The sequence below is a fragment of the Mus caroli genome, unplaced genomic scaffold (assembly GCF_978045245.1).
Source record: "Mus caroli unplaced genomic scaffold, Mus_caroli_1 scaffold_9, whole genome shotgun sequence".
In the NCBI taxonomy this organism is placed as follows: Eukaryota; Metazoa; Chordata; class Mammalia; order Rodentia; family Muridae; genus Mus; species Mus caroli.
In genome coordinates, this window is record NW_028227264.1 from 20,221,264 (window position 1) to 20,746,437 (window position 525,174).

A 525,174-nucleotide genomic window follows, 5' to 3' on the forward strand; every position below is an offset into this window, starting at 1 on the left:
TTTCTTTTCTGGTCCAGTCTATTTGGAGTTCTGTAGGCTTCTTGTATGTTCATGGGCATCTCTTTCTTTAGATTTGGGAAGTTTTCTTCTATAATTTTGTTGAAGATGTTTGCTGGTCCTTTGAGTTGAAAATCTTCATTCTCATCCACTCCTATTATCCGTAGGTTTGGTCTTCTCATTGCGTCCTGTATTTCTTGGATGTTTTGAGTTAGGATCTTTTTGCATTTTCCATTTTCCTTGATTGTTGTGCCGATGTTCTCTATGGAATCTTCTGCACCTGAGATTCTCTCTTCCATCTCTTGTATTCTGTTGCTGATGCTCGTATCTATGGTTCCAGATTTCTTTCCTAGGGTTTCTATCTCCAGTGTTGCCTCATTTTGGGTTTTCTTTATTGTGTCTACTTCCCTTTTTAGGTCTAGTAAGGTTTTGTTCATTTCCATCATCTGTTTGGATGTGTTTTCCTGTTTTTCTGTAAGGACTTCTACCTGTTTGATTATGTTATCGTGTTTTTCTTTAAGGATTTGTAACTCTTTAGCAGTGTTCTCCTGAAATTCTTTAAGGGATTTTTGTGCTTCCTCTTTATTGTCTTCTGCCTGTTTAGCAGTGTTCTCCTGCATTTCTTTAAGTGTGTTATTAACGTCCTTCTTGAAGTCCTCTATCATCATCAGGAGATATGCTTTTAAATCCGTGTCTAACTTTTCCGGTGTGTTGGGGTGCCCTGGACTGGGCGAAGTGGGGGTGCTGGGTTCTGATGATGGTGGGTGGTCTTGGTTTCTGTTAGTAAGATTATTACGTTTACCTTTCGCCATCTGGTAATCTCTGGGGTTAGTTGTTATCGTTGTCACTGTTTAAAGATTGGAGCAGAAGCTGTGTTCCACTCACCAGCAGTCTCTAAATCCTGCGGCGGGGGGTCGTGGGTAGCTGATGGTACCCCGGTGCTGGTCCAGCCGGAAGAGGCCTGTGGTCCTACTCAGGCCGTTTTTCTGCTTCCCTAACTAATGCAGTCTCTGGTCCCGCGTGCAATTGGATTGGAGCAGAAGCTGTGTTCCACTCTCCAGAAGTCTTAAGATCCTGTGGTGGGTGTTGTGGGTAGCTGGTGAGTGTCAGCCGACCCTGCGCCCCAGCTGCCCCGGTGCTTTTCTGACCGGAAGAGGGTTGTGGCCCTATGTAGGCTGGATTTCTCTCTCCCCAACCAGCTCAGTCTCAGGTCCCGGGTGATTGGACTGGAGCAGAATCTGTGTTCCACTCACCAGCAGTCCCAAAATCCTGCGGCGGGGGTCGTGGGTAGCTGGCGGGTGTCAGGCAACCCTGAGCGCTCCTGCTACCCCGGCACTGATCCGGCTGGATGAGGCCTGTGGCCCTACTCAGGCCGGTTTCTGCTTCCCTAACTAATGCAGTCTCAGGTCTCTTTTCCATTTCTTATGCCAGCAGTGTTACTGCAAAAATTGTCTGGAGAGAGGGAACACTTTTGTAATTTGGGTAAAGGCGGGAGCCTGCTGAGTTCACCTTTGTTGTTCCTATGTGAGTGGTTTCAAGGCTAAGCGCTCTGCAGTCGACAACCAGTAAAGTGCTCATGGGGGAGAGGCTAAGTCTCTGCTCTCAGCTGTCAATAGTTGTCTGCCACTCTTGGCCTGGAGTAGAATCCCTAGAAGGTTTTCTCCCTGTTTACTTGTGTATTGATACTGCGGTTGCTCCTGCCATGCTTATGCGTCCATTTCTAGGAGAGACTGTTTCACATCAGACTTCCTGGTATTCTAACAGAACGAGCTCATAGCCTCGTGTTCTAAGCTTTCGGTGACCGAGTATCACCTGACATCTCCAACTCTTCCATTACTCTTCCTTATACTTCTAAGTAAAAACAGTAATGGGAGTTTGAGAAGGAAAGCCACCAGCTCTGCCATAGTGTTTCCAGCATGACAGAATACTTAGCCACATTGAGTCCACACTAAATGGGAAGACATCGGAACCTTGGTATTCATAGGCTCTGTTTTCAGAGAGGAGGACTGTGCCTGGCTGAGAACAAAAAGAGTATGCCTTTATTGTCTGCCTCACTTTGTCAATGTTTACTTAAATTTTTTATTCTTATTCATTGTGTGTGTGTGCTGTGTGTGTCTGTGTCTGTGTGTGCCAAAGTGTGGATGTGTACGTGCAAGTCAGAAGATAAGTTTGAGGAGTTAGTTCTCTCCCTTTACGTGGGATCCAGGATCTGATCTCAGGTCATTAGGTTAGTACCATTGCCTGCAGAGCCATCTCATTGATATAATTGCTTTAGTAACCCATGAGACATTTCTCTGAGCTAGGTGCTGTTCTGCCTTTATACATGGGAAGATGCATCAGGGAAATGAGAAGACGTTTATCCAGGAGTTGACAGCTTTTGTAAGTTAGGTGTGTGTGTGGGGGGTGCTCCAGATGGACAGACGAGAGTCCGAGTGGTACTGAGTCATGAGTTACTTGCTAGTGTGTTTTATTTCACCTTGATTTCCCTCAATTTGTTTATTCTACTTGAAATACTTCCCTGTCCATTTTCCATGGAGGAAAAATAGAATGTATAGAATAAGGAACAACTACAGACACAGTTACTGAGAAATATTAGCAGTGATTAAAACATTAAGTATTTAACATTTAAAAATCAGTGCTTTGTGTGTGTGTGTGTGTTGCCAAGTGATTTGACTGGAAATACAGACTGGAATGGGCTGGTTTCCACTGAATGGATTCGTGGCCATGCACTGGACTGGCTTCCATTGAATTGGTTTACTTTGAACCTTCATACCATCCATATTCACTCCGAGCCCAAGAAGGCACCGACCTACCCAGCAGGCTTTCCTTCATATTATCTAGTAAGCCCCTGCATTAACTGGCCTCACTAGTTCAGGCAAGGGTGGAAAAATGAGACAGCCCCTTGGCTTTGTTTGGGAGACAGGGTCTCACTCTGCAGCTCTGGCTGGCCTAGAACTTGATATGTGGACCAGGGTGATATAGAACTCATGGAGAGCCACTTATCTGTCTCTGTTTCCATGTGCTGGGATTAAAGGTGTGATTCACCATGCTGGACATGAAAGTATCCTTATTTCTGATCCTTGTTTACAGGAACTCACCGAGCCTTAAAAATACATTCCTACAACTCTGAAAAATTGTGATACCAATTACACCAGTTACTCAACTGTATTTTCTTCCAGTCATCCATCTACCCATTTCCCATCCTTCTTTTGCATGCTTCTATTTATACATTCATCCATGTACTTATCTATCCATTCATCTCTTAATTATAGAGATCTGCAGCTATGAGTAAGAAGTCATCTTTCCAGACAGAAGGGGACATGGGGAGAATTTCAGAGGAGTTGGGGGAGGGGAAACTGTAATCAGGATATATTGGATAAAAACATGATTTCAATAAAAGAGAAATAGAAAAGAATTCTCTCTCTCTCTCTCTCTCTCTCTCTCTCTCTCTCTCTCTCTCTCAGAACACTGTCTTAGTTAGGGTTTTACTGTTGTGAACAGACACCATGATCAAGGCAAGTCTTATAAAGGACAACACTTAATTGGGGCTGGCTGACAGATTCAGAGGTTCAGTCTGTTATCATCAAGGGGGGGTCATGGCAGCATCCAGGCAGGCCTGGTGCAGGAGGAGCTGAGAGTTCTACGTCTTCATCTGAAGGCTGCTAGTGGAAGACTGACTCCCAGAAACCTAGGATGAGGGTCTTATAACCCACACCCACAGAGACACACCTCCTCCAAAAAGGCCACACCCACTCCAACAAGGCCACACCTACTCCAACAGGGCCACACCTTCTAACAGTGCCACTCCCTGGGCCAAGCATATGCAAACCATCACAAACACTGTAATAATGGAAGACAGAAATGTAATAAAATGAACACAGTCATCAAGCCAATGACAGACACATGTATGACATTCAAAGTCATCTTTGGTCGTTCAGCCTTTGATTCAACTGAGGACTCTTTGTAGTGTTTAAGGGAATTATTAGAAAGAATATTGCTTTGCTAAATATTGAGGAGTGAGTGATTAAAATTAGTTAAGTGGATTATAGCTGTGCAATCTTGGATTTAGTTGAAAATAATAAAAGCTCAGTGGTTCTGGCTTAAACAGCAGCAGGAATCATTGTGAGGATAAGGGGTATTTCATGACATCAGTACCCTCAAATTGTTATTTCTCCTCATCTCTGTTTTTTTTTTTTCTATTTCATAACTTGCTCACTTTTTCATTCAGGATATATTTGATTTAAGTTCCTTGGAGGAAACACTGGCTATCTCTCTTCTGACCTTTTTTCTCTCAGGAGGAACCTGATGGGTTCAGATTGGAGGAACATTTAACTCCAGGCCAATCAGCTATGGCAAGTAGGAGCAGGAGGGAGAAACACACCAGAGAGCTGGGAAAACACACAGAAGTGATCCCACTAGATGCTGACCACAGCAACCTATGTCTTCCACCAGGCAGATGACTCCGGAGTGTCATGTAGAGACAAGACTCATGTGCAGCTCAAATGCAGGACAGATGACACTATGGACAAACTGTTTTTCTGTTTTTCACTATTTTTATAATATTATTCTACTTTTCTATTTGGGCACACACTTACAGTATTATGTTATGCTAGGCAATGTATTAGTATAACTAAGACATGGCATTTAAATACAGAACCACAACCAAGGCCAGTAATATGACTAATTTAACTATTTCTTTCTATCTTTTGTCACCTTATTAATAAAACAGAAGAATTTCCCACTCATGAGATTATAGTGACTAGCACACGAGATTACGCAGGGAAAGCATTTCCCAGAAAGCCGAGCACATGCCAATGGACTGTTAGCATAATTTTTTAGCTTAATTTAAAGATTTCATATTTTGTGCAAGTGAGTAAATATGTATGAAATGAGTTTAACACTTTCAGTGTTGAATTGTTCACGGAACCAAGCTTCTCTTGGGAGCTTATACAAGTTTTCAACAATGTCCCCATCAAGAGAGATGGTTTACTGTTGTTACTAAAGAGTGCAGTTGGAGATAATGCAACGTATTTTCATGTTTTTTTCCAGAATTCTTCAATTAAGTTTTCAAGAGCTCACAATGTAAAGCATTGTATTTTTTTACCCTTAGGAAGAAGAAAACAGATATAATACCGTGATAGAGCAATTTGTGCTAATACATTAAAGGTTTTGCTCTATTTTTTTTTAGTGTGTGTGTGTGTGTGTTTGTGCACATATTTCCTGTAGTGCGTGCATGTGTCTATGCATGGACCTGCAGCTGGAGGAGGACGGTGGGACTTCGGGTGTTTTTCTCTATCACTTGCCACCTTATATGTTGAAGTTCACTGTTGTGGCAGCAAGGTTGACTAGGCATCAAGCTCTGGGGACCATTTGACTCTTTCAGTGAATTCCGAGATTACAGGCATGCACATCTATGGTGGACTTTCACATGGAGGCTGGGTATTTAGATTCAGATCCTTTTGCTTGCACTGCAAATCCTCTTTCCCACAGATCCGCTCCTCAGCCCCTGGCCTACTATTTTTCGATATAGTGGAGAAGTTATTTATAGAGTTATAGAACTTATTTCCTAAGGTTCTACAGCAAGGGAATTAAATTTTCTGCATTTTAAAGGTTTTAAATATAAAGAGCATATTTTACTTCACCTTCTTGTCTAGAGCCCTTTAACTCAGTGGCTGTGAGCATTGCCTCTCCTATAAGAGAGTGTTCTGTCTTCCCCAAGCATCTTCTGCTGATAGCTCCTAGATCGCCTGTGAGCTTTCTGCACAGTTCACCAGTGCTGTCCTACTCATTGCAGCCCCAGGGAGAGACAGGACAGACAGTCCTGATGTTTTGGACTTTCTATTTGTTATCTTCAATGGCCACTGAAGAAACCGCTCTCATGATGGAGGAGCACAGCTGCTAACATCAGCAGATACAGGCTTGTTCTTCACATAATGGTGAGGCTGGAAGTCTGTCTCTCTAGCTGCTCTCATCTGCCCTTGTAGCAGCTCAGAGAGCTGGGTATAGAAGAATTTCCAGCCTCAGTGACTTGCTCCAGATCTTGCTCACACCACACCAGGGTGCATGATATTCCATAGAGAAAGTTCCATTTGTTACCAAGAGATGTAAAACACATACTCTGTTTCTCAAAGATGTTAAACCAACATATCCACAATGGTTTATGGATATTTTGTTTTAAAGCTAGAATAACTGCTTTATTTAGTTTGCAATGAAGTAAGTGAAATCGTGCTTTGTTATCAGTAACATCCTTTGCTTGTGTGACTATTCAATGCTTGGGACAGCTTGGCCCCATCATGAAGATAATAGATTCAGTGAGAAACTCAACTGGAAAACTGACAAATGAAATACACAAGTTTATCACGGTTCCAAAGGGAGAACACGAGACTTTGCTGATGGGATGGTAGGATCTGTTGACTTCCGTCTGCGTCAATGCATAAAACAGGTTCCAGAACTTTCTGGCGCTTTCCCACTTCATGATGCTAAGTTACAGAAGGGGCAGGCAAGTAAGAAAAATATTCACAGACAATGCAGAGCACATTTTGGGACCTTCAGTATCTCACCCTGTCTTTATAATTGCTCTTTTTGGGCCTTTGCTCTCTTCCCCCAACTCCATCACTAGGTCACTGTGTACTTCCCCCAGCCCTCTTCTGGACCTCAGCCCTCCCTCTTCTCATAGTTCTCATAGCACAGCATCAAATATCAGTGCTGACGGTAGGCAGGCTAAGCACCGAACCACATTGCCTTTATCTCCTGATAGAAGAATATCTCATTTGTTTATTATTTAGAGCAGGAAGATTTTCCCTGAAAACTATGTTCTCACATAAATAATGAAATAATGGACATCAGTTTAGTTCAAAGCTGCCAAATAAAAGAATGTAAATGACATTAATAATAATAGTATTATTTTTAGATTTATTAATTTATTTAACTTATGTATATGAGTGCTCTATCTGCATGTACACCTGCATGCCAAAAGATGCCAGCAGAACTCAGTAGAGATGGTTGTAAGCTATCAAATAGTTGCTGGAAATTGAACTCAGGACCACTGGAAGAGCAGCCAGTGCTCTTAATCTCTGAGCCATCTTGTCAGCCTCTAGACATTAGTCTCTCTCTGCTTTTTTAGATTTGTTTAGGTGACTGGCTTTAGGTATAAGATCTAATTGTGAATCTAAGTAAATATGATGTGCTAAGTTCTGCAAGAACCCTTTGGGTGATCCCTTTAAGGGATCCCAAAGCTTTCAAGAATATGTATGATGGGGCTGAGTTCCTTAAATGGCTTCAAATATACCTTTTCCTTTTGGAGAGTCAAGCCAACATTGGACATTAAGACATGCCTAATCAAGAGACTCCTATAGCTGAAAAGAGATACCTGAAAGTTGAGTATTCAATACATGGTGCTACCACAATGGACATTTCATACCCTTCATATTTGTGGTCAGTTCCACACAGAAAGAGAATTCTCCTTGACCTGGATGCTTTTATGTGTCAATGTGACACAAGTAACAGTCTTCAAAGAGAAAAGAGCCTCAGCTGAGGAAATGCCTTCATGAAATCCAGTTGTAGGGCATTTTCTCAATTAGTGATCAATGGGGGGAGGGGCCAGTCAATGGTCAGAGGTGCCATCCCTGGGCTGGTAGTCCTGGATTCGGTAAGAAAGCAGGTTGAGTAAGCCCTGGGAAGCAAGCCAGTAAGCAGCACCCCTCCATGGCTTCTGCATCAGCTCCTGCCTCTAAGATCCTTCCCTGTTGGAATTCTGATCCTGACTTCCTTCAGTGATGAACAGTGGTATAGAAGTGTAAGATGAATAAACCTACATATTGCTTTTTACTCATGCTGTTTTGTTGCAGCACTAGAAACCTAACTAAGCCACTCCTGGGAAGGAAGGATGTTGGCTAATCACATTTCACCACAGAAATAGAGAATCTGATTCTCTTTTCCTCGGATTTTGTATTTGCTACTCAGAATACCAGTCAACATCCTCCAAGCTAGGAAAAAAAGAAGTGTTCATTGCATGTGATGCAAGGCGCATCTCAATTCTGAACATCCGTGGGTGCTCTAAGAACTCCATGTTCTTAAGGACCTGGATACTCTGTTGCCAGGATGGGCTATGAGCCATTGAATGAGAGAAGGAAGGAAGGAATGGTAATTAGACTGCCTGCACTGCCCTGGACCAAGATTTTCTTTCCTCATCTCTGGGAAGGCGAGCCTTTATCATCCCCTCTGTCACCAAACATCTAGCTCCACCTTCTATTCGTCAGTATCAGCTGCTGACCTCACTTGTTATTCTCTTGAGGAAGTAGCAGCTTTCAGAAAAGATGACTTCATCTCGGCGCCAGCAGATTTGTCAGCCTCCCTTGGGATGATGCTGGCCTCTGCTAAGGCCATGGGTCTCATCCTTTCATTTGCAACTGTCCTCTTTCCCCGAGTCATTATTTCACCTATTGCCAATAGAATTCTCAAGCATTGAAGCTGGTGTCTTAAATAAAATAAGCTTACACCCATCTCTAATCTATTCCTTATGCTTAGTAAAACTAGTGGTGTGATTTGTATATGTTCAATATATCTTAATCCTCTACTTACATCCTTTTTCTAAGAATCTTTGATTTTAAAAAAAGGTACCTTTGGCATTCTTTCACACTAACTTTCAAATGTCAAATGAATGCTTTATACTTTCTATTTCATAATAAAGCTTTGAGAATGCAGTATTTTTCATAATAGCAATCCATACACTATTTAACACAAAGGATAATATGCTTGTGGATCAGGACTCCCCTCCCCGCCATGTTCTCATTCTATATAGAGTATACAGAGGCATCTATGGAATTGTAGCCACAATGGCAATCGTTTGCAAATCCCAGTCCCAGATGATTGTCTTTTCATTTTTTAAAAATCATTATCCAGCATCTCATGAACTATAAAATCCATGTTTAGTTGGTTTCCATTGGTCAGATGGTCTTCCAAGACAGTAATGAGGGATAGGTATGAAATCTCTTCATGTTTTGCACTTTAGTTGATACAACTCGCAATAACTATTTCTTTGTAAAAATTGTGACTGCCATTTAAGGTTTGTATGGAATCGTTTGAACTTATTTAAGAAGCTTTCTGCTTTTGGAAGTTCAAGTGTTGCTCAAAGAAGGTTCACACCCAAAATATAAATAAATATAATCTGCTTGGCCATGACTCATTTTCTTCTTTGTGACTACTTCTCTGTCATTATTAAAGATTTGTCGCAAGAAGAGTTAGAAAGCATTGGATATGAGGAGGTAGCTATAGAAAATTAGGATCTTCTCTGGTCATTCACTTAACCCAAAGGTGGTGGTGGATTTACAAGGATATGATCTCTCTACCCAAGCTTCATGAAGACTTTGCTGAGGTAATCTGTCGCATAGACATATATCTTTTAAGACAAACACATCTTGCACAACTCCTACTTCAGAGTTTTCAATACCTTTTTATGTTTTATTCAGTTAAGGACAGTGTAGGTCTTGTAATATAATAAATGCTAAGCTGTAAAATTATCCAGAAATGGAAAGCTCTGCATCTGCATTCTGATTCTTTGATGAGAGGAAGTCATACGCCTCTTGTAAGGTCCATGAACTAGTCATGATCACTACAAATTTGCAAATTGCTACTGTTTTGTAGATTGCTCACACTGGACAGAAAGTGGCTGCTGGGTGCCCTGCTGAAGGACATACCAGTAGGTGCGTACACATATGGCAGAAGGTTAGAGTCAATATTTCCAGCTGGAGTTCAGCAACTGGAATCAAAGGCAAGATAAAGAAATACGTGACTGGATGAAAGTTCTGTGAAAAGGGAGGCCACTTGGTTAGGTTACTGTTCCTCTCTTCAGAGATAAGCAATCCCTTTTGAGAAGCTTGAAGCTAAATAGCATAGCTGGTAGACAGGGAAAAGGGTCCTAAATGCCCATGAATTGCTTTGGAATCAAAACATTTCTTCCTGAAGGAATGTTCAGGAAGAAACCTACAAGATTCATAAGTCCCCCTCCTTAAGCTTTTATAAGTAGTAACAATTACTGTAGGAAAAAACCGTCTCTTCCATGCTGAGCTGTCTGCAAGTCCTACATGGAGCTACAAGGATACGCCCATGCTCTAGTGGGCTTTTTGGTGATATAGCTTGTTTTGAACCACCTGTGACTTTCTAAGTAATTCTTCACTCTTGATCAATAAATAATCCAACAATCTCTCTGGTAAACTCTCTCTTGTTTTCTATCTATTGACAGACTTTCTTTGACCATTGAAAACTGAAAATGTGAATATTCATTGCTAGGGGACACTTGGGCAAACACACTGAAGACTTCATTGTTAGAGAGGGCCCTCTGTCCTTCCTACATCTAGGCACAAGTCTTGCCAAGGATGAGGGCAGCAGTAATTGCTGGACAGAATCACGAATACAAACAACTGGTAATTTGCTATGGGATAATGGCATGTTTGGAGATTAAGAGGTGTCAACTGCTGGCTCATCCTACATTGTCTCCTCAGATAAGACCTAGAAAGCACACATCCAAAGGTAACATTATGAATACCATCAAAGTGGTGACTGAAGCACTGGGATAATGGGCACATCCTGAGTTGGTCCCAATCACATCTTCAGGAAGCTGCTCCTGTGTCCGTCCACATCAACAATCCCAAGAGTTTCCCCTTACTGGGAAATCTCTTTGTAGTAATCTAGTAAGTTCTTCAAAATCTCACATAGAGTTGCTTATAAATAAAGATTTCTGCATCCACTGTGGACATTTCTGTCAGCTACTTTACCCAGTCCTTTTTCCTTCCATATCTGCTGAACACACACTAGACTCTAAGCTTCGTGGAAAGTTTTATGAATACATAAAGTGGGTGGCATTCATCATCTCTGTGCTCAGGAGCTGTGCAGGACCCATTGACTGGAGGAGTGTTAAGGTTTGGGTATGAGATATCCTTTGCCGGCTCATGCTGTTGAAAACTTGGTCTCTAGCTGTTGGCACTGTTTAGGATGAGAGTAATCCTTTGGGAGGTGGAGACTGGCTGGAAGAAGGAGCTGCTGTGTGGGTGTATGGATAGGAGCAACTATGACAATTTCTGAGGGTTGTGCCTTATTTGTGGCATGAACGCTCTGCTTCATGGTGGTGGGGGCATCATACCCAAAGCTGTTCCAGGATCCCACCTTCATGAACTAAGCCCTCTGTCGTGCCTTCCCTGCTATGATAGACTGAACACTTGCAACCGTGAGCCAGAATAAGTTGTCCCCACTTAAGTTGCTTCTATTAGGTATTTTGTAATAGCTGAGACACTGGCCTAAAAGAAATATCAAACCAAAAGTTCCAACATAGCGAGAGGAAAGGGTGGTGAAGGAGAAACAAGGGTGGGGGTGGTCAGCCTGCAGTGAATGGTGGGTAATATTGAAAGCCTGGAGTGAGATTCATTTCTGATTATTTACACAAACCTTTTCAAGAAATTCTGATGATTAACAGGTGTGGGATCGGGTAAACTTTGTACCCTCAAAGCCAAAGGGACTTGATGAATGTTCCTCCTTTAGATGTATCACAAAAGCAAAACGCAATTAAAAACGTTATAATAGTGAGTGTACTTTTTTTTATGTGATCCGTGCCCTTTGGATACTCTCCTATCCCACTGCTTGTGTGAGATTCTGCAATTCCGTTGATCTTCCATATAAGGATGACACATTTCATAGGCACCAAAGACTCGATACCAGTTCAAGCAAAGTTGTAGTGTGACAGAAACATGACCTAAAAACCATGTCTTCTAATTCTCAGCTGTGAAAGACCATGTCTGTCATCACATGTTCCTCACACTTAAACTCAAACACGAACTATGCCTGTGCCTTTCGTAGAGTCACTTAAATATGCTATGGTGTAATTGATAGTGGCTATGGAAAATGAGTCTGTTTCAGGCAAGTGACATTTTTCTTTTTCTAATAAAGAAAGCTGTGGGAGTCAGTGCAGGTTCCTGATATGCCCAACAAGCTCTATTGATACCAAGACAGAGAAAGACTCCAAGAACCATCAGATCTGTAAGCCCATGTTAAAGACCTAGGGATGGAAGCCTGGCTTTTCCACATAAAAATCCTGGACGTTTTAGTATCACAACCATCTTTTCACCCATTAATGTGATTATTTTGGGGGTGGTATCATTTCATGGGCCAAGGCCTTTGGCTGAATTAAAGACCGTGAGTAGACCACCAGCATTCATCGCTCACTGCTTCTTGATGGTGATGCCATGTGACTAGTTGCTTAAGCTCCGCCCCCATGGCTTCCTTGCCAACGTGGAACATATTCTCTGTATGTGAACAAAACCAAACTCTGCCTCCAGTAAGCTTGCTCGCTGTCACCCATTCTGTCACAGCCCCAAGACAAGTAAGTAGTGCAGACGTGTCACAAAAAGTTCAATGTATATGCACATCTTGACGGAGCAACTGAGTAAAAAGACAAATTAAAAATTACACTTGTTGTTTGTCCATTTATTTGTGTGTAAACATGTGTGGGACATGCATGAATCATGGTGCACGTATGGATATGAGAGGACAGCTCTTGAGAGCAGTTCCTCACCATGTGGGACCTGAGTATTGAATTCAGGCTATCAGGCTTGGTAGAAAGCTCCTTTAGCCACTGACTGAATCATCATGTCAACTCCAAGAAATAATTTTTTAATAAAAATTTTGAATTTGTGTTTTTGTGCATGTTTGTGTATGTGTTGTGCATGTGTATGCCACATGTGTTCAGTTACCTGTGGAAGTTAGGAGAGGGTGCCGGATCTTCTGAAGCTGGAGTTAAGGGTAGGATATAAACTCCCTGACATGGGGGCTAGGATATAAACTCAGGTCCTCTGGAAGAGCAGCAAATGCTCTTTACCACTGAGAAATTTCTGCAGCCAATCAAAAGACCATTCGCAATCGTATCAGAAGAAAAAAAGAAAGAGAGAAAGAAGGAAAGAAAGAGAGAAAAAGTAAAAGAAAGAAAGAAATGAAGAAAGAAAGAAAGGAAGGAAGGAAGGAAGGAAGGAAGGAAGGAAGGAAGGAAGGAAGGGGAGGAAGATGAGGAATAGTATCAGCAGTAATTGCAAAATCAGTTGTAGTACAGAATAAAATATAGCCATAATTTCATATGTGCCAGCAATAATAGTTATTAGAAATTCAATAAATTTGGTATTTAAAAGCCATTTATTGTTTACTGAGAGGAAGAGAAATAGCTAAAATATATATACACAGAGAAGTCAAAAGGAAAAAAAAGGTATAATAACCCAAATCTACAAAAAAAAAAAAAGACACATGTGCCAGTCAAGATGGTGTCTGGGGGAAAAAATCATTAAGCATTGGGAGAATCTATGGTCATTAAAACTTAATTCTTCAGATACCCTGTGTATGGATTTCATAGCAGAGCCTCAAAACATTTAAGGCCCACGGTGGGCAAATTTATGATAAGAAGGTAAGAATTTAGAAATTTCCTCCAAGTTATTGGGGAATCAAGCAACAAATCTTTGACTAAACATTTGGTCACGGTCATTAACAGCACACTATGCAAGGTAGGTAACTCCTAATAAAGTCATCTTTTTTTTTTTTTTTTTTTTTTTTTGGTTTTTTCGAGACAGGGTTTCTCTGTATAGCCCTGGCTGTCCTGGAACTCACTCTGTAGACCAGGCTGGCCTCGAACTCAGAAATCCGCCTGCCTCTGCCTCCCGAGTGCTGGGATTAAAGGCGTGCGCCACCACGCCCGGCTAATAAAGTCATCTTATTCTCAACCAGCAAGGAGGAGCTATTGACGACAGCTCATTCTTAGGCATGATTACATAGGTTTTAGCTCTGAGAACATTTGTAATCAGATACATGTAAGTATCTGAATATTCGGAGAAATGTGTACCTTTAAATATCTATTTAAACACTTTTCCATGAACTCAGTTAATGCCAAATAATGTACGCGCGCGTGCACACACACACACACATTTTGACATTTATATTTAAATAGCCTATGAATTTATGTGAAACCAGTTTATTCAAGTGTTTATTTCTGATTTTTAATTAAATTTAATAAGTAGAAAATATCATTTTTTTTGCTTTTATTTTTGTTTTCCTAGTAAACTCCCACTTTACCCCAGTTTTACCCAAGAAGTTGAAGCTCCTTCCTCCTGAGGCCTCTGCATTATCTACTTATCTGACTTGTCATTTTTAAGATTGTTTATTTGTGTCGTTTCATATTTTCAAAGATCCTCAACATGTCTATTTTATTAGCTTTCTTCTTCACAAATGAACTTTTGCCTTAGGCGATTCCCTCCTCTGTATATTTGCTTTTCATTTGATTGATTCCCACTCTTATCTTTATAGTTTCCTTCCTTCTCCTCTTTGTGTTTATTTTGTTGTTCTCTTCCTTAAGTTGCTTAGCTCATTTATTTTCGGCCCTCTTTTCTTCTATAAGCATTCGGAGCTGTAAATTTGGCCTGCGGTGTGCTTCAGTTCTAGCTCACTATTCGGGTGTGCAGCGGAAAGTGACTGCATTGTGTTTTATCCTGCAACTGACCTGGAGGCAACTAAGCAGCCTTTGCAAGAGTGTCGCACAAGTGCAGCAAGCGTGGGCAGATGTGCGTAATCAATGCTGGCATCCTGGGCCCCATTTGCTGCACAGTTTTGTTTTGTTAAGAAGAAGCAAATAGAGGGCAGAGCTGAATTTGTTGATTTGGGCTGTGGCATAAGGGCGTTCACATGATTATTGCTTATGTTTCCCCGAGCATGCCTTAAAGGGGAAACCAACAGAAGAGCATATACCAGTGCAGCTAAGCATCAAGGAATTATCTAGAGAAGAAAGCCAATGGCAGTCAACAATGAACAGGGCTTGCTAATGGATCGCTCAAGCAAAGGAGAAGACTACAGGACGAAGTTAGCAAATGCAGACTAAATAGCCACAAACCAAATCAACATGAAAAGACAATAAAAGAATTTATGAGGACTTCATGCAAACCTGAAAATTGTAGGAATAAAAAAAATATCAAAATGACACTGGAATAAAATTAAAAAATACGGAACATATGAATAATAATTAAGTCTATCTAGAAGAAAAGGTACCACAAAGAGCCTCAGTTATAATCTTTATGCTGAGGAAGTTCTAGATGAAACTCACCACACTCTTGATGTATAGGAGCAGCAAGTGGCTTTTAGGATGAAGAAACTGCAGGAGGACTCTCAGCCTGGGACAAAGGCTCTAAAGATCCAGCTCTAGAGAATCACAAAATTTGTCGGAAAACGGATGCACATAGAATGTATGATAGAATTATGTGAGGTTATACAGTCTCAGAAAGAGTTAGACATTCTCCCTCATGTACAGGGTCCAGCCAACAATGCATGTGTATATGTCAGTGAAGGCACATGTGAACACAGTATTATAGCACACAGAAGAGAGAACAAGAATATTAGTCTAAATATTACAGAATGAGGGAGGTCTGAGTGCAGGAGATGGGCATAAGTTATGAGGGAGGTTATAAAGCAAATTGTGTTTCTAGTTCTAACCCTGTGGTGGATCTTTTGTTTGAGGTAGTAGGTAAGTGCATAAAGTATGTTTGAGAGTAAAAGTGTGTAATCAAGTATAGGGCTGCAGGCACGGCTCTGTTCCAAATGGCCATTAAAGTGAATAGAGGTTTATTAATATGCAAACACTCTGTGTCTGGCTAATTCCTGTGTGCATCCTTTTATTTGTAAGTTTCTTTTTTGTTTTTTGAGACAGGGTTTCTCTGTGTAGCCCTGACTGTCTTGAGACTTACTCTGTAGACCAGGTTGGTCTTCAATTCAAGATCTGTCTGCCTCTATGTATGCCACCACCTGCCGGCTATTTGTAAGTTTTTAAAAATATAATTTATAAAATTTACCTTAAAGAAGATAAAAACCCTAGACTAAAATGGTACAGGAATCAAAAATTATGAACAATAAATATTAGGTAATAAAATAAATGCAATTAACATCTCCAGAACGTTCCACACAACAGCGACAGAGAGCACATCTGTTTCTCCAGGGAGGTCACAGAACAAGCAGGTTTATTAAGCCTGAAATCCTATCAGTCCACTTTTCTGACCAGAGTAGAATGAAACCAGGAATCAAGCACAGAAAGAATTGTAAAATATTCACGAACACACGGAGATTAAACAATGACGGTCCTCATCAACAAAGGGATCCAAGGAAAATCTAAGGAAATAAAAGATTATCTGAAGACACCAGCACACAGAAACATCACACTTATGGGGCGAGGGAAAAGGGGTTTTATAGCACAAACGCCTCAGTCGTCAAAGTCAACTTTAGCTAAATATATATATATATATATATATATATATATATATTCCACAGAAAAGGAAGAAATTAACCTTGAACACAACTGAACGAAGGAAATGGAGAATACCAAAGCAAAATAAGTGAAATTTGGACTGAAATTACAGTAAAAAAAAAATCAATGGAAAAGACAGACACAATTGAAGAAGCATTAGCCAGGAAAAAAAGGGGGGAAAAAGATTTAAATAAAGCCAGAAAGGAGGATCACCGGCGCTACCTACAGAAGTGGAGGAGCACAGGGGAGCACTGAGTCTACGAATTGGACAACCTTATATAGAAATGGGCCTTTCCTCCGTGGACTGTCCTGTGCAGACTTCGACTCTCTGCCCACTCTCTGCACATAACAGAGAGATGACCAGTGCATCCACTGTATCCTGACAGAAGTGACAGGGGCGTCACGGCCAAGGAACTCCTTCATTTTAATTAGAATTCTTCAATATTATCTTTTTGCCCTCTGACTCCTTTCCATCCCACCTCTTTTACTCTTTTGCTCCACTTCCTTCCTTTCTGTGTTTTCATCCTGTCCCCTAGACAACTTCCTTCTCCTCCTCCTCCTCTCTGTCTCTTTCTGTGTCTCTCTGTGTCTCCCTATCTCTCTGTCTGTCTGTCTCTCTCTCTCTCTTTCACTTTTTTCTTCTGATCTAAACTAAAAAGATTCCCCCACTGCAGATAGTGTTTTAGATGTTCATGCTGAAGACCAGCCTTTCCCAGTAAGTGCAACTAAAAGTGAATAGCTTTAATTTGGAGCATTGGGACTGTGGGTGTTTATTATATTATTCTTTGTACTTGGCTACCTTTTGAATGTTATTTTTCAAAACTAAGCAAACATTTCATGGAAGCCCAGCTTCGGCCCAGAGCGGATGCTCTCCGTGAAGGTCTTTGCACCGATTTTTAGAATTAGTCTAAACCTAGGCACCAAGGCTTATTAAGAAAGCATTTTACTGTGGCTACCTCTAGTTTTTATTCATAAGCTCTGAATTGCTCAACATTGTATTTAGTTATTATTTTTAAAAAGTCAAAACCAGACAAGAAAATATGCATTCATGTGAAAACTTCTCTGAATACCAGAAATAAACTCATAGTCTCAGGGCCAAAAAGAAGGCATTCAGAATCCTTAAAAGGAAGCTTTATCTTGCCTTGTAATAAATGCGTACATGTCAGTTTTCTCATAAAATCCATCCCTCCCGACTGACACCTTTTCCCACAGTCTCTTTCAGACACTGGTGACGCTTGATGCCTGGAAGATACCCTGTGCCTCAGAAGAGAGTGGGGCACAGTCCCACGGGGATAGCATCATGAGGTGACAGTGACAACATCTTCCTTTAGGGCAGTCACTCTCAGGCACAGGAAGGCATCCAGTGGGAAGCTGTATTCATGATGTACTTGCCAGAGAACCAACAATAACTGTGATTTTATCTTTCCTAGGAAACAAACACATTATCATGATTCTGATTTTTAAACTCTGGGAACAGTGATTACAGGAGCAAAACTTGAGTTTACTGGAACCCTTGTTTTTTGTGGGTAGCACCTATGTCTGCACCATGAGAAAAATACTAAGGTCTTCTTGAGTGTTTTAAGGCCGGGAAAGTCAAAGGTGGGCGTAAAATAGAACTTGCCACTTGCAACTTGATTGATGTCCAGAGTGCAGACTCCAGACTCAGATGATGACCTGGGCGTTTTCTGTGTGTCGATCTTCTGTAGTCTTTTTAACTTCATTTGTAGATGACGATGATTTATAACCTCTCAAGGTCATGCTGATGACATCATTAATGAAACAATGAATACAAAACTCTGACGATTACCATGGGCTGCTATTTGGATCAGCAGCTCACCCGAGTTGTTGCTTGGGTTCTTACTTGTCTCCCCTTATCCTATCCATTCAATACTCATTCGCAGCTTACGGCATTTTCCTTGCACAATTTCTTATTTAAAACATCCTTCTAGAGTTGACTTTTCCCTTCTCCACTCTTTCGTTGAGTTTGGGAGGTGAACAATATTTTATATTTATCAAAAGCTTTTGTTTTTCTCATCTTTAGATGTCTGTTGATCAAGACTGAATGTGGGTGAATTAAACTAAATAATTCAGTGTGTCGTGAACTAAATATATATGCCAGTTTTCCAAACAAATGTAGAGTTTGGGGAGGAAATCATAAATTTTTTTAGTATTTACCATAAGATATATACTAGTGAACAGGAGCATGGGAAATTTCTGGCATTACAAAACCACAAAAAATTCTATTTCATTCGTTTTTAGTAACAAAAATGTATTGGTCTTCAATTAATATCTTGCATGTCATACTTGTTTGTAAAATAATACATATTATAGTTAGAAGTATTTTCTTACCAAGTGTCTTAGTCAGGGTTTCTATTCCTGCACAAACATCATGACCAAGAAGCAAGTTGGGGAGGAAAGGGTTTATTCAGCTTACACTTCCATGCTGCTGTTCATCACCAAAGGAAGTCAGGACTGGAACTCAAGCAGGTCAGAAAGCAGGAGCTGATGCAGAGGCCATGGAGGGATGTTCTTTACTGGCTTGCCTCCCCTGGCTTGCTCAGCCTACTCTCTTATAGAACCCAAGACTACCAGCCCAGGGATGGTCCCACCCACAAGGGGCCTTTCCCCCTTGATCACTAATTGAGAAAATGCCTTACAGTTGGATCTCATGGAGGCATTTCCTCAACTGAAGCTCCTTTCTCTGTGATAACTCCAGCTGTGTCAAGTTGACACACAAAACCAGCCAGTACAATTGACCCCTTGTCAACTTGACACACAAACACATCACTAGTAAGCCTCAACCCTTACATTCTTATTCATCCCCAAGATCTAAATAACTTTAAAAGTCCCACAGTATTTACATATTCTTAAATTTTCAATCTCTTTAAAATATCCATCTCTTTTAAAATCCAAAGTCTTTTTACAATTAAAAGTCTCTTAACTGTGGGCTCCACTAAAACAGTTTCTTCCTTCAAGAGGGAAAATATCAGGGCACAGTCACAATCAAAGCAAAAATCAATCTCCAACCGTCCAACGTCTGGGATCCAACTCACGATCTTCTGGGCTCCTCCAAGGGCTTGGGTCACTTCTCCAGCCATGCCCTTTGTAGCACACGCATCGTCCTCTAGGCTCCAGATGCCTGTACTCCACTGCTGCTGCTGCTCTTGGTGGTCATCTCGTGGTACTGGCATCTCCAAAACACTGCATGACCCCTTCAGTCCTGGGCCTTCAATTACAATTGAGGCTGCACCTTCACCAATGGCCTTCCATGGCCTCTCACAGTGCCAAGCCTGAGCTGCTGTGTGACCCCTTCATGCCTTCAAAACCAGTACCACCTGGGTGACCCTTACACATTACCAAGTCCCACTGCAGAAGAAGTACAACCTTGCCTATCTCTGGAACACAGCCTCTTTGTGCTTTCAGAAAACACTTCCCAGAAGATGTCACCTCAACGATGCTGGTCTCTTCTTAATCACCGCTAATTTCTTAGCTCCAGCTAACCAGCATCAATAGTCCCAGTAATGCAAAGTTTTTGCTTTAGTAGTTCTGGTATCTTGTTAATCACAGCTGATTCTTCAGCCCCAGCTAACCAGAACTACAAAATCTTCACAATAAAAACAGCAATGGCCCTGAAGAGTCTCTTTAATTTTCCCCCTGAAATTTCACAAACCAGGCCTCCATCTTCTGCACTGTTCTCAGCATTATCTTCCAAGCTCCTACACAACATCTGACAGAGCTCTTAACAATGAATGGATCTTCAAGCCCAAAGTTCCAAAGTCCTTCCACAGTCCTCCCCAAAACATGGTCAGGTTGTCACAGGAATACCCCACTCCTGGTACCAATTTGTCTTAGTCAGGGTTTCTATTCCTGCACAAACATCATGACCAAGAAGCAAGTTGGGGAGGAAAGGGTTTATTCAGCTTACACTTCCATGCTGCTGTTCATCACCAAAGGAAGTCAGGACTGGAACTCAAGCAGGTCAGAAAGCAGGAGCTGATGCAGAGGCCATGGAGGGATGTTCTTTACTGGCTTGCCTCCCCTGGCTTGCTCAGCCTACTCTCTTATAGAACCCAAGACTACCAGCCCAGGGATGGTCCCACCCACAAGGGGCCTTTCCCCCTTGATCACTAATTGAGAAAATGCCTTACAGTTGGATCTCATGGAGGCATTTCCTCAACTGAAGCTCCTTTCTCTGTGATAACTCCAGCTGTGTCAAGTTGACACACAAAACCAGCCAGTACACCAAGCATTACAATTTCTTCAGGGTTTAACCTTGTACTTTTATCTCCATAAATGAGTCTTTTGCCATTCTGGAAACAGGCTTTAAAACGATACAGCTAAAAATATAGTAAAATTCCACAGTTACAGCCATTTTATACCCTAGCCTTTTAAAAACTACAGACGAAGTGATATTGAAATAGTTAACTACATAAATATGTGATCGATATTACTTCAAACAGCAGCCAGTTCTAATACTGATGCTGCTACTTTAAGACCATTGAATAATGTTCTATGGTTGGCTATATTTCATTACAGACTGGTGGAAGGCGAATTCTGAAGATCTTCTGGATTAAAGGAATAAGTGTTTTAGTTTAGAACAAACATGTGTCTTGTATATTAACTAACTTTAATAGCTGGGAAAGATTTTCCTATTGAGTATTGTCTTAAAATCTTTTATGTTAATCTATTGTTGTAGTAAGCTACACCAGTAGAGTTTGACAAGATTGAAAAGTTAGGCCTTAAACAGTTGAACATTTTTTTTTCTGCCCATGTGAGTTACCATATAGGTCACTTGTCTGAGTCTAAGGTCTTTGATTTACTGAGTTTTCCCCCAGCTTAGCCCTTGTTGCTGAAATACTAAAATACCAGGCTTAAAAAATCAACCCTGCAAGACTAAAATGATATTTTCCACTTTGAATATATTTTTAAGAGCATCTGGGATTTCAATTCTGCAGTGTGCCTTCCTTTTAAAGTGAAATTTGGGCTTTCAGCCTCATGCTTCAATAAGTTCTGTATTTGTTCTTGTTTTCTATAATTTAAAAGCCATAATAGATATTAAGGACATACTTTCACTTGAAGGAATTTACTTAAAATTTTCATCATAAAAGGATAATAAGACTGCTATGAACATAGTGGAGCATGTGCCCTTGTTATATGTTGGAGAATCTTTTGGGTATATAGGTCCTCAGGTAATACTATGTTCAATTTTCTGAGGAACCAATTGTCTGATTTCCAGAGGGGTTGTATCAGCTTGCAATCCCACCAACAATGGAGGAGTGTTCCTCTTTCTCCACATCCTCACCAGCATCTGCTGTCACCTGAGTTTTCATCTTAGCCATTCTGACTGGTTTGAGGTGAAATCTCAGGGTTGTTTTGATTTGCATTTCCCTGATGACTAAGGATGTTGAAAATTCCTTTAGGAGAATTCTTTGTTTAGCTCTGTACCCCAGATTTGATTCTCTGGAGTTCCCGAGTATATATTGGATTTTAGCCCAATTGGTAAAGATCTTTTCCCAAACTGTTGGTTGCTGTTTTGTCCATAGCAGCCTTATTTATAATAGCCAGAAGATGGAAAGAACCCAGATGTCCTTCAGCAGAGGAATGGATACAGAAAATGTGGTACATTTACACAATGAAGTACTACTCAGCTATTAAAAATAATGACTTCAGGAAATTCTTAGACAAATGGATGGAACTAGAAAATATCATCCAGAGTGAGGTAACCCTGTCACAAAAGGACACACACGGTAGACACTCACTGATAAGTGGATATTAGCCCACATGCTTGGAATACCCAAGATACAATTCACAGACCACATGAAGCTCAGGAAGAAGGAAGACCAAAGTGTGGGTGCTTTGGTACTTCTTAGAAAGGGGAACAAAATACTCATAGGAACAAATATGGAGACAAAGTGTAAAGCAGAGACTGAAGGAAAGGCCATCCAAAGACTGCCCCACCTGGGAATCCATCACATACACAGTCACCAAACCCAGACACTATTGTAGATGCCAAGAAATGCATGCTGAAAGGAACCTGATATAGCTGTATCCTGAGAGACTCTGCCAGAGCCTGACAAATACAGAGGTGGATGCTTGCAGCAACCATTGGACTGAGCACAGGATCCCCAGTAGTGTCCCCAATGGAGGAGTTAGAGAAAGGACTGAAGGAGCCGAAAGGATTTGCAACCCCATAGGAAGAACAATAAGATTAACCAACCAGACCCCCCAGATCTCCCAGGGACTAAACCACCAACCAAAGAATATGCATGGAGGGATCCATGGCCCCAGCTACATATGTAGCAGAGAATGGAAAAAGATGAAAATAAGATAGCTTGAGGGTAAAGAGGATATTACTCTTCAATCATGAAAGCTTTGAAATAGGTGATTGCAATGTATACTCAAGGTGGTTACGAAGAACCACTGCCCCAACAGACAGTAGATCTTGGGTACTTCTGGCAATGCAAATGCCCTGAACCCCACCTGACAAAGGCCATTGACACCAACTAAAGTAACTTCCCCCAAAACCACTTTCATTTTGTTGTTGCTGTTTAGAGAAAGTGAATGCTTTGGTAAAACCATTGGAAACGTTCTTCCAGTTATAAATTTTTATTATCAAGATTATTTTAAAGGGCTTCTAAAACTAAATTAAAATAACAGAACGTCTCTATATTGAATGATTTATAAAGAGATTCCTGCCGCCTCATGATGTTATGACGTCTTCTGGAAGAGGTTTTAGTAACTTTAAAGTGTGTGCACAGCATCTAACATGAAAATTTGGTATTTTCTCCATGAACCAACAGAAAATGCTGAGATCAGATTGACTTGTCTTTTGCTCCTGGATAAGGGTAGTTGGACTGCTGTGTTGTTCTGACTTAATTTTCCTCGCTGTGATACAATACCCCAACAAAAACCAATTTAGGGGAAAAGGAGTTTATGTCATCTTAATTTGAGGTTTCAATAAATCAATGTGGGGGAATCAAGGCCGAAACTTTAAACAGCTAGCTCCATCTAACCCACAGGTAAGAGCAGATTGAAATGAATGCACACATGCGCACTTGCTTCTTGGTACTTGGCTGGAGTCTCTTCTCTTACACTGTTCAGAATCCCCTGCCTAGGGAATGGTACCATCCACAATGGGCAGAGTTTGTCCACATTAATTAAGTAATTAAGACAGTTCCACAGAGACATGCACACAGGCCAGCTCAGTGACAACACTGCATTACTCTTCCAAGGTTGTGTCACATTGGCAATTAAAGTTAACTATTATATTTGTTGAAATTAGGTTGTAGAAATAATGGTTTCTGAACAGTTCCAAGAATTGCTTTGTTCCACCAAATTTTACTATATTCTTTAGATTACAGAGCCAATTCTGAAACTTTTGGGGGGCATGATGTATATTATAGACATTATTTAGGAAGATAATCTTTCCCCCTTTTTTTTCTTTGAAAATATACTCTTCTCAATGGATATATCTCAGTGGATATATATAGCATGTTTGAAGAATTTCTGAAGGGTTTCCGCCTTCTGGAAGATGATCCTTCCAGTTTATGATAAACTGCTTCGCTCTGCCGCCTTTTGAGTCTCTAGCTCTCAGAGTGGTCACTCACGAGGGACCACAGTCCAAGGAATGTTGCCTGTTCCTTGCAAGTAGTACTATTCTAGAGCTCTCTGGCAAGGTAAGATACCAAAGTCCATACGTGCCTGGTGGATCTCTGTACTGGCTGGTTTTGTGTCAACTTGACACAGCTGGAGTTATCACAGGGAAAGGAGCTTCAGTTGAGGAAATGCCTCCATGAGATCCAGCTGTAAGGCATTTTCTCAATTAGTGATCAAGGGGGAAAGGCCCCTTGTGGGTGGGACCATCTCTGGGCTGGTAGTCTTGAGTTCTATAAGAGAGCAGGCTGAGCAAGCCAGGGGATGCAAGCTAGCAATGAACATCCCTCCATGGCCTCTGCATCAGCTCCTGCTTCCTGACCTGCTTGAGTTCCAGTCCTGACTTCCTTGGTGATGAACAGCAGTATGGAAGTGTAAGCCCAATAAACCCTTTCCTCCCCAACTTGCTTCTTGGTCATGATGTTTGTGCAGGAATAGAAACCCTGACTAAGACAGTCTTGCCCAGTGGTTTCTTCTCGGGTTCACTCTGTGAATCTTCTCCTTGTCTTAGAGCCTGAGACCTATGAATGATACACTTATGTTTTCACAGGGAGAAAACTAGGGAGATTCTCTGCCTTACTTTTGTCTTGTTCTCTGGTGGCCACTCTCACGGTTCCAATTTCCTCTGCTGTTCTCTATGACCTACTCTTACCACAGGTTCTTCAATTTATCATAGCTCTGTTAGCATTCATTTACTGGAATGTGGTTTACCCTGGGATGAGCTGGCATCACACCTATGCCTTTGTGTCCTTTTCGTTTGACTATAGGTATATTTAGTGTCTAGTGTTTCTGATCGTCATCTAAGGAAGTGACTCCTATGACTCAAAATGTAAAGCATCTAAGTATATATAGGCACTTGAATTGTACATATGTACATACGTTTTGTATGAGTCTGTAAACGCATGATCATATATTTTTCCAGTGTTGGGGATGGAGCTGAGGATCTCATGTACTAGGTTGTTGTTGTACAGTGCAGTTCTATCTCCACTCTTCATTCTATATTCCTATGCTCTCATTCTTTCTCATTATTTTCACAATATGTTGAGAATTAGGAATTCAGGAAGGGACCTTTTTGGCTGGGTGGCCCTCATTTGAAGTCACTCATGAAGCTGTGGTCAGATGGTGACTAGAGCTGCAGTTTTCTGTAGACTTGGCTTAGCATGACGTTCAAGACGGTTCACTCCCAGTACTAGTGTTTGCCGCCTGTGCTGCAGACTGGAGTGCCAATGGGGAGCTCTTCCACGTGGTTGTCAGGGTAATTTGTATGTTTTTTGTGATGGTTGGCTTTCTGTTTTATACAACATTCAAGAATTCTAGGCAGAAGTTGTACAAGATTTTTCTGATCTGGAGAGTCCATCTGAATGCTTCTCAACTTCCAATGGAAGGAATATCATTCAAATTGTTGGCAAAGTCATGAACTGTGATTGTTTGTCTATGTTTTAGACACAAACAGTCATTCCTTTTGCATTCAAAATACACTCATCTCTCTAAATTCCCCATAAGGTGCCCCTGTCTGAATCTCATTTGATGTGAACAGGAGTTCAGAGGTCCAGAATCTCACATCATATGGCAAATTATAAGGAGGAATCTGTGGGTGGAGCTCCTAGCTCAGTCTAACCCTATGAGTACTATCCTAGATCTGGAGACTATAACACAAACACAAAAGTAGTAATCCAGAGTTTATTATTAATTATATATTATTTATCATGTTCTACATGACTAATAAGAAAGGGTTAATAGGCATCATGTGACATCATGTGACATGATAGCACAAAAGGAAAACTACCAAAGGCATTGAAATATTGTACTCCTACATCTCAGGTGTGCTTATTGTACATTTTAAAATAAGAATCAACATTATTCTTTGGCACTAATTGTCTGTGGATTTTGGGTTATTTTTGGATTCTTACTTCAATCTAAACATATCTTTTCTTTCCGTGAGAAATGAGGCTTATCACAAGTGAGTTTCTTTTCTAGTTCACACCTTGCTGTAAGGCATCCCTGAATTTTGCATCATGTCTATTTCAACGCAAGATGATGGGATTTCTTTAAAACCTGAAACTATTCCAAAGTCACTGTTTCTACATTGGGATGCCTGGGACGCTGCCACAGAGCAGACCCACAGTCTTCACATACATTTAGAAGTGAGACCCAAGGGAGTGTGCTTGAAGATACCAGGGAGGCCTTTTGCTGTTTGAAAATGACTTGAATTCAAACAATCTTAAAATTTAGTTTCATGTAGTTTTATATTATTATATGACCACAGTTTAAGAGATTTCGTAACAATCATAAAAGATTTTTTTGAAAGAGACTGGGAATCATTTACATTTGGGAATGAAATCTTGAAATGAAACTCTCTTTGGCCTATCTTTCTCTGGTCATCTATTATGCATGGTCATGAAAACCAAGCTGAATGTCTTATCTCGCATGCTCCCAGGACAACCCCTTACTTGCCTATATTGTCCATATAATTTTTCATTTTGAATTTTGTATAATGTTTATTTTTAAACTCTACAATGTAAACTTATTTTATCTTATTTTTGTCTTTAATGACCTTAGTAACTTTACTTAATTTTGAGTTTTTAATACAACATATTTGGATTGTGGTTCTTGTCCCAACTCTTCTGAGATTTTCCCTCCCTCCCCTCCCATTCAAATATCCACCCTTTTTGTTGCTTTTAGACAACAAACAGGCATCTAAAGAATAATAATGGAATAAAATAAGGTAAAAGAAAAATGAACAAACTATAATAGGAAAAAACAAAATTAAGAAAAAGATCCAAAGGAAAAAAGCACAAGAAACCGGAAGACACACAGATCCTATCGATACACAGACACACTCAGAAATGCTATAAAACCACAAAAGCAGCAGCTGTAGTATATACAACAAAGACCTGTAATAGTAAAAACATTATAAGACAAAGACCCTCCAAAGATGCCATTTTTCTGTGGTGAGCACCTACTGCTGGGCATGGGGCGTGATCTTAAGAGCAGTTTGTCCCCAGTGTGACTCCTCTGGAAAAAACTAATTTTTCATTTGTGAAATGATTGCCAGTTTGAGATAGCTTCTGGGGTAGGGATGGGGATTGTGTTAGGACCCCATCTGGCACAGATCTGTTTCCTGACCTGTCAGGGTAAGGGCTGTATTGTAGATATCACATAGGGTGAGCACTCCATGGTCAGTTATTCTCTGTGATTGACCCGGTTATTTCCTTCATTGGATCCATTGTCATTTCTACAGTCATCTTTTTAATTTTCTTTTTTTTTTTTTTTTTTTTTTGCTACAAAGAGAAGTTTCTTCGAAGAAGGTTGAGAGCTTATCTGTGAGTATAAGGATAAAAAATTTAGGATGCAGTTAGGAATTACACTGGTTTAGTGTCAATAGTAGGAACAGCCATGGGTTTTGGGTGAGGGTCACAGTACAAGGCACAAATTCCCTCCTATTGACTAGAAATTAAGTCCAATTAGATGGCTATTGGTTGTTCCTAAGATATAAGTGCCACCAGTATATTCTTGGGGCTCCTTTGACATGGTGGTCAATGTTGTGGTTTGTAGGCTTTAGAGATGGATAGGCAGTTGATTGCTTTTCTTTGTTGGCAGCTTGCACAGTACCTTTGGGCTTTGTGCTGGGATCTGTCAGGGCACTCGATTGTAGTAAGTTGTAAGATATTTCATGGGTTATTATGAAATGCAGCCAGAGTCAGCTCGCTGCATAGGTTGATTTTGGTTCCATCTTCCAGTGTGTTTGTTTCAATGATAAAAAAAAATGAACAAATAAATTAATAATAAATAAATTTAAAACAAATGGAGTAGATAAAAAACAGTGGAAAATACATGAGTAATTGGTGTAAATAATACCTTGTTGAATAAGATCCAAAGGTACAAAAACAGAGGCAAAAAGTAAGCAAATGAGATTGGGTAAACAGGATTAGATGCCTCTGGTTACACTTCATAATATATTTAAAAGACAGGTGGTACATGCCCAGTACACATTTTTTATTTAAATTGTTTCTACTTCAGATAGCAGTTTAGCTAGCTGGACACTCTTACTACAGAGAAGGGGCTTATCTCCTACAACATTTAGTTTTATGTTTTTCTTAGTTCTTTTTAAGCTCTGATCGACAAACTCTTCAGTGGCAATTTAATTTCCACCAGTAGACTCCTTAAGGCCTTTCCATTGTTCACTTACTGCCCAGTGCTCAGTCTCAGAGTCAAAGCCAACTCTTTAGGTTGTGGTTCTGCTTGTTTTTACTACCCACAGCATTCCACCTCCAGAATACTCTTCAGGCTTGTTTACTACTGTCGTGTAACCCATGATCCCAACGCTCAGCTTCTTGGAATTCATCTTTTATTTTTTCTCACAGTTTTGAAGAGTAGGAGTTGGGAAGGCCCTTGAAGACCCACTGTTTCTTGGCATCTTTTATAGAGTCAGAGACTGTGTTAGTTGGGATATGCGGACTGAAAGTTCAGTTGCCCTGGATATTTATGATGCCTCCCTTCCTTCTGACAGGTAACTGACATTGACTGTCCACACAGGTCTCAGCTGGGCTCACTCTCCAGTGTGCTGCTTCCAGGAGCGAGACTGGCCTGCTGCTTGAATTCTTTCACAAAGTGTCTCAGAAGGATCAGGCTCTAGCTATGTGGCCCTTTCTGACTTATTTGTGTGTGTGTATTTATATTGGTGTGTGTATTCGGGTTCTTTTGTGTGTATTTATCTTGTGTGTGTTCATGTTGTTCTTGTGTGTGTATTCATATAGGTGTGTTGTATTGATGTTGGAGTGCGTATGTGAGTGTGTGTGTTTGTGTTGGTGTGTGTGTGTGTGTGCGTGCGTGTTTGTATATATGTTTTTGTATGCTTGTGTGGCACAGGGAGCAAGAAGACAACCGCGAGCCTCATTCCTCAGAAGGACCTCTGCCTTTTTTTCTTGAACCCTTCTGTCATTGACGTGGACTGCACTGAGTAGGCTAGGCTCGCTGGTGAGTGAGCCCAAAGGATGTGCCTGACTCTGCCTTCCAGTGTTTGGATTACAAGCCTATGCTGAGCCTGTGAGTGGGGATTCTGGAAATCAAACTTCATGCTTGTAAGGCAAGCACTTACCAATGGAATCACTTCCCAAGCTGTTCCCTGAATAAGCTTAATATTCTGTTTGTTCATTAACTTGACAGCACAGCACCCTGGTCACTTGAGCAATGTCCTTCATATTCTTCTTATTATTTTTATATTAGGTATTTTCCTCATTTACATTTCCAATGTTATCCCCAAAGTTCCCCATACCCTTCCCCCCAACCCCCTATCCACCCACTCCCACTTTTTGGCCCTGGCGTTCCCCTGTACTGGGGCATATAAAGTTTGCAAGTCCAATGGGCCTCTCTTTCCAGTGATGGCCGACTAGGCCATCTTTTGATACATATGCAGCTAGAGTCAAGAGTTCCGGGGTACTGGTTAGTTCATAATGTTGTTCCACCTATAGGGTTGCAGATCCCTTTAGCTCCTTGGTTCATATTCTTCTTGAAGGTGGTCTAACTGTGGCAATTATGCCAATGCATCTTTTACTGTAACAATTGATGGTTGAAAAATGTGGCTGTAAAATACTAGATAAAGCATACTGGCAAAAGAAAACCACTAAGGCATATATAGTAGTAAGGGCAATTTTCTGAAGTTTATCTTTCAATGTAGACATATGGTTTAGCCAATCTTTTTCTGTTAGTTTAATGAATAACTATAAGGGCACTCATAGACTATATATACTGTATACACACACACTCAGCTAGAGATAGAGAGAGAAAGAGACGGTGGGTGGGTGGGTGGGGGTGTCCCAGGATAATGCTTGGCTCAGCCAGTAAGTAACAGTTCTATATGTGTTTTGTACAGATAAGAAGTCAAATCAGAAGACTACAGATTTGGCTTTCCATGCTGGGAAAATGACCGGGGTCCACTGTGAACAGATATCTACATCATATATATCAAGACTGTCATTAAATGCAGAGGTGATACTTGAGGCACTCACATAAAGAAGGTGACTTTTGACATGATCAGCAGAATTCTTGTGAGTTCAGACCGACCTGACCTTGCTTTTGCATTATGCTGGTTGGGGCCCGCTGTTGCATAGATTGCCATATTGCCTTCCCACACCCTGTAGACCTGAAGGACTGCTAGAGCACAGCCATTGAGTTAATGTGGTGTCAAGAAGGAATTAAAGCGCTGAAAATTATTTCACTTAAGACAAAGATAAAAAGAATCGGAGTTCCTTCATCATTAATCCTCATGTATCCTTATCTTTATCCAGCCCAGTCTTGTTCTTTCCTGGTGGTCTGAGGCCTCCTTCTCTCTGCTGGCTCTTCTTCAAATCCTTTCCATAGCAAACCAAGGTCTTTTTGCTAAGCTTTCCACGGAGTGCTTGCTTTGTCTCAGATTAATTGAAACATGTACTTGCTCTGATACTCTGAGACTCTGTCCTTCAAACCCAACCAGAGAGGGGTTAGCACACACTCTCTCTCCTCTAATCCTGGGGCTGGGAAATTGAGCCAACATTCCCTAAGCAATCTGATTTGCCTGTCTGTATAGTATCATGAGTCTTCAATTCCCCCCTTGAAACTCTCTGTTCTTTTAATTGCCAGTCTATTGCTCTGTGACTTTTACCTCTTCATCTAGTCAATAAAGCAGAATGGCTTTCAGATTGCTGTGTTTTCTCCTTTCCTGTGTCCTGCTTTCCCAAGACCGGTATTTTCTTAGGGTCTTCCCTGTTTAAACTATGCCCCAAATCATCAGCTTTATCTCCTCACTCCTTACCTCACAATGTGCTTCCAGTTCTCATTTGAAGTAATATATTGATCTGGCACCAAGATTCCATCTCCAATACCTTCATGATGAACATTCTCTAAAACAGTCCCAATCTTTGAATAAATGGATCAGATGTGATTCTGATCTGACGTTGTGAACCTCCTATCTGAGTCTATGCCCTTTGAAGCTGTGGAATCACAAAACCATTTTCTGAGTGAGATTATTGTGATCTTATAAATATACAAGTAGAGTAATACTATGTTCTCATTTAGAATTACCTACTGGTTCTCTGTCTTCTTCATGATGAGGGCCATAGACACAGCCTACATCTTTATTTCAAACACTGTCTGACTTGCTGATTTTCTTTTTCTATAGCATCTAGGGAAGAAAAGAGAACTAACAATAGCTTTTGAGAAGTAGGTATTTACCAAAACATCCAATCAAATGTAAAAAATTAACACTTCACTTAATCTTTACCAGTAATTATTGCCAGTCTGTTTTAAGATGAAGACCTTACTTCAGGGTGGGTGGATAACTTCTTGAGTATGTTAATTTAGGTGTGACAGAGACTATATCTACCTAGCTCCATGTCCATAGCACAGAATTCACTGGCTAATCATATAAGCACTCAGTGAATCTTCACCAGATAAAGAAAAGTAGAAGGCTACTGCATTAAAGCACTGACTATGGGGAAGCAAACATCTACAACAGAAACTATCAGGATAATTGGGACTGTTGTAACACAGAGTAAGAAGTAGCAGTACAAAACTACAACAATCACAAAATAAGATGAATATTTAAAAAATAGAAATGCAAAATAAATAGGAAACTTGAGGATGAGTAGGTGGTGTTTGTCAACTCAGAAAAAAAAAATGCAGTATTGTTTAAAAGACCACCTCTTTGAATTTAGTGTAGGGTTTTGAGAACACTCTAGTCCAGACTCTTGGTTGTTAAGTAACTGAAGCAAGGCAAAGCAGGTAAATGATTGATTGCAAGACAAGGCAAGAACAACGGTTACCAACAAACACTTCCAGGTTAGAGTTTGATTTATGGTCACTACTAATTTTAACAATATTTTGTATTATATTTTCAGAAGTTCATAAGTGCATGCAATGAACTTCAATCATCCGTCACACACAGCTCCCTCTGACTTCTAGTGACTCCATTTCCCCTTCCAAATCCACATTCTTAAAAAAAAAAAAAAACAACAACAATAAACCATTGAGTCCAATTTGTGTTGCATGTATCCTCATGGGTATAGTGACCTATCAATTGTCTGTATACTGACAGAAAATTGGCTCTCCCTCCACAAGAAGCCACAGCTTTTCAGTGGTGGTGGTGATGGAGGTGGTGGAAGTGGTGGAGGAGGTGGTGATGGTGATGGTGATGGTGGTGGTGATGGAGGTGGTGGTGATGGTGGTGGTGATAGTGGTGATGGAGGTGGAAGTGGTGGAGGAGTTGGTGATGGTGGTGATGGTGGTGGTGGAGGAGGTGGTGATGGTGGTGGTGGAGGTAGTGGTGGTGATGATGGTGGTGGTGGTGGTGGTGGAGGTGGTGGTGGTGGTGAACCTCCATTCTCCATGCTGGAATGCTGACAACCTTGATCTTGTCCAGTTCTTGTGCAGAGACCTATAGCTGCTGTGACCTCATACACACAACCCTGTCATGTGAAGAAAACACATTTCCTTCTTGTCTGTCTGTTTCATCTCTGACTCTTACAATCCTTCTTTTCTAGAGCCTTGGGGAGAAGCACCTGGTGGTTGAAACCATAGCTTTACTCTGCCTAAGTCCACACTCCACCATTGGGATGCCACTCAAAGCCCAGCCTACTGTCTTTATGGTTATAAAGTGAACCGAGAGCATCATTTTCAGAGGATGAACATAGGTGTCCGATGGCATCAGGACACTGGCACTCATGTGTTGGCCAAGGGAGGAGGGGTTCAGTTAAGTTTCCATCACCTTCCAGTGAGATCGAGATGTAAAATGTGGTAAACAAGCCCCCAAATATGCTTCAAGCCTTCAAGATGAGTTATAAATAACACAACCTAGAGAGGCAATTAGGAGGCCATGCTTACTTCAGGGTTTCCAGATTACATACAACCCTACATTTCAGAAGAACACTGTTGAAACCAGGAATACTTTGGTTGATTTGGGGGATAGGGGTGAAGAAAGAAGGCAATCAGAAAGTCAATTAAAAGAAGAAATTCTTGCTTCAAAAATTATCTTTATGGACGGTAATTGTAAACTCTTCTATACTCTTTACTTGTGAAATAAAAATTATTATTCACAGTCTTTCCTCTCCTCTCATGCTCGAATCTTAAGTTTTCCTCTGAAGGGCCGAAGGGTCTGCTTTTACTCAGGGCTTTGAAGAGTTCCAGAACCCGGGTCCTTGCTTTTCTCCCACTAGTACTTATCCAAAGCCGAGGTATCCGGCTCAGGGCTGTTTGAGAGAAAGCCCTTTGATTTGTCCTGTGTCTGGCCAGCTTCCAGCTCTGCTGCAGGATGATTAAGTGTGCTTTTACCCCCAAAAGTTCAGAAAAGCCTCAATTATTCTCAAAGACCAGCACGTCTTATCATCAGACTTTATACACAATTTGAATGCCAGATAATGCTCACTTTTTTCCTTCTTGAGATAGACTCTGCTGTGAGACCAATCAATATTTATAGGGCAGAAACACAGGTTTAAAACACGAGATGGCAACTCACATGCCTGAAATCACCACCAGGTGCCCCTGTGCCCTGTCCCTCTATGGCTTTCCTTTCCAGCCCTCTTTTCTGGTCTCTCTCAACATCCACATATTATGTGAACTCTCATTATGACAAATGCACAGCTTTATGCTTGTGAGTTTATAGAATTCATTTGGCTTTACTGGCCACACTGTTGCAATCAGTTCAAGGACTCTAAGAAATTCAGGGGAGATGCTACAGTGAAAAGACCTGTGCTGAGAATAGAAGAGCCGAGAGAAGCCTTGGAATTTAGGAGACACTAAAACTTGCAGATCTTTGAAATGCTTGGGGCAGAATATTTATGGGGTAGATTGTTACACTGCTTATCACTGGAATTTCCATACTTTAGGTATTATCTTTTCATACAGAGTAAAACAAAAAACAAACAACTACCACCACCCCGTTCTGCCCCACGCAGAAAACCAAAGACAACTCCCCCCAACATGTCCTGTTTGCGTCTTACTGAGGCAGGTCGAGTTCTAAGCCCCACCTTGGCCCTGCATTTGAGTTTCAGCTTTTCTATTTTCATGACACTCTGCTTTCTACGCCAGCTAGGAAGAACTCCCCCCCCCCCCGCCCCCCTTCCAATGCTGGTCACTTTGGTTTTTGGCTTCTGTTAGAGCACACAGTTGTATGTAGGTGGAACAGCACAGCTGTTCTGAGCTTTCTGTTGCTTGGATTTGTTCTGTCAGTGCATTTAAACCTGAGTGGTTTTGCCACTACTTTATCCCATTCAGTGTTTATTAATTTATTGGTTTAAAATGGAGCAGCTATTGAGAGACTGAGCACGATGGTTATGGTCTTAGAACTCGAGGTGTACTTTGGAATGCAGCTAAATAAACAAGCAGTTGCACATCTTTAAATGTTGGGAAGAAGAAAGGATAATGTGTTCTATAATCACTCCAAAAAGAATGCTTTATCCAACCAGGAACATCAGGGAAGGCTTCCTAGGAAAAGGTGGCAGGGAAATTGAGACTCCCAAGATAAGCAGGACTTAACAAATGAAACCGAGAAAAAAAGAACACTTTGGATAAAAAAAAAAAAATAATGGCATGGTGAGTCTGGAATATGGAAGATGCATTCACAAGAGGAAAATGTGATGGTCAGTTCTTAACTCGTCAACTCAACACAACCTCAGATTCCCTGCTGTGATGGTGAACTTTAACTATTAACTTGACACAACCTACAGTTGTGTCATACAGTGTGGTAAACAAGCCCCCAAATATGTTTCAAGCCTTCAAGATGAGGAGTTATAAATAACACAACGTAGAGAAGCGATTAGGAGGGACATTCTTACTTGGGAAGAGAGCCTCAGCGAGAGATTGTCTTGATCAGCTCGGCCTGTAACAAGTCTGTGGAGGATTATCTTAATTAATTTAATTAATGTGGGAAGACCCAGCACACTGTGGGCAGCACCATTCCCTAGGCCTCTCTAGGCCTGGCTGTATGAGAGTGGAGAATGCAAGCTGAGCACAGGCAAGCAAGTGAGCATGCATACATTCATTTTTTTTTCTGCTTTTGACTGTGTGTGTGTGTTGATCAGCTGTTAGAATTTCCTGTCTTTACCTCCTTTCAAATGAAGGGTTGTAACCTAAAATTGTACATTGAATCCTTTCTCTCCTAGATTCTTTTTTTTGGGGGGTGGGGGTGTGTGGCAGGATATTTTGTTACAGGTCCAGAAATGAAACCATACATAAAGAAGTCAACATTAAAGGATACTACAGGACTTGGGATGCAAGCTGAAGGAATGGAATGGTGGGAGCTTGAATAAGAGAGTAAGTGAAGGGAGAGGTCTTTGCCCATCACAGCAAAGGAAAGTTGGGACTTTACCTTAACTGTAACATGGTTAGAGTCTTCCTGTGTTACGATCACACTGGCAAGGCAATGCAGGGTATGCAGTGGGCTGTACATTTGTCTGGGTGGGAAGTAGAAGGTTTGACTAGTTCTGTAGCATCAAGGCAGGCAGAGGAACAACGAGGAGACAAAGGTTTCAGAAGGTGGATGATAGATGTTCTGGCTGAGGAGATGCAGGGGGTGAAGGAGAGTAAGCCATGTGCCTGCATCTTGGCTTCCAGATGTATCAGATGACATTTTCTTATTTAGTACAGGATAATCACTAGGTCCTTCTGTAAGGAGCACTGTTAATATATTTTCTCTTTTCTCCCCATCATTACTGTTACTAGTTTGTCTCATTCTCTTAACAAAGAATTACTTAAACTGTCATTTTCTCTCTCTCTTTCTCTCTGTGTAGGTGTGTGTGCATGTGTGTGAGCATGGCTATGCATGAGCCATAGTACACCTGTGATGGTCAGTGTCTTAGTCAGGGTTTCTATTCCTGCACAAACATCATGACCAAGAAGCAAGTTGGGGAGGAAAGGGTTTATTTGGCTTACACTTCCATGCTGCTGTTCATCACCAAAGAAATCAGGACTGGAACTCAAGCAGGTCAGAAAGCAGGAGCTGATGCAGAGGCCATGGAGGGATGTTCTTTATTGGCTTGCCTCCTCTGGCTTGCTCAGCCTACTCTCTTATAGAACCCAAGACTACCAGCCCAGGGATGGTCCCACCCACAAGGGGCCTTTCCCCCTTGATCACTAATTGAGAAAATGCCTTACAGCTGGATCTCATGGAGGCATTTCCTCAACTGAAGCTCCTTTCTCTGTGATAACTCCAGCTGTGTCAAGTTGACACAAAAATATCCAGTACAGTCAGAGGACAACTTTCAGGAGTCAATTCTCTGCTTCTGCCTGGTTGAGACAGCTCACTCTTGTGTCCATCCCAGAGTGTACTCCAGGCTAGCCGGGTCCATACACTTCCGAGCATGTCTAGTCTCCTGTCTTTGCCTCCTGTCTTTCTGTAGGAGCTGGGGTTGGGGATGCACCCTACCCCACACAGCTTCTTGTGCATTTAGGCGATCAGCTTGGTTGTTAGACAGTTACTCTATTTGCCCAGCCACCTCACTAGCACTACTTTCTTGGAGTTGTTGGTTTCTCAGTCTGTGGCCACACTTAATTGAAGTTAGACGTAGGGCTTTCCCATTTTAGAAGTATTGACTTCTTATACTGAAACCTTGCCTCATAAGCTTTGCCCTTCCACACTGGCTTTCATTTTTTGGTGAGAAATACGATCTCTGTGTATTGTTTTCCAGGTAAAGTTTTGCTACTCTGTATAAAGCCAGAGCAGCTCTGACCTCATCCATGAAGCTGTGTGGGAATCCCACAAGCATGGGTAAACTCCCTGTGACAGTTACTTTTCCTGCTGGTGTGATTCAATACCCAGACAAAAGTGACTCAAGGAAGAAAGGGTTTACTGTGGCTTACAGAGGGGTACAGCCCTTCATGGCAGAGAGGACATGATAACAGGCTGGGAAGACATGCAGTAGCTCAAGGGTGGCTGGATGCATTGCATCCATAATTGAGAAGAGGAGAGTGAAGAAGAAGTGAGGCCAGATTATAAGGTCTTAAGCCTGATCCAGTGACATTCTTGCTCCCAGGAGGTTCTACCTCCTGAAGGTCCCCCAAGCTTTTCAAAGAGCACCCATGAGCTAGAGATAAAGTATTTGAACACAGGAGCCTGTGAGGGCATTTCAGGGTTACCCCCACCAATCCCCACCTCATCTTCCATGTCACCTGTGCTGTGCCTGGCTCCATAACAGAACTTCCCATTGTTTATATCTCCTTCCCCAGATTTACAGTCTTGCTGCCTAGTCCAGGCTTTTTGCATCTCTCTGAAGTCAGAGATCCATATTCGTATTGTCACCAAGAAAAAGGCTTGCTCCTGTTAAATAGTCACTAAGAGTTTAGTGCAAAATAATGAGTTGATATGTTTTCCTTACAATGCACTTCCATGTACAGCTCCTCAAGACCATCTTTCAATCACGTTTGCTAGCCAGCCTTACTTGGGCATCCTGAGAAATGTTATATTCAATAAGAACAAGCTGTGTGTACTATTGAGCATACTAATTCCCCAGTACCATGTACTGTGCTGCAGATGTGGCATTAGTGTGACATCTAAAATGAATTACTTAAGTTTTTTTTACATCGAATTATTGAAAGCTTTTTTTTTTTTTTGGTTTTTCGAGACAGGGTTTTTCTATATAGCTCTGGCTGTCCTGGAACTCACTCTGTAGACCAGGCTGGCCTCGAACTCAGAAATCCGCCTGCCTCTGCCTCCCGAGTGCTGGGATTAAAGGCGTGCGCCACCACCGCCCGGCCTATTGAAAGCTTTTTAAGCCTAACACATTTAAAATAGCGATTATTCCCAGAGTATTAACTTATTTAAAGAATTGAGAAAAATGCCTTCAAAGTACTTAGCAAAATACCTATAGCAGTAAAAATGCCCAATAAATAGAACCTATTAATCACCAACATCTCTATAATTAAAATGAGTACATTTTATAATTTGTGTTCTTCAACTTTAGTAGACCGTGTTTGTGTGTGTGTGCGTGCACATGCACACACGCGCATATACACATATGTGTGCATTTTGCATATGGCAAATATCTTTCTAAATAAACTAGTGAACATTAAATACATTCCAGTCAGTCAGGAAAGTTCATGGTTTATGTGTCTGTCTCTGGCAACTACTTCGTGAAATCTCTTGTTTTGCTGTTAACTTTCATAAATGTTCTTGTTTCTTTTTTGCTGCAGCAGGAGCCATATCTGCTGTCTGGATCCCCCCAGTGCCAAGCACTATGTTTTGTGCTTATTAGGCACTCAGTAAACATCTGAACAACTCCAGCCTTGCTCTCTTGACCTGGAAACATGGGAGAAACTGTCTAATCTCCCTAGTTATGTCTGCAAAGAGCCGTGGGCCTCTGGAGGAGAGAGGAGGAGGTCAAGAATGGTCATTTCCCATTAGTTCAGAATGTTTTGTGTCCTCTCATTCATTTCCTGACGTTGTAGGGAGTTCTTTTTGCTCTTACCAGTGTTCATTCCAAAGTGAGTTTAAAAAAGAAGAAGGTGGAGGAGGAGGAGGAGGAGGAGGAGGGGAGAAGAGGAGAAGAAGAAGAAGAAGAAGAAGAAGAAGAAGAAGAAGAAGAAGAAGAAGAAGAAGAAGAAGAAGAAGAAGAAGAAGGTGAAAAGAAGAAGTAAGGGAAGGCAAATGTTGACCCATGGTCCTTCTAATGCTGATGGTTTCAGTATTCAGAGACTCAACACTGTTTAAAGGTGATGAAGAGCTTCCGTGAAACGCAGGGTTGAAGCCACTAGGTTGTGTACTGATGTACCACACATCCTTTCATCCCGCCTCTTTTATTGTTTTCTTTCCTCCCTTTCTTCCTGTTTCTTTATCTTCTCTTCCTTTCTATTCCTCTGCTGTCCTTTTTTTTCCTGGTTAGAAATATCTTTGTAAAAATTCTGGGTACTTACTACAAAAAATTCAAGTGGTATAGTGAAATAATTTTTTTTTTCTCATTTAGAGTGATCCCAGGCTTTCACTAGATCACCTCTTTGGAACAGGATGAAAGTCTTGTTTTTGTGGTCCACTCATGTGACAATGACAGCACTGCTACAAGGCAATGTGTCCAAACTGGCTCCGGAGTCTTCTTTATGCTATATCATGGTCTGTATTGGATTCCCAGGATGCTCTGTTGGGGTGTAAGTTCTGTAGTGATCCTACAATTTATCCATTCATTGGAACAGATTCATTTAATGTGTAAAGTTATGGAGCCATGATATTTACTGACAATGTAGAATGTGCTAGTATGTGTGCTTCTCATTACTCTCAAGTTGGTGTTTGATCAGACCTTTCTGGAGTTCTTATTGCCATTCCAATGTATACGTGCGAATGTCCTCTCTGCAAATGAAGTTTTAAGCTGACTTAAATAATGCTTTCATGCTTTATTAAAGGAGTGAAAGAGCTGTATGCTTCTCACAAACTGGTCTTCCTTTTCTTTTAGAATGTGTGTTCATGTTTCAATTCAGAGAAACAGCCCTCAAGTTTAAATACACTTAGACCCTAGGTCTCAAAGCTCTGCTCTCTATGGTTTCTTTGTGGTAGGGCTGTGTCCTACCAAGTGTTGCCAGACAGATGCTGTGGCTTTCTCATTTCATTCAGTTATGTATGTGATATCTAACTGCAAGAGAGAGAAATGTGCTCCCATCTTGCAGAAAGGGCACAAACTGAACATTTTTGCTTGATGTAGGAGCCAGCACTCTACCTAGAAAGCTCTTACCAAGCACAGATTTAAAGGTAGGGATAAGCATATAGAGACAGGAAGACCAAGACTATCTTGTTCAACCCAGAGTGTCGATAAATGTCAAAGCAACATCACCTCACACCTAAGTAAGTTTTTTTTTTTCAATAAATGAGAATCTTTCACATCTTTGATAATTTACTTTGCAGTGAAGACCCTATCAGGGGACATTAGAAGTGCTCTGGGCTCCCTGAAAAACATTTCTTCATGACTTGGCTGCTCCACTTGGATCTCCCTTTTCTATTTGAACTTTCCCCCTTTGTCCATTTTTTTTCTTGGTGACACCCAAAGAATTGCCTGTTTGTGCACCAGTCATCTACCTTCCTTGTGAGGCAAGGCTTGAGAGTCACACATTCACGAGACATTGGATGTCCATTGACCTCTGTGGCATACACAGTCATGCATCCTAAAGCTGCCTCTAATCGTGTGGAGCACTGTACAAGACGGGGACGAAATGGGACACTGTTGAGGAAACTTTGCTTCAGTTTCTTTCCCACATTGCATATATGCACCAGGTCAGGTGCTCTGATATATACTGGGAAACGGGCAAACGAGGTTGACATGATCCTTATCCCTATTGCTCTGATAGTCTGGGTGGAAGGGTAGAGAGGAAAATTAATTACAGAAGTAGAGACTTCCCTTCTCTCTCTTTCTGTCATCCTTCATCATTTCTTCCTCTCTCTCCATTATTTCCTCCCTCCCTCCCTCCATCCTTTCTCCACCCTTCTTTCTCATCCCCTTACTTTCTTCCTTCCTTCTTTTTCTTTGGGCTGAAGTTTGAACCCAGCACCTTACAGCATGATAGGCTAGCGATCTGCCTCTGAGATATGCCCCTGACTCCTCCTTAGTAACCAGGTTTGAAAACAAGATGAGAATATGTGCACTCTGGAGAAAGAAATGGGAACCCCTGTGATGATGATGATGATGATTTTATTATTGCATAGTGTCTAATGAACACCAGTATTAAGCCTTTGTAGCCAAATCCATGCAGGCACGTTCTGAAAACCATTCATCACAAAGCACTAGCATTTTCAGGAACTTTTTCTTTTATCTACAAATGACATGTGAAAGAGATATTTTTAGAAATGATTCACCCATTTTACAGATTGAAATATGATATTTGGAAATGTTCCCAGCTTTTACAAAGAAAGACTGCAGATAAAAGCTAGAAACTTGGGAATTTATTTCTTCATCTTGCACTGAACCAATTGGAGACATGCTGTCTCCAGACTATATTTTCTTTTTAATAGCTCTGAAGTGAATGAACTCAGTGGAAAGTCTAGTGTCTTGCTGCGAGTGATATGAACAAGGAGAAGGCATGAAAAGATTCCTCATTAATGGATGTGTATTTTAGTGATAGGGCTGGGGGTGGAAAGGGCAATGTGAAAAGAAAATGAAATATGGACAATGTGCAGAAATTATCTCCTTATCTGACTCAGAGGCACGGGGCTGCACGTTATCCTCTGTTCGTTTATTTTTCTGCTTGATTTCCCTTTTATTTTTAGATAAATGTGAGCCAGACAGTTGAGACTGAGAACAATTTTTAGAAGCCATCTCTCTCTTTTTTTCTCCCCAGGGTTTGTGGGAGCACAGTTTTGCTCTTCTTACACATTCTGATTAGAAGTGCCGTTTGAAAGTTGAGGAAGAGAATCTAGGCGCATGAAATTGATTCAAAAAATCTTGGGGAAGATTGGCTGGCCAAGCTACCTGTAAAGGGCGAGATTTCAGGCTTTTAAAGTGAGTTCGATAACAATCAGGCAAAATCTAAAACAGTCGAAGTGAAATCGAACTTCTCTCTGCTTTTTGTTGGTTTTTTTTGTTGTTGTTGTTTAGAGAGAGAGGGAGAAAGTGAAGAAAGGCAGGAGGGGGAAGAAGAGAAGAGATAAAAGGGGAAGAGTGGGGGAGGAAGGGAAGGAGGGAGGGAAGGAGCAGAAATAACTAATGGAGGGAAGTATGGGTTTAGAAGGTAACAATTTAGGTAATCCTGTGCAACATTTTTTTTTGTATTATAATCAACTTCATTTAACTTTCAAGTTCTTGACCAGGAATATTTTCTTTTCTTCTACCTCTTTCTCTTCCTCTTCCTTCTCATCCTCCTCCTTTTCCTTCTCCTCTTCCTTCCTTCTCTTCTTTTCCTCTCTCCTTCTCCTCCTCCTCCTTCGTCTTCTTCTTATGTCAGTGAGGACTTTAGGTGCTGTCAGCAGTGTCTGAGAGGTTCAAGTCCAGCTTTGTGAATGCTCATCTGGCTGCTCTTCAGCATGCCCCAACATCCTCCAGGTTTCTCCTAGTTTCTAGTGTCAGGGTATAGGTGAGTTAAGCTCATCTCAACCTCCTGTCTTCACATCCAAATATCTCCATGAATGAGACACAGCTTGTGACTTAAGTCATAACACAAAGGTGGAAAAGATCAGTTGTGTTACATTGGGGGTGAAACTAGGTAGCCAGACTATCATGAAGAGGGGAAGAAAGCCAATCTGGATGAATCTTCCTGTCAGAGGATATAGTAGGTTATCTGAGATGGCTGGGAAAGCCTGGACAAAAAGGCTTGGAGTAGCATGCAGGGTCTTCTTGGGACTGCGCAGAGTTGAACTTCAGATAAATGACACCTAATGGATTAGTGTAAGAGCTTATGCAAGATTTGAAACATGCTTCTAGTAACTCATTGCGTGCTGCTCATTGACCATTCATACTGAACGGATATCCAGTAAGCTATGCTGTGCCCTTGGGTATATTGGCCTGTAGCATTTAGAGCCTGGGATCCAATAGATATGAAGAGAGCCTGAGGTTGAAGCTTACTCTTCGAAGGCCCTGTTTTGTCCATGTGCAGGTAAGCAGGATTAAAACATCATCCCTCCACATCATATATACCACCCATCAATTAAAAACAGCAAGCGATTAGAATATAGTGTCATTTCTACTAAAAAAGGACTTTTGGGTTTAAGGAGTCCCGCAGCAGAATAACTTACAACAAACTTTAGTCTTGTTATTTTTTCTGACATAAAATAAATGTGTGAGAAGAGAAAGAAATGCTTGGGTTAGAGAGGGAGGAAAGTTAAATAAAACCAGCAGGATACAAAGCAGACACTTTTGTATCATCTATACCATGCATGTGTGTTTCCTGTTTAATTTGTAAGTGGGGAAAAGAGACAGATGGAAGTGCCTCCCTCCATCTAAATCCTGTCTAAATCAAATCCAAGCCATGTGGCTCTGACTCAGTAGCCATGGAAACAGGCACTGCATGAGGACAGCTGGGGGCCACTCTGAGTATGGTAGGTAATGCCTTCACATTTATTTAAGAGCTCAAGTTTATGAGAATGCTCCAGAAGATATTCTGATTGCATTCGAACTTTAGGCTGTCTACCATGTCAGTGACATGTTTTTGTGCTGCATCTCTGCTTGTGGTATTGGTTCCACTGAGGCTCCTCAACACCTCCACAGTACATTTGCACAGCACAGAGGTTGGGGGAGCAATGACTGCAGTCCAGTGTGACATTTCTCTCCCTCCTCGTTAAATAAGTGGCTGTGTCTTTTCTTTGCTGTTCATTCTCTAGAAAGTATTTAAAGACACTCATAAACATGAGTGTGAGTGGCCGCTCCCACACATGCGGTTCCTCAAGCATTTTAATAACTGTTCCTTTTAAACCTCAAGACTCATGATTCCTGTGTACACTTCAGGGAAAAATATGATAATCATTATATTTTATCTGCACTACTTTTTAATTGTTAGTTTGTTTTATCTAGTAAACACATGCCATTCAATCCTATATGAGTTGTGGTATAGCAAACATACTTTGAAAACTATGAGATGCAAAAGACTCTATTTGACTTGGGACAACTTGTTTTGGTTTCCTTTTAATTTAATGGGACACGTCCCTGTAATTTGTTGAAATGTGTCTTCACTCTACACAAGGTCATTAAGGTCAGACAAGATCCAACTGTGGTAAACACAGTCTGAGATTCATCATTAACACATTTATAGATGGAACAGACCAGTAATCATAATGGCATAATGAATGGTTTTGATTCATTAAGCTGTCCTGGAATAGTTTTCCATTAGTAGTAAATTCTAAAAGGTACAAGTAGTAATGGGTTTGCATTGGATGTGGCAAAGCTCAGGGCTTTGGGATTTTAATTAGTGATGAGTTTAGTGGAAGTGAAGACAGGGTAGGGCTGCTATCAATCAGGAGATGGTTAGAGATGACCTTTAGAGCAAACTTGTTGGCTACAGAAAATATGAAAACCTGAATCTAATTTCCAAAGTGCTGTGGTCCAAACTGATTTTTTTTTTTAAAGCCAAGTTTGTAGCTGGCCACTGTATTTTAAGCACATGCTCTCTGCTTGTTAAGAGGATATAAAAACCATGTCTAAAGAAGAAAAATCACTGGAATAAAAAGTATTTTACACAGAGGAAAGAACCTTGTTGTTAAACGTAAAAGGCTTATGCTTTCTGCTGTTAAAGGTATACAAGGACCAGAGGTTGGTGTCTCACTGTGAGGAAGGAGGGTGTGAGAGGCAGTTCTTATGCAGGTGCAGTGGAAGGCTGTGTGACTTCAGGATATCTCACCTGCTGGTGGGGCTAGAGAGCTTAGACCTTTCAGCTTGGATCTAGTTCTAGACGTCTGTGTTCCTAAAGATGCTTAGGGTTTTTAGGTGGTACACATATCTTCTAAAAGAATTTCAGTAAATTTACTGATATTAAAAAAAGAGAGAAAACTTCAGTGAATGGGGTCTTTGCTATCCTACAAAGAAACTGGTTGATTTGACTGCAAGTTGTGCTCTGAGTCTTAGAAACCTGTGTGGTTGTGAAGTTCTCAGGCCTGTGTGTGCAGCCTTTTCAGCACGGTTAGTATATAGAAGGGCAAAATGTAAAGACCCAGAGTCAAAGCAGTTTCTGGGACTGGAGACACAGCTCAGTGGTAGTGTGCTTGGGTTCAATTGCTGGCACTGAAAACAATAAAAACATCCCTTGCAGTTTGTCCCATGCAGTGCCCACTATAATCAGAAGTTCTGCACTTCGTGCTCTTATGTGCACTACTGTTCTTTTCCCGATTTTTAATCAGTAGCAAAATGTGTTCAGACAGCACGTTCATGTCAAGCCACAGCCAATGGTTCCCTTATCCATAGGGATAGTTGATATTATAAGATATTTACATGGAAAAATAAGTCAGCTCTTTGGCGTTTGCTTGGGTAGGGTTCATGAAATCACTTTGATTCATTGCTTTCTTCCTCTTAACACCATGTCTGTCTCAGTTCTGCTTGCCACCAGCTGGCTTCTTTTGGTTGTTCCCATCACAAAATGACTTTAAGCTGAAAGATAATTATACAACAAGAAATTTGCTCCAAAAGTTGCACGAAGCCAACTATGTTAGCAATGCAAAGAACTAGTACATTTTGTTTTGAAAATTAAAAAAAAAAATAGACCTGAAAATTTGTCTACTTAACCCCTTAGTAGTCTTTTCAGCAGAATTTCTAGTGAAATAAGTCACTCCTCTCCCCCCCCTTTATCTCTGAAACGTTAAGATCAAATTCTGGAGGTGTTATTGAATAACATCTTTTGTAAAGTAACTATAAGAATATTAACTATACAAGAATATGTGTGTATGTGTGTGAGAGGGGGGAGAGGGAGGGAGACAGAGAGCTGCACACACCACACACACACACACACACACACACACACACACACACACACACACACAGAGAGAGAGAGAGAGAGAGAGAGAGAGAGAGAGAGAGAGAGGGAGGGAGAGACAGAGAGAGACAGAGAGAGATACAGAGAGAGAGACAGAGAGAGAGACAGAGAGACACAGAGAGAGACAGAGAGAGAAAGAGGTGGGGTCAGGACACAATTCACAAATTGAACTGTATATAATTAAGAATCAGAATCATGACAATAGTTCAATCCTTTTCTCATCTATATATGGCAGGTATTCATGTCCTCTCATATCTTATTTTTGTTTCTTTCCTAATCTCTTAGTGCTATTACAATGTACACTTAGTTCCAGAGTTCAGAGAGCAGTTCCAAAAGCTCAAACCAGAATTTTCCAGTCAGCATTATCTCAAAATAATGTTCAGAGAGATGAATTTTAGGGCAGAAAAGCAGATGCTATGTTCCCTCCTTATCGATGAACAGATCAATGGAGTGTGGGGCTTCCTAGGTGAAACACCTACGAGAACCCTGTGGTCTGTGTGGCAGTGGCAGGGATAGGCAGAATACTGGAGCCAGAGAGGTCTGTGGAATGACATCAGACCTTTAGACTGAAAAGCAATGTTCCTGCTCTTGTTTTTAAACAAACTTCTACCATGAAAAGACTTTGTTTTACACCACTGTAGTATGTGTTATGCTGTCTAATTGAAGTGCAACATGGTCCGTTCCAAGTGTGCATCTTGGAAAACCAAAGCTTCGCTGGAATATGAGGTCTTGTGGGTTACATATCATTTTAATAGCACCACATGCAGAGCAGCATAGCTTCAGGTCATGAAAGTGCTTACAGCCTTCAGGTTGTAAGAGATTAAGTTCTAGCCCAATTACTTTCTCAGCAAAAGCCAGTGGAAGATTAGATACATCCCACTAGGCAATAAATATATCACACTAAACAAAATTTAAAGGAGAGAACAATCGACCTCTTTCTTTGTTCTTTCAAAGAAGAAGTGGATTAGACCTTTTAAGAAAAAGATCAAGAGTATTTTATGGGAAATTCATGGGGAAAACTATTTGGACTGAAATCAAAATGTTATGAATAGTACTTTCTAAGTAATGACACAGATCAGCCGTATTTGTAGCTGTAAGGACAGTGTGATAAATTTTAATCACTTGGGACTCCAGCTCTGTGGGAAGGGCTTGCTATACAGGCATCATTTATAGGTTTCCAGTTATGACCTACGTCTAGAAGACATTTTAATGATAACTGGAGAAAGTAGATGGATTGTGTTCCTCGAGTGTTGAAATCCCTGCTTGCTGTCATCCTCAGTTAAAGGCTTTCAAAGGTACGCTTCATCCTAGCAGTCAGGGTGCAAGACCAAAGGGATGGAGCTATCGGAGATAAAATATGCCAGCAACTGACACTCCTCAGGATTTCCTGTGGGAGTCTGACCAAAATAAAGCAATATTAATAAATATAAATTCTGGAACACTGTTATCAACAGAAACAGCGTCTTGAAATGTACCCTTGAAATTCTTCTAGTTTCCTCGGGCAGGTCAAACTATTTCAGTGTAACTGTGGAAAATGTCTGACCTTCCTTCAGGACAATCGCTTTAAATTATATTAAAGACTCAAAGACTCTAATATGTCTGTGAGAGGAAGGAGCTTAATTTGCAGGATGCTTTAAATCTTTGTGCTCACTCGGGGTCCTTTAGTCTCCTGACCCTGAAAATATTTTGACGGGAAAAAAGTGCTTTCAAAGCATCTTAACATTAAAGGACATGCAACTGGCCAAATTACCTTTTTTAATGGTTTCATCTGTCTTTTTGTTATTATTGTTGTTTCTTTTTTTCTTTTTCCTTTTCCTTCCCTTTTCTTTCTTCCTTCCTTCCTTCCTTTCTTTTTCTTTCTTTCTTTCTTTCTTTCTTTCTTTCTTTCTTTCTTTCTTTCTTTCTTTCTTTCTTCCTTCCTTCCTTCCTTCCTTCCTTCCTTCCTTCCTTCCTTCCTTCCTTCCTTCCTTTCTTCCTTCCTTTCTTTCTTTCTTTCTTTCTCCCACTGAGCTACACTTTCAGTCTCCTTTGCCTGGGTTTCCTGGCATTGCTTGGAGAGATAACAAGTTCACGTGGTTCCGAAGGAGTAAAGGCAAGATGAAAACATTCCCCAAGCACTTTTGTGCTGTAAAACTCCGAAGAATTGTCACACTCCTTAAGGTTTTATCCCAGCAGTTTGAAAAGCTTTCATTTTCTTGCAGTGCAAAGTCAAACAAAATGCTCTGTCCCAGACTTGGTCACGTTGGTCAGGAATTCTTAGGGTTTGAGCCTTCAGTTTCTCATGAGCAAATCTTCCCCCAGTCAGCAGGATGCCTGCTTGCAACCCTTCTTTTCTTCCTACTGTTTGTCCACCAGTAACAGGGAAATTTTTTTCTCTTATTTTACCGAACACATTGCTTATGTCTTTGGTAAGTTGTTATCTTTATATCCATAGATTAGTACATCTCTCAATCTTCATGCAAGATGTTTTTGTAGTAGGTGGCAATTAATAGAGACTCTCAAGCCACCAACAAGTAGTGCAGAGAATACGAGGCTGGGGAGTTGCCATCTCTTCATGGGACTTCTATATCACACCCTTAGACCAAGGCTTAGGGACAAGTGCACAAGAGATTGTAGGAGTCAGAGAGAGCAGATGGCTGCAGTGACATCGTATTTGTCAAACTTGACAGTGTCATTGTACATATGAACTCCCATTGCTGTGGTTCCATGTGTAAGACCAAGCCAGCTCAAGGCCCAGAATGGATTAGGGAACGTCTTAAGTGTCACCCCTAACAGGCAGTTGGTTACTTCTGAGGCAGAGAGTGATTTTCTTTAATGCTACAGAGCCTTGGAAACTGCCTGTGTACATAGTACTCACAGGCAGCAGGCAGCACTAAATGAATTCAGAGGGTACTAAACACACACACACAAACACACACACACACACACACACACACACACATGAAATGTAGAGAAGAAGTAGAGAGATAGGGAGGGATTGGAAGTAGATGTGAATTTGACCCAAACATATTATATGTATAAAATAAAATAAAATCTGATAAATAGATAGAACATGAGACAGAGAAAGACAGAGACAGACACGGAGACAAAGTGAATGAAAAACATTTGGCTCTTTCTTATTACAATCTAGTTTCCAAATATGTTTTTATCCCACAATATAGTTTTTCTTAATATAGTTAATGAAAACATTGGGTGAAATGCACTGTAGTGTTAAAATTTTTTCTGGCTAATTTTGGCCCAAATCTTTTGCTTTACTCTTAATTTCTCCGTAGGACTACTCATAAAAAAAAGCTTAATTTCTCCAGAGCTCTGTGCAGTCCATAAGAATTAGCATTAGAAAGTATTGTATATAACAAGAAGAACAATAGCCACTGCTCTTCCTTTACAAGGTAAAGGGGATTGAGAGAAGACTCAGGAGTTAAGAGCGCTCGTTGCAGCAGATGACTTGGGTTCAGCTCATCGTGGTTCACAACCATGTGTGAGCACAGTTCAGAGGATATGATACTCTCTGCACGCAGAAGATAAATACATCTCAGAACCTTTACACACACTCAGAGCTGAAGAAACTTCTGTTTTCCGGGTGGCAAACTCTAAAGTTTATTCCTTTGAAAGCTACCTTCCTTAAAAGAATGGGTGAAGTGGTAGAATGTCAAAGATAAACTGAGAAAATAAAACATGTTACAAAAGAGCCAGATTTCAGGCTTTTAACAACTCTCAGAACTATTGTCTTTTATTGTTTCTATATGAATACTTCGTCTAAAGCCAACAAGATAAAGCACTCTGCGTAGAGGCTTGTTGGGCACACGGATGCAACAGAGTTCACACTATCATCAGGTTACTCAATAATTATAAAGTTGGGCCTCTGTCCAGCTAATTTGACCATCAAACGAGAGACCATGGTTCAGTTCATTGAACACACACTCTTGAAAGCATAGACCTATCCAACACCACTGATTGCTTTAAATAAAGGGGCTCAATTTCAGTTATAGAATTTTCTTCTTAAATGGCCAAAGGTCTGGACCCTTTTCTTTTCCTTGCATGTCCCTGCTCACCCCTACCTTGAGAGAATCGTGAGTTCCTTGTCTTCCAATGGCAGTGTGCAGAATCAGTGGCTTATTTTAATTAATCATTATTATCATTATTATCTTTGTTGCTAGAAACCCACAACTGTAATCAGGGTTTTTTGTTATAATTTTTACCTTGAAAATATTTTTATTGTTTTTAATATTTTAGGGAGGAGTTGTTTAAAAAGTCTTTCAAATTTTATTAGTTTATGTGTATAAGTCTTCTCCTGCATGTATGTCTGAGTGTCATGTGTGTGTTTGGTGTACACAAGGGTCAGAAGAAGGCATTAGATTTCTTGGAACTGGAGTTCCAGACAGTTTTGAGGCACTATGTGGGTGCTGGGAATCAAGCCCAGGTCTACTGGATCAGCAGTCAGTGCTCTTAACCACTGAGGCATTTCTCCAACTCCTAGGGAAGAGTTCTTTAACATATTGGAAACTCATTCAGTGGGAATATTTTCTTTAAAGCTTTTTATTTTCTATCAAACTATTCTTTCCAGAATGATTATCAGAGGAAGAAAGGAAACAAAGGACCTTATCAGGAAATGAACATCTGTAAATGTGTTGAACTTAGAAAACAGTAGACTGATTCTCAGTTTCCTGGTTAGGTTAACTTATTTTACATTCTGTGTCTGATAAATTACTTTAGGTTTGGGGAACATGGCTCAATCAGTAAAATGTTTCCCATGCAAGCATGTCGACCTGGATTTGGATACTCAATACCCATGTAGACAGCTGGACATGGCAGCATGCTCTCTCTGAAGCTCGATCTTCTCTCTCTCTCTCTCTCTCTCTCTCTCTCTCTCTCTCTCTGTGTGTGTGTGTGTGGGGGGGGGCTTGCTGGTCCACTGGTTTAGTAGATCACTGATCTCCAGGATTAAGTGAGAAACTTTTCTCAAAAATAAGGCTAAATGAATGAAGAAGATAATCTAGATAAACCTCTGACCTCTGCATACATGACTGTGTACCCATATTTACATGTTTATGTCCATGTGCCATGAACACACACATACAGCATGCCTGCACACATTATTTTACAAATGAGACATAACATCTAGTTATTTAATGATAACTTTGGGCCTAGCACAGATGCAATAGCTTACTCGACAACTTTTCTGAACTCATAAAATACTATGAGTTTCTAAAATTTCAATTGAAATCCCATGATTCTAGCTCTTTCTCTGCTGTCTATTCCTTGGCTGCGGACAAAGGGTAGACAAAAGACCAGTTCAATTAGTCATTTAATTCAAAGTCTCTGTGATAAAGCAAACTTCTACTGCTTGGTAGACTATGTTCCTAGTTCACTTTCCATGATGTTTACTGCAAGTTCTAGCATCCAGGCTACCAAAACTGTAAAGATAGCAAGAAAGCATCACACAGAGAGGAAGTGGGTAGAAGTTTTATGAAAAATTCCATAACATAGAAGGTTCCTGGCAGCTAATAGATAAATGGTAGCTCACAAAGATGGCAAGTTATTTAAACACTTTAGGACTAGAATGGTTAGCAAGAACATCCAATTCAGACTGCACTGGACTTTAGAGCTTCTCATCTTAGTGGGAAGGTCTTGTCAGAGAGAAGTCTGAATGTGTACAGAATAGAGAAGGGACACTATACTGTGTTTCACAGTCTTTAAAGTACAGGCTCTCCGTGAGTACAACACATATCATTCCAACACACATAAAGTTCAGCTGTGATGCACAGTCTCACTGAGATTGAAATTTTTCAACCAATTCCTTGCCTCATCAGAAGCCCTTTGAAGGTCTCTGTGTCTAGGGGAGAGAGGTAATCTCACCAAGGATCAGGAATCAATCAAATTGATTGCCTGCTATTGTCACCTGGAAACTGACCTCACAAATCTTAACTCTGCAAAGGCAAGTGGTCAGGTCTCACGATGTTTGCCCTTAACTGAGGGGCATCACAGATTCACTTTTATTAAAACACCACCGGACCTTCTAAAGGTTCGTTAGTCAGAGATGCCAATGTGAAATGCATTTTTAAATATCGAAAACAAAAAACTTCCAAAAGATTTTTGTTTCCAAAGTTCTCTTTCCTTTTGTTAGTCTGTTTAAAATAAAGCCCAGCTTAACCTTCATCAGTAAGCCTGATTTTAGAAATGATGTCCTGGGCCAGAGAGATGGCTCAGTGGTTAAGAGCACTGACTGATCTTCCAGAGGTCCTGAGTCCAATTCCCAGCAACCACATGGTGGCTCACAACCATCTGCAATGAGATCTGATTCCCTCTTCTGGTGTGTCTTTAGAGAGCAACAGTGTATTCACATACATTAAATAAATAAATAAATAAATAAATAAATAAATCTTTTTTTTTTTAAAGAAAAGCAGAAAAAAAGAAAGAAATGATGTCCTTGCTGCTTATGTAAGCACATCTTACTCTTTCGTAATTATCTTCAAATTTCATGAAACGATCACCCACTGACTGTCAACTTTGCTTTTAAAACATAGTAGGATGTGCAAGGTCTTTCTTATCGTCCAGGGGGAGAGATCACTGTAGTCAAAGCGCACAGTTTCATTTTCAAGTAAAAGTTTCAGATCTCCATCATGAATGCTTGGAATTTTAAAACGACAGCAACGAGCCACTGAGATATTTTTCCAAGGCCTGAAATCTGAAGCCTTCTCATTTACCCAAACCTCCCACCAGACAAGTAGGAAAGATAAACAAAACTGCAGCCCTCGGGCTGTCCATATCCACAGGGCTGTGGGACTTCAGATTAGAAGGCTCATCCCTGTATCCAGTGTCTCCCAGAAGGACCTCTTGTAGGAGGAGGGAGGAAGCACAAGGTTAGGAATTTCAGAAGATTAGACAGATAGTCAAGTCCTGGATGGATGGAGCAGCCTGTAACTCATTAGCAGAGCATCTCCCAGGGGTCCTGTAAACTTCCTACTGCCGGCAAGGAAAGGTGGGGTCTCTGGTAGCCTGGATAGACAAAGTCTCTGTGCCCACGGGCATCAGTGCTGTTTACAGTAAGGGAGACTCCAGGACATGTGGCCAGTGTAAAGCTTTAACAACTGCAGAGCTGAAGATATGGTGGGAAGTTCCACAGCCATGGTGCTTTTCAGGCAAGAGGCAGAGGGTAGATGATGAATAATGTGACTTTTTAAATGTCTATTTATTTGGCTATGTTTAGTCCTTGTTTGGCAGTGCTGGGAATGGAACCCCGGGCCTCATGTGCGTTGGCACATGCCTTCACAATGAATGGTCCTTTCCACTCTCTTTTTCAGGCAGTTTTTACCTAGTGGTCCAGAGCAGACTAGAATCCACTCTATAGCCCAGGCGAGCTTGGATCTTGCAGTCCTCACATCTCAATATGATGAGTACCTGTACCTGGGCTTATGAGATGGGGCTGGCAATGCTACCTTAAGTAGATGGTTATGAGATGTTCCAGAAATCATAGGATGCCAAGTACATGCTTCAAGAAGGGAGGAGAACATCTTTTTTTTTTTTTTTTAGCTTAGTTCTTGGAAAGATGCTTAGGGTGGTTTTTGTTTATTTCTAGTGACAGAGAGTATTGTAAGGACAGGCACAATCTGGTACTGAAGGATGAATTCTTGTTGACTTTTGCTCTTTCAGTCTGTCTAGAGTCATTAAATCTCCTATGTCTGTGTTTGTCTGGGCATACCAAGCGACCGAGTGTGTTAGAGCAAGGCCCTCCTTTCCTCAGCAGGGTGAGGAGGGCTCGAACCACAAGAGCTTACAACTCACCCACTCATGGTTTTCCGTGGCTGAGTGTCTTCTTATTCATAAAAATATTATCTTCGCTCTCTGAAATAAAATTCATAGTTTTCCCATCTCTGTGCATCATTCTGAAAACTTAAAAAATCCTTGGCCTAATGAAGTGGTCTCTATTTTTTGATGTTGTAGTCAATAAGTAGGTATTTAAGACTGACAAATCTACATAGGTAGGTATTTATATGTAAAGCCAACTACTTTTAGCAAATGTACTTTTGAACTCATGTGTCTCTCTGTGTATGTCACACGTATTCATGGCCGTCACATATACTGCGGAGCCAGTGGGATAGTTGCATCCCGTGAAGCTATGGTTACAGTTGGTTGTGAGATGGATGGGAAGTCAGGGAGCTGAACTCAGATCCTCTGGGAGAGCAGCTAATGTCTGCTTAACATTGGCCCCAGTCAAAGGCAGCTTCTGCATCTATCTGTCTTCATGTTGGGCATCCATAGTCTTGACCCTCATGGAAGATCAAGAAACATCTTGGTAGGAACAAAACCTCACCTAACTCTGTGTTCTGTAGTCAGCTTTTGCCAGCATTCAACATTTAATACTCCCTGAGACTTGCTTCTCAGTGGTATCATTGTATCACTACAGTGTATGTAATCCCAACCACAGGGATACTAATAATTTAAGATAGTTGATGTTGCTGTCCAAGACTGAGGCAAACCGTAAGTGTCATGCAACATGGCTGGGCTGAGGGAACATCTGGGAAGGAACAACAGAGACCCTGGGCTGACTTTCTTTCAATGGTCAGGAAATGAAGAGGTGCATTCCTAGCAACGGCCGGCCCACTTTGTATTTTGGAGGCAGAGATATAAACAATGGCAGGCTCTATGAGAAGCAGCTGCAGTTAGAAATCTCTCAACAAGCTTCGTATGTGCAAATGACAAGAAGGATTCCCGGTGCCATATTGGGCTTCTCAGTCTCACAAGCAGCCCAGGGTAATCACTGTCAGCAGTGTTACTATGAGGACCATGTAGAACAGTGTGTCCGCATCCTACTGGCCTCATGGCTGAAGGTGAGAGATGGATGGGGTGGGTGGGGCCACTGACATTCACTGGTTATTTTTTAACTTGTTTGTTAACCTTGTGAATTCTGAACAAATTCCATATTGAGAAAGTCATTTTTGGAAAAAATCATCTTCATCTTCATATTAGATAGGCACCAATTTTTATAGATCATTTCTACTTCCTCTCTTCTTCTTCTGAGTGTCTGCTGATTGGCTGTCAGGTTGCTTGGTTATCACCTTCTCATCTGATCACTTTATTGTAAGAGGACAACACATGAGACCTAACTTGATGTATTGAACGTGTAAGTAACGAAGCAAAAATGTAGTTCAGCTTATGGGTTCTTTGGAAACGTGCACAAATATTTACAAGTATAGAAATAAATCCAACTTTTTTAAAAAATGAATTGTATTCCTCTTTATTTACTTACTTATTTACTTATTTATTTATTTTTGTGAAAGAAATAGCCAACTTCTGGAGAGTAGAACAGCAAAAAGATTCTGGAAAAAAGTGATTCATTTTACAGCCTGGATGCTTGGTAACCGTGGTAACCATACACCTTCAGAACATTTTCTCTCAAAATCTTTACAGATTTGCAAGTTTTAAAATGCACGTCTCTCTCTCTCTCTCTCCCTCTCTCTCTCTCTCTCTCTCTCTCTCTGTGTGTGTGTGTGTGTGTACACGTATGTGCTCATGTGCATGTTTGTAGTGTAGGTGGGATGAGGATACATGTTGATGATTAAATTCAGCACAGGGCCCGTTGAAGTCACTAGGTCCTTCACTGTTAATGCTATTGATCATGTCTCCAGCTTCTCAAGATGGCAAGTTTGCGAGTCACAGCTTTCAATGCTAGATTTGCCAATAGTGGGAGTGTTTCAAACCTACTTCCTTTTAAGATTCATTTTATTTTTAAGTTATGTGTATTTGTGTGTCTCTGTGTGTGTGTGAGTGTGTGTGTCTGTGTCGGGGGCATCTGTGCATTGAGTATAGGTGCCTGCAGAAGGCAGAGGACCTGCATCCCCCTGGAGCAGGAGTTACATGTGCTTGTGATCTTCCAGACATAGGTGCTGGGAACTGCATTCTGGTCCTCTGCAAAAGCAGTATGTGCTCTTAACTGCTGAGCCCTTGCCTGTTTATTTCTTGCCCTAGAATATGCCTCCACTCACAGACATGAAAGCAATTAATTTACATATCATTAGTGTTGGTAGAGATAAAATCCAAGGAATGACCCATCAAGCACAGGTGTGACCATTCTGTTCACTGCTTGTCTGCAACCCGATCTTATGAAGGCATTTTCTCAGCTGAGGCTCCTTTCTCTCAGATAACTCTAGATGGTGTCAGGATGACATAAAACTCACCAGCTAGCACTGTGTGTGTGTGTGTGTGTGTGTGTGTGTGTGTGTGTTGCACCTGAGGGTTAGTGTTCTCACCTATGGGCTAGAAAAGAATGCTGAGTATCTCCCTCTACCACTGTTTCCTTAGTGAACTACAGATTTTATTAAGCTGTGGATTGTGAGCTCCTGGGTTCTGCTTGCCTTTTTACCTACCACACTGGGGTTATAGGCATTCACAGTCAATGCTGATATCTTATGTGGGTATTTTTGTATCATGAAGAAGATCACTTGGGGCAACTTTTGTGACTGCCTGGTACCAAGAATTCTCAGCTCAGAGCACCTGCTGCAAGGCCCTATGGCGCATGATCAGTAGGTGAAAGATACATTCCCCAGGCCTCATTACAGATTAAATATCAACTCAGAGGAAAGCTGCATCCTTACGGAGAAACTCAACCTCCTCTTCAGAATGATGAAACCACATTTTTAGATGCTATCCTATCTTTCAGCTTCATGTCTAACGTGGAGCCTGCACTTGCTACACCTCAAACTGAGCTCGCCTCTCCCATACCTCAGGGTCTCCTGCACTCCCAACCAAAAGTCTACCATCTTTTAAGACATAAAAGGTGCTTCTCGAGGAGTGGTTTCGCTATCATCCCATCTGAACTAAGCCCTCTCTCTTCCCTATTTTTATATATTTCATGTTAAATAGTTGAACAGATTTGGGGGAGATAAATAGGGAATGTTGTCATCTACACAAGATTTTTTAAAAATTATTTTATTAGATGTTTTCTTTATATACATTTCAAATTTCACAAAGTTCCCTATACCCTCCCCCTGCCTTGCTCCCCTACCCACCGACTCCCACTTCTTGGCCCTGGCATTCCACTGTACTGGTGCATATAAAGTTTGCAATACCAAGGGGCCTCTCCACCCAGTGATAGCCGATTAGGCCATCTTCTGCTATATATGCAGCTAGAGACATGAGCTCTGGGGGTACTGATTAGTTCATATTGTTGTTCCACCTATAGGGTTGCAGACCCCTTCAGCTCCTTGGGTGCTTTCTCTAGCTTCTCCCTTGGGAGCCCTGTGTTCCATCTTATAGATGACTGTGAGCATCCACTTCTGTATTTGCCAGGCACTGACATAGCCTTATACAAGACAGCTATACCAGGGTCCCATCATCAAAATCTTGCTGGCATATGCAATAGTGTCTGGGTTTGATGGCTGATTATAGGATAGATCCCCAGGTGGGGTAGTCTCTGGATAGTCCATCTTTTTGTCTTAGCTACAAACGTTGTCCCTGTAACTCCTTTCATGCATATTTTGTTCCCTATTCTAAAAAGGAATGAAGTATTCACCCATTGATCTTTCCTCTTCTTGATTTTCTTGCGTTTTACAAATTGTATCTTGGGTGTTCTAAGTTTCTGGGCTAAGATCCACTTATCAGTGAGTGCATATTTAATGACTTCTTTTGTGATTGGGTTACCTCACTAAGGATGATTTCATCCAGATACATCCATTTGTCCAAGAATTTCATAAATTCATTGTTTTTAATAGCTGAGTAGTACTCCCTTTGTGTATCCATTCTTCTGTTGAGGGACATCTGGGTTCTCTCCAGCTTCTGGCTATTTTAAATAAGGCTGCTATGAACATAGTGGAGCATGTGTTCTTATTACCAGTTAGAATTTCTTTTGGGCATATATGCCCAGGAGAGGTATTGCTGGATCTTCCAGGAGTATTGTGTCCAATTTTCTGAGGAACCTCCAGACTGACTTCCAGAGTCATTGTACAAGCTTGCAATCCCACCAGTAGTGGAAGAGTGTTCCTCTTTCTCCACATCCTCGCCAGCATCTGCTGTCACCTGAATTTTTGATCTTAGCCATTCTGACTGGTGTGAGCTGGAATCTCAGGGTTGTTTTGATTTGCATTTCCCTGACGATTAAGGATGTGGAACATTTTTTCAGGTGCTTCTCAGCCATTTGGTATTTCTCAGTTGAGAATTCTTTGTTTAGATCTGTACCCCATTTTTTAATGGGGTTATTTGAATTTCTGGAGTCCAGCTTCTTGAGCTCTTTGTAAATATTGGATATTAGTCCCCTATCAGATTTAGGATTGGTAATAATCCTTTCCCAATCTGTTAGTGGCCTTTTTGTCTTATTGACGGTGTCTTTTGCCTTACAGAAGCTTTGCAATTTTATGAGGTCCCATTTGTCAATTCTTGATCTTACAGCACAAGCCACTGCTGTTCTGTTTAGGAATTTTTCCTCTGTGCCCATATCTTCGAGCCTTCCCCCACTTTCTCCTCTATTGATTTCAGTGTCTCTGGTTTTATATGGAGGTCTTTGATCCACTTAAACTTGAGCTTTATACAAGGAAATAAGATTGGCTCAATTCTCATTCTTCTACATGATAACAGCCAGTTGTGCCAGCACCATTTTTGAAAATGCTGTCTTTTTTTCCACTGGATGGTTTTAGCTTCCTTGTCAAAGATCAAGTGACCATAGGTGTGTGGATTAATTTCAGGATCTTCAATTCTATTCCATTGATCTACCTGTCTATAAATCTACCAGTACCATGCAGTTTTAATCACAATTGCTCTGTAGTACAGCTTAATGTCAGGCAAGGTGATTCCACCAGAATTTCTTTTATTGTTGAGAATAGTTCTTGCTATCCTAGGTTTTATTATTCCAGATGAATTTGCAAATTGCCCTTTCTATCTCAGTGAAGAATTAAGTTGGAATTTTGGTGGGGATTGCATTGAATCTGTAGATTGTTTTTGGCAAGATAATCATTTTTACTACAATAATCCTGCCAATCCATGAGCATGGGAGATCTTTCCATCTTCTGAGATCTTCTTTAATTTCTTTGTTCAGAGACTTGATGTTCTTATCATACAGATCCTTCACTTCCTTAGTTAGAGTCACACAAAGGTATTTTATATTATTTGTGACTATTGTGAAGGGTGTTGTTTCCCTAATTTCTTTCTCAGTCAGTTTATCCTTTGTGTAGAGAAAGGCCATTGATTTGTTTGAGTTAATTTTATATCCAGCTACTTCACTGAAGCTGTTCATCAGGTTTAGGAGTTCTCTGGTGGAATTTTGGGGTCACTTATATATGCTATCATATCATCTGCAAATAGTGATATTTTGACTTCTTCCTTTCCAATTTGTATCCCCTTGATGTCCTTTTGTTGTCAAATTGCTCTGGCTAGAACTTCAAGTACTATATTGAATGGTTAGGAAGAAAGTGGGCAACCTTGTCTAGTCCTTGATTTTAGTGGAATTGCTTGGAGTTTCTCTCCATTTAGTTTGATATTGGCTACTGCTTTGCTGTATATTGCTTTTATTGTGTTTAGGTATGGGCCTTGAATTCCTGATCTTTTCAAGACTTTTATCATGAAGGGGTGTTGGATTTTGTCAAATGCTTTCTCAGCATCTAACGAGATGATCATGTGTTTTTTGTCTTTGAGTTTGTTTATATAGTGGATTACGTTGATGGATTTCTGTATATTAAACCATCCCTGCATCCCTGGGATGAAGCCTACTTGGTCATGATGAATGATCGTTTTGATATGTTCTTGGATTTGGTTTACGAGGATTTTATCGAGTATTTTTGCATTGATATTCATAAGGGAAAGTGGTCTGAAGTTCTCTTTCTTTGTTGGATCTTTGTGTGGTTTAGGTATCAGAGTAATTGTAGCTTCATAGAATGAATTGGGTAGAGTACCATCTGTTTCTATTTTGTGGAATAGTTTGAGAAGAGTTGGAATTAGGTCTTCTTTGAAGGTCTGATAGAACTCTGCACTAAACCCATCTGGTCCTGGGCTTTATTTTTGGTTAGGAGACTATTGATGACTGCTTGTATTTCTTTAGGGGAAATGGGACTGTTTAGATTGTTAATCTGATCCTGATTCAACTTTCTTACCTGGTATCTGTCTAGGAAGTTGTCCATTTCATCCAGGTTTAGTTTTGTTGAGTATAGCCTTTTGTAGTAGGATCTGATGATGTTTTGGATTTCCTCAGGTTCTGTTGTTATGTCTCCTTTTTTATTTTTTATTTTGTTAATTAGGATACTGTCCCTGTGCCCTCTAGTTAGTCTGGCTAAGGGTTTTTCTATCTTATTGATTTTCTCAAAGAACCAGCTCCTGGTTTGGTTAATTCTTTGAATAGTTCTTCTTGTTTCCACTTAGTTAATTTCAGCCCAGAGTTTGATTATTTCCTGCTGTCTGCTCCTCTTGGGTGAATTTGCTTCCTTTAGTTCTAGAGCTTCTAGGTGTGCTGTCAGGCTGCTAGTGTATGCTCTCTCTAGTTTCTTTTTGGAGGCACTCAGGGCTATGGGTTTTCCTCTTAAGACTGCCCTCATTGTGTCCCATAAGTTTGGGTATGTTGTGGCTTCATTTCCATTAAACTCTAAAAAGTCTTTAATTTCTTTCTTTATTTCATCCTTGACCAAGGAATCATTGAGTAGAGTGTTGTTCAGTTTCCACGTGAATGCTGGCTTTCTATTATTTATGTTGTTATTGAAGATCAACCTTAGTCCGTGGTGATCAGATAGGATGCATGGGATAATTTCAATTTTTTTGTTTCTGTGGAGGCCTGTTGTGTGACCAATATGGTCAATTTTGGAGGAGGTAACATGTGGCGCTGAGATGAAGGTATATCCTTTTGTTTTAGGATAAAATGTTTTGTAGATATCTGTTAAGTCCATTTGTTTCATAACTTCTGTTAGTGTCTATGTGTCTCTGTTTAGTTTCTTGTTTCCAGGATCTGTCCATTGGTGACAGTGGGGTGTTGAAATCTCCCACTATTATTGTGTGAGGTGCAATGTGTGCTTTGAGCTTTACTAAAGTTTCTTTAGTGAATGTGGCTGCCCTTGTATTTGGAGCATAGATATTCAGAATTGAGTTCATCTTGGTAGATTTTACCTTTGATGAGTATGAAGTGCCCCTCCTTGTCTTTTTTGATAACTTTGGGTTGGAAATCAATTTTATTCAATATTAGAATGGCTACTCCAGCTTGTTTCTTCGAACCATTTGCTTGGAAAATTGTTTTCCAGCCTTTCACTCTGAGGTAGTCTCTGTTCTTTTCCCTGAGGTGGGTTTCCTGTAAGCAGCAAAATGTTGGGTCCTGTTTGTGTAGCCAGTCTATTAGTCTTTTTATTGGGGAATTGAATCCATTGATGTTAAGAGAAATTAAAGAAAAGTAATTGTTGCTTCTTGTTATTTTTGTTGTTAACATTGGGATTCTGTTCTTGAGGCTGTCTTCTTTTAGATTTGTTGAAGGATTACTTTCTTGCTTTTTCTAGGGTGTAGTTTCCGTCCTTGTGTTGGTGTTTTCCCTTTATTATCCTTTGAAGGGCTGGATTCGTGGAAAGATATTGTGTGAATTTGGTTTTATCATGGAATACTTTGGTTTCTCCATCTAATGGTACTTGAGAGTTTTGCTGGGTATAGTAGCCTGGGCTGGCATTTATGTTCTCTTAGTGTCTGTATAACATCTGTCTAGAATCTTCTGGCTTTCATAGTCTCTAGTGAGAAGTCTGGTGTAATTCTAATAGGCCTGCCTTTATATGTTACTTGACCTTTTTCCCTTACTGCTTTTAATATTCTATCTTTATTTAGTGCATTTGTTCTGAGTATTATGTGTCGGGAGAAATTTCTTTTCTGGTGCATGTGGAGTGTATTTGGAGTTTTGTAGGCTTCTTCTATGTTCATGGGCATCTCTTTCGTTATGTTTGGTAAGATTTCTTCTATAATTTTGTTGAAGATATTTGCTGGCCCTTTAAGTTGAAAATCTTCATTCTCATCTACTCCTATTATCCGTAGGTTTGGTCTTCTCATTGTGTCCTAGATTTCCTGGATGTTTTGAGTTAGGATCTTTTTGCATTTTGCATTTTCTCTGATTGTTGTGGCAATGTTCTCTATGGAATCTTCTGCACCTGAGATTCTCTCTTCCATCTCTTGTATTCTGTTGCTGATGTTCACATCTATGGTTCCAGATTTCTTTCCTAGGGTTTCTATCTCCAGTGTTGTCTCATTTTGGCTCTCTCACCTGCTTTGGTGGTCAGAGCCGTTCCAGCAGACACCTCTCCTCTGGTGGGGTAGGTGCCCGGTTGTCTGGAGCCCGAAAAGGGGTCTGTACCAGAAGCTGTGTTGCTTCTGCAGTCTGCTCCCTCACCCTTCACAGTTCGTCTCTGGTGGGGAAGGTGCCTGGATGTCTGGAGCCCGAAATGGGGTCTGTCCCAGAAGCTGTGTTGCTTCTGCCTGTTTCAGAAGCTGTGTCGCTTCTGTAGTCCACACTCTCACCTGCGCAGACTAGTCTCTGAGAGATCCCAGACCCAAGATGGCTCCCTTACCTGCTCCAGCTGAGCCCTCCTGGGTGGACACCTCTCCTCTGGTGGTGAAGGGTCCCAGATGTCTGGAGCCTGAAACGGGGTCTATCCCAGAAGCTGTGTAGCTTCTGCGTGTCCCAGAAGCTGTCCCAAAAGCTCAAGATTTTTAACAGTATTGGAACATTTGAAATTTATTGATTTGTTTGTATTAAATTAGTAATATATATTCAATGAAAATAAGCACAATAGAATTTTAGATGTATGTTTAGTGTAGAGCTTTTCATTTATTTTAAGCTATGCGTGTGAATATATATGTATAGATTAAAAATTACTTTTTGAATATTGACCTTATATGATAAAAGTTTATTGATGTAGGATATGCACTGTTTGATGATTTAACTCAAACATTTTCAAGGCTTCACAGTCCAAAATTTTATTGTATAGAGATAGCAAAGTTTATTGAACTAACCCCTTATCGGAAGACATTCCTAATTATCCCATTTTGTATTTTAAATACCTTTATCCATTCAAAAATATTAGTTTTGGCCACTCAGCACAGCCTGGGTGGGGGTGGGTGAAGACACCTAGAGGCCCATCAGCCTTCATGCCACTTGAGTGTGGGTTGAGAAGCACCAGGGCTGCAAGCCACATGGTCTACCCTCACAGAGAGCCATTAAGATGTGAAAGGGTGTGGTAGACCAATAAGAAAGAGAAACGGAATAGCATGAGGATCATGAAGAGTTGTGGAACTGGAGATATGAGGATGAAAAGGAATAGCCTACTGTAAGCAGCCAGCCATGCTACCTGAGGCCATGGTGAATGAAGTCTTGGCATGTGCTATAGCTGAGGGCCATGTCTATGTTCGTGACCATGCAGCAGCGGGGGTCTGTGTCAATACCCATGCTTTACATTACCTCTAAAGACATGAGGATGTCCCTGGTCTGAGCCACTGACTGGAACCATGTTGATGTCTCAGGGCTGTGCAGAGCTGCCCCCTTCCCTCTAGACTGGTGGCATTCTGGAGAGCTGGCCCTACCTCTTGCTGGCTGCTGTACTCTTGAAAGCAGACCCTGAACCTCCCCTGGGCAGCATAGTAGAGTTTGGTTTGGTTGGTGTGGGTGTGAGCAAGCTAGCCCTGAGGGCATGAGAATAGGAGAGCTGGCCCTGCCTGCCCCTGGCTGGCTGCAGCATTGGGTGAGCTAGCACCAGCAGTGCCGGGGAGCTTTCCCTGGAGGTGTGGGTGTGGGAGAGTGGGTTGGCTGACCAACTCACCTGCCACCCAAGCACAGATCCAGGGCTTTGAGTTGGCCACCCCCATCTATGACCTGGTAGAGCACATGAAAGGGTCAGTCCTGCAAATCCAAAGCAGCAGGACCTTATGACACAGGGCAAAAACAGGATGTCTAAGAGGAATACAGGTGAGGATCCAGTATTGATAGTGTAGCAGAAGCCAGAGGCCTCGATCCAGACCAATGACTCATTGCAATGAACATTTGCAAGTAAAGACATGTGGATAAAAGGGTATACTGTGCAACACACTGCAATACACTACACCTTGGACAACAAGGTTTTTCTATTTTTCTTCTTAAATTCTATCTTATTTTCTTTGGGGGAAGGGAGGTTGCAAGGACAGAGGGCAGATGTGAAAGGATGGGGAGATGAATGAGATTGGGTTCATGATGTGAAACTCATAAAGTCGATAAAAACTTAAAATCTTTTTCCCCCTAGAATATTTAATAGATATTATATTATTGGGTATGTTTTTGATAAATTAATAAGCTTTTAGTCATCTAGATGACAGACTACAAAAACATTGACATTTTCTCGTGTTTTTTTTTTCAATGTCATCGTCAAGCTAAGATGTTTATCTATTTTTACATTTCTGCCCAAAGGCTGAGAAAGCATTTTACATTTGCATTTTGGTTTTTAGTGGGAGTTAACATCAAATGTGTGTTTAAGTTCTTTATGCAGGTTTTCTTTTGTGAATAAGTGGTTCTTATTTTATTTTAGACATTTAAAATATTAGGCAGATATGTATTAAATCAATGTTCCTTAGACCAAAAGAACCAACAGAAGGGGAGTTTATTAGATCCGTTTATATAGTGGTGCAGAAGGCCTGGAGGGTCCCTAGAGAGCTTTTGGTCTTCAGTCTATGTTGGAAGGCTGAAGAAACTGGGCTCGGATGTTCCTGATGTCCTGACATAGGTGTCAGTTGCAACAGGGTGGATGGCTTGGCAGCACACTGGGAAGGAACTGCTAGGGTGAGCCAGGGGAAGCACAGTTGTTTCCATTGGGAATCCTTCTACAGGCACTGTCCACCTTCACAAAGGATCTTTCCACTTCATAGGACCTTCAAAGGCTTCCCTAAAGGCCCCAACATTTACCATTTTGCTGAGATATTAGCCACATCTTTGCCTCCCAGAATCGTAATTGTGCTGTCTCAAGAGCTTGGACCTAAGCAGGGAGTAGAACTGTGGGAAACCTGCTTGCAGTGCATATACACCACAGTCAGAGTTTCCAAGCCCCACCCAGGGAGCCCATCCTCTGTGCTTAGTGGAGGCCCACAGAGCTCTCAACCCCTTTGCATTGTTAAAAGAAAATGTGTGCTTGCTTCTCCTAAGAATCAAAGAGCTGGGGTCAAGGAAAGCTGCTGATTCATAGGATAATCAAAAGGGAACCTGGAGTAAATGACTGGATTGATACGGAAAATAAAAAGACTGGGCTTTTGATTTGCAAGAGATGAGCTAACCAGAGAAGTTTTTAGAATAGCAAGAAAAAGCTGTCTCATGCAGAGAGCTGTCTGGAGATCTTCAGAGTGCAAGAAGAGCAGTCTGGAAGGCTGTCCTGGGCAGACCACAGGCCGCCAGCTGGACCCATGATTCCACTTCCAGTCCTTTGTTTTCGCTGCTCTCAGACACCCCTTTCTCCCAGAACCCTTCTCCAAGCTGAGTCTGGCCTTTGGCAGTGGCTCAAGTTAACTTTGAAGCCCTGATCTCGTGTCTCTACATCCCATATAATGGGAATATTTCATTTTAAAATAAAGTTCTTTCATATTTATTAATACAATATATATTTATAGTTGTTATTATAAATAGAAGTTTTAATTTTCTTGCCTTATAGATATTTTAAAAAGTGCTTCTAGAATATTTTTCATGATTTTTTTTCTTGGTGTATTCAGCTCAGGCTTATCAGTTGTAAGTTTTAAAAACATTTTTGGCTTTCTGGTGGGACTGTCCAAATAATGGTGCTTTGTGCTTTCTTCTTAGCATATTTGTAGAATTTAATTTATGGTTTCTGTAGTGATGAACTAAATCATGAAAAAACTTCAATGTTTTTATATTTTGTGACTTAGATGTCTAAAAGCATATTAATTTCTCTAAAACATACACAACAACATAATACCTATCAAATATTCTAGGGAAGAAAGACTAATTTTTAAAAATTTTTATTGACTATGAGTTTCACATCATGCACCCAATCTCACTCATCTCTTTATCCCTTCATATCTGCCTTATTATACCCTTGCCACCCCCACCTCCAAAAGAAAAGAAAATAAGATAGAATAACAACAACAACAACAACAAAAAAAACCTTGTCATGGAAGCTGTAGTGTGCCACAGTGTGTTTTCTGTGTACCCTTTTGTCTAAGCATCTTTACTTGCCTATGTTTATTGTAATGAGCAATTGGTCTGGTTCGAGGTCTCTGGATTTTGCTACACCATCAATACTGGATCCTCAATTCAATTCCTTTCATATATCCTGTTGGTGATCCATGTCATGGAGATCCTACAGCTTTGGATCTGTAGGACTGGCCTTTTCACATGTTCCAACAGCTCAGAGATGGGATAGATATTGTGGTATTAGCCTTGTGTGATGGTTTGAATAAGTTTGGACTTCATCGACTCTGTGTTTGAATGCTTGGCTCATAGGGAGTGACACTGTTAGTACGTATGTCCTCGATGGAATAGGTGTAGTCTTGTTGGAGGAAGTGTGTCACTATGGGCATGGGTTTGAGGTCCTATTCTCAACCTCTGCCTGGTGTGGAAGAGACCCTATTGTCTGCAGAAGATTGTCCTTCTGCCTGCCTTAGGATCAAGATATAGAATTCTTGATATTGTAAATAGAATGTTTTTTTAAAATTTCATTTAAAAGATGTTCATTGCTAGCATCAAGAAATATGATTTTTGTATGTATTGATTTTGTGTCTGAAAATTTTGCTGATTTTCTTTTTCTTTTTTTCCATTTGGTGGCTAATCTTAACTATCAACTCAATGAGATCGAGAAATGCCTGGGAGATCAGTGGAGCCTCCGAGGGGGTCTAATGGCCTATTTACTGATAGAGATCATGAGGATCCTGAACTAATGAACAGGTGGATCTCTTGTTGGATGCAGTACATCATGGCATTGAGATGTGGCTAATGGTAGGAGGTGGGTTTGGCTAGAGGATGTGGGTCGTTTGGAGATGTGCCCTTCCAGGATTTCTCTGTATCAGTTCCTTCCTCTTTCCCCTTCTTCTGCTTGCTAGCCACCATGCTACAAACTGCTCTGCTCTGCCTTGCTGGGCATGCCATGCTGGACTGAACTGTCTAAAATCTTAAGCCAAAATAAATAATTACTTCTTTTAAACTGTGTCTCTGAGGTATTTAATCACAGTTCAAAGTCTGAGGTGTGTGTGTGTGTGTGTAAATCATTGTGGGGTTTGTACATATGAAATTATGCTATCTGAAAATGGATGATCTTTTCTAATTTTCTTGATTTGTATTTTTACATTTTTACTTATGTATTTTTGCTTATGAGCTTCATTAGGACTTTTGGTGTGTGTGTGTGTGTGTGTGTGTTTTGAGGCAGGGTTTCTCTGTGTAGCTCTGGCTGTCCTAACTCACTCTGTAGACCAGGCTGGCCTCGAACTCAGAAATCCACCTGCCTCTACCTCCCAAGTGCTGGGATTAAAGGCATGCGCCACAACTGCCCGGCTTGTTAGTACTTTTAAGACTATGCTGAATAGCAGTGGTAGCAGTAGCCATCTTCTGTGTTTCAGACATCATTTGAGTACATAGCTAGGAGGTTCTTTTGTGAAAACCTGGTCTCCAGTGTGGTATTGAAGGGTCAGGACCTCTAAGACATGGGTCTTGTTCAGAGGTTCTCAACTTGTGCATCTCAACTCCTTTGGCAAACCTCTATCTCCAAAGATATTTACATTACTGCTCACAACAGTAGCAAAAATGACAGTAATGAAGTAGCGATGAAAATAATTGTATGGTTGGGGGGGGAGTCACCTCTACACGTGGAACTGTATTACCGGGCTGCAGCATTAGGAAGGTTGAGAATCACTGGTCTAGTAGAAGGTGGTTGGGCCATGAGCATATTTGACTGCAGAAAGGATCACGTTCTCCTGCAGTGGTGTCACCCTTGAGGCTCCCCTCTTGCTTCCCGTCTCAGCACTGGCTGTGCTTTCTGCACGCACTCCATCCTGGCGATGACATCCAACACAAGCCCTCATGAAGTCTGAGTCGGTGCCCATACCACAGTCTTAGGAGCTGTAACCCACAAGCTAAATTTCTTCCCTTTCTCTAGTACTCTGCATTAATTATTTTGTTTTTACAGCAGAAAGTAGACTATGGCAACATTTCACTCTTGTTCATGATCTTAGAGAAAGTTCTTTCAACATTTACCATTGAGCGTATTAGGTAGGGACTTGGCATGTATTTACTGTGAGTGCATTAGGTAGGGACTTTGCATGCGTAGCTTTAACTTTAGTTGTCTTTCTCTACTATGAGTTGTAGAATGTTCTTATGAAGAGGAATGTTGAGTCTTATAAAGCATTTTCAGCATCTGATACATTCGTCTTGGTATACTTCATTTTATTCATACAATTCAGATTCAAAATAGTATTATTTTGTTAATACGAATTGAATCAAAATACTCTTATCCCATCAAAAATGTCTCCTTTTTTTACGGCTACTCACCAAACATCAATTAATAGAATACTCTAATGTTGAAAACTACAGGTTGACTTAGGCCTTTAAATCTGGCCCATGATGGAAGGAGTTTATCTTTCAAAGTGAAAGTTTATAACACTTTCCAACCTCTACAGAGAGCTGTGACCTGAAGGAAGACAGGTAAGCAATTAATCTATTCAAACAACTTAAATTCGGTAAATATTTGTGAAGAATTCACTGCACAAGGGTGGACAGGCAGGAAAGAGCCAAGTGCAAGAGGCTTCCTGTGTTTCTAAGGAAGGTTAAAAGTAAATGGAAAACAAGCACTCAGTGTTAACGACAACACAAAGTCACTGAATGGGGAAACATCACGGAAGAGAGGGGGTGGGTGATGGGGTGGGAGTGGACAGGCTCACTGTGTATGTGTTTAAAGAGGTGAGGACTGGTGTTCACGACATCTCTTTCAAGGGTTCCATAATTAATGAGCTGCTAATAATGGTTGAATCTTTCTCATTGATAACGAGGCCCGGGGAGGTAATTCTGCTGCAATGTTATAAAAGTGAGGGGTGCAGAGTGTGGTCAGAGCAGTGCAAAAGCAAGCCACAATAGAAAATAGAGTCTAGCTGAAGGGTCTGAGCAGGGCGAATGGCTTCCGAGAGCCAGCAGGTCACAGAGAAGCACCAAAAATAGCTTCCTTCCTTCCTGTGAAGGAGGGACCCACTGTTCTGCAACACAGGCTCACTATTATTTATGTAAATGTTATTAAATTTAATGAGTGTTTTATAGTCTCCATTTTATATTTCCCCTGTAGTCCTCAGTGCTGTTGAACACATCCTTGTTCTCACAAGACTCCCTTCCTTGGGCTCCTATGAACTTCCGGTTTTCTTTAGTTCTATTTTTTGGTTTTATTTGGAACTTTTGAAGGACATATCATCTCCTGATATTTTATATTCTCTTGCACTCGCTCTCGCTCTCTTCTCTTCTCTCTTCTCTCTTCTCTCTTCTCTCTTCTCTCTTCTCTCTTCTCTCTTCTCTCTTCTCTCATTCGTTTCACTAGGCTGCCCCACGGATGCCTCAAACACGTCATCATAGTGCAGACTGGTGATGTGGATGCTTCGTCTTCTCTACTCCAAACCCGTCTCTCACTGGTTCCTTCTTCAGTAAGTGGTAAGCAGCAGCCCTCACAACCCCACACAGAGTTGTTCCAGTACACACGCGTCTTCAAAGCTCAATGGTCAATCACCAGGCCTGGTGTTTCTGGGTCCTTGAGCTGCTCAAGGCTGCTAACTTGCCGACATCTCGTGGCTTCTTCTCAGGAAAAGTGGTCATCATCCTCTCCTGCATGATACGGCGAGATCTCTGTGTCCAGCTTGGCCCCGCGTCAAGTACTCTGTACTGACATGACATTTTAATCATGTTTCTTCTGCTCTCTGCTGGTCTCAAGGATAAAATTGCAGGCCGAGCGCACAGTGTACACGGCTGTCCGGTAACTGCGCCTCGCTACCCTCTCAACCTTCCTTCTCTCCTGCCCCTTTAGTCTTGTGCCTGCTCTTCACACCGTAGCACCCCTGCTCTCCTCCCCGTGTTTCTACGACATAAGTTCTTCAACCACGGTGCAGGCCAAGTGATCTTTCTAGAAGCGTCGCTAGCAGAACATTCCTCTCTCTGTATCCTATTGCTCTGAATTGTGTCATCTCTCTGATTCTCCCAACTCAAGCTAAACCTCAAAAAGAAGAGACTCTATCTTATCGAATGCTGTGGCTTAGGAATTATCATATAGCAAAGGCTCAGTGAATGTATTTACTTGTTGAATGAACTGCAAGGCGCTGTAAGGATGTGCTCCATTTACAGAGCCAGTGGCTGCCAGGCGCTGGGCACCTCTGTCTAGCCCACTGCTTTTTAACCACATGCCCTCTGGAACATGCCTTTGGTGCGGCTCTCCTTCATTCTGTAAAAGCAAGCAAGCTTCACTTCCTGTTCCTACTGTCCGTTCATGTTTCCCATTGCTCCAGCCAGAACCAGTTTCCTGAGGCATGGCAATCCAGCTCTGTTAATAACTTCAAATAACGATAGGATGGGTACCTAAACCTCTGTTTGCTATTTAACTGGGCTTTCACTCTGAACCTTTTCTGTTCTCCATTTACTTTGAAAAACAGAGATAGCCTGGGGATTTCTGCTTTTTTGTACTAGGGAAACTTCACATGCTGTCCTTCTTTTCAAAGTACTTCTCATAAACGCAGACAATTGCACACGTTGCTCCGTGCCTGTCAGTTTATGGTCCAGGGTTGCCATTTGACTGTAACTCTGGTTGTGGAGACATCGTCCTTTATCTAAGATTTGTGAGGTTTTTAGGTACTTGCACTGCCTATTACATCTTTGTGCCGCTTTATAAAAATAAACCTCCCGTCCCTTAGCAGGGTCTAGTCCTGTGTTTAGATTGGTAAGGTAATAAGTTCAAGGAGCTCTGCTGAGGTCTTTATATGCTAACCACCCCGTCTCGGTGTTTACACTTTGTACTAAACACGCCTAGGATATTCTATGTTTTATATGCTCACATTTTACAAGGTCTTGATGATAAGGAATACCACATCTGTACATTGGGAAATGGCTCATGCTTCCTCTTTGAAGGATAAGTCAACTTTTTATGACATTTCCATCTGTTGAATTATTTCTATCTCTTGAAGATTCAGCTTCCTTAATTGGATATATAAACATTTGAGTTGAGCAGTGACTCTAATTTTAATATTTTTTTTTAATGACAAAGCCCTTCCATCCGGAAGAAAAGGATGTCATATTCAGTTTATAAGCCAGGCAAATGTTAAATGATAGATGCCTGTGGTGTTTTAAAAGATCATGGCTGCATTGGAAAGAGTCCTCTCTTCTGACATTGCCTTTTATCCTCTTAACCTCATTCTCGTGCAATTTAAGCAGATTTCTTTAGTAATTCTTATTTTCTAAATATACTGTCAGCTCATCTTCAAGGATGGTTCCTTTCTTGCAAGTATGACTTGGAGTAATGTGGAGTAAGTCCTGTCTACTTGTCATTGGACTTATGACATTGTCACATTGGACTGAGAAGCAGACATTCTCAGAGAAGACAGCCTATGTCTCTTGATGATTTGTCTCCGGAGTTTTATTTGGCTTCTTTCTTTCTCTTGGCCAAATGTTTAGGACATTTTGCAGGCTCCTTCTTGTTTTCCTTATGTGTTGTTTCTCTGGAGTAATGTATCCCTGTCTGTGTGCAGGGCATGGGGAAGAACAACATGATGAATCTTGGGTGCCTTGGATCTGGGCTTCTCACCTTCTTTGTTAAGGGCTTTCTGACAACCTGTCTGTGGACGTCGTCTTCTTTGGAGACCTTTAAAAGTTTTGCATTCTTCTAGCTCATTTGCACCCACCTGCTGATGCACAGTAGTACTGGTCAGTCCAGGAATATCCTTCTCTCATTTTTTTTTTAAATAATAACCAAGTTGTGAACACTCAGATTGACACCCAACCATCTCACAAGCAGATTTACTCTTTCTTCTCTCCAGTTCTCCTTGATCTGTAACAAGATGCCTCTTACTCAGCAGCAGGCACACTCTTCATCTTGACCTTTGCCTTATGGGAAAACCTTGTTTGTGATTCCCCACCACCTATTCAGGCCACACAACCCGTCCTCTCTTTACAGCAGCTACTTCTGTGGCCAGGTGCTTCTCATTGGAAGGATGAAGCATGTGTTCATCATCCACTTCAATGTGTTTCTGAGAGCTGCTGCCTGGGAAGGGGCTCTTCAGCTTCACCTTGACCGAGCCAACCACTTAGCAGGGGCCACAAAAGTGAGCTGTGCCGAAATCTTGGTGGAGGCTTCTGACTTCAATCATGTTATAGTAGTTTCATTTTTAACATGAGTGGGGTTATAGCACATGTTAACAGTATGCAGATCTTTGTCTTCCTCTGTCATGGAAATTAATCCACGTTGTTGGGTATGTGTGAACTCTTCGTCTCCCTTTTGGCATTTAATTATATCCACACATCATGGCTTGTGTATCCATAATCTCATTGATGGACACTTGTTTCTAGTTCTTGACACTTATGTGTAAAGGTGGCACAAACATTTATCTGCAAGTCTTTAAGAGTGAAAATATTCCCGTTTTTTTTTTCCCTTGGGTGAAAGTTTAGGAGCAAAATCACAGTTGAAAGGATGTGTGTAATTTCCAAAAACATTGGCAAACTATTTTCCAAAGTATCTGCCCTGCAACGTGTAAACAGTCCTTAGCTTCACATCCATTGCCAAATGCTCAGCCTGTCTGATCATAGTAAGAATCACGTGAGAATTCTTCACAAATTCAGAATGCGTACTGCTTGGGAACTGCGTCATTGGGCAAACTACAAACAGCCAGTTAACACTAATTTTTCAGGTAAACATTGACAACGTTTCAACACAGACTCATGGTTTAGAAGCTGCATGGCATGAATGGATTCAGATACCCATTGCTTCCAGCTGACACCGACTCAAGCCCCATGCCATGGCATGAACTGATTCAGACACTCATTGCTTCCAGCTCACACTGACTCACACCTATGCCCTTTATCTTTGCTTTGTAAGCTATGATAAAATCGTGATGCATAAATGTTATTTTCCAGTTCTGTGGTTTGTTTTCAGTTATTATTAAGAGTGTTTTTTTTTTTTTTTAAAAACCAGAGTTTTAAAATATTTATATCACTCCCATTGATATAAAAGCATTCAAAAAGTTTTCGGATTTGTACTTCTTATATCTTTTTTAAAAAGAGATCTTTGCCTACTCCATGATCATAAAGACTTTATATTTTTAAAAAACCAATACTACTTTTACTTATATTAAGTCTTTTTGAATTAATTTTGTGTAGTTTCAAGAAGTGTGGTGTAAGTAGTAAGTATAAAAAGGACTTTACCTTCCATGGTAAAATGTCTTGGATCCCTGTCAAACTGTTAAAACTGTACACCATCTTTGCTGCTTATATTTCAGTCCGTCCTTTGCCCTAGGCCACCAGCATCTATGTCTTTCATTTTTATATGCCATTACATCACAAGTAGATATTACTGATTACCATCATGTTTAAAGTCAGTTTGAGACTTCCAATTGGAGTTATATAATAGTTGGTATTTCTTTCCTACTGCTTTGAGTTTAGTTTCTTCCATTTTGTTCTCTTTGTAAGATAAGAGTATAGCTTACTGTTCCCACATATTACTTTTTATGAGATACAAATGTTCTACTTACCACTACTTCAGCGATGACCTTTAATGTTGCTTCGTTGTGTTTTCATTTACCCAAAGTATTTTCTAATATCTCTTGTGATTTCTTTTAAGATTTCAGAATGAATTAGGATTGTATAAATTTTAGTTATTTGAAGATTTCTTTCTAGATATTTTCTTCATTCCAAATTGTAACTTAATTCCCTTGGGGTCAGGGAGGACGTTTTGTATAATTCTAATTTTTTATAAATTTATTGAGATTGACTTTATGGGCCAGAAGGTAGTCTATAGAGATGAATGTTCTATGCACACTTAAAAGGAATGTTTATTCTACGTGTAGGAGGCTGAATGATGGCTCTGAAGATATCAGGGCTTAATCCACAGGGCTTGTAATTATTGCCTTATTAGGCAGAATGACTGGGTGAATGTGGGGAAGTTAAGCATCTTGAGACAGTTGGGGATCCTGGATGTCCAGGTGCATCTAATGTAATCAAAGGACCTTGTCATCCTTATAAGGGTTACGAGGAGGAGACAGGAGAGTCAGTGAGGTACATGTGGCTGGAAAGCAGAGGTTAGAGTCCTGTGTCTGCTGACTCTAAAGATGGAAAACAGCCATGAGCTGTGGAATGTGGCAGCCTTCGTAAGCTGAGGAGGCCAAGAACTGACCCCAACCCCTAGTCTCCACATTTCAGAAAACCATACAGGTTTAGCAGCAGCACAGTATGGGCACAGGGAGAATTCTGTCCACTGGTACTATAAGCTATATATAAATGTGTAATTATATTTTTGATTAGTAGGATTTGCTATCTTAGTATTTCTGAAACTTGTCCTAAGAAGAAAAAACAAATGTCTATGTATGGGCCAGGTGGCCGTTTTTGATAACATTATGATCCTCACTGTCGATGAATTATTAAAGAAAAGGTAGTGATTATTTAGCTCATAGGTCAGTTTTGAGAATTAATGAAAATACCATGTGGAAAATTCCTGCTACAAAGTGAGCGGTGTGCAGAATTGATGACTTCAGTGCTTTCTAAGTCAGCATCACTATGGGCGCTAACCTGGGTGGATGACAGCTGAAGCAAGGCTTTACATGGTAAACCTTCCAGCAGTCATGGTGGGTGAGCACCAAGGGGTTGAGTCAATCATGCAGGGATGAGCTGATGAGCTGCTGGGCTCATCAAAGGGGACAAGAAAGAAAAGAAATATTCCACAGGAGTGGATGAAACAGTAGATCTAAAGAATGGGAGTAGCAAGAGCCAAGCCTGCCTATTGGCAAAATGTCCTGACTGTGGTTAAGCCCAAAGTCTTCATAAGTGATTGGGCAGATGGCTCATCCTGTAAGAGCACTTGTTCAATCATAAGGCAACTTACCCACATACAAAGCTGGACACAGTCCCACATGCTGCTAACTTCAGAGGTTGGCCTGGGGGATACAGGAGGAAACACGGGGCTGTTGGCTGTCAGCCTAGCCCCATGTTTAATGATCATACCTTAGGGAATGTGGAGAGGGACAGAGCAGGCAGTGGGTCTCCTGTGTGAGAGCTTGTATTCCTGCTCCTCCCCCTCACATATGTGAGTAAACACCACATACACACAAACTATCACATACACACACATACATACACACACATACATGCACAAACACACACATATGCACCCAGAAATTGGAAAGACAAACACACACATATGCACACACATGCTTAGACAGACACACACTCACATGCATAGACAGACACACATATGCATGCATACACTGACACATGCACAGACAGACAGACAGATACACACAGATACATAGACAGACAGATACATAAAGACAGTCAAGCAGATAGACAGGCAGACACACACACATGCACAGACACATAGTATGTACAGACAGACATATACACATGCATCCACACAGAGAGACAGACAGACAACCAGATAGACAGACAGACACACGCACGCACACATGCATACAGCTCTCATCAACCCGTCAGGATCTAGGGAGTAGGTTAGCACTTGGAAGGCCACTATCATCTTTGAGTCTGAGCTACTGTGAGAGGCCTCTGTAGCTGCTATCCAGGATCATCAATGTGAATGCGGTCTTCTTAAGAACTTGACATAGCAGACATGACCTAAGACATACCTGTCAAAGTATAACTGTTCTGAAATTGGTGCTATGGAAACAGAATTTAAAAATGTAACAGAGGGCCTGGAAAAGTGGTTCAGTAGGTAGAGGGGCCTGCAGCCAAGTCTGATGCCCTGAGTTCAATCCCTGGTTCCTATGTGACAGAAAGAGAGATCTGACTCTCACAGATTGTCCTCTGATTTACACATGTGTACCATGGTGTGTGTGTGTCTCAACCCCATACACGTGCACACAAAATAAATAAATAAATAAAAAATTCCCAAACTGTAATATAACAGGGTAAAATAATGAAAAAAATATGAAACTGTAGCAATTTTGGAATTATTTTACTTTTATGGGTATGCAGACAGTTTACATTGCAAAGTTTGCTTCTTATAGGTCACTTACAATGACCTTAGCATAAGAGGCATCAACCCACCCCTGCCCTTCTTACAGCACAGTGGAGGGCGGACTCCAGGGCTGTTCAGTGACTCCAGGTACCTTTCATTCTCCATGTCTGAGATTGATCTCAGGTTAGCAAATTAGTAATAACCATTTAGAGTCTTTATTAATTAATGCTTACAAGGTAAGTAAGTCCATTAATACTACATATTTATGGGGTGTGCTCTTAGATAATCTATTGTTCACTTCATAAATAACACTCATTATTTATTAGCCATCTAAGAGATATATATTCCTATGAATAATTGGGTTGACTCATTTTTCATGGTGAACCCCAAGGCTTTTCACATTTATCTTTACAGTATGATGTTCCAGATTCTGACATCATCCAACATCCACTTTTCAAGCATGGTATAGTATTTGCATTTAGATTTAAAGTTATAATAAAGACTTCATTAGCCAAAAATCACATGAATTTTGGCATGCTTGATCTAAAGAGTAATCTATCTGTCTATCATCTATCTATCTATCTATCTATCTATCTATCTATCTATCTATCTATCTAGGCATTAGTATTGAAACTCTCAACTAGGAATACAAATGTATGTATATTTGCAACTAAACCAAGTTTCAGAATATTTAATATTTTTCATTCATTTATGCTCTTTGTTTTATGAAAAATACCATATTTTCAAAAATCAACAACTCAGAATATTAATCACAATCACTTATGGTTACATGGGTAACAGAGGTTTCTTTTAGAGAAGAAAATAGAAGTTGAAATGAGATCAGAATCAAGTACTATTTGACCCAGGACCGGTATGATTTGGGGACTTGGAGCAGAGTGACACTCAGATTTTAAAGCAGAGAGGGAAATCTTAAAGGGGCATCAGCAGATCTAGATTTCAGAATGTCACTGTCTATTCAACAGCCCAGGTAAAAGTCTCGACAGAACAGCAGGAGTAGGTTATTCGTTCTCTGATCCACTCTTATTGCTTTGTCTTACAAAGCACACATCTTGCTTACACCTAGGGAGGACGGTTCTTGGAGAAGTCACAGTGGCTCTGATTCTTCTTCATACATTTTGGGGAGTTTTGTTTTCATTTTATTGGGATTAGTGTCACCAGCCTCTAACATTTCAGTTTTGAACAGAGTTTTAAAACAAATCTACAGGCACATTGGGACACTGGTTACTTTAGCCTCATTTCAGAAAAATGCACACTTGAGGATATTTTGACACTGGGCCAGAAGCCTCTAAGTCTAGGGCTGAATTATGGTTTCTTCTTATGAATCTTTGACATCTGCCAAGAGGGACACTTTTCCCTATTATTACGCATTGCTACATTCATAGATTTGTCTACAGAGAGGTGGGTAGAGGCCAGTTCAGTCTTGGGTGCTGAATAAATTATATCATACGGTGTTTGAGTACGGATTGACTTGTTCTCAACGTCTTAAAAACTAAACACAGAGAGCCAAATCCTGTGACAAATGACAGGTCTGCACAAAGATCAGAAATGGTGTATAGTAAATGGAAAGTCTAAAAGCCGCACTCTCCTCTGATATACACCTGATAAATGATCATGCAAAACTGTAATTTGGGGAGGAGGGAGAACTCAGTGTTGCTGATTTGGGACTCTAGTGTTACTCAAAAAGTAAAAACGCAGCAGCAGGCAGGGTGAAGTGTTCAGTCCTCATTCAGCATAATGGAACCCAGAGAAGAGAAGAAGAGATTAGGATCAAGTTAATGGATGAGGCTGTCCCTCCTCATGTCACTGCTAAAAAATGTGGGAAGAGTCGGTTAACAATGGGAATAGATGCCAGGCAGTGGTGGCGCATGCCTTTAATCCCAGCACTTGGGAGGCAGAGGCAGATTTCTGAGTTTGAGGCCAGCCTGGTCTACATGGTGAGTTCCAGGACAGCTAGCGTTACACCAAGAATCCCTGTCTCGAAAAACCAAACCAAAAAAAAAAAAAAAAAAAAAAACAAAACAAAGGGAGTAGATGTTTCAAAGCATATATCTTATTAAGAATTAGTTAAAATATGTAATGCATCCAACTGCAAGGCAACCAGTGAGCAGCCAATGAGAGCTAATCAGGGCTCTCTCTGAAGATAGATACAAAAATGTAACTGTGCTTTGAAAATGTTCTCCATGTTGCTATTCACCACAAGGTGCAAATTTTAACCACAACAGACACCACTTCACACAAATGAGGATATTTTATATGTTTATTTTTAATGAGAGAGAGGATCAAATTGATAAGGATGCGGCAGAAGGCAAGCCATGCATCCACACTCGGCACTAAAACTGTAGATGTTGCAGACACCTTGGAGAGCAGCACAGAGGCACTTAAGGACATTACAAATAGAACCACGGTGCTTTTCAGGAGCTCTTCTTCCAGGACTGTGCTCAAAGGAATGGGCTGTACCACTCTCCAAGGACAGCTGCACCCCCCTGTCCATGACCACACTACTCTCAATGGCTGCACGAACCACCACACGCCCTTACAAGATTCTAAGCTTAAAAACCATAATCTTCAGACTATACATTTCTTCAGTTCTATGGTTTTAACACTAGAAGAATGATCAAGCCGTTACATCTATACTTTAAACCAAATCTTGAGTGAGCAATAACGGTAACAAAAAGATATATACAATCATTTTCCAGTGCAAATAATATTTATTTCCAGTGTGGCACTTTGGCCATGATGTCTGTTTACAAGACCCCTTCCAGGACAGTGTCTTAATTGGCTTTTATGTCACCCTGACAAAATACCCGAGATGATCAGGCCAAGGAGGAAAGATTTACTTAGTTCCAGGGTTTCAGTCCACAGGCACTTGGATGTGGTGACTTGGCTCTCCGTGGCAGAAGAAAATTGCTTATCACAGGTCAGCCAGGAAACGAAGGCTGCTTCACAACAGAGAAGAATCATCTGGGTGGAGACGAAACCTCCAAAGCCACGCCCCCAGAGACGTACTTCTCCGGATAGGCCCCGCCTCTTAGAGGTCGGTTGGGCTGTGAACTCAGCCATGGATTAAATCCATGGATCAAACCAATGCCACGTAAGCCAGTCACCTCTCTCTCTAGGCATGAGATGTGTCTTTTTGTCGGACATTTCATATCCAAACCAAAACAGAAGTACTGCGAACCCCTTTACAGGTGAAGAACCCAAGCCAAAGCTTAAGAAGTTACCCCAAACGTCACATACTCAAAGGTTAGCCTGAGTAGCTTCAAAGGTCACATGTTCTCCTTACTATATATGTGAATTGAAATTATGGGAGCATAACTAAACATATCATGATAATGCGCCAATCCTGTTTCTACCGTTGTTTCATAGTAGCAAATCCCCTTGTGTCCCCTTTAACAGTTTAACCATGGATTAACCAAGGATTTAAGACATCCCCTTGTGTCCCCTTTAACAGTTTAACCATGCCCAGGAAAGCGATAGGATTTAAGTTTGCATTTGATGGGAAAACACTTGGTAAACCTTTAACAAGAGACATAGTGTCACTAACACTACAACAGCTCTCAAATAATTTTCCAGATAAAACAAATCCACGAAGGATCTTTCTTGATCCCCCTTTGCGCGTTGTCCTGTTGACGGCCTCCTCAGCTGCACAGACTCCGTCTTGTATATAGTCTCTATTTTGTACTAGGCTAAATTCCAAGAAACAACTGAATATCCAGAAACGGCTTCAGGCCTCAGGTATCCTGTATGAATTTAGGGCACACTATCCCACTCTATGCTTTGTTGGCTAGCACCCAGCTGGGATTGAAACCCAGCAGCTGCTAAAGAGCTCTGATTGGCTGGTTTGCATCCAGGCCATGTTATCAGGAATGCCATCTGAGGTACTTGATAGACAATAACCCACAAGGTGCCAGGTTGTGAAAACGGGTGGAAAACATACAACAAACGCATTACCTGATTAGTCTCTATCCTTACCCCGTTCCTACCTTAGCGAATTTGTAGCTTTTTGCTTTAAAAGGTTGCTCTGTTCCCACCCACCCACGCCCACTGGCACCGTTTGGATCCCAAACCCAGCCATCTCCCCACTGCATCGGCTTTTTGAATAAAGAAACTTACTTTGGATTGAAGTTAGTTTTCATAGTGGGTTATTTCCCATGTTCTTGGACCCTAACAGTCTCAAGCTGTGAGAGGCAACAACCCACTGGTCTTACACAGCTGATGTCTATCTTTTCTCCTGCCATTCTGCCTTTCCATTTTCCCTCTTATTTTATGTTTTTCTGGATCCCGATAGCCAGGGTGATCCAGAAAGCCAGATGCAACCATCACTTCCGCTTCTGTCTCTTGGGCTTTTCCGAGCATTCAACTGCATTAGATTCTCTGGCTAAATTTTATCATCCGTGTTCCCACTATTTTGAGAAAACCTGGACAAGCACAGCTTAATTTTCACACTTCAAATTATTAATTGAGAAATTAAACACGGGGTAGATCAGAAAAATTAACACTGTTGCTTCCTAGATGGTCTGAGTAATTGTAGTGAGGTCATTTCCCTAGAGATTTGAAAACAAAATACTTTACTTAAAGCTAAATTACCCACATCACTTATCACCTAGCAGGCCAACCAGCCAAGTGAGACACTTCTTCCAGAAAAAGCAGTTGCATAAAGATGATTCTAATAACTCAGATTAAAAACACGTATTATGAGCCCCAAATCCGTTCCCCTGTGGCTATTGTGAGTGACATACTGTCTCTGAAATGTTTACTGAGTCCATATAGTTTCCCTTTCAGAAATCTATCTTCTCAACTGGAGCGCTACTTGGGAGGGCTTTCTGAGGGTCCTCTCTGCTGCTCCACTTTTACTCTGAATGTAATCTTCATAAAGTGACGTGGCCTCAGGTCTCCTTGTTAGCTGCCTCACCAATGATTTCCCACAGCTACAAAGCATTGGTTCTCAACCATCTTAGTCATTGTGCCGCTCAGGCTGGGGAGATGCCGTAGTCAGTAAAGAGCTTGCTGTGGAAGCATGAGGGACCAACTTTAGACCCCCACTACTTACCCCGAAGTCCAGGCACAATGGTGTAGGTCGACACTGGACAGACAGACAGTTTAGCCAAATAGGCAGACAATAAAGACAGGCTCATTGGACAAACAGTTTAGCCAAATAGGCAGACTTTTGGGAACGTGTCTCAAAAGATGATGTAGAGAGCTATTGTGGAGGATACATCAATTTATCTTCACACGTATACATATACACGAACATCCAAACACATGAGGTTAACACAAAAGATGTTAAAAACTGTTCTTTACGGGACTTTTAGGTTTTATATCCCCCAAATGGCCACAGCAATATCCTTCATTCTACATATTCTTATTCTTTTAAGCTCAAGGAGAGTTTGGTTGGAGTTGAAAAGAAAAATCTCAAAGCCGGCAAGCTATAAATATGGCAGCTCCCTAGAGGAGGGGCACAGAGAGAGAAAGAGAAAAACCACGCCTTTGGAGTTAAGCCGAACGGAGAACAGTTTATCAGCCCTCCTTAGCAGACAAGCAGTCTGTCAGGAGAAAAGAGAACTGTGGAGACAGAACAAGAGGTCCCAAAGTACCAAAAACACTGTACCCTTTCTTCAGAAGAGAAGAAAAAGAGAATATCGCAGCAAAGGCATTGCATGGACTTTGTTTTATTTTTAACAGTGTAGACAGAGGTCATTAGATGGACAATCCAATATAATTTTCAAGTAGCTTTCCTGAAAGATGATTGACAGGTAGCATATATGCTGAATGTCTGCACCTTGATGAGCTGCTGTCTGGGAGTCCACCCCCACAGGGAAGGTTATGGTCATACCCTCTCCAAATATCTCATGTTGTTATTTTACCTCCAGCTGTTATATGTAAAACCACGTACCATCTACTCCACCCTTCCCCTCTGCTTTCTTATGCTGAGGATAAAACCCACAGCCTTGTATCCTCAGCAAGTTCTCTACCACTGAGATCTATAGCTGTCCAGAGCAAGAGAAGGAGGAAAGATTGTAGGAGGGAGAGGCATCTAGGACACCATGAGAACGTGGCCCACAGAATCAACTAATCAACTCACAGAGACTGAAGCTGCAATTACGGAGCCTGCATGGGTGTATGCTAAATCCTTTGCCTACAAGCTGTGGTTGTTTACTTTCAGGTTCTTGTGGAACCCTAACAATATGAGTGGAGGGTATTTCTGACTCTTTTGCCTGATTCTGAGACCCTTTTCCTCCTCCCGGGTTGCCCCATCTAGCCTTAGTGTGAGGGTTTGTGTCTAGCCTTATTGTATCTTATGCTGTGTTCAGTAAATATCACTTCTGGAGGCTTGCTCTTTTCTGAAGGGAAGTGGAGGAGTAGGCCTCCAGGGGAGGTGTGTGTATGTAGGGGGATGATTGCGAGGGGTGCGGAGAGGGGAAATTGTGGTTGGAATGTACTGTATGAGAGAAGAATAAATAAATTAAGAGGGAGGAGGAGGACGAGGAAGAAGAGGAGGAAGAGGAAAAGAAAGAAAGAGAGAGAGAGAAAGAGAGAGAGAAAGAAAGAGAAAGAGAGAGAGAGAGAAAGAAAGAGAGAAAGAAAGAGAGAGAAAGAGAGGGAGGGAGAGAGAGAGAGAGAGAGAGAGAGAGAAAGAAAGAAAGAAAGAAAGAAAGAAAGAAAGAAAGAAAGAAAGAAAGAAAGAAAGAAAGAAAGAAAGGAAAAATTTATAACTGGAAAAACATTAAGTGTATGATGTGATGTGATATGCCTAATTGTGTGCACAATGTTATCCAGCCAATCTTTTGACCTTACTCATATTTGTAACTAAAACTTTATACCCATTGATTAACTCCCTCTCCCCATTTCAGCCTCAGCCAACTGGTAATCTACTATTTGTGTCTGTGAACTGCCTTTGACAGTTTGACATGGTCTCTAAAACATGTTGAAGTGGATACCTAAAACAGTCAAATATAGAGTGGAATGGCATTGACTTTAAAATGTATATATTGAGGGAATGGGGAGATATCTCAGTGAATAAAAGAACTTGTGTGGACATAAGGGCCTGAGGTCAACTGCCTGGCACTCCCATAAACTCCAGCCATAGCTGTCCTTTCCTGCAGCCCAGAAATGGCCATCCAGTCTCATCTGAGAAATGTTTACATGACTTCTAGTATTTAGGTATATAAACTACATATATAAGTAAAACTTTTATTTATTTTAAAGTCATATGTATGAGTTTTTACCTACTGTATGTAAGTACAATTCTGTGCATGTCTGTGCTGTCAGAAGCCAGAAAAGGGTGCAGGATCCCCGTAAACTGGAGTTACCATCAGTGTAAGCCACCATGAAAACTGGGAATTAAGTTTGGGTCCTCTGCAAGAACTACAAGTGCTCTTAACCTCTGAGCCATCTCTCCAGTTCCAATAATTTTAATTTTACACGTTATGTATAATATGTAGTTTAAAATGACAGAAGTATTTATGTTCATTTCAAAAACTACTAGAAATTCTGTCTTTATCCAATGCCCAAATTCATTTAACTTGTGGCTGGATGTCATGTGTAGTTCACTGTGCATGTCATGGATTTAGAATCAAGACCACCGTGAAGTAGGTGCAACCCAGATGAGAACTGGCAGAAACACCTTGGATCTACTTGGTATTTGATTTTAAATTAACTTTGGCTTGTTGCATGCCCAGGATCAGTATGTATCTGTCAGATATTTTTTTCTTCTTTTCTTTTTCTTTTTTTGTCGTCAGTCTTCTCATTTTGTCACGTGTTCCACAGTTTGAGAGGCTGAGGTCTGGCCTGGAGGAGGGCTCCACATGGTAAGAACATGTATTTACTCTCGCAGAAACCCAGAGTTCAGTTTCCAGCAAACACATCAGGTAGTTCGCAATCACCTCTGCCTCCATCTCCAGAGGAACCCGTGACCTCTTCTGGCCTCTGCAGATGACTAAACTCATACCCACATTCCTCCACACAGTTGCAAGCACATGCACATATTTTTGAAATAAAATAAAAACGAATCTTAACTAAGAGACGTGGAGAGTAGCAGAGACCCATGGACTAAGTGGTCAACTTGGCCTTTGGGCTGGAGATTTGATTTATTCTACAGTCAATTGAAGTCTAGAGGCCTGCTTTGCTGGTGACAAATTTTAATTAACTTTCCGGGGATACAATTTTGTCACCGTACAAATAAATACGTTTCTCTAGGATCATGTCTGGCTCAGTGATAAAACTAAACTTTTGGTTGATTAATCTATGGCACTAAAGGAAGGAAGACATTGGAGTCATTCCATGTGTTGGTTTGCGTGAGAAATGTCCTCCATAGTCCTCCATATTTGAATACTTGGTCCCTAGGTGATTAGCTCTGAGTAGAGGTGTAGGAGGTGTGACCTTGGTGAAGAAGGTATGTCGCTGATGGTAGGCTTTGAGGTTTTAAAACACAGTTACCACTTCTGGTTCCCTCTCTGTTCCGTATTGGTAGTTTCAGATGTACATGCTCAGCTATCCCTGCTGCTGTGCCTCTGCCACTGCCATGCTTCTCTGTCATGATGGTGATGGGCTCTTACCCTCTGGACCCATAAGCTCAAAATAAGCCCCTCCACCCCCCATAAGTTACTGTGGTCACTGTGTTTTACCATAGCGATAGAAACGTAAACATGACAAAAATTGGTAACAGGGAGTGGACTATCTCAGTGACAGACCTGACTATGTGGGGTTTTGTAGAGATGTGGAAGTCTTTGGAACTTTTGACTAGAAAAGCCATTGCATATTGTAAGCAGAGTTTAATGGGCCTCTTAGTAGAGGCTTGGAAGACAGCAATGCTGAATGCTTATGCATGCTGCAGAGGCTCAGGTCAGAAGTTTCAGAAGGGAATAATATTAACCAGGCTAGAGACTTTTCCTGTGATATTTTGGCAAAAATAAAAAGTAAAAAGGTGGCTGTATTCTGCCATTATCCTAAGAGCTTGCCTGAGGCTAAATTTAAAACTAATGGCTAATTTATTTGGTAAAGAAGATTTTAAGACAGCCTGATCTTGACTCTTTTGCATGGTTATACAATAAAAAAGATCTAATGAGGCAAAACCAAACAACAAGCAAGTGAAAGAGAGAAGAACACCAGGGAACTTAAAGTTGCAGCCAGGGACTGTGAAATTGCTAAGGGGCCTGATTTGCATTGGAATGGGAAGGACCCCGCCCCAGATAAGCTTCCAACCTGTGAAAGAAAAAGGCCTAAGGGTTTTCCTTTCCTACAAAGGAGCAACAGAGAAAATCTGTTGCAAATGTCATTCAAGAGGGCCAGTTTCCAACTATGCTGGCAGTTGAATTTGTCAGTGTCGCCCATGTGACTAAAGCTGTTGTAGAATCATCTATCCTCTGCAGTTACAGAGAACTGCCATGGCTAGACAACTTGTGGCCAGGTAATCCCTACCAAAGGCTCTGAGAGGTCCTTGTGTGGATGTGTGAGGGTGAAGCCTGAAAATCCCAAATTAGAGGTGCCAGAGCCATGGGACCTTCCAAGGTGAGCTACATGCAAAGACAAAGACGAGGCCACCAGAGAGAGTTCAGAAGTGTGTTGCAGGCAGCAAAGTCAGAAAGGAGAGGCCCTCTGACATCAGACACTGAGCTACAGAATTTGGAGTTTATGCTAATGAATTCTGGGCTTGCTTTGGACCCTCACTATGCCCTCATTTCTTCCTTTGGAATGGTAATGTAATTTTTGGGCCATCACTTATTGGAAGTATATAATTTGTCTTTTGATTTTACAGGGAGTTATAGCTATGAGATTGCCTTGGATTTTTAAACTGTTGAGACTGAAAGTGTTGTGTTTATAAAAAAGACAAGGAGAGAGGGAATATGTTTTGGTGGAGGTTTAGTCAGGTATGTTGGAAAGGGGTGCCTCTGCTGGCCCATGCTGAGGCATCCCTTCCCCCTGGGGGGACCAGCCACAGGATGGTATAGTATAGAATAGAATTTATTCAGGGCAAGGGGAGGGAAGTTGAGAGGGTAGTAGAGTCAGGGAAAGGGAGAGAGAGAGAGAGAGAGAGAGAGAGAGAGAGAGAGAGAGAGAGAGAGAGAGAGAGAGAAAGAAGAAGAAGAAGAAGAAGAAGAAGAAGAAGAAGAAGAAGAAGAAGAAGAAGAAGAAGAAGAAGAAGAAGAAGAAGAAGAAGAAGAAGAAGAAGAGTAGAGACAGGCCATGAGCACATGGAGAGAGAGGGAGGAGGGAATGGAGGGGGGGGGTAAGGGACAAGAGGACAGAACAGGAGCAAGAAGGCAAGAGCAAGAGAGAGGAGGGGGTAAGCAACCCCTTTTGCCAGGTAACTCTGGGGCGGAGCTTAGACAAAATGCTAACAGAAAGACCATGGGGACTTTTGAAGTTGGGCCAAATGCACTTTGTTTTATGATATGGCCACAAACCAGTGGGGGTCAGAGTGTGGAATGTGGTGGTCTGGATTAGAATGTTTTGTCCTCATTTGGTGGCCTTTTAGTGAAGGCTCACGAGTCGTGGTGGACTTGCTGGTAGAAAAATGTCACTGGGACTGGGTTTTGGTGGCTTGAACACTTATGCCATTTTGAGATGGCCTCTTTCTACTTCATCTTGCAGTTTAAGGTTCTGTGTGCTCTCAGTAGCTCTTCCAGAGGCTCTACTTTCTATCCTGGTGGTGATGGTCTCTTATACCTCAGAACTGTTAAGGTCAAGTAAACCCTCTGTCTTAGGAATTTACTGTGCACAGACACCATGACCAAGGCAACTTTTATAGAGGTCGACATTTAGTTAGGGTTAACTTATAGGTTCAAAGGTTCAGTTCATTATCATTAAGGTGGGAGCATAGCAGTATCCAGGCAGGCATGGTGCAGGAAGAGGTTAGAGTTCTATATCTTTGTCTGGAGGATGCTAGAAGACTGGATTCCACGGGACTAGGAAGAAAGTCTCATTGCCCACCCCACAGTGACACCATTCCTCTCACAAGGCAACACCTCCAAATAGTGCCATTCCCTGGACCACACATATTCAAACTACCACACCTTCCTTAGATAAGTTTTCGTGGTCACCATGGTTTTTGTTTGTTTGTTTTTATAGCAATAGTACACTAACAAATATAGTCAAACTTAGAAATATTATGATTATTTGTTCTAGGCTCAAAAAGTAAAAATACTAGCATTCATTTTGTAGAAAACTACAAGTGGGTAAGTCCTCAATGGTGTTCTAAAGTCATTAATCCCTGCAGCTTCTTTCATGATGTTTCCAAACTCACAATAGATGCAAATGAGCTTCTCTCAGGTTCTGTTGGTCAATAGTTACCATTCAGGACAGGGCACAAATGTACACAAAACCCATGCACCTTTGCTTTTCGTGTTATAGGGTCCCTCAGCTCCACAGAACACAAATGGATAAATCTCCATGGAATTGGAGATTAGAATAAAGGTTCATGGAAAAGATGATTTTGTTGGAGTACTTTGGATTGCGTATAGCAAATGAACTACTCAGATTTTTATGCTGCTAAGCCAAAGAATTCTTCATTGTAAATTATATGGTGGAGCTAGATGACCTTTAAAATCCTTCCAGATCTAGGATTATATTCTGCCGTGATTCATCCTGACTGGCCAGTTACACTGTCCTGATTTCACGGCTGTGTCACACCATCTTGACTTTGTTCAAGTTCTGTCCAGTTGGCCCCACACTTACACCCCAGGAACTACAGTCATAAATTTATCTTCCAATTTCCTTTGCTTAGTTCGTGAAGCATCTAGTTAACTGAAAACTCTATTCCGGAGGAATAAAAAGTAATGACGAATAGTTTATTATACACATACATACTTCTAACGTCAAAGAACAAGAGACAAAATATCTTTTGGCCAGAGTGCTTCATTTTTACAATTCAGGATTTTTCTAGCCAGTAAATTTTGATGTTTACTTCTTTTCTACAATGCTTTCCCAAAGGGGAACAGATTCCTACTTAAAAATAAATGACATTTCCATCCATGTGTGCATACCAGATGAACGGCAGCCACTCTGTTTGGAAGGACTCTATCCCCTGATATAAGTCAGCATAAAGCATGTAGAATGCACAGAAATTTCCAGAAATGCTAAGAGCAAACTGTGACTTTGAATATACCCCAAGGTTTTTCAGGGACCTCGGAGGAAAAATGGGAGTTAGATTATTCAGTAAAAGCTACATTTGAGTTCATGGAAAACAAGACGGGAGTGAATCCCAAGGATTGCAGCTTCGGATAACGGCTTTCTAAAGACAGAAATGCTCCGCAGTGGGAGAAAACATGCTGGGGCTTTGTTTTCAAAGCTTGAGGTTTATTACAAAGATGAACTCCAAAGCTCTGAAGAGGGCATGAAGGGGAAACAAACCTTCAGCTTTGCTGGAAAGTGAAATCACATGTGTGAGTCACCAAATCCAATTCTCTGTTTCAATTTTCTAAAAATGAGATTTGGTTTGGCCTCAAGTTTAAGTCAACTGACACCACAAGTTTTATTACCACCATCCCCCCTACCCCAGTCCCAGTTGCTTTTATGCCTTCTTATCTTTCTTGCTTGTTGCAGAATTTATTCTATGTGCAACTGCTGTGGTGCATCTGTGGTGGTTTGTAGATGATTGGTCCATGAGAAGTGGCACTATTAAGAGGTCACCTTGTTGGAGGAAGTGTGCCACTATGGAGGCTGGTTTTAAGAGCTCCTGATGTTTAAGTTCCACCTTCACATCAAGATGTAGAACTCTTAGATCCTTCTCCAACACCATGTTTGCCTGGATGCTGGCATGCTTCCTGCCATGATGATAATGGAATAAACCTCGGAAGCTGTAAGCCAGCCCCAGTGAAATGCTGTCTTTTCTAAGAATTGCTTTGGTCATAGTGCCTCCTCAGCAATGAAACCCTGACTAAGACAGCACCCTATGTGCTGACTCATTAATACTGAGTCTAGTAGGCATCAGGAAGGTGACACCTAGTTTCGGATGATAACACACATATTCTAATGTGAAAACAAATAGTTGAAGCCTTGATGCATATAGAACCCTCCAGTATGCCTCTGACCTCTCTGAGAAACCAAAGTATGAGTGACCACATGGCAAAGGAGAGCTAAGGTCATTGGTTTAGGAGAAGCTGGAGGCCCAGGAAGGCACTAACTACCTGTTGTTGGTTCTTTTCACGGTCACAGCAAGGCTCAAAGGTTTCATTACATCAAACTGTTATTTTTCCTCAAAAGAAATATTCTGAGTATTTAAATGAGTCAAGTGTTGAAAGAATATAGATGAATGGGACCTCAGACAATGCTGGGAATAGAATAACTGATTTGGAAAGGCAATTCTCTCTCTAAAGTAATGAAACACACACATGCTCATCCAAAGCAGTCCATTTGTTGGAGGTGCTCATGAATCTCCTGAACCAATAGCCACGTACCAACTGCCAAAGGTGTGTGCTTAAAGCACCAGAAAGAGCACACCATAGCAGGGACACAGGTAAATTTTAGTCCAGTCATACAGAAGCCTACTGAGCTCAATGGTCCAAATGAGTGACCCCTGACCTTCAGAAACATATGACTGCACCTAGAAAATGTTCAAGTGAAGACATGGTGCTGTGGTTTGAATATAGAATGCCCCTCATAGGAGGGATAAAGTTGCCAATTTGGCTCCCATCTCCTTGGGAAAGTTATGGACTCTTTAGAAGGCGAGGAAGCCTTGGTGGAGGAAGCATCACAAAGGGTGGCTCTCCTTGCTGTTTTGTCTGCCTTCAGACTGCTCTGGCAATAGAACAAGCTTGTCTTGTGCTCCTGCCACCATATCTTTCATACCATGGCTGAGTTTATCTCTCTGGAACAACAAGCAGGAGCAATGCCTTCTCTCTCCTAAGTTGCTTTCATGGGGTATTTGATTGACAGCAACAAAAACCTGGTAAATCCCAGAAAACTATAGATAGCGTGATACTGTGGTTGAAAAACTCAGAAACTGAACACTTTGTGGTTTAAACATACATACCTAAATAATGGAATCATTCTTAAAAGTATGAGAATTTTAAACATAAAACTGTGATAATAGCTTAGTGGTAGGGAGAGGCATGGTAGATTAGGATAAAGGAATCAATTATTATTGGTACTGTCAATCTTATTGGAGATACTTTCTAAGTCACAAAGAGGTCACATACATTCATATATGTGTAAAAATATAATCCCAGGATGATAAAGAATAAAGGAAGAATTTCGGTATCATCGCCTTTTGTTTCTCTCTACTCTTAATAAAGAGGAACAAGTGACTGAGAAGTGTTGATTGCTCACAAAAATGGAGCCGTGTCAATCTTGCTGTCTGCAACACATGACTTCCCTTGCAGGAAGTGTCCGTGTGGAGCCTCACTATCAGCTCCAGACATGAGACCCACATCCAACAGGACATGGGAGGCTTTTAGTTGTCACAGGCTTCCCCTAGAGAATCCACCCAGTCTCTGGACTTGTCAGCTGTGTCATAATTCCTTTCAGGGCAGAACACTTCCAGCTGTTGTGGCCAGGCAGCAGCATGTTCCTATCTGAGGACAGCAGGGCCATGTGGCACACCACAGCTGGGGCAGTGTCAGGGCAGCACGTGGTCTCCACACACAGTAGCAGAGCCCAAGAGACAGCAATTAGCACCAGGAGAATGAAGATGAACGGGACATACACATAACCTTCATAAAAGTGTCACGGGGAACAAAACTCACAAACCATATGGATTTGTGCTGGGCAGGCAATGTCCTTCCACAGCAGTCTTCCTGGCCAGTTCTATCAAAAGGAGTTTAAAGAAAGACGCTTCCCCGGTGACAGAAGAGAAGAGCAGTTATATCTCGAAGTTTTGAGGTGTTCTGTATTCTGAGATTCCGAATCAGCTACGACATCTGCACGAGTCAGCGAGAGCTCTTTAGGTGGTACTCCACTTTTGTAATTTCTCCTCGTTGATGTTTGGCAATGTTGTTTAAACCATCTTGGCAATGCCCTCTAACATACTTGAAAGATCAATTCTACATGCTCTTAGTGTATGGCAAACGATCCCTAGAAGCTCAGGGTGACTGCTTGAAGCAGAAAATAAGCCAAAGTGATTTGTGTTAATTTGTGATTACTGGGAGGACTGAAGAACAGACTCCTGCACTCAGACCTGGGAGGACCGGAGAACAGACTCCTGCATGCTGACACGCACTAAAGAAAACACCAAGTGATAGCTTGGCATAACCCACAGGCAACACTGCCACTGCTGGTGACCACAAGGTAATGGGAATGTCTGGTAAAACAGAGGAAGTGGCCACCAACACCATGAGAGGAAGAATTGTTTTCGCTTTCTTTGGTGGTACTGAAGGTCAACTCTAGGGTTTCATGCATGTTGCTCTCGTACTGTACCACTGGACCTCATTCCAACCTTTACCAACTTTTATTGAGATGTTAGCTTCTGATTTAGAGTCAAACAGTCTTTATTTCTGTATTTATGATGTACCTGATGCCATTGTAGGTGCTTGGGATGTATCACCGAGAGAACTAAATAGATATCTATATCCTTTTTAGAAGGAATGGTCTAGCACCTATCGGGAGAAGGAGCACTGAGAGACTGAAGAATCGAATCGCTATGTACAGAAGTAAGTGTGTAGATTGACATGTGAGGGGAAATGAGGGCAGCAGAAGGGCTGGATTATTTACATGTTTCTGGGAGACAGGTCTACACACCAGTTAGTCAAAACAGTGGAAAAGAAAGAAGTAGCAATTTTTAATTGAGGTGGCCAGGACGGTCTCACAAACAGGGTGGCATTTGAGTAAAAATTTCTAAGACTGTAGATCTGGGAGATCCTGTCTCAGCCAAAGAAATTAAAACCTGGCACATGGACCATGGATTTTAAAGGGCATGATTAAAAGATTTAAAAAAGAGAGAGAGGGGAGAGAGAGAGCGAGAGAGAGAAAGAGAGAGAGAGAGAGAGAGAGAGAGAGAGAGAGAGAGAGAGAGAGAGAGAGAGAGAGAGGCAGAGAAGAGGCAGAGGAACTAAACCTTTTAGTTCCAACACAAGGCAGAGGCAGGTGCATCTCTGAGGTGGCTGTGAAGTCAGTCTGGCCTACTGAGTGAGTCCAGGCAAGCCAGGCTACCTAAATGGCCTTGTCTAAAGGAGAGAGTCAAGGCACAAAATTGGGATGCACTGAGCCTCATGGGAAAGAAAACCTGCATCAAGAGTTTCATAGCCAATAGACTTTCTCTTGCTCTCTCTGCTTCCCTCCCTCCCTCCCTCCCTCCCTCCCTCCCTCCCTCCCTCCCTCCCTCCCTCCCTCCCTCCCTCCCTCCCTCCCTCCCTCCTTTCCTTCCTTCCTTCCTTCCTTCCTTCCTTCCTTCCTTCCTTCCTTCCTTCCTTCCTTCTTTCCTTCCTTCCTTCCTTCTTTCCTTCCTTCTTTGCTTCCTTCTTTCCTTCCTTCTTTTCATCATGGTGATATATATATATATATATATATATATATATATATATATATATATATATGATGACTACATATGCATATTTTCAGACTAATCCAAGGCAGAGAATGTACAAGACAAGTAAAGAAGTTTGGAGTAAGCCACATCCTACTCTGAGGTTGTACATCCTTTGCTATTGCATTGTTAGCAGTGGGAAGGATCTGGGTAAGATGTGCTAATTGCTCGGTTACTTATAGCTCAATGCACTTGGAGAAGAGGCTCAATAATGATGTTTGTGATCTACTTAGATATTTGATTTAAAAAAAACACTTCAGAATTTTGGAGAAGCTGTTGACTGTTCTCAGCAGGGAACCCTTCCTGGCACACGATGAAAAAGAAATCTATGTGAGAACCAGTGATACGGCTCAGATGGCAAGAGCACATCCCAGCAAGCCTAATGGCTTGAATTTGGTCCCTGGAACCCACATGGTACAAGGAGAAAACTGACATAAGCTGTCTTCTGACTTACAAACACACAAACGTTTAAAAAGGTCTAGGCCACATGATATCCAAAGAGACTTAAAAAGAGAACATCAGGTTTGCATGACTGAGATATCCTTATGTGCTGGGCCAATAAAGGAAGAAGGTACACAGGTGCAGAAATTGGTGTTCACTGGTATCTCAGTATATTTATAAATGAAACCAAACTATCTAAGTATCTATCTATCTAGCTAACTAACCGAGTGACCTTATGGTGTCCCTCACAATATAGGTCTACATGCCCTAACAGTGCTACTTGTGAACAATGTATTGGGTGGCGATCCTGGCTATTAGCCCTGTTGTCCCAGTCTCCTGGATTTGGGGGAATCACACAGTTATGGTGTTTTGTGACATGTTCCTCTGCCTTCAGCTATCATACCAGCTGGCAGTGGAACCCAAGAACTTGGTGTGACTTTATCACTGTCAATTTTAGAAAAACACATGTAGTGTTCTTTTGGAGCATTGTGATGTCTTCCTGACTTTCTGTGGGAGATGTTAGTTCCTGCTGATGCTAAATGCCCAGGTCGATGCATTCATTTCAGTTGCAAAATGGTAGTTTTCAAGGACATGACTTTTTTAAAAAAATATTTGTTATGTTTATTTTTTTATTTGTGTGTGCGTGTGTGTGCACGCACGTGTGTATGTGTGTGTGTGTATGTACGTGTATGTGTGTGTATGTGCGTGTGTGTGCATGCGCATGTGCGCATGTGTGTGTGCATGTGTGTGTGTGTGTGCTTACTTGAGTGCATGTACGCACCGTGTGTATGCAGAAGCCTCTTGAGCTCATAAGAAGACATCAGGTTCTCTGGAACTGCAGTTCCAGACAGTTACAAGTCATCTTGTGATGTTAGGAACTGGACCCCAATCCCCTGCAAGAGCAGTGAGTGTTCCTAACAGCTGAGCCATCTCTCAACAATCTGATTTTCTGGTAGACTTTAGAACTCATTTTAGTATTGGGTAAGTAGTATAGAGGATATGTTCCTAAACAGTCCACTTTCACTCTTACTAATGTATTCCTTAGTATGGTATATTTATTATAATTTCCAAATCAATATTGATTTGCTATTATTAGCCAAAGTTTGTATTTGTTTATACTGTTCATATTTGTTCCTCATTTTGCACCAAATTCCCCTTCCTGTCTCATGATTCCATTTGGGATACCAATGTCCTTGTCATCTTAGTCTGACAGAGTATCTATCAGTGACTGAGCGAATTACACAATACATGTTCATTTCTTGTGTTTCTGTAGACTGGGAAGTCCAAGATTAGCATGAGAAACTATCCAGTTCTTCCCAAAGACCCTGCTTCCTGGCTGCCATACTGCCACCATCTCTGTATTTTCACATAGTAGAAAAAGAGAGGGAAGGTAGTTGGGGATCTCTTCTGAGGATCTTAACCCTGCTGTATTAAGTCACATCCTTTTGACTTCTCCTAACCCTTACTGCCTCCTAAGAGCTTCATGTCCAGATAGCACCACACTGGAAGTTAGGGCTTTATTAGATAGGTTTTTGGATGTGACAAAAATCCAAAAGTTTGCCTTTCAGACAGAAACTTGTTCCTAGCTCCAACAATCTGCCAAGCTTCTCTAGTATTTTGTGGTTCCACAGGCATGTGCTTGATATGAGTAGATGTTGCATGCATCTTTGTACTCTGATCAGGATAGCAATTTGCCCTGTGACCTCAGTACTCTGTGTGATCCAAACAGTTAGCAAGACATGCCATACAATCTTTTCTTGTTACCCTAGGGTGATGGTTTCCAGTCTCATATGACAGGATGACATTAGTAGAGAAGATGACAGGGGCTTCTAGGGTCTTATAAGACTGAAACATGGCAGAGAATGGGAGAATTAAACTCCTTACAGATTTAGAAGTCTAGTACATTGATGAATTTTTGTGGATCCAGTGGCCTGTGGCATATACCTCATATAAGTTAAAGAACTATTAGCTGTTTTGTGTAGTACTTCTTAGCTACAAAGGAAATTTGTTTTGTGTGCCTCTGGAGTTTGAGGCAGTACAGATTCACTTGGGATGCCTTGCAAAATCTTGTTTTGTTACTTTGGGTTCCTCACAACTGGAAAAGGAGTAACTGAAAGTAATAATGTCCCTGAATTTAATGTCCCTTAGATTTAGTGATGAAGGCTTCATAGTCGCTTATAAGAGTGACTTATAAGGGTTTCTTGTTAGCTGCATGCTCAGTGGAGCATTTTTGTCTGGAGATTTGAGAGGTACCCATGATGGAATGGTAGCTGAGCCTATATACCTACTATGGTAGCTGAGCCAGTGCACCTACTATGGTAGAGACTGAAGTAGTCATCCTGTTCCTCATGTGTTTTTAATCCCCCTCGCTGTGATTGAATGTCTACTGGTGAGACTCCAGTGACTATAGCCTGCACCAGAGCTGGTCAAAGGGCTGGAGTGACAGTCCCTTTGATATAGCAAATACTTGTCTAGTGATAGACTGATGACTGGAGCAGCAATGATATTCCTGACCAGGATTCATACTGGAGTGATAGACACCATCCAGTAGAATCCGTCAGCCACCCCATTTGAGGAATTATGGCTCCAATCAAGCTACTCATTTGGGAGAAAAGAAACATATTCTACTCAGAAGTAACAACAAAGGCACAAGCAATGCCACAGTGTGGGGAGTTGCTGTGCTTTATCTAGTAGTCATATCCAGTTGGTGAGTCATACTGGACTCCAGATCACAGAGGAACAGAGACACATGGGACCCTCTCCACATCACAGTGCTCCCCTACAGTGCTCCCTTTCAGAACTTGTGATCACTAAACAAAAAGTCCAAATTCTCAGGAAAGAACCACTTTTGCTAGTGAACAGAATGAAGATAATTTTGAATTCTTAGTTCCAATGACCACATGGTCACTTTGGGTTCCTCACAACTGCAAAGGGAATAACCAGAAGTAGTAACGTCCCTGGTGATGCTGAAAAAGTACATGCTGGAAACCGAAAGAGGTATCCAGATCATGGGCTATCTGGGAGTTGTCACTTGGTGTTGATGATGTTGGAGACATGACACAGCCCCCATTTCAGACTGGAAAGGTGGTAAGGTCTGAGGCTCCTTAGGGAGGAGAAGATAGACCGCTATACTAGGTCAACTGTGGCAGAGCAAAAGTGATAGAATTCTAGAATGAATTTTAGAGGACGGAGATAACAAATGACAGTTTTGGTTCATGGACTGATTATGGTAGTGAGTGGAGCAGCTTTTTGCTATAAGCATCTTGCATCATTGTCCTGGTAGAACAGCAGGTATCTGTGGCCTAGAAGGGGACTCCTATGGCCTTGATTTCAGGAAAGTTACAAGCAGATAGGACAGACAAATGGAAGGAGACTGTACACATCTTATACTTCTCTGCATGTCCTTACTGCAGATTTCCTCATGGTGTGGTTTCCAGGCACTGTTTCACATAGCCCTTACTTCTTCTCATAGAATCCCTCTGTTGCTTCGCTTCAGGATGCTTATGTGAGCTCAGCTGGCTTCCATCCATGCACACACAAGACATCCGGGGCCTGACACACTATATGGAATTCCATGGAACACCAGCTCCCTGTAGTGAAGGCGATCCATCATTTGACCTGTGTTCCTCTTCTCCTCCTCCCCGTTTCACTCCATCCTTATCCTCCTGTGCTTTCCTGGATAACCCCTTAAAAACATCAATAAGGAGGCCTTTCTTAGTGGCTTTTAAAAAAAGAGAAATCAATGCTAAAGTAGATTAGATATGAGACGAGAGCTGGGGAATAAAATGGATAAAAATGGTAGTTTTTCTTTCTCTCACAAGAGACTAAAAGTAACAAATGTGACAGGTATAAGTCTCATGCGTTTATTCTGTGGACCCTAGGCATAAAGTAAAACAATTTTGTTGCCTGAAAAAGAGCAAAAATGTGGTCCATTATCACCCTCCTAGTTACTTTCGATTGAGCGAGGTTTCAACACCTGGCCTTGACTCAGTCCCAGTCCCAGAGGAACTTAAAGAAGTGTTCTCATTGTTGTATCACTCAAGAAGCCACCCCGAGCCAGGCTCGGAGCTATGCTCACCTTATCAACATTATAAAATGGTTTCTCCTTTATTTGACAAGCATTTATCAACAAATCAGTTTTAGTGTTTTAACTTTACAATCTTGTCTTCTTGGTTGCTGGGTCTGAAAGTGATAGTGTACCATTTATAATGCTTTCTGAACTAAGAATGCCCCCTTATAAAAGTCTGTTTGTTTTGTCTTCGTAGAACAATATCCCTATAACCTGCAGAGAACCCATTGTTAAAACCCGATGAGTTTAACTGTCCTAAGTAATAAAGTGATTTAGGTCTAGATGCAAGACAAAACTCTCTCCCTTCTTGTCTCATTAAATGAGGGTTTAAGCATTAGTCCGGTGAACCACTAACTCTAAAGGATGAAAAAGATGAGTGTTTAGGTACCAATAATTCTAAAAACATATCTTGAGTATGTCAGCATTTGATAAGAAGAAAGACTGATGAGGCAATTAATAATTTTTAATGTTATATCCCAAACATGTTTTAAACAAAGGCAGCATGTCTGTGTTTAATTTCAGCCTCACAGACAGATAGAGCCTCAGGAATAATTAGACAGCAGGCTAATCATATGGAATCTACATTGTCTCTACTTGGTGGCTCAGCCTGGCTCCTCTTTTCCTTTTGCTTCTCCATGATCACTGACAACAGATGTGACTAGAGAAGACACGAAGAGCAGTTGATTTATCAGATGAATTCAGGTTCCATAAAATTACATTATTAATAACTCCAGTCTTGCCATAATGTGATGAGGTCTGTGTTTTTTTTTCAGCACTGAAAATGTTTATTAAAATATCCATCTGATGACCCAAATGGACTATTAAATATGGAAAATCAATCAAGACGAATACGGACTGGTTCCTACATGAGAAAGCAAAGAAGCTCTGAACTATGAGAGAGGTTTACACACTTCAAGTAAGAGCCAAATGGTTTCTTTCATCACTTACATCATTGTAAAGAATGAAACATAAACTTCAACATTTTAGTCAACTAATCCTGCCATGCAATCAATGTTTTCTAGATTTGTGTAGTGATGTTGCATGTAGGAAATATTCCAACAGTGCTGGTGGGGCATTCGATAGTTTATGAAGAACAGGAAGAGTAACAATATGGAGAAACTCAAGAAAATTATTCTCTATTGTCATTGTGCTTAAAGGGGAAATTTAGATCATGTTGACAACTTGGAAAGACATACAAAAAACCATATACATTAAATTTCTACCCTCATACTAAATGTTTGTTGATGTCTTACCAGTACTGGTCAGCATTTTGTATTTATAAACTGTTGAGAGCCAGGCCAATCTTAGGCTTTCTCGGGGCCCCCATGAAAGGACAAGAGGAACCTACTTCTGTGTCTGTGTCCAGGGGCAGATGTGGCAACATCCAGTCTGGGGTTGGAGCCTGGGCTTCATAGGAGTTAAGGTTCAGGTTCCATGGGAGTTAGCTTTTCCTCCTGAGGAGAATGGAGTTATCATCCCTGAGGCTGCTGTGTGCCCAGGTGATGCACGTGAGATACCACCCTGTTTCTCTGTATGCCATTGCTTAGTTAGCCTCCTGCTGACTTAGTTCCATCATGTGACACTGCCTATTCTATCCCACTTTCCCCTGGAGACTGCATATAAAATGCTGTACTTTTGATAAACTTGCTTGTTAAGCCTTGAGCTTATATAAGACCTCCCAGACCTCAGCTTTCCATCGTCTTTATCTTATCTTCTGGTTCTTCCAATTAGACCCTGTCACTGAAGAATGGATGACCTGCTGGGCCAGATCAGTGAACATCACTATTATATGTGTGTTAAATACTTACTTTATATGTACTAAGTCACAAATAATATATATTTTTGTGTCTGTGAAATATAATAAAAATTAGTTTATCTTATGGGAAATGTTTCAGAAACTTCTTTTTTAAAAAATAAAATGTTACCTTTCTTTGAGATTTTTTTCACATTCAGTTTTAATTTTAATGGCTGTGGAATGTCCCTGATACAAGTAAATCATTTATGTTTATTCTGTACTAAAGGTGTGCAGGATTGATTTTGTTCTTGTTTTATGTTTCTTGTTTTATCAAACAATGTTGCAATGAACAGCTTTGTACTGATCTCCTTATCCAGGTGCACTGTGAGTGGCTGGGTTATAGAATATACACCTTCAGTTCACGCTTGGGTGTGCATGCGTTCATGTGTGTATGTGTTATGCAGCTTCACAGGATATCAGTGATACATGCCTATGAGTATGCTTGCCTGTTTTCTTCTACTACTGAGGAAATAGTGAGAGAAAAAACACATTTTAGTACCAGTGATGGACTCTCCATATCCAGCACGGAAGAGTTGCCCTTTTAGCCTCTCTTGTTTGCTACATGGGAAATTATCAGACATCTTTGTTATTTAAAGTTTGAGGTTGTAGCTGGGTAGATGGGTCAGTAGCCAGGACACATGCTATTAGCACAAGGATCTAACTCTGATACCCAGCACTTAGGTAAAAATACACAAAATCACATACCTGTAATCCCAGTGTTCAGGATAGACTTTTGGATGCCTAGGGCTCCTATAGAGATAAGTGGATGCTTTAGGGTTCCTATAGAAACAGGTGGATGCCTAGGGCTCTTATCCAGCCAGTATGGTTGAGTTGGCTAGTTCCAGATTCAGTGAGAGACCCTGACTCAAAATGTAAGATGAAGATGGGACTTAATGTTGACCTCTGCCCTTTACATGTCTGTGCACAAACATGCATGCACACCTACCAAATGTACATGTGCACACACAAGTGCGCATACTCCCACCACACACACACACACACACACACAGCTCCAAAGTTTCTTCTTAGCTCTTTGGTGACAAATGTCCTCGTCCTACGAATATACTGTTTACATTTCTTCATTTTTTTATTACATGTTTTATATTTCAGCAATCTGAAAAATGTGACTGTGTTTTTATTAAACACATTTATTAAAATATACTCATTTTTTTTTATCTTGTTGAATTATTTTTAAAATGCAGAGCAATAAGAACTTCTAAATGTTTAGTAATCATAGAGTCAGGTTACAGAATGCTTACAAAGTAAACATTTATGCATGGTTTTGCACCTGAACAATGGACTTCATACCTTCTCCTGTCCAGTGTGTCCAAATGTAGTCCTCTTCTCAATGAAAAGGCCCCAGTGCTATGAGCTAAATTATTCCCTAATGTGAGTATCTGAATCCTAACCCTTGTACCACAGTAGGTGACCGCATTTGAAAGTGTGACCTTTAAGGAGGTGGTGGTATAGTTAAAATGAGGTTGCTAGAGTGGGTTCTTAGTCAACTTGAAGGGAAATTAGGTCAAAGATACAGAAACAACTCTATACAAAGACACAGGCAAGAGGGATAGAAGCCAATGAGAATGGCCTCAGAAGAGTCTAGCCTGAGGACTTCTTGATCTTAAGAGTTTCAGCTGCCAGAGCTGTAGGAAAATGAGTATCTGGTGTGTACACCATACATGTAGGATGTTGCTATGGCAGTTGGAGGCAGCAAACAGAGCAGATCTGTTTTACCCAGAGCTATAGGGCTGGAGTCAGAGTGATCTCAGGCTGGAATTTTGGGGGGAAGACTGTGATCCAGTAGGCATGGCTTGCTCATTCACAATGCTCTGTGATATTGTGGAATCCATGATAACTTATTTATCCTTTTAATATAGAGTGACTTTCAGTTCTTATATGGAATGAAGACTTTTTGCATATTATCTGATTCATAGATGGGATGATTGAGCTCTAATATATGTATATAGTTGAATTTTTATAGATTTTGCTAACACTTTACTGAGATGGTAATATATACCCCGCAAAAGCTGTATACTCCAGTTGGTCCACAATCTTTTCAGTATTAGGCATTTTCTGTATTTCTCATTTTGGCCAATCTGGCATGTATTGATCTTTCTTCACTGTGACTTTTGTTTCTATGAGTCTGAACGCTCATCTGTGGGCTAGCATGGGGACAGTTTTGATAAGACTCCAAGTGTCTTAAAAGATGCACCTTTTATAATGCTGGTGTGCTGCCCTGTGCTTCCCAGCTCTGTCAGACTGGATCTCCCACTTTCCTGTCCCTTCTACATTCTTAGGTTTTGTAATAAAATGTTTAGTTATTATTAATTTATTGCTTCAGTCTTAATATGCCAGTTATTGATTTATATATTTTAAGGTTTAGTGGTTTGCTGTATATGCCTCAATAAACTGGGACTTCTTTTATTTTTGAATGTTTTTTTTTTTTTTCTTTCAGTGACTCTTCACTGAGGTCAGCTTTGTCTTGTTAGTATAATTAGATCAGTGGTTTTTGTGGTTAATATCTCTTATAGTTTTTCATTTTAAAATTGTTTCTTTTATAAAAATTGCATTTATTATTTTGTGAGTATGCATGTGTATGTGTGTGTGGGTATGTGTGCTGAGGTGTGAGTAGACTGCTAAATGTTTGGGAGTCTGTTCTCTCGGACACATGGCTTCCAGGGATCTAACTCAGGTTATCAGGCTTGGCGGCAAAACCTTGATGAGCAGTCCCACTGGCTGTACATTTAAGGTGAAGTTTGGCCATTGTTTACCGTGACTTTAAGAAGTCCAACTCAACAAGCCTTGTCTTAATCAGAGTCCCCACACTGCTTACATTTAATTAAACAGTGCCCTTACTTCATCATCTTACTAGATATTTTTTAATTATCATTTTTATTTTTGTTTCTTATCTTCTTTGTATTAATTGAACATTTTTATAGTTTCCTATTTATGTTCTATGGCTTGGTAGTTTATTACTGTTCTTTTTCACTGCTTAAATAGAGATTAAAGCATGAGTCTGTGATTTATTGCTTTTAAACTTGGAGTTGTGTCTGCACTTTCCAACAACACATAGGCTCTTTTCCCATCTTTTGATCTATCGGTTGTCATGTTCTTGGCATTTTTGAGACCACACAGTGTGTCAGACAACAATTAGCATCCGTGCACACGTATTACATTTATTCTTTTTGGTATTTTAAAGAATTTATTCTTTTGGGTATTTTAAAAACCTTTTTTTTCTGGGCATGGTGGCTCATGCTTTTAATCTCAACACTTGGAAGGTGGAGGCAGGCAGATCTCTGAGTTCAAGACCAGCCTGGTCTATATAGTGAATTCCAGGACAGCCAAGGCTATGTAGAGAGACTGTCTCAAAACAATACAAAGGAAAAGAAATAAACTCCTATTTCTTAAAGTTCACAGCACAGTTCACAGGTGATCAGCTAAATTTTTATACACCTGAAAATATTTATTTTGCTTTAAAATGTGAAGTTAGTAGAATTCTATTTTGATACCTTTTCCTCTCTCACTGATTTTTTTTTTAACTCTCTCATGTTACTTTCTTCAGTTTCTAATATTTGCATCAAGTAGTCAGCCATCAGTCTTTTTTTTTTTTTTAATTGAGCAAAAGTCTTTTTTTTTTTCTCAGGATTCATTTAATATTTTCTCTACACCTCAGAATCTCTGGTGTTTTGTAGTTTCAATTTTTGTATACCTATGCAAGCATTGTATTTTTTTTTATTTTGTGGTCCTTAAAACTATATGAGACTGTGTTTTAGTATTCTCTAGAAACCGATGAAAATTCCTCCCAGTTTCTCAAATATTGTTTGTATTCCACTGTGGGGCTCTCTCCCAGTCTACACATTATACTTCAGATGCACGTTGTATGCACACTACGTCTGGGGAGATACAAGCATGTCTGTTTACCCCAGCTAGAGAACCAAACACCATCAAAAGTCCAACTTGGTGAACGGATGTGTTTTATTGGGGTCATTTATGGGATTGTGGGCAAAGGGGTTATTTTACTGAAGCGGGAAGGACTCGAAGGCAGCTGCCTCGTCACAAAGTAACCCAGCAGAGGTGATGACTCAAGGATACTGCACAAAGTGCATGCAGCCTGTCAGGTCAGTGTCTCGTCCATGCTGTCGAGTTGGTCTGAACCTCAGTATACTACGCAGCTTGGCTGATTCAAGCCTCTTCAGGCAGCCTGGCTTGTCTGAGAGTCTCAGCAGTGCTTGTATAAGCTTCGTGGGGGCGAGGTGTCTAATGCCTCAGGCCGCTTTCAGGGACTTCCTACAGCTTTAGAGTTACTTACCTGCAGAGCCTCAGTGAGTCTCACTTTACAGCATCCCGAGTTTTAAGGTTTTCCCAAGATGCTCAGATAGGGATGCAAACACCACAATAGGGAGCTAACGGTCCATTCTGCTTCCTGAAGCCCATTCTGTACGTTTACCCTGTAGTGTGCATTCAATCTAGTTCTTACTTCTTGACCTGCTAATCCATTCAGTCTCCTTTTATCAATATTTACTACTCGATCAAACCAACGTATTGGGTTCTTAACGTATTTTATTTAATTCTAGTTTTTCGAAATCAAACTTTTTATCTCACCTTTTCCCCTAGATTTTTTTTGTTTTGTTTTGTTTTGTTTTGTTGTTTTTTGTTTGTTTGTTTGTTTTTCGAGACAGGGTTTCTCTGTGTAGCCCTGGCTGTCCTGGAACTCACTCTGTAGACCAGGCTGCCTCTGTCTCCGGAGTGCTGGGATTAAAGGCGTGCGCCACCACTCCCGGCTTCCCCTAGATTTTTATTTTATTTTATTTTCAGTTGAAAGTCCTTGTCTTTTTACGGGGACTTTCCTTGTCAGTGATCACGTACTTGCCTAACATGGGCGAGACTTTCTGTGTAATCGTAAGCCATTGTCAAAGAGTCTTGTAATTTAAAAATCTATTAACTGTAATTACTTTAAACTCTGTTTGAGTTTCCCATGGAACTATTTTATGTTTTCTCCAGTTTCTTCCTTGTTTTTTTATTTATTTTTTAAATTCTCTATGTTTTTTTGTTTTCAATGTGACTTTGTAAAGATGGAAGGATTTAAAGATAATTTGGGCATTCTGACACACTTTAGCTTTGAGCAATCAGAAAAATAAAAAAAAAAAAAAATCAAAGACTCTGCCTTCCTGCCACTGAGCATTTTTCAGTGATGGTGAGACCCGTTCTAGTCCCCCTTTCCTTTAGCCCAGAGAGAGCATGGCTTGTCCAGCATCCCATAGAGTACTTGAGGCTCTTGAGACTTTCTTCTGTGACGGGAACTGAGCACTTTCCTCCACCTGCATTTGAGACCATTGGCCACAGTTTTCTTAGGTAGCAGTTTTCACTTGGCTTTACCCTCATGACTCTTAGTTGTGGATTGGCAACTATTCCTGCTATCCAGGCAGCAGTGAATTTTGCAATTCTCATTCTCTCTTTCTCTCTCTCCCCCCCCCCCCCACTCTCTCTCATGTGTGTGTCTCTGTTCTTCCTTTCCTTTTGGAATCTTGGCTCCCAAAGTCCCATTTTGGTTTCTTGTTTTAAAACAGACTAGAAATACTTGCAGAGCTTTTCTTTTTTTACATTAGCAGACTAAATCTCATGAAAGGCTGCCCTGCTGCAGTAGGAAGTGAAGCCCACTAGTAGTATTTAGTGTCTTGCCATCCTGCAGAGGTTGGGGACATTGCAAATTTCCCGGTCAGCATGTTTTCTTCTCTGGACGATCCCATTCCACACCTTATGGGGCTGCCCTTTGCTTTGTAATAGACAGAACACCCCAGGAGTGGAGGCTTTAACATATCTGAAAATAATTGCCTGGTCTATGATTTGTTTTCATTTAAATTCTTTATTTTGTTACTCTATACACAGAAAGTTTAAATATGAATAAAGTGTCAAACATATTTTCCTATATTGTCTGTGGGATTAATGATCAATCTGAGAAAGTCTTCTGTATCCTAATGTTATAAATAACTTTCTAGGTTTTCATCTCAAAGTTTCTGCAGTTTCGGGTTTCCCAGGCCTTTGCCCTTCAGTACTTTATTAGCTAGGGACAGCCACCTGTTCTATCTAGCACCACCCATCAACATATCAAGCACTCCTCCCAAACTTGGTAATGACAATGTGTTTTACTAAAACATAATTTATCATTTAAAATGTTACCAGTATCATTTCTATACTCATATAAACTTGTTAAACAGAGTGATATCACAAATTCTACAGAATTTTTAAATCTCAAAAACATACATGCATCACAAAAATTAAAAGCAAGAAAATACTTGTTAATGAATCTATTGAAATCAAAAGCATTATATATTTACATACAACATAACTCTTTTCACCTATCACAAAGCCTACACTGATAAAGTGTTCTATAATCAGTATATTCATATAATAGATGACTGTTGTAATCACTAATAACAACTTAATCGACTGGTTTTGTGCCATCGTATGGGTCCTACAGTTAGCTATAATTTGTTCAAATCTACATAAAATCTTTGGCATATTGGACTTACACCATTCTTCCCTGGATAATGACTGTGCCCTCAAAGGGTAATGTTCTTTATGTGGTTCTCTGATGGCTAAAATGTGTCTCACATAAATTACTTAAAGATCAGTTAATGAGCTGAGCTCTGTGCATGTGAAAGCCAACAGCAATAATAGAAATGGTGTTTATTTTATAGTCCAGAAACTGCATTTTAAACACTAGTGTATGTTTATATGATAGCTCTATTAAATATAAACGCGTCGCATTACATGGGGAAGTCCTTTGCATGGCTTTTTATATGGTCTAAATAGCATGCCCAGCCCTGCAAATCCTCACACGAGACACTTTTAGAACTTTATTTATGTTAAAGACATAACAAACTAGCAACTAGAAAACCATAATGGGCACAAACGGCTAATAAAAATGAGATTGTTGAAAATTCTTCTTAAAAGAAACTTAGGAACTAGCCTTGGTAAAACCTAAGTCATGGTTTGATGTCACTGAAATCCCACCACCCCACAATCACTGATGTCTGCCCCAAGGTGCTCCCTGGTCCCAGATACTTAGTTCTCCTATTATCCCAGCAGAGGAAAAAACTGCCATAGAGAGAGGGCTGATCAAGTGTAAAATGCTGCTTGGGCCGTTCCAGATCACTGTATATATGTGTGTACCAATGGGTAAAAAGATGCATAGCAATCCTGACTTTCTAACTTAGTAGCATCTCCTAAGGAGTGTTACTCATTCATTACCAGATGATACACAAGTAATGTAAGAACAGAGGCGGTGCCCAATCATCGTTAGAGAGGCTCCCTCCTGCAGCTGATGGGAGCTGTGGGAAGCCGCAAATGCCATTACAAGAGATGTGGGAAGCCCCAAATGCCATTACAAAATGGCGCTTGGTTTCAATAAGCCGACACCCATGAATATGGGTAAACAACCAATGTGCGCATGTGCCATAGAGTTTTTTGCTGAGTCACTGCCTGACCCGAGGCATGTGAATGAGGTGCTGAGGGCACAACCAATCAGGTGTGGACACGTCACCCCTAGGCCTATATAAGCAGCACCAGTTCTGGGGCTCGGGGTCTTTCGCCTATGCAGTCAATGCTCTCCCAATAAACGTGTTGCAGAAGGATCCTGCTGTGGCGTCTTTCTTGCTGGTGAGTCAGGCGTCTCACAGGAGCAGATGCAGAGACACATAGACAAACATTAGGCAGAGCTTGGGGAATCCTGCAGAAGAGGAGGAAGGATTGTAGAAGCCAGAAGGGTTGAGGACACCAGGAGAACATGGCCCATTGAATGGAGAAAACAGGGCTCATAAGGGCTCACAGAAACTGAAGTGTCAATACGGGGAGCCTTCATGAATCTGTGCTAAGTCCTCTGCATACCCGCTGTTATTGTCTAACTTGGGGTGTTTGTGGGAGTATCCCTGACTCTTTTGCCTGCTCTTGGGACTCTTTTCCTCCTCCTGGGTTTGCCTTGTGCAGCCATGATATAAAGAGTTGTGACTAGTCTTAAGGCATCTTGTTATGCTGTGTGTGGTGGATATCCCTGGGAGGTCTGATCTTTTCAGAGGGGAAACAGAGGAGGAGTGGGTCTGGGGGAGAGGGAAGGTGACAGGGGAACTAGGAGGAGAGGCTTCAGTGGGGATGTATTGTATGAGAGGAGAATTAAAATACGGAGTGAAGCAGATTTAAAAAAAAAAAAGCTATTACTTTGTGTGCACAGGGAGGTGGGAGCCCCATTGAAAATAGCTTGAAAACAGCTCACCTGCTGTTACTGGGTAGGCAGGCTAAAACCTTTCAACAGTCAGAGTTGGACTCTGCTTTCAGAGTCAGCAACCATGCTTCTCATCCAGTGTGGAAATTCCTTTTTCAGGACCTAGAAAATGGTTGCCAACCTATTTTCTTCCTCTTGGTGTTAAGAAACTTATAACCAGCTTCATTCTCAACAGGACTGTTCCTAACCCCCACCCAGCCCCTTTTGCTTGATTTATGCAAATATGTCACTTAGGGGAAAATGGTCATCCAAGAACAGCTGGCTCCTTGTAGAAGTTTTCCATTGCTGTTCTTGGAATTTTCCTCTGTGCCAGAGAGGAATTATTAATGCACAATTACGTGTATGTGTATTTGTGTGTGTGTGTGTGTGTGTGTTTAGCAGTGCCCCTGTTCTGTTCCTAAGCCTTTGCTTACTTAGTGAAAAAGAGAACTGGAAGCTCCCCGAGGCTCTAAACACCAGAAGAGCACAGAGGCCATTGTGGGGAACCACAAAGAGGCCACCAAGCCGAGCCAGCTACAGTGGTAAGAGTTTGGGAAGGAAAGGGCCATGTTGGAGCAATTGCCAATGCTTCAGTGAACACTGTTCCATAACCAGCTTTTCTTCTTCTAGGAGAAAGCACTAAATGTAGGATTGATGGCTCAAAATGTATGTACTGTTTCTATTTTAATGATATATCTAAACGTCTTTCTTGAAATCCTTTTTCTATTTTTTGTGTGCGCTATACATGTGGTGTGTGTGTGTGGTGTGTGTGTGTGTGTGTATTGCATACACTCATGGTCCTGAGGTTGAAACTGGGATCATCCTATATTGTCTTCCTTCATATTCATTGATGTTTGGTCCCTCAGTGACACCCACAGCTCACTGATATGCCTGTCTCACTGAACCGTTTACCCTGGGCATCTCTTGTTACTCTTTCCAAGGCTGGAATTACAGGCTGGTTACCATGACCACCCAGCATTTTTTTGTGGGTTCTAGGGATCTGAACTCATTCCCCACATTTGCAGGGCAAGCACTTTAACCACTGAATGGTCTCCCCCAGCCCTGAAATCCTTCTTAATCAAATACACAGGAGCACACACCTCATGTTTTAAATGACCAGATTTTATAAATTTTCATATTTTTCCTGCCACTTTGTTAGATTTTTGATGCTGCAACACAAACCTGAAACAAGTTTTACAAGGGAGAAGGTGTTAGTCCATGCTCACTTAGTCCATTGGCCATAGTATGAATTTTCAATCCTAATAAGCCCATATAAAAGACACACAATCCAGATATTTTATTTATAAGCTAAAGCCTAGATTGGGCACATCTAGGGATAGACTAACTTATTCCTCAGCTATAATGCTCCTTGTTACTTGCTGTTTCTCTTGGCCACACAGTTCTCATCTATGGCAGCTTTCACTTATTCCATCTTCCTCCTCTTCCTCTATCTCTCCCACATGCAACCTCCTCTCGACCTCCAAGTCTACCTTTCTCCCTTCACTGCCCAATCACAGGCTCTAGCCTTTTATTGATCAGTTAATTTGAGGAGAAGGCTCACATGGCATCACTTGAGAATGTGAGGATATTCTCATTGGGGGCAAGCCCATCTAGAGGAACGAGTACTTCACATTAGAATACAGGCAGCATCAGACCAACCCACCACAATTGGCTTTGATCACGAAGCCAAGACAAACACTAAAACTGTATAACATCTAGAAGAAAACATGGGGACCTTTGTGATCTTTGGTTGGGCAACTATTTCTTACATGACAAAATCTCAATGCAGGATAGAATTAGTTAGCAACTTGACTATCATAAAATTGAAGTCAATTGGTCTTTGAGAACACTATTAATAATGTATAACCCTATAGCATTTTAGGACATGCACACTCATGTAGACCCGGGGAAGGATGGCACGGAGGTGGAGACATAAGACTTTGAGCTTGAGAATGTATTAGAAGCAGGATCTGTAAAGTGAGGCGGTTTCTGAGTGAAATGACCATGTCAAATACCGAAGGGATAATTCAAATGTTACACTTTAAGTATGTGTTTCCCTCTCTTGACTATCACCCAGTAAAGCTGTTAAAAAATTTCTGCATGCTGACTGGATTATAAAAATTATTTATTCAGTTACAAATCTAAGGTAACCTCGGTACTTTCATTCAAGTAAGCCCTCTGTTTTAATTTTGAAACTGTCTGAATAATTTATACTTATTACAGGTTTGTCTTTAAATGAGTCTTTCCTTCCTTCCTTTCTCCCTTCCTTCCTTTCTTTCTCTCTCTCTCTCTCTCTTTCTTTCTTTCTTTCTTTCTTTCTTTCTTTCTTTCTTTCTTTCTTTCTTTCTTTCTTTCTTTCTTTTTGTGTGCATGTGTGATTGCATGTGCATTAGGAGATAAGTGGAGGAATACTGCCACCTCCCTCTGCCAATCTATACCTTGAAACACAGTCTCTCCATGAAACAGAAGCTAGACAATTTGACAAGGCTGCCTGACCACTAACTCCCAGGATATTCTCTATGGCTACGCTCTCTATAGCTAGTGTTACAGGAAGACACATTCATGCCTACTCTCATATGTGTGCTGGTTGTTTGAACTCAGGTCCTCAATTTGCATGCCAAATGCTCTTACCCGTGGATCCATTTGTATTAGTCAGGGTTCTCTATCAGAACAGAACTGATAGGCTGAAATGATATGGTGAAATATATGGGATTTATCACAGTGGCTCACAGGCTGTGGTCCAGCTAGTCCAACAATGGCTGTCTACCAGTGGAAGTCCAAGAATCCAGGAGTTGTAAGTTCACTAGGTTGGATGTCTTGTCTACTTCTCAGTTTATCCCAGAATGCCAAAGAAGTAGGCTCTAAAGCCAGTGATGGAATGTACTTGCCAGCAAGATCCAGATCCAGATCCAGATCCAGATCCAGATCCAGATCCAGATCCAGAGCCAGGGCAAGGGCAAGAGCAAGAGCAAGAGCAAGAGCAATCGAAGAGCAAGTTTCCTTCTTCCATGTCTGTTCTATAGACTGCCACCCAAAGGTGTGGCCCAGATTAAAGCTGGGTCTTCCCACTTCACAAGATATAATTAAGGAGACTCCCACACAGGTGTACCAGCTTGGGTTTTGATTGATTCTGGAGGTAGTGAAGTTGACAACCAAGAAGAGCTATCATACCATCTCTCTAGCCCTAAATTCATCTTTGCAGTATGACTCGAGTATTAGGCCCAGCACTGAGCTGAGCTCAGTATAAGTGATAGTGACCACTCACATCGCTCTATTTCTAGATTCTCCCTCGGGCAGCTCACTGCTTTCTTTACTCTGTTTCCAGGTTTGTGGTTGTACAGCACTGATGTTGTTGTTATCATTATTATCATTATTGTTGTTGTTGCTGCTGCTGTTTTTATTATTGCTATTATCATTATTATTGTTTTTTGCTAGTATCTTTGTTCTATGGGCTTACATTTTTGGTGAACTTCTTTAAGAAAAGATGGATAAAGCTGTTAAATAATCTTCTTTCACCATTTCCTCTTTCAGAAGCCCAGCAGTTCTTTGACTATATAACTGTGCAGGTCCTCCACAGACTCAGGCACGTAAACACTTGCTTCCCAGTTGGATGCTCCGTTTAGGGAGGTGGGCCAGTCTTGCTGGAGGAAGTATGTCACTGAGGGTGGTTTGTGGGAGTTCATAGCCTCTCACTATTGCCTGTTTGCTATCTCTGTTTCCTTCATAAAGCTGAGGTTCTCAGCTTTATGGCATGCTTCCACTGGGCTGTGGTGAACTCTTATCCCTCAGGTATCATAAGCCAAAGTAAACTGTGCCTTCCTCAAGTTCCCTTTGGTCATGGTGTTTTGTTATAGTAACAGAAAGGTAACACAATAATGTTATTTGCTGTTTTTTTTTCTTTTAATCTAAGATTTATTTTCCATTGTATAATTTAGAGGTAAGAGACTGATCAGAGATTGAACAAAGGCTGTCTTTCTAAGGGAAATTAGTGCAAATAGTAGACTATTAATCCAGACAGACAAGCCTTAGAAGGCTGCCTGGGGAGTATCTGATTCTTGCCTTAATTTTAACCATGGTACTGCATGCAGAAAGGGGCAAGGATATTTGTATTTCTGTGGAAAAACAGGTACAAATTTTATAACTTCAAGAGACCAAAGTTGACAGAATATAGTGGAAGGCCATTTTCTGTGAAACAAGGCCACCATTCACAGTTCCTGCATCATTATTAACTATTGTGTCTCTTTCTGAGTAGGACTGTCCGTACTTCTCTGTGACCATGTGAGTTCACCTTGCTTCTTCATGTCTATTTTCTCCCCCTCTTCATTGACTTTTTAGCTATATACAACATTAAAACCTGCTTTGGTTTTTTATTTATTAAGTGGAATGTTTGAATTATCTTCCTTACAGCACATGAGCAGTATATTTTTATTCTTCTCTAAGACACACTAATAATAATAAAAGAAAATCTAGTAGCTTTGTGCTTTCTATATGCACAGCCCTTGAATAGCTTTTTATGATGCAAATGGCACTGCTGTCTCTGTCTACTCATTAAAGCTGGTATAAAGTAACAAACACTTTAAGGAACTGAAATTTTAAAATGTGTGTGTGTGTGTGTGTTGGGATTGAATCTGGGTTTTCAGGCTTGTACAGCCAGCATTCTAATGACTTGAGTCATCTCTCTAAAACCTAATTTAGTGAATTCTTGCAGCTCATAGACCAACTAATAAGTGATGTCAGGGAATGCATTACAAAAGACTTGACTATGTGTGAATATTTGGCATTTTCTCCTTAAGATTTTTGCTCAATATATTGTCTAATAAAAATATTAATGATTAAAACAAACCAGTAAGTCTATGTATTTGAAAAAGTTTCCTTGTTTAACAAAATTGCTGTAATCTTACAAAAATGCCTTGGCAAGATTCATTTATATTATGAAATCAGTAGTGGTCTATGTGAAACATGAATTCCCTAATGTTGGTTTTGGCCACTTTCTCTATTTTTGTATGAGAGAGCAATTGTAACCATTGTTTTCACTAAGAGAACACCAAAGACTCTGGTGATAGCAATCCAGTGTTGCATAATGTAAGATCAGACCCCCACACTCCTGAGAAAGTTTACCTCACAAATGATTACCAATCACCTGTGAGTTGTGTTCTATCTAACAGGACAGAAGGCAAGAAAGTGTGGCTCTAAGCAAGGGCCACAGTGTTGCATGAAATAGCGCTAGGAGAAGGCATGGAAGAGAAATCCATCCCAGCATTTTGGAAAGAAACAAAAAAACTATTCTACAATGGGGATAGAGAGATGGTGCTTGAGGACCTGAGATCAGATCCCCAGGATCCACATACAAAGACAGGTTCAATGGCATGTTATTGTAATCCCAGACCTGGAGACCCAGAGACTCCATGGTCCCTGGAGATCACTGGCCATCCAGTCCCGTGAAATTGGTGAGCTCCAGGCTCAGTGTGAGACCTTGTCTCACAAAATAAGGTGAAAGGCCAGGAAGACAGCTCAGCAGGTAAAAGCACTTGCTGCCAGGCCTATCAACATGAGTTTAATCTTGGGGACCCACATGGGGGAAGGTAAGAATAAACTTCCATAAATTGCCCTCTGAACTTCACACACACTGTTGCAGGAATGTTCTCACACATACATACATACATACATAGATACATACATACACACACACATACTCACATAATGTATAAATACAAAATAAGTAAGTACATGTAATAAAATAAAGTGGAACAGCAGCTGGTAAGGTGGCTCAATAGATAAAACATTCACTGGGCAAGTATGAGGATGGAGCTCAGATTTCCAGCATCTGGTTACTGCTCAGTTGCCATGGAAACCTACCTGTAATCCCAGCACTAGAAGATAGCACATTCCTGGGACAGGTTAGCTAGCGAGGGTGCCAGAATTATCAAGCTCTAGATTCAAATGATAGACTTTGCTTCAATATATAAGAGGAAGAGTTATCAAGGAAGGAAGGCAACACCAATCTCTGGCATCTATACATATGTCCACATATACACATGCATACATACACACAGACACCAACACACACTGACACAGGCACACATACAGAAATCTAAAATGCTAAAATGTTTTAATTGATTCTGCATGCTATTAAAAAATGGAATAAACATTTGTATTCCTTTTTGCAATTTTATAACTACTTTTCTATTACATTTTATTATTTTAGTGGAAGAAAATAAATAGTACAAGACAATTTGAAATGCAAATTGGAGAAAAGTCTTTCTAAAGCTCTCTATCATGCCTGCAGCTCTTGCCTGTGGCTATCTTATAAAGGAAAGTTACGTTATCTGCTCATTTGGAATATAAGTGGTTTTTCTTTCTTTCTTTTTTTTTTTTTTCAAAGATAAGCAGGAGGTGATGCCCAAAGGAAGCAAGCATCTTCTTTCTTCCAGTCAGGACTTATCCTTCTCTGCTTTCTGCTTTGCCAAAGAAAGAATTCTAATTCTCCCTCACACTGGCCTCTGTACCTGAGCACTTAACATGAAAGGCTTCATCTTCAACCTACTGTCATTTTCCTTTCTCCTTTTCATCAATTTCTTCTATTTTACTGCTTCCTCTGGCTGTGTGGTAAACTCAGGGGTTCTCTCCACTCACCCCCATCAATCCCTGACATTTTTCTAACTCCATATGGAATGGAAATGGGAGAATATTAATTAAAAGATGGTTATAAAAATTCTAGCATATTAAATAGTTAAATAATGGGGTACTATCCATAAAAGAACAAAATTAAATATATGGTGGTACCACTATATGAAGTAAAATTCACCATTATCAGAAGGCTAATTAATATTACTGTAATAAAACATCATTAGAAGTCACTGGAAAATTCACTGAGAAAACCAATTTAAGTAATATATATAGCTATTAAAGAAGAGAAGATTTAGTTATTCAATGATTAAAATAAATAGGAATGTGTCTAAAAAATTAACCACGTATCCAGATAAAAGGAAAAACACAACAGATTTTCTGTATTTTGGCAACCAATTATATTCAATTAAAAACTCAAATATCAATTGAGAATAGTAACCTAAATTTAAAAATATCTAAGACAACATTAAATAAGAAGACATAAAACTTAAGTAAGACTAAGCAATACCTGAAGAATTGTCAAAATATATCTTACTTCTAAATAAACTTAGCAAGAAAAGCAAGTTCTGGTGTATACCAGCAAACCTTGGAACATTCATGTCATTCACTATTCTTGATGTGTTTAGTGAAATCACTGTGGTTTTGATTTTTCTTGATCTACTGGGGAGAGATCAATACTCACTGCTAGCATTCACCACAGCTCCTCTTACACAGGTAATCTCATCCAGCTGTCAGGGCAAGGATCTTTGAGCTTAGACTGCTTTAAAAGGTTACATCACCCAATACTGAAGTACAGGAAGACACCAGTGGTAGGAACATCAGTGAGAGCAGCCCTCTCTCCACCCTGCCTCACCCCCACCACCTACCTTGACCTTAGAAAGGTAAGAATTCTGATCTGAGTCTCAATCTCTGAGTCCAGAGGGAATTCCATTAACCTATATATGCATATATGCATTGTAAAGTATGCTTACAAAATAATAGGTAATTTCCTTATGGCTTTCCCGAGCATCTTTAGTATTATCCCTCAGTCCTTCTCATCCTCTGTATCACTTTCCCTCTTCATTCCCCAGTTATTTACAATGAGGATTTTTACATTTTTAAATTAAATTTAAAATCCCTGGTCAGGGATTGATTAAAGAGAAGCCTACATACCTGCTTGTTTAGGACTTTTGTGTTGTAGGGAGAAAGTTACAATAGGTTTAGCCAAGTGAGAGATTGATATCTGAAACATCTTTACCTGGATGAAAGTAAGTGGATAAAATTCAGAACCCATTATAGGAAGTTACCTAAGGCAGCTTCACGGTGTCTTGGCTTTTGGCCCTAGGACCGGAGACTATACTGTGTTGCTTTCACTTGAACACTGTTACTTTTGTATTCTGCCTTCATTACGGGCACGTGTCTTGGCTATTAGTTTTATGAGTTGAGTGAAGACTGGAGTGTCTCTTCCCAGACTCGCTAGCAAGTTACTAAGGATGCACGTGGCCACTTGTCTTCAGAAAAATGTGTCTCACTTGGTTTGCACATATCCACAGCACCTCCATCCCATGCTCTTTAACATTTGTTTTGCCCCATTTATTTTCGTACTACAAGAGCCATTTCTTTTGTTCAAGGGATAGCTAAGCAACTTCAGGAAAAAACAAAATAAAAGTAAGCTATCTGTGCGTGAAGGAGACATTCAAATATCAGTTTCCTAATAACACTAGGGTGGCGGCTGTGATTTTTCCCTTCGGTTTCCTGAACAAACGAAATAAAAAATTCTTTCATCGTTTTTATTTGTTTTGTAACTCACACTGTCCTCAACTTTTAAAATAATAATTTCCTTGACAGCCATTTAATAATTGTGAGTGATCTATGGCTTGATTATAAAGTGTTCATCTAATGATCTATTTCCTTTACCCCAGAGGCCAACTACAAAGCTAAAGCATTATCTCAGTGGTATTTTTAATAACTTCCCATGGGATTGCAAGCTCTAACAAGAGCCTACCCTGCAAAGGAGTTAATCATGTAATTTTGCAGATTAGACACCACAGGGTTACTAATGAGAAATTTCAGTTTAGTGATAAACGTTTTTTTCTAGAAATATTTGGAGAGGCCCGTAACCTTTGGCTGACACCCAGAATGGCTGTTAGTTTACTCACGGATGCACAACTAAACCCACTAGAGTCAGGAGACCATCTTTTCTGGAAAGTTGATTGTAAGATTTTCCTTTTTAAAATAAAGACTCCAGGAACAGATGGAAGGGACAAAGGAGACTGAAAAGAGACAAGGAGAAAAAAACCAAAGAAAACCAAACCCCCCAAAACCTTGACTTCCGCTGGTTGGCATGACTTCCGTTTCCAGGGTCTTTCCAAGTGTACGCTCAAGATGGAAAGTGCACTGCACATCTCTGTGTCATTCTGCCCTCCGTTCATAAACATGTATCATCCATCACTAAATATTTAGATCAGGATTGTTGGAGCTGAGCTCTGTGCCAGGGGTGAGGGGATTAATTCTCTCAAGGCCCTCACATGATGGATTTTCCACTGAAGTAAACATCCGAGAAGCGCTCACACTGAAGCCATAAAATTTATAAATAAAGTTTAAAGTTTAATTAAGTCAACATTATTTAAAGTGGTTGTCATATTTTATGGCAAACGTTTCATGTTTATTTTGTATGGCTTCTAATAAATAGCCCCTCCTGACCAGACAAAAGGCCCAGCTAGGATAAAGGTCCAGACTTGGGGCCAAAAGTAGAAGAATTTCATGTTGGGATAATGGAACCCTTTCCCATCATGCGTTTGTTTAAAAAATAAGCATGCAAATGAGACCTTGAGGCAGCAGCATCCAGCACAGAAAGAATGCTTGCAAACTCCTTTCTGGCTTTATCAATTGAACTGTGGGAAAATGATACAGTCACATGGGAAGAAATACAGACTAGTGAATGAAGAAGAAATGGAGTGAAAAGTAGAACAATTAATTGCTTTTAAAGTTCCTCTAGTAGTAGAAAGCATAAAAGAGAAAACAGTTAAGTAGTTAATGAAAAATTAGTCTACATTGGCTTATTTACCTTTTTTTCTTTTCTTTTCTTTTCTTTTCTTTTTTTTTTTTTTTTGGTTTGGGGAACAACATTTCAAACAGTTAATGTTGAGCTCAAACTTGCTTCGTACCCAAGGATGACCTTGAACTCTGATCCTCCTCATTCTACTTCCAAAATGCTAGGAGAGAGTTCCAGGACAGCCAGAGCTACACAGAGAAACCCTGCCTCGAAAATCAAAAATCAAAACAAAACAAAACAAAACAAATAGTGATTCTCAACAGAGCAAAAAACAAGGGGGTTGAAAACTCTTTTAACAAGAATGGCCTAGGACCATCCTGCATATTCAATATCTCCATTAAAGTTCATAACAGTATCAATACTAAAGTTATGGATTATCAACAAAAATAATTCTATGGTTGGGGTCACCACGACATGAAGAATTGTACTAAATGGTCACGGCACTAGGAAGGTTGAGAATCACTGATTTAGAGTCATGCATCATTGAAGTCAACAGGAAAGCCATCACAAATACATTACCTTCCAAGACACAGTAACTTAGGGCACCTGATTTGTCTTAAGACCAACTGAGAAGTTGTTGCTCTGACACAGTCATACAATGACTTCAGTGTTTAAGGAGAAAGTAAGTGAAGGTCTTAACTCAGCCAATTTGAATTCTTCACTGGCAGGAGTCAAAGCACAGTTGTTCACATACTGAGGACTCTTGTCCACTAAAAGCTCCTCTGATCTGACTGTCAGAGCAGAGGAAAGAGGCAGAGCTGTAACAGACATTCAGCTTACCAGTCCAACCCACAGTTTTACAAGCAAAGACCGAAGATGTTGAGTGTTCAAGTTCACATAGGTAATGGGTGGCTGCTCGGGTCTAGAACTCATGCTTCCCAATATTCTCTCCTTGCTCTCCTGTCCACACTACTTACACTTTGGCTGCAGAGGAAAATTACTGCAGTCTTTTTTTTTAATTTTTAATATTTTTTATTACATATTTTCCTCAATTACATTTCCAATGCTATCCCAAAAGTCCCCCATAGCGCCCCCCACTTCCCTACCCACCCATTCCCATTCTTTTGGCCCTGGCATTCCCCTGTATTGGGGCATATAAAGTTTGCAAGTCCAATGGGCCTCTCTTTCCAGTGATGACAAACTAGGCCATCTTTTGATACATATGAAGCTAGAGACAAGAGCTCCGGGGTACTGGTTAGTTCATCATGTTGTTCCAACTATAGGGTTGCAGATCCCTTTAGCTCCTTGGGTACTTTCTCTAGCTTCTCCATTGGGAGCCCTGTGATACATCCAATAGCTGACTGTGAGCATCCACTCCTGTGTTTGCTAGGCCCCGGCATCGTCTTAACCGACGGCTTTGCGAAGACAAGCATACAGAGCCGGGAGAGCAACTGCCCCAGTGGTTCTCTCCACAGATATCTTCAAAACCAAGTAATTCGGTAGGAAGTCTTACTCACAGACTGCCATCTTCCTTGTGTGTAGTAAAGATGTATTCACAGTGCACCCTACATAGCCAGGAAATCGACAAATGATGACATCAATGATCACTGTTACAATTACCACGTTTTGGAAGTTATATTAAACACAAAATACCTTCCCAAAATTATAATTACTAAACTACAGCTGAAAATTATTTAATTTTTCTTCCAAGTCGAGCACCTGTGTTTTGAGAAGCTCCAATCATCCATATATATGGAAAATATTTCTATCATGCTGAAATTTGTCAAGTAAAACAAAATTTTATCTTCTTTTTCATTAGACAGTATCTTTTTACATGTTCACATTTAAAATATTAAATGTGAGGATTAGTTGTAAAATAAATGCATAAACATTCAATTAGGTATGTATACTTGCAGCAATATTTTGGTGTTAAAAGAAATATAACCACCTGCTTGATATAAGAATTAAGACCTAAATTATTACCTAGAAACTCCGTAATACGTTTTTATTTTCTTTAGTTTTTCTACTGTATACATTTTTCTCTGTGTAAGTTTTAATTCCAAATAATTTTCTTCCCATAAGTTCCTGTCCGTCAAAAAGAACAAAACTGTTCTACTTTTCAACAAGAATATATTATAGTCATCTAAGTTCCCTCTCAGGGGGATACATATTTTATAAACATGGTAAAAAGGAAGAGGGACAAGAATAAACACAGTTTTACACAAAAAGATAATTTCAGTTAAGTTTCTTTCTAGTACAAGACAAAGACATCATGCCAGATGTAATTAATTTCCTAAAATCTTAGGAAAATAAGAATAATCCTAGGTGAGCTACGCCTTGATTTCAACCCCAACAGTTGGCTCATGAAATGGAGCATTGAAACTTATTAACATTTACTGAGACAAAATACCACATTCCTACTCAGTTGGTCGATGCTATAGAATTCCTTACATACAGAATGCTATCACTGGACAGTTTTGGTATTATACGCCCTTGATAATTTGTAGCTTCTAAACTCAAATATCAGTTTTTTTCTGCTGACCCTCAGTACTATTCACATGTAAACTATGAGGTCTAAGTAACTGGATTGAGGAAATTACCACCCTGACTCAGTTTTTGGGTGAAGAAGAATCCCAGGTGAACACTGTAAATTTATGTATCCATTGTCAATGTATGGATTGCCTAACTGTATCAATATTTTAATGAGCATGAGAAAAATATAGACTGTAAAATTGTGCTTTCTTTTCCACTGTGTTGTTTGCTAAGAGAAATCACTTTCTCCTTGTGGTCTGACCTCAGTTAACTAGCTGTCAGGAGTGTGCTTCCAACTGCTTATAACTTGGGAACCTCGGTGGCCTGGTGAAGTGGGAGCTAATTCCATCAATACACTTTCAGTGGAAGCTTGTGTGTGCAGTGAGCATTTTTAGAACATTTACTTTTTCTAAGCATCTCCTCTCCTTGAGTTCTTATATTATATAGTGGATCTAGAGTGGAGTGCTAAGGACAGACCCAAATGAAACCTTTTCTAGAATTGATCTTAGGAGCATAAATCATTTTTGAGATCCAGAAGAAGATTCATGTAGGAAGAAGCACTTTTAAGGCACAATAAGTAGATAATGCGCATGCTCCTACGAGTAGGTTTCTAAATACCTAAGATGAATATATCAATCATTCAGCAAGTATCTGTTGACTATGTCCTGCAAAATGATGTGTTAAAGATCGTGGTTTCTCTACCTTTAATATAGGATGAAAAATTCCTCTAGAAATCTTTGTAAGTTTTATATAAAAACACATACCCACATTCAAAAATATGTCTGCACAAATGTGAGTGCAAACATGATTTTAATATATTTATATTTTGTTAAATTCAACACATATTCTGTCTATACAAATGCAGATGGTCTTATGCTTTTTCTATTTGGCATATCTGTTGATAAAAAGGAAGAGGGAATAAAATTTAATCCTCAGCCCAATTAATTCCTACATGTCATCAATTCCCCAAGTTCTAATTAAAATATGGGGTTTCTCATTTTCGATACGACTGAATAAATGAACCTGCTAGGAAACTGTCTTCCTTTTCATCCTTAACCATCTTGTAAAGTAAGCCCCCGGGGAGATCCTGAAATGCTCTAAATGTTGCTGTTTGATCTGTATCACAAGTCTATAGTCATCTCTCCTGTCCAAACTACAAATCATAGAATTACTCATTATCTCATTAAAATGTAAATATAAGTGAAAGCTGCTTTGTTCCCCTGATAGAGGAACAAAGGTTAGCCATATTTTGACAATGTTTCCAGAGCTAGTGTGTAATTTTTATTTAATTTTATTATGCATAAGCTCATCTTCCAGGATCACAAAGCCCTTCTGTGGTCTGTTGAGAGGTTGGTGCAGTCCCAGGGATAAGCACTGCTAACATAAAGCAAGCTGATGGGCTGATGGGCTGATAGACTGATGGATGGATGGCAGTAGGTATAGCCAAGAGGGCAGCAAGCGAGGGAGGCTGTCGCTGAAGGGTCTGGAAAATAAAAAGCCTTCACTAACCACGGACTGGAAATGTAAAGAGAACTGCTTCAGTTAACACATCACTAATATTGTGAAAGTCAAAAAGAATAAACTCAAAGTGAGGCATTTTACTGGGAAAAAAAAAGAATATGCATACATTCACTTCAAAAGGGAACGCTGTACCCTCATCATTAATCCAAAACCAGGAGAGACAAACCATGTAGCTAGAGATCAGAGCTACGAACAAGAAAAGTAAAATTTAACTTCTAATAGCCCAAATATGACCCCACAGCATAATGACTTCATTTAAAACACCCACTTTCATTTCGCGTCTGGCTGCAGATTAGCAATGGGTGAGTATGCACCAGGCCATTAGAACCAAGAGATCCACAGCCCATGAAAACCAGACAATATGAACACTAGAGAGACTCTGCGTGTAGTAAGTTCACCCTGATCCTTAAAAAAGGAAAAAGAAAAAAAAAAACTGTTGGGCTTTAAAATGTGTGGTTCTCTTCCTCTGGTGGTCCTGTCCTGTCTGACTTTCTGCTGTGCTGTTACATGGTAGGGTGACCATAGACACACCAATGATATATTACATCTTTCAAAAGAGTTAGAAGGTTTTTTTTTTTTGAGTGTTTTTACAAAATGACACATTTAAGGAGATAGAACTTCAGATTTGAACAATAAATTATCAATTTAAAAAATAAAACTGCAGTTTTTACACCTTCGGAAACAAACCCAGCTTTAGTTTAAAAAAACTAAGGAATATTCTAATTGAACACAAAACTCCAAAACGGAGGTTCCATAACAGAGATATTAATGTGCCCCCCCCCCCTTTTTTTTTTTAAAGAAAAGGTATAATAGATGGGGCAAAAATGGCCACAGATTTCTTTCATCAAGATATTCTCCACTGTAAAATAACTTTACAGCTATTCCCAACCAGAAGTGAACATTCTCCCATCCTTGAAAACTGATGTCAACTCCATGGCTTGCTTAACCAATGGGCATGATACATGTGACACATCCCAGCTGGGCCCGGCAGTTACAGCTGGAGGAAGCCTAGGCTAGCCTGCAGGAGAGGAGGATTCTGGGGCCATGATGTGAAGCCCTCTCACTGTGAATGAGAGGGAACGAGATATCCTGCCCCACTTAGCTGAGGCACCAAGTTCATCACAGTCACCACTGGTGAGAGCAGCCGGATGCATGGCCAAGGGCTAAATTCTTGACCACACACCTGGTAGCTTGTTAAGATAGCAAATGCTTTGATAAAACAATTAAACACGGACACGCAGATATATACACACGGACACACACACACAGACACACACACACACAGACACACACACACAGACACACACACACACAGACACACACACACCATGAATTCCTGTTTATTTCCTCACTAGTGACTTGATTACAGTAGTCCTTTTCATACCTATTTTCTCTACTAAAAGCATAAGCTTTTAGTAGATGGCTTGGCTTCAGCAGAACGCCTTTTCTCTGAGAAACACCACTGAATTATTTATTAAGGAAGCAGGAGTTTCATTAGAATCCTAGTCCTGGAAAGGAAAGTGGTCTGTCACAGATGTATTCTCCAGGGGCACACGTGACTCTCAGGATCCCTAATGGCTTAACCCCTTGGGAGCCACTTCCTCCACATACACATTTGCTAATTACAGCTTATGACTGCTTTGGGAGAAAACCAAACACATAAACATCACATATTGTTCAAATTGCTAATTCTAAAGGAAACTAAAGACTTCTGTGGATCCCTGAAAGCATTGTGTATTCTGAGCATGAGACCTCCTTAGCCAGATATTTAAAAAAGACAAAGTAGGTGGGCAATGGTGGCTCACACCTTTACTCCCAACACTATCAAGGCAGCTGGATCTCTGAGTTCTAGGCCAGCCTGTTCTCCAGAGTGAGTTTCAGGACAGCCAGGGCTACACAGAGAAACCCTGTCTCGAAAAAGTGAAGTTATTTCCTTCCTTAATTTTCCTTTCTTTTCTTCCTTTCAGACTTTTAGCATTGTCAGTTCATAAGCACACTCATGTGTGCATGTGCATGTGTGTGCATGTGCGTGTGTGTGTGTGTACGTGTGCTTCTGTGTGTGTGTGTGTGTGTGTGTGTGTGTGTGTGTGTGAAATCCACCTCTTTATAAATAAAGTAAATAAACTTCCTCTGCAGCCTGCCATCTACCTCCCATAGCTTCAGGTTGTTTTTCCGAGGGTCAACAGCAGAGAGACATCAGAGGACATAACCATTCATATCCTACAATGAATGGCAAAAAGAAAAAAAAAAGAAAGAAAAGAAAAAAGAAGAGAAGGAAAGACGCCCAACACAAGGGAATCTTCAATATAAACATTAATAGTTTCCCACATCTTTGTTTAGAGAATAGCCTGAGGATTTCTAAACTTCTACATCTTATTCATTCCAGAACTGTTTCACTTATGGCCACATAAATCTTGGCCCTTTACAAGTTCCAAGATTAAAATTCTTTGGAAACTAGAGTCACAGAGAGCTCACAGGTGACCTGTATAAAGCAAATCCAACATGTAACACTCCAGAGCTCTGACGCTGTCTAAGACCATCTGAGCCTGGCTCCCACTCGAGTTTAGAGACTCTCCATTTAGAAATAAAGTATTGAGAAGATAGCTTGGTTAAAAAAATTCTCTCTCTCTCTCTCTCTGATATAGCTAGCTCTTCTTTCTTTTTAATCACAAATAAAAGACATCTTCAATGTTGTATTAGGTACTTACTATTGCTATGATAAAATGCTCTCACTAAAAGCAGTTTGAAGAAGAGTCTATTTTGGCTTTTATTCTAGAGGACTTGGAAGTTCTTGATGGTGGGGCAGGCATGGTGTCAGGGACAGGAGGATGAACTGTACACAGAAAGCACTGGAGTGAACTGGAAGGGAGGTGAGGGTATACATTCTTGAAGCCTTACCCCAGTGACATACTTCCTTAAGCAAAACTGCTCCTGGGAAACCTTCCACAACTCTTAAACAGCTCCAACAACAGGGATCTCTGTTCAAATTCACGAGACTACAGAACGTTTCTCATTTAAATCTTTGCAAGTGTAGAGAGTTTACAGTTTGCTCTTTCTGAAATACAAGACGGCATGCTGTGGTTTGTGGGAGTGTCATTCCAAAGTCCTTGCTAAAGACTTGGCCCCAAGGTGGCATGATTTACATGTCACGTTATTGAGGGTGTAACTCTGAATAGGATTTGGGAACTGTATCCATGTAGACTTCTCTTTGTATCCCTAGCTGGTGAGATAACTGGTTAATTCTACCATGTGCTCCTACCGTACCATGCTGCCTTTAGCAGCAGCCCTAAGAGTGCAGCTGCTTGGTCTTATGCTGGAATCTCTAGCTCATCAAAACAAACAAACAAACAAACAAAAAACAAAAACAAAACAAAGCAACCCCCCCCCAACACAACCTTTCCTTTCTTCTGTATGACAAACGTGTTTAGTATTTTCTTAGACTGTCAGAAAGCTGAGCAATACTCTAGGTAAAGATTTATTTTTTCCACATTAGGAGGCAAGATGCAACAACTCTGTGTGTGTGTGTGTGTGTGTGTGTGTGTGTGTGTATATATATATATATATATATATATATATATATATATATATAAAATTAGTTAGGGTTTTACTGCTGTGAACAGACACTATGACCAAGGCAAGTCTTATAAAAAACATTTAATTGGGCTGGCTTACAGGTTCAGAGGTTCAGTCCATTACCATCAAGGTGGGAGCATGGCAGCATCCAGGCAGGCATGGTGTAGGAGGAGCTGAGAGTTCTATGTCTTCATCCAAAGGCTGCTAGTGGAAGACTGACTTCCAGGCAACTGGGGTGAGAGTCTTAAGCCCACACCCACAGTGACACACCTACTCCAACCAGGTCACACCTATTCCAACAAGGCCACACCTCCAAATGGTGCCACTCCCTGGTCCAAGAATATACAAAACACACACACACACACACACACACATATTTTGAAGGACATGGTGCAAATATGAGTGGTCAGGACCCTGGAATACACATTTAAGCCTTCACAAATATAATGTTGTAATGCCCAATGTGGAGGCAGCTTTAGTAACAGAATAAGACTTATAAATCAAGGCGTTTTAAGGATATATTGGTGAAACATCAGAGAAGCAGTTACGACAGGATGGGGAGGGAACCTCTATTGTAAGCCTCAAGTGCTGTTTGATGATGTTCTTAGCTTTGGGGTTGGGGGAGCTAAAGGCTAACAGAGTTAATGTGTATTAACACATTCCAATAGGCCTTTCTTTGTTAGGTCTGCTACAGACGTGGGCAAGGAATTGCTATTTAGGGGGCTAAAGCTAGCCCAAGATAAAAAGCATAATTAGGCAAAATATTTTTATTACCTATATTTAAACAATCTAATTTCATTTGAAATTTAATTATGTAAAAAGCTTATCTCAAAAATTTCCAACATAAAAAAGTAACTGCAGTTAATAATGTTAGTGGAATAAAAGAAATTAAAATTAAAGCTATAGGAACGATGACCTACATCCCCCCACCCCAAGTCTCAGAGCTCCACAATCTCCTGCATTTTGTATAAAAGATTCTATAGCTCCCATCCGTAAATAGTGACAGTTTTTGCAATGAAAAGTCATAAAACAAAAACCATATGTCATTTATAAAGAAAAAGGCTCCAGACGTTTCCATTACTTGTGCCCATTATTGTTATAACTTCACCACTACCTTGAATCTCTTCATTACTCTGTTCCGCCACCTTCTGTGGTCCCATCTGCTGTGCCCTTTCCCCTCCAGTCCATCCTTTTCTCAGGGGCACATTGTTTTCTCATCACAGGAATCATCTTCTCATCCTTTACTAAACACCTGTTCCTGGGGGCTGTGTAACTATGGCTCAAACAAAGGAAGCTCAAGGCAGAGATTAGAGAAGTCTCCATATAAACAAAATAGAACACCTCCACTGTGTTTATCTGATGTCACATGACTCCTGGGTGAGTCCAAAAGGTTCTTAGAAATTTACTTATACCCAAGCCATCTCTCCAAAGTCCCTCATCATATAGGAAGTATCTCAAACCATGTCTTTTTGTTTGGAAACTATTACTGAATTCTTCAGGTCATTTGCGATGCTCATATGGAACAACATCATCTCGAGGCTCCTGAGGAATAACATTATCGCGATATTCACAACAAAGGGTGTCATCTCAATGCTCATGAGGAACGGAGTCGTCATGGAGGCTCATGAGGAATGGTGTCATCACTATACTCATGTGGAATGACTTCATCAAGGTACCCATGAAGAATGATGCCATGGAGATATTCATGAGGAAGGGCGATATTGGGATGCTCACGAGGAATGAGGCTTATGAGTACCTCTTACTCATTCTGTTATTGTCACTTCTTCCAGGGTCACATGTCACCTCAAGAGCTATAAAGGCTACTCTCAGCTTTCTGAATGGATGGGGCAGATGGTTCGGTAAAGTGATTTTAGACAATCCAGTAAATACATTAGTTAAATTAAAATGAGAATCCATACATGAGATACAAATTCCTTCCTGTGATTCATAAAGTTTACTATGGGCTGCCTTGCTTGCCTTTTCAGGCTCTGTTTGTGCTTCTGTGGGCCTTGTCCAGGATCTTCACTCAGCCATAATTTTACTGGGTATCTTCTTGTCCCCTTCTTTCTGGGTTGCAACCTGAGCATCTTTCTGCCATCACCTCTGTGACATTACATGGCCTTTGTGGTTTTCTTAACTGATTCACTCATCTGTCTAAGCACATTACAAACAGGATTCACACAACTTCAAATGTTACAACAGCAATAAATTGATCTAGATTTCCATGTTCTCTTGTCTTATTATCCTACTTTTCTTTTAAAAAAGTGTTTTCAATTGAAATAGAATTACATCACTCTCCCTTCCTTTCTTCACTTTGACCCTTCCCAAATACCATCCCTCCAACCCCTCCCATGCCCCCATCTCTCAAACTGAGAGCTTCCTTTTGTTTGATAATTGAATACCAGGAAACAATTATTTCTGCAATGAAACAATCTTTCTTAGAAATTACTGTGGACTCCACTAAAATACTTCCTTCAAGAGGGAAAAACATCAGGGCACAGTCACAATGAAAAGCGAAATCAAACTCCAACTGTCCAATGTCTGGGATCCACTCACGATCTTCTGGGCTCCTCCAAGGGCTTGGGTCACTTCTCCAGCTCTGCTGTTTGTAGCACACACCTCATCCTCTAGGATCCAGATGCCTGTACTCCACTGCTGCTGCTGTTCTTGGTGTCATCTCATGGTACTGGCATCTTCAAAATACTGCATGATCCCTTCAGTCCTGGGCTGTCAATTGCAACTGAGGCTGCACCTTCACCAATGGCCTTCCATGGCCTCTCACAGTGCTGAGCCTCAGCTGCTCTGCATGACCCCTTCATGCCTTCAAAACCAGTACCACCTGGGTGACCCTTACACATTACCAAGTTCCACTGTAGCACGAGGTACAACCTTGGTTATCTCTGGAACACAGCCTCTTTGTGCTTTCAGAAAACACTTCCCAAAAGATGTCACCTCAGTGATGCTGGTCTCTTCTTAATCACCGCTAATTTCTTAGCTCCAGCTAACCAGCATCAATAGTCCCAGTAATGCAAAGTTTTTGCTTTAGTAGTTCTGGCATCTTGTTAGTCACAGCTGATTTTTCAGGCCCAGCTAACCAGAACCACAGAATCTTCCCAATCCAAAATAGCAATGGCCCTGAAAAGAGTCTTTAGCTTTCCCTCTGAAATTTCACAAGCCAGGCCTCCATTTTCTGCACTGTTCTCAACATTATCTTCCAAGCTCCTACACAACATCCCACAGAATTCTTAACACTGAATGGATCTTCTGGCCCAAAGTTCCAAAGTCCTTCCACAGTCCTCCCCAAAACATGGTCAGGTTGTCACAGATATACCCCACTCTGCTGGTACCAATTTGTCTTAGTCAGGGTTTCTATTCCTGCACAAACATCCTGACCGAGAAGCAAGTTGGAGAGGAAAGGGTTTATTCAGCTTACACTTCCATACTGCTGTTCATCACCAAGGAAGTCAGAACTGGAACTCAAGCAGGTAAGAAAGCAGGAGCTGATGCAGAGGCCATGGAGGGATGTTCTTTACTGACTTGCTTCCCCTGGCTTGCTCAGTCTGCTCTCTTATAGAACTCAAGACTACCAGTCCAGAGATGTTCCCACCCACAAGGGGCCTTTCCCCCTTGATCACTAATTGAGAAAGTGCCTTACAGTTGAATCTCATGGAGTCATTTCCTCAACTGAAGCTCCTTTCCCTGTGATAACTCCAGCTGTGTCAAGTTGACACAAAGCTAGCCAGTACAGGTCTCTTGGAACTGGAGTTACAGATGGTTGTGTGCGTGCTGGACTCTGAACCAGGGCATGTACCAGGCTGAACATGTGCAGCAGCACATGCTCTTAACCACCAAGCCATCCTTCTAGCCCCAAGTGCTAAGGCTTTATATCAGGACATCATCAGCTCGCATGCCCGTCTAATACGCATCTTTACCGTTTACCTCACAGTCCTCAGTTCTCCTTAATCTGTTCTCTCCGAGGGCTACCAGAGTCAGTTCTCTGGGGGGCAGCCAAGAAATGGCTTCTGGAAGAAACTCCTGCAGCACCTCTATCTCTGTAGAGAAAGGTAGTGACTGTCTACAAGTGTCTGTCTCTCAGCCCTGCGTGGCCTGACATTTTCACACAGTCCTGGTGTCTGTTATCCTTCAGTGTATTTCTTTCATTTCCACTGGGCCCTGCAAAGGATGTGACTGCAGAAGCTGCATCTTCAACAGCTCAGTAAATATTTACTGACTTAGATGTTTAGTGGATAAGCTCTACTTCTTTACCTTATTTGGCTACATCGTGCTGTTTTTGTTCTTACAGAGAGTCACAAAATGTAGGGTTCTTTTTGTTTATTTTATTTTTATTTGTTTATTTATTTTTTATATGTTGAGATTCTGAAGAGAGGATTCCTATGATCAAATTCTGCCACTAAGACTGGGGATTTTACAAGCTTCTCCTCCTTTGCTGACCAACAGAGGTGGGAAGGACACCACTGGACTATTATGAGTCAGTATGTAAACATTTAGTTCTAGAGTATTGCAATTGATAATAATAACACTAAGTATTTGATCAATGTTAGTTTTAGTATTGCTGTATTTTCTCCTTTCTTCCCCTTCTGTTTTCCCTCCCTCCCTATTTCCCTCTCTCTTCCTTTCTTCCTTCTGTTCCCTTCCTTCTCTAATTCCTTCATTTCTTCTTCCTTCCATTCCTCCTTTCTCTCTCTTTTCTTCTCTCATTTATTTGAATTAATTTTTTTCTGTCCTTTCCTATGGCTTCCATACTTACTAACAACTCCCCATCTCCTAGCGAGGGAGAAGGACCTGCTCCAAGGATTCATACAAACAAATTCCCCTCTTGTGAGGTCATGTGGATGTGACATTTAGAGATGGGGTAAACAGTTGCTGTGTGGTGGTTATCATGCTCAGACAGGAATGTTATGGCAGGAATGCTCAAGACAGCCTGTTATAGCATTGCATGTGTAATAATGGTCCCAGAATCCCACCAAAGGCAGGGAGCATCTCTAGGATGTCGTTTATACCAAAAATGCAGCGCAGACTGCTGTGAACCCACCCTAGGACAGTTTCTCTATACCCAGCATCACCTCACATCCCTCTCACAGCCTTGCTAGAGCTGGTCTTTTCTATTGGGAGAAGGAGGACTCCAGCCTACATGGCGAGGAGATTTCTCCAGAAGGCTGCTCGTCATATTGTTTCTTCTAGCACTGTGATAAGGATGAAACTTAAAGGCAGCATCGCTGGTCTTCTTGCAAATATTTGATTGCCTATGGCCACTCTGATAGCATAGGCATTTCAAAGTGACCTGTCTGTGTGTATAAGTTTGCTCTTAGTCATAATAAATGTCAAAGAAAAACTGGTAGTATGCTGGAGAAAGGCTTTTATTTTTATGATTTTTATAACTGGTTGTGACAAGGATAATCGGTTTGGTAATTAAGAGACTCTACCATGCTGGGAAGGGTAGCATGGAATATTGTATATCACAGACGCTTGGTGGGTATTTGAGTAAATGATATGATGATTTGAATAGGAATGGCCACATCGGCTCATAGATTTGAATACTTGGTCGTGAGGGAGTGGTGTTGCTTTACAGGATTAGGAGGTGTGGCCTTGTTGGAGGAAGTGTGTTATTAGGGTTGGGTTTGGAGTCTTTACAAGCTCAAGCCAGGCCCTTCTTGTTGCATGCAGACCGAGATGTAGGACTCTCAGTTCCTTCTCCAGCACCATTCACGCCTGCATGCTGTCAGGCTTCCCACCATGCTCATAACAGAGCAAACCTCTGAACCTGTAAGCCAGCCCCAACTAAAGCTTTCCTACAAGATACCACATCCATGGCGTCTCTTCACAGCAATAGGACAACAGCTAAGAAAAATGAGTAAACAAAGAAATAAATTAGTTTAAAAAAATGGTTGGCTGTGTAAGATAGAATTTTCTGGGTGTGCTTTCTGAAGAAGATAGTTCATCTTCTAAGAATTGGCTAGAAGCAAGAGAGTGGAAACCCAGAGGCTGGCATAAAAGGTGTGAAGGAAAGACTGAGCTGCACATGTGAATTCAGAACATGATGCTAAGGTACCGTTAGGCAAGGTGTAGTAGACACTAGCGTCAAGGTGACCGTTGGTAAGCTGTGCTGCCAGAGAGAAAAAGAAGAGAGTTTGCTATTCTAGTGTTGTGTGAGATCTTCACCCTAACCAACTGCCCCACTGCAGTTGCCATGTTCTGTCAAGCAGTATTGTTTTATTTTAATTAAATATACTGCTGGGAACCACACCAAGGGCTCTGTGTATGCAAGGGAAGTGCTTCTACCCCTGAGCCCCATTCTCAGCCTTGAAGAACAACTTCCAAATGCAAGCACGCCAGCAGCTCAATCTGTTAGAAAAGTAAAATTGTTCTCCACAGCCCTCAAGATCAGATTGTTTATGCTAACAAGACCGAGAAATTGAAGCAAATTACAGAGAAGGAATTACCATTCACACACACTATGGCCTCTTTATTTACTGTTTTAAAGAATTAAGAAAGCCAGACCTGGATTCCAAGGACTCTCTGAAGAAGAAAGAAAGCGAGTAGGCAGCTCAGCATTGGTGTTAGACAGGCGATAGGAGATCTGAGGAGTGGTCTGTGTTTGTGTTGGTTTCCTTGACATGTAGTTTTATCCATCAGAAATGTAGCCAATAAGATTTACTAAGATATTTATTGCAAGAAATTACCTTGTGAACTTCTGATGGCAGGCAAGGCCAATCCAAATCCCATAATAAGGCCATTAGGAAAAGCATCCAGAGTTCTCAGTATGACATTTCTCTTGAAATGCAGAATTTCTCCTTCCTCTAACAAGCCCCAGTTCTGGCCTAAGGTCTTTTGATTATCTTTCTGCATAAAGCCAACTGATCCTGGGACTTATGTTTATCTGAGAAAGGCCTTCAACTCAAAACCTAAATTAGCACATGGTTGAATAGGTAGACACCCAGGTCAGCTGAATAGACACATAAAGCCGACTGCCCAGCACAGCTGCCTACTGCCCAGTTGACTTCTGCTCATGCCATTTGAACCCATACTCATGTACTTAATATCTACACAAAGATGACAGAAAAATGTGCATTATACTCACATGTAACATGATCGACCTATCTTTTCTATGATCCCAAACATGCTAATGGAAGAGAGTGTGAAGTCCTTGGGTAGTATTCCTTGATCTGTAACTTAATATAGTACTATAAAGTTAATACATCTTATATTAGATGAAGACAAGCGAGTGAAAGAAGAAATTGAAAATACTTGTAAACACAAGAACAAACATTCATAAGTAAATGAAGAAGGGCGTCAATAACTATTAGAGTCCCTCTTTCTGCAACTCGTATTTGACCATAATTAATATTTATAAAATGTTCATCCTATATTCATTTTTTTTGCTATCAACAAAGTTCTTTTTTCTTTTTCTTTTTCTTTTCTTTCTTTTCTTTTTTTGCTTAAAATTCTTATTTATTTTACCTGAAGGGGAAGAGTCTTTAGTGTTCATTCTTGAATAATTGGGGCCACTATCAACTTGCTAGGATTGTATCACAGTTTGGCACGGGCTTTAATTACAGAGCATGGCAGGACTAGGAGACTCCTCCAGCCATCTCCCACTTTCCACTCTCACATACTTGTATTGCTCCTTACTGTATTAGTGGGAACCCAATTTCCCCTTTGGATGTCGGTGTCAACCACCCAACTTTTATAGTACAGTCATCTAAAGTATGACATTCCATACATATTCTCTTTTTGGTTGTAGGATAAGCCATATTCAATAGCATAACTTACTAAGGATCTCTCAACTTCTTATTTCATCGAGTTCCTAGACTGTTCACTGGTGAAGAACATCATTATGTTGTTTTGTCGAAATTATTTCTCTGTCTCTGAGTCACAAATGTCTTATCAATACACACGTGGTTGCTAGTTTTTACTCACAAGGTCTGTTCAACATAATGTCTTCAGTATAAGGGGACATCATGGAATTCATTGGAAGGGAAGATCAACAACCTCACTGAGGATGACATAAGGCTATACAATTGACACACACCTGAGGTAGATCAGTGAGCAAGTATAGTCAACCTTGCCAGCTGGAAACCTTTATTCTCTTTATTAATAGGTACTGGAGAAAAGTATTTGTCAGTTCAAAAATCAAGTAAAAAGTATAGGAGGATGCGCTAGTTCTCTGAAGCCTTGAGATCACATTTGGTAAACAACTGCAATGGAAACTGTTACTTTATAAAGGTTCTAACAGTCCACCATTGTCCAAGTTGCACATGTCCTAGGACCAAGCTGGATCAGTGACTTGAAGGAAAGATGGGTATATGGTAGGGATCATGACTCCTGGGACATTAAAGTTCTTGATGGTGAAACTAGATTTTGCAACCTCTGTAGAAACTCAGCCTTGCTTTTAATTCTCATTAGCTTTGTACATGTAAATGGTTGTCAGAGCACACTCAGTGCTAACTATTGCTTTCTATGACATTCCCATAGCTCAGAGAGAACAGTGTAGAGACCTGCTGCTTGCTCAGTACAGTCATTCCAGTTATTCTGGAATTAAGGAAACAATGACAAGATAAGTTCAGTGACCCAGAACTAAACTGACACTTACCACCTGATCTGCTCAATTCCATCCTCACTCAGAGTGTTAGGTTACAGCAATCCTTGGGGTGTCCAGGAATTAATAAAAACATAGTCAACATGAATCATCCACTCAAAGCCTTATCACCTCTGTTTCCCCAACGCAAAGCCATTCTAGCAAATAGCCATAAGTCGCCTTTAGTAAATGGCCATAGCTCCCTGTGAGAGACAGGGAGAAAAACTAACAGTTTACATTTTTGATTTGGTGGTCAGGTCTTTCCTCTATGAAATGGACCATTATCTTGATTCTAGGTGTTCTGAAACTGTACACCAGTTCAAGCCTGGAAATGTATGGGATGGTGATGATTTCCTAAATTACATTTCTGTCCATTGGATCTAGGGCTTGCCTGGCTATACAGATCAAGCAACAGTTTACTAGACTGCCCACTTATTGTTTTCTGTAGAGACACAATGATACACTAGCTATGCCATAGATGCCTGCCATGAAACTACTCTGATTACTGTTTCCATTTACCTGCCCGTTGCCATAGCTACACCTACTTAATATATGGCAGTTTAAGTATCCCCTTGGCAGCCAACATCTCAGGACCCCATTGCCCTGAGGTATGAGGGACTCTCAGTTAGCAAGTTGTAGATCCTATTATGATTTCTGGTCCATAGAAAAGCGAGACCACAGAATCCTTTAAGGATTTTGGAGGTGTCCTCATAGTGCCTTTTGGACAGGGTCTTGCATATAGTTTTGATTGTCCTGCAGTTCACCTTGTAGAGCAGTCTGGCCTCAGCCTGGAGTTGATCCTCCTGTCTCTCTGCCTCCTATTTTTGGATTATAAACATGCACAGCTATGCCCAACTGTCTTCATAAATTTACTGTTAACAGCATTAGTGAAAGGTGTATTCTTTCATGGTGTTACCCACCAAATTTTTAATAATATCCCACCCTAATATCACATGTTTTCTAGGGCATAGGACATTTTCTTCTACTCTATCAAGCAAGTTCTGAGATACCTTCTAAACCTTAGGGTCTGTATTTTAACCAGTTGAATGAGGTATTATAGCCTGTTTTAATCACTAAAACTATACCAGACCTGTGCTTAGTGATACAGTGTCAGTAAATTTGATGGTCTGATTTATTTACATCCCTCCTATCATTATTCTATACCTCGAGAGGCATACCACATATTATCTTTGAAGTTATCTGTACAGTTAATGTATGATATCACCCCTCTGACCAGAGCCTTCAGTGCCACCCACAAACTTCATGAGAATGCACTCTTTGCACAAGTCATCAGAAAGCAGAGCACGTACTCCATAAAATTGAACACCACTGTGCAATGCTATCGTGAGTTTTCCAACTTTCTAGTGGGGGCATTATTAATTGTCTCAGTTATTGTTATTGAAATAAACTAAAGTATGCCTGTCCTAGTTTTTTCTAAAATGTTAAAATGCTTTTCCAAACATTGGACTGGGTAGATTGACACAGCCAGTATTCCCTTTAATTCTTTGTGTTGGCCCAGGGCACAGTCCCATATAACACATTCACCAGGACAAGGGATATTTATTTCTTTGAGCAATCATGCATAATAATCCTATATGCCGTCATGTGATTGAGGCCATCGGGGAATCTCTGCGTGTCAAACTGGAAATGACAGCAGTTGAAATTTAACTTTTGGTAGTAAAGTACTGAGACAAAAATCAAAGCAAACAATTGACCAGAGAAAAGGAATTTTATATGAGGGTAAATACAGTGCAGGGCAAGGATCTGGAAATGAGCTGTAACGTTGAAACAAGTACCACCATAAATGCTATCTGAATCACACCAGTGTGTTTTAATGGAACACATGTTTATTTGTGCCCCGATGAGACCATCATTTTCTCCAAAGCCCATATCTAAATCTTTTTCTTTGCAATGAAGATAAAGTAGCACACATACCAGAAATCACTTGAACAATGCTATAATTTAATCTGAAAAGATAATAAAGGACTGTTTCCAGTTAGGGGTGTTTCTATTTGATTGCATAACATGGCTTACAATAGTAAGTTGGCTCTGGAATGGCGATCTATTTCATAACAGCTGATATATTTGCTCAAGTGTTTGTACTCTCATTCTAATCATGCTCCAATCTTTTGGGACTCTTTCAATAGCAATAACTAAAACAATTAATAATGTCCCACTGGAAAGATGGAAAACTCACGATAGCGTCACACAGTGGTTCTCCATTTTATGGAGTACATATTCTGCTTTCTGGTGACTCTCAAGCAGACCACATGCACACAGGGTTCTGCTCGAGCTGCTTGTGGGTGGCACGGAAGGCTCTGGTCAGAGGGATGATATCTATGTTTCAAATGCAAATATTGTGATGCAAAGGAAAGAAAATGATAAAAAAGAGAGAGAGAGAGAGAGAGAGAGAGAGAGAGAGAGAGAGAGAGAGAGAGAGAGAGAGAGAGGAGAGAGAGAGAGAAAGCTAGTAATGTTGGGACAGTCCTGCAATCCAGCACTGGGGAGGCCAAGGCAAGGGATATAAACTTGAGGCCAACATGAACTAACACACACACACATACACACACACACACACACACACACACACACACACCACTATAAACGAGCAAAAAATGAAACAATCCAAGTTAAAAACCAGAGCCCTAAAAGGGACTAAGAAAAATGACAAATAAAAGACAGTGCAAATTTACACTATTGCCACAGGATGGACCTATCTGTGGTAACCTGAGCTATCAATAGTTGAAGCACACTTTCTTGTAGTTCTTTATGTTAAGTGTGGAGAGGACTAGGGAGACAGATATTGACAGACAGCTTAACAAAATCGAAGGTGTTTGAGAAATTACATGGAAGTACATGATCTTCAAAGTCAAGACGTATTCAATTAGAGGGAACAGCAGAACACAAGGGGCATGAAAGAAGAGAAAAGGAAATCTTTGGAGTTAAAGGATGGAAACAGGGGATGGGATATTGGGAAGAGGAGAAAGAGGGCTATACCAGCCATAACTAAGGACACATAAAGACGCCATGGAGAAATCCAGTAGTTTGTAATCTAATTAAAATGTATACATTTATATATTATATTAATTATATTATATTAGCTGGTTTTATGTGTCAACTTGACACAGGCTAGAGTCATAAGAGAGAAAGGAACCTCAGTTGAGGAAATGCCTTCATGAGATCCAGCTTTTTAAAGTTTTTTTATTAGATATTTTCTTTATTTACATTTCAAATGCTATCCCAAAAGTTCCCTATTACCCCCCACCCCCGCTCCTCTACTCACCCACTCCTACTTCTTGGCCCTGGCTTTCCCCTGTACTGGGGCATATAAAGTTTGCAATACCAAGGGGCCTCCCTTCCCAGTGATGGCTGACTAGGCCATCTTCTGCTACATATGCAGCTAGAGACATGAACTCTGGGGGTACTGGTTAGTTCATATTGTTGTTCCACCTATAGGGTTGCAGACCTCTTCAGCTCCTTGGGTACTTTCTCTAGCTCCTTCATTAGGGGACCTGTGTTCCATCTTATAGATGACTGTGAGCATCCACTTCTGTATTTGCCAGGCACTGGCATAGCCTCACTCGAGACAACTCTATCAGGGTCCTTTCAGCAAAATCTTGCTGGCATATGTAATAGTGACTAGGTTTGGTGGCTGATTATGGGATGGATCCCCGGGTGGGGTAGTCTCTGGATGGTCCATTCTTTCATCTTAGCTCCAAACTTTGTCTCTGTAACTCCTTCCATGAGTGTTTTGTTCCCTATTCTAAGGAGGAATGAAGTATCCACACTTTGGTCTTCGTTCTTCTTGATTTTCTTGAGTTTTGTAAATTGTATCTTGGTTTTCTAAGTTTCTGGGCTAATATTCACTTATCAGTGAGTGCATATCAAGTGACTTCTTTTGTGATTGGGCTATCTCACTAAGGATGATATCCTCCAGATGCATCCATTTATCCAAGAATTTCATAAATTCATTGATTTTAATAGCTGAGTAGTACTCCATTATGTAAATGTACCACATTTTCTGTATCCATTCCTCTGTTGAGGGACATCTGGGTTCTTTCCAGAGATCCAACTTTATGATATTTTCTCAGTTAATGATTAATTGGGGAGGTATCAATCTTTTGTGGGTGGTGCCATCCCTGGGCTGGTGGTCCTGGATTCCATAAGAAAGCAGGCTGAGCAAGGTACAAGGAGCAAGCCAGTCAACAGCATCCCTCTACAGCCTCTGCATTAGCTCCTGTCTCCAGGTTCCTGCCCTGCTTGAGTTCCTGTTCTGATTTCCTTTGATGATGGACTATAATGTGAACCTGTAAGCTGAATTAATCCTTCCCTCCCCAAGCTGCTTTTCTGTCATGGTGTTTTGTTGTAACAATAAAATCCCTAACAAAGATATATATTACATTATATATTTTTTAATCACATCATCATACCATTATAGTACACAGAGTTTGAACAGAAGTGCTCTCGAAAGACAAGCAATGAAAATCTCAGTGCCACACACAAAACACCTCCTATGAGTTACTGGTGATGGAGAGCCTAGTAGCACACACAAAAACCTCCTATGAATTACTGGTGATGGAGAGCCTAGTAGCACCCAAAAACCACACACACACTGTTGTCATTGCTCTTGTTTTTCTACCGTTACTAGATTGTAATATTCTTTTTCTGAAGAGACCACACCTAAGGTGCAGTTTTACCTGATCTGGAAACAATTCCTGGTTGCTAGTGTACATAGGGACAGAAGGGGCCTTGGAGGCTGCCAAGGGGAGTGAGGACGTGCGTGGTTATCCAGCACTGGACCCTGCATGCAAAAAATACGGATCCACTGGCAAGATGTCTCTACTGTTGGTGGCATGGTGGTGATAGGGATAACCAACTGCTTTCTGGTAGGACACGAGGCCCACTTTACAGGGGAAATTTTATTTCTGGTATTGCAAACCTGACCAAAAGCCTGTTGTTTTGCTAAATGGCCATGCTGTCAAACCATGTTTTATATATGCTGCTTTCAACTTTTGTCCAAGAAGCTTTATTTTCAGCTGGATAGTAATCAATGTGGACTCATTTCTGGTGAAAGAGCTGAGTGTAAATAGTTGTGAGTGTTCAGCTGTGGATGGGTCATCTGTCGGACACTCCTACCATCCAAGGCTCAAGAAACTGCAGAAGAGGGAGCAGGAAGAAGGCAAGAACCAGCCAATAGTAAGGAGAGCTGTGAGATGCTGCCTTCTGGACATGAGGCAGCTAACACTTCTTTCTATCAACCTATGGCAGCTGGGGTTACCTGCACAAGACCTCCATGTAATCTAGTCAATAGAAACCCAGCATGGATAGAACAGTCCTGGAGGTCCCGCTCCTAGCAGAGTAGCTATTGGCAGCTTATGGCTTCTAAAGGTGAGAGTCCATCTCCTTTGGCCATGTGACTGTTCACAGGTTTCTCATATCCCAGGGCTTTGCCACATAGCCATGCACATATAGACAGCATGACTTAAACTCATGAAAAAAAAGGACATGATGCTAAAAGGGTAGGTTAGCGGCACTATGGGAATTTGGAGGAAGGAGGGTTGGTAGATGGATACATTTAATAAACATTGTTTAAGTAATTAGTGAAGAATAAAACACTACTTAAATAAAAAGAATATTAGAGTGTTCAAGATCTGAAGTCAATTTAAACTGACTGCTTTCTAATTATTTCTCATTTAAAACATCTTTAAATTTAAATGTATTTTCATCATATTCTTTTCTTCACTCATGTCCTTTTAGATTCTAAGTTTTTAAAAACAAAACAAAACAAAACAAAACAGAAATCCAATACAACAAAAATCCTCAAAACAAAGGAAAAAAACACGCATGCACACGTATGTGCGCGCGCGCACACACACACACACACACAAACACCAAACAATACAAACAAACTAAACAACAACAAAAGACTAAACTGTAATTGAATAAAAACATATACACAGAAAAATCTATAGATTGCATTATATGTTGGCCAGTTAATCTTGAATATAAGACCTGTCCTGGAGTGGTGGATAAACTTAGTGTCTCTCCATTGGAAAAAAGGTTTTCCTCTACTAGCAGAAAAATGATAATTTCCTCTTCCAGCAGGTATAAGTGACAGTTCAAGTTTTAACTGTTACCCTAGTGGCTACAAATTCATTCTTTCATTTATTCATTTACTCACTCATTTAAAAAAATACAACAAAATAAAATATAATAAGATAAAACAAAAACTATCAAATTGAAGTTGGACAAGACAAACCAATAGAAAGGAAAGAACCCAAGAAGATACAAGAATCAGAGATCCACTCATTTGCACACTTAGGGGTCCCATAAAAACACTAACTTGGAAGAACATGATACATGCTTGAAAAGGCCCTGCATGCTGCTTCAATCTCTGAATTCATATGAGCTTTGCTCATGTTGATTTAGAGGGCCTTGTTTTCTTGGTGTCTTCCACCCTCTTTGGCTCTTACATCCTTTGTGCCAACTCTTTCACAGGTTTCCCTGAGTTCTGCAGAGGTAGACTTGATGGAGACATCCCATCTGTGTCTGAGTGCTCCAAGATCTCTCACTCTGAGTAGCTTCTGGCTGTGGGTCTCTATATTTGTTTCCATCTGCTCTAAGAGGAAGTTTCTCTGAGGAGGGCTGAACAAGGCACTGATCTATGAATATAGCAGAATATTATTAAGAGGCACTTTAACACTATATATTTTTTTCTTTTTTAGATTTTATTACTTCATTTTATCCTAGGTCCCTGAGCTATCTCGTCTTAGGTTCTTGGTCATGCAAGCAGGATCAGGTATGGGTTCCATCTTGTGGAGTGGGCCTTAAGTCAAATCAATTATTGGTTGGTTACTCCCACAAGCTTTGTGTCACCAATGTAGATAAAGGGTTTGTGGCTCGCTCAGTGTTTAGGTTTCTCTTTGGAGAGCATGAAAAGGACTTTCCTATACCAAGGACTCTGGAACATAGGGGTGAAGGCTCTGTGTAGGCACCAGCTTGACATCTCAATGTTCAATGAGTTGTATAGATACTGTCTTCAGCAATGGAGCCTTGCTGTCAGGTTATAAAGAGCAATCTATAGTCTTGGCAACAGCTTGAGTTGTTTGAGGATTCACACAGGGCCCCTTAGCCAAGAACTCAATTATATGTAACCCAATTCTGGTATTGGATGCTTCATTTGGTGACAAGAGATTGCCAGTTGGAACTGTTTCCCCATTATTTGGCAACTTTATTTGAATCACTTTCTTATATGTATATATACTAGGAATTTGCTACTGTACTAAGTTAATTTAAACTTATTTCTAATGGAAAGTTCTCAAGCATTGTTTTAGTGATATTTGATATTAACATCTGGTATTTCAAAGATGCAGAATCAGGCATCACATAGCTACTCTCTTATAAATTGCTTAAATCTGAACAGTTAAAAATTTATAGGAAACGCTCATTTATGGTAAGCTTATTATGTCTCTGGATAATGACTGAAAGGAAAGAATATATTTTCAATAAGAATAGGGTTTCAGAAAATAAAGAATGCAATTACCATCCGCCAAACACACCTCCCTCCTACTGAAGCTCTAATAAAAATGACATTTGGGGGAGGTGTGAAGAAATGTTTGCTAGAGAGCAGGTGTTACCAGAACCAAGTATACTTCATCATGACTTTGGGCTTTGTAGCCTCTATACTTATAAGAATATATTTCTGGCTTTATAAACCAGCTGCCTTACAGAATTTTGTCATTGCTTCACGAATGAACTGAGAATGACTCTATCATATTCCTTTAAGGGTCCTAATGTCAAAGAGGAAGAACATTTGGACCACACAATGTTGGAATTATTCGTGGAACTCCGTTAAATTCCTAGAGTTCAATAATGGAATGTTAACACTCAATTTCCTCATTAGTCAACTAGAAGATTAAAGTAGACTGGAGAGGACTGATGTGGGGTTTGAGGTGCTAGAATGTTCTTTCTCTTCTTTATCAAGATCAAGATCATCATCATCATGGGCATCGTCATCATCTTCACATCTCAGGCACATCACACTCCATCAATACCATCTGCTGTGGGTTGGAGCACACTCCACTCCAGTTTCTCTCAGTAGATTTCATATGAACATGCTGTAGAATCAGTTCTCTGAATGTCTGTGGAGAAGCACATATGAATGGCCTGCTGGAGGACCATAGAGCCAAACCAAGTCCAAATGATGACTATCTGTATCAAATCCCACTTCATCATCTCCTACACTTCTGTTCCCTCTCTGTCTTTCTCTCCTTCTCTCCCTCCCTACTATGTTTGATGTTTATTGACTAGAGTTTCCGAAAATATGTCATTTTCCTCTGTCTCATAGTTAGACGCAAGGAAGAAAGTAATTCTCACTTCCATCTTATTTTCATTCTAATTAGTTTGGTTGAGTAGAGTATATTAAACACTAGAAACTTCAGGGCCTTTACTAATTCTTCAAGACATCTCTTTTACATCACAAGTTAGACAACTTGTTTGGATGTGAAATGTCCCCCAGAAGCAAATGTATTTTGTACACTTGGTTTGCAGCTGATAACAGTTTCAGGATTACGTCCACACTAGCAAAAGTGGGTCTTTAGGGGTGGGCCTTGAAGGTAAGTGTTTGCCTGTTTGTTTTTGATTCAGGCTTGAAGGTTCATGGAAGTGTGAAGAATCTCATGCTCCTTCTACTACAGATGCAGCTTCCCCAGAGGCCATGCCTTCCCACCGTGGAAACCTTGAGCAAGAATAACCTTCTCTTCCCTTAAATTCATTCTGTCTGCCTCAAACAAGCTTTGAGAGAGGAGTAGACTCACTGTAGAAGGCTTAGATTCTTTTATCTTAAAATAAAAAATTAAGAAAAAAAACTTTTATGTTTTCCCTTGGGTACAGTAAGGAATGCATGTAATGAATAGCTTCGAGTAGTGGGATGAAGTTTGATCATTAGAATAAATAGTTGCCACGTAGCTTGAGAGCAGAGGCATCAGTTTAGTTTGAAAGAAAGATGACTCTCCTGTTAGCCAAACCTTGGTCTTTCTATCTCCCACTGTTCATCATGTGAGTAACATCATAGTAGAGTATCAATAACATAATCATATGCATCTGGATATCATAGCATGTTACAACACAGTCACAGGCACTAATCACCTGGACATCATAGCATGTTACACAGCTGAATTTCCAAATTGTTCATCCTAATTTACCAGACACATCATACTTCTCTATTGTTTACAGATAGGTAATTTCCTAATTTTCAACTGGGAAAAGAGCATTGTTCAGTGGATGACTGTATTTTTTACTTAATTCCCTTGGAAGACATTTGATCATTGTCCTGGTTTTTGTTTTGTTTTGTTTTGTTTGGTTTGGTTTAGTTTGGTTGGTTTTTTTAAGACAGGGTTTCTCTGTATAGCCCTGGCTGTCCTGGAACTCACTCTGTAGACCAGGCTGGCCTCGAACTCAGAAATCCGCCTCCCCCTGCCTCCTGAGTGCTGGGATTAAAGGCGTGTGCCTCCATGCCCGGCTGTCCTGGTTTTCAACTCCTCTGTCTCTGCTTCTCCATAGCAGAAGGCAATCATTACCTTGACTGTGTCTGTGGATAAGAATATTTGCCACAATCATACCAAGCAACTAAACAAATTCCCTTTATCTGTCCCACAACTAGTAAAGAAATTGCCAAGGACAAACAAGCTTATGGCTTGAAGTTCCAAAGACTTTCCCACTTCTTAAAAAAGCAGCCATTTTCTTGACTCAGTGTCTGACCCAGAAATATTATTTTTACTTTCTAAAATATAAAAAGGATGGATGACTATAAACAGAAGAAGAGACAAACTCTACTTCCAGCACATGTTAGGGATAGAAATACAAAAGAGTTTTTACATGATTGCTTCCATCTCAAAAGAGAGAAAGGGAGGTGGAGAACCTCTAGAGAGTAGAGAGATGCTCAGGAGGATAACACACTGGATACAGGGTGAGGATAGTTGGTAAGGTCCCTATGTGTCTTCTTCTGTAGCACGGAAGTTGGATGACTTTAGGGTCTTCATAGGCACTAAAGGTATGAAGGGAATGTGAACCAAACTATCAAAGTACCCTGGAGCTTTGACTGAAGTTTTGAAATAAATAGAAATGCATGTCTGCTCCAGGATTTTCAAGCCGAGGATGAGTTACCATGTAAATGAGCTGATGTTTCCTGAACTGTTCTGCATTGAATTCTGTCATCTCCAATGCACAAGTGTGGCTGTTTGTTCTTGATTCCTCAAGGCTACATAAACTTTGCCTTTACCTTGTATATCTAGCCGCTAATGAGATCCAATTTTGATATTCCTGAAAAATTCAGTGTTTCAGTCCTTTATTTTTGTACCAAAGATGCAGATTAATCCTTGTAGGGTTCATTTGATAGCACATGTCTGTAACTATATCTGGGTCAGTATTATATTCTCTAGGTAGCAAGATGGTCACCACCACCACCATCATCATCACAATCACTTTGATGAAATGGAAACACAGAGTGGACATGAGTCAATCTAACAAAAGCAAATGGTGTTTAAGAATCACAGAAGATGTGTTTTGCTTACAGGCAAGCTCTATGCTTGGGAGCTTGACTGAGAATGTTCTTTACTGCTTCACAAAACTCAGTACAGACCAGAATCAATGAATCAGCCTACTAATGATTTATGAATGCAAAGCGACTAACTGTAGAATTCCCGAGGCCTTTGCTAAGACTGTCCCATACATACAGGTACTGTAAGGATCAATGTATTGTTAATTTTGTCACAAGTACACAGATGTGAGCATATGATGACTTTGAGAATGTATTTCTGGAACTAGAAGTTAAAGTAAACAGATAACATGAAGACTAATTTATAGTCTGTGATCATTTGACCTATGGAAGGTGGTGATGAGGTACACACTGGATAGAAATCTTACTGGAATTCAAGTTTTGGCCTTCCCTCAGGCTATCAACATGAGGTATAACCTTGTCTTGGTGTTAAGCAGTGGTCCAGCTCCTGTTCTCAGTCAGTCATGCAATCACAGGGACGAATACCTCCTGTGTGTTGTGCTATGTTGATAGGGTACTGGATAGGTCTGGTGCTCTAAATGCATTTTCAGCTCACGGAGGTAGAAACTCAAGTGCATCCTAAGCTGAGGAGCATCTGAGTGTGTTGTCTGTGTCACCCTAGTGACTGGGTTTCTGCAGAGGACAAAAGGCTTTGATTCTGCCCCTTTTCCAGATAAGTATTTTTATGTCATATTGATTGCACATACACATCATACACACACACACACACACACAGAGAGAGTGGGCTGGCTGGTTTCTGATCATAATTCTTACTCCAAGCTAAATTCCCCATGAATTTAAAGGTCAAAGTTGAACCTTTGCATGTCTCAAGTGTCATCCTATTTTCCTTCTCTCTGTCTCTCTCTGTCTGTCTGTCTCTGTCTCTCTCTCTCACTCACTCACTCACATACATATTATAATAAATTAATTATTAAATGTACTCCTCAGATACATATATTCTTCTTCCAAATTGCAAGGCCAAGTTCAAACAGGCAGTTCTTCTGTGATGTCATATGAGATTTATACCAGTCTCAAGTGGACTAAAATAAACTTTCCATTGTGAATTCACTCCGAACACTCCAGTGAATAATTCCACATTACCCAAAGCTATCACACACACAAAACACAGCTGCCATTTCCCAACTTCCTATTTTGCTTTCTTGTTGATAAAACACCATCTCAGGAGTTAGACTATTGGATGGGTATAGGAGAAAACACTTTTCTGGTTTATTGTTTTCCAAAGCTGAAGCCCGGCCGAAAGCTTGAAAGGTTTGCAGAGAAAGACATGTAGGGCAGAATGAGAGTTGCAGCACTGTTAAAGATAGGCATGAGGAAGGGACTCCATCATGGGGTTACAAGCCTCAGCAGGACTCCCTTCCTGATAAAACAGCAGACCCATCCAGTTCCCAAGAATGCAGCCAGGAGGACCATTCTGCAGCTAGGATGTTCTCAGCCATGATCTGTGGGTATATGAAACTTATTAATAGCACCCATGATGGCGCCATTATGGGAAATTTAAATTCATGAGGAATTTAGCTTGGAGTAAGAATTGTTATCAGGAACCAGCCAGCCCATTGTGGACATTGGCACAGAAGCCTAATAGTCCCTCAAAGTAAAAAAATATATATAAGAAGTTGATAAACACAAAGGCACAGAGGAAGAAGAAGCTAGACAATCTGTTGGGGGAAGGCTAATTCCAAATCATGGGAGATGCTGAGGAAGAGCCAGGATAGAGGATGCTGAGTGAGGACAGTCACACGAAGGGAGGAAATTTCCATGAAGAAGACTCATCCTAGGGATCAAGGAAGGACTGAAGTGTGATCCACAGAGCTACATCCTTGTTGAAGACTGCATCTGTTGCATTTGAAATAATACAAAGAGAAGATAACCATGAATGTTTAAATAAACATTAAGCAGTATAGGGCTTAATACAGAAATTATCAGTGAAGATGAAGTGAGACATTGGCAGAAAAAAAAATGTATTTTAAGAAGAAACCCACTCTTGTCACCATTGAGGACCCACGATTCTATAACTAGACAAGTCATAGGTGCTAAGAGAGAATCTTCTGCTATAGTGCTGTTAAATAGACCATATTAAAGCAACTCCTAATGACTTAGCACCTTACCAACATATTATTAAAAGACACTTTCAATCTTCATCACAGAAGTTTCTGTTTATAGTAGATGATGATGATGATGATGACGATGGCAACGATGACGATGATCTCAACAATTTCCCACTGTGAAGAAAATAGGAGACCAAAGAAAGTTCAACTCTAAAGGAAGCATATACGGTACATCTCTCCCTCAAAATCTCAGAAATCCTTTTAAAAGAGAGAGATTGTAAAAGTCAGAAGTGATGGATGACTATAAAGAAACAGTGTCTTCTGGCAACTGCAGGGCACTGCACATATGACCTCACAGTAGCTGTGACAGCACACACAAGATCTGTGTGAGCTCAAACCACACCAAACCCCAGGATGGAGAGAAAAGTTGGACACAAAGTTTCACCCCTACCTGAGTCCTCAGTCTCTGGGTCATTTTTCTGCTCTCTCTCTCTCTCTCTCTCTCTCTCTCTCTCTCTCTCTCTCTCTCTCTCTCTCTCTCTCTCTCTCTCCCTCTCTCTCTCTCCTATAGTGTAGCCTGTGATAAATTGACCATGCTCGAGTAGAAGGCTATACATCCAAGAATATTTGGTTATCACAAATTGACCTTAATGGGGGGGACAATAAAAGACCACAAAGTTTGAGAGGGAGGGAAGCAGGGATGGATCTGAGAGGGGCAAATATGATTGAAACTTATTGTGCAAAACTCTCAACTATTACTACTACTACTACCACCACCACCACCACCACCACCTCCACCACCACTACTACAACTGATCTCTACACTTATTAAAATTACAAAAGAAGAAAAGAAAGAAGGGGGAGACAGACAGACAAACAGGCCGACAACTAGGCCCAACCTGACATGTATGGTCTTGGTGTCATGGAGTTGACAGTACATTTGTGGAAAATGATTTGAGAGGAAGAAAAGCTTGGAACAGTTAGTGTAAAGAAGGACAACTCTGAAGAAAAATGTATAGAGTTTCTACTTCTACACATTGTTTTATGCACAAAAAATTGGGAGCCACAAGGTATTTGCAGTCAGATTATCCAATTTCTTAATTATTACATGAAATATTTCCTTTGAGAGTAGAAGATGTTGCTTATAGGAAATGTGGATCCTTTGCCCATAGCTACTCTTTTGGCCTCCAGAGAATGGATGCCTGTGCTTGCCTGCCAGGTCCTTTGTTCACTGTAGCACTAGAGCCTTAGTTTCCCACCTCCCAGCATGTGCTGTCCCCTTTATTTTTTTCATTCGTGAGGTTCCATCCTTCCCACTGTCCCACATGATGTTAGGATTCTCTAGAGCAGAGGTTCTCAGCTCCTAATGCTGCAACCCTGTATACAGTGCCTCATGCTGGGATGACCCCCGACCATAGTTGGTTTCATTGTTATTTCATAATTGTAATTTTGCTACCACTGTGAATTGTAATGTAAAGATCTGTGGTTTCTGATGGTCTTAGGCAACCCTTGTGAAAGGGGTCATTTGACAACCCATTCCCAAAAGGGTCATGACCCAGAGATTGAGAACCACTGCTCTAGAACTACAAAGGGCAAAGAAAGTTTAGCTCTAAGAACCTGCAACATTCAGAGCCTTTTCCAAATTATTCTTGACCTCACACTTAAGTGTGACAGCAACGCAGACCCAATTCTAAAGGGGTTTATAGTCATGCTAGAGGAGACAGTAAACAATAAACAAAATTAGCCAAGGAATGAGAGGCACTATAAAACAGAGCAAGTTAGGTGGGTGATCAGGGAAGGGCTTTCTAATACAAGAAACTCCTATTATTAAGGAAGGGGGGACTCCTGTGGCTCCTTGGAAAGACAGTGGGAACACAGAACACAGCAAATGCATGTGTCTTTACTTAGTATGTCTTTGAGATGCAGAAAAGGACTTGGCTTGTTGAATTACAGCTCAGGGAGTCAGGGCAGAGGGGAAAAAATGAGCTCCTGAAGTTGGCTAGACAGATTACACAAGGCTTGTGGCCCATTGCCTCTGTATTCTGTTGTGAGCAGAGAGAACAGCTATGAGTTTCATTGTAAAGAAGTGATAAATTGTGATTCCATTTGTAAGGGTATCATTCTGATGGCATTTGGAAAAGGAGTGTAGGAATAACTGAGTCAGGCAGGAAGGCCAGCAAGGAACTTCTTGAGGTAGAACAGGAGAGAAATTACTATTATCTGTTTCTTTTGTGTGTGTGTAAAGGATGTGATACATATTTGGGATGTAGTTGGACCATAGAGATAATAGCAGTTGTTAATAAGTTAGGTGGGAGACAGAGAATAACAAACTTCGGCCATGATTATGTTGTGATTTATTAATGAGTAGGTTCAGGACTAAAAGAAAACTGGGTTGTCTTTTCTGTACTTGTTCAGCTGGTCTGTACTGGTTCAGAAGGTCTTTGTTATTTGCTCCAGAAACCTAGATGCTTCTAGAATGCTTTGAAGTGAATATCAACACATCTACCAGCCAGTCTCATGTTAGATGATCCTCACACTCTTTGAAGGATAGACTTGTGGATTCTCATTGATTTTCCTTCTCTCAATGACCTCCATCGCCATAGTCTCCGAGAGAGCATATACGCATAATTGGATAGATAGATGGCTCAGAGCTAAGCATATCTGTTGCAATAGTATGAGACCTGAGTTTGAATTCCCACATTAAAAAAAGGGGGTGCATGACTACAGTGCCTGTGGTCCCAGTAGCTTTGGGAGCAGAGGCAGGAGGATTACTGGGGCTTGCTGGCTGTCAGCTTAGGTCTAGCTTTAATTCTAGACCATATGTAACAGGACGCAAGTGGAGAATGACAGAGTAGGGAGCCCGGTGTCTTCTTTTGGCCTCTTTGAGCATGTGTACACAGACATCAGTACCTCATCTCTTCACAAACCATCATCACATACACACTACACCCTGACATACAATGAAAAACAGAAAGTGAAAGGGGAGAAGGATCATGATTCATATTTAGGTCATTCTGAATAGGAGGCACCCAGGAGAAAGAATACTGGTCTCTTAAACTGGCCTCTGTTATCCAGCTGGATCTCAGAATGTGCCTCTGGTTGTCCTTGATTGGGGAGCTCTGTCACGCCCAGTCAAGTGGAAATGTTACAGAGGAGGTGCTCTAGACTGGGGAGGTGAAGTCTAAAGATCTAGATTGGGCACTCACTTGTATAGAGTACTCAAGATGATATAAGCAAGAGGAAGGAGGTGAGAGGATGGGAGTGGAGAAGAGAGGAGAAATGAGGAGAGGGGAGAAAAAGGAAAGAATAATGGACAGATCTGTGAGAAGGAGGGAAAACCCAGCAAAATAAACACAAGAGTGGCAATGGAGTAGAGAGTGAAAGTAGCAGCCAAGAAGAGCAAGTATAGCATTTCATGGTATAGGCAGCAAATATGACACACTATATGCAGCAAAACATCACACTGTAGGCAGTGTGAGTAATTAAAGGATGTGAAAGACGCCATTTGATTTGGACTGTAAAGGTCATCTGTATCCCCCAAAGCATTGTAGTATGGGTGATATGAAAGCTGGTTTCAAGTGGTTGTTTCAAAAGAGACCAAGGCCAGGGGGTGGGGTAGGTAGTGAAAATAAATAAATCCTTTGAAAAAAAAGTGGTTTCGAGTGAGGTCAGGGGGAAGAAATATGGAGAAATAGACGAAGAAGGGAGATGAGGTAAAAGGGCTCGTGTTTGTTTTACTGTGGTGAGTACAGCTTGTCCGTGGAGGAAGCACAGTGATTCAATCGGCAAGTTTAATTAATGGTAGCCAGAGAAAGAACAGTGTGAGTCAGGATGGCATGCGTGTCTCCATCCATCACGGAGCCGAGGCAGAATGCAGGTACATGGTGTCTTCTGAAAGCCTCTGTACTCCTGAGGAAACTAAGGAGCCGCTCAGCTGAGATGGCAACGGGGATGGGAGTTTGAGAAGACAGAGGGGTTCTACTGCACTGGATAGGAGTGGAAGCGTCTTCTTCTGTGACCTCCATCTGAATGTAGATGAGAAGGAAAGACGGCAATGAGCATTCTGTAAGCAGTCTCTCATAAAGAAGTGACACATATATAGTACAGTTTTGCATACTTTGGGTTATAATGGCATATATATATATATACATATACATATATATTATGATAAAGTTTAATATCATTGAATATGATATTTGTTGATTTGGAAAAATAATGAAAAATTCAGAAATAAAACTCATGTCTCAAAAGTTATAAAAACTAATTCTTGGGTATGTGTTATGTCATTTTGGGAAATTTTCATAGCTTACAGAAGTTTTTCTTTTCCAAGGGATATCTCCTAAGACTGGCCGCAGGTGCTAGAGCCAGTGAAAACTCAACTCTGTGCGACTATTTCTCTACCTGTACAAACATACATAGCAACAACTATAGTTAATTCGAAATAACCACGTGCCGTAATATGTTATTTAAAACATTAATTACTTCTGAAATTTCCTTCTATTTTCATATTGTTGCTAAGTGTAGGTAACTCAGAGTGTGGACAGGGATGTGGAGGGAGGTACAGTCTTTAAATTTTTTTCTAGAGACTTCTGGAAGTCATGTTCTCCATACAAGTGGTTCTCTGAATGGAGTGACTATGAAAGCTATTTGGAGAGTGTCTTAATTTCTTGTTTCTGTAATAAAAAACTACCCTGACAGCCAGGAGTAGAAGCACATACCTTTAATTCCAGCACTTGGGAGGCAGAGGCAGGTGAATCTCTGAGTTTGAAGACAGACTGGTCTACAAAGTGAGTTTCCAGGACAGCCTTGGGCTACACAGAGAAACCTTGTCTCAAAACAAAACAGACAAAAAATCCAAAGAAATCCTTAGGGCTGGAGAAATGGCCCAGTCAATAAAGGTTAGGCTCATAACCAAGACCATCTGGACAAAAGCACCTGATGTGAGAGAAGGGTTGTTTTCAATCACAGTGTAAGGTCTGGTTCATCATAGGAAGGAAACCAATGCATATGGAAGTAGAAGCAGCTGTTCATGGTATATCCAGGCAGTCAGGAAACAAAGGGGGAGACTGCATGATCAGCTACTCCTTCCACTCAAATCCAGTCCCGGATCCCTTGCTCAGTCCTGTCTACAATCACAATAGATTGTCTCACAATATTATATAATCAACGAAGTTCCTCAGAGTCCCATCTCCTCGGTGATTCTAGGTCCTGTCAAGAGATATTGGTAAAGCATAGACTGTGGGCCTAAGCCCCAGAAACCCTGATTTCAGCATGTGTGCAGCTGGCCCTGAGAATCTATAGTTCCAGTAAGTTCCTTGGTAACATAGACTCTGCCAGGCCAGGGGCTATGTTTGTGAACTGCTGCCCTGGAGTTTTGGGCAAGAATGTGTAACTTCAGGTAACAGGAAAGAAACCGTTCCCACCTCTGCACAGACAGGCTCTCAGACTGTGAGCAGCCCTCAGTCTTCACCCACTATACTCTCCATCACCCTTAAAAGAAGCCGCCTCTAGTTAAAGTGGATCCTAGAACCAAATAGAACTTCATGCTGCCAGAACACTCTAGTCTCTGTTACGAATACTCTCTCCATTTGCTATTTCTGACTTTGCTTCCAGAAGTAATGAGTGCCTGGCCCAGGAAATAAAACTCTTCTTTATCTATTTGTAGATAGTCTAAGCACCCTATAAGTAGCTTACACCAGTTTCACCTTGCACATGACCTTGATTCCCATTTTCTTAAGGGGACAGACTTTGGTTTTACATTCCTTTCACACCTACTTTTCTGTCCATGAGTCTGCTTGCCAACTGAGGCCTAAGGGGGCTTTTAGGAATGTCCCAGTCTACTTGTCAGGGGTTCAGGTAGTAAACATGCCACCAATCCCATCCTGTTACAAGAGTCTCTGCCAAAGTCCCAGTCACACTGGGGTTCCCCTGGGTTTCTTCCTCTGCTTCAGGTCTTTCTACATCTTTCTGTCTTTTTTTGTCATCAAGCACACAGTTCTCACATCATAAATGTTGACTTCCAACATGACCTATGTCTAAGCAAGGCTGAGGTAGGTATTTTGTGATTTTTAACACAAAAAATAGGAGTTGGTGGGAAGGTGGGCTATTTCCACATACAATATCGAGTATCAGTAATGTGTATCAAATCACAAGGTAACTGACATCAGAAATATCTTACATGACAAACATTATAAAAGGTGATAGGTGTTGACCACATTTATCAAATTTTTAAAAAAGCATCAGTTTTAGTGTTTATGGAGAAACTGTCCCTATAGAGATTCCATTGTCACTTTTGCAACTAAACATTTGGATCCAAGACCCCACATGAGCATGTACATACATGTGTGTGCATGTACACACACTGTTGATAAACTATACATGCTTCTTTAGGGCTTTTCTTATGTATATTTTGACAGTATATTATGAGTAGCTTTCCACATAACCAATGGTGCTGCCCACATATTCCATTGTCTATGTGAACCACAGTTTATACGTTATTTAATGGGGGTGGTAGTCAGTCAACTTGACTGAACTTAGAATCACTACAGACATGCCTCTGGGTGAGTCTGTGAAGGAACATCTGGGAAAATTGGGCTGAAGACTGAAGACCTACCCTGGGCGTGGGTGACACCACTAAAAGAACTGGTGCCCTGGGCTAAATAAAAAAGAGAAAATGGTATGGATATTAAAACTCCCTCCTGATTGCTGTACGATGTGACTGCTGCCTTAAGCTCTTGCTGTGGCTTTGATGGACAGTATTCCATCTAAAACTTTGGCCCCAAAGAAACCTTTCTTTCTTAAAGAAGTTGCTTTTGCCAGATATTTTATCACAGCACCAAGAAAAACAACTTTTTGGGGTCTGGGAGTCACCACACAAACCACTCAGACACCAGTCTCACTTAGACAGGGCTGGTTTATTGAATGCACACCCCAAGACTGATCAATCAGGGACACAACATAGACTCGGGAGCTGAACTGCCACCTGAGCCAGGATCCTACAAAGCTTTTGAGCCTGAAATCCACAAACATCTGTGCCAAATTGTTCTACCAGTCAGTATTTAGGGATTTCCTTAGGAACGTGTCTTTGTTGTATACTTATCCTGTTCCCATTGGTTGGGGCATTCAACTGTGGCAGGGGACTTGATTTGCCTACATTCACGCCTTAACTTGCCAACCAGGCTGTCAGTTGCCCATATACATGTCTCTCTGTCAGTCAAGTAGGATATCAATTCCCAGGGAGGTCTTAAGAACTTAAACTTTATTCACCACTACACAAAATGGAAATCTTATTCCAAATGGCTTCTTATATTGGTCTCTGTTAGGTTGGGGCTCATCCCAGGGGCAGTTTATAAAGTCAAGAAAACATAAAATCTCATACACCAATGGTGGGCAGTTGGTTCAAGTTCAGGCTTATTGTGGCTAATTATACAAAGCAGCTCTCATTGACCTCTATTTTGATTGGTTTTCAAGAATGCTGAAGCACAGGACATAACAGAATATCTAATCAACTCAGACATGAGAAAGGTTTTTTAGTAACAGTAGTTACAGCATATGAGAACGTTTCCTTGTAATATTAGTAAAAGCTCAAAACAGCTGGCTAGACAAGCATCAATTTCCCAGGCTTTAATACAACTAATACAGTAGCCATCTATAATTGAATATTTCCTTCAATATCTTTAGTTTGGACCTTCAACCTGATAACCTGAAGATGTGAAGTGAACAATCCTGGCCTCAATTTTGGGAGGCTACCTCTATATTTATGTCAGACCACTTCTTACAATAAATTCTACATGCAGTCTGTCTATCTCTCCATCCATCTGTTTGTTCTCCCATCCATTCATCCACTCATCCAGCCACCCACCCAGCCACCCACCAATCCATCCATGCATCCATCCATCCATCTATCCATCCATCTATAAAACACAAATGTTATAAGTTCAAATATAAACACTGTTCATTTATGTTTTAATCATGAATCTAATTCTAGGCCATTTATATCCTGTTATTTCTATTTTTCTGAAAAACCCTGGCTAATACAAATACAATGCCAGACCATATCTATCTTGATTTTTCTTTATTGCTGTTGTTTGTGATATCATGAAAAGAAATGTTTTACAAAATGAGGCCTTCTCGAAGTCAAACTAGAAAACTTTTTTTGAACCAGGGTTTTATATATTGCCCTGGATCTCCTGGAACTCACTGTGTAGAACAGGCTGAACTCACTGAATGCAGAGATTAAAGATGTGCAATGTCACTCTTGGCTGAACTTTTTCTTTTTTTTTATTAGATATTTTCTTTATTTACATTTCAACTGCTATCCCAGAACTTTTTCTTAAATGTCTATCTAAATTAAATACTTTTCTATTATGAGCCACCTTTCAAGGATCAGATCTTGGCCAATTCAAGGCTTACGTGAAGTTACAAAGCTGTGTTGTGTGACTGTTTTCCAAGTGATACATAAGGAAATGTCTATCAACTCCGGACAAGGCACCAATGACAGACCAAAGAAATTATTTCACCCAAGGCTCTTTTAGAGAACTACAGAGTTTATTGAGGTTCCATATAGAATCATGAGTGAGGGGCAATTTATAGGGCCATGGGGAACTTAAGAGCAACTACATCATTGAAAGACTCACCCTAGCTTGAATGAATAAAAGCTTCATCCCTTGAGCTTCTTGCACCAACTTACAGGCAGCAATCCTGAGAAGAAATTCCCAGCCCAGCAGTCTTTATTGCATATAAAAACTTTGGGAGGGAGTTTGTGAATCTTGTAACTTTATGAACTTCCTGAAACTAGTAAGTTTAGTAAGCTTTTGCAACCGTATGAGCCTCTTTTATCCCTCCTTAAGGAATATTTTAATTCACAGAAAACAGCTACAAAATTTTTTCTAGTGTCACCAAAAGTCAAAGTGTGTTAACATTTCATCATCCAAAGGAATTATGGCAGTGCCATTAAACTCGGTTAGCACTCACAGTATATTTCAAATGTTAAGCACACAGATTTGGTCTCTCTAATCTAACTGATAAAGCTGTATCAGGGGGACTCCTCTGAGGCCTCACTGCTACAGTCCAATCTTGTTTTGAAGGAGAGGAAAACATACAGGAAGCACTTTTGCTGCATAGAACGTGCTTGAAACACTGTTGAGGAAAAAAGTCTGTGACGTAACTTGTAATTTACCTTGTGCATGATTGGCCTGGAGAAATAGCTAAGTTATAAGGCTTTACATTTGATCCTGAAATGCATATTTTACAAATCTGGTGAGGAGGGGCTTCAGAAATGGCTTAGTGGCTAACAGAATGCCCTACTCTTTTTGTTTGTTTGTTTGTTTGGGTTTTTTTCTTATTTATTTATTTATTTATTTATTTATTTATTTATTTATTTTTGGTGGTGGTGGGGTTTCAAGACAGGGTTTCTCTGTGTCCTGGAACTCACTTTGTAGACCAGGCTGGCCTTGAACTCAGAAATCTGCCTGCCTCTGCCTCCTGAGTGCTGGGATTAAAGGCGCCACCACCACCCGGCTAGAATGCCCTACTCTTATAGACAACCCAAGCTTGATTCCCAGAATCCATGTCAGATTTCTAACTGCCCTTAACTCTAGCTCCAATGCTTCTGGCATCTGTACACACACACACACACACACACACACACACACACACACACACACACACACACAGAGTGTGCACACCAATGCTCAGATGTGCATAAACTAATATGTGCATACACATAAATATGCATTGTTACATAAAATTTTAGACTCAAGGTGCTAAAAGCAAGTCAGTCCATTTGGGCTGTGATAATAGAACACACCATGAGCTATGTAAGTTAATAGACACCAGAGATGTGCTTTTTCTCAGTATAGGGGGCTGAGAAGTCTAAGATAAATGTATTGTCACTGCAGTGTCTGATAAGGGGCTGGGGTCTGCTTCATGAATGATGCCGTCTTTCTGTGTCTTTATAAGGCAAAAAGAAGAATACAACTTTCTTGGGGCTTTCCTCATGATGTGACCTCCTTTGCTATGGCAGGGTCCTCATGACTTGTTTGATTATAAATACCTGTTAGTGACCTTAATTCTGAAACCCATTGTATTAAAATTTTTTGGTTTTTAATTATTTTATTACTTTCACCATTTGAACTGGGACTTGGGAAGAATACATAGTATTCAGTTTAAAACAAGAATTTATGATATGATTGAAGAAATCAGTATCATTAGAGTGACAAATTGACAGACTGAGGTAATAACCACAGAGCAGATGTCCAACCTCATCAGCTTTCGAGGGGAGCAGTGATCACAGACTGTATACAGTCTCATAAAGACAGGTAGGATATTAAATAGATAGATTCTAATTTGACAAGCTTATAAATCAAACTACCAACATACAGGAGTCATAGGTAGCATAGAGAATGTTATGATATTGGAAGCCAGGAAGGGTACTACACCTACAATCTCAGCACTCAAGAGGCTAGGCGTCATGGTTTAAATGTGCTTGGCTCAGGGAGTGGCACTATTTGAAGGTGTGGCCTTATTGGTGTAGGTGCCACTGTGGGTGTAGGCTTTAAGACCCTCATCCTAGCTGCCTGGAAGTGAGTGTTCTGCTAGCAGCCTTCACATGAAGATGTAGACCTCTCAGCCCCTCCTGTACCATGCCTAACTGGATGTTGTCATGCTCCTGCCTTGATAATACTGGACTGAACCTCTGAACCTGTAAGCCAGCCCCAATTAAATGTTGTCCTTATAAGAGGTGCTTAGGTCATGATGTCTGTTTACATCAGTAAAACACTAACTAATACACTGGGGATTGAGAAATCTAACTCATCTTAGTGAATTTTAGGTCACTGTGGACTATATAGCAATACCTTTTCTAATACACAAAACTATTTTTCTCTAAAAGAAATAATATTGTGGCTTGGACACGAACTTGGCGGACAGTCCCACGGTCCCCAGAGAAGACAACACTTCTAGATGCTATAACACACCCAGGATCTTAGGATTCCAGGATCCCAACATCCCAGGAGCTTGGTCACACCAGGATCTCAGGGTTTCAGAGGAAGCTTGACTGCCAAGAACTCTGACACACCCAGAATCTCGGGTTCACAGGATCCTGGACTCACAGGATCACAGAGAAATCGGGACTCTGAGGAATTCTGAATCAATCTGGATTACAGGAAGGACAGGCTCCAATGAGATATATTGAAGGTATCGAGCACTTGAGATAATCAGATGGCAGGAGGCAAGCATAAGAACAGAAGCAACAGAAACCAAGATTACTTGGCATCATCAGAGCCAAACTCTCCCACATAGCAAGTCCTGGATACACCATCACACCAGAAAAGCAAGATATGGATCTGAAGTCACTTCTCATAATGATGATAGAGGGCAATAGGAAGGAAATCAATGACTCCTTTAAAGAAATACAGGAGAACACATCTAATCAGGTGAAAAAAATTGAACAAAACTATCCAGGATCTAAAAATGGAAGTAGAAAGAATAAAGAAATCACAAAAGGAGACCACTCTGGAAATAGAAAACCTAGGAAAGAAGTCAGGAGCCATTGATGCAAGCAAGAATAACCAACAGAATAAAAGAAATAGAAGAGAGAATCTCAGGTGCAGAAGATACCATAGAAAACATTAATACAACAATCAAAGAAAATGTGAAATGCAGAAAGATCCTAAGCCAAATCATCCAGGAAATCCAGGATAAAATGAGAAGACCTAAGGATAATAGGTATAGACAAGAAGGAAGATTTCCAACTTAAAGGGCCAATAAATATCTTCAGCAAAATTATAGAAGAAAACTTCCCCAACCTAAAGAAAGAGATGCTCATGAACATACAAGAAGCCTACAGAACTCCAAATAGGTTGGACCAGAAAAGAAATTACTCCTCCACATAATAATCAAAACACCAAATGCACAAAACAAAGAAAAAATATTAAAAGCAGAAAGGGAAAAAGGTCAAGTAACATATAAAAGCAGACCTTAAGAATTACACCTGATTCTCCCCAGAGACTATGAAAGCCAGAAAATCCTGGGCAGATGTCATATAGGCCCTAAGAGAACACAAATATCAGCCCAGGCTACTATACCCAGCAAAACTCTCAATTACCATAGATGGAGAAACCAAGGTATTCCATAACAAAACCAAATTTACACAATATCTTTCCACAAATCCAGCCCTTCAAAGGATGATAAAGAAAAGACTTCAACACAAAGAGGGAAACTAAGCTTGAGAAAAATCAAGAAGTAATCTTTCAACAAACCTAAAGAAGATGATAGTATACTTAAGTGATCACAAAAATTCCACCAGGAACTCCTAAACCTGATAAACAGCTTCAGTGAAGTAGCAGGATATAAAATTAACTCAAAGAAATCAGTGGCCTTTCTCTAAACAAAAGATAAACAGGCTGAGAAAGAAATTAGGGAAACAACACCCTTCACAATAGTCACAAAAAATATAAAATACCTTGGTGTGATTCTATCTAAGGAAGTGAAAGATCTGTATGATAAGAACTTCAAGTCTTTGAAGAAAGAAATCAAAGAAGATCTCAGAAGAAGATGGAAGGATCACCCATGCTCATGGATTGGCAGGATCAATATAGTGAAAATGGCTATCTTGCCAAAAGCAATCTACAGATTCAATGCAATCCCCATAAAAATTCCAACTCAATTCTTTCAAGAGTTAGAAGTGCAATTTGCAAATTCATCTGGAATAACAAGAATCCTAGGATAGCAAAAACTATTCTCAACAATAAAAGAACCTCTGGTGGAATCACCATCCCAAACCTCAAACTGTTCTACAGAGCAATTGTGATAAAAAAAATAATAACTGCATGGTTTTGGTACAGTGACAGACATATAGATCAATGGAACAGAATTGAAGACCCAGAAATGAAGCCACACACCTATGGTCACTTGATCTTTGACAAAGGAGCTAAAACCATTCAGTGGAAAGAAGACAGCATCTTCAACAAATGGTGCTGGCACAACTGGCGGTTAGCATGTAGAAGAATTTGAATTGATCCATTCTTATCTCCTTGTACAAAACTCAAGTCTAAGTGGATCAAAGAACTCCAAATAAAACCAGAGACACTGAAACGTATAGAGGAGAAAGTGGGGAAGAGCCTCGAAGATATGGGCACAGGGTAAAGAATCCTGAACAGAACAACAATGGCTTGTGCTGTAAGATCAAGAATCAAAAAATGGGACTTCACAAAATTGCAAAGCTTCTATAAAGCAAAAGACACTGTCAATAAGACCTAAGGGCAACCAACAGATTGGCAAAAGATCTTTACCAATCCTAAATCTGATAGGGGGCTAATATCCAATAAAGAACTCAAGAAGTTGGACTCCAGAAAAACCAAATAACCCTATTAAAAATGGGGTACAGATCTAAACAAAGAATTCTCAACTGAGGAATACCGAATGGCTGAGAAGCACCTGAAAAAATGTTCAACATCCTTAATCATCAGGGAAATGCAAATCAAAACAACCCTGAGATGCCACCTCATACAAGCCAGAATGGCTAAGATCAAAAACTCAGGTGACAGCAGATGCTGGCGAGGATGTGGAGAAAGAGGAACACTCCTTCATTGTTGGTGGAACTACAAGCTGGTACAACCACTCTGGAAATCAGTTTGACGATTCCTCAGAAAATTGGACATAGTTTTCTGGAAGATCCAGCAATAACACTCCTGGGCATATACCCAGAAGATGCTCCAACATGTAATAAGGACACATGCTCCACTATGTTCTTAGCAGCCTTATTTATAATAGCCAGAAACTGGAAATAATCCTGATGTCCCTCAACAGAGGAATGGATACAGAAAATATGGTACATTTATACAATGGAGTAATACTCAGCTATTAAAAACAATGAATTTATGAGATTAGACAAATGGATGGATCTGGAAGATATCATCTTGAATGAGGTAACCCAATCACAAAAGAACACACATGATATGCACTCACTGATAAGTGGATATTAGCCCAGAAGCTCAGAATCCTTCTTAGAAGGGGGAACAAAATACCCATGGAAGGAGTTACAGAGACAAAGTGTGGACCAGACTGAAGGAATGACCATCCAGAGACTGCCCCACTTGGGGATCTATCCCATAAACAACCACCAAACCCAGACACTATGGCAGATGCCAACAAGAGCCTTGCTGACAGGAGCCTGATATAGCTGTCTTCTGAGGGCCTCTGCCAGTGCCTGGGAAATACAGAAGTGGATGCTTGGATGGAGTACAAGGTCCCCAGTGAAGGAACTAAGAGAAAGTACCCAAGGAGCTGAAGAGGTTTGAAGCCCCACAGAAGGAACATCAATATGAACTAACCAGTAGCCCCTGAGCTTCTTGGAACTAAATCACCAATCAAAGAAAACACATGGTGGAACTTGTAGGTCTAGCTATATATGTAGCATAGGATGGCCTAGTCTGTCATCAATCGGAGGAGAGGCCTTAGGTCCTGTGAAGGTTCTATGCCCCAGTATAGGAGAATTCCAGGGCTGGGAATGGGAGTGGGTGGGTTGGGGAGCAGGGGAGGAGGGAGGGGATAGGAGATTTTTGGAGGGGAAACTAGGAAAGAGGATAACATTTGAAATGTAACTAAAGAAAATATCTAATAATTAAAAAGAAATAATACTGTGGAGATAACAATTAGTAAACTCAGAGTACAAGAAATTATGAAGAATAAATAATGTGATTTCTTCAACATGAGATTGGGAAAAAAGATATTTAGTATAGGAATCTATATATTAAAAACTTCCAATAAATACACAAATTTAATTTTAAAACAGTGATTAACTAATCATCATGTGTAGGTTGTTTCAGGTGCTGACCTTTGAAATATCTGTGAATGTCTTAAGAAAATAAAAATATGATTGTTGGCTGATAGTTCATAATATTAAGCATTAAAATTGTTGCATTGGACAGATCTTTTAAATGTCTATATCATCTATACATACATATTGCAAATATTAAGTTGAAAAATAAATAAATTGAACTGAAGTAACATGAGGTTTAATGGTAGATAGTAGAAAATTTCTTTGAAATCAAGAAAAAAATGCACCTATGTAGAGTTGTGATTGAATCTTAAATGTTACCCCCAAGCCCATATGTTGAAATTCTTATTCCCAGCTGGGTTACTATTGGAGGTGGTAGAAACCTGAGCAGTCAGGGGTGGTGTTGGGAGGATTAGCTTACTTCACAGGGGACATGGAAACCAAGTCAGGGGTGGTGTTGGGAGGATTAGCTTACTTCACAGGGGACATGGAAACCAGGTGGCCCTGCTTCTTCTCTCTGTTGGTCACATCTGGCCTGCCATGATCTGAACCATTGCATGATCCACCACAGTACATGGCCTCACCTTCAAGATCAGCATCAGCAAAGGCCCAGAGTGATGGAGTTGGGTGATATAAGCAGAAGGATCCTGTCCAGATGTATCTTATCTAATCTAAGTTGGACTACCTTTAGTATTGTAACGGCATCAGAAAACTGATTGCAATACCCAGTACTGCAATCATTTTAAATATTGCATTGACAGTATTAGATAATTGACCGAAAAATAAAAAACTAAATGTGTATCTTATTTATAGTATAGAAAGCAACATTATCATAACTTATACAAGCCCTTCTATCCCTATGAACTGAAAAGCAAAAACATAATAGGAGATTCAGTCAGCCTACTGGTTAGAAACTGACAGTCAAGTCACTAATTCCACTTCATACAAAAAAGAAAAAAAGGAGGAAGGTCCATATTACAGGCTACACCCAATTCAAAATGGCTGTTTTTTCAATACATAGGCATTAGGTGTAACAAGAATTGTACAGTACTATGTGAATATATTTTTGAAATTTTTATGAAGCATGAGGAACATTTATAGAAGAATTTACGGGTACAAAGATGTCCATTTTCCAGATGAATCTATACATTCTATATGTTCAAACGAACAGCAAACAAGTGTGAAAAAATACATATTGGTTTATTTGCATAAATTGACATGTAAGTGTAACTAGGGAAACCATGGGATTGAGTCCTCAGAAGGCACTGGCTACCCATGCACAGTAGGCTCACTTACGGGGAACTTTGACTCGGGCACCCACCCTGGGCCACTCAGAGCACAAGAGGACAACGTTAGCAGCTGCGAGCCGTCATGCGGCATCTCACTTAAAATGTCATGTGTGCTACTTGGTTTAAATTGTCACCCCTCCAGCAACCACAAACAATGCAGACACAGCAGATGTGTTTTCTATTTAGAATTAAACAGTTTATCTCAACCACTGTCATTGTTATAGGCAAAAAATAAATAAATATCCATCTTAATGTAAACTTCAAAAGGTACTTTCTGGCAACACGAGATCCTTTCAAATCCAAAGTCCTCTGAGAAAACAAGGGTCTGACCACAGATTGCTATTTTAAATTGGGATGCTGGCAGCCCTGAGAGTTGTAAAATGCAGCCTGGTCGAAGATTTTTTGGCCAGATATTACATTCAATAACTCATGTCATTGATGCTTAATGGTCCAGAACATTGAGTAAACATCATAAATGTCTTCTGTTATTAAACGTTCCCTTCAAACATGTTGTTTAACTCTTTCACTAATGTATAGAAAATACGAAACCAGAAACAGTGATTGGTCCTCACAGCCATCTTTGACTTGCCTACCTCCCAGATATTTTGGAAAACTCATGCCACCCCGACATTACAGCACCATATAGCATCTCTACCTTGAGCTCAGGCGTTCTTTCTGGAAGCTAGGCTACTTGTAAGCTTGACTGTGTTAGGTCAAGTTCAAACTACCACCCATGTATTCAAAAGACTATGACTTTGTTCTCTCTGAAGCTGGGAGGCAGCCATCCTCTGTGATAATGGCAAGAGAAATATGGGTGTTTTCTTATATGAGGTTACAAAGACTAGGAAAATGCTACTTTTCAAAGATCATTTTACAAGAATAACAATTGCTGTAGTAAAAGAAAAGCAACAATTGGTTTGTTAGTAAAAAAGAAAGCCTATTGGGCAGCCATCATCGGGTGCAGGGGGTCCAGGTCCACAAATCTTGACATGAGTGCATTTGTGCTCCTTAATCTGGAGATTCTGTTTAGCCGTTAAACCATGACTCATTTTATCCTGGACACAACCTCCGCTTTTCCCTTCTAGTTTTCTTTTCTTTTTAATCCGTAGCTAAAACATCAGCAAGACGTCTTACAGTGACATTAAAACTATTACATGTTTCCCATGGAGCTTCTCCACCCCCCTCTTTCCCCCTCCCGATTTGAGTAACTACAGTTGCTCAGCTGTGTTCCTGGGATCATACATCCTCAGAAGTGCAGAGAATTGATGAGTTTTCATGCAGCTTTCTGGTTCTATCAGGGAAGAAAAGGTTCAAACAACACAAAACAAATTCATTACATCCTGCAGTTTTATATAAAGAAGACTTCAACTCACATCTGATAACTTTGCATCCCTCTTCCACAGCTCCCAGGGTTGGCACCCTGTGAGAGGTCCTGCACTTCCCTTACGAGGTCCAATATTTCCTGTGTACACCTGCCATTGCTCTCAGTTCTGATACTTTCTAATACGATTTCTACAAGTCGCTGCTTTTGCCTTATGTCTATGACTCTCATACAATGTCTCATCCGACAATGATCCACTAAGCATCTCCTATGAAGGAAACCTGTTCTTGTCAGATGGACTTGCTAGTTGGACCCCAGCTGCTCTGTTACAGTTTTGTGTCTCTACAAACAGTACAGTTTTCTTTCTCTAAGATATATTCAGTGTTCTTTAGATGAATAAATTCCAAGTCCAAGTGGAAGACTGAAGTCCCCAAATCTCTTTTTAACTGTACTGATGCAGCAATAGATTTACTGATACTGCAAATGAATGATGTAAAGAGTATATGAGCAATGTGTTATATAAGGACAGGGACAGGAAGGAAGCAATGGAAAGTTTGCTGCTATTTCTTTCCTGAGTTGGGAAAAGTTAACATACCTAAGCACAAACCCATAAGCATTTGGATTCCTCCTGGTCCGAGATCTAACACTGCAACAGGTGACTCTACGAGAGTCCTTGAAATGCACTCAGTAAACAAACATGAACAGAAGGAAACCCATAAATTATGACTTTTCTCCAATCAAAAGCTTTCAATGGATATTTCCTTCCACTATAGAGAGAAGTATTTATGACTGAACCACCCACATCTTGGAAATATCAGTGCACTGAATCAAAGTATAAATGTACTGACATTTGGAACTGAGTGCCATTCATTGTTAAAAGAGATAACATTGATGCTTTATGAATAATAATAATATGTAAATTGATTCTTTTTCCTTACACTTATCACAATATAGCTTTATATGGAGTTTTAGAGAGGAAATATTCTAATAAGTTGTCCATTAATACTTAAAAAATAGTTTTTCCTTTCATTGAAAAATTTAGAGCCAAGTCCTAAAGAGGTCAGTAAATACTCCATTATTTGTGCATAATATTAAAATCCTCATTCCCCATGCTGTTCTTTGCAGCATATCAAATTGACACACACTCAGAAGCATTCAAGTACCAACTTCATCAAGAAATCAGCAAACACTTGTTTTTTACTCTTGACAGCAATAGAGACATCAAAGCATAAGGGATTCCATAAAGGGATGTGCGGGGAAGTGACTGGGCTAGGGACTATGGGCACTGTGTTAGAGTAGCTCTGACTTAGTCCTATAAAGGTGGGATGTTACTTGAAATTTCAGGCTAGTGAATGGCTTCTGGTTTCATTACTTGCCTGTGGAGATGTGGTTAGAAACACACTTTGGGAACCTTCATATATTTTTTGGGTAAGTGTTTTTTAAAAGGAGGGAAGCAGCAGAGGAATGACTTATGCTGAAGTGATAACCAGGACATGTGTGTCCTCAGCTCCAGGCAGAATGGCTTTTATGGCCTATGGGCGACAGATTTGCTCCATGTGTTTTCTTTATAGAAGACTTCTTTCTTCACTTAGAAAAGACAGCGGGCTAAGTCAACTTTCCATTACTATAACAAATAATACTAGATATCAAAATTATAATAAAAAATGTTTTTTCTCCAAAGGCTGTGTCCTGTTGGGTTTTCTCTGTTGCTTTGCTGTTTTTTTTAATTTTTAATATTTTTATTACATATTTTCCTCAGTTACATTTCCAATGCTATCCCAAAAGTCCCCCATAGCGCCCCCCACTTCCCTACCCACCCATTCCCATTCTTTTGGCCCTGGCATTCCCCTATATTGGGGCATATAAAGTTTGCAAGTCCAATGGGCCTCTCTTTCCAATGATGGCCGACTAGGCCATCTTTCGATACATATGCAGCTAGAGACAAGAGCTCCGGGGTTCTGGTTAGTTCATCATGTTGTTCCGACAATAAGGTTGCAGATCCCTTTAGCTCCTTGGGTACTTTCTCTAGCTTCTCCATTGGGAGCCCTGTGATACATCCAATAGCTGACTGTGAACATCCACTCTGAAGGGGCCTAGCTTTGCTGTTTTGATAAGCAGCACATTCCACGCTAGAGCAAAGCTGCCCACATTTTGGCCAGTGTACAAAAGAGAATGACAGAGTACATGTGGTGATCCCATTATCTGTCAGAGGCTATACCTCTTTAAGCTTCTATACTCTACCACCTCACTGGGAAACAAGCCTTCAAATGGGACCTTTGGGAGAACATTTCAGCTCCAATCCATAGCAGGTGCTTCTCACTTAGAATAATGGAACCATCTGAAACCTGCATTCCAAAAGGGAAATGAAGTCATGCTAAGGAAGAAGGGATGCAGTTGCTTGTGTCCTGTTGGGGACATTGGTGGTAGTTTTGGTGAGTGCTCCTCCCCATGAGAGGACCCAGATCACCAGCTACAAAGGCAAGTTCAGAGGCAGCTCAGGCTGTTTGATTTGTTTTGTTCCTTGCTAGAGATGGAAACCTCCACCAATATTACCAGGAAGAAAACCATTCTTTAGGGTGGCTTGCGACACTTAGTACTAACACAAATGGAGGGGATGTCTAGGAATAGCCATAATTACCTATATGCTGCTCAAGGAATGTACTGAGCATAGCCTTCATAGGCAACCACAGGATCTGGATCAGTTTGTTTTTGACCTACTGATATTTTACCTGAGGAACAGCTCCAGTACAAATGTAACCTTGAAATAAGCTCCTTGTTGGGGCTTCTAAGGTTTACTTTTTAAAAAGACATATTTTTATAAGTAGTGTGCATATTCAGGATGGAATTTTTGACGAATGTGTAACAGACATTATATCTGTTAATTATGCTTTAAATTTTATTCTAAATTGTGGACTTTCATTGATTAGAAGAAAAAACTCCGAGTTTGACAATTTGTGAGACAACGAACACACAAAGTTGCAAGTCCACATCTGTAATGATCCTGACTTCAGTCCCCCAATATCAAATGTTGAAAGGACCTTATGAAAGCCAAAGGAAAATATCTTAGCCGCATTTCTCAGTCAACGCTCAAGCAGTTTCACAAAGCAGACATTGTGGTCTACAAAAGAAGCAGATTACTGCTTCTCCTTAATCATGCAGAGCAATGGTTATCAACCTATGTGTCACGGCCCCTACCGGGGTCAAAAGCTCCTTTCAAAGGGGTCCCCAAGACCATTGAAACCTCAGATAATTACATTAAAATTCATGACAGTAGCAAATTTACAGTTATGAAGCAGCAATGAAATGGTTGGAGTCACCACATAAGGAAGTGTATTAAAGGGTCTCAGCATTAGGAAGATTGCAAGCTACTGCTATAGAGGAATCCAACGGAACAGATTAAGCATTGCCATCATGGCTCTAGTTTCAAACCAAGGACAAATGACATCAAGTGAAATCATAGTTTCAACCCAGCTGAGCATGGTGAGCCAAGTCACTGCCTGTGTTTCAAACACCAAGCATGCTCTTCTATCTCAGCAGACTGGCTGGTTCAGAAACCAACTATACAGTGTTTTTTTTAGCTTTCAGTGAGCATCCTTACATATTTTTAAAATACAGTCATTGAAAAGATGGTCTCCAAAGCTGACAGTCCTGTGGTTGCAGGAGAATTTCTTCTATTTACATGTTCTAAGGATCAGAAGAAGAGGCAGCAATAGAGAAAGCTGGGTCCTAATGTCTGTGGTCCTTGTTTGTTTGTTTTTTTGTTTTTTTGTTTTTTTTTTTTGTAATATATCATTGCCAATTCAGACCTGTATAGATGATGGATTGGCCAAAACTTTTTAGGTTATAAGTGACATAACGCTAAAGGAAAGTGAGTCATGCAAGCAAACTGCAAAGTACCCCCTGTAAGTGTGCACATTTTCATTTCTCTCTTTATATATGGAGAGAGTAAGAGAGATTGAGTAGATCAAAGAAACTGTATTTCTCTGTCCCCATAAACTATTGTTGCCACATAGAGCTTTAAGTAGTGTTCTGATTTTGCCACATAGAGATGAGAAAGGCCCTCATAGCAGAGTGAACAGAACAAAGGAAAGACATTCTGTTAACAGAACATGTTCCAAGGATCACACACAGCATGAAGAAGGAACTGAGAGCTGAGAGAGAGTCAAACCCTAAAGGGTGCCACGAAAGGGAACTAACTGTGAGATCACCATTTAGAAAAGGAAGTAACAGAATTTGGAAACACACCATATGTGAGAAACATGACAGTATTAAGGCTGGGGGATTTGCATATTTACAGTGGGCAAGCCTGAGAGCCTGGCGAGTCAATGGTGCAGTTGTAGTTCAAGTCCAAGGCCTGAAAACTAACAGAGCTGGACATATAAGTGCAAGGTAAGAAAGCCACCAAGGTCCCTAAAGAATCTGTTCAAGTCTGGATAGGAAATGATGACCTGGAGTTTCTCCTGGAAGTGGAACCAGCCTTTTTGTTCTTCTTGAGGGACTGAATGGGAGTTACTTACAGAGGGACCAATGTGCATTAACTCCCACAGCACAAAATACATTCAAATATTAATTTCACTTGAAAACACCCTGACAGGTAAAGCCAGAAAGTGTTTGACTATGGGTCCTTGGCTCAGTCAAGTTGCCCGGTGAGCTCACACACATTTCCAAGCCCCGGTGGGGAGAATTTCCTCTTTTGACGTGTGTTCTTCCCCAGCATCTTCTTCCTCCTGAATCTAGCTAGCCTCCACCATCATCATTCAGAGAAGCTCCTGGTCCTCAAGGAATTGCTCGTGTGTTGTGCAGACATGGATTCCAGAAGCCCACAGTGAGCAGTGTCTGCCTCTTCGATGTGCTGTCAATGCAACATACAGCATGTTAGTTAAAATCTTCTACATCTACTAACACACACACACACACACAGACACACACACACACACACACACACACACACACACACACACACACACCTTTGGACCAACCAATCAACCAACCCCCTGAAACTTGATTCATGCTATGGCATTATAAACTTTGAAAAAAAAATGCTAAGTGAGATGAGCCACCCACATTTTACCCATCAAATGTTTGGCTTTCAGAACATAAGTGATGCATATTGTAAGATTTCAGGTCGGTAGTAGCTGGAGTCAGTTTCTGTTTTAAAATTTCTGATTTAAAACACCTTCACTGACCTGAGCAAACTGTTTAACTCTTATGCCTCCAGCTCTTTCTTATTGTAAAAAGGGGAGTGGGAGTCATTGTCCTCTTCTAATAACATAATGAATTAACTTGGAAAGAATTTTTAAAAACCCAAAACACAGTAAATATTGACAAGAGTTCATAATAATTATGGTTGCTCATCTTTTTAATAAATTGTGTCGATGAGGCACAAGTTGTGAAATGTGTTCTTAATACTGGAGACATGAATTCTAGGAAAGAGTTATCAGTACTTTAAGATGACAGAAATGCATTTAAAAGGTATTTTCTGTGCCCTAGCAGCAGGGATGCACGAGAGTGGTCCCTACCGTCACACTGAGAAAAGAAGGATGTGGCACACTAAGAAGCACTTCTGTGGCCTGCACAAGAGGCATAGCTTAGCTCCATTTCCTTGCCTTGAATAAGATTGGTGGACCTAGTTATGAGGCTTCGCTAAGACAATGCAGGTAAAGGGTTTGGTGTGGTGCCTGTCACAGGCTAAGCATTTAATAGATGCTAGCTGCTACTAAGAGTGTGAAAGAAGATGCCTTTGCTGCACTCCTAACACTTTTATAAAAGCTTTAGTCCATGAATTCCAGGATCCTAGCCACAGTTTCATGTGTAGGGCAGCTGCCTTACTGTAGGATTCATTTGTAAACTGTGTTTCAGAATGCCTACACATGCAACGGTAAGTGGGTAAGAGCGGCATTCCTTCAGAATCGCCTTCCACCAGTCACCCCTGCCTGGACACTGAGAAGCAAAAAGTTTTCAGCTTTGTGTAACATGAAGTTCAGTGCATGTCCTATTTTTATAAATAGGACAATTATGCAGGGAACAGATGGATTGTATCGGTGAGTGTTTATCATTTTTTAATATTTTGAAGCCAGATGTGCTACGTGCACATTGCTCACTGCCTCCAAATGAAGCTTCATTGGTGGGTTGCTAATCTTTAATAAGAAGTTACAATGTTTTCATCTAGCTTAAATCAACTGCTCTTAATATACAGTTGGACAACCCCTGCTGCAAGCCTTTAGAAAATAGAAAACAGATGCTTAATAGAAGGGATACTATCAGCCAAGAAATTCCTGATGATCTTTTTATAAAATGTAAACTTACATATTTTATGGGTCCTTTAATGAACTGCTATGGAACAACTTCAGCAGTCAAAACATTTCATGAAAATAGACATGAACAATTTGTCACTTGTTACCAGATTCACAGAAAACCCTTCAGTTGCACTCCTGGGAAAATGGGCATAATAGGGACTCTTACTATGTTACCAACAACATCTGGTTTCTGCCGTAGGCTTTGACTGGATACATTGGAGCAAGGAAGAGTTAGGATAAACAAACCCATACCCTGATTTCTCTAGGCGTTTCTGCTAGACCTGGCAGAGTTCCTGGCTAGGTATGAATGCTTCTGTGCTAGCAGTGTTCACCAGAAAAGTGTCCAGTGGAGTTCAGAGCAAGGCCAGGGAGACTGTGTCGGGTGTTTCAAGGATACCTTTAACACAAGAGGTCCAAGAGAGTTTTAGACCCCTGTGAGAAGGAGTGTGGGTTTAAAGGGCATCCTGGCATCAGCCCATGGGTGTCACAGCTCACTTCTGCCATCAGCTCCAGTACGCTGTGAGACTGAAGGAACAGTGATAACTTTGAGCTGTTGCTTCTGGGACTGAATGGTGTGTCTGCTGGATGTGGCTGTGTGTCTGTCTCCTGGACCTCCATAGACTGGAACAAGAGCTGAAGGAGTGGGAAGTAACCGTTCCTGTCACTCTGTTGTCTGGTGTGAATCTCATGGCAATACACAGGTTTGTAGAATGGAGAATAAGATGGAAGAAAACCAAAACAAAAGATAGAAGAATTGCTAGAGAAAAATAAAAGGAGCAGTATGACTGCTCTTAATATCATCCCAAGATGTGGGTTTTTAAATGGCTAAAAAGGAAAGCAAACAAACAAACAAAATCCCAGCAGCCTGCCCAACCCACCCATCATAGTCCTCAAGGGAAGAAGAAAGTGTGAATATTCAGTCCTTAGACTTAGAGCAAAAAGGCATTTTCTAACCTGAAAACAGCCATTTTGTTTGCTTAAAGTATCTACGCTTATGATCTTTTATTGAGATGTAAATAGGAGGAAAAAGGAGAGGGTATGCTATTCACATCAGTAATCCCTTGCCTATAAAAGAGTTTGGACAAACAGAGATTGGAGAGATGACTTAGTTATGAATGTTTGCTGTTCTTCTAGAAGACCAAAGAATTTTGGTTTCTAGAACTCATATCAGGTGACTCACAACTGTCACACACACACACACACACGCACACACACACGCACACACACAGACACACAGACACACACACACACGCACACATGCACACACGCACGTATGTGCCTGTATGTACCCTGTTTAAAGAAGAGTTAGAAAAATAGTTTGTCCCACTCTAACAAGAAAGGAAGGGAAACTCCAATCTCAAAAAAATTCACCCTTAAAAAACAAGTTTTTATTCTAATGGCAGCATTGCCATGAGATCTTATTTAGGACGCGGGTGTATCTGAGCACGTAGCAGGAAATGGGCAGGTTCTATACAACCTGCATTACTAGTTTAAGTGAGTCAATACCAATGAACCCACTCAGGAGAACTTCCTTTCCTCGTGTTCTACACACATGACGCAGGTCGCATAGGCACAATGAGTGAACATATTCCCAAGGTGCTCCATCTTCTAGCAGTGGCATGAATGAACATGTCATGACATGAAGTGAACATGAATGTGGTAGAGACTAAGTGGATGGCTCAGAATGATGGGTTGTGCACAGTAGGGCTGTGGTTGTTGAAAGGATTACCTGGAAGGTTACTTGCTTGAGGTTTCTGAGAAGGCTTCATAAGCGTCAGCAACCCAGACAGGGCAAGCACTGTTGCCCTCTTATTTTCTATCCTCCTCCTTCCTGTTTCTGAAGCATGAATAGCTTGTGCGTTATCATTCAGATTGAACAATCAGCTGACCTTCAGGATGGAAGCACTGGATTGGACAAACTGAAAGATGGAGCTAGAGAGGAACCCAGAGCCAGGAAGGAGTCAACACACCCTGGTCGAGCTATGTACATCCTGAGGTTCAGCCATGAACTTGCTGGCCACTTTACACTAAATGAGGATCAAGCTTTGTCTTATTTAGGAAATGATGCTGAGAAGTTAAAAGTATTATTGTAGGGAAATAGATTAGATGTTATTGTAGGGAAGTAAATCAAATGCCTAAGTCTAGAGAAAGGAAACACGGGGTGACCTGGGAAAGATTTCTGACACAACAGTGGAAGTTTCTACAAAGGTTAAATAATGGTTGTTGCTTAAAGAGCTAGAGGCCAGAAGTTCATGATCAAGGTGCCTCATGTGGCCTCTCCTCCAGCCAACTTCATGCTGTGCCTTATGTCATAGAGAGATCTCTAGAGTGGCTTCCTTATATTTCGAGTACAAATTCCTGTGGGATTAATCTCTCTCTCTCTCTTACATCCCTTAACCACAACTGCCTCCCCGAAGGCTTGTGGTCCCAGAGAATCAGTTGGAGGTCAGTGTCCTGACCTGTGACATGAAGAGAACACATTCAGACAGCAGCAGGTGGTACATGAACTAGGCTTGTGAGCTTGGGTTAGTCGGTACAAGAGGGTAAAGACTGGGAGGCAGGGAAGTCCATGGAAGGCACGTAAAACAAGACTGGTTCTGGCTGGTTGGAGTACAGGGGCGGGAACGGTAATGGAACTGAAGGACTTTAAAGGGGAAACTGGTATAGCAGTTGAATTGAGGCTCAAACAGGCGCTCTATTCTCTAGAAAGGGAACAGCCACTGAAGGTTTACAAGCTGAAGGGTGACATGGTCAGAGCTGCAGAAGGATATGCCAGAGGAACATACAGTCAGCAGGAATGAGCATCAGCACTGGAAGAGTTCAGGAAACGGCATTGTGATAGCTCAGGGTGAGATAGCACACTGTTTCACTTCAATGGCCGATCCTATTTTTCTTACTGACTTTTTTCCACTTGATTTTTTTTTTTTTTTGTCGGTCTCATTTTTCAGCTGTTCTTGGCCCCTTGTGTTCTGAAGACTTAATCCCCTTATTGAGAAAGTCTTGCTCATTCATAGCTGTGATTAGGGAACTCGGGGGACTTCAAAGGGATAATAAATCACCTAAGATTCACAATACCCACCACAGGATTAATCGATGCGCAGGTTACTTTTCTCTCAGGATGTTCAAAATATTTTAAAATGTCAACTAAAAATACAATGAAAAGACGCCAAAGTGGACATTTGAATTTAATTGAGACAGCTCATAGTTAAACTGCATAAACTGGCTACCCTACTAACACCGACCCCACTCCCCATACCATTCAAAATAAACACCAATGTTTATTATGTGGACAGGAATTAAAAAACAAAACAAAACTCCTCAGGAAAACCTCTTGTGTAACAAAAACAGCTAACGTTTGCTTGTGTTTTGCTATTAACTTGTTTAGATTACCCTGTTGTTTTCTTTCTTTACCCAACTCATTTCTTCTCATGCTGGAACTCAGCCTGCAGACCGTTTCACAACGACTACAAGTGAAGTCCACTTAGCACTGACCCCACTGACCCTTCTCTGAAGTCATTTACATATTGCTTCCAAAGAGCCCCGGATTTAGCTGATACTTGCTTTCCCAGACAGAGGCTTTGGGGGTTATAGAACAAACTTGCTGCATCTTACGCAGGCAAGAAGTATGGCCAATCTGTGGAACAAGAAAATAAGCCACTATTCAGTAAGCAGCAAGACACTGTTAGAAAAGCAAACTGAACCCCTCCTCAGTGAGTTCCGAGCTCCAGTTCTGGATATTTAGAATTATAAAAATATCAATCGTAGACTCATTAGCTGGAGAATTCCAAGATATTTGTTTCATGTGAAGTTCATCCTAAAGAGCCTACCTCTTTTCTAGCTAAAGGTCTCTCCCTCCAAAACAATATTTCCAACATGAGATTGGCAGTCATTTATGGTTTTATACAGTTCTGTGATAGCCACTACTTCAGGATGGCGTGAGAGCATCACCTACATCTTCTCTCTAACTCCGCTCTTCTTGTGAAACTGGAATTCTGGTCATGAAGCCAGCTCTCCTCCCCACTCCCCTGCTCCTCATACTATATTCTTCTCTTCCCTTCTTTGTGTTTTTGACTAATTGGTGGAATCACGTTTGTCCTTGGGGTCTATCCATGATGTTCATAACAGACTGCCCCTCCATTTGTGTCTGTAAGTGTCCTAGTTAGTTTGTATGTCAACTTGACACAAGTGTGGGTCATATAGGAAGAGGAAACTTTAATTGAGAAAAATGTCTCCAGCAGATTGGCCCTGTAGGCAAGCCTGTGAATCAATCACTTTTTTAAATTAGTGATTGATGTATGTGTGCATGAATGTGTATGCACATGTTTACATGATCACAAATTTTTACGTGTATATACTTGTTTTCTATGAGTACATTGTGAACTTGTGTATATATGAGTATTTTGTGTCTATACATGTATATTTGTGTATGTACATGCATATATTTTTATGTTACATGTGTACATGGACATATAAAGTATGCATTTGCGTGTATCTGTATGTTTGTGTGGTATAGATGTGTGCATGCATGTTCTTTTGTATATATATGTTTCTTATAATTTTGTGTATTTTTATGTGTGATCATGTAAGTTAAGAAATACATGTGCATGTGTACACATGTGTATGTGTGTATGCTTGTGTGTATGTGTTTATATGTATGTGCATGAATATATGTGCATATATATATATGCATGCCTGTACATTGTATTTGTATGCATTATGTGTGTATGTATGAGTATGCATTTATATGTCTGCATGTGAACATATTGTGTGTGTATAAATGTTTGCCTTTATGTGTGTTGCTATTGTTGTGTATAAATATGTATATTTGTGCTTGTGTGAATATCTGTGTCTATATGCACGAGTTCATGTGTTTTTGTGTCTATGAATATGTACATAAGTATCTCTCAGGAGTGTTTGCAGGTGTGTGAATATGCAATGGTTTGAGTGTGTGCATAAGTATGAGTATGTGTGTATTGCTTTAATGGTTTAATTATAATAACATTGTTATGATCTTGGATGTTAAAATCCCAAGACTCTGTCTTCAATTTTAGGCATACAACCAAATGTAGAATTACGGGGTCACATGCTAACACTGTGCTTAATTTTGGAAGAAATTCCCATTTTGCTTTCTACTCAGCTGTACAATTTCTAGATTCTTAATAGTGCTCAAGGGTCTAGTTTCTCTATATCCTCATTAACACTTTTTTTTCTTTTAAGAAACATTAGCTATGGCAATAATCATTGAACTTATTTCACCAGTATCTTGTGATCTTTACATTGATGTCAACTGAAATACTAGTCTAATGGTTTATATGCTATTTGGGTTTTGTGTGGCGTGGTATCAGGGTGAGATGAGCCTCACAGAATGAATCAAGAAGTCTTCTCAGATGCTTTGGAGATGCTGGGGAATAATCTTATTTTAAGTATTTAACGACGTCACTGGGCTGTTTGGTGATTGTCTGGAGAGTTTGATTATTAATTTACACAGCTTTAAGCTCTTTCTTTATGACTTAGTTTTGGTAGATTTAACTTCCATGACTCTGTCTTTTTTTTTCCTAAGGTATCCAATAAATTGGAATACAGATATCCATGGGGAATTTTTAAAAACAATCATTTCCATTTCTGTTGAACTGTAGTAATATCTTCATCTTCATTTCTGTCGTCAGTTTTTTTTAGTTGATTTTCTTTCAGCTATAAAACTGGTATTTCCCCAATTCTGTTAATCCCTATAAGAAATCAGATTTTGTTTTCATTGCTTTTCTCTTTTTGTTTCCATTTTCTTTAATTTGTCCCTTCTATTTATTAGTCTCTTTCTTTGCTTAGTTGTGGGTTTGACTTGGTTTTGTTTTCTTTTATTCTAGCTCCTTAAGTTGTAAAATGAGATTGCGGTTTTGAAATCTTTCTTACATCTAATGTATGTCTTGTAGTCATCAATTTCTCTGCTGTTACTACTTTCAACCATGTCCTGTAAGAGCTACTGTGCTGTCTTGCTTTGTTTTGTTTACCCCTGCTCTCCATTTGACTGTTCTTTGATCTGCAGTTGTTTAAGAGCACAGCATTTAATTTTCACAAGTTTGTGAACTTTCCTTTTTTTTTTTTTCAGTTATTTATTTCTTACTTTACCCTGGTGATCAAAGACGATTTTTTTGTGCATGCTATCTATATTTTTAAGTCTACTGATACATAATTTATAGGCTCCATATTTCAGATTCTAGGACATCGTTTCATGTGAGCCTTGAAGAGGATCTGTGCGCTTGTTTGGAACCGAGTGTTCAGATCTGCTTCAGTTATTGTGTCTTCGGCTTCTTTGTTTTCCTTTGTTTTTCTTCATGCTGCTGTGCACTGTAGTTCTGTTACTGAGAGTCGGCAGCTGCGGTCTCTAGTTGCTATTTTAGAACTGCGCATTTCTCCGTGCAAGTCTGTTACTTTTTCCTTCACATTTTGTGCACCCTCAGTTTTAGTATGTGGATGTGAAACTTCATCTTCTTGACATGTCAAATGCTTTATCAACCTGCAAAATGCCTTCTTTTGCCTCTAACCACTTTTTAAATTCAAAGACCCTTTCCTCCAGCCTCAGTACAGCCATCTGTTGCTTGCGACCCGACCAAGACCCTTGGGTGTTGGGTGGGGTAAGAAGGCGCAGAGCCAACCTAGACTCCAGTAGTAGAGCAAGCGGCAAATGCAGATTCACTTATTGCAGGCACTGGGCAAACCTTTATACCCCTCCTAGCATCTCACTGACTCTCAAGTAGCCAGATGTAGCGCTATCTTTCTCTCAATGGCTTGCTCCATCACCTGATCAAGTGGCAGTGATCTCTAACCATGCTGGCAGATACTAATTTGGCTCAGGGAAGAAGTATCAACTGCGCATGCACCAGCCTTGTGGCTGGGCCTGCTTAGCTCAGTTCCTCCTACAGCCACCATGTTCTCTTCTTTCCTATTTACATGCGTTGCCTCGCCCGCCCCATCTTTTCTTTTTATTCTATAGGTGTCTTTGAATCTAGGGTGGGATTTCCTACAGACACTGTAAAGTTCTATGGCTTTAGGCCTCACATTCGTTACCCTGTTCTGATGGCCAGGTTTCATCTACTTTAAGCACTTACTGCCATGGAAGGATTTCTTCTGGAATTATTTTTTATTGCCTGACAGACTTTTATTCCTTATTTCCTGCATTGTTATCTTAATCTGCTTAGTTATTTTTATTGAAATATTTGAATTCCCTCCCATTTCTTCTAGTGTTTATTTTTACAGCTATTCTCTTTGTGGTAACATGGGGACTATATATAATATCTTGATGTTTTCACCTTTAATATTTTGGCTTCATTGATTTGTTTATTTACTTACTTTACATCCAGATTGCAACCCCCTTCCTCCTCTCCTCTCAGTCCCACCCTTGTAAATCCCTCTCTCCGTTATCCCCTTCTCTTCTCCTCAGAAAAGGGGAAGCCCCCTTGGGAACTATCCCACCCTGGGATATCCTAACCTCAGAGGCAAACCAGGGAGACCAGGTAGAAGGGATCCAATGGCCCGCAACAGAGCCCTGCTCCAATTGCTAGGGGAGTCACATGAAGACCAAGCTGCACACCTGCTCCAAATGTGTCGGGTCTAGGTCCAGCCTCTGCGTGCTCCCTGGTCGGTGGCCTAGGTTAGATGAGTAGGACCTGTAACTAACTCTTTCAGTGCTTTCATAGTTGAGGAAGTCTTCATTTCTCTTTCATTTCTGAAGAACAGTTTGTCTGGTATCGTTCTTCCTTTTCATGAATTTTAGCACTTTGGTTATACAGGCCTCCTTCTTCACGGCTTCCAAAGGCGCTGATAAAAATTCTGCCCCTGAGGTGCTGTGCATGTCTCATGTTACTCTGTCTGCCTGTTTCCAGAAAGTTCCTCTGTCTTTGTGCCTTGAAAGGTTGATTAGAAGGTGCCTGGGTCATTTTCTCTTCTCGTTTCTTTCCTGAAGTTCGATAAGCTTCTTTGTTGTTAGACTTCATGTTTTTCATCAAAATTTGAAACCTCTCAACCGTAACTCATTAGCCTGTCCCACCACCCCCCCCTCTTCTTTGGGGCTCCTGTAGGCACTGGCTTCCTGCGATGGTCTTCCACTGGTCCCTCAGATTCTCTTTATTTTTCTTCAGTCTTTTGTGTTTTCTGTTTCTTGGTCACAATAATTCCCATTGTTCATTGATGCCTCTTCTATCTTTTATATTTTCCTTTGGATCACTTTTTGAGGCAAAGTCTCATGTAACTCAATCTGCCATTCGACTCGTGATTCTCCTGCCTCCGTCCACCAAGCACAGGGACTACTGGGATTACATGTGTGCCTTGCATCTCACCTGACTGAATTTTCTTTTTTGCTTTTGAAAACATTTATGAATATTGTACAAAATGATGGTTTTCATAAAGACATATGTTTTCAAATGTACTAAGCATTGAGCTAGCCTCTTTCCATTACTGTCTCCTGTACCCTCTTACACTAATTCTTTTCCTTCCTCTAAACCTGTACCCTTCTGTTTCTATGTTACTCTAGGCTACCAATAAACCCCATGTTTCGCACATGAAAGCAGACATGATATCCATCTTTCCTGTTATGAGTTATTTCAGTCAACAGGATGGTCTCCAATTCTACCCATTTTCCTGGATAACAACATAATTTTGTTCTTCTCCACAGCTGAATAAAATTCTAGTGTATAGATAAATAGTTTCTTCACTCATGCATTTGTCGATAGTCACCAAGGCTGATGTTATAACTTGGCTGTTATGAGACATGCCTCAATAATCGTGGGTAAGCAAGTGTTTGTGCTACATGCCCAGATCCCCTTGGTTATCTTCCCTAGAGTGTTATTGTTGGACCATATTGTATGTCTAGTTCTACTTATATGAGAAATCACCATAGTGATTCTCAAACGGCCTCACTGATGTGCGTTTGCAACAGCACTGCATAACTTCATCCTTTCCCCCCACAACCTCACCAACTGTTGTCATCACATAATTGTAATGATAGTTATTCTGACAGTGGTGAGACTTTCTCTTTCCGTATTGATATTTCCACTGTGTTCATCAGTTTTTCCTGACTCTCGATTCACTTCTGGGACGACTGCTAAAGACCTTGTCTAGTGTAACTGCTATCCGGTCTTTTTCCCCTTTGAAATAGCATGGTTTTCCCATTTCTTTATCTAATTTGTGACTCAGGTGGAAAGCCATGCATTTGTACAGAACATCAGGATGGGATTCTTCTGCTTGCTGGGGTGTGCATACTGTTGTCATTGTCCTGTCTGTGTGTTGGTTTAGGTAACTCTGCCGTGTCTCTTCTGAGTCTGTCCTTAGGCATGTGCAGTCTTCCTCCAATTATCCCCAAGATGAAGTCTGTTTCAAATATGCTAGCATTTAGTGTCTAGATCCTATAGGATAAAAAGAAAAATAATGGAGCCAGGTAGAAAATGAGACAATATCCCTTAAAACCACTCAGAAAGCATTTTAGTTGCAAGGAGAACTTCAATAGCAATGGCCATCAACATGCTGTTTATGCTTCTGTGAGCAGAAGTGACCACCAGCAATCAGAACACAGGTCTCCAGGATTTGGAAGATACAGACCTTTCTATGGCTCTCATAGCTGTCAGCAAACGCTCCCAGACATGGTACACAATCAGTCCCTTGGCACAAGGCTGAGGTGGGGAGATGGGTACCTGTTACCAAACTCAAAGCTAAAACTGAAGCCAGTCACAATTACTTCTCCCGAGAGCTGCAAGACTTTGATATATTCCAGAATAGTTATATTGCTATATTCTGCTGATGTCACTGTCATTCAGGAGTGGGGACACCTTCCTAGCCCTCCTTCTATGATACCTTCCCAGCATCATCCATATGCTTGTCTTTCCATGATTTCCCCCTAATTTGTTACATTTTCACCTTTATTCTGCAGGTTTGAGTGGAAAGTGATACCCAACACCCAGGCAGTAAGCTGTTGCTTTCTGTTCCTCTGCCTCTAGGGGTTGTTTGAGCTGGATGTATTTTTATGGTTGTCTGCTACATCCACTCCAGTAGTGACAAGCGCAACAGGCCCCGAAAACCTGGGCACTATCCTGAGGCAAAAAGTTCATGGAAACTTAGTCTCCTGGAATCGTGGCATCCTGTATAAAGAATGCTCCAATGTTCTTGCTTTAGTTGATAAATGGATCTGTGTGCTTTCCCTAAATATTGCTTTATTACAAGTGGTCCTAAGGATTGATATTTTGACATATAGCGAAGTTAGATTCTAGGCAGTCCTTGATCCGACCCTGGGCATGGATAGCTAAGTCACTGCCCTACACAGAAATTTACCATTACCTAGGAAGAAGGAAGTTTGTGACCTAAAGAGGAACCAGAATAGATACTTAGAACTATAGGTAGTTGAGTTACACCCATACACAAGTATTTACAATGGCCTAGGGGGAAGGAGGACTATACTATAGACTAGAGTAGGAACTATGGCAAGGGCACGAAGCCCTTGCCCCTGGCTTCTAAGATTAAGTGGATCTTAGGTGGAACTGTTTTTGATCCCAGTTGTTAACACTGAATTTTATTCCAGGTGGTTCCTGCCAGTTCTTCTGTGTTTGCATTCCTCTGTTCTGTGTAAGAATCTAGTAACCTCTTTGTACCTTGCCGGTGTGTTACCCAACTTCCCTATTTTCTTCTGTATAAAAAGTTTGATGCTCAATTTGACAAAGGACCTTCAGATCCACACTCCCTTGTGTCAAGTCTGTCTGTCAATTCCCACCGACTCCTTGCCCACCTGTGACCAGAGACCCATTCCACGCAGACAAGGGACCAAGAAGGTCTGCGGCAGTTGTATACATCTAAGCTTCACCAGGCCCCGACAAACTTTCTTCCCCAATCTTTCATTGCAGAAAGCAGAACTTTTTGGGTATGCTTGTGAAAAGAAAATGATGAAAGAGTTGTTGAAGTTCTGATATTAAGCAGCATGAAAGGGAGACCCACCAAGCACAAATATGAATGCCTTCAGTATCCAACTTCATTCTCTCCTTTTCTTAGAATGAGTTTTTTTCCCCATAAAGTAACTTTATTCTTTCACGTTCCTTAATTATCTAGATATGTCTGGATATAGTGGAACTGCAAAAAGGCAGTGGTAGGGATTTAAAATAGAAATAGTGAAGACTTAACAGTTGTCTAGGAAACAAATTTCTCCTGATGGTCACTGTATGTACTAGCTGGTTTTGTGTGTCAACTTGACACAGGCTGGAGTTATCTCGGAGAAAGGAGCTTCAGTTGAGGAAGTGCCTCCGTAAGATCCAGCTGTGGGACATTTTCTCAATTAGTGATCAAGGGGGAAAGGCCCCTTTTGGGTGGGACCATCTCTGGACTGGTAGTCTTGGGTTCTATAAGAGAGCAGGCTGAGCAAGCCAGGGGAAGCAAGCCAGTAAAGAACATCCCTCCATGGCCTCTGCATCAGCTCCTGCTTCCTGACCTGCTTGAGTTCCAGTCCTGACTAAGACACTGTATCAGTCTTTTAATTGAGAAATAGAAATTGTACTTCTAGACTCGACTTGTGTTTCTTACAACATGGCTCTAGATTACCCTATGATCGTGGGCTGTAGCATTTACAGATGGGTAGAGTACACAGCTAAATACAATAGTGGAAATACAGAAAAACTCCTTACAAGATAGTTATTGAGCTCAAAGTGCAGGAAACCATCACATGTCCAGGAAACATGAAAGTTAACAATGTGTGACATATTATACACATGAATGTTTCATTTGTTCACTTACAAAAATCAGCTTAAAAGAGTAGAAAAATTAATTGTGTTTCACAACTGCCCTGATATGTAGCTGGCTCATATTAGGTTATCTAGTGGACATTGCCCACCCCCTTTTTTTCTCAAGTCCAAACTTCTGAAAACAGTCTTGAGCTAGAAGATCAAAGTGTTTTCCAATTCTGGTCTTAAACATCCCTTTAAGTCAAAGGCTTCACCATCTGGGAATCTGTGCTTTTAGAGCATCAGAAAGCATACTCTAACAGACCGGCATCTTTAAAATAAACTCTTCTTGGTCATTATGCACATCCTCTTGGATACTTGAATGCCACTGCACTCAGATTTAGAGTATTTTGTACATTTAACTTTCTTAGTCGGATTACATACTCCTTGTTGGCCTAAGAAGCCTATGGAGGAAGGGTCTGGCTTCTGAAGACCTTCATAGAATGGTGTTGTTTCTTCCTTAAATGCTTCATGGAATTAACTGAAGAACTCACTTGGTTGTAGCATTTGAGTGAAGGGAAAATTCTGTTAGTATGAGTTCAGTTTTAAAAAAATGAATAATAAATATCAGAGAGATATTTAGAATCTTCTATATCTGCTTGTGTCAAGGACAATGAATTTTGAATTGGCAGCACTTTGTTCCTTAGAGTTAAGTTGTCAAACACAGTGCTAAAAAAATAGTACCTAACCTTTTATTGACTTAAAAGCAAATAAAATTTATAAGGTGAAATAGCTTAGTTTTAATCAAATCACTCATTTCCAGATAACTACAGTTTCAAACACAATTGTACGAAATCATACAGAGGGAATATCTGTATATTTTACTCAATTCCCCTCAACAGTAACATGTAGAAAAGCTCTGGGGCAATACCACAGCCAGGATATTGATTCAGATAGAGCTATCATGAAAGAGTCTTTCGGTCACCATGGGGATCTCTCAGGCTGTCCTTTTGTAAACACACCCAATAATTTTCCCTATTACATCCTTAACATCTGTCAATTATTAATCTGTCTTTCATTTCTAGAACACTAACCTTTCAGAATGTTATATAAATGAAATTAAACCTATGGATTCTTTTAGAACTTAGCTGTGTTAACAACTAAAAATTCAGAGGGTTTTTCCCGATATCCTCTGTTCCTGTGAGTTCTAATACTCTGGATTTCATGTTTAGAACTTTTTCCTTGGGGATATTTAAAACCCTTTGTTAAGTGAATTTAATACTTCCAACCATCTTTTACATTTACTCAGAGATCTTCCTACTTATCAAGGTAACAGTTTTATAGACATGTGACTATTGGACTTCTGCCACCTGCTTTCTGACCAGAAGGTCTAGGAGTCCTTGGCTGTGGTTCATCACATGATCCACAATGACACAGACAGGTCAGAGTCAGGCCTCATTATCACTGGTAGGAGTAAAAGCCCTAACTCTCTGCCTTGCCTCTTCTTTCCTCACACCACAGGGGATAGGGTGGGACTGGGTGATGGTTAGAGTCATTAAAAGTAAAGGTCCAACGTCCTCTTGTGACTTTCTAGCAAGGATCAAAGACCCAACCCCCTTGTCAGCTAATGATGCCACCAAAGAAGGGATGCAGGTGGCAGTAGAGAGGAAATTGGGGCATCTTGTTACAGTAGGACTGGAAAGTATACATTCATTATTAATTTTACAGACATATGGATATGTGGCTATCAGGGTGTGTGTGTGTATATATATATATATATATATATATATATATATATATATATAGTAGGGTAGTTATTAATGACCCAGTTTTATCTTGCCAGCCTCACTATTATCTGTTCCCATCTATCTTGATTTTTCTGCCAGTGCCTTTTGGAATATTTCATTTTTTGCAGCTTCCACTTGGAGAAGAAAAACAAACAAACAAGCAAGCAAACAAATAAACAGTAACCTACCACTGAGCCCATCCTCACCACCCAGGTTCTCTCAGTCACCCACCTCTTGCACAGACTTCTAGTTTTGCTTTAGCAGAATTCTCAGGGGTCTGTGTTATTCCTGTGTAGGAGGAGAAATAGGAGGGAGTGCGCTTATCTCATCCTTCTGGAGTAGAAGTCCCATCATCCTTTGGGCTTTTGTAAAAGCCTTCAGTCAGACTGTCCTCCTTCACACCAGACTACAGGTCTGTAAGCCCCTGTGAGTTAGTGCTTTACAAGTTATGAGCCTCCCACCTTGAATCTAAAAATATATGTCGAGGTAATTAAGTCTGCCATGTAGCAATAAAGTTCCTGAATGAAAGTACAAAACCAACTCATATGTAACTATAATCCAAAGAAATGACTCACATGGGAGGCATTTTTTTGTTGTTGTTGCAGCTGAATCAAAGCTAGCGTTAGTTTTCTGCTTTGCAGATAGGTGCTCCAAGGCTTATCTGCATTAGCACTGGTGAGTGTGGGCTTCTTTTACTCTCGACAGCAGAGAGTGGGTGGGAGTAGTGTATTTCTTCCCAATGTTTTCTAGAATCCATGAGTAAAATTATATAAATTGGAAGATTTCTTTTTAAAAAGTTAAAACTATGAGTTGTATGTATTTAACAGTTATGAAAACAATTTGATTTAGGCCATCTGTGTAGTGTATGAAGTTCCCAAGGGATCTGTCCCCCAAGTGTGGCATTTGTGCACACAGCATCATCCACACCCTTCCCTGGTACTTTTTTTTTTAAATCTACGTGCTCTATAGGGATAGTGTTGTGGAAATTTTTAATTTTAATCCAAGGTTTCTATCCTGCCATTGATTATGTAGGTCTTGGATAAAACACATGCAACCTGTATTATTTATAGTAAGCCTTACACAGCACAAGAGCTGGGCCGATATCTATACTCTGTGTTATTGAAATCTATTTTTTCTGTCAATAACCTCTGGTTATTACTTACAATGTTTGATCTGGGCTGCTCTGCACTCCCATTGGCCAGCCCTCAAGGCCATGTTCTCGTGAGCTCGCCTACCCCATGGCATCTCTCTCTTCCTCCTTCACCTCCTTCTCCTGCTTCTCATGGTTCTCCTTTGACCGAGCTAGTCCAGGAATCCTAAACTCCACCTGTGTCTCTTCTGCCCAGTTATTGACTGTCAGCATCTTTATTTACCAATCAAAAATAACTTGGGGGCTAGGTCACATAGGATCACTTGGGTCTCTGGGGCAACCAGGTCTTGGGATCCCACAGTTAGCATTACAATATACAGCAAAATCAAACTCAATAAGATCACATCTTTGGGTTTATTTTCACTTTTTCTTTTAAATATAACAGAAACTATTATCTCAAAGTTAGATAGGACAAGCCAATAAAAGGAAAAGAGCCAAAGATAAGGTGCAAGAATCAGAGACCCATTGTTCACAGACTCAGGAATCCCATAAAATCATCAAACTAGAAACTCCTTCTGCCGCCTTTCTGTGAGGTTCCCTGAGCCCGGATGGGAGGGATTTGATGAAGACATTCCACTTAGAGCTGTGCGTTCCCAGGTCGCTCACGCTGTGTAGTCTGACTGTGGGTCTGAGCATTTGTTCCTGTCTGCTGCAGGACAAAGCTTCCCCGATGACTGAGCAAGGCACTGAACCATGAGTATCACGAAATTTGATTCTTAATTTTGGAAATGATGTTGTCCTTTTTCTTTGCTGGCATTGGGAAGGTTTGCCAATTTTATTAATCTTTTGAAGGAACATTTTATTTTATTGATTTTTTTTTTTTACCAAAGTCACCAACTCCCACTGATTCTGAGGACTAAACTCAAGGCCTCTCTGGAGCTAAGCTCTACATGGTACATGGCCAGCCTTCTTCTTACTTAAATTAAAACAAACAAACAAACCAGGGACTCACTTAGGGGCCATGAAGCTTAAAGTTGCCCCATAATCCAGACTTTACCTCTGCTTCTGCCTTCATATGGGCTAAGATCATCAGGCCCATTCATTTTTTTCTGCTTACTGGATGAACCACACAGGTGCAAATATTCTAATCAGTGAAAGTTCATCAAAGGGTTGATAAGGACGAACCCCAGGGAAGAGAGTGATAATCACTGGGGAAAAGGATTTGATCAAGTACAGGTATATAACAGAGTCTTTAATTCAAACAGCAAAATTTTAATTTCTTAAGATGGATGGTATCCACCCATATTTGTATGCCAGAAATACTACATAATATATTACAGAAAGAAAAGAAAACAGTTTTCATGTCAGCATATTGTAAAACAATGAAATATAAATACCAGTTTCAGATGCTGGAAACCCCCTTCATATAGCATCTTTATTCACTACATTCTTCCAAATAATGTGCCTTCTATTCTATTCTGTTCTAAGAAAAGAGAATAAGACATTAGAGAAAAAGTCACTTTCAAGGACAATAAGTGTGAATTTAGATTAAGTTACAGATAATAGAGCAAACTCAAGGAACTAAACAAGAGAATAACACTTGGATTTGAAAGCTATGCCTTTTACTGACAAATCTATAACCTAACTTTGTATATTTGGATGTGTCAAAATTGTAAACGGTGGGCTGGGATACTGAGAAAAGAGATGAAGGTAGGTGTTTCCTCTCACGTGGGTGGACTTGACTGAGTTAAGCAAGGATAAGACTGGGAAGGAGAAGGTCCTGGTTCATCCCCAGCCAGTCTCAGCCTGCTCCCATCTCCAGAGCCCCATGGGCTCTTCCCCAGGCTCTGCTGCCAAATAGAGCGGACATCGCAGCCTTCATTTCCTTGGTAACCTGGACCGAGGTTTATTGCTGCCTGTTACGAAAGGGCCTTCTCCATTGCTGTTATTAAGGGGAGACGGGGGACGAACGCAAAACAAAACAGGAGGTAGAAAAGACAGAAAGCAGAGCTTGGATTGCCTTTCCACTGAAATCCATTTTCCTTTCTCAAATTCAGGAGGTCATGGCCACGGTGACGTCCACCTTGCCCACCCCCTTTCTACTAAAGGCAGATGCTCTGTCCGGCTGGAGAACCTTCGTAAAAGGGCATTTCCTGTGTGTCCAGGTCCCGGCCGCGTCTCTGTGTAGCCAGGGTTGATTTCGACACTGTTCTCACGATGTAAGGCCGCTTTATCAGCTCCTCCCTAAGTCTCTTTTAAACACAATAAACTAACCGTGTCTTCCCATTCCTCAGGGAAGCCAATCTTTCTGGTTCACAGAGAGAAGAAACGGAAGAAAGATTTTATTTTTCCCAAGTGAAAAGTCGTATTAAGCTAATCTGAGTATAAATAAGGGAGAACAAGACGATTCAAGGAAACTCTCAGAATGGTCAAAATGTCTTTTATTTACAAGCCGGTTTTTACCAGTTTTAATGCAGTTCTGCATCTGTTTTCTTAGCATTTTCAAATCCCCGAGACCCTAGAATGTTGATAAAATGATGATAAAATGAATTAGAAGTAGAACAACAACAACAACACCAACAAAGTGAAACCAAAAGAAAGGACAGAGATGGCTGGTAAGCAACAAGAGAGATTTAACGCTAAATCATTTCCCCAAAGAATTTAACTTCAAACTAAAAAGTCAGGCAGCAAGGCCATGGAACCTAGTTTGCGACCAAAAACAAACAAACAAACAAACAAACACCCCATTTAAAATTATTTAACGTGTTTTGACACTTGAGAGGTCTTTATTTGAAAACTGAAATTTCTCCAACTCTGCATATTTGAGTTAACTATATGGGAGTTTTCAAAGTTGTGTGGGAAAGACACACCAAACTTTATACTGCATTTTTAGGAAAAAGATTTGATTTTCCCACTTAAGAAGGATTTCTAATTATTATATAAACTCAGTGAAAAATAACGAGAATCATTACATACAATAGTAAGGCAGTTTTGCCCTCTCATCTCTTTCCAGGCTTTCCCTACGCATATCCTTCTGTAAGTGCATCCACTTGGTTCTTTGTCTTTTTTTTTTTTTCCCCCAGTAGGTGTATATATTGTTTTGTAGAATATTGCCAATCTAAAAGCTTGGTTGTTGCTTCTCCGTTGTTATGTTCATGGAGGGTACATATATACGTACATGCACAGATAAACATACGTATCTGAGTATCAGAGTGTATCGATAGGAGGACCAGGTGGTGCGTCGTTACTGGCTAGCCTCTGTTCTCCAGGCCCCGAGTGCTTGCCTTGGAGATGCTGAGTCAGTGGCTAGCCTTTGTTCTTCAGGCCCCGAGTGCTTGCCTTGGAGATGCTGAGTCAGTGGCTAGCCTTTGTTCTTCAGGCCCCGAGTGCTTGCCTGGGAGATGCTGAGTCAGTGGCTAGCCTTTGTTCTTCAGGCCCCGAGTGCTTGCCTGGGAGATGCTGAGTCAGTGGCTAGCCTTTGTTCTTCAGGCCCCGAGTGCTTGCCTGGGAGATGCTGAGTCAGAGAATTAAACTCTTAGGTAAAAGTAGTTTTCAAAATGGCTCCAGTGTTTATTAAAATCACCAATGTGCACTCATTCAAGTTTCATAATGTCCTCAAGTAACACTAGATAGTTCGTGGATTTCTAAATAGTTTTACTTTGCTTACATTTCATAATTGCGCTGCTTGGTGATGAGGACGGATGCATTCACATCTTTATTTCCTGATACTCTTCATCCTTTGTGAATGTGTTGGTTCCGATGAAGAAAATACAATTCAGGGGGTTGGATGATAATCACGAAATGTGCTCTTGACTAGAAACTGAGCAAATCTCCAGTCTTCTAACAAATAACCTCTACCATGTCATCCTAAACACAGCTCTCCTCTGAAGTAGAAATTTTGATTAAATTGGCTTGTAGGGCATTGTGTATTGATGTGAGATGTCTTAGCTATAATATTGTGGCATTATCTGTAGGAGTTATGACTATGCTATTCTCAAATCTTTGAACAGATTTGGTTTATTTGGCTTTCCAAATTTTGCCATGTTAATGACAAGCAGTCCTAAGTATTTCAATTCAGTGAGTTATTTTCTAAAATTTTCAAATGTCCTAAAGTTATTTTAAACGTTTTAAGACTTGAGAAGTCTTTATAGCTGAAATCTCTGTAACTATCTGAATGATTTTGAGTCAATTGTGGTTTGCAATACATAGAATAATTTCTGAATATTGTATTAGCTTTTAGACTTGTTTGGAGGAGGAGGTAGTAGTGGTTATGAATGGCTGAGAAGCGCCTGAAAAGATTTTTCAACATCCTTAATCATCAAGGAAATGCAAATCAAAACAACCCTGAGATTCCACCTCACACCAGTCAGAATGGCTAAGATCAAAAACTCAGGTGACAGCAGATGCTGACGAGGATGTGGAGAAAGAGGAACACTCCTCCATTGTTGGTGGGATTGCAAGCTGGTACAACCACTCTGGAAATCAGTTTGGCGGTTCCTCAGAAAATTGGACATAGTACTACCGGAAGACCCGGCAATACCTCTCTTGGGCATATATCCAGAAGATGTTCCAACTTGTAATAAGGACACATGCTCCACTATGTTCATAGCAGCCTTATTTATAGTAGCCAGAAGCTGGAAAGAACCCAGATGTCCCTCAACAGAGAAATGGATACAGAAAATGTGGTACATTTACACAATGGAGTACTACTCAATTATTAAAAACAATGAATTTATAAAATTATTACGTAAATGGATGGATCTTAAGGATATCATCCTGAGTGAGGCAACCCAGTCACAAAAGAACACACATGATATGCACTCACTTATAAGTGGATATTTATTAGGTATTTTCCTCATTTACATTTCCAATGTTATCCCAAAAGTCCCCCATACCCTCCACCCCCCACTCCCCTACCCACCCACTCCCACTTTTTGGCCCTGGCGTTCCCCTGTACTGGGGCCTAAGGTTATTTTTAAGCTTGATTTGGATACCGGGACTCATGCTCGCTTTAACCTTAGACAGAACGCCCTCGCCCCCTTGTGTTCTTCTGCGGTATTGCCCGTGGGAAGACAAAACCGGAGTTTCCATGAAGGGCAGGAGAAAGGTGACTGAATCAAGATTCAGTGATCCTCTTCTAGGGTAGTAGTGTGAGGTCTTCCTGTAAACCCATGTAAGGGACGTCTTTACATCACAGACCTTAGATTTGGTTGCCGCGATTTGCTTTGTTTTTCTTCAGCCCTGAGCCACCTTATATAGTCACTCCAAGGTTTGGACCTTTTGACATCTCAAAGTCAGTGGTTACTGGTGAAAAAAAATTATTCCGTTTCTGTGATATGTTTGGCATTGTTTTAAATGCCAAAAGAATCGGGGGAGGGGGCACTTATCTTTCTGTTACCTGTTCTGGAATCTTTGTTTGGCGGAGGGACCTCATCTTCCACGGGCTTACGGTAAGAAAGTGCTTCTGTTCTTAGGCGATACCAGCCATATCTGGACTCTTCTAAGTTCTGAACATCCTCAAAGTTGTCTTGAATGTATTTGATAGTCATTTTCTATGCGATTTCCACACAGCACCAGTTCCAGAAGCTGTGGTCCGAATGTGCATCAAATGTCACTTCAAGTGGCAAAAGTACATTTGACTTCCATGTGGGCTGCTTGCTGCCAAAGGGCAGGCTGAGCAACCCATTGCTTTGGGCAAGCGCATTTCCACTTGGTCAGTGACTGACAGACTGGCTAATCTTTCCCAGCATTGTTCAATCCCTTGGAACTGACGGCCCTGCTTTGTATGGGGGCCATAGCAGAAGCTTTTGGCTGGGGAAATGATTCATTGCATCAACCAAGCACCCAAGAGGCATGGTGAGGACACTGGGCATTTGCAGCAGGAAGGAGAAAATGTCAAAGATAAGGATATACATGCTGGGAAGATGCAGCATAATACCGCAGGCAAGGTCCACGAACACAGATCAGCTCAATGGCACGGCTATGGGACCAACACAGGACGCAGTCTCTAGTGTTGCCACAAGCCATGTGTGCCTGGTTTGTATTACCTGGTTCCTGTGCTTGGCACTATAATATGACTGGACTGGACAGTCCTCAAAGGAGTTAGAGGGATTCTTTTGGTTTCTTTGTTTCTTTTGTCACTTTATTGTCTGACTACAGCCCCCCTTGCAGCTCCTTCCTCTTCCCTTTCTCCTCTGTGAAGGAAGTCAGCCCACCCCCAGAATCAGCCCACCCTCGCACATCAGTTACTGCAGGACCAGGCTCATCCTCTCCCACTGAGGCCAGACAAGGCGGCTCAGCTAGGGGAACAGAATCCACAGGCAGGAAACAGAGTCAGGGACAGACCTTGCTTCATTTATTGGGGGAGCTGCATGAAGATCAAGCTGCACATCTGCTACATCTCTCTCTCTCTCTCTCTCTCTCTCTCTCTCTCTCTCTCTCTCTCTCTCTCTCTGTGAGTGTGTATGTGTGTGTGTGTGTGGGGGGGAGTAGGTTCAGCCCATGCTTGCTCTTGTGGTTCAGTCTCTGGAAACTCCAAAAGTCCAGGTTAGTTGTCTGTTGGTCTTCTTGTGGAGTTCCTATCATCTCCGGTTTCCTCAATCCTTCTCTCAACTAATCCACAAGACTCCCTGAGCTCCATATAATGCTTGGCTGTGGGGCTCAGCTTCTGTTTCATTGGCTGCTGGGTGGAGCCTCTCAGAGGCCAGTTATACTAGGCTCCCATCTGCAAGCATAACAGGGTGGTGTCAGGGTTTGATTCTCACCCATAGGATGGAGCTCAAGTTGGACCAGTCATTGTTGGCCATTCCCTCAGTTTCTGCTCCATCTTTGTCCCTGCGCATCTTCTAGGCAGGGCACTTTTTGAGTCAAAGGTTTTGGTTGTGAGTTGGTGACTTTATCCCTCCATAGGGAGTCCTGCCTGGCTAAAGGAGGTGGCCACCTCAGGCTCCATATCCCCCATTGCTAGGAGTCTTAGCTAGAGCCACCCCATAGACTCCTGGGAGCCCCCACCCCACCCCATCTCAGGTCTCTGGCATGTCCTAGAGATGGCCCCTGCCCCAGGAGTTAGAGTTAAGAGTTTTTGTTTTTTATTTTACGTATATGAGAACACCGTACCTGTCTTCAGACACACCAGAAAAGGACAGCAGAATTTATAGATGGTTGTGAGCCACCATGTGGTTGTTGGGAATTGAACTCAGGACCTCTGAGCCATCTCTCCAGACTGGAGTTAGAGTTTTTAAAGTTATCATTGATGCAGAATTCCAAATTTGTAACAAAGTAATTCAGGATTTGAAAAAAAGGTGTCTTAATGACTGCAAATCTAGAAGGAAGTCAGAGGCAGGGCTCCACAGGCCATTTTCTGTTAGTTCTTGCTGCTTCTGCTGTATGGCAAACCACAGTATGGCAACTGACATGTTGCAAATGAGAATGAGGTCTTCAAATCTAGTCAGCTAAAGCTCCACAATCCCAGAGCTCTGGGGTAAAGGAGGCAGTTGTCTCATGAATCCAAGGCTGCTCTCTTTGTGTAACTCCCTCTTCCTTTTTGTATCCTACACATAGACACACAATAGCTACACCTGTCAGGACTGTGGCACTGCTTAAACATCTGAGATGAGAAGGGTATACGATCATGTCCACCGTGCCCTCTGAAGCTCCTGTTTGTACCTTCACTGTGGAATTTCCTCGAGAGGGCTTTGTTAGCTGTGCTCATTGCACGTTCGTTCCCCTTGGCCTTCAATACAGTGAAAGCAGAGACTGTGTCTTCTCCTTTGTGTGTCCTTAGCATTTAGGGCCAGACCTGTTTCAAAAGGTGTTTCAGAAGATGAGTGGATAAATTAAGGAACAGCAGAAACAGATTTCAGCAAGTAAACGCTGGAAAAACTGAGGCCACACCCCCTTCTATATACGCTAACTAGGTGACTACAAGTTTCATTTTGACATGGACTGTCAGGGACTTCAAAACATTAAAAAATAAATATAAAAAGCCCCCCTTTCAAGTATTAGGTAACAAAGAAAATGGAATTTAGAAGAGGGATCCATGAGTCATTAAAATTAAGTCACACTTTTCAAGTTTGTCCACAGCCTGAAGTGGAATTGATTTCACAGAAAATCTGTGTTCACTACTAAGAAGGCTAGCCAGTTTCTGATGTCAGGTTATGTAGGTGAGTAAGATATGAATAGATTCTATTTCATGCTTTTTAGGAGATCTTTTCCTTTCCTCACCATTACTTGAAGAAAAAAGCTGCCCTAACATGTACAGACTTCAGTCCATATTTTCAACAGGGAACAAATGTATTCATTGCTATCTAAGAAAATCTAATAAAATAACTTATCTGTTATCTTCTAGTGTATGTATATGCTTACACATTTTCAGAAGCACCCATGTGGTATGGGTGTGTGCACATGTATGTGTGCATGAACATGTGTGTGTTGTATGCACATACATATTTGCAGGTGAATGTGTGTTTTATTATGGTGTATGTGTGTACATACATGAGTGCATGTGAATGTGTGTGCCGTGTGTATATACATATATATATATGTGTATATATATATATATATATATATATGTGTGTGTGTGTGTGTATATATATATATATATATACATATGAGTATACATGAGTGCAGGTGGATGTGTGTGTAATATATATATATACATATATATATATATTTGCAGATGCAAGTGTGTATCATGTGCTGTGTGTAAATGTATTTGTGCAAGTGAATGTGTGTGCTGTGCATATTGTATGTGTGTGTACATATATGAGTGCATGTGAATCCATGTGCCATGTGTGGAAATGTGGTGTCTGTACGCATACATGAGTGCAGGCACAGGCATGTATGTATAAAAGCAAAATGAGATTTCATAAACTTAAGACTGTACATCTGAAGAAATGAGTATGTTTGAAAGGATCTTTTCAGAATTGTAGAAAGTACTTATGAAATATATTTCTGATAAGTGATAGTCCTCTGGCTCACATGAGAAACATCTGTTAGAATTAAATAACAGCAATAATAGAGACAATCCAATCAATTATGGAGAAAAAGTTTGAAAGCGTATTTCTCAAAGAAGACAACTGGCCACAGGTGTCAGTGGAAAGATACTTAGCATCCTATTAGAGAATTACAGGTCAAAAGCATGATAAGTTCTCACCTCATTAAGACAGTCACTGTCAAAACCCAGGAACTAACAAATGTGTGCAAAGATGCAGAGGACCTGAGATCTCTGTGTCCAGCTGTATACGAATTGTGAAATGGCACAGCTGTTACGCACGGGAAGTGGCATCGTGACTCCTCCAAAATTACAGATGCATCTAGGACATGAGGATCCAGGAGCCACACAGTGGAATACACAGCTAGGCAAACACCTGAGGCGGGCCTGGAGAACATACGCTCATACTCTTGTTAATTGTGACTGTATTAGAAGTGAGTCCATGGAAACAACCCCAGTGACTATCAATAGAAAACAGTGGCTGGAGAGATGGCCTGAGTTCTAATCTCCAGGACATAAGCAAAGAATTATCAGGTACAGTTGCACCTGGGCAAAGACACTGCTGGAGAAGCAGAGACAGAGGCTCACCAGTCTTGCTGATCAGCTACCTGCGCTCTCCACGTGCGTGTGTACACGTTATGTATTTATACATAACGGGGCAGTACATAGTCAGACAGAGATGGAAATCACCTCATTGCTATGCAGATGAGTCTCAAAGACTTAGGCTAAGTGAATAGAAAGATGCTGTGTGATTTCATTCACACAGAGTAGCTGAACTATTTATGTCACAGAAACGTCACTTAAGAGTTGTGGTTGCCAAAGACCAGGGTATGGAGAGGAGAGAACTGATATTTAGTCTGTATAGAATTTCAGTTTTGCAAAGTGAGAGAGTTCTAGATCCACGTTGCGTGACAGTGTGAATATGCTTAATGCCACTAAACAACACGTTAAAAGTAGTATGGTAAGTTTAACACTGAGTGAGTTTTGCCACAATAATAGTAATAATAATAATAATAATAATAATTGAAGCACCTTGTCTCCAGAGCTTCAAAGCGCAGCTTTTGTGCTTCAAGCTGCTTAGTCAGTGATGACTTCAGTTTCACCGAAAGCACTGGTGATAATAAAGATGACGGGACGTCATACCACCAAGCGCTCACACTTCTCCTCATCTGCTTTGAAGAGTAAATGGGTCCCAAAGATGAATTAGCATGTGGCATGTGAAAGGAAAGCAGGAGAATTGGTCCTCTGCCCAGTCCTTCAAAAACAGCCCTGTCCATTCAGCTTGCAAGCCGTTCGTTCTCTGAACAGCAGGCCCTTCACGGTCCACGTCGAGCTCATGCCTACGTAAACAACCTTCTCTCAACCGATCCATCCCGTGCTCCAGTTAGAGCACTGCAGCAGCCACAGGTTTGCCCGGAGGGCTCTCTGAACCATTCGTTTTATATTTGGCTCCGTTATCTGGCTCCTTCCTATATGATCACAGCATCTGTAGAGTCCAAGTGGAGCCACGGAAACTAAAGTCTTGTCAGGCAAGCGGTAAGGGGTGCTGCACAAGTCTGATAGATCAGCGGCTGGCCAGAAATCGGCACATCCCTATAACCTGCCAGAAGTGTAAATTCCAGTGTGCCACCCAGACCATGGGAATCAGAGCCCCAGGAGATGATGCTTAATGGTTCTGAACTTTCATGCTTTCCTGTGTGATCCTGGTAAGCCCAGAATCTAAATCTGAATCTAAACCTAAAAATATTAAGAAGTGCGCCAGCAGATGGCAGCATGCGACTGTGTCTGTCTACCCATCGAACTGGTCCTTGAGCAGAGTAAATTCTTGACAGAAGAAATGTCTGTGTTAAGGGCTACTTAGTGAAAAATAAAATGTAGTATTACCTTTGTTTCTAAATATGAAAAAGAAAAAGAATTCTATGAAAGGGCATATTCAAAAGTTAGTTTAAAATAATACATTTTTGGTTGTGAGCTCATTCCTTTAATGGCGGAGCCATCTCTTCGACCATAGAATCTGTGGGAGTGGCCAACCAATGGCTGGTCCAACTTGAGACCCAAGCCTGATACTGCCTGGAAGGTCAGGAACTAGAGGCTGGATAGCCAAGAGACCTAGGATAGAACCGAATGCAGCTGAAAAAAAAAAGTCAATGAAAGAATTCCGAGTGATATTCTGCTACACTAGTAGACTAGCGCGTAGCATAATATTATCAGAGAGGCTTCTGATAGCAGCAGATGCAGAGACCCACAGTTAAACATTACATGGAGCTAGGGAATCCCTCAGAAGAGTGGAGGAAAGATTGTAGGAAACAGAGGACTCTAGGACACCACAAGAACATGAGCACAGAATCAGCTAAGCAGGGCTCATAGAGGCTCACAGAGACTGAACTGACAATCCGGGAGTGTGCGTGGGTGTGACCTAGGCCCTATGCAGATCGGTTGTGGTTGTATAGTTTGGTGTTCTTGTGGGACCCAGAGTGAGTGGGGGCCTCTGACTCTTTTGCCTTCTTTGGGATCCTTTTCTTCCTCTTGGGTTGCCTTGTCCAGCCTTGTGCCTAGTCTTATTGTAACCTGATATGCCATGGTTGGTTGATATTCCCAGGGAGCCTACCCTTTTGTGAAGGGAAGTTGAATCTGGATCTGGGGGAGAGGGGAGGGGAGGGGAAGGCACTAGGAGAAGAGGAGGGAGGAGAAACTGAAGTCAGGATGTAATAAATGAGAGAATAAATAAACTAATTAAAAATAAAACCATATATGCATTTATAAATATATACATCTCAAATATGAATATCTAGACATCATTTAATATTGTGTGGTATTCAGAGGACAAAATGTGTGTGCTTGTTCTATTAATTATTCTCTTACTGCTAGAGAGTGAAAAAGACTCATCTCACCCCATCCCTGACCACCCTGCCATACTTTGGTTTCTAGGTTGCCTATCTAATTTATACATATGTCCTTGTTTTGAATACTGATCCTGGAAAGTTTATATTCTGAAAAAAAAATAAGTTCTGTGCAGGGTAAGCCAGCTTTCCTTACAGCCTAAGATATAGACTTGGGAAAGACCTTTTATGCTGTTAAGTGATTACATGTCATCTACATGTGTATGGGTTCCCAACAGGGGAATTAGGCTTTCTATATACAGCAGATGATTTCTACCCACAGTAGAGAATCCAGAGGCTACCACTTTCTTTCGTGTTTCTTTCTTATTTTCAATCTGTGGTCTCACCAGGAAGCTTCTACTGGCCTTGACCTCATAGCCCTTCTGCAACTGCCTCCTCGATACTAGCACACCCAGCTGCTCTTAGACACTCTGTGCTCATCAGAAGCCACAAGGGTTCACTCCTGATCTGCAGGGAAGCTTTTTGTGGGCTGCCCTCCATGTGACCTCTGCTAGGTCAGCTAGGTCATGGGTCAACCCTGAGCTGCTTCAGAGGGGAAGCAGAAAGACCTTAGGAGGCTCCCTTCAACCTCCTCCATACACTTTAGGCATGGACATTGTTTCTTTCCATATGACTGTATCCTAAGGGGCTCTTCCTGATAAATGGCCTTCTGAGTGACAAGCATAGTAGACAAGGCTGGGTGCTAGTGACAGCCAGCCACCTAAGCTTTGTGCTCTGGGCTTCTTATCTCTCACATCAATTTGTTCCTGTCTGAGATCATAAACCGTCAGGGCAGTACTGCACAGCTGGAACTGGGCATTCATCTTCCCTACCCATCTGGTAAATATATTTTCCTGATGTGATGCTGGCTTCAGCACTGCACTGCTGGGGGGCCACGGGAGCCACTGTCTGCTCCTGATCCTTTCTTGTCTTGAGATCATGTTTCATGATCTCAAAGCCAAAACTACAAGGAGTTTGATCCATGGCCAAATAATACGATTCTGGGACACAGAATGGGATTACTGGAGATAAGGCAGCCCGGCCGAGGGGCGTACCGTAAGAACATGCTTATTAGATTGTGCCCTCTGCAAGGGCTTTCCCCCACCCCTGGCAAGCATGAATGCTGCTAAGCAGACACTTTCTTCTGCTCCTGTTACAATCACAGGTTTGTGTTCACTCCTAAAGTAAAATCCAAAGTGACAGTGGCCCGCTGCCACTCAAGAGCTGCAAGCTGTTGTTAGTTCACTTGGGGACAGGGCCTGCTTTCCAGCTGATGCAGCGCCCCAAGAACGCCAAGTGGCAACTCCTGTGCTCTCACAGGTGCAGGCTATTTCTTCCTGAATGAATCACCAGTTCTCCTCTTAGCTCTTTGTGGCACTCAGGGCTGCTTACCTCAGAATCACCCAGAAGCGACAGTCTCACACTTCGTCCCAAACATCCTTGATGCGCTTTACGGCACTGCTCTCTGAATATGGTCATGATCTAGCTCTGAGGCAGAGATCAGGGACTTACCTATAGAAGAAGCTTGGAAATCAAAGGCATTGTCAACAGTTGAAGACCAAGGGTGATTGTTTAAATAGAGCCAACATGCAAAGGCAAGGACTGCATATATCCAACCACTGTTAAAGACTTACTCATCCTATCTGTATCCATAGATTTTGTGAAGTCCACAGGTTCAGCTAACTGCACATGGAAAACAGCCTACTCAATATACATCCCATTCATACCCAATGTGGACAGATATTTTTCTTGTCAATATTCACTAAGTAATCTACTGACATGGCACGTGTGTTGTGTTAGGCACCAACAGTAATGTAGAAATGATTTCAAGTACAGAAGGGCATGTGCAAGCTATATGACAATACTATACCACTTATCGGAGGGACATAGCATCTTTAGGTTCTGGTATTCCAGGAGAAGAAGTGCAGTAACCAATCCTCTCAGCTTAATGACTCTTCAAGAAGACAGAACTGGTCTTGCAATTTCTTTACAGAAGTGGTCAATGCCAGTAAACACACCCCCAAATCTCCCAAAACTATACAAACAGTAAGTGTGACGATGGAGAATGTTATGCGGGTTTATTGTATTGCGTTTCAATGGCATGACACTTGTATTCAGTAGGCATGGACTCTGCCATAACTCTTGTCTGCTTACCTGATTTCACTCAAGCCCACAAGGGCGTGGCAAGGTTGAGTCTGCAGCTTTCGGTCAACTGGCAAGTTCTGCTGAAAGGAAGTTCTTACCAAGCAAGCCTGAGTGATACCAGCTGAGGCAGAACCTGACATCTGAAATACTATTGGCTGAAAATAAGAGCGGGGAGTCCAGCACTCCCTGACATGTGCTGATTCACACCCTCCCCGTGCATCTGGGTCTATTTTGGTCTTACTCCTCCATACTTGCCTTAGTTGTAAGTGTATAAAGAACAATGGTAATGCCCCATAGTATTAGGAGAAATGTCAGGGCAAATTCAGATATTCTTGAATTTCCCAGTGAAAGTGACCAACTTGCCACAGATCTCTCTGGGTGTGAGTCAACACACAATAGTAAACTTCCCTAAAATAGTTTGTGACTTTTTCTTGTAACTGAGTTGTGTGTTTCTCATGTGTGAATTCTGTAGATGGCAATACAAGCTGCAAGGTGAAAGTCTAGCATGCTGGCCTGAAGCTGTGAAGCATCAAAATGCTCAAACTTTTAAGTAGCGGTATAGGACCCTTTACCAGTTCTCCTTTTGCACACGGACATTGCTTTAGATGAGGACATTTCACATGCATCATTAAATGCACCTTGGATGCCTGGCAGTGTGCAGAATATAAGCTCCATGAAGATAGGAACTAAAAATACACTCAGTGCTCCTCTCAGGAGGAAGCGAACCACACACCATCAAGCAGCTTGCAGGCAATTAATGAATATCTAAATACCAGAATGAACAGCATCCAAGTTCCTGGCAAACAGACTAGCCAGGAAAGAGTGCTGAAGCCAAGAGAGGATTGTTGTAAGACACAGAGGCAGTCCAGGGGAGGGGCAAGTGGAAACTTCCTGCTTCAGTAAAGATGCAGAGCCTGTGCCTGATTGTTTCTAGAGAGAAGCCAGACTCTGCCCTGGGGAGAAGTAAAGAAAGAAGGGAATCAGAACCTCATACAGCAAAAGCAGAAAGGAAGAGAGAGAGAGAGAGAGAGAGAGAGAGAGAGAGAGAGAGAGAGAGAGAGAGAGAGAGAGAGAGAGAGAGAGAGGCAGAGAGGCAGAGAGAGAAGAGGGAGGGAGAGAGACAGAGAGAGAGACAGAGACAGAGACAGACAGACAGACAAGAAGGATCCTGTGCACTTCTTGAGTCTCTCTCCCAAGTGCTGCTGCAAGGGACTGAGTCCTTCGCCAGTGGGAAACAGGTGTCTCCTGCCAATTAGGATTTAAACATCAACAGGGGCTTCTTGAGAGAATGATAACAAGCCTAATTGCAAGCAGCAGCTGGAGAGCCCTTGGCTGCCCCAAGACAGGTTTTACTAATCCCCATTTTGCTGGGCGCCTGGCATCAAGCTGTGGTCAGCTCCGCTGACATGGGGCTGAGGCTGTAAAATGTAGAGCAAGTATTTAATAGCCAGAGCTCAGTAGGGCGAATCTGAGCACTCAGAAAGCTGACCATGTGGTGGTCGAGTAGACACAATGGTGCCATCAGTAAGTCCCTCAGTCTCTTTGTTACTGTTGGCCCATTTTCAGAGTCCCTTTCCTCTGTGCATACTAACAGCTGGGAGTGTCTTTGGAGTGTGGCCTCAAAATGATGACTGATTATGATTCCTCTTTATGTAGACATGCACCGTCTATTATACCCCTCCCCAAGAGAGTGAAGTCAATGAAGTGTGCTAGACAGAAGAAAAACAAACTGGAACCAAGTGGGAAGCTTTCTCCCTTGCTAGTTTCCATAGTGCCAGAGGTTGCCAGGCAGGCATCCATGGAAGAAGAGTCACCACTGGTCTTTCCCAGTTTTCAACCTTGCTTACTGCCGTATCTATTGTCAGGCAAGGTCTGCTGACTGATGTGATAATGGCACATATTATCCAGGTCTCCCTCATGCCTTCTGAATCCCTACTCATGTCTAATCACTGACATAAGAATCAATGCCCAGCGGATGATTCTTTACATTTCTACCTCCCAGAGGAGGTCAGAGACCCAACTCTCAAAGCCTCGCTGACCACTGCCAAGTCAAACAGGACAATCGTGTAGCTCCGCTGTTGTTGAAGGAGTCATTGCTTTGCGCCGCCAGCAAAAACAGCCAGATCCAAGGCACATTCCTCCGTAAACATGTGCAAACCTCTGCTGTGGAATGCTTGGGCATTCTGCTAGAATAGCACAGTGCCAGCCCAGCAGAGAGGAAAATGAAACCAGAGACCTCACATTTGCTCACAGAAATGCATAGGCTTCCAATGCTGAGGGGTCGTGGTCCAGAGGATTAACAGCAAGAAGGATTTTTAGTGAGCAATTTGCATAAATCCTACCTCTCTGCTGAAATCTACATGTAGATGTCAGACAACATACAAATGCAATCTTTTAACACTAACATCTACTCAAACCTTATTGTACATTATCCTTGTTTTTTCCTAGTAAAACTCGGAGAGAAAAACACTCCACATCTGGCCTTCTGCTATTTCCAGCAGAGTTAGAAAACCTTAAGTAGTGGACTCAAAGGACTGGATCCTGTGCTTCACTGATGGATGGATTGTAAAGAAATTGTAAAGCAATGGGCAGTTTGTGAATGGAGCAAGTGGCATGTGATGGTCAAGTAGGCATGTCTGGTGTCACAAAAACATAATACACCAGATTGCAGTTCTACTTTTTAATCTCAACAATGGGCTCCCAGAAACTTAACATAGTGGCTTATAATTGAACGTTGCTACCATTCTGACAAAGGGGGTTAGATTATACCAGACATTCCCTCCCCCGCCCCCATACAAAGAGAAGCAAGTCTATTCATGATGCCATTGAAGAGTCCTTAAGGAATTGAAGGGGTTTGCAGCCCCATAGGAGGAACAACAATATGAACTAACCAGTACCCCCAGAGCTCCCAGGGAATAAACCACCAACCAAAGTGTACACATGGAGGGGCTCATGGCTTCAGCTGCATATATAGCAGAGAATGGCCTAGTTGGTCATCAATGGGAAGAGAGGCTCTTGGTCCTGTGAAGGCTCTATGCCCTAGTGTAGGGAAATGCCAGGTCCAGGGAGTGGGAGTGGGTGGGTTGGTGAACAGTGGGAGGGGGGAGGGGATAGGGGGTTTTTGGAGGGGAAACCAGGAAAGGGGATAACATTTGAAATGTAAATAAGGTAAATATCTAATAAAAAATTGTGATAATGATGGTCAAGTGGCTCTTCACAGTTGATGGCTTCTTGCAGGAGTTGGGAGAACAACTCGGTTATTTTTTAAGAGACAGGCTATTGAGAATCCGATCCTACTCCAAGAGTATATGAGTAACACAAATTGGACTTTGTTTTGTTTTGTTTTGTTAGGGGTGGGGGTAGGGTGTAAGAACAGGAGGGTGTGGACCCAGAAGGAATGGGAAAAGAGTGTGCTTGGGATTCATTGCATGAAATTCCCAAATAATTAATAAAATTATTACGTTGGGGTAAATACAAAGAGCATGCTCTACCTAACCCCGACTTGGCAGATGCTAAGCTGCATCTGATTGGTTGATTGGTTGGCTTTCAGGTTTGTATTCACTGCAGCACATTGTCAACATATTGACTCAGGAATTTCAAGGTCAGCTGACCATTTGCTTGTTATCCTGGCTCCCGAAGGGAAATGTATTGGTCAAACAGTATTGAAACAAGCATCTCATAATTAATTGTTGGCAAAGCTATAAACCCCTCTGCTTTTCCTGGGAGTACAGAGTACATTGCTTTTCCTTATTCTCTGTGACCACAAGACCAGTGCAGTAATGGCTCACTAGTTCATCTCATCAAGTCACTGCTACGAAAAGAGAGGCGATATTCCATTTTTTAAAAGCTTCTCAATTTTCTCCTTTTCTTTTCTTTTCTTTTCTTTCCTTTCCTTTCCTTTTCTTGTGGTTTTGTTTGTTATTTTGAAATAGGGTTTCTCCACATAGCCATGGCTGTCCTGGAATTTGAGACCTGGTTGGTCTCAAACTTATAAAAATCTACTTGCCTTTGCCTCCCAGGTGCTGGGATTAAAGGTGTATACCACCACGCCCAGCAACTTCTCAATTTTCTTAATTTCAGTAGAAAAATAAGCAACGGTTCCTGAAATTGCCAAATGCTTTGAATTTGCATGATCCTACCTAATAATGTGTCACAATTTGTCAATGACCTAAAATGCCTTTCTGTTTTGATAACTTTGCTGGTGCTTTGCTACCTGTCCCTGTGGGAAGGTTTAAACTTTAGTGCCACAGGAGGCAGTTGAGGCCCATAGAACCTCTTGTTGAACAGAGGGGTCATGTCTTTGACAAATGGGAAGACACATGATCTTCTAAATTTGGGGATCGTTTACAGTTCTGTTTCTGTCAAATTAATCATCATTTTGGTGACTGCCTCATTAGCAGTGACTATAATACGATATTTTGTTGTTTTGTTCCTTTGCTTGTTATAGAATCCAGATAGTCCTAGGTCTTACTACATAGGCCTGGCAGCTCAGTAGTAATCTAGAGCTAGATTGGCCTCGTTGTTCTTAACTCACTGATCCTGGAGACTAAGGGAAATAACACATATTTGATGTTTTAAGTTGTTGCCTCTTGGGACAATTTATTATCAAGTTCTTGATAACAGAGTCAGCAGTGGATAAGTCTTTCTCCAGGAGGTTGGCCATATATATATATATATATATATATATATATATATATATATATCTGTAAAATTACACTACCCTCATCCTGCTTTGACTCTTCAGATGAGGGTGGTGATAACCTTGCCTTCAACTGGACTCCTAGTGTCCAAGTTTTGCCACTTAGTGTATCAAATATGCATCTGGAGTTACAAATGACTCTCTTTCATTATTGAACAATTGGGGACAAATTTTGTGTAAGTCCTTGACCCCCTGCAGAGCATTGATGAGTGGTTATTTATGGTTGGTCCTGAGTCATTACTACATGACATCCCCACATGGAGTTTACACAGAATTTATTGAGCAGCTTTCAATGATGAATAGGCTGAGAAACGCAGGCAAAGGGTACGGTCATAACAGTACATAAATTTTATTTTCATTTGGCATGAAAACACCTGATTTCCTTCAACACTGTAAGCATGTCACAGTATTAGGCAGCGCAAGGCTGACAGATCTAGATTTCATGAAGACATTTTTTCTTTTTAAATAGAAACATCCCTTTGTCCCACTGGACTCCGCTGTTATAGATTATTTTCTTTTGATTTGTTTTTATTAGATTTCAGTTTGTTTTAATTAAAAAGAAAACCAGAGAGAAAGAAAATGAAAAGTTTTTCCAAGATGAAGTTGGCTATGCTGAAGACATTTCATGTATTTTTCTGAAACAGAGGTGGCCTCAGGATACAGTATTTTATTGTTAAATTTGGCAAATACCTTGTTTTATAGCTCATAGACATGATCAAAGTGTTTATCAGGTAATGCTGATAAACTATATTTAAAACGAAAGCACAAACAATGTACTCATTGTGGACAATGTGGTCATCACTTAAGGAAGAGACTGTCAGGGTAGGAAGAAACCTTACTTCTAGACAAAATAAGAAATAAGTAATTTCAAATTTAAACTATTGTCTTGTACAAAGACAGAGAAATGTGCCAGCACAAGCTTCGTTACTGTCAGGTTCATAGAATATTGTTTTCTTTGCATGTGTTTCCTAGTACAAAGGTGCTGCCCGTTTCTGCAATTGAAAAGTTTGCTTTCATGGATTATGATAATAAACAAAATAATAAAAATGGATTCTACCTTATCTGAGAACTTGATAATTGATTTCTCAGCTTGAGGGACAGTAGGTGTTTATCTGAATTTTCTCAGGTAATAAATACCATGTAACTTTATCTTTGTCTGTTTTGTGTTATTATAGCAAAATACCGGAGACTGAGCCTTTTATTTGAAAGCAAGGACATTTATTTAGCTCAAAGTTCTGGCATTCTAAGAACTGTTATTGGTCTCATGTGATACAATCAATGGTGTGTATGTGTGTGGGGGTATGTGTGTGTGAGAAAGAGACAGAGAGAGAGAGAGAGAGAGAGAGAGACAGAGACAGAGACAGAGAGACAGAGAGACAGAGAACTCAAAATAAGAGAGGATGAAGAGAATGAACTGAGAGAGCAAACTTACTTTATAAAAATTCACTCTTAGAGTAACCAGTTTTGTCCCAGAGTAACCAGTTTTGTCACCCACTCCTACGAACAAACCTGAATCCTTTCCCAGTGTGCACACAGATGGCTTACAAGCAAGCTCTACTTGTTAAAGCTCCAATCATCTCTTTCTACTTCTACAGCATGGGCTTAGATGTCCAGTGCTTGAAGTTTTGAGAGGAAACCATGGTATGTTATAGAAAACCTTTAACTGGCATGTGGGTTCTCGTTGCATGGAATGTTGGAGATTTCACATTCTTTAGTGGGACCCCCCTCCCTTCCTCTAGCATGTTGATTGCCTATAAGTAGGGCTGGGATGACTTAGGGTTATAGGTAAACTGGTTTTCAATGAGATAAAAGTAAGGGAGTATGTCGAGGATGTACTTAACTAAGTAAACTCTCAACTGCATTCCATAGACAACTAGATAATGTGGTCTCTGGGTCAGAGAAGGTATAGGGATGGAGTACTCAGATTCCAATGTTTACAAGGATGTGAAAATTTCAGGGTGACATAAATTGAAGTTCCAGGACTCACCTGTAACACCATAGTTTAGAGAGGGCAAAGCAATATATTTAATCTATCCCGAGATAGTTTATACACAGTCCTTGCCTTCCTAGACTCAGATGTCTGGGATGTTCTATTGTTTGGAAAAATAGGTGGGTTCTCATTTGCTGTTGGCAAAGCTCTCAGTGAAATTTTAAAACCTATCATTCTACCCTTTCTCCACAGTATTGGTGCTGGTGTCTCTCCTATCCTACTCCTTAACTGTGGTAAAATTGATGGAGAAATAATTTAATGGCTCAGATCTGCTGATTTTACAGGTGTGTGTTTGCTAGTTCTTTTGCTTTCTGTTCACGTACCGGAGATTACTGCCCTCTCTCATAAAATAATTTATTCCATCATAACTTCTATTTTAATGGTCACCATATTTTTTAATACATTAGTCTGTCTAAGTGACTAAATCATGTGTCATTCTGTTGTGGAGACTTTTGCTAATGTTTTATTTCTTTGCCAAATAAATTACTGTCATATTTGTTTCCAGGCAGGCGTAAGCTGGCAAGGCCTTGCATGTGTAAGTCCCGGAAGGAGAAGCTCATAGAGGCATTTGAGTTCTCCCAGGCTATAAATCCAGACACAGACCTCCCTACTTTATCTTTTTGGAAACCAGGGCCCAGCAGAGGATACAAAAACAATGTTAAATAAACAGAAGACCCCAAACAACAACAACAACACACACACACACACACATGATGCATTGCTGGCATCATTCCTATTTTCACAATGATGACCCAAGATCATACAAATAGCAGATGTTTTAAAATTACTTGTGTATGCATGTGTTTGTATATGTGTGTGTGTGTGTTTTAGATGCTCATGCCATGGCAAGACTGTGAAGGTCAGAGGATACCATGTGGGTCCTGGGGTTTGAACTCAGTTTGTCAGTGTTGGCTACAGCCTTTACTCTCTGAGCCATGTTTTTCAAATAATTGATGTGATTTCATGAAATTATTTCAGATTTTACTTACTGCTTTTAGAGTGATTTAGCTGTGATCTGGCAAAGCATTTTAAAAAAGCAACCAGGAAATTGCTCCAGATTCAACAATTTGAACAACCTTGCTTTGCAACTTCTGGCTTTTCCAGATGAACACTTCTCAATACCAGAGTCATCTCCAGCCAGAGGCAAGCAGTCAGCACTAATAAAAACCTCACCAGAATCTTCAGCCTCCTTTTCTGGCTTTGTTCTCTTGGCAGCTGCATTTCAATCTATAGAATTCCCAAGCAGATACCCAGAGGTCAGGGTGGCTGTGCTTGAGGACAGGAGAAGCAGAGGTCAGATGTGAAGGTGGCTATGTCGGAGGACAGGAGGGGAAGCAGCAAAGGTTGTAAGGCTGTAATTAGTTGACCCATTAATTTCTTTGAATCTACTTCCTTCTTTCCATGTTTGTGGTAATCCAGGAATCAATAACACTTTGGGGTCCTCTGTCAGCCTCTTAAGTCCCACAATCTTCACAGTGTGGCCAGAACAATAGTGTGGAATTGGAATCTGGACACAGACACCCTCTGACACTGTGATCTGTCATCCGGTGCCTTCTCATCCAGGATAACATAAACTCTGTATCGAGAAGCTTCTCACTCTAGCTTCCATTGTCTGCAAGGCATTCAACACTCCATTAAGAGAGCTTCATTAAAGTTCTCTAACCTAATGACCTTCTCTCTCTTTTCTCTCTTCCCTCTTTCTCTTGTGTGCTTTTAACTTAGCCTAGATGCCTCCAATCCCATCCCATTCCCCATGGCCTTCATTTTGTTCTTGAAGATTCAGTGTGTAACTCATTTTCTGTAGGATGTGTCCCCTTGAAGGCTGGCTAGGCATATATGTATGAAGTGATCCACCATGTATTGTATGCTTACCATTGTACCCCATAGCTCACTCAGTACCTCATGTCTCCCAGGCTCTAGGCTGTGTGGAGTTTCTGCTTTGATTCTATGAGACATGCTTACTCCATAATCCCTCCATGTACCCAAGTGTGCACCCCTTTTCCATTTCACATGTTTATTGAAGTTTTCCTGGGGAAATCAGCTGATATCAGCAAGCATCTGCCAGGCATAAAAAATCAGAGATATATGGCAAGAATACAGAGTGCCTGACAGCCAATGAGACAGTGCATGGCTAGGGAGGACACAGGCCCTAGATGGGAGCCTATTGTTGGTTTTCCAAATTATCCTGTTGTCAGATTACCACATACATATATGTTTATACCTGTAGATCTGTGCTGCTCTCAACTGTGTTCAGAGAAGATTATTTTTGCCTTGGACAACAGCTACTGCAAAGCCTCATAACTTGTCCAAGTGTTGAGAAAGTATCACCATGACCCAAGGCTCAGGGAACATGGGATGGAAAGAGCTAGAAGAGGTGGGATAGTCCTGAGAAAGACTTCTGGATGTGATGTGACCAATATAATCATGAAATCACAGGAGCACAAGGCTTACAAGATCAATCTAGCTGAATTTCCATAACATATGGGGTGGGTCTCATGTGGTCCGACCCTTGACTGGAGAGTTATTGGCAGTTGAAGGCTGCTGGGTGAAAGAGTCAGTTTTCTTCAGGTTTGTGGACTCTGGAAGGTTGCCTATTCTTTAGTGAATGCTCCCAAGACCATGCCCTAATTGAACACACTGCAATAGATGTATGAGAAGGAGAAGTTGGGAGGAAGCAGGTATGTTGCAGGAGTTCCAGGGCAATTGGAGGATGTGAGGAGGAGGGAGACATGATTGAAAATAGATTTGGTATGCATTAAAAAGTCTTTTAAAAACTCAATTCAGAATTATGAACCACAGAACTTTCAAAGAAATGTGTTTTGTGCATGATTTTTCTGAAATACTTTAATTCAGCCAAGCACAGTGACTTTGTAAAGTTAATATATTTTTTAAGTTAATGTGGTGGTTTCTACCTATAATCCTAGCACTTATGAAGCTGAAACAGGAGGATTGCCAGAAGTTTGGGGCCAACCTGAAACAGATAGTTAGTTGTAGGCTAACCTGGTTGACAAGGGAAGACCCTGTCACACACAGGAGAACAAAAACTCCAAGCCATAAACAGAATAAAATACTAAGGAATCAATTTATGGACCATGAGAAGATCTCTTTTTAACCCAGAAGGTCATGCTCAGTTTATCTACAACCACTTTTCAAATATATCATTACTTATATCTATTTGTTATTTTCACACAGCAGTAGGTTACCAAGCATTCCAATATGTTGTAGATATATTTTGTCTCAGCCAACTTACCTGCATGCTTTCTTTGTCTCCTTCTTGTCTGGTAGTGTCATTAGAAACCATGTTAATTCTAGATGGTGAACATGTACACCTGTGGTTTAGACATACACCCCACAAGCACTGCTTGAGTGCCTACTCTGTGACAAGAATCTTCAGAGATGCAGAGTAGAGCAAATCAAGATCTGTAGACTCACAGAGCATATCTAGGAATGGCCAAGTAACACCGAATAAAAGGCGAATCAAATACATATCACATTAGATAAAGTGAAGGGTTAATGCTATTCAATACAAATATGGAGACACATCCATTGTTAGAGATTTGAACCTCGTTAGCCACATGAGAGTATTGGGGTGAAAGACCTGAAAGAATGTTAGCACAGATGCAATGGAGATAGATGTCTGGTGAAAATCTTCCAAAGGAGGAAGGGCTGGAGATGAGTCTCTGCAGAAGTTGGCTGTCACTGTGGGCCCCAAAATACAAATATCCAGCAATAAGAAACTGACTGGAGGAGAGTGGAGTGAGAAGATGAACTACTTATAATCACTGGACCATTCATGTAGGTTACATAGGTCATTGTACAATGGCACTTATGCTGAAGGAGGCTGTCAGGCAGTTGGCGAGACACTTCTGGAAGCCTAGGAGCATGCTCTGATTCAAAGGATTGTTCTGGCTGCTGTAATGACAGGTACTCAAGGGGTCTGAGGGCCTAAGCAGGATGCTCAACTAGAGGCAAATGATGATGCAGGTGGAAAATGACTGTTGCGCTGGAATGGTCATTGTGCAGAGATGCAAGGTGGCTGGGTAGCAGCATATTCTCTGCTTTGGGTGCATTCATTTGAGATCGTTCATCCATGCAGGTATACTGAACAGGCAAAGGAGACATACTTGTTTGAAGACCAGGGGATAGGAAATTTAATATATCTCAAAAACTCACCTTTCAGTGGTAATTAGATGTTCAAAACCAGAAAGAAGTTGGTCTAGTCAATTTTAAACACATCCAATGTATTCTGCATATCTCAATGAACTTTTGTATGGAGTAGGGTTTGTTGGAGAATCCTCACCTAATTCCCTCTAAATTTTGTTAATTTGGACGTTAACAGTTTTCTTTTTAAAAATGTGAGTGAGTAAAATCAGTTCTGAAACTTGTCTTTAGTCTTCATGTCAACAATATCTTTGTGAAGAAATGAACACAATAATGTGATACAAAATACTAAATTCATTTTATAAAAACATGTTTCTATTCTCTTGGAAGATTTGAATAACAATGAGCCATAGATTATAGCAGTTACAACCATGTTCATCTAAAGGGACTTTCTATAAATATTCTATTACTTTGGCAAGATGGTTCAACAGGTTACAGGACAACCTGGTAAGCTGAGTTGAAACTCATATTGTGAAATGGACTCCCACAAGTTGATGTCTGACTCCACATGTGTATGTGGGACCTGGAAAGTACACACCCTTACACATTCAGACACACAAATATAAATACATATAGTAAATGGCTACAAATTCAAATAGATACTCTGACCATGAACACATTTTGGTTGTATTATGATTGTACATGAATGAATGAATATTCCTATATGCAGCCCACATCTTCAAAGACCAGCCTTTTTTACTGCATTTATTAGGGACATTTACTGTATTATACTTTAGTTGCTCTTCAATGAAAACGCTTTTGCATAAGAAGATGAAACACTACATTCAGAGACCTAAATATGAATTCCACAGGATTTAGAATCAAGCAATACTTGCACGTTAAAATCTCTACAAAATGGATGACTGAAGACAAAGTATACAGTTGCAAAGGTATTTATTGAGAAATAGTAAAGATGTACATATTTTTACAAGCTTTTAATATTAATTTACATTTCTTTAAATTATGTAGGCCCCAATAATCTATACTTTACTAATACATAACAGAAACCCTTGACTTTGACTGTGAGATTCCCTAAAACGCCACCATAGCTGGGAGTCAAAATGCAACTTTGGCTCATGAGGCTTAGGTTTGTGTTGAAAAGAAATACTAAACACCGTATTCACAGAGAATTGTAGGCTTGTCACCAACGAGTAGGCTTTACAAAACAAACTTCACAGTAGGGCGTGCTGTTGAAGCTATTTTGATCTTAGCTCGCCAGACAGTTAGTACCTATTTTTGTACACAGACCATATAATCTTAAAATCTTATTTTTACCTCTGAATTGGATTTGCACATTTCTTCGGGGTTTTTAATCATATTAGATGTATGCTATAATGTTGTAGTTAGGCCACCTAGTTTCTTACTCAAGTGATAGGGTCTTGATATTTTTAAGGTGCAATATAAGGCAGTTATTTTTTTTTCTAATATTATACCAAGCTTGAATATGTAATAGCCCAAACCCCATCTGGTTGGAGAGCAGTTTTCAAACTCATTTATAATAAGGCACGATATTCTACATAAAAATAGAAGGTAGGAACTGCCCGCAGGGCTGGTTTTTTATTTTTATTTTATTTATTTTTTTATTGCTGTTTGTGTGATGTGTTTTTAGAAAGATAGAGCATTTTCCTGTCCTAAGGTGGGAAGAGAAGAGTTGTAGTGTGACCCTGCTCAGGTGACATGACTAGACTGGGCCATGGCTTTCTGGCTGTCACCATTGTTGTGCTGAACAATCTGTTTTCCATCAGCCTCACTTGTAGGTATATTACACTGGCTGCCTTCCCTTAACAGATATGCAGGGCGGGAAAAGGGGGAAGGGATAAACTGGAGCAAGGAGGAGGCCAACAGCCAGTCCTTAAGCATTTGGAAAGAGTATGCCTCTCTGTCCCTCAAGTGGAGCACTCTAAGAAGCCTTGTTCATCAGATTTCAAGAAGAATTTTAACGTTTGATGTAGAGACACAAAGTCTATCAATGAAAGAAATTGGCTGTGTGCCAAACTGACTTGGTTTTAGTAGTAGTACTAAATACGAATGAGTTCCAGTAATAAAAAAGAAAATCTTTGACCTTTTAACCACTTTCAAGCTGAAGACCAGAGGAGTATAAAATTTATTATTAATGGTATTAGTATTAAAATATTCCAACCATAATTTGCCACCATAGCATTGGGGAAAGGGCAACCAAAAGCCACATTTAAAAAGTAAGGACTAAGATAAGGAGTCCCTATCTTATGCAGAATTATCTTATCTTCAATCTACGCATTTGTAAACAGGGCCACAGCATTCTCTAAAGAAATACATCCCTCCAGAGTATTCTCTGTGATCTTTGAGCAAAATGCTGGCCTTATTTAAGTTGCAAAAGCCTCAGATGATGACCTCTTATGAAGCAGCCTCAGATGAGACTAAGAGCTGGACTCTTGGATCCATCTCATGTCATTCAGAATGCAGAGAGATTCAGGCACTCACACCATTAGAATATTTTCCTTCTTGAAGTCTTAAATTTCCACAAGGCAAACCATGTCATAAGAAACGACAGGAGAATCTGTATTGTGTTACCAGTATGGGCTATACACCAACAAGACAAAAAGACAGGCACACACAATGCAGCCAGGCTCTCCCAGGAATGAATGCAGGCATTGTTCAGCAACCATACAGGAAGAAACCAATGTATTCCTGTCTGTAATGGGAAGACACTGGGCTGGTGTGTTCTAAGGAGAGTGAAAACCCTTTTACTGTTGTGATCTGGTGATGTTGTCAAGATAGAGCTTGTTTGATAATTAACTTAAGATGACATTATATAAAATATTCATAGATTCTGAGTTTTTTCTTGAGAGCTATTTAGTATACCTGCCTTCTATCACTGATGATACTTGCTTTTGCAACAGCATGAAAGACAAATGCAATCTGCTGTGCCTACTCAATGTGTGTTTTAAGCTACATCCATTCCATAGCATGTTCTAAAAATGACTTTGATGATATTTGCTAAATGTGCACCATGATATTGTCCCCTTAGCAACTTGCACATATCCAGTCTTAAACTAAAATTGGGTGTGTTGATATGAACATGGCTCTTAATTTTCCCCCAGAAAACTGTAAGAGAGGACACTTGAGACTATATATATATATATATATATATATATATATATTTCACTCTCTAAATAAAGAGCCCATAGTCTCCCAAATCTGCTTATGATTGGGTGTTCAGATAATTGGCATATACTGAATACTGGAATCGTTTAGAACCCAATTAAAATGCAAGCTTTCTTGTATTATTATTGTTACTGGTTTCTCATTTTAACAAATATTCAGTTTGTTGATGTTTCCATGTTAAACTAATATCTTGAATTTTAAATTTGGTCATGTGAAGAATTATCACAAAGGTTTTTGTTTGCTTGTTTGTTTTGTTTGTTTGATTTTGTCTTTCATTAACTACAGAGAGTTTAATCAAAGTTACATTGTAACACACAAATGCTGTCTTGTCTTTAAGGCACAACACATCAGTATGAACATTCTCTTTGCCAAACTTATAAAAGAGACAATATTATATTCCCATTTCCCCAGCCCTTTTCCCACCCTGACAAATAAAAGAAAAATTGCATCCACTTTCAGAGTCAGCTGCTAATAAAGTCACAGTAAATTATTTCCATCAATAATTTACACAAATTACAGGTCTAGATAGGACTGTCGCTATCCAGTCTGAGTGCATTCCGATTCAGATTTTCTGGGCTAGGTAGGCTATAAGTCAGATTCAAACCTCAGGGTTGAGAAGAGCTCCCATTTTGAGGAATGTTTTCAACCACCTTGTCAGAGGCAGAACAGGCGCTGTGGCTCGGGAGGGTTCGAGTTCTTTACTAAAGCTGTTAATTCTTGTTAGGACTCACTCGATACATGTCAGCAACTGCCACAGATTTTTGTTATTATTATTTTTTAAACCATGAAAGTATTGTAAAGGTAATAAGACCATAGAGCTTCCTTTCTGTAGCACTAAAGTTTAATTCCATTCAGCAACCTGAATTCTTCACTCTGGAGTTTTCATTCCGAGTATGATTTCATCCATTAAGACCATTAATATATGTAGAAGAAGCCAGCGGCATTGGATCACACATAAAAATACAGTGTACTTGAAATATAAAAACAATGGATCCCCAGCTAGAGAATACAGTTACAAATACTCTAGTTCCAGTGCTTGATGTAGAGCCAAGAGGTCCGAGTGGCTTGATATCCTCCAAAAGGGCATGTTGTGCTGTGTGGTCAAGACAAGGAGAGAGGGGAGAGGTAGAGGGTAGGAATGAAGAATTGGAGACAGATCGTAACCATCATTCCATGGAGACAGGAGCACACACCCAGATGTGGTGTTCACCCGTGTTCAAGGGAGGGAGTTTAATAGAGGCCATCTACAGGTGGAAGTCTGGTAGTACCAATGTGGAATATTCCAAGGAATAGAGAAATAGATCTGAACTGGATTTTAATGGTACAACATCCAATATTGAGTTTCCTTGCTAGTTGAATCTCTACTCTGTAAATCAGTGTTACCGAGGTCAACACTGGGGAAGGCAAGTTGGCCTAGAAATCCTGCAAGGCCTGGGAACAACAGCTATCAGTTAGCACCGTACCTTTAAAAGTCAATTTCTTGGTTAAAAATAAGATAAATTTAGGCCACTAACTTCCTAAACCCATAGTGTTTGGCAGTTTGAAAGGGAAAGAGAGTGGATTTGTATCTGTGTAAAAAACAACTTGGAACCAGATTAAGGAAAATAAAAATATGAGAATTGATCATATTCTTACTTGCCTCAGATAACTGATAACTTAAGCTAGGAGATGTTTGGTTTATTTCATGTGTACAAGTTGGAGAGGGAGAGGATGCAATCTTAACAGGGATGCACATACCATTTGCAAGTGGGCAGACAGAGTATTAAATGGTATGCTGCCTTGTGGCCTTCTAGAGATGTGCTACTATAAACTACAGCTGTGCTACTCAGAGTTTACAGAAAAGATCGACTGGAAATAATACCTGAGGAAATCTCACTGGAAATAATAATAATGAAAAAATATACTTCAGTCAATTGCAGAACAATAACATTAATTATTACATTGAACTTAGAACATCTTCTAAGATGTATATAAATAGAATGTAGTCTTGTATGCAGTGGAAACTATATACATGGAAACGATATCTTGTTTTAACATGAAGCTTTATCATTATCATTATTACTATGGAATTCTTTGCTATTCAGCATGGTAGCTACTAACTACATGTGGCTATAAGTATTTAAAATATGTTTAGTCCAATTTAAAATACATTCTGAATTTCAGACTAAGACCAATACAGTAATATAGACATCATGTCAATAATTCTTATATAGACTAGATATTGATATATAATATTCTATACAGATTGAGCCAATTAATAGATATTATTAAAGTTTATTCTATTCTTTTTACTTTTGAATGTGGCTTCTAGAAACTTTAAATTTTACATATACATCTCACCTGGTATATTTTGAGAGGAGAGGGCCGTTATTCCTGTTGCTAAGATTTGATCCTTTTTTTGATTTCTCTTTAAATTTCACAAACATGGATTTTAGTTCAATTAGAGCAAAGAACTTTGAGAAGGGTAACGTTTTGCATTTCAGCTCAGATCTATTTGTAACAACAAAACAGTACTCAGAATGCCTACAACATGCGATTACGTCTATGGTCAGAGAAAAGCATGCATTCTGGGTGCTAGGGCAACCAGCCACCTGTGTTTCCAAACAGAATCATAGCCTTTACCCATCACCCAAACTCTACCTACTTAAACAACCATTTGAAAACAGCATTCTGTCTGAAATTTTGATCCATTTGGAGTCAAGCTATTTCCCCCAAGCATGGACTTTAAACCGGAGGACAGGCCCAGAGTGCTATTCTCAGTGTGGATGACTAGCGTAGACGAGATAAGTCTTAATTCTTAACAAACACGTTGTCATTGGCTTGTAAAAGTGAGCTTTATTTGTTCTGCTCTAGCGTTAAATACATTTCACATAGGCTAAGGAGATTCTAGTGTTTGTTCGAGGGTCTGGTGTCCACTATGTGTGACTATGGTGCCAATGTGGAAAACTAAATTCGCATGAATTCCAAACACCCATAAACTCCAGAAGAGATAGCAACTGTGTGTGCCTTAAACACCACAGGTGGTGGCAGTGGCAGCAGCAGGGCCAGATGGGCTGCTTGAGGCTGCATTGGCTGACCTTGTACACAGTGTCCTTGGGACCAGTGTGCAGTCTTAAGTCACAGCCACTGCTAATTAACACCCAGGGAGCTTCATGTCACCTCAGCTCTCCTAACAGGATGGAGAAGCACAGGGCTTTCAGAGGATAGCTGCTGCTGACCTTCTGAAGCAGAACACATTCCCTCCCTCCACTTGCTAGGTGTGAGCTGAGTGGGTTAGCTTTCGGTTAAGGTCACAAACTCTCCTATGGAACTGTTCGCTCTGATTATTCTAAAGAAATTGGGTCAGCGCTCTGACCCATGTGTTTAGTAGCGGCTTTATTGGAAGGTGATTTAAACCACCTGGAGATAAGAAGGATGGCGACTTCTTTAGAAGCTACGCTGTCATTGGTAGTCTCTTTTCTTTCCTGGCTCTTCAGTGAAGGAAGGAGTGGGTGCTGTGTTGTGCTGTCTGGTCTGGATCCTTTTTCTGACACTGAACCAATCACTTAGTGATTTTACAACTACCCTGGTTTCTTGTCAGAAATATGTGTCGGATAAAACTTATTTAAATAAGTAGAGCCTACCAGATCTCCTGCTCAAAGTTGCTCAAAGCCAACTGCTTGGCGCTCAGTGAGAAACTTGTAGATGTGAGAAGCATTGCCCATCAGACTTTAGGACATATGCAGCTAGAGACATGAGCTCTGGGGGTACTGGTTAGTTCATATTGTTGTTCCTCCTATAGTGCTGCAGACCCCTTCAGCTCCTTGGGTACTTTCTCTAGCTTCCTCATTGGGGACCCTGTGTTCCATTCAATAGATGACTGTGAGCAGAGGATAGCCTAGTCAGCCACCAATGGGAGGGGAGGCCCTTGGTCTTGTGAAGATTCTATGCCCTAGTATAGGGGACTGCCAGGACCAAGAAGTGAGAGTGGGTGGGTTGGGGAGCAGGGGCAGGGTATAGGGGATTTTCGAGAGGAAACTAGGAAAGGGGATAGCATTTGAAATGTAAATGAAGAAAATATCTAATAAAAAAAAAAGACTCTAGGACAACCTCTCATACCAAATACTAAGAGTGCTCCTAGTCTAAGCATGCGGACGAAAGCTTCTTACAAGTTTTCCTTCAGCTACCAACCTTATCTTCAGCATTTAGTATGGAGGAACCTGTCTGTCTCTAGGCACTCACAAGGACTGTGTGCAATCTGAGAGTCTAGGGCTCCTCATACTGACAATGCTATGAACCTGCTACATTTCCTCTGGTAAATCCTGTGAATTTCTTTATCACTGTATGCATGGTGTGAGTATATGTGTGTGTATTAAATATATGTTCTAAATGTGTGAATATATTTCTTATTTCCATATGATTGAATAAATATTAATTAATTTTCCTGTACTTCCTATCAAATTCCAGGCATAAAATGCTAGACTCCAAATGGTTTATTTGCAGGCCCACATCGACTCTCTCATGCTCTTATTGATTTGCGACTCGAAGTGTCAATCACTTGTCAAGCTGCCAATTGGCCAAACTACAGGGATGCAAACAAGAGGGCTTGCTCTAGAGGTGCCACACCAACATTGTTTGAGACAGGTTACCTTTTTTGCTGCCTGCTCTTCTTCTACACCATCCCCAATTACAACATACACTACTTTTCTGCCAAACCTTTGCATTATTCGCTCAAAGCAACTTTCTTTTCCTGGAAGATAAATGAGATACAGTTCAGAGCAGAGTTACCTGGTTAGCAGCGTGCTCCTCATCCCGGCCATCTCCAATCACAACATAAGTTATGTTAGTGCCAAATCTGGACACTATACGCTCAAAACAGCTTTCCTTGCCTGAAAAACAATGCATTGTTTATTCTTGGGGCCATGGTACTTATGAACTTTTAGGTCCACACAGTGCTCTATTATTGTCTTTTGAACAGCATTGGAGGGAGCTTATGACCACTGCATCTACAAATCAACACATGCATTTGAATATAACTGCTTTTCACTTAGAATAGTTTATTAAGTGTGTAGACAGAAGGGGATGCCACGGAACCAGCAGCCATGTTTTATCTTTACAACACTGGCATCTTTTCCTGAATTTCATTCTAAGAATGTTCTTGCAGCCATTGTTATTTTTGACATTTTTCTTCTTCTTAATCTGCTAGTTTAGAATGCTAAAGAAAAAAAGTACTAGTGACAAGGGAAAAATAATAATGATTTTCGCAGGTTAAATATTAAAAAATATTGGCCAATGGAAAGAATATCGTCCTTTAAGTAAAAGAAATGTTTGTTTGAGTAGAAAAATCATTTGTGTTGTCAAAAGGAAGTTCACATTCTGTCACTCCTAAGGATTTAATGTATATATATCTTCACAGAATGGTGTATGGGATTGGAATCTTGGTTCTGATTTGTAGAGCATGGGATAACGTGGCACACACTTTAAGAAAGTTTGACTCTCCCCAACTGTTCTTCCCAAATGCCTGCAACCTTCATGAGACCTAGGGATAGCTGTGTTGGGTGGGAGAGTTTAGGATTTTGAGCTTGTCAATGGGCAACAGGTAAGTTCGTTGCCCTTTAGGGCATTTTGTACAACCTATTTATATGCCCAAGAGATTCGTCAGAGAAAGTAGAATGAATGTGCTGTCTTTTAACTCTGACAAACAGAGTTCATGGCAGAACCTGATGAAGTTTTATTTTTGAATGGTAATTGGCAGTCAGACTCTGCACACCATACGAACTAGGAAGCAGGCTATAGTTATTTGAGTCTTACTGTGTATTGGGGACAGACATTCAGGTAATGGATAATAAAGTACATATTCTTCTCTATGAAAAATTTCACTTGTTTCTGAAATTATCTATTGATTGTCACAGAATTAATCTGAGGCCTCTCGGTGCTTCCAAAATAGTGTTCTTTTTTTTTTTTTTTAAACCTTAGATCAGTTTTATTGAGTATGTAATTCTGTGTTTCTCATTAATGCTGTAGCTGGAGCACATATTACTCAGACAACATATGCTAGAATATTGTATGATGTCATGTGTGGGCAGAACGAGTGAGGATTTCCTACGTTTAGCATTGGGCATTTCACTAGCTGAGAGTTCTTGTAAAATATACACATGTATCATGAATTACACATAATTTTGTTATTTGAAGGTTTCCCAAATTATCTGGATATGGTAATAGGAAATTATTTAAAAGAGAATCAACAATTATATATAATATATGTGTGTATATACATATGTATATATGTACGTATATATGTGTGTGTGTGTGTGTGTGTGTGTATACACACTTATATACTATAATCCTGCAGATGTGATTCCATTTCATGCAGAATTTCAGATAGTTTCCTTACCTATTTTCGTTGCGCTGTAAATGTTCTCAATGGGGAAAGCACCTCCTAGGCTGTAGAGCAGGACTTTTGCAAGAGCAGGAATCAGCTGGGTTGTCGTTACCAAGACATTTACACAGTTACTCCTAACAGGGATGAAACATACATATTTGCTTTCTCGTAGTAAATAGCTTCTGCTGGCACAGATTGAAAATAGCCACTGTTGTTTCTAAGTTCTGTAAGAAACACTCTCTTTCAGTATTTAGCAATGAGTGCTATCTGTCCACAGACACTCACTGAAATGGCAGCTTATTAAGAATTATGTGCAAACTGAGGCCGTTCTCTGACATAACGTTTTGTCCAAGTAAGATGATATCCAAAATCCTTTAGACTCTTATGTGATGAGAGCAACGTTGGGTGATGTCAGACACAGGTCTTTTAAGTTTGAAAAGGTGGCTTTGAAATGGAGTTTCACCATTTACATCATGTGGCACTAGTATTTAGGTCCTCTTTCAAAATTATCAACACTCCACGATAGAAAATTTGTAAAGGACAAATATAAAGAAGGAAATGAGATGCAGTGATGATGGTTAATTACACAGAGATAGCATCTCTCTTCATTTGTGAATTTATTTTCCCATTAGCAATTATATACTATATAAACAATTTCTTATTCTGCTTCCTTGATTTTGTGATTTTGTGAGGCTTGTATTACTTTATCTATTACCCTCATATTATCTAGAGGTGAACATTTAGCAAGAGCCAGTTGTTTTTATTTTATTTATTTATTTATTTATTTATTTATTTTTATAATATTTTTATTAGATATTTTCTTTATATAAATTTCAAATGCTATTCCAAAAGTTCTCTATACCCTCCCTCCCCCCCGGCCCTGTTCCCCTACCCACCCACTCCCACTTCTAGGCCCTGGCCCTAGGTACTGTGGCATATAAAGTTTGTAATAACAAGCTGCCAGTTGTTACCACATAATTTGTTTCGGTGGCTTGACTATGTAGAATGCAATCTCGAGGCTTTTTGTTTTTGTTTTTGTTTTGTTTTTTTTTGTTTTTTGTTTTTGTCTTTATTTTTTCCCCCAGCACCTGGAATTACTTCTTTAATGATAGAACAACTATGGTAAGAGATAACTCAACTTTGCTGAGAATTCTTACACACAATTCATCAAATTGTTTTCCGTACATTTTGAGGCTTTGTGAAAATGTCCCATGTATTAATGCTGAAATATCTGGATACCATAGCAAATTTCATAGCCCACTAGTCAGGGGGCATTGACTTGTTTTTCTAAGGACCTTTTTTTTTCTATTCATCTATTCATTTCTTAAGGTCACATATCCTTGAGAAAGCCTTAAGGTCATTCTTAGAAAAATCTAAGAATAAGGTGTTGACACAATTCTTTGAGAAATGAGCATGACTCCACATCCTCCACACAATTTCCAGGTTTTCCTGCCCCAGAGTCCCTGCCGTTTGATTGATTATGCCACAGTTACAGATATCATGACTCAGGAAGATCCGTGTCCAAGCCACTTCATCTGTCCGGTACTTCCTGCATTATAATGTCCTTCCTAAGCTTTCTACACATCTACCCCAATTGTTACCTTTATAGACACACAGTCAAATCTAACTTATTTTGAGCCAAACATTTCAAACAGTTGCAATGGACAACTTTGTCCCGGGCTTGCCTCTTCAGGTTGAGTTCTTGGCAGCCTTCCCTTTTGTGTAGACCAAATTTGAGGGACTACCAAGCTGAACCCAAAAGACTTTATGTCGGTCAGACTTTACATTATAATGTGACACTGAGAAGTGAACAGAGTGCTCGTGTCTGCCCCAGTTAGGCCAGGAAGTCAAGGGCAGCCCCCAAGGAGGACTTTCTGTTACTGGTGAAGCTTCTGATAGTGTGACCAGGAAGGGACCACACGCCAGATTTGACAGATAAATTTACTTTCATGTCCAAAATACTGGGCTCCTCTTTCACTCCAGCAACCTTTTTATGTATCTGCTCTCTGTCTGGATAACATCTCTTTTTATGCCTATGTGTAACCCACACATTAGTTAACTGTGTCTTTATTGATTAACGTAAACCAGAAATAAAACTATGAAATGATAAAAAGTAAAGGTTAATCTTACCCACCAGCCATCACTTCCCAAATTTATACGCACCCACCCACGCAGTCACGCATGCGTACCCATGCAGGCACACATAGCACACACTAATACATGCAGCACACATGCACACAGAAATCAACGGGTGTGGTGAATTACTAGCAGTTGGAATGGTTTTTCTCTGTTATGATGTTGGACCCAGATATTCCACATAATTCAAGTAGAAAGGCTGTAATCCCACTTACCTAGTACTAATAATTGATAAAGACTTAAGTGCGTTCGTTAGCCAGGAATCTGTTAGGCCTTCGATCTCTGCCCTTAACTGCAGCCATGCATCCCTCTTAGCAGGGCCAAGGAGTCCTGAAACAGCGGAGAAACAGGCAGTGAGGAGGTGAACTCTGCCTCTGGAATAGGAAGTTTGGTGTCCCTTCTGTCTACAATAAATAATTTTTATTTTGGTTTTGTCGTAAAGAGGTACAGACATATCAATATGGATTCATCCTTTCAGAAGTGATCGGTCACTATTTGTTCAGTATTGAGTTCTTTTTAGACAATATGTAGGGGTCAGATCCTTGGCTAGATACTCAGGGACTTCAGTTTTCCTCCCTGTCTGAGACTGGAATCTCACACAGCTGCTGAGAGGCTCAGCAGCTTCTGGGCCTGAGTCCCACTGATGAGGCTGGGGCATGTCAGTCAGAGGAGCGGTGGGGTTCCTCCAGAAGGAACACAAATTCACCACGTATAATAGTCTCTTCAGAATCATAGTTCTGCTTTGGAAAAGTATCCCAAGCATCGACACAGCTGTTACAGTGTTTGTCAAACCGGTGCCTGTGTTTAATGACACTTTATGTTGTTTTTAAAAGAACTAAATAGCTATGTTGAAAATCCAAAGGTGTTCTATCCAACTATAAGAAGAGGTGGGAAGAAATAGGTAGGTTAAATTTTACAGAGAGGTTGGGCTATCTGCCATTGGTAGCACACATGGCTGGTATGCAAGAGGCTCCAGACACTGACAAGAAGAAAAGAAAAGAAGAGAAGAGAAGAGAAGAGAAGAGAAGAGAAGAGAAGAGAAGAGAAGAGAAGAGAAGAGAGAAGAGAGGGGAGGGGAAGGGAGGAGAAGGGAGGGGAGGGGAGAAAAGAGAAAAGGAGAAAAAAGAAAAGGAAAGAAAGCGGGAGGGAAGAAATGAAGGGAAGATAAAAAAAAAGAAAAAAGAGAAATGCAATTTAACCTTGCTTTCATGATAAAATGAGATCACATGAATATCCATTCAAAAGGAAGGTTTCTTACTTAAATTGTATTTCAGACACCGGGAGCAAGGACAAACAATATGCAATTATAGGTATTTAAAATTAAAGCTACTTTCTAGAAAGTCTTATGTTTCCACATTTCAATAAAAAGATGCTAATAATTGACAGAATAAACTCTCATATTGATTAAATTTTCTAAGATAGAAGATTATATGTTATCAGTCTTCCCAATTTTAAAAGAATTTAAACAATACTCTGTAAAGGGGGTATGAAAATATAAATAATTCAAACAATATTCTGTAAAGGGAGTATGCAAATCAAATAGTTTTATACTTCTCAGAGGGATGTTGAGTTTAAAAAAATTTAAACATACTGTTTACAATTATTTTAAAAAGTGTCTGGGACAGAGCCTTAGAGTGAGTTAGGAGCTAAGCCAGGAACGAGAGCACACGGTGTCACTAGAGCCTGCAGGGCTCAGTTATCTATGTGGAAATGAAGCTTTCCCTGCAAAGCTTCCTGTCATTTCAAATGTTCATAAGTCTGGACGCTGCCTTGTTTTTTACAGTTGCTGAGGATTCCCTGAGCACCTGATGGGATTCAGTGTTAGCAAACACAGGAAAACAGACACATAACCCCATCCTCAAGCTGGAAACAGATGGGGGCAGTGGGTTCGCCGTGGATGGACAATATATTTATCTTAATCTAGGGTGTACGTGTGAGCATACACATAGAATGCATATGCGTATTTAGAAAATTCATTTTCTTTTGGCTTACTTTAGGTTTCTGTTCCTCAAAGATGTTTCATTTTAAAAGGAAAACAAACAGCTTGCTGGAAGAGTTGTGTGTGTGACTCGGGAACTAATCTTGAGAATGCGTTGACCTAAAACTGATTCTAACAATAAAGGCGATCCATTTTTTTCCTGTATCTAGAAACACAGCTAGACTTGCAGTCTGAGGCTAAGGGCCTCAAATTATATGAATAACTTATTATAAAATTATAAGTATAATGTGACTTAGATACTACTGACAGTGTATTGGAACTTTTAAAATCCAAAGATTACAGAGAGCACTATGTCCTATGTAGAGAGATACATTGTCAGACGATTTGTGAGTTTTAAAAAAACCAAAACATCCAATAGATCTGTTGCGCATTTTGAACTTCCACAAACTGCTGCATGAATATTCTCTCAGAGATTGGCACTAACTGAATAATTGTGGCTCTTATCTTTACAAGGGCCTCTTGACCACCTCCTTCACTTGTCTGTTTTTTGTTGATAATGTCAGAGTAATACAGATGAAACCGAGAAAACATCCTAGACCACAAGGTTTCCGCCAACGGCCAAGTCCTTTTTCAAGGTGCACTGGATTCCTCCCTAGTAATCCTGAGAGCAGAAATCCAGGCTCGTTGCTTTTCAACTCGAGCCTTCATGGTTGGCTTTCCTTCATGGTTTTCTTTCCAGTAGCTAATTTCCACTGTGAAACTACAGCTTTCGTGTCAGAGTGCTGACACTGGGTGGAATTGGCTGCACGTACCTCCAACATTGTTCTTGTAGGTGTTATATAATTCCTTTACTCTTCTGTAACGAAAAGCCAGCTTCCTCATCCAGTCCACTCCTCCTCTCACACCTGTTGGCAAACAAAGGTTCGCACTACTTGCAGCTGCATGGAAGCCATCAGTTGCAAAACTGTAGGTACTGCAACACCCAAAATACATTAAAAAGAAACAGAAGAAATAATTACATGTGCAAAACTCCACAGCTGAATTTCTGTAGGAAACGGAAGACTGAGAGCGCAGCTTACCTTAAGTCCTGACCATTGTCATCGGAGGAAACATCATCTATATGAACTTGATCACACTCCTGGGAAAAGGGAACAACAGACATTTCCTATCACCCAAACGTGGCTAACACCTTCAGGTTTCCCATCATCCCACAGCATCAGGCTCTGGCCACGAGGTGGCAGTATGGGTCCATTCTGCCTTCCCTCTGATACCTGCTTTCAGAGGTAGGGAAATGGCAGGCAGGGAAATGGTACCACCTCTTTGAGATCTAAATCCATAAGGCAGTCTGAAAACTTGGGGTGCTTTGAAAAATAAGTTTAATCTTAACGTCATTGATAAGAAGAGCTCTCTAATCTTTGAGACCCATGCCCTTGCTAATCTGAAAGTCTGTACCGTGCCTGGGGTCCGAGCATCTGAAGTGGTCACTGTTACTTATTATTCGATTGGTGGAAGTGGAGGGGTCCTGACCTCGGAACATGGTGTCTTGTGAGCTTTCCAAGACTTCCTGCTCTTTGCTAGTGTGAAGGTGTCATTTTACTTAAAGTCCTGGTTTTCTGATACAGAACAAAGGTAGTGGCCATAGAGACTGACACCTTCTTTCATCGGGCTTTAGTGTTTTAAAAATGTCAGTGAATATTAGTAAAGCCTTGAAGATTTACATACCAAAAGCAATACAACCTCCAAGGAAAATAAATTTGTTAAGTTTGCCCACATTGGATCTGATTTCAAGTTAGAATTTGCTTAAAGCAAATAGTGGCTTCCACATAGAAATTGGGCTCTTAGAGGTTCCAAAAATCTTGTTCTGAGTTTAAATATCTGCAAGGCTGCCGTGAAAGATTTCGTGATTTGAGGCAAAATTTGCTGAAGAGATTTAAAATGCCTAGCTCTCAGAAGAGTAAGTCCACAATTAGCAGTTACAAATGATCATGATTCATAATAAATCAATGAGAAAGCGAGATGGAGAGAAAGGGACAGAGGGAGAGGGAGGGACAGAGACAGACAGACAGACAGAGACAGAGACAGACAAAGACAGAGACAGGCTGATTTGCAGGGGGTGGAAGCAAGGCCTGCACATGTTATGCAAGTGTTTTACTACTGACAGTGTTAATATTTTCCAGCTTTTGGGCCACTTCAAATTTGTTTTAATGGACCTGGAAGGGTCTGTAATCAAGCACCGAATATGGAGTCTTCAGCCCTCACTCAGGATGTATTGAGCCCATTTCAATGGACTCAGACTACCTTTAATGGACAGACTTGGAGGGCAAGGAGATGGCTCAGCAGCTGGTACAGAGCAATCTGCCGAGCCCGAGGACCTGAGCTTGCGCCCAGAAGCCCACATGTTGGAAGGAGAGAAAGGACTCCCGCAGCTTGTCCTCTGACCTCCACATGTGTGTGATGTGCACTGCGTCTTTTCACGGGTAAATAAAACAAATGTGAACCAAATAAATAATAAGACACAAATTAAGTGGTGAGCACAGTCAGGAAAGTGTTCATATGTGACTTCAAAATGTATTTGGGATGGAGAGGTGGCTCAGCATTGCAAAACATTGCTACTCTTCCAGAGGACCCAGGTTTCGATCCCAGCACTCCTGATGAGGCTGATGCCTTCTCTGGGCACTGTATACACACGGAACACATAGATACATGCAGGTAAGACACCCATAAATGTAAAATGAAAAAAAAAATCTTTAAAAATCTGTGTGTACTTACTCTAGAAGTTCTAAGGTTTACATAAATTATCAGTTAGTGATTTTCAAATAAACCTTTACCTATGTTCATAGGTAAGGGCCGAGGGAACTTATTCTACCTGATGCATCTGAGGGTGCATGTGGGAGAGACAACCAGGATATATGGATTTTTAAAGGCATGTTCTAGAGGCAGGAAATAATAAACCCAGGCATTTGGGGAGTAAACAGGTTGGACAAAAAACTTAAAAACTAGAAGAAAGGCATCTATACAATGGGAGATATGCTCAAAGTATGCAACATAACTGGTTGAAATGTGCTTATATAGTTGGGCAGTGGTGGTACACACATCCCAGAGCTTGGGAAGCAGAGGCAGGTGGATTGCTGAGATTTGGAGGCCAGCCTGGTCTACAGACAAAGTTTCAGGACAGCTGGGGTGCACAGAGAAACTCTGTAAAGAGAAAGATGAAACAAAGAAAAGAAGAAAGAAAGAAAGGAAGGAAGGAAGGAAGGAAGGAAGAAAGAAAGAAAGAAAGAAAGAAAGAAAGAAAGAAAGAAAGAAAGAAAGGAAAGAAAGAAAGGAAAAAGGAAGGAAAAAATGTCCTCATGTAACTCTTTATCACGTTCAGTGAGTATAAACCAATAAAATAAAAACCTGAATTAAAAGCAACAGAATTGCTTCTTAACCACATTGCAGAAGTCTAGGCAATGATAGTACTTGGCGGAGTTTCTCAGTCATTTCAAGTTCCTAACACAACGTTATAGTGACATAAATTCATACCCTAGATGGCGAGGCTTGTGGAAAGTGTGGGTGTCATCAGTACAGAAAGAAGAAAAAGAACAGAATAGGAGATGAGGCTGCCTGAGCATCTTGGTATCCCACAGTTGAGAGGGATGCAGGCTATCCTGAAACAGAAGGAGGCATTGCACCTCCAAAAACCAGCCTCTCAGATGCAAGCGTTTCAAGCTGCCACCCCAGGGCTTTAAACTGACTAAGCAGTTAGCATGGAACCTGGAAACCCCATTTTCCTCCAGAATATGGAGGCACTTAGGAGCTCTTCACAACCTAAGTGTCTGCTCTCCAGACATGGTAATATTCTTTAAACAAGTGTTAACATGTATAGGTGTTTGGGCTTCATGTATATCTGTGTACTGTGTGTGTATCTGGTACCTGTTGAGTCCAGAAGAGGGTTGGTTCCCATGGGACAGGAGTTGCAGATAGTTGTGAGCAGCATCTGGGTATTAGGAACTGGACCTAGGTCCTCTGGAAGAGCAGCCAGTGCTTTTAGCCACTGAGCCATCTTTCCAGCTAAGACATGGTGATATTTTTGGGAGGCATTTAGAGAGAACTCAGTACCTGCAGCTTCTCACTTCACTGAACTTCTGAAAGCTTTCCTCATGTAAATAACCTCCATCTCTTAACATAATATGCTTATTCTATAAAACCCCCAAAATGGTGAGGGGAATTTTTGTGAGCGCCTCTAACCACCAGAAGCTATTTTTCTAAAACAATATTTCTCCATTCTAATTTTTAAAAAAGCTCTCCTGACATTTCAAGTATTAACCCACATGTTTAATTTATACATAACTTGCCCCCAAATTCATTTTTTACTCCAGAGGACAACAGCATATCAAACTCATTGGACCATGCACTCTGTACTTGAAGTTAGGTTTGAGGGTCTTCCAAATCTATCTTCTCTTTATATTTATGCTTAGTAACTCTGTGTGTTGACTCTGGACAGTTGCCCAGGGATTACAGTCCAGTGAAAGAAACTTGAACTTCAATTATATATATATGGAAAGATAAATAATTGTTCATCAAGTAGTTTTCATTGTGGAAACCATGCAGGAGTCATTTTAACCTAAACCTCACATGCTCCAAAAACATTCAAGGGCTTTGGTTTTGTACACAGCTTAGCAAAGACCTCAAATTCTTAAAATAATTCTGGTGTTAATCATAAATGCTTTAAATTTGTCTTACAAGGGAACCACAAAGTTGTCCCACATCTATTCCAGGTATAAGTCAGAGCACTCTCCTCTCACATTTGTGAACCCCAACTCCCTGATGCTTTCTCCTCTGGAAGTTATTCTAACTGAAATAACATTTTTTTGAACAGAGAGCATTCTCTTGCCGGGGGTGGGGGTGGGTGGAATGGAATGAAGTGTTGAGTGCTCAGATTCAGATTTGCAAGTTTTAAGGATGTTTGAGAGGAACAGCTGCCAGTGCCCGTGGTGTATCGTGGACTGAAGCTTTTAATGTTTCAAATAGACATGTGAATTCTCACAAAAGACCCTCAGAGATTAAATATACAAGGGAAACAATGCTCACAATAAGCTAATGGTATACGGACTGTTTTGAGCAATTCTGTATGTCAGCAGAAGCAGGCTTAGCTCAATTACTGTTATGGAGCCTTTGTAAGAAGCTGGCTGGCAAAAGGGGCATTGGAACAAATATGATGTTTAAAGTTAGGCACTCAGGACAGGAGGCATTGAGGTAGGTAACCAAAGGGACTTGAAAGTTACTGTGTGCATCTCATTAATCCACTGCTTGTCCATGCCACTTGGAAATATACTTTTGTATTCCTGGGCTCATCTACCTGTGCGAGCACACATGCAGACTGTGTGTGCACTCCATTGCTTGCATGCCTACTGTGTGTGCATATGACACTCACTTGATTAGATTTATCTTTTACTGATCAAATGGAATACATCTGAACAGCTGAACTATGGGGTGTAAGTCAAATAATGATCCTGTGACATCTAAGACCCCCAAGTGCCAATATTTTCTGTTTAGTGTTCCTGTCAGTGATACCAACCAGTATATATGAAGTGCTTTTAGCATAAGATGTACCATAAGATGAAAAATCTTAAAGCACTGTAGATAGCCACAGCTTTTTATATAGGCTGTGGTACTTTAAGTATGTAAAGTACATGTTAGGGGCAAGACACACTCCCCTTCTCATTTTAATGTTCTGCTAAAAGCTGATTTTATTTATTGTTAGTGTGTGTGTGTGTGTGTGTGCGCGCGAGCGCACACACACTCCCGGGGGTGGCATGTATGCAATAGCACCTATATGGAGTCAGAAGAGAAGAGAACTCTCTCAGGTCTGCTCTCTCCTTTCATAGTGGGTCTGAGGAGTTCGTGGTTCTAGTTTTCCGTGTTCCATGTTATTTATAAGATGCCACCAAAAAGCTAAACGTTCAGAACACACTCCATGTGTTTCTAGTAAAAAAAAAAAAAGTCACATGAGGTGGACATCATAAAACAGGAACAAACCCATATAAAACTTCTCGTTTCTTTTAGTAACTTTGAAAATATACATCATCTTACAATTTTTAAGCCGAGACTCATGCACATGGAGAACAAGAAAACTAACACATGGCTGTTGCTATGTTTACAATGTCATGTTCAATGTGAGGTCAGTCGTGTTTCCTATGAATAGGCACCATTACAGAACTGTATCCCTGGGAGTGAGAAGCAGTGAGGTCAGCCACACTCAGGCTTTGCAAGGTTGTCAGAATTTCTTACAAGAATAGAAACTAGGTGAAGAACGCGCAGCTTTCGTATTGCTCATTAACAAATAAAGCTTCTTCAAACAGACATTTTATTACCCAATGAAAACACGGACCAAGCTGGGAAAACAACTGATCCCTTCTAGCTCTGAAGTTTTAGAATATTTTCCATGGGCCATGTGCAACTATTTTTCATTTTGTGTCTCTGATGTAACTCAGGCATAATCTATAATCTTATCTAAGTCACCCACTATATGTGGCTTTTCTTCCTTTTGCCATAATTTCTCTGGGTATGGGGCAGAAAGCTGTGCTTACTTACCTGAAACCTGTTTTAAAATCACAATTCCATTATTGAGTAAGCTGGTAACATATATATACATATATACATACATACACACATATACATATTATTACTAACACATATACATGCATCTACGTGATGGAACCATTTTTCATTTTGTACCTCTGATGTAACTAAGTCTTGATCTATTATCTTACCTAAGTCACTCACTAAATGTGAATTTTCTTTCTTTCACCCTAAATTTACCCTAATCTATATATGATCTCTTTATCTATCTATTATCTATCTATCCATCTTGCTGTTGAACCTGTAGTCTGTCCCCTGAAAAGTAATATACTGAAAAGTGTTATACTTAAATGCATTTCAAAGCATTGACAGTTATTGAAAATTAATAAAATGTCTAGAACAACATGAGGAGTTTTAGAAATAACCATCTATATTCATAATGTGACTGCGGTTAAATATTTTACCTCATTATGAAATCACAAAATTAAAATTAAAATCTAAGCGTGTCATTCTTTTAAATGAGAAATCTCTATTTTAGCCCAGTTATATTTGTCCACAAGGTACTTTGTGTCTTTACTCAAGCTTTGTTCTTTCATATTCTATTCTCTGCTTGTCTGGAACCCTGAATCACTAGTGCAGAGGTTACATTCTGTAGTGTGGCATACGTGTAGCTACTCGGAGGCTAGATTTTCTTGTGATCTTCCATTTTGTTGAGTTTTACTTTCACTGACTTGTGTCATTCAAACAACTGTGTTGGAAGTTGACATTATGAGTAGAAGCCCTGAGAGAGGAAAGTGTTCAGTGCATTAAAAGTCATCAGGCTGGGCAGTGGTGGCACACGCCTTTAATCCCAGCATTTAGGAGGCAGAGGCAGGCATATTTCTGAGTTTGAGGCCAGCATGGTCTACAGAGTGAGTTCCAGGACAGCCAGGGCTACACAGAGAAACCCTGTCTTGAAAAACCAAACCAACCAACCAAACAACCTCATGAGCTATGCTATGGGAGCAGCTCCAGCTTTCTTGAGTCTAGCGGGGAGAGGCTGAGAAAGAGTTTTTAACGATGCCGCAACCCTCAGTAACCTGTGTTTCTCCTGTGATGCGCATTGGTGGTTATCATCCACCGAATAATGTAAATTGTCTTGATTAGTAATCTGAGAAAGGCTGATGCTAACTCCATTCCAAAGAATGGACAACAGAATGAGGTGTTCTCTGACCTCAGCCACATGGAGGCCAATGTCTTCTATGATGTTTTTGTTTTGGTATGTGTCCATAAACACACATAACTCAAGAGCACGGGTTTGCAGTCTGTTCATACTTGTCTATGCAATTGTCCTCTTGACAAGAACTTTACAGCTCTTGGGGGATGAGCCTCTTTTCCCACCCCCAAATTTCTTAAGATTTACTGCATATGTGACACCATCTGAGAGCTTTTGTATTGTCAATAATTATTCTTGACTTTTAAAATTCTTACCTCTAAGTCATTAAAAAACAAATGTGTATCTGCAAGATTAAAGATCATTTCTTCCATCCGGAGCCCAAGGGTCACAGCCATTGGGGGATCCTGGAAATCAATACATACAAAATGAGGTAAAATTTCATTAACAACAAATACTAAAGAAATATTCTAGGTAGATATTGTTGGAGAAGGCAAAAAGTTAGATGCAATTTTAGAGAAGATTAGAACATTTTCCAGAGGTAAGGGAGGAGTTAAAGAGTTGGGAAATAGCTAGAAATATGACAATATTCTAGTGGCTGATAATATAAAGTAGTATGACTATAGTTAGCAATATTTACTTAGTCTTCCAGGTGGTCAGAATAAAGGATTTTACATGTTTCCAACCCAAATAATGATAAATGTTTGAAATGTAAATATTAATTATCAATTTGATCATAATATATTACATACATGTATTGAAATGTATGGTATGTACACATTATGGCATTTATAATATGTAAAGAATTATATATTCATATACATGTTTATAAAATGACTTATGAATGATTCTCAAACATAGATCTCTAAAGAGATATCCTGTAATTTGCAAGACTTAATATGCATATAAAGATTACAAACACATTTCAATAGTAATTTATCTCCCCAAATCCATTCATAAGAGAAGCATGCAAGCCAACAAATCTAGATGGTTTAGCTTGCATATATGCCACAAATACCTTTTGGGGAATGGTATTTGGATGGGTGGTGAAGAACAGAGAAAGTTATTAAATATTTGCAAGGATATGCACTTAACATCATATGAAGTAAGTAAGTTATATTTAGAAATATATGTACATACATATACATACACATACACTTACATAGATACACATAAATTTACACATCACATACATATACATAGATATATACATAAATGTACATATAGATACATATACATACACATAGAAACACAATATACATGTACACATATACACATACATATATGTACACATACATATACATAGATAGATACATGCATATACATATAGATACAGGCACATACATGTACAAACACAATATACATGTACACATATGCACATACATATATGTATACATACATATACATATATGCATGCTGTATCAATTAGTGAAGGAAGAGGAAGTGGAATTGAAGGAGATTGGGGAGAGGCGCATGGGAAGATTTTGGAGAGATGAAAGTGAAAGGATAATGGTTATAATTATCTTATAATCTCAAGAAGAAAAGAAAAGGGAAAAAAGGAACAGCTACCATCAAACTAGAGTTGAAGAAGAATAGGCCCAGTGGATGATATGGATGATACGATGATACAGAGGATCAGAGAGGATTGCATCAAATAAGGATAGTAAAACAGATGGTACAATGCCACTTAATATGGACAGCATTTTGATTGGCAGGGTAGCAGGAGTCTCTATTTAACCATACATGTCGTTTGCTCTAATCTGAATTTCACTGAAGCTGCAGGAAATGGAGATTAAGAGGATATCCATTCACTGTACATAACTGTAGAAAATCTATGCTTTTAGCGATTTAGGGATGGGAGGGGTTGATGGGAAGTCAAAATGACTCCAGGGTTTGCTTACAGTGACTGATATCTTAAATAGCAGCAAGAGCTGAAGAAGTAAGAGCAGAAGTGTTATCTCTTTACCATGATTAAATGAAGCTGAAGTCCCAGTGTCAGGAGATTTTGAGACTTGAGAAGAGTTTGGGGACATGAAAGCAATCATTTGCATGGTTGTGTTGAAAAGATTGAAGTGGGACTACCACAGGTATGACTAGGGGAAGGCAGAAAGTAGAAAAACTGGAAGGGCTGATTCCTTTGCATCTGAGGTCAGGTGGAAGTCTCAGGGGAAGAAAAGTATTGTGCACAGCACTGAGAAGTCTAGAGGACACTATCCGGTTTGGTTGAGCAGTTACCTGGGAAGAACTCAGCCTGGGAAGAACTTGGGCTGTGTGGCTTGTCCATGAACGAGATTGCAGGCATGTGAGAACAGAGAACTGCCTTTTGGATCTCAACATTTTAATAAGTGGCATTTTAAGAAATGTACTGAGCTTGAGCAGCTGTGTAAATAGCATCACTTCAGTTTGCTGATGTAAACACACTCCCAGTGTTACTCCCGTGTTCTGTAGCCATGAGAACGTGGAGCATAGGAGAGCCCCATTAATAGGAACTGCATGTTAATGGATGTGCAGGTGTACAGAACAAACTTAAGGGTTGATGTGGATGAAGATGAGGCAGGGGTAGTAAGAATTCACTGTGCTTAATTTCATTTTCTCAGCAGGCCTTTTTTTGTGGAGCTTGGCAAAAGATTCTTGACAAAATCCTATGTAGATTGCTCATATCCTGGGGCATGGACTTTGGCTACCTGGACTTGGGCTTTACTGCCACATTGATCTGCTGTCAGTGACAAGTTACTAGGATCAATATACCCAAGTATCCCCAAATCAAAAAGATGGGGTGATGAAGGCATTGGTGGGGTTGGATGTGTACGCTGATACATACTATATATAAGGATTCTGAAACGTTCAAAATATCTACAATACAAGACAAAGATCAAATTGTTTTATCTAAAAAGCACTCATCAAATATAAAGAAATACATGTTTTGTGCCCCCAACTCATTTTTTTTTAATTAGCTCAGGCCATTTCAGAATGTAGAAGGACCCTGATTGTGTTTCCTTCCATTGTCAGGCTCTCTTTTGTTGGTGTTCATATCCTTTATTGTTTTTGAAAGAACCCTCTGAAGCTTGAATAATATTTTAACCACGCATTTTGTCTTTTTATGTTAAAAACTGCTCTTGCTAATCCTCTCTTTTCGGAGGGAACAGAGCGGGTCATAATAGGACAATGTTATAGAAAACTTTGAAATATTCTGCTAAGTCATGGACCCATGAACAAGAAGTCCACAGAACTATCAGGAAAATCAAATGTAATTACAGCATGAAAACATATAATTCCATTAGTGACGCTCTCTGAATTTCAGGAATGCCCATGATGCAAGACAGTAAAGGGGAGATTCACGGTACTCTGATGCTTTCTGCCCCGAAGATATCAATTTCAGATGCGGGTACAGAAATATCTTTTTAAAGCTTTTCTTTTGGAGGCTAGGTAGTGAATCTTTTATCCCAACTGGTCTTTGTCTTCCCTTTTAAGTTTCCAATAAAATTATTGGTTATTTTATGGTCATTTCTTACATTCTTTGCATTTATAGATTTGATTTCTTGGAAGACAGGAGAAATCCAAGAGGCCCTGTGATTCTTACTTTCATTGATAACATGTTTCTGAACTACATCCCCCTCTGTGCTATCCAAACAGTGGGAGAAAAATCCACAAAGGATGCATTTCCTGTGCATCTAATAAGCTTGAAACAAATACATTTTTTTTCTTTTTAAAAATCGCATGGCCCTTATAGTAAGCGAGCTTAGCATATGGCAAAATGAAAGTTGTATTGGAGTGTACAGTTGGAATTCAAGCCCATGACACTGGGAGGGATAATCACTTGTTTTGCAAGCTGTGGTGTTTGTACAACACTCACCCTACTACAACCAGCACTTATTAAGCATTATGGCAAAAATCCCATTTCTTAACTGGATAAGTTTGGATTTGAATTTTGTCAGAGTGTAAATTGGTTAGATTTTACTAAGGTTTCCAGAGAGCAAGCCCATTGACAGAGAGGTGTTTGGTCATCAAGGCCACAAGCCAAGGAAAACTAAGTCAAGAGGTGATATTCTTGTTCCTCAGAAACGATTTTGGGAGGGCTTCCTTACAACTATATGATTTATCCCCCCTTCCAGTGAACTAAGTCACTGGGACAGCTAATTCTAACTTAGCAGATTACAGTGTCACACTTCCAGGTGAAGGATTCACAGATCTCAAGCTCTAAACGGGAGGGATATTTGTCAGGGGGTGAGTGGTTTGGGGGGGTGGGGGAGGAGGAAGCCTTCTCAGAACCTGGTCATGGTGGATACCTCTGGCTGGGAAGGGGCCACTGGTGGCTACAGTTCCACTGCATTATCAAGCATTTGGGAGTGAGACATATTTCTGGAGAGAACCCAAGTCTTGTACTGAAATTCCTACTATTTTCGTAGATGTTTATGGGGTGTCTTATGAATCCAGATTTGCTGCATTTTTCCACTTAGGGGGAGTGAATGTTGAGTTTAGTATTGAAAATGAAGTGATAGCAAAGACTTGGGCAGAGTGATAAAGTGGGGAAATAAAGGCACAGACAGGGTCGGATGAGAGTCCTGATACACATGACACACATAAGAGTTCTGAAGGACTCAGCATGTCTCCTGCAGAGTTCAACATGGGGCAAATGGAACTTCTGCCAATTTACGCTCTGTAGTACTTTGTCAAAACACTGAAATGATTCCCAAGACGCTCTGCTGGAGAGAGTGGAAGGGAAGGAAGGAAGAAGGGAGGGAGGATGGGAGAGAGAGAGAGACAAAGAGAGACATCGAGAGACAGAGAGACACAGAAAGAGACAGTGACAGAGAGGGACAGAGAACCAGATGGGAGAGAGAGAGAGAGAGAGAGAGAGAGAGAGAGAGAGAGAGAGAGAGAGAGAGAGAGAGAGAGAGAGACAGAGAGAGAGACAGAGAGAGAGAGAGACAGAGAGACAGAGACAGAGAGACAGACAGAGAGACAGAGAAAGAGACAGAGAGACAGAGAAAGAGAGTGAGGAAGAGGAGGAAAAAGATGAAGAAAATAAATAACTCTTGACCTTGAAATGTGTGCCTCTAAGCCAGATGTTACCAGTGTATACACCCAAATCAGGATCAAGTAGAGCACTTCTCTAAATCAAAATACTAATGCCTATTAGCCATGTTAGCACAGAACATAAATCGGAGCCAGACTGTCTGTCTGTGGGTCTCTGCCCTATCCTGGGCCATCAGCTACAATTCCTCCTCTAGGGAAAAACTGTAAAAATATCTCAGGAGGAGCAGCAATTATGTATTTTTAAAGAAATGGGGGTGTATTTTTCTTTTAAGATCTGGGATCTTGCACCAGTTATTCCTCTGGGACATAAAGTACATTTGTAGATTTTTACTCAAGGGACAGAAGATGCCCAAACACACTGTAAATGAAGATACGTCAGCCCACAAACCAAGGTGGAACATGTTCATGGGTTCTCAAGATGCAAGGACTTTTCTAATTAGACGTAAGAGGTAAAATGAAATCCATTCACCATCTGGAAAGAAAGCTCCATATTTGACCTATTTGTTTGAGGAACAGGTGATAGATTTCAGAGTTCTTAAAGGGATGGTTGGGTCTTTGGGTCCTTAGTTTCAACTCCAAGTATTGCTTAAAAGAAAGGGGAAAAATAAGCAAATTCTCAGAGGGAATTGGAAAATACTGTTAGGAACATTCTGTTATTGATCATCTGTTCATATGGTTTTGAGTGCCTATGACATGCTCAAATTCTGGGAATGGAACAATAAAACAAAACAAAACAAAACAAAACAAAACCAACAAATAAAAGTAAAGCTGGAAAGATGGCTCAGTCATCAAAGTGGTTGCTGAGGAAGCACTTGGACCCTGGGCTCAGATCCCAGCCCCCATAGAAAAGGCTGGGCTTGCAATCATAATCTCATTGCTAGGGAAAGACTCCTGGAGCTCACTGGCCAGTCAGTGATGAATCAGTGCGATGCAGGTTCAAGGAGAGACTCTGTCTCAAAGGAGAAAAGAGGGATGTGTGATATAACTGGGGAGAGAAAAGGAAAGTCAGTATAGGAGAGGGAGGAAGGAGAAATAGGTCACACTAAGGATGAATCATGTTTCGAAAATCCACAGGGAGTAATAGGATATTTATCTAAAATTACATATACTTTGAAAGCATATGAGCATCAAAGTTCAGTTTATATGAACTTGTGCCACTTGAGATGATGGCACTGTCCCCAATAGGCAGAGACTCTCTAATAAAAACCCTACTACCTGGCACGAGAAGACTCCCTTGGAGTCGTTGGTCAAGTGAGTCTCAGAAGACCATAAAATACACAATGGAGTACTACTCAGCTATTAAAAAGAATGAATTTATGAAATTCCTAGCCAAATGGATGGACCTGGAGGGCATCATCTTGAGTGAGGTAACACAATTACAAAGGAACTCACACAATATGTATTCACTGATAAGTGGATATTAGCCCAAAACTTAGGATACCCAAGATATAAGATACAATTTGCTAAACGCATGAAACTCAAGAAGAATGAAGACCAAAGTGTGGACACTATGCCCCTTCTTAGAATTGGGAACAAAACACCCATGGAAGGAGTTACAGAGACAAAGTTTGGAGCTGTGATGAAAGGATGGACCATCTAGAGACTGCCATATCCAGGGATCCATCCCATAATCAGCTTCCAAACGCTGACACCATTGCATACCCTAGCAAGATTTTGCTGAAAGGACCCAGATATAGCTGTCTCTTGTGAGACTATGCCGGGGCCTAGCAAACACAGAAGTGGATGCTCACAGTCAGCTATTGGATGGATCACAGGGCTCCCAATGGAGAAGCTAGAGAAAGTACCCAAGGAGCTAAAGGGATCTGCAACCCTATAGTTGGAACAACATGATGTACTAACCAGTACCCCGGAGCTCTTGTCTCTAGCTGCATATGTATCGAAAGATGGCCTAGTCGGCCATCACTGGAAAGAGAGGCCCATTGGACTTGCAAACTTTATATTCCCCAATACAGGGGAATGCCAGGGCCAAAAGAATGGGAATGGGTGGGTAGGGAAGTGTGGGGGGGGTATGGGGGACTTTTGGGACAGCATTGTAAATGTAATTGAGGAAAATACGTAATAAAAATATTAAAAATTTTTAAAAATACGGGTATTGCTATTGCCCTTGGTTGTCTTCAGAGATTGATGGCAAGTCCCTGTTACTGAAGGCACCACATTTGTCAGACACAGGAGTCTAAGGAATGGAATTGAATCTGACCCAAAATTCCCTCAATTGAGGAATAGATTTCATAATACTAGAAGTCACTATGAAAGCTATCAATCAGGTATCATACCAGCCGTGATGCCTACGAACTATAACAATGGCCACCACAACAAGATATCCCTAATGGTACAATAGTGGCATTTAAATCTTGGCGATAACCATAGTTACTCAATAAGACAGACCCCATTCCCAGTACTGAAAACCCAGCCACCCACTACTGGTGAGGTCATGGATCTTAGAGGAGACCCCATTACAGTCACTTTCCTAAATGAACATAATTTCTAACTGCATTCTACATGTTCATCCTCACACCCACAGGTTAATATAGGTCTCACCTTTCATCTGAAGAGCTTCCTTTTGTACCAGATCATTACAGAAAGCCACAACTGGTCAAATGCAGAGAGGAACAGACTGTGTGGGTGCCTGGCTCTAATTGATTCATCCAAAACACAATTCCTACAACTGGGACTAAGGGAAGGTCACAGAAGAAGGGATAAAACGTTTCTAAAGCCAGAGGATCAGATGTCTACTGTGACATTGTGTCTTCTGCATGTGATAGGTATGGTACACTCATGTAATCTCAGCAGTGTGGTTGTCTACACAAGGCCTGAGCAATGAACACATTGGTTGACCTGGTTGACCTGTTTCTGTGGCTAGGGAAGACTCACAGGGCCCTATGTCTAGATGAAGGTCTACAGGAAACTAATGACCTCTGAGAGAAGGAGAATTACTCTTCCCTAGGAAACAGCTCCCTGTGATTATTTAATACCAAGTGGTCAGGAACACACACACACACACACACACACACACACATGCGTGTGTGTGTATGTGTGTGTATTTTTAAATAATATGCAACATTAAAGAGACTTAGCAGTTTGTGTCAACATATATATGCATTTATATATGAAATGACAGTAATTTATAAGAGAGAAGTCAAGAATATAAGAGGGAATAGGAGTTATAGGAGGGAGTAGATTAAAAAATGAACAACTTCGATAGTGGAGAGGAAGATGTCTGGTCTTCACATGTGTGTATATAATTTACATGTATACCTGTACACACATGAACACTCACACACCCCACATGAGAACAAGTCCACAGAAGACCACCAATTCACACATACTTACCAATAAAGGCAAAAAAATTAAAAGCAAAAGTCATGTGCTTCTGAGCTCTAGTTATCATTATTATGTGATATAGCTAATAAACAGCCCAGTAAACACAGCATTTCAGGTGATGATAACTCTGTAGTGCAAAGAAACTTAGGTGAGTAGACACAGAAGCTTGGGGAGGAGCTGTGGTAGTCAGTGTAAGCCAGCATGCCCCTGCCAGGACTAATGACTGGATAAAAAGCCAGGGAGTTAGCCACACGCCGATATGATATGAGAGACGGGCAGACTTGGGTGTAACAGTGGGCCTATCACATGGGGCGGCGCATCCAGCAGTGGGGCCAAGCCTGGGAAGGCAGGATGTACTTTAGGGAAGATTGATCCCGAGTCAGGAATAAAGAAGAGATCCAGTAAGAAAAACCGAGAAAGTCTTGCCACAGCTATGATTTCTCAGATCACAGGAGAGTGTCCTCCTTTGTAATTTGGGGATGAGAAGAGGAGAAAAACAACTGGGAAGAATTTAGCTCAAAAGGCCTTTCCTAGAACAGCTCATAATATTGTGGCCAGGAGTACGGGGTTGGGGATAGGGCGATGCAGGTCACAGACTGTGCTGGCTCAGAGAGAAATCACTTCAAGGGGAGATGAGGTGCTTGCAGCACAATTGTGAGAACGTGAGTCCCATCACCAGAACCCACATAAATAACTGTGCACGGGGCCAGACTGACAGCCCTGGACTAATGATGAAACTCACTAGTCAGTCAGACTAGTTAAATCCAGTGAGGACTAGATCCTAGCCAGAGAGATCCTGTCTCACACGATAAGGTAGGGTAGACAGTTGCTGATGCTCTACACACACACACACACACACACACACACACACACACACACACACAGAATCATTTCTGAAGCAGTTCCCTGACTCGGGAACTCTTCTATCACCTCACACCATTCAACATAGCAGGGAAAGAGGCTCTAACATGACTATGTATCAGGTCCAAGCTCTAAGAATAAAATAGCCACCATTGTCTCTCCACCTCCCACAGGCAGACTGACACACGTTGGTGTCCTGGATTAAGCTTTACTCTTTGTATTAGGTACATTAACATACTTTTAGAAAACATGAGAAATACTACCCATTTTATTTGGTATTGAACTTACAGTGACCCTTTTTTGCCTTAGATTCTTGAGTGCTTAGATTAAGGTATACACCACCAGTTTTTCTATGCTTTATGTACTCCAAAACCTGGCTATAGCCACCTGATTACAAAGACTGTTGAGTTGTTGTCACTGAACTAAGTATGTCAGAGTGACAGGCAAAGTGACAGATACAAATAGAAGAAGCACGTTCCCTGGAGAACATCCAGTTGCCCAAATTTCAAATTCCCTTTGAACCACATACTAAACAGACTTCTAAAGGTCACGTGATCTTGACAGGAGGAGATAGAACTTGAACTCAGGTCTATATTTCCCACAAAGCTAAACTTCAACTCTTCGTTCAGAAGGGTCATGGTGTTAGCCATCCCAGGTGTGGTTGCTTCAGACCTACAATTTTAATCATTTAGCAATACCAGTCACTTTCTACTAAAGCGCACACTGCTTTCTTTATGACTCTGTAGAAAGCCCAGCAACTGCTACTACCAATGTCCTGTTTCTATGTGAGTGTATCAATTGTCAAATCCAAAAGCAGTGGGGTGGTTTATTCTGATGAGCATCTCATTCCCCAGCTCCGGCCTTCCATATCAGCAAGTCTTCTTGCTAGCTTGAACTACAACCATGTTACAGTGCTTTTACATGTTACTTGCTTTTCTTTAATCTTTCTCCTGACTTGGGCTGTTCATCTCTTTTGTCTCCTTAAGCCGAATGTCTGGAGATGACCGTGGCTTCCAAGGACACAAGTCATTAACGTTCATTAACCCCCTACAGCAAAATTTGTTAATGTTTATTCTCTTACCCTAGAAAGGAACTACTGTTATTTAGGTTAAATAATTTGCACAGTTGCTCAGAGCATCAGAACTTCCAGATGGGGGATGATCCCTGGGCGCCATCTTGTCAAACTCATGAACTTCTATTTTAGATTTTTGCAGTGATGAAGCTGTGCATGCCAACTGGTTCTCGGCCAGAGAACCCATCACACAGCCTCCCGGCAGCAGAGTCTGCACTTGCCGCCATCAGAAAGATCCAGAAATAGTTCTGTTTGCAAGGAGGGAGTGTTGACAGTTGAGCAGAGTCACAAAGTGATAACATATTAGGAAGAACCTTGCAAATGTTTATATTATTTACAGGCGGGTGTAGAACTTTCTACAAGGGTTCTTAAGTGAATACATAAAACTAGTTACATAAGATCATGGCATTCCTAGAAGACTGAAGACTATGGATTTTATTTGCAAAGGTCTCATGTGGCAGCACAAGACTAAAGGAGGATAGAGAATTAAGATCATGTCAGAGAGTCAGGTCCTGGTTGTCTAGGCCACTTGCATAATGCCTTGTACCACACCAGTGGCATAGAGCAGAAGTGAGAGCTAAGTGGCCAGTGCACTAAGGTGGATGTACTTATGGAGTGTCAAGCATGCTGTAGTAGACCAGAGATGTGGGAGAGACAGGAGCAGGTTGGTAGATAGATGTGTTAGCTCTAGGGCTTGACTTTACAGTTCAGTTGCACATGCCCTCTACTTCTGGCTTAATGTATTTTGTGTGATTACAGCACTGCCATAAGCATTAGGAGAGCAAGCCCAGACCTTCTGCATCTCTGAGAGCACCCATTTCTACGTATTTCTCATTGGGCAGAAAAGAGTGAGTGATATTACTTTACTTCTTTGGACCTGAGAAGCAGATCCTTGTATTCATAGCTAAATGTCCTTGAGATGATCCCATTTAGCCCACCCACTAACTCCCTCATGGAAGAGAATCGCCTATTTTCTTTTTGAGTTTTGAGTTCAATGTGATGGTTTGAATATGCTTGGCCTAGGGAGTGGCACTATTAGGAAGTGTGGCCTTGTTGGAGTAGATGTGTCACTGTGGGTTGAGGGCTCTCATACTTTCATCCTAGCTGCCTGGAAGCCAGTCTTCTAGAGGCCTTCAGATGAAGATGTAGAACTCATAGTTCTTCCTGCAACATGCCTGCCTGTCTGGGCACTGCCATGCTCCTGCCTTGATGATAATGGGCTGAACCTCTGAACCTATAAGCCAGCTCCAATGAAATGTTGTCCTTATAAGAGTTGCCTGGTCCTTGTATCTGTTCACAATAGTTCAAACTGTTTACAATGTAGTAAAAACCTAATTAAGACAAAAATACCCACCTATTTATTTCAAGATAGGGTCTTGCCATGTACTGCAAGCTGGCCTGGAACCCACTATATAGCCCAGGCTGGTCTTGAAGTCATACTCTCCCCACCTCAGCCTTTCAAGTGCCAAGATTAGGTTATGCCCCTATAATCACTTTCTGATAAAGAAATTGGCTCAGAGGTCAAATGACTTGTCACACAGCCTACCAAGGTCAGCTAATATTCATTACAGGAAGTAGAAGCCTTGGCCTCTGTAAACCCATCTTGGGTGACTGAGAATAACAGGAGTGCTGCCTAGCTTTGGGGGGATCATGGGGTCTCTCGTTCTTTGCCTCTTCCCTCTAGCTGGAGAAGCCCTATTCATAGGTATTTTATATAATGATACTCTGTAGAATATGCATAAAGAATGCCCTCCTTTAAACCTTTAAATCACCATAACACCAAGGTGTCCATTTGGAATGTACATTGGTGCTGGCAAGATGGTTCAGGGTAAAGGTGCTTGCTCCAAATCTGATGGCCTGGAATTGATCGCTGGGACTCATATCATGGAAGGAGAGAACCAACTTGTAAAGTAGTCCTTTGAATATGGGACATGTACACACACACACACACACACACACACACACACACACTTGGAATGTTTTCTAATACACATTGAAGCAGTGAGTCATTTGAATCATGAAATGGACTGAGTACACATAAGCAATTTCAAATCTACACAACTCTTAATGGGATGTGGGTCTTCCACCCACCTTCCAAAACCAATGGTTTCAGTTACTATCTAAACTATGTATATGAGTCTGTGTACTTGTGAGTTTATGTGCACTATGGGTATGCAGTCAGTTGTAGAGGCCAGAAGAGGGCATCAGATCCTTTGGGCTGGAGTTATAGATGTATGAGCCTTCAAGTGTGCTGGAGACTGAGCAGTACTTTTAACAGCTGAGTCGTAGCTCCAGTTTCATCTCAGTTACTATTTTTAAGAGCAGTGAAAATTATTATTTTTTCAAGTAACAGCTAAAATGACTTCATTTCTATCAGCCTGTAAAGTCACTGGAGAGCTGATGAATATACTCTCATGACATGATTGTTTACACTATCTCAGAACTGTTTTGGTATGATAACTTGCAGTGAACCTCCATACAATGGTGTAAGCACTCTGTGACGTAAGCACTCTGTGACGTAAGCACTCTGTGACGTAAGCACTCTGTGACGTAAGCACTATGTGACGTAAGCACTCTGTGACGTAAGCACTCTGTGATGTAAGCACTCTGTGACGTAAGCACTCTGTGACGTAAGCACTCTGTGACGTAAGCACTCTGTGACGTAAGCACTCTGTGATGTAAGCACTCTGTGATGTAAGCACTCTGTGACGTAAGCACTCTGTGATGTAAGCACTCTGTGATGTAAGCACTTGCCACAAACTTTCTTTGAAGACCACTAATTGACATGTCGAAGAACCAGGTTTATTTATTTATTTTTTTTGTCAAGATAAAACATTTAGAAAATTTTCCAGTGCCTCTTGAAATTTGCCAGTGATGCACCCCTGGTGAGAGAGACCTGAGAGTTTGGCTTGGGGTTGGCTTTTAGAGTCAGCCAGCTTGTGAGGCAATTGAGCTTCCCTGTGCTTTGTGACATTTTTGTTTGAAGGAGAAAAGATTTATTTTGGCCCACAGTTTTAAAGATTTCAGTTTAGAGTCAGTTTGCCTCACCCATTGGCCCAGAACACTGGTGGGATTATGCATTGTGATAGGACTGTTCTTATCACTGAGGACAGAAGGAGAAATCAGAGGCTTGCTATAGCCCGCAAGGCTTGTCCCTACAGATCTAGTTCTGCTTGCTATGCCTTTCCTTCCAAAGGCTCTGTAGCCTCTCAGAATGGAGTTGGTGCCTGGAGGAAGAATTCCGAATATGAGGCTGTTGGGAACACTGGTGTGTACCAGGCCATAACAATGTGGTGGCAGCTTCCTGTTGCCATAGCAGAATGCCTGAGATGGGGCAACGTAGAAAGAAAGGCAGTTTTGGAGGAAGGCTATGGGGGTCTGGATGTCTGAGGCCTGGCATTGTGTTGACATTGATCTGCTCTGGTGAGGTGCTTGTGTGGTTTCGACTTGTGGCAGAAAATAGAAGTGCAAATGAGAAAGGAAGAGAAAGATGGAGGACCACAGAGCTCAGTGGGGAGACTCAGGAGGTGGTGATATCTAGACACATCATCAAGTGGGAGAAACTTGAGTTTTCTTCTACAATTCTAAATCCTGGAGTGAAACGTTTTTGAATAAGAGAGACATCCAATAGTATCCTGACTTGTATAGGAAAGTTTTTAGTGGAGTGGGTGTGACCTGTGGGGACCTTTTGCCGACTTTTGCTTTCCCTACTGAGTGGCACAATGGATTCCCACCTCCGTAGGCTCCTGGGATTCCCTCCACCTCCTGTTCTCCTTATGTCCCCCTTGATCTTCAGCCTCATCCTCTATATTTCCTGTCATTTACAGTTCAGTCCCAGAGGCTTCAGGTGTGAAGTTCTGTAGGAAGACCTCAGCCTGCATATAAAGGATTTCCTTGAGATCGACTGAGGTCACACACTATGGGCAAGAGGACTGGAGAAAGTGCTGTCCTCAGTCTAACAAAAAGAAAACAGCTGTAATGAAGTGTTTACCATTGTCTTCAGATTCCATTTGGGAAATTCTAATGATCTCATAATTTAAAAGACGCAAATTCCTAGAAAGGAACGAAGACCTGATGTCAAGGCACATGTTAAAGTGTAAGGAGACTCCACAAGGGGAGGCCCATCACTGCTGATATGATGCAGGGATCATGTGCAGCTCAGAACACTCCCTGGTAGTGAGGGCTTAGAGGGACCTTTCCATGGGGTCATACACATTCATGACTCACTGCTATTTCAGTTTTCATTTACTGTGAAATGTAGCTGTATACACCATCACAGTCATTTAAATGGGGCTCTTGGTATAGTTTTGAAAACACTCCAGGATTATGACAATAATTTAGTTATAAATTGTGGTCATACTTTGTAACAGCAGCCTGTGATCACTGGCACATTACTATAAAAATACCCAGCAAGAAACAGGAAATAAAAATAAATATGAGATACAAATTTGGGTGTGTGAGTTTGTTTTAATATTCCACAAATTCTATCATCATCCCAGCAGACATGTCAAAGCTTAAGAGACAACTCATTTGTTAATTTATAAATGAAATAGACCCTGAAAGTATAGTTTCAAGACATGTGCTAGACACTTATAAAGGAATGAAGACACTTTTGGTAAATGGTTGCTGAAAAGAAATGACTACTTTTTATATGTACTTAGAAAGTAAAAACAGATGACAGCACAGATTCATACAAAGTGCAAATTTACAAAGAGGCCTTTGGAGCTGGAACGATTGATCAGTGGTCAAGGGCATTTCTTGTTCTTCCAGAGAACCTGGGTTTGGTTCCCAAAAGCCATATATTGACTCATGAAATACCTCTAACTTAAGATTCAGGATCTGACATATTCTTCTGGAGTTCATGGTCACTTGTATGCATGTGCACATGCACATACAAACATACACACCAATGAAAAATAAAAAAGACACAGCTTAATGCAATCCACCATGTGTTGTCTAGAAGATGAGACTATAACTGTTGCTATAGAGCATGTTGATGGGACATAAGAACCCACCCACTAATTGTCATGCCGTGCTGTGAGGCACAGGGAGACATTTCCATTTGTGTGATTGCGATTTGTAAAAGACCCAAAGCTAACCACATGCTTTCCTACAGTAGTGGAAACCAGGCCAATATGTTCTCACCAAACTCTCTTTCGAGCAAATCCTACTGATAGAGTCAAAGTCCATGATGAGCTAATATGTGTGTTTACACCAGAGCAGCCTCCTGTGGTTATATCTGGCCAGGACACAGAACTCACACAATCAAGATGCTGGTCTAAGAAGGTCACTACAGAATGAGTAGCAAGAGAGAGATGCAGGGAAATGCTGAGCCTTCGTGCAAGTGAAGGGATGTTATCCCCAAGTGTGTAAGAGTAGGGTCTTTGGTCTTGTGTAAAGATAACTTTTAATTAGCTCTGCAGAGATCAGTAACTGGCCAAAGGGGAGACTATCATAAAAGTTGATGGAGAAAACAAAGCAGTTTAAAACAGACCTTGAGTTTTTAACTGGTTAAATCCTGAATACATTTGGGAATAAGCTCCTGGCTCCTTACCTTGCCATACTTCTGTGCATAAGAGCCCGTGAGGAGAGAGTGGAAGACGATGATGGTTTCATCCAAGTCCCAGACAAACACACGCTGAAGAGAAATGGCCAGGGTCAAAATGGCTTAAGGAAACAGATCTTTACAGTTAGAAGATATTCCCTTTCTTGTTTTATGTGGGCTTGACTGGTTTATAAAAAACTACCCCCTCTCATTGTTTATTCCTTTTTTAATCTTATTTTTTTATTTTTCTAGTTTTTTCTTTCTTTTATTCTTCTTTCACATATTATATCCTGACCAGTTTTCCCTTCCCCCACTCCTCCCAGTGTCCCCTTCCACATTCACTTTTTTTTTTTTCCATTTCCACTTCTTTTCTGTTTCCCTTCAAAATTAAACAAGCAAGCCTTCCAGGGACATCTACCAAATATGCCATAAAAAGTTACAATAAGACTAAGCACAAACCCTATCAAGGGCAAGGTGGCATAGTAGGAGGAAAAGGGACCCAAGAGCAGGCAAAGGAGTCAGAGACATCTCATGCCCACTGTTGGGAGTCCCACCAAACTATCAAGCAATGCAACCATAAGGTATATGCAGAGAGCCTAGCTCAGACCCATACAGGGTATGCTTGTCTCTTCAGTCTCTGTGAGCTCCATCTGAACCAAGCTTTGTTGAGTCTGTGGGTCATGTGCCTACTTTGCAAAGTCTGATTCTCATAAAACTTGGGGACATGGGTGATAAAAATTTTCACAAGTTTAATGATCAGGTGTCCTGACTTGTAATGAATAGACCCAAAATTTGATTATAGATAACATGGAAAAGATAAATACTGATTTTGTGATAGAAAGGATTCTAATGTTGACATATTTTATACTTCTAGATCTCCTGGGGTTCACTGTGTTTTGAAATTTATTTTGAATTTGCATAAAATGTTTTCAAAATGGATTTAAGGCAGTCTATGGATAGCTCCTAAACAACGATGACATGTCACATAGGTTGGTGAATATGTATTGTTTGGCTTGCAGAGACTTATGAAAGATTTCACATTACAAATTTAGGAGATTGGACCCAGACAACAGAGGTTTGTCATTGGAAGAGAATCTGGAGTTTGGGCTACACTAGATGTCACTCCACTCTAGAATGGGCCAGTGTCTCTATCCAGCTCCCTGTCAGTTGGGCTGCCTTGCTGTCCTCTTTCAGGTCATAACACTAGGCTTCAGAACACATTTCATCTCTTTGATATATTCATACATATCTCTTAGGAAGAGGCACAATGTGTGCTATTCGATTTGTATTACAGCTGGAAATTAGTCCTTTTCTTCAGTTGAACTTTGTGATTGTGTATGAACATATTATGGTTAATGATAGATTTCTATAATATAAACTCAACTTGCTTGATGTAGTTACATTTCACAGAGCTCACAAATGAAACAAGTACTTTAAAATCCACAAATATGACAGTTTTTAACACATATATTCATTGACAAGATTTTACTATTTTCCTTTCAACACAGATTTCTTTATCTTTATAGAATATTTTTCTAAGGATATTATCGCATAAGTCATAGCTTTATTTTTTAACTTTTTTCAGTTTGAATTAAAAAATGAAATTATCAGTCTTTAACTTTCAAAGTATTGTTACCTCTGACTTTATTGTTTTAAATTTTGCTAGAGATAGATAGATAGATAGATAGATAGATAGATATTTCAAAACTTACTAGGTATTTAAAGTATGACTACACCATTCAGTAACTAAATAACTTACATTCTACAGCGATAAGCAGGCATACCTCTAGGTCACTGTCCGGAGGTGGGGAGGGATTATTTTTCCGGCCTCTTCCTCGAGACTTTGACCCAGAACTTCTACATGTTCTGTCATCGAGATCTTTGATTGGTGTGGAGGGACTCTGCACTGTATCAAACTCTCCTATAAATAGCATGGTGTGCCAAGAAGAACAGTTTAGTTTTAGAACAACTACAAGTCTTCATTATCACTTAACAAATTCCTATACATTAATGACCTCTTTGTGACAAAAATTATAGTTTGAATATGTAAAGTTGTAATTTAGTAAAAATAATGTATAGGTCATTCATTGACTTCTTCACAGAACCCTGAATGCCTCTAGATGCCAAGTACCCTCAAGCTTTCTGTCTGTACTTTCACCCCCATTTTTCTGTGTTTAGGTCCAGTCTCTCCTCCATTTGGGCCACATTCCACAGAACACAATGTCTTCTGAAGCAGCCCTGCACCAGACCTGCAAACTTGACAGCCCTTCTTACTGAATGCACCTCACCACTTCCTTCCTGTCTTGTGTCCACTAATGAAACTCCTTAAGACCATAGTCCATACTCCTGGTACTCAGTGGAAGTAAGTGAAAGCCATGAGCTTGGGCAGTTTTCCAGCAGTTATATAAGAAGGTATAAAGAGACATGCAAAATTAACCCACATATGTTAACTTCACACAAACAAACACAAAATATCATTTGAGCATGTAATCATTTTTAAAAATTAGCAAGAAAAATTTTAACCTTTATTATTTTCTTAACAAATTGTTGAAATCTTGTGCCTGTTATAGTTATTTCAATGTGTGTTATCTGTGTTGTAAGTGCATGATAGCCATAATTAGGCAGTAGTTACACTACTGTATGGTACAGTTCCTTCGACTCCCTGATATCCTTACTAAAAGCTAATTTCCGCTCACCAAAGCTTGAATGCACATACTTTGCTGAGAGTCCTGAATAACCATGGGATTAATAAATTTAGAATACAAGCTCAGCCTTTATCTTTCCAGATAGGTGATATATTTGATCCTATTAAACACACCCCTTCAGAGTTATTATTTGGTGGCTGATATCTGAGGGATGTTAGTTCCAGCTATGCTCTCCAGTGTCTTCCTACCTGGTAGTCACAGACTGTTCTTTTGCCATGCTCAGGATGTTCTGGTTTTCCTACTATGGTGCCAGTGTCTCATATTCTAATGTACATGAGGACCCAGAACAAGCTCTCTCCACCCAGCCATCACTTATCTAATTGGCTTTTCTATGTTTTACAAGTTCTTGAAATCCAGACTCATGAAAAGTTACTGAACTAACCATTACCCCCAGAGCTCGTGTCTCTAGCTGCATATGTAGCAGAAGATGGCCTAGTCGGCCATCATTGGGAAGAGAGGCCCCTTGGTCTTGCAAACTTTATATGCCCCAGTACAGGGGAACACCAGGGCCAAGAAGTGGGAGTGCATGGGTAGGGGAGCAGGGTGGAGGGAGGGTATAGGGGACTTTTGGGATAGCATTTGAAGTGTAAATGAAGAAAATACCTAATAAAAAAGTGGAAAAAAAAAGAAAGAAAAGTTAGTGACCATGGATCTTAACAGGCATAAAGCACTGGCCAGTAGCAAGTTTGTGTTAAGGTAAATTGAGGCTACAAAGGTTGCAGCCTAACAAGTCAGCTTGACTTGTGACAGTACATCAAGGATTTTACTTAGTTTTCCTGAACCTTAGTTTCAGTGTATACTGAATTCTGGATAATAATCCTTTTTAAAATTTTTGAGGATGAATTATATTTGTATTTAATTTAAACCATAAGCATAAAATGAAAATCTCTAGACAAGTGTGCTATTAAGGCACGTTAGACTTAAGTAATGTAAAAGTAATATGATGATCTTCATTTATCATTGAGATACAACACAATATGATAGAGCAATAATTCACAGAGAATGAAGTAATACTGAAAAATGGCACATTGAACATAGCTTTTCTGAGAAACAGTAATTGTTATAGAGTAAACATCTTACCATATCTTTTGATAACATTTTATTTGGGAAATATCATATGGCATGGGATCAAAAATATGCTTTAGCTATCTCTCCCATAAATGGAGGGGGAGGAGGAGATAGAGGGACTATGAAAAGAGTCATTTGAAGGGTCATATGGAAACCTAATATAGTAGAAACTTCCTAAAATATATACATATGTGAAAATAATTTAAATAAAGTTTCCAAATAGTGAGGTAGACAGAGCCCCAACTGGGCATCTTTCATTACAAAATAAAGCTTCCAATGCATGGAATGGGGGTACATCTAATATAATTGTGGCCAAAGGGGTCCCATGAGAAGCTCCAACAAACCAGGCTACTGCCAAGGCTACTGGTTCCATTCTATTGGTAAGATAAAGAACTGTTGCTGAAGACAACATCTACACAACTCACTGAAGATGGAGAAGTTGCGCTGGTGTCTACTTAGAGCCTTCACCCCTACTAACCAATTTTCATTATACTGGAAGGTATTCTGCACACTACCAAAGGAGAAAGCAAAATACCAACCCAGCTACAAACCATTTGATCTGCAACAGTGTCCTGCCTGCAAGGTGTGCTGGTGCAGTGGTGGCACTAAGCCTGTGGGAGTGACCAAGGACGTAAGGCCCACGCTATGGGATGGAGCCCATCCATCCTTGACACTGCTCCTGTAATGGAGAGCCTGAAACCAGATAGGCAAGGCACCTAGGGAAAACCAAATATTACTGTTCTACTAAAGGAACCTAGCACAAAAAATGACTCCTAATGACATTCTGCTATACTCGTAGGTCAATGTTTTCCTCAGCCATTGTCAAAGAAGTTTCCTCCTGCAGTAGATGGGAACAAATAAAGAGACCAACAGCTGGATGGTATGCAGGGAATGAGAGACCTTGGAACACTCAGTCCAAAACAGGATGCCTTTATCAAACCCTTCACCTTAGGGCTCAGGGAACCTTATGGATGAGCAAGAGGAGATGGAGGACACCAAGAAAACAAGGCCTAGATACAGCAGGACTGATGTGTAACCTCACAGAGACTGTGGCGGCACGCACAGGTCTGGGCCTGAGAGTCCCGGTACTGAGAGGGGAAGTAGACGCAGGTCCTAATTCCTAAAACAGAAGCTGTCTTCAATTGAAAACCATTCACAAATGAACTCAGTGTACGGTCAGAGCTTTGTTTTGTCTTGCCGTGATTTACCTGAGCATTTCATTCTTTTTGTTACCCTACAGTTCTTTTGCTTATATATTACAGCTTTGTGTTTTTAGGTGATTTCTGCGCATGCCAATGTGTTTTTTATGTTTTGAAAAAGATGCTTGTTTTTTTCATTAATATTTGTTTCTTAGTACTTTATTATTAATGAGAGAGAGAGAGAGAGAGAGAGAGAGAGAGAGCAAGAAAGCATGTGGGTTTGGGTGAGTGGGGAGAAGGCGAGGGCCTGGGAGGAGCTGGAGGAGGAAAACTATGATCAGGATATATTTTATGAAAAAAATCTCGTTTCAATAAAAAGTAAAGTAACAATATAAAAATACATCTTACTGTAAATGTTGTTTGCTCTTAAAGTAGTGCCAGCATGGCTCCTGGTTTCCCTGCCACTGCCACCACAGACAGGGTGGACAGCACAGTGATAAAATGCTTTCACTACAAGTTTGAACACAGCCTTACCTTGCTGCAGCTTATGTTCCAGCTTATTTGAATAGGCTTTAGATATTTGAACTTCTAAGTAACACTACACACACCCTTCTCTGCTTTCCACTCTTATACAGAATACTGGATACTGGGACAAAAGTTCCCTTAGGTTAATAAGTCATGCTAATCTAATACCTTTCTTTAAATAACATGATTCAAATTAATTCATTCCTCAAAATTTTATTTCTATTTATGTGTATATGTGTGTAGGTAGGTATGTGCATGTGCACATGTAAACTATGTATGTCCGTGAATGCCAGAAGATTACACTGGATCCCCTGACCTGAGGTTATAGCTGTCTTTGAGCCTCCAGACATGGATGCTGGGAACCAATCTCAGGTCCTTTGCAAGAGCAGGGCGTGCTCTTTACCACTGAGACATCTTTCCAGCCTCAAACTAACTCTTTAAAAATAAGCCTAAACAAAACTTTTTTGGTGTGGCATTTATGAAATCTCTCTCTTTTTGCACACACACACACACACACACACCCATTTGTTGTTCTTTTTTCTTATTTATTTGGCTTTTTCTTCTTGAGACTAGATTTCATGCTCGCTTCAAACTCCTTACAGAGTCAAGGATGACACTGAACTCCTGCTTTTCAAGTGCTGGTATACCAGGTGGTTATGTGATATGTGTCTTTGTGGTTTTTGCAGATCAATTTTAAGGTGATCTTCTCTCTCTGTCTCTCTGTCTGTCTCTGTCTCTGTCTCTGTCTCTGTCTCTCTCTCATACACACACACACACACACACACACACACACGTAGCCTTTTACCTTGGGTAGCAGTGCAAGAATGGAAAGACAAGAAAATTGCAAACTTCCAATCGCTGTCTTAAGTTACAGATAGGATGGCTAGCAGCAGCCTATGTCAGCACTAAGGAATCTGGCAGGAACAAGTCAGCTATTTAAACCTGAGATTCAGCAGCTATCACAGTGTTGAAGGGAAAAAATGGGGCCACAGGAAGTGTGTGGGTTTCTAAACACAGGAGAATCTGTTCTCAGTGGTTCTTTGCCAGTTAGTTAAGGATCTTAAAGATACCCAAAGAATACAGAAAAAAATCATGGGCAAAAGTGTTCTCCATGAGAGTAAAGCAGGCATTTAGAAGAAAATTCTGAAGGATAGCCTTATTTTTATTAAACTTTTAGTTTACAGCATGCACTGCCCTTTAAAATGAAAAATCAAAACACCATCCACACTTCATTATGTTGGTGAGAACTCAGAATGTTTGTTTCTTCTTTCCTTAATTTGTCTAGGACTGTCTCAAAGACACATGTCTGACTCTTCCTTTCTGCTGATTGCCATTTAGGTGAGTCACATGGTTAGGTGACTATAAATTATAATTATAAATATTATGTGTGCCAGCGAGATCTCTCCCTGTTGAGTATCTACTCAGCACTAGTATTGCTGAGTCAGTGGAGGGGTACAGCCATCTGGTACAGATGCAGATCTTCATAGAGGAATTATTGACTTACTATTTCATGAGCATTACCATCCCCCATTGTTCTTGTTAGTCCTTGGTACTGTTAATCCTTATTTCAACCTTTGTGGATATATGGTGATAAGTTGTTATTTGAAATAAAACTTAATTGAAAAGTAATAGTGAGGAATATATTTTCATCTATTTAAAATTTGTCATTTTCTTACTGATTTGTAGGTGTTCTTTGTGAACATTATGTGTATGAGAGAGTGAGAATGAGTGAGAGAGACATAGACAGAGAATTAAACTCAATTCCCAGCTAACACAGAACTATGTATGCCCTTATTATCTTATAACTATGGAGAAACTGGCAACACAATATACTTAATTAGGCAACAACAATCAGCTGATATTTGGTGGTGTCAATGTGATTCCAGAATTTCTGCTATAACCACCAGGCTAATAGTTCCTCCTCCAAATAGAAACAGTTTCTCCTGATCAAGAAAGACCTCTAACAACTCACCAGAATGAAAGAATATGTTGGGAAGTCATGCATGTGACATATCTAAGACATATATGGAACCCAAACCACCCAGTGGAGAGAAAATGAAATAACCTGATTGAAGACAGAAGCAACGGCCAGAGCAGCTGGTTCTCAGAAGAAGACATAGAGATGGTCAGTCAGTGTATGAAAATATCAGTGGTAATTAGAGAAACGCAAGTTCAAACTATATACTGAAACTCACATTTTATAGGATGTCTGTTATCAAAGGAGAAAAGGGAAATGGCGTCGAACTTGATGTGAACAAAAAGACCCTGCGGCTGAAGCATCAAGAGGACTGCATAGAAGCCTGAGACTTAAAATCAGGTTGTGTGAATACATGACTATTCCGATAAGACAGTCCTGCCCTCAAGTTTATAAAAAATAATTTTAAACACATTTTATTAAAGTAGAATTATGTCACTTTCCTCTGTCCAGATCCCACTATCATCTCCCATCCTCACTCTCAAATTGATAGCCTCTTTTGCCTTGATTATTATTGCTACATATGCATGTACACATTCGTATGTGAAAGGATATATAAATACAATGTGCTGCGTCCCTTTTTATTGTTTGATTGTCTATGGTTTCAGGGCTCACCACTCTGTGCAATCACAAAGCAACTCGTCTCCAGGAGAAGCTAATTCTCCCGTTCCAAGATATGGGGTCAACCTCAGTATCAAGGCATAAGATAGAGATAGATGGACAAGGAAAATCTCTCTCTCTCTCCCCCTCCCCCTTCTCTCCCCTCCCTCCTTCCCCTCTCCCTCTCCCTCTCTCAAACACACACACACACAGACACAGACACACACACACACACAAATGGGATTACAGCTCAAATATGAGAGAAATCCTTTCCCTTTGTGACAGTATAGATGGCAATGAAAGTCATTATTCTAAGTGTTGTAAGACATGAACAAAAAGTTGAATATTACACAATCTTATTTATATGGAGCATGAAAAGTTTGATACCATAGAAATAGAGTATAGAATGGCAGTTACAGGAGGGATTGGGAACGGAGTGGTTAAAGGGAGATGTCAGACAATGGATATACCTTATTTGTAGCTTAAGTTCAAGACATTTACTCTACAGCATGGAGACTGCTAATTCCAATGGATAATGGTTTTGAAAGTTGCTGAGCTAAGGTATTTTAAGTATTGTCACCTCAGAAACAAAGCACACAAAGTGTTTGCTAACATTAGGCTTTGGTGTGTAGTCATTTTTCTTCACTGTGTAGGCAGATTTCAAAACAGCATGCCATACAGAATAAATACGGATAGATTTCTAAGATTTCCAATGAAAAACTTTCAAAGGAGTCATACAGGCTTTAAGTGCTGTATGTTAGAGAGAAGGCCTGTACGTTCATTGAAAGGACTTTACAGGAGTGAGAGTCCTTCCTGTGGAGGGCATTGGACGGTAGAATGATCTCTGTAACTTTATGCTGCCTGCTCTCTCTCTCCCACTGGAGAGTGAACACAGGACTCGGAGAGTAAGAGTCACTGAGCACTCACTGATGCCAGGCCAGAGCTGTTGAGTCCGGGGTCTCTGACAGTTTCACTCAGATAACTTCTCAGGGGTACAATAACCAGGCACACGTGGCCAACGAGGTGAAGAAATTCAGGCTCTCCTCTCCATGTATACCCTCCTGCGGGCATCACAGAGAAGGAGCTGGACTCTGAGCCCTGAAGACTTTCGAAGGCTGTTAATTCGTTCCCAAGAACCTTGTTTCTGAGAGGGAGGGGCTCCACCAATTCTCTCATTCGACCTGAGCGCTTGTTTATACGTTCAGTTAGCAAACACACTACATACAGTGTTTATCAGGGTCTTAGAGTCAAGGATAGTATTGTTGCATGCTACTAACCATGTTTAATTTTTAAATGTTTAAAATATTTGTAAGGATGAACTAAAAATATCTATCATCTCCATTGCTAACTTTTAGAATGCAAATCAAAACCACAATTTACCTTAGATAAACTTCATATGAAAAGCAGAAAGAGATCTTCATTAGGATAATGAACTAGAAATGTCTGCTTTTAATCATTGTGGTAGTGTGTCCTTAAATCCACTGTCAAACTACCTAATAAGGCTAAATAAATAACTGAATGCCATTTGCAATTTCTAAATAGCATCAGTCATTACCAGCAGCCTTGGGCTTTCCTAGGTGATTGAATAATTATCCTTTAATCAGGACAGTAATGAAGAACTGCCCTTTGTAAGTTTGGATATTTAGCTTCACGTTTATTTCATTAGGTTTATCTGTAAATCAAGGCAAGCAGCTGTCACTTATTGAACATAAGGATAAGGTATGTTCTATTTTAAACATGGATATCCACAGTGAACGTTCTATTAAAAAAAATCGTGGACCTAATTGTCCTCCGGTCTGGTCTGTAAGGCCCAATATGCACAATTGGTTAATGGGAAGTTCTTTGCCTGCCCTTGAACTAAATCCATCAGATTTCACCATTAATAAAGCAAAGCCTATAGTTACGAATGTGTTTGCTTTTTGGATGCATGTCCGATCTGAAACGGCTGAAATAAAACTATAGACTACTCTGAGAGAAGATGTCAGGTATAGAATCCCTCGAGAAATACATGTGTGAGAATATGAGTTAATAGAAGAAATAAGTTCTGTTGTCAGTTCAGTCTGATGGGATCTGAAAATGCCACCAAGTGTCACATTATATTCGTTGACGCCAGTAACCAATTCCAGCGGAGGAACGTTCTGCATCTGCCCGTGCTTGTAGCAGCTGAACTAAAGATGCTGTCTCTGCGGGAACACTTGCTCGCATTTTGTATTTTCTTAACACTGACGAAAGAGAGATTCTGAGTATTGGCAATGAAAACTCCCTTAGGGAAAAACATTGTTGTGATTGACAGAAATTTGAATGAAATCAAACTTGAAATAAAGCTCTACACCACACGCAGCATACTGAGTTCACTCGCTTCGGCCAGGGAACTGGAGTCTTATCAGTTCAGATACGGCCATCTTGTGCTCTCTGGCTCCTGCCTCTAAGGCTGATGATGAGCACATCTGTGGTTTTGTCTCTGTGAGGCTGAGGCAAGCATCCTTTCCCTACAGCACCTCCACTACTCCCTAAACAGGGATTCTCATAAATCCTCAGGTAAGGTCACATTTTTGAGAAAACCATGCTGGAAATAAGATACAGGTAGATTTGGGATGCAGGAGGAAGGCTGGGATGGATGAGTGAGGCTCACGGCACAGAACGGCAGGATTGAGCGTTTCCTCAGATTTGGAGCCCCAGCTGCTTCACTGGCCTTGCTTAGGACTGGCTCTGTCTTTGGTACCAGACAGACAGAGGATGGAGAAAAGCCTGAGCAGAAGATTTAAGAGAAACGAAGATCAAGAAATCAAGAGGAGCCGTGTATTCATAAAAGGGAAAATGTAAGCGGAAAACTTAACTGTAATGTAGGGTCAGCAAAGACAGACTGCATCATATAATACATTTGCTGAGCCCAAAGCTAGAAATCATATAGTGGAACCATGGAGTCAGCCCAGTGGGTAACGGGCTTGCCGCCAAGTCAGATGGTCTGAGTTTGATTTCCCAGACCCATGCTGTGGAAAGAGAGAACCGACTCCTACAGTTGTCTTCTGAGTGCAACATGCATGCTGTGCTTGTGAATATGGCTATGTGTACGCTGCACACACACACACACACACACACACACACACACAAGCACATATAGTCAAATGAATAACTGCTTTGACAAAAACGTTTCAAAGAGATAAAGAGATGGTGTAGAGAATGCATTTCCATGACACACACATCCCCGCAGGCATTCACAATGCCAAACCCCTAATACTGTGATTTGTTTCCACACATGCATGCCTATGATAAAACTTAATTTATAAATTAACCATGGTAAGAGGTATTAGCTAAAAATGAGATAGAAAACATTAAACCAGTTTGTACTAAGAGTTGTTTAAAACTATTATTTAATTTTTGTTATTCTTGATCTAATATTTCTGGACTTCACTTGGCCTATGTTTAGCTGAAATGACAGAAAATGATGGTTGGCAGCTTACCGCAGCATTGCAAACACAAAATCAAAATTAATCAACCTGCTCATTTCACAGTTCGTGCCATCAAGGTATCTTGATGAATACCTGCGGGAAAAGCTTCTATCTAAAAGGGTTTGCTTCTTACCCCCTCTCTAAGTATCTGAGGTTTTCCCTTCTCATGTCTTTCTTATTTGCTTCTATGCTTTCTTATTCAGATCTGAGCTATTGCTAGGCAGAGACCTTAGTCATTATCATTTTCTAGAACACAGTTGGGGTCAAACAGAGGTGAAATAAATAAGTGCTTGATTGATGAAATCGGATAACTTGGTCTTAATATTCTTGCTAGGAATAATTTAGAGTATTTTAATCACATTTCTCTATTTTTCCCCTTCCTCTCCCCTGTGCCTCCCATATCCAAACAAGATAAAAAAAAAGTTGCCCTTCACATTTTTCTTGTAGGAGATCTTTACACAAAGGAGGATGCTTTACTATAATTTTTGTATAAAAGTATTAATTGTGCTTGGAAAGCAAAATCAAACAAAAAACCCTGAAGGCACTACTGAACTCATTAGCGTTCATAAAATAGCATCGATTCTGGGACTAGAGAGATGGTGCAGCAGTTAGGAGCACTGGCTGCTCTTCCAGAGGAGCCACAGCACCCACAAGGCTGCTTACAGCAAACTGAAGCTCCAGTCCCAGGGGACCCACTGCCCTCTTCTGGCCTCTGCAGGTACTGCCTTCACATGATCCAAAGACAGAATTGCTTGCAAAACAGCTGTGTGTGTGTGTGTGTGTGTGTGTGTGTGTGTGTGTGTGTGTGAAATTAATGATTTTATTAAACCCAACTTATTGTTCCATTTCTTTTAAGAATTACTTATAAAATTCATAATTTTATAATTTTATAAAAGCTTTAAAGTTTGGTTATAATTCTAAGATTTGTTTTTAATACCCAAGAAAATATTTGCTTTCCCATGATCACAAAGACTTCCTCCGTATTTTTCTCCTAGGAGATTTTTACACCAAGGGTGATGATAGTTTACTCTAATTTTTGTATAAAAATATTAGTTGTGCTTCTTCTTTTGTACCTAGATCTCCAGTGCTTCAATTGCCATACTGTAACAGTCATTTCTCAGGCATGTCTGGGTCTCTGACTGGCTTCTCCACTCTCCGCCACTGCTCTGTGAATGTGTGCGCTGGACATCGCTGAAGGTGATAACTATTATCTGGACCAAGTTCTACAATCAGGCAACCCCATCCTTCAATCTTTGCTTTTATTTTCCAAAAATATAACATATATTTAAATTCCTTTAGTGTTTCTTATAATTTTAGAATTAGTTATCTTTCTAATTCTTCAGTTTATTGGATTGGAATGTTGATGGAGAAGATGTTGAAGGCTGGCTAAGCTGGCTTTGGAGCTTTACAGGCTGGGTAGCAAATACAATTCTAACAAGAGGACAGCAGGCTTCAGATAATGAAACAAAACAAAACAACTCCTCCCCCCCCAATTAAAAACAAAAGCAACAATAAAAACAAAAAAATATGACTTCACAATCGACTTTAAACATGCACAGACCAGACAAAGATATTAAACTTCCTACTACTGATCCTGCAAAGCCTAGGAATGCAGTGGTGCTGACTGGCGAGAGTTACTGATGACTGCAAAGGTAAAGGGGTTACTCGGTCTCTAATGCGAAAAGGAAACACCCCCAGCTACACTCAAGAGCGATGATATTACAGATGCTCTTTGCTGTCAAGTTTTTCATGGGATAAAGAATGGATCTGGCCAGAGAGCCCTTCACCCATGTTGATAGTCTCACACATGTAGTCATTCTGAGGTTAAAATCTCCTGTCTGTCTCACAACTAAACTGGGAATTTCTGAAATGCCCTGGAGCCCTGTCTTACGCAGCCAGCTAAAACTCATTAATCATTAAAGCTCATGATTGTCTAGTGGTTTCCAGGCACGTCTCTGCTGGGGTCATCCTCTTCTATATTATTAGATAGCACAGGACATTTAGAAGCGTTTCACCTGGATGAGGATCTGTACCTGGTTGGCTAGTCAGTCCTTGGAGAGATTCCTGCAGCTGATAAGTTGATGTTGACGATGATGTGCCATCAGTTGTGTTGTTTGATGTCATGTATGCCCCATAGGTTGATGCCGAGTAATACTGAGCATATTGGTTTTGGCCAAAGGCTGTGTAGGATGGGTAATCCTGAAACAAATAAATGATGTGAATGGATACAGAAGAACACTTAAACATCAAGTACAGTCTAAAGGAGCAAGGTAGCATCATCACCATGGCAACCAAATGACCAGTGATCAGTTTCATTTGCTCTCCAGTTCATGGCTTGGAGTTGACAGTGCTATGAGTGGAGCTTATCTTCTGGGCGCTGCACACATGCAGCAGTGTTTAATTTCTTTATAAGCTTGCAAACCAAGTCTAATGAAAGAGAGTCTGACTGAAGGGTTTTGTGCCACCCCTATTGTGCACTGAAAAGGGAGAGGAGCTGTGGTCAGTTCACAGCCATTCCAGTCCATTCTTACATACTGCCCAACACTACCAGCAAGGAGGAGCTGCGTGTTCTCTTGGCTCCTACATGGACTTCAAGGTGTATTTTCTTTTCTAAATTTTGTTCCTCTTCTAGGCCTTGCTTTTTCATTCTTTTTGGCAGTCATTTTAAAAATAAACAGGTTTTCTAGCCACCACAAGCTACCTGTGACTTGACTTGCAGTCTTCAGTAAGGTTTTTTTTTTTTACAAATATTTAGCTTTTCTTCTTTGTTGCAGATAAAATGAAACCATTGGACCAACTCCCTTGACCTATTTTCTATTAAAAAAATCTTAAAATGATAAAATGACCCTCCGATAGCCTTTTGCGTATTAGGATGATAAGTAAAGGCTTGTGATAAATGGTGTTTAATATATCTAGTGTGGCTTAGCCAAAAATGTTATCAGTGATGACGAATCCTTGGTCAGGAGGAAGATCCCCTGTTGTGGTAAGTTCTGAGGAACAAAGATCCCTATTTGATGTCATTCCCAAAAGAGAAAATTCTTTGTATAAGTAAATACATGTATTACCAGGAAGCATTAAGTAATATGCCAGGAAACTAGAATTCTATTAGCCTGTTTATCTCAGGATCTGATGGTCCACATCACATTCTGTTAACTAAATAGAAAGCTTCAATGTTTGAACGATGTTTGCAGCAACACTTCTTTCTCAGAGAGAAACAGTAATGACAAAGAGCAAGCCTGGCTTTGGGTCATGGCATTGCTCTAAGGGCTTACATGGACTAGAGCACTTGCCTCTCAGAACCTTGTCTGTTCGTAATTATTGTTATCATTTTATATCAAAAACTATGAAGTCACAGAACTTCATCCCAGTCACACAGCTTGTGAGTTTCTAGACTGGAATTGTAACAGGAGGAGTCAGATCTAGCTCCTGTGTGGTGTAGCTCTGGCAGTCTGCCTGGCCTCACCAGCAAAGGATGGTACACACTGGAAAATCTGCCAGCTGCCTCTGGGTAAAGTGATAGTTTTTGTATGCAGATATATCTCTAAGGTTCCCCCTTTTTAAATTTATACTCTTACCTTCTTCATCTAAGCACTCTTCATTTCCTGTTTTGTGTGTTTTCTAATTTGTCTTATTTCATTTTTACTTCATTTGGAGCGATTGCCTCAAAGCACAGATTATATGATATTCTCCTATTCCAAAGCATTGATATCTTTCCAGTGGTCCAAGACTACAATCAGAATTCATACTGAAGCCTACAAGACCCCATGTGACCAGATCTAGTCTACTTCTTCCATGAGAAAGCTTACAGGACCTATGTAACTGGACCTAGTCTATCTTTTTCTGTGGTTTCTCTTCCCAGTCCCCTCAAGGATGACCTGGACTCCAGACTTCCTTCAGTTTAACAGCATATTGGCCCTTGCTGTCTTATTTCCCTGTAACTTTCTGTCCTTGTTCCTGACTTCATTACTATGAATTCTGACTCATTCATGGCTCTGATAGTAAAGCCTTGCACAACACCCTCCTGTGCAGTAGATTTCTATGAACAGTTTAGCAGGGTCTTTTGTTTCCCTGCTATTCTACTCTCTACTTTCTGTGTAGACTGAAAGTTCCATGAGGTGGGAGTGAAGCCTATCCAGTCACACCACCATCCTCAGGTCCCAAGTATACAGAATTTCCTGTGTTTATATGGCATTTATGTGATAAATTGGCACTTAGCCTCCATCCCAAATACAGTTATAGTCTCTATAGATCCACTGTGCATTCTCAAGCAGAATTTGATCTATTTGTGATGGAAACTTTATAAAGTTTTCTTATTCTATATATATTGTCATTGTATCTTCCCAGGGACAATAGAGTTTCATTTATACTTTCTTCTGTCAAAAGTATTGCTCAGTGGCTATAGCCATCTGGTCTACCTTCTGTCTGTGTTGTATATTGTCTGTTTCTTCAGGAAGACTATACATTTTGAGAGAACAGAAAACAAAGACTTGACTAGTTTTGAACTTTAAAGACTAGTCAAAAATATGATGTATATCAAATGCTCAATAAATGTTTGCCATATTAATACATAAAATTAAGCTAGCAGAAATCACCTGTTTTGTTTTGTTTTGTTTTGTTTTGCAGAAAGTATAGTGCTATAAGATACCTTTAAATCAATGCCAAATTAGATCCTTTATAGCTTTCAAATATTTTAAATAATACTTTGGCCCCTTTGTTATGTTACTAACACTACAAGAAGGCAATAATACAATTCTTTTATTAAATCTAAAGAGAAAACATTTGTGAGATAACGTACACTTTCAAAATGTACACAGTAGCTGCATTAAAATAAAAGTATATTGTTTGTCTAGAAATCAACTTCCCTTCAGTCTCAGCCATTCTGAACATGACTGAGAATCAGGAATCAAGGACACAATTCTTAAGTGTCAACATAATCATGACCCATCTGTGTTACAAAACGCTCACGTAGGAACAGTTACTCTTATCCCGATAAAGTACTTCTATCATCCTAGATTTTAGAATTCATGAAAACATTAATAAAACATGACGAGGAAAAGAGTAAGTGCTACTGGAGGCTCTGTGACAAGAGAGAAAAGTAGAGCTGTCAGGGAGGTGGCAATCAAAGATTTATTAAAAGAAATATAGATCTAAATAACAAAAATTAAAATCCAATAGTAGTTCTGCAGACTTTTACTCAGTCACTGCTTCTGTTTTAGGATTCTATCTTAGAGTATGCATGGCAATCTTATTATTGATTCTAGTGTAATGTATCAAGTAATGCTATATTACATAAGCAATTTCAATCAAGGGAAATAAAACTACATGTACTATAGCTTAAGGTAAAAGGCATGCAATATATCCTATAATAACCTGATAGATGATTAAAATGAGTATAGTTTAGGTGTTTAATGGGCAAACCTTTACAGTCAACAAGAAGAACAAATACCTAAAAATTCTGAATAGGTAATTTTTTACTCTGCTGAACTGTTATTTTAGTTTTAAATAAAGAGCCTAATTTTGAGATCATGTATGCTTAAACCAAAACAGAACTATTTAAGTTCATAATATACATGTATGACATTCATAATGAATCAATAAAGTTATATTTTTAAAATTCCCCCTTTAGTCTTCTCCAGGGAAGAGCTTCCTAACTGCATCCAATATCAAGTGATCAGCCCTGAAATAATCTATATATCCAAAATTAAAGAAAAGCGGACAATGAATTTGCAAGAGAGCAAGAACATGAGCTCATGGGAAAGGCTAGCGGTAAAAAGGGAGGGGAGAAAAGATGTAATTATATTTTAATTTGAAAAATAAAAATACATTTAAAAAAATTTAAAGAATAAGTGAAAAAGATCTTCTTAATCTTCAGAAGTGTACCAAGGAAGAGAGAGGGTTTTACAAACTCTGCATAAAGTTAAATAAGGGATTATGTCAACTAAAAATTATAAGTATCTATAAATTATAAATTGAAGAAACCTAAACTCTTCAACAGAAAATTTTAAAGGTGTAAAACTATCGTACCTGCTGTGAGCTGCTGAAGTTTGTTGAATTAGAAACGGAATTATTTGCATAAATAGTAGACGATGGTGCAAAGCTGGAACCTGGGAAAAGAGAAAATGCAGTTTAACGGTTTCCTCATCCATTTGGCTGTAAGAGGGACTGAAACCTGGTCACTTGTAGCTGTGTGATGGATGAGGACACCGTGCTAAGTGAAGTAAGCTTAGCACAGAAAGAGGCATAACACAGAGAGCTCCATCATGTGAAGAATGCAGGCGAGGAGATCTCAGCGAAGTGGAAGGGACAAGGATGGGTGGCGCAGTCTGGGTGAAGAGGGTACAGGGTAGAGATGCTGGCCAGAGGCTGCCAGGCAACTCAAGAAATCAGTGCTGATACTCTTATTGCTCAATGACTTAGAATAACATACAAGATTGGGTTTCGAATGTATTCACTGCAAATAAATTATGAAAGTTTAAGGATACACAAACACTTATCCTGACTTCTTCTACGTTATATACCATATTAAAGTATATGTCAGAGCTGGGTGTGGTGGCCTTTAATCCCAGCACTTGGGAGGCAGAGTCAGGTGGATTTCTGAGTTCGAGGCCAGCCAGGTCTACAGAGTGAGTGCCAGGACAGCCAGGGCTGCACAGAGAAACCCTGTCTCGAAAAAAACAAATATATATATATATATATATATATATATATATATATATATATATATGTGTGTGTGTGTGTGTGTGTGTGTATATATATATATATATATATATATATATATACATGTATGTGTGTGTGTCAGAATAACAACCCCCACTCAGGAAATAGGTACTAAATTACATATATAATAAATTAGAGAATAAAGTTTATATTTAATCAATAATTTTTGTGATATGATGAAGAATTTTTCTCTTTACAGAATCAGCGAGAGAGATATTACTTGAGTTTGTTTTGGCTACTGAACTTTGAAATGTGAGAGATTTGAAAGAAGATGCACTCCATTCTAGCCCCCTCCTGACAGCAGACAAGGAACCCAGCCAGGCTCTAAGAGTCATTTCACAACATTTGCTTAGAAGGACCTCGGGCTTCTGACTGTCAAGCCTGCCTGGGGGCTCTCAGTTGCTTTGCTTGCTCTTCATTTCCTGCCTGAGCTTAACCTGAAATCTTTACATTTGGTATGAGTCATCTTTCCCCACCTCCATCCAGCTGTTTCCATCTGCTTCTGCCTGGTTATCTGCCTTAGGAAATCCTGTGAGCTGTGGCGAGACTGAAAACTGTCTTTGTGATTCACTTAAGTCTGAAGTCACAGAGTCACATTAAGGAATCCATTTTATGATTTTTATTCCAGGAACATGTTTTACGGCCCGCCACTTACCTGGCATTTGGTAAGAGTAAGGCGTCTGGCCTGGCTGTGGGGTAGAAAACCCAGGGCTGTAGCTCAGGCAGCCACTCTGTAACGGGGACTGAGTTTGGGAAAGCCCACTTTCCGTCTTGATGGCTGGCAACATCACACCAAGGTCTGTTTAGAAAACACACAGGCAAACCACTTGGTTAGTGAGACAACGGCCCTCGGGGCTGGGCCTTGCACTAGCGTGGAAAGCTACCAGCCAACAGAAGATTGCTGATGCGACCTACCGTAGGCAGGCAGGCTGTAGGGCTGTCCTGTCTGCGAGTAGGCTGTGTAGACGGCCGGCTGCTGCATCCCAGAGTACTGAGTCTGGCCTGCATAGGCCGACATTGTTTGAGCTGCTGGTGTAGAAAGAATGTGTGGATAGGGCCTAAATATCAGAAAAATAGCATTACTGTGGCAACAAAGACTGCATATCAATTCAGACAGCTCAGCTTCAGTGAAATCCTATAAAACCCAGGAAGTAATCCCACTCCTTATCCCCAACTTGTCAGAAATGAATAAAAGTTGAAAAAAAATGAGTAATTTTTTAAAGGAGCCCTAGGTTTTTATGTCAGCCAGTCTGTAACCCTAAACAGATAATATAAAGGTTTGGAGACTACATCTCATCTCTAAAATAAGCAATTGGATTTAGAGAGCATATTTAGTTTTCTCCAGGTCTGCATTTTTAAATTCACATCTGTACTAACTCCTTTAGTACACACTTGGGGAATAATGGTCGTGGCCAGCTAATGAATGTACTCACAGTATACCCACACTTATCACAGGTGTTCCAGTGATTATATATTAATTACAAAAGTCTACCTAGCAAACCTTCTAAGAATTCACTACTCTAAATTGGAAATATGAGCAAAGGAAGTGTCTTCTTGCAAAGAAATGGAATGCAGTTCTTTTCATTGGGCCATTCAGTACATGTTCCTTGGAATCCAGTCCTTAGCCTATACTTAAGGCATCCTGGTTGTAGAGGAACCTAACTTATTATATTTTAATATGCATGCATAGGAAAACTTGAATCATTATATATATCGCTAAACAAACAAGTTCAGATAACTCCAGTATAGCTAAACTGGAATTCGACCTATTTTTCCCTGTCCTTGAAACAGATGATTATGCTAGTTTTAAAAATAACACAGCAAATTCTCAAAAGTATGTTTGCTGTAACTTGGAATTCTAGAAAATATTTCACTAAGGGACTGGATTGGTGTTTGGTTAAAGTATGATCTCTGTATATTTTCTTCTAATCACCGTTTCATGAATTTTCCTTAAAAATAGAGGATAAAGTTATTTTAAAATCCAATTCAGTGCATATTTATTTAGATGCTCAAATGCAGATTAAGTTACATCTATTATTCTTGTAATTAGCATTACACATAGATTCTTACTTATTTCCAAGATAGCATACAAAAATCACTATATACTGTATAGTTGAATTCTAAAACAATATCCAGGTGTCCTGGTGTGAAGAATTGTGAGGCTTTGTCTGTCTACAGGCTTCTTGTTTTCCTCAGAGCAAGAGAACATCAGGGACAATAGGAATTTCCCAGATAACTGGATGTTTCTAATTCTTATAAAATATACTCTTTCACATCTAATCAAATCTATCACATCTAATCACATGCATCTGTCCAGATTTAATAGTCACATGCATACATCCTTCCGATTTAAAGTTCTCATATGTGAATATAAAATTAGCACACGTAAATTCAAGAAAAATCTCTCCAGCCAAACTGGCCGCCCTGGGCACTTACTTGGAGGGGTACAGCTGTGGAGAGTACTGATGTGCCGACCTGGGGCTGTAGCCGCTGCTTGTTATTACTGGAAGACACAAACGACAGCACACGGAGCAGCGCTCCATGAACACATCCTCATCACACAGTGCGCAGCCTGCTTAGGAAGACTGCAGATTCAACACAGTTTCTCTTAAACGTAAAGTTCATGTCTTTCTCAAACTCATTTCAGATAGAAGCAGTTGATTAGACACCATTTTCCTTTTAAAGGGCTGCTTTAAGTTTTGATGCAAGAGTTTGAAGTGTCTGTTTAACATTCCGTTTTCTCAGGTCCCTGCTATGCTCTTCTGTACTGAGAGCTTATTGGCCAATGGCTTTCATTACACAGTAAACTTCCATGGCATAAAAGTCAATGTTTTATATGTGCAAACTTATACCTTAAGCCCAAATACGATACTGGTATACTGATTCCATATTTATCCTAACTAAAATAACAATAATTGTTAAGAGATTCAGTTTTCAAACTTGCATCTCCTTATTGTAAAATGCTACTGTTTCCAATTTCGCCTGGCCTATCAATCAGGTGGGTGCTTAAAAATGTACAGTCAAAATATTTGAGTAATAGGAATGTGCACAGGCAGTCTGGGCTATAGATAAGCTGCCTCGCTTTGAGTGATGTAAAATGTTGTACCAATTATCTCTTCAAGCCTGTTTCGAACCATCAAAGATGATGTTTTGGGGAGAAGACCTTAAAAGGGAAAGTCAGGTTATTTCAATATTTCATTCAAATATGCACCCCGCTGTGGAATGTATTCAAAGGTTTGGAAGTCTTTCCCTCCTTTAGCCATCTGCCTTGACTAACACTGATGTACTCATTGCACATACATGGATTCTAATGTGTCCAGCCAGTTCCTTCCCAGCCGGTCGGTACTGGGCAAGCACACAGAGTGTCTTTATTAGGCCATCTGCTGTTCATTCACATTTCAAAAAGATTAAAGTAGTACACAACACAGCGCTGGCATGAGTTTAGTCTAATCAATCATAGTTAAACTTCAAAGCACTACACCCTTTCTGAGTTGTTCGTATGAACGGTGGAGCTAAACGTTTAGAACGGCAAAAAGTGACAAATAGGTTTAGGTTGCTGGCTGGTTCATGCAATGTGATATGTTCCTATGTCCAGCTGCTATCAAGTGCCCCTGTGGGCTTCACAGACATGTGTGCAGTGTGCTCAACATGCTGTGTGTCTGTCTTAAGTGTGTAGTGTTCTTACCCTGCTGCTTGGCTGGTAAGTGTAGAATGGAAAAATAAAACTTTAATTTTCACAGCCAACAGTGTCCAGCAAGCCCACCCTCCCCAATACTGTGAATCAGTTTTGAGAGTCATCGAACTGTGACCATAAGGGTGTTACATTCTAAAGATTTGGGGAACTGGATTTAAGTGAATTCTCTCTATATATTTGGAAATAAAACATTACCCTTCACTTACATTCTCCAAAACCAAAAAGAATTAAAACAAAACAAAACAAAACAAAACAAAACAAAAAAAAACCCCTTGAAATCAAATAAATGAGAATAGAGCCTTGTGCTATGTTCCATGGAAACTAACTTTTCATTATTCTAATTACCACAATATTGAATATTATAACAGAAACTGAGTTAAGAAAGGCTTAATTTCATATTGATTTTTCTGATTTTTGATAGGGAGTCCCTGTTGGGATAATCAAAATTTGAGCTGTCCATACTGATAGGCTATCCTCAAGATTGAAAAATTGTAGGGATTTCAAATAAGACAAAATAATGAGAAATATTAACTTATAACATCTTTTATTAAATCAGACAAAGACGAATTCTATATTCCAGAAAGCCCCACAGACCTGAAAACTATTCCGAACATATAGAACACATATTCCCTTCAATGAATGAATTTAGAGGATAATGTACCCCAAACACTAACGGCTTCATTGACCTTTGGGACTTGATATTAATATCTGTAAAACAGGTTAGAAGACAAAACCTTTGGCTTAGAAAACTGAGCTGATTATGAAAGCGATAAGAGTTCTTTACTAAATCTCATCCTTTTTATTCAGATCGATAACTGTCTAGGTATGGTAGGCAACAGCACCGCTGTTGGTTCTGTCGGTCCCTGGAGAAGCTGTCTCTCCAGGAAGATCTGCTTTGGGAAAGTCTGGAAACTGTTGAGCCATGCTTTGCCACCTCACAGTGACTCACACATTCCTCAAGGCACTGGATTCATTACTCTTATTGTGCTCGATCACTTCTCCCAACCGGGGGGAGCTGTGCTGGTACCTTTGGACTGTCTTGAGAATTGATTTTATAACTTAGAATGAATGCCCATTACCAGTTTCTCACAGGATGGGTTCAAGAAATGTTAAACCTTTACCTCCTTTACTATGATTTATTTTGTAACTTAGTGCTTCTCAGGGGGAAGAGAAGCGGCGGGGTGTACTTAGCCCTGTAGGGGATGTTTTGCGATACCACAGCCAGGGTACTACTGATGGTTGGACTACATGCAGAACTCTGTTGAGTGTCTCACACTGCAGCCTGCAGAATCACTGCTTGCAGAGAAGGTCCATTCTGGCCCTCTGCCATCCGTCCAGTAGAATCTCCATAGTTTTACATCTGAGTTTCCACTCAGGTAGCCACCAACCATGGGCAGGAACTACATAATTGGAAAGTGGTTGGTTTAACCAGAAATGTAGTTGTTTTATTTCAGTAAATTTTAATTTAATTTAAGCAGAAAAGTAAGAAAGTGTCTTTAGAGGTACTATTCAGGACAAGTAGGAAGAGGGTTTACACTCTTTCTTTCTTGGCCATCACCGTTTCCAGTCAGGGCCTGGAATCCCACAGTCAGGGCCTGATTGTCAGCACGTGGTTCTAGGCTAGTCTCTGCTTGACCATGTGGTCAAACCACTCTGCATGTCTTTGAGGACTTTCATATTCTTATTTGTAAAATGGGCTGCAAAGTTCTGAAGTTACAACCTGTGCATTGGCAGCTCATCTTTCAAAAGACGTGCAAATTCTTGAAGCACAGTAGCAGCTGCTTCATAATTTAATACACTCCTCCCCCACCCCAAACGATTTGCCTACATTTACTATGTAGAAAATTAACAATAGTTCTGGTTAGCAAGCACCACAGAGTAGTGAAATATGCTTGTGCCTATTCTTCTCCTATGAGGCAGGAGGCTTACTGAGAGTAATGCTCATTTGCTCCCATGTGTCTTAATGCCAGGCTGGCCCACTAGGATTGAGTTCTGTCCAGAGTACTAGTGTTTATGTGCACATAGGACAACTGCTCCAATTGGTGTGAACGAATAAAGCTGGATCATCTGTCTCCATAAAAAATGAAATATGTTTCATAACACGGCATTAGACTCAAGGCATCCCTCAAGTCTTTCTGCATAAAGCACACCCACATAAAATCCTTGCACATGAGAACATGAATAAACATAAAATATATTAAAGCAGAGCTACAGAACCAAGACTTAACTGCCGTAACACTTTTCTGGGCTTCATGTTTATCTTTGTGATATACACATTCTTTCTTGGGTTTCCCAAATTTTATTCATTAGATAATAAGCCATACAGAATAGTAATTTTAAAAGAGCCTTTAAGACAACTTAATTTGTACTCTTTATACCCAGCTGGGAGTTATCAGGTATTTATATTTGAAAAGGATTGATGTTTAAAGACATACTATTGTTCTCTTTGAAGCACGGGACCACTATCCCAGGCTGGGTTCTAATGTAACCAGCATGTGTTCTCCAGAAACCCATTAACCTGTAATACTTGTCTTTCAGCTGCCTACACAGGAGAACTTTCTTAAACCCAGAGAGGAAACAAGGTTATTTAGAAGGAATCAAATGGATAGTTTTACATCTAGAAGGGTAGACAGAAGGCAGTTTTTAATGTAATTTAAACGGGCAGGTTGAAGGAACAAAGTTAGCTATTATGGACCTAATTATTAAATTGATCAAGCAGTGTATAAAATAATGAAGAGAGCTGGCTCGGCTAATGAGAACATCATGGGATTTTTACCGTGCAGCTGAAGGATTGGCAAAAGGGTTCCAAACATCATTTCAAAACACATGTAATTTTAAGATAATTAGTTCTTCTGGAAGGTGGGTTTCTGGCAGACCTTATAACTGTGAAAACTCTTACAGCTTTGAGCCTGTGCTGCTCTCAAAGAGGAGGATGTGTAGGGACCCCAACGTGGACACAGAGACACGAGCTAAAGGCTTTACCTGACCCAGTAAAAGTGTCAAGCGCTCCATCTCCAGTCGTGGTAGTGGACTCACTGCTGTGCAAGGGCTCTGTTTTGACTGCAAGAAGAGACACTACGCAGAAGAACAAGTACAGGTGAGTTTTACTTCTAATCCACAGTAAAGGCCCTGGCTGCTACTTTTTTTTTTTTTTTTTTGTAGCTATCATGGGCATGCAAGAGAAAACTTGAGAAGTGAACTGAGGAAAGGCTTTGTTAATTTAGCTTCTAAGTGGGCATGCATTTATAGAGGATTGATTCTAAAATCCTCTGGCTGGTCTGGTTCTGAGAGTCTGGCTTTGAAAGGCTGCGAGCCTTCAAACGGGAACCAGTAGCCCTTGGATTTGCATTTTTAGAAAACTCTCTTAAGCACACTTGCACACACTAACAGACAGAAGAGAAGTCAGGGTTCTCACCACTCAACTCAAGGAATCGCAGAGGTATGTACAACTGTAGGTTTTAATCTTTCAAAGAAAATAAAATATGTAGAGAAAATTGCATGAGGGTTCAATGGAGGCATAAGCAAATCCATGAAACCCGAGCCTAGTCTCACCATAGGTGAAAGACAAGACACTCGGTAAATATTCTGATAAAACAAACAAAGCAAAACACCAAAAGAAGTTCTTATAGTGCTGGGTACTTTCTATTTAACAGCATAACCTCTTCTTTCGATGACGTGATGACGTTGATATCAGTACTGAATGAGAGAGGATGTCTACAGCATCACAAGTTTCTCCATAAAATGCCTACCTACGTAATTTTGACAAACTCCTCCCTTGGCACGGAAGCGGGCTGGCACACACTGTCATTATTATCACATGCAATGACACAGCCTCTACTAATTTGGTCACACCATATTTTCCCTTTGTTGACAAAAATCCTACCACATGTATATATCATAGCAGTCAGGAAATAAACTAAGTTATTTTCTACTTGACACATTCCATGTGCCCTGGCTGTTAAGTGGGCTGGTGCAGTTAAGTAACTTAGAAGCAAGCAGACCACTACAGGAGAGAATTTAATACTAGCCGACCATGAGTCAGTGTGGTACAAAAGACTAGTGGGCTCATCCAGCACCCACCAACCAAGCAAGAGAGAAACATGACCCCATTAGAGAAGCGGCTGGCTAATGGGAAGCATGCAGTGATGTTACACCCTTCTGTAGCAAACTCAGCCAACCTCTCATTGAGGTCTAGCTTTAGTATATAAAAGTGAATAATAACATAAATTGGTAGGAGATTCAGACAACTATAAAGATTGAATGCAGGAAGTTAAACACACACACACACACTCACACACAGATACACACACACACAGATACACACATACACACTTAAGAATTACTTAATTTTGGAGAAGGGAAATTTAAGGTTTCTCTCTCTCTTGTTTTTAATAGTAGCAATAATCTGTTTAGTCTAGCCATCTGCATAATAGTGAATAATGGATCTGTAGTTACTACATTCAATAATTTGCCTTCACAATATAACCGATATACCTGATCTGCATTTACCACTGCAAAAACTACTTACTATTACAAAGTTATTTATTATGCATTCAGACATGACTAAGTTTTAGAATATGTACATTCAATAAACTTTGATTGGAATTTTGTTGGATCTTTATACTTGGCATTTATGGTCTGTGTACCAGTGTGAAGTTGTCATATCCAGACAGTAGCTCTGAGTATGACAAAAATGTGATTCCCTTTAGAGTAATTGAAAATACTTCACTATAATAAACAGCTGTAAAATACTGGGATATGCTACCAGACTATGTTATGCGTGTTTCCCTCATGGACTATTGTTTTAAAACACAATGAAAACCAGCATTGTTGATGCATTACCACACACTCCAAATGTGCCTATCACAGTCTAGGCAATCCAGATGAATGGATGTAAGCCATATAAATGACGAATTCGTTTACTCCCACAGCAGTTAGGTGACGCTATTACCATCTTTTCCAAATGACAGACTGAAGCATGAAGCACAAAATTGCTTGCCCTGATCACATTGCTGCTAAGAGCTTGAGTTTGTCACCAGCTGGTGAATTACAGGATCTGCTCTTTACACTGAATTGCCTGCTAATTGGGATTACTTCCTAACTGCATAAAGATAACACAGAGGATGGTGTAGATGGGTGTTTGTGAATCTGTCTCATTCAAAGTCTGCACCTTACTTCTTCTGATACCTGTGACAAAAGCGTAGCCCAAAGACTTCTGGAACATGAGACAAGAGACATCTTAGAGCTTCCAAATTCTAATATGGCTAAGTTCTCATTCAAACAAGTCTATGTCTGTAAACAGTATTGTAACAGAGATTTATTATACCTCTACTAAGATGTTTCCTTGTGAGACAAGGGGGGCAGAGGCGAGCTGAGTTTGTCAAAGCTGGTCTAGAAGCCTGACACGTTGATGGTGATTAGTGCTGTTGCCATGGATACGAACTTCAAGAGTTGATTTAGGCATCACTCAGCATTGGTTTTGATTATAATTTCCTGAATTTGAAAGCTTCAGGCAGTCAAAAGGAGATCGGAGAAGAGAAAAAGAGGTTTGGTCCCATTCATAATTCTGGTGACATCTTTCATTAATTTAAAAAGTCTGTATTCAGGACAAAAGTGGTTTATTTTACTGAGGAAAGCCATCCCCTGGAGAGAATGTGAAGAAATGCAGAAATACTAAGAGGTTCCCAGTGTTCTAACATGAATGGATTTTAAAATGACAAGGTAACAAAACTGATGCTAACATTTGAAGGAAGAATAAGTACGTTAATGTCAAATTCCTTTTTCTTTGCAGGCAAGGGTAGTATAAAGCAGAAACGGGCAATGTCTGTGGTTATATAACACTGTAGAATCTAGCCCACAGGAGCTAAGCAGGGCTAGGCCTGGTTAATTCTTGGATAGCAGAAAAAGGAACAAAATTTACTATCTTTTTCCAACAGGTAAATTATTTTTACATTATATGGTCATTGGTAAATCACTTGCACTCCTAGGAAAGTATTAAGTTATTTTGTTATTATTACTTGAAGAATGGGCAACTTGCTAATAACAACTATTCCAATTTTTCTCAATGGTGGAAAACTCAAAAAGATAAATCAATACTTTTATATCATTAAAATTCTCATAAACATTAGGACAAGGTTATTAGACTACTTCTAATACTATAAGATATGCTAAGTAGCAGAAAATATACATTACACCAAATTACAAGTAATCCTTTGTAATAGACGTCGTCTCCACTGGGCTCCCAAACATGCTTGGTTATGCTCCCACATTTTCTGCCTTGCTTTTGTTTCTGCGTTTTTTTTTTACAGAGAGAATCCTCTTATTTATGTTGAAAAATCATGGGAGTCATGTAGGAAGATGTCACAACAGGAATAAACAGCCCACTTGTATTTCAAAAGGGCGTGTGACAATGGTATTAGCAGAACTCATGAAAATAAAAGCATGCAAAAAAATACAGAATGCTTCACAAATGTGCGTGTCATCCTTGTGCAGGGGCCATGCTAATCTTTTTTGTATCGTTCCAAGTTTAGTATATATGCTGCAGAAGCAAGCACTTGTTTCTGCATTTTTAATGACATATAATAGATATTATTCAGGTACAAAACTGTCTTTTAATGTTATGTCCATGGTGATACTAGAAAATTTTTTATTAACAAAAGAAATCTCTTTTTTCTTACTATTTTTCAAAATATAAAAATCCAAATTCAGTATATATTCACAAAAATATTTTTTAATTTTGTAATGTTAATTTTGTAAACTAGTATATGTCAAGCAAGTGTTGTTATTACCTATTTTTAGGATAGCCTCCAAAATCATTTACATATTAAAAATGGAAGAAAAACCTTGTATAGCAGATAGCTCCAAATTTTCAGCAAAAATCAAATTCCTGCATCAAATACTTTGAATTAAAATCAACAGCCAAACTCAAATGTCCTGGTTTGAAATTTTTGAGGCTTTTTTCTTCTGCATGCTTAAAATAAGAAAGCTACAATACATTTATCTAGAAGTGGGATAGAATAAATCTCATCGCGTCCAGGATCGCTTTGAGATGTAACCCTTGCTAAGCCATTCCTATAGCTGGGTGCTTCGCCTAGAGACAAACAGCAGAACTGCACTTTCCCGTACTTTAGCTTTTTAAAAAATACTTGCCATCTACAGAGCATGTCCAGACCAAGTGTGACACTGTCGGCAGTCATTTATAGCTTCTGAATTCTCAGGTCATTTCTCATGCCTGTTCCCAACTCAGTCTTCAAAGCAAAGTTTATCTTGTCTCTTTAGAGTATCTTTAGAAACTAGGCTTAGCAGCAATATGTGGTAATTTTTTTTTGTGGAGAAATTTATTTTATTTTCAGAACTTAACCTTAGTCTGTGGAAGGCAGGTCAAGTAATTTACAGTTTGTACTTCATTTTCAGAAGTCTGTGCTTAAACTGGTATGTATGTAACGCCACACACTTCCCCCTCAACCTTGGCATACAGCTAATTCTTTCACACAGCATACTTTGGTCCTGTTTTTTCCTCTCCCAACTGCTCCCAAACTCTTGCCACCTTCCTCCCCACTAGCTTCAAGTTCTTTCTCTATCTCTCTCCCTGACTGTTGACAGATTCTGCTAAGAATCTCAACAAGAAATCTATTGAGAAGATCCGGTTTACAACACTACCTGGACGCGAGCATCATTTATGTTTGTCCGGATAATACATCAACTCAAAAATCTTAGGCATGTCTGTCAGTGCCTTCTCTTCCTAGGTGGACACTAAATATTTAATTTTGTGACAGAAATTGATGAGACAGTGGATGATTGTCACCCTACAAGAATATAGCAAGAGCATAGTTATAGAATACCAAGACAGTAGAGTTTAGTAGCAGGAGACTCTCTTCCTAAATAAATAAGGAGAAACAAGTTCACTACCCGTGAGTTATTGTCTAGATGAGAAAAGTTCTAGAAGATTCCTTTATATCTATTTCAAATGTTACGAATACAGCTAATGACAGCGTCCTGTTTTTGGTTTCCCCAATCTTTTTGATCCGGACTTTTCAAGCTCCACGAGGAGTTAAATCATCTCCTGCTCTAGTCGCTCACTTGGCTTGGATACTCCCTGGCTTCCATTGCTATTTTCAAGTCTGTTTCGCTTTGTGCAGTGTTTTGGTGGCTGACTGTTTGGAGCGCTGGGGTTTCTCATTTTCTAGTACATGGAATGGGATATAATTGGGTCTCACTATGACTCAATTAAACAAGAAAATAAGATGTACTTTTTTAACATTGTCCAAAGCCCTCTCATGAGATCTAAGTATTTGTATATGATATGTATATGACTAGGCCAATGCTCATGACAGTATTTCTAAAATCCAAGTCAGAAATTACATGTATCTGGAAGAAGGTTCTCAGATCCCTACAGATTTTTTTTTTGGTCTAAAATACACCAATAGACTTGCTTCATTATGCCAAATATGTTCAATGGCCTGTATTTTTAGGGTCTGGGAATGATTATAAAGCAATGTAAGAACACTTTATGATGTGGAATCTGTATTCCAGTGTTTGAACACAGCCAGCCTCATGTATTTAGGTAGTGTTCTCTGCTGTATTTGTGTACTAACAGCAGAGCTGAAATAATTTCATGTTCATGCGACTCTCATAGCTTCACCATTGACTTATATGTTAAGCCCCGCCCCCTTTTCCCTTTCTCCCTGCCAAGTAGTCTGCGTGTTAGGATTATCTGCATACAGTGCCACACCTTCCTACATTTTACATTTCATCGAGTTTTACAAATGATAAACATTTGAGGTGAAAATGTGGCTTTCAACATAAATCTACAGATAGGTTAATATAGTCGAAACTAAGGTGATGTAACTTCTTAATTCAGTTTAGGAAACATGAGATGCTTAGGTGACATAAGGTAGCAGAGTCTTAAGGTCATGTTTCAATTTACCTAAAAAGCTTATAATTAAAGGCCATTAGATTTTGGCTTTGCTTCTGGTTTTATTGTAATAAATTTATCAAAGGATCTAAATCTAATATTAAAACCAGTATTAAGATAAAGTAAGTACAGCCAAAGAGATGACTGACCAATAAGAAGTGCAGAGAACCTGAGTTCAGCTCCCAGGACCCATATCCCGGGCTCACAAGTACCTGTAAATTCCACTTTAGGGCCACACACAGAGAGATCTAAAACTAATCATGAAAATAAACCGTTTAAAAGTATTTTGTCCTCAATAAGAGAGACCAAACAGGAAACATTTGTGTCATAAAGAACTGCTGAGACATCATTAAAATTTCTCTATCAGTGTCTGAGAACCCATTTCATCAGGGGTTATTACTATTAACACTTAACAATTAGATCAAAGTATTTCTAGCTTACCAATACTACAGGGTTGGTTTCTGTTGTCCAGTTTACACATTTGTAAATTCAGAGAATTTGTAGCGTAAGAAATATTTTCAAACAATGAATGTTTCCTTAAAAAAAAACTATTCTCTAATTATTATGGAATTATCTATTGAAAGAAAACTATAGTGGTATTTATTGCCAATCGATTTATCTACTAACAAAGATGCCTGCAAGGAAGATTAGAATCTTCCTTTCATATTAAGGAGCTAAGATGTGGAAGAACCAGGAACTTGTTTGATGTGACACAGCCAGTCAGTGTATCTGAATGCTATGGGCCAGATCCATTGTGCTTCTGCTGTACACATGCTTGCCCTTACAGACCACCTGAGCATAGGATGATGGGCCAGGAAAATGTGGTCCTGTACACTTAGAAAGATGCTCCTGGGTGAGATGACATGGGCCGAATGAAACACTCAGTGCAGGAGTTCTCCATTGTAACATTACATCACACATTGTAACCATTTTAGAATAAATATCAGTGAGCCATGGATGAATTTTCCATTGTAATTGTTTAAAAAAAACAGCAAAATTAGAATATTTTGTAACACAAGATATTTGTAACACAAAAAAGCATATAAAATTTAAATTTCAGGGTCTATCAGTACAGTTTTGTTGGAACTGGGCACTGTGCCTTTATTTACATACAGGCTAGAGCTACTTTTGCTTCTACACAGTAGAGATGAGCTGTTGGAGGAAACCAAATGACTGACCTACCATCATGGGAGAGCATTTACCATCTGGCTCTTTACCAAAGGGAATCAAGAATAGCTACATTCTGGCAACACTTTTTAAGCATGGAAATGGAAAATATCTACAATTCAAATTATGAAAATATAAATAATAAATATAATACTTTTTATTTGTCATGTATTTTAATTTAATCTGAAATAGAGCAATGTCCAGCCAAACTCTCTATTTTAATGCCTGGGTGTGATCTACGATTTCATTTAAATCCTAAGATGGAAGGCTCTGTAGGCCTGTGTTGGTCTTGTTTTAACTTTCGATTGCATATTAGCATTTATTCTGGGAGAATGTTTACATGTACGGATGAATGCAGTCAACATCAATAGATTGGAACCTTTTAAGAGACTTAATTTATAATTTTATTATTTATTCATTTATTCAGTTAGTTGAGAATGAGTTTTACTATGTGGACTGGACTTAAACTTTTGAGTTTTCTACTAAGCAGCTGGGAATTACAGGCATATTCTACTGTGTCATGCTAATAATCTTATAAGCACAGCTGTCACTACTAGTAATTTTTTAAATGGTGGACTATTGAATGCTAATTCTATTTTAGATTCTTTGGAATATTTCTCAAAGAATATAAGATAGTGAAACCTTGTAGTAGTATTAAGACTATAAACTATGGCCATACGTAGGCAATTGGATAATTGAGTTTCTGTGAATGCTTACTGGCTTAGCCTGCTCTCATTGACATGATTTTGTTGAGCTGAAAGAACAACATACGAAACTGATAATTAGCTATGAGTAAATATAATCCCCAGTGGTGTAGAAGTATGAAAATATAAGAACCTCCCCTCACTGATCTAAGCATATAAGATTAGAGTGATAAATGATAAGAAAACTGCAGCCAGATGTTAAACATGAACAGGTACAAGGCCTGTTTACTTGCCGGTTTTAGCTTATAAGTGTAGAACATAGAAAAGAGGGGCAAACATAGAGCAGACAGCAAACCAGATGTCAAATCCACACACCCAAACACATGCAGTGTACCATCGGCTCTCATACTTGTTGCAGAAGAGGGGGTGTTGCAACTCAGCAGCCAGTCTGCTGTGTTTAAAACAGTCATGTTGTCCCCTGAGAACAGGAACAGTATAAGAGTTCATCATCTGAAGGCATGCTGAGTGTCCTTGGGCAATCCTCAGTGCTGGCACCAGTTTCCGACCTTTCAGCAAGACTCTAACTGTGTGCCTTCTGCGCGTTAGTGCATCAGGTCTGCTTTGGTGCTCGTAACTGTGCGTATGAGTCATGGACTCCCCACTCTTCTTTCAGACAACTTCAATTGTCCAGTCTTATTATCTGTCCTCAGCTCTGACTTTAAAGGTAAATGCTCATGCTCTGGGGATGTTGACTAAATATCCCGAAACACTTGCAGTTCCAAATCCATCCATTCATTAGCTTGAAATTACAGATGCGTGTTTAGAGACAAGTTAACAAGGGAAGTGTTAATCTACAAAGGGTTCGGTGTAACACATTATTAAAGTGCAGGGTAGGTTGCAATGCACACAACTTGACAAGAAAACAATTCAGATTAATTGGGAAGGGGTATATCAGTCTCACAGATACAAGAAAATATGATGTGGCAAATGCTGATATCTGACCATATGAATAGTTTGTTAAGTAAAACAGAGTTTCCATAAACTTGACTTTGGTACCTAGGCTGATGGTGAATAATTTAAAATACAATTTATGTATTGCTTGTTTGTATATGCCATGGTGTCTCTAAGTGTACATATTTTTGCACACTTGGATCATATGTTCTGACAAACTGAATGCATTTCTTAAAAATAATAATGAAGAATATTTAAAATAATAACTTATTGTCATAAGTTGTGGCATTGGTTGTGACCTAATAAAATGAGAAAATGCAATTAATTCTCTTTCGTATAAATGCTATGTGTCATAGTATTTTTTTTTTAAAAATGCAGTAGATATAAATATTTTATTGCATTTTAAATCATTTGCAATAAACACCATTTTAATGAAAAATGTTGGGATAACACTTTTTATTTAAATTTGAAACTAAAACAAAAATATTGAATATGCAAATTAATGCACACACATATATGTGGTGATATCTTTTATCTATAATTTTAAAATTCTGTGGAATATTTATAGGGGAAAATATGAAACGGTAACCTTTTGAAATCTTTTGAAATATTTCTCAGGACTAATATATTCTCTATGTATGCTCATAGCTATAGATAAGGGATTCAACTTTGAAGATAAGTAGAACACTTATAAACTAGCTGGATGTTTCTTGTATGTAACTCTGATCACAGCATCAGTAAGAGGATTGCTATTTATTAACAACCCCTAGTATGAAGCTTGAGGCAAGCCCTTAGAGGTGACTGTGGGCATCTTTGGGATGGCACTTACCTCCTGTCCCATTTGTTGTGACCGAAGTGCTGCTGAGACCAGATTTATCCAGCTTGGAGCTCCCAGGCGTATCACTGCCTCCAACCAAGGCATGGGGACTTGCTAGGTCTTGCATTTCCATAGACCTGTTAGAATAGGAGCAGCAGAGATCAAACTGACATTTCAGCAAACATTTTTAATTTCTCCTTTCAGTCTTTGAGTGTTCATGTATGTCAATGGCAGCACACTGAAAATAGGGGTAGAATCCACTGTGAGACAGCATGACTTGTTCTGCTGTGCAATCCTACATGCGTGTTCATGTAATGATGCCAAGAAAAGGTCAGACTCTGATCATGACTGTCGACTTTGACATGGATGCTGTCTTGAAATAAATCATTCCTGACAGCAGCACAGAGGAACGGGAATGTTTAATTCCCGTGACTCGGCAGCTCCCGTCGCCAGTGAGGAAGTAACCCGTAGCCAGAAGTAAACACAACTCAGAAGCTGGAAAGAACCCAGATGTCCCTCAACAGAGGAATGGATACAGAAATTATGGTACATTTACACAATGGAGTACTACTCAGCTATTAAAAAGAATGAATTTATGAAATTCCTAGCCAAATGGATGGACCTGGAGGGCATCATCTTGAGTGAAGTAACACAATCACAAAAGAACTCACACAATATGTATTCATTGATAAGTGGATATTAGCCCAAAACTTAGGATACCCAAGATATAAGATACAATTTGATAAACGCATGAAACTCAAGAAGAATGAAGACCAAAGTGTGGACACTGTGCACCTTCTTAGAATTGGGAACAAAACACCCAGGGAAGGAGTTACAAAGACAAAGTTCGTAGCTGTGATGAAAGGATGGACCATTTAGAGACTGCTGTATCCAGGGATCCGTCCCATAATCAGCTTCTAAACGCTGACACCATTGCATACAGTAGCAAGATTTTGCTGAAAGGACCCAAATATAGCTGTCTCTTGTGAGACGATGCCGGGGCCTAGCAAACACAGGAGTGGATGTTCACAGTCAGCTATTGGATGTATCACAGGGCTCCCAATGGAGAAGCTAGAGAAAGTACCCAAGGAGCTAAAGGGATCTGCAACCCTATTGTTGGAACAACATGATGTACTAACCAGAACCCTGGAGCTCTTGTCTCTAGCTGCTTATGTATCGAAAGATGGCCTAGTCGGCCATCAATGGAAAGAGAGGCCCATTGGACTTGCAAACTTTATATGCCCCAATATAGGGGAATGCCAGGGCCAAAAGAATGGGAATGGGTGGGTAGGGAAGTGGGGGGCGCTATGGGGGACTTTTGGGATAGTATTGGAAATGTAATTGAGGAAAATATGTAAGAAAAATATATTTAAAAAAAAAAGGAAAAAAAAGGAAAAAAAAAAAAAAAGAAATGGAAAAAAAAAAAAAAAAAACAACCCTGAGACTGACAGTAAGACTTGTAAGTCTTCTAACAGAAAACAATGCTTTCTATCCAAAGAGAGGAGACTTTGACAGGTTTGCTTCTGAGAACAGGAAGGAGTTGATATATCTAATAAACCTGAGATCCTGAAAGGATTGACTTTTTCTGACAAAATTAAAGGAAGAAAGAGGCAACTAACTCTGTGAACATGATTGGAACCTTAGAACATTATTTCACAAAGTCATTCTTTTTGTTGTTGTTGTTGTTGTTGTTTTTTGAGACAGGGTTTCTCTGTGTAGCCCTGGCTGTCCTGGAACTCACTTTGTAGACCACGCTGGCCTTAAACTCAGAAATCCACCTGCCTCTGCCTCCCAAGTACTGGGATTAAAGGCGTGCGCCATCACTGCCTGCCCAAAAGTCATTCTTTTGAAAGACTCCAAAATAAAATAAAAAAAAATCTTAATGCATTATTATCACCAATGATTTATAGGACCTAATAATAACTCTAGGAATAAGCTATTTTTAATTAGACATGGAACATTGCCAAAAGAACTATACTGGCCTACAAGATAAATACTTATAAGATGTTAAATGTAAATCTTATAGAATATGATATCCAACTATAATGAAGTCATTCAAAAAAAACAATGATAATATGATATATAAAACCCCAATTTTTGCTAATGAAATGTTATACTTCTATTTAATCTTCTAATGTAAGTCAAAGAAAAATTTAAAAATAAATGAAAAATGGCATATAGAGCAAAATAATAGCGACAATACATCAATTCAAAGCATGGTATATAGTATATATGGTGGTGGTTAGTGAGAAACATGGAAAGGGGCCTGAAAAATCTATGATGTACATTTTCATCTGAAAAACCAGAAACAGAACAATTAGCAGACACCAGTAGAATGAAACATTAGAGAGAAGAAATAGAAAAATCCACAATCAATACAAATACTTTTTAATTCCAAACAATCACTAGAGACATTGGTGGTATCCAAAGGATGAAAAGACAATAAACAATGTCAATGAACTTAGGTTGGATAAAAGAGGCCACACCTGACTCAGTAGAAATGTAGAAAATCTCCAAATCAGTTACCAAATGAAGAAAATCCCAGGGATGGGGCTGTAAAAAGGGTTGGACAGGACAATGCCTGTGCTGCAAACGTGAGGGACTGTCTTCAAACCCCCAGCACCGTTAGGCAAGCGCTGAGCACGGTGGAGAATGGCAAGTGCTCCCCGGATGCACTGGCCAGGGAGATTGGTGCATGCACTCAAGGCTCAGGAGCAGAGCTTGTCTTAGAAATGGATGGACCATTTAGAGACTGCCGTATCCAGGGATCCATCCCATAATCAGCTTCTAAACGCTGACACCATTGCATACACTAGCAAGATTTTGCTGAAAGGACCCAAATATAGCTGTCTCTTGTGAGACGATGCCGGGGCCTAGCAAACACAGGAGTGGATGTTCACAGTCAGCTATTGGATGTATCACAGGGCTCCCAATGGAGAAGCTAGAGAAAGTACCCAAGGAGCTAAAGGGATCTGCAACCCTATTGTTGGAACAACATGATGTATTAACCAGAACCCCGGAGCTCTTGTCTCTAGCTGCATATGTATCGAAAGATGGCCTAGTCGGCCATCAATGGAAAGAGAGGCCCATTGGACTTGCAAACTTTATATGCCCCAATATAGGGGAATGCCAGGGCCAAAAGAATGGGAATGGGTGGGTAGGGAAGTGGGGGGCGCTATGGGGGACTTTTGGGATATCATTGGAAATGTAATTGAGGAAAATATGTAATAAAAATATTAAAAATTAAAAAAAAAAAGAAATGAGATAAAGAGTCATTGCAAAAGCACCCAGAGTCATCCTAAGGCCTCCACACGTGTGCTCTCTCACATACACACCACCTGCACTGGCATGCACATGAACACACCTCCATGTAAACATGTAAAACACCACATGGGCACATGTCACAAAAATAAAGTATCTTTTTAAAATTGAAGCAAATATGTGAGGGAAAGTAATATAGTGTAAATTCTGTCATCTGGGAGAAGGAAGGATTCTCCTGTCGATGACGAGTCCACTATCCTGATCCAGAACCAGACAAAGGCAGTTTCAAGAAGAACAACATGGACCCACACCTATTACAGACAGTCAAGACACAAGGCTACTATCAAATGGAGAGCAGTGAGCAAAGGAAGCTGGTTTAGAACCAGTGTGGTTTATCCTGGAAGTGCAAGGTAGGCTTAGCAGATGCTTTGATCCAGAGATCAATGGAATGAAAAATATTGACAAATACTGTGACCGTGGTTGCAAAGATGTACTGGATAAAATCTATCATCCATTCATGGTGTACATTCTTGGTAAGCTAGACCAGTGAGTTCTCCTTCATCCATGAAAACATTCCTGAAAACCTCTGCACCTTGCACCACAGTAAATGAGGAAATGCCAAAGTATTTCAGAGCAAGGACCGAGATATGTGCTTTCCCCTTGGGTGCAGCGTTCTACCAGCAGTGTTAAACAGGCAGGAGAAATAAAATATCAACAAGGAGTAAAGACAGAAAGAAAATAGTGTTTAGAAAGGGGGACTCCTCTTTAATTCATACCAATCTCAATTAAGATTTTTGTTTCTGTAAAAATCTTGTAAAATCCACTGGGTGATTTTTCCAAAGATAAACATGCAAGGACTTTCTCAGTAGTAAATAAAACCAAAAAGTGTTTCCATCCTCAATAAGCCCATAGTTTAAACACTGAACTATCAAGATGGTGATGTGTCAAGGGAGATGGAAGTTGGGCTGTTCACTGTACAACTATGGTTCAACTCAGCCCAAGAAGATTCTTGCCTGAAGTGATCAGATACCTTGCCTTAGCTGCCATGTAATAGAAAGGGCTTGTGTTTGGGGAAAAACTGACAAAAGAAAACAAACACTGTGCTTTAGAGTTCATTGAGTTTTCTTATATAATATTCAAGAAACTGTAAATATTCTGAGGAATCAGGGAAACCTGACTCCTGATGAAGAGGACGCACATTAGTGAGAAGCAGGCCTATGTATGACCTTGGCTTTAGAATCAGCAGGAAAGACCTGGCTGGGCCTTGTCTTAGTTAGGGTTTTATTGCTGCAATGAAAAACCATGACCAAAAAGCAAGGTGGGCAGGAAAGAGTTTATTTGGCTTACATTTCCAGATCACAATCCATCATTAGAGGAAGTCAAGACAGGAACTCAAACAGGGTAGGGACCTTGAGACAGGAGCTGATGTAGAGACCACAGAGGGTGCTGCTTACAGGCTTGCTCACCATGGCTTGCTCAGCCTGCTGTCTTACAAAACTCAGGGCCATCAGCCCAGGGATGGCCCCACCCACAATGGGATGGACCCTCCTGCACTGATCACTACTTAAGAAAATGTCCTATGGCTGGATCTCATGGAGGCATTTCCTCTACTGAGGCTCTTTGCATGGTGATGACTCTAGTTTGTGTCAGGATGACACACAAAACCCAACCAGTACAATGTTGATCTTCTGTGCAACTGTACTGACAGAAAACAAGTAGAAATGAATTCCTGGACTTTCCCTTAATTAGAGATAAAAATCTAAATAGAGGTGTACACTGTGCAGGCAAACATTCGTGTTTATGTGGTCAATGACATGAGGAACAGTAAAGGGGGTTGAAATGGAGTGGGGGATCCTCGCACTGACAGCCTGACGATCTCTGCTTCAGACTTCTCAAATACCTTAACAGGCTCTCAGCACAAGCAAAGACTTTTTGACACAAGAGGGCAGAGTCTCTGCCTTGGACTTTAAGGTTTAGAATATTAGCAGCCCACCGATGGGACAGACTGTAGTGTAAGCTTAAAGAGTCAGGAAAAATATCTCTGAAATTGCTAGCTAGATTTTGATTGGTTCAAATAAAGGACCCCGAGGGAGGCTTCTAGTCAGTGGTATTACTGAAGTCCCAAAGTAGTGTGGGGGCTCTGAGCCAATTTGGATCATGTACAAGATGTGTAAGCCAGGAAAACCAGTCAGGAATGAAAGAACATAGCATACACCACAAAAAAAAAAAAAAAAAAAAAAGGCAAAGAAGCGAAACGTGTTGCTTCTGCAAACCAACCAAAACTTAGCCTATGAAGTGAATAGAGCCCTGGTGTGTTGCAGTCCGGACCACAGGAAATGAGAAGGCAGCTATCTGGAGTTTTACAGTGCAGCTCCCAGGGCGTATTTATTTTACTGGATTTAAACCTCCTCCAATTAAAGGAGTCTTTAGTGAACAGAACTATGTCATCATTCCCGTGACTGCTGAAGTATCTTCCTGTAGTCTCTCTCTTGTGTCTGCTCTGGAATGCCTGCAATGGTCTAACTTCAGGGACTTTGAAAGTTCAATGTAATAGAATTGTTTTCAAAAATTACAAATGTCAATATAAACACGCATTTGCCTCATCTAACACTGCTCATACACATTACATGTCAAGGCATCCTTCCTTCCCTCCTAGGGTGTCTCTTTCAACTCCCTTTTCAGGAGCCTTGAATCATCAGGCTTTCAAACATTAGAATCTGTCTGGGCAATTTAAATAAGTGAACTTAATCTTAGCCTGATGTGGTCATTGAGAAGAAGAAATGAGAGAATCCCAAGATGCAGGAACTAGCTTCTTGATTCTTTTTTAGAGTTTTTGTTTATAGCCCAGGTGAAATTTGATTTGAATAGTCCAAAGTGTCCTCTTCAAACCCAAGGGAGGGTAAACCTTAAATTTGTGTACTGCAGAATCTATTCCAACTCAGACACTATGATTCACCCTTTGTAGATCCTGGTAATGACTCATGGCCCTGTTTATTTATAGAGTCCCTCCATCAGCTGTTCAGGACCCAAGAAATGCAAGTCTCCTAGACTTTACAACCCTGTCACATGAGCTTTCTTTCTCTGTATGAAATAGACATTACAGAATAAGGTTCTAGGTTCCCAATTCACAGTGCCTACCGAGAGAAACTGCAGTATGACCTCTAGATGGATGCATATGAACATATGGGTTTATTATTCGCTTTGCTGATAATGTTGCTTAGTATAAGATATAATCATAAATTCTCCCTAGCTGGGAAATATAAGTGACATAGAAGATTCTTTTTATCTGACTGGAGTGGAAGGCTCCAGAAGAACAGAAACCTGTCTCTGTTGTGCGCTCTGCCCCATCCCGCAACTATTATGATGACATGAAGTATCTAGCCATGATAACATGTGCATAGTAACATAGCAATAGAAAAGAACGATTAGATCGGATGACCTGAGATACTTGAGGTCAGATTTAGTGTAGTTTAGTGACCTGTTTGGCTATTTCTGTTCTAAGCACAGTCCTAGGAACAGAAGGAACTTTTGGCTTCTAATAAAAAGATGGGGTTAGTTCTATGATGTAAATGTGTGTTGAATTTTCATGTATATATGTCTGTTTTTGAATGCATAATTCATATACATGCATGCATACATACATTTGTACACACACATACATAAAAAACTTGAGATTTCTCCAAAATGTGTATGGATGTGTGTGTTAGAAAAAGAGATGGGGGTAGAGAGGGGAAGAGAGAAAAAGGGAGGAATGGAAGAAGAGTTAGAGATAACATGCTTCTACATGCTAATAAAGCAACTTGGTCAGCTCATGTCAGGACTGGCTCTCATAATCTGACACAGCCCACACCTAGGAAAACATCAGTAACAGAAGCAGGTCACACCTTAAGCCAACACATTTCTGAATAGGGTCTGGATGTTCTTGCCACAGTTATGGCCCTGAGACAGGCTCCAAGACATGACACATCTCCGTCACTTAGTGCCTGTGTTCTAGTGGACAGGCTGCCCCAGGGGAGGCCTTCACAAGCTCATTTCTCCAAACATGGTGAGAACTGAGTGATCTGTGCTAATGAGGAGCCACAGGAGGAAGCCCTCATGATCTTTACTGAGAAATAGGCTTCTGTGCACACTGTGGAGAGCTACACTAGTTTCCAGCACATTGACAACAACCCCCAAGGCCAATATGAACGCTCACAGTGTGGGGCTCATTTACAGAGAAATCTCAGTCCCTGGAGCCAAAACAGATAAATGCAGGAAAGAAAAGTGATACCTTTTAGGGCTCACAACTAAACATCTTTCTCACACTTGAAACCTGGAAATCTCTCTCTCTCTCTCTCTCTCTCTCTCTCTCTCTCTCTCTCTCTCTCTCTCGCTCTCGCTCTCTGTCTCTCTCTCTCTCACCTTTGACTCCAACAAATTATTCAGATAAAACATGAGTCCTCCAATTCCACCTCTAAGAACCATGAGCAAATACTTTAAAGCAATGGGAGCGTGTCTAAATCTGGGTTTTCAAAAGAGTCCCTTCATTGGAAAACAAAGAAAAGAACAAAACTCCCCCCGGATCCTTCAAGCATTATTCGTATGGAGCAGGAGTCAAATTTCTATAAGATCGGTTACAAACCGTGGTTAATGAAGCAGGAAATTATTTTCCACTAGCAAGTTGTGGGGTGAAGCCAGAAGGCCACAATCAAAACATTCAATGCCATCAATTATACTGAGGAATACATCAACTCTTTCTCTACTGAGACTCTCTGCCAGGAGTCCAGACGTTATGTGGGATAAACATTTTTTTTTTTGTATTAGAGTGTTTTAACAAAGAAGAACAAAGCATCAGTGTAATGAACAAAATGAATATAGTTACCTATTAAACTAATTTAATTTCTGATTATGATGGCACAAACTATGATCTTCAACAAAAAATATCATAATTTGTTTCACGCTGAGTGTTGGGTTAAAATTAGGCACTGTTAACTCTAAACTGAGCATTAAACATCACCTCTGTTATTTACCAATCATGGGATCTTAGGGTCAAATCTGAAGTTGATAAGTAGATCAAATATATTTCACGTGGGGATTAAACATGCACCGGAGATAAATAAGCCTCCCCTCAGTGGCAAATTTAGTTTAGTGGAGTATCTATTTAATAAGTGTTTCCACTTAGTAAAAATCACTCCTTCAGTGTTGACAGCACACACCTGCTCTGTCTGAAAACATGCTAAGGAAAACCATTCTCTTAATAAGAAGCCCATTTCATCTCCGGAAAACTTACAGCATCAGAAAAACTTGTATTTGTAGTTTTCTCTAAACTTCCATTCTAGAAGAAAACAGCCTCTTTGACAGAAGTCAAACTAAAGCTTCCGTCCCGAAATAGCCTTTTTAAAATCAGGAAGTCAGGCTCACATGACATTCCCCTGTCCCCTTGGGCACCTCTCCCCTTCTCTCAGTGTTCTCAGGCCATGGCAAGCTTCTTCAGCTATCGGGGTAATCTGTAGGTGGATAGTTTATATAGATGCACAGTTAAAATCCCCAGAATGGCAAAGTCTTGGTGCCTTTCCCTCCAGCCTGTCATTTGGAGTCTGCCTGAGTAGTTCTTTAACTGGACAGTCTCAGCTTTGGCTGGAACTGGGCCATGGAAACCCCCACACCGGTGTCCACGTGGATGCTGCAGAACTCTCTAAGACATTGCTACCTGTGTGTTTGACATTTGGCACCTAAATGGACAGCTTTAATGCCTTCCTCCAAAAGCCATGGCGTGGGATTGAACTGTCTGTCTTGCTAACCCCCAATCCTGTACCCCATTGTCCTCTTCTTTAGTGCTATACCCCATGACCTTATTCACTGTGTCATCCATCTCCCAGTATAAAGGAGATGAGTGAGCCAGCTTCAGGACAAGTCTTGAAGGCAGCAAGTCTGCTACCAGATTTATTCCTTTCGAGAGAAGGCACTGAAGTAACTTAAGTTCTGGCCCTCAGTCCATGTTGTAATGTTGTAGCTTTTTCCCTTTAAAAGGTCTGTAGTGTGCACATGTACACACACACACACACACACACAGTTAAACTATATTAGAATGCTTGCCTTCACTCTCCTTTTCTGGCACTGCCAGCATTTGGCATACTTTCTCCTTAGGGGACTTAGGCTTCAGTGTCCTGATCATTGTTCTCTATTGATTTAAACTTAACCAATAAGAATTCATAAGAAATACAGTGGTAGACAATGTATTGTGTCATATTGTGTCACTGACAATGTAAGAAGAGGAAATTTTCACAAGGACCCACTTGTCCCTAGATGAATAGCTACAGGAGCTCAATGCCTGAAGAGAGAAAGAATCGATTTTCTTCAGGAACAAGCTCTCTCAAGGTTATCCAAGCCCAGGTGGTCAGTTCTAAACACACGTATATGCTAGCAACCCTATATGGACTCGATAAGTCACATACATAACACATACACACACACACACACACACACACACACACACACACCAATAATAATTACAAAGAGGTCTTGAAGTTCAGAGTCGGAGGGTAAAATGAAAAGGTGGAGTTATGTGAATACAATAGTTGAACATAAAATTCTCAAAACCCTAACATTTTAAATAAGAAAGAAACAATAATGAAGTTTTCTTAAATAAAGCTGATGATAAAGGATGCATGAGGAAGGCATCCCATTGATACACACTGGGAGACGAGAACATGAGTTTAAGTCATGACCACTACCTTGAAAAAGTTAATGGGTGTGTGCATAGAAATAACTTCTCAGGTTTACAAGGCTTACTGAATAACACAGAGCCTCCCTCTCCCTTACACAGGCATTCTCTGCTCCTGCCCTCCCTTCTCCAAGACATTTTGTATCTTTATGAGGTTACTCAACCCATTCACGTTGAGAGTTAGGGAGTTAGCAGCTGCCACAGGGAGTCGGAACATGAAATGTGATGAGAAGGCCCTGTGATAAGTGTTTGACCTTAGCACACAAAAATAAATCCTCTTAGCAGAAGATGGAAACACAGCAACATCCGACTCAGAGAGTTATGTTTTCTTTAATGTAATTGCAGGTGCCTTCCATTCTGCTAAAAGCAGTGGTGGAGTTTGCATACATCTTCACAGAACAGCAGTGCCAGATGATGTCAGGAAATGTCCCCGCCCTCATTGCCCCTTTCTTAGGACACTGTAACAGGATAGTCTCCATGGGAAAAAAAAAGTCAACAAGCCATCTCAGCAATAGGACCCCGTGGCCCATTTCTCATCTGGCGTAATAGTTCGCAGAGCAGATCCAACACAATGCAGCGCCCTTGAAATCGGCAGTAGCTCAGCACTGTGGTCAGTGCCAAAGAGCAAGATGAGAAATGGGGTTGGTATAAATATTCAATTGGGGAGTTATGGCCAATCTCCTTGCGTTGTGTGTTTGGTGCAACTCAACACTGCTCCACCTGGTCCCTCCTGGCTCCCTCATGTCTACCAGGGGCTGGCAGCTGGAAGGCAGGCTGAGCCTGGAGACCTTTTAATTTGCTGTATGATCACACAGGCAGGCAGAAGGGGAGATAATGCATATGCTGGGATTCCATACAGAGCTGTCTTTTTCTAGGTGGGAGGTACCACAGCCTGAAGAGAACTCAATGCTTCCCTTTGTTAAGATCAGTTAGGGAATGATTGGACATTTGCAAACACTGGATGTGGAATGAAAAATGCTATGATCCTTCTTCAAGATGGAGGGCTTGACAAAGAAAATAATAATAAGGAAACTAAATGACTAAGTTCATTTATATGTAACCTTGTAGCCCCGGCTCAGGAGTTGGGACTTGAACTCTCAGAGTCTCTGAGGACAACCTGGAACTTTCTGATTGCCTACCTTCCAATTAATAATTTCCAATTCTTTTCCAGAACATGATGACATTGTAACTTCTCCATGGATAATACAAATGGCAGCTTCTAAAATCTGAAATAGGCGTGTAAAACGTGGCGTGAGAGAAACCTTGTGTCGAGGTCTCAGGGGTCTCTGCACCCAAACAACTTTTTAATAGTGTAGACATTCAGTTGAGTCATCTCAGAGCTTCTGAAAGCTTGACATCAAGGCACCTATCATGTGAGTCCTGGCAATAGCAGGCCACCTTGACAGTCACTTTAGGGGCATGGAGCTCAACAATCTGCAGAAACTTGCCAGCGACGTTGTATCCAACTACCAAGTGGAGTTACCCAACTAAGATGAGAAATGGTCAGGCAATGTGCACAAAAAGTATTTCTACCCAAAGAGCGGGGCTACTTATGAACCCAAATTATCTATTTATTATTACAAACCCTCTTCAATTGATAATGGGTTGATGTTCTAGTACATTCATTGGACATTTTTTTAAAAAAGACTTAGGGTCAAAAGCGCACTGAACACATATAATTCATGACCATCTTAGCCCAAATTAGCTTACTTTAAGTAAGCTAAGGGTAGTTCTAGAGCCTGTGGGGAGTCATGGTCAGGAGACACAGACCTTATCTCAACTGTCGCACATCTCCTGTAATTCATGGATTATTATGTGGAAAATGAAGCTGGATGCACATGCTTTGACACCATTAGGAAGTCAAGGAGACATTCCCAGTTAAACCATTATAAATCGGGACCATCTATTTTTAAATTGTATGGCATTTCTTCTGAACTTTCCATCTTCCTTGTCTTGTCTCCATGCTTAGCCAGCTTTAGATTAAACAGGATGTTTGTTTAACAGCAATGCTTTAACTTTATCTTCCAGGGTCACACTTACATTAGAGGAAGCCATTTTCCTGTGGTAATTCTGGCACTGACTATTCATCTAAACCAGGCCTTCTTTCCTTCCTTAGAATTAAGTCTTTCTGTTTCTCCTACAGCCATTCCCAGATTCCTAGCTCCTGACTCACAACACCACACCTGATGCTTATTCTTTAACTTTGTTTTCTAAGTGATTCCCCACTTCCCAGAGTTCCAAGTGCCCTCTATGCCCACGATATACTTGCTCTTACCCAAACCTTCCCAATACATCTCCAGAATAAACCAGATACACTTTTTACTTTTTCCTGAAGCATGGTTTCCCCAGCTAACCTCTATTATGCTTAGATCTCATTTGTTCCGACATTTCTTTCTCTGCCATCTTTACTTAAAACAGCAATCTACCACAGTATAGCTGCCAACCATCTCCTTACACCATTTTATTCTTCTTTATGGCAACTATCTCCCTGACGTATTTTATATTTGTTAATTCTCTCTTTGATCCCTCTCCCCTGGAATGTACACTCCATGGGTACAAGGCGATTTTCTTTATTGGTGTATCTCTAAAAGCTTGAATTGGGCTTGGTGCTAAATGAACAAATGCTGGATGAACAAATAATAATTCCAGAAATATCATTATAACTACTTAGCTAGACCTGATTATTTCATCCTATCAGACTGCCCCATAATTGCTAGGTTTTAAAGATGACTTATTTTTATTTTATGAACACAAATGTTTTGCCTGGATTGCATGTATGTGCACCTGTATGCAGTACCCAAGGAGGAGAGAGCAGGGAGCTGTGTCCCCTCAATCTGAAGTTACACAAGGTTGTATGCTTATTGAGTGTGATAGAAACCTCGACTGGGTTCTTTGCAAAAGCCCCAACAAGTTTTCTTAGCTGCTAAGCCATTTCTCCAGTCCCAATATTAAAACGTTTCTGTAGGTGCTGGAGAGATGACTCAGTGTTTAAGAGTACTTGGTGTTCTTGTAGAGGATCTGCCTTCTAACCTCAGCAACCACATCGGGTGGTTCCCAACTCCCTATAACTCGCTCCAAAGGATCCAGTCCCTTCCTTCATCTGACTTCTATTGGTACCTGCATGCATGTCCATGTCCATGTACACATGAGCGCATGTGCACGTGCGAGCGTGTACACACACACACACACACACACACACACACACACACACAGTGTTGACTTTCTGAAATAAAAACTAGCCCCCTGCCCTTTCTCCCCTCCAACTATTAGGGGATGTGGAGCTTGAGAAGGTGACAGATTTCAATGCAACTACCTACTGGTATAGTCTTCATCACAACCCAATTAAAATTTTTGCAATAGAATCCATAAAGGGGTTCCAGGGTTGTTGCTTCCTAACTACTGATCAGATGTGAGATGTTGTTTGGGTTTCTCCTGTTCCCTTAATTCTTTCTCTGACTTCACTTTGTCATCTGCCAGTTTCAGTGGCTTCTCAGACTGCACCCTCCCATGTTTACCTAATCCTTAGGGGAGAGCTTCGTTGGCTTGTTACACACTCATCCAATTTCCATTCCTTCAAGATTACCTGAAGAATCTCTCACTACCAACGACCAATGCGTCTATGAAATTAATCCAGAATCAGTTCTAGAAAACGCAAACCTCATTGTTCTTCCAAGTCAGTGGTTGTTTCAGGAATCCTCATCAGGTGACTCAGTCCATGTCATTGGAGGCTAAGGGGTACGCTGGAGAGGGGTGGGGTCATCTTCATTCTTAGGCAAGACCTTTCTGTCTCCAACTGTCTCTTGTCTAGATGGGAATAAGGAACTCATGGCCTCCATTTCTACTTCCAGTCAGTCATCATTGTTATGAGGGGAGGAAGAGACGCAAGGCTGATGGAAACTGGGGAGGGTGGGGCAGAAGGAGACAAAGGAGACTGTTTCTGTGATGAGATCACCATGTTCCTGGGTCAGCTATTGAGGCAGCCTCACCTCTGGAATTCTGGATATGTGAGCAACATGTAACAATCACTCACTGTTCGAAGTTGGGGGAAGTCAGCGTCTCCATTACTTGCACTTGAAAACATTTAAAGGGATACCGCTGTTCTTCCTTAGTTTCTTGACGTCAGGTTTGGCCATTGATTTCCAGGCTTCTTTGGGGACATTCCAGTTACCTTGATCTTTTTATGTCCTTACCTGGCAGACTAAGTCATTCATTTCGTCTCATTCAAAGCAAGCACCCCTTTGGGGAAATTATACATGTACTTATGTTATCATATTTGCTTATGTATTGCTTTTGTTATTTGCTTTTGAACCAATTTCAAGTCTTTTATCGGTCCTCTTTTCTGAACACTAATCCAAACCTTCCATTCCTCCAATTTTATACTGGTCACTTTCTGGGATTTTTCTGATCCATACATTTACAGCTAAACTTATTATCAGCTTCCTGTGTGTGTGTGTGTGTGTCTCCATCTCTCTGTCTCTGTCTCTCTCACATACACTCATTTATATTTTAATGCCTTACTAGATTGAACATGCAAATTCAATTTTCCTCAGCTTGTCTATACCATTACTGATTTTGCCTAAATAAATTCTAAAGTATCCATTCCTTTTGTCCTAATCACAGTCTATATCAATTCTTACTAATTATTTATATTAACCATTTTAGGATGTGACATAATCACACATAGTTTTAGCTAGACACTTTTCCCCAAGTGCACATCTCTAATGGATGCTGTCACTGCATCCTGATGAAACAGCAAACTCTGCTCGCACTTTGTTCTCTTGTCTTCTCTGTACCTCATCCCTCTACAGAATCATGGGATTTTCTTTCCTCAAACTCAGCCACAAACTATGTCACCTCTTCCTTAAATTACTCCCCTGCACAGTGTTAAACAGAGAGCCACTCTATTGTTCCAAATCAAATATCTAATGAGCAGTTTCTACATTTCTATCAAAGACTTTAGCAGAGCATTGGGGGAGGTTTGACCAACAGGTGCAAAGCTAAGAAATATAAAAAAGTGACATGCATTTCAAAATGCTACTTTATGTGAATGGATATGTTGCTTGCATGTATATTTGTGCAGAGAGTATGTCACATTCCGTAGAACTAGTTACAGATGACTATGAGCTTCTGGGAATTAAATCTGGGTCTTCTGGAAGAGACCACCTGAACCACCTGTCTATAATACTCATAGTAGAGCTATTGAGATACTTTTAAACTATATTAATAAATAAAAGTTGTGTAAAATGTGTTTGTTTAATTGTCACTGTTGAGTACGGAAGGTGTTCTTAAAGTCAGAGTTAATGAATTAATTCAGGTTTGTTGAGACAATGTCTCATTCTGTATGCCTGGCTTGCCTTGAATTCAACACAACCCTCCTGGTTCAGCTTCAGGGGTGCCAACATTACAGAAGTAAGAAACTATGCTTGATTTAAGCTCAGAAATGTTACATTTAAAATAAATGGATATATTAGTCTCTTGATCTCACGATTCTACTTGAAAACATATGTCAAAACTCAGATATTTTCTCATATCCTTTTATGCTACAACATTTTCCTCTGAAGAAATATGGATTGCTTGTTTTTCTACTGTTTTGTAGATAAGTTCATGCCTTTATTAATTTCTTTATCAAATATCTGAGTATGTAGGCCCTTGGACTTTTTTGTCAATAAGACTGACAAATATGTATGCTTTATGAGGCTTGTGTTTTAGTGTGGGGTATGGGGAGAAAATTGGGCTTACTTCCATCACAATTGCTACTGGCATTGGATATTTTTTACCATGTGTTACCTTATTATTCATATATATGAATGTTGGTGGTGCACTTCAAACCTTTGTGCTATTGATGAAGCCATACCCAAACACCCCTGGGAGATGTGGCTCTGGTGTTTATACAACTTTAGCGAGGCATAATTAATAGCAGAATTCAGTCAGATAGGGGAAAGAGGACCAGGTACTCAGACGAGTGAAATCTAACAATTGATCTCACAGAAGTCCAGATAGAAGAGTGCAGAGTAGAGGAGACTTGGCAGAGCATTGGGGGAGGGTTGACCAACAGGTGCAATGCTGTTGCTTGATGAGAGAAATAAGTTGTGGAGTCCCCGGGCCCAGCAGGGTAAATATCACTAACAATGACACATTACATAGCTACAGATTTTAAAAGGCAGGTGATAGAATATGATAGGGGAGAGATGTAATGAATGTGAGACTCTATAAGAGGCTAATCTTGATAATCTGTGTTAGTGCTGTTTTGAAAACGCAGACAACATTGACATAAGATGTTGGAACGTGGTGCAACAGTTCAAGCAGGAAGCTAAGTGGTTTTTAACTAGTGTGATGACAGAATTAAAAATAAGTGGAAGGCATTAGCCATATTTTGACTAGAGGACTGTGACTCAGTCTTTAAACCACCTATAAGTCATTTCTATATACTGAGCACCATGCTTTGAGTTATGTGAACATAAAGCTTATTATGCACCTATTAAGGAATGATAACCTTGTTGTCACTGGATTCAAGGGAAAAAACCCTGGCCTCTATGCTTTCTGTGGCCACAGACATCAAAGAAGGTGCTTAGAAGAGTGTTAAGCCAGGGCAGTGAGCAGTCACTCTAGCAGAGAGGAGAAGCAGCTGATTTGAGTGAGTCAACATAGGTGCACCAGCAATGTGGCGCTCAAACAGTTCTAAGCTTTTTTCTGGTCACAGAGAGTTTTAGATGAAAAGATAAGTGCCTTCAAAGACAAGGAGGTATATAAAGGATAATTTTTTTTGTGGTTCCAGTAAGCTTAAGTACTTCTGCATCACAGAATTTGGGCCCATCTTCTGTTTAGTAACAAGATCAATGAGTTCAGCTTGGTATGAGTTGAGAGGCATAGGCATGCGCCATCTTGGACTCTTCACTGATTGTGTTAAATACACCTAGTAAGACTCATGCTAAACAATTTTAAGTGCAGCAAATGAGAGCTGAATGCAGCCAAGCATGGTGCTTGAAACAGAATACTGGAACATATGCTGAGCACTTGTAGGGTGAACATAGGCAAACTGGAGTCAAGAAATGAGACAAGAGCTTGCTGGGGCATTGCAGAAGATAAGGCTAAAGTCTAGAAGAAAGCAGAGACAGAGGACTGGGAGCTATGTAGTACGCTGCATGACCAACTTGAGAACTCATTAGACACAAGCAAGGAAATTTCAGAAATAATCCACATTGAATTGAAGGGAAGAATTAAAGGGAGAGAACAGGAGAGAGCCTTTTCAGTGAGGAAGAGTGATGTGGGCTGGAGGTGTTCTTCCAAGGGAGATTCAATAAGCTGTGGAGGGCCTTAGGGAAAAGAGTGTGAATAATTTCAGTTCTGTTAAGATGCTGTCCTGGGCACTGAGTGACACTGGGAATTAATTTTTCTTTAATGCTTTGCTTAGAAAAATATACAGGTATGTACATTTTCCCCTAAGAGACATAACAAGCCCAATAAGCTGGAGATAGCATAAATATTTATCAAGTAGTGAATGGATAGACACATTGGGGTACTGTTTGCTGATAGAGCAATGACCATGGGAGAGTGATCCTGGGCACACATCTATCACACAGAGGAGTCTGAGGAATCATGAAAAGAAATGTGTGGTTAGGGAAACATGAATAAACTCCTAATAGGAAGCAGTGAATTTTTGAAGCTGATGAGTAAGTTGATTGTGCGATGCCTTAGGTACTTCAAACACTGAACCTTCATAAAGTTGTGCTAAGCATTAAACTTATCTTCATGTAATGCGCTATGTATTAATTTTAATAATCTCCTTTAGGTACTATAAAACTATGTCATGTATGCACCAAAAAGTATTTTGAAAAATAAACATTATGAATATAAAAATATCAATTAAAATACCCACTTTATGATTGCCTGACATTATTCTAACATCGGTTGGTTGCAACTTTGGAAAAGGATGAGACATTGGATCGAATCCATCAATCTGTCAAACCGTTCAAAACTAGCTGGAGGTCAGTGCGAGCTGGAGCGTGGTGAAGTGGGCAAATTATCATACTTATGCTGAGAATTGAAAACAGTGCAGCCAGTTTGATGGCAGGGATGTGGTAGCCAGGAAAGTTGAAAATGTGTTTGTATTACTAATGATTACAATACCACTTTTCAAGTTTCCATTAGTACATTTTAAAGTATTGACACCCGTTTATGCCTTTGGCACAAATGCGGAAGATTCAGCCTTCAGCCCCTTCCAGCTCTCTGCTTAGCTCCTCTCCTTACTCTTGCAAGTCTCACGTGACCACTCAGGAAGCCCTGGTATCTTAGCGTTTCCGGTTACCTTCCTTATTCTTTCCCCTCCCACCTATTATCACTGCAGGCGAAGATCTGGATTTCTGCTGACCAGACTGCCTCTGGGATTGCGAACAGTCCGGCAGTAGGATGGAGAGATGGCAAACTTGCTGCTGAGCCACCCTGCCATAAATTCCACTCCAGCAGCATAATCACTGGAGAAGAATGGGCCAGGCAAATCAGATAGGGAATGGGGAAAGTCCAGGGGTTTCTGGAGACAGGGAATAGAAGTCCAGGGGAACAGAATGCTCACTCATCTTGGTTAGAGGAATATTTTTAAAGTGTATAATTTTTTGTTAACACTGCCTCATCGGAATGTTTGAAATATTAGTTCACAAAATGCTTTTTTATTAAACACACATGTTCTGATACTTAAAATGCTTACAAAAACTTGCGTTTCACAATAAATGCTAAATAGATTCCAGGCACCAAATCCTCAGATTTCTCCTTTCTGTTTAAACCACAGAACATTAGAGTATTAACATTGTTTATTTGTAAAAGCAAAGACTTACAAAAATTACATATTCACCTAGAAAGGGAATCTTAAAAAGGGGGGATGTTTTACTGTGGTATAGAAAATAGGTAGGTTTACACGATTAGTATAAGTTAAAGCATAAATTGTAACATTAGATAAAAAGACAAGATAGAATTATGTTTACCATTTTATAGATCTGTAGATTTTAAAACCATGAGAAACTGTACTTGATAAGAATACACCATAAGATACATTGTTTCCAAGTTAATAAATATATAGTAAGATAAATTAACAATTTCATGGGAATGATGGTTTCTACGTTCAGGATAATGTTTTTCCCAGAGAAAGGATGTCTCAGGATACACAGATATCCTCACAGACTCTCTTTTACTTTCACATAAGATCTAAAAGGAACAGCAAAATGATGTATAGGTTGAAAATGATATCCAAATGTACTTACCTGTCTGAGATATCACAATAGAAAAAAAATGGGTAAATTTTAAAACACAGATATTATTCCATTCAGAACAAAGAACATTATTACTAAAATGACTTGACATTTTTAACACAAAATAAAGATAAAAGTGTTAGCACTGCAGACACACATCAGCTTTAAACTTCACTGTGGTGAGAAATTGCTTCTCATTTGTCACCAAGTGGCTGTATTTCCTTTCCTACTTTAATTCTTTGTCTGTGAGGCTATGAACCCTGGGGAAGCATGAGGCTGCTCATAGCTTTACCCTGCTTAAGCTATCATGGACACCGTTCAACTCTCAGCTGTCCCTATAGGCCAAACAGCTTTTAAAGCTGACCTGTTTTTGTTCACAGTTAGCTCTTAGGAAAAGAATCAATAAACATGGCTCCATCCTATCCCATAACATGATCCCCACATTTCAGGAAAGTCTGGACTCTGCAATTCCTTTACTCTCAATGTCACTTAGAAGCCAGGAAGGGTCACTCAAATACGGGGATACTAAAATGATGAATAGCGTGACTGCTCTCAAGAATCCGTGTTAAATAAAACATACTGTGACCCAATTTTAGGCAAATGGAACAAGTCCAAAACCTCATGGCTTGCCACAAGCTCCATGTATTAAACCGTACTCCTATGTGATATTACTTGATTTATTTAGATTCCCTGGTGTGTTTGGATTAACATGCTGGCCATCTAACCACCTCTTCCTGACTTCTACGCAATATTTGGATAGACGACCTAAGCTACTCTGAACGGTATTTCTACTAGATATGATTCCAGCTGCAATTATGATCAGAATGTGGAGGGATATTTAATAACTCTTCTGTATGACTACTGCTTGGTTTATCCACAGGCAAGCAGGCAGTAAAGGTAGAAATCTCACTGTGCCCTACTGGTCCGCTCTTGTATGATGGACATGTTTTTACTTGTCTTCACTGGAAAGATGAACTGCCTAAGGACAAATCAAACAGAAGAGTGAAGAGTCTGCCCATTTTCATACACAGAAGCCTCACCTAGAGAGCAAGCTGTAGTAATCATCGTAAGAAGAAATTCTAGCCAGAGAAAACTGTTAGGTTGTCGCTAGTCCTCTGTATCAAGTTCAGCTCCTGATCTGTGGCAGGCCTGCTCCTTTTGGATTAAACTGGGTGTCATGAGAAAGAGAGTTGTAATCATCTCTGGAGCTCCTTCCAGGACCAACACGAACTGGGACAGTTTAGTGTGTCATTCTAATGCATCCAAACGTGCAGTCACCCTCAGGGATATCACAAGGTTGGCAAAATTGATTCCAGTGGAGACGGGGAGTTTATATAAGTGCTCAAGTTGTTCAAGGTCATCAATGTCTTTTCTTTTAAAACTGTTATGATAAAAAGAAAATTTAAGAATATGCTACAGAACCTGGGGGCTGGTGAGAAGGCTCTGCAATTAAGAGCGTCTCTGCCCATTCGGAGGACTAGAGTTTATTCCCTTACACCTAGGTCAGGTGGCTTAAAACTGCCTGTAAATTACGCACACACACACACGTGCACACACACACAATTAAAAATGAAATAACTATTTCTTTAAATCTACCTGAGCATGCAGAAAGAATAGCATTCTCTGAGGATCTGATGCTACACCGCAGCCACACGTTTTCCTAAGTCAATACATGACTTGACTCTTTGCTGTTCAATTTTCTTCTGCACACAAAACCAAGAAAAAAAGTTCTTATGCTGGCTAGCGAGGATGCTGGAGTGAAGCCTGATGTATAGTTAGAAAGATACCATTAAAGTGTAAGTTGGAAGCAAAATGTTGTTATTTGTAATATAGCCTCACACTCACGGGGATCCTTCTGCTTCCATTGTCCAGATGCTGGGATTACAAATGTGCGTCACTCTGCCTGGCCCGTGGGAGTTTGGGTATTTATTCTTCTTATTTAGATCTACGAATTACAGCCTTGTTTTGTGATTTATAATGTAAAGTTAATCGCCTAGATACATCCCTGAAGCTTCTCCAGTGTAATAACTCAGCTCCAAAAATGTAAACCCCATAGTTTACACTTTCTATTCTCATTGTTGCACTTACAAAAAGCAACATACTCAATATGTCCATAGGCAAGATTGCAGCAAAGAAAAAGATTCTCTTCTGAGTTTTCAATGTAGGGGCATAATTAATTAATTAATCCATCCATTCATTCATAGGCATCTTATTTAGTGCCCTCTTATGGTAGGCTGAGTACCAGAGAAAAAAAGATGAAGAACTCTGTGTGTCCTTTTGACAAGGAAACTCTTTACTGTGCCCTGGCTGCCTGCACTGCTTCTCTCTACTGCTTTCCTTTCTAAATGACAGAAGTCCTTTGGGTTAGGCCGTGCATAATGTTTCAGTTTGACTCTTCTTTTACCGCCAAGAGGAGCATGGGAAAAGGTAAAGCGTCTTTACGGTTTATCTGCACATGGTTTTGCTGCTCACAACTTCCTTCATGCAAGACTAAAGCACGTCATTCACTTTCGAATGTTTATCTGAAATCTATTTATCAGAGGCATGTTGAGGAGTACTAAGTTGGATAATCAAGAATGGATCTCTAGCATGAGAAATCACAGTGTGACGAGGATGGTCATTCATTTGTGAGAGATGATGCCAGACATATCCTGCGGTCACGAACAGACAAAACCACCAATGTCCAATGAGAGATGAGGACGAATAACAAAAGAGACTCTTAAGTAAAAGTATGACACATTGCAGTGGGAGACTATGAGAATAAAAAAAAACTTTATATGCCCCAGTACAGGGGAATGCCAGGGCCAAAAAGTGGGAGTGGGTAGGCAGGGGAGTGGGGGGGGGGAGGGTATGGGGGACTTTTGGAATAGCATTGGAAATGTAAATGAGGAAAATACCTAATAAAAAATATTTTAAAAAATGAGTTTCCATTCCAAAGCAGAACACTTTGAGAGAGGCATTTCTCAATGTCACCAAGAGCAAAGTTGGATGTCACACAAGTGAAAGAGTTATCCCTCCTCCCTCAGTGACCATGGGTCTGCAGAAGGTGGGGTCCCCAGAACCACGCCTTGAATCTCAGAGTTTAAGGAACTGATGAAAGAAACAGCCAAACACCATGTAGATCCCTACCCCCGTTTAAAAGAGGAAGATAGCATCTTCTTTCTGGATATACGTAGACAGTAACAGAGTCAGAGTCAAGAAGGTCAAGCCAGTGTCGCGCTGCCACATTGCATGCTGAAGAAAATGACTCAGGAGCCTAGCCAGCAAATCCTTATTTCTTCAGGAATTATTGCTCCCAGATGAACTATGGTCACCATTTTTGAAGTATATTTCAAATATATAATTATATTATTCTAGCCAGTGAGTGGCAATTGATAAACTTGGTGACTTTCTACCACTGGGATATATCTGCAGATCGTAATCTCTCTCTCTCCTGCTCTGTGTGTGTGGTTTGTGCATGTATGCAAGTTCTTGTGTGTGTACTGCATGGACACATGTGTGAGTGACATTGATGTTGGGCACCTTCCTCTGTGGCTCTTATTTTATGAGATAAGATCTCTCAGGAGAACTGGAGCTCATCGATTCAAGAAGATGAGTTACCTGGCAGCCCCTGCCCTTGCTCTTGCTGTCTCTCCTTCCCCAAAGATGAGGCTGCAGCCAATCACGGCCACAGTGGAAAACTTGTAATTGTGTATGGGGAATCTGAAGAGAGGTCCTCATGCCTGTGCAGCAGGCATTGTTAGCTGAGCCATCCGTTCAACCCCCACGATTCCTCTTTATGTCTATTTAGTCTTCTTATTTATACAACTGTGCCCAGTTTGTGTAGCACTATTTTCCTGGCTGATATGTCCAAAACAAAGTGTTCATGTTGAAAAAATTTCCCATTTGTGTTCAGATTTCATACAATTTATAGGTATGCTGGATTTTCAGTTAGTGTATTTAAAATATATTAGAGCCCATAATGTACACTAGCATTTTCCATGTCTATATAGCTTAGAACATGTTGAAGAACACTCAAGTAAAGTCTAAATCAAGATTAAAAACTACAAAAGGGAAAAATGGGTAAGTGTTTTTTTTCCTTCTGATCATTTTTTTTTTTGCCATTGGAACATATGTTCAATGTTACAGAAAAAAAATGCCTCAGTATAATGCCAAAAATAACTTCCATTAAGCATGCATAGTTTTGAGCAATTAGTGTATATGTGGTACTGTGGCGGGCATTGTGGGGACAGGAGATTTGTGTGACGTCTCACAGTCTGAGCATTGTGCATAACAAAGCTGAAGGATCAGCCACAGCTGTTGCATTCCCCTGGTTAAAAAAATGTGAGCCAGTGCTCAGAACCCCACTGGAAGGGCAGGCTCTTCCCAACACACCCCACTGTGCATTCCAGCCTGCAATGCAAAGGGGCTTGGCTTTGCAGAGTTCTGTTAGGTAATATGTAGGTTCTGAAAGTACAGTCATCCATGCTCGCTGCTAAGGGAAGGATGAGGAGCTAAATAAAGCCCCAGGCGACACTAACATCAAAATGTGCTACTAGTTTAAGCATCAGCATGAAACTGGAAAACTCAAAATGCAAGGAAGAGGTTGATAAGATTCAACTTAACCTGGAAACAAAGAGAAGACTGTAAGAGATATTTGGTTTTGAAGCACATGTACTGCCTACAATACAGATCAATGCATTAAATTTCACAGGGTTCAGAAAAGCCCTGTATACACACACACACACACACACACACACACACACACACACACACACACACACACTGTGATTAAAAAGCCTCTCTGTGAAGAGAGCCAGATTTAACTGTGAAGCTCGGTTGTCACATTCCAGCTTGGCTCTTCATACGCAATTTGTTATTTTAGGCAAATAGTTAATTTCTTTGATTCTTGACTTTGATCTTCTGATAATTGACCAACCAAAGAACTCATGTTTGTGAAAGATGGCTTTCTTTTCTCTCCCTAGGTATCACACAGCTCATGGAGAGAAAGGAAAAAGATCCCAAGGGCTACCAAGGAGTGGGGTCCAGTTTGGGATCTCCTACAATGTCCTCCAATTTTGTGCAAACCATTTATTTTCTGATCTTCACAAACTCCACAATGGATCTGCTCTATGTGACTTCTGGATGTCTTCTCTCCAGAATGGACCTATTTTTATATTTAATTTTCAAATGCCATACCATATCGCTGCCAAAATCCAGTCAAGATAATAATCTCAGATGCTACAAGGATCAGGACAGGAACAATGACACCTAACACATAGCTCTTCAGTTTTCCACATGGACAACAGGTGTCAAGCATGTGACTAAACCCATCTGTACACCCACAGTGACATAAGTACACTGCGCAGCTGGCCCCAGACATGTCTATTTACAAACTTCATGAAGTTCAGTTCGCATCCCAGAATGAGATGATATTTTATCCTATTCCTCCATTTATCTGTACACCAAGTTTTGGTGTTGTTTGTTTGTTTTCTTTGCAGGAGCAGTGGAATTCTCTAAAAACAAGCAATTTTATCTTAAGTGTGTGTGTACTGCACTTATTGACAGGAAAACTATAATAATCAGGATTGGTACCGTTATCAGTAGCAGGAACATATAGGCACACATTTTTGTGCACACAGTTTCTCTTCTGATGATATCATTTAGGTACGCACATGCTTTATCTTTTCCATGTGTTGAGAAGAACACAAAACTGCTGTTTCTTAACTCCCATATTTGCACAAAGACCCATTATACCTGAAATAAGCTCTGTTTTCCTTTCCTCCTTGACTCCAGTGAAAGCATTAGGAAAGGCCTTGCTGTTTCCTTTGGGGCATTCTCTGAGTTAACTTGAAGTTGGGGAAGAGGGTTGACTTCTTCTCCTGTGACTCTCTCATGCCTGGGCCTCCTTCTTTAATAACTTTCTAGAGGTGCCTTTTCTTGCTTAGGGCCTGACACATTCATTAGTCAACCAATGGAAAAAGAAAATCAACCAATTACCTAGAAAGTTGCAGTCAGTCTTCTGAGCGGGAGATAGCAGTGTACAAGGACACGACAACCTCCTTCTTGGCAAATTTTATGAAAAAACTGTGTCAGAGAGGAACACTGCTGATACAACGCATCTCATGATCCTCATGGTTCTATCTGGTAAACGAATCGATCACCAGGAGATCAGAGGAAAGAGAACTCTATAACAAAGGGCAGCCTTTAAACAGGTCTTGAAAAAGAAAAAGCAATATACACATCTGGCAAGCTCATGCAAAAGTCGGGGTCCTGGAGGACTTGAAAATACCCAGCACCTCGAGGAAAGAGAAAAGGGTTAGACATAGAAGGGCATAGACTGTCTGTGTGTCCAAGCCACTGTGGGGCATCTCTTCATGTCGGCATATGGACCCACCAGACAGCTTTTAAACAGAAAATGGATAGTTATGGCCTACTTCATGTCAGGACTAAGACACCGATTCAGTCTGGAGTTCTGCTTATTAAAATTGTCATGGAGTTTCTGTCCACGCAAGCAAAGCCTGAAGTTTACCGAACCAATGTGGCTGGTGAGGAAGTGGCTTTCATAGCACACAAGCCTGAGCTTGGAGTTTTTGTGGTCTTCCACCAGACACCTCACTTTTCTGAGCTTGTGTGCCCATTGGAAAGTTGGATTAGATTTTTCAAACTAAATGAAATAAATACTTATATAGAGAGAATTAAAAATAAAAAAAGGCCAAGAAAAGTTTTTCTTTATTTCTAAGGCATCCTATTACTGAAGAAACACTCATTTAAAACTGATGTGCAAGGCCAACCATCTTTAAGAGCTACACATGTGATCTCTTTTCACCCCAAACAACTAATAAGATCGAATGGAATCGACTAGACAGTGGTTTGTAAAACATGGACTATCAGGCAATGTAGCGTAATGATGCCTGAGAGCTAAGAGCAAATCCACAGAGGCTCACAATTCTTCTGAAAACTCTTAGATGGCTGTGCAGACGAGAGGAACCAAGGCAGAGAAATGTGGACTGCAAACAAAGCCTGGGACAGTAAGAGCTGTGCGCCATCTAAGTCTCCTGTCAGAGACTCACTCCTGCTGCTGGATGTACTGAGGAGGTCAAGCAAGGTACACAGCTGCACCTGAGCAGCACAATAAAAAGAAAGACAGACAGGAGTTCCAGGTATTGTCAGCCAGAGGCTGTAAAGGGAGTTACCTAGAAGTGAGGCGGTGGATGGGTGAAGATCTTTAGACACAATGTGCTGCTAAAACAGTGGGCATCTTAACAATGAGCCCTCCCTCAGCAACAGAGCCACTGAGCGGAAGTCATGGGGATGAGAACAAATACACACCCTGTGTAGTCATGTGTACAAATGCATGACAAAGATTCCAGACACAGAAAACGTTAACAGCATGCAAGATGTCCTTCATAGAAACTGAGAAAGTAACAATATCTAAAGCAAAACACAGGAGCCTCTGTGGGAAAGACGCACGAGAGGCAGCTATTGGAACCGGTTTTGTCTGGCGTCATTACATTAGTATATACTATTTTTTTGATAAACCACAAAACTTCACATTTTGAAATGCATGCTTTTTGGTATGTTATTAGACTTAAATACTTAAGTTAAATTCAAACAAAGGAAACAATGTAAACAAAATTTCAGTTTCAAATAAAAGTTTTTTTTTCTTTTAAGTAAAACTGGGGCTTTTCCAACATCCTAAGTGTTGGCTATGTAGGATATTATCAAACAATAAATATTCTAGTTCACCAAATACAAAACTTAGATATAAAATCAAACTCAAGTCTGAGGTGTGTGAGACAAAACTTTCTGTGCTTAAAGGACTTTAAAATGACACAAGAAGATTGAAAAGCTTCCATCTTTAAAAGGGGCACAAGCTGGGACCTGGATTATGTTTCTCCAAGAATATAGGTAATATTAGCAGAATTATGCACAGATATGTTGAGTTAATTATTTGTTGCATGGAAGATCCTAAAAGGAACAGGGATATCCCTAAGTGAAGAAATGACTACATAAATTATAAATATCATGTGACATGATATTATGCAAATAATTCTCAATTTTATGGTAATTTGTAGCATACTCAGATAGAAAGTTAACATTCAGTAATCTAAATATACATACATACACCTAAATATATACCTGCATACATACATACCAGAATTCCAATATATTCAGTATTATTTCAAAGAATATAAAGAGATGGGCCACAGTGTGCTTATATGTAAATGCAATGATTCTGCTTTTAGTTTAATCAAGTGCATATTTTCTAGAAAGAACATGAACTACATTATTGATAATTGATTCAAAAATACATCCTGGTATTGCATTTTTGCATGTTTAAAATGAAGATTCTGTATTATTTCTAACACAAATAACAGCTGTGTCCTGCTCTAGGGGTATCTGTGGCCACTCTCTGACTCCCTGCTGCCTCAGGACAAGGCACCTGATACTTCTTAAAATTTTCTCCCATAGAACAGAACTTCTATTCCAAAGAACACAAGTAGGAGTTCAAAAAATATGCCACTGAACATCATCTGTCTTCTATAATTACACTATAAAATGAAACCAACATCAAACGGCATTTGGCTGCCCGTACGTAAAAGTAATGATAAAGCCTGTCAGACCATGCAGCAAACAGCCTAACCACAGACCCAGTCTTCTGGTTGGCTGAGGAGGGCAGGGGGTCAAAGAGTGGGGGTTGGGGCCGCTGAGGGGAGCCCCGAGGGAAGACAGGGCTTAGGTCTCAGCTCTGTGTCTAAGGCTCCAACTCCAGTCCTGATACTTTGATCTTCTTCCAACACCCTCTGTTTCCCCAGGATTTAAAGCTGAAGGAGGTAGAAGCCAATGAGGAGGAAGGTGAATCATCACCTGGGGGTAATAATTTAACCACATCATTGGGGAGTTGAGGTCCACTTTCATGAGGACTTCAGGGAAGCATCAGGATGAGAGGAAAGCCTCACCAACCCAGGGCTATGCCTACACTGGCAAAGTAGGAAGCTTTCCTGGGACCGGGGGACTCACATGATGGAGAGAATGAGCTAACATCTTCATACTTCAGTCAGGAAGTGCAGGGGGCATGCCTTCAGGTCTAACTGTGTCTTTTGCTTTGTAAAATATTGCAAATCTTCATATAAACTGCAATTCTTTTAAGAACTTGCTCATTGAGAATTATATATGGTCCTCAGACAAGCTAAATATCAATTCTTTTAAGAACTTGCTCATTGAGAATTTTATATGGTCCTGAGACAAGCTAAATATATGTCACATTCAATAACACTTTCTTAAAATAGTATGTTTTCTCATTATCCCCTTCATACTGTGGAACTCACTCTAAAGTTTAAAGCAAAATTGCATAAACACAATGAGTATTTTGTATTTAAGAAACACCAATCTGGGTACAGTGGATGATATCTGTAATCGGAGCCTATAACCTGTAAATGGAAGAACATTTTAATTTACCTCCTGATAATATTAATATGGTTCTAATGCATATTTAAGTGTCATTTAGCTTTAAAATATAAGGAAATCCTGCCATTTACAACAATATTCATGAACCTAGAAGATATGGCGCTAAATGAAATGGGCACAAAAGTCAAATTATTATAAAAAATCTCTCTTACATGTTTTGAATTGTTGACTAGAAATAGAAAACTGGCAATCAGAGATGAGTTGGAAGCTCATGTGCATCAAAGACTAGAATTGTGTTTATACAGGATAAATAAGCCCAGAGATCTCTCCTACACCATGATGAACACCGTTAGCAATGTTGTATCTTATTAGAAGTTTGCTAAGAGTATAAATTCTAAGTGCTCCATCAACCACCCAAAGCAAACAACAACAAAGAGAATCTTAAGCTAAATGAAGAACATGTTAATTACCTCGAGTATTGTGTGTGTGTGTGTGTGTGTATGTGTGTGTTAAAATGCCTGCTTCCTTCTTGGTCATTTGAATGACTATTAAAAGGTACAGGTCTCATATGCTTTTAAAACACTTGAAACACAACTACAACATAGCAATGTTACTCGTGTTTAAAAACAGGAAGTTCTGAATGCAGCTCAGCGGTGGGGTGGAGTTGTGTAGATTTTCAAGGCTTTGAGCTCAAGTCCAGAATGGCGAGGGAAGTAGCCTTGAGGAAGGTAGTAACACATAGCTACTAAACTCTGTAGATTCAATATGTGTAATTATTTTAATGGGATGATAAAGGAATACATCAGTGCTTGCCGAAGTATGCCAATAAATCTGCAAGAGCCCCCCCACTGAAAACAGTACACAGAAAATAAAACCACAATGTGCTGTGGTGTGCCCTTAGTGTTTATTTCTTTTCTTAAATACTAGTCTAGTACACTAGGATGTGTTCCACATTAAAATGTAAGTAGATTCTTCCATATGAAACAATATGCACCAGACTGAAGTACATTGCATCTTGTTAGCATTTATTCAGTTTTGTTGTGTTTTGTTGGGAAGATAGAATTGCTGTTTCCTAGAAGTTAGAAAGAAGTTGTGATCCCTTTAATAATTAGGAAGTGGATTAACTCAACCTCTTTCATTGAACTACTTAAGTTCATCATTGAAGCTGGAATTCTGTTTCTCCCCCACATTTTATCACATGTTTTAATGAAGCCGCACTACTAAGCAATCAGGGCAGAGAGTTCTTAACTAAAGGAAAGGTTTTCCTCACAAGAGGTTGATGGTTTAGTCCTGTTGAGAGAGTCTGTGTGTGCTAGGCTGAGAGAGGACTGGACTAGATGTTGAAGGAGAGGAAGGGGTAGAGGTAGCCAGTCTGGAACAGCCCCAGACTTGGAAGCACAGACTAGCTGTTGCTTTCTCTAGAGCCTTCTTTTGCCAGTAGTCTCAGAGTTCAGCCAGCTTCACCAGAGCAGCCCCTTCTCTCCAGGCCTAAACAATCCAAAGACCTTCTCTGACCCAGGTGAAACACAATCAGAAGCCTCCTCGGCTCCAGTAGGGTTAGTTTCCTAGATTCAATTAAGTGGAGTCTACTAGGAATTTGTAAATCAAATAGTGAACTTTTTACACATTCAGCCAATTTGGGATTTCAGTGTTTGTTATACCTTTTTTTTCCTGAAAAAAAGGATGGAAATACAGCTGCTTTCTTCTTTTTTTTCTTCCCCTCTCTTTCTCCTTTTCTCCATCCCTCACTCTTTCCCTCCTTTCTTCCTTTCTTCCTTTCTTCCTTTCTTCCTTTCTTCCTTCCTTCCTTCCTTCCTTCCTTCCTTCCTTCCTTCCTTCCTTCCTTCCTTCCTTCCTTTCTTTCTTTCTTTTCTTTCTTTCTTTCTTTCTTTCTTTCTTTCTTTCTTTCTTTCTTTCTTTCTTTCTGTTTCCAATTTCCCTTATTTCTTATTGAAGTCTCTCCTGTGTTCTGAACATTCCTAGACTACTGTCTGTCATGAAGTTCAAGTCTGTTTTCCAAAGGGAAGATTGCCAGAAAATCAAATGTCGTGGTTGCCTGGTTTTCTCTAGCATTCTTTGGAGGTTTTGCAAAGGAGGTAGAGATAGGGAATACATTGACCAAAATGAAGAACTAACCGTGAAAAGCCTTTACTTACGAATGACATAAACGCTCCCAGAAGTACCTTTCCTAGCTTTATGCTGTAGTTTTCACTGCTGCTGGTAGTTTGGATCCTGCTAATGAGCATTTATGACACAAATTAGGAATGTATTACTAGAACAACACAATGTGCATGTTACCGGCCTGTGTGGTGGTTAGGTCATTACTCCTCTGACTTTTTGAGGAAAAATGTTCTCCTCAATATTTCACTTGTAAAGTAGTGAAGATACTTCTCCCAGAGTCTGTCTCCTCGGGGGATTCTGCAAACACTTTGGATAATGAGTTGGATTTGTTGAGAATTCTTTCATGTGGTTCTTTCATGGCAGATGAACTGACTGGACAATCATGTGAGGGTTAGAAGAGAAACACTTCTGTGTGGTTTCTAGATTCTATATATAAGACTGGGTAAATCTTAGCAGGATTTTAGTTACAGACGGGCTCGGCAGGGTTGCATCACAGAGGCATCCTGAAGTCAGGGGAAAGCTGAGAATCAAAGTGATGGACTTTGGTGATGAACTTACCATGTGCTGGGTGGAGGTTTGGGGAAGCTCCTTTAATTCACTAGCTCCACTTTTTAAAGATTAGGTAGCCCATTCTCAAATGGTGTACACTTAACATTAAGCAGTCTCATTTGTTTCTAGGAAGTCTGATCATTTTGCACAACTAAAACCTTTGTGACATTGCCTAACGCCCCCTAATTACTCTCGTTAGTCGTGACATGAGAATTAGTCACAGCCTACATCAGAGCCAAGTTCCTTCTCCCCATATGTGTGTGATTGAGGGTTAATTTGAGTTCTGTTGTCAAGGGGTTTGATGCTGGTTTTGACTGTGCACTCATGCATGCGAGCGAGTGTGTGTGTGTGTGTGTATGTGTGTGTGTATCACTTCCAGTGAAGAGCAACTTGGTAAGTAGTAAAAAAAGAAAAAGTTCACCTTCACTAGCTCCACTTTGATCTAGTGAAATCCCTCTCAACCTGGGTTTAATTGTGAGTGCAATAGAATTGGTGGCTCCATGATTCTTAGATCTCTCTGTGTAGCTGTCAGGTTACATACAAGAAAGCTTAGCTCCTGCTGGCACAGAAATCCTGGAGGCTGGATCACTCGCCAAGGGATGAAGCCAGCGTGTTGTGGAAGAATCTGTAGCCCCCACATTTGCTGAGGCACTATTCATAACTGCCAAGATGTTGAAATAACCAAATTAGTCATTAATGTCAACTGACTGTCTCCATCAGATTAGCTTGTGCACAGGACGAGGGGCACTCTTGAATTGTTAGTGGATCTAGGGAGCCCAGCCCATTGACTGCAGTGTCATATCTAGGCAGGTGGCTCTTAGATGTAGAAAAAGGTGGCTGAGCAAAACAACAGGAGCAGAAATACCCATCCAGTCTTACTACTGGCACGGTGTATAAATAATCTTACAGAGTAGAGATGCTGGTGTGAGCTTCCCTGGTCTCCCACAGACTCTCTGCATGGTTGTCCTGTGCTATACAGCAAACCTTAGCCACCTGTGGCTGCACTGGTGTAAGATGGTGAAAACGGAGGAATAGGCTTGCTTCTCAGTGCGCTAGTCTCAGCTCAGTCACTCATTGGTTGAGTGTAGCTAGTGCCCACTGCACAAGACAACACATCTCAAAGGACATCCCCATCATCCAGAAAGTGTACTGGACAGCACCACCCACCACAGAAAGAAAACAAATTGAAATTGTTTGTTCTTCAGTTCTCAGCCCTTTGATGGTGTTTAGGTCAGGAATGCCCCCCATCTCCTCTGCCTCCCACCCTGTCATTTAGCAGCCCTTCTCATCCTCACTGTGCTTGAGCTGACCACACAGCCCCTAAAACACCAGCAGTTGCTACCCCAGGATTTTTGCACATGCTGCTTTCTCTCCTTGATACTCTTCCCTTGGTATCTGCATAAGTATTTCTTCCAACTCTTACTTCTGTTCCTTCACTGAAGACCTCACACATAATGTCTTCTTTTCCTGATATACTATTACCAATGGCATTTATTATCACACAGTGTATTGATTACTACATCAGTCTTTATTATAATCTGTTTCTCTTAATTAGAATGTAAGTCCCCATGGAGAAAATTTGTCAGTGTACTTTAGCATCATCCTTTTTGCTTGAGAAATCAATGAGTCGAGAGTGCTGGTGTGCATCAAAGAGCTAGTAACTCCTGAGCATGGTTGTTGAAATCGGTGTGCCAGTCATGTCTTCCTGAAGAGGCCAGGGTGAGTTTGTGAACAGTCTTAGGCATTTTACAAATATGCTGTTGGCTACTCCATTTTACTCTCTATTCTATAGATAATGTATTTCAACAAGAACCTGATGGTTTCTAACAGGTGTTTTCATTCAGGGTTTCTGTTTGGGAAGGTTGTGGCCAAATGGTCCTGGTCCATTCATTCTTTTACACAACAGATGCACAACACCCTTTCATGTGCCAGAAAACAGGGACGAAAAAAAAACCATATTCCCTACCGACTCAAAGTCTACTTGCAAGGCAGAAGTCACAACACTCTAGCACTGTGTGAAAAGAACATTGAATTAGAGAACACAGGGCAGACAAACCAGCAGGCAGGTGCCTCTAACCCATGAGAGAAAGGAGCTGCTTCCAGGTGAACTGGGCTCACAGATGAGGAGGAACCACGATGGTGTTGTCAGGCAGAAAGCTGGGCAGGCTTAAAGGCATCCACACATGTGAGAGGGGGACTGAGAGGTCACAGCAGAACGAAACAGTAGCCTTTGAAACAGGAGTTCCAATTCCCATTTGCAACCTCACAGGAAGAGCCAAGGGATGGAAAGGTAGCTGGAGGCAACATGTGAGTGTGGAAAGATTCCAGAACTCACCAAAAGTGACTCCTGTTGGGAATGAACCCACGAGGGCATTTGTTAATAACTGAACACACTGGAAATTAATGTCTTATTTTATGCTAGAAAAAACTTGATTAAGATGGTAATTAAAATTTTTCACTGTGACTGAAGACTAAGAAGATGAAGCTGTTAGTGGTTGCTATATTAGGTAAGAGAACTGTGTATATTTCCCAACTATATTATCTGTGCCATACTAGATTGATAATATTAAAGGAGTCTGTTCTAAATGTTAGAAGATAGGCATTGAGAACCAGAAGCCTCTGCTGTCCCAATCCAGTTAACACTGGACAATGTTGTATGAAGGGGCATGGGACAGGGAGAGGCTCATGGTGAGGACTGGCTGGATGAAGGACTGGAGCATGGGCATACAGAAGTTCAGCAGTGAGTGTTTTATCTCCACTCACCCTAAAATCAACACTGGAAAAGAGACAGCACATAAATGTGCAGTGGAGGCCAGAGGACCAGGGGTTCAAGATTATCCTTGACCAGGCCAGGATACAAGATATATCCTGTCTCAAAATACAACAAAGCAGAAATCTAGAGAGAGAGAGAGAGAGAAAACCTCTGTATTTTCTCTGTTTTATTTTATTCTAATTTCTACTTTTCAGCAATACTTGTGGGAGAAAACAAACAAACAAACAAACCCAGAGAAACCAGCCCCAAGACATGAGTTCAAATTCCTGGGACATTTTTTGTCACAAATATTGCTCAGGAAGATTTTTTCCCAGTTCTGAAGTAATATATGGAGGAGGGGCTTCCTTTATTTTATAAAAGATGCTCTTATTAAACCAATGTGAAATATAATAGAAATTATATTCAAATTTTAATAAACAATTTCAGATAAGGGCAATCATAAAAAATGCACATCCTGCTATCAAGAAGAATCCTTGGAATTTAATTTGACTTTCTTTCCTAAGTTCTTTGTTACAAAAAGTATTTTGTGTGTACATATAGCCACGAGTGTGCGTGCATGTGCTTGGAGGCCAGAGACCCGTGATCTTCCTGCAGTGTTTGCCACTGTATTTTGGGCATGATGCCTCTCGGGGAACCTGGAGCTTACTGGTTCAGACTACTTAGTTGGTGAGTACCCTGCTGCTTCCTGTTTCTGCTTGTTCTCCAGAGCTGGACTGTGAGAAGTTGTGAGAAAAGTCCAAGGTCTGTATGTTGGCAGGAGAAGTTACACTCCAGCCTGCCCCACCTGCAGGGCTATGTGGCTCACACTGCATGTTTCCTTCTAGGCAAGCCTTTGTAGCCAGCACATACCCAGGATGACTGGATGAATGTAAGTAAGCAACTCCTTGTTCTAGACAAGCAGAAAGCCCCATAGTGCTTTATCATTGTGGATTTGCTCAGAGCTAAGTTAACTAGGCTGCTTCAGCACTTGTTTCAACATTTGTGAGCATAACTAAATAATTTACATTTAAGCTTCCAGATACTTTGTTAGATTTTCACTTGGAATAGTGTGTGAGTGAATGAGTGAGTGTGTGTGTGTGTGTGTGTGTGTGTGTGTGTGTGTGTGTGTGTGTTGTGTCTCTGTGTGTGGCATGGTCATAAGTATGACTGCATACTTGTGGTCACACTGGCATGTGGAGGCCAGAGATTGACATCAGGTCTCTTTCTAGATGACCCTTTAGCCTAACTAGGTTTTGAGAAAGGGGCTATGAATTTGGTGCTCACTGGTTCAACTAGACAGTCAAGCCAGCAAGCACCAAGATCCCGCTGGGCCTGCTTCTCCTGTGCTGGGATTACAAGTTCACTACATCCAGCTTTTGATGGACAGTTTAGGGGAAGGGTCGTCAAGCTCACATCCTCATGCTTGTGTTGCTAGGCTTCTATCAATGGAGAGACTCACTTAAGTAGGTGCTATGCATCAAACACTAAGCATGAGATAATGTGGATTTCATAAAGAGGGAGGAGAAAGGTCCTAGATTTCTGGAACAAAAAAAAAAATGGTGCTCAAACAAGATGTAAAAGTCATGTCAGTAGGTAGGAGATAACATTTGAACTCAGATCTTTGGTGTCTAAGAATTTTTATTCCATAGTTTTCTAAGTTATAGGACAAAACAGGAAAACATAAGCTGTATCCTCAAGTGTAACTTCAAAGCCAAATTGCACATATGAGTAATTTCAGGTTGTTTTGATTTTGACACAAAGAGTTAGAACATGTGTCAATCTAGGAAGAACTCTGTCACTTAGCATAAAGTGCAGGTGTTAACTGAAGTTAGCTTAAATGTAATCAAGCCATAATACACAGCACCCATGCATCTAAAAGAAGGCATTGGTGAGAGAGAACTAACAATACTTTGAATAACTACATTCTAACCTTGGGTAGGACACTCAAATTGCCCAAGGCATAGTATCCAAGGCATAGTATCTGTTTTCAAGGGTTCTCCTGAATCAATAACTGGTGTCTCATAGGAGGGAAGGCCTGGTTTTCTAGTTTGTATCTGGATTAGCTAATTCTCTCACAGTGGACTACTAATGCACTATGAGACAATCACCATGACAAAACATCTGTAAATAGTACAAAGTTTCATGTATAGCATGTATTATGTGTCTTTTATTTGAACAGGAAACATGCACTTTTTAAAATTAGCACATGAACTTATGGATTTTGGTGTGACATAATTTTTATACATATACTTATTATACTCTGTCCATATGATTGACTCTTACCTTCTCCTTCCCTCCTGTGTTTCTGATCCCCTTATTCCCCATAGTAGATCCCTTTTTCTTTTCATGTATGTACTTATACACATTTATCTGTTATAAAATCACACACACACATACACACACATATGCATATACATTTACTTAACCTATATTTTGTGCACAAGAGAAACTAGGTGATTTCTCCATTCTTCCCTTTGATTGTCCTCTCCCTCTCCCATCAGGTGTCTTCTTTTCCCCTATAGCTCCTGCCTCCACTTTCCTGTCATATGTATGTGCATGCACATCTTAAAGTTCTCATTCCACATAGGAGAGAAAACACTAAGGTCTTTCAGATAGAGCTATGTAAGCAAACAAAACTTAGGCTAGATTACTGCTTCTGCTGTGCTGGTTCAGCACCAAACACTTGCTGGCTATTATACAATGTGGAGACCTGCTTCCTTCCTTGTAGCCCTTTCTGTTTAATTTCCCTCCATCAATCCCGAGGCAGTACTCAGCATGTCAGTATTCAGCACCTCCCCATACTCAGTACCTCCTCTTTGTGTTTTTTCTTACTCATTATGCTGAAGCCATGGCAGAATTTTACAAGCTGACATCAAACAATTACTCTCACATCACAATTATTTCAAGCAACTTGGTCTAAAGTCAGACACGCACACTGTGAAATGTGATAGAAAAGTGCTGTTAACATTTTTACAAGTTGGGAAACTACTTTTAAAGTCAGAAAGCAGAAAAAGTATGGTCATTTGATGGGGACCTTGTTTCATGTTGGAGTACTGATTCCTGCCAGAATTCAGGGCTATGGGGCTACCGACAGTCTGATTCTCAGCAGATGTGGTCAAGGCTGACAGCATTCTTCTGTGAATTATTAGACATATTTTCACTGAAAACATCTTCTTGATTTAAAACATCGGTGGCCACACCAGTTGTTTTCCCTCTGCAGCTTCTATCAACCTGTCTTTAAGCATCAGCCTTGCCTTCCTGTCCACCAACATCTTGAGTTGACAAGATAATGAATCAGTGAGACTTAGTCTCTCAGTTTGAAAGGGAATAAACTATATTAAATTACTAGTTTAACAAAAGTAATTTTTTTCCAGTTTGCCAGTGCTTTGCTAGGATTAATTGGTGCTCATTTTGAATTAAATAGTTTATAAGCATAAAATAAAGCTTTACCGTAAGAACGTTGAGACTGACAAGGGAAGAAAAGCACGTATACATTAATTATGTCTGGTGTGTCCATTGGAAATGCAGGCTGAGTTTTCTTGGATGCTCCCCTGCTGAGAGCACCATTTGTTAAGAAAATTGGTGCAGGTAAGCTGGAATTGGCCTAACAGAAGATGGACAGGCCACAGAGTGTGGTGTGTTAAGTTACGTAGCTCACTCGCATTCATGGGCTTTAAAGTCATCAAGGCTCCCTGTGCCTTCTGTCAGTTAGCAAGTTTGTCTTCCACAGGCATAAATTCAGCAGCTTCACTTAGGGACAGATTGTACTAATTACAATTTTGCACTGCAATATATATTTTTTTTTACAAACATCATAATGAATTTTGTTTTTAAAAACTGGCCTTTCCCATTCTACAGAATAACTAATTTACCAAAGAAAACAACAACATTTTCAAGGAAATTCTGGACTGTATTAATTCTGAATCTTCCCCAAGTTTTCAACCAACCTTCCATAGCCTGCCTGTGAAAGTGAGAGGTTTTTCGAAAGAGACTTTGAAATAAAAAACACATGTTGGACTTAAAGGTTCTAAATGTTATTACTGACAAAATAAACAGAAAAGCCAACTGGGTCAAAAAACATAAAAATATGAAGGGAAAGAAAAGGCACAGCTGAAAGCATCAAGCACCCTGAACAGGAAGAAGCAGAGGGAGGCCTATCTTCATGCTTAACTCTGTAGGCAAGGTTCAACCAACTGATAACAGCTTCAATTTGCCTGTGAACACTCAATCTAATAAAAATCTACTGCATAAAATTTCATCTCCCATAAGAAAAGGGCTAAGATTACTTAGAGAAAGTAAGAAAGCAATTAAAAAAAATCCAAGTAGGTCCAGCAAATGGACTCAGTACCTCCTGCATACACTGACAAGTAATTTCTAGTTTCTGGCTTTACAGCTAATTTGGTCACTCTTCAGAACGGCACGAATGGAAAGCAAGTCAGGCTTTAAGTGGGTCTGGAGACAAGGCCGATTTCTTGTTCCATTCTCTTCACTCCAATTTAACTTGTCAGTTTAGCACAAAGCACTGAGTTCCTATGGTGCCTCATCTTCAACGGCAACTTGGTTGGGCTTTAGAATCACTAGGAGACACACCTGGATGCGAGTTCTGGAAAGATGAGGCTGATTCACAGAAGAGGGAACAACATCTTGGCTATGACTGCACATCTCATGTGCTGGGGTCCTAGACTCAAGTAAAAAGGCGACTCTGACCTAGGCACTTCAGCTCATGCTTTGTCCTGATGCAGGGCACAACGTGAGCAGTCCAGCGTGCCCAGGCCACTGTGCCTTCCTTCCCACAATGGACCATCTTTGCAAACAATGAAATGAAATAAATCCTTCCTTACTATGTTGTGTTGTATTGGTCATTTGATGGCAGATATCTGGAAAGTTAATAAATTCAGGTTCTACTTGATTGCTTAATTAAATGTGCCCTCAGTAAAGGGCCAGAAAGGAAAACAAGAAAATGGTCATAATGTAACAATATGTGGGGTCTACCTTAGAATCAGGTAAAAGAAGTCAGTTCTAAGATTGAGGACACAGCTCAGACCTGTTTGGTTCCCCAGCAACCAATAAAGAAAAACCTGGGCATGGTGGCTCATGGATGTAAGCCCAGGGGAGGGAGGCAGAGACAGGTGGACGGGCAGTCTTGCTTGCCAGTTACTCTAGCCAACACAGCAAGCTCTGGGGTCAGTGAGGCACCCTGTTCCAAAAACTAACGTGTTGAAATGATTAAAGAGAGTCATGCAGACACTAAGCTCTGGCCACCAACCTCTGGCCTATGTGAGTGCACTATGAATTCTCCAAACAAACAAACAAACACATGCACATACACACCCCCCACACTACTCATACCATAAACACATATAACATACACACATACTCAAACACATACACTCACTCACACACCACACACACCAGAAACACACACAAACACACACCACACATACACATACACATACCACACACACACACACACACCACATTCACACCATAAACACACATAACATACACACATAATCAAACACACACACACTCACTCACACACCACACACACACTAGAAACACACATACACACCACACCTACATACACCATACACAGACACATCACACCACACACACACACACACACACACACACACACACACACACACACACACACTTACAAGTAGGTTGCAAAGATTCTCTCACTCTGTTCAGGGTAGTGTACTAGCAAATAATAAATCACGAGCTTGTCAATTATTTAAAAACCCAACTATTTTCAATATTCTTCAAAGATCATTCATTTTTATTGCATAAAAGAAATTCAACCTTTTCTAGAAGTAAAAATCATCTGAACCTGAATGCAAAGAGTGAAAATATGACACATAACCAAGCTTTTTACAATAAGTTTATGAATCATTTTTCTTCCCCCAAGGTCAGGGAAGGACGTTGCAGCAGGGTCTAAGGCTAGCCGGCTGTCTAGGCAGCACCCAGGCAAGCGCTGTTCCTGGGAACTGACCTTGAGTTCTTTTGCTGAGGTATTGATGTGCTTTGCTTTGCAGCCAGTGCTCAGAGGTGTTCTTGTTGCAGAGTCAGGTGCCAAGCAGGAGAAGCCAGGACTCAGTTAACTTCCAGAGGGGAGAATGCCTTTAAGCTCAGCAAAGTTAGAGGACTCATGTAGAGCCCTCCAAAGGTTGCCCTTACTAGCTACATTTTCTGAACCTTTTGTTTACCCAAACTGCTTCTAATCTTGAGACAGCTGACCTTTCAGTATCCTGCTAGCCGCTCTGACCAATTTCCACAGTGTGTGTGTGCAATAGTGGGCAGATATAGACAATGGAGTTGCCCCCAATTCCTGTGTTTTGAGGAATATTTTCCACCCCATTATGTGCTGCTGTGAAAATATAAGTACAGCACTCTATTACAAATATCATCCAAAGAGGGCTGAAAGAAGGGGAAGGCTGAAAAGGATAGAAAAGATAACCTGGTTCATTGTTCCATTTTTCTCTAACTGTGTTTGTTAATGATAACTTTAATTACACTGACCCCAACATTGTATAACAGGTTTTCTTTAAAATGAAGGGTGCCTCACTAAAGGTATATGGGGGAGAGCAAGTACTGATTGGGACTTTAAATTAGAGTGAGCTGGATTACAAAGTGACCCCACTTCTATAGAAAACCTACAGGTCACGTTTCAGTTTAACCTTGTTTGCACATAACATTGAAAGTCTGCTGTTACTACATACATAGTGATATATACCAGATAATTGTTTAGGAAAATACAGACAGCTTTCCCTAGCTGCTAAATGTATGTACCAGCTGCTTATTCAGAACTTGTGAAAATGCCAAGTAGTGAGGTCCCTGCTATGTGCCAATTATTATGCTAGGTTCCTAAACTGAATTACCCAAATATTCAAAACAAAACCAAACAAAACCAAAAACAACCAAATGAGCTAGATAGACCCTTGACTTCTTGTTAATGGACAAACTGAATTAGTCTACAACCTTGAACTGTCTGTGACCTAGGAATGATCAATAGTGTGCATTTTTGTTTTATATGCTGTTCATTTTAAACAAATTTTTACATCATTTTAAAGCAAAAGTCTAGCTAACAGTGGCTCATCTCACATAGAAATAATTTTCAAGGGTAACGATGCTAACTTGATGCAATTTGTACTGAAAGCATCAGAGTAACTAAGAGCATTGGAATCATCACATTGAACTAAGCGGTGTCCTCAGGGACTTCCAAGGCACACCACATTTATGGTGTGAATGCCCAAAGGCCCCTGATCAGCACTCCCCATTCTTCCATTCATCCTGCTTCATTTGTGGTTCACGGTTTTCAGTCTTCTCTGTTCTGAGGCTCTGTCAGCACTCACTCGAGCGTCTGGTGGGAAGAGCATTGTAGTTGCCATATTTCTTCCCATGATTTAGTTGTATCCTTCCATTTGGCTTATAGACTTACACATGCACTGCGATGACATGGAAGGAAGCAAGCCAACTAGCTGCGTCATCAGGCTTTTGTTTCTCTGCAGTCCACAGAGGTGCATGGGTGTTTGTCAGAGAACTGAGTTTTCCAGTTGTGGAAAACTAGAGCCTTGGAAATTAATTACCCTTAAGATGAAAGCATTAAAACTAAGAGTATATATACGCACAAATCTTCCCAGCTATTGTCAGGTTGAATATTCTCTCATTAGGAGTCTACAGCTTAAGGAAAAGCCTAGTTTAATTCTAGTTACAAGAATTTTAAGACCCTAAAGACAGTTACTTGGCACTGTAAGCATATCCAGAGATAGCAGGTATCAGGTGATGGAAATTCCTAAACACAGGAACAGAGCACCCATTCATCCACTGGCTTATTGAAAAGCAAATGAAAACAAGGCCAGCCACTAGGACAACTGAAATTTCATGATTTCATGGAATGAAATAATGACCGACATTGGTGAATCTTTAGAAATCAAAATTTTTCAGTTGTTATTATACACCTATGTATGTCTCGCAGAAACTTTAAGGGTCTTAATATTTAAGAAGTTGCATTTGTGGGAGGAGCTTTAAAATGTCCACTCAAAACAGAGCTCTGGTATAGAGGACATCAATGATACAGGAGAGAACTGTGCCTACTGATGTGCAAACCCATCTTATAGCATTTGATAGTGGAGTGTTACTGTGTAGTTAGAACCAATTAGTCAAGAAGAAAATTATCTGCAACTCATTTATTAAATTTCTAGCAAATATTTTCCCGATTTAGGAAACACAACAAATTGCATTTTGTGGAGTGCAGCTATGTGCTATTTTTAACACTGGGCTCATAATGTCATGCCCAGCCTGCTGTGTGACTGGAGCCTTTCGAAGCCAATCAGCAGCTGGCATGGTGTATGCATAGAGATGCTCGCTGCCCATTTAGTTCAGCAATCCCCATGAGGAGAAGCAGAGCCCTTTCTAAACTCCAGCAACTTACCAGGCAGATGCTTTCTGACCAGTCGGTCCCCAGGCCCACCTTTAAGAAGACAGATGTCCTCTGGCTCTCTGGTCTTACTTTTGGCTGGCTTCATTAACCATCATGCAGTCTAAAAGCACAACCACTTCCCTTGAATGAGTTCAATCCTTCTTTTACTCCCAGAGTTTTGCCTTCAGTCACAGAGTCCCCATAATCATATACTCTCATTCTGTATAAGGAAGGGTTCCACACACCTTAGACACTCAGCGTGCAGTAATATCAGGGCATGAATTCCTAGAGATGAGCTTCGAGAAGAAAAGCCATCGGGTCCTCTTGTTTCCCTCACTGAGGCAACCTCTTCCATGTTCTACTTTTGGATCTAGAACTTCTGTGCTAAACATGCTGCAGGCTCAGAATTTGCATGGGATGCATAAATCCTGGGATAGAGAAGGCTCAGAGAGATCAGCATTCATTGAACCTCCAGAGAATCTGTGTTCAGCTCTCAACACCCAGGTCTAGCAACTCATGACAGCTTATAACTTCAGCTCCATTGTGATCTAATGCCATCTTCTAGCCTCTACAGGCATGAACACACACATGCACATGCATACCCCCCCCACACACACTCCTGCTCTCTCTCTCTTTTTCTCTCTCTCTCTCTCTCTCTCTCTCTCTCTCTCACACACACACACACACACATGCAGGCACACACAGGCACATACCTACACATGTGAGCAAGTGCATATAAACATGAACATATATGATCGGCACACATACATAAAATAAACCTTTAAAAAATGAACATGTAAATCTCTATGGGATACAGCAGCACCACACCAGGCTCAGTATGGAGTTACCTGCCCTCCCATCCAATTCGATTTCCCTGTAAGAAGTGGAGGTCTTCCCCAGTTCCTTAGAGTTTTTGAATAGACGTTACTAGATACGGAGTTGGGGGATTCTCTGTATGTATTTATCTCATAAGAGATCAGATTTGACTCCTGGAGTCAAAATAAATCAAACTAAGGCACCAGATGCACTACATTCTGGTAAATCACTTTGATCGAATGAATGTGGAGCAAATGACATTCTCCAGAAATGCCTCTGCATAAGATTTCTGAGGTGTCACTTTACAGCAGGAGAGGCAGGAGAGGGTGACCAGAAACAGCTATTTCTGCAATTAATCACTAATAGCATGTGGGAGAGTCAGACATTTTCTCTTCGCTGGAGAATAATCCGTGATGTCAGGATGAAGCATCCAGACTTCCCTGTCTTCCATCGTGCCTCTTCCAGGCCAAATTGACCATTTCATCATAAATATGCATATGTATATGTATATACATATACATATACATATACATATATATGTGCATGCATATATACTGTGTGTGCATGTACGCTCACTTCTTATATATATGTGTGTATATATGTTTGTGTGCATGTATGTGTTTATTAAGAGGAAAGAAAATTATTCAGTGTAAAAATTCAGAAAATGCGTGAAATCATGAGAAAAATTAAGTCTCAATGCCTTTCCCAAATAGCACAATTGGCTGAGTTTCTCTCAGTCTTCTTAAGCCAGTTTTAGGGCTGGCATCCCTGCCTCTGAGCATCTGGGCCACAGATGATCTGTTACCACAAGCACAAATTTAATCATGCTATTACCTGGTCCGAAAACCACTGGTGACCTCCCTATGACTGTAAGAAGGCTTGCCATAACTTTAAATTTTGGCTGTTTGTATTTGTGTCAAAGACCAGGAGTCTTTGAAAAATATAGTCCAAACCTAGATTTTAATTTTGACAAAATTAACTTCAGAAAGCTAAATGATTTAAACCAGAATATGAAGTGTACTAATCAGACAATCTAACAACTAAATTAATTACAGGAAATGGAGAGAATAATTTATAATTCAGACAGTTTTTGAAAGCAGGAGACTGGTCTATTGTATAATAACCAGTCAGTTTAGGTGGATTTAGAAAGTCTGATGGGAAGGTTTACAAAAAAAAAAAAGCAATGTAAGAAGAAAATGGTTCTTTCATCCATCTTTGGCTGTCACGCCACTTAAAGATGTGTCGTGAGCAATCTCTACTTTGTAAAGCTCAGTTCATAAATGCTGGGCATATGAAATAAGTCTCTGTCTTAGCAAAGTGAATGATCGGCCACAGAGTTGTACTTAGCAGGGAAGGATCTGTCATTTCAACTTTCTTTATGTCAGCTGAGGACATAAAGTGAATGCCTGCCGAGGGGATGGGTGTTTGACGAGTAGGAGGCTATGCACGCTGGGAGGGGAAGGAGGAGCGGGTACTGGATGCTTGCTGGGTTATAGGCTTCAGTGGCTTCTGAAAGCTGCACTTTTGATGAGCTGCTTTGGGATTCTTCCTGTCTGACACCGTTCTATTTCCTTAAACAATTATAACACATAAAGGAAATGAATCTCTAATATCTGGGAGGATGAATGAGAGGACTTCACTTCCTCAGACTCTTCCTGCTGTGTGACGTGCACCCAGAAAGAGACACTGAGGCAGCTGCGAGAATGTGGAGATGAACAGGAGATGATCTAAAGACAGGCTCCTGATCCCCCCCACCCCCACCCCCCGCCACTCCTGAGTGAGTCAACCCATTTATTTTTATTTTTTCCTTCTGCTTTGACTTTTTATTTTTAAGAATTGGATATTTTCTTGGTTTACATTTCAAATGTTTCCCCTTTCCGGGTCTCCCCTTTAGAAATCCCCCTATCTCACCCTCCAACCCTGCCTTTCTGCCCTGGCATTCTCCTACACTGAGAATCAAACCCCCTCAGGCCCAAGGGCCACTCCTCCCACTGGTGTCCAACAAGGTCATCCTCTGCCACATATGCAGCCATGGGTCCTTTCATGTGTACTCTTTGGTTGGTGGTCCAGTCACTGGGAGTTCCAGGGGGCTCTGGCTGGTTGACACTGTAGCTACCCCCATGTGGCTGCAAACCCCCTCAGATCCTTCAGTCCTTTCTCAATTCCTCCATCTGGATCCCGCACTCAGTCCAATGGTTAGCTGGCTTCAAGCATCCACCTTTGTATTTATCAGCCTCTGGTAGATCCTCTCAGGAGACATTCAAATCAGGGTCCCATCAGCAAGCACTTCCTGGCATCCACAACAGCATCCTTGCTTGGGGACTGTATATGGGATGAATCCCCAGGTGGGGCAGTCTCTGGATGTCCTTTTCTTCAGTCTCTGCTCCACACTTTGTCTCCATATTTCTTCCTGTGAGTATTTTGTTCCCCTCTCTAAGAAGAACTGAAGCTCTGGTCTTCCTACTTCTTGGACTTCATATGGTCTGTGAATTGAATCTTGGGAATTCCGAGCTTTTGGGCTAATATCCACTTATCAGTGAGTACATACTGTGTGTGTTCTTTTGTGACTGAGTTACCTCACTCAGGATGATATTTTCAAGTTCCATCCATCTGCCTGCAAATTTTGTGAAGTCATTGTTTTAAATAGCTGAGTAGTATTCCACTGTGTAAATGTACCACATTTTCTGCATCCATTCATCTGTTGAGGGATATCTGGGTTGTTTCCAGCTTCTGTCTATTATAAATATGGCTGCTATGAACATAGTGAGCATGTGTCCTTATTACATGTTGGAGAATCTTCTGGGTATATGCCCAGAAGTGGTATAGCTGGTATCACTTTGTCCTATTTTCTGAGGAACCGCCAGACTGATTTCCAGAGTAGTTGTACCAGCTTGAAATCCCACAAACAATGGAGGAGTGTTCCTCTTTCTCTGCATCCTTGCCAGCATCTGCTGTCATCTGAGTTTTTTATCTTAGCCATTCTGACTGGTGTGAGGTTGAATCTGAAGGTTGTTTTGATTTACATTTCCCTGATGACTAAGAATGTTGAACATTTCTTTAGGGGCTTCTTGGCCATTCAAGTTTTCTCAGTTGAAAATAAACTATTCTCAACAATAAAAGAACTTCTGGAGGAATCACCATCCCTGACCTCAAGCTGTACTACCGAGCAATAGTGATAAAAACTGCATGGTTTTGGTACAGTGACAGGCAGGTAGATCAATGGAGTAGAATTGAAGACCCAGAAATGAACCCACACCCCTATGGTAACTTGATCTTTGGCAAAGGAGCTAAAACTAACCAGTGGGAAAAAAGGCAGCATTTTCAACAAATGGTGTTGGTTCACTGGTGGTCAACATGTAGAAGAATGCAGATTGGTCCATTCTTATCTCCCTTTTACAAAGCTCAAGTCCAAGTAAATCAAGGACCTCCACATAAAACCAGAGACACTGAAACTAATAGAAGAAATAGTGAGGAAAAGCCTTGAGCACATGGGCACAGGGGAAAAGTTCCTGAGCAGAACACCACTGGCTTATGCTCTAAGACCAAGAATCTACAAATGGGATCTCATAAAATTGCAAAGCTTCTGTAAGGCAAAGGAACTGTCAATACGACAAAATGGCAACCCACAGATTAGGAAAATAACTTTACCAATCCTATACCTAGTATCCAATATATACAAAGAACTCAAGAAGTTAGACTCCAGAGAACCAAGTAACCCTATCAAAAAATGGGGAACAGAGCTAAACAGAGGTTTCTCTGTATAGCCCTGGCTGTCCTGGAACTCACTTTGTAGACCAGGCTGGCCTCAAACTCAGAAATCTGCCTGCCTCTGCCTCCCAAGTGCTGAGATTACAGGCATGCCTCACCACCTCCCAGCATGCTAGCCCAGTCTTCAAGTTCTCTGGGAATTTATACTGTGACTCAGGAAACAAAACAAGGAATAAATAAAACTCCAATGCCCGATTTCTACTTTAACTGTCTCTTATTTGCAGTGATAACAAACTACTACACTCAGAACCCATATAGCTATATGATCTAATTTATTTGTTTCCAACCTCTTCCATAGCTCCATCATCATATCCGGAGGCTCTATTACAACATATACAATGTACCTTTTCACTTCAGCCCCCACTGATCTGAGGCACTGGGCCTCTTGAACTATTCCTAGAACTTCAATTGGAATATACAGGAAAAGATCCAAAATAAAAGGACAACCAAACCCTAAGCATAAAACTCTGAGAGCTATGGAGTAATGATGTGCATGCAAGTTGAGACACTGGCAGTAAGGCTTGAGCTGTAGACTATCTCTCTCCTTCCATGGCTCGAGCTGTAGACTATCTCTCTCCTTCCATGGCTTGAGCTGTAGACCATCTCTCTCCTTCCATGGCTTGAGCTGTAGACCATCTCTCTCCTTCCATGGCTTGAGCTGTAGACTATCTCTCTCCTTCCATGGCTTGAGCTGTAGACCATCTCTCTTCCTTCCATGGCTTGAGCTGTAGACTATCTCTCTCCTTCCATGGCTTTACAGATCAGTCTTACTGTAAACCAATGAAGCATCCAAGACTTCATGAGAAATGACTGTACTACTCACCTACTCATTTAATCTTGGAAGACCCACTGGAGGAGATCAATCCAGTGGTTTTCAACCTTTCTAATGCTCCCCCCTTTAATACAGTTCCTCATGTCTTGGTGACCCCCAACCATAAAATTAATTTTGATGCTAATTCATAACTATAATTTTGCTACTCTTATGAATCATAATGGAGATATCTATTTTCCGATGGTCTTAGAGGACCACTGTAAAAGAGTCCTTTGCCCCCCACCCCCAGAGGGATTGAGAACTGCTGGTTCATTCTAAAAAACAGAGAACAAATACATGGTTAGCTCTACACTCTGCTGACCAGTGAAGGTAACTCACCAGACGCTTCCGAAGAAATTTAAGAAATGACTGGTGATGGCATAGTTGAGAAAACACACAAAAATCTAAGTCTTGAAGCTTATTTAAATCAATGCTCAGGATTTTGTAGACATTTTTTCCCTAAGAAATCTGCTCAGTTTGCTCTCATGACCAAAGGGTCAAGCAATGCTAACTCTGGTGGCTATAATGATCCACAAGGCAGAGCGTGTCATTTGTCTTCGTCCGGGTCCAGCTGCATCCACACCTGTAGGAATCTGTCAACACAGCCCAGAAAAGGCAAAATGAATTAGAAACCCTCCAGTGAATGCCAGCCAAAATAATGAAGAGAATGGAGAGGAATCCACATGAGGTCAGACTTTGAAATGAGACAAAACACTCCCCAGATAGGGAGAAAGGGATTAAGCTGTGTTATGACTTGAGTGAACTAACCCACAAGAGAATTAAACCGCGGTCTTAGGATCTCTATCCGTCCGTCAGGCATCTATCGTTTCCAGAGGAAGTTGGCTTTATAATGGGAAAGAAGTGGCTTGAATGTGTAGGAGCGTCGTGCTCTGTGCTCCGATTAGTGTTTTTTCCGAATTCGGAAAAACAGCTTCTTTTAACAATGTAACGATGCACTTGGAATACTTTCATGGTTGCACGGGCTCTACAGCTACATCGTGTGACTGACAGAAACATAGGTTATATTTGCAATTACAGTCTGAAGTTTTCAAGATATGAGAAAATCCAACCTATTAATAAGGAATTTAGATACATAATATAGACAAAATTGGTACATGCTCTGCTGATTTGACACGGTAAAATTCTGGGCAAGATTTCCTGAAAGGCCCCCAGGTTTCCCTGCTGAGAAAACAATATAGGATTTAATTTTTAGACAGGCAACTATTATAAACAGAAAAAGACAAGGATTCTGGAAGCACTGAATATGGTTACTTTAGAGCAAAAAGGGAAAAAAAGTGTAGAACATAATGCTTTAACTATTCCATACAAGGGCTTTCTCACTGTTTTATTGTATCTTGGTTTGTCCTGTCTAGCTGTTGTGTCTTGGAGACCTGCTCTTTTATAAAGAGGGACTGGAGGAGGAAGTCTGAGTGATGGGGGAGTGGGGAGGGAGAGAGGAGAAGTGGAGGGAGGGGAATTGTGGTTGGGATGTTAAATAAATAAATAGATAAATAAATAAGTAGATAGATAGATAGATAGATAGATAGATAACAAATAAATGTTTATGTGTGTCTTCATTATAACTGTCTTGTTGTTGTTACTCAATTACTTTTTGTTCTAAGAAACTTTTAAGGATAGAGTTGTCATATTAAAATGTAAAACCTGCAGGCCGAATTAGTTTTGAGATAGGGGGTGTGAAGGTGCATATTTCATTATTTGAGATATTTATTAGGCTTGTACATAAAAATATGTAAGCTTCTTAGGAAAAAATATATAACTGTTCCAGGACAGCCAGGGCTATACAGAGAAACCCTGTCTGGAAAAAAAAAAAAGTGAATTAGGTGCTTTTAAAAGTGTATGGTCCTTGAATAAATAAACAAACTGATTGAGGCTTCTTAAACATTAGTGATTGCATTGAAATGAATTTCAACACATCTTTAAAGTTGGCTGTTCACTTCTCACTTCTCCTGATAATCACAACATTAGCAGAAGCTAGATAAAAAAGACAGAGACCACAGCCTTTGTTAAGTTCAGGCAATCATTAAGTTCTTAGCAAACCATTTCTTTAACACATGAAGAGGAATAGAATCAATTCTTAATACCCAGAGGACTCCATCCCCTTCTTTTACTCACTACAAGTATTAATATTCTCTCATCTTACCCTGTCTATAACATAATACTAACAATACTCCTTTGAGCCTCTTTAGTGGATTTTTGAGATGGCAATGTGGTCTGGGTGACACCAAGCTGTCACGGACAGGCAGCTGGCATTCTTCCTGTGGGTCATTTGTCAGCCCAATTTCACCAAAATGTATATTCCTACCATGTCTTAGGTAATAGAATAATCGTCGCACAAAATTACCCTGTTTTAATTGTATTTCCTCCTCTTCCTCTGACTTCTGCCTGGCAAAAAGCTTCTGCCACTCAAAGTCTCAAAATAGAACGGGCAAGGAGGGCTGGAGCAGATGATCCAAAGGAATGTACCACATATGACAGGGACTGTTTAACATGTAGCCCTCCCAGACAAATTGCATTTGTAGCAAATGCAACAAAATAAGGAGATAAATTATTTCCTTCCTCCATCTGGAATAAAGGGCAATAGTAGTAGAAGACTTTGATTTTTGTTATTATTGTTTGGGGTTTGTTGTTGATGACGTTGTTGTGTGTTTTTCTTTATGAACAAAGATTTGTGGGAACATCTGATAAAAACAAACCAAACCAATAGTCCTCTGACCAGGAGCTATCTATTATATTAAACCAAATCTATTATCTTTCTATTATCTATTATATTAAACAAGAACAGAATACAACATAGTTTCAAAGAAACTGGACGGAGACACAAATTTACACAACTGAATTCACAGTGTCTGTAGGAGAAAATTAGCTTTAAAATAATGTTTTAGAGTACTCTGAGACATGAGAAAAAATTAGGTTCTTGATTCCATGCATATATTTTATGGTTAACATAAGAACAACATACTCTGGACATGGTGACCAACAGAGACAGAAGCAAGGCATCAGCAGATATTCAAGGAATGTACATTTTTCTGTGAACACATTCTACCCTTTTTCCTATGACATCGAGTTTATGGTTTTAAGAGTCAGCAAGTTCAGCCCCTGATGTCTGGCTCTTAGTATACACACGGAACATTGATTCCAAGTTTTCTTCACTGTGCTCTGCATGCATTTATAAATTCTCCTTTTCCCAATCTACCATTTACATCTGCAGCCAAAGCATTTCTTTCCAAAAAGAGAAATTAAGGCCAAGCAAGACAAAGAAGTTGCTGATACATATGTATCACTCCGAGAATACTCTTAAGCCCCACACGCGATTTAATTACTTCCCCACTATAAAAACATTTCCCATCTGCATCTATTCTGATCATTCCAAACCCAAGATAAACACTCTATAAAGCTAGCTAAATACATGAGTGACATTTGCTTTAGGCTCTAAGCAGGGCAACATTTTGTCAGGCAGTGTTTTCCCTAGAGTACATTTTATGCTGACACATTGTTCCATATGGTGTTCAATTCTCTTAGATTTTTTTCAGAACACTATTACCAAATCCTATGCTCTAAAATTTAAGCTGAAGGTAGCATGCTTTGAAAATTCCTGAATAGAACAGCAATGGCTTGTACTGTAAGATCGAGAATTGACAAATGGGACCTCATAAAATTGCAAAGCTTCTGTAAGGCAAACGACACCGTCAATAAGACAAAAAGGCCACCAACAGATTGGGAAAGGATCTTTACTTATCCTAAATCAGATAGGGGACTAATATCCAATATATATAAAGAACTCAAGAAGGTGGAGTCCAGAAAATCAAATAACCCCATTAAAAATGGGGCTCAGAGCTAAACAAAGAATTCTCACCCGAGGAATACCGAATGGCTGAGAAGCACCTGCAAAAAATGTTCAGCATCCTTAATCATCAGGGAAATGCAAATCAAAACAACCCTGAGATTCCACCTCACACCAGTCAGAATGGCTAAGATCAAAAATTCAGGTGACAGCAGATGCTGGTGAGGATGTGGAGAAAGAGGAACACTCCTCCATTGTTGGTGGGATTGCAAGCTTGTACAACCACTCTGGAAATCAGTCTGGCAGTTCCTCAGAAAATTGGACATAGTACTACCGGAGGATCCCGCAATACCTCTCCTGGGCATATATCCAGAAGATGTTCCTACCGGTAAGAAGGACACATGCTCCACTATGTTCATAGCAGCCTTATTTATAATAGCCAGAAGCTGGAAAGATTCCAGATGCCCCTCAACAGAGGAATGGATACAGAAATTATGGTACATTTACACAATGGAGTACTACTCAGCTATTAAAAAGAATGAATTTATGAAATTCCTAGGCAAATGGATGGACCTGGAGGGCATCATCCTGAGTGAGGTAACCCAATCACAAAAGAACTCACATGATATATACTCAATGATAAATGGATATTAGCCCAGAAACTTAGAATACCCAAGATATAAGATACAATTTGCAAAACACATGAAACTCAAGAAGAACGAAGACCAAAGTGTGGACACTTTGCCCCTTCTTAGAATTGGAAACAATCACCCATGGAAGGAGTTACAGAGACAAAGTTTGGAGCTGAGACGAAAGGATGGACCATCTAGAGACTGCCATACCCGGGGATCCAGCCCATAATCAGCCTCCAAACACTGACACCATTGCATACATTAGCAAGATTTTGCTGAAAGGACCCTGATATAGCTGTCTCTTGTGAGGCTATGCTGGGGCCTAGCAAACACAGAAATGGATGCTCACAGTCAGCTATTGGATGGATCACAGGGCCCCCAATGGAGGAGCTAGAGAAAGTACCCAAGGAGCTAAAGGCATCTGCAACCCTATAGGTGGAACAACATTATGAACTAACCAGTACCCCTGCAGCTCATGTCTCTAGCTGCATATGTATCAGAAGATGGCCTAGTTGGCCATCATTGGGAAGAGAGGCCCATTGGTCTTGCAAACTTTGTATGCTTCAGTACAGGGGAACGCCAGGGCCAAGAAGTGGAAGTGGGTGGGTAGGGGAGTGGGAGGGGGGAGAGTATGGGGAATTTTCGGGATAGCATTTGAAATTTGAAATGTATATAAAGAAAATATCTAATAAAATAATAATTAAAAAAAGAAAATTGTGATCTCTGTATCGGGTTCTCTCTCTTCACTGTCTCTCTCTGTGTCTGCGTCTCTGTCTTTGTCTTTCTCTTTCACTAAGGTTTGCTTCTTTCATTTGTTCTCAGTTGTTGAAAGCTTTAGAGTACTTAGAAAACTGAGTTCCCAAATTAACCATTTGATAGGTAACTTTAAGAAATAGTTAACTCATGGGAAATAAAGATTCTAAAGAACTCAACCCAAATTAATTTACAGAGATCTATAATATTAAATAAGACATAATAATTAAACAAATTTTACAGTCAATCATTATCTTAAAAGCAAAGTTTTTCCTTTTGTGCTTTCTCTGTCTCTGTTTCTCTTTCTTTCTTTCTTTCTTTCTTTCTTTCTTTCTTTCTTTCTTTCTTTCTTTCTTTCTTTCTTTCTTTCTTTCTTTCTCTTTCTCTCTCTCTCTCTCTTTCTTTCTGTACTTCTTTCTTCTTTCTTTCTTTCTTTCTTTCTTTCTTTCTTTCTTTCTTTCTCTCTCTCTCTCTCTCTCTCTCTCTCTCTCTCTCTCTCTTTCTTTCTGTACTTCTTTCTTCTTTCATTGATTTTTTTCAATGTTTGGTTCAAACCTAGAGCCCCATGCCTGTTATATAAGTCTCCTGCCACTGAACTACACCTGCTTTAAGATTATATTTTTATCAGCACACAGGCAGAGATTTTCCACATAGAAAAGAGCGATCCAATTCTAGGACTAAGATCTTTAAGCCTTGTATTTGTTTCTTTCCTTTCTAACTCAGTGATACCATTTGGAACTAGGAGTAGCTTGTGGCTGTAGCTTTCTGCTCACTTAAAATGTACTTGATGATAGTATGTCAAAAGATTCTGAACAGAATTGGTTATAAATTATTTGACATGAAATATTGATAATGAATATGATTATCTTGCTATTTTCCAGCATGCTCCTTCCCATATGTTGCTTACAAAAATTACCCAATTACTTATATAAATCTTACTAAATAAATCATATGTCTGTTAGTCATAGCTGCAGTGAAATTATGAGGAAGTGTCTCAGGAACAGGCTCTAGAGATCTCTCTCCTCCCCATACATTCTAGATTATGTTGCCAAAAATCTGATGATCTGTCCACCTCATAAAGCCTTAATACACAGAAATTATTCAACCTTATTTTGACAACTAATTTTAAAGTCAAAAGGCCAGGTATCAATAATTCCGTATCATTACCTATGCCCTTAAATTACCTAAAGGAAAAGCATACAAACAATCATTTAATAGGTAAAAGAATCAATTAGAGGAATATCCTACCACACAAGAATTACTTGACTGGTAAATAGATGGTCTATGATGTACATTGACTCTTCAAAAGGAAAGTATGGGAGCCTTAGCAGTTTAATGATATCTGCATTGTTCTGGTATTTTGAGAAATATCACTACATATATCCTATGCAGAATAAAAGTCACAGTACACCAGTGTGCATGTCACAATAAGCAGTGTCTTAATAACATAGAGCAAGTCATAGCACTAGCATGGTAAGAACGTGTTCCTTTTATTGTCATGGTATTCATATACTCTTTGACTTGTCCACTTAAAACAACCCTAGATTCTGAAATGAAAGCAGTGACAACACACAGGCTTGGAGCAGATCTGTTGAGCATCTGGCCAAACCAAAAACAAGTAAATGCTATTAAATTCCTATATGAAAGGCGTGGCCATTTTAATTTGTCTCTTCTACCAGTTCCCCCAAACAATAACCAGAATGTTAAGTTGATTTTGAGATTTTTAATTTGCTAGTACTCTCAAAATTCAGTCACATTTCATTAGAAAGAAAAATATGGAGTTTAATAAAAAACAGATTCAATGATTGTTCCGGCCCGAGTACAATTCCAGAAAAAAAAATTTATAAGAAAGTTTTAAAATGAATAAAAATAAGGTTTTTAAAATAATACCCATGGAAAAGTTTTTGAAGTGTTGCTAGAAATTCTTATATTATTCTTTGAAGTTGACTTCAATCTTTTCTTTTAAAAATGGATTTTGGGATGAATAATGCTCTTGCCAGATATGCATTCTATCTATCTGTCTGTCCATCTGTCCATCCATCTATCCATGCATCCATCTACTCCTTGAAAATATCAGTGTTTCAATCTGTATCATATCAGATTTAGAGTGTGACAGCTTAGTGATTTTCCAAAACTGTAATTTTTCTTAATGAAGTTTTTATTTTTATTACTGTACCTGGAATTCTGAGGTTCCGAGACATCTGATTCTGGGCACGTTTTCTTTACCTGTAGGAAGAGAACATTAGTTATTATCTTACGAGAATACAACTTCTGCACTCAGGGTCACATGCTCTTTAAATACAAAGTGGCTCTGGCCCTGCCCACAAACATCTCTGTATACTCTTCCCCACACTGTGTGCAATAGCGCACAGCACTAGATACTACATTCCATTATTGCCACAGGAACAGCTGCCAAATGTACTTCCCCGGGTTCCATGACTATGTAAAATATGTGGTTAAAACAGCCGTGGACCAGAAGAACAAAGAAACCAAACAATCAAGTTCCCCAGTCAGAAACTAGGGAGTCTCACTGTTCTCAGTCCACTGAGAATGTTTTGCCAGAGGAGGGGATTCTGTCTCCTATTAATGCATACATCATCATCATCAACAACAATACAACAACAACAAAACAACAATAATAGCACCAGTGAAGTCATTGCTATGCTAAATTCTCTCATTTCCATCTTGACTGAGCATTTAATACATTCTCAGCATGTCAATGAAGTTTGACCAGTGTAGACTTTTTACACAACCTGCACAAACTCCAAATTAACTTAGGTTTTTAACCCATCATATAGGTGAGGAAGGAAAAGTAGCAATTCCTTCTGGGAGTTGCCATGCAGGTCACCTTCTACAAGTAAGACAACACACAAACCCGTTGTCTCTTCCATTTAACCTAAAGAATAGATAACTGTCTGATTTGTATCTGTTTGTGTGGGAATGGCTTCTGAGACAGTGTCTCATGGAACCCAAAAGAGCTTGGAACTTGCTATACAGCTGAAGGTGACCTTGACTTTTTTTTATCCCCCTGCCTCTTCCAGCTAAATCCTGGGATTACAGGCATATGGGTACCTTGCCCACTGCATTACTGTGGTCCTATGGGAGTATTGTATATGGAACAGACTCTTCAGAAACTCTTCATTCATATTAGGAACATATAACATACCTTCCCATGTCACATATTATAGATGTGTGCATTAAAGAAGCATTTCTGTGCATACAGAATCACTGAGTTTTAATCTCAAGTATGTAGCCTCGAGGCCCAGCAAGCATAGCCTGCTCTGCAGAGGATGACACTTGTCAGCCTTTATCCCATCAGTGGGAAAGTCCAGTGGGGGATAAGAAAGGTTTGAGTTATAGCAATCAGAAGACATATACACGTATGAGATTATCAAAGAACACATTTGTTTGGTAAAGTTATCTTTCTAAAATACAAATGCGCATTTAATTTAGTTTCTCAAAAACTAAATGAGTATTTAAACCTATTATAAAGTCTTTGCCAGCATTATAAATAGAAAATAAGAAGTAAACAGAAAGATATCATGATAAAGATTTCCTGCAAAGAGCTACCAGATGAGCATGCAGAAATGATCCCAAACTGCATGCCAGTTTCCTCAAGAGGGTAACTTTGGGGCTGACTGAAGAAGCCTTAGAACCCATCAGTGGAGACTCATGTTCTCTTATCGAGTACACAGGCTTTATTAAGCTTATAACATACTAATAAGAAGGAATATGTTATACTTTAGCCATTATTAGAGCTGTGTCTCTACTAAGATTGATAATATTATATCCAGCTCGTTGTCAGATGAGGGGAAAGTAGTCTTTCAGAAGTGTAAGAACTAAGTAAGAATTGAGCAAGTGCATGTGGTATAAAGGGGACAAATTAACTCTGCCTTAAGAACATGAGAAAAGAGGCAAATGAACTGGCCTCTGAATTGAGCATTTGAGGCTGTAAACAAAAACAATTCTGTGTACCCCAAAGAAGGTATTCTACCAACAAGGAATTTGCCAGACAAATCACATGATAATGCCCCTATACCAAGTAAAGAACTTAGAAATTTACCTTCGGACAGTTCAGACTGTTGAAAATCTCTAACATACACTTGGAATGGGTACAATCTAGAAGGCAGGTGGAAAGGGACACAGTGGATGCTGAAGGGCAGAGAGGAGTCATCCACAGTATCAGAGAAGATGCTTGTTCATTAAGTGAGTCAGCAGCTTAGCAGCAAACATAGCTAAGATGCAAGCTGAAATAGGAGCCCGTGGGGGTGGGGTGGGGTGGGGGTGGAAGGCATTCTGTACAGGCATTTCTGAGCAAACCTGAATATTGCAGTTGACAGTAGTATTAATGTGTTTTGAAAATTGTGCCTGTCCTTGAAAATCTGCAGTTATATGAAAGTCCAAACCCTTTCTGCTTCATGGTGATGTCTAATTTCTACTTGTTTATTTATTCATTTATTTTCAGCTGCAGAGTAACTACAGAGTAACCTGTAGCTGGAAGCATTCCAGGCAACTGTTCTATCACTAAGCTGTGCATAGCCTCTATCTGATTTCTTAATCCATAGCGAAAAAGTTAAACAGAACTTCGAAAATGTAGATATTTACTAAGTTTATTATGTTCTGCAATGGCGGGGTCCACCAGCCTTGGCTCACTCTTCTATTTGAACAGCATCTTCTGACTCGTGCATGCTCTGAAAGAGAGCATGTTCTCACTGAATGCACCACCTCTGTCTCCAGTAAAATTCAAGCTGACTTGGAATAAGCAAGGCTGGAAATAAGGCTCAAACTCATGGTCACAATTTAAGTGCAAATCCTGGTTTTCATAGAATATCCAAGAGTTCAAAGGCAGCATGGACATATGTAGTAAGAGTCTTACTCCAAAGTTCAACTAAGTAGGTAACCAATAAAAAGAAAAGAGGGATAGGCAGATCAATTAATAAGTAGCTAGGTATGCAGATATATAAAAGATAATAGGTAGGTAGAAGATCAGATGGATAGGTAGATAGATGACAGATAGATAAATAGATACATACAACATAGGTACATACACATACAGATACATAGATACATAGAAAGATACATAGATAGGTACATAGATAGATAAATACATATATACATGCATGTATCATACATACATATGCACATAGGTACATAGATACACAGAAAGAAGGAAAGAAAGAAAGAAACATTGATATGCAGATAGATAGATAGATAGATAGATAGATAGATAGATAGATAGATAGATAGATAGATAGAAAAGGAAGAAGAAAAAGATAAAGATAAAGGAGCTGAGTTGCACATTGGTTGGACAATTTGCCCAAATTCCAGCAAAAACATCAACTTGCCAGGAAACAAAGGTAAAGGGTATATACCAAGTCTGTCCTCTCCTGTGCTGCGTTTTCAAGTTGTTTTTATTTTTTAAGTTGTCCTTCCTTCCTTCTTCCCTCCCTCCCTCCTCACTCCCTGCCTACCCCTCCGTTCTTCTTCTTCTTTCTTTCCGAGGTATGGTTGAAATACAAAAAGGTGTACATATGTACATAATGTGCATAGATTTATGACTCTGTGATAAGAATATAACTGTGCTGTCATTGCCATAATGTGCTACTGAAGATATCAATCATCTCCAAAAATCTCATCTTACTTGTGTGCCTAGGCTAAGAAAACAACCTAAGTTCTACTTTCTTTGGAAGTGTTTATATGTGTAGCAGACTGCTGTTATCTGTAGGCACTATGTTGAGCAGCAGGTCTGAGGACTTATCCAACTGAAACTTTGCTCCGTGGACTCACAAACTCTGTGCATTAAAATTAAAGTTCCATGGACCACTTTCCAAAGAAGAGCACACTTGTTACTTCCTATCACTACAGAAATCTCTTAGCACATCTCCTAAATTAGGCTACTGAAATAACTGCTCTTTTAAAAATCAAAAACAGATAACATTTAAATTCAAGGTAAGGAAAAGAAAGGAGTCTCAAAAGGTTATCTGTTATCTCTAGCATCTACTGTACCAGCACCACTACCCCGTTAGTTACAGTCAAGGTTTGTTGTGAAAAGCAACTTACTTTCTATCAGTGTGTTCTCATAGCAAAACATTACTGAAAGCCAGAGAAACACCAACCACTCTCTATGCATGAGACAAACAGAATTCCAGCTGCTCAGCAGGGTGGCCAGCAAAGATACACAGCCATGGATTTACTACTTAGAATTCACATCAAGGGTGGAGTGAACTAACCCATTCTCTGCATAAATACACACTGGACCTCAAAAATCTGAGTATTGACAAAAGAAAGTAAAAATATCACTGTATCATTTGAGTTGGGAAGTGAGATGAGATCTTGAATATATTAGATCTGATAAAACATTTCCCCACATTTCTTCTTTTATCACGTAGCCACTAGGAAGTTTAAAATATGGTTGCATCAGTTTTCAGCTGAGTCTCCGTGGCCTAGAGCAGCAAGGGCCTGACTTTGGGGATCATGTGACCGATGAGAAGTGATGGATGAGGAGCATGCTAGTGATAAACGAGGAAATCGATGCCAGGAGAGCCAAGAGCACAGAAGAAAACAAAGGAGAATAACTGGGCAGCGAAAGCAGGCAATATTATTTAGTCAGACAACCACCATTTATAAACTCATCTAAAATACAATTTATTGGTCAAGACTGTTAGGCTGCGTTGACCTGAGTAACATAAGAATAATATGAAATAAGTTGTAGAGGATGAGAGATTTGGTGTTACAAATAGTATTTTTAAAAGCTAGAAAATATAATTTTTAGAATGTTTTCTATTATGACAAGCATTGTAAAGTCTAAATATCAAACTACATATTTTCCACACATTTTTTTAACCACTTGGTGCTTTGAGAAGCTCACAATCTCTTGAGAGAAAGTAGAAGTAACTCCTAAGAAAGTGCATAAATAAGAATGACCTTTTTTGATATTACTAATCGTCTTTTCAAAAAGCTGGAATCAATTACTACAGTTATTTCCTACTTTATCTTGCTGTTTCAGGTTCCTAAAACATTAACAATAACGTATAACTTAAGGAAAATGATATTTTAGAGAGGCCATTTTTCAAATTTTAATGTTTTCAAGTTAACTTTACATCTCATAACTTCTTTTATAGAGAAAATTAAAGATCAATTCTGAAATTGTAAATCTCAGACAAAAACAACAAAACTGAAAGTTTCCGAATGCCATGAGCAAGTTACTATTTATATCCCAATGAATGGTGGTGGAAGAGAATTTGTTCCAAATCTATGAAAATATAAACTTTTCCATTCAAAACTCTTTGTAAATAAAGGGGATAAAGTAGAGATTATTGTCAACAATACTTTAAACTTTCTAGCTTTACTTCAATTTCCAATATGAGTGTTCTAAGTATGCATCTGACTGAGCAAACAATACATAAAGTACACAGTAAATCAAGATGTAGTGTGTATGTGCATACTTGGTAAAGTCTGTTTCATGACCTGGTGGAATAAAATTGAAGAATAGCCTAATACAGCAGAACAGCAAGGATCCTAACTTTTTTGTGGTCTGAAATAGTAAAATTATACTTCTTGGAATAGCAACAATTATATGACTTTTTCTTAATTCATAACACAAAGTTGCATCTGTTTCAGTAAAAAAGAAACTGACGTAATCTCTTTTGCGTGCTATATTAAAGACACAAATGAGTATTGCAACTGCAACATTCAGCAAAATTAAGTATGAAGATTCAAAACAGTAGTGCTACACGTACAAGTGTGTGCATATGGTATACTGCACATATAGGTGAGCCCACATACATATGAACACAGATGCATGAAGGTACACTACACACACACACACACACACACACACACACACACACACCCCGAAAGAAGACAAAACAAATAACAAAGTGGACGCCTTTTCTCCCCTGTAGTATTTGTTTCTGGTGTTCAGCGTAGGGACCTTGGCTTGGGGAGGGAGGTTAAACAAAATCACACACTGGGGAGAAATCATGTTTAAGTGGAAAAAACCTAGGTCTATAATTCTCGATTGACATCCACCACCACAATAACATTCCAGTTGTTTGATAGCCTGTCTCAAGGCTGTGTGCTTGAAAAATAACTTATTACAATAGCACAGGAAAATAAAGCATAATTATTTATGTACTGTTCATAAGCATGGAACCAGATGTCAAACTGAATCAACCCTCAAAATTCTACTACATCTATTTTCTCCTCCGTTATGCCATAGTCCTTTGTCATCTGCCAGAAATACCACATGCTCTATGGATTATTTAGAAATATTTCAACCCCTCCTAATGGTATGTTGTTTCATTATCACCCAACAGGGCAAAGGTAATTCAGAACTTAAAATGCCACAAGAGGAATTGAGAGATGCCGTAACATATTGTGTTACAGCTCAGGGGGAAAGTTCCTGTCCTGCACCCCCTCCCCTAGTGTGGAAACAAGACTAGGTCCTCCACTTTTAAGAGTTTACATAAAATACTGCAGGTAAGTGTTTTTACACAAACTTGCTTTCTCCTTACAAATATGCACAGTAAGTACCAAAGTCATGTCTCTTCCTGGTTTTTGTAGGGTTTTCTTTTTTTGTTGTGTCTTTTATTGACATTTACTCATTTTTTTAAAAAGTCCCATGTATCTGTAATCGAAAGGCATACTTTATCATAAGAAAAAAATGGGTTTTATTGTTCCTGAATTGTAAAGTGATTTAGTGGAATCCACTGCAAACGAAGTAATGTTGCTCATTGTACTGAGCAATCATAAGGAAACAGGGAAGAATAATCCCCCATTTTTACATATCAGCATCTTTATTGCTAGGCTTCCCTCTGTGGAAGAGAAAATATGATTTCTCAGAACTAATGCTTTAAAATAATCTCAATAATTTATCCCCAACCCCCAAGTAGAGAAAACTTCGTAATGTTTTGGCAACGTCTTCTACCCCATGACGCCCTTTTCAAGATATTGGAATGTTATGGCCACGAGGTTAAGAAAAACTCTCCCATTTATCACAACCTGCCAAGCACAACAGGACCCAAGCAACCCAGCCCTCTACCGCTTAACAAAGTCAGCTCATCTTAGTCATGAAGCCTCAGAAGAGTTTGGCCACGGGCACAGATGACACATCACATTTTAAAGTGTAAATATCAGTTACCATGTAAAACACTCTAGCTCAACTAGCATCACTTGCCTATTATGTGTAACTGATAACTGGCCCTCCCAAAATGAACAACTAGCTGGAGAGCTAGTTCCTATTGGGGAATAATGATAACATTGTTGTTATCCATATGCAAATGTTTCTCTCTCTCTCTCTCTCTCTCTGTCCCTCTCTCTCTCTCTCTCTCTGTCCCCCTCTCTCTCTCTCTTCCTCCTCCTCCTCCTTCTCTTCTTCCACCTCCACCTCTACTTCCTCCTCCTCCTTAAGTGAATTTTTAAAAACCACATTTTTAAATTATGTATTTAAAAGCCCTCTTAATGCAACAAATATAAACATCATTACTCTGTTACCAACTAAAAAATCCTTTAACATTTAAAAAAGTTTATATGATGCAAACAAAAATGTAAAGGAAATATTAAATTGTAATTTGATAAATTTATTTATATTCATGCAAGTATTACTGTATAGCACATCGACTCAAATATGTATACATAAAGACTCTGGTATTTTTTAATTTTGTGCTCTTGATCTATTAAAATGGCTATTTAAAAAATTCTAAAAATGTAGAATGATTCCTTAGATTTAAATTGATACCACACAGAAAGCATATACTTGCAGTGTGATACATTTTAACCTATTTTCTGCAATATTATACAATGTTCTCATTTTTTTAGAATCTATTCTAGGCTAATTTTTCATTAAATTTTTTCTTGCATGTCTTGCATGTTATTTTAAAATAAACTCTTTCTCATGAAGTACTAATCTAAAGAGGAAATTCATTTGGCAGAACTAATAAAACACAGATGATAGTATAATACACACTCTAAAAACCACAGATATCGTGTTTTCTGTTTGCATTGTTTTTCTATCAAACTAAGGTAACAATTTAAACTATTTGCCAGCAAAGCGCATAACAATTCCACAAAGCACACATACAACTAGGGCACCAGAAGAGAGAGCACCTTTAACCATATAACTTTAAGTAATACTTAATTAGCTTACTACAAAAACCATTACAAGTAGAAGTCACTTTGATTAATGAAGTGGTACTCTGTTACTGTCAAAATTTTTCTCACTCTAAATATTTGTCAATTCTAAATACGTGGGTAGAGACTCTCTTCTGACTGAACAACACACCCACACAGGCGAATGACTGATTGGGTCTAACTCTTGTGAAGGTCTCATTCCAGAGAAACCTAATAAATAATTGAGATACACTTACAATAGTCTCCTTTTGACCTCAGTTAAAACAGCTTTCTGAGATCTGGGTTGAAGCGCAATTTATCTGTTTCTCACCGTGTACACTCCTGACGCCACCTGGCTTTTGTATTTCTTCAACAGCCAAATTCCCCTTAAAATCGTCTTGCACTGTTTTCCTAGAGTAAATGGTGTGGCTACCCCTGAACTCATACAGAGGACCCTTTCCTTTCTGTGTGGTGGCACTTTCCTCCAGAGTTATGCTGTTTAATTTTTAAAGATTCCCAGAACACTTACAAAGAAGGGGGTGGGGGGCGGTAGAGAGAAAAATCAAAATAGAGACAAAAGGAGCACTAGTCTCATTCTTCTCTGCCCTTTGCGAACTTATAACTAAAGAAGTTATAACACAAAGTAATGTATACACCTATTGGTATTTGCTTTTGGGAATCATTTTGATAAGCATATTTCAGTAGTTTAGTAAATGTTGATTACAAGATGAAAATCAAAATAATGGCAGTCTTTTAGAAAATAGTAACTCCGGTTCAGAGTGGAGCAGGAGACAGCGGAGGATCAACGTGAGCAGCTCAGTGGGTCTCGCTGAGGACCATGTGAGAAAGCTCACTAACTGGACTCATTTATTCTCCCTTTCACCCCCAACGCCCCTAAACTCTTTAACTTTGGCAGTAAAGCAGTTTTCACAGATACTTAGAATCAGGGAACATTTTCTCCTTTTGTACTATGTTTTACGGTGTGTGTGTCTGTGAATGAGTATGTGTGTGTGTGTGTGTGTGTATGTGTATGTTTGTGTCTCTGTATGTGTATGTGTGTATGTGTGTGTGTGTATGTGTGTGTCTGTTTGTGAGTGTGTGGGTGTCTGTGTATATTTGTGTGTCTGCGTGTGTGTGTGTGTGTGTCTGTGTGGGTAAGTGTGTAGGTTTTTGTGTACGTTTGTGTCTCTGTATGTGTATGCATGTGTGTCTGTGTGTGTCTGTGCATATGTCTGTGTGTGTGTGTGTGTGTGTGTATACAGAAGGAATAAACAAGTCCACCAACAGCCCACCTTCCTTAGTCATCATCAGACAGACCTTTGCTGCTCTCACCATGCTAACTCCCCAGTTCCATACCTTTTATACAGCAAACAGCAGTTTCTGTTCTCTTCATCTTGTGGCCTACAAACCTAAGGATGTGTTTAAGTGACTTGAGGCAAAGCATTTCAAAAGTTTCTACATCAAGATTTTAAATCTATCTGAAGCTTATTTCCAAATTGGGGGGTGGGGTGGGGTGGGGACAATAAAATCCTTTAAGACCTTAGAAGTTAAACTTGTTCTTATAATGTGGTTTCAGAAACATACCCCAAATAAAATATCATGAATGAAAGAGGGCACCTCTTCTCTTAAGCCTTATGAAGTGGTAATTATTAAGACAAACACACCTCAGATCTCATGAAAGGGAAAACTCTCCTCAAGATCCCCAAACAATTTCCCTAGAAAATAAAGTCTTCAATTTGAGTGACAGGGGATTTTCACAATTTCCCTAGAAAATAAAGTCTTCAATTTGAATGACAGGGGATAGATTTTCAAACCTTGTAACCTGCAACGGTTAAGGAAAGTCTTAACTTGTCTGTTGCAGTTTCACAGTGATGGTATAACCGCTTAATCAATTATCACCTTACCTACTGTTCTCCCACCACGAAAGTAATTAGAGTTTTTAGAGTAAACAAAGACAAATTCTAATTTTTACTTTAAGTATGGACAGATTCAGAATTTTATCAAATAGACTTTCTTGCCCACTTTCTAGACATATTTATTCTATCATGTTTACTCTAAACGTATTCATCTTAATTAGAAAAAAAATCTGCTCTGAAACGGAAGTGCCACATGTTAAATGCAGGTCTAGCTGTGCCGCATATAACAGCATGGATAAGGCTTCTGTCAAAAGCTAACTATAACTTACCTCGAGTTCCAAACACCTGAAACAGATTCCAGTTGTATTTGGAAGTGAGTTTTTTGCATGTGTGTGTGTGAAGTTCAACAGGCAATAAATTCCATTCTGCAGTGTCAGGAAAATGAAGGCTGGTCCCAGAATTACAGAACACTGAGTTTATGGTCCCTAGTCTCCATTCAGGTAGCCTTAAAAATACTTTCCTTGGGCGCGAACCCTCTGGCTCCCTGAGCAGTGCCTCAATGTAGGTTAGCTAGACAGAGGCCTGGGGACGCCACAGGCTTGGCTCTGGTCGCTGGCTTTCTGCACCCTTCTGAGTTATAGTGACATGACTCGCTGGCTGAGGCTGACGCTATCCCAGCTCCCAGAGCCCTGTAAGATCTGAGGAGCAGCACTTATCTGAAGGTACTTTGACAAAGCCACACGGCTTGGTGGAGTCCCCGGGCTATCTACCTGCTGTCATAGGACACACTCAGAGCTAATTGTTGCTGTGTCTCACAGGATTAAAATCTTGTACTAGGTTTTCCAAACAGCAGATTTCACTTGAAATTTCTCTTAAAGCAACATAGTTTGTGGCAAGGTAACCTCAGTTAGGGTGACACTTTTTATAGTTTCCAACCCACACTTTCATTTGTGTTTGCTTTTGAAAGGAGGACAGATCTGTAAGATTTCAGTTTCGTTATTCTCTCCGGTTCTTACACACAAAATGTTCTTTTGCCTTTAGTACACAAGGCACAAAATGGGAAATTAATTACATTCTTATTTAACTCACTTTTATTGCATGTTCATTAGAGGCAGAAGAAAGTCATGAAATTAGGATTACATGTAAAGGGTCATCCTTCTATGTGAGGTTTTTCTAAGATAAAACTTGTTTATATTTACAAATGAGAAGGCACGCATTAAGTTCGAGTGGAACACAAGCAGAACAGGAACAGCTGAATTCTAGACAAGTTCATTATTGAACATTCGTCTTCCCTTTTTCCTTAAGAGTTTGCCAGACCATTATTTTCTTTGCAGAAAGTAACATGTCTAAAAATGTATCTAACCGGCCGGGCAGTGGTGGCACATGCCTTTAATCCCAGCACTTGGGCGGTGGTGGCACATGCCTTTAATCCCAGCACTTGGGAGGCAGAGGCAGGCAGATTTCTGAGTTTGAGGCCGGCCTGGTCTACAAGGTGAGTTCCAGGACAGCCAGGGCTATACAGAGAAACCCTGTCTTGAAAAAACAAAAACAAACAAACAAACAAAAAAAGTTATCTAACCTTTTTAAAAATGTATCTCACCCTTTAAAAAATGCAACTCATCTCTTGAAAAATGTAAATAAAAATAAATGTTAATTCATATCTCAAATTCTTCATAAATTTCAGCCCGGCATTTATAGCCATTGAGGGAATTACTGCCTCTAATTTGTTCATGCAATTCTCAGATAACTGATTTTCCTCTTGGGGTTTTGTTTTTGTTTTTTTCTTTTGCTTGATCTTTTCATCTAGGGCCAAATGATTTCATGGCCTGCAGGAGGGGAGTAAATGGCTCATTTGAATAAACTGCATGCAGCCTGGCATCACTTTTAGAGATTCTCATTTTACAGGGAGGAGCTGATAAAGGTGTTTCCCTATTTTAACCCTGGACCTTGGAGACAGAAACCCCAGAACTTCAGCAACTGAAGTTGTCGCTGTCTACCAACTAATGCCACTGCTGCCGCTTGCAGCTTCTGTGGTAGCTGCAGAGATGGGAATGCGAAGAGAACACCTTCACACCTTACACCTGTAGCTGGCACTAGCCTCCAGACTTGTGTCATGTTTACGCTTAAATGATGGAGAGCTGTCTTACTCTATTCAAGTTCATGAAGTGTCCGTTCTGTGGGAGTACCAGAGAGCCTACAGAGACGAGAAAAGGTCTTCCTTCTTAGTCTATTTGGGATCACTAAAAACAATGTCTGATATCCAAATCTTCTCAAGGAATTACATTTTTAAGTATGAGGAAACATGCTTTTGAGACATCTACTTTCCTAAGGGATTACAAGGCACTCACTATTTACTGTATTTATGCATGCTTGAATGCAACAGCATTCACTGGAGCAAAATATTTGTCTGTTGCTGGTACAATAGGGACTCACTCAAACATGCCTAAAACTCTAAGGGGGATAAAGTCAGCTCTCTGTGCATTGAGGAAGCATGGGTGGTTTGTCATTATTTTTCTTAATCACATGCACGTGGACTCAAAACCTTTAGGAAAACAGGTGTAAAAATTCGTCTGTATCGGCTTGTCTTCTTAAGAAGTACGCACCACGACAAACTTTCTGATCAGAAATGAAATCTCATTTGTTTGCACCATGGCTTATCAAAGTGAGTGCTATATTGTAATAGCCAAGAAAGAAAATGGCATTCAATTTTGGATAACACTTTGTGAAGAGCATGTGTTGCAACACCCCTCTCCATTAACACAGTAGCAAGAGCATGGGCATGGGCAGAAACCAAAACATGACCTCCTCTCCAAGTGTTAGTCTGCCTCCTATGAAATGGTAGTTCTCATCAAGACCACTAATGGGAGCCTATTTAGTTTTCCAACATAAACATAGATTATTGAAGATTTCATCTACCAAATGTTTCCTTTAACAATATCTTTTTTATTATCTTATATTTATAATTACATCTAGTTCTCAAGCAATGCTGATAATTATAATGAGATTGTAGAGACAAGTGAGATGCTAGCATAGCCCCAATATTTTTAAAAAAGAAGTTTTTGGTAAAAAAAAATGCTTATTTTCAATTATATTTTATAGTATGAAACTGCTGTGCTGATCTCACAAAATTATATAGCCCTTCAGATTCTATCTGCCAATAACTCAAGTCCTGTCTGCGAGGGTGAAGGTTTGCCCCACATTAGATAAGAGTAAAACTATTACAAACTGCTGACAGCTGGTATGCTACACAGTAGTGACTTGCACGCTATGAGTGCCACCCTGGCATTTGTCAAATACACAACTTTCCTTTACAGGAATATGCAGAGTAGAGTTAAGGCTAATCATGGCACCTGTTAAGTTTGAGCAAAGCCTTAACAACTTTTGCTTTGAATTAATAAACAAACGATTCTTTGCTGCAGTTTCCAGGCCTGCCTCCTTTACTATCCCCTATGCTGCTCAGCATCCATGACTTGCAGGAAACTGTTTTCCCCACTTTGTGCCTTCCCCTTTTTGCATTAAGATATTTTGTAGCATTTCACAATTAACTGTGAGATGCATTCCTAGATAATTCTAAGAAAAGATACTTGAAGCTGAGAGATTAAGGTAGGATTGCCATGCGAAAACAAAACGGAAAAGCATAGTCACCTAATTTTGACAACAATTACAAAAGGATGACAGAGAGAACATGGCTGAAACTTGAACCAAGTACAATACTGTCCCTAATTGCTAGCTGTGCAATGGTCATGTATATAAAAAACTAAATAGAAACCACAGCGATGCTGTTTTCCTCAGGCAGGTGTTGATGTGGTGTTTACTTGATATAAACTCAAGACATGGGAACTTACTTATTTTTTTTTTGATTTTTAATATTTTTATTACATATTTTCCTCAATTACATTTCCAATGCTATCCCAAAAGTCCCCCATAGCGCCCCCCACTTCCCTACCCACCCATTCCCATTCTTTTGGCCCTGGCATTCCCCTATACTGGGGCACACAAAGTTTGCAAGTCCAATGGGCCTCTCTTTCCACTGATGGCCAACTAGGCCATCTTTCGATACATATGCAGCTAGAGACAAGAGCTCCGGGGTTCTGGTTAGTACATCATGTTGTTCCAACAATAGGGTTGCAGATCCCTTTAGCTCCTTGGGTACTTTCTCTAGCTTCTCCATTGGGAGCCCTGTGATACATCCAATAGCTGACTGTGAACATCCACTCCTGTGTTTGCTAGGCCCCGGCATCGTCTCACAAGAGACAGCTATATTTGGGTCCTTTCAGCAAAATCTTGCTAGTGTATGCAATGGTGTCAGCGTTTAGAAGCTGATTATGGGATGGATCCCTGGATACAGCAGTCTCTAAATGGTCCATCCTTTCATCATAGCTACGAACTTTGTCTCTGTAACTCCTTCCCTGGGTGTTTTGTTCCCAATTCTAAGAAGGTGCACAGTGTCCACACTTTGGTCTTCATTCTTCTTGAGTTTCATGCGTTTAGCAAATTGTATCTCACATCTTGGGTATCCTAAGTTTTGGGCTAATATCCACTTATCAGTGAATACATATTGTGTGAGTTCTTTTGTGATTGTGTTACTTCACTCAAGATGATGCCCTCCAGGTCCATCCATTTGGCTAGGAATTTCATAAATTCATTCTTTTTAATAGCTGAGTAGTACTCCATTGTGTAAATGTACCATAATTTCTGTATCCATTCCTCTGTTGAGGGACATCTGGGTTCTTTCCAGCTTCTGGCTATTATAAATAGGGCTGCTATGAACATAGTGGAGCATGTGTCCTTCTTACCGGTTGGGACATCTTCTGGATATATGCCCAGGAGAGGTATTGCTGGATCCTCCAGTAGTACTATGTCCAATTTTCTGAGGAACCGCCAGACTGATTTCCAGAGTGGTTGTACAAGCTTGCAATCCCACCAACAATGGAGGAGTGTTCCTCTTTCTCCACATCCTCGCCAGCATCTGCTGTCACCTGAATTTTTGATCTTAGCCATTCTGACTGGTGTGAGGTGGAATCTCAGGGTTGTTTTGATTTGCATTTCCCTGATGATTAAGGATGTTGAACATTTTTTCAGGTGCTTCTCTGCCATTCGGTATTCCTCAGGTGAGAATTCTTTGTTCAGTTCTGAGCCCCATTTTTTAATGGGGTTATTTGACTTTCTGGAGTCCACCTTCTTGAGTTCTTTATATATTGGATATTAGTCCCTTATCTGATTTAGGATAGGTGAAGATCCTTTCCCAATCTGTTGGTGTTTTTTTTGTCTTATTGATGGTGTCTTTAGCCTTGCAGAAGCTTTGTAGTTTCATGAGGTCCCACTTGTCAATTCTCGATCTTACAGCACAAGCCATTACTGTTCTATTCAGGAATTTTTCCCCTGTGCCCATATCTTCAAGGCTTTTCTCCACTTTCTCCTCTATAAGTTTCAGTGTCTCTGGTTTTATGTGAAGTTCCTTGATCCACTTAGACTTGACCTTAGTACAAGGAGATAGGAATGGATCGATTCGCATTCTTCTACATGTTAACAACCAGTTGTGCCAGCACCATTTGTTGAAAATGCTGTCTTTCTTCCACTGGATGTTTTTAGCTCCCTTGTCGAAGATCAAGTGACCGTAGGTGTGTGGGTTCATTTCTGGGTCTTCAATTCTATTCCATTGGTCTATTTGTCTGTCACTATACCAGTACCATGCAGTTTTTATCACAATTGCTCTGTAGTAGAGCTTTAGGTCCGGCATGGTGATTCCACCAGAGGTTCTTTTATCCTTGAGAAGAGTTTTTGCTATCCTAGGTTTTTTGTTATTCCAGATGAATTTGCAGATTGCACTTTCTAATTTGTTGAAGAATTGATTTGGAATTTTGATGGAGATTGCATTGAATCTGTAGATTGCTTTTGGCAAGATAGCCATTTTTACAATGTTGATCCTGTCAATACATGAGCATGGGAGATCTTTCCATCTTCTGAGATCTTCTATAATTTCTTTCTTCAGAGACTTGAAGTTTTTATTATACAGATCTTTCACTTCCTTAGTTAGAGTCACGCCAAGATATTTAATATTATTTGTGACTATTGAGAAGGGTGTTGTTTCCCTAATTTCTTTCTCAGCCTGTTTATTCTTTGTGCAGAGAAAGGCCATTGATTTGTTTGAGTTAATTTTATATCCAGCTACTTCACCGAAGCTGTTTATCAGGTTTAGGAGTTCTCTGGTGGAATTTTTAGGGTCACTTATATATACTATCATATCATCTGCAAAATGTGCTATTTTGACTTCATCTTTTCCAATTTGTATGCCTTTGATCTCCTTTTGTTGTCGAATTGTTCTGGCTAGGACTTCAAGTACAATGTTGAATAGGTATGGAGAAAGTGGACAGCCTTGTCTAGTCCCTGATTTTAGAGGGATTGCTTCAAGCTTCTCATCATTTACTTTAATGTTGGCTACTGGTTTGCTGTAGATTGCTTTTATCATGTTTAGGTATGGGCCTTGAATTCCTGATCTTTCCAAGACTTTTATCATGAATGGGTGTTGGATCTTGTCAAATGCTTTTTCCGCATCTAACGAGATGACCATGTGGTTTTTGTCTTTGAGTTTGTTTATATACTGGATTACGTTGATGGATTTCCGTATATTGAACCATCCCTGCATCCCTGCATCCCTGGGATGAAACCTACTTGGTCAGGATGGATGATTGTTTTGATGTGTTCTTGGATTCGGTTAGCAAGAACTTTATTGAGGATTTTTGCATCAATATTCATAAGGGATATTGGTCTAAAGTTTTCTATCTTTGTTGGGTCTTTTTGTGGTTTAGGTATCAGAGTAATTGTGGCTTCATAGAATGAGTTGGGTAGAGTACCTTCTGTTTCTATTTTGTGGAATAGTTTGTGAAGAACTGGGATTAGATCTTCTTTGAAGGTCTGATAGAACTCTGCACTAAACCCATCTGGTCCTGGGCTTTTTTTAGTTGGGAGACTATTAATGACTGCTTCTATTTCTTTGGGGGATATAGGGCTGTTTAGATCATTAACCTGATCTTGATTCAACTTTGGTACCTGGTATCTGTCTAGGAACTTCTCCATTTCATCCAGGTTCTCCAGTTTTGTTGAGTATAGCCTTTGGTAGAAGGATCTGATGGTGTTTTGGATGTCTTCAGGATCTGTTGTTATGTCTCCTTTTTCATTTCTGATTTTGTTAATTAGGATGCTTTCCCTGTGCCCTCTAGTGAGTCTGGCTAAGGGTTTATCTATCTTGTTGATTTTCTCAAAGAACCAGCTCCTTGATTGGTTGATTCTTTGAATAGTTCTTCTTGTTTCCACTTGGTTGATTTCACCCCTGAGTTTGATTATTTCCTGCCGTCTACTCCTCTTGGGTGAATTTGCTTCCTTTTGTTCTAGTGCTTTTAGGTGTGTTGTCAAGCTGCTAATGTGTGCTCTCTCTAGTTTCCTTTTGGAGGCACTCAGAGCTATGAGTTTTCCTCTTAGAAATGCTTTCATTGTGTCCCATAAGTTTGGGTATGTTGTGGCTTCATTTTCATTGAACTCTAAAAAGTCCTTAATTTCTTTCTTTATTCCTTCCTTGACCAAGGTATCATTGAGAAGAGTGTTGTTCAGTTTCCACATGAAGGTTGGCTTTCTATTATTTATTTTGTTATTGAAGATCAGCTTTAGTCCATGGAGATCTGATAGGATGCATGGGACAATTTCAATATTTTTGTATCTGTTGAGGCCTATTTTGTGACCAATTATGTGGTCAGTTTTGGAGAAGGTGCCATGAGGTGCTGAGAAGAAGGTATATCCTTTTGTTTTAGGATAGAATGTTCTGTAGATATCTGCCAGATCCATTTGATTCATAATTTCTCTTAGTTTCTCTGTGTCCCTGTTTAGTTTCTGTTTCCATGATCTGTCCATTGGTGAAAGTGGTGTGTTGAAGTCTCCCACTATTATTGTATGAGGTGCAATGTGTGCTTTGAGATTTACTAAAGTTTCTTTAATGAATGTGGCTGCCTTTGTATTTGGAGCATAGATATTCAGGATTGATAATTCCTTTTGGAGGATTTTACCTTTGATGAGTATGAAGTGTCCCTCCCTGTCTTTTTTAATGACTTTGGGTTGGAAGTCAATCTTATCAGATATTAGAATGGCTACTCCAGCTTGTTTCTTCCTACCATTTGCTTGGAAAATTGTTTTCCAGCCTTTCATTCTGAGGTAGTGTCTATCTTTTTCTCTGAGATGAGTTTCCTGTAAGCAGCAAAATGTTGGGTCTTGTTTGTGTAGCCAGTTTGTTAGTCTATGTCTTTTTATTGGGGAGTTGAGTCCATTGATATTAAGAGATATTAAGGAAAAGTAATTGTTGTTTCCTGTTATTTTTGTTGTTAAAGTTGGCATTCTGTTCTTGTGGCTGTCTTCTTTTAGGTTTGTTGAGGGATTACCTTCTTGTTGTTTCTAGGGCGTGGTTCCTGTCCTTGTATTGGTTTTTTTCTGTTATTATCCTTTGAAGGGCTGGATTCGTGGAGAGATAATGTGTGAATTTGTTTTTGTCATGGAATACTTTGGTTTCTCCATCTATGTTAATTGAGAGTTTGGCTGGGTATAGTAGCCTGGGCTGGAATTTGTGTTCTTTTAGTGTCTGTATAACATCCGTCCAGGATCTTCTGCTTTCATAGTCTCTGGTGAAAAATCTGGTGTAATTCTGATAGGCTTGCCTTTATATGTTACTTGGCCTTTTTCTCTTACTGCTTTTAGTATTCTATCTTTATTTAGAGCATTTGTTGTTCTGATTATTATGTGTCGGGAGGTATTACTTTTCTGGTCCAGTCTATTTGGAGTTCTGTAGGCTTCTTGTATGTTCATGGGCATCTCTTTCTTTAGATTTGGGAAGTTTTCTTCTATAATTTTGTTGAAGATGTTTGCTGGTCCTTTGAGTTGAAAATCTTCATTCTCATCCACTCCTATTATCCGTAGGTTTGGTCTTCTCATTGTGTCCTGTATTTCTTGGATGTTTTGAGTTAGGATCTTTTTGCATTTTACATTTTCCTTGATTGTTGTGCCGATGTTCTCTATGGAATCTTCTGCACCTGAGATTCTCTCTTCCATCTCTTGTATTCTGTTGCTGATGCTGGTATCTATGGTTCCAGATTTCTTTCCTAGGGTTTCTATCTCCAGTGTTGCCTCATTTTGGGTTTTCTTTATTGTGTCTACTTCCCTTTTTTAGGTCTAGTATGGTTTTGTTCATTTCCATCATCTGTTTGGATGTGTTTTCCTTTTTTTTTCTTTAAGGACTTCTACCTGTTTGATTGTGTTATCCTGTTTTTCTTTAAGGACTTCTACCTGTTTGATTGTGTTATCCTGTTTTTCTCGAAGGACTTGTAACTCTTTAGCCATGTTCTCCTGTAATTCTTTAAGTGAGTTATTAAAGTCCTTCTTGATGTCCTCTACCATCATCATGAGATATGCTTTTAGATCCGTGTCTAGCTTTTCCGGTGTGTTGGGGTGCCCTGGACTGGGCGAAGTGGGGGTGCTGGGTTCTGATGATGGTGAGTGGTCTTGGTTTCTGTTAGTAAGATTATTACGTTTACCTTTCGCCATCTGGTAATCTCTGGGGTTAGTTGTTGTTGTTGTCACTGTTTAAAGATTGGAGCAGAAGCTGTGTTCCACTCACCAGCAGTCTCAAAATCCTGTGGCGGGGGTCATGGGTAGCTGGCGGTACCCCGATGCTGGTCCAGCCGGAAGAGGCCTGTGGTCCTACTCAGGCCGGTTTTCTGCTTCCCTAACTAATGCAGTCTCTGGTCCCGCACGCAATTGGATTGGAGCAGAAGCTGTGTTCCACTCACCAGAAGTCTTAAGATCCTGTGGCGGGTGTTGTGGGTAGCTGGCGAGTGTCAGCCGACCCTGCGCCCTAGCTACCCCGGTGCTTTTCTGATTGGAAGAGGCTTGTGGCCCTACGTAGGCCGGATTTCTGCCTCCCCAACCAAAGCAGTCTCAGGTCCCGCGTGATTGGTCTGGAGCAGAAGCTGTGTTCCACTCACCAGCAGTCTCAAAATCCTGTGGCGGGGGTCGTGGGTAGCTGGCGGGTGTCAGGCGACCCTGCGCTCAAGCTACCCCTGTGCTGATCCGGCCGGATGAGGCCTGTGGCCCTACTCAGGCCGGTTTCTGCTTCCCTAACTAATGCAGTCTCAGGTCCCACGTGCAATTGGATTGGAGCAGAAGCTGTGTTCCACTCACCAGAAGTCTTAAGATCCTGTGGCGGGTGTTGTGGGTAGCTGGCGAGTGTCAGCCGACCCTTCACCCTAGCTACCCCGGTGCTTTTCTCGGGAACTTACTTATATATAAGCCGAGAGCCACCACTATGCCACTATGTAACAAACGGCATATGGTATCAATGCCATGATATATTTGCTGTTTGCTTAATCTCCTTTACATTTTAAGACTGACACACTCAACGAATATTAGGAAAACAAGTGATAATTTCAAAGAATGGGAAAGGTTAGAGAGGGGTGGGATTATTGACAACAACTTAAGAGCTCCAAATCATTGAAATGTCATAATTATATAGATAATTATCTTACATATTCAATACTGTGTCTACAAATTGAAGACTCCACGATTGAAGACTACCAGAGACCTGCCCTCTCACATCTCCCTGTTTAATTCCTATCTGTACATCAATAATCAGTTTCAGTGCCTGGCCTGTGTTGTTTCTCTTCAGGACCTAGTTGTACCTACTGGACCTAGTTGTACTGCACAATCTTTCCCACACATATAAAGTCCACAAGCAGAGTTACTGAGTTCTCTTTACAACTCTTATATATAATTGCACCTTCAGAATTAGTGACTGCAATCTTCAACTCTGTCTCAAATATGCTCACCTCTCTCCATTTCCTCAGCCATCAAGTAAGTGGTCAAAGCCTCTCTTTGCTTCTATTTGTATTACTGCAGTAAGCACCTGAGCAAAGTTGTTTTAACTGTGTTTTCATAGGTATTATGATTCTCTATTTGGTATCTATTCACCACGAGGCCAACTGTATTAACTATATCCTTATTTTCTACATTCTGATGTTCTTGTATTGGTGATCTTCATGACTGAGTAGGGACAACCGTTCTCAAAACTAGTGAATCTTTAAAGACAAGACAGTACAAGGAAGCCTTCTGTTTGCCTAGAAACTAACAAATCACAACAGTAGGGCAAATCATGACAGTATGCACTCAACCACCTCCTTGATTTGCCTGCTTTAATTATATTTTCTGCAACTGTGGCAGAAAGCCTCTAACAGAGCAGCTTAAAAGACGAAGAACTGGTTTGACTCATGGGTTCTGAAGTTTTGGCCAACCAAGAGCTAGAATACCTTTCTTTAGTTTTTTCTTCTTCTCAGATATTTGTTTATGGCAGTGAGAGTCATAACTAATACACAGATCATAGAGATACTTTGTGATAAGTTTACTCAACTACATGAGTATTCCTACACTCTAGGACAATTCAATGTAACAAGAAAATTAAAATGGCTAACCCAGAATAAGTCTGACATTTGCTCTCTCCCTCTTGTAATCAAGCAGCTCTCCAGAAACCTCAGCCCCTCTCCTATTCATCGTTCTCATAACCCAGAATGGAATGTGGACAAAGAAGGACCAATAGCATCGTATTTAATACACAAGATATATTTACTTCTTGTTTTTTTAACCATCACCTATACCATATTTATTTAACATATACTCAACCATTCAAATTTTATGCTCATAAAATATACTTTCCTTTTTTGATTTGGCAGTAGGCTTGGGGATCAATCTAAAGACTAATGTTTTCAAGCCATGCTATGCTCCATATTTTATCAACAAGATCACAAGTATTGACATCATCTAGTTCATCTGGAAACCTCTTTATTCGTGAGCCATATGGTGGTTTGAATATGGTTGGCCCAGGGAGAGACACTATTAGTTGGTGTGGCCTTGTTGGAGGAAATGTGTCACTGTGGGGGCTGGGTATTGAGAGACCCTCCTCCTAGCTTCCTGGAAATCAGTTTTCTCCTGTTTGCCTTTGGAATGAGATGTAAACTCTCAGCTCTTTCAGCATCCTGCCTGCCTGAATGCAACCATGTTTTCCACCATGATGTTAATGGACTGAACCTCAGAGCCATCAATAGAGCACCAATTAAAAGCTGTCCTTTATAAGAGTTGCCTTGGTCATGGTGTCTCTTTACAGTAGTAAAACCCTAGCTAAGATGAGCTAGAACCACTTGCAGGTAACACATTTGGTGGTCATTCTCTTCAGGTGATTGGAGTTTGGATTTCTGAGAAATATAATTTTTATGGAACCTGCTCTCCTTGAGGGATGTTGCTGCTCTAAAGAAATGACAATATCTTACTTTTTCCCTGTTTCATCAATGGAGTGATGCCAAGAATTTCTATGGATCCATTTACTGTTTGGAATAAGGATGTACCCCATGTATGATAGTAAGAGCTCAAATATCAGTGAATATTTCACCTTCATTTTCTATGAGACTTTTTTTCTTTCACAGAAACTCCCCAAGAAAGCCAAGGTTCCACATAAAAGTCAAGGCCACTCTAAGAAACTCTTTCCTCTGGTATCCTGATAAGTCTAAAGTTGACAACGCAGGTTTAAGGAAGGTCTGAACTGTAAAATGTCCCCAAAATATAAGAACCTCAAGGACAAACATTTCCTCAACAAGAGTCACTCACCCATTTCCTTCATCCTCTGAGCGAACTGGCCAGTGTTACATGCATTCTCAATAGTTGCCAGATTCTCTCTTTTGTGCTCAAAGTATGAGACTGAAATCACAGCTGAAGCAATGAAAAACTTCCTTTGAGGTAGGGTGGCTCTCTATGGACCATATTTTCCACAGGTATATATCAAGCTTCCTTGTCCTAGTATGGAGTGAATGTAGCAACATCCAGCACATTTTATTGACAGTTTACTGTATGTTCATGCATGGCATGACCTCCAGTTCATCCTCATCAATACAGTAAGGTGAATAGACACTGTAGTTTCCAAGTGATCAAACAATTTGATCCACATGTCCACTAATGATAAGAGATTTTCTCAAATCTTGTTATTTGGCCCATGTGATTATATTTCTTACTTCTGGAAAGCTTATTAGCTTCTTGTCTTTGTCAATGAAACCCCACAAAGTGAGACAACTCTGAGACTATAGCCTGTTCACAAGCTAACAGACAAGTTGTCAAAGAGGTGTGAGACTTCTCAGTCAGAGGCTTTATTACACACATCAAGAAGAGCAATTAGATCAGCATTTCTGTGAAGTTTCTCAAGTTCACACTCCCATACACCTATTTGGCATAGATATACACTGTGCATGTGTGTGTGTGTTTATATGTGTGTATGGCATGTATGGTATGTGTACATGTGCATGTGTGAATGTGTGTGTACATGTACATGTGTGTGAGTGTGTATACTAGAATTAGTGTGCATGTGCATGTGTGTGTGTATGTGCCTGTGTGAGTTCATGTGCATGCATATGTACATGTATGTATCTGTATGTACGCATGTATATGTGTATTGCATGTGTGTGGTCATACATAAGTGTGTATGAGCTGAGGGTGTATGTGCATGTATATGTATGTGTTAAGGGTGCATGTGTGTGTGTGTTTATGTGTGTTGTGCATACAATATACTGTAAAGCAACACTAACATTAGAAAATTAAACATATTTTATAAAAGACCATGCATGCTTTTTCTTCCAGAAGTAAGCATTATCTTTACCACACTGGGAAGCACATGAGCCCTGTGCTTGCTATAGAAGAGGGCATTATCTTCTTACTTTCTTCCAACTCCATACACAAATATCCTTGAAAAGACAGCCACCACATTCATCACAAGGCATACAGAAGTCTAAGTGATGAGAAGAAGATGTTGTTCCATGGGTATATACATAATATCTTTTTTTTTTTACTTTTCCTTAATATCTCCTTTTTTTATTAGATATTTTCTTTATTTACATTTCAGATTTTATCCCCTTTCCTCATTTCCCCTCTGAAAACTCCCCTATCCCATCCCTCCTCCCCCTGCTTTCTAACCCACCCACTCCCGGTTCCATGTCCTGGAATTCCCCTACACTGGGGCTCTTCATAAGACCAAGGGCCTCTTCTCCAATTGATGTCCCAAAAGGCCATCCTCTTCTACATATGTGGCTGGAGCCATGGGTTGCTCCATATACATAATATCTTAACCAGAACAGTTTGGAGGTCTCCTTATCCTCTTAAGATCACAGCCCCCAGGAAATGCTATTCTTTCTGTGGCCTTTGAACACCTCAATCTCCTCTTCAGGAACTTCAGATCATGAGTATAGAGACAAAAATTAAAAGAAGCTTCAGGCCCACTAAGCTCTTGGGTCAGTTGAGATACAGATGGTCATCAGGGGAGAGTGTACAGCTTGCTGTAGAAAAACACATCCTCAAACCTCTGAGTTCTCAAAGTCAACCACTAGGATTTAGGCACGTGTTATCACAATTTATCTGTAGCACCCAGAGACAATGATACCCAGTGTGTCCTTGGTGTGATCTGCTGATTTTCAGGAGAGGAAAAGAACTTAAAAAGAAATCCCGAAGGCAGCAGTTAGCACTGCGGGGTCTCAGAGCTCTGTCTTTCTCCCACCATCTTCTTATTGAGACATCTGTTTTTCTTAGACTGAACCTGTATTTATAGTACTCATTATGATAAATGAGGAAACCAGTGCTCACTATGTTGCTATGGATTGTCCTCAATAACAAAGCAAGAAAAGGAAATCTTCTGGCCCTAGGCCCATAAGCCATGCTGCTGGATTTGTCCTACCTGATGCTAACACAAAACACAGTGCTTGCCTGAGTACCACTCTCCAAATGGCAACAAATGGCTTGACTCTGCTCTGATATTGACAGAACTGTTTGCTTCTTTTATTGATATTTATGTACTATTCTGAAAAAAAATATTAGTACTTCCATGTGAGTGTCAGACTCTGTGTCCCTCCATGGTTAGAGAAAAGGGTCACTGACAGGTAAATCAACCATTTCCCTAATGTTATCTCTAGGTGCTGCCTGTTTGCAAGGTGCCAACACTGTGTCTTCTGTCTTCTGCATTTGATGACAGAAACCTGGCTGTATTTGTTAAGCTCAGTTTGGATACGTATGTAGTAATCATGGTTTATTTAGGTCTTTGGTTCTAATACAGCTTTGCAATCTTCTGCTATTAACAATACATTCTGAAAGTATTCAAAATTTATTGAAAAGGTCTTAAGGAAACAGATGAGAAGAATTTCTTAAATGTTAACAATTTTATAAACAGTATGTTTGTCATTGGACTATGCTTTTTCTCCTAGGTAAAGATTTCAAAGTAAAATCAATTCTATAACTAAGAAATTTACATGTCACTGTTTCATCAACAAAATCTTGGGAGATGTGTAATTCTAATTACAAATACAAAAGCTGCCTCACCTCTCTAATCTTAAAATCTTTTCCATTTTGCCTGAAAGGAAAAGATAACAAAGGCCGAGATTGGCTTCTGAAGAGTCCAACCAAAACAGTCAAGGGAATATATGAACAGGACAGCACACAGAACTCTTATTCAGAGATGATCTACACATGCTTTGATAATGAAACATGCTGACTTCCATCTTAGCAGCTCTTCCAAAGCAGGCAAGGGAGGAATGACATCAAGGAGAGAAACATCAAGAACAGAAAACCCAGTATTCAGATATGTAAATCCAGAAGATGTTTCTGCAGAGACAGCTGTACCTCTAAGCTCCCAGTATCCACTATCGGAGCATGTCTCAGATCAAGGTGACAAAGACTAGAACTCTTATCTGGCTTACTGTCAGTCAGGGTGAACCCGGGCAAGTCATCCTTAGTTCTTAATATCTGTCCTTAAATCACATTATCACCACTCCCTGCCCCCAACACACAGACATGAAACCAGAATCCTCTGCATCTCCACTGATTGTTGTCAGATACTCTTTATAAATGTTCACTAGTTTTGTTTGTCAGTTTGACACAATGTACAATTATTGGAGAAGAGTGTCAATGAGTGACTGTCTAGAACAGGTTGGCATGTCTATGGGGGATTATTCTGATTATGCTGTTTGGTTTGGGAAGACCAAGTCCACTGAAATGGTATCTATATCTATATCATCTCTCTAGATCTAGATATCCATATATAAAGAGATATAGTGATATAGATATAAATACATAGATTCATAGATACCTATATAGATATACGATATATAGATTAGGTATATAGATATACAGATATATAGGCAGTAAATAGATATATCTACATAGACATATATCTATATAGGTGTATAGATACATTATATATATACATATCTATGATAGATAAATGATAGATAGATAGATAGATAGATAGATAGATAGATAGATAGATAGATAATGAGTGGAGACAATGAGAGTGAGCCAAGCACTAGAAGTACATGTGAATTCAATTCTCTGTTCTTATCCGTGGATGCTGTATGATTGTTTTAAGTTCCTGCAGCCTTGATTTTCCTGCAGGGATGGACAGTAAGCTTGGATTGTGAGCTAAAATAAACCCTTTCTCCCATAAGTTGCCTTTCTGTCAAGGTATTTTATGACAGCAACAAAAGAAGATGGTAAATATGCTTTTAGAAAACAACTGAATCCTGCATCAGATGTCAGACAGTTCCTCCTCCAGGGTGCTGTCTTCAATCACCCTGAGTCCTGCCAGCATCCTGAAAACAAACAGTGCTTTTGTCTCTCCTTGTGATCCCTGGGACACATTCTGTGAGACTGTCTCTGTTGTCCTTGATCCTCAGCTTAAATTTCAATCCTATATAAACTGCTTCCCTGACCACTTGCCCTGAAGGAGTTTTCCTCTGTTCCTCAATACCATCTTGTTTTTCTTCCTAACAAACACAACGTGAATGTCACTTCTTGCCTGATGGCTCCCTAGCTGTCAATCATACACTCTGTGCAATCCAGGCTCCTCCTTTATCCTGTCAGCTTTTGCATGGGAGCAATGCCTGGTAGTCAATGGTTGGTTGTGAATGCCTGAATGAACAAATGCAGAATGTGAGACAATATTAGCGCACTTCTCAAAGCAGACAAATAGGAATAAATTTTTGGAAATTTTCCACTATAAATTTAGCATTTCAACTAAAGCAAAACTTATTTGGTGTGTAAAATGGGTTAAGCCTAGGACATGTGAAGTCCCAATTAAATCCAGTGATTGCTTTTCACTGTAAGCTTGACACAGAGTTGTAGCTACAGATTCATTTCTGAACAATGAAAATAATTAGGCTCACCTATTCAGTTTTTATTTGATCCTTGGAATATTCCTCAGTCCCACTTGAACATTTAGATGTTTAGTGACCTTCTGAAGTCACAAACATTTTTCTTACATCTGTTTCAGACATATGGTTTCTGCTGTGTTGAAGCACAAACTTGAATAGAATTTACAGTAAGTCAACAGCAGCTATGAAGTTAATAGTGGGGTTCATTTGCCTTAATTTAAACCATATTGAAAGGAAAATGACATCACAACAAGACTTCACAGTCCCTCATGTCAACAGGACTAGTGTTGTGTAGGGATAGATAGATGCATGGGCAGATACACTACCCAACTGTCTTCACAATACATACTGCATATAAGCGTCTTCACATGATATCCACATGGTTACATACATCTTTTAACCTATTAAAGCATCCCCTTCTATAAATGACACTAAGTGTTAACTGGATATGAAGTCTATGCACCATAAATGACTAACCATTTTGAAGGCTTTTTCCTTCCTTTAACTACAAAAATGAACAACACTCACAAAGATGGTGAGCTCTAGTAAGATGACAGCTTTCTGCAGAGTGTGTTCCTAGGGCTGGCAAGAAGGCTGACTAAGAAGCTGTTGAGATCTTTGATCCGACCTGGAAGTGGAATACTTCAGATCTTTGACCTGACCTGGAAGTGGAATACTTCAGTTCTTTGACCTGACCTGACCTGGAAGTGGAACCTGTTTGCATTTGTGTCAGTTCTAACGGTATAAAGTAAGAATGTGAAGGCAGTACAGAAACCATGATCAATAGTTTCTCCAGTTCAAAAATTATCTGGTAATATTGTTAAGTATCAGTTTGATTAGACTGGAACACTCCCCTTTGTAATGTTTACTTGGCTATTTTAACATTCTGCTGTTTCTGTAAAACTGACTTTTCTTTGAAAAGAGTATAATGTTTTCCTTTTTTTTTTTTTTGGTTAGGAAATATGTAGAAAAGAGGGCAGTAAAAGTTTTTCTGTCATGTTATAATACAAAGCAAACTTCTAATATAAGTCACTTGCGAACAGAAAGGCTTAATCTAACAACAACACTACAAAACGGAGAAGGGACTTAACGGGGAAAAGGGAAGCAAATACTGTCTAAGGAGCACTACACAAAACCAGTAAGTACACACACTGGCTCTTCTTTAATAATTCTTAGTAACATTTACAATAAATGATGAATTAAAAGAGAAGGTTTGAGCTCCAATCACAGTTGCAGAAGCTGATTCCCATTGTTAGCCTAAGTTTAGGGTTTGTTTGCTTGTTTGTTTTTCTAAAAAAAAAAAAATTAAAGGACTTCAATTAGTTACGATAAATAGTTAAAGGTGATTTGTTGACTACTATCTAAGTATATTTTACTGTTTTCTTATTGCATTCTTTTTCTACTAGAAGTGTGTTACATCTGCCATGGTGTGGTGGTACAGGCCTGTAATCCTAACACTTGTGAGGTAGAAGCAGGAAGATGAGGAGTTCAAGGTCAGCCTTGGCTACACAGACAGTATGAGGTAAGCCTGGGCTATATGAGAACCTATCTCATCATAAATAAATAACAAATAAAAAAATAAATTAATTATAACATGATGTGATAGAAGTTCTTTCTTTAAAAATAAATTCCTCACCGTATTAACCAACACTCTTTATTCCCTCTCTGAAACACAGTGCTTAATGCTTTGGCTTCTTGTAGGGAGTAGACAGCCCTGAGTAATCTTCTACATAAACCCATCGAAGATATGGCCTGATAGCAGCCTGAGTCAAAGAAGACAGTCAGCAGCTACACACTGTAACCTGTCACTGAAAATTATACTTCTGATAAAATGTGTCGTTTATTTTCTTTTTACTGCTTTTTATATTGAAGATCCAAAATTGATATAGTATAAAAATATCTTTCAACACATGAACATTAATATTCACAGAGGTTTCTAGAGACCTTACTAAAGGGAATTTTAGAATATGCTAACCTAAGCAAGCTCAGAACCAGGGCTGCTGGGAAATCATTGACCTCAGTGATGCAGGCACTGGTGAATGACCCAACTTCCTGTTGATGGCTCCCTTGTCTGCAGAAAGAGCCTTGGTCAGACCAGAGTCACAAAGGAAAAATCAAAACCAAAGACAAACGAAAGCAGGATGGAGATTTTGTGACAGGAGGTGTAGTGGGTAGGAAGAAAAAGTATAGAGGGGTGAACGTAACCAAATGTACTATCTCATCTTTCTGTCTGTTCATCTGTCCATCCATCCTTCTGTCTGCTTGTCCAACATTCATCCAACCATCCATCTATCCATCCATCCATGTATCTATGTATATATCTATGTATCTATGTATCTATGTATCTATGTATCTATGTATCTATGTATCTATGTATCTATGTATCTATCTATCTATCTATCTATCTATCTATCTATCTATCTATCTATCTATCATCTATCTATCTATATGTCTCTATATTATCTATCTCTATCATATCTATCTCCATCTCTATCTTTATTTATGAAATTATCAAACAATAAGTTTAACTTTTAAAAGGAAACTGCTTTTCTTATTTAAAACTCTTAGACTCAGAAATGACTGCAATTACAGTATTTATGCATTTTTAAATATTTATATTTAACTAATGCAAGGGAAATGAAACCCCAAAGTAAGCAAATTCATTCGTGTTTAATGTGTAGGCTATACAGAAATTCTGAAGATAATTTTATATGTTTAATTTTCTGAATAAAATACATTTTCAAAGAGGACATTTTTATTCAAAACAATTTACTAGAATATTTATTAGGATATCAATGGACCAAAAAGATAGACTGTCTAGTCTGTTGTCAAAAACTAATTTTCTTAGTAAAAAGCTGGTGGCTCTGGGAAGAAGCTAAGTTCTAAGGAAAGGCTTTGTTTTAAGATTTACCTCACAGCAACACACACACACACACACACACACACACACACACACAGGCACACACACACTCACACCCACCCCCCCACCCACCCCACCCCCACACACAGGCACACACACACTCACACATGCACACACACACAGGCACACACACACACTCACACATGTACACACACACTCACACATACACTCACACCCCCACACACACACTCACACACACACACACAGGCACACACGCACACACACACACTCACACACGCACACACACTCACACCCACAACCCCCCCCACACACACCCTAGCTCAATCTGTTTTCAATAGATTTGTGTCCTCACTTCATACAGAAGCTAAATACCTTCATAAACAGAAATGTTTTCCACATCTTTATTTTTTCTCTGGCATGACTTTTAATAAATTGCAGAACTCTATTCCTTTCTTCCCTTATAAACTATTCTTGATCCAAAAGCCCTCCCAGGAATGCAGTTTTATTTTTTTATGGAATTTCTTATAAAAGACTTGGTGGAAAAGAAACAGTATAAGGGAGAGGAAATGTGTACACATTTGGGATTGGTGAGCAAAAAAATTTATACCAAATTATGAGACAGTCTGCATCAGAAAAATTACAATAAAATGACAAAATCTTAGTTACCGTGGTGAAGGAGATTACTGTAAGCCATACAGCATGCAGCAATGACACTAGTGAGTCCCTAGCCTTCTCTTCTACCATAACTATTATGACTACTTTTGTCACTATAACTTTTCAAAGATGGCTCCCATCTTTGGGATAGCACCCATCACTTCCACAGTTTCAAATAATGATACTAAAAATGGTGTCTATTTTATTTGTGGGATATTTTTCTTGGTGGTTAAAGACTACAGTGTTATCAGTCTGCAGTTTCTAGTTATTCAATTCACTCAAAAATGAGTGACACTTGGTCACAGAGTCTGCAAAAAAGGATTTCAGGAGCATTCATAGAACAGCCTTACCTAAGTTATCTGGAACAAGGGTTTTAGAATATAGAGATTTGGGGATGTGAGATCTCTTGAAAAGTGTAACCAAAGTCTAGGTGTGAAATTCACATTTATGTTTTAAAGTCACCTCATAGTACAATAGGAATTCTATATAATATTTTTAAATTATTTTGTATGGAAAACAGATTTTTTTTTTCCTGGCTGCAGTCTCTTCTTTTTTTTTTTTTTTTGATTTTTAATATTTTATTACATATTTTCCTCAATTACATTTCCAATGCTATCCCAAAAGTCCCCCATAGCGCCCCCCACTTCCCTACCCACCCATTCCCATTCTTTTGGCCCTGGCATTCCCCTATACTGGGGCACACAAAGTTTGCAAGTCCAATGGGCCTCTCTTTCCACTGATGGCCAACTAGGCCATCTTTCGATACATATGCAGCTAGAGACAAGAGCTCCGGGGTTCTGGTTAGTACATCATGTTGTTCCAACAATAGGGTTGCAGATCCCTTTAGCTCCTTGGGTACTTTCTCTAGCTTCTCCATTGGGAGCCCTGTGATACATCCAATAGCTGACTGTGAACATCCACTCCTGTGTTTGCTAGGCCCCGGCATCGTCTCACAAGAGACAGCTATATTTGGGTCCTTTCAGCAAAATCTTGCTAGTGTATGCAATGGTGTCAGCGTTTAGAAGCTGATTATGGGACGGATCCCTGGATACAGCAGTCTCTAAATGGTCCATCCTTTCATCACAGCTACGAACTTTGTCTCTGTAACTCCTTCCCTGGGTGTTTTGTTCCCAATTCTAAGAAGGTGCACAGTGTCCACACTTTGGTCTTCATTCTTCTTGAGTTTCATGCGTTTATCAAATTGTATCTTATATCTTGGGTATCCTAAGTTTTGGGCTAATATCCACTTATCAATGAATACATATTGTGTGAGTTCTTTTGTGATTGTGTTACTTCACTCAAGATGATGCCCTCCAGGTCCATCCATTTGGCTAGGAATTTCATAAATTCATTCTTTTTAATAGCTGAGTAGTACTCCATTGTGTAAATGTACCATAATTTCTGTATCCATTCCTCTGTTGAGGGACATCTGGGTTCTTTCCAGCTTCTGGCTATTATAAATAGGGCTGCTATGAACATAGTGGAGCATGTGTCCTTTTTACCGGTTGGGACATCTTCTGGATATATGCCCAGGAGAGGTATTGCTGGATCCTCCGGTAGTACTATGTCCAATTTTCTGAGGAACCGCCAGACTGATTTCCAGAGTGGTTGTACAAGCTTGCAATCCCACCAACAATGGAGGAGTGTTCCTCTTTCTCCACATCCTCACCAGCATCTGCTGTCACCTGAATTTTTGATCTTAGCCATTCTGACTGGTGTGAGGTGGAATCTCAGGGTTGTTTTGATTTGCAGGAAAACAGATTTTTAAGGTGTCATGTTTTCTGCTTATTTTGTTAACACTTAAAGGGTTTTAGATTCTACAAGTAGAAAACACATCACAGTGGTAGAATGCTTACTGATTATGGACAAAGCCAATACAAGTGCTACATTTGAGCTTGGATTTTGGTTTCTCATATTAGGAACATCCAAACTGCATAATATACTGCAAACACATATGCTCTTACCATGACTTCAATGTTGATTCAGATACTGTGAAAATGCCGTGTATTGGTCCAGGCACCGAGATGTCAGTGTGATTTGGTTCTGTAAGCTTTCCAGATTGGGATGGAGAGACACCATCTTTATCACTTTACTGAGGTGGCTACTATAGATCTCTGGTTGCTAGGCCTTCACTAGCAAGCAACTTTATAAAATTAGAGTACTGCTGTCAAGTATGGCTTTCAATTCATGAAAACCTTGGCCTTCTGACTCTGAATGACAGGAGTGGTCTCACGCGGATGGAATTGAGAATAGGCAAAGAAATTGATCACTAAAGCATTGAACCCAAATTCTCTAACCTACACACATAAAGTATAAAAATTGCAGAATCCTGTACTACCTGTCTTTGAAATATGGAAGTTTTAAAAATTTAAACCATAGATATAGAAGACTGTGGTTATCTAATGATGAACACAAGGCAGGAAATCCTGTGTGGAATTTTGAAAGTTATCTAAGTTGCAGCTTTCACAACTTCTTAAAGGACTTGGTTCTAAAATTTCTTAGAACCTATAGAGCAAACAATAGAAACAGTTTCTTATATGTTTGCTAATAAATGTAAGAACAAAATTCTATACATACAGCAGAATTTGGCTTAATATTTCTTTCATGTTGCCTTAGACCAAAGTTTAGACTGGACAATGGACTATCTCAGTATTAATGAACAGAGCTAAAGGACTTACATGCACAAATGCATGCATGCTTGGATGTTCACATGCATGCATGCATGCACACACATGCATGCATGCATGCATGCATACACACAGAGAGAAAACCACCACAGGAGCTTGTTCATAATCACAAACCAATGCTTACGGGGAGATGTTAAAATGCAATATTTATTAGTAAGCAATTGAAAGTTTCATGTTTCAAATTGACATGAGAAATAGTGCATCAGCCTCCCAACAAATTAGTCTGGAAAATTCCCTCCATTGTGGGAGAAACTGATACCTTCCTTGCAAATTCTAGCTGAGATATTTTCTTAAAACTGCATGTGATGCCTACTTCGAAGTAATGAAACTACTGTCCACAGTGGAATTGTATTATACCGTGTTTTCATTTATAATATTCTATGACTCATTATCATGAACTTGTAGATACATGTCCTAGATAACCTAAGTGCTGAGATAACAGGATAATCAACTTCTTCCTAAGCGCCAGCTGTGGTGTTTTTTAACTGAAATGTGGTGCTTTCCTGGTGGTATTGAATTTGTTGGTTTAGCTATGGCTGATTGACTTTCCAACTTCAATGCCGTTTTTGCAAGACTCCTCCTCCTGTGAACCTTGGCTCTCACTTCAGGCTGCTGTCTGCCATATTTCTTTCCAAGCAGTTGCATTTCTGCCCTCATGACCGCTGTGGTAAGCTTGTTAATAACAGACCTATTGTTCTCTGTTCACTCTGAATTTGCATTTCCAAATAAGACATGAGTAACCTGAATTTTTAAAAAAATAATATGTACATACCTACTGATATATTAGAAAAAGCTCTACACAGCCTCGTTTTCCTTTTAAGGTAATTCCCAAGGGCTGAGGCTGTAGTACCTTGGTGTATTTGCTTACAAAGACCTTGAGTTCAACTCCAGCACGATAAACAATAAAAAAAGGGAAAGAAAGAAAAGGCAAAAAAAGAAACTATATTTTCCAAGTATTATATGATATTTAAGTACACATGCAATATTTTACCTGTTTCTTTAAAGTGTTGAATAAATACTACAAATTAAAATTTGCCAAAATATGTTTAATATAATTAATTTTAATTATTATGTAATTTAAAACTATTTTTCCTTGCTGTCTCATGTTTGTCTTTTTACTTCTAGAATATTATTTTTCACAAAATATTCAGCATAAATTCATTCCTGGACATGAGATTACTGGTAAAACCATCTACCAAACTGGGAGATTCTGATGTGTAGCCAGTTTGGGCCAAATCAGGTCACACATAGACAAGACAATGCTTAAAGTCCATAAAATGTTTGCACTAGTAACTATGCAGGAACAAGATAAAGACACATTCAAAATGTATATTTTTAAATGAATTTGGTTCTCCTAAAATATTATACTTAGCTGTAAGCTTTCTGGAATAAGCGAGTAACAATCATTCAAGCATAAGTATCAAATAAAAAATAAAAGATTAAGAAAGTACTCTTTTCTTTTTTTATTAGGTATTTTCTTCGTTTACATTTCTGATGCTATCCCAAAAGTCCCCCATACCCTCTCCCCCACTCCCCTACCCACCCACTCCCACTTCTTGGCCCTGGAATTCCTCTGTACTGAGGCATATAAAGTTTGCAAGACCAATGGGCCTCTCTTTCCAATGATGGCCAACTAGGCCATCTTCTGATACATATGCAGCTAGAAACATGAGCTCTAGGGGATACTGGTTAGTTCATATTGTTGTTCCACCTATAGAGGAAAGTACTCTTTTCTCTTCTGCTAGTTTATTTTTTCCTTTAACACTGAATTACGTCTTACTGAGTGTTCTCTTGCATTATCCATGATAATTTATTTAGAAATAATTTAGGTGGGTGAGGGCCCAAGGAAGGCTGCCTGGCAAACAACTTTGTTACTCTATGATTAGTGGTTAAAATGAATGGTAAGAGTTGACTGGTGTCCTTTCTTTACTTTCATATATATTTAAATTTTCCCATAATAAAATGCTATGGGAAAAGACCAGTCATACCACTCCTAATGTTGAAGAATTTGTACCAGGAATGTTGCCTGCAATAAAACATCTTTGTTTTCTTCTTTCATATTATTTTTATTATTTGGGAACTTCACATCATGACCATGGAGCACACTGATTTCACAATTTTCCCAGATTTGATACCCCACCCTTCTGGCCCACTCCTTTCGTCAAAGAAAAAGAAGAAGAAGAAGAAGAAGAAGAAGAAGAAGAAGAAGAAGAAGAAGAAGAAGAAGAAGAAGAAGAAGAAGAAGAAGAAGTAGAAGGAGGAGGAGGAGGAGGAGGAGGAGGAGGAGGAGGAAAACAAGAACTAGAAATGGGAGGAGGAGGAAGAGGAAGAAAAAGAAGAGGAAGAAGAGTAGGAGAGGAAGAGGATGAAAAGGAAGATGAGGCAGAGGAAGAAGAGAAGAAAAAGAAGAGGAAGAGGAGGAAGAGGAGAAGGAGGAAGAAGAGGAAGAGAAATAAGGGGAAGAGTACAATTTGTGTTGCCCAGATACTCACTGGAGCATGGTCAAAATCCCGGTGTCCAGTCCCATGAAGCAGACTGAGTCCTGCATCTAAACCCCTTCCAGAAGCCTTTAATTGTGGAGAGTTAGATTTCAGCATCCTTATCACAGTTTTTAAGAGGTCTATTTTATGGCTTTCTGTCTAGGCTGTTACTTTGTTTTGTAATAAGAGAGAAGGAAAGGGAATAGATTTTGGTGTACAGTGTGTATATCTGGAAGAAATGGTTGAGAGAGGGAACTGTGATAAGTTATTGTATAAAAAAATCTATTTTTAGTTTTTAAAAAGAAAAATATATAGATGCTGAGACAAATATATGAAAAGGGGGTTTTGATTATTAGACAAAGGCATCAGACCTGTCATGCAGTGAAGGAGAATTAGAAGGCAAGCACAGCAGCTCTTCCTACTGCCATTTGGAGCTACTTTCTCAGCAGCAATGCAGGGAGCATAGACCCTGAGTTAAGTAGTCATACAGTTTTCATAGTTCTGGAATGTTAAGTTAGCTAGAATTCACTGGGAGAAGCAGCTGGGGACAAACGACCCCAGAGATTTGTACAGGGTGTCAATCACATAGCTGCCCAAAACTAAGCTATGCAGACATAGACACCAGCATGTGGTTGGAGATAATGATTAACAGTAGAGTCCTTGCCTTGGATGCACAAAGACCTGGTATTGAATGCTAGCCCTGTGTAAAAACCCATAGTTCTAAAACTCGAATGAATTTAGTAATCACTTAATGACATTTTAAGACAAGAGGTCCAACTCCATGAATGGAGATGATAAAATCTAGATTATAAGTAATTATATTCATTATCCCATGAAATGGTTCTAGTCATGCAAAAAAAAAAAAAAAACAGTGTAACCAGATAAAATATTAGTCATTAGCCACAAAACCAGAAATAATGGATACAATATAATTTGAAGAAATTTATATTGAAACAATTATTATAGATAATTCGAACTTAAGTGAACCCGCGGGCACAATTAAAAAGAAATGAAGCCAATGCCTACCAAGAGGCACTTCTAAGGTAAGAGCATACAACATTTGTAAATAGGAATTCATCAAATTGGATCTGCAGCATATGCCATATTGAGTTAGAAGTATCAGAAACTTATAACAAACTGGAGCATAAATAAATTTAAAGACATTATCAGCAGTGAAAATTTAAATGGCAACAAACAGATAAAACTCTGCAAGGTGACACCAAATGTTGATGAGAATATGAACCATCCGGAACCCAGACAAATGTGAAAAAGTGACGCCATTTTGAAAAGTAGCTTGTTGGGAAGAGGAAAAGCGTCATCAGAATGGGTGGGGACAGAAGAGGGTGATGGGGGAAAAATACCATCAAAATGAAAATGCCCTAGTAAAATACATTATTATATATAATAATATAAGCTAATAAAAACATAATTCTTAGTAGTAGAATAAAAAAAGAAAAAAGTAGCTTGGCAGATGTTAAAATGCTAAATATGCTCTAAACATGATGCAATAACTTTACTATCTATCCAGAAAACATAAGACCATAAATAAATATTCGTGCAACCATATATTATGCAAATGAATGCAGATCGCTTCTCCTCACAAGAATACACTGCACTGCCAAAAGATCATGATGGAAACAAGGAGCCAGGCAAAAGAAAGCACACCCAGATGCATGTAGATGTTCTAGGAAAGTGAAAACTACTCTATGGTTACAATAATACCATTGTTTGAAGAAAGGGGAACTGACTGAAAAGAATGGATAATGTCTTGGAATAATGAGTATGGTCTATATCTTGATTACTGCAGTAGTTACCTGAGTGTATATATTTGCTAAATACATCAAATAAAGTCTTAACAGGTGTGTTTTAATTCATGTAATTATACAATAAATTTGATTTTTCAAATAGTGTCTCTTGTGTTTATTCCGCCTTCTTCATCATAGTTGTCTCCATCAGCTCAGTTGACAGCCCTGACCTAAGCTACTAGGAGGTTATTTCCTTTCCTGATCGCAGGAGCTCCTAGTGCACTTCTTATTTCAATTCATTGTGCTTGTTCTGTTTTCCATCTCTCTGCCTCTCTGCCTCTGTCTCTTCTCTTTCTCCCTCTCTGTCTATCATTATCTATCTCATCTATTATTGTTATCTGTAAACCGCCCCCCCAGCCCGAAATCAGGCTGAACAGGCTTGACTGTCATCAGCAGGAGATCATCGGGGGTGGAGCCTGCCACCCTATCGTTCTGCCACTCCCACTGCAGCTATCTGCTGCCTAGCTGTTCCAGAGTATTCACATGGTCACCTGCAGCTGGACTCCGAAGATGATTTGGTGGGAATAAGCCCCTCCCCTTCTTTATAACCCTGTGTTCCAAATATTAAAATTGAGCTTTGATCAGTATCTTGTCTTAGCTCCATCTTTCTCCCGCTGCCTAGATTCCCTCTTCTCTTCCAGATTCCAAGATGCCTCCCAGGCTTGAACCTGCACATGTGAGCCACTGGCAGGCCTCAACAGTTATCTATCTATCTATCTATCTGTCTGTCTGTCTGTCTGTCTGTCTGTCTGTCTATCTATCTATCTATCTATCATCTATCATTCATTCATTTATATGTCTGTATTTATCTATCATCTTTCTGTCTATCTATCTATCATCTATCTATCTATCTATCTATCTATCTATCTATCTATCTATCTACCTATCTAGCTATCTATCTAAAGACCTTGTGCAGAATATTTAAGCACAGTATCACTGAGCAACATCCACACTCCCCTGACTTTCTTTTTTTACTCTGGATTGCCACTGTTTGTCTGTAAACTAGCAAATCTTTTTACAGCATACTGCTCCAAATGGCAATGAATGAGTTTAACACTGTAAAATAGAAAATAAAATATCAGAGTACTCCATGCCTAATAAAATAATAAGACATTAGTTTTTATTTAACTAACCTATTAAAGCATGTGCGTGTTTGTGTGTGCACATGATCAAAAGCTTCTTTGCTCTTAGCCCACAACATTGCCTGGAGGCTTCTTTCTCAAATATAATCTAGATTATGTTCCCGGGCCTAAACAGACAAGAAGAAGGTTTGAGATCCACTGACTTGGAGTTAGAGGCAGTTGCAAGACACTGATGTGGGTGCTGGGAACTGGATTCATGTCCTCTAAAAAAGCAATATATGCTTTTAACCACTTCCATCTCCCAGACACCATCTTTAAATGAGTTAAATAAACCAGAATCATACTGAGGGGGAAATATACAAAAAAGACACGAAGTAATCATTAATTTTGCTCAAGAATCTTACAAAACTAAAACACAATTGTTATTTATTCATAGGGAGAACATTTTGATCAGACAAACTATGCAAAAAGTGTACAGAAAGCAAGACAGGAGAGCAAATGGCAAGTACAGAGCAACAGTCTATCTGGATTTAGATTTAAAAGCTATCATTAAGTGCTAAATAAAATTGCATAAAATAATACCATGGAAGTAATGGAACATCCTGTTCTCCAGCAATCCAAGCATATGTTCCTCTCTGATCCCCTTTCTATGCAGAATTCTTTGTTTAATTTCTTTTGGTGTGTGCTTGTGCCAGCAGTGTTGTGAGTCTTTCTTTCCTACTTTTCACCTTATTCTTTGAGATAGGGAGACTCACTGAACCTGGAAGTCTTTCAGCTAACCTCCAGTATGTACCAGTTTCTACTCCTATGGCACTGGTATCACAGGCACACATTCCCACACAGTAAGTTTTCCCTTGGGTGTTGGGAATCCTAACTTGGTTCTTCATACGTGCTTGTGACGAGCACTTTACCCACTGAGCCTCTCTGGGACCTATTATTTGTTCTTACTGTTATATATGCACTTATCCCTTAAAGTCACTCTGATAACCCTGAGTTTCTCAAAGCAGAAACTGGGTCTTCATCTTTACAATGTCACCAAAGATGTTTTGAGAATAATTTGGCCACATGTCCCCATTAAACAATGTATCTATTTTGGTAGGATGCTAAACTGAAGTAAGAGGAAATGCCTCTGTATCATGTGCAATTTTTGTGCTCTAAGCCCCAAGAGGGGGCATACATTAAGATTAAGAGCCTGAAGTCTGGTTACTTTATACAAATCTTCACCTAGCCAGTAGCTCTAAGACCTAGGGTGAATATTTACAACCAAAAACAAATGCTGACTCTAAAGCAGCAAACTGGTCACACTTGCAAGGTGATGTTGAGAGGGAGATAAAGAAAAGAAAAACTTTTCAAAATACTATGTTTTTCTAAAGTAGCAGTCATCTCCTCTAATCACAGTTTGTGATTAAACAGAAACACAAATGACATCTTTTTTTCACCAAGCCCCTGGTAATGGAGTAATTATTGATACGTGATTGGTTGAGTAATTGTTAACTAATGATTGAGATATGGAGCAACTATTTACATAAATGCCACGAAGTGTTATGTCTTTCACCATGTTTCAATATAAAAACTAAATTATACAGATAATGTAATATTGTAAACATAAGCAAATAAAACTATGAAGATAGACTTAAGTGGAGGAAAAGACCTGCTTAGAGGTATATTTATCACAAACTAACTTGTGCAAACAACAAATAAATTTACATCATGTTGAAATATGTATCACTTAAATAATATCAAACGTTATGGTATGTAAAGTACATGCATCATTTGAAGTTTCATCTCACCTACTTGGAATCTGAACCAAACAAATACAATTAAAGTAATGTGTGGGGATGTGGAAGTCAACCTAGTGAAGGAAAATGAGAGATGGAGAGCGATGCCACAGGCCCCTGACAGTCCTGGAAGAGTCCTGACCTGCCCCACATGGCATTAGATCTAAGATGACTCCCGGAACACCAGAGAGACAGCAAAAAGGAGCCCAGGCCAGGGTGGTGGCCTCTTCCCCTGTCTTCATGGAAGTCCTAACAGGTGAAGATGCTCCACATCTTCCCCCTGAGTAACCTCAACAGGGAGAGCTTTGACTGGAGCACAGCGAGGGTGTGGTGAGCTATATTTGAGTGGCTAAGGATTAGGGGCTTGGGATTGGCTCAAACACTGCATATAAGCCTATGAGATGCGCAAGAAACAGATCTACACCATGAGGCTGGACTCTGGGCTCTGAGGCCCGGGATTCATCACATGACTCCATTGCCTCCCCTCCCTATATTTATTCCTGTTCCCACAATATTAACAAATTGTTACAGACAAAAGTAAAAGTCAAATACCAGCATAGCAGCAAGTGTGCATCAATACATATTGCAGCACTATTAGCAACAACTAAAATAGTCAAATATTGAACCAATCGAGCATCCACTAACAAAGGAATGTGTAAAAAAATGCACTGTAAACTCACATTGGACTCTTTCAAGTCATAAAGAATGAATTCTGCCATTTGCAGGAAAATGGCCACAACTTGAGACAATCATATTGAGTAGAGTAAGCTACTTCGAGAAAAGCAGCACATGCTTCTCTTATATGTAGTTCCTAAATTCTATATAGCCAAATACAGTCACATGTGATAGTAGAAAAGGACCAGTCTAGGAGAACAAAGAGAAATAGCAGGTTGGGAAGGAGGAGGAAGGTGCAGGCCCATGCTCAAGCTGTAATATTTATCTGCTTGAAAATGTTCTTATATAATGCCTCAGGTACAATGAATATATAACTTCAAACTACTCTTTCAAAAGCATCTCAATAAAAATTAGAGAGCTCACAGCTCCTTCCAGTAAAATAAACTGAAGCACTCTTTATGGTCCCTGTCTCTGTTAATGAACATGATTTGGCTCTCCTGGCCTTCCTCCCGATCATGCGTTTTGTTTTTGTTTTTGTTTTTTTCCAGGTGAACTCATATCAGACTCTTCCTAAAGAAAGCCTACCCCTTGTTTTCCAAGAGTCCTGCACACATTTTAGAACTATTCACACAGTAGTTCAGAGATCAATGTATTTTCTGTCCTCAGAGCAAAACCCAAGAGAATAAATCAAATAACTCAGAACAGTCACTGGTGCTCCAGTTTACATAATTATGGTATATTTACCCTTCTTTATAATGTACAGGCTGAATTACATATAAGCTCCTTCTATCAAAATCATAGCAGTCAATACGACTAATACATGAATAGATAGATCACATGTCCACAGTACAGATCTGTTAAGAAATGCATCAAAAAGTCAAATCTTAGTCATTGTGAAGAAACACCAGCATTGACGAGCTGGGAAACTCTCGTCATTCAGGTCAGTCAATGTATTTGTAGTCCATACTAAGTTGCTTGAGAATTATGGTACTGGAGACAAAAATTTCAGAAACCCCCAATTCTTCTATGATAACTGTTGGCTCTGGGCAAATGTAAAACTTATGAAGAGTCACTAAGCCTGAAATATTCCACATATGCTTATACTAAGTTCAGTTAGCCAGGAAAATATTAAGAATAATATATTTATTACATATATGTTTATATATATAATACTAAGGATAACATATATTCCATATATGTTACATATATAACATGTTACCTTAAAATAGAAAACAGCAATATATTTATTCGTAATGCTCCTATCTGGGTAGTGACCAAAGCTAAGGTGGTTCCTTGTTCCTCACAAACAAGCCTGTGATTCTGTACTTCACATGAATGCATAAAGCCCTCCGGAAATTCAGCCCACCTGGCTGGGCCCTGAAAACAGCCAGACTGCATGAAGATCTTTGGGAATCTGTATGTTCTTTCTTTCTACCTTACTTACCTCCTGGCTAGACTGCACTTTTAGATTCCTATCAGCTATGATTTGAGCTCTTGTATAATACCAGCAGCTGACTTCACCCTGTCCCAGATAAGAACCAACACTTATGGGTCCCCATCGAGACTGGTCTCAATTTCAGCTCACTTTGTGATTTGGATTTGAGGCTCAGGGCCATGGCTGCTACAGCAGCAGACTCCTTTGGCCTTCTTCGTGCTTCATGCTTCAAATGACCATTCAGGATATCTTTGGGAAGATTCTCATCACATTAAACCAATTCTGTAGTATAATTAACCCTGGATTTCATGAGAGTACACGCTATAGAAGTAAACAGGTTGAAAACTTGATTCATCCACGTGGGGAGACCGTAGAGGATCACATTTCGATAGCTGCTGTCTGTCCTGCATCAGTTCACTTGTTGGATGGGTTTTTTTTCTTCCCTTAAGTGGTAGTTGGCTTAAAGCCATCATTCCCATTAGCTACATAGTTGGTGAGAAACACTGAAAATCTCTCTCCTGCTTATCTAGAAACCCTGCTCTCCCCTATTTGTGTGTGAGTTGATTTTTTTCTCAATCCAACTATTGCAAAAGTCCTTTGTTTAAATCATAGAAAAGAATTTCCTAAATTCTGTTCAATGTTATACCTTTAAACCACAATTTATTATGCAATTTGCATTTGGAAATCTATAAAGCTAAATTCAGCTTGGACTTAAAAATCTTTCATAATAATACACTTCTTAAAGGGCTCTTCCACTTATATTTCATCCACATGTCAGATAGGTTCACAGGTAAAACAGAAAGAGTGATGGCTTTGACCAAACTGGGGCATGCGTGTAAATCCTGGGTTTTCTCTTTATCTTTATAATTTAATTTACTATGAGGGTTAAAGTCATCCAATTGCCCTTTTTCAATCATTTATTTGTTCCATTAACACTTAGTAGGTACACACCAGGTTCCAGGCACTTTGCAGGCATTCCAAGATAAGGCATTAACAAGCAAATGGGAGATTGTTGGGGTGCTGCTTACCAGGTAGGAGTTGACCCTGGTAAGATTATACAGAATTCAGACACATGGCAGTTCTGCGTGTACTTGGGTGGCAGGCATACCAGGGGAAGGATGGGTGCCATCTCTGTAGCTACAGTTAAGAGCAGCAGAAAAGTTATGCAGAGGCAGGGAAGAGTAAGAAAAGGAGCCAGGAGTGATGATACTCTGTGGTCAACCCTGCAGGCCCTCAAAGACCTCGGCTTCTACCGTGAGTCCCAAGGTTAAGAGCAACAGTGTGACCACTGTTCAAAAGAATTGGTGCTGTGTAAGAAGGAACACAGCCAGCCTGCGCTACCAATCAAGTACAGTCAAGAAAAGTGAGGGCTGCTCTCAACTCGGGGAACCTAGAATACATAGGCATCTTATTCGCTTGTGAACTAAGTTTCCAGAAGAAATTACTTATCATGGTGTGAGAAACTTAGAAAATTATATCTTTAGGTTGCCTGTGTTTACACATGCTATAGAATAGACTCTATACAGGCGTTCAGGATATTCAATGAAGACCTTGAACATATATTTTAAGAGAAGGTTTTTTGAGCTGAGTCTGGTATGTTATGCTTGTAATCCTAAAACTTTGAAACTGTGTCCCCAAAGAACGAGAATGAGATGGTAATACAGATAGAAAGAAAAAGAGAAGAGGGAGACAGACAGACACATTGAGATACTCAGTCTTCCAGGGAAGATTCTAGAAAATAAAGCTGCGAATGCAATGCTACCCAAGGAAATCACATAAGGGAGGCATAAGGAAAGAAATTAGGCTATCCTTGACAACAGCGAGGCCAGACATTTCCATGATCCTTTGCTGAAAGGGGAAGAAAGATAATTCTTAAATCCACATGACTGGTCCAAATAAAAGGATGTGAGATTATACAACACTCTCCTTTCTGTTACGTTCTGTTCTTCTATGCATTATCACAATCTCTCCAGCAAACCGAAGAGTGGCAGGGGGGGTGGGGGGTGGGTGTGGAACTCTCCTTGTCCAATCTCTAAAATATTAATTTATTAATTCCAACTTTTGTCTTAACATTGCAAATTTTTAAACCCCTGTGACAACTTCTACTATTCTGACCTAAAGATTTCCTTTTCCCTTAATCCTTCCCACGACCTTAACTTTTTCCTACTGGGGGGCTAAACTCTGCCAACCCTATGCTCTGGCTTTGTCCTACTTTGTTTTCTGTGGCTGTGGTAAAAACTGGCCAAAAGCAACTTGGGGAGGGATGTATTTACTTGGTTTACAGGTTATGCCCTATTTTCAAATGAAGTCAAGGCAGAAACCTGGGGAGTTCTGAAGAACTGAAGCTGAGACTGCAATGGCTCTCTTCCTCTGATTGCTCATATATCCTTTCTCATAAAATGCAGGCCCACCTCCCCAAGCATAACACCTCTGTAGGAGTTCAGGTCTTCCTATATTAATTAGCAAACAAGACGATGTCCAGCAGACATGATCCCATTACAGACTAAAGGAGGAAAGTTCTCAGTTGAGGTCTCCTCTTCCCAGGTGTGTCAAGTTGACAACTGAAGCTTTGACAGATTTCCAAAATTACTTGTTTCTGCATAGATCTCACACACCTCTCTAACTCATCCTTGGTCCGTGTCTTGATGGATCAATGCCATGTTACTGGTTACCAGAGTCCTAGGATTTGTCTTCACTTTAGTTTCCAATCAACACCTACGTAGGCCTTCCTAGGATGTTATTAACCGTCCTATTCAGATGTCAACAAAAGCCTATATTTAAAGAGTACTGATTAGCTGTTCAATCTCCTCACTGCTATTGAACATTCTGCCCTAGCCTCAGAGAGAAGACCCCTTTGTCTGCCCAGTTTCATTAGACACCCTAGACCCCCTGTCACCCTTGCAGATAGTCATGTTCTCGAAGCCCATTCTCATTTGTCTGGCACATTCCCTTTCTCTTGGCAGGAGCCTCCCTTAGCCAAGGCTTCTTTGACCTTTCCCTCATCTCCAGCACTGATTTCAGCACCTCATAAAATTCTCTAACAGCAATGAAAGTGACTATAGTAACCAACTTATAAATTAGTCCAATAAGACCTAGAGAAATCATCCTCACAGAACAAGAAAAGCACATGCTCCTCAATGACTTTTATTTAAGGCACACAACAATTTCTGGCAATTTTTAATTTTTTAAGATGTGTGCACATTATACATTTACAAAACACTGTTTAGGTTTAGCCAGGACCAGAATTGTTAACCTCTTCTTCTTTACGCTGCTGTTCAGTTAGACACCACCGAGGAGAGCTATCATGACGTTGGTTAAAGACTGTTTGGGAATGCTGATTCAAGTAGAATATAGCTTACGTGCTATCTGTAGCAAGGCCTGTGGAAGGATGCCAAAGGGTGAGTCATCTTGTTGATCAATACATCTTCAGCAAGGGTGGAATATTGTGCTACCAAACTGTCAGGCACAACTAAGAGGTTTGCTTTGTGGTGAGGTCTGTCAGTTTAAGTAAGTAGATGCCTTCTCGACAGACTCCCCTTTAAAACATAAATACTCAGATAAAGTTGAGCTAACCATCCAGAAATCTCCCATCTAATGGATACAGTAAAATATCCGCTGATAATTAAAAGGTAACCATTCCATTTAATATATGCTAGTTAGTAATGTAACTTGAGCTTGAGACATGCATAAATGATCTAAGCCATGTGCTACTAACCTTCCAAGTGACTTTTTTTCTTATTCATTAGAATTTTGTAAAAGTTTCCAAAATAAGTATCGATTACTTAAAGTCGGAATACCATAGTAATGATTTGGTGAGTAATTAGATACTCTAAAGTATAAATATATTGGCTCTCTTTCTAATCTTAGAACAAACAAACATTACTTTTAGGTGAGAAACATCTGGAAAAAATAGCTCATGTTCTATTTAATGTGGTAAATGTTTCACAGAGAATAAATAATATAGGAAAGAGCTTCCTTTTTGTGTCTGACTAAATAGCTACCTTGTGAGTTGTCCTGGTTGCACAGAACTGTAATATCAGCTATAGGGAGGTGGTGTGTTTCTGAAGGCCGGATGACGTTAAGTGTCTCATTATAAATAAATAAATAAATAAATAAATAAATAAATAAATAAATAAGGAATGGGGATGGCACCTTTGCCTAGCTTGTGTCAGGCCCTACTCTCAATCCCTACTATTGAAGAAACAAAAATGAAATCGTTGTCTTTAAGTAAGACCATGACTAGAAAGACACCAACCAAGTCAGAGCTGTTTGATGACAAATGAGACATCACAATTCCATCTACGTTTTCTTTCTGATAAATAGTTCATCACTCACCACGATCAGCTGACACATTTCTATTTGCCTCTCTAAATGTATCAGGTCGTGTGATATCTAAAACCAAAGGTGTCTTTTCCCAAACTTGTATAATTTAGGAGTTCTATACTTGTGGGTCTGACCAACATTCTAATTATCCAAGTCAGAAGCCTAGCAGACACTCATCTGCCTTCTTCTTCTGCCCTATTAACAATCTAATATTAAACCTAATCATTTCTTACCTCCTGTAAATTATTTATCTCTCACATCCTCTTCCCTCTCTCTCATCACCTTGATTGTGGTAGAAAGCTATCATGTGAACAAATATTGGGGATATTGGAAGTCTCCACAGAAGTGCTCCAGAGCCTTTTGTTCTGGGTTATTTCAAGAGGCACACACTGCAATCAGCTGTCTATCACCAGATGACCAGTCTCAGATTTAACACAGATCATATTTATACCACTGACATTAATTAGTACATGTCCTCAACACCTAGACAGATTGAAGGTTCTAGAACAGAATGACTTGAGGAGATGGTAAAGTCACTGTAGTTCACCCAAGGTCACCACGTGTGGTGTGAACTCAGTCCAGGAGCTAGCCAGGTGGCCCATATCCTCTGTTTTGTTACAAAAACTATCCTGCGAGAAATTATTAAGAGGCTAGTGCAGCAAACACAGGCATATCTTGTTTTCTATTACATCATCACCATTGTTGTCAAATCACTTGGAAGCAAGCCGTAGACATCATGTTTCATCTTAAACACACCACCCCACAAGAATAGGTTCATTATCCAACATGTGAAAACTAACTAGAATTCACCAGCTATCCCCACCTGTCAAAAGAAGACTTTGTAAACCCAAAATATAATCATCGAATCTCACAGGACATTTCACTGTTACATTTCTCCAGTCCCTTTTAGTACTGAATGGTTTCTTCAGCTTTTTGTCTGTGATGCCAAGCATTAGGGACATCTAGGCCAAGCCACCCATTCTTGTCAAGGCTGTTGGTGTCAGTTAATTAACTCTCCATTTTTATATCCTCTTACTAACTCAGAATTTAGTCCAGGGCTGTGTAACGTGCAGGTTAGATAGAGCTTCACTTTTCCACGTAAATATTTTGCATGTGAGGTTTGGTGTTTCACATCATGTTACATCTCAAGATAGCCACTCCAGGTTTTCTCATTATTTGTAAATTTAATTGCAAAGATTAATCCCTGGGTTAAAATGTTGACATCAGATCTTGACATGTAAAAATTACATTATTTTATTTTCTCATTAAGAAGTAGCATTCAGTGTAAAATTTTGGCCACATAAGAACAAATGAGAACTCTCCAATAAATATTTATTTAATAGTTTTGCTATTATTGATTCATCATCTGTTATCCTATGGGACCCATTATTTCCTCTATTTAGAGTGAATAGGTTAAAAAATGTTTCCTCCACTCTCCCTCTATTGTTCAGACCTTATGTGTCTGTCTAATGTCTATAAATATCTGGTCCCCAGCTTGGTGGCATTGGGACATAGTAGAGCCCTTACAAGGTGAAGCCTCCCTAGAGGACCTTGAGCAATTGGCAGCATGCTACTGAAGGTCAGAAAATACCCCAACATCAACCTCACTTTCGCTTCTAGGTAAGGGGTGAGCACTTTTGATGTGCCACATGTTCCTGTCACGGCAGCATTGAAACTTCTAAAGCTATAAGCTACGGAAATTCCCCTTCAGTCTACACTGCTTCTCTTAGACATTTCCATGCTGGGAGAAGCTGGCTAGCACACTACTCTATCCATGAGCACCTCTGCCCACTTACAGATGTGAGCCTCTTACACTTGTTACAATCAACCATGATGGTCATTTTGTATCGTGCATTAACAGTGCCATCTTTTGCATGATAAAGCTGCCAGGCCCACCTTCTCTGATGTAAATCTTACTCTAGTAGTCTCACTTCAGAACTTTAAAGACTTCGCATGGAGGCCTGCAGTTGCCTCTTTCTAAGGTCTCCACTGATCTGGAGAGCCTATCACACTGTCAGGGTGGTAAGGCTTCCTGCTACCCATGTTTCCTGCTACCCTTATGAAGTCCATATGCTATGTACATTATTCCTCCCCTCGCTCTACCCACCTGTCACTGTCTTCTCTCAAATATTCCTTCAGAGAAACATTGCTAACTAACATTGCAGAAATGACTGCAGTTGGATGTTATATTTACTTTGCTCTTTCCTATTTTCCCTGGAAACAAGAATAGAATCGTTTGCTTGTTTACTAGACATGGTTACTAACACACAGTAGGATGACTGATAAATAGGCAGAATACAAAGCAACTGGTGTCAGATGTAGGATGGAAGTACTTGGGGGAAAATGTACAAAAAACCACCCAATCAGCAGACAAACATGTAAACTAGCAATCAAAGTCTTGAAAAATCGATCCTGAGACCAGTGATAATTAGCCAAAGCAGAAACACATTCTGAGGTGCACGAAAGCACAAGGATGGAGTTTTCACTTAGGTCTTGTTTTTTGTTTGTTTGGTTTGGTTTGGTTCTTTAGTTTGTTGTTGTTGTAGTTGTGTTTTGTGGTCATTCAAGACAATGAACACAAAAGAACTTAACCCAAGAATGGGCAACGGTCCTACCAAGTCTTCATCCATCTCTAAACATAATTTTACTTTCCTTTTTCTTTTGTAAAATAAGGTAATTTAATTCTGCATTATAGCAACACACAGAACTATAGCAACTGTATTTAAACAAACAATCAGAACTTGGATGACATTCTCAAGCTCCATGTAGCTAAAGCACATTACTTCTTCACTGAGCTACATGTGGGTTTTTTTTTTTGCTGGCTATATTACAACATTTCAACAATGAAGCAAATTCTCAAACCAAATAGAAACAGACCACAAGATATTTTAAATGGCGCCTCTTGTAATATTTATATGTATATTCACTAAGACCCTTGGAGTACCTAAGATAGTTTTAACAGAATAAACATGGATAGAGAAGCAATTTATTTTACAAAGAACTTAGTGATGATTAGTAAGTTTTGGTTCAGCTATGTCCTCCCTGGGCAAGATCTGATAGGTGGACTGGCAAACTCAGTCACCCTCATGTAGGAAAACTACTGAAACACGATACAAGTTCTAGTTTGTGCTAAAATGGTCAACCCTGGTGACATGCCAACTGGATGGTGGTCAACAGAAAAATATATCAGGCAGGCTAACACGATTTCCAGATACCCCCTGAGCATGCACCCAACAGTTTCTGCCTTGAAGGTAGGACTTTGCTACCAATGTGCACAAGAATCAATTCTTTTGGGAGAAATGTTCCATTAAAGCTTGGATCAATTCTTGTATACACAAGGAATGCGAGGCCATTGTTACATGAAGTCAGTCTCCATGTCTTTGTGAAGCACATCAGAGACAATTCAGTCTTGTGCAATCAGAATAAAAGATGCTGTGAGTTTAGTGTACCTATAAACTCAAATGTATGCTGTCTTATATGTTTTACACCACAAAACTGTTTAAGAATATCATTCCCCCACATATGAACTCATTGGGGCTGGCTGAACTAGCACAATGGGCTAGAAAACATTGAGGCTCAATGTTTTGAAGTGGAATTTTGCCAATCAAAAGGAGTGTGTGTGTGTGTACCTACAAGACACAGTTTCTAGTATCTAGCATACAGTGAGGTGACAGATAAATAAACAGAATACATAATGAATAATATCAAGTGTAGAATGGAAGTACAAGTGTTGAATGGAACAAAACAAATATGCACAAAAAAATCAACCATGTAACAAACATATAAACTAGCAGTTAAACTCTTTGAAAATGTATTACTGAGTCCAATGGTGGTTAGCTAATGCAAAAAAATTTCAACAGACACACACACTATAAATAATAAATGAATGAATGAATGAATGAATGTTACCAGTAAGATTCCTTTTTATTGTTCTTTTAATTTGTTTATTTTATTTTATTTTATTTTATTTTATTTTATTTTATTTTATTTTATTTTATTAAGACAGGGTTTCTCTGTGTAACCCTGACTGCCCTGGAACTCACTCTAGATTAGGTTGGCCTCCAACTTACAGAGATCTGCTTGCCTCTGCCCTCCAAGTACTGGGATTAAAGGTGTGGGTCATCACCCCAGGAAAACCTACCACTAAGATTCTTAACAACAAAGTGATTTTTGTTTTCCAGAAAGCAAGATTAGCTTGATTGCCTGGATTTTGTTTTTTTTTTTTTTTTTTTGGTTTTTCGAGACAGGGTTTCTCTGTGTAGCCCTGGCTGTCCTGGCACTCACTTTGTAGACCAGGCTGGCCTCGAACTCAGAAATCCACCTGCCTCTGCCTCCTGAGTGCTGGGATTAAAGGCGTGTGCCACCACGCCCGGCTTTTGTTTATTTTTTGATGCAGGTCCATACATTGTAGCTCAGGCTAATCTGAAACTCTTTAGCCCAGACTGACTTTGAACTTGTGGAGAGACTCCTATCACAGCCTTGGAGGGTTGGTATTATGGGTGTGAGGCATTATGCCCAGGCACTTAACTGAATTGCTGTAGTTTTATGTAGTAGAACAGTCAAAATCTATACTTCCACAAAATGAGATGTTGAGATTGAAATGAGATTGCTATGACCCTCCTCTCCTTTACCTATGCAACAATGCTATTGAACACTCTAAGAAAAGTGGTCTTGCTAACACAGTCAATAAAGAAGAAAAAACAAAGGACTGGCTATACCTTAGTTTTCACACAGTGCTTTCGGTAAGCAAATTGGCTAAATAAATAAAATATTCAATGCTTTCAATAAAACAACCATTGAAAAATAATTACCCAGGACTCATATCTCTGCCGTTTGCTGTCTGCTTCTATCATTTTCTAGACATTAGAATGACCACTATTCAGAATTAAAGAAAAATGTTTTGCTCATCTATTTTTACTCTTCTTCTGGTGTTTAAATCCATTCTGGGGCAAACCATACATGGATTCAGCTCTCCTATTTCAAAATTTCCTATTAATGAAAAGTCCTCTCAGCTTATGGATCCCGTTCTAGTGTGTGACAGACTAAGACCCCCTCCCTGTGTGGTTATTCCTTTGTCAGAGAGCCACAGGTAACACAGCCTTAGCACTGTGCTGGGCTTCCAGCATGCTCTTTGACCTTTCAAAGCTTCCATGCGAATGAGAAGCTAGACGTCTCAGAAAACCACCATCGAGTTATATGAGTGAATTACAGAAAAGATAGAAAAAGCCGCTGCAAATATGGGAGGCCTAATATAATTGAACATAATACTGTGTGGATTCAAGAAGATGCCATGAGAGGCTTGACTGTATCAAGGGAAAAGAATCTCGGTAAGGATTCTGGGAAGGCGTCTGGGAGGAAGCAGCCCGCAGCTAAGCTCTGAAGCATGATCACAGACATATTTGAAAAAAAAAAAAAAAAAAAAAAACGGAAGACTTAATGGATGGAGATAAAAACATGGCCCCTTCAAGTGACCAAAATAATATTCCAGGGACACAAGGATGTCAGTTAGGTGAAGGGAACAGGAGGGAAGGGATAAGAGGATGCATGAAGATACAGTTGTGAGAGGGCTCTGTGTGGACAGATGTACACGTGAAGCTGGGAAGAGCTTGCAGGGCTTCTGAGGATGGTTGTAGAGAGTAGAATGAGAAATCAACAAGGGAGCTTTAACCCTTGAACCAGCAGCGAGCTAATCAGCTACAGGTTGCTTGTTTTCCTTTTGTCTGCTTTTCTGTTGACAGGAGCCCGAACCTCATTTCCTAAGATTATAAAGAGCAGGACTCAGACTTCTAGCTCTGTAATTTAAGGAAAAGAAAGATTTAAGAAACAAAACAAAACAAAACAAAACAAAACAAAACAAAAACATGAGTATACAGAGCCAGGGTCACAGGGGTGGGGGTAGGGTGGGGTGGGGATGCTTGATGGCCATTTCATGGCTGATACTAAAAGGTACTTGAGAACCCCAGTGGATTGTGAGTAAATCTGCTCACCCACCTGTGTAGTCTATCAGGACTTAACTAGGCGTGGTTGGGGCAATTACCCTAGTGGAGAAATTTTCTGTCAATTACTGACAGGCCATCCATGTCCAAACTTAATTTCACAATTTAAGCTGATACCAATGTTTGAGTACAAGTGTCACTTTTAATCTTTCTGAGAGACATTATTGTGCTTTAACTAGAAATATCCCATAAATTACTGTATAAAACTTCTTTTCTCTTTCTCACCTTTCAAGATTTTAAAACGTGGAAATTGTTCAAGTTCAGAATTGTTGAGTATTTTCGACTGCAAATCTGTGAGGACTAGCCAATTACTTTCTCTCGAGGTTCTGAAATAAAACTCAAGCCAGCTTCTTGAGTGACCACACTGTGAGGACTCAGCATAAAAGCACCCCGTTGCAGTAAAGTAGGTCCTTTCTTAGAAATGGAACAGACAGAGCACTCATGAATTATTCATGCGACCTGTGCCCATGTCAACCCCTGATGAATAATTAAAATTAATCTCATTACAGAAGATTTCATTACATGATAACTTAATTAAATGAGGAACTGGCTCCCAGATGTTACCTTCCACGCCATCTTTTAAATAATACTGCTGATGACGCAAGGCTTAGCTAGGTATCAGTAGGCCCGTAGGAGTGTGAATTATTTATTGGCTCCTGCCATTGTGCTGATAATAAATGCTATCGATCAACACTATGCATTAACCTTCCTCAAAGTCACACTTTCCCCAGATTTCTGACATTTTCACAGGTCTCTAATGGAAACTTGGGATCTCCGGTGTGTTAACTGTTTCATAAAATGGAGGGTGGCTTTGGAGAACTTTTGATTCAAGGCATCTGTGAACTTTATAGAATTCACATATCAAAGGATCACAGAATTAAAGCTGAAACTCAGGAGAAAAGAGAAAGGGTAGTCTAGTCACAGCGTTGTTCCTGGTTCAAATAAGTTCAGCTGTGCAAATGAGCCAAATAGCATTACAAATGGAACTTTGGAATTTTGTTTGATTTGTTTATATGAAGTAACTTGGAAAAAAAGTCTCCTAAGTAAAGGTGCATTTTTTTTCGTTCTTTCTTCCTTCTTTTCTTCCTTCCGTTGTTTCTTTCTTTGTTATTTTCTTTGTTTCTTTATTCTTTGTTTCTTTCTATGTTTGTTTTTCCTTCCTTCCTTTTTTCTTCTTTCCTTCCTTCCTTCCTTCCTTCCTTCCTTCCTTCCTTCCTTCCTTTCTTCCTTCACTCCTTTCTTCCTTCCTACCTTCCTTCTTTTGCCAACAGACACCATAAGCCACTGACCTTAATACCATGACCACCACTCCTACAGTGTACAGTAGAGTCATATATCGTTTACTACCAGTAGACTCTTGAAGGTAAAAATGTTCCAGAAGACATTTATATATTTACATTTAATTAAATAAGGAACTAGCTCCCAGAGGGTATCATCCCTACCCTGTTGTGTAAAATATATGCCATCTGTAAACAAGAAAGGTACATATTTATTTATTTATTTATTTGTTTAATTGATTTTCTCTTATTTTGTTCCTGGTGCTGGGAATCAAGCCTGGGGCTCTGTAGATGTTAGACAAACACTCCACCACTGAGCTGTACCACCAACAGCCTGTTTGCTTCTGTATTCCATGGTTTCTGATAAATACAAAGATCTTAAGTATATGTATTTTCTCAAGGATTCAGATTCCCCTCTGGAGTGTGTAACACTAAAATCTGTCTGGAAGTTAAGTTCTGATTTTTCCCCTCTAGTTTACTTTATGTGAGACTTGGGAAGAAGTGGAGTTTGAAAATTCCTCATACTTTTCCTTATAAAAGGATGTACCACTTATGGGCCTCTAAACTTAATGGGCCCGATCCAGGGAGGTAGCCTGTGACTAGAAAGCCCTTTGTATTGCCATAGCGCTTACACACAGCATAGACTCGTGCAGGTCACTGCATGGACTCATAGGGTCACTGCATCTCAGAGGTAGAACACCCTTTGAAAACATCTACTTTGTTTCTTTACCCAGTGTCTAAATTCCTTGTTAAACTTCCAGTAAGTAGACACTCTTAACCTGGTTTTCCCTACAGGGAAACACTTACAACTCCATGTTCAGTCAGCCGCCAGGAAGAAGAAAATTAATTGTATATGTTCTCCATTTGAACCATCCATCCCGTCCCTTTTCTCTGTCTCACTGCTTCATTTCATGAGGATTCCTGACTTTAGCCAAACTCATCTACTTTCTCGGTGAGTAGTCGTTCACTCATGATTAGTCAGGGCTCAAACCCTCTGTCGGATCATGTCTCATCTTTAGAATCAGTCCCAAACATACTAGCATAATTGTTTGCTATATCACAGTAATTCATTTCAATAACTAATTTAGCATGTCTTTAATCCCAGTGCTCAGGAAGCAGAGGCAGGTGGTTCTATCTGAGTTCGGGGTCAGCCTGTCTACAAAGCAAGTTCTAGGATGCTAGGACAACACAGAGAAACCCTGTCTTAATAGATAGATAGATAGATAGATAGATAGATAGATAGATAGACAGATAATAGTAATTTTAATAGTCATTCTGTTGTTTGTAACATGACAATTTATATGCAGGTTTATATTAACTATTGTGATGGTCTTATAAACAGTGGAGACTCAGAGAGTTTATTGAAGTTTGTATTTCCTACTTACTTGTTTATGAATACCAGATAATTACTGAGACTTAGTGGCTACATTTTCAAAGTGTTCACTGGAGAAGAGAATTGATGTATTAGTTATAAATCTCAGCCTTTTGAAAAGTACTAAGCAACATGACATTTCAGTCTATCAGAAAGAATTCACAGCGGCTTGTAACCAGACACTATGACTAAACAAAAATAGATGATCACTCCTGGGAGTGTACACACCACAGAAGCAATTCCTTAACAACCCAGCGAAGACTGGCTGTCCCTGAACCATTCCCTTCAACTGGGGTTCATAGCCTGTGTAGTCACATCAGGGAACAATATTTATTTTGTTTTAGGTTGACTAGACTATGAAAAAGATGTTAGTAGACTGGGAGAAAAATTCTCAGCTCCAAATTCTAACTGGAATGTGAGTTTTTTCTTTAACAAATTATTGTTATAAAGTATCTTTTTTTCCCATTCCTTCCCAATATCTGTGAAAATCTTACAGTAGCTACTCAAGAGCTTTAAAATACAAACTAGTGAATGTATCTGCTGGTGTTTACTATGAGTTGTATGATGCGGTGTATCGGTGAGAAAGGTGAGCATGAGGTAGAAAAGACGGGAAAGTCAACAGTACTGAGAGGTTTGAACGATATAAGCACAGAGATAACCATCAGGCTATGATACAGATGACAATCAGGCTATGATATAGATGACCATCAGGCTATGATACAGATGATAATCAGGCTATGATACAGATAACCATCAGGCTATGGTACAGATAACCATCAGGCTATGGTACAGATAACCATCAGGCTATGGTACAGATGACCATCAGGTTATGGTACAGATAGCCATCAGGCTATGATACAAATAACCATCAGGCAATGATACAGATAACCATCAGGGTATGATACAGATAACCATCAGGCTATGATACAGATGACCATCAGGCTATGATACATATAGCACAGCTGAGGCCTCACTGATGCTCAGGAAAGCTAGAGCTTGAACACGGGACTTCAGACCTCTGTCATGTCACTCCAAGGCCTAAGATTGGCTTCTTATTAAAAGTATTTAAAAGACTTAGACAGAGACCAGAGGGTGCATAGAAAGGGCCAGAATGGGGACATTTCTTTGTACCCATCAGTCCTCTATGTAGAACTGATTCAGATTTCCATGGTTTTGTAGTTAATGCCAAATGGAGCTCTTATCTAAACTGTCTACAATAGCACAATCCTACAGGCCAGATGTTCACCTGTGACAGGAAAGTACTTTCTGAAGAATCTGTGGATTTATTGCAACAATCCACCTTTAAGATTTAAAAATTCACAAGTATTGGGTCTTTAAAGTATTTCTCTCTCCCTCTCCACCCATCTCTCTCATGCTTTTATGTGTGTATAATGACATACACACCTGTGTTTGAGTACATAAGCTGCATATGCCACATGTGTGTAGCTGCCTAGAAGCTCTGGAAGAGGGCGTTGGATGCCCTGGTGCTGGAGTTCTGTGTGACTGTGAGGTGTCCAGCATGGGTACTGTTAATCAAACTCAGAGTCTATGGAAGAGTAGCAACCACTTAACTGTTGAGCTCTGTCTCTCCATCCCAGACAGAGGATCTTCAAAGGACAGCTCCAAATACCCTTTCTAATGGTTCTCAGCTGTTTGTCCAAAAAACACACTTAACTGTGTCTAATTGGTGGTGGTATTTTACAATATTTATCTAGAAGATAAGCAATAATTTAAATAAGTGATGTGTCTTACTTCTACATACAGACACACACAGAGACACACATATACACAGACAAACAAACACATATTCTTCTTAGAAGCAGCTGGTCACTTATATCAGGTATTTCTCTCCAGAGGATGATAGTAAGTGCTACCATTTATTGAGTAGAAAGCATAAATTAGAAGGTTGTCTATACTTTTCTGAATGAATTCCTGTAGCCATCATTCAGAACAGGTAATATTTCCCCTCGTGTTGAACAAAAGAGTGCTTAATGAGTTTTAATAATATTCCTACTATTGTATAGCTAGCAAATATGGTAGCCAGCATTAAAAACCTACATCTATGTGACTCTAAATGATGTTTTAGGTGTTCTAAATGCCTAGCGTATATTATCTCATTTAGCTCTTAAATAACCTACTGTGTGAACCTGGTTGCTTTTAGTGGCTCTACTCTAATCATGAGAAAACTAAGCACAATGAGACTAAATCATCTTCCTGATATTAAATCTTTGGGTTTTTGACATCAACAAGTTAGACTCCTCGTTATTTTTGGTAAATAGTTGCCTTCACAAAGACTAATTCACCCAGGAGATTAGAGTGTTTTGTAGAGATCCCAGTCTTTACCAAAAGTCCACCGGGGTGACCCATTGGAAAATGAGGCTGCTATTCTCTGAAATTTTTCTCCATATCATAGTTCCTGTCCTGCTGGTCTAACCTTTACTGCCTGGACTGCAGCAGGGTTCTCTGACCTGGTCTCAATGAGTGGAGCGCTCTCCTCACACATACAGGAAACAGTCTGTGTGCATTGATTTTGGAATAGGTGAGCAATGTTGCTTGGCTGTCCTCCTTACAAATGCTCCATATAGAAGAGTCAGCACTGCCAGTCTCACACATGGTCATTTACTGAGTCAGAGCAGCACTTTGACTTTAGCATTTAAAAACCTCAATCTGGAAGCAAAATTATCATTCGTGAAATCCAGGCCATGGAGCTTCCTTTTACTGCTAACCTCCAGTTACCCAGTCTGCACTAAGATGGAAACACCAACCTTCTCACTCTTGCCATAGCTACCTGGCTCAATAAGATGAGTGCTCTGGGGATGTCAACTACTGAGTGAAGCTCTGAGATTACAGGAAGATGTAAGAACAAACTCCAGAGCTGGGAAGAACAGTGACAATATATCCATCCAGTCAAGAGGCAAGGACCCAGTCCCAGCAGGTCACCAAACCTTGTGCACCAGGGATCAGGGACTAAGACACTTAAAGAGTAAGATCCAAAATATTGTTTACAAGCAATATTAATGCTGAAACTAGCAAAATATCCACACCAATATGATGTTTCATTTCTGTGGAAGGCAAAAGAAATGCCCATGGATTACCTAGTGTCAATTGTGACAATATAGTCCCAGCTATGGATCCCATGTCATCCCCTACAACGTACCAAACTTTACCCAAGACTGACTCCAGAACCAGAATGCCTATGGCAGAGGTAAAGGTCAATGTTGACTCTATAGGTGATAAGATGAGGAAGAACAGAGAGTGCACCTCCTACCTACATCTGAACCTGTAAAATGGTACAAGAGCTCATCAAATCCCTCCCAGAGGTAGGTCTATGACTCACAGGAGCTGATGGAATCCACTCTATAGACAGGCTCAACATTACAATAGAAATGCCCCTGAGACCAATAGCTACTGAGAGAGAACAAAGGAGGTGATCTGAAGCAAATCCTCTCTACCTGTATCCATGTTTATATTCTCACAGTTCAGCTAAAGCAACAGGAATCTTAAGGCAAATCCACCCATGGTCACCTTGCAGGTAGGTGCTTTCTTTTTTTTATTAGATATTTTCTTCATTTACATTTCCAATGCTATCCCAAAAGTCCCCCATACCCTCCCCCCCACCCCCCTACCCACCCACTCCCACTTCTTGGCCCTGGCGTTCCCCTATACTGAGGCATATAAAGTTTGCAAGACCAATGGGCCTCTCTTCCCAATGATGGCCGACTAGGCCATCTTCTGCTACATATGCAGCTAGAGACTCGAGCTCTGGAGGTACTGGTTAGTTCATATTGTTGTTCCACCTATAGGGTTGCAGATCCCTTCAGCTCCTTGGGCTTTCTTTATACTATTAGCATTCTTCCCCCAAAGGCAGAGCTGAGTAACTGCAACTGCCAGTAGACTGTGGAAGCCCCCATTGTTTGTCTGAGTCCAGAAAAAGTCTTCTACCCTAGAGATGCCAGTCATTCTGGATACAAACACATACATAAAAATATGTGGAGCAGTGAAATGTTTAAGTTGTGGTGCTAGAAAACACAGAATGTAAAACTGTTAGACAGCACAGAAGAAGTCAGTCAGATCAGAGAACTGAGGGTACAAACAATAGGAGTTTTGATAAAATGAAATGGTCTATACCAATGTGGTGTAGTCTGTTTCTCCAGAAAAATAGATAGATAGATAGATAGATAGATAGATAGATAGATAGATAGATAGGATACATACATACATACATAGACAGATATATTAGATAGATATATAGATACATAGATAGGTGATAGATTTTTTTACTTGTATTTTTACTTTATTTAGATTTATTTATTTATTTATTTATTTATTTGTTTTGTTTTTGTGAGACTGGGTTTCTCTGTTGTAACCCTTGTTTCCTGGAACTTGCTCTGTAAACCAAGACATCCTCAAACTCAAGACATTCACCTCCCTCTGCCTCTGGAATGCTGGGGCTATAGGCGAGTGTTACCACTGCCCAGCTGATAGATTATTTTTTTAAATATTCCAGCATTATGCTTACCTTCTCCTACATGGTATTAATCCTTTAGAAATTTTAAATCTTTCTTCAGAATTCTCGTGGTCACTATCTAACTGGTGCAGCTGCACTGAACCCCTATGCCCACCTGGGTGGTCATCTCCAAGCATCACCATGGACACATTGCCCTCCCGAGCTTATCTCATGATCCGCACATGCACTGACTGCTTTAGGAGGCAAGACTGTTATGTTGAAATCATTCCTGAAATATGTGGAGAGTGTTTCCAAGAAAAACTAGGGAAGTATGAAGCAGGAGGTGTGGCTTATTAATTTAAGTTTTTTGAGGTGTTGTTTGATTTTTGATGAAAACTTTTCTATTGCATTATAATTAATCCTCACTTAAGAAAGTTCACACAATCTTTCACTCAATATATATCTCTTTAGGTCCCAAACTCTGTGTCTGAGCTAGAAGCTTTTAGGAACTACTTTGTAACAGAAAAATCTATGTGCTATTATTTTCAATTTTTTTCACTTCTACATATACCCTATTTCCTTAATATTTGAGTACATAGAATAATTATATAGATTTATTATACTGAAAGAGAAAAGGTAATTAATAAGACAAACAGTAACTATAGCCAAATATTCTGTCAGAAAGAAAAATTTAAAACCACACACTTCAAAATATAAAGTTGGAGGGTAATCAAGTGATGGAATCTTCATTAGCCTTTTGTTTATTCAAAACAGGGTGGGGAGGCCAATAGGAGTTGAGATTTTCAAGTATTTTAAATTTTGTCTGCTTTATGCAATGTCAGAAGCTGTGTATACCATGAAGCTGCAGAGCTGCACCTTTGACAATAGCCCACAAATATGTGCTATGTTCGTAGTGTCGTGTTTCTCAAATTCTCTTTTAAAACATAAAGGAATATTCTTCCAAAGGAGAATCAATAATTCTTGAACTTGTTCAAATGAAGATAAAATTGAAAAGAAAACTAGTGTAATATCAATTTTTGCCTCAAAAAAGTATTTTATTTGTGATAAGTAAGAGTGGCCACTAGGATATCTATATAGCATTCAAGCTCGTGTCTCTAGCTGCATATGTAGCAGAAGATGGCCTAGTCAGCTATCACTGGGAAGAGAGGCTCCTTGGTATTGCAAACTTTATATGCCCCAGTGCAGGGGAACTCCAGGGCCAAGAAGTGGGAGTGGGTGGGTAGGGGAGCAGGGCATGGGGAGGGTATAGGGAACTTTTGGGATAGCATTTGAAATGTATATAAAGAAAATATCTAATTAAAAAAAGAATTTTGAAGGTTGTATTAGGAATCCTGTGTTTTCAGTAAGTTTCTGTCGAGGTGGACATTATATGTGTGTGAGCTGCTTACCAAGGAAAGGCTACAGAAGTGCCACTGATGAGTCTCTTATTACTCTTGTCTACACCAGCATGCTAAAGCTATCGTTAGGAAATAAAGTTATAAAGGTGCAATGCGCACGTAGTCCTTAGTTTCACGAGAACTGAACTATCAGCTATTACGTCACTATATATGTGCAGTGACATATACATTTTGGCTGAGCTGTGGATAGCACAAATAAGTGCAACTTAGGAAAAAAATATAAAATAGAATGCTTAGATACCTAAAGTATACATAGATTCCTGCCTCTAATTCAGATTAAGATGCCAACTACTGTCTCTTACTTGAAAAACATTGAAAGCACCAACAGCCAGACCCTGACCCTTTTACTGAAATTCAAACTCGGAACCCAGGGAACACAACTATAATTCCAATTCATGTGACTCTTCTCAAGGCCTCTTTAATTCTTAATGTTTTCATTACTTGCACTTTTTAAATAATTGACACTGTCTAACAAAACAAAGAGAGCTGGTCCTTTTTCTAGCTGACCAACAAAACGGCCAGATCTTATTCTAAAGGAACACAATTAAGAAGTATGGTGAGAGGAATATATATGTGCTTTTGAGTAGAAAACAGGCAAAGCCTGTGTTCACCACAAGCTTTTACATACACTACACACAAACACACACACACACACACCACATAAACACATGCATCACACACAGAGACACACGCATACACAAATAGAGAAACAGACAGACAGACAGACACATGCATGCATGCTATGGATTTTGTACCACTACATGTATAGATTCATATATGTAGAATGAAGTATCTTCCATGCTAAAACATAACATAAAGGTAGAAACATCGGCCTTCAAAGCTAAAGGTTTATTAAAAATGGTTTCTTACTCATCTCCACATAGCAGCAGTTGTAGCACACGTGAAGTCTCTGAAATGGAAAGGCACCACTGGTAGGCTCTGATCCTTTACTGCCACACACTTTAATTCAAGGTGTCAGAAGCAGCTCTTGTCACTGATCACCTGTCTGTGGCCACTCAGGATTTGCAGGCACTACAGCTGGGACTTTCTTCTGGATGTCGTTTTACACAAATTGCTGGGAATTACAGCACACTGTAGTGACTGAGAGGTAGTCTTACTCTACAATGGAAAACTGCACATCTGTCCACAGCATCTCCCCAAAGCTGCCCCCACCCACACTCTTCCTCAGTCCTTATGCTGGGAAACAGGCTTTTCTACCAGTAGATTCAATTCCATACATATCTTAAAGAAGAAATCACATCTATCTATTGAATAAAGAAAGACAACTTGTAGCTTAGCACACCAAGTTTTTCAGACATTAGACCTTGTATATTTATGTAATGATAATGTTTCTTGTAGAACAAGCTATCCTGTAGCCTTGGATAAAGATATCAGTGGAAAGATTGTCTATGATCTGAACCCAATTGTTTTATTTACATTTAGAAGAGGGTAGTCATTTCTAAGGCACTGTAAATATTCTATGCTACAATATTTAACTCCTAGACAGGTTTCAATCCAAATGACATAACAATTTAAGCTAAATAATCCATGGTTACCTCCACATGCCCCACCTCTAGAACACAATAATCAAACAAATGTCTAAATGTTTTATTTTAAAATGCGCACACATATATACAAATATGTCCATATTAGAAAAAAAGTTACCATGGTGTGTTAGAAAGCAATAAGGAGAAAGTAGAAGAGAAAATAATATAGTAATAGAAAATTCAAAAGTAACATTCAAAAGTAAAAGGAAATTTTACTATGAAGCAAATGTAAACAAGAAACTTTCACAAATTATTAATTGTTTTAATTTTTCCTAGAAGATACACCTGTAAAACAAACCAATGCAAAAATATTAACCAAATGAGAACATGGGGAGGAAAAAAAGGAATACCAGTCTTATACTAAGCATAAGGACTCGAGGGCAGAAATGTCGATACGAAAGTGTGTTGTGGATAGCTCTTGGGCTAATTATATTTGATGATAATTCAGTTCTCCTGTGAGTGGCTGCGAACAAGGAATGAGTCAGCACTCGGGTGATTTCCTGTAAACCTGTTTCCCAACTTAATTTGTAAAAAAAGAAGACCTGATGATTGGGCAGATAAAGGGGAAGGTGAAGCAGAAGGTGGGAGAGAGAAGGAGGAGAAAATGGAAGAGGGAGAGGACACAGAGAAGGAGGAAGAAGGAAAGTGGAGTAGAAGCACATGGCCTGGAGAAACCGCAAGTTCTAAGGGGTCTCATAGATGTAGAAGATGGTAGTGTAGCGGTAGATCTGCCCAATCTAGGTGAGCAGCATGTAATCATATTAACTGTGTTGTGCTTTCATTGCCGGGGCATATTAGGGAGGAGATTTACTGCAACAAAAGTGCATGAAGGGTAGAAGCAGGGAGGATGGGATAGAGGGTTTGTGGAGGGGAAACTAGGAAAGCAGATAAAATTTGAACAATATGAACTTACCAGTACCCCCCAGAACTCGTGTCTCTAGCTGCATATGTAGCAGAAGATGGCCTAGTCGGCCATCATTAGGAAGAGAGGCCCCTTGGTATTGCAAACTTTATATGCCCCAGTACAGGGGAATGCCAGAGCCAAGAAGTGGGAGTGGGTGGGTAGGGGAGGGGGGGGAGAGTATGGGGGACTTTTGGGATAGCATTTGAAATGTAAATGAAGAAAATACCTAATAAAAATATAAAAAATTTGAAATGTAAATAAATAAAATATCCAGAGAGAGAGAGAGAGAGAGAGAGAGAGAGAAAGTTAGTTCATGAAGAGGTGTGATGAAGAGGTGTGGTATTTTCTCAACAACTTTTGCAGCATCTAATGAGATGAACGTGTGTTTTTTTTTTTCTTTGACTTTGTTTATGTGGTGGACTACCTTGGTGGGTTTCGTATATTGAACTATACCTGCATTCCTGGGATGACCTACTTGATCATGGTGAATGATCATACGTTCTTGAATTCAGTTTGCAAGAATTTTACTGGATATTTTTTGCATCAATATTCATAAGTGAAACTGGCCTGAAGTTCTCTTTCTTTGTTGGGCCTTTGTGTTGTTTAGGTATCAGTGTAACTGTGGCATAATAGAATGAATTGGGTAGAGTTCCTTCTGTTTCTATTTTATGAAATAGTTTGAAGAGTATTGGGATTAGGTCTTCTTTGAAGGTCTGATAGAATTCTGCACTAAACCCATCTGGTCCTGGGCTTTTTTGTTGGGAGACTTTTAATGACTGCTTCTATTTCCTTAGGGGTTATGGGACTATTTAGACGGATTATCCGACCCTGATTTAACTTTGTAACTTGGTATCTGTCTAGAAAATCATCCATTTCATCTAGATTTTTCAAGTTTTGATGAATATAGGCTTCTGTAGTAAGATCTGATGATTTTTTTTAATTTCCTCAGTTTCTGTTGTTATGTCTGCTTTTTCATTTCTAATTTTTTTAAAAAAATTTTATACTGTCTCTGAATGAGTACATTATTTAAGGTTGTAAGGTTTTCCCCTTGGGAATTGATCATGTGTACGAATATTTCACATGTTATAATAGAGTTAACTATCTCCCCAAAAGGACCATGTATAAAAAGAACCAGACTGATCTGCCAGGGGGGAGACTTTGAGTTAAAAGCTCAGTCTTCCTCTCATTAAGGATTTAATCTTAGAATGACTTGTCTGTTCTTCCATTTTTCAGCCATAGCCATGAGGAGAATGACCTTGCTCTATCATGCATGGCTAACAGAGATGCTACCAAAGGCTCAAAACTGTCAGTCTAAGAGCTATACACTGACTTAAGTCCTTAGAGATGTGTGAGTTAGCCTTCCACTGTGATAATGAATAGCTGACTTAAGGGAGTCAAAAAATGCAGCAAAGTTTCACATGATTGCCAATACATATTAGAATATTAAGTGAATCTCCAATATGTCTACATGGCTATTAACATTTGTTGAGTAAAAAATAAAAGCACTAGTATTTTAAGAGAGTTAGTGAAGGGAGAGTTAGGGAAAGACGTCTTTTGTAATACAAACCCATAGCCACCCAGACAGGAACATCAGTGGGTCCTCAAACCTGGCTGGGGTTTGCAGGATCCCAAGGAGAAGGCAAGTGTGCTTGTCATAGTGTGCCTGGCTGACCTTCCCAGCTTCTGTCAGAGCTGCTGCTGTCATTTCAGAAGACCCTGTGACTGTGAGGGCTACTTTATTTTTACATTACAGCCCTGGCTGCTGCCATATTACAATATGAATATCTATTATGGAACACATCCTTTCCATAGAGAAAATCTAAACAGTAGTAAAACAAAAATGATTCTTAAATATGGAGATGGGAATCAGTTCCTGTCCTGGCCATCACTGAGGGCGAGTCTCTCAGCAAATCCTGGTGTCATATGCCTGCTGCTTGGGTACAGAGTTTAAACTCAGTTCTTTTGTTTCAGGGCCCTGTGTGTAACATTTTTAATCAGTTGTGTGTTGTGTGCATCTCTTACACTATTGAGGGAGGATTTTAGCAAATATTCCGGATTTCAGAACATCTCACAGCAAGATCTCACATGGAGGCAGTTTTTATTCTGGTCCAGGATTTTTCCATAAAATTATTAGTTTTTGTACAATTTCACAGCTGAAACCCAAAGTGTGTGTGCATACCTGGAGAAGCACTGCACCTGCAGGGTAAAATTGTCCTAAGAGGGGAAAAACATTCAACTGCACTGAAGACAGCTGTAACATTTAGTGAGGTAAGAAGTACTCGAAAAATATTCTAGAAACAAAACCAGGCTGCTATGGCTGCTGTTCTGCAGCTACCCTGATGACCTAGATGCTTTGGCCAAATGTGGTTTAGTGGCATTGAAACTGAAAGTCACAGTGAATCAGGAATCAGAGATCCGTATTGTTTTGGAGGGTTCCACCCACCTTCATCTCCAACAAGCTGGCTTCTCTCCCGGTGGGTAGATTATTTTTTTCTCAGTTTAAACATGTGCTACCCACCCCCCTCCCCGCAGGAGTAGCTATGGAGATACCACAGTTTATATAGAATGATCTTTAAAGTTGTATGAGAAAGTCAGCCACCAGCCCAAATTACACACTTGTAATGGAGGGAAAGCAGGAGGACTTCTGAGGTTGGTACACTGTGGATTCCAGTTTCAGCTAGAAGTTTCCAATGGCTGGGAGAAAATCTACCCACCAACTACCAAAACGAGGAGCTATGGAGTACTTTATATTTTCCCATAAAACATTTTATAGGCTAAAAATGTGTAACAGTTAAATATGGTGAAGATAATAAAATAGAAAGAAAAAATTAACCATTTTTAACATTATCATTTTATTAATATTGTACTTCTATTGCCATGTTAACTGAAGTGTAGTTGAGAAATGTGGTTTGAGTGACTAAAATATTCCTGTGAAGAAGGCATTTTACTACTGTCCCCAGAGATTAAAAAGAACGAAAAAAAACCTCAGTGTTTTATTATTATGTAGGAAATTTTATCCTCTTGATAAAATGAAAGTAGGTATGTAAGCATGCATGTTTTTGTGAAAATTGCACCAACAATACTTAGCTCTGGCATGCTCACCAGTGGAAGAAGTTAATATGGCTAGCCTAAAAAAATAAAATTAATGCCAGAGTCCCATTTCTTTTTCTACAAATAGAAATTTGTCATTAGGTTTTTTTTTAAGTACAAATTTAAATAATCCTTCAAAGATGCACGAATAAAAATCAATACCAGAAACTGGAAATTCTCCAAGTATTCACTGTGGCTGTCAATAACTTTTGTGCAAGATGCACCAGTATCAACACCCAGCACGCAGTCCCTCATAGGAGCGTTAGCTACTACTTACATTACCCTCATGTACGTCTTTCAAAGCTTAGCATTAAATGGATAATACTGAAATAATCCTTCAGGTTTTGAACTCCAGCTCAGAAGTCGTGTGTAATTTGTGTGAGATGAATAACTAGCCAGGGTTTCTGCTTTCTTCACGCTCACCGCACATACCAAAATCAAAAGCGCCACTCAATATTAACATAAAACCAGGCCAACGTTCCACTGCTGAAAAACGTGATTTTAACCCATGCAAAGTGGTGCATGCCTGTAATCCCAGCACTAGGAGGGCTGAGGCAGGATTACCAAAAGTTTGAGCCAAGCTTTGGATACATACCAAGCTCTTGCCCCTGTCCACAAACATGTTTCTTAATGTAGAAATAGTCTTTAAAATACAGCCTTTCAATATAGTTTAGTAGGGGTTTTTCTTATATAAAGAAACTTACTTTGAAAGATGAATAATAAGCATTCTAACAAAGCCTGACTTGGAATGCTAGAAAAGTATGACATCATGGCATCAGAGGGATCTTTATGAAAAGGACGCAAGGTTCTCTGTATGTGTGTCTGTATGTGTTTCTGTATGTGTGTGTGTTACTGTATCTGAAATACCCTTAGTTTCTAGTTATCTCACAAACACAGGTATGAGGTCAGCTCAACAGGAATAGACAACTCTTCCTCCAAAGTTCTCCTTCCGCCCCAAAGAGCCCATATATCCATGCAATTGACGTGATCCTAGTGTAACCCATGTCCGTCTGCTAAGCTGATTCCTCAGCAGCCTTAAAATAATTAAATGGGTGAAAATGTAGTAAACAATGTCCAGAGCTAGCAGCTATTTAAGGAAAAGAAACCAGAGTCACTGCAGATCTTTTTGTAACAAACAAGAGAAAACATAGTTCAAAATTATAGTATAAAAATAAATTATTCAAAGCCAAATGTATCTGGCTAACTAGATTTTGGTTGTAGTAGTTTGCAATTGGATACTGAATTTGTTTGGATTTTTCCAATTGAACAGCAATAATTAGTACCAGAAAGATTTACAACTAATTAAATTATCCCAATTTGCATCTTTTTTTTTCAACCAAGAATATATACAAACCATAGACCCACCAGGATAAAGTTCCCTTTTAAAGGAACAGTTCTTCAACCTAAATTTTTCATCTAAAGTAATGGCAGTGATTGTTAAATATAAATCAAAGTGAGGCATATATAACATATACCAGAGACTCAGTTCCTCCTTCATGTATAGTGTTGTGAAGATACGTATAACCTACAAGACATCTCCTAAGCCCCAGCAAGGAGAATGCTTGGCCTGAAACACATACCCTATTCCAGAGGCTGAGGAATAGTGTGTTACTACCGTACAGCAATGGGAAATTTTTTACCTCCCTAAAATAAAATTTACCATCAAATTATTTCTTCCCCATACATTCTTATACACATGACACACATAAACACACATACACACACAGAATACGACTTCTGTCCTTAAGAAAGGAGAATGGATGTGAGAAGAAGAAGAGGTGGTGGGGAAAGTGGGTGCTCACGATTTGTTAGGAGGAAGACACTTTCTTGTGAGCTACTGCACGGAGAGCTGAGGATACCAAGAAGCATCTAGTGAGCATCCAAAAAGCTAGACGAAAGGCTGTTGAATTGTCTTAAAGAAATGCTAAATATTTTAAGAGGTAGTTGCTTGAACCAATTTAAACAAAACAAAAATGTATCCAAATAGGGAAACAGTAGATGGTACCACCGTAAACATATACAATGATCATGTTTGTGTGTCACTTAAAAGTAAATAAAAACAGGATTAAAATGAGCCAAGGGGAATATAGCAAGTTTCAAACATTGCAGATTATGTTTTATGGATAATTCTATACATAACCCCGAGAACCCTACTACACAAGGGATGCCAAGTAAATGCAAAATGGCATTAGATGTGGTGTGGTGCAGGACATTAGAAAGTCACAGTATTCTATCCTAGTAGTTAGTTATTCTTATTGTGCATTCATTTTACAAAATAGTAGATCTCAATATGCTATTTTACACATGTATGTAATGTACTTTAATTAAGATTTTTTGTTCCCTTCATTTCCCCATACTGGGACCCTCACTCATCCTAAACACCCCATCTTCTACTTTCATACAGTCTATTTTTAAGAATATGTTCTGAATATGGGAAAAAATGAGGTATTTATCTGACTCTGGCTTACTTCACATAACATCTTGGACAACATTTCTATCTATTTTCCTAAAAATGGCATAGTTCTGTTCTAATGCCTGAATTAAAAACTATACTCTGAGAGTGCAATACTTTAATGGAAAATGGAAAGAACATATAAGAAGAGCAAAGAGAACAGCATGGAGCAAACAAGAAGGATGCATAGATACAGGAAGTAGGAAAATTCGGTATCCTCCTGTATTCGGTATCTGGGGTAGATCCTTGCCAAACCACACTTCTTGGCAGGCTCCTTGTAAATGACCAGCACAGAACAAACTCTATGGTTGTATTTTTGTGATTTTTTTTTTTTTTTGTCCTATAACGCTAGCTGTGGTCATTTTCTGTCTTGCTGTCTTTTGCTTCAGGTTTAAGTTTTTATGAGTTTTGATTGTGTGTGTGTTGTGCTTTTTATCATTTCTGTTTTCTGTTTTAATGGATTGTTTGATTTATTTGCTTGTTTGCTAAGCAAGGGAGAAAGTGCTTGAAGTTGTGTGGGTAGGGAGAAGTTGGGAGGAGATGGGGGGAGAAAAAAAACATGATCAGAATATATTGTATGAAAAAATGATTTTCAATAAAAATTTAAAATTTAAATAATTTCCAAAAATTATAAAGAAAAAAGAATAGAGAAAACGGAATGAAAGAAAACAGGGCTTTTATTACATGTCAAAAATTATCAAAAAATATATCCTAAAAATGGAACAGTATATATTATTGAAATTTGATAAAAAAGAAATTTCAAACAATAAAAATGTAGTTGTTTTCTACAAAATTATACTAAAATATGAGGAATATATGTTTTCAATTTGATTTGGCTAAACATGAGACAACATAGGCAATGGTTTCCTGGAATTTGTGATGCTGCAAACAGGTCTGCATTAGGACTTTGAACGCAGTACTGTGGGAGATCCCTTCCTAACATCACGGAAGAGGGTTTTCAGGGCTTGTCTTGGTCAGGGTTCCCATTCCTGCACAAACATCATGACCAAGAAGCAAGTTGGGGAGGAAAGGGTTTATTCAGCTTACACTTCCATACTGCTGTTCATCATCAAAGAAAGTCTGGACTGGAACTCAAGCAGGTCAGAAAGCAGGAGCTGATGCAGAGGCCATGGAGGGATGTTCTTTACTGGCCTGCCTCCTCTGGCTTGTTCAGCCTGCTCTCTTATAGAACCCAAGACTACCAGCCCAGAGATGGTCCAACCCACAAAGGGGTCTTTCCTCCTTGATCACAAATTGAGAAAATGCCTTACAGTTGGATCTCATGGAGACACTTCCCCAACTGAAGCTCCTTTCTCTGTGCTAACTCCAGCCTGTGTCAAGTTGACACAAAACTAGCCAGTACAGGGCTCATCATACTAATCTCCCCCCAGGACTATGACAAATAAGTTTTAGAGCCACTGAAGTCTACAAATCAATAGAAATACTATTAATGAAATCTTGGCACATAAGAGCCCCAAATCTACGATGGAAGAATTGATAATAATTTTCCATGTTTATGATAAGAATTAATGGTTAATTAGTCAAAATTAGAAAAAAGTTATTAAAATGTATAATAACCAACCTAAAGTAAGTGTCTTTTATAAAACACTAAAGGCTCTATAAGGGCAGAAACAGATGTTTAAATAACCTTGGTAGGAGATAATTGTATAATTCTGTATATTTGAAATATTATGTATATAATTTAACACACATGTATACAGAAGTTTCCAAATAGTTTCCAAAGCAGAATGAGGTGGTAAATGAAGTGAAAGCCCAGTGCCATGTTGCTAAAAGCAAAGTGGTTTATCTTCCTGTTGTGGGTAGAAATTATTTAAGACCTATAGAACAATTTTAAAGATTTTATTTTTCATTTATCTGTATGTTTATCTGCATGTTTGTATATATACCATGTGCAGGCAGTACTCTCAGAGACCAGAGAAGGCATTAAATCCCCTATAACTAAAGTTACAGGAGGTTGTGAGCCAACATGTGGGTACTGGGAACCAAACCCAGGTCCTTCATAGGAGCATCACATGCACTTAATCTCTGTGCCATCTTTTCAGCCCCTTATGAAGCAATGTTTAATCCAAATGCAGCACAGGGCTTCCACAAACTTTTCACACTAAGCTGGTAGGCTCATCTCCCAGACTCTATGACTCCAGTAGAAATGATGTAAATATAATACTCTCTTGGTCATCACAGAAGCTTCACAGTGAGAGAACATTGTTTAAGACTAATGATTCAGTCCTAGATACTTTCCTGTCTCCTCTACCCACACTATCCACAGAACCTTCCCTCTGCCTCTCTCTTCACCTGTAGCCCATACAGTCTCAGAACCTAATAGAATACTGCCCCATATTTCAGGCAGACAGTACACCCACCCCAGTGGATATAACTAAGCTCGACTACTCCAGGAGCTAAGCTTACTTCCCTTCTTTGTAGACAACCCCCAAGATTGGTAAGTGTCAACACAGAAAAGAACTAGCTCCAGAATAAACATTGACATTAGTATATTATCTGTCATAAATGGTTTTAAGTGGTTGCCTATTGAGGAAAAAAGTCCATAATGTACGATTTATAAAAATTATTAAGAAGTACTTCTGAGCATTTTTGGAAATAGTATTACCAATCAAACATGAATCAAAGGTTTGTTGGAAAATGTTTACAAGGCTTTACAACAAAATTTTCTATTAGGTAAAAACATCTATGTTTTCATCACTTTAACCATGAATGTAAGACGTTATAATGGCATAAGTTAAAATTTTAAATATTTTCAGAGAATAAGTTCATGTAGTTCACGAAGTTTAAAATATTTCATTATATTTTGAAGTTTTGTGGGACTAATAAGTGTGTATTATATGTTTATTATCTTATTTTGTTTAAATTCTAACACAATGTTTTTTCTCTTCTAAAGTTATGGTAATATTTTCATGGAATCTCAGTTTAAACACGTTTAACTTCTACAAGTTGAGGATAATCATATCTCATAAAACAATGTATCATTCCAGTCAAGCAAAAATACATGTAAAAGCTATTAACATAGAATCAAAACCATACCTAAGTTTCTTCAAAGACAATATTTAAAATGCTTTTGCACATGTTTTATACACCTTATCTTAAGGAGTAAACATAATATTTGAGTCCAACTATAAAAAATTCTATCTACAAAAGCTATATCCATAAATACAATCTTAAATCTTCTCTCATTCAATTTAAGTAAAATATTCTAAAGCCAAAACTCAATAAAAGTTCTTTTGAATTATATACTAATTTTTTGAGTATTTTATATAGCAATATTGAAGCTTATGTGGAGAGACACAGAATTATTAAGGATAAAGCAGGAAGCATTCATTTAACATGTTGAATTTAGAGTCAGAAATCCTAACTCAAACTTCTGCTTTCCCATGTCACATATATCCTTGAGTGGCTTACTTCATCTCTTTGACACTAGATTGATATCCTATTAGACTCATATCCTATTAAAGGAGAAAAGGCTTGTCTTCATAATTGTGAACACAGAAGACTGACACATGTGCACTATTCCATTCTCCAGTAGGTATCCATGGAATAGCTGTGGGAACATCTGCCTGATAAGATTGTTGCTATAAATGTAAATGGGTGGGACAATTTATATCAAGTTCTTGGAGCCATGCTGGACATATAGATATGGCTTATTATCTACTGCTTACTATGTTGCTGTCATTATATAAGAAGGACAGTGACCTAAAAGGACAAAACTCTGGCAAAGCACTGAAATCAAGCAGGACCACATAAAGATTCAAGATTTTAACATGGATTGGTGGGTGGGGTTGAGGGTGCTCAAAATCAGCTTTGGGTACCATTCTTCAGGAGCCTTCCCTCCTGAGTTTGAAGTAGAGTCTCTTGGTGAAACCTGGGACTAGCTCTCCTGCAGCCTGCTGCCACCACTGCCAGTGTTCTTATCGATGTTGATAATCAAACTCAGGTTCTTGTGTTCCTAAGACAAGACCTTTACCTACTGAGCCATCTCTCCAGCTAGGCTACTTAAAGGTTTGATCTGCCTCCGACTCAGCAGTTAGGGGGGCACTGGACTGAAAACCTAGGTGACATTTCACAGTAGGTTCTGAGTAGAGGTGAGTGAGTTCCAAAAGGGAGGGCTTCACTTCACTTCAGACTCCCACTAAGAACTGGCTGAGCAGATGGCACATGCTGCTGCTTGCAAGGAAGAACCCTGAACTTCATCTCTGGAAACTGAGAGCAAGCCTGCACACAATGCTGCTTAACTTCACTGGTTTAGTTCTTTGTGGGGCCAGCATAAATGTCATGATCTATTAAAAACACTCAAAACCTCAGGGAGCTAGGACGGATGTTGGATTTCTTTCCAAGCGTGGAAGAAGTGATTCAGGATGCAAAGACGTGCTGGAGGCTCCTAATGAAACTCAGCTCACATTCATCATGTGCTCAATCTTGGAACGGCTTTTGCTTTGTCCCAGATGGTGCCTTAAATATAATTCAAACTATCATTGGCATATATATATATATATATATATATATATATATATATATATTTTACATGACAGATGATAATTTAAACACAATGTCCCAACTGTATATTTGTTTGGGTTATAGCACTTACTGTGTATTCAATAAATGCTCTACTATGAAAATAATAAAGTGTTTTCCTTGTCCATAAATCATCCCCTCCTTTGTTACAGTGACTGGAAAGTGTGGATTAACTACACTACTTGTGATGCTTACTTTTTTTCCTTAAGACTCTACTGAGAATCCCTGTCAAGTTCAGTTCTTTAATGACAAATTCAAGTGAGTTATAAATGAGACATATTTTTATCCCTTGTATTTAATATATAGAAATAACTGTTTAAATATAAATAACTGTTTAAATAAATACATTAGTCTATGCGTTAAACATTATAAGATGTGTCAGTGGTCACAACAATTGCATTACTGAGAAGAAATAGAGCACTTTGAGAGCAAAGAGTAAGGGTATAATTCAGAATCTGAATATGATCATTTAATAGAAACGGAGTATACACAAGTCACCACATTAAAATATTTAGTTGCTCAGAAACTGGGAGAGAGTGAAAAGAAATGTTAATCCCCCCTAGATCCCCTAGGGGAATATGCTTTCCAGTGGGAGAAGGAGCTCACCAGGTGAAGGCTGCAGGGTAGGGGGCATGAAGGGGATTGATTGTAACACTGGCTCAGCCCATTACTACCTACAGAATCCTATTCCACTTACCACTTCCTTCACTTGCAAAGGAAGGAGCAGCATCTCTAAAGCCCTTCCACCATCATTATTTTCATTCTCCTTCTTGTCCTCCTCCTCGTAATCAATTAATCAATATCCCCATCATCAATCGTCATTATTAATCATCAATTAGCATTATCATCATCATCAATCATCTTCATCATCAACCACCTTCATCAATTATCATCATCAACCATCTTCATCAATAATCATCTTCATCATCCTTTATCATCATAATATATTAGCATTATCACCAGCATTATCATCATCTTCATCAATCACCATCATTATCATTAATTGTCATCATCATGGTTAATCATCATTATCATAATCATCAATCATCATCAATCATCATCATTATCATCAAACATCATCTTCTTCTTCATCACCATCATCACCATCACCACCACCATCATCATCAACTTTCTGTGACTAACTTGTCTACTCCACTCCATCAGAACATGGACTCCAGAGCCAATCCATTGTGTTCCCACTTAAACTGCCAGTTAACAAGATAACCCTTTAGCTAGTCATTTAACATATTTTTGCTCCAATCCCCCTTTTTGTAGTTTGTGACAATAATTGTTTAATATAATGCACTTTCTACACAACAGAGTAAAGTGTGACAGAATCTTATAGCAACATTAATACAGTGTAGAATAGATGCCATACAAACACCCACACACACACACGCACACACATACTCATACACCCACACTCACACACATCACACATGCACTTACACACAAACTCATACACACACATATGCACACAAACTCTCTCTCTCTCTCTCTCTCTCTCTCTCTCTCACACACACACACACACACACACACACTATCATAATTGTGGGAAAAGTTAGTATCCCTTAAAAAGTTTCAAATGATGATAGTCATATGTAGTATAGATATTTCCTCTATATGTTTATTTCCTTACATATGTATTGTTTGAAGTAACCTACTTGAGTACATATAAAGTAGTCTAATGTTAATAACTATAGCCTTGGATTTCATTGAATGATGTTATAATCTTGGATGTGTTCACAATCACTGGTAGTATCACATGTAGTGTGGAGACTGGTATGACAGTAGCCAGAACATTGCACTGCTGAGAATGTCAAGGAGGCTATGTAGAGATGCTCCTGCTAAAAGGTCTCTATCGTTATCGTTCCTCCCAAAAGCTGTTTGGGGGTAATGTGTTAGCTGGAAATTGAATATACTTTCTCTTTTTTAGATAAAAGTCATTTTTATAAGGTCTTCCACTCACCATGCTAGTTAAGAGAAAGTGTATTCCTACTTTATATGAGAGAGATGTAGAAAGTGGTTGCACTTCCTGGGCTTGGAAAGTCAAGAGCAAAACTTATACTCTGGAGCATGCACGTGGCCACCGTGTTATGGTGTCTTACATTTCTTTAACACAGCACACACTGCCCTTGTGGATCTTACCTACCTAGCTTCTCCATGCATTGTCCTGCACCTGACTCCAAGTGCACCATATGCTGCCATTCATCTATGATGCAGCTTGTCCTTTTTCCTCCTCCTTCTGTCCCCACCCCCAACACTCACATTTATGGATATGACTTGGAAAATTAGGAGGAAATGACTTTGATCTTCCTAAAGCAGTCTTGAGTTGGGTGCCTCCTCTGACTCTACAGAACCCTGGACATGACTCCAGAATTGCATGCTTTATTATATTAAAATTTGTATTCCTCATTGGATAGATAAATAACAAAATTAATTATGTATATTGACAGATTCTAAAATAATAATCAGCATCAAAATGGCAATGAATTCCCCTCTGAATAATGAATTCAGAAATCCATTTGAAACTTTAGGAGAACAATTTCTAGAGTCAACAAAACTGCATTCACTGATCATGTTCCTGCTAGTGGACATGCGCTGTTCTGGCCTCTCTATGTGGGAAGAATGGCGTCATCCCATGTGTATGAGGACAAAGAGCGATAAGGAAGATGGATCTCCTTTACCTAATGCCACCTTTACATTACACCCACCCCCAACTAGGTGCTAATTATGTCACATTAAATTGAACACCATGGAAATTTCACCTAAGTGTTATGAACAAAGTCCAACCAGCGCTGAGACATATGAGGTATCATTTCAGGTTGGGGCAATAAGGAAAAAAATGACACGAAGGAGATAAAGTTAATTAAAACTGGAGCTTCTTACATTGTTGCATCTGTAAATTAATTATGGTGAGAAAATCTTTAACTATAAAAGCATGAAATAAAATATTCTACCTTTCATCCTATCATATGGAGTCAGAGAACTTAGCATATCTAAACTGCTACTATGCACTGTGCAGATAAGTAGAAGGTAAGGCAGGCAAGAAAGGAAGGGCCCACGCAGGCACAGTCTGTTAACACTGAGGAAGCAGGCAGTTACCATTGGTCTCTCAAGTCTTCCAACACTGTTTCCAAATGTGTGAGCTTCTACATGGCCTTTAAATGGAAATGGCTGCCCCTCTCATAAGGTGGAAATCCAAAATAATTGCAAAAGTAAAGCCATAATCAAGTCCCTATGAAGGAAAAAATGAGGAAAGTATATAGAAGCCAAAACAAGGTAATACATGTAATTGTACTAAAAATAAAAATTAATGTATTTTACTAAGGAGAAAATCACTAAGAATACACTAAATATCAATATGCTTATATTCATTTGCTATCTACTGGAGTCAAAGAGTATTTTGCAGAATAAGCTTGCATCAAAAAGACATAGAGATAAAAAGCAAATAAAGAAGCAAACTATAGCTCATACACCCAAAATCCTTCCATTGTAGATTTAAATAAAGCTTTATTAGAACACATGCACACTCACTCATTTATAGACTGGCTGCAGCTCTTTCACCATATGGCAGAGATGTGTGGCTTCCTCAGAGACAATACAGCTAAAGAGATTTTGAGACACTTCCCTTTTTGTTACATAAAGTCTGTAAGCCCTCAGTAATCAGCTAATGGTATAAAACTTTTCTCTGTCATTTTCCTTGATAATCTAAGATTTCTTGACGACAGCTAACTTTAAATTCTACAAACGTTACCAAAGTTTTGTTTAATATACACAAATCTGTCATCAGTTTATATCAACACCATTACATTTGTGGAGATATAAGGTCCTAAATTAAAAATTTAATAAGTATTTGTAATAACAAAGCTGATAAAGATTAAGCTATTGTATAAATATACATGTAAGTGTATCATGTGTATGTTTTTGTAAAAGTCTTAACTTTGTGGTAGCAGTGAATGAGAACATTTGAAATAAAGATGACAGGCTATTAGCTATTAACAATTTTGTTTCTAGTCTATCAAACATTATGGCTGACTTCTCTCTTAGAACTAGCTTTCATCTAGAGAAAGTACCCAAGGAGCTAAAGGGATCTGCAACCCTATAGTTGGAACAACATGATGAACTAACCAGTACCCTGGAGCTCTTGTCTCTAGCTGCATATGTATCGAAAGATGGCCTAGTCGGCCATCAATGGAAAGAGAGGCCCATTGGACTTGCAAACTTTATATGCCCCAATATAGGGGAATGCCAGGGCCAAAAGAATGGGAATGGGTGGGTAGGGAAGTGGGGGGCGCTATGGGGGACTTTTGGGATAGCATTGGAAATGTAATTGAGGAAAATATGTAATAAAAAATTAAAAATTAATAAAAAAAAATAAAAAAATAAAAATAAAAAAAAGAACTAGCTTTCATGGTACCAGAAAATGTCATGTAAATTTCTAATGTACAAAATTAACTAGCTATGTAATCCATAAGTATGGATTACAATGCCTAGCATGTACCCTAGGGGTTCACATCCTGGTAGTAAAATAACTGATCTCTAACTGGATTTAGTTCTACTCAACAAGAAGGAAATTAGGCCTGGTGTTGGAAACCTAGCCAGCTCCCCGAGGCTCGTGAGGTTGTAGATCCTGGAGAAGATCCTACAACGGCCACTTTACTAAACCAGCACAATTTCTAATTGCATTCTAAATATTTTTCCTTATACCCACATTAAGTGTAGGCCTCACCCTTTATCAAACAAACAAACAAACAAACAAACACCTTCTGTTTGCAACTGATGAAGGTTCATTGCAGAAACCCATAAAAAATCAAAAGTGATCATGTGGTGCCCAGCCAGAACTGATACATCGATAACACAACCCCTGTCAGGGAAGCTGCCCTCGTGAAGTTTGAATAACAACTGCCTAAACAAGTTCTGAACAAGAATAGGATCAGTAAACTGCTCGCATGAAAGGAGGAAATCTCACAGGGTTCCAATTCTAGACGGACGAACACAGGCCACTAAGGAATGTTGAGAGGGGAGGAAAAAACAATCTTCCCCAGGGAAGAGCTTCCGGGTTGGCTATCCAGTAGCAAATGGGCAGCTCTGAAATCGCATACACACAAGTAATAGTGTATGGACTGATCAGATTGTATTTACATATTTAGTAACACAAATATACACACATTTGTTTCAAGATAATTAAAGAAAGAGAGGCTATAAATTTGAGAGAGAGTCGGGGTTCACAGGAGGCAATGAGGGAAAAGGGAGAGAGGAAATCATGTAATTATATTTTGATTTTAGAATTTTACAATTTTTTCATTTAAAAAGAATCAGCTGAGTGAGTTGCAAACTCATTTGCCTATAAAACAACTATTTAATGGCTACATTTTGAAGAATAAAAAATATTTAACACAAGGGCACATAAACTCCAAAATAACTCAGTGAGCTACTAAGTTTAGTATTAAGTTGAAAAACTGAGTATTTGGACCTTTTTTTCTCTGTGTCCCATGAGGATTTTGATCAAGGAGTTCTGGGATCCTTCAGCTCATCAGTCTTGATAGGATCTTTCCTCTCCAACAAATTCATACCATTTCCAGAATAAAAAAGCAGGGATAAAAAAGCAGATTTGATTCTGTTTCAGTGTATAGTCTCTTAGTGATTTGTCCATGTCCACACAGTATAAGGCAAAAGTCTTCCATCTGGTGTTTAAGTCTCTTCAAAGTCTAGCTTGAGTCATCTGCACTCACCATTCTGCAAACATTGTCCTGCTTTCCTGGATCACCTACATCCTAGCATGACCCCATTGTCCTGCTTTCCTGAATTACCCACATCCTAGCATGACCCCTTGTCCTGCTTTCCTGGATAACCCACATCCTAGCATGACCCCATTTTCCTACTTTCCTGGATCACCCACATCCTAGCATGACCCCATTGTCCTACTTTCCTGGATCACCCACATCCTAGCATGACCCCCTCTGCTTATTAACCCTTTCTTTCACTCCTGAGGAGTCAACCTGATGTTTCTTCTCTAGTACTCATAACTCAATCTAGAGTTTTCTTCAAGCTGCAGGCATTCCATATTCATCCAGTATATAGCCTCATCCAAAGGGCAGACAGATCAGAACCCTATTGGGTGAATGAATATCTCAATAATAACCAACAGAATAAATAAGTGGAATGTGAATTCAGGGTCTGAAGATAGATTGAATCCTAGTTCTACACCTATTAAACATTTCCCACTGTTTAGATCTGAGAAAAACTGGAATCAGCTCTAAACAGAGATCATATATAGCAACTATTTCACATAACTATGTGAACTTTAAATTAAACAAGAAAATAAAAGTCAGTGGCTGGCATGAAGTAAGTGTTTAATTGATAATTTTGTTACTACATTTATAACTATTGTGATTCTGCATTAGAATATAACCTTTATCACAACCATGTACATGCACACACACACACATGCACACACCAGCTTACAAACATGTACACTCATACATGTGCAACCCAAACGTCTTGCAAGGACCCATCAGCATTTTGATAATCACAAAATTCTTACTGATGCATCAAGGAGAAGTCTAAAACCTTAAGAGTGCATACAAAGAACCGAACTCGTTAGTCAGAGGCTAGCTTTTTTTTAATCATTTGTCAACAACACAAATAGTATCGAAAAGATTAACATTCATTTGACTATAGTAAGACTATATGTTCATCAGAGTTCAGGTGATACGTGTGATATGTTTTATTTATGCAATGGAGGAAGGTTTAGAATACATGTACTTATTATAATTGTGTAGCTATACTCTTATTATAATAAGCTGGCATGAAAAGTCAAGGCTTTGGTAGAGTTGAACATCAGTAAGAAGTCTCAGGATGTCACGAAAACTTCTCATAACCTTACATACAAACAGTGGAAAATAATTAAACGTACAGACTATAGAAGGCAAACACAAAAGACTATATCAGGAGAAGGTAACCCCAATGTCCCTCTGTTCCAGCACTTCATCTGCTGAGGCCCCCTGACATCAACTGCACCAGCATGGGAAGCCAGAAATGTCAAGGAAGGCAAGAGGCAATACATTCTGCACCAATGTCTGTAATTAAGATAGAGACAAGCCAAACACTGCTCAATTAAAAAACAAATTGGGGAAGGGAAATCAGCCATCTTCAGCCACATAATCATGTTCCATCTAAAACATTTCAAGATAATGATGGAATTATGCATTAAAGTGTCAAAATAATCATGTCACAAAATTCTGTTTTTGAGAAGTGACCATGTTAGCTAGATTTCAAATGTTTTATGTGTACCATTTTAGTAGTTTTTAAAATGTGACAGGATTGGATTTCTTTTACATATGAAACATAGATGCCAAAACAAAACTTAATAAAGAAAAGGAGGAACTCTAATCTATTTGTTAATTGTCTTCCTGTTACAGAAATCAATTCATGGTTCTTAGAACTTTTGGTTTGCACCAGAGTCACCCATCAGGTGCACACAGTATAGTACATGTGTGATTTGTTTCTCTGATTCTCCCTAATGCTCTTCTTTGGAAGATCCTGAAGAATTCTGTGCTCTGTGATCTAAATTTCCACTCCTTTTCATTCACCATAACACCAGACTTTGTCTCTCTCTTGTCCTCAACTGGCTGCTGAGAACCTGAGATCCCCGCAGGACTCATCCTACAAGCAGAAAGTGCTGCTGTGAAATCTGATTTACAGCTCTGTCCCAGGGCAAGGAGCCTTTTATGTGCACAGATCCACTGCAGTGTGCACCACTGGTGGTCTGCAGCAGAGCTGTGGGGTCTGAAGGTGGCTGTATATTTCTTAAGTTGAACCACATGAGATTTTCATTTTTACAGGTCAAAAGGGGTTAGAGAGTCATAGGTTAAGTATTCATATTGTTTAGTAAATAATTACACAGCATAAATGATTAACTCAGAGAGAGGGGTTAGTGTGTGTGTGTGTGTGTGTGTGTGTGTGTGTGTGTGTGTGTGTACAAACACTTATTTTGAACTAGGATCCCAAACACAAGCATTCCCATTATTTTGGCTCTGAAGGTGTTGAAACTAAGACACACAGTAATGTTAAATAAATTATCCAAGGTCAAACTTCCAGTGTCTTCATCAATGCACCATTATTTTGGGCACAAATTTTGTAAAACACAAATAAGTTCTACTGCAGTGGTTCTCAACCTACAGGTCACGACCCCTTTGATCATCAAATGACCCTTTCACAGGGGTCACATGCCACACATCCTGTATATCATATATTTACATTAAGATCTGTAGAAGCAATAAAGTTACAGTTATGACGTAGCTATGGAATAATTTTATGGTTGTGGGTCACTACAACATGGGGAAGTGTATTAAAGGGTTGCAGCATTGGGAAGGTTGAGAATCACTTGCTCTAGTGGTTACATAAGTCAATTTTGACATGCTATTCAGGGGAAACAAAGTTTTAGCTCTTTCTACTGAATTGGCAACCACACACATTATCAGTAGCAGTGTGTGATCTAGAACCTGATCTGTATGTACTGATGTGATTTCCCCTGTGAGAAGCAGGACATCTGAGTTTGGGGAGGATAAGTGATCTCAGATCCCGAGGGAGAGAAACATCCGCCAAATCTGGAATATCACATTATAGCCAAAACCGAAGACAGATTTGGAGACTTAAATGTGACTTAAAAGGACTAAGATGGTGAGTGGGGACCCAACTGAGGAAAGTCAGAAAATTTGTTTGATTACAAGAATGCCTTGTATGGGGAAAGATTGGAACACCTGGATCTAAAATAGTCAATGAGAACAGAATTCGAGAAAACAAATATGAAGATACAGCGGAGAATGCTTTTCTTTCCAGAAAGTGAAACAAAACAAAAATCTCAAACAAACCCAGCCCCTTGTAAATATAGCAACAACAGTAGGATTTAGAAATGGGTGTTCTGTGCCCTTCAGTATCATAGATAATTTAGATAATTGTCCTCAGAGGTGATGGCACTACTGAGAGAAAGGTTGTGGAGAGGAGCTCTGTCAGGCCTGAAGGACTCTGTCCTAGAAAAAGAGTGAGCAGGCAGCATAGGCCTGAGTCCCAACCCATCCTCACCAGTATTTACAGCTTTGCACAGTACGATATGCAACTGCTCTCTCTGGGGAGAGCAGACATAAAACATTATTTATAAAAATGAAATATAATTTATAATTTCAGAGCCTGAACCAGTCAAGACTGGTGGACCATTCACACTAGTGGGATCACAGAAGTGCTGTGCCTTCTGTGATGGACTTGCAGAGGGCCTGAAATTGCAAGCATAACTTGTCTTCACGCAGATGCAAAGGAGAAGAGAAAGACGGAGAGTTCCTCGCCACAATCACTCAATCTGGTATCAGAACTCACCACACACATAGAACAACAACAACAAATTCTAAATCAAAATTTAATTTAAACTGACCCCAAATGGTAGAGTTCCTAGGCATCTGGTGATAGCCATTTGAGTCGTCTATGGAAGAACAGATTTTAAATCCACAAGGAAAACAATATTCCTGGACACATATCCTTTTACTTTTTTTTCAGTATTGCAACAAATTTTCTACTAGTGAGAAACAGAAAGAGATCAACCTGCCATTTAAAAATACCAACTTTAGGTGCAATGTTCAAACATTCCCTAATGTTCTTCCAGTGTCATTACATCCTTAGAACTGTGACTACTTATCCCCACTCAAAACAGAATATTCTAAGAACAAAATGCTTCTTATGTATTCCTGGCATTAGTTTCACAAACATAAGCTCAAAAAAAAAAAAAAGGCATAGATGGTAACAAAAAGAATGACACTTGCGGTCAGACTTATAAAAACACAAAATAGAATTTCAGGGCAAAATTGTTAATAGCACCACTAGAGATCAAAAAGGGGTTAAGTCACCGGGGTCTTGTTATACATGCCAATTTACACATAAAATCTATACATAGAAGAATTAGATGGAATAAAAAAATACACAGTCCTGCTTAGAGATTTTTTTTCCTTATAACTGGAGGTGCAACTCCTCTAAGATCCCATCCCACTGAGAATGTCCTATAAATACACCTTCCCAAGTGGTAGGTTCAATAACAACAAAGTACTTATAGGTTAAGAGGCTGAAATGAGGACTAGGAAAACTCTAAACAGTATGGTTGCTTGTGGCCTCCCTTCCCCCAGCCTGGAACCTGCTTGCTCAAGGGTGGAGCTACCTGCTCATTCGTCCTGCCACGCCTACTGCTGGAACCTGCCTTTGCTGCCTGGAGGCACACACGTGTTCGTCCTGCTACTGGACCCTGAGTTACTTGGCGGGAAGTTGGGTTCCCTCCCCCTTCCTTTATAACTGAGTGTCTGAAAATAGTAAAATTGAGCCTTGATCAGAACGTTTGTTGTCTTGGCTCCATTCTTTCTTCCGCCCCGTCTAGATTCCTCTCTTTTCAGTTCGAACTACCATTCTCAGTTGAACCGTTCGTGTTGTGGACTGCGGGCAGGCCGCAACAGTTGCTCAACCTACACTCATGGGCATAAACAAATATCAGTTGAATAATAACTGAAAAGAGGACAGGTCAATCAATGTGGTAGGAAAATGTGGTAAAGAAAGATCTCTCCCACTTCTCAGAATCATGAGCCCCTTGGATTCCTTTCTATACGTTCTTCTTGAACTCTTTCTCATCATGGATCCCAGGGTCAAGCCTGTACCACCCTAGATATGCATGTGCCCAGTAAAACATGGGACTTTCACTCTTGCCTACATCTTAATCTCATCCATCAGTTTAACATTGCTTCTACTTCTGAAGTCCATCTAGACTCTCACCCTCAACCCTTTCATGCCTGAATTACTGCAACGTTTTCTGTCTGATCTTCCAGAACCTTCCCTAAATCTATATTTCAATTAAATCATTGAGTAAGATATCAAATAAAAATAAAACCTGCCAATGGCTTCTCATATATCTCAGAGGAGAAGCTTACATCCTGACCAAGGCATACGGAATCTGGCTCATCTCTTCTCTCCTGTTCTTCCTTCTCCCACATACTTGTTCTGCTCAGAGATACTGTCTTCATTTTGGCCCTTACCCTTGGGACATCATAGGTGCTATACACTTTCCCTGAAGATTACAATCTGTGCTGGCTAATGTTATATCAACTTGACACAGACTAGAGTCATCTGAGAGGAGATAACCTCTTAGAAAAGGAAAGCCTATAGGGCATTTTCTTAATAAATGTTTTATGGGGAAGGTCCCATCCCATTATGGGTGGAGACACTCCTGGGCTGGTGGTCCTGGGTTCTATAAGAAAGCAGGCTGTGCAAGCCATGAGGAGCAAGCCAGTAAGCAGCACTCCACCATGGCCTCTGTATTAGCTTCTGCCTCCAGGTTCCCACCCTTTTATTTTGAGTTCTTGTCCTGACTTCCTTTACTGATGGACTATGGGTATGGAAGCACGGGCCACATAAAAGCCTTGCATCTTCAAACTGATTTTGGTCATGGTGTTCCATTGTAGCAATAATAACCCTGAGTAAGGTATAATCCAAGATTTCCTCAGTGTCAGCTTTCTAGAAGGAGCTGGTCTGGCCATCAAACTATGAAACAAACAAACAAACAAACAAACACCCCCACAAACATCCACTTTCCATCCTTCCAGATCCTAAAACATTGGGGTGTTCTTTCCCCATAACACTCAGCTCCTGCAACAGTGTGTTGTACATGACAAAGGCTTCATTGATCTTCATTTAGATATGAGATAGCAGAGTATACAACCTGAAATAAGACTAAGTTAGAAACTTGTCAATCCTATATAAATTTGAACAAAAGATTAACCCCACTTACATCCTATTGTTTCTTCTTTCTTTAAAAAAAAAATGGCCAGTGAGCACTCAGTACTAAGTGGAACATCTTTATAGCCCCCTACAAGGCCCCGGACCAACACAAACAGGGAGGGTGTAGAAAGATCATAAGAACTAGAGGATGAGAGGAAAGCTACGAAACACTGATGACTGAATAATATGAGACCAGTGTGATCAACACAGAAGTTATGGCCCCTCCACAAGATCTACACAAAAGCCCAAGCATATGCACATACATGCACACTCATGCACACACACACACACACACACACACACACACACACACACACAAAAGAAGGAGAAAAAAACAAAGCGGGAAGAAGAAAGGGTCTTCAGGATACAAGAGCATAATTGAGGGTGACCATGATCAAAATACATCATAAACATAGCTGATCTTTTCAAAACTGTAGTTAAAGTATCAGAACTTATAGAAAAGGACACAAGGAAATACAATCTGAGTATCTGAAATATAGTTATAATCTTAAAAGAATAATAATTGCTTGAGTATAAATACTTCATCTGTATGCAAAGCACATGTTTATCATTAGTATAATAAATAAGAGAGTCTGTAGGTGACTTTTTCAATGGCACACCCTCTTCTACACTCTCTGAGCATCCTCAAGGAGTTATTTCAAGCCCATCTTAATGCCACATGGATAGGAAGTTGTTCCCACCATGCTTAATAAGATTCCTGGAGTACCGCTTCAAGTGTGTTTTCTAGGTCACTTCAAATTCCTGGCATTAATTAGTGATTCCACCTATGACCACACTGGGCAATCAGATAAGGACAGACTCATGGAGCTGATCATTTAAAGAATCCATTTGAAATGCAGGTACTCTTTGAAACACTGATTTGGAATAATTTGGGAAAAAAATACTGGTGACAAACATACTACATATGATATAACGTATTAGAACTCAACATATTAAAAAGTTAACTTCGAGGCCATCAGAAACATTTGGATGTGTTTAAAATATCACTTAAGCATTGCTTAAGAATAAATATTTGCTGGGCAGTGGTGGCACACGCCTTTAATCCCAGCACTTAGGAGGCAGAAGCAGGCAGATTTCTGAGTTCAAGGTCTGCCTGGTCTAGAGTGAGTTCCAGGATAGCCAAGGCTACACAGAGAAACACTGTCTCGAAAAACCAGGAAAAAAAAAGAAAAAATATTCATATTTTTAAAAATATAATGACACCAGAAGAGAATACAATATTCTAAATAATCCAGAAAAAGAACGCCAAGAAATGTTTCAACAGTGCAATTTTATTTGTTTTTTAAGTGGAACGATTGGTCTTTTTTTCTCTAAGATGCAGTTTATTATATTATTGAATGAAAATATAAAGGCATGTGACCAAGAACATTACTGAGTGGACTTGGCATGTCTCTTAGCTGTTGGCAACCTTTTGTGTCTATAAAGAATGTGTCATGGAAAGATGGTCTCTGTAGTCCACAGGACAGATCACAATGCTAGTCACTCCTCTTGTGCTAAAGCAGCCTATCTATGAAGACATTTATGTTTTATAAAGTGTGTTTCACTGTGACCCAGGGGACATGCTGGGGTAGTGGTTATGTGTGAGGAAAGAGACTCAGGGAAGTTAAGGTGACAAGAGACATACCAAGGGAACTGAAGATGTGACCCTGAGCAGAATGTCCCTCCTAAAATACTGTTGCCTTCTCCCTTCTGTTCCATATATAACTGGTCACTCATCAACCATTTCTAGAGGTTATTTATAATAGAAAAGATACATTCCTCAAGTATTTCTGCATATAAAGTGTGGACAATAAATGTATACATTAAATATATGAGTATATAAAATATATTCTTTACGTAAACTCACGTTTGTGTATCAGTCATACAAGTGAGGTTTTTTTCAAAGATCTTTAGAGGATATATCCTAGATGGGGTGTCAAGGGTTGTGTTATGATGGCACCATGACAAAATAGATCTGAATGTCTGCAAACTGAGACAGGGTAGGTTAAGAATGAACAAGAGAAATTGAGGTACTCAGAGGAGAAATGCACAATACCAAAGGAGGCAGAAAAAGTGTCATGCATCGGAGACCTTGGGATGGATGAGTGACCTGTGGTGTGTGCCAGTGAGTTTCAAACTTCTTCCTGAACCTCATTATTTGCACTGGTCCTCCTTGAACCTAATCATGTCCATGAACTGAGAGCTGGGCCATGCAAAGGTTTCCCCAAGGTTTGGGGGTTAAAATTCTAGGGGTTCTTCATTACCTATACTGGAACCCCAGGATGCTTTTCAACAATGCTTTAAAGTCTGAACAAGGTGATACATAATTGTCCCTTTTACAATTAACTACAAAAGACAGAAAGAGTGTATACTTTTCTCTCCCTCCTGACATAAATGTTGATACTTTCAATCTGGTAGACTCTCACAGCAAAGCAGCATATATTTTAAGGTCCTATCATAAACATAAACTTTCAATAGAATTGATATGAACATCTGAAGGCATTATATTAATATATCTTAATGCATAAACTATCTGATATTAAGTACTTACTTATATATATATGTGTGTGTATATATATATATATATATGGAAATCAGTTTTTATTAAAATTCTAAACCTACTGAACAAAAGACATTTAACACAAAATTTAACCCCCTAAAGATTAGTAAATTGATTCAACATTTTAAAACATGTATACATAATCAGAAATTATCATTAGTTATTTCTGATTACTACTGAAAACTGATCCATATACCAAAGAATGTGTGTAAAGCACCAAAAAGGAGGACAGGTACCATTACAGTAAGTTCCATCTACAACAGTCTCTTTCCTTTATTTACAGGAAATTCCTTCCATTTCTCAAGAGATGCCTAAAACCACTGTAGGAGATCGGTCTGGTGCTGCTTGTATTCAGACACTAATGACTGGTCCCCAAGGTGTGGAGGAGATCCTCATGGACTAGAAGATCCTCATATATACCAAGGGATGCCATGGAACCTTCCTCCACAAGTCATTTGGTCAATAAAAGGTTAAAGCCTATGGTTGGGTAGTAGATATAGGTAAGAGGTTTTAAGTTACCTGGCTGGGGGGGCTGCAGGTAGAGAGAGAAGGCAGGGAGAGGAAGAAGCCACCATGAGAGGAGATGGACCATGAACACATGACCAAGAAAAACAGCAAGCAACAAGGAACATATGGCTGGGAAATAAGTTAAAATAGCTCCAAACCTGCCCAATCTAGCCTTAGGGTATGTAAATAAAACACCAGGATTGTGTGTCTTTTATGCACACAACCTAAAATGTTTAATTCCTTTTACAAACCACTGATGCAAATACTATAAACATTATGTTTTCTGATACACATCTATACTTATAATTTAATTTATATACTAGACACAGTAAGGATGAGCATAGCTAATAACTAAACTCTCATTTATAAAAATGTGCTGTGATAGTTATTTGTGTCAAGTTTCTCCTCAAAAAACTCTTATCAAATCACATATAAGGGAGCATGCCTGTAACCTATGCTATTTTGGAAGGTAGTGCAAGAGTATCCCTTCAAATAAGAGTTCTAGACCAACCTGAACAACAGAGGAAGACCTAGACCTATTAGACTGTGAATACACTTTTATGTGACAACAGGGGATGCTACAATGCACCCATTGGATACAGTGACATGAAAGATGGGGCTTAGGACACAATGGTTTATAATGTGCTTCAACACAGGCACAATGAAACCCATACCCGTTGCCCAAGAGTTTGGTACTAGAGGGAACAGAGACTGCTACTAGGTAACTAAAAGACAGGCAGGTGAAGCATGGATTTGCTAGACAGAGAGCTGCCTAACATCTCAGACGAATTAAATACAGGGAGGGGAGACTTTATCACTGTACTTTAAAAACATATAAACTATTTATGTCATTTAGTATTTTGAACTGCATTGCTGAACTCCAGGTAACTGAAACCTTGGAAAACAACACCATTACTACAAGGTCTACCATAAACACCTAACAGATGAGCACCCTAGATTCCCATAACAAGTTACTTTGCCTCACCATTTAGACAGCACTTGTGATTCTTCCCAAAGACTTTCACTCACAAAACTATACTCCTGGGACAAGATGCAAGTTCTTTTATATTGAATGACCCTGAAAATCCAAGACATAAAAGCAAACAAACAAAATGAGGGGAAACTAGATCAACATAACTGGGATTCTGACCAATGAAAATATGACTTCTCCATGGAAAGAAAATAAGAAGTTCATGATCTCACGGGGAGGATAGAAACATCCAAACAAGAGTTGGTGTGGGTGATGTTTTGCAAGTCACAGAAAACTAGGAAAGTGAAAGCAGCCAGCACTGGAGCGAGGAGCACAGCTGTAGTAGAGTCCAATGGACAGTGTACATCCCCAGGAGCTAATGGTGGAAACATCACAGCATGGGCCTTTTGTCTTCCCAACACAGAACCCCAAATGCTCCTTCTCTTGAATGTATGGGCCCCGTAAGCATCAATACCATGTGACATCTATTCCACGATTTCTCTTGTGGACATCATCTATCAACTGCTTCATTACAGTTCAACAATATGCAAAATCATGTGCATACAATCAACTTTACAAAGATATTTTTGTTAAGCATCAGTTAAATATATACCTATCAAATGTATATGTTTTATATGATTTTGAAAATAGACTTTCAGAATCAGAATTGTTGGATCTTTTCAAGGGAGAGTTATCTAAAATAAGAGTATAAGACTATGAACTGCAAAGGCATCCTTAGCCATTTCAAAAGCAATCACACCATCTTTTCAAATTTTTGTTGAGTAAATATTTTAACTTCCTGTTCGTAATTTAAATCCATTGTTTAATTCCGGGTCAAGATGAAGTAACTCAAATACGCACTCTGTTATATAAAAGGCCCAGAGGATGAAATTACATCTCTCGCTAATAAAGTCCTTTGAAATTCTATGCTAATGTAATTTAGCAGCCAAATTATTTGTCTACTGCTAATGCTGATTGAGCAGTAAATAATAACTCGTAGGAAAGCAAGCGTGCAAAGTCGGATGCTTCACACAGTTTTGAGTGTTTTACAATGACCCCAACCTGCCACTTTCAGCTACAGTGTAAAATTTTAATAAACCTTGATATGAAGCAAGAGCTTTTTTAAATGTATTTTTCAGGGACTTATCCAAATGTCAGGAAACTATAAGCAAAACCATGCTTTCAAACTATAACATGGGTAGTGAAGTCAATCAAGAAATCCTGCTGCTCCCACTATGATAGTGACCCTGTCAGTCCAACTGGCCTCCATAGAATAAAGAATTAGCAGAGGGTAATCGCTCCCTTCCACCTATGCAACAAGCCCTCTAGCCCTCATGTTAAGTGTGGCCAGATGAGAAGGAGATAAACCAGGAAAGAAAGTTGTTGCAAAAGAAATGAGAACCTTCCATCTTGTAGAAAAACCCTTATGTACTCTAAATTCTGCCTAGTGTCTTTTTATTTAATCATTAAATTGAGAAATAAGCATGATCTATGTCACAGTATCCTCAGTTTACCCTTTCATGTGGTTTGGGGGATGGAAAACCTATGAATTAAAGAAAAGGTTAATAAGAAAATATGAACACACACCTAATATTTTCCATCTTATGTGTACACATTTACAACATTGCTGAAGGCTTTCTGTTGGGCTTGGGAATGAAAAATAATAAACCATCTTCTATGCACATTTGTTCAGCACTTGGGGATTGCCATTTTGCGGGGGCTCGACTTCTTGAGTTCAAATTCTACTTTTTGCCTACTAGCAAGATGGCCCTCTGGACTATAATCTAAGGGACAGCAATACTGTCCACCTATTCAAATGGTTGTGATAAATCAAAGGGTTGCATTTCTGGAAAGGGACCCTATGACCAAGGCAACTCTTATAAAGGACAACATTTCATTGGGGCTGGCTTATAGAAGATTCAGTTCATTATCATCAAGACAGCAAGCATGTCAGTGTGCAGGTAGGCATGGTGCTGGAGAAGGAGCTAAGATTTCTACATCTTATTCCAAAGGGAACTAGAAGAAGACTCACTTCCAGGTAGCTAGGGGAAGGTCTCGTCTGCAGTGGGCAGAGCTTGAGCATAGACCCACAAAGCTGGCCCTACACAGTAACACACTTCCTCCAGCAAGGACACTCCTCCTAACAGTGCCTTTCCCATGGATCTAGCTTATTCAAACCACCGCAGTAAATACATTTATATGCTTACATGCGTGATTTTTCCGTTTATTTATACCATTGATAAAGTCCGTGGCAGCCAGGACATCCATCATAACACTCAGTCTAGGCATCTGGGGCTCAGACTCTAGCTGTCTGTGACTGTGTATGTGCACTGAAGCTGAGGTTAAATAAAGGCAAAGCAGAGTAAGCTTGCTCCCTTTTTAAACTCTAGTTTGTTTGTTTTTCTTTGGCCATCTTCTTCCACTCTGCTATCCAACTCCTGCCAAGAGACCCAACATGTGCTTCCCAAGGAGTTAACCCTTACTAAGCCTTTCTGTATTCTGAGGAAACCTGAACAGTGAGTTCATTTTACTACTGTAAGAAATGCACTTTTTAAGTCTATATCAAATAAATTGTCTCATCAAACCTGATGTAGTTGCACCAATAAAAATCGATAACTGTGTTACAGATGCTGATAAATTTCACTAAATTTCACACACGCAGCTCCTTCTGGCAATAACATTTTCCTTATTCAGTAGTTGATTTTCTCTTTTCTTATGACTTCAGTGAAAAATACATTAACCTCCAATGCCAACACATGGTCTTTAAGTTTTATTCTATAGCATGTATTTTGGTAAAACTGAAAATACCTATATTATTTATGCATTGGGTTTCAAATCATCTACCTTTTTTAACAATGGCTATTGCAAATCTTCTTTATACAACTTAAGCCCTTGATCCTGCCCTGCTCCAGTGTACTTCCTGACCTTGCATGAACAGATGTGCTTGGCTTTATCATTACTGCAAAACCTAGAGCCACATGAGAAAGTGCCTTGGAGTACTTGAGGATGTGTGGGTAAACATCCCTAGAGTCAGAGCAGGATAGCCCTCCACCATCAAATTACCTTCTTTCTGTTCTCCATCAATTCCCATGCCCCTTCGGCAATAACCTGAGCATATTGTCAGTGGTTGGATCCCTTCGTAAGCCCTGTCATCAACTGTAAACAGGTCTCCCCTAAATCACCACCTGCGTCTCTTCAAACTTCCAAGGTCTCTCCGACTTCCGGATTATTGTCCATGTGCCTTTTCTTGCCACATCTCTAATGGAACTTCATTCTGAATTGCTACCCATGACCTTTGAATCAAGTAGTGAGAAAGTCCCTTTCTTGGTCCCTTTCTGCTTAACCAACTCAACATACACAGTAGGAGCCAAGCTTGCAGTAAGTTCTCTTGGTCCATGGCTCTTGGAACTTTTGTTCCACTAGCTTTCTATTAACTCTTCTCAGACTCTCACAGTTCATCTCCTTTATTACTTCATAAATGTGCTACTCTCCTAAGTCCATGCTCATTATTTTGTCCTTGTTTTAGATATTGTCTCCTCTGAGAAGCATTCCTGAAAGAAAGTACTGTTCTGCTCACTAGGAACACCCTATACTTGTCACGGTCCAGAGTTTCACAAATTAATAGTTTGACATCTTCTGTAAAACCTTAGATTCAAACACACCTTTCTCTTTCCTTACATCACTGATTCACACTCCTGGGCTGTTTTGGGCAACTCCTATGATTTAAACTCCACAATTATTTTTTTCTGTCTCCACTTCATCACGACCCTTCCTCCTATTAACCCGATCCAGTTAGTTACCAAGTTCAGCAATGCTTCCTCTTCAAGCTCTTTCCACTAATCTTTGTCATTTTCTGTTGTCAAATCATTACTTTAAGACCACAGACTATAAGATCATGGTTTCAGCATGCCTACTAGTTCATGCAGACACTATGGCTAGACTATCAAAACTACTGCATATGAAGTTTTCCTTTATAAAGAATGTTTATCAGTGACCCCCACCTCCAGTTCAGATCCTTTGAGTTCATGCCTAACCAGCTTCAAGCTCCCCTAAATTAATTTCCTTTTCCTGCTACATAAATCTGGTAGCCTTCTAGGTTTAGCCCCACCCCTGCCATTTTCTAGACTTTATTTTTTCATAGAAGCATCCCTGAAATAAAAACTTCTCATTCTTCATTAACATTCTACCAAGTTAATTTTTCCAAAAATTTTAACTGTACTTATTGCTTTCTTATTCAAAACTATCACAATTACGTCAGAGTTATAAGTTCAGAGACAGGGGGTAACATCATCTAACATATCTCCTCTATTGTATAGTAATGCTGTCATGATGGTTGCTCAGGAACAGGACTCATCAGTTTGACTTTAAAGTTCTTTTTAGTGTGTTCTTAGCTTCTCAACTGTACTTCCCATTCCCCGTCTTACTCCTAGCACTCCTTATTTGGAAAATCCAATCCATCCTGGACTCATAAGCAAATCTTTCCCCCTTCTGTTCTGTACCTCTGAGTTATATTTAATGCCCATGTTTCCCGGGATAGGATGTATTGTGTCTAAGATAAAATATCCCACCATATGAAGAGCCATTGGAGGTATGACTGAATCCCAGATATGATCTGTTCTTGTGGTGGCTCTTCCTGCTGCTATGTATTCTAACCTATTATGTGGCAATATTATTTTGCTTTCTTTGTTTCTTTCTTCTGTTTTTTTATTTATTTTATGTATGTGAGTACATTGTTGCTATCTTCAGACACACCAGAAGAGGGCATTATTTCCCATTACAGATGGCTGGGAGCCATCGTGTGGTTACTGGGAATTGAACTCTGGACTTCTAGAAGAACAATAAGTGCTCTTAATCACTGAGCCATCTCTTCAGCCTTTATTTTTTTTTCTTATATTTGGTATTATATGTTTTCTCTCTATCCTAGGTTCTCAATAATGTTTTACAACTTATATGAAAATTCAAAGAGTCTAACTCAAGTATTTTAATACTGTATTTAACATTATAAATAAGTAACTCCTGGAAGTCAAGAATGCTATAGATCATGGGCCTTGATCCCTTTGCAGAAGACATTTGGTGACATCTCAAGACATCACCTTCTTGAAGGCTGACAAAAAGAAGAATTTTTTTATTTTCACCAAAAAGTGAAGGATTGCTACTGACATCTTGTGGGTATATTATCAGAGATGCCCCTGAGCATCGTACCTTGTTCAAGATGGTCTCTCCACAGCCATCCCACAATAGAGTTAGCCAACTTAGTATGAATAATATCAAGGACAAGACATATGCAGCCAATTCTCTGCCAGGATAGACTGCCTACATATCCTATCTAAAGCTGTGGTGATGATAAATGATGTCTTTGCTAAGAAATATTTCAATCTAAGTATTTTCTGGGTTTTGTTTTGGTGGAAATCGTGAACTGAATGATGTAGCAGGACTTGTTCAGAAATGTATGATAATTTCTACCCACAGATATAGATGAACCCAGTAACCAAAACTTGGGTACATGATTACTAGAAATATTGGAAGGAAACACAACAAACAGAAGTTGGATACATGTGCAAACACACTTGTGGAACAATTCAGTCTTATGAGTTTGTGTAGTAGGTCCAAGCAGTTTTCTTATCTATTACATAGACTGTCATGGCTATGATCCCTACATTTGAAGTAGCCAATGACTTCATCCATTTAGTTTTTCTCTATATAGACTTAACTCCCTTAGTAGTTTCCATCAACATCCTTTTTCTAATTGCCCCTGATACCCTGAATTCCCCAATTCTGTGTGTCCAGCTGATACTCCTTATTTTAGTTCCAGATGGTGATATCTGACTCATCAATATTTCTTCTTGAAGGCTGACAGAGAGGAGAATTTCTCAAGCCCCTATTAGTTTCTTGAGAATCTGTCCCCCATGCAGTGCTCAACAGTCCATGTTTTTCTTTATTCAACACCTTAGCACACTGCTCCTCAACTTTCCTAATGTCTTTTAATATAGTTCCTTGTATTGTGGTCTCCCCCAACCATAAAGTTATTTCATTTCTACTTCATAACTGTAATTGTACTACTGTTATAAATCACAATGCAAATATGTGATATGAAGAATATCTGATATAAAACCACCAAGGGGGCTGAGGCTCTATGTGGAAAACTGCTGCCCTAGGAGTACAGATGAGCCACAGAAACATACAGGAGCTTTCACAGTCTCAGTCTGAAAATGATACCTATATCCCGTGCCCTTGTATTTCACACTAGAACATGTTCTATGGACTGGAAAGTACAGGATGAAACAGGAAGATAGAGGAGTATAGAACAAGGTGAGTGAACATAGCACTATGTCTGAAATGCAGCTCCTGGTTTCCACCCCAGTCATCCTTTCAAAGTATCCCATCTCGGTCAATGTCAATCCTATCCTGCCCAGTGCTCAGGACAAAGAACAGAAGGCATCTGGGACCTTCTTCTTTTTCTAACAGCATGTGTCCAATGAATAATCGAGAAGTCTTCCTATTTTTGTTTTCAAAACAGTTTCTGAGTCCAGCGGTTCTCACCACAGCTACTGCTAGTTGATCAAATAATACTCTTCTTATTAACCCATTTTTCTCCTGAAAGCCAGGTTCATTTTTGAAATTTTTATATCACATCATGGCCTAAAAAGGTCTTAGCATGGTGTTGGTCAAAGAATGTTAGCTTGTTTTATCAGTGAATTATTCTCTTTGAGATATATTTTTTCAACAGGTTACATTACATTAGTCTTTGCAATTTCTCCATAACTACTAAAACCCTTGACTGCAAGATCCTTCCATTACTTTAGATGCCACTAAAGCTAGCCAGTGCTGAGCTTCTTGGGATGACTGGAAGCTCCTCCACATTACCATGGAGACAATCTCTGTGTGCTTATTCTTGACTATCATCCCACCAACCTTTGCCCGGGGCTCCTTGGCCTTTCTCCCAAGTACCAAGCACCAGTCAGCCTGAAGATTTTCTATTGCTGATCATTTCGCCCCAACCACCTTGCCGGAGATGTCCACATCTCTACTTCCTTCATTTCCTTTGGGTCTTTGTGTTCATTTCTGTTAGGTCTTTCTGTTCTTTCCCCCAAACCACAGCAGTCCTTCACCTACTCAGCCTGCCCCTAAGTGCCTCCTACCTCTTTCCTGACCTATTTGGTTTTTTTTCCTTACATTATTACTTTCTGCATACTTTGTTTAACACTTTCTCCTATGCTAGAGTATAAATTGCAAGAACTGTAATGTCTTCTGAATTTGTTTCCCAAATTTACTTTGACCCCTTACACCAGACTTCAAATACAGCAATGCCCCACAAATAATCACTTATTAGATTAACATTAAGTTTTCCAAATCTACTTTAAAACATCTGAAGAATATACTCTGATACAGTGTCATACCAACACATAGTAAACTAAACTGTATGGCAACAGAGACATTCTGTGGTGTTATCTTTTGATTTACAGCTGAGTGTGTTTCCTGAACATTAGCGTGTGATCCCCGAGTACTTATGTATGGAAACTGCTTAATTTCTTTTTAATTTCATACATTCTGCAACTGCTCATTAAGGTGTTTACTGATGAAGACTAAGGTAATTATGGTAAAATAATTTATACTTCTTTCAAATACTCATATTTAATACACTTGATTGGCATTTAAATAAACTGTAATCAACCTGAATTTTTGATACATACTTCAAAGTCTGAACACCATTTAAATTGATCAAAGCAGCCTAGATCTGGGCATCAGACTGTCGGTTGACAGTCTCTTACAACAGCTTTCCATCCATCCTCCTCCTCCAGTAAGTATACAAGCTCAGTCTCAGTGAGTCTTCTTCAGATTGCGGTTATGACAGAGATGACCATGGGGATATCAACAAGGCTTAATGAGAATACACAGAAGACATTCAGAATGGTCCCTATCCGTGGTCTCACTATTCATCAATAAAGCTTTCCACTTGCTGAAATTACATTGCATTCACTTTCTCCCATCTCCGGTTGGTAAAGCACAGAAGCAACACACAATATTTCCAGATGAATACTTATCTCCGTTTCATCCATAAGGTAGACTATCTTTGTGACCATGGTAAATTGTGTGTCCAAGTAGAAGACTTTCGGTGAGATAGCCTAGCTCTTATTAACCTCTGCCTTAGAGAATAGAACATCCTTGGAGGCCTGGCAACTACCCAACACAGAGCCACCACACCAGAAGCTCTGACACCCCCTTCTTCCTCTAAGAGTGAACAAATGGCGCCACTCTTCTGTAAATCCTGTCCCAACTCTTTATCAGCAGTAGTTTAACCCAATGACGACTCTCCACATCCGGGGGATGACACACAGTTAAAACCTCCATATGAGCCGGGCATGGTGGCACACACTTTTAATCCCAGCACTCGGGAGGCAAAGGCAGGCGGATTTCTGAGTTCGAGGCCAGCCTGGTCTACAAAGTGAGTTCCAGGACAGCCAGGGCTGCACAGAGAAATCCTGTCTCAAAAACCAAAAAAAAGAAAAAAAAATCTCTATACGATGTCCGGATAGATATTTGTGAAAAAAAGTTTTAACAAACTATAATTCTAAAAAGTAGTAAGTATAGTAATTAAAAAATATTGTACTGATTTAATGACAGCTTTGAAACAGACAGGAATGTTCAGACCCTTGATATATAACATTTAAAGAAGGCAATTTTACAAAGAACTCTAAGATTCATTTTATTTAACTAGTATTCACTAATACTTTATTGTGTAACCTATAATACTTAAAATTATGATATAACATGTAATATTTTTAAAAATACATCTTATGTTTTCAAGTCTTCTAACTTGATCATAAATTTAAGCCAGACATCATCCCATTAGTTTGAATGAATGAGACAAAGACAAAAAAATCAGCAATAATATCCCACTCCATCAAAATAGAACTTTGATACATCTTACTGTATAAGGATTTTACAGGCCTCAGAAAAATACTACAAACTGCCCATTCTTAATTTGGATTCTAGGCAGATAATATAGTTCACAGTATCCAATGACACATTGCTAAGTATGAACTAAACCCATAGCTTTCTCAGTTATCAAGAATAACATTTTTTGAGGCTAGAGAGATGACTCAATAGTTGAGAGCACTGTCTGCTCTTACAGAGGACCCAGATTCAATTCCCAGAACCTACATTGCAGCTCACAACTGTCTGTCCAGTTCAGTGCCCTCTTCTGGCTTCTCTTAGGGAGCCAGGCAGGTACCTACATATATGTATATGCACAGACATACATGTAAGCAAAACATACACACACAGAAATTTTTGTTTAAAAATTTTTAAACAGACAAGTCACACAAGAGCAACATTTTCAAATTAAAAAAGGATGTAAGCTGAATTCACTTAAACTTCTACACTAGCAACTCTGGAAGATAAGCTTATGATAGTTTTAGGATATTTAAGTCTTATTTCTAACGGCCCTAAATCTTTCTAGATACTGTTAGCCAAAGTGCAAACTGAGAGTCAGATGCTGTGCAAACAAATATAGAAGGAGGTTTAAGGACAAAATATGTTTTGATAATATGCAGGAAAACTGGTAAGATTCTCCATGGATATGTGACTCAAGCACACATTTCTGAGACTGTATCTTCTGAAACAAAAATTTTGCTTCCTAAACCTTATTGGGTTGTTTGCTGGTGTGCCTCACCAAAAACATATTAAGTGTTGTTAGAGAAAATAGTTAATGAACATCAACAAAAATGTGACAGTTAGGAAGAGTTCAGGACAGGCAAAACTCGCCATTGCTCTTCAGAAGTTTATAACCCAGAAGTTATACACAAAAGTAAACAGATTAGGTGTCAGTTCTCAGTGGTGGATGCTAGGCTACAGATAATGCCAAAGCATTATCAATGTCATCAATGTCAATCATAGCACACTGCAGAGGCACCTGATAGAACTGTGGCTGATCCACATGGACAACCCAACAAGGCCTTTCCAGCACCGCTGACCCTCTGTTGCTGGTGGCATGGAGAAAAAGAAAGGAGTTGGGAAGGAGTTCTCAGAAGTAGTGAGCTCCAAGTGAGTCTACAACATCAGAGTAGCTCAGTAGAAGGTCTCGATAGCATTTTCAGATCAGTAGAGACCCCAGAAGATCTAGAAGTTTCAGGCAACAGACAGAAACTAGAAATATGACTGAAGAATCAATAGTATTTAGTGTTTTGTGCTGGACCTTATATAATCCTCTCTCCAGGACAGAAGTGCTATGAAGGAAAGGATGGAGAGCAACAATGTGACCATATAATGTATTTTGAAGCAGAACAAGGTTGTCCCAAGTTAAAATACAAGCTCAAAGTTAGGAAAGTGAAGCACAGAGAAAGGTGTCAAGAAAGCACAAGAAAGGTGGGTAGGATGGAGCAGGGGGAAGGGGAGGGTCTGGTTGAGGAAAATGGATGGACAGGAGAGCTGATAAACTCACTTTTTTAATCTGTTAATCTTGTGACCTTATAAACCTCCAGGTAGACAGAAGGTCCAGAAAAGAATAGACAAGAAAGAAGGAATACTCACTGAAGACTTTCTCCCACTCCCCCTTCCCCTCCCTCTCCCCCTCCTCTTTCCCCTCCCCCTTCCCCTCCCTCTCCCCCTCCTCTTTCCCCTCCCCCTCCCTCCTTTTCGTGTGTGTGTGTGTGTGTGTGTTGTGTGCACATGTACCTGTGGGTGTATCTATAGAATCCATGAGGTGTCAATGGTTGTCTTGCTCTCTTGTTCTCCATCATCCTTTGAGACAAACTCTCCGTGAGTGTAGCACTCACTAACTGGTTAGCCTGGCTGACCAGTGTGCTCCATGATCAGCCTGACTCTGCATCCTCAACATTGGATGCTTTTTGTTTGTGTGCTGGGAATCTGAGCTCATCAGATATTTCACCAACAAAGCCATCTTCCAAGGCCCTCAAGTTGTTTAGAATAGACACTAATCTTAATAAATATTCAAGGGAGCACACACCAACACATCATGCAACATGTTTTTTATCATCCTTCCCACTCTACAGATGAGAATGAGTCTAAGGGGTGAGTCTCGGTGTTTATGAATTACTAGCCAGTAATTGACCGTACAGTGCAAGGCATTGTCAATATGTTGCATCATGAAAAAAAGAATGATTAAATATTTTAGGGCAAGATGAACGTATGTACAATTCTAAATTCAGGTTCTTACTGCTGTTTGACCTTAACATTGTCTGCGCAATGACTTCGTCTGTAGAATGCTAGATGGTAGATTTACATTGCATGGACATGTCTGCAGAGTGCTGGATGAAGCATGCATGAATCATAAATGACACTCACTATGGTATCCATGCCCTGACATTTTCATCTTATGAACCGGAATTCCATCCTGCACCCTGTTTATTCTATATTTTTAAAATGCTAGACTTTTCAAAAGGTATTGGGAAACTAATATATCCCACAAGATTTAAAGTTATTTAATGATTTAATTCAAATATAAACTACTTTATTGTAACGAGGCTGATCTTAAGGGTTTTTTTGACTTGTCCATAATGATGGACAACTCAGTATAAACTGTCTCATTGTCAGACACAATGGGGTGAGGAAGCAAAGTCATGGGCTTGCAGAAAGATCACCCAGAAGTTTCAAGTTTACAGCACTCAAAGACCCAAAGAAGTCCAGACCATTCCTCTTTATCCATCTGTGCATTTGAGATGAATAGGCTGGTCTCTGTGTGCAGAGTTTAAGCTCAGATTCATGCCAAGCTACAGAGGTCACTCTAGATATTGTTTTCTGCACAGTAATATCACTGAGAGCTTTTTAAAGAGTTTAAAAATCATCAACTCTGAAATATCTCTGAAAGGAAACCACTGATATTATAGACACAATTTGCAAATTCTAGGCATTGTTTGTCAAAGATGATCTAAACCTTCAGTAACACTTTAGCCTTATGGTAAGTGTAACTATGTTTTCTTAACTCCAACTGCATTAAAGCAGATACTCTGTTGTATTTATATATTTAGGACTATATAATATTGCATATATTGCATACATATCAACAATTAAAGGAAACATGCCGTGAATTTAAGAAAGGCTAAGGGAATACACGAGAGGGGTTGGAGGGTGGAAAGGGATATGGAAAATGATTTAATCACATTATAATATTTAATTTAAGATGTATTAGAAAATAAAGTAAATAATCTTTCTCATGTGCATACATTGCCTAGAGTGACTGAGGAGTCAACTATCCTGCTTTTCAGGGCCCTTCCCTCTTTAACACTATTCTGTACTCCCCAAACGCCAACTCCTCAGCATCTGAAAACATGTGGACCTTGGGTCACCTAACACACACACACACACACACACACACACACACACACATGCAGCCAGATGCATGCACACAATTGAAAGTGCTTCTAAGAATATTAAGATAAACTACATATTATATCACTCAAGTGACATAATTATCCACGGCTAACCTTCAGCCACGGGGTCACATTCACAGACATTTGATCCCAGCAAGAACCACAAACACAAAAAAGACATATGGGACAGACAGAGCCATCATGACAACTAGAACCTACTTGCCAAAGTTTTCGTCGCAAGCAGTTAAATAACCAGCACTTTTAGAGGCTTTTCCAAAACCCTTGCCTATCTCTGACAGTTTTTCTATGGCATCAAGACAATTTCAAACCTTCTGCTGATTGGTTGCAAGCTTCAAACTCTTGCAATTCCTCATCATGCCTTTGCTATGTTGGGTACTGTCAGAAATGAGTCGTGCTATAATTATTTCATGAAACTGTACTAAGGTGACCTCTAGATACACAATTTAAAATGTTGATGTATGTATTTTAATTATCTGCTAGAAAGTAAATTAAATCAATTTAGAATAGCAGCTTTTAACCAAAACACACATTATATTTTATTTTAAAATTAAATTCACTGTGTGTGTCTATTCTATAGTTACATTGTTATACGTAAGCATCTTGTCCTCATTTGTCCCTGAGAAACCTTAGACGTGAAGGTCAATCATGATTGTACAAGCTAAGGAGAATAGCCTGTGGAAAACTTTCTTGGTGATATGCATGTGTTTTTCACTGTGACTGCAGTAGCTGCCTATGTGCAGAGCAACTACAGTGACTGTTTCCAGTAGTCTATGCCCCTAGTGGCATACAATAAAGAATTAATGTCCTCGAGACCCTACTAATGAGGCAAGAGGAGAAGCCATCAAGCCTCTCCCTATAGGAAGACAGAATCTTAATAGGATTTTAACCAAGCTGCCACATTCTTGGTCCCACGATAAATCCAGGAAAATAAGGAAAGCCCTTGAGTACTGTGGTTTTCATCCATGAGATGAGCAATAGACATGCTAATAATATCCTTTCTCCTATTATACTCCCAATGGCCAGCAATACATAAACCATCCAGCATTTCTGGAACAAAACATAACAAAGGAAGTGCATAAAATTTCTCAGACTGTCTAAACACACAGCACGATTTCAACACCCTAGTCTTCCAACCTTAGACTCTCCAAGTGGAGCATCAAGGGAGACATCAAAGTGTGACATCATCATTAAGCAGGAACAGCACACATTGCCAAAGGCCCATTTTATGGCCTTACAAGAGAATCTGAAAATCAGAAAAATATATTTAACCCAAACCATCACTGCTGACAATAGGTTCCTTGCTAAGAAAGTTTTGAGTACTCTTCTCATCTCTTTTGAAAGCAGAACTGAGGTTAAATTAAGACTTACAGATTGCTCATTTAGGTCCTGGGTGTCTTCCATGTGGTTCTCTAACTTCTCTTGCCACTGCCACGCAGAAGCAGCTTCCTTGGATTCAAACTTGACGATCTAAAACAAAAGGGATGGAAATAGAAAAAAGCAAAGGATTCTCTTAATTTATTTTTCAGACTCATCTAAGCACATAAAGATTTAGCAAAACAATTGACACTGTGTAGGATGTAGGTGAACTTTCTGAAGAATGAAATGAGTCATTAATTATATTTCCATGTCCTACATAAATAATGATCTTGTAAAAGAACATATCATGGTAAAGCCAGTACTTGTGAATAGCCTCTCGAGAATCTTTCAGTTAAAGAAAAAACATCTGAGGACAACTTGAAGACAATAAACAACAAATACACCATTTTGCTTAGACAAAAATAATGAGAACCACATTAGTCACTATTGTATAATATAAACTGGGAAAATGCAGTTTGTTTATTAGTGACGTTTTTATGATTAAAAGAAAGGGGGTCTAAACTATCTTTTCTAAAGAGTGTGGTGTTGAGGCTGCAGTCACATGAATGAGGCACTAGGGTTGATCCTGAAAACCACAAAAGGATATTATGTTTTAAAATACAGTTTTGTAAAAGATGGGGAAGATAATTATTTTAAGACAGATAAATAAGAGAAGTATTCAGTAAACTACAGTGACACAATCAGTTAATTACTCAAAAGATAAAATTAATTTTCACACCATACAATACTTTCATCCTGGCCAAGCAGAGATATACCTTTAGATCTCAAATACAGAAAGATTTTGTGATAGCAGCAATATCCTCCTCAAATTCTCATCTTTCTTCTCTTGAATGAGTATGCAAGTTCGGGTAATACTAAAAAAATTAATGGTTTTATAAGGGTGATTTTAACTACAGTACAGAGTGAAAACTGAATTTTATAAATAGACTCTTCAAAGTCTCTGTGGCTTATTTTAACATTAACTTTTGATGCCAGAGTAATTTCTATAAGAGAAGATGAGGTCTGTCTTCCCATGAGTTATCCACAGTGTCTAGTTTGTCTAGCTTTGTGTTTCATGTGTTGACTAGATCAATGACAAATGCAGCCCTCAGGAGGTCCCTGACGATGCCATGGAAGAATGAGAGGAAACAGCTGGTGCTGAACATTTAGTCTCATATGCACTCGTCTCTGGGGAAGACTCTGGTCCACCTGGCTATCTTGCTTGGTGTTAGGACAATGAAACAGAAACAAAAAAGGAAACATTAATTACTAAGTGGAATATTTTAACTATTCATAAAACTCAGTGCTGAAAAATAGCAGATAATTCCCTACTCATGTGACCCATTCATAAGAATTACTCCCAGGAAAATTATCATTGATGACAGTTAATTGCATTTACTTCCAAAGAAGTCTATTGTTTCAGATTTCTAAGAGTAGGGTAACTTCAAGCATCAATTTATTCTGAAATATTCTATGAACCAAAAGTTCTAAACCAAGACACTGGAAGACCCATGCTCCCTCTGGAGGCTGTAGGAACACACACACACACACACACACACACACACACACACACACTCCCCTGACCCAGCTTCTGATAGTTTCTATGTTTCCTAGAATTTTATGGATTACAGATACTTCAATTCTGCATCAACTTATCACCATGTAACATTCTCCTTGCCTCTTTCTTCCATTGTGTGTGTGTGCATATGTGTGTGTATGTGTGTGCATGCACGTGTGCACGTGCTTATGTGTGTTTACATGTATATCTAAATTCTCCTCTACATGTACACTAGTCATAGGATCAGGGCCCACCCAAATACAGTGTGTGTGTGTGCACATGCACATTTGTATTCATGTATAGATCTAAATTCTCTATACATACAACAGTCATAGGATCAGAGCTCACCGAAATACAGTTAGAATATATCTCTACTTGACTAAATCTACAAAGACTCTAACTCTAAAGAATGTAACACTCACAGGTTTCAGGCTTGGGATGTAAGCATGTCTTTAGGCACAAAAATTCACCATAACACATGTTCAGTTAGCATATGACATTACTTTAAATATATGCTCACAATGCTTAAGGGTTATATACCCAGAAAGACAACATGCAGAATAAACTGAGGGTGCTATCATCGGAAAAGAAGCAACCATCTTTCAGAGGAACACTATCTCAGGTGCTGTCACCACCTTGAACAAAATTACGGCTAATACTTCAGGACAGAGACTAGTGCATAAGAGAATTAAATAAAAAACTGCCCATTTTCTGGCTAACCACCACTTTAGAATCTACTTAATATTCAACTGGGGAGTTATTTGTGTCAATGTTCCATGTTACAGCACAATGCTTTGTTTAATATTTCCTTGAAACTTAAATTAATTGTTACTTTGCTTGAGTTTTAATGCTAACATAATTTTTGTTCTTTGCCAAACTCACTCAGGTCCTAAAATATTATGAGCCCAATGACTTTATATTACTGAACCATGCTAAACTCCTTTGGCTAATTTCAGGCAGAGTATTATTTTACATCTTAATTTGCCAATAGTTGTTATGCTAAATCCTTTAACATTTTGTTTTCACAAACATATGAGAAAAAAATGAGAACATTCCTTAAATCAAGTAAGAAAAGATTTTCCTATAATAAAGATATAAAATTAAGGGCTAACAGTAACCTCATGCTGTTTTATGAGGTGAGAGTCTAGAAGCCTGTTCTATCACAAGCTACTCCTCCAGAAAGGTGAGGTTTAGGCAGGAATAAATAGCACCAACCTCACCCATTCTGCGTGAGACTATTCTCTTGTAATTAAGTTTCCAACATATATAGAGATATCATCAAGGCCTGTTCCTTAGCTTTATGTAGAAGTTGCATATGCATTCTTAGGACTTAAAAATTAGAGCAAGACTCACTAATCCTAATTCACACACATAGTCTGATATATGCTTATTTGTGTATGTAATGTTATGAATATTTAGAAGCATTCCAGTCAATGCCAGGTGATCCACACAGAGATATCAAGGCGGCTTCAGCCCTAATGAATGAGGAGGACCCCCTTCACACGTCTCTCTAATAGACCTTCAATAAAAACTAGATGGTCCAGCAAGAAGGAACATGGATGTGAAAATGATGGGCTTCATCTCTTCAGGAGATAACATGGACCAGGAGCAGGGATTGTACATGAAGAACCCCAAACCTCTAGAGTGTGCACACAGGTGGCAACACCTTTCACCAGCAATGAAGCCACACTGGGAATTTGTCGTGGCCCTGCATAGTTCTTTTCACATTCACGGAATCTCCAAGACCTCAAAATCCATCCCAGAGTTTTCTCCAGTTGCTCTATTGCCGCATCTCCTCAGCGTCATGGGACAAGATGAAGCATCGTATCCATTTGCCTGTATAGGAGCAGCAACTCTGTCCTGACTCCCATTTTCTGAATATTACAGGTCACACATGGCCACTGTGATGGTTTTACAATATCTGTCTGCTTTTCCTCTCTAAACCCTCTTTAGAACTTGAGTCTATCCACCATACAAATCAGGATTCATTCTTTGGTCCTATTTGCATCTGTGCCAGTATCCTTCTTGAAAGATCACTCTGACAAAAGGTCCTTCCAAGGATTACTGGGGTCTGTGCATTTGCTCCCTGGGGATTCTGTCCTGAAACCAAAGTCTGGAGCTATAGCTAGAGTATCTAGGACAATATGAACACAGATGAGATTCTATGTACCTCTCACTTTGGAAAAAAAAAAAAACAGGGCAAATAAGAAGCCTCTATTTCTTTATCTGTGTTCCACTCCTACTACAGCCTTAGGAAGATATAGACTATAGGATACCCTAACTTTTGTTGCATCTCTTATGGGGAGTTAGACACATGGATGATACATCATCTATGACAGAGGCCCTGAGATGTGAGTAGCACATTGAAGAGTCTTTGAACTTACACAGTTGCCTGGGTCAAAAGAGAATACCCCTAAATGACGTTATGACATCAATAACACTTCATCTGTAGTTTGACACCAAGATTTTCAAAACATATGTAAATGTTCAGAAACATATTTGGGGGGAAAAGATTCTTCAAGTTTGTAGCTAGACATGGTGATACATGCCTGCAATCTCGTCACTGAGAAATCTAAGGTGGGGGATTGCAAATTTGAGACCAGAGATTTCATCTCAAATGAACAAAAGAAAAGAATAATCCGGGCATGATCACACATGAGCATATTATATACCTACATTGTATATACCTTACATGGACCTATATTCAGCGTAACCTTAAAGGAGTGTCTCCAGGGCTTATCCTGTTGTGCCAAATGAGCTGTATCTAATAATACATCTTGCTTAGGACATGGACCTTTGAAAACAGCAAGCTAGTCCTCCTTCAACGGCAAAACATGAAACATGGGAGCTTTTGACAGCTATGTGGGAAGCACCAATCTGAAGGGTGAGACAGAAAGCATTCACTTAGAGAGAATGGGAACAACGCTAGAGAGAAGATCCTGGCACCTTGATCTGCTGGGTGTGGTTGCTATACCTGAATCTTGTTCTTCCTGAGATTTCATTGGCTATCTTCACAGTCTTCAATTCAGGATTCTTTATTGATCAAGTTGCTTGGGGTAAAACAACAACTACATAGGGAAGCTAAGAATTTATGTTTCCATCGCATTATTGAGAATTGTAGCTCTGAGCATTTGTCCAGAAAAAAAAGAAATTGATCCCCAGCTTCTGTACACGTGTCTTCCACCTTTCAGTAATGGGGCCATAAAGCTGGGTCAGCCACTGGCTGACTCCTGCTGCCCAGGCAGCATGCCAGAGAAGGAAGCCAACAGCACAAAGAACACCTAGCTCCAGTTCCATGGCCAAATGTTCGGAGAGGTGAAGATGAGCATACTTCTCTGCCCATAAAAAAGGGAAATAGTAAGGGTGTCCAAGAAACGAGTCTAGGTGAATAGTAATAAGTACCTTGACTTCAAGCTCCTTCAATGGAGCTAAGACTACAAACTGCAGGCTGGGCTACATCTGAACTGTTTATAAAGACAGCACATGAACTTTGCAGAATTATCCTTGTAACACAAAATGTTTGGACTCTCAACACCACTAAATGGTGGTGGTGTAGAAGGTAGGGATGTAGGTGATGGTAGAGGTGGTGGTGGTGGTGGTGATTGAGGTAAGGGTGGAAGTTGGGGTGCTGGAGGTATGGTGAAGGTGGAGTTGTTATTGATGGTGGCGATATATTAATATTCTTAATGCTAAAAGTTATGTAGGTCTTGTGTGTTTACTAACCTGATGGTAGAAGTTCTGCCATTATAAATTATGATCTCTTGAACTTTAAGAAGCAGATACAACTTAAAAGAAGGTTTTCTGCTTATTCTAAGTAATTGTTAATGGTTTCGTGGATGGACTGAAAAACCCAGGGCAATGATGGTAAACTATTCCAAATAGACATCTAAAAGAATCTTGGTCTAGACAGCATATGCTGCTTTGAGCATACTCTCTTGCCATCTTCCCTTCTCTCATTCTGAACCCCTCCCTGACCTACAATTGACAACCACACTGATGAGCATTTTGTTTATCCTGAATGGATGCAGCTGGCTCTCCTGTAACCTGGCACAGGAGAAAATATTTGAGCCTTTTCTTAGAGTCAGGTTTTGTTTTTCCTCAGACCTAAATCTTTCTTCACTGTAACCTAGGAATCTTTCCAAAGAGGGCTGATTGTGTACATCACTCCACACACCTGAGGGAAATGTGTTATACTTCAAGAGAGTTCAAGAACAGATCTCCAAAAGTTATCTCCTGGAACCTTAGAAAAATTACACTTTTGCCAAGAGTATAGATGTAGAATTTCTAGAACATTGGAACAAAGTTGATAAGTCCTGGCTTTTCCATCAGACAACTGTGGAACATGGGGAAAGTTCATTATCTCTGAATGTCACACTCATCACCTTCAATGTAAAGACAGAAATATTATCTGTATTGCATTTGGGGACTGTGTGGAAATTTTATTTCAAAACCACTAGAGACATCGGAAGAAACGCTCTACTTGTATTTTGCTGTTAATATACTAAATAAAAGCACCTTACCCTTCTTTATGGTAGAGCAATGTCTATGCACCTTCTCACATAAAATGCAATGAATCTCATTCTGTCAAACTAAAAAGTTTATAACCAGTTATTTCCAGGCACTGTACCAGCCTTACACAAATATAGCTAGATAGTGGTCAACAGTCATCAATCCCCACAATTCTCTAAACGTAAATAAATTTGTAAAATTGAACAATAACCTGGGAAAGTCATTAATGCTCACTATTTTTAACTGTGACATTTTCTTTAAATTCAAGATGTGATGGATTTCTTTAATGTTGTAATTGTGAACGATATGAAAATAGAATGAGAGGAAAAAAGGCATTACTTATCATTAGTTTTTGATTTGTGATGTTGCAGGTGGGAAGCCACGAGAACCCAGAATGATGTCTTAGCTGAAAGTAGACTGGATATGAAGAAGACAGGAGAGAGAAATCGATAGGATGGAGGACGCCCTTGAACATTGTGAAAAGTCAGATATGATGGTCAAGAGTTCCACGAATCATAAGGAACTGTTCACACTGAAGAACCGAGAGGACTCGCTGTGTTTATATTTGCATCTTGTTAACTCATCATCTTCACTGATGGGGATGAGAAAGTAGCTAAGACTAGAGAGAAGCTGTGAAGCAAGTGTGTGAAAATGTTGCTATTTTAATTGAAAAGAGGCTAGAAAACTCGACGCACCCTCAGACTCAGCCTGGCAGAAGCTGATCCTATAACAGAGCCTTCGGGGAGAGGATAAAAGAAAATGATTACATGAGATCAATCAAAAGCTCAGCCTTACACAAATGTAAATCCTAAAGTCTTGCTTCATGGCATGAAGACCTCATGCTAGGAAAAAAAATCAATACTGACCTAGATAGCGCTCTAAGATCTCAAGCTAGAGAAACAAGAGCAAAATTCGTCCACAAAACAGAAAGGATTTTAGAAGAAATTTGTTAAAAATCATAAACTATATGAGGAAACAAATCATTACCAGAAATACCCTATGCAGCAGTAAAGTAGTAGTGCACTAAAAATTTAAACTGTACAGGAAGCTCAATAAAGCATATTAGGACTATGATTAATTAGTGATTGATGTGGGTGGTGCCATTCCTGGTCTGATGGTCCTGGGATGTATAAGAAAGCAGGCTGAGCAAGCCATGGGTAGGAAGCCAGACAACAGCACTCCTCCATGGCCTCTGCATCCACCAGCTCCTGCCTCCAGGCTCTTGCCCTGTTTGAGTTTCTGTCTTGACTTCCTTCCATGGTGAAAATGATATGGAAATGTAAGCCGAACAAACCTTCTCTCCCCAAAGTTGCTTTTGGTCACGGTGTTTTATCACAGCAATAGTAACCCTGACTAAGCAAGAGGGTACTGTCAGGATTGTAATGGAATTGTTTCAACCCTATCTCTCTGTCTTGGGATTAAAAGTAAAATAGAAATAAGCAGCACTCACTTACAGGATAAGCATATGGTTCTGTAGATACAGTGCATGGAACAACTTCAGGGAACAAAGCCGTCTCCTCCTCTCTTTTTTTTCCTGCATTTCAGTGCTTCTTTATGTTTTAGTGTAAAGCACACAAGTCAGAGCTTTCACCCTGGTTTGTTCACCAGAGTCACAAATCGTAAACCAAATCTTGCCTTCACATGCTTGGCAGGCTGCAAGATATTAAAAGCACCCTCTCCCCCGTGCCGTCCCCTAAATCAATGTTTCCCTTCCATACCCCTAGCTAAGCAGACCACATCATTAATGAATTTCTTTTAATATTTGGCTCCCAACAGAAATGATGGCGAATGCAGTCAACCACAAAAGCATAATGGCCTAGGAACTGCATTAAATAAAACCTAGATATGAACTAGGCCATAGTACATCATTATTTTTAGATCATGCAATTATAAGCTGACATTGTACTAATACAGGTCAACAGAAATGTATGCCCAAGTATCACGTTAGCACGTAAGTATGTGAATGGATGCCAATTGGTTGAACTAACAATAAATTTTCAAAGCAGTAAGAAGGCTTCTGTGGGAGAGGCTCTAAGTTTTTGTTAGTTGGTCAGTTGATTGGTTAGTTAGTTATTAGTTAGTTCACTTAAAATTAAATTATTTCTTAGAAAACATAAAGGAAAAAAGGTATTCATGTCTAAACTAAAGGAAGGTTTGTTTTGCCTCACACTGTCTAAGCCTGGGTTGGTTTTACACAATCTATGGACTGGCTATCCAGAGACACAGATAGTGGCCAACATGCTCCTGAAAGGAGAGTTTTCGAAGGCAAGAGCTGTGGGGGCCTTAAGCAGGAGCCACTAATACAACAAGAAAACAAACAGGAAATGCCTCCCCCTACCTCCTTGCAGGGGTGATGGTGACATCTGTACTTCCTCGGGCATCTATTAGAGGGTGCTGTGCCAAGAGGTGCCCCATACTGTCTTTCAGGAACGTTATTTGAGTTCCTTGATGGCAGTCACCATGAGAAACAGACGTGAAGAGCCATAGAAACAGCACTTGCTTTAACAAGAGCTTCCAACTTGTGTGAACAAAGGGGAGAATATAGGTTACCATGGTAACAAAAAAGATCACACTGAGTAAAACCTTTCTAATTGTGAGAACAAACAATCAGAAAAGCCAAAATCACATTTTCCTTTTTATATGTAAAATATATGTACATGGGTGTGCACAGAGAATGAGACAGAGAGATAGAGAGAGGAGACAAAAAGTATAAGGGAGATGATTATCTGGAGAAAGATTTAAGATTTAAGATTACCTGGAGAGAGTGAGGAGACCATGAAGAAAAAAACGGGAGAAGTAATGAAGGAGGACAGAGAAGAAACAAAAGCAAGCTGTGATGGCAAATGTACTTAATGACATCATAATCAAGCACATTTGTATATTCTAACTTACAAGAGTAACTCAGCAAGCTAGAGAATTGAGGTAATTATGCTGCTGTTGGTTAAATTAACCCTGAAAAGGCACCTGGTCTTAGAAAAGGGGAAACCAGACCTTCCATGCTCTGCATGCATGCTGGCACTCTCTGTTACATTCCTCCTGCACACCTACCCATGGATGCTTCTGTTTAACTGTAGCTCAAGTGCTTGAACAGTCTATATTTGCAACAGAGAGGGGCTCGGGGGTGCCTACGGCCATTGCTATGTCCCACACTTGAACAATCCTTTTCAAAAACAATCCACAAGATATATAAAGTTTAAATACTATGATGGAGTTTGGAACCAAAAGCTGTATCTTACAAAAACAGTGATTCTCTTTAAATGTCTATATGAATGAATAGATTGATAGATTACTAAATAAGGGGAAACTTCTCAAAGCCAGGAAATGGATCATTTTAAGGAGTTTCAGACTGAATCAAGCAAACAGAATCAAGATTTCTGTTTGCTATGAGTCAATGTAAGGCTTTAGGAAAATCTTGTAATTTCTCCGTACTTCAGTTTCTCACCCTATAAAAGGAGTATATTGCTTGAAATTTAATCCTCTCATGGTGGGGAGAGTTTTGATTCAACATTTATAAAATGCTTTTTAGCTTCTCTGATTAATAGGAAAATACTGTAATAGTTGTTACAATATGCTTTCCAAGAAGTATAAAGGTAACAGCTTGGATCAATGTAAGATAATACTTTACTTGAGAAACAAATACCAGTCATATTTACTGCCCTTTCATTCCATTTGCTAAGTAATAAAAATTACTTCTGACAGAGAAAGTATCAAATTAATATTCAAGTGACTGAAAGTGTTATCTTCACAGGCTGCTCCTACCTCGGAGCAAAGAGAATTGTTTTGTTTTTTCAGGCTGCCCAGCATGTTTATATGGTACAGTCAAGAATGTCGGGCAGAGTTTTGAGGGCCTCCAGCGTATTCACTGGTTTCTGGCATGCTAATGCACTCTCCTCTTATAACCGTAAAAGTCCTCCTGAGTGCTTCTGGAAATATATAACAAATCCTTAATCAATTTAAGAGTGTTTTAACTGCATACATGAAATTTCTTGGGAGGAAAATGTTAGCCATTCTATATACATACAGTACTTAAGACAGCAAGAACATTTCTTCTCAAGGGCTCACAACGTTCTCCCTACAGTAATATAACTTTCACTTTTATGTGCATAAGTCCTAGTGAATCCCTTAGAATAACAGGAAATTCTGCAGAAAAAAAAAAACAAAAATTGATAGCCATATTTTTCCAATGCTGGAAGAATATGTTAGCTATTTTGAGTTGGATGGATCTTTAAAGGCACCAGATAACCATTGAAAGTCAACTATAATCATAATCAGAGCTGTGGAAAATGAATTATCTGCACATAAAGAGTCTAATATAAGAGTGTGGCCACAAAGAATGCATTAACATATGTCATTTTTAACTTTGTATATTGATTGGATTCTGATAAGCAAGAGTAAATAGTAGTTTTTCATATTTAGATTCATTAGTTTAATTTTAATATGGATAGGATTGTATTTTCAGATTTACAAATTAATCAAATTAAAGTGGTTGATGGTTTCATATAAACTAATATTATTAACATATATAATAGAATATGTTATGAGGCCATGTCACATTACTACATATTTATAAGTTAAAACATAAAATTATATATATATATATATATATATATATATATATATATATATTGCCTTTGGCATGCATGTGATACACAGCAGGCTCTACATAGAACAATAACATATAACTCCTCCTAAGTTTTCTTCATCCATATCAGTTAGAGACAATCCTAAACATCATGAGAAATACAGTGTTAAATAAAAACTATAGTATGACATACACTGATACATATTTTCTTACCAATTAGTTTAAGAACTGTAAATATCAACTATGGGAATTTATGTAATTAAAGAGAAATAATTCTTATATTAGCAATTATATCTACCAAAATATGTGTGTGGTCAATAAGTTTGTTTGTCCTAATCTTTTTCCAATTATTATACTCACTGAAAATAATTTACTTCCTTGAAGAATTCACTTTCATAAACCTTCTTGTTAAGCAAAATATAAACATTTACAGTGCTAAAATTTTCTGCAGTTGGGTCTTCTTGTTCATCATGGGGAATTCAGGGCATCATAACTTTTCTCCAAAGCATCTTGTTGACCTTCATGCAAAATGTACATACACCTTCATCTACTAATCCCATACTTCCCTTTTTAACTATAAAAGAATTCACCAAGTGTACAAAGAGGTGCGTAACCATCACTACAGAGCTGGGATGGAGCACATGGAGTGCGTGTGGAGCACTGCAAGGTCCTGCGTTTAATCCTAGCACAGAAAAAAAAATAAAACTGATATTCTTTTTAATAACAAAACCTGGACATAAATCTAGCTACATATGAAAGAAGGGCAGTTAAACTCTGAAATCTGTGTACATGATAAATAGAAATATTCAAAACTATATGTAGTGATGTAGGGTCCGTGTGGTAATGGGGCATGTTCAAGATTCAGTATAGCAAAAGCAAGTTGTAAGAGACTCAGTGAGCACCCATGACAATAAAAGTGTAAACAAGCTCTATCTTCATTTAGTTTTTCATTATATATTTTATCAAAGCAAGTGTAAAAAATGAAGCAACCAAGGAATAACTTATGTTGACTGAAAAATAGACAGAGTGTAAAATTCACTTTTTATTAATATATCCTCATTTTTAACATTTTAATAAAGTATAATACAGTATACATTATTATAGATTATATTAACTATATACTATGTACTATGTGCTATATGTTATATACTGTATACTGTATATTATATATTGCATATTACATATTATATATTAATTATATATTATATAATCTATTTTCTATTACCTATGTATTATCTATTATCTATTATATTACATATTATATATAATCCACACCTCCACTAAAATACACAAATCAGAGTATTAGTTTGATGGCATCTACATAAAAAGACAGGCATAGCCGGGCGGTGGTGGCGCACGCCTTTAATCCCAGCACTTGGGAGGCAGAGACAGGCGGATTTCTGAGTTCAAGGCCAGCCTGGTCTACAAAGTGAGTTCCAGGACAGCCAGGGCTATGCAGAGAAACTTTGTCTCGAAAAAAAAAAAAAAAGACAGGCATTTTGGTAACACACACTTACAATCTCAGCTCTGGGAGACAGAGACAAGCTCACAACATGTCCCAGTAAGAGACCCTGCCTCAAAAAAACTAGAGAAGACAGCTACAGAGGAATGATGCACAAGGTTGACCTTAGTTCCCTCTATGTGCACACACACACACACACACACCAAAAGAATGCACATACACATTCAGAAAATACACAAGGGAGACAGCTGCTGAATTTCGTTTGATAGACACATCCATCTCACCAGCTAAGAATAATAACATGAGCATTGTAGGTATGCTAGTTTGAATGTGAATGGTTCCCATAGACTCGGAGATTTGAATGTTGACCACCAGGCCCAGGGGCTCTCTCTTCCTGCTGAAAGAAGCTCTTGATATAGAGCTCTCAGCTACTTCTCCAGCACTATGTCTACCTGGGTGCTGCCATGCTCTATCCCATCATGATGATGAAGTAACCTTGTGAAAGAGTAAGTGATGCCCAGGCAAATGTTTTCCTTTATAACAGTTGTTGCAGTGCAATGTCTCTTCACAGCAATAGAACACTGACTAAGACAGTAGGACTCTATTCCTTGTTCCCTTCTAGATATATTTCTCACAGATAACCAACCCTTTCCAGGTCTTTGTTTAAATGTTCCATCAATTATAATTAATATTTTATTACAGTGAAGGAACTTGCTTTAGTCTTATGGGTTGTGGTTTGATTACCTGCTGGGGGTTGGAGGTAGGGAGTGAGGGTATGATATTAAATATGCTCATTAGTTTATTCAAAGTAATCAATTAAAAAAATGAACCTGGTCCAGTTACCATATCCAGGGGCTGCCTTGTGTGACCCCAGTCATCCCTTCCCTTAGTCCTATGAGGCAGCTCCTGTCACTACTTATTGCTACTACTACTGTGGCTCATGAGTTGTCGAGTCTGGACATGCATACACTTATTCTGACTCCAGTCTGTAACTCCATGTCAGACACAAGCAAAGCATGATGCAGGCCATCTAAGGCATCATGCTATATATTTATTTACTCTAGCCTCATTTGGACCAACTTCCTTACTGTCACTGACTGAAGCATCTTAAGAAAAATGGAAGAATTGAGCTCTGCCCATTCTTCTGCCGGATGCAGCGAGCATCTATGCGTCATTGTGATGCAGTGCAAGTGTGTGCTTCAACCAAGATGATTCAGACAAGAAAATCAAACCACAATTTTTGAGGCTGTTGGAAACAATAGTCTTAATTTAATGTTATTTTTTGGATATGGGGAGGGTTTTTCCCCTACATAAGCAAGTTTGTGGTTTTGAAGGGTCTTGCTCATCTCTGTGTGGAAAATGCCTAAAAACAAACCACTGAAAACTTGAACAAAACTAGCTCCTTCCTCAACTGTAACTGACCAAAGACCTGATTCCCAAGTCTCCATGTTCCTCTCATACACCAGTGAGCTCTGGGCTGCAGGTCTGAAACACTGATTGAAACACATGCTTCCTCTCAGAGCAAAACCTTAATTCCACAGGTTAAGTGTTTTGTTCTTTAAAATAGCGTAAAGTTTATTTCATCAGAAAGCAACTGAAGAGGTCAGCATTTGATTCTAGAGTAAACTAGGACTATGAGCATCACGGTCCCCAACCAGAAACCTCTCATGCTGGGTACTTCTTATCTCTACTAGAAAAACATCCTCATTTTAGTACAAAACAAACTTTGAATAATTTAAAATAGATAATATGCAATAAATAGTTTCCATAAATATAAGCAGAAAATTAATTTTCTAAACCATAAATAGGATTCATTCCTTGTGGATTTCTAACTTAGCATATGTTCTTAGAAGGCATGCATGCACTAGTCCAGCTACTCAATTATTATGAATATGTCCACTGTTGTGGGTAAAGAGGTACAAAACTATGGCCTCATGTCATTGAGCTCAGAATTTCTCTAGCAGACAAATTCAAATGCAGTTTAGTCCAGCATAATGTGCCCTCATATTAATAGTCCAAGTAGAATAATGATATTACATGGAAAAGAATTAATTCTTCCCAAGCATTAAGAAAGGCTTCCCAGAGGGGGTAGTATTTGAGCTAAGCCTGGACAGATGAGATATTGTTTTGTTCAGATAGGAAGCAAAAAAGAAAAAGTAGGTTGGCTAAAGAAGTTTGGGTAGTAAAGGGCAGGAGAGTAAGAAAAAAAATATTTCAGGGAAAGAAAAGGAAGTGACTGCTTGTATTATATGCCAAAAGTATAAAAAAATTATAAAAATCAGTAAGTCCCACCATGTTCAGTCCTACAGTGGGCATAACCAACCTGAGAATGTAGATGCAGGACTTAAATACTCTGGGGGCATTCTCTGATTTATTAACCAGGGAAGTGCTCATTTAGAAAAACAGAACCTCTGGGTTTTTGGCTGTTCTCCAGTGCCTAAGTGGCTACCAGGTTTCCTGTTCAATTTCTGGCATAAAGTGCCTGGATGGTCATGAGGCTTGCTGCATCTTCTTTGGGTTTCCTGTCAATGTGTAATGCAGAACTCCCCTCAAGGACTGAGCCCTATCATTTAAGCCCCTAACTTAAATCACTCCCAACCCAACACCTCCAGGATGGCCCCATTCCATTTTCATTGGTTTTTTAGCATTTACTTCACCTCCCTACCGACAGACAGGTATGGACATCTGCAGAATCCTGGTTCTCTTACAAAGATGCTTTGGTCACACGAGGTGAACTCAATTTGCAGTTACATTCTTCAGTATAACTATACTCAAAAATTACATTATAAGCCGTGGAGTGTATGTCATGCTCTTTCTCTCTCTGTCTCTCTCTGTCTCTGTCTCCCTCTCTCACTCTCCTTCCCCTCCTCTCTCTTTTTCTTTTCCTCCTACCCCCTTCTCCTTTCTCTACGTGTAGTCAAGTTCAAGTTTCTTCATGAGACTTTTGCATACATATCAATTAGTGAACATCGTGAAATCTCTAGGCCAGTGCGGTACTGTCCATGTGACATGATTCATAGGACCAATACAATAAACGTAAATCCTCCTAGACAAGACATAGTGATGAATTTCAGGAATTTTTTCAGTCTCTAAATTGTAAGGTAAAAAAAAAAATCATCTGCTTATAAGAATATGAATGTGGTCTTGTGTTTATAACAGTAAAATTTTACAGTTAGAAATGTTTACACTCAGCGCAGAGCTGCAGACCTAATCATCCCCCTCACATTGTGTTTGACATTACAGGTTCTAGGTTTTGATTTTCAAGTGATTCCTAGAACATTCCTCTCCATCTGAACAGTTCAGAGGCGATGCCAGGACTATAACCCAGCTTCTAGCAAATGCACAGCAGCCTGAATGAAACTGTATGTTAAACACAAGCCCAACGGAATTAGACAGTAAAAGCTTGGGTCTAATGTCACATCAATAAACAGGGTTTCCCCCCCCCATGTAATATTCTTAGATATTACTGTCTTCAGGGCTTTTTAATTGTTACTAAATTTGAATTTCCAAACTTGTACAAACTGAAAGCTAAGAGGTAATTTTTCTGTTCATTGTAGTGGCACAGATATTAGTAACCCCAGTAGTTTTCTCCTCAGGGTCTCTCCCTCCCTCTCGCCCCTTTCTGTGTCTCTCTTTGCATGCCTTTTCCTGTCTGTCTCTGTCTGTCTTCCATTAGTATGAAACCCAGAGTCTTGTGCAAGCATTCTGCCTTTGAAATCATGTGCTGTTTGCGCTGCATGCCACCTCCATTTGAGTTTCTCATTACAAATAAATGAATGGTCCAATTCATCAAGTACTTAGATTCCAGACAGTAGTGTCCGGATAAAACATCACTTATGACAATATATAGTAAAGAAAGTAAATTTTTTTCAACTGAATACTTTTCTTCATCGAAAGGGACAGGCAATTAGGTATTGTCATTATCAAAAACTGAATAAAAGGTATGTCTGAAGAATAATAGTGACAAGAAGAATTAGCAGAGGTAGTTCAAATAAATATTTACTCCCTGAATATCCTCCCAGGAAGTCTACCTCTCCCACACAAATAAGGAAAAGGAAAACAGCACTGAAGATGGTCAACCAGCCTAAGCTTATCTGTAAATCCTCTCTGTGTGAAATTCATCTATCAACACAGACCAATGAGAATTGTTTGCCTTTGTGTTTAACTCAGGAGGAAGGAATTAGGATTCTCCACACTTGACTGGGAGTAGAACAATCCTCTTAAGTAGAGCCCTGGCATCTTTTCACCATATCAAGAGATATGAAGAGCTGCGTGGGCTGTGTGCTCTCATCTGCGAGTAATTTCTTTTTTTCTACCCAAGTCTACCCAATAGCATCTAGAGACTGCTATTATGAGGGAGACAGGGTCTCCTGGAATCTACTAAGTAAATCAGAATGATGCTGAACATTATGCTATGCCCAAAATAACACTCCCTGAACAAATGCTCCAGCCCCAGATTCTGAAGATCAGAGACAGGGAAACTGAGATCTAAACATGTGAAAGGGAGGGAGTCAGGGACTACATCATCCACTGGACCATGTGTATACAGATGCACCAGATCCCTACTGCACCTTGACAGTCAGCCATTTAGCTCCCCACTTACACTTCTTGCTTTCCATTATATCTCAAGCCAATGACTGAATGGTCAGTTCTAGAAGTAGAGGTGTTAATAATTTCCAACTCTTGATGGTGAGGTAAGAATCATCTCAATACCTAAAGTTTTTCTTAATTTTACATGGAATTCATCATGTCAGTACATTATTGAAAATTTGTGTCTTTACTTAAAATCATTACCTCCAGACTTTCAAAAAGTAAGTGGGGACACAAGTGCTATCCATAAAGTAACAGTATCGCTGGAGAGTGTGTTTATAACTGCTTAGCTTAGTTGAGGAAACACACTAACTCAAGCCCGAATATAACTAATTCACTGTAATGTATATATTTGATAAAAAAGATACTATAAGTAGTCAAGGCTGAATTTTGAGAATGTACAATGTTTGTATATGGAGCTCTAAATACAGCCTCAGATTTACCAAGATGACACAGGAATACCCAAGTTTTATAATTAGGGACAGTCTATGTTTCACAATTCAAGGTTAAAATAATAATAAAAAAAAACCTCTTTCAACTATAATTTCCTGGATCCACTGAAGGTATTCTATTGAATGGTATAACAAAAATCACACTGCTGACAGAAGACATCATCCATATGTATATATGGGATCCTTACATGTGTAACTATGGAACACTCATTAAAAAAATGTAAAAAGAAAGTTCATGTAGTATTTCTATTATACAGAAGAAAATGGGCAAAATCACAACTGTGAACAAGGTTTTCTGGTGGGGTTTTTTTTTTTTTTTTTGGTTTGTTTGTTTGGTTGGTTTGTTGTTGTTGTTGTTGTTTCATTTTGTTTTGTCTTTGTTTTTTTGTAAGAGCAGGGGTTTGAACCCAGGCAGCCATAGCCCTAGTTCCCTTTCTGCTTAGGAACTGGGTCTCTCCCATTTCACGTTCTATGAAGCACTCACATCTCCAGAGATTTTCAGAATCTTTCTCTTACTAAAGCATTGAGTTACCAACACTTTGGTTAAAAAAACAAACAAACAAAAAAACCCACATGATTACACATAGAGTAGACAATCTCCTCACACACACATGCATGCATGCACATACACATGTACACATATTCACATGTGCTAACTCAGGGCTTTAGTCCTACTGGGTCAGTATCTTAAATCCCTGAAGTTGTACTGAAGTTCCCCAACCACAAGATGGTCGTGATTTTGGTTCTGTTCTGTTTCTCCACTGCTGCCAGTGTTACAGCAGGGAAGGATGTCTACTCTTGGGCCATTGCTCACAGACACGGATTCTTTAGTCACTCACCCAAAGGAAGGTTTGGCGCACAGACTTATTTGTCAAACAGTGCATGGTATGCTGGAGATAGAGAGATGACAAACACCGCCGAGCCCTCCAGCCAGTTCTCATCTCAAGTAGGATTTAGACAGCAATGTTTGTCCAGTTAATGTGCTAAGGGCTTTGCCCAAGGTGGAAACTGTGTGCTTTGGGAGGAAAGAAAAAGAAATATCCCATTTGGGCTTTAAGGAGGGAGTTAGTGCTTTGCATTTCAAATCCTGGAAAAGAAGTAGAAATGGAAGTTGTAGAGGCAGAGAAAATAGTGTGATAGTAAGACCATATGCGAAAGGGACAAAGTGAAATGGTAAAAGTGTGTGTCAGGAGTGAATCTTTCCCTGTGGTTGGAAAGGAGATGGCTCAGGTGTGCTCACTGAGAGAGGGAAATGGCAATCTGGTCAAGGTTCTGAGAGTGAAGGACAGAGCAGTTCCTGTTGGGGACTCTGGAATCTGCCTTGTATGTAGGACATAGAACTTTCTACAGAAATTTAAGTATAGGCAGGAATTAGTAATAATTGTAAACCAATATGAATATTTGGGGAATAAGATGATGCATAATCCAGAACAGTCCTTCAAGAGAAGCACTAAGATGTCACAATTATTCTTATTGTGACAATGAAGACTTTGACCATGTCTATAGAGAACAAGAGTCCATCAGAGACTAACAGAATGACTGAGGTTTTAGCCTGTTGAGCTGCTTTTACAGCGACTAATTCCCTGTGCTAAACATTTTCAGAGGAAGCTGTGAAAATATGTATATATATATATATATATATATATATATATATATATAAGACATCAAATGCCCCAACATCTTTAAAACTATATTGAGTAGAGGAGCTAAAACCTCTTCATCTCATGCTAGAATTTGCATGTCTTTAGTAGTACTAATAATTAAAATCATTAAGTAAGCATCTTCCGGTGCCAAAGCATTTTCTCGTCATCTATGAAGAAAGACTTCAATAATTAAAGACAACGGCTACTGGTATAAAATATGGATAAATCAAAATCCTTTTGGTTCAATCAAAATGAAACACTACTATCATCTTAACCCCTAATTCTCATGTAAAAAAAAAAACAACTTTCAATTAATTTACTGAAGTTTTTATTGTACATGTATGTGCATGTTCCAGCATGTCCAGGTACGTGTCCATGCATGTATATGGAAGCCAAACAAAAGGCATTCCTCAGGTACTATTTACCTTCCTTTTGAGTCATGGTCTCTCACTGTCCAGGAGCTTGCCAAATAGTCTAGGCTGGCTGGCTAGGCAGTCTCTAGGGATCCACCTGTCTGTGAACCCACATGTCTCAGTGCTTGGGGTAACACTGGTGAGATTACGCCAACTCCTGAGATGGCAGGAGCACACCACCATTCCCACTGCGTTTGGTTACGTGGATCCTGGAGATGATCTGAACTCAGGTCCTCTCCTGAGATATCTCCCCAGTTCAAGATGTGCATTCCTAGTTACCTACTAGAAATGGGTTGGGCTTACAAGCAGACTGGCAGGAGGAAATTTGAATGTGACTTGCCCACACTGTGATTAGATTTGTCTAAAATTTCCTGATTAATACCCATGTATGAATAGATATTTGCATTCACGTACAAGAGCTTGGGGGAAAGGATTGGCTAGAGGAGAGATCTGCAGACTCTCCACACCATCCCTGCTTTTCAGCACACTGGAATCATTCATTATATTAGAAATACCCAACCTCTTTATCATAACACTTGGGTTTTTTCAAATCTTGGAACATTAGGGAATTCAAAGGCAGAGGTGAAACGTAATGAACAGATCACTGCTTTGGGAATTACACTGAATTCTGTGAGTTGTATATATGACCTTGTGTGGATTAGAAATATCAAATATTCCTCCTCAGTAAGAGGTACACCTAGTTGATTAAAGATAGAATTTCAACCTTAATGCTGTTGCTTTTGTGAGCAGAATTAAACTTAATACCATATGAATGTAAGTTTTTATGATTTAATTGGTGTCTTTTGGGAGAAATGCTTCTGTTGTTTTATAAAGAAAAGGGGAAAGAAGAACATTAACAGTAGCAATAATTCACATGAAAATCAATGTAGCCAGTGATGGTATTTCTTCCTAGAGCTTTTAGAGAAGAGTCGGGCCAAGAGAGCCCACACAGAGGTACCTCGGTTCATGTCCTACCTCAGCAAGACAGGAAACTACACATGGAAAAGAACATTTGCACTGGTGTTTTGTTGTTGTTGTTGTTTGTTTGTTTGTTTGTTTGTCTTATGTCCTCAGTTGAAACGAAGTTAGAGATAGGTGAATAGAATATTCTAGTATAGTCAACGGACAGACCCATTGCTGAAGTACTACAATGGATATTGTGTAGTACTCGACAGCTTGTTTGCTTGCTCATTTGCTGTGAAATGGAATCTCCCGATGTGATCCAGGCCAATTTCCAATTCATGAGGCTGAACCTTAGTTCATGTGATCCTCTTGCCTCAGCCTCTACAGTAGTGGTGACTAGAGGCTCACACCACCGATTCTGAATGATGATACACCATATAGATACTAGAGCAGGCACTCCGTCTGGATTGTCATTAAAAGGCTTGTCGTTTTTGAAGTGATTTTTTTTATACGCCCAAAGATTCTTGTAAAGAATTATAAGGGCACTGATAGTAACAGAGGTGTGGTGGGTGATTGTTAGGGTATGCACACAGAACCCTGACAACTCTCTGGCTGACAGGAACTCATTTGAATTCTCATTTGAATAAAAGAGGCTCATAGCTAAATAGACAAACACCTAACAGTGGAGCCACTGACTTCCTTCAAAAATACATTAAAGATTTAAAACAGGTAGTCATAGGAAAAAATGTTCACCTAGAAAGAAAACTTATACATGAAAAGCATAAGAACCACATAAATTTGAAGTATTCCTGAAATAAGACCAGGCCACTTATAACTGAAAGCTTCCTCTGGAAGCCCATTGCTCACAGTGTTAGGCAATTTGTTCCTTGCGAGTTGGCTTAACATAAAGGTGTAGATTGATTCTTAATCAGCTTTCAAGCTTGAAACAACAACAAATCAAAACAAACAAAACTGGTAGCGTCAAACTAAAGGCTGAAACCTGAAAGGTAACAGAAAATTTCAGTCATAAATTCAATATTCCATGAAAATGGTCAAGAACTCTTTCTGCTTGCAGAATATCACAAAGTGTTCTCACAGGATCAGTGTTTATTAGCAACTTTCTCATTTGGACAACGCACCTGCTGACTGTTACTTCTGTTTCCTTACGTAGGTGCTTAAGGGCCTGGTGAAATTACTCAGTGAGTAAAGGCTTACTATCAAGGCTGAAGATGCACGTTCCATACTGGAACCTGCCTGGTGGAGAGATGACTATTTCCCACAAGTTGTTTTCTGACCTAGACATGCACGTGCCCACACACACCCCAAATAAAAATATAATACATGGTCATTTAAATTTGTTTCACTTCAGCGCACTTTGTGGCCTGTCTTAAACAATATTATCTACGGAATTGCAAATGCACTGAACAATTACGTTTCTTTTCTAACACCTAGCTTCTCTTGGGTAACAAATGATGAACACCATCATGACCCTTCAGGCAGAATTCCCATGCTGAACTGATGGGACCAACAGCCTACCATGATGCTTGAGGAGATGGGTGGGACTGAGAAGTTAAGACCTTGGCTCCACTCTGCTGCCATAAAACCGGATCTCAACATTTTCACCAATAAAATGGGATGAATGAAAGCCTCTGCTGCATTTGTTCACAGCATAACTGAAAGGATTAAGATTCGCTAACCCCATAAACTTTGCACAGCAGTGCTTTGCAGGAACTAGATCCTAAATCGCTGTTCGCTAGCCTGTCAAAAAGGTCATGCAGCGCCCATAGGACGTTGACTTGAAGAAAGAGTTACCTGGCAACCATACTGAGAAGACGTCCTTTATTTAAAAGCCTACTTTAAGATACAAAGATACTTAAGAAAGTATAATCTCATATATAAATTTTCATGATTTGATATTGGCGTGTTAAGATTTTGGCTTGAAAATACTCAAATGTGATTGTAGACGTTGCCTTACAACCTAACAACTACTGATTAGGTAATGTCCTGAGTTACTAATAGGAGAAGGTGGTTCTTCCTTACATGGTCCAAAGGATTATTAAAATATTATTAAAATAGCTTACTGCATGTTTTAAACTGTTTTAAATTATGATCGCCTTATTAAAATGCTTGATCTAGGAAAGCATTTCTGATATTTTCACAGGGTGTCTTTCTTTATCGACCATGAAAGGATGAAAAAAGGGCTAAACCAATACTGATAAGTTTCAAATATCAAACTAGACTATTAGGTCAGAGCTAAGATCAATTAGCACCTTTCAATGACAGAAAAGGTTCTGGGAGACTTAGAAGTGACTCTTTGAAACTGTCTTAAACGTCCCTATAAATGTGGGCTTGATGACCCAAAAGGGTTTCTGGGTTTTTGTTTTGTTTTGTTTTGGTTTTTGCTGTGTTTTGTTTTGTTTTTGTTTGTTTGTTATCAGTTTCATCTCTAAGGATAGTGGTGCATTCAAAAAAAATCTTTTTTGGATCCTTTTACAGCAAACACATGGGTAGAGCAAGAAAAGTACCCAGGAAGTTCAGAGGAAAGTGACTAGAGCACACCCTGATGCACTGTGTGTATCACAGCACTATTAAGTGACAGTAGTGTTTACAAAGTCTTCAGACCTCTTAAAGCCAGCAAAGTGGCTTGTGACACTTTTGAATATGGGGCTCTTGTTTATTTTCTTCCACTCAAGTTCAGGCTAAGTGACGCCAGGCTTGGCTCCATGCACAATTTAATGAATATTCAGTTCCTCTCACTCAGACACATCAAGCTGTGAAATGTAGCATTAAACATGGTAACAGTTAAAGACACCCTTTGCACCTAACCCATCCGGAGGAGGACAAATGCCTGAGAGAGCATGTCCTTTCTAAGTTCACCAGGAAAATTCCATGAGAGGAGCAGGTACTCAGCACTGCCACCCCATTCTGGGTGGTGTTGATTTCTTTCACCCGGTAACCAGTGTAATAAAATCCCCCGACTGTACTTCTGAATACAATTAGTTTAAGATATTCTACTGAGACACACAGTGTAAGAGTTGAGAGTATGGAAGGATAATATCCATCCGAAAAAGAAACTGTCAGGGTTATATTCCCACTAAGATGATAACAAGGTGTTTCGTAAAGGTTTGCCCAGCTCCTCCATGACAGGATTCCATACTTTTGATAACAGACTTTTCTGTTTGTTTCTCAAATGAGTGATCTGAAATATTTACAACCAGACAGTACCTAATTTTAGGTTTTAAGTGCTTTAACAGCTCCGTGAAATATGATCAGCAGCTGCAGTACAGAACTATGGTGAATAAGCCCCCTGTAACAGGGGCCTGTTCTTACTGAACGCTGAGTATTCTTAAGTTTACCCAATAGGAAAAAAAATACAGGAGATAATGTAAAAACATCATAAATGCTCACATTTTTAAATTACTTAGCACTTTACTGAATCTCAAAAGGGATTATCTTTCTTCTTGAATTCTGCATGAAACCTGTGAGCTGCTGCTGCATGGAAGCTAACAAAACTTAAGTTTGTTATCTAAAAGTTAGAACGTGCATGTTTTCCAGAGCGCTAGCTTCTCTATCAACAGCCATGGGGGTTTCTAGTATCTTACCCTTTCAAAGTTTCTACTCAATTTTACTTGGGTTCATCACATTTAATAAAGCCACATAAATGTATTTTTAGATATGGCATCAGCCACACAGAGCTTGCATCAGTGACGAAAAACATGAAACTGGACACTGTATTTCCTATGGGTGTGTAAAATTTATTTACACCACAAATCACCAGATGAATAAAAGAAAATTAAGAGATGGAGAATATGCTTTTTTTTAACCCAGAGAAATCTGCAAATCTTCAAAAATAAACTTCTCTACAAAGACATTTTTTTTTCTTCCAGCTTCTAGAAAATGCCTAAATGTCCATGTTTGTGTTTCTTAATGAGAACAAAACTGTTCTTAAATAAATTTATTTTTTACACAAGTTGCAGTATTTTGAAGCTTTTTACTGGAATGTGTTAGCCAACGGTATGCTACTTATTAACACAGATACACAGTTTTGTTTTGGAAAGGAGAAATTTGTAATATTCAATGAAATAAACATAAATAAAAGGGGAAGAACTGAATACCCCTTCCACTTATAACTGTGAAATTCCCTTGGATGAGGTGGTCTTAAGACAGAAAGGCAGTGTGCTGTGTTCACGTTCATCTATTTCACTAAGGCAGGGAGCAGCAGGCTTTTGAAAACCAGGTTCTTTTCAGACATACCCTTACTAGGAAGGACAAGGAATTACTCATTAGAATATGAGATTTCAAGCCAGTTCAGCTGTTAATATCGAAGATTTTGATGTTGGTTTGTTTTTAACATTTATGTGCGGACACTACAAAAATGTTTACCTTTGAATTACTTACAGTCTTTAATAAGGTGGAAGTAATTATTTTTACAGTTTTTATCTATGTTGGATGTTATTGCAACTCACGCTGGCAGTCCTTCCACACAAAACAGTCTGTCTTACGTTGCTATTGCTTTTTAAAATTTTCTTGGGATAATATATTTTTTAAGTACAAATGTCTTTGAATGCAAATGTCTTAAAACGCACCATAAAGCATATCAAATTATTTTGTCTTAGAATTCTTTCCCTTCAGCCTCTGCTAAATTTTGTTTCTCAGGTATAAGTCTGACAAAAATATATGTTTTTTTTTTAAAAAGTAAAATAAAAAGTAGGTACCGTTTCTACTTAAATATCAAACTTTATTGGGAAATTGTATCAAATACAAGTTTTGTCCTTAAAACCTAAAAAAATAAGTTAAAATAAAAGAGAAGCACTCAGCAAACAAAAAAGGCACAGTCCACTCTCAGCGCTGTCAGTCACCCATGGGTAAATGAAACTTCAGAAGTTGTTGATGGGAGTCCGGGTTGCTAAACACTCCTAAAGACTCCCACCTACGTCCCCCAGGAGCCTCGCTGAAACTGACAAACGCTCGAAGGTGCAAAAAGGCGGCCGCTAAGAGAAGAGCAACAAAATACCATATTCAAGAAGATGTATTTCGCTCCAACAATTACGTTGATCCCAGAGTGCAGAGCCAAAGGGGGTGAGGGAGAAAGAAAACTGTTAAGTGTGGGCTCTTAATGTGAAACCCAACCTGTTGGATCTCTTTAGGTATCAGATTTTGGAAGTGTCTGTAATGACAGCCAGGAAAGCAAATTAATGGCCAAGGGCCCACTGGGTTTGAACACGAGACTCCAGTTACCTTCTCACAGATCAAGTACACAACACACACGCACACGGAGGTGCCCCACGTGGAGCTGCGCAGAAACCAAAACACAAGCCACGCGCTTGGTGAGCCGCCACCTAGGTTGTCCCCGCGCGGGGATGAGCGCCTTCCACGGGGGGCCCTCGAGTTCAGGAGGCTCCCTGAACGATCCCTGCGCTGTCCGGGAGAAAAGAAGGCCACGCCGATCCCACCCAAACCGCAAACCCCGTTAGTCTCCCAGGAACTTGAAAGATGTGAGCTAAGGCGCTAACATCCCAAACAAGGGGACGGTGGCAAAAATCAAACTGCACTCCCTTAGTTTTGCCACCTCTCTGCCACCAGGCTCAGTCAAAACCTCGCTGTCTCTTTCAGAGAGATTGCGAATCTCGAATACAAAGAAAAAAGGAAAAGAATTTAGTGCTAATAGAAAAATAAAATGAAAAGTTTGGGGTTGCTGTGGCTTGCAAAACGAAATGGGTTCACACAGTCTGTCTCCCAGTCACAGATGACCAGGCTTTACAAGCTTTTAGAGTGCCGAGGCCACCCCAGATCCAGTGAGCTCTTGAGAGAAACCTGCTCGCCCCTGCCTGGTCCTCGGCTTGGGAGAAGTTAGAATTGCTCCTCAGCATCCGCTCCTGGAGCCAATGAACGCAACTCCTTTGACAAGGCGCCTCTAATTTCACAGACCCTGGCACACTGCAAGAGACACTCGTCCACGCCACGTAAAAGCCATTAAAGTGAGGTCCCCCCTGTTTAGACTGCGACCGGTACCTGGAGACCAGGGCTCGGCCTCTGGGTACACGCGCTCCCGGCCTCACGCAAACCCAGGCGCCCACGGCTCTCCAAGGGACACTGAGTGAGACAGCACCCTTACTCCACGTAGCAGGTCATCACAACGTATTAAATGTCACCGGGTGGGAGTGGGAAGAGTCTGGTGCAAGCTTCCTGGGCGACAGGGAACAGGGTGCAGGCAGGTAGGATCCGCACCCGGGGATGAGGCGAGACTCACTCAGGTCCTGTGCCCTCTGCGCCCAGCGCTAGACAAGAGCGGTTACTGGGGACCAGGTCGTTGAGGGTCTTCCTGGGCGAGCGTAACACTGAGGTCCTAGGGACCCTGGGCATGGGGCACTGCTGTTGGATCAACGGGAAGAACTCCAAGGCTCACACACTCTCCCTGCGCGCGACCTCCATCCCCAGATCCCCATTCACGCACTACAAAGTGTCTAGCTAGCACTTTCTAGGGGACAGTTTGGGGGAATCATCCAAATCTGGTCACACCTCTCCCCTCCATTGGACTTCAAAAACCAGGTCGGATGAAGAGAGGACACTCACCTCTGGCGGCCCGGACCGCCTTGGACTCCCGAAGTTCAATTGTCTGTCCCAGCCAGTGATCTGCGGGTTCGATCTACGTATTTACTCGCTTTCCTTCCAGTGTCTAAGTTTTCCCTTCGCGCTGTGTCTCTGGTAAAAACAGGACATCCCTTTCGGCCACCCCCAACAAATAGCTTACACAAGTGGGGGAGAAACAGGGCGGGGTGGGGGAGCCGGCTGCGAGGGGGGGCGGGAGGACGAAAGGAGCCGAACCAAAGTCCGAGCAGCCGAGCGGCGTTAGAGAGCAGAAGAAAAGAGAAAGCGCGCGCGCGCCGGGTGGCCGGGCGTCCCTCCGCAGGTCCCCGCTGCTCAATCCCCCCTCTAGGGCGCCGACCCGGGGAAAGGTTTGCGCGCAAGCCGGGAGCCGCCGGAGCGTGCGCCGCGCCGCGGGCAGCCTCTCCCTAGCGCGCGGAGCTGGAGCCTAGAGGCAGGAGGCGGGATGTGGGGGGGGGGGGGGTCGGGGGGGGGGGGGACGTCGCCGCCTGCGTCCTGGGGCTAGGGTGGCCGCTGGGGGCCTCGCGGCAGGCCGCCGGAAGAGCAGGAGATCTTGGCGGGCGCAGAAGCCCTCTCTTTTTATTCGATCTCTCGAAACTGCCTGTTATCATCGGCTTTTTTTTCTTTTTTGAGGTCTCGCGTGGGGGGACCTCCGGGGCTCCCCGGCTCTGCGCGTCTCTGGTGGCGCCGCGGTAATCTCCGCGCCCTCTGCGCCGCCTCACCCCGCCCCCACCCCGCCTGGCGCTGGCCACCGAGGCCTTTAGACTGAAGGGACCAGCCCGCCACCACGCTCCTCGGTCCCCCACCTGCTTCTGGGCGGCGGTCCCCTAACTACCCTGTGCGAGCTACAGGCCCTCAGTCGGACTCCTTGCCACTTACCCCAAGAGAGGAGGCAGAAGGGACTCTAGTCCACTTGCAACAAAGTTAAACACCAACTGACACCAGCCCAAAGCTTGCTCCGGACTTAGGAAAGAGCTTTTTCCTGGAGATGGAAGCGATGAAGGAGTTAGCAGTGTGCAGACAGGCAGCACTGGGAAGTGCCTGGGCCCCTTCCAGGCCGGGTGCAGCTATAGGCACCCCTCCCAGGCGCCCAAAGGTCAGACTGCAGTGACTTGACTTCCAAAGGCCAGTCAGAACTGCTCAGGGCACACTGCTGAAATGGCATTTTGAGCCTATGCCTTCTGTTGATGTCTTTTGTACCTACATAGGATTTCATATTTCACAGACAAATATAAATATCACACTCTTGGACCAAAGCAAAGACAATCCCCAAATATTACTCCCACATAACACCATCTTTTCCTAAAACCCGTTGTCTTCCTCAGTAACATCTGTCCTGCTACTTTGATAATGTGTATTAACTCATTTTGAATTTATTGTCAATTGCTGTACTGGTCACTTGTGGTTCACGCGTGTTTGTTTAATTAGTTTCCTAATAGTTATTAAAGCTGTATAAAAGATAACCAAGGCCCAAAGAAATCAAAATAATTTTCCCCAAAGAAAATCAAGTCATCTCTAGCAACAACACTGCCTTAGATATGGCCTTAGGGATGAAAAAAAAAAAAAAAAGAAAAAGAAAAAACCACTCCCCTTCGAAGAAAATCTAGTTTTAATATTTTTATCAACTAAATTATGTTCTGGACTTTTTTCATCCTTCACTTGAGCTTGGTTTTATGTTACTAACAGGAGCCCTGAACTCTAGTTTAACAGGAAAATCCATACTGAATATTTGTTTTTAATGAGCGGGGCATTGTCTACAATGATTAAGAGGAAATGGAAAAGATGCTGGGGCTTTACATTTATGCTGATAAAGGCAGTCTCTTCCCTCTGCTTGCTCATTGGCTGTTTCTCCCACAGATCAGTTTCAGGGAGCTTGAGCCAGGCCAGGCCTAACTTCCCCCTTTCTGGTTCTCTGAGTGGAAGGGTTTCTGGTGGTGGGTTGCAGGCCTTGGGAGCATTACCCAGAGTGCATTCCTGGGTTGGAGAGGAGCACCGGTTAGTATACACTCAAGGGACATCAGCAACGAGAAAATCTCAATTATTTTGTTGTCTCCAGTTCATAGTTCAAAGTGCTGTATTGTTGGTTGGTTGGATGTTTTTGTCCACGTGACAAAGCTGAGATTCGAATGAGTCTGTATACATCCCAATCTATATTTTTAGCCTCTGGGATGCTTTCAGTAGCTGTGGTTGTCAAAAAAAAAAAAAAAAAAAAAAAAAAAAAAAAAAAGCAGCCATTCTTTTCCATACAGCATGCATGCCAGTGGCTCAAATAAGAGACTATAACAGTTAATATGTTGGTGTCAGACTCCTCCATGAATATGGCAACTAAGGCTAGAGTAGCATTCTCCTCCAAAGCTAGCAAGCATCCATTTCCTTCTGGTACAAGACTTCATACATTGACTTTATCTCTTAAAAGGATGGAAAGACCTTTTTTTTTTTTTTTTTCGAGACAGGGTTTCTCTGTATAGCCCTGGCTGTCCTGGAACTCACTCTGTAGACCAGTCTGACCTTGAACTCAGAAATCTGCCTGCCTCTGCCTCTCAAGTGCTGGGATTAAAGATGTGAACCACCACACCCAGCTAGGATTTCAATTTAAATAAAATTTGATGTTTTAATAAATATTGGGGAAAACGAGGTGGTGTGTTTCCTAGCTTTCTTCTTTTTAAATTATTATTAAATTTATATATTTGTTCACTTAACAACCCTCTCATAACCCTTGCATAAGTCCTCCCCCATTTCCCTTACAAGGAGAAGCCTGCCTTTGACTGTCAGCACCCCACACATCTCCTCCTTGAACATCAAACTGCCAGGCACATCCTCTCCCACTGAGCTCAGACAAAGCTGTCCATTTAGGGATGCTGGATCTGCAGGCAGGCAGGTAGGCAACAGGCTCAAAGTCCCCGCTCCAGTTGTGTTGGGGACACATGAACACCCAGCTGCTCATCCTTGCTGTCCTCCAAAATAAACTTTTCAACACACTGACCTTGCGATAAAGGTTATTTTTCTCCCTCATAACTTCTTATACAGATATACAAATATATTCCTAAGAATATATTTGCAGTTACCTCTCAGAAGCCTCAGAATTATTAAAGCCTCTGAATTATTAAATTATTATTAAAATACTAATTATTCAACTTCTTAGTTGATCTTCTAATAATAGCACTTCACTCTGCATATACTGCATAGTTGCCATCAAGGAGTGAAATCAATTGACTTGTCTGCAGTTCACAACTGAGAGGTTGAATAGTAATCCCAAGTTTTAAGGTTACTGTTGCCAAGGCAAACAATGTATGTTGTTCATCCCACACAGCTATGTCTAGCATCTATTAATCTTATAATTATTGACATGTCACCTACATTGTGGTAGTAAGTGTATATTTAAACACAACATGGTTGTAGGTATATGTCATTTTAAATGCACTTTTATTATTAAGTTTATTTGAGAAGGAAACCTTTTTATTGCCACTATAAATGGAAGCCAAAGAGAAGACAATCCTATAAATAAATTCATAATATAGAAATAGTATTTTTTCCTATATCATCTATAATCATCTCACAGTGGTTTAAGCAACAATGATTTAAAGCTCCCAATCCCAGATTTCCCAACATATATTTTTAATCATTCTTTTTCTACTACTCTGGAGAAATGTTGAAGTAGGCCTAGGTAATTTCAGAATTTTTTACTTTGGAATTGTATGTGTTTACTGTGTATATGTGTGTTATTGTGTATGTGTGTGTGGGAGCGAGTGTGTCAGTTTATGTGTTTACTGTGTATGTGTGTGTGGCAGCGAGCGTGTCAGTGTGAGGATTTTGGGGGGCGAAGGACATGTGGGGGTCAGTGTTCTTGTCCACCCAGTCAGACTGAGGCATGAACTTAGGTGCTCCGGGATTAACAGTAAGCACATTTACCAGCCCTCTCCCCAGCTCTGCAAGTTACTTCAGACACTGCTCCTTAGTCTACTATTCATCTTCTTTCCTAAAATATACTTGGGGTCTCTAAAATTGGAGACCTTTTAGAAGTGAATTGCTCCAGGGTTTTATGGCTATTTTACTGGGGTGGAGGAAATATAATTTATAAATATGTACTTAAAAAAAGAAGGCTCTCCTAGAGGCTCTTGGTCCTGTGAAGGTTCTATGCCCCAGTATAGGGAAATGCCAGGGCTAGGAAGCAGAGTGGATGGGTTGGTGAGCAAGGGGAGGGGGTAGGGGGTTTTTGGAGGAGAAACTAGGAAAAGGGATAACATTTGAAATGTAAATAAAGAAAATATCTAATTTTAAAAAAGAAAGAAAGAAAAGAAAAGAGAGAAAGAGAAAGAGAGAAAGAAAGAAAGAAAAAGAAAGAAAGAAAGAAAGAAAGAAAGAAAGAAAGAAAGAGAGGAAGGAAGAAAGAAAGAAAAGAAGAGAAGAGAAAAGAGAAGAAAAGAAAAGAGAGAAAGGAAGGAAGAAAGAAAGAAGGGCTCTCCTAAAAGACTGTACCAATTTCTAATTACTTACTTCTCCTGTTTTCCTTTCTGCCCTGTTCTGTCTCCCTCTGAGGCCTTGTAACACCATGGCAGCAATACTGACTGGCCCAGCAGGTCGGTGACACCAAGTTCTATATGACAAGGAGCAAGGCAGAAAGAACAGAAGACAGGAGACACCCAAAGAACCCAAAAGAAAACACGGAGAACTCCCAAAGTCAGACACCTGCCACAGAATTCAGGAATAGTTCTAAAAACGAGCAAGTCCTCCACAACGCAAGTCACAGCGAGAGAATATCTATAAATGTCCAGAAAAAGATACTGCGGGGAGGGGAGTTAGGCAAAAGCAGTGGGAACATAAGATTCCCTTAAAGGCGGTTCTCTGCACTCTGCGCCTGGGGGGTTGGACACCACCACAGTTAGAGTTCCCTGTTTATTTTATAGCAGTGTATGGCATTCTTTTTGGCATGCACTTTTGTATAAGTCAAATTAGACAAACAAAACACTCTCGGAGCACAGAATCCCAAACACAATTTTTATCTTAACTTCATTGGAAAGCAACTTTAAGAGGAAAGTAATACCATCATTTTAGTAAGAACAGATTTTTCTCCTTAAAGGCAAAAGCAAAATCACACGCTACATCCTACCAGTACACCCCCAAAAGAAAAGAAAACAGAGGGCTGGGTATTTGGAGAAATAATTCCACAGCAAACCTCTTGAGCACTCTGGTAGTGTACCTTTGAACTGCAGCTGGAAGCACACTCAGGTCCTGAAAACTACAGTCAGTCAATTGTTTCCCCTTTGCTCCTGAGCCAAATCCTTTGAGCTTTGGAAGAATGAAGTTTTAAAGGCCAGCCTTGACAGGAACAAGGTTGACCACTGTCTACAAATGACAGACTATTAGAACAAATGAGGATAAGCAGTAATCTGAAGTTCTGTGCTGCTGGTTGCCCAAAAATCTATAAATAAACAACCTGAGTAATTTCATGCAGACCGATCAGACGTTAATGTTTCTATTAGTTCATTAAATTGAAGAAATGAGATAGGCAGAGCCATGCTCTCTGGGACGTTTGCTCTCTCTTGAAACCCTCTCCTTCCTGGCGGCTTCTAAAAGGAAGGGATTTCTGGGAGAAAGAACTCCATCATATTTAATGTTCAATTCTCCTTTGAATCCTCTACTCAAGCTAAATCCTTTTAGCATTACAGTGTGCAAGCCTGCTCCAGCTTCCATGTTACCAGCCAGCCTTCACATGCTTATAAACACATGTTTATAAAACATGCCCACTTCTAGTCGTCTGTTAACTGCATTCAATACATATCAGGCTTTTTATCATACTGCAGCTCAGCATCCTCAAACCCTTAAGCGTCCCCATGGTCTTTCTCTGCCCTGTTTCCAGTCCCAGGTGGTCCTTCTTTTTGGAGGCCCCTATGTTGTATCCTAGAGGTGACCTCATTAGTGCCCCAAAAGGACTCCTGCTTTTCTTTTCCTTGTGGCACTGCGTTTTGGGTTTACTTTGGTTGTCCATCAACTCTTGATCCTTTTAACTTGAAACATGCACACATACACACAAACACACAAATACACACACACACACACACACACACAGAGAGAGAGAGAGAGAGAGAGAGAGAGAGAGAGAGAGAGAGAGAGAGAGAGAGAGAGAATTTGTTTCTGTTTTCACATCACACAGTGCTTTCTTGGCACATTGTGCCAAACCTGTTTTCTCTACACTTTCACCCACATATGTGAAATTGAAAGTAGTCTGAATATGAAAAAATGATTCTTCATTGACCCTTTAATATCATTGCTTCATAATCACCCACATTTCAGAATGAGAAAGATTTAATAAAATCCCTCCTATATCTTCTTCTTCCTCTTTTTGAGACAGGGTGTTATTGTAGCCCAGACTCTGTTAAGTAGCCCAGGCTGTGTTACATAGCCCAAGCTAACCTTGAACTTCTGACCCTGCCTTCACTTTCAACAAGATAATTACACATAGGCACCACTGTACCTTGGTACTACCTTTCTATACAACTCTTTTTAATCTTTCCTTTATCTGCTTACGAAAATATCCAATGATTATACCTAAAAGCCTCTGAATATATAATTCAATTGCTATTGGAAGAGGAATTCAATGTTATGAAGAATATAAGATTTGTTTTAAAAATATTTAACATAGTGAATAGAAGACTGCAGTAGTCACATAAAGTATCCATAAAAATCAACATTTGGAATACTGCTTGTTTTAACTACATAATGACTCTGAATTCTTTAGAATAAAACCGTTATGATACAATATCATTAAAAACAGTAACAAATGTTTTGTAATGTTCCTTCCACTATATTTAATGGCAAGTCCATAGAAATATTTTCTCTGCTCAACATTTTTTAATTTTATACATGCTCAGCACCTTCCCCCAAGGCACCTTTAAATGACTGTACCTCTTCTCCTCAAACTTTTATTCCCCCACAACCTTCTGAGAAGGTGGCAAATGGTATGGAGGGAGGAGGAAAGGAGGGAGAGAAGAAGAGATAAAAGAATGAAAGAAAGGACACAGGAAGAGAGATATGGAAGGAAAAAAGGAAGCAAAGAAGCAAGGGAAAGAAAGAAAGAAAGAAAGAAAGAAAGAAAGAAAGAAAGAAAGAAAGAAAGAAAGAAAGAAAGAAAGAAAGGAAGGAAGGAAGGAAGGAAGGAAGGAAGGAAGGAGAGGGAGAAAGAAAGAAAGAAAGAAAGAAAGAAAGAAAGAAAGAAAGAAAGAAAGAAAGAGGAAAGGAAAGGAAAGGAGAGAGAGGGAGGGGAGAGAGAGAGAGAGAGAGAGAAAGGAAGGGAAGGAGGAAGGGAGGGAGGGAGAGGAAGAGGGAATGCAGACCATCTAATTCCATATCTCCCTAACTCGGGAGATGTGAGCCCTGGTATGTAAGATCACCTACAATGTGTCGTTCCTCTCTTACTCTTTATCTCCTTTGACTAGCAATCTTCTAAGAGTTGCGAGTTTTCCCCTTCTATAAATGAAGCTTAATTCTTCTCTGCATTAAAAATTTCCTATAGGCTCCAAGAATCTATTTAAGACTGTTCTGATGGGTATCCTCTAAGGCTCCAACAACCGCTCAGAGCCAGTGAGCCAAACGAAAACCTGACCTCCTTTCTCTGTCTTTCGTGATGCCTTGGACCCGGTAGATACTTCTTAAGTATTGTCTACTTTATAACCTGATTACAGTAGGACACCACAAGGATCTTGAGGGGCTTCATCTAGGCTATTTTACTGGTTTGGGGAATTCCAGCTTACACAGCCTTTTGGGTAATTTGATACAGCCACTAATCCAAACAACTTTTATTTTTCATATTTTATTCCACCTGGAAAAAAGCAGCCAAATAAACCAACTACTCTACATAGCCAGAAATAAAGAGTTCCACACATACCCTACAAGTTAGAGCATGTGCTGAACACCCACTTCCACAAGATAACCTGGAAAGTAATCGATGAGGATGCACAGTTTGGTGGAGATAGCCTCCTGACATGAGAAACCGAGCATCCACAGGGCGGGGAAGGTGAAGGTGGACAAAAGCAGGCCTAGAAAACTCAGGATGGCTGCCTCTTGTTGCTTTGCCTGTTCTGATAGTGTTTCACATCACAGGGCTGGGAATCCTTCATACCTGGCTCAGCATGGAGCTGCAACTGCAAAGTCCCTGTTAATATGTTCCTAAAATAAAGTGGGTCCTACTAACTCAGTCTGAAATGGGAGGCCAACTCTATAAATGTGCATTTTAAAATGCAATAAGATTCAATGTAGGAAAAACAAGCAGTGGTCTCTGAGGGGCTATGCTCTCCCACGAGGTGAGATCTTGGATAATTTGTGGTGTTGCCCCTCACTTCCTCTTCATTTGAAAATGTGAATGGGTAAAAGGCCATAGCAGTCTTCTCATGGAACCACCTAAATCAGCATAGTAATAATAATATAGTAAGAGTCATCTTGTGTCTCCATGGCGGTCAATGAAATGGACCCCTTGGGGATCCAGCCCTTGTAGGTTCTTTGGTTGGTGGTTCAGTCTCTGGGAGTCCTCACCAGTCTAGTTTAGTTGACTCTGTTGGTCTTCTTGTAGAGTCCATGTCCTCTCCAGGTTCCTCAATCTTTTCCCCAACTCATCCATAAGACTGCCTGAGTTCTGTCTAATGTTTAGTTAGCTGCATCTTTTTGACTCAGCTACTGGGTGAAGCCTTTCAGAGGACAGACATGTTAGGCTCCTGTCTGCCAGCATAACAGAGTATCATTGATTGCGTCAGGGATTGATTCTCTCCCATGGGATAGGTCTCAAATCGGACCAGTCATTGGTTGGCTATTCCTTCCATTTCTGCTCCATCTGTGGCTCTGCACATCTTATAGGCAGGACACTTTTTGGGTCAAAGGTCTTTGTGTGAGGGTTGTTGGTTTCATCCCTCCACTGGAAGCCCTGCCTGGCTTCAGGAAGTGACCACTTCAGGCTCCATACCCCCTCTGCTAGGAGTCTCAGCTAGAGTCACACCCCATAAACTCCCTGTGGCCTCCTCATCCTCTACACTGCCCCAGATCTCTCTGCCACATCCTAGAGATGCTCCCCTCAGGCCACTGATTTCTGCTTTCTCTCCCCAACTCTCCCTACCCGTGATCCAGCCATCCTGCCTCCAGCCCGGCCCTCTCCCAGTCTCCTTTCTTATTTAGTTCTCTTCCTCCACCCACCTCAGATATCTACTTTACTTGTCTCTTGAAAGCACTAAAAATCAGAAAACAACTCACGTTTCTTTTGTGAATTATTGATAAAGTGTCCATATTGGAAGAAAGTGTGTTGGGCATCTGCTTCCAGAAAGAGCATCTTTCAACTTCTGTGACGCTTTCCTATGCTTATCCCTGCTCTATTAAAATCCTGATCTCTTCTTTCCTGCCCTCTTTTTTCTGCCATCTAGCCATATTTTACCCATGTAAGTTTCCAATAAATAATTAGCTTTTCAAAGTATCTACAGAATTTTCAATGATTATGCAACAAAAATGAGGGCAAAATTCACTCAAATCAATTTAGGACAAGGAGTGTAGTTACCATGTTTAGTATTTTAAGATGTACCATTGATTTGTACAAAGTCGTTGCTTCTGTTCCTTCTCTAGCCTGTTTATTTTACATTTGTCAGAAATCCTCAAACGCCCCAGGTAATTGGTTTCTTTTCCTCACTGAACAGTGGTAAATAGTAATGCTTACAAGGCTGCCTTGGCTGTAACTAAATGCAAACTTTTCCTCTTCTAGCCACAAAAATCCAATTGCAGAGAGATGATTGCTCATTAGTTGTGGAGGAAATGGAAGGATTCACAACTCATTGCACAGGGTCTGCAGCTACTGAGACATACAATAGAATAGTGCTCGGTAAGGACAAGTCTTTAATAGGAACACTTAGAAAATGATATTTGTTATAAAAATGTGTAACTAATTATAAGGAGTATATCAACAGGCCAAGGCCCATCCTTTCTCATACCTCACTCTGGCCCTGCCTCCATCTCTCTGTGTGTTTTATGGATGCTTAGGCTTCTATGTGTGTATGTATGTGCAAGTGTATGTTTCTGTGGTATGTGTGTGTGTATGTGTGTGCCTGCTTCTCTCTGTGTCTCTGTGTGTATCTGTTTCTCTCTTGTGTCTATGTGTGTCTGTTTCTCTGTGTGTGCATCTTTTTCTGTGTCTCTCTGTGATGGATTTTTGCAGCATCTTATATTTTTCTCATCGTTGCAGATATTCTTCTGAATTAATTTCTTGCTACATGTAATTAAAATTATTATCACAAAGACTAGATAAAAGGTCTATTTAGACTGGCTATCAACTTTCAGAAATCTAGAGAACCTCCCCTACTCTTTGATAGTATTTCATATAAAACAGGCTGCAGTGGTGGCACATGCCTTTAATCCCAGCACTTGGCAGCCAGAGGCAGGCGGATTTCTGAGTTCGAGGCTGTCATGGTCTAAAGAGTGAGTTCCAGGACAGCCAGGGCTATACAGAGAAACCCTGTCTCGAAACACCCCCTCCCATATAACTATCCAATAACAATGACCAAGAAGTGTCTGCGTATCTAGAATACCTAGGACATTTAACAACTTTTAATGACTATTTTAGAGTAAATCACCACTTTAATTTATAGTTCCAATTTTCGTATCATCATACTTACTTTTTTATTGCCATGACAAAGCACCATGATTGAGGTAACATAAAAAAAATACTAATTTGGGGGTCATGATTCCAGAGTTTTAGAGACATGACTGCCATGGTGGGGAACATGACAGCAGACAGGTAGGCATGAGGCTGACGCAGTAGCTGAGAGCTTACATCTGGTCCACAAAGAGGAGGCAGAGAGGGTAGGGCTAGGAAAGGCCCAGCGATGGGTCTAGACTTAATTGACATCTACTGCAAATAGAAACTTCTTTGATGAATCGTAAGAAGTGCATTAATCTCTAAGTACCATGGCAAGTCATTACAAGTCAGATTAATACCATATCTACCTAGCCGAATAAAAGTAGTTGGCCCTATGCTAGGACCTATATGAGCAGTCTAGCCATGAGTTCTTCAACTGATAATGAGTTGAAGGTATGAGTTTCATCCTTTGAAGCAGGACTTAAATCCAATCAGAAAGGGACAGTTATCCCCACAACGTTTGTAGTACTACTGAATCAGGCATAAGTGGTCATGATTTTGCTGAGCCAGTCATTACTGTAGCCCAGAGTTCCTAGCTGGGTGAGAGAGGTGGTGCTTTCTCCTATGGTAGCTGCATAGCACCTTGAGCGCTATGGAAACTGGCTAGTAGTGATGAAGTTTCCAGGGCAATGCCAACTTAATTCCTCCGTATTCTGTCACTCACATACATGATATCTTCAGCAGTAGGTTGCCGCCATGAAGCTCTGGGGAATCACTACCAACAATACTGTTTAGAGATCTATGAAACCACACTGGCCACAACTAAAAAAAAAAAAAAAAAAAAAATCCATTCCTGGCACTGAACATTTTATTTTTTGGTTCTGGTATCTAATAGAGGTTTCATTGCTCCATTATAGAGTAGTTCCAATTTAATTACACACACACACACACACACACACACACACACACACACACACACACACACACACTCATACATACACACATATGGGAGCTTCTATAGTACTGTTTCCATATGACTTTTTCAAAGGTCTTTAGTATTATTTATCCCTCCCATGTCCCTTCCTCTACTCTTCCCTTTCCTCCTCTACCCCAGTTAAACCCTTCCTCTTCATAAAATGGCCTTGCACCATAGAAATAGCTTCCCATAGTTGTCCTTAGTCTAGATGCTATGCGTAACTAGATGTATCAATTCACAGTTAAATTTTTCTTTCCATTACGCCTTCCAATGTACCTTGGTGACATGTTTGATTAAACATGAAAGGTAATATATTGTTTCTTCCTTTGTTCTATCTGTAGGCTGCTAAGATCCCTTAAATCACTGAAAAGCTAAATCTATAAGCATCCTTATTTCTATTAAGCAATTTTTCAAATGAAAACTCAGAAATAGTTACTCAGTTGCATATACATAAGAAATTTATGCCACTAAAATATTTTGGGGGATTATTTTGTTTTGTTTTCTCCCAGTTTGGAACTTGCCATGTATACCTGCTATGGTCATGGACATGTAATCACATTTCAAAGTGAACTGTAATTTTGAACAAGGATAGAAAAACACGTTTACAAAGCATTTCTAAATATGTTAAAATTTTTTTAAATCATTGTCATGTTCAATTTCCTATTAAAACACGCCATTGTGAATGTTCTGACTTGGCAGAGATTGATATTGTTCACTTAGAAAATCATTATTCTAACATTGAATGAGTGATATAGGATTAATTTCCCTAGCACGTTCCCAGCAGCAATAGTAGAAGGGGATTCCGAGTCCCTTTGATAGGTGTTAGCTTTAGTCTTCAAGATACTGGCACCCCTTAGAATGCTTCAGATGTCAATCACAATCAGGAACCCAGCTGGACACTGATGGATATTACTTGGGAATAAGCATTTTGGGTGACTTTGAAGTCGATTGGAATGAACGTGCAAATTTTACAGTTAGTGGCAGAATTCTCTTTAGCGCGTATTTCAGTAAAGTATCACTTTAAACCAATGACATGACAGACTCTAGGAAAGGGGACCTCAAAGGGAAAGGCTCCTCAGTGACAGCGTGTTAATCAAGTAAACCAAGGGAACATGTTCCCAAACCCGTCATTTCCACGCTGTGGCTTTCTCTGGTTTGGATTGTGCCCATTATACCTCCTACCACGTTGTTTCAGAGTATATTTAGTTTTGAAATAGTCCATCTGGGGAGTTGCGAGAATGGGAGCCCACACAGCGCGAAGGTAGAGGCGTGGTTTTAGATACAGTGAGGAGCACATACATGTTGAGGATCCTTCTGACTTATGCCTGGCTGTGATTGATCACCTGTGCTCAGTGAAAGCTGTAAGCATCCAAACCAAGAACAACCTTTCCTATCCCTCTGAGTTGTGTGGCTTGTCCAGGAAATACGTGCAGAGGGATATGTTCACTCTCCAGAGGGTAGAAGAGGACAACCTGTCTAGTTGCGTCACTGCCTAGAATTCCCCAAGTTTGTTTCCAGAAACCCGTCTTGGATTGGAGTAGTTTATAAAAGAATTTCAACAACCTTGAATTGAAATCGAAAGTAGCATAGTATTAAAGTACATGGGTTCCAAAGCAGTCAGTCTAAACAGAGCCAACTTCACTAGACTGAGTGCTGTAATGCTAATACCAGGCAGTAGATTGTTACTTACAAAATAAGAGCATGAAATCAAATAGGCAGTAGGTGGTGTATAAATTAGTCACCTTTAATTGTGTTATTCAAAGTCCTTCTCTACTGTGGTCCAAGTTCTCCAACCATTGTTTGACTCTGAGTATGACATGGATGGCTTTGTATCAAGTCCACACACAGACACACACACACACACCCTCTCAGAACTCTCTCCTGGAAAATTCCCTCCTCCACTTCAAGGCAGTGTCCTTTCTTACTTATATAGATCAGACAGAAATGCTAGATCCCGATATTCCTTTACGTGTGGTAATTGGTGTGTATAAGCAGCACGGTGGTTGTGGGGTGGGGACGCCTATAGACTACTTACCACCAAGGCATATCATTGTCATCTTCACAGTCCACGAGCCAAGTGCACAACAAATGCATTTGCAACTCTTTGTAGAATTGGAGCTACAAAGAAAAAATTTACAAGTGGAAACTGAAAGAGTTATTACCACTCTTTATGAACATTCCCCATCTAAAGGTTACCGTGGATTATATCCTAAGTTATAGCCTACTAGCAGAACCTCATGGCAGTCTTGATGACAGTGATGTCACTTTGTATCTTGAGCATTAAACTATGTTTTCTGCACACACACACCCACTATTTTCCACTTGATTCATGGACCAGAGATGGTAATGGAAGATACACTATATTAGGAGCCCAGAGCTAAGGACGTGAATCTGTTTCTGCTATCATTTACTACCATTAATGACTTCTGTGCCCAAGACAGAACTAGTGACACAAGCTTGTAACTCCAGTTACTGGGAATCTGGTGCAGACAAATGCTGAGTTCAAGACTTGCTTGGCCAATAAACTGAGTTTAAGGCTATCCTGGGCGATTTAATGAAATACTGTCTCCAACTTGAAAAAATACATATATAGAAATGTTCAGTAATATTGTTCTGTGATAAAGCACTTGCCTAACACTAAGGGATTCTGAATTCAACCTCCAGTACTCCAAAATAAATAAAAATATTACTGATCTCAGTTTCCTAGCATTCAGGATAGCAGAATCTGGCCCTGATTATTATCCCTGATGCATGATCTGGCATTAATATTACCGTGTCATCCCCTACGTTTCTTAGAGGACTCACTTCTTTTCCAGTCAATGGATGAACACTTAAGTTGTCTAGTATGTACGCAGATTGGCTACATTTCTTAGGGCCTAAATAAATCTGTTTCCCAGCTGCAGCCAGGTCTATAAACAGTAAGTGAGTTTGGCTAAGAGCATAACAACTGTTCTACTCAGAGGCTGGCAGGGTTTCTGCGAGGAGCAACCGAGGGTCACAGTGTACCTGTGTGCATGGGTCTGGCCACTAAATCATTGTCTGAAGACCTTTACCCATCCACTCTGACTGCTGTTCACACATGAGTGTGAGGATATGGCTGTTACACTGATGTCTTCTAACAACTTTCAAGTACTTACGGGAAGAAATGTGAGCTCTTTCAGCAGACATGACAATCCATAGGGATGGAAGCGGTATGGCAGCTTAAAGGCCTGCACTTCAAATTCAGTATTTAAAGCATGTCTGTCAGGTAGAGACAGGAACAGCAATGCCACCACAGGGCAGCTTAGTTAGTGACAGGCTGCTGGCTCTGATTTACTAAGAAAACTCATTTCTCCCAAAGGTTTCTTCCACTATTATCAAAAAGGACTGTCACTATCTCACAACTAAAAATTATTTCTTTAGGTTAAATTTAGATCTACCCATTCACAAATCTTTGAACACATGGTACCACAAATCTTTCAAGCCAATTAGAGCCAATTTTACTTCCTCATGTGCTCTAGCCCCATGTGTGATAGAGGTCAGGAACGAACAGTATTTGAGTGTCTTGGAGGCAGCAGACATCCTAGGAGGGAACAAAAGCCATCCACAAGCAGTGAACAATAAGACCGAAGAGAGAGCCAAAGGGAGACCTGATGATGAGAGGTTCAGTTAGGGCGCTTGGATTTTCAGACTGCCATTGCCATATGCATGTGTGCTTGGGTACTTTTTAAAGAGATTTATGTTTATTATATTAATTGTGTGTGTGTGTGTGTGTGTGTGTGTGTGTGTGTGTGTGTGTGTGTGTGTACACCTGCATATGTGAGTGCAGGGTCCCACGGAGTTCAGAAGAATCCATCATTGCCACCATGAGTGCCTAGAACTGGACCTAGGTCCTCTATAAGAGCAGCAAGAGCATTTAACACTTGAGCCATAGCTCCACCTCCAATGCTGAGTAGTTAGTTTTTTAAAAAATAAATGATTGCTTCGGTTTCATTTTCTGAACACATAAACCATTTATTTATATACCTGCCATTTGGAAACCTGAATATAACACTGCATTTTTACTAGTTCTGTTCACTTATAAATTAGGATGACCATAGGTCAATTTGTTAATTTCTCTAAGCCTGTTATAAACATAAAGGGTCTCTTGTCATAATTTCTGATTCTGGAAAGTTCATTGACTAAAGAGAATCGGCACCAACAACTAAAAAAATTCGTAAAATCCCACTGATAAATGTCTTCAAGAAATCTGCAGTGGCTTTGACCTAGTGGGTAACTCTGGCTATTTTCAGTGAGTCCCACCGCTGTGCTGCCCACAGATCTTCTTCTTCAATTATGGAAGCTCAAAGACATGGATATGGTTTCTACTCCAACTCACCGATGGAAAAACAAAGGCTCGTGGAGGTCAAATCACTTGGTCAAGTTCATTCTGCTGAGCAGGAAGCACAGCAAAACTCAAAACCAGATGGGTGAGACTCTGGAGATAGACTGTTGGCTTTGGGAGGTGATTCACCATAGTTGGCTCACACTATTTGGGGGGAAAAACATAAACAAACAGGCAAAAGCCAAAACCAAAGATAATTATTTACTGTGCAATGTATGAAACCATGTGAAACCACGTAGAGGCACACAGGCACACAAAGGCACATAGAGGCGCGTCAACTGTTAACTTAAATTGAATCAGGAGTGCACGGAAATTATCCCCAATCAGCATTTCTGTAGCAGCTTTCCAAGCAGACAATAGGCTAACCATCTACAAATTGAATTAAAGGATGGTTAGCAAACTACAAACTTACAGTAGGCCTGTGACTAAGTAAGAATTTTCAGGGGAAAAAAAAGGAAAATAGAGCGGACAGGATTGCTAATTTGGTATTGGCATTCCCTGTATTGTTGGTTCTCTTTCAGGGGAGGGTCTCTGATGGGAAACATTCCTTTCACTGGTTCAAATAAAATGGGCTAATCTATTCTTCTCTACTCCTGTGGCTGTCTTTCAGGAAGGCTGTGACTACAGTTACTGTGACTACCCATCCAAGATGCCACTACGCTGTGGCACCCACAGCCAACAGTCATGACAGGGAAGACGAGGATTCTAAGCCATTCTATCCTCACATGAGACAGTCTCTGCAAGCTCTTCCGTTTGGTTGGTTGCTTTTCTGTTTGTTTTTTGTTTTATTTTCTTCTTGGGTTTTAATATTTGATATCAATTCCACAGAACTTGAGCTTTGAACCAGATTTTTCTCAACTCCAATTTAGGATAAAAATGTAACATCAATGAGTAATTTGGAAGTTCAAGAGAGTGTGCATTTAAGAAGTATAGACAGGAACTTTCCCATGTCACCTAGTCATGTCTTATAGGACTGCAATGCAGGGAAGTATCTAAGCAGGAAACAGCACAATGTCTATGCTCCTATACCAGGCTTCACATACCTTGTCTACAGTATTCTTTCTATAACTAAAGCTCTCTTGTTAAATGTAATTATTGATGAGCCAGAAAAAAAATCCAGAAAAATAAACAAAAGTTATAGTAACTTGACAAGGAAAGGAGTATAGAAAACCAATACATGCATGAAACATTCAAATCTCTTGTTGTTAGTAGGACACACAAATCAAAATTATGGTAAGATGTTACATTTGTGCACACAAAAATAGCCAAAAAGCAAAGATGAACAATAATCAGTGTTGAGATAACCTTGGAAAACCAGAAGGCCACTGCTTTGTCACAGGACGGACTAATTGGCTAATTAGTTTGAAATATTGTTTCTATTTAATAAAGCTAAGCAAATGTATACACTGTGGTCCACCTATTCACTCCTGTGTATACATTCACCTATGTAACATGGTCATGATTAACCTAAATATAAATTTGAACCAAAAAAACAATGTGCCCTCAAAATAGAATATGTTCTTTAGGAGTCCCGATGAGCCCTAAATTACAGCAGAGATTTGAGAAATAAATTTTAAAAACACAAAGTGTCCTGTGGTATGAATGCCATCTTGTATGTTTCTAATGCTCCACGTGTTGACTTTGCCCTTTGTGTTGAAGGGTTTCACCGCGTCAGTGCCCTGTCTCTGTACAAGGATCCTGCTGTTTACCAGTTCTCTTATGTCTTCCTTAAGAAAGTAAAGTAAAGGACACATTTGTTTCCCTCTCACTCTTTCTGGGACCTGTTAACGCTTTTGGATCTCACGGCACTTCACCATATCAATGGGATATGGTAAAGCCCTCAAAGACCTGTTAAGTCAAGAGAGTTGGGGGATAAAACTCCTTCCCTGTCTATAACCTAAATTCCTTCCAAAACCCAAGGCTTAACTTTTGACAGAAAAAGTCACATGGTTTCTAGAATGGACACTGACAACGGCTTTCCTCCTTTGTACAATTTGAGGACATTGGCACTGTTAGTATCACCTGGAGCGAGCTCAGGCAGTCAATAATCGCTGCTCCTCAAAATGGTTATTGTTCATGTACCTAAGAATAAAGACAAACTCAAGATGAGCAAAAATGACACAAAATGTACAAAGAAACTGCTAAATATGTTCATGCTTAGAATGGATCAGGAATACTAATAGTAAATTATAAATCAGTATTATATTTTAAAATAACAAAGGCAAAAGTAATATTGATAATTATAATTATAAATTAATCCAGTATAGAATGCATCATGTAAAATTAGTTTTTTCTGGAGGTAATATTACTAATAACCCAGGCTTGGAATTCAGTCTTCTTGGTTTGTGGGAGAATCCCAGCTTCATGGTAAGGTTTGTTTATATTTGTTTATATAAGGTTTGTATATGGGTAACATCTAAACCATGAAGTCATTCGTAATACCTACCTCATGAATTAAACAAAATAATGGGAACTAAATGAGGTAGGAACTGGCACTTATGTACACAGTGCTTGGCTCCCAGTTTCTGCAATATATTTTAGCATTATTATAGATTCCTGGAACCGGGATCTAGGAAGGAGTAAGGGGGGTATTCACCAACCCAGTCAGCAACCGGGAAAATAGATTCGGGAGACAAGTATCTGGGTGTAGATTTACTGTATTGGAGAGCAGCAATAATGTTTTATACAGCCTTTCTAGCAATGGGGACTTGATGTGAACTGTGGAATAGCCAATTATCTCACTGTCACTATGGGGAGATTCCAGACTGCCATCACTCGAGGGGACTTCTGTAAGATGGAGAAGCAGCCACTGCCCTATTCCAGGCCTGTTCTGAGGTTCACTAGTTTTCTAGGATCCTTTAATCCCTTGTCACATGGTATACCAGGGGAAATGGACTCTTATACCCTTAGGGTAATATAGAAGCCTCCCTCACTGTCCTCCAGGCTGCACACAGGAGCTGTAGCATCCCTATAGGACATGGCAATAGTGGATGTCCTGCCTAGCACACAGTTAATGCAATATTCATTTTATATTGTCATTCTTCTTTAATTACTGAGAATTCTTGTTTTTCACCTAGATAGGAAATCCATCTAGACACTGAATCAGTAATGCTGACCTTACTCGTAGGGCAAATACAGAGTTAGAATCCTGTAAGTCTTGGGTAATAATATTTTCACCAGTTGAGCTGCATGTAACCTTGTTGGAGGCATGTTTTTGTTTAAAGCCTTATTTAACATGTAGGTAGTTTATTAACATCGAGTCTACAGTCTTGTACGTCCCTCGTAAGTAAAGCCTAGCTCATGTCTATGTTCTCCTTTTGCACATTAAAAACACAGAACATTAGGTAGCATTTCAGCTATACAAGTGGTGTGTATTCTGTTAACAAATCACTCCTCCCCAAAACAACTATACACACACACACACACACACACACACACACACACACAAATGGCCAAAAGTCATTCCTGGGACACTTGTTCATATAAGCACCATGATATAAGAATACAGAATGTGTTCTTGGTCATTCTCAGCTGAAATGGGTTAGGGGATTAAAGACTGTGAAAGTAAGATGAGTTTTCTATGGTTTCTGACATCATGAGCTTGGAGACGCTAGCCAGGTTTCCTTCCTGTCGAGTTGACCTAAAGTCCAGTGAAGTGGCTGTTGCTTATGAATGACATGCAAATGATGCTTCTTACGCCTTGATGCATACTCTACCATTCTGGCAATGGTGGCTCATGGGTGTTGCGGGTGGGTAGGATGGTTCGATTGCTTCCCTTCCTTGGAAGCTTGCACAGTATCTCCTGGAACCATGGAAGGTACATGACAGGAAGGAGACTTTTAGGCCAGAACCAGCTCAAGTAATTCAAGTCGTGTATGCTAAGTGTGTGGGGTCTTCAGCTATAGTAGCTCAGCTTCAGCCCTCAAGAAGCGGCCAATGGCTACATCCATAATCTATACGGCTTTGGAAGTCAGTAGGACTGCCCTGCACAATCACTGGGGAGGAGATTTCTCGTTTCTGGTGATGGGGTTTTGTTAGTCTGTGCTTGTCATGTGTCGTCTACCCAAGTGGCTCAACTTCTTTTAATAACTATGTGTGTCCAACCAAAGAGCATGCATGGTCTGGACCTAGAACTCCTACACATATGTAGATATGCAGTTGGGTCTTCATGTGGGTCTTCTAACAATTGGAACGGGGGCTGGCTGTCTCTAGCTCAGCTCTGTTGCTTACCTTTGAATCCTTTCCCCCTAGCTGGGCTGCCTTGTCCGGCCTCAGAGGGAGAGGAGGTGCTTAGTCCCGATGCAACTTGATATGCAAGGCAAGGCAAGTAGGTACCTGGGTCAGGTCTCCTTCAAGGAATACAAAAGTATTTAACTCACTCTGATTTTAGAAGAGCCCATAGTTGAGAGACTTTGACCTTTTAGGAAGATTTTGTACTTAAAAAAGAGAGAGAGACTAAATTTTAAAGTGTTTGAATTTGTAAAGTCCAGTGTGTGATGCTTTATATTGTGATAATTATTAACATGAGATCTTGCAGATAAATAAGAAAGGAAATGATGTGACTTCTCAGTGATGCATTTGTGTATGAAGTTCACAAGGGTGAATTGTGCTGGTTAGTTTTATGGCCACTTAGCACAGACTAGTGTCATCTGAGAGAAGGGAACATCAATTGAGAAAATGCTTCCCTAAGATCAAGCTGTAGGTGGCCAAGTAGAACATTTGGTGGATTAGTGATTGATGTAGGATGGCCCAGTCTATGATGGGTTAGACCATTCCAGAACTGCTGTGCTGGGTTCTATAAGAAAGCAGGCTGAGAAATCTATGAGGAGCAAGCCAGTAAAAAGCACTCCTCTGTTGACTTTACATTAACTACTGCCTCCAAGTTTCTGTTCTGTTCTATGTTTTGACTTCCTTGGGTGATCAACAGTCATGTGGAAGCTTCCCAAATAAACCTCTTTCTCCACAAGTTACTTTTGGTCATGGTATTTTATCACAGAAATAATAACGCTAAGAAAACCTCATGCTGCATATTCTAGTCAAAGTCATTAGGCTGGAAAATAAAACTGAATACATTTAGATTGAAAAGAATGTAGGAGATTCATTTCTATTTGAGGGAGATTTAATTTTATATAGAAAAAAAAATCTAATGGAACTTACCCCAAACTACCAGAACTAATAGTTTCACCAATATGAAGGATACATGATCAATGTAGAAAAGCCATGATGACTATGTTTCTGTTCTAGTTTCTTATTTATATTGCTGTTACAAACATCCTAACTAGAAACACCTTAGGGGAAATCAAGGTTTACTTGTCTTGCTATTACAGGTTGCAGTCTCTCACTGAAGAATGTCAAGGTGGGAATTCGAAGCTGCTAGTCACACCATATTCTCAGTCAAAAGCAGTAAGAACCAAATGTAACTAAGCATTTTGGTTTGGGTCCATCTGGCTTTCTCCTCTGCTACACAGTTCTGTGTGCCTTGCCTAAGGAATGACGCTGCCTATGGTAGGCTACCTACATTAATTAACAATAAGGTGAGCCTCTGTGCATGTACCCACAGCCCAACATGATTCAAATGGTTACTCAGCTGAAGCTTTTCTCCTTAGGTGACTAAGGGAATGAACATACTAAAGATGCATGGGACTTAGGTGGCAACAATGGTTGTTGTATAACTTTGCGGGGAATACTGTAAAACAGCTAGCTGTGTGCATTAGCAAGGAGGACATTATAATGTTTAAATTATACTTTAAAAAAACCAAAATGAATCATATCTGACTTATGAAGCTGGTTACATGTAGTGATTGCTGAAATAAATACCTTCATTCTGTTAGTCACTCTAAGTGTGAAGTTTCAAAATCAGGTGCGCTGTATTGAAGAAGCTACTCACGTGAGGTAAATAATCATGTTTTCATACGGGTGCATGATATCTCCATTCCTTCACCATAATCTGGATTCTGCACAAATGGGGCAAGGTCTTAGGAGGCCCAGGAATAGTAGCTCCAGTGAGGCTGTGAGGTGAAGGAAGACTTCAGCACTTTCCTGTTCATGAGATGCTCGGAAGAGAAAGCAAGAAACCATAAGAAACAGAGATGATACACCCTTAATGTATTCTATACCAACAGCATCCACACTGATGTAAGTCTGAGATTTCCAGGTAGGCAGTCAAAACTAAAATTGTTTTAAATAATTGTTAGGATATACCAACAAAATCGATCTGTACAGTTTATGAAAAGTCTAAATGGAGCTGTTGAATTTCTACTAAATATCCTACCAAAAAGATTTCATTTACTTTGAGCACACTTCGGGACAGTGAGAGTAGCAAATGTTAAGTCTAAGTATCTGGTGGATTTATTGAGCTGGGCAGATTATCTGTGGCGGGCCAAGAAAGAAAGTAATAGGTAGAACAGAGCAAAGCTCTTTCATAATTTTACACTGCAATTTTCTCTAGAACAGAATTCTTCCAGGAAAATATATTTTGCAAAGTTAATCCAATGACTCTATTCACATAGAATTCTGGGTCTAGAGTCAAACTAGGTCGTTGTGTTAAAAAGCCCTACTTAATATACATTAAAGAAGAAGAGATTGAAGGAAACAAGGGCAGAAGTCAGTGGCATCCAGTGGGGATTTCAGCCTACAGCCCTTTGCATTGAAAGTAAGACTATAGCTGACAGTTGCAAAGAGTCCCTCACCTGCTGACTGAATAAAAACGGCAACTGGAATTGAAAAACTGGAACTAGAAAAAACATGAGCATGGTTTTATCACATTAACAAGTTTTTTTTTTTTTTTTTTAAGTTCAGCCTTCTAGTAGGTGGCTAGTCACTGCCATGCACCCTGCTAAGTCAACGTAGGTGTTTGTTCTATTGCCAAAGAGTGCCATTTTAAATGTGTGCAGATAGCAGTGTTACAGTGAACCTTGGGACCTAAGTTCTGACAAAATGTGACCACATGCATCTTAATGAAATTCCGTCTGTTCCCTTCAAATTTCTCTTCTAAAGATGCTTTATTTGAGGAGAAATGGAGCCCATTTCAGTTTAAAATATCCATTCAGGATAGCTAGGAAAAAATAAACTATCCTAGAAACGAAGGCTTGTATTTCTAAGTGGGCATGGCTTTGTCATTCACTATAGCTCCTTGGTAATATTTTCAAAGAGGGTGGATTTTTAAATTCATTATGCATGAGAAAGCAAAGTTTCTCTGTATTGTATATTAGGTTAAACCCTTTAAAATAAATATCAGGCAGTGAAATTCCTCACAATATGCCTCCCTTTAACATTTTCCTACAGCTTATGTTCTTTTTTTTTTCAAGGGCTGGCTAAGTGCCCAAAGAGGATCATCTGTCACTAAAAACCTAACACAGATCCCTGGAAAACATTATAGAGACATTCCAGTATATTTAACTTTTTTTTTAGATGTATTTGTCAGATTGTTAACCACCTATCAGACGGTGCCCTCTGTGAATAGACCACCATTGTCAGGTGTTGATGATGAAGCTTATTGCCCTACCCACAACTTAAGAGTGCTTGAAAAATGTTCTCCGGCACATAAGCCATCTCTCATCAGCAGAATCCAACAGCATTTCAGTGTAAATAATGAAACTCTTTATCAGACTGTGCTCAATAAATACTAAGAACCAATCATATGCTATTTCAAACCATGTAACATTTAGGAACCTAAGGTAAAATATTCCGACAACCACATATTGTTGTGTGTAGTTTTAAAAATCTCTACCTCCCTCGCCCAGGAAGGGCTGTGCTCCCAGTCCCTCCCAGTTTCCCGTTCTACCTGCTTAGCTCCTGGAGGTGGCTGCTCCACTTCCCAAGATCCTTAAATCCATGGATAAAAGACATGCACATAGTTATTACCTTTATAATTTGCTTTCTTGGTGCAAGTGCTGGGTGCAGATCTCTCCTGCCTGGAAAAGCATGGCCTTACCAATTTATTATCTCCGTCTCTCCACACGCCCTAAACTCCGTGGCTAGTTCCACCTAGCCCCTTCCAAACACCTTTGGCTACCCGCCTGTAGTGGAGACCACAGACCCCAGCTCTCCATGAGACCTTACGTGACTGCTGTTGCATTCTTCTTCCTCCAAAGCATGGCAGAAAGCCTCTCTTTCCCTGCATCTCCTTTTCTCCTGGTATGGTGGAATTTTGCCCTAATTAATTGATTAGATAATAAAGACAACAAGAAGCCAATCACTGGGAGAAGAGGAGGAGGAGGAGGGCACTTCCAGGTCCTAGAGAGGAAGAGGGAACTGAGGAAGAGGGTACTTCTTTTTGGACAGTGAGGTAGGAGAGTAACAGGCAAAATGTAGACTGGAGACTGTTAGATCTGGTGGTAGAATCCACCAGAATCTACCACTGGAAGATTTCTAACAGAATAGTTGATGAGTTTTGGACAATAGATTCCGCTCCCAGCAGCTGTATTATCTGTTGATTATAAACTTAAGATTGTCTGATGTTTTCCATTTCACAGGAACTCAACTGAGCTCCAGGGGGAAGGTAACCTAGGCGGAGCATGTATTGGTGAGAGTGTGCCCCCCAGCTAGCTGTGGAAATTTGGGACTGCTGAGTGGGTTTGGCAGCAGCTAGCCACAGGAGATGGATGACTGGGAAAACAGAGGTTCAGTAGCAAGCGAACCACAGGAAGTTGGGCTGACCACCGCATGGGGATAGCCATGGAGGCGGGGAGACCACTGCGGCTGGAAAGTAGCTGGTGATGGCATGAGTTGACTTTTAATTATTACATGCAACACCCTGGGACCCGGAAGTCCCAACATTCTGCCCAGCAATAGGTCTTCCAGCCTTCTTTGCTGATAAATCCAGAATCAATTGGGGAACAGAATGTTAGTATCAGAACCTCCTCTTACAACATATACATAAACCTGTTAGCAAATATGTTCAGCAAATGTGTAACTTTTAACCCAACTTTCTACCAAATGGATTTCAATTGCGTATAATGTGTTTAAAGTCTAGGAATAGAAACCTGTTTTATAGAAACAGTAAGAGTGCCAACTTATTTATGCTGTATTCGCTTTAAAAATATACATTACATATTTAATATGTATTATATACCACATAATTATTATATAATATACTATATATGTATACACACACATATATGTATGTGTATACACACATATACATAGACATACACACACAGAGAGAAGAAAGACTGTTTCAAACAAAGTAGAAGCTGAGGAAAGCCGGGCGGTGGTGGCTGGCGCACGCCTTCGATCCCAGCACTTGGGAGGCAGAGGCAGGCAGATTTCTGAGTTCGAGGCCAGCCTGGTCTACAGAGTGAGTTCCAGGACAGCCAGGGCTATACAGAGAAACCCTGTCTCAAGAAAACAAACAAACAAAAACAACAACAAAAAAGAAGAAGTAGAAGAAGAAGAAGCTGAGGAATAACATCCCAGGTTGTTCTTCAAACTTCCCAAAACATACCCACACTCACATACATATATACAGTGTACACATGCACACACACACACATTCACACACACACACATACCCTGTCGGGGGAAAGTCCACATTATGATAAGTAGGATAATTTAATTCTAAGTCAAGTATATTGATTTTGAGAGTTCTAATGGTGTATTATTAAGGTAGTTTTGGCTAACGATTTGACTGCAATTGTCGGTTTTACGTTATATCATATCAGATATGCCTCATTCATCAATTCTTAGTCAGTAACTGAAATAGGTGCCTGTCATTGGTCAGCCATCTCTTTCAATACATTGTATACAATCACTAGCTATGTTAATTGTGTTATAAATCACTAACTACAAGTCAGATGCCACCCACACGCCCTGAGTAATAGACATTGCAACCAACAGGAACCAGGCAGGGTTCCCACTGGGAAAGAACTTGGTAGTGTTGACTGAGGGGTGAGGAGGTTGCTTCCAATCAAGTTGTAGATGATAAACAGAGAGAAAGGGGAAACCGTGACCATGCTATCAGTTCTGTGAGATCATGTAATCTCATCTGTTTACCCCATAAGCAGTAACTGGTTACCCTTAGACCGAGACTAGGGGAAATTAGTCATTTGAAATTCAAGAAACATGATTACAGACTTGGATTTGTCATTACTATTTTGCAAGATGTTTTTCTATGTCTCACCTGCATCAACGTTGAATGGGGAGATCAGATTAGAATTCTATCATAATAATTACTAGAATAAATAATAACTAGACTGTTTTAGCTTTCAGACTAATACTGTTTTTGTTCTTGGCATTTACATTCTAAAGACAAATATAGTAAATGGTGGTTTACTGTCAAATTGATGCCAGAAAGTCATTATAGTACTTGTAATTGTTACTCAATTAATATTAACTATTATGAAGCAGGCATGTTCTTTAAGTATACAATATTTAATTATGCCTCTTAAAATCTCCCAGAAAGTTTAATTACTATTATTCTTTAATAGTTGACACAATTTTAAAAATATACATCAACGTAAATAAAAGGGCTCTCTGATCATCAAGAGCAAAGAGTTGGGAATATTTAAGTATAAAGTCAGGATTATCGTAGAGTATAGTCATTCGATCTTTTTAAGTTAGTTTTTATAGCCTGTTCATTGATGTGGCTGAGCAACAGGTAGACGTTGATAGTGACTAGGTACTCAACTCTAATGAGGAGAAATTTGGACTAAGACAAACGTCATGAGAACAAAATAAACAGTTTACTAGGAAGAATGTGACGGAGCAACAGAAGTCACATAGTGATGTGGGCTTGTCTCTGGAGGAACAGGAGACAGCAGATATCAGATCTCACAGGATAGAATCCAAGGTAAAATTAGATATTCTATATATTTAACATAAACTTATATTAAGGAATTTTTTTTCTTAAAACCCAAACCAATGTATGTCTACTTTCTATGAGGCATAAACACAGGAAGCAAGGTAGATGAGTGAGTATTCATGAGTCTGTGTTGGGATATGAGTTTTCTTGAGAGTGGAGCAAAATTATTCTCATCCTTGTTTTACTTTGTAGAGACTGGTAAAGGCTAAGGAATGAGTAAGACTTAAGGTAGGTATCTAGATGTACAAGTCATTGTGCCTTGAAAACCTGTAACCAGATTTAGGATTGGTTAGAGAAAGTGAAATTATCTTGTAAATAATAGGAAGGAGTTTAGTTCATATGGCTGCTTAAGCTCCATGCTTAGAGAAATGTTTTATATTCAACAATGTTACTGTTCTGTAAACTGCCCTAGCCTCACGATGCTTCCAATGAGGTCAGCTATAATTAAAGATATGGTTTTGTGATGAGATTTGTTTTTCTGAGAGAAGAAAATAAGGGCCATGCTTCATGTTTGAACTGACCTCGGTAGAGAGGATGGAGCGGATAAGATATTTAGAATCCTGGAATCGGAAGCTTAAAGCCAGAACATCATGGAATAAAAACCCTCTAGGAATGTATAGAACTTTGGGGAAGAATATGGGAGGGTTGGCTGGAGCTGTTCAGTAAGCTATAGGCATAATGTTTTGTGCCCTGTGTAAATATTACCCTTGTATTATTCAAATGCTGATTTCTGTGTCCTCATATCTAGTCGCAATCCTTATTCTAAGATTCTTCTCTCTCAATCTTGTGCAAACATTGCTCCCAATTATTCCCTGATTGATCACTAAAGCTAACTGACCAGTCAATGGCTGAGCAGAGAAGAGAATAGGGCAGGACTTCCTCAAAGCCAGGGGAAGGGGAAAGAGTGGGAGAGGAAGTGGGGATTAGTCACAGGGAAAGAGCCCAGGAGAGATCATGGAAATTAGCTCAAGCAGAGGAAGCCATAAAATGCAAGTGTTTGGGGGATTTTCCAGGGCGGTAGCCAGATTAGCATAGATTAAAGTAGAACAATAACTTCTCAGTTATTGTGACTTTAAGCTGTAAAATAAACATAATCATCCAATCTCAATTATTTATGAGCTAGCTGAGTAAGACGAAAACTGTAACATACTTATTAAAAAGCCACTAAGCTTTTTAAGTACCTGCTATTTGTGCATACATTTGCAGTCTTTCATCCATACAAAAAAAGAGAAAAGTATAGAGGGAGGAGAGGAAAGAGCCCAACCCCTGTCTTAGGAAATTCCAGTATAAATGACTGGAAAATGCCTATCAAATCAGTAAGTAAAAGCCAAGCTGGGTTTATCAGATGTACAAAACAGAGTTTCCAAAATGGTTGGCTGGTTGGCTGTTTCCCACTTACCAACCATTTGCTTTCAGTTAACATAGACCAAGATCAAAAATAAGCTTCAACAAGTGGAACTGCAAACTCATTAATATGTTTTTTGTTTTATCAGCAAGAATCTAGATGAGTAACTTTTCCCACTTGCTCTGGGTTTGTGCTATTTAAATGGGTGATGGTTCTGAAGTGCCAAAAGACATTATAAAATACTTACAAGGAACCATCTAGGCAGACTGTCAATTAGCTGGACATTCATAACCTCAGTATTTCAACAGTGTTACTCATGTGTGAATGACTCCTTGGACAACTGATGGCCTTATTGTAGGTCAACTTGAAGGAATGTGCACAGAGCAATGGAAGCAAAGCGAGGAACCTGGAGAGAGAAAGTAGAAACTTGAGCTGGGGACAATAGTGATCTTAACAAAAGGAATAATTGGAAATTGATTTGGAAGTATTTTTAAAAGCAAGAGTTCTTTAATTTATATATTAAAACAGTCAATATATCATGCATGGAACACTCCACAAAACTGAAACAACAACAAAAACCCCACCACCAGTAACCTTCTTCCTAAAACAAAGCCACGCCTACTCCAACAAGGCCATGCCTCCCAATCCTTCTCAAAAGTGCCACTCCCTGAGGACTAAGCACTAAAAGATAGGCGTCTATGGGAACCATTCCTGTCCATAACACCTCTTCCAGCTAGCTATATTGACAATCAATTATTATATGGGAAACCATGCATTCAGGGTCATTAGAGTCATAGCTGTAGAGGAAAGAAAAAGAAGTATAGTTTAGCCAGAATGTTTGAGTTGCTGACTGCAGGCTGTGCTGGCGGTTAGAATTTTGATAGTTTATTTTTATAATCCTAAAGATCCTAGTCTATAATATGGAGATAATCAAAATAACAACTCATTCTGCATAGTTGGGGTGAAAACAAGGTAGGCACATGCACATCCATGTGTATATTTACAGTTTTTAAAATAATGAAGAACCAGTGTTCTATGAAAGATGCTTTCTCCTTCAAAGATCTGGTACGATGTGACCAAAAAAGCTCAGGGCGAGGCCATTATAAACCTTCTTGGATTTTTGTTATGTTTTGTTTTGTTTTTTTGTTTTCTTCCTTACAGTTTTTCATTGTTAGCTTTCACCCCTATTGTAGAAAAGTTGATAAACAGAAACCCTGTCTGACTACGTTGGAGACGAAGCAGCAGTGGTGAGGGCTCCTCAGGGCTGAGTGGCACGAGCCATGTTTCCATGTGTGCTTAACTTGGTGCAGTCAGCTGAGGTCCTCTGTAAGAGCAGCATGGACTCTTAACTGCAGATCTGGCTCTAACTCTGTTTGTTTCTTTGTGTCTTTCTTTCTTCTTTTTTCAGGATGAGGTTAAAGATGTTAGGTCACTCTCCAGCTGTTTGTCACAAGTAAAGCCACCTTAAATGAACATCAGAAGGAAGAAGTCTGAACAAAAATGAACGAGCGTGCCCTGTTGATACCTGCATCCATTGCGTGAGTAGGAATTAAAATAACCTTTGCCTACAACTGTTGTACATGCATGCATTTTGAGTTCAATAAGAAAAACAAAAAGTGAAATGTATTGTACAGTGTTACTGACTGAAAATATAACTCCAGTGCAGAACAGTTAGTTGATTTAGTACATCTGCCAGAGCCTGTAAACTATTTACAAGCACACGATAAACTCTGTGAAGGGTTCTGTGGTCTGCTTCGGTGAGACATTTGCTCTCTGGATGGGCTGTTTCAGCTCCTCTGCTAAATGTGCCATGAGTTTCTTGGTAAGGTTGAATGTGATTACTCTTGTCAAGTATCACTTCTGCCATAATTGTGGGGTTTGGGTCATAGAAATTAATTCCCACCTCAAGCACTAAAATACCACGACCCTTTGGTCATCTGAAACAACAGAGAATGTCCCAGCGAGTGTGTGACCAGGAGTCATAGAGCTTTATAAAAGCATGCAATCTGTTACGTCAGGCAGGCAATTAAGGCCTCTGTAGAAATGTCAGGCAGATGTACAAAGATACCTTTCGATTGTTTACATATAATTTTCCTCTAATTAGCAAAAAATGATTTTAATTTTAACCACTCTTTGCTCAAACAGGCTATATGGAGACAAGTTTACAAGGATGGGGATAGAGACGGTTAGGAGATGGAAGAGATGTAGTCTTTCTTGTCAATCAAAATAACATTTGATGTCTGGTGTCCTGAGTTAACAACATGTAGGTGATAAATTGAGATGACTTGATATGCATCTGATTGTCACGTTTATCAAAAAGCTATGCACAAAACTGTAAACATGTCAAAGTTGGTCTCTTCAAATCACTATCCCCAAATGACTCTGAAAGGATTTTGAAATGTTTTGGAAATTTGAGTTGTATTGGCTGTAGAATAATCATAAGTAGAATCCCAGCCCTATGACAATCTGGAGGTAGAGTATTTTTGGGATACAGTTTGGGAAACCTCTGCAAAAGTGCATGCATTGAGGTTTTTTTATTCCATAGGTTTAACAACAACAGCATCAACAACAACAACAACAACTTTAATTTGATGAAGTGTGATGGTTTCTTATAGACTTTAAAATATACATCTCAGGAACAAAGGGAATTTCTGTCTCTCTAAATACATTTAACTTTTTAATTATGATATTTTGGTGTCTTTTGATCGACTAGTTATGAAAACAGTAACATGCCTGATGCCTTTGTAAGTAAGATTAAGAAACAAACCTTTTGGAGTTTGATTTCCTTGTATTCATTAATTTAAAATCATTAGCTTGAAATTCACTTTTGTGAATTTCCAGAGGCATTTCGTATCCACTAGCAGCCTTTGCACTATACCAGCTATGGTAAAAGTGATTGACTTGAGAGCAATGATTGACACGAGAGCAAACATAAGCTCTCACAATTTTTATTTTCAATTTATCTTGATATTGTTACTTAAGACAAATTACCTAAAACTTCTTAAACCCCTAACATATGGTATGAAGGTTCAAAAGTATCCTCAAACTCTCATGTGGCTTTAATTCAATAAAAGGGAATTTCAAAAGCCAAATATGCATAACTTTTCCAAGAGCCCCACTTCATCTCCCTGCGTCATTATATGAAGATACAAGCAAAGCAAAACACAAAAACAATCTCTGAAACTGTCAGTGATGAGAGGAACAAAACCACCACCAACCCAAATGTCCAAACCAAACCAAAGCCACAAAAAGCAACAACCAAACAAGCTGCGCAGATTAAGTCAGATTTACACGGAGTGGGAGGCAAGGTGAGATATTTGGGCCAATTTTAAGGAAAGAGCATGGTAGGTAGATGTGAATGGGAGGTGTGGGTCAGAGGGATATGCCAGAGTGGCCACACGGCAGGCAGCTTCCTGGGTCAATGGCCTGAGCATTTACACAGCACCTCACACACACAAGGGTCAAACTTTCCATTTCTGATGTTAAAGTCCCCTATCACCAACCTGAAATGTTTGATAATTTTGAGAACTTATGTCTCAAACTGACTGGTGTAATGAGAGAAATGAGCACAGGAGGATGAGGGAGCTAAGCCACATTCATAGCACCTGCCACCTCATGGGCAATAATTCCCCTGAATTCACTAAGGATAGGAATCCAATAGGAATCCGAGTAAAGGAACACAAGTTTTTTCCAAGTCAGAGTGAGAGCAGAGCCAGGGAGTCATACATTTCCTTAGACTCAGAACATGCTTTACATGCAGAAGGAAGGAAATGGCGTCCTAAGAAACTCAGAACAAGGCATCTCTCTCTTCCCTATTTGCAGTGCTTCCTGTTGTAGTTGATTACCAGACCCAAAACAAAACTGTAAGAACTGCTCATCTCCTACACTGGGTCCTGGAGCCTTCACAAGGCCAAGGGCCTCTCCTCTCATTGATGTCCCACAAGGCCATCCTCTGCTACATATGTGCCTGAATCCTTGAGTTCCTCCTTGTCTACTTTTTGGTTGATGGTTTAGTCCCTGGGAACTCTAGGGGTAATGGTTGGTTCATATTGTTCCTCCTATGGGGCTGCAAACCCCTCCAGTTCCCTGGGTATTTTCTCTGGCTCCTCATTGGGGACCCTGTGCTCTGTCCAATAGATGGCTGTGAGCCTCCACTTCTGTATTAGTCAGGCACTGGCAGAGCCTCTCAGGAGACAGCTATAACAGACTTCTGTCAGCAAGCACTTGTGTAGGGGAATGCCAGGACAGGGGAGCAGGAGTGGGAGGGTTAGTAAGTAGGAGGAGGGGGGACTAGATAGGGAGGTTTTCAGAGGGGAAAATGAGGAAAGGGGATAAAATTTGAAAGGTAAATAAAGAAAATATCTAATAAATGAAAAAAGCGAGCTGTTCATCTCAGTTCTTCCTTATCCGTGGTAAGCTTAAGGTAGTGATTGTCAGTAAGAATATGTACATTGGAAAGTAAAATAAAAACATGAATGTGCATGTATGCACATATGTGTATATGTGTGTGTACATATGAACGTCTATGTGTATGTGTGAGCATGTATGTGCATGTGTGTGTGCATGTGTATGTGAGTGTGTGTATATGTGTGTTGTCATTGTCTCTGTAAGAATAAAATACCTTGGCATGTGAAAACTATTAAACACAAGCTGTCTTTGTTATTTCATATGTACATCAAATACTTGTTTTTAAATTAGGTATTCTCTTCATTTACATTTCCAATGCTATCCCAAAAGTCCCCCATACCCTCCCCCCCCATCAAATACTTTTATATTTGTCTTTTTAAAAAGACTTGTACTGCACCATGGAAGCACAGTTCATGTTAATTTAATTTTTTAACTTTCTGTTGGAACACCAAATTGCAAATAAATGCCCACATAAGTTTACTGACAGACTCTAAAAGAAAGAAACTTGGCTTTTTTTTTTTTTAAATTATCTCCCTCAACATCTTTTTCTATTTTCCAAAGTGTCTCTTCTCTTTTGTAACTCGGAAGTGAGAAGGTGGTTCAACCATGGGAAAACTCTCCCAGTTTATCATCATCTCAACAGTTTAGAAAGGTAATATATTCACATTCACATGACAGTTGTTAAGACCATGGGAAAAGCTGCTGGAGGATTCCCTGTGAAACAACAGCAGCATTCAGAACGTGAATATGTGGATGCCGGGCACTGGAGCTGAAGGACTCTAAGACGGGGACTAAGAGAAAACACACTGGAAAACACTTGGGAACAAGATCCTGGGTCCCCTAAGGCCCACCATTTGTGGATGGTATAACTATGAAAATGAACACCTCTCTACTTCCTAGTTTCTCCCCCCTCCCAAATGAGGGCAAAAATAAAATAAGGTAAATTAATGAAGCCAAACAACACAGAAGAGAAAAGAAAAATCTCCTCTCCTTTTCTGTTTATGGCATCTGTTCAGACAGGAATCTTGAGTGACTGGATGTGCAAGGTTGGTCTTGGGGAGAATTGTTCTGTCTCCTGGGAAAGGATGGGGGAGGAAAAGTGAAGATCGGCTGAGGGAGAGGGGCGAAGAGAATGGAGAGGCTGAACACTGGGGAAGGAGACACCGATTTTCACTAGAGATAAGGGTGGGGAGGGTCAAAGAATCCTGTGTTGCTGGTTTACATAGAAATCTCCCCCATTCTCTTAAAACTGTCAGTTTGTTGTTGATGTTTTAGTGGAAATCAACTTGGGTACCAAAGGAAGATTGAGGCTGGAGATAGAGATGGAGGTGGGAGGCGCTTGGACCCACAGATGCTTTGAGGAGAAACGGAGGAGCTGATGTCAGAGTTACACAGAGTTTAAGACATGGCCTTCAGCATCCAACAGAGCAGAAAAAAACGAGTTCGTTTCCCATTTAATAGCCTCTGTCCTCCTGATAACTTTTGGCTCTTCAGGTTGACTTCTCTCTGGGCAGAGTCAAGTTTCTCATTCCTTGGTCCCTCTCCAAAGGAAAGAACGTGGGCAGTGGCTCCAGCTTACTGTCTCACTTGTGGTCCAGTAAGTGATAAAAGAGAAACGTCAATAGAGATGTGTGGCAAGGGCAGAGAAACTTTCCATCTGAGGGAAAGCCTGTGTCATTGGCAACCCTTGATGATCTGTTTCTACCACGCTAAGTATAGATCAGGGCTTTCCTCACACCTGGCTCCTGCCTGGTCAGTTCCAGTGTACTGAGTCTGTACACGGATTGACTTGGGCATCAGAAGGACATGCATTCCTTCACTACCTGGCCTTTGCTTCCTTTCAGTATTGTGATAACGAGGGCTGGCAAGATGGGTCAGTTAGTGAAGTACTTGTCACAAAAGCATGGTGATCTGACTTAATCTCCAGCACTCATGCAAAAAGACCAGACATAGTGATGTACATTTGTAATTCCAGCACCGTGGATCCAAAGGCAGGGATTTCCCTGGGGTGCACAAGCCAGCCAGCTTAGCTTAATCTGTAAGCCATCGTTCCAACAGGAGATCCTGTCTCAAAACCAAGTTAGATGATACCTGTTGAAAATACTTGATATGATGCTTAGCCCCCAAGAGCACAAGCACACATTTGAATGTACACCTGCATGTACATGAACAACTACCACACACGCACACATACAGATATCACACACACACACACACACATGAACACATATAGACACTACACACACATGAACACATACAGAAAACAAACACATGGATAAGCATACATTTGAATGTGTACCTGCATGCATATGTACACCCACACACACATATACACATGGACACATGAACACAGACAACACAACATGAGCAAGCACACACCATACATATACACACATAGACACTCAACCACACACACACACAGATACAGATACTACACACACACAAACATATACCACACATACATCATAAATACACAACACACATATGCACTAGGACAAACACTACACATGTACTCATACAGACACTACACATACACATGAACACACACAGACAACATACACATGCACAAGTGTATATTTTAATGGGTACCTACATGTACACAGATACACCACCACACAAACGCACTCATATGGACACTACACTTCACACACACACACACAGGCACATGCAGGCACATGCAGGCACACGCAGGCACACAGGCACACATGTCTCTCTCACACACAGCAAACACATACATTCACAACACACACTACACACACACACCACATATACACATGAACACACAATACACATGAACATAAATAGACAACATACACACACACCCAAGCACACACTGCACACACACCCCACACATATACAACACTCATGCACACATCTACACACACTAATTTTGTTAATGAAAAATATTCATTGTCTCTTTCATTTATTGTCATAAATTGACAATGGAATTTTCATCATTATCAAAATAAGGCTGCCTTCCCCTTGTCATGAAGAAACATGTGTGGGCTTTGATAGCATGTACTACTCCTCTGTTTCCCCTGGGTTTCTATTCTTCTCAATCCATCACAGGCAGATAAAGTTGAGAATGATATTGAGTTCTTCCTGATCACACACAAGCCATGACTCCCTGTGGCCTTTGAAATAGTCTGACTCCTCAGCAAGGTCTGTGATAGGTTCATCAGAGTCAGACCTACCTCAGCAAGGTCTGTGATAGGCTCATCAGAGTCAGACCTACCTACCTGACCTATCCATAGAGTCAGACCAGACCTACCTACCTGACCTATCCATTCTGCCAATTTAGAAGAAGAATATATCTTGATAGTTCATTGACCCTCCTGAATCAGAGACATTCATTTTCCTGTTCTTTTGAGCCTTTCTTCTTCATTCTTATGTTGGTAAAAAAATAAGAGGTTGGTGAGATGATACACTTCTGGCCCAATGTCAGCTATCCAGTTCTCATTAAAGTCACATATGATGTTTGGTAAAGTTGCAGTTTTTTTCAAAGCTACCTCAGGCCTTTGTCAGAATTTGTGGGAATAGAGTATCAGAATCTGAATGTTAAATGGGGGAAATCACATCTACCTGATCTATCTCAGAGCTTAAACATCACATTTAAGTGACATAAAACAACAAAATTTTGCCTTGTTGCCTCAATAATCATTGAACTTCCAAAATATTAATACCCTGCCAATAACTACTGTACAGGATATATGCATGAGACTTCATTGGATACAATAGGCATCGGTCTGAGGGACTTTAATAAATTGAATAAAAAGGAAAACGAACCATAGCCACAGAAAATGGAGGAAGGGAAGGCTCCTGGGTTTCTTCATCAGACTTTCTCAGGACCAGATATGGCAGTGTTGGGTTTATAAGCCTTCAAGGGAGATTCATTGCTGTAAGGAAAAGGAAATCATTCCAAGTTTGAAAGTGCACAAAAGCATAAAATTCAAAAGGCCCTGGATCTGTCAAACTGAGTTCATCACAGGACAAGATGGCTGAAAGAACTCTGTCATGAAGGAAAAGAGAGTGTCTATCACTACAAACACAAGGAAGGAGTCAGAAGCTCTAGATGGCTAATTTGTTCAACAATCATTTATCCTATTTAACTTACAGAACAACATAGCTCAAAGAAATATAAATTTAACCATTATCAATAATCATCTAGCACACACACACACACACACACACACACACACACATACACACACACAGACACAGACACACACACATACACACACACATACACACACACATACACACACACACATACACACACACACACATACACACACATACACACACACATACACACACACATACACACACACATACACACACATACACACACACACACATACACACACACATACACACACACACATACACAGACACACACACATACACAGACACACACACACATACACAGACACACACACATACACAGACACAGCTCTATGTGACAACAACAACTATTCTAGAAGTAAGAATTTATCCATGAGCAAAACAGAACCAACAATCCCAACCCTCCTTCAGTCACATAATGTATTAATTACTTGCCTCAGTGCTATAATAAATGTCAGAAGCAAATTTAAGTGAGGAGGGGCTCATCTGGGTTCCTGTCTTGTGGGTACTGTCTACCCTGATGAAGAAGTTGTGGTGGTAGAAGCTTGGACGAGTTGCTTTGTGTCTGCAGTCAGGAATGGGAGTGGGAAGCAGAGCTCTGTCTCCATTCTTTATTCCTTGGACATGTAATCATGCAGTCCACAGTTAAAATGAGTCTTCCCATTTCAATTAACATAATCCAGATAATCCATCACGGGAACCCAGAGGTTTTTCTCCTAGATGATTCTAGAGTCTATTAAATTGAAACCATCAACAGATGGTAACCATTAACCTGGTTACTGGTATACATTCTATCTTTCCATACATTTTATCCTTCTTTTCCTGAACAGCAGCAATTTTCCTCTTTTTACAGGATACACATCCTGGAAAAGAGAAACTGTTTGTGTCTGTGTGTGTGTTTGTTTGTTTGTTTGAAACAATGTTCATAGCCTCATGAACCCTAAAAATGAAGAAGCTCCTGATGATAGGAGTGTATCACCATGTCTCTGTAGTTTCTCCAAGAAAAAGACAATCTCATAGTAGATAATTAGATAAGAAGAAATGATTGCTGGAATCCAATGAATCTACAAAAAAAGGTATTCCTCCTTCCTGTAGGACAACAGGGAGGAAGAGGCATATAGCTCTACTTTCTTGTCATGAATGGAACATTATTGCTGTAGGAAATGAGATATGTAATGGCTTGATCCAATAAAGAGTGTCTGGATAGCTTAGCAGGAATTTGAAATGTAGGTTTAAAGAGAATATTTCAGAATTAATACCATACTAGTGAGTATTGCAACTGAATCTTTGCAGGAAGTCCAAGGAAAGATACCACATGAGAGGGTCTAGTCAAACATAATTAAAGAATGAGAATTACTGAGTTCAAGATAAGCAAAACCACATGCAGCAGCTTCTGAGAAAAGTTTAACAAGAATATGAAGAAAATCTGTCAAAATGAAAAATGAACCAATTTATCATTATATGTTTGGACTTTCATATTCAAGACATAAAGAGGTTACCCCATTAAAGTGTGTTACTCTATCCATTCCCTGTACAAATTTCCCTGCGAAATTCACCTGAGATTTGAGAGGTTGGCAGGCATCTCCAGTGTCTTAGTTACTTCTCTATTGCTGTGAGGAGACACCATGACCAAGGCAACTTAAAAAAGAAAACATTTAACTGGGACTGGTGTGCAGTTTCAGAGGGTGAGTCCCTGACCATCACGGTGGGCAACATGGCAACAGGCAGGCATGGTGCTGGAGAAATAGCTAAGACCTTACATGTTGAGACAACCAGGAAGCGGGGGGTTGGGAGGTGGGGGGGGGAGGGAGGGAGAGGCAAGAAAAGAGAGAAAGAGAGAGAGGGGAGGGAGAGGGAAAAGAAGGAGAGGGAGAAGGAGAGAGAGAGAAAGCAAGAGAGTGAGGGGGGAATGGAATGATGTGGGCTTTAAAAACCTCAAAATCTACCTCCCAATGACACACCTCCTGCAACAAGGCTACACCTTTTAGTGCTTTCCAAACACTTAGCTTATGGGGACCATTCTCATTCAAACCACCACACAATACAGTGAATTGCCTGATGTTTGGAGAAGGAAGGGCATTGTGGAACTTACTTGATGCTCATCACAAGATTACAACTGCAATTCTTGAGCCATTTCCTTGCATGACCTGTGGTATAGATGATCCTTATATATTTAGAGAAATGAAGGACATGTGTCCTCACAATAACCATAGAGAATTAAACTTCCGTTTTACACTCAAAGAAAAAATGGTTAGTCACATTAAGAAGATAGTCATAGAGTATGTCACTGGAATTAAAAAAATAGGATTGGAATATAGGTTTACATGACTCCAAAGCCATGTTTCTACCCACTGCTTGCAGAACATTCACCCAATATTATTTTTATTTTAAGTAACTCTCCCATGAGGAAAAAAATTATAAATGTAAAATATTGTTGATTCTGAGGCAGTAAGTAATACAAGATATTTATCAAGGCACTACACTTTCTCCAGTTCTTTCTCATTGATCGTCACAATTACAGATACACCTTGACCTACAGTGCGACTACTTCATAATGTATCCATTGTAAACTAAAAAAATCAAAAATAAATTCCATATACAAAGTCCACCAGGAATATAGCTCCGAAACATAGTCCAGTGTAGCGAGAAGAGGCTGTTCCTCTCCCCAGTCCTGTGGCTGACTGAGTCCTTCAGCTCTGTGCTACTGTCTAGCTGTGAGAAAGCAGGATTTATTGATTAGTGCTAGTTTAAAACGGGACCAAACCCTGAAATTCAAATTTCAAATTCAGGTTTTTGGTGGACGTATATCTTTTTTGCTCTGTCTTGGAGTTGAAAATTGTTAAGTTAAATCATTTTAAGTAAGGAACGTTGTAAGTACTTAGATTGAATTCAACCTTCTATCTTAAATAACTAGAAATGTAGGGAAATTTATATAAAAAAAATAAGTTCAGCAATAGAAAGCAGGCAACACAGCCCAGTGAGTTCTGAGAAAGGAAATGAATGAGGCAAGCTGCATGTGCCCTGCTAGAGAGGGTCTAGTCACAGAATGGAGAGGCTACTTGACTGTCCTGCTAAGTTGGAGAGAGTTGGTAGTCAGAGTGGGTCAAGGTAGCTAGAATTCAAGGACAAATCACAGCAGAGAAATCTTGTCAGAAGACAATTTAAGTAATCCATAGCAACACTCCTTTAAATATTTAACTGGTTGGTATATTTTAGAGAAAACCATCTGAATCCAAAAAATGAAATACTAGGAGGAACTGTCTAAAAGAATGTCCCCAAAGTTCACAGAGGGCAAGGAATGTGATGTTTTGCAATAAGAGTACATGGGATTTAACATCCTTTGGAGACGTGTCAAAATTGAAGATAAATCACCCTTATCCTGATAGCTCTTCAGGACCCACAGTAGTAAAGCTCAAAAATCACCCCCCAAGGTGATTCTTTAAAGTATATCTGCATGTCAGAACAGAAACTAAGATTATTTAAGGGAAGAATGAGAATTTTAGAAGCAAAATCATGAAATTCACAATGTTTGACCTGCACACAAAACTTACCACATGGTCAAAGCTTCAGACTACACTGCTCATAGTGATGAGAACACTGCTCACAGTGACGAGAACATTCTATCATTGAATGGAAACAGGCCTGGCAATGATAGATTCTGGAACTAGCCTGTGTGTTTTAACATGCTTCCACCACAGTGGGTTTCTGGATGGTTATTGAAGGGCCATTAGCATAAGCTATTCCTCTCATGTTCCCTTCTCTACCTTGTCCTTCCGTTCCCCTCCCCATTTAATATCTATCTTATTCCCCCTCCTCCTTCTTGGTCCCTTCCCAGCTATCAATATTCTGAATGAAACATACATAGGTTAAAAACTAACATCAGTGTACAAACAATGTTTGTGTTTTGGGGTATGGATTACCTCACTCAGGTTGATTGTTTCTAGATCCATTCATTGACCTACAAATTTCACTGATTTTAATGGCTAAATCATATTCTACTGGATATCTAGGCTGCTCTCAATTTCTGGTTGTCAGAAATAGTGCAACAATGAACGTGGATCGTGGATGAATATGTATCACCATTGTAAGATACAGAATCTGTTGGATCTCTGCCCAAGAGTATTATAACCGGGTGGGTTTTTTTTTTTTTGAGGAACACCCACACTGATTTTGATAATTTGTACATGCAGATATACTTTAAAGAATCACCTTGGGGGTTGATTTTTGAGCTTTCCTACTGTGGGTCCTGAAGAGCTTTCAGGATAAGGGAGAGAGTAATCATTGATATCACCTAGCTACAAACCCTGCAAGCTACAGCAGTGACTTGCCTGTAAGACATACCCAGTGGGACAATTGTGGCACATGTATGGTAGGAGTAACCAAATCCTTTGGTTGGATTTAATACTCAGCCCTTAAGGTTGGTGCTGTACCTACACAATTAGTGAGGCCAAGAACCTGAGACTTTATACAGACAGGCCATAGGGGGAAACTTATTATAATGATTCCACTAAATAACTCCCAATGGCATATCAATATAATATCTGTATCACACCCTTCCCCTCTGGGTTCAGGAGTCTATGCAGAACGGGAAGCAGGAAGATTGTAAGAGCCAGATGGTAGATGTCTACACGTGAACGACATTTTTCCAGGTACGATGAGGCTGATTCACATATAAACTCACAGAGGATATTACAGTATACACAAGACTTGTACCATGTCAAAGCAGACAAAATCCCAGCATGGAGAAGGGGAAGTGGGCATAAAGTCCCACCCCAAATTAAGAAGCTTTTTGCAGTTGATACCCACTGGGAGAAGGAAAAAATTCTCCTCAGTGGAGTGATTTTGGGTATCCAGCCACATCCCAGGGCAGGCCACATGGCCAGGAGTAGTTGGCTGATGAAAAACAAAGTCCATGATTTCAGTTTGTTTTTTGTTGGTTTGTTTGTTTGTTTGGTTTTGGTTTTCTTAAATAGAAAGACAATGAGTGAGTGAGTGAGTAAGTGCGTGGAATTGAGAATATTGGGTGAATTAGAGAGGAGAAAGAATATGACCAAATATATTACATACAAAATTAGAAAAGCCAGCTCTTACAGCAGAACACACTCTCTGATGACTGAGAGGCTGTGTTCCATGGAGTAGCATTTGGCCAACTAGAGTCCAACCACGAGCATGCTGCTCTACGCCTATGGGCTCTGTCAGGTTCGTATGACGTGCAATGAGCATGGAATGACTGTCAGTCACCTTATGTTGAATGCCCAAATGCCACAATTGGTACCTATGATTCCCGTTATAAAGAGTTCACATTGTCTTCAGAAGTAGTCAGCAAATAGAAACTGCTGATTGGCTTGATACAAGACACAAGATTTAAAGCATCATAAATGGGGGGAGGGGATGAGAAACTAGTGTGGAAGAGGGAGGCTCCAGCTAGGTATGGGAGAATGGGTAGAGTAATCTTTATAATAACCATGGAACATGGAAAGTGTGTTCTTTATATATGGGACAATTAAGAGCAGGGAGTGCATGCTGGGAGAAGGGGACACCACAGCTTCACTGCACAGCAGGTCAGAACATCAAAAGGAGAGTTTATCTCCTTCATAATCCCTGACTTTCCTCACTGCTATGCCTTGCTGGGGAATATCCATCTAGGCCAATAAGGGAAAAGAACAGAAACATACTCTGTGAGTTATACAGATTGACAATCTCTCAGAATTGCCAAAAAGGAAGTGACCGAATAGAAATGTATCATTGCTTTTCTGTCAGTGGGGGATAGAAGATCCAGTTGTTAGCAGTGTTTTCTGTCAGTGGGGGATAGAAGATCCAGTTGTTAGCAGTGTGTGTTCTTTATGATAGTTTAGAGAAAGAAGGGGATATTGAACTCTCTCCCGGGTTATCCCTGATGCTGGAAGACTTCGACATCCCTGGCTACTTGTTGCCTCATAGCAACCTCTGCCTTCAGCATCACAGATTAGTCTCCTCATGTGTCTGTGTATCCAAAGTATGCAGTCTACATTCACACTAAGCAAAGGACCTATCCTGCTCCCGTGTGACCTCATCCTAACTTGACTAGTTATGTCTGAACACCTGTCTTTCTAAAGAAGATCCCCTTCCGGCAACCTCTATACAACTCCTTGAACATGGAGATGCTAAGATGATGCCCTCGTAGAGCCTTTACCTCTGTGTTCCACTGTCTTTGTACAAGAAGGTACTCTGCACACTCTCTGAAGAAAGCAGCATTAAGGCAGCCGCAAACCCTTTATCCACAATGGTGTATTACCAGCAAGTTATTGCGAGGGCAAGGGTGGTATAAAGCTTATAGGTATAACCAATTGATAATTGGTTTGACTTAAGGCTCACTCCTCAAGATGGAACCCACATCCAATGTTGCCTGGGCAACCAAGAACCTGGGACTAGATACTCCAGGGACCTAGGGTAAAACTCAATAACACTTGTCAAAAACGGGGGATGTAGTGATAAAATGACTCCTAATGATACTCTGTTATGTTCATACATTAGTGCCTTGTTCAGCCTTCCGATGTACTGTTTTGGCCTGAATTGTGTCCCCCCTAAAATTCATCCATTAAAATTCTCTCTGATGGGAAGCTTCTTCCTTCAGTACATGGGAACAAATACAAAGACTCACAAGCAGACATAAAGCAGAGAGTGAGAGACCTTGGAGCACTCAGTCATCAGTGGAATGTCTCCATAAACTCCCTCCCCTCTGATCTCAGAGAGCCCCATGAAAGGGGAGGTGGAAAGAGTGTAAAAGCCACAGGGGAAGGAGCATACCAGGACAACAAGGGCCTGTAAATAAACATGAGCAAAGCTCATATGAACTCAACAGAGACCAACACAGCACCCACAGGGCCTGCACCAGTCTGCACCAGGTCCTCTGTTCTTATACTATGGCTTCAGTTTAGTGTTTCTGTGGGTCCTCTGATTCTTGTGCTTCTCTTGGGTTCTTTCCTTCTGTTAGTTTGTCTTGTCTAATTTCTATGTAATAGATTTTGTTTTATTTTATGTTTTTTGGATTATATTTTTTAAACGAATGAATGAATGAATACTTAGCCACTAGGGCAAAGGTTAAAAATTGAACTGTCATTTATACCTACTCAGAAAGGAAAAAACATTTTTCTCCAGTAGAATGCAGGCCTCATGTTCGGGAGTAGCTGTCCAACATATAATGGACTCCACAGGTTTTTATGGGTGTGCTGTTATTTGGTTACAATTTGGTGTTTTGTTTGTTTTCTTACTTTTTTTGGGGGAGTGTTCCATTTTGTTTTCTTGGTTTGTGGGGAGGGTTCATTGTTGTATTGGGATTTGTTTGTTTTGGGGAAAGAACTTATAGTTGGGTATATAGTGAGGATCTGGAAGGACTTGGGAGAGAGAAACAATATGATCAGAATGTGTTTAAATTCTTTTGAGTAATATTGTTATTTTGTTTGGTTTGATTTGGTTTGGTTTTTGTTTTTTTCCATCCCATAATCAGCCTTCAAACGCTGACACCATTCACACACTAGCAAGATTTTGCTGAAAGGACCCTGATATAGCTTTCTCTTGTGAGGCTGTGCCGGGGCCTAGCAAACACAGAAGTGGATGCTCACAGTCAGCTATTGGATGGATCACAGGGCCCCCAATGGAGGAGCTAGAGAAATTACCCAAGGAGCTAAAGGGGTCTGTACCCCTATAGGTGGAACAACACTATGAACTAACCAGTACCCCCCAGAGTTCATGTCTCTGGCTGCATATGTATCAGAAGATGGCCTAGTCAGCCATCATTGGAAAGAGAGGCCCATTAGTCATGCAAACTTTATATGCCTCAGTATAGGGGAACGCCAGGGCCAAGAAGAGGGAGTTGGGGGGGGGGGGTAGGGGAGTGGGGAGGGAAGGGTATGGGGGACTTTTGGGATAGCATTGGAAATGTAAATGAATAAGATACCTAATTAAAATAAAATAAAATTTTAGAAAAAGTTCCTTTTCTGAAGTATTGGGCTCTAGAATTTCAACAAATGAATTTTAGAGAAGACATAATTCAAGTAAAACAGTGGAAAGTACTGGGGTCTTTTGATAGATGAGGGTCCTTTCCGAAGGATGATCCTTCTCAGATGTCTTCGGGGCTCATTTACCAGGCAGGAGGGGAAACTGGGTAGAAGTCACCCATGTTCTGTAGTCCTCAGAGCCCTACCCTCTGCCTCTGGTTATAACTTCTCTTTTAAGACCTACAAGAGCAGTCTGGTAACAATCTTCCTCTGCTGCTCAGGTATCTGAATCACACTCAGTATGTGGGATTGTCTGTATTGTAGAAGCCTTCTGCCAAACACAATGCTTGCCCCTGAAAGGTAGCATCCAGAGCCTTTACATTATATTCCCAACTTCGGAGGAAAAACATTAAATTTGTATTATTTCAGGCATTATTCTGCCTTTTTGTCTGTGTGATGTTTCCTGCTCTGTGAAACTGAGATGCATGTCAGGATGGACGCTGAAGCCCTCTCTGGTCTCTTCCATATTCTCACCACACACACACAATTGAACTATTTGATGTCTATTAAATAGAGATTAGGGCAATGGAGGGTTATTGGCTTCTTCCCTTATGTTAAGGCTTGTTTGGGAGAAAACTGGAATGAACTATTTTTACTTAGGTTTATTTTATAATTTTCATTGCATGTATGCTTGTTTAGAGGGTGACACATGCATGAATGCAGTGCCCAGGAAAGCAAAAAGTGCAGATTTCTCCAGATCTGGAGTTATACAGGTAGTTGTGAGCCACCTTACCTGGGGCTGGAAACTGAACTCAGGACCTCTGAAAGAGCAATATATCCTCTCAGCTGCCCAGGCACCTCTCTAGACCCCCAAGTGTGGATTATGAACAGTTACATCTGCCTGGAATTGTTTTAAGTGTTCATGTATTATTCATTTAACCTTCTCACAACCCCTGTAATATGAGTACAATGATAATCCCATTTTATAGATGGTGAGGTTGTGGCACTGAGAAGCTCAGCAACTTTGCTAGGATTATGCAGGAAGTTCGTGGCACACTTTTCTCTGTTAGGCATAGTCCATTATTTGGAACCATTTCCAGTTCTCCTATTAAATAGGTAGAAATGGTCTGGGGCAAGCTATGTAGATTTTCTGTTCTTCAGTTTCTTCAGTTCTGAATGGGGATAAAATAGTAACATCCTCATAGAATGAATGCATAGACAGCATTTACAATAGTGCCCAGCGCTAAAACCAACAACACACAGAGCAAACGACTGAGAATTTATTGTGTACTATGGAGCTAATTGAAGCCATGCTGCCTCCTGCTGCTGATTAATTGTGTCTGGCTTCTAAAGAAGGATGATATTGGCAGATTTTCTTGCTGTTTTATGAAGGATGGGACTCAGCTGTCAGTTTCTATGGAAATAAGAAAGAGGAGGTCAGAGGTGTTTTTGATAGTAGCACAAAGGACCTTTCTATGGTTTGGGACCTTTATATGGATGGCAGTGCTCATACCCTGGCCTCCAGGCTTCTAGAAGTCACCTTGACCTTTCTCCTGCCTTGTAAAGGGCAATGAAAAGGCATCAGGTTTGGAAGAAGAACAGTTTAGAAAATGTTTCAGAAACTAGGATTCTGAAAGGAAATTAAAAATTCTTAATTCTGCACCACAAAAAAATCTTGTTCTGAGGGCCTGTGGAGCAGTTATCAGCCATTCTTTAGAAAACGCAGCGTTTGCATGTGGAGTGGACTGCTCTCTAATTGCTGCAGCAGGCTACCACTAGGAAGAACAAAGGAAATATTTAGCACGTCATAAATTCTTCTGCAGCCCTGCGGAGTGGCTGGAGTTCAGATTACACGTTTATAACTAGCATTTGAGAGCAATTTCTACTTCACTTTGAGAAAGTTGTTGGAGAAGCTGCTGGGTGCTTTCCCTCCTAAGTCTAGAGAAATACAGACCAAGTGTTTAACAGACCTGTTTTGGGCTCAGACCCTATGGAGCTCAGAGAGATGTAACAGTGGAATCCATTCCTATTGAGATTCGGTGTTCAATGGGAGAAGTACAATCTCGGGAAGTAGGAAAGACAGACACGGGAATGGTTCGCGAATGTTTGGTAGCTCTCAATCCTCTCTGAGGACCTAGCCTGAGACAGTCAAGAGAATAGGCAGGACCTAAAAATAGACTCAGCTCTCATTGCCAAAGAGAACGGGCTAGAGAAAGAGAGTAAATATCTTGCCAAGGGTAGAGCAGCCGCCCAACACAGTTAGGAAAACAAAGCCACCTCAATGCAGTAAGGGCAACAAGAAGCCACTGGAGATCAGTTGGTGGAAGCTGGCTGGATCTGGAAGCCGCGTTCTGTGTGTCTGTGACTCCGTGGACCTGCGTAGCTTGGTCTTTGGATAAGATACTTCAGCTTTTCGTATTTGGATGAACATGTTTTCCTAGCAGATAGAAATGCACTAGAGTGGTTGGGTAGTAGTTTGTAACTTATGAGTTCTATTTGGCTTTCCATCCTGTGGCTTGGCAGAGCCTTGCAAGTTCTCTGTCATTCTCCACACTGATGATTGACAAAATATGGGAACACATTATCCCCTGAGATAGTAAGTTGATGTCTCAACCAGCCCATGGTGAAAGGGCTTTCCAGTGGAAGAGAAATGTATGACTTCTGGAGTCTTGCTTGGTAAATGCTCCAGTCCCCCAAAGAAAAGAGTTGACATTTTCACTGGCTTGACTAAATTCTTAGTTGCTTATTGACTATATTGAGATTTTTTTCCAAAAAAGTTGTATGCTCATTTTATTTAATTAAGATTTTAAAATATTCTAATATCAAACTCCTATAGGCTTCAGTTGTGGAATAAATTTTAACAGGTTTGTAAACCAATACCTTACTGTCTTCTGTTTACTGAAAATTAAAGGTGAAGGCTTATTATTTAGAGTTCAGCTAGTGAGCTGGATATGGGGCTAATTTGTACCTCAAATTTGCCATTTGCTGCTTAAATAGCTGCTAGGCTAAGCTGGGTAGGCATCCATTTCCTTGTCACTCCTGTTAATTTAGCAGGCACAGTTCCTCTTCTCATCCATGTTGTAACTTTCCTAACCATTGCTTGTTTGACATAAACGTTTCAGTTCTGTAGCTCTCCCCACTGTGGAGAAGAATTAGTCTAATTTCACAGCATATGTTCTGAAGGTAAGCAGGTTGCAAGGAAAGGTTCTGCTTTTTTTGTTGTTGTTTTTCTTTTTCTTTACCCGCAATGATAACAACCACAACGGCAACAAAAGGTAAATTTAAAAACTTAATAAAAAATTTTTATTACTTTTTTTGGTGAATGGTCCTCACGTACTGCAATTACACAACAAATTTCAAGAATGGATACTACATTTATTGTGCTGCTTGGAACAAAGGAAGAGAACAGATGAGCTGGGTAAGGTGATTCCTGCCTGCAACCCCAGCACTAAGGAAACTGAGGTAGGGGGGCTGCCATGAGACTGAGACCTGCCTCACCTCTATGGAAAGATCCTATGCCAAACAGGAAAAGAGGAGGTGCTGCCAAGAAGACTCATGAGGTAAAGGTGACTGCCACCAAGCCTGATGACCTGAGCTCCACCCTGGGTTCTCTTGGTGGAAGCAGAGAATTTCCACAAATCGTCCTCCAATGTTATATGCTATGGCATGAGCTCACTGCTACACACGTACATCCTCTCTCTCTCTCAATTAATGTAATTAAAATTTTAAAACAAACAAACAAACAAACAAAAACAGAAAAAGCAACCTGACAGGTTTGCATATTTTGAACATATTTTCAATGTCTGAGGAACTAAAAGGAGAAAGTATGTGATAATATAATTATATTGTGTAAAAGCTTGCCAAGTGATATAATGTTTATGAGTGCCCTTTTGTCAGTTAATTTTCAAAGGAATTAAAATGTGGAGACAACTCTAGACTAGACCCCACTCAATGTCTTGCTTACTCTTAACAACATTCCATGCCGCTACCACTTCCTGCTTATATTGATGGGAGTGGACCTGTGTTCCAAGATACTAATGTCAAGTTGAGAATGACCTGATGTCTATGGAAAGTTTTTGGAATAATTAATTAATAACAAATCTAACTATACATTTTTACTGAAATTTTAGTGATTCAATAAAATTCAAGTATTTTAAAAATAAGTGTGAGATTAAAAAAAACTCTTTCATACACATAATTCTAAAAGAGAATCTTTCATTTGTTGTAAGGCTTACCAAATTGAAGGTCTCGTGTTTTAAGAAGATAAAACAAGAATTCTTTCTCTCTCTGTCGAATAAATAGGCTATCTCACCCATGAATAATGATTAACGTTCTTTCCCTCAAAGAAAAGCCTCCTAGGAGTTCACACCTGCAGCATTCAGGAGTGTTGAGCCCCATTACCTTGAAAGAAACTTAATAATCACTATTCACAGGTGAACTACGCCTTAGCGGGATATAAAAAGTTGAGATAAACCCAGCCTGCTTTGTCCAGTGCTGTTATTTTCCCAGCAGTCTCCACCCCACCAAGTCACTGCAACAATACTTGAGCAGCTTTGCAGCTATCCAGAGGGGCTGTTGTAAATACCTTTTCTTCTCAGCTTAGTTCTGTGTTTATCAGAGTCTCAAAGGAAGTTCTGAAGGTCAGAAAAACAAGCTGCTGGAAAACGCAGATTCAAACCCCAGTAATGAGGCTGGATTTTCACAGGTGAGACCATCTTATCGTCATCCAGGTCTGAACAGGTCTTCATCAGGACCTGTAGGATCCAGTCTTAGACATATACACTTAAATACAAATGGAGTTCTACACTCAAGTGCAAGTCAGAGCATAAATCCGTAATGTGTAAAGTGTAATGTATAGAGTACAAAGTATAGATGACACTCCGAGTAAAGTTACCAGTGAGAGGACATACGCATGATCTGTGTGCTGTTTATGGATCATTTAGATGTTTTCTTGGCTTTCAGGATGGTGTGTGTGTGTGTGTGTGTGTGTGTGTATAAGTTTTAGAAGGGGGACTGGACAAAGAGGGGGGATCTGTAGTTCGAGGCCTGCCTGGTTCACAAAGCTAGCTGTAGGACAGTTAAGGCTACTCAGAGAAACCCTGTCTTGAAAACCAAACCCAAAAATAACAGAAAAGTGGGGCTGGCGAGAGAGACGGATGCTCCTGTAGAGGACCTGAGTCACTTCCTAGCACCACAGCCACACCATCTGTCACTCTGGTTTCAGGGGATCAGATACCATCTTCTGGTTTCTGAAGAACCTGGACTCATGCATTTAAACCCATACAGACCCTCCCATGGAAAATAAAATTGAAAATAAATTCCTAAGCCCTCCAAAAGACCCAACAAGCAGCTGAAAGAGTCAGATGCAGATATTTGCACCCAACCAATGGACAGAATCTGCTGATCTCTGTGGCTGAATTAGGGAAGGCTGGAAGAAGCTGAGGAGAAGAGCAACCCTGTAGGAGGACCAGCAGTCTCAATTAACCTGGACCCCCGAGATCTCTCAGATACTGGAACACCAACCAGGCAGCATACACCAGCTGATATGAGGCCCCCAACATATATCCAGACTACCACCAAGTCTGGGTTTAGTCAGAGGAGATGTACCTAAACCTCAAGAGACTGGAGGCCCCAGGAAATTTAGAGATCTGGTGCAGTAGGGTGGGGAGAAATCTTCATGGAGACAGGGGGATGAGGAGGAGGTATGGGATGTGGAACAGTCGGAGGGTGGACTGGGTGGGGAATAAAATATAGAGTTATAAATAAATAAATAAGAAAAAAAGATAAGAAGATAAACATGGCCAAAACTGCAAAAATGTTCTAATAAATTTGATTTGTTTAATAAGTAAAACAAAAAGAAAGAGAATTAAAGCATACATCGATTATTTAAAACCTTTTTCTTTTCTTATTTTTTATTAGATATTTTCTTTATTTACATTTCAAATGCTATCTATACCCTTTCCTAGTTTCCCCTCCAAAAATCCCCTATTCTCCACCCTCCCCCTGCTCCCTAACACACCCACTCCTGCTTCCTGGCCCAGACATTCCCTTATACTGGGGCATAGAACCTTCACAGGACCAAGGGCCTCTCCTCCCATTTAAAACTTTAAAAAGTCTAAATCCCTCTACAACTAGAAAAGTTCTAACTTCTAGTCAACAATCCTCCATCTATACAACCTCCGTGTATATGGAGTCCAGCGAGATTGGCCCCTGGAGACTTCCTCCTTGTAAAGGGAGTCCGGCAAGAATGGTCCCTGTAGACCTGGGCTGTACCCTCAGAGCTTTGTGGCTCATGGACATCCAGAACGGTGGATGTGTATTCCTGGATTATGGAAGTTACCATTCCCTGTCAGCTCCCCTCTCACCGCGCAGTTGCTTTTCACTGGTCCAGCTCAGCGAAGGGGCTTCTGGGGCTGCTCTCATGGGTAAGTGGGTCTCAGCAGAGAGTCATATGTGCATTCTCTCCACCCTTCAGGCAGGGGCTATGGGAACAACTGTGCACGAAATGATAGTGTTCTTACGTTTAAGAGGTCTAAAGCAGAGAGACGCATATTAAACACATAAACAAAACATTCAAGGCCTATGATGAATATGCCCGTGGGGATGCTGGAGAATACAGTGAGGAGGCTGAAGGGACAGAGAATTTATTCAGCTTTTAACAGTTTTCTCAGGGCAGCCGAAGGTGAGGTTTGGGTAGGGAAGGGTCACCTTCTCTGCCTTGTTGTTTTATTCCAAATTTATTTATGATAATCAGCTCTTCTAGAATATAATAATGGTGCTTTTTTTATCACAGGAATCAAAAACACATTAACAATTCAAACACTGGGCTAGTGAGATGGCTCAGCGGGTAAGAGCACTGACTGCTCTTCCGAAGGCCCTGAGTTCAAATCCCAGCAACCACATGGTGGCTCACAACCACCCATAATGAGATCTGACGCCCTCTTCAGGCTCGTCTGAAGACAGCAACAGAGTACTTAGTTATAATAATAGATAAATCTGGGCCTGAGTGAACAGGCCAACTGGAGCAAGCGGGGTTGACCAGAGCGAGCAGTGGTCCTAAAAAATTCAATTTGCAACAACCACATGAAGACTCACAACCATCTGTACAGCTACAGTGTACTCATATACATAAAATAAAATAAATAAATCTAAAAAAAAAAAGCTATTCAAACACATTTGATTTTACACCACACAGGAGCTAATTCATCTGATGTTTTTCTGCTAGCTGTGAATTCTTCAGCATAATGCCTAACACAGCCTTGCTCTGAGTGTGTGTGTATGTGCATGTGTAATGTGTATATGTATTTTTTTTTTACTGAGTTCAGTTAGTGCTGCCCATATACATATGAGTATGTAGTCATCCCTTAGAGCATGGGCAACTTACTGGTGACTACACCCCCTGCCCCAAAAGTGACATTCCCACCCACTTGGCATCTTCAGCAACCATCAACTGCCAAAAGCTTCCTCAACCCGGGATTGGCTCTTTCTCCTCTATGATGGAATTTTTAGCTCTCTTGACCCTGTGTAGGTTTTATGTAGGTACCACAGCCATTGTGGGTTCATCTGCACTGCAGCCATTTCATACCCAGAAGACAGGATTTTACATCACCTCTCCTCATCTCTCTCCTTACATGCTTGTCTCCCCACCTCTCCCAATGTTTCTTTAATCTTTGTGGGATGGCATAAAAGGTATGTGTCCCCTCTAAGGAGGAGCATGCTCTATTACTTATTTTCTCAGTGAGTTAAGCGGTGCTGAGCCTCTGCACTAACCATTTCCCCCATTCAATAAAAAGCCTCCTTGGTTAGGGTTGAGGGTAGCACAAATGTACAGACATAGATGTTTAGAAATCAGTTTGACCCCATGAGCATCACACAAGAAAAATCAATAGGTTCTATCCTTGTGCCTAGTACTAAGTGTGCAGGACCAGGCATGAATTTCTTCAACTACAGTAGGTCTCAGTTCCAATGAAGAGAGCAATTACATGTCCATAAGCAGGCTTGTCACTGTTGGAGCAGTGGGCACAGCTGTCTGACAAGTTGGTGCTGCAGCATGCAGGGTCCAGGGTTGGGAAAGGGCAGTGAAGTCTTTTCTCCCTCATAGCATCTCCATGCACTATCAAAGCTAGCCTGTAGTGAGAGATTTTCCTAGATATGAAACTGGGAGGGATATTATTGGGAGAGAGCCAGGAGTGTAGCGGGAATTAAAGAACTGAATGGGAGATGGATACAGTCAAGATACATTGCATACTTCCATGACACTTTCAGAGGAGTAAAAAAAAACCAATTCTGTCACTGCCAACAGACATTTCCCAAATGCCTACGTATCTCCACTTCAGAAATAAGCATTAGATTTTTCAACCCAAACCAAATCTGAGAATATTTGACAAAATATATGAGGGGAAAAAAAAGATCCAAACTGGACTTTAGTATAATAAAACACTACCGTATGAATCCCACGCCCATGTGCATACTCATGAGTGTGTGTGTACAAAGGAGACGTATAAAGAGGCCTAATATGTCAGGAGTTAATGTTATCAGGCAGTGCCTACCCCAGCCTTGATCTGATGCAGATCTGCATCAGCAGATGCTGAAAAGGACTTCTTTGACTGTTCAACATCAGAGCTCTGTTACTTGGCTATGTCACTTTGTTTTGATGACATTAGACTGCTCACTCATATTGTAAGTCTTTAAATTACAAATTTAATTACATTTATGATTATCTTTGTTCTAAAAGAACAACTACCAAAAAATTTTCAGGCATTACAGTTTAACTTTAAATATCGTGCAATTTTACACATCCTTCATTTATAAAATGCTATTTTTGTTTCCTGATTTAAAAGGAAGATAAGTTTTCTCATGTAAACCACTTGAAATGTAAGGCTGTAAAGATTGAAATATGTTTGTGTTCTGATATCAGAATTTATTGTGGGACAACACTCCTTCATTTGGAAATAAATGTAATTGAGTTAAAACAAACAAACAAACAAACAAACAAAAGAAAATGTTTAAGTCTTCCTACATATATTTCCCTTTAGAAGGAAATACTGTCAGTCAACGCACAGCATCTGATCTGAAGCAATAGCCATGAGGTGAAGCCAGCGAAGTCTGGGTTAGCAGGGCAAGTCTGTGTTCCGCCGCCTTCCCACCGAATAGCCAGTTTTCATATTTGTTAGCTATATGTTGCCAGGGCTTTCTTCCTTCAAACATCTCATAAAACTCGTAGTTAAGAAGCAAGTCTATGAAAACTTAAAAACAAAGAAAATGAACTTAAAACCAGTTGCATATGCTGCCTGATTGCGATATTTCAGTGCCCGTCGGATGTCTTCATAGCAGCTTCATATTTAAAAGATTCTGAAAGATGATTGATTGCTTCCAAACTGCTACATAGTTTTATTTGATTAGCCACATATATTTTTGCCAATATGTCTGGCTACCTATTTAAAGTGAGTGCGCTGCTGGCAGGATTACAACAACAGATTTTAAGGACTGGAATCCGATTTGGCAGGGAAGGATTTAGTTTCATACTCAGAGGTGATCTTAAAATTTCATTTGACATAAAAAGAAAAGCCCTCCAGTAAAAAACAAAAGACTCTCCTTTCAATGAAGAAGAAAAGGGCTTCCTGGCTGCTAAACATGTTTATTTTGGGGGATTTTTTGTCTCATTACTGATTCTTCTGAAGGAAAAAAACATTTGCATGACATTATTTAAAAATAAGCACATATTTAATCAAAGTTTTTATTTAGATGTAAAGGGAAATCACACTTCTTTGAGGGAAAAAGACTTCTTTTCAAAAGTTCATTGTAGTAAAAGAATCCTTTGTCCTTCCTCCTGACTTTTTAAGGTTTTAACGAGTTGTTTATAAATCTCAATGGTTTGGAAAGACAGATGTATTTTATGTACTCTTCCATGTAAATTTTTTTCATTTCCCTTATAAATTACTTTTCCATATTTTAAAATATGGCTGAGTTTGGGAGGGGGATGGCCCAAAAAGTATGAACCGTTATTTGTTGGCTACCATGAACCTCTAGATAAAGAGGGCATAAATCACAGCAAGTAATAAAATCCCAAAGTATAAGCCACAGTTTTATTGAAAAAAAAATAAAAGGTCTATTAAACTTGTATCTCATTTTCATTTTACATGAATATTAATGTATAGGTTTCATTTGAAAGCTAACAATTACCACGCCATGTTTTATGCTAACTAGCATTAAGAGAGACCTGTTAAATGGGAGAAAACAAATTCCTAGAAAGTCAATGATAACTATTTTTATACTCCACAAAGGGCAACTCATTATATATAACACACAAAGAAATGTGCCAGGGTATGCCAGCCCTCTAAAACACATAACCTAAAATTAATAATAATAATAATAATAATTACCCATACCAGGTTATAGCTGTGTCGCAAGTTTAACACCCATGAGTGCTGGCCTAGTGAAGCGGTTTCTTGCATTAAACACTAAGACCCTTTCCTGGTGCTTTTTACTAATAGATTGGGACACTTGGCTTCACCTCAAAACAGAAAACAAAAATGACCTGGAATCTCTCCTACAAGGCAGCCCAGGCTTTGCTGGATGAGGAGCAGTGTGAGAGCTTGGCCTTCCCCAGTGTCTCTCCAGTGGGTATGGGGGCGCCCCTTGCTTATGAGTGTCTGGCTGACATGAGGCAGCCCCTTGATCTTTGCAATTATAAAGTAACATACAATCTATTATTCATGAGATACATATAAAAGCAATGTGAGAGCTCCCCCTATTGACTCACAAGAATGCATAATATACCCTGAAATATACCTCCAAATATTCATAATCAATGTAAAATATTAGGGACTTCAACTTGGACTTACAGAAATATGTCTGATGATAATTATTGCTATGGGCCAACGCTGTAGGATAGGTGGTAATGGAGCCCAGTGTTTGTTTCTAACCCTATTGTCTCTGTCTTGGGGCCTGACACCCAGCTGGTTATATAATCGGGAAGAGACCAAGGGCTTCTTGGTTGATCTCTAACTTGCTGTGCTGAAAGCCTTGTGTAGGTCAGGTGGCGTCTTACTAACACCCAGGAACTGTTCCCTTAGCAAAGGCCCAGTTCCCTGCTCTGTCTCTCAGCTGTTTCCAGGCTACCAGTGTGGTCTTTGTTTTGCAATGAAAAACACACTATTCTGCTCTTTTGAATTCTGACTTTGGAAGATATTAATGGTCAGTAAATCAAATAATTCATTTTTTGGCAAGATGTGCTTTCTGTGAATCAGCCAAACCTTTGTCTTAGTAGGGCCTCTGTGTTTTCTTACATGCCTCAAGCCATAAAAACTTTTACAGGATGGCTCTTGTCATTTTGAAAAAAAAAACTAATCTGTTCTTAGCATATTTACAAACACAAGCATACTGAATTGCTTTTCAGTTGCAATATTAGTGATTACACAGCCGGTATTTGTATTAGCATATTATATATTTTCATAATTCATCATGAGCTAAAGTGTGTTGAGCAAGGAGTTAATTTTCAACATGAACTTGAAAATAGGTAAAGATGCCTTTGTGTGATGATTAACCTGCTAATCTTTAGAAGGCCAGGTTTAAGTTTCATAGATTTCTTTTTCTTCCTTTTTTTTTTTCTTTTGGTTTTTCAAGGCAGGGTTTCTCTGTATAGCCCTGGCTGTCCTGAAACTCACCCTGTAGACCAGGCTGACCTTGAACTCAGAAATCCACCTGCCTCTGCCTCCCAAGTGCTGGGATTAAAGGCATGTGCCACTGCTGCCCAACACATAAATTTATATTTATACAGTTTTCTTTTACATAGAAGACAAAATGAACTTGGACTTTGAGTGGCATCTCTGAACTTGCCATAGCCTGTTATGTTCTGCTGAACTCTGTTTGAGGGTGACGGTTCTGATAGCTGCCGTCCAGTTCAAGTGTTTTCCCAATCCCCAGCTCAACAGGACACTGTTCTAATGTACTAAGGTACTATACAGGTTACCTAGTTACTTTCTTTTGTCTTGTTTTCTCTGCCTTTAATGTAATTAACTATAGAAGTTCACACAGAGACAAATAGCACGTGAAGCAATCTGAATAAAGCTATTCCTGACGAAAAGCTCTCCTCTCTTAAATAATTTAGGGCTAGAATAATTTAAGATCCTCCTCTCCTTATAACGCTCTCCACAGTTGTGTGCACTGAAAACGTGAAGGGAGGGGGCATGAGAGCTGGGTCATCAAATTCACGGCTCTCTTTTCCTCTAGAATGACTCCATATTTGAGATGCTCCATCTGACCTGTTCCTTCCCCTGATTATCATAGAAGATAAAACAACCTTCTTAATAGCTTAATGCAGGAAATATGTTACCCTTTATCAATTTTGATCACCATACTATGTATTGAATTCTAAGATGTTCTCTTTGTGCCAAGGGTGTGGTTCATGGGAAAGTACCCTCCTAGGATGCACAGGCTTTATTAGGAATTAAAGCATTACATACCAATTCTAATGGTTGACTTTTTACCTGTTAAAAGTTAAATAATAATGGTTGGAGTAATTTTTAAATTAATTCTCCCATAGACATAAAGAAAAATTTAAAGGTATAGAATTGTTTTCAAACATACTGAATATATAATAGAAATAATAAAATATGTCTCTGGTGTCTATGAATCTAAGGGAGACACTGCTAGTTTGATATTTGCTTAAGTGTTTGTATGTATTTATTCCAAAAAAGTGTTTGCAGTTATTGAATTTTTTGCACTTTAGTGAACAAATCATTTTTTATGACACCTGAGTTCCTAGAACTCTTGGGATCTAGAAACAAAAGATGAAAATATGTGATATTAAGGTATGACAATGGAATTTTCAGAATTGAAGTAAAAGAACTGATGTGTATTTGCATTTCCCAGCATTGATATTTACTACAACATGATGCATAAATGATCCTTTATGTCACTAAAATGGCACAGATTGGTGACAGGGAAGAAGCAGAAGCAAAAGGCCAAGGATGCAAGGATGAAGAGTTAAGAATCAAAGTGATGGGAAATAAGTTAGTCCATCCCGTGTAGACTTAGGTTCTTCAAAACCTACTTTAATTGTGATTCTTTAATGCTTCATCTTCCCTTCAGGCCACCACCCACCAGAGGTGGGGGAAAGAAAGGTTAATAGGAAACAGGGTTGTGGACCTGTTTAGAAATAGTTCTTGGGGATAATTCCAATCTTCCTTGCCAGTAGTCCAGTTCCCTAAGGAAACACCAAACACAAATCAGCAACAGTGGCTCAATCCAGAAGAAACTGCTAGGCTCTGCCCATTGGCATGAGTCAGCTGAAGCAGCAAGGAAGCAGCAGGAGCCCTGCCAGAAGTAATCTGGTGTATTTCTATCCATGAAGTCGCGAGAAGTGAAAATCAGCAAAAATAAAGCAAGGCGAACCAATACCAGAGCATCCTCCACTCTCTGTTAGGTTATACGTATACTTTTTCAAAACGTTACATGCCTCTCAAGCATCCACTCCAGCAAAAAAATCACATGCCCCTGCACCAGGCAACTTCCAGAAAAGCACACATGTCTGCTGTCAGCAATGCAACCTCTCATGTGTCGTCTTCAGCAGACACTCTCGGATGAGCGCGCCCCAAAAAAGCGTCACGTGACACAATGGAGCCTCCAACAAAACCAGAAATTCTCACTTTAATTTCCAGCCATTATCCAGTCTCCAAGAGCTGCTAACATAGCCAAACAGACAATGGCAGTGGTCTTACTACTGTAGCTGTTGTGGGTATCCTTCAGAGAAGAGGTGTTAGTGAAAAGCTCTCAGGGAGTCAAGATGAAGAAAGCCGCATCACAGGCAAACAACAAGAGTTTACAGTTCCATTACTCTTCTAAGAAACCTGTAAAATGGATCTGAGCAGCCACTGACTCCATCCTGGGCTCAGCAATGAACCCAGGGCTGAGCTCTGCATGTTCCTCGGTATCAGAAGGTAGACAACAAGCAAACTCTGTAGTGACTTTGTTCTTCATTTCCTGAATTGAGAACACTTGGATAGCTCTATTCAACTAGTAAAGTAGGAGGTAAATGAATTAAAGTGTGGAATATATACTAAGCAGGCAGTAAATTGAATCTATCACTCCCAGATTAAAACAAAACAAAACAAAACAAAACAAATAAACAGAAAACTGAAGACTAATAATAGTAAGAGACAAAGAAACCAACCAACTATAGCTTTGATCTATTTTCAAAATGCATGAGAAACCATCTTATATTCATTTATGATTAAATAAACTTAGATGAACTAGAGTCTAGAAGATACATTTAACAAAATGAATATATAGAATTAGCAGTAAATTGACGTATTATATAGATTAATAAAGCAAGAAGAGTGGGTATTCTTAACTTTTTAATATTACTGTTATACAATCATCCAAATTAATTATTAATAACTGTCTAATATACATATACATATATACATATATCTATAATTATACACATATATACATATATGTGTATGCATACTACATGCACATAGTTATGTCTAATTATGTGTATAGTTCAAATCTAGAGAACCAGGATGGTCAACGGAACCATCAGCACTGTTTCTTAAAGCATTGCCTTTTAAAGGAAGACCCCAGGGCCTGGAGAGATGCCTCAGCACACACCAGGAAGCTCACAACTATCTGAAGCCCTCGCTCAGAGGGATCTAGCTCCCTCTCCGGCCTCTGCACACACCCGTGCACACTCAGTAGATGCACAGACACACATGTACACAGAAATGAAATAAAAGTAAGTAAATTGATGAGGAAAACTATCTCTTTTTAAAGCATCTCTTCTTATTGGAGTACTTGGATATAAAACTGGTCATGGGTTGAATTAGGCAGTGAATACCTAGGTTATGAAAGAAAGGACTTATATTTAACTGCTTGAATAGGAAAAAATGAAAAATGAGAAGATTACATTGCCATTTTTCGAGTGTTAGAATGTTTTTGTGTTAGCGCTGCTAGAGCTCCCATAGTTCCATAGAAGAAGTTATCGGTCAGTCGGTAACATAGCATGGAGTCTGCTCACAGCAAACCCATCAGTTTGCAGCCAAGCCTCTGACAGAAAACATTGCTTTCCTTTTCCTTCCCTTTGGAGCTATTGCCCTATTCTTGGTTCTAAACTTTGGGAAACACTTTGTGGCAGTCATTTTTAATTACTTTCTTTTATTTATAAAATACTTGATAATACTTATTTGGGAGCATGAGTGTGGAGGTTGGAGGAAACCTTCAGGATTCTGTTCTTGCCTTTCACTGTGTGGATCTCAGAGAGGGAACTCGCCCTGGCTTGGAGGACCAGGCTTTTACTGCTGAATCATTTCAGTAAATTTACTTTCTTCCCACCCCTTTTCTTTCTTGTCCTCACTTTTTTTTAAGATAAACTCAATTTTATTAGTTTATTAAGGAACATAGTTAATACAAATTCATTGTATAAAGTTGGAATAAAAAATTATAATGCATATATTGCTTGGTATGTTTAAAAAGATTTTTTTTTGAGATAGGGTTTCTCTGTGTAGCCCTGGCTCTCCTGAAACTCACTCTGTAGATCAGGCTGGCCTTGAACTCAGAAATCTGCCTGCCTCTGCCTCTCAAGTGCTGGGATTAAAGGCATGTGCCACCACTGCCCAGCTAAAAAGAATTTTTAAGTAAAGCTGCAATAATTATGATTTATACCAAAAATAATGAATATACCTCCTCCTTACCCCTCCGTGCCTGTGG

The 525,174-nt window shown here is 40.0% G+C and overlaps 1 protein-coding gene and 1 non-coding gene across 10 annotated transcripts; both read right to left on the reverse strand.

The window, feature by feature from the left end:
* Window positions 1-208,780: 208,780 nt before the first annotated feature.
* Window positions 208,781-465,201, reverse strand: Eya4 (EYA transcriptional coactivator and phosphatase 4). 9 transcript variants are annotated; one of them, XM_085842685.1, is made up of 19 exons: window positions 464,835-465,201; window positions 438,162-438,260; window positions 334,763-334,812; window positions 279,580-279,704; window positions 270,057-270,149; window positions 265,817-265,883; window positions 264,296-264,438; window positions 264,036-264,179; window positions 262,688-262,767; window positions 258,679-258,862; window positions 246,987-247,123; window positions 245,212-245,295; window positions 229,663-229,752; window positions 222,708-222,766; window positions 222,441-222,601; window positions 219,905-220,019; window positions 217,566-217,687; window positions 215,960-216,060; window positions 208,781-212,285 (listed from the first exon to the last, which is right to left on the reverse strand). In XM_085842685.1, the coding sequence occupies exons 2-19, from the start codon at window positions 438,192-438,194 to the stop codon at window positions 212,205-212,207; spliced, it is 1,869 nt and encodes a 622-aa protein (XP_085698811.1). In that variant the 5' UTR covers window positions 438,195-438,260; window positions 464,835-465,201; the 3' UTR covers window positions 208,781-212,204. The 9 variants fall into 9 exon arrangements, with proteins under 9 accessions (XP_085698811.1, XP_021029419.1, XP_029338024.1 ...); XM_021173760.2 differs by having other exon boundaries at window positions 258,697-258,862; window positions 464,835-465,199; XM_029482164.2 differs by lacking the exon at window positions 215,960-216,060 and adding an exon at window positions 215,821-215,921 and having other exon boundaries at window positions 464,835-465,199.
* LOC115032290 (U6 spliceosomal RNA) lies at window positions 273,522-273,628 on the reverse strand. Its single transcript, XR_003837930.1, has one exon. It is a non-coding gene; the product is annotated as a U6 spliceosomal RNA (small nuclear RNA).
* Window positions 465,202-525,174: the final 59,973 nt, after the last annotated feature.

Coding starts and splice junctions, on each gene's coding strand:
- Eya4 (XM_085842685.1), bottom strand. CDS start 438,194: ATGGAAGACACCCAGGACCTAAATGAGCAATCT. Junction 265,884..270,056: donor TGACACTTTTACTGGGTCAG/GTAAAGCCTTTA, acceptor TGTGTCTTCCAG/TAATAACAAGCAGCGGCTAC. Junction 264,180..264,295: donor CTACAGCCTGCCTGCCTACG/GTAGGTCGCATC, acceptor TTTTCTAAACAG/ACCTTGGTGTGATGTTGCCA.